This window comes from Pseudopipra pipra, chromosome 3 (genome assembly GCF_036250125.1).
Source record: "Pseudopipra pipra isolate bDixPip1 chromosome 3, bDixPip1.hap1, whole genome shotgun sequence".
NCBI lineage: Eukaryota > Metazoa > Chordata > Aves > Passeriformes > Pipridae > Pseudopipra > Pseudopipra pipra.
In genome coordinates, this window is record NC_087551.1 from 115,007,256 (window position 1) to 115,578,327 (window position 571,072).

The 571,072-nt window shown below is 48.8% G+C and overlaps 8 protein-coding genes and 1 long non-coding RNA gene across 28 annotated transcripts; 4 read left to right on the forward strand and 5 right to left on the reverse strand.

The window, feature by feature from the left end:
- Positions 1 to 1,714: 1,714 nt before the first annotated feature.
- Positions 1,715 to 125,099, reverse strand: HMBOX1 (homeobox containing 1). Of its 10 annotated transcripts, XM_064651214.1 has the most exons (12): positions 124,774 to 125,099; positions 77,294 to 77,377; positions 64,126 to 64,605; positions 61,809 to 61,894; positions 52,892 to 53,002; positions 45,415 to 45,568; positions 24,469 to 24,551; positions 22,146 to 22,241; positions 20,618 to 20,712; positions 20,376 to 20,444; positions 19,612 to 19,692; positions 17,296 to 17,394 (listed from the first exon to the last, which is right to left on the reverse strand). In XM_064651214.1, exons 2-11 carry the CDS (start codon positions 77,314 to 77,316, stop codon positions 19,648 to 19,650), a joined length of 1,242 nt encoding a protein of 413 aa, XP_064507284.1. In that variant the 5' UTR covers positions 77,317 to 77,377; positions 124,774 to 125,099; the 3' UTR covers positions 17,296 to 17,394; positions 19,612 to 19,647. The 10 variants fall into 10 exon arrangements, with proteins under 10 accessions (XP_064507276.1, XP_064507275.1, XP_064507274.1 ...); XM_064651206.1 differs by lacking the exon at positions 19,612 to 19,692 and having other exon boundaries at positions 1,715 to 17,394; positions 20,313 to 20,444; positions 20,618 to 20,706; XM_064651205.1 differs by lacking the exon at positions 19,612 to 19,692 and having other exon boundaries at positions 1,715 to 17,394; positions 20,313 to 20,444; positions 20,618 to 20,709.
- A 229-nt stretch (positions 125,100 to 125,328) lies between these two features.
- On the forward strand, positions 125,329 to 187,743 carry INTS9 (integrator complex subunit 9). Of its 2 annotated transcripts, none has more exons than XM_064651175.1 (17): positions 125,329 to 125,418; positions 129,970 to 130,097; positions 134,381 to 134,441; positions 136,637 to 136,699; positions 140,331 to 140,470; positions 142,117 to 142,203; positions 146,363 to 146,483; positions 148,151 to 148,285; positions 151,414 to 151,525; positions 157,259 to 157,439; positions 159,620 to 159,680; positions 166,649 to 166,820; positions 171,631 to 171,755; positions 172,963 to 173,130; positions 183,678 to 183,776; positions 185,014 to 185,151; positions 186,095 to 187,743. In XM_064651175.1, exons 1-17 carry the CDS (start codon positions 125,410 to 125,412, stop codon positions 186,269 to 186,271), a joined length of 1,977 nt encoding a protein of 658 aa, XP_064507245.1. In that variant the 5' UTR covers positions 125,329 to 125,409; the 3' UTR covers positions 186,272 to 187,743. The 2 variants fall into 2 exon arrangements, with proteins under 2 accessions (XP_064507245.1, XP_064507246.1); XM_064651176.1 differs by lacking the exon at positions 125,329 to 125,418 and adding an exon at positions 128,922 to 128,941.
- Positions 187,744 to 191,486: 3,743 nt separating this feature from the next.
- Positions 191,487 to 326,942, reverse strand: EXTL3 (exostosin like glycosyltransferase 3). 6 transcript variants are annotated; one of them, XM_064651164.1, is made up of 9 exons: positions 326,854 to 326,942; positions 284,383 to 284,457; positions 242,766 to 242,865; positions 225,204 to 225,328; positions 218,313 to 220,929; positions 199,796 to 199,923; positions 196,877 to 197,021; positions 196,299 to 196,427; positions 191,487 to 194,835 (listed from the first exon to the last, which is right to left on the reverse strand). In XM_064651164.1, exons 5-9 carry the CDS (start codon positions 220,458 to 220,460, stop codon positions 194,626 to 194,628), a joined length of 2,760 nt encoding a protein of 919 aa, XP_064507234.1. In that variant the 5' UTR covers positions 220,461 to 220,929; positions 225,204 to 225,328; positions 242,766 to 242,865; positions 284,383 to 284,457; positions 326,854 to 326,942; the 3' UTR covers positions 191,487 to 194,625. The 6 variants fall into 6 exon arrangements, with proteins under 6 accessions (XP_064507234.1, XP_064507238.1, XP_064507237.1 ...); XM_064651168.1 differs by lacking the exon at positions 326,854 to 326,942 and adding an exon at positions 326,110 to 326,199; XM_064651167.1 differs by lacking the exon at positions 326,854 to 326,942 and adding an exon at positions 304,669 to 304,897.
- An 8,143-nt stretch (positions 326,943 to 335,085) lies between these two features.
- FZD3 (frizzled class receptor 3) lies at positions 335,086 to 385,820 on the reverse strand. Of its 3 annotated transcripts, XM_064651173.1 has the most exons (9): positions 385,718 to 385,812; positions 381,336 to 381,428; positions 380,768 to 381,254; positions 360,122 to 360,151; positions 359,527 to 359,723; positions 357,389 to 358,406; positions 342,643 to 342,791; positions 340,373 to 340,606; positions 335,086 to 339,360 (listed from the first exon to the last, which is right to left on the reverse strand). In XM_064651173.1, exons 3-9 carry the CDS (start codon positions 380,954 to 380,956, stop codon positions 339,147 to 339,149), a joined length of 2,031 nt encoding a protein of 676 aa, XP_064507243.1. In that variant the 5' UTR covers positions 380,957 to 381,254; positions 381,336 to 381,428; positions 385,718 to 385,812; the 3' UTR covers positions 335,086 to 339,146. The 3 variants fall into 3 exon arrangements, with proteins under 3 accessions (XP_064507243.1, XP_064507242.1, XP_064507244.1); XM_064651172.1 differs by lacking the exon at positions 381,336 to 381,428 and having other exon boundaries at positions 385,718 to 385,820; XM_064651174.1 differs by lacking the exons at positions 360,122 to 360,151; positions 381,336 to 381,428 and having other exon boundaries at positions 385,718 to 385,820.
- Positions 385,821 to 385,962: 142 nt separating this feature from the next.
- Positions 385,963 to 417,991, forward strand: FBXO16 (F-box protein 16). Its single transcript, XM_064651248.1, is given in 11 exon segments — positions 385,963 to 386,048; positions 389,727 to 389,772; positions 390,853 to 390,869; positions 390,871 to 390,988; positions 396,038 to 396,073; positions 400,921 to 401,127; positions 402,118 to 402,282; positions 402,648 to 402,853; positions 411,290 to 411,395; positions 414,543 to 414,768; positions 417,829 to 417,991. Coding segments are annotated over 11 exon segments (1,266 nt in total). The 5' UTR covers positions 385,963 to 385,977; the 3' UTR covers positions 417,897 to 417,991.
- An 8,035-nt stretch (positions 417,992 to 426,026) lies between these two features.
- Positions 426,027 to 515,802, forward strand: ELP3 (elongator acetyltransferase complex subunit 3). Its single transcript, XM_064651169.1, has 15 exons — positions 426,027 to 426,174; positions 428,514 to 428,613; positions 429,424 to 429,562; positions 430,274 to 430,344; positions 432,560 to 432,623; positions 434,078 to 434,146; positions 435,004 to 435,158; positions 461,317 to 461,478; positions 465,779 to 465,905; positions 483,051 to 483,244; positions 486,034 to 486,124; positions 490,979 to 491,044; positions 496,263 to 496,490; positions 499,115 to 499,196; positions 515,398 to 515,802. The coding sequence occupies exons 1-15, from the start codon at positions 426,042 to 426,044 to the stop codon at positions 515,472 to 515,474; spliced, it is 1,758 nt and encodes a 585-aa protein (XP_064507239.1). The 5' UTR covers positions 426,027 to 426,041; the 3' UTR covers positions 515,475 to 515,802.
- Positions 510,374 to 515,232, reverse strand: LOC135412439 (uncharacterized). Its single transcript, XR_010429640.1, has 2 exons — positions 512,756 to 515,232; positions 510,374 to 512,723 (listed from the first exon to the last, which is right to left on the reverse strand). It is a non-coding gene; the product is annotated as an uncharacterized LOC135412439 (long non-coding RNA).
- Positions 515,803 to 527,020: 11,218 nt separating the features above from the next.
- PNOC (prepronociceptin) lies at positions 527,021 to 533,909 on the forward strand. The gene is given in 4 exon segments (XM_064651242.1): positions 527,021 to 527,173; positions 528,113 to 528,193; positions 528,196 to 528,261; positions 533,095 to 533,909. Coding segments are annotated over 4 exon segments (666 nt in total). The 5' UTR covers positions 527,021 to 527,062; the 3' UTR covers positions 533,503 to 533,909.
- Positions 533,910 to 538,702: 4,793 nt separating this feature from the next.
- Positions 538,703 to 559,579, reverse strand: ZNF395 (zinc finger protein 395). 3 transcript variants are annotated; one of them, XM_064651215.1, is made up of 10 exons: positions 559,437 to 559,579; positions 554,457 to 554,667; positions 552,743 to 552,897; positions 552,358 to 552,470; positions 550,794 to 551,029; positions 549,679 to 549,779; positions 547,512 to 547,788; positions 545,029 to 545,121; positions 544,833 to 544,930; positions 538,703 to 542,463 (listed from the first exon to the last, which is right to left on the reverse strand). In XM_064651215.1, the coding sequence occupies exons 2-10, from the start codon at positions 554,661 to 554,663 to the stop codon at positions 542,352 to 542,354; spliced, it is 1,392 nt and encodes a 463-aa protein (XP_064507285.1). In that variant the 5' UTR covers positions 554,664 to 554,667; positions 559,437 to 559,579; the 3' UTR covers positions 538,703 to 542,351. The 3 variants fall into 3 exon arrangements, with proteins under 3 accessions (XP_064507285.1, XP_064507287.1, XP_064507286.1); XM_064651217.1 differs by lacking the exon at positions 559,437 to 559,579 and having other exon boundaries at positions 547,512 to 547,637; positions 547,728 to 547,788; positions 554,457 to 559,218; XM_064651216.1 differs by lacking the exon at positions 559,437 to 559,579 and having other exon boundaries at positions 547,512 to 547,640; positions 547,728 to 547,788; positions 554,457 to 559,218.
- Between the last annotated feature and the right edge of the window lie 11,493 nt (positions 559,580 to 571,072).

Here is a 571,072-nt window from a genome sequence, read left to right on the forward strand (position 1 = left end):
TGGCTCTTTTTTTAGGCAACAAACACCGCGTTGATCCCACCATCCCCACTGGAAGTCGCTGAGCAAAGAAGTATTTTTATCGGCGTTGTCTTGCAATCAGCACACGAAAACACAGCTTTTTTTTTTTTTTCTCCTTTTAAAGCCACTTCCCTTTAATGTTTTACCTTCTGAAATTTAAAAAAAAAAAAAAAAAACACAAAAAAACCCAGAAAAAAACCACTTTTTGGCTGAAACACAGGAGCTGTTTGAAGTGGCATCACTTTGTTCAAACCCTGCTCTTCCTGGAAGGTGGTTGTAACACCTTCCCTGTGCTGCCACGTTCTGTTCTTCAGCCAAAGCTGGTTTGAAAAGGCACTGATCAAAACAAGCAGGAAAATAATATTAAAAAAAAAAACCAACTCACCTTTTTCCCATTTTACTTCAATTTAATGCCACTTCCATCGGCCTTGTTTGCCTTCAGCAGCCCCTGAGGGAAGGAGGAGCCTGGTGAGGAGCTGTCCAGCCACGAGCTGGGCAGATTTCACAAGGGGTTTTACTCACCTTTGGACACTAAACTCTGATGAATTATTGTTTTTTTCCAACTCTCTGCCCTCATCAGCCAGTTCCTTGTGGGAAAAAAGGCACAAAATGGGCTAGACTGGAGCTTTTTTGCAAAGCACAGGCCTCCAGGGTGGGTTTGTTCATCTTTTTTTATTTGATTTTTAAAAGATCTCCAAATGGAGCTTTTCTGTATTCCCAGTTTTCATTTGTGAAGCAAGGAGAGGGCTTCATCCCTCATCCTCAGCCCATGGCAGCAAGAGGAAGTGCTCTCCCTGGGAAGGGGCTCCATGTGCACCCAGCCATGCTGGGAAAGGTCCTGTCACGATCCCTGCTGTCCAAGTCCTTCCACATTCCCCTTCTCCCAAGAAAATGAGCTGGGAGAACCAGCCCTGGTGGGCAAGAGCTCCATCATAATGGCCAAGTTGTTCCTTATAATGGCAATTTCTTAGAAAGAAACAGTTTGGGGATTAACTTGTAAAGAAAAAAAAAACCATATCCAATGATAAAAATGGCTCAAAATCCAACACTTCTGGGGGCTTAGCCTTTGATTGCAGAACTTGAGCCAGCACTGATTTACAGCAGGGCCTGGTTTTTTTTGTTATTTTCCATGTGCCCTTTGGAAAGCTGGGGGGCAGGAGGGGCAGACAGGTGATGACAACCCCATGGTCCCCATCCCTGGAAGTGTTCAAGGCCAGGTTAGACTGGACTTGGAACAACCTGGGCTAGTGGAAGGTGTCCCTGCCCATGGCAGAGGGTTGGAACTGAGCTTTAATGTCCCTTCCAACCAATTCCATTCCATGAGTCCATGATCCCCATCCTGGTCCCTTCAGAAACCCCCTCCCAGCAAACACAGGAGGTCTGGTAGCTGATGATGGGGGTGGGAGTTTGAGACCCCTGAGATGCTGAGCCCAACCAGGCCAGGACAAAACTGCAACTGCAGCCCCCTCTTGCCTTTGGCGTCTCAAAATTACACCTGTACTCAATAATTCAACATATTTTTTTGTTTTATTACCAAAATCTCCTCCCTCCAGACCTTCAACAGCTCCTTGAGCAAACAAGTCAATATTTTCTCCATTCACTAAGTTCTCATGACACATTTTAGGTCTCACTTGCACCCAGTCTTGGCTCCCACCCCAAACCAGCTCTGCACAGAAAGCACAACAGAAGAAACGTGTCAGTGTTGAGTTATACATTTTTATTTTCTAATAGGTACAATACTAAAATAAACACAAATTAAAAAAAAGTTTTATTAAAACAAAACTGTACAAAAAAGCAGTTATACTACATTTTAATTACAGAACAGTCTACTGTCCAAAAGGCACTAATCCAGAATAGGAGATACAATGATACAGGACTCATTTGAACTATTTTAATCAATACAATAGAGCACTTGTTTCTCTGTCCATTCACATACAGAAACAAGGACTTTTGCTACAGTCATTACACATTGTTATAAATATGAGCCCTACGTGTAAAGGTGCAGTATCGCTCTCCCTGGGCCGCGGGTCGGTTCAAACAACGAATGATTCTCATTAAATTAAAAAAGAAAAAAAGCAGGAAAGGACACAAGGGAAGAGGTTGATACTTGGGGTTTTCACAGCACCTGCCAGCAGAGGAAGGTGTGTGAGGGACATAAACCTTCACCTGCATTTCGGGTGGGAACACTTGGGCTGGTTTCCTCAAGGGTCTGGGGTGGAACTGAAGGGGAACTTCCATCACCTCGTGCCCAAAGCTCTGCCTTAGTTATTCCACTGCATCCTGTTTTATCCAGTTCTCCTCTGACCCTTTCTTTCCCTGGATAAATAACAATTCCCAAACACACCAAGGGGTCTCAAGTTTTCTAAACTATTCCTTCTCTCCTTGCAATGAGCCATTGGCACCTTGCAGGTAAAGGCAGTGATTTGGAGAAGGTTTTTGGAATATTCTTAACCATCAGTGTCTTCACTGCAAGGGCATTGTGAGCAGATGGACCCTGTCTCACAAGGCTGCTCCAACTGTCCTTGAATCAGAGGCCCAAACTGCCCCAAAGCCACCAGAGATGCCCCTGGGATGGAAGGATGTTCCTGAAGCAGCACAGGGAGAGTTACAACCCACCACCTCTCCAACCTGCCTTCCTGAAAGCAAAGCTCCCCCTCAGCAGCCAACTCTGGGGAACAAACCTCCCCGTGGCCCCTTCCTCCATCACCCCCTTCATGGTGTTGCCAGATATCCCCCCCGGGACACCCCACTGCTCCCCTGGTACCTCTTTATCCATAAACAACTTCCCACCACGAGGATCTGTTCATCCTCCCCTCAAATTTATCTGACTTCATGTTTTCCCCCCCGAAATGTCAGGCTGAGGGCCACAGCAGCAAGGACACCACGGACTGGGGATGGTGCTCAGAGAACAACCACACGAAAGGGAATCAACCAGCACAGGAATATTTGACTTGATGATGATGAGCAACGTGAAATATCTTGTCTTTAAGCTGAACGAGCAGCCCTTAAGATCAAGACCGGGGTGTACCTGAAGGGTTTGATGATGATGAAGATGATGATGATGAGCAGCATCACCTGACTCATTCCCGGTGGAGGAGGCTGAAGGCGGAGCGGGAGAGGGATACTGCACCTTTGGAACAGTGTCATACACATAAGACAAAGACAGGCATCTGGATGTTAACAAAAATAAGTAACAAAGAAATATGATTAAACAAAATCTCTTCTCACATCATCCTATACTACATCCTCCTTCTGCTTAGCAGAAAATTGTACGTACACAAAAATACAAATACACAATTTTGTAGAACAGTCTGATTTTAATATATTTATATATATTTATATTTATATGAGTGGCAGGTTAGTTCATTATATAGAGCTTTTTGCACTTTTGGCTCATATGCAACAAGGCTTTATAAATTCAGCTTTAGCTTTCATTCAGGTTTTATAGCTTCTTGAACATTTGTTTTCACATTTAAAGCAGCATCCAATTTGCAAGAGGAGTTGGTGGTGGCTACAGCAAGGATCGGGTCAAGAGGTTATTTGGGGGCGAGGGGGAGGAGAATATACATTCCAGTGTGTGTGTGTGTGTGTGTGTGTGTGCGAGTGCTCATGGAAAACAGCCCAGAGTGGGAACACACCACTCCAGGATCCCATGTTTTGCCTCTTGAGGTAGGTGGGACACCTACAGCAGATGAGACACAGGGGCCAGTTTGGTCGGGGCAAACAAACAGGAAGGTGGGAGATGCCAACAGAGGAAGGGATGGACAGGAAAGGACCCGCTGGAGCGACCAGCAGGGATGGGACACTCTTGGATCACTGATCTGGTGACACATGGAGTGACAGGAGGCGACTGGAGCCATCCCACACGCCCCTCCATGACCTGGAGACACGGCTGGCACGACCCCCAAGCCAAGATCAGTGGGACAAAACCAAGACACACAAACATGGACAGGAGGAGCATGACCCTCCCCCCGTGCTCTTCTGGGGGTTTGGTCCATTTTTGTGTGGCTCTGATGCTGTTCCACCACCCTTTCACTTCTAGGTTTGAGACACTCCCTACACTGATCTGTTGTCACCCACTGTCCGTGACAATCACTTGGTTCAGAGAAGAATATCAGTTCAAAAAGGCATCTCAGAGCAGGGGAAGGGTCCTTGTGTGCCACAGGCTCCACAAACTCTTGATTCCCATTAGGATCCCCACAGGATCATTGCTTATATCAACTCCCATCCACACCCTACAGGCTGATTTTCTGCTCTCTGCAGAAGAGTCCTCACAGCTTTCCTTGCCAACAGACATTCCCCAGGCTTTCCCACCTCGCATGTTCAGTTGTCAGAGTGAAAACATTTTGTTCCTAATGAAAAATAAAACATCTACATATGGATTGCTTTCATTTGCTGAACCCTTAAGTGGTACTAAAACACCTTCATAGTGTTCTGTTATCTCCTTTCACTCTGGTCAGAAGAAATTCTCCTTTAACATAAATTTTTAAACTACCATCGATATCTTTTTTTTTTTCCTTTAAAACCCACATAAAATTCTCACCTTTACAAAATTATAACCACCTGCCAACAGTCAGGATTATTTTGATAAAATGTTTAGCAGGTGCCACTATGATAAACCTAGAAATAATTCAAAATATAGGAAGAAACTGCCTCTGGGATTCCAGAGAGGTTTTGGTTGCCCCATCCCTGGAAGTGTCCAAGGCCAGGTTGGACGGGGCTTGGAGCAACCTGGGATAGTGGAAGATGTTCCTGCCCATGGCATGAGGTGGGACTGGATGATCTTTAAGGTCCCTTCCAACCCAAACCATTCTGGGATTCCAAATGAGAGATTAAAGATGCATTTTAGGTTTTTCCATCCAGAGTCTGGTTATCCAGAGGTGGATGTTTAACACACAAGGCCCTTTGGATCTGCAATCCAAGAGGCAGTTTCCTACTGAATCCTATCCAGGCTTCCCCCCTCTTTGCCATCCACCCCAAATCAGAGATTGCAAAGGTTTGGCTGAGAAATGAGATCCACTCCCCATCCCCACCAGACTGAAAACCAAGAGGAGGAAGGAGCAGAGTTTTTTCCAGCCAGATTCTGCCGGGCTCTGGACTCATCTGGAGGGATGTGTGGAGGGATGCAGGGAGGGCTCTTTTCTTAAGAGGGAAATGAGGTCTAATCCTATTCCTCCAGCTCACTCTGGAGTCCTGTTCCTCACTTAGGCACTTTTAAAATTGACACTAACTAAAAAACCCTAAAATTCAAAAAGTACTGCACACACTTCACACTTCCCGGGCTTTCGGCAGCCTTGGGAAGATCATGAAGACCAAGAGGAAGACAGCCAAGGCAATTTGTCAGGAAAATAGTGCTCCCCATGGCCACAACTGACTTGTACTTGTCACCCTTTGACAGAACTGCTATGGAACTACAGGGAGTTTAAACCTGTTATTCCTGGATTATCTTTAAGGTAAGAGCCTTTCCCCCGGGGGGGTTCTGTCGCTTCATCCTACTGGATTTGACATCTGACTTCCAGAGGGATATGGGGCTTTCCCAGTCTAAGCCAGCAGCACTGGTGGGAGAAGTGCTGCCTGGAACCACCCAGGACAACTCTGGCAGCAAAATTAAGGAGGGTCGGCTTTGCTGAGACATTCCCGGAGCCAAAATCAAGGCAAAAAGGGGTTTTTGTTTTTGGGTTTGTATTGCAACGGGTGATGGGATGGAAAATCTGTCCCTCAGGAAGGACCAAACAGGGCTCTGGTCCCACAGCAACTAAAAACCAGTCACCACCTTCAGTTCAGCACAAGTTTCTCAAGATGACACTCAAATTCAGGCAGAAGCCAAAAAAAAGAAATAGAAAATTCAGTGTTATCCACTGAAAGATGGGAAGCTCAAAATCCAAACTCTGCTTTTTCTACTTTTTCATTTGGAAAAGTAACTTCAAGTTTTTCCAATCATCTTAAAATCTGAAATAACTTAATAACAACAATAATAATAAGTTACTCTGGCTGCAAAAAGTGATCCCAAACCCTGGGTGAACAAAGTGACAAAGGGAACCACCACACTCCTGGGAAAGCTGTGCAAATCCAGGCATCCTGTCCCAAACTCTCCTATTTAAAGCAGGCAACAGCACCTGAACCAGGAAAATCCACTCCAATTTAAAACAGGTTCCAATACTAAGAGCAAGCAAGACAAAATAAAATGGAACAAGAAAGGTTTGGAGCAACCTGGTCTATGGAAGTTGTCCCTGCCTATGGCAGGGGTGGGAATGAGACAAGCTTTAAGGTCCCTTCCAACCCAAACCATTCCATGATTCCATGAAAAAAATGCTCCCACCTTGTCCCTCTTCCATGATCCAACCACCTTCTCTCACACAGGAGGCTGCAGGTGAAGAACCTGTTGTAAATTGGTTGAATTTATGAGCTAATTTTTTTTTTAAGGGTGAAAGTAGGCAAAACTGGTCACATTTACTCTCTGCTGTGGACAATATAAATTTAGACTTCAATTAAATAATGGATACAGCACCATCTGAAAGGCCAAAGGAAAGGTGAATGTCTCTAAACTTGGACTGAGGAAGTATTAAAGGAATTCAAAGAGGTTTAACCAGAAATACACTGTTTGAAGGTAATAAAGTGCCTGTACAGGGAAAACAGAAGGAGAAGACCAGGCTGGATGGTGCTTGGAGCAAGCTGGGAAGGTGTCCCTGCCCACACCAGGGGGTGGAAAAAGATGGTTTTTAAGGTCCCTTCCAACCCAAACCATTCTGGGATTCTGTGAGAAAGAAGATGGCACAAGTCACCAAGACAGTGAAAGGGGAGAGAGGGCATGGAAGTCCAAGAAATAATTTAAATTATTATACTTAGAAGTCACTATTTCCCTGATTTTCTTATCTAGGCATCCAAACTGCAGTGAGGGAAGGCAGAGCTGCTAGTTTTCCATGCTGGGAAAACCCTGGAGCAGAAAGTTGGGAAGATTTCATAAGGCTGGATCAAACCTAAGCTTCAGCCCTACACTGGATTGCTTTTTATTAGGGTGGAAACAGTATATATCCTGTATTAGGGGACTGTAAAAACAACAGATTCAGGTCAGAGCACTTCAGTATGGAAAAAACCATTGGTAAACTAGGAAAAAATAGGATGATCAGGATGTGAAGGAGCTTGGATGGAAGATAAAAAGAAACTACCTGTGGAAGAAGCATTGAAAATAACATGTGACAAATTCAGGACCAAGAATCAACTTGTAAGTGAATGATCAGAGCTGTTGGAGGAGGGACAGCTCAGAACACTCCACTGGAATTCCCTCAAGGAAATACAGGCCCCATGAAGGAAAGAAAGGAGACATCAGTTTAGCAAGAGGACTTGTGAGATATTTCTGAAGCACTCTGGCAATTGATGAAAGGATTTGTGGAAACCAGTTGCTTGAGGCACCACAGCTGGAAAGAAACGGTGGTGACTGATCAAACTTGGTTCATGTTGAATGGTTTTGGGTAAAAGAGATTTATCAACAGAACTGGAACTTGGGTTACAGACATAAGGCACAACATGTTCTCTGATGGAAAGTTCTTGCTGCACAGAACCCCTGCAGAACTCGAATCTCTACAGATTACTCAATGTAACAAGTTATAAAGGTAAAAGACAGATCCACCTCTTTGGAGTCACAGATTTATACAATTAAGGCCAGAAGGGACCAGTCTGTCACCTACAAGGAGACCCTGAATGTCAGGTGGCCTCCCACAATCCTCATGCAAACTCCCTGTTCCATAAACTTCATCCAAGGGGATGAATAAACCGTCCTGCCCTTCCAAATACAACAATGAAGAAATAAAAATCCCCTAATTGAAGTTTCTGCCTTTTTCACATCATTCTTTAAAACCTGGCCATATATATCCAATGGATTTATAAACATTCCCTCATCTCAAGAGCATCTATCTTCTCCAAGCACCTGGAGAAAGAGGACTGTGACTTAAAAAGCTCTAAAGGAAGGAAGTGGTGTAGAATTAACCAGTTCCTGCCCAATGAGCAGCTGTGCCAAGATGGAAAAGTTTAGTTAAACTGAGAGGCAACTCTCTCTGTGGGAGACCTTCTAGCACCTTCCAGAGCCTAAAGGGGCTCCAGGAGAGCTGCAGAGGAACTTGGGACAAGGGCTGGAGGGACAGCACACAGGGAATGGCTTCCCACTGCCAGAGGGCAGGGAGAGATGGGATATGGGGAAGGAATTCTTGGCTGTGAGGGTGATAAGGCCCTGGCACAGGTTGCCCAGAGAAGCTGTGGCTGCCCCATCCCTGGAAGTGTCCAAGGCCAGGCAGGACAGGACTTGAAGCAACCTGGGCTAGTGGAAGGTGTCCCTGCCCATGGCAGAGGGTGGTATGAGATGATCTTTAAGGTCCCTTCCAATCCAAACCATTCTGGGATTCTGGGAACTGCCCCTGCAACAAACTGAACAAGAGCATGGCTCAAATTCCCATCACAACTCCTCAGCTGCTTCAATTACCACATCAATAAAGATTCCGGGATGTTTCCTCTTCTCAAGGAGCAGTTACAGATTTTGTGCTGGGTCTTCCCCAACAATATGTGGAATTTCCTCTTCACCACTCTGACCCTAATGTACCTCCACCTAAACTCAGCCCCCTCCATCCCACACGCTGAAAGGTGAGATGCTCCTGCTGCTGGTTCCACTCCAAAATTCCATCAAACCTTTGAAAGGGAAGAACAGCTTGAATGTGGCAGGCAGAGTCCATGTCACTCTGGGCTCAGATCTGCTCACCTGCCATAATGCAGCAATGAAATGGAAAACCTGGTCAGTGAGTTCATACTCAGAATTCCTGGCTCTGGTTTGCTCCTGAAGGATGTTTTCAGCCCTGTCACTACAGCCCTGTCAAAGAAAGAGGCAGAAACTTCACCAGCAGACTTAAAAAAAAATATATCCAAAGTCAAATGTGCTTTGAGGAATGGAATATATGCTTAATAATCTTAATGGAATATACTGGGTGAGAGATATTAATTAATAATTTACTTTCATTATCTCTTTGCCCTCCTCGAGCGATCTGATGGATAAACTGTGTAAGTAAAATGTATTTTTAAATCTCAAATGATGTCAAATATATCTCAGAAGGCTGAATTCAACCTCTTAATTAAAGAGGTGGGTTATTTAAGCTCCATGTGCCATCTCAGCGTTACATGGAAGACTTTAATTAGTCGAGGAGAGGAGGGCAGGAAGCTGAATTGAGGCCAGTGACAGCAGCAAGTGAACACCTAAAAATGTATATTCTTGAAAAGAAGTTGTTCCCATTGGTACTGTGAGTGTAGTGCTGGAAGAACTGAAGTACCCACAGCTCTGCTCTGAACCACAGTGACACTGGGTGAGAGTCACACCAGGATTTCAGTGCAAAGAAGCTGAGAAGTAACTGGAAGATTCAAATAAGAGCTTGAGGAAGTTCCTAAATTCTTTTTTGATGGTGCTCATTTTAGTAAGTTTGACTAAGAATCTCTTCACACACCAAAAAACCCCGGAAACCTGTCTGATAAGTGACTGCAGTGGGAGAACAGCACTATGGAAAAATCTGGTCAACTTGAGGGTAAAAATGGAGCTCAAGCTCTGCAGTGCTCAAGGGCCAACAAATATTCACAGAAACAGAATTAAAAGGCACAGAAAACCCTCTGGCAGATGTTTTTTGAGAATCTAGCAACTTGTCAGGGAAAAATGATGGTGTTATTTTGGGTCACCACCACACACCGCTGGTGAATGGCAGGGATGGTGTCCAGCCAAACCTGCAGGTGCAGGATATTCTGAGGTTTTTTAAGGAAAAGGGGAGTTAGCTCCTGTCCCTACAGCATGTTAATTGGGACAGCAGAGAGCTCGAGGACACCGTGGCAACAAGTTCTGGTGAGGCTTCCAAAGAGACACCAGGAAGGGGAATTGGAGGAGGACACAAGAGCCAGTTCCATTCTCTGCTCCAAGGGACTGGAGACCAAACAGTGCAGAGGTGACATGAGATGAGTTCAGTGGAGTTCATGGCTCACCTTCCTCACCTCTACAACCCCAAAACAACGAGGAGAGCTAAACCAGCCCCTGGGCAATCTGTCACATAACTAAACATCCTTTTTGTCTCCAAAACTCACTGAGAAGCGACACGTACATGGAGTGGGGAACGGAAAACCAGGAGAAGCAGCTTTGCATAGAAAACTGGCCTCAGCTCAGCCCCTGCTGTTGTAAGTCACCATTCATTTAGGTCATTATTTAAGTTTACAGAGGGTCTGTGTTCCAAGTGTCACTAATAACAGTGGTATTAAAGAGAATTAGGGGGCGGAGGATCTCCTGTTTTCAGTCACAGAAAAGACAGAAATCCTTTTAATCGCGACCATGCCAATCCCCAGCGCTCTAAAGCAGCTAATTACACGTCAGGGACACCCAGTCATTCAAAGGAGCTGCCATCACTTCTCCTGCCATACTCCCATGCATTTATCCTGCCCATCCCAATTACCCTGGCTGCAGTTTGAAAGGATTTAGCACAAGTGTGCTGGGTGTTTTGATCAGCAGGATACACCCGCTGCCATGGAACTGAGAGGGAATAAATGGCAGGGAGAGGCTCCTGCCAAGCCATCTGAGGAGGAGATGCACTGTACATACAGAAACATCAAAGGCCCATCACCAGCTCACTCCAGTTCAATGCTTTTGGTTCATTCCTGCTTAAGCTGTTGGCTGGAGCACTCCAGACCTTCCTGAAAGAATGGGATAGAGCCCAGCACTGCAGCCATCCAACCCATTAGTTCATTCTCTGGATCAGCCTCATTAAAAGGGGCGTTTAAAGTGTTTTGTGAATTTTCCCCCTGCACTCCAAATAGCAAATCCTTTTCTATCTCCATGACAGTTGTGGCTGACCCATTCCTGGAAGTGTCCAAGACCATGTTGGACGGCACTTGGAACAATCTGGGATAGTGGAAGGTGTCCCTGCCCATGGCAGGGCGGTGGAATGAGACGACCTTTAAGGTCTCTTCGCACCCAAACCACAATTCTTGGATGAAAGCCACATGAAAACAGGCAGGAACAAACAAATCCAGCCTATTTTTAAGTGACAAGGCCTCTGTCTCACTGGTGCCACTGACATAACTTCCATTGGTCTGATTTGATTTATATTTGTTGGACAAAAACCAACATCAAATCACTGTCATGTTATTGACAGTCCTCAAAACACCCAACCCAGCTCTTCTAGTGATAACACATTTCTCACAAAGAAGATAATTTCTGTGTATTTCAAATTTGGATTTGTAGCTGCCATCTCCAGAAAGCCTCTGGTTTTCATCAATGTGCAACATCTTCAGTCAGACAGTTTAAACCCCATAAATTTGACAACAGTAGGAGAGGCTAAAACGAAGGTTTTAGGGCTGTGCCAAATGCCTGTTGGCCAAGAACTGCTCCAATATCCTGAGTAAATATCCCAGCTGCTAAAAAGCCCAAGAGGGAATGCTCTAGTTTGAAATGTCTCTGTAACTCTTTTTGGGAACTGCGAGGTACTTTCTGGTCAGGTCATCAACATTCCCTTCCAAGGGATCACAGTGAAAACTCCCAACTCCACAAAACTCCATTAAAATGGCTGGGATCAGGATACAGCCCTGACTGCTGCCACAAACACACACCAAATCTGGGCCATCAACACATATTAAGGTCACTGACACAGAACACAGTTTTAAGACCAATCCTGCCACCAAAGAGTCCTGCCAAAAGCTACCCCAAACCAAAGATTATTGCCAAATCAAAGCTTAAGACTTTGATTGAAATAACAATATCAAGTTAAATAACTTCAGAGTGCAAGGCTTGAAATAAGAGCAAAGTTTATTTTAACAGAAACTCCTAAAATCTGCTGGTTAATTATTCAGTGAGTTTGAAAGAAGCTGATGAGCACTGGGAGGTGAGGGCTGCACTATGCTGGAGCTGGGCTGGGAGGAGGAACATAAACCTTCTGCTAAGAAAATTATTAATTAAAACAAGCTCAATTCCAGGGATAAAAAGGGGGGGGGGAGTGTGATCTTTTCCAACTGAACATCCACAGCTCAGGATTATGGGCAAAATCTCACACTGAATCTTAGTAATTTGCAGGGAAAAGTGTGACTCCAGCTTTGGACTGGAGTTAAGCTCACACCCAGGGAACCACAATCCTGCATTAAGGCAGCAATTAATTTGAGTTTTGGAAATTCTTACACTAATTTTAGTGGTTTTATCCATATGAAAAATCAAACCTTTTTCTTTATGAAACCCTGTTACAAGTACCATGGGTTTCTTTTTTCTAGCAGTGGCCAACAGCAAACACTTAAGGAAAGAGGACCCAAGCAATTATAATGTGACTTTTTCCCCATCAAACCCTTTCAGCTTCTGATAATGATCAATTTGTGATTTACTGACCCAGAATTTGTAGCTTATCACAGTAGTCACCAGTGGGCTTAAATGAACCACGATTTCTCCTCCAATATGTGGAATTTTTCAGCAGCAAGACAAGGATGAACCCTCACAAATGAAGGCAAAAACTGATCTACAAATCACAAATGTTACAAAAACATGAAAAACTTACCAGTCTTATGTTAGGCAATGAAACAGAGTTAAGTCAAATATCCCTGAAGAACTGTGTAAACAGAGCAAATAATTAATGAAAGTTCTAACTTATGGCTTGACTGGAGCCTGGAGCCAGACCCTGCAAATAAAGCTCCTCTCTATTAGTAAACTAGAAAAGTTAACTTTTATGAACAGCAAAACAGAAAAAAACCCCAACAAATTAAGAGGATTTCTTTTAACAAGTCAACATGTATAAATCAGAACTAGGGAACAGCCCAACCTGAGCAGCTCTGTTACAGAATCATAGAATAATTTTGGTCAGAAGAGACCTCTGGAGGTCTCTAATCCAACCCTGTCCAGTTGAGTTTTGAATATCCCCAAGGATGGGAATTCTACTGCCTTTTCAGACTGTTGTTCTGCCCCTCTGAGTAGGAAAATATTTCTCTTTATATTCATCTGGGATTTTCTTTGACGCAACTTTAGCCCACTGTCCCTCACATCTTTGCCGTGCCCTTCTGAGAAGAGCCTGGCTCTGCCTCCCCTGGAACCACAGAGTATCCTGAGTTGGAAGGGACCCATGAGGATCACTGAAGTCCAACTCCTGACCCTGCACAGGCCCCCCAGTTAAAACCAACCTATAAGACAGTCAAAAACCAAAATACGGGACGTCCCCAGAGCCAGCCTGGACAAACCCAGCTCTTATGATCTCCCTCCATGTAATTTGTGCTCCAACCCTCACACCTCCTGCCCACACAAGGGTCCCACAAATGCTGGACAGAAAGCTCTAATCCCTTTCCACAACCTGCTGAAGACTCTTAATGAGGTCCCTTAATTGCTACAAGAGTGCACTGCTGACTCAAAGCCAACACATGAGTAATGGGATTTCATTATAATCACATGTATGTTTATAGAGCATTCAGAAGATCAACAGAAACAAGTCTGCTGATTTTTATCAATTCATAATGCTTTTGCAAACGTTTGGGATCTCATACTTCAGGAGAAAAAGGTGGGGGAATTAAAAAAACAATCCATAAAAAAAGTGGAGGTAGAAATTGTTGTTTTAAGAAGACGGTAAGAGACAACAACTCAAGTATAAGGACTTTATGAGGGAAAAAGTAACAGCCAGAACTTACCCTATGAAGTTAAAAGCAACCTGTGCCCACCACAGAGGAGGAGCATCTTAAATAATTTCTTCTCTATTCACAGAACAAAAAGGTAGATCTGGTCTGCCACCAGATCCACTTCAAGGGAACCCACACAAGAACAAACTGCAGTAACTCCAGACTGGCTACAACAAACCACAACTGAACTGCAATGCTATAAAAACGAGGCTTAATTTCCAAGGAAGTCCAGAGACAGAAAGACAAAGAAGAGTCCCATAACATGGAAAAAAAACCAGAAGAAAGGCTAAATTCCAGGAGACACTCTCCACCAATTCTTTCACTTACTCCAGATCACATTCACTTCTCCTGGTACCATCACACCAGCATCTGTTCCATCATGGCTAATTAATGTCAAACCAAAAGGTAATTCACTAACTGCAAATTGCTCACTGCAATCTTCCAAAATCAAGAAAACAGCCTTCCACAAAGACCCCGGGAACAGCCGGGCTCTCACTCCTGCCTCGTACCTCTTGACGCATAAAGAAAAGCCAAAGCAGACAGAAACACCCAAACACTGACACCACAGACCCAAGTGTCTGATTCCCCAGTTATTTGCTATTTCCTCTGGTAAGAGGGAAATGTGGGAAAGCAGAAAACTGGGATTTACCAGGAAGCTGCAGCCAAGGAGGATCTGCTCCTCTCCAGTCGCTCACCAGGGGTTTGTTTACCTGTTTAACCTTCAGAGAGGATACTGGTGCATCATGTCAGCGGCTTCCTGACAGTGACAAACAGAATTAAGACCAGATAATTCTACATTTGATGGTACAGACATACAGTTCCAGTGGTGTTACTTTGATCCTGCATCACATGAACCTAAAACCAGGATACACAAGTCCTAATACTATTTTCATTCTCCCCTATTGCTTTAAAAAGGCAACGCCTCAAACAACGACTTTTTTTTTTCTTTTACAGATACTATAGTAAGCAATATTTCTTTCAAAATTGCAGCTGTCCAACACTTTGAGTCTGTTCTTTTTAAAATGAAACAGCCAGAACAAATGGTGGTGGCAAGACCAACGTAAAGAGGTCATCGATTATTAAAATCTCCTTACTATAAATCGTGGATGCTGCTTGTCAGCTCGGTGTGTGACTGTGGAATGAATAAGTAGGTAAAATTCCACTAAGGCTCGAGTTTGCTCGATCATTCTGCTGTGCAAAAATAGAAATAAAAGCTCTCCCCGTCCTTTCCCTCCTTAGTACCAAAACATTCATACAAAGCAGTGAGAAAAGAACTGCAGTGGTGCAACGTTGCTGATCCCAGTCCTGCCTTTCCTGAGTCTGCCCCGGTGCTACTTATGAATTTGCCTACTCGAGAAATGCAGTAAAACAGAAAAAAAAAAGACGGCTTCATTCTGCTTCAGTGATCTATATCCAAGGAAAGCACATAAATTTTCCAATGAAATCCATAAGTGAGAGTCGAGGCCAAGCCCTACCTATATATCTTCAAAGGTACAGAGACAAAGAGGTGCCAACCCGGTGCCCTCTGAAAGCACAAAATCTCCTCCACACTCGGGTCAGCAGTTTTCCCCCAGATTAACAGATGTAAAGCTGATCTCGTCAGCCTGTGCCTGGAGGGGTTTGGGCTGGCCAAAAACCTGCTGAGCAGCCACATTTGAGGGGTTCACGATGCTCTCTGAGAGTTCACAGTGAGGAAGGGATGAGAACAAGGCGAGTAACAGCAACTTCCCTTCGTTCCCTCTGCCTCCAAAGTGGGAGAGAAAGGGAAGCCCATCCCTCAGACTGAGCTGTTCTCCTCTTTTTTAAGCTATTCCCACATAAACTGGGAAGGTAAAATGGAATGTCGAGGAAACGCTGTGGAGATTTTTATACATCTCTCGTACAAAAATTTCCACGGGTTTTTAATTTTTTTTTTTCCTTGTTAACGTTTTTCTTGCCCGTCTCTAACACTTCCCGTGCTGTTTCCATCAAAATGTTTCCTCTTACCGGCAGCAACATATCATTTTATCAGGATGCCAGGAGATCATTTCCACACAATGCTAGCAGATGTAATTTTCTTAGATGCACACACAGTTCATCATTTAGATACTAAGATGACAAGGTGATCGCAGGGTGACTCTGCAATGCAAGTTTGCTGTTTGGTATTTGGAATTCTCAAATGATAAAAAAAAGACTTATCAAATATAAATATCTTTAAGAAAAAAGTAACAAAAGTGCTACATATGATCAAGGAAAACAATTCCATTAGTTCCTGCTACTTAAAGTAGGTTTGCTTTACAAATATTACCACATCCATTATCAGTATGGCTTCCAATTATTAATTAAATTGCTCGTAGCAGTATAGCTTTCTCACACCTTAACAAAGACAGAGTAAAGAGAACACAAAACATTCACACCCCATTTCTCAGGTAAGAGATCCTCCTGCCTTTAAACAAACAAAAAAGTTCATATTTAGGAGAATATTTATGCTCTGATGGTTTCTCTAGCAAAGGTCAGGTGTCAAAGTTCTCCAACAACCTTTCAGGCTACTCAGGACGTAGGCATCGGTTACACAGATGTGTAAAAATCCACTCACCCATTTTATGACCTTAACAACCTTCCTGGAAAACATTGCTTTCGAAAGTGGCAAAGTGGAGAGGGGAGGAGGGCGGGGACAGAGAAGGCGAGAGGAGGAATAAAAGGTGAAATAGTTAATGACAGATCAATAAGAGTCTAGACCTCTTCTGAGCAGGCACTGCCAGCCATGCCAAAAAGGAATAGTGGTTCTGAGAAGTGGACTGTTGTCCATTAGACATTCAGCTCATTTGTCATTTGATCCCAGGCTGGGCTTCAACCCATGGTCCCAGAGGCAGAAGGCAGCACTTCTCCACTAAGCCACGCAGCTTGTGAGAGCAGAGGATGTCTGTGTTGAATATGTGAACGCCAACGGAAAATATGGGAATGTGTTTCCAATGGACATTCTCAGCACAGCACCCAAAAGTAGATCAAGTCACTGTATGACCAGTGAGGCACGGCTTATTGCAGCTGGAAATCATTTATTCCCAGGCTGAAGTGGGGGTTCTAAGTGTTCTTTTTACTCTCTGTTGATGCTCCCAGTGTGGTGTCCATCGACCCTGTGCCACTACCTCAGCTTGCATCCTTTCAGTCTCAGGGAAGGGAAAGCGTACGGACTATTGTTTCAACACGATCTCTAAGGTTATCCAAGGTTTTTAAGTGTAGCCTAAGACTTGGAATCGAGGGCTGTCTAAAATACCTGGAAGCACTTTGAATGCTAAGACAGAGCAGCAAGATTTTTTTTTTTTTTTGATTTTTTTTTTTGATTTTTTTTTTTTTTTCTAGCCACTTGGGGCCGGGAGAGGGGAGGTTGGTTGGTTGATTGATTATTTATTGGGAATTAATACTGAGAGAGTATATGCAAAGGCTGAGGGCACCATGCCATCTTCACAGAACAAGACCCTAACAGCTAAACTGACGTACAAGAAACTGCAAAGTTATACTGTAAGAACACATATTAAGGACCGAGGAAAGTCTGCTAAGGTGCTACGTCTAAAACTAAGTTACTTCTTGCTTTGACCCTCCCCTCTCTTTGTATCAGTCGTCGTCGAGAGCCTCTGTCTTGATCTCGTTGGCTCCTTGCCGGGCCAGTGCCAGGATGGTGTGGTTGACTGCTGCCATCTCCACAGCTAAGGAAATGGGGTCTTGGTGGTCACTATGGCTAGTGCTGTCATCCTGGGAATGTGGGAAGGAGGAGAGAGAAGCAGGGTTATTCCACAGGCAGGAAATCGGTGGGTAAAACGAAGTGTGTCCAGTAATGAGCTAAGGGGCAGGGGACTGGTGGTTATGGGGGCAGAAAGTGAATTTACAAAGTGGGTTTAGGGTTGATTTCCCTCACTGTGCAGACAAAGGAGTGGGGGACCCACCTTTCAAAGAAAATATTAGATGATAAAGATAGAAGTGATACACGGAGTAAGTCAGGAAACCAAATTAAGACAGGAATCATTAGGCACTGCACAAATTCATGGAACAGACAGTTCTGGTCTCCCCAAGGGCATCCCTGCCCATGGTAGGGGTTGGACAAGAGAAGCTTTAAGGTTCCTTCCAACCCAAACCATTCTGGGATTCTTGGATTCTATTTAGAGGACACAAAAGAACCAGAAAGGCAGAGAGAAGAACATCCCAGGGAAGAGGCAGGAGGTGGCTTCCTTACGAGGAGAGGTTCAACAGACTCAGGTCCTCCAGTTTGGGAAAGAAATGGCTGATGGTTGATATGGTAAATGTTTATTACAAATAACTGGGAAACAGAGAACAATTGTTCATGGCTTCGTTATGATTTCATAAGCAAAGGCACCCGCTGGAATGTGTTCCAAAGCACTGCTTCACTTAGTTCAGCTTGGGATTCACTCATTTTCAGGTCAGACACAAGTAAAACTGGCTTTAAAAGGCAGGGGTTAAAAAAGATCCAGGGAAAATTAGTCCACTAAAAAGTAGGAAAAATGAAAGTGGATGCATGGCCTGGTTCAGGAAGCCTCTCAAAAGTACTGACTTCCACAAGCTCGAAGCTACTATAACGAAATAATTCTACATGTACTTTAAAAGTACTTTTTCTTTAAATGTTACTACTGATCTTGCTCAGAGCCAGGATACAAACCCAGCCTAAGCCAGTATCCTGTGAAGACACTGAATTCTCACAGGTATAAGGAAAAAGATGCTGAAAAACTCCTGGGCTGCCAAGAAAACAAAGGGAATGACTGTGGGGGACTGGAACCACCATAATTCAAATATGGCACTTAGGGCAAAATCATGTTTTCCCCTTTTTAAAACAGGATACTAATAGTTATCACACAGTTTTAAAATTACTATTAATTACAGAAAGGAAATTATAAACGTTTCTCAGTCTCCCAACAGCCTTTAAGTGGTGAACTTGTGAGATTTAAAATAAAATGCATAAAGCATCTTTAAATGAAGATGACAGATGGTAAATGTTGAGGAGGACAAAAAAACCCCAGGATTTGGTAAAATCCTGAGGTTATTTAAAAGAATGCATTAATTTACAACAAGTGTCTGGTAAACACTGTGATGTGCACACACTCTAAGGGCCTCTCAGTAATCTGCAGAAATACAGAGCCCTTAATTCTGGAGTTTAAGGCACTTTGTTAGGATTTGAATGAATTTGTGTTTTAAATTTTATTAGAGTTTCAGTGTTGTTGTGGAAAACAGAATTTCTGGTTTTAACAGCTCAGGGATGTTAAATGGTCATCGAGAGAACTTCCATTTAATCCTCTTTGCTGCTAATGCCCAATTACAGCTCACAGAGGAGCCCAGCCAGATTACTGAGAAATGTCATTTTGAAGGCCTCTAAACAAAGATCTTTAAATTTTAATAACCAATTTATCACTCTTTTCAAAGTATTTTGGTTAATGCACAGAAGAAAAACACAGCTGGGGAGTTTACACCACGTTTCACCTCAGCATTCCAGTCCCGTTTCTGACTGACAGGGAATTATCTGTGCTTAGAGCACTTTCTAAATATTTCATGACAGTCACAGAGCAGCTTCTCCTCATCCAGAGCCAGAAAAGTTGGTTCCACCAAATCTGCTGGTGATGACCTATAAAAAAGGCCTTAATACCCATCAGCAGCAGAGCAGCTGGGGATGCCTGTGCCAGATATTCCTTGTACTGGGCCACAGCCAAGTGTGTGAGGGACTCATTCCAGGACACTCAGCAGCAATTACACTCCACCAGCAGCTTTTGGAGAGGGAGAGCTACTTAATTCTCCCCAAAAGAGTCAATGGGAAGTGATGTGCCCACCCCAGATGTTGGGGCAGCACAGAATCATTTCATTTCAAAACTAAGAGAGAACTGGTGGAATCCACTGGTGCCAAGCACACACACAGCCCTGGGGGGGGTTGGCCAACACTGGAGGAAAATTGGGAAGGGGGTGCAATACCTGTCAGGAAGGTGTGTGAAGGAAGGGTCACCAACTTTAGGGTAGGTGAGGGCTCAGAGTGCGGGAAGGGGTATTCTTTTGCTAGAGAATTTAAAAAAGAAGTTGCTGTCAAGGGTTAAAAATAACCAAGAAAGGAGAGAATAGGCAAGAATTAAAATGCAAAAACGAACAAAAAAAAGAAGACAGGTAATATGTAAACAATCCAAATAGTGGCACATTGCTGCAGAACAATAGGGAATAGGCCAAATAAAGGTCAAACTTAATCAAATCCTTTCCCCCCACCCTTCACCCTTTGTCTGTCAGTGTCTTAGGGATGGATCCTGAGATGCTCCTGAAAGGTTCCCCCACAAAACAAGCAGAGGGAGCTCAGGACCTTCCAGGAGGGTGCTCAGTGCTCATTTTCTTGCTGGGGAAGGCTGACACAGGGAATGTAAAGTGTCCTGGGCACAGTGTCTGGGGTCAGATCAGCCACTCATAGCAGCCTTAGCCCAGGTCAGAACAGGGCATTTCTTGGAGAAATAAAGAATACGTGCAAGAGATCCCCAGTTTTCAGGGAAGCTTGTTGGTGCCTGATCTACAGGAGCAACTGTTTAAAGACCTGTACATCCTCTCCTGAGGGAGGGCAACTATAACAGAGCCAAGGAGGGTACAAGGTGTGGTGGGCACTGGGTGAGCTGACACTCTCCCCACGTGTATCATACACTGCCTGTGGTGTGAGGGGTGTAACTTGCTTGTTTGGAGCAGATCCTCCTGTCTTCTTCTACCTTCTCTGCTTCTCTGCCTCCCTCTGAACATCTTCCCTCCTCCTCCCCGTTGCGTACTTGCCAAGCGTCCTGCGGGGAGGCAACAAATCCACGGGGGTGAAATGCTGAACGCTCACCCTTTCCCCATCAAAATGACATAAAACCAAATTAAAACCAAGAGATTACTTTCAAGAGGTCAAGGGCCTCCTGAGGTGTGAGTGAATCTCCCTTTTTGGGCCCCGTGGCTCAGCCCTGGTTCTCACCTGCTCTGAGTAGTCGTTGCCATCCACGTCGTCGCTGTTGGAATGGCCTCCCGGACTCTGTACATCTATTCCATGGCTCTCCAGGATTGCTGCTTCTTCGAAAAAAGCAAATGGATCCCTAATTTATCTGATGCATTGGGGTAATTTCAAGTAACTAGGTGTTTTGTTTTTTTTTTCCAAGGAGTTGGAATAACTGGAGGAACAGAGTTTGTTCTCAGCCTCTTCCTCTTCACTCTCCAGTATTTGGGAGCACATGTACAAACACTGGTTAGCCTGAAATCCTTCCTTGCCAATTAACAGATTTGTTGGAGAGTGAGAATTCTTGTTTTCCAGCCAGTCCTACTAGAAATTAGCTTGATTTCTAATGTACTGGAGTGGCAAAAGAATTCCCTGTAGCTCTTCCCACATACTTTGGACTGGCAGGGCTTGAGGGGGGCAGGGAGTGTCTGCAAATAGATGGAGAAATTTTTGAAGGCACTTAAGGGATTTAAAAACAAACATATCCATCTTCTAGTAGGATCCATGCATCTAAAGCTTCCTCTGGTTCTTTTAAATCTCTTTCTAGTCCTTCTGCCCAAACAGCACAGATACAACTCCCACTCCACCCACCTTGGACTAAGTTTGCTTTGTTCCCCTCCAGTCTCTTCTAGAAGCAATTTCTCATTTAAAAAAATAAATTCAGGTTATATTTCAGTAATGCATTAAATCATGCAAAAAGAATTTTTTCTTACTCAGAAAAAAAGCAAAAATAAAGAGCATTTGAAAGAAATAAAAATCCTGGTAATAGGCAGGTATGGATCTCTGTTCATCCAGGTGCTGCAAAAGTAACTCTGCATAAAGTAAGGGCATAAAATTTGGCATAAATGGCAGGAGTTTGTTTAATCCTGGCCACTGAGGTGAGTTTATTCTCCTTGGAATGTCTTTTCCACATTAGAAAGTATCCTTCTTACAAGTTCAGAGTCACTTCTAATTTCCTTACGATCAACTCCTCACACTAAAAACCTGCAGAGTTCACTCTGAAGTGACTTTTGTTTTATCCTGATCATCAAGAAAAAAAAATTACTTTGTTCCAGCCACTTGTCACTGTGGAAAACCTTGGCAAGCTGGAAGGAGCAGAGGTATAACCAGAATAAACAGCATGGCAAGGCTGTGAACCCACCAACGTTTCAATCTCCCTTATTTACAATTTTGAGGTTTTATTTTAGATTTTCTGGACACCCAAAGGAGCCTGAGCATAGGGAAATACAACTCCAACAGCAGACTTCTCACTTTGCTTTTTAAAGCTGATCTTCCAGTAAAACTTTGTAAAAGCACCACTTTTCCTGCACTGATGATGGGCTTCCACAAACTCAACTCCTGCACGTATTCCACAAAAAATCTGGAACAGCAAGGGGCTGATTTTCATAATTCCTCCACACTTCTACAGAGACTGTCAGAACCTCCAGTGTTCCCACTAATATATTCTGATGTAATTGCCACCTCTCCTGAGCAAGTGCAGCCCCTGCAAAGAGGCTCTGTGATACATTACCGATATTGGCTCTTCTCTTGATCTCCTTCCTCCTGTTGGCAAACCAGTTGTACACTTTGAGGGAGGTGACTCGCTCCAAATCCGACAACTTTTTTCCTAGGAAAGGAACAGAAATAAAAATAAAGACCCTCAGACATTTGCCCCCCATTCCTGGAAGTGCCTGAGGCCAGGTTGGAGGGGGCCTGGAGCAACCTGGGAGAGTGGAAAGTGTCCCTGCCCATGGCAGGGAATTGGAATGAGATGGGCTTTAATGTCCCTTCCAACTCAAACCATTCTGTGATTCCAAGAGATAGACCCCTGAAACACAGGCAGCACTGAAAAGTTATTGTAACTGAGAATAAAGTGAATTTTATGTGAATCAAAGTCCTGTGTGTCCAGGTGTTACGGCACTAAATGCCAAATATCTCCCTAAAAACAAAAGAGCCTTTCTTTTTTTTCTTTTTAAAATCTGAAATACAGGAATTTCTTTGAAGCTTCAACCAACTAAGTCCAGTAGTGTGGGAGAAGGGAGGGCTGCTTTTCTAGTTTGAGCACAAAACTGGGATTCCAAAAACTCAAATTCAATCCACAGCCCTGCCACAAACCCCCTTCCCTTGGGCTCCTTCTCTTACTCTGTGCCACGAGGATACAGTTTTCTTCAGCAGAAAAATGAACTAGAGATTTTTTTTTGGCATCCCCCTGCAATCTGCTTTCCTTTCTCTCAACCCCCAGCACTCATCACACCCTCCCAGATGTGCCAGGACACTCATGATCTTTTGGGAGAATGGGGGGTGGATGCTGGAAACCAGATCACTGGATTTTTACCCTTAAACCAGCAAAAAAATTCCTGACTACCACAAGGGAGCAATGGAGAACTATTCCTTTTTCTGGTCATCAGTATAAAAGAGGGGAGACTGGAGGGGTTCAGGATCACAGTTGCCCTCTTCAGTTGGCCTTGTCCCTGTATAAAATACTCCCTGTAGCTGCATCAGTGCTCTGCAGGCTCCTTAGGGATGAGACTCCCCTGCTTCTGAGTCTTTCTCAAAGTTTATTTATTCAGCACACAAAGCACCTGTGTAATTGCAGCAATCTGCACACTTAAGTAAGTTAGGAGAGATGAGACAACTGAAAGAAAGAAAACTCTGGAAACTGATAGCTATGCTGGTGCATCAGCACCACTGACAGTATTTCACTGCTCCTGAGACAGGAGTGTGTTTCAGCAGCTTGTTCCAAGCTGCTCCACAAACCAAATCCTAACCTCTTTGGTGCTCTACCCAAGAGATCTTTCTGCTCCCACAGCCAAAAGACATAAAAGCTGCAAGAAGGGAATTTTTCAACGGGTATTAGGAAAAAGTACTTTGCCATGAGAGTGCTCAACCTTGTGGAATAGGGGCCAGAGTCAGGAAAACCTCCCGTTTTGGAGATACTGAACTAGGTAAAGCCCTGAACAACCTTATAAGCTGGTCCTGCCTGACCAGATGACCTCCAGAGGTCACTTCCAGCCTAAACTGGTCTGATTCTGTGCTATCCTGGGACTGTCCCATCTCTCTACAACGACCTGAAAGGATAACGAGGTGGGGATCACTCTCTCCTCCCAGGTAACACGTGATGGGATGGGAGGAAACATCCTCAAGTTCCACCATGAGAGGTTTAGGTTGGATATTGGGAACTATTTCTTCACCAGAAGGGTTGTCCAGCCCTGGCACAGCTGCCCAGGGCAGGGGTGGAGTCCCCACCCCTGGAGGGATTTAAAAGCCGTGTGGATGTGGCACCTGGGGACACGGGGCAGGGGTGGCCTTGGCAGTGGGGGGGGATGGTTGGACTGGATGATCTCAGAGAGCTTTTCCATCCTAAATATTTCTGTGGGTTTATGTTCATGACTCAAGCTTTAGCTTTCCGTTCGTTAATTTTTATTCTGGTTATATAAAATCTAAATATATCCAAAACACAAGGTCTGACATCTATGTAAATGTTTGGTTAGCAAACCAAAGCAAAGGCAGGTGCATCCACTAACACCACACTGAATATTCATGCTCCTCTCCCAGTCTGACTTCTCCAGGAACAGGGAAAATGCAGCTTGTTGACCCAAATACAACGTCCTCAATTAATATCCATGTTCTAATCCGAGATCCCTGTCTAGAAGCTGTGAAGAAAATTGAAATCCAGGAAAGATGAGCTCCTTTCAAGGACCTGCTCTATCAGGTTGGGCTCAATGATCTTGGGAGGTCTTTTCCAACTCAATAATTCTATGATTTTATGTATGATCTCCTGCAAACATCAGTCTGAACCCAAGGTGTTGAAATCCAATTGCTTTTTGGGAAGGACACCAGGAGCAGCTCCTCACCTGGTTTCTGGATAACTGCATTACAGGCATTGGCAATTTCTTCTCTCTTTGCCTCGTCTGGATATTGATTCTCATTGAAGTAACTGCAAGGAGAGGAAAAAAAAACAAGATTTTTTCAGAAATCAGAGAGTGAAGGTTCCAAAGCAGCTCCACTAAAAGGTGTCAACTGCTAATTTATACACCAGTCTTAGAGAGGTACCACAGATACAGTAAATTTTATGCATAAGGTAACATCAGCTTGCACTTGCATCCACGTGGAGTGGAGGAAACTTCCCAAATGCCTCAAATAAATTAAGATTATCTCAGCATGTGCAGTGTCACCTCAGCATATGGAGATAAAACAACTTAGACAATTCCATGGGTATCAGATTTAAGACTATCCAGTGAAGCATCATGTCTTAGACACCACTAAGCATGGTTTTTGTTTATTATGATTTTTTTTTTCCCCTGCCATACCCCAGCTTAGGTAGAAGGATTCACGAATATGGTGAAAACAAATGTTCACCATTTATTTCCATCCCTGGGTTAATAGATACACATCCATACATACTTATCAATATGTATGACCCACAAACACACAAATACTGAGATACTTCAGACAGCTACGGTGTGGAGATGGCACAAAATTGACACAGGAAGGTTTCCAGAGTCAGGTTATGTTTTTTAAAAACCACGATTTAAAATGTTTAAATCTTCCTCAGAACACCACACTGAGTACATATAGCATGTTTCCAACAGTATTTTTTTCCAGGATAATTGTGATTTTATTGTACTTCATGTGCAGTAAACATCCCGCAGAAGTTAAAACTGTTTCCTCTTTCACTTCATTTAACTGCTTTACAAATTTTAATGAACTGATTTACATTCTACAGAGCTTATCAGATCTGCACTAAAAACACCAAAACATCCTGTTTACTTCAGTGGACTCTGATAATCACACCATAAGCAAGGACTACCACTGTTTTTTTCCTGTAGGTTATCCATAACACATAATCCTAGGAATTCTTTCATCAGCTTTGATCAGCAGCAGGTTCAGCTGTTGGACAGCTGCTCCAGATTGGAAAATCAGATATTTCCTTTAATTGTGGATCATTTGGTAGCAGGAGATTCAGGCATATTGAGGCAATTATTATTTTCCATGCTCTTATTTCTCCTCCAGTGGATTGGCCCCAGCCCAGTCACTTTCTATGGAAATCTGGATTCTGTTCCACGCAGCAACTGCTTCTGTCCCACTTTGTGAACACTCACTTTGGATTTCAGGCACTGCTTCTTCATCCCATTGCTCCCAGGGTTACTTACACTCCCAGCTATCCCCACAAACAGGGGCCTATTCCAAAGTTGCTGCTCAGTGAGAATGAGAAATCCCACATTAGCCCAGTGAGCTGCTGCATTAATGTAATTCCAGGGGATTTGCCAGCTTAGGGAGCAAATGGAATCATAGGAATAGCTCCACCTTCTCTAAATGAAGGGCAGGTCATGTCCATAAGACCCACATGGGCCTTGGAGGCAACACATTTCCACAGGAACACCCACTGCTCCTTCCCTGCACCTCTGAGCTGCTCTTGGGAAGGAATTTGGAGGCACAGGTTGCCCAGAGAAGTTGTGGCTGCCCCTGGATCCCTGGAAGTGTCCAAGGCCAGGTTGGATGGGCTTGGAGCAACCTGGGCTAGTGGAAGGTGTCAGAGTTGGAACTGGATAAGCTTTAAGGTCCCCTCCAACCCAAACCATTCTGGGATTCTGTGATAAAGGACAATTGGAATCCATTTAGAGGGATTTTTACGGAAGCTGGGGATGTGATTCAGAGTGAACCCCCTTGTTTCCTAAACTCCTTCTCAGAGAGGAGTTGGATGAGGCTGGATCCAGTCTTAGGCTCTGGACACAAGCTAGGAGATCTGGGGGTGTTCAACTGGAGAAGAGAAGGATCCAGGGAGACCTTCCAGCACCTTTCAGTGTCTAAAAGGGCTCCAGGAGAGCTGGAGAGGGACTTGGGACAAGGGATGGAGGGACAGGACACAGGGAATGGCTTCCCACTGCCAGAGGGCAGGGAGAGATGGGAGATTGGGAAGGAATTCTTGGCTGGGAGGGTGGGGAGGCCCTGGCACAGGGTGCCCAGAGAAGCTGTGGTTGCCCCATCCCTGGAAGTGTCCAATGCCAGGTTTGCTCTAAGGATTGGGAGCTTGATGAAGCTGTAAGGGTTGAGAGCTTGTCAAGCACTTCTGAGACCTGGAGTTTGTTGTGGGAGTTGGGAACTTGTTAAAATTTTGTTGAAGTTATTTGTAAAGTTTGAGAACTTGCCAGCCAATGCTTCTACTATTACAGAGTGGGATAGTGGCTGGAATTAAGGTGACTATCTAACAAAAGGATGAGTTCCCTGACACATGGACTGGTGTCTTTGTTCGACCAGATGAGAACTTGTAACAAACATCACACCCTCTGGACATGGTCATTTTTTAAACTACATTCTCCCCTCTTCCATATCCACCATCCTTCCCTGATTTCAGCCTTTGAAGTGATGTGTGGGTCTATCTGAAAGTGCAAATTTCTGTTCAAAGGGGTTGTGTTCTGCACAAAGGTGCATTTTTTGGAGAATGAAGAACTTGGAAAACAGAGTAGAAAATGCTTTTTGCAGTAGTTAGTGATGGAACAGAAGCTCAGGGTCCCAGTTCAACTGTCTCATGACAGAATCTCAGCTCTCACACCTACAGAGCACTCCACTCTCTGTCCAGAGCCAAGAATTATTTCCTCTTGGAAGTGCTGTGGGATAAAGGAACATCAAGACATCACAGCTGAAAACTGCTGTACTATTATTTACATGAATATATTGTATGACCTCGACTCCTAATCAGGAATCCAGGTCAACACCATGTGTACAAAAATCAACTCAGCCCATTTTGGGAGCCATAACAGCAGTTTTATGGACTCCCTTTGTTGAAGGGAGAAGCTGTGGAGTCTCCTTCTCTGGAGATGTTCAAACCCCACCTGGACATGATCCTGTGCAAACTGTTCTACTGAACCTGCTTTAGCAGGGAAACTGGACCAGATGATTCCAGGGGTCCTTTCCAACCCCAACCATTCTGTGAATGTTATTTATTTTACTTAGAGGTACCTGTCAAAAGCCAAGAGCAAACATCATAAAGGAAACCCCACAAAATTAGAAAACATGATGGATCTACACAAAGATGCCCTAAAAACAGATATCATCTGATATTATGGCTCGAGATCATCTGTGGTCACGAAGCTCCTGGACAATGCCTAATATTTATGGGAAAAAGATTACAAAATACATAAAATTAAGAATCAGTTTGTACTTGAACTGCCCTTTCTTATGTTGATGCAAGAACGTGAGACATCAATTAACACAGCAAAGACAACACAAGAGCCAAGAGTGATCCTTCTCTTGGCACATAACTCAACACCATCCCTTTTGCAAGCCACAACTAGGTTTTCCCTGGCTCCAGCAAAGCAGCTCATTTTTTCCAATCACAACAAAACTTAGGCTCACACTTACAGATTCTCTGGGACAACAGGAAATCTCCCCATGATGGAACTAAATTCCAGAACTGGGCAATGAACGAGGCACCTCTGCTGGCAAACGAGGAAGTTTTGTGCAGTCCAATCATTTTTTTTTTATTTAGAAACTGCTGAAAACAGTAATTCTTACCTCTAAACATTTTACAGCTGAAGCAAAACTTATTTGATTAGATCAAGACGTATTTTTTGGTATTCTGAAAGATCTTCTTCAAATTCTAACACAAATTCCTTAACTAAACGTTTTTACAAGAGAAATGATTCCCACTTGAAAATCTGAAATTTTTTTTCATCCTCAATTCCTGTTCTAAAAAAAAATTTGAGAATTTTTCAGGCAGCTCCTGTGGCCAGTAAGATGTTTTCACGGAGATCACGAAACCAAGTGGGTACCAGAACTGAGCTGGAAAGGCACCTTCCAGACTGGTTTGGGTGGGAAGGGACCTTAAAGATCATCCCATTCCACCCCCTGCCATGTACAGGGACACCTTCCACTAGCCCAGGTTGCTCCAAGCCCCAGCCAACCTGGCCTTGGACACTTCCAGGGATGGGGCAGCCACAGCTTCTCTGGGAAATCTGTGCCAGGACCTCCCCACCCTCCCAGGGAAGAATCTCTTCCTAATCTAACCTAAATTATTAGGGCTATAATATTTTTCTCCATGACCATATCCTGCTTTTACCCTCTGATGGGGTGCAAGCTGCTTTACCAGAGATCACAGTCAGGAGCTCCCACTCTTAAAGGAAAAGGTCTCACAGCTACAGGTAACCAAAAACATACAACCCTCAGCCCCAATTGCTGATCTGCAGCCTCAGCCCCCAAATTCTCTGCACACCAAGCTACCAAAGCCTCCCAGTTCATTCCCATCCCTTCCAGGTCTTAATGGGTCTTGTGGGTGATCCACCAGGAAACAAAGTACAACATTTAAAACCTCTCAACATGTGGCACTTGAGGACATGGTTTAGTGAGGAACATGATTCTGGGCTGATGGTTAGACTTGATCTTAAAGGTCTTTTCCAGCCTTAACAATTCTATGGTTCTATGATCCTACAGTTTCTGGAAAGTAGGAGAGAATAACTGAGTTTTCAAGATAGAAAAGTCATGGAAAAAAAATTCAAGACTTCATCACTTGTAGATGTAGAGGTTGTGAAAACATTGTGAATTTTTTTGACTATAGTTCTTCTTGCAGGCAGTAAATTAATTAATCTGCCTCCAGTCCTCTTTCTTATCAGCCAGGTAGACAGGGGAAGAATGCAGGATGTCTGAATTTCTCTTCACAGCTACAAACCTCAGCCTGCTCACAGTCTGAAAAGTTCCTGAAAGCTACAGATGAAAAATTTGAAGAGATATGAACTTAAAAGGAAGAGGAAAAAAGAGCAGGCACAAGTAACTCTGCAAAGGCACACTGCTTTCTAGACAAAGGGCAGCTGTCAGCTGAATACCTTCCATGAAGAAACCAAATGATCTCTTTTGTAGAAAATGACAGTGGAGGATTAAAATGAAAAGTGGCCAAATAATTTACATGAGATGAGAATCCAGATGATGGTAAAGAATGTAGATATCCTTGAAGCGGTTTCATTTCAATAACACTGAAGCCCAGAAAAATTGCAGATTCAGAGAAACCCTCTTTCTTTCAGGGATAATGTGCTTAGGACAATGATGGAGAGGGAATCCATCTCAGCCCCGGGCTCTGTAATGGAAGCAAACACCTCCCCTCCTCTCTTTTCCAAGGTGCCCCTCTCTGAATTCCTGCAATAGCTGCCAATCTTTCTTTCTGTTGCTTCTGTTCTCCAGGCTGAGCTATCAGATGCATTAAGCATGTTCCTGATAATCCACAGTGGAAGTTTTGCTGGTTTGTATCAGCTCTGCAGCCGCCAGTGAAAGGTCTGAAACAACCCAAGCTACGGAGCGGTGGAAGGATGGGCGGGTTCAGAGCTTTTCCAACCAGATAAACTCCCCAGAATTGATCCAAGGCCCCCCAGCTGGGGAAATGCTTAGTTTACAGCATGACAGAGTGGTTAAGCTGCCAACTGGGGGAGTGATTTAAAGTGGAGAGGCTCAAATGTGTTGCAGGGTAACAATTCACGTCGGCGATGCTCTCAGGTGAGCTCATCCAGCTGTGTGCACACAGGGCACTGTCCCTGGAACAAGGATGATTTACCTTGCAAATAACAGGAGGCAGGAATACACAGATGGGTATTTAATGGACAACAGCAGATGTGCTGCAGGCTCAGTCCCTCCCTGAACTCTGTGTTTGCATCCCTGGGCTCCCACTTCCATCCATGTGGGAGTTTCACCTCCCAGCACTCTTGTTGGGATCCCAGACAGAATTACTCAATCATGGAATGGTTTGGGTTGGAAGGGACCTTAAAGATCATCCCATTCCACCCCCCTGCCATGGGCAGGGACACCTTCCACTAGCCCAGGTTGCTCCAAGCCCCATCCAACCTGGCCTGGAACACTTCCAGGGATGAGAAGTCCATCTTCCCTGAAACTCAGGCTGCAGTTCAGCTCAACACAATTCAAGCACAGACCAAAGAACGATCCCATCCTCTCCTTCATTCCCTTTCTGTGGGAATGTTCTCTGCCCGGTTGCTTCCCTGGTCCAGCTTCCCACCCGTGCCAAGAGCAGCAGTTGTGCAGCCAAGGGAGGCAGGAGATGGCTGGAACAGGCAGCTGGGACCAGCTCCTCCCACAGCAGCTCCCACACATCCTCCTCAACTGGTGCTGGAAGCAAAGCCTGAGCGACGGGCTCCGGGGATGGATGGATGGAAAAAGGGATCAGCCCGTTTTCCCCAGCTGACCCCTGCTGATGAACAGAAGATCCTGCTGTCCCCAGGAATGGAGCTCCCTGCCAAACCCTCTGCTGTCTGAAAATACACAAGAGAGTCCAAGCTGCTCCTTTATCTCTGATAATTCCAGCTGTAATTCCAGCTCCCTATCCACTTTCCCTCCAAAGGCTTCTTCTGCTTTCCACTGACAAGTCACAGAAACCACTCACTTACCTATTTATCTCTCATTAGTAGATTTATCAGCCCAGTATCACCCAGCAGCCAGAGGTCACTGTTTGAGTCTTTGTGGCTTTTAACAGAACTATTATTCAGGCTGTCAAATCAATGGAAATATTTCTGAAGTTGGTCTGTCATCTGTGCCTCAGATCTTATCTCCACGTGGCACGAGACAGACTGTCAGAGGAGTGACATTCAAAGCATAATCTCATCAGAAAGTGTAATGACTAGTTTATTTCCCAGTAAATACTGGCCAAGAATATCCCTAATGCCATTTCCAGAGAGGTCAGCAGATGACACCATCCTTTTCATCTACTGATATTTCTACAGATCCTGTAATAACGACAGGGGTGTCAACTGAAGAGTTCACCCCACAATATAAAGTCATTTCTATTTGTGACAGCAAAATTAAAGCTCAGAGATACCACCCTGCACAGATAAACTCTGATGGAGCCGAGAACTGCACCGAAGGCACCGTCCTCTCCTTCCCCCAGGACTGCAAAACAACCAGGCAAGGTTGGCAAGTGCAGCTCTCTGGATGCAATTCTGCCATTCCTGCAGCAAAACAAACCTAAGAACAAATCCCCAGCCCAGAAAAACCCACTGCTGAACACGGTGCCTACAGTTCTCTGCTGTTTTCCCCACAGCACTATCCCTTAGCTAATGCATTCCACACTTCCACGGATCCACAGGACTGGAGAAACCACCCGACCTCTTCTACAGCTCTGACCAGAGGTTTCTCAGCTATTCTGGCATTAAGCCCAGATCTTCTGTTTGACCTACAGAGATATCCAGCCCCTATGTGAAAAATTGGGGTTTTATCCAATGTAGGACCTTTACCATAACTTTAAATCACCTTTGAAACTAAACTGTAAAAATCCTCGTTTTTTTAAAACCTGCATCTCATTCCCAGCTCGAGCTTTCAAGCCCAAGGTATTGCCAGGGACAGCACAGTTTTTAAGCCTCTCACTGTAAGAAATGTTTCATTCCTGTACTTCTTTTCATGGCAAATCTGGAGGAGATCAACAGGACTAGATCACTTAGAGCACTTATATAAACTGCAATTATTTCCCATGTCAGGATGTGTTTGTGTGTGTAAATTCCACAGTCATGTCAGTCAGTACACATTAAAAAACTTCATACAATAGAGCTGGCTCTATTCTGGTTTTACAAATCAGTGCCTGAACTCCAAGACAATCATTTTACTGATGTTTCTTAGCAGGAATCTACTCTACAGTGTAGATTAAAATGCCAAAAATACACCTTGCACCAGAGTGGAGAAGCTGTATGACCTTCAGAGCTAATGCAACAACAAGCTTTTCATTTTTAAACATCACTTTCTCAGTATTTTGACAGCGGTCTCAAGGACCACAATCCTATCAAGCTGTTAATATTATCCTAGAATTTGTTTAAAAACAGAATTAATTGATAATAGCTCTGAAAGCCTCACACTTGCAGCAGATAATCTGTGCCTCCTAATCTCCAGCACCCTACTGTCGAGATAATTAACAATTAAAAAAAAGAATAGTTGAGACATCGGAGGTGGTGATTTACTCTTCCTTGTAATTGGATTTGGTGATAAGAGTATTTTTGAAATGACACAACAGGCCTCTTCTGAACAGAGAGATCTGGAGTTTGGAGCAATTTGTAACACACAGGTACCTCCTGCTTAAGGCACCTTGAAGGCCCTGACAGCAGACAACAGCTACAATTTGGACTATCCTTAAATTTAGAGGCATCACAGACCCCCAGAGTCAACAGTGTTCACTAAATTGTTCCTAAAACAAAAGGAAAAGGGGAATTTTTTTGAAGCCAGCAAGAAACCAACATGATAAAGTGAGAACTGTTCTATAATATTTCAACAGGAGGTTGGTGTGAGCGAACAGCACCTTCAAAGCTCTTCCTAACAAGGCATCCAAGCATGAATAATGGGATCTCTTCCTCTCTTTTATTTACTGGCAATATTTAAATTGAGACCTACATGCTACAGGGATATTTATGTGCATTAAATCCTCTGGACTCAGTGACTGATAAACAAGGACTTTATGAAAACAACTGTGGAACAAACATCTCATCTTTATTTTTTGACTTGGGGCAGGGGAAGTGTTATTTTAGTTGCATCCTCTGGATTATCTGGTTCTCCTGAGGCAAGCAGAGCTCAGGCAGGGTCAGCCCATGGATGAAACATCTCCAAAGGGATGAGGCCCTGCAGAAACCAGCCCTGGCTGGTTCCCACCCACTGGGAAGGGCTGTTGGTGACCCACCATTCCAGCCAGAGGTCCCCTGATCTGTGGTTATCAGAGAGACCATTTGCAGGCCAACAGAGGATTCCAAGGCTTTATATGGACACATGAACAAATGGCAAAACTGGGATTTTACACTGCTCAACACAAACTATCTTTTTCTGCTCTCCTGAAGAAAATTTTACACTCACCAGAGCCAGAACTCAGTTAAGTATTAACTTCAGAACTGAAGTTAAGTATTCCCAGGAGAACAGCCTATCCTTCCCTCAAAATTGTGCTTTAATGGGAAGTTCAGGACTGGATAACAAACAATGTGTGTACATCATGTCAGCAAGGCCCCTCAGGTTGTTCTTAGTTTAGCCTCAGTAAGGTCTTGTTTTCCAAAATTTTGTAGTCCTCCAGGTTGGGAAACTTGAAGTCTCCCTTTGTCCTAAGCCTCCAGGAGGGGAAAAATCCCAGTCCTGAGATTTGTGATAAAGCTTGGCTTGAGCTGACAGCTTCCAACATCATCACCAGCATTTCCCCTCAAAGATCCACGAGTTTTTATTTTCAATTTTCAGGCTTGGACCAGACTCAGCTCAGCTCAGAAGAGCACTGACAGTCATCACTGCTGCTGCATTTTCAGAAAATAAAAAGGAGGATCCTACAGGATTCCAAAGACAAGGCAAATTCCTGCAGGATATCCAGCACCTGAAGTCAAGAGGCTCAGGATTAAATCTGATTTTGGGCTTATTACATGTATTTTTAATGCCTGGTACCTCCAAGATCTGGGCTAGAACTGTTATCCCATTAATTGTTGTACAGACAGAAAGCAGGAAAAGGTATTTAATTTTTTAATATCAATCTACTGTCTGCCTTGCAACCTGAAAGCAACACAACAGATGGATTTGAGCAACTGAGAATGAGAAATAATGAATGAACACAGGCCAGCAATGCCAGTTGATTGAACTACTTCGGTGCCAAGACCAACTTCCTGGGGTTCTTTGCAGACAACACAGCAAAGGAGGAGATTTAAGGGAAGTTTTAAGCCATCAGGTACCTCTGGGATCCTTGAAGAGCATTTCTCAGGTCGGGCAGCAGCAACATCTTGTCATTTATTTTTATTTATTTCCTAGAGATTATTCAGTGACCATTCACCATCCATAGGGAGGAAATAGCTGGGTTTATTATCCAACTTTTTACTTTTTTTTTTTTTTTTTGCCTACAGGACTGTGAATTACCTCAGAAATGCTAAGCTCCAAGGACTACAACAGATTACTTCATTTAGCAACACCTTTCATGCTTTGTATTCCAAGAGTGCTTTCCATACCCAGACCATCAGCTCCTTCAAAAGTGTTCTGGAATTGTCTTCTTTCATCTTATTAATATTATTAGAAGGTAATATTCTACAGGTAGAAGAGCAGCAAAGTTAAGAGATATAGACCCAAGAAAGCAGCCACAGAGCTGAGAAACCAACCCACAGCTCCTGACTCCAAGATTTGTGTCCCCTCATGGTTTTTTCCACGTGTTTCCTCTGAAGTGTCATTGTCACTCTCCAGATCAGCCAAATTCCCTTGGAATAGTCCTTTTGGGAGGTCTGATTTGAACAATGTTGGTAGTGATGCTCCAACAACTGAGGAGTTGTTGACTGCATGTCTAGAAAAATTAATTATTCCTGTCATTTTTGGGCTCCAGTGAAGTATTTGATGAAGTGACAAACGGGGAATTATTCCTAATTTTGGAAAAGATAAAGGTGAGTACAACTATGAGATAGGGTAGAAAGAAACATATAAACAAGAAGAAGACTAAAAAATGAAGCTAATGGCTTGGAGGGCAGTGATCAGTGATACTCCTCAAGTATCATCTTTGGAGCACCTTAAGAAGGAAAACGCTCAATGATCTCGCCACAAAGTGTGCACATGGCAGTGAAACCTGCTGATGACAAAGTCAGAAGCCACGTCAATACGGTGAATTCAAGCACCATAAAAAGTAATGGACAATCCTGAGGGCAAGAACCAAAGAGAAATGTAATGGTGCAGCTTCCAAGGTCACCCACTTTGGGAAGAACAACTCCACAGACACAGAAAGATCATCGGCTGGGAAGACTGTTTTCTGTGAAGGCCCTGTGACCAAAAGACAAAGTTCAACAAAAACACCAAAAAGGCAAAGCCTGACAAGAGCTGAGGATGCTGCTATTCCCAATCCAGGAGGAAAAGCATAAGGAAAAGCATTAAAAAAAGCATTCGCCTATGGAGACAGGCTGGGGGAGCTGGGGGGGGTTCACCTGGAGAACAGAGGATCCAGGGAGACCTTGGAGCACATTCCAGAGCCTAAAGGGGCTCCAGGAGAGCTGGAGAGGACTTGGGACAAAGGATGGAGGGACAGGACACAGGGAATGGCTTCCCACTGCCAGAGGACAGGGTTAGATGGGATATTGGGAAGGAATTGTTGGCTGTGAGGGTGGGGAGGCCCTGGCACAGGTTGCCCAGAGAAGCTGTGGCTGCCCCTGGATCCCTGGAACTGTCCAAGGCCAGGTTGGACAGGGCTTGGAGCAACCTGGGATAGGGGGAAGGTGTCCCTGCCCATGGCAGGGAGGTGGAACTGGCTGATCTTTAAGGTCCCTCCCAACCCAAACCATTCTGGGATTCTATGCTACTCTTTCCTTGTCAAGGAGCCTGCTGGGCAGCCACCCCCCATCCAGCTGTTGTGCCCTTGGCTGTATTTGCCTCAAAGACAGAGAATTTAATCAGGTTCTGAAAAGGATATAATAAAGGCTCAAGGAAACAAGAGAAGCTGAACATGAAACTGGAAGTCTCAGTCCAATGTTCCTGTCCAAGGGGCATTAAGCAACTGAAAAAGCACCAGCCCATGTACATAGTAAGCAACAAATCAGATGACTTTTTTCTATATATCGTGTACTTATATGCCCTATTTTCTCATTCTTTTTCATATTAAAAAAACCTCCTCGGACCAGGTCCATGTCTTCTACTCTGTTGATGGAGTTCCTCACAGACAGCACAATATTCAAAACAAATTAAAACTTATGCATGTTCCAAAGGAATGTCAACCATAAAAAAGGTCAGTTGTGCTACCCTGGATCACCAAAAAAAAAAATTTAAAAAAAGAAATAAAAAAGAATCTAGGATGTGGCAGTGACTTCTGTGGGTAAAGCCCATACAGTTCTCTGAGAGAACATTCTTTTTAGTCTCTTTTAAGTGCTCCACAGCCTGACCAAGGAGCCCATAAATACATGATGCAACACACTTAAGGAGTTTTACTTAGGAATTTTCCTCCCTCACTTCTCCTTGTAATTACTCTGTTTATTACTTGCATAAAGACCTCACATCTGTTACTGGATGGCAGAGAATTTCCCTTCACCGAGGTAGGTTTGGACTCTGTTCAGAGAGGAGCTGCAGTGAGAGTCAGCAGGAACACTCTGCACAGTTCCAGAAACCAGGAATGGGCAAATCCAGCCATGCTCCTGGATCCTCCTTGCTGACAGCTGGATGCAGCACAGGCAGAGGGGACAAGGTGCCAACCTGATCTCTGATTCCTCCTGAATGCTTTCCAGATCCCTCAGGATTTAATTCTGTCATTCACTCCAGTGGGTTTTTCCACAGGTAAAGTTACAGGTCGGGTGGGTCCCGCACTGAGGGATGGCTGTTCCTTCAGCTAAACTTGGACCTGGACAGCCCAATATCCCATCTAACCCTGCTCTCCTTCAGTTCAAGGCCTTTCCCCCTCGTCCTGTCCCTCCAGCCCTTGTCCCAAGTCCCTCTCCAGCTCTCCTGGAGCCCCTTTAGGCACTGGAAGGGGCTCCAAGGTCTCCCTGGATCCTTCTCTTCTCCAGGCTGGACACCCCCAGCTCTCCCAGCCTATCTCCATAGGCAAATGCTTTTTCAAATGCTTTTTCTCCAGGACTGGGAAGAGCAGCATCCCCAGCCCTGTCAGGCTTTGCCTTTTTGGTGCTTTTGTTGCATTGTGTCTTTCTGGTCACAGTGACTTAACAAAGTCATTATAAACCAGCCACACAAAATGCAGCCTGAAGGTGTCAGGGGCCACCTCACACAGTCTGTGTGACAAGGATGTCCTGGCTTGCCCTGCCTCCTGAATTCATGGTAACAGCTAAGAAAACAGCAATTAATAACTATTAATATGAGCTTTTTGCTACCAATTCCTTCTGCATCTTTTGAACAGAGCAGTCACAGGGAGAAGAACACCATGAGGGATTACAGCAAGTCAAGCGCTGGCAAAGAAAAAAACCTCAAAGAGAGAGAAATCACAGCACCAGACTTGGATTTTCACAGTGTCCTTACAGCAAACAGCATCTAGAGGTCTCAACATGATTGTAAAGAGCACTGGGCTCTGTGCATGGACAGAGCACAAGCCCTGGGCTCAGAGAAGTTGTGCCCTAAGATGACTGGCATTAACAGTTAATAACGTTCTGGAAGGTGAATTATTTATACTGGATATAAATAAAGCAGGTATTTTTGAAATTCACAGCAATTAACACTCTCATAATTCAACTTTATTTGCTGTCTTAGGGTAATGCACACAGAGAGGAACAAATTCCAACCCCTCACATATATGAGTGCATCCAAATTATTGTAATCCTTCAGGAAAGACTGTTCAGAGAAAAGATACTCTCAGTCAATACACAAAAGTGATCAGCAAAAAATACAGATGCTGGGCTGGAGGTCAGAGAACAACAGGAATCAGATGCAGCTGTTGTATAAGCTGGAATATTCACCCTGGAAATATGGAAATCAGTTCTGCTTGGGTCCCTGCTCACCTGCCCCGGGTCACTAAAAATTGAATGTAGGAATAGAAAAGGTCCAGAGAAGAGTGACAATTAATATTATTAAAGGCAAGGGAAGCCTTGGCATCTGAGAAGAGATAAGAGAGTTCAGAGAGGAGATAAATGAGCAGCACATTGATAGCAGCACATACTGCAAATGGGGAGGGATAAATGCAATGTTCTGCCTTCTTCTTTCTCATGATACTCAGGCCAAAGGGACCTTGGACTTTTTAAACACATTTTAGCATTTAAAATGAAACCAGGTATAATTAGTTCTCCAGAAGTACCCTGAAGACCTTGGCAGGATTTAGAAGGAATTACATATTTATGTGAATAATAAGAATGCCCAGAGCTACAATAGCAGGATTAAAAAAAAATATATATATACAGGATAAGAGATAAGAGCTTTTGTCCACAGCCACACCAGCTATCCAGGTGTGAACACCGAGTATCTCAACTGGTCTTGCAGAAATGCAGGAGAGTATCTGGACTAGAGAAGAATTCCCATCCCTAAAATGTGGGTTTACAGCACCAGGCAGTGCTGTTACAGGTCAGACTGACAAAGTTCCTTTTTGTAAATGTTGATTTCAGTTATTTTGACCTTGGCAGATACAAAAATTTTATCTAGAGTCTGCTGCAAGGAGCTGCCCCTCCCACAGATCATCTCTTTTATTATAAAAAAAAAAAAAGAGAGAGAAAAAGAGAGAACACAAAGAAAGAAAAAGCACCTGAGCTCTCTAACAAGGAAAATAACTCATTAAGTGCTGGATCTTTGAGGAAACCAGAGTCTGGCGAGACTTTGGACAGACATCCTTGCATTCTATTTTACTGCCTGCAATCTGCCCAACAACTGGGATTTGCTTACAGCTGATTAGAATAGGAAGCTTGTATATTATGCATGTCTGAGAGGGAACAGAGCTTGATCTGATGCAAAATAAGGAAGATCCTGTGTCAAGCAGAAAATGGCTGCTCTTGCATTTTATGAAGACATACAGCAATGACCCTGAGCCAAACCACTTGAACTTTCAGGCAATAAAAAGATCTTGCCTGGGTCTGAACAGCAAAGTGAACTTTGCTGGATGCCTTTGCAAAGTGCCCTCGCTCAGATCTCAAAGCATTTCACAGGCAAGAACTGCAAAGATCCTAAAAAAAAAAAAACAAAAACAAACAAAAAACCACACTCCCTGAGTCTCAAAGGACTTAATGAAGTTGAACCTCCCACTGCAAGTTGCTGACTAACAAACACCTTATGACAGAGTAGAAAGAGCTGGAAAATAATGTAAAGAAATCACCTGATGTTTTCCTCTGCATTAAGATCAAGTGTCTCAGAATCATCCTGACAGATTTCAGCTGATTTGCTCCTGAGAAATGTTCTGTAATTCCTGCAACCTGCTTAATGCTCCACCATTCCTGAAGTCAGGAAGTCTTTCCTAACCCAAATATTTCTTGGCAACCCAAAAACTGGAGGCTTTTAGCACCTTGCTCACCCTTCCTTTGGCCTGGCTCAGCTCCAGAGGAGGTAGGAGATATTTTATAGTGAGAACAGCGAGTCACCAAAAGGTTCAAGGACATCTGAGGGTCACAGGGACAGCAGAGCACAATTCCCAGCACTCCAAACCTCCCAGCAAGGCCAAGAAAGACGAGCAGCACTCCGTGGACATCGTTATATTGATGAGAAACTGATGTTCTGTTCCTAACAATGTACCAGCCTAATGGAAGAGGCCGAAGGACACGACTTCCTGCTCTGTTGGCAGCTTGGAAAGGGAGAGACGCAATGAATCCCAAACTTCAATCTCCTCCAAAGCCTTGCACAGGAAACTTAGATCCCCTATGGGGCCGGTATTAAGGTTCTGCTAGAAGACATAACTAAGAGTAATGGGATAAAATTAACTAAGAAAATTTCCTAACTGGATTTCAGGAGCTAATAGAGCTCTCGTTTTCCCCAGGGAAGCCGTGGAAGCCCCGGCGCTCGGGAGAGCTGCAGTAATAGAGCTTTCACAATCGGAAGGATTTCTAATCACCCATGTCAGGGCTGACATTGCCCAGGGCCAGGACCACGGCCAGGACTCCACGGGCCCATCCCGGCACCACTTCGTCGGGAACAGGGATGGAGGTGCCTCTTTCAGGAGGGTAAAACTTCCACAGTGTAGAATCACAGAATGGTTTGGGTTGGAAGGGACCTTAAAGATCAGCCAGTTCCATCCCCTGCCATGGGCAGGGACACCTTCCACTAGCCCAGGGTGCTCCAAGCCCTGTCCAACCTGGCCTGGGACACTTCCAGGGATCCAGGGGCAGCCACAGCTTCTCTAGGAATTCTGTTTCAGTTCCTCACCACCCTTACAGGCAGGAATTCCTTCCCAATATACCATCCAACCCTGCCCTCTGGCAGTGGGAAGCCATTCCCCCTTGTCTTGTCCCTCCTGTCCCTTGTCCCAAGTCCATCTCCAGCCCTCCTGGAGCCTCTTTAGGCACTGGAAGGGGCTCTCAGGTCTCCCTTGAGCCTTCTCTTCTCCAGGTGAACCCCCCCAGCCCTCCCAGCCTTTCCTCACAGGACAGGTGCTCCATCTCTCTAATCCTCATGGAACTAATCCATTCCTGCTCCTTGGAAAAATCAAAAGACCCCTCTTCCATGATGCCAGCACAACTGCCAGTATGGCCACGCTTTTAATGAAACCAGGAACTCACCCAACTCAAACCAAACAAAACCAGAACAAACCCAAGCAGATCAAAAAACCACCAGGGATAATCCATCCATCTTTTGTTAAACTTCCCCTTCCCTGTGCTCCCAGCTGTGCATCCCTGTCCTCTGCCCTGGACAGCTCTGGCACCCCCTCCCTGCACAGCAAGATGAGCCAATTCAGGAAAATGCAGGGGGGGGGGAACAAAAAGGATTTATTTTCCCTGAACCGAGCTGAACTGGCTGCTATTTCCATCAGACAAGAAACATATCTGGCACAGTGCAGGGTGGCAGGAGCAGGGAAACTGAGGAGGAGGGGGAATTGAGAAGGGTGGTGAGGCAGGATAACACCTAAGGATGAGCTGGTGACAAACTGTTAATTCAGCTCAGCTATAGCATGAAACTATACCCTCCTATCTTGAGAAATCTAAACCCATTTCTCTCGGGAATAAAGCCAAGTGAAACACCTGACTCTGTTTTGCCACCTATGAAATGGGGATAATGGGTATCTATATCATCTCAGTCTTATTTAATCTAAATACACCCTTTACAAAAGGAGTTTCACAAGCACAGACAAGTGTTAAAATAAAAAAAATCAGACCTATAAAATCAAACCAAATAATCCTCAACCAAAAAGCAAAGTCTCTGCTCCCCAGACAAACTGAAATACGTTCAACTGATGAATTATTCATTTTTGTTTAGGGCAGAATTTACAGTTTTTTTAATTTAATCTTTGGATAAAGTGTATACTTAAAAAACAACACTCAACCCCCCCTCCAGTCTTTAATGGCACTCGACAAAAGTGCCTTAAAACGGGTATAAAGTCACTGATTCTGCTGCCAATCTTAGTTATTCTGTTTGCCTGAAAAAGAAGATAAACCTCAACTCCAACACATGATTAGAGGAGAAGCACGAATCACTTGGGGAAAAAAAATAATAATAAAGAAAATAAAACGACAAGACAACACAGCTTCGTTTAAAAAAAGAAAAAAAGAGAAAACCCTGAGGGAATTTTCTATTTTCTGGTTCTAACGAGAGGGGTTGAAAAGAAAGAGGTAAAGTAGAGAGAAGAAAAATAAAAATTATCTGTGGGACAAGAAGTAACAGAAAAAGAACAGGAAAGTGAAGCAGAAACAGGCTTTCAAGTTTAACCTGAGGTTTGCACAGAAAGGACTCTTGCAGCCTTAGCTCTGTTCCCAAAGGAGGGCAGAGCCACACGACAACACCGACACACTCAAAACTCAGCATATTCCACGGGCAGGAGGCTCCAGGAGGGAACAGGTCAAGGTTGGTATCAGTAGCACAGCAGAGAGAAGGAGCTTTGCACTGCAGTTGTCTGAACCACACCTAGTCTGCAGTTAAATATAGAGCTTTACTTTCTGGAACTACTGCTCCTCTTAACCTTCACAGCATAAATATTGAGAGAGATGTTTAAAAAAAAAAATAAATAAATAAAAGGAGAAAAGAGACCCGAATCCATTGTCCGAAATCTAAGCCCAGAGACTAATAAACTACTCTGGGAGGATTCCAAAAAAGCAGGGAAGACTGGAGAATTGAATTACACAAACCACAAGCAGCATTCTGGAAATCCAGTATAAACCAATTAGTTTCTTTAATACACATATCCTGTACACAGACACTTAGGTACATCAGACATCTAAGTATATGGCCCTAACTCTAATCTTAATCCTATCAGGTTGGCACCAATATAATAATTAATTGCACTGGAATTTTTGTTGATTTCAATATTTAAAAAATAAAAAAGAGAAACGAGCCCTTCAACCCTCACCCTTCTCATTCAGCTCATGGGCCAAATCCTGACTGGTGCTGTGCATTTTCAGTGCTCCAGGAAGCAAATCCATCAAATTTTTGCAACCAAATTCAGGTCCTTCCCCTGAAGTGCTCTCAGCTGGTTTGACACATCGACTTTTAGTGATGGCAGTTCTCACCAACTGAATACAACTCAAAAGCACACAATTAACTGACAGAGCAGGTCAACACCCCCACCCTCACCCAAAAATTGTTTATGCAGCATTCCAGTAACATCCAGAAGGAAGAAGTTCTGCATTACCTACACAAGAGTTTCCAGTAAGGTTTAGATTCAACCCTCTTATCTTCAGGCTTTAAACTAAATGACCAAAGTCAGTTCTAAGTGCAGAAGGCAATTAGAGAGGGAGGTGCCTACAACCCTCATATGAGTTGGATGGAATTGTCTCCTGCATCTCTGTTCCTCCTTGCTGGACAGTTATCAGCTGAGGTTCCCAAAGCAGCAGGACACACAAACACAATGCAGTGGAACTTGCACTTCCTGGAGGAAAACAGCCCATTAAAGTGAGATGCCTCCATTCCCAGTCAAAATTTAACCCTTGGGAGGAAAATGCAAATTACCCAACAAACAGCACCAGCCCACAGGCAATGCCAACCACCATTTTAGTGGCCAAATGCTTATTCCTGACCCTCTGGCATGGAGGAAATCCAACCTCTTGGGCCAGACAGCCAGGAATCTGGTTACCTCCATCCTGCTGCTGTTATGAGCCACATTATGGACAAGCCTGGAAGACTCCAGTGACTTGTAAGTGAAATTAGTTCCTTTCTTCCTGGGGCTCCCAGAAGAGCATTTTTCTCCCACTCTTTCAGAACCTGTCACATAAAACAGCTCATCCCTCCAGCTCACTAGGCCTACTAAAGCACAACAGTTTAACAACCATATTCCCAGCTTGCTTTATGGGGTAGTTTTATTGCCATACAACACTTTTACTGTGGTCCTGCCTTGAATGAAACTCCTCAGCCCTGATTTCCAGTACACCCCACACAAGGCTGGGAAACTCAGTGCTCACGGTGACCTACCAAGGGCTTGGTAAATTAACATTAAAGCCAGGATTAAGGTGATGTGGCAGCAGCAGAATAAGAAGAAAACCCCTGCAGCAAAGACCTTACAGAGCACAAGGCACAGAGAACAAAACCAAGAACAACCAAGAAGAAAAGAAGTTAATGAAAAATTAAGATCGAGCGATTACGTATCTGCATTCACAACTGGGTGATTTCAAACTCAGCACTGATTTGCTTCTTTCCATAACCAAACCCAAATCTCACACCTTTCTAACAGGCACATCAAACCACCACAGGTTCTCTGAGAGTGTCTCAGCAGAGACAGGCTTGAGGAGAGGTGTGGAGGAGGAAAGGGTAGTGCTGGTTTGCTCAGCTCTTCCTCTGCTCTGTGTTCCCCCACAGAGGTGTCTGAGGCACAAACAGGATTCAAACAGCAAATCACAGCAGTTACTGCACTTCAGGCCAGATAGAAACCAAAAAATGAAAACAGCCACGTCCAAAGAGCTCTAATTCTACATCAAGCGTAACTATTTCATACACAGAGGGTTCATCAGGAGATGGTGCTGTCCTGAAGGCACACAGAGCTGTGGTGGTTTGTCATTTTACACATCAGGACAGTAATACAAGCATTTTAAAGTGCTAAACATCCTGTACTGCCTCTGTGGAGGGGGACACAGAAAACACAGTCCTGTACAATCAGATCCCAGGACTTTGCATTAGCTTAGTCCAGCAAAGCAGAACAGATTTCAAATATTTCCTTCGGGGAAACACCCAGCCTAAGCTGAAAACATCAATGCAGTGCCAGGCCAGAACAGGGAAACAAACACTTAGTTACTGGTTCCAGTCCTGCAAAGACTCTGTGATGGCCTGTGACCACACAGAAGTGTGTCTATCCTGTGTTCCCAAGGGAGCTCAGGATTTCAGTCTTAGCTGGGCCTCAGCTCCTGCTCCTAATCAGTTCCCCAGGCCCTTGTGCAAGCAGGAGGGAAGAGGAGCTTTATAGAAATGGTAAAAGCACATCCCACAGATCTGCTGGCCGAGGTCTCACTGGAATTGCAAACCAGAGGAGTGCAGCACAAACATGGTGCTTCCATGGAAAGGAAGCTCCTCCTGCCCTCAGAGGGGAGAAAACTCTTCCCAGCCATTTAGCCGTGAACAGAAACAAGCATTCATCCCTAAACTACACCTGAGTTCACTGGCCCTTTCCTGTTATACAACATTATCCACAAAAGAGACATTACTGTGAGCAGAGGGAAAGGCAAAGCACACCCAGGCTCAGAGTGCTCTGTCTCTGCAGGACTGAAGGGCTGGGAGCTCTAATGATCACCTCCCACTCTGCAGATGTGTTTGAAAGACCCACTTTGCTCTGTGCTGCTCCCAGCTCATACAAAGGGCTGTAAGAGCCTTTTTGGACAAGGAATCTACTGCTTGTTAGGCAAAGTTCTGCATCCTGAGCAATCACAGCGCTGTCCAAATGCCAGTACCAACTATAAAATACCCGGATACACCACGAGGGGAAATGAGGAAAGTGGGAAAGGAGAAATGCAGAGTGTAAAGAGAGTGCAGACCCCCACCAAGAGGGAGTCTGGATTAGGCTAAGTGGAAAGGTTTCTGCAAAAGCAAAGGAAGAGCTGAACACCAATACTGAGCTAAAGACATGATGCCTGGGGGCTAAAAAAAAAAAAAAAGAGAGATTGTCCAGAGCAGTGCTACATTTTTTTAAACAACACAAGAGGTAAAACAGCTCCTCCTACTCTCTAGAATCAATTACAGGTTTGCATGATGCTAAAACACGCCCAGGAAAACAGTGCTGCTGTTCACCAGAGCAGGCAAAAGGACACTTGAGTTGGGTTTAAAACACCCACCTCCAAAGCCCCAGAGTGACCTACCTTTCCATGACTGCCAGGCACTCCTTTCTCCACGTGAACCGACTGCCTCGCCGTAGTCTGAAGGTCCCAGAGGTAGCTGTGACTGGGGGAGGCGTCTGTCTCCATTCTGGCTCTTCTACTGGGATAGGAGCTGGTCTCATGCTTAGTGTGGCCCCTAAGAATAACAAATATTGTGGGGTTTAGAGGGTTAAAAGTCATGCCCATCCTCTCATTCCTGTCCGTGGGAAAAAAGACAGGACAGGTGGTGAAACCATTCACACTAAAAAAGTAAAGCACTGTCCAACAGAGACACCTTAAAGATACACTAAGAGTTGCCATCCCCAACCTCCAAGCCAGAGAGGTACCAGCTGACCATGGAAGTCTAAGGAGACATAACTGAGCTGACAGGCACTTAGGAAGAGCTGTCCTGTCTTCATCAAGAGGAAAAGGGTTGTAAAGAAAGGGTGAGCTGTGCCCCAGCTGGGATTTATTTAGGCTGTGCTGCCACCTGGTCTGTCACAAAATGGGAAACAGCAAGTACTGTTTAATTTTACAGCAATGTCAGGAAACAAAATGGAAAATTTATACCAACGGTATTTCAGCGCGTCCAAAGAGCTGAGTGAACACCTGAAGCAGCTCCACCAACAGAAGCACAACCTGTGGCCTGTGCAAACATGGGCTCACGGGTGCCAGGGGGCCTGGAAAAGTCACTGAAAGCAGATTAACACCACAACTTTCCTCTTCTGCTCCCCTTCTGTGGATGTATTTCTCCTTTCAATAGCTCTGAGCTGGAAAGCATCAAGCACGAGACGGGACTTGGCAAGATGCCTTCAGGAAAGGCCCCTTTGAAACTCACCCCTGATTCTTTCCACAGGAGCCTCTCAGTTAATAAATCAAGATAAATCAAGGCACACACTGGGAGATCGATCTTTCATACATCCCTGGGTGAGGACGGGAACCTGGGACAGGACACGAGGACGGAAAGCAGGGCATGTTCTGAAGGACAGCTTTGTGCTCAGTGACTTCCCCCACAGGGAGGGAAGAGCTGCTCTTGTGTGCAAAACAGAAAGAAAAAAAAAAAAGGTGTGTGAAAAGATAAATCACCACCTCTATCCCACAAGCATTCTCCACCGGAATTCCTGCACCGGGCAGATCCAGGAGGAGCAGCTCTGCTCACAGAATTGTGCACACACAGACAGCAAACCCCTCTGGGTTGGGATTTAATCATCCAAACAGACTGTGGTAGTGAAACAACACTGCTCCTCTAATACACAACGGGGTAAAAGGGTCAAGGGAACTTAAGAGTTTAACCAATAAACAAATTCCTGCAGCTAAAAAGCAAGAAATGAGCTATTTAGGCACTTGGCTGTGCTCCCTCCCAGAAATGCACACGGAGTATTTTCCTCACTGCATCTGTGGCAGGTAGTGGAGCTCCAAACAATTTACAAATGTTACCCAGGAGGAGCCTGTAGGAAGTGAAGTCCCACAATCTCTGCCTTGCACACACAACACGCGGTGCCTCTCACTAATTCCCAGCTAACGAGCCCACACAGATTACTTGGGTTTTATTGAAACATGAAATATTTCCTATAGTGCCAATTTTACTGGGAGGCCATTTCAAGGAAAGCTCCTTATCTGGTTTTTCTAGTACTTGCACACTTTAGGGGGCTGGGTGGGTGTCAAGTTGCCAAGCTTTAAATACACTTCAAAAATTGAAAAACAAACAAAAACCCACAAAACGTCCCTCCTTAGAAAAAAAAAAAATTTAAAAAAGAAACAGGGAAGAACAGGAAAAGAAATTCACTTTCCCTGCATTGTCATAGCAATATACTTTCCCTACTTGAAGGTTTAATTTCACAGGGAGAGTATAGGAAAATCAGTGATGACCAACATCAAGGTAAGTCCTTCCATGAAATTTTTCTGAGATTTTTCAGACAGAGGCTGAAAAAAATCTGCATTGAATGCATAAATTTGCTGCTGCTGCTGCTACTGATATGTTCACATGCTGAATATAACGTACTTTTTTTGTTTTACTAGCCCTGCTGGATCAATTTACCTATTTCTCTTTTCTATGGGGTAACATCAATATCAGCAGCAGATAAGAGAGAAATATGCTGAGAATTACAAGCAAGTACCACAAACAGAGAGGGAAGGATCTGAATGCATAAAGAGACCCAAAATGAGCTTGGATGTATGTGTGGAAAGAGTGGACACGGGATGAACCAAGGGCTGGAGCCCCTGTGCCATGGATGCAGGCTGGGGGAGCTGGGGGGTTCAACTCGAGAAGAGAAGGATCCAGGGAGACCTTCCAGCACATTCCAGAGTCTAAAGGGGCTCCAGGAGAGCTGGAGAGGGACTTGGGACAAAGGATAGAGGGACAGGACACAGGGAATGGCTTCCCACTGCCAGAGGGCAGGGAGAGGTGGGAGATTGGGAAGGAATTGTTGGTTGTGAGGGAGGTGAGGCCCTGGCACAGGTTGCCCAGAGAAGCTGTGGCTGCCCCATCCCTGGAAGTGTCCAAGGCCAGGTTGGATGGGGCTTAGAGCAACCTGGGACAGTGGGAGGTGTCCCTGCCCATGGCAGGGGTGGAACAAGGTGATCTTGAACCCAAACCATTTAGGATTCCTGACATGCACTGCTGCCACATTTGGTAGGCCAACTCTGGAGCTTTTCCTCATCCCCCTCAATTCAATGAGCACTTGGGGATCCTATTTATTCTGCTGTTCTAAAGCTTCATCCCAACCTTCTCACCACCCAGTTCCACTTCTTTATAACTTACTAAGTTACATCCCAGTCACCAGTTCAGAATCTTTTTATAAACCCCTCAAACAGCTTTTAAGAAGAAGAAGTGAAACTTCTCTCCTGAGCAGACAAGAGTGGAGAAAATGCAGCATGAGATTTTCATCTCAGTATATGCATCAAACAGCCAGACATCTCTCAGGGGTGTAGAGGTGAACTGTCTGGGAAGAACTGCCTTCACAGAGGGAAAGCAAAAGTGGCACCTCTCACTCCCTGCCAGTGCTGAGCCCCTTTTCCTGCAGTGCTGGGTTTTCTCTGTGCAAACCTGAATTCCCTCAAACGCAAGGTATGACTTCGAGGATCCTGCAGGTGGGTTTTTGGGGAGAGGAGGCAAGATTGGTGCTTCCCCATTGGAATGCAGCTCTCTCTGTATTCAGAATTCCTCATGGAGAAGGGCTGCCTCCTCTTGGCACATCCCAGACATCATCCTGAAGAAAGGGAGTTGCTGTAAGAGCATCACATGCAGCTGTTGATCCCCACAGAGGCCCTGCCACAGGGGCGAGGCACAGGATGGTAACTCCCAGCCTCAGGCATCTCCCAGCTCCAAGGAATCATTTCCTGGAGAGCCTTTGCAGCAAGTGCCTCTCTTCCACTGCACTGATAAGAACAGATGTCTCACTGTATTTTTAGCCAGGCTGACCCCAGATCACACAATAAACACCTCTCGGTTCCTCCCGAGCCAGGGCAGATTTGGATCAGCAGCAGCACAGCAAAAAGTTCCTTCCAGAGCTCCTGCCCTGGATGAAAAGGATCAGAGCAGGGACTGTTTGCTCTGGGAAACAGCACATCATCAACAATCCATTCCCAGTGCAAACCCCCTGATTTTGGGTTGGCTTTTCTTTTAGAGCTCAACAAGAACTGCTGTGGGAATAACACAAGAGATGCTACATCTTGACAATAACTACCTCTCATTTTCCCTTTTGTTCAAGGAGCAAGAGCAGAGGGTTCTCTTCAAGGTGATCACAGCTGCCTTCCTATTACAGAAGACTGGCAGAAATAAATACCCAGCCTAAATGGAAGCAGTCTGTACCCATCTGTAACTTTAACACATCATTTCTGGGTGCCAGCTTCACTTTGCACTACAAGAGGCAAGAGACAAGTTAAAGTTACTCCATAACAAACTTTCCACATTGTCCAAGACCCAGTGTCAGGCAAACTAATCAGGGAAACAACTACCAATCTAAAAAGAAATATTTATTTATTTAAAACCCATGGGCTCTGAAAAAAATCAGTCAGAACATTGCAGGACTCTCTGCACTCATATACTGGCTTCTGAAATATATACTATTTATCTACTGCCAAAATGCTCTCAGTCCTCCACAAACCACAGGACAAGTGGTGCCTGTCTGAAAAAAGCGCCATCTAAATGAAAAGCATCCCTATTAATTGGATTAAAGACCTTTCAAATACTTGCATTTAGCATTGACTTCTCCCCTTCAACAAAAAAAACCACCTTTCACCCTAAATGGCAACTCCTCCCAGAAAAATTTACAACCAGTAGAACACTGGAATTCACAGCAATGCCATTAACTCCGACATCACTCCTACCAGGAAAACGTTGGTTAAGACATTTTGGAGCAAGATTATTGCAAGCAGTAAGATAAGTGGGTGGTTTTTTTCCCCCTGGTCCATGAGATTTCAGTCTCTCTTGCAACGTTCCAGCCTGCTGCTGTCTGATCACCCACCACCAGAGACAGGAGAAATACAGAAACTGCCCATGCAAACCAGCAGTCAAACCCAAGCAAGGAACAAACAGCACATCCAAGAGGTCAGAGAAACCTGGAAAAGAATGGAAGTGATGGAATTGCTGAGGCTCTTCCACAAAGGAGCAACATCTGAACAGCAGCAGTGTCCTGAAACTGCCTTAAGGCTCCCCAACATGAAATTCTTTGGTTGGCAGATGCAGGAAAGCTTGTGGATGATTTAAAGCATTATATAGCACCATTCTACATTTGAAAAAAAAACTAAAATAAAATCTTTTTATATATTTATAAGTTATCTTTTGCTTATATAAGCACAGTAAAAGACAGGCCCTGCTGTGAGGCAAAGCAGGGGTGTCACACTCAGGGAATGGGGCTCACCTTTGTTGAGGAGATGGGAAAGTGAAAGGTGAATTCTACAAATTGTACAGAAAAACTGGCAGAACCAAGGGAAGGTTGCAGGCCTGCCAAGAGATCTCCAGTCCTTACCACACAAAACAACTATTCCTCCTTCCCAGTTTATAAATTGATTTTATCTGCTGTCCTAGTCCTTCAAAACTGGTTCAATTTTAAGTGAAAGGTTTTTTTCCATTACACAAATTCAGTCTGGACTTATTCTGAGCTTTGCAAGACAAGGAATTAAAGAAATTGGGGAACTAATTAGTTCCCAAAGACCTCACTGTGCCCACTGGTAACTCAAATATGCAGGTGTTCTGCACAGAGACCTGACTCTGTCACTCAAAGGACTGAGGTTTTGTCCCCAGCAGCTGGAATTGGAAATGTTGGGAATTCTGAGAACAGAAAGCCAAATGCCACTTCTCAGCAAGCAAGCAAACAGAAAAAAGCACATGCCAGTCATTTAATCTCTCAAGTTTCCTCCAAGGAGGACAATCTTTCACACTACAGAGAGTGCAGTGATGGCATCACTTCTTTGGGAACATGGCAGGAAGTTCCACTGATTTCCTCATTTTCTGGCTTTAGAGGAGGCAGCAGAATGTAGTGGTTTGTCTACTAATCACAGGATACTCCAAGTAGGATCCAAAACTTCGTCTCTAAATTGGTTTTGTAACAGTAATTTAAATCCAGGATTCTTTGGACAAGGTTGGTACCTTCCAGAAGACACTTGTTAATTATCTCCTGGCTACCTGCTCTGACCTGCAATATAGCAGATGGCAGTAATTCAAAGCAGTGGATGATCCTACAATAAATAAATAAATACAACCCCATTTTCCTCAAGCAGACTTTCCCCACAGCTGCAGGAAAGCTGAAGGTTCCTCCCTTTACCTCAGTGCCTTAAAAGAAACCAAATGTTATTTGGTTCTAAAAGGAATTTAAGTGCATCCAAATAGTCCCTTTGCTTAGGCAGAGGAAACAATTTGCCTTTTACACTTCTTGAAAATGCTGTTTAAGATTTCTTATTGGGAAAAAGGTTACACTCAAACAACCTCTCTTCCAGGAGGTTTTCCATGTGTGCATAAAGAAAAGCAGAGGTTCACATGGACTCATTTTATTTAAGCCACATCCTTCAGTGCTGGAAGTCTTCCTTCCTTAAGACACTTCTCAAGAGCAAAAGGACAAAGGAGATGTGAGCTCGTGGATATGGGGAAAGAAAGAAGTTAAAGAAATAAAGATTTTAGTGCTGAATTGGACAAGATTTCTCTTATCCCAGCACAGAATGTGATTTCTTAAACAGCTTCATGTGACACTGGCAAGAAAAGATGCAAAGTGATAGGAAAGATCCACACAACAGGTTTCATCTGGAGCAGATTTTTGTGGGTTTTTTTCCCCAAAATACACTTTCCAAAACCCTCTAAGTTTCTCCACTACTTTGGAGGCAACACCTTCCATCAAAGGGAAATGTCTGGGAGTCACTTTGCAGGGCACAATCCCAGCCTCTCCACGGAGCTGATACTGGATGGTTGTACCCAGGAACTTTGCTGATCCTGAATGTCACAATTCCAGCCAGTGCAAAAACCAAGGCTCCTTGGCACTTTCATTCTTTAAAACAAATTTCTAGATGCTTAACAGAAGAAACAGGCTCAGCTGTCACTTTGTACCCACCCAACTTCAATCTGAGGCAGTCTCAGGCCAATTGGCAGCTGGAGCCTCTTGATTTTCAGCTCACACACAAAGCAGGGGTTTTGAGACTCTTGTTTTCACTGGAATTTTTCTTAATAGAGTTCTGGGTATTGAAGCCAAGCTCGCATTAGAGAGCCTGAGTTTTAAATTCCTTAAAACAATTACACAGTTAATTTAATCACGCCATTGTTTAAAGGAAATTAAACGTAAATATTTTGATCTTTACAATAAAACTGCTAAAGGGAAAAAAAAAAAGAACTGTGGTCAAACAAAATCTGTGGAGAAGAACAATGTGAGGAAATTAATTAAACTGTGATGCTGAAGATTGCTGGTTAGTTAAAGATAATGAGGAGCTTTACTTCTCCTTTTATATTCAAGATCTATTTTGAGATTTGGAGAGGCAGGTGGGATTTGAAAGACACATCTCCAGTTTATCACTGGAACTATCAACATCCCATCCAGGAGATCCAACTCAAAACCCTCTGAAGTTATCCCAAAGATCCCCTCTGCCAAACTGTGGATTTTCTGCTGCAACTCTGTATTATGTAGCCATTATTAATGTTTTCTAATTGTTCATTCTGAAGAGCCTCAGCAGGTATTTCATTAATTAACTGACTGTAACTCCATTGACTGCTTCTGATTCCCAGATTTAGTTAGTGGTGGGAGGGCAAGGCAAGTATCCATGACTGAGGAGCTGGACAGACAGCTATGGATGAGACAGAGCTGGATGAGTCAGCCCTGGATCATTTGTTGAGAAGTAAAATGAAGATGTGTTCCCACCCTCCCAAAAATTACACCATTTAGAGGAAGAACCTCTGGAGTACCCCAGACAAGGAGTAAATCATCAGTGACATAACAGTGACAAAAGGTTTCCATTCCATAAATAAACAGCAGGAGATGTTTAGGCTGTATTTGTTTACCAGGATTTGTCTTCTCAAGCTGGTACCATCTGTAAAATGCCCTTTTCTTCTGTTCACTCAGGTCCGACCCCTGCTGCAACAGCCAATGGGAGATCCGGCTCTGACTGATCCCTGCAAAAACCAGAACAAAACACAAAAAAAGGAGAAGGAGAAAACTTGTTACATATAAAACATTTTTAGGTGGTTTTTATACTGATAAAAGGTGTTGCCTCACAAAGCCCAGGAACCTGCAGTGCTTGGATCCCAGGAAAAGCAGAGCTGAAGCCTCCCTGCCCTGCCCCAAACTGCCTTAACTTCTCCCTGGTGTTTTGTTCATCCTTACTCAAGGGACATCCTGGAATCTGCCCAATCGACCCACAGGTAAAAAGGGTGCAAAAGTGGGAAGCCAAATCTACCAGTGACTCGAATTGTCCACAACTTCCCTGATTCTTAAACTTCTTCATCTGTGAAATGGGAACAAGTCCCTTCCCCACTGTTACACATATATAACATAGTTAAGAGATCGTTATCACTCGATGCTTGAATGAGGGAGATAAACACAGAAACAGTCTGGGTGATACAGATCAAATCAGCCCAGAAATGGAGCAAACCAACTGTCAGCAGCTGGAACAACGGCCAGAAAACAACCCAGGAAGGGCAGCTGTCTGCCAGCAAAGCAGGAGTCAAGCTCCAGGTATCCAGGCATGATTAGGGACAAAATATTCCACTTTTTATAGCAAGATTTCTAAGAGTAAAAAGGGGGAAAAAATCATAGAAGGTAATACAGTTATTTCCAAAGCCTGACAGCGAATGAAGGATCAATGCAGAAAGGGCAAAAAGTGATTAGGAGGGAAACTAAACAAAACAAGAGGTTTAAAAGTGCACCAGGAGGTGAACTGTAGGTTCACTTGGCAACATCAACAAATGTATACAGTTTGCTGAATAACTGCAGCAGAACTTCAGGCAGAACAACTCCCTGTGCTTTCCACAAGGCTCTTCAGCCACCAGGAAGGGTTAACAACATCTCCACTCTCCTGAGAAGTGAAGTTTTAGGAGGTGCTCCAAGTAACAATATGCTGCCAACACCACCTGTGCCACCACCTGCTTGGTGATAATGCCCAGGCAGGTAGAGGCTGGTTCTCACACAGAAACCAAACTCCCTGTTCCCTCTTGAGATGCATCAAGGTTTTGTAAGATCTCATAATCATATTTAACTCATGAAAAACAACCCTCTGTAGTTTTACTGCTTCCAATCTGGGGGTTTTACTGTGCTTTTTTTCTGTGTTGAACACCGAAGGCAGTTAAGTTCAGAATGTCCCAACTTGACTCTCAGGTACCATATTCAGGTGGGTTTACTCCAACCAGATTTTTAAAATCACGGGGTTTATACTCTTAATTGTTCTTCCTTAAACGGAATTCTGGAGGCTATGAAGTTTTAATTATCCTGGGGAAAAGGGGTAGGAATGTTTTGTTTCAGAGGCAGAAGTTTACTGCTATTCACCAGGGCTGTGCCCACAAAACAGACCCTGATTTTCTTAAAACCCATTCCCAGAGACTGCCTTGCCCACAACTGAAAGAGCTCAGGAACAGCTGGGGCAGCCAAGAGTTGCCTACCCCCAGGGCCCACACTGGGATCTAAAATTGAGTTTATATTACAAGGGAAGAGGAATTATTCAACCAAGCAGAAATCTTAGATCCTGCCAAGTTTACATCAAGTAACAGTGGAAGTTACAAGTTAATACCAAAAGAAGTCAATTCAAGTTGGTGATATCCTCTGGCCCAGACCAAAGCTTCAAGAGCCTAGTTGAAATCCTGCCATCTAGATGCTTGATCACCGGTGAAAGGACCAAGTTTTGAAAATTTGCAGCTCTTGACCTACTCTTATGATTTATAAAAGCCATTTTTTGAACACAGTGCTGTGGGACACGAAGGTTTGGCTGCCCAGCTCCCATCAATCACTGGGTAACAGCACCACACATTTACTTGTTTACTACGGTCCACTTACACTCACTGCAGTGAATTAGCGTGTGCTGAGTGCTTGGATAACAAACTAAGACATAAACACAGAGCACTGTTAGATAAAAATTATAAATAAGAGATTAGATGTCCTCGGCAAGTGGAAAATCCGAATTCTCCTCACAAGGCTGCCTGACACGGTCACAACGCGGTACAGACGTGACCACTCCAGACCATGTGCTTGGGACAGCACAAAGGGGAAGGAGCCAAAAGACTCAAGCTGGGTGTTGCCACGTCCACTTTCGTAGAATCATAGAAAAATTTGAGATGGAAAAGACCTTTAAAGGTCATCTAGTCCAACACCCCCTGCAATGAGCAGGGACATCATCAACTAGGTTGGGTTGTTCAGAGCCCCATCCAACCTGACCTTGAACGTTTCCAAGGATGGGGCATCCAACAACTTTCTGGGCAACCTGTGCCAGGGTTTGGCTGTTCTCATTGTAAAAAGCTTCTTTCTTCTATCTAATCTAAACTGATCTTCCTTCAGTTTAAAAACATTACTCCTTGTCATAACAGGCCCTGCTAAGTTTGTCCCATCTTTCCTATAGGCCACAATAAGATCTCCCCAGAGCCTTCTCTTCTCCAGGCTGAACAACCCCAATCCCTTCAGCCTGTTCTCATAGGAGAGATGCCCCATCCTTCTAATCATCTCCATGGCCCTCCTCTGGATTTGCTCCAATGTCTTTCCCCATCTTTTAACCTGTATCTGTCTTACCAGCAACTCTGCACTGTCACAAGGTACTGAACTGCACCAAAGTCCTCCAATACAGAGCTGTATCTCTGCTGGAATCCTTCTGTGGCAAAATAACTGCTGTCATTTAGCCACAGCAGCTGATCCTTCGACTCACTGGGAGTCCTCACAGTTCACAAAGCTGCTTCTGCAAAATGTTCTTAAGGCATAAAACTTATCTGTACCTCAGCTCGGTTTAGAGGCCCAAAAACCACATTTCAACGGCTTCACTGATCAAGGTCACGTGTGAAGTCTGTAGCAGAACTGATCCAGGACCTTCTGGATCTCAGTGTTCTAATCCAAATCCATCCTTCACTCTATTCAATTAAATAAACACCCCCCCTCAAATTGTCATGTCAGAGTTTGTTGCATCTCAAGTGCCTCAGGGCCAGGGCCAGGGTCAGGTACTGCCACCGGGACTGCGGCGGCACGTTGTCTGTAATCATTCCTCTCTAGGAAATTGCACTGGCAGGAGAAAAAGAAATCCTCCTGCTGCCAGAAGCAGCTTAATGAAAAGTTTCTCTGGAGTACTGAAAATCCAGCTGTGTTGAGGAAATTCACTCCCAAACTGAATGGGGAAGGCTGTCATCCTCCGGGCCCAGCAACAGCAGGGCCATGAACACGTGGCTGTGAGCACAACTAGTTTTCTCACAGAAGACACTGAAGAAAAGTGGTGTTCACAAAGGGCTGTTGCAATTTAAATGCTGACTTCTTGTGTCACACATCACTCCTTCCTGTGGCAGGTTATGCTTCCTAGCAACAAACCCCACGGAGGTGGCAGGTCGCGCTCGCTCCTCTGGCCAGCCCTGCTGGCTGCTACACAAGTCACCTGGGGAAAGAGTTTCCCTTTCAAAAATATAAAAGAAATGGCAAAACACAGCATCAAGAGGAGGCAACTGGTATCTGCAGTACAAATCTCCTCATAACCCTCAACGCTGCTACTCAGCGAGTCTTTGGGAACTGGTTTTCACCTTCACAGATTTGTTCAGCGGCTCTGCTTTGCATTTCTTTCATGTTTCTTTCAGGAGAGGTTTTGAGAAGCACCTGGAACACGTCAGACCCGGAGAAGAAAGTAACTGACTGTGTTTTAATTCTTCACTTTGTAAGCAAAGTCCTACATCCACAGAACAAGTGCTTGCAAAGGACACCTATCAATTTAAGGAGATTAGCGAAGCTTGTTTACAGAAAACCTGCAAAGATCAAAATCATAGGGGGAAAAAAAAGCTTTCCCTGTGTTGTCATGAGTTTAAAAAAAGAAGGAAGGAAGGAAAATGTTTTCCAAAATCAGTGGCATGCCATTTCAGATGATCAGTAACTCAGTAACTTTCTGAATTCTCTTCACACAACAGGACTAGTTAAGTTTCCCTTTGTATTTGCATTTGCTCAGCATCCCTGTGTGTAGGTTCCAAACCTTTAGGGATTTTATTTGTTCCAGCAGTGCTCCAAGGCTGCCCTCCACTGCACTGGATGCTGTGTGTGTTTAGCATAATGGAAAGCCAACTCCTGGAGTTCTCATCTCAGTTAAGACAGAGATAGTAGGACAGGGCTGGGCTGTTCCAGCAGAATAATTGGGAAGGTGAGCAGGACTGCACCCTGCAAAGCTCTATGTGTATTTAAAAACAACAACAAAAAATGACCTCTGTGTTTTTATTCTTGGGGTTTGTTTTGTTTTTTTAAATGGTTTGGTTTTTTAAAAAATCTGGATTGAAATTTCTGCTCTGCAACCTCAGGAAAATAAGGATTTTTTTATTTTTTGTGTTCCTTCACTCCCTGTGTGTAAAAAATGGGAAAGGTAGTATTTCCAAACCTTGCAGAGGCATCATCCATCAAAATATTTATTCCCACCTGCAAAGGGCTCATCCCTGAATACTCCTGCCTCTCCTGTTCTGTAGCACAGAACAGACAGTTCCTGAAAACATTTCCCCCACTTTCCAGCCCCATTTGGAAGCTCAGGCAGCATCTCTTAGCAAGTTTACATTTCTCTTTTTACCCTTTGCCTTCTGACCAGAACTCAATTGATGCCCAGTGGCAATTAAGGCAAATTGCAGCACGAGACTTCAAATTATGGCTGATAAAAATTTGGCCCCTCACCTGCCCCACATGGGGCTGAACCCCCACCCTGAGCAAAGCTGCAGCTCCTGGTAAAAGCAGCTCCAAATCCAAGATAGGAAATTCCGCAGGAACTATTATTAGCTCCTGTTTATACTGTCATTTTTCTTATCAGTAGGAGATTATTTATACAGAGCCCAACCCAAGTGCTTCTTGTTTATCTTATTACAGACACCATTAAAAAAGTTTCTATAAAAAGCAGCTCCTGTTTTTAGGACCAGCACTAATAAGTGTTATGTTAAGGTTTCGCTTCTTATCAATCATTCCTTTATTTTCAAGTCACCATTTAATACTCTGTTACTATTTTCCAACCTGCCCTCTCCTCTCAGTACACCATAGAACGTCTTCCAGGTTTAATTTTTTCCCGTCAGATTCATTATCTAAATCATTTTTAAAGTTTCTGGTAATTTTATATGGACTTAGAGAGCCTAAAAAATTGTTCTACTGCAACAGCTGACTTTAACCTTCAGCTCCATGTTCCTCTGTCATGTATCCTCCCTCTCCATCACTTCCCTTGTGCTACAGCAGGAAAAACAAAAGGAAAAGCTGTTTACTGATGCAGAGGCTGGGGTAGGAACGTGGATTCTGTTAAGTGCTTTGCAATATGAGAATTAAGATGAGAAAAAGGAGAAATAGATTTCTGAATGAAAGAGGAGCTCGAAGAATTAGCAAAATAAGGCAAAATGGAAGTTTCAAGGGGTCCAAGTTGCAGTGCAGGGTTCTGCTCCAAGGGCAGAGCACAGCAAGTTACAGAGTGGGGATAAATAAGGTCGTAAGCATTGGGGAAACATCACAGCCTCTGAGGAGCTGATCAGAAATCTGCAGCCTGAAGACATCCAAACACATTGGTTCAGCTCAAGCTTATCACTTGTATGTCCAATCTGGCTGGTTCAAACCCAGCCACAATTAAGACAAGGCAGCCAAGTTCTGGGCTCCAAGCTAAAGGTCCAATATCACTGTTCAGATTCACTGTTATTGCTTCCCCCCCCCCCATGCCATGATCCCCTCCCATCACACACACACGGAATTTTTTAGAGTACTAAAGGAATTGGTGGAGAGGGAAAGGACAAAGTTGGCAGCAGGGGCAGCCAAGCCAAATAACTTTCCTGAGAGAGTTCAGAGCCAGCCATACACTTCTCTTTTCTTTCTTGCCTCTTCCTGGAGCAGAAGGGCTGAAGCCTAAAAGCTAATTTATTCATTTGCCTCTTGTATAAGTAACTATTTACAGAACACCTTTACCAGTAAGACTAAGGCTGTAAATACTGAGATGATACCATTTGGGATCATATATTCTGCAAAGCACTGCCTCTGTCTATACAAACTGTTATTTTAATGAACCAAAAGCGGTTTTCCAGGCATTCCTCGGGAGCCTCTTGGATGCTGGAGACATCTGAAGAACACACAAGTCAACCAGCACTCATCAGGCCTAAAAAACTCTGGAAATGAGAGCCCTGGGACACGTGCTCTCTGCTCTGGATCTCTGTCCTGAGCTATTTTAGTCCCTCCTCACCACCCTGTGCTTTTGAGAGGAAGCTGATGTTTCTCCCTGGTAGTGCTGAGCACACTCTTTAATCTGGTCCTTTCAAACATCTCTGAGATTCACTATTTCTTTCAGATAAGCCATAACTATGTACTTGATGGTGGCATGCAAGTACTACACATCTGCTTACACAGGGCTGTGGGTTATATTTGTAATCAATCAGCTCCTGGAACCTTCCCACAGAGGATGACACGGATCAACTGCAAAGATCTACATGGTTTCCCATTGATTTGGCCTGATAATAAAACAGTGCCATTAGCTCAGTCCTCCTTCTCTCCAGTGCCATCTTCCAATAATTCTCTGATCACTGTGGGAGCTCATCCTGGATTCCCCTTGAGTTGAGTGGGATGGGTGTGAAATTTAGTCAGCCACGTCTGAATTGGATGGAGTTGTTTATTCACAGGAGGAAACAATCTGAGCTCCCAAAGGCTACATGCCAACCTCATGCCAACTGAAATCCAAGAGAGACAGCTCAGGATGGGAGGAGAAAAACCACCAGCTGTGAAGAGACTGGGCTTGACTTTCCTACAGCCTGAGCCAGGGGTATCAGAGACATGTGCCCACCTAGTTAATTATAATTAGATCCATTCCTTCCATCAATACATTAGTTTTGGTGTGGTGATTCTGATTCAGTGGCCCCACTGACCAGAAGAAATATTGGCTTGCTTTGGAAAGAGTCCTTTCCTGCAGTTTTTCCCTCTGTGCATTACTCCTCCTGCAGGGGAAGATGGTCTGACTTGCTGGCAGACATGAAGGGTGCTGTACAGAGCTTAATTCAGAGATGGGTTATTCCAGGCCTATATTCAGGCAGGGAATGCAGAAAAGCAGGAGAGTGACCCACTAACTACCAAAATTTCCGAGTTCAGGTACAATTTAAGCAACTTGACTTATAGTTTAAATATTGAAATACTAGTGCTAACATCTGATAAGGCTGAAAACATCCCTTACATTTACACAAAATGTTCATCTCATGATTTTCCAGATGAAATTGAAAGCAGGGAAGGACAAGGAATTTTGCCCAAGATCACAGAGAAGAGCTGGAGACGTGGAAGGAATTCCAGGCTCCATGGCTCCAGCACTTGTTCCTGCCTGCCCACCTCAACTGTCTGCAAATCCAGAGCTCCCAGACAGATGGGTTCTTATGACATTTCAAATACTGGAAATATAAGAGAACAACTTCCCTCCTGCTGATTTGGCATTTCCAGTCACCAAGGAACCTTAAAAATTATCTATTTCAAGATCTTCATCCAAGCTTGGGTTAAAAAATTACTAAGTCTTAGAGGTGTAACACGGGATTGAGCTATGGGATTTTATCAAGTTTTCCTCCTCAGACATTGAGGGGCTTGAGCAAGTCCAGGGAAGGGAACGGAGCTGGGGAAGGGGCTGGAGCAGCAGGAGCAGCTGAGGGAGCTGGGGGGGCTCAGCCTGGAGAAAAGGAGGCTCAGGGGGGACCTTCTGGCTCTGCAATTCCCTGACAGGAGGGGGGAGCCAGGGGAGTGTCGGGCTCTGCTCCCAGGGAACAAGGGACAGGACAAGAAGAAACAGCCCCAAGCTGCACCAAGGTATGTTTAGGTTGGATACTGGGAACAATTCCTTCATGGAAAGGAAGCTGCCCAGGGCAGTGGGGGAGTCCCCATCCCTGGAGGGATTTAAAAGCCGTGTGGATGTGACACTTGGGGACATGTGGTGGCCTTGGCAGTGCTGGGAGTATGGTTGGACTTGATGGTCTTGGAGGGTTTTTCCAACCAAACTGATTCTGAAGATGCCACCAGCCACAGTGTTCTGGATAAGCAGTGTGAGCCTGCAAAGGAGAACTAATAACACCCCACCCCATGGTGGAGCAGCAGGACTCTGTCACTCTTTGTGTAAAGCTCTGGGAACACACCCAGGGAAGGTGGGATATCACTGCAGTGTGTCCACTCCTCCTGCATGTGAAAGAGAGAAGGCTCAGGGCAGGGGGCACAAACACTACTCCTGTGTAAAATCAAAGCTGCTCTGGTCACCCCTCAAACTCAGATCTCGTTTTAACTGTGACTCAAAGGCAAGTGATGGAGAAAACTTCCAACTCTCATAATCTGACTCCTGGCTGCAGTGATACCAGTTACAGCTGCATCTCCTGACTATTCATATACTTTTTAGAATATAAATGCACATTATCTCTCTCCCTCTCCATACACAGAGATGCAGATAGGCATCTATTTGCTGCACTCAACAAACAATTTAAGAATTAAGGAAAACCATTTTCATTTTAAGATAAGAACTTCAGGCTTATTTTAATGCTGTAAAATAAAATCTCCAAGCACAAGCCACAGGAAAAAAAAATGGGGAAAAAAAGGGAAAAAGTGATTCACTGGGGAAGTTCCATGATGTGCAGGACAATGGGTCTTAAATCAAAGGCATACATTATCATGACTAAGCTGACAGATCTGCACTGCAATGCAGAAAGCCAAGTGATATTCCAACATCTGCACCGTGCTCTGAGAGGCAGTTTAGACACAGCTTCCCAAAATTCAGAAAGGATCCCCCCCCCCCCGAGCTCTTACCTGTTACCTGTGCAACAACTGCTTGGGAGATTCTCCGGTTGGCCAGGAAGGCTTTGATTTCCTCCTTTATCACACTGCTGTCCCTCCTACCAAAACAAAACAACAACAGGACACACAAAAAGAGGGACAGGCCAAAGTGCACCGTGAAGGTGGAAAAACAGCTTTATTTCCTTTCTTTAGGGGATCAGGAGTGGGGAAGGCTGCCATCCAAACAGTCCAAGTGCCTCAGCAATGGACACTTCTTTTAACAAGTGTCACGTTTGATCCGAGCACAGGAGCAGGAGAATGGATGACTCATGTCCCATATAATTCATATTAGGTGCAGCACTGCCATATGGAATGTACAAAGTTTCATTACACAGGGATGAATAAATCTCTCACACCAGCATAAAAACCTCAGTCATAAAAATGAGGCACAAAAAATAAAAAATAAAGGATAGCAGGGGCTGCATGGTTAGTTACCCAAATGAATTTGCACACACCAACCTCCTCCAGCCTTTCAAGGAAAAGATCTGAAGGAAAAGAGATTTTGCAACCTCTGTCCCCTCACTGAACCCCCTTAGTCCTCCACTTTAGTCCTGATTTTGCACTGAATGAACTGAGGTATTTGTATGATTTTTACAAGGTCTGCACAGGTAGCTCAGAAGGGGCTAAAACTGTGCTAAAAAGCAAATAAATTGGGGGCTGCACAGGGACTGTGATATACAGCAAATTTCAATTGCATTAAACACATATTTTGCCTTTCTCTTCCTCCCTCCCTTCCTGAGAAGGGCAGACAATTAAAACCAGCCTTTATTAGGCTTTATTATTTGGTCATTTCCCTTCTCCCCTCACAGCAGCATTCAAGGCAGACTCGAGCTTGCAAATCTAAATGCAAAATAAATGCCATGTTGTGGGTTCATTTTTATTTCTGTACCCAACACTCATCTTCCATATGCCTGCAAATAAACGTAATTTCGGTTTAAATAAGCACTAAAAGCATTACCTGAGACTTATTGCATAGGAACCCAAAACTCAATGGGATGATTAAACCTCAGCCATGGGAACCTGGCTCTCTGCTGCACGTACCTTCCCTCATCCAGCAGGGAATGAGGGTGATCAGCTTTTCTCACTGCTCATCTCTAATCTTCTCCCTCAAAAGCCATACCTTTACCCTAAATCTCCAAACATATTTCCATCCTGGAGCTTACAAACCCCAGTTCTCACACAGGTACTTTGTGAATGCTGCAATTTTGGGGTGGGGGGGAAAAGATAGTCCAGCATTATGATCAAAATTGTTTTGAGACATTTGGCCTTTCCTCTTATTTTTTTTTTGTGCTCTCAAAGCCCACTGACTCTGACTTTCATCCTCAGGAGTATAATCCCCTCCTTTCATCTCTGCCTGAAAAAGAAGCTGCCAGAAGTAAAGGAAGGTCAGGCTGGGGAAAAAACCCAACAACTGGCTCTGACTGAAAACTTCTGTTCTTCTTTACTGTTTGCATTTCCCTACACCAACCCTGCAGCCTCTGCAAATCCCTGCCACAAATTACAAACAGGAAACATCCATCCTCTGCAGATCCCACTGGAAAGCACTGACCAATCCAAGCAGGATTCCCTACTCTCCCTCTATATGGAAGGAATTACAAGGGGTATGAAGGAGTAGAGGAGGAGTCATGGGAGTTGACACTCAGTCAGAATTCTTCTGAATAAAAGCAGGGTGAAAAATTAGTGCAATCCCACTTTTTGGCACAGCATGGGCAAAAATATTCCAATAGCAAGACTGTGGGATACCCACAGGGCCAGGGGCTGCCTGTACAAGGCTGAGAGGCAGATGAGAGGTTCTGGGATAGTGACCCTTGGGGAACTGGCAGGGAACAGCTCTAAGCAGCTCCTGCTCTCCTGATAATCACTGAATTCCAATGGAATGGTTTGGGTTGGAAGAGACCTTTAAAGGCCTGCAATAAAGAGAGATATCTTCAGTTAAATCAGGTTGCTGAGAGTTCAGACCAACCCGACCTTGAATGTTTGGAGCAATGGGGCATCCACCACCTCTCTGGGCAACCTGGGCTAGTGTTTTCCCACCCTCTGTGGCTACCACAGTGCTCCTCCAACACACACACCTCCTCTGAGGCACTTCTCACTCTGCCCTTCCAAACTTCCTAGTGGCTTATCCAAAGCATTTTTAACTCCCGAACTTCCCAAGGTGCCAGAACAACGAACACGGATTTGCCGCAAAGCCCAGAAACGGAACCGAAAAATAATCCCAACGCGCTCCCTCAACCTCTTTTCTCTCCTAAGTCTCCCCGCTACAGATCCAAGCGACAAGACCTCCACTAACCTCATCAGCTCCTCCACCTTGTCGTCGATGTCCAGGTCCTCCTCGGAGGCCTCGAAGCTGTAGGACCTCTGGGCCAGGCTGTTGGCCAGGGGGTACCGGGTGGGCGACATCTTCCCGTTGAAGGCGGACAACCTGTCGTTACTCTCCCTCCCGTTCTGATTCGTAGTGCAAGGCTGCGGGGAGGTGTCGTAACTGTTGCTGGGCGAGGGGGACATCCCACAGTGCTGGGTCTGCGTGGAGGCTGTGGCCGTGGAGGAGGAGGCCGGCACGTTGTTGGTGCTGTTGCCGTAGGAACCGCCCCCGTAGCCAGACCTCCTCCCGAATTTGTCGCTATGCTCTTGGTCGAGGCGATCCAAGGTTTCCAGAGCGTGGAGGATCTCGTGCCTGGTCATTCCCGTGCGTCTCAGGCGCTGCAGAAGGTCTATCTGCTCTATGGTAAATCTTGGCTCGTCCGTGTAGTGAGACATGGTTTCCAGCAGGCTGAAAACGAGGGAAAACAGGAAACCAAATACTTCAGGTCAACTGTGGCACACGGGAAGTACTTTACACGCCTCAAAGATCAATCCTGGTCCAAAACTTTAAGGCACACACACGACAGAACTGGCAGCACAGAAGTGCACCTCCAAACCACCTCAGCAGGCAAACTCCCCAAAATGCTTATTTTCTTTGGAGTGCTCCAACAGCATTTCCCTCTTCTCCTGGCATTCCCTACACCTGCAGTTTGTACTCTTTTGCTTTGGACAAACCACTGCTACAGAGACAGTGGTTGCTCAGTTATTAAGGCTGCAACTTGATTTCACACAAAATTTTGCCCCCATTTACCCACCAGGCAGAAATCCCACATTCCAAAACTGTTCGGTCAAGGCCGGCGGTTGAGTTTTTCTGCAGAAGTTTTAACCGGCTGTGACATGAGATTTATCAGTCTCGACTCTTTCAAATCTTAACTACAAAGAGTTCAAGTTGCCCTAACTTTTGCTGCAACCTTGGAAAAAAAAAAAAAAAAAAGAAAAGAAGATAAAAACACACCTAACGGAAATTCTAGTGGCCTGTAGGACCTAAGTTGATTTGACTGAAGTCCCGTTTCTGAAGGTGGATTTCTGAAGTTGGGAACTTTTGAACCTGGAACGCTGTCACGGATCGCCTGCCCTGACAAGGAAAGTGCAGCACATCCAATTACTCCTGAGCTTTCATTTAAAGAAATAAGTCTTCAGCCTTTTCCCCTCCAAAGGCAGCCCTCTCATGTAACTCAATCATCCTGGTGGCTCATCAAAAGCATTTTTAACTCCTAAACTTCCCAAGGTGCCAGAACAATGAACATGGATTTGCTGCAAAGCCCAGACATGGAACCGAAAAGAAAAAAAATCACAATATGCTCCCTCAATCTCTTTTCTTTCCCAAGTCTCCTCACTACAGATCCAACTGGCACACAAACAACAAGATCACCTCCTTCAGAGCTCTAGATCTTGAGAAGAAGGGATGGCAGATGGAGGGCAGACAGAACTTGGCAAGGAGAACAAGGCATTTTCCATCCTTCTCGTGAATCTTCTTATGAGTCAAGGGTTTATTACCATTCCTGCAGGAGAGCAGGGTGAGGAGATCACTCAAACTCCAGGAGACGTGACAGAGCTAATGTACCATCCCTGGGAGCACTCAGAAAAGTCAAATAAGGATTCCAAGGACCCCGTGAAAACCAAGAGAGGGATGATAGCTGTGGGACCTTCCAGGGACAGGGCTGCCTATTCGGGTCCACGGATTTTGAAGATGACTCCTCATGTCCATTTTTGTACTGGCACAAAGAAGTTCCCAACAGGAGACAGGGGGTGACTAGAGATCTGTAATATGGGCTGAAGAACACTGAGAACTGGCTTGCTAAGTACAGCTGGAGTTGGAGTGCAACTGTACAGACATGGTCCTACGCACCCAGGATGCACAAATCCACAAAAATGCCTTTTGCAGCCTAGGAAATAGGGAAATGAGGAGATGGTCCCATCTTTGGCCTCATCCATCAACTACTGAACCCCTTTCATTGTTTCGTGGGAAAAGGAAACAGGAGGAGGGCAAGGCAAGGGGATGACTCCCATCCAAGGGAGAAGGAGGACAAGGCAAGGGGATGACTCCCATCCAAGGGAGAAGGAAGCAGGAGGACAAGGCAAGGGGATGACTCCCATCCAAGGGAGAAGGAAGCAGGAGGACAAGGCAAGGGGATGACTCCCATCCAAGGGAGCAGGAGGACAAGGCAAGGGGATGACTCCCATCCAAGAAAATGACTGAGAAGACAGACAGACCACATCCATAAGTGCTTGGCTCCAACAGCAATGCGCTGTCCTTTGGACAACTGATTACTGGAACCATTCAGGCCATTTTAAATTTGAGAAGACAAGTACCCAAATTATTCAGCTCAAGAAGGGCAGGGCAGGCAGTGCAGGAATGGACCAGCAACTGACTGGAATTGTAACAACTACAATTTGGAAGTGGCATCTCAGACTGAGGCGTTCTCAGCTTGACAAGGAGCATTTGGAAGCAGACACTGTGTTCTGTGTTCTAGCTTTGGCCTCTGGGGGAGGCAGGGCTGCTCAATCTTTTCCTCCAAGCTTTGGGAGAAGTGTCACACTGACTTACTGACTCATCACAGCCCGCAAGGCCCTGTGACAGCTCATTTTCAAACAGAAAATCTCTTTAAACATCTGGCCTTGAGATGGTTTTCACTGGATATGCCAACTCGCCTTGCCTTAGAGATAAACCTGGTTTGGGCATTTCTTACCTGTATTTCTAATGTCACCATTTCCTGAATCATTTATCTGCCAACATCAAGTTTCATGTGTTCAAGTACTAGGTTGAACTGGAGAATTTAATGAGCCAGAGCCTCCATCCAGAATTACCTCTACACAAAATTCCTACTTTACAGACTCTTCAAGGTTTAATACTAAAACATGCATTATTCAGTTTAATCTCCCATTTGTCACAGATGTAGAAACCCAGAACTTTTGTCCTTCTAGCTCTGTGAACTAAAAAACTCACATCTGACAGAAACAAGACCTTCCAGATGGTTCAAAAATGTCCAGCAACACAGAACTTATTTCACACAATCATGGAATTACAGAATGGTTTGGGTTGATGGGAACTTAAAGCTCATCCAGTTCCACCCCCTGCCATGGGCAGGGACACTTTCCACTAGCCCAGGTTGCTCCAAGCCCTGTCTAACCTGGCCTTGGACACTTCCAGGGATCCAGAGGCAGCCACAGCTTCTCTGGGCAAGCTGTGCCAGGGCCTCTCCACCCTCCTGCAGCAGTTGGTGGCCATGGCCAGTGATTCCCTTTGAAATCTGGGTGTGATTCCTAATTTGTCTGAAAAGTGCCAGGGCTCAGCTTCTGGATCTGGGTTCCCAGGCCAAATTAATCTCCTTTAGTGAATTACACATAATCATTTAGTGAATCCCAAGTATCCTTTAGTGAATTACAGCTAATGAACTGCAGTGTTCTCAGATGCACGAGCACTGGGTGACCTTCTGTCGCACGTGGCTGGATGGGGGAAAGTGCTCTGGCCTCAATTTGTCCCACTTTGAAGCAGCAGGGATGTGCATGTGCAGGAATTTCAATTCACAGGCATGCAAAGGCTGCTGGACAAGGCCACCCTGTGCCCTAAAAATAAGATATTCAGGGATTTCTAACTTGTGTCTCAGAATCTCGTTCAGAAAGTCATCTAAGAGCAACAATCCCACTGTTAAAGTCAGGCCCTTCTCCTGTGTTTAACACAATTATTGGAAAATTTGAAAAAAACCCCCTGAACTAACATCAGTGATCTGTCTGTCTGTCCATGCAAAGTATTCTTCCAGCCCTCCAACCCCTTTAGGGAACTTCTGGGTAATTTCTCAATGCTAAAAAGATAAGAACACCAAAATCAGAGAATGTCCCTGTTGGTCTCACTAATGTCATATACAGACATCCAAACTGCCTTGCTTATGTTTACATATTCAGCATATATTGCATCAGACACACTTTTTATTGCTCTACTTATTTGGGACTCCAATTCCCATTTTCCTGTGCTTTTATACCCAACCATGAGATCTAGAAATAATGCTTTTATGTATTTAAAACACCTGGAGTGGCTTTTATGCATTTAAAACAACTGCAGGAACTTGGAATTTTCCATTAAAAACCCCAAACAAATATTGCAAAACGTGGAATTACTGAACATGTTCCAACATTGCCAACTATCTACGACTTTTTAATGAGTAACTACAGCAACACTTTTTCAAACTGTTACTCCAGGAGGACTTCAGTTACTTTCTCTTTTTGAAACATTTTGATAAACTTACCCTGTTTACAGATCAATTTACAAAGTAGTTAAGTAAATCAGACGTTTTAGAATCATCATAATTTCATTAATGAGTGGATATTCTCCACCACTTCATCCCCCCCACACTGCTGGAAGAGCCTCTCATCCTCCTGCACTCCTCTGGCTGCCTATAATTCAATTTGTTTGCCCCTCTTTTTCCTTGTGAAATACAATCAACTGCAAAAGTAACAAGGCTTAAAACGAAACAGAGACAAGCAGAACGACTGGGGGGGTGCAGGAGAAAATAAAGATGGCAAATACTTTCCCTGAGCACACAGACCATGGACCAACAGCTTTGCTGCAGGCAAACTCTGCTGCTGGTGGAGCAGAATATCCTCCACCCCAGCAGATCTCCGTGTATAATCACATGCTTTATCTGCTGATCAGACAGCAAAACTCTCACCATGGGCTGTCAAATTTCCTTGGGGAGATACCTGGAAAACAGAACCAACCACCAGAGAATGGCCATGTGTTTTTTTTTTTTCTCTCTGAAATTCTGCAAGCAAGACCCCCGCAAAGGACTGATTCAGCTCGAAATTCAAGTGACTGATTTTTTAACAAATGAATCCTGCCTGTAAAATGAAGGGTTTTTTAGGTCCTGACAGAAAAAAAAAAGGCAAAAAAAAAAAAAAGATAGCTGAAAGTATTAAACTCATTTACATTCCTTACATTAAGTTGGCAGTCACGCCCCAAGGAAGATGGGACCCAATCCCACTCACTGCCTCTTGCTACCTCTAAAGCATTAAACCTTCATGCTTATCTTTCATAGCTCATCCAGAAGGAACATGAGGCACCTGAACATCAGATTGAAGGGAGAACTATAAGAGGCTAAATAAAAAAAGAATTTATTAGCCCTCCCAAATCCACAGATATAAAATATCCAGCAGGTCTCAACCAGATGCAGCTTCACTCCTTCACTTCTAAAGGGACTTCAAGGAGTGGAGGCTGTTTAGGGGCTCTCAATAGCTTTGCTTTTCCTTGTCATCCCACCAAGATTCATTTACCAGATTTTTTTAATGAATTTCACCCTTTTTTTTTATTAATTTCACCCTTAAGATATGGGGCTCCCCTGCTCTGACAGTCCTGATCTCCAGTGGGGGCACATGGCCAGACACAGACGTTTTCTCTTCCCTTATTTTCCTGCATCTCTCAGAGAAAAGTAAGGACAAACACATCAAGGGTTTCTCACCTGCTCTCACAGCCCCAGCCCACGCAGACACAGGAATCATTTACCCAGCACTTAACTTTCTAGATGATGGAACACAGCAGAATAATCCCATAAAAACAGCTACGAGCTAAGTCCATGTCCAATTGAACTTGCAGAAGTTCAAAGCAATTCAATTACCCGTTTGGGAATAAGGCCAGACACCAGCCTTAACACCTCTAACACTTGAGAAAATGGCTCTGGACTCTTTAATGATCACAAGAAATCACTTTTTCCACTCTTCTACTCGCTGTAGATGAGTAGGAACTACTCCAGCATCACTGAGGAGATGCTCTTCCGCAGAGGTCCTTCTCCAACTTCCATTTAAATTCACTGCTTTATCTAATAAGCAAAGCTCAGGACTTACAAAACCAGTTGTGCTTTTTGATATAAGACCTGTGTTTGATATAATCTGCATAATATGGATGTGGGCAAGAGCCAAAGCGTTCAGAACAGGATCCTAAGTCTGGTAATTGGTTTAAGAATGATTCTGATAAAGTCCCATCAACTGGGGCGAAGAGGACGGGGAGAGATGCCAACTTCTACCCTTCTCTGAGATATGGCACAGGGCAGGACCCCTTCTCTGTGAGGTCTGATCCAGGCAGGAGGCAAAAATGGGTATTAAGGATGGCATTGCTATTCCCAAAGCAATCTAACTTGCTAATCAACCAGTCTGACATCCGACCACCTAATTCACCACAGGAAGCACCGCTCTGGAAGCTTCCAATCATAACCAGGGACTGCAAAGAAACTTCACCTCCAGCTGTTGATTTTTAAACCATGCTTTATGTTATGCAAGCTTGTTTCTCTCTCCAAACGTATTTACAAGATCCAAGGACCCAAGCAAAGTTTCATTCAGGGCTCCTTCCTTTTCTACACAGGATCTCAGAATGGTTTGGGTCGGAAGGGACCTTGAAGATCATCTCCTTCCAGCCCCAGGGATGCCACTCACTAGGTGAGGTTGCTCAGGGCCCCATCCAACCTGGCCTTATGTCTCACCCAGCTTTACCCATCCCAAAGGATGCAGCTGGTTCTTACAAGATGCTCAGAAGGACCTTAACTGAGCTCCAGCTGTTGCACAAACAGAGCTGCTGACATGTATCACAAAATAAATGCTACACACACGTTCAAAGATTGTGACCCTTCCAGTGCAGCCCTAAGGCACTGCTGGAAGACAATTGGGACACTTAGGGTCATAACACTACCCAGCCTTCTGAAATTCAAGCTTTGGCCTTTTCTGTTCTTACTGAACAAGTGAATCTCCTTTAATTCAGAGGGTGGTGAGGCCCTGGCACAGGTTGCCCAGAGAAGCTGTGGCTGCCCCGTCCCTGGAAGTCTCCAAGGCCAGGTTAGATGGGACTTGGAGCAGCCTGATCCAGTGAGTGGCATTCCTGTCATGGCAGGGGGTTGGAATGAGATGGTCTTTAAGGTCCCCTCAACCCAAACCATTCTGTGATTTTATGATTCACAGCCAACACAAATATTTCAGGACAGCTCAAAGCTTTGCGAAGCTGCCTTTAAAACAGGAGTTGATGCCATGAATTCTGGGGAGCAACAAAGGATTAAGGATCTGACTCATCACTTACACCCATCAGCTACAACTCCAGTGTTTTCAGCGGAGTTGCACCAGCTTTCAAGAGAGGAAAAAACCTCAGGCCTGAAGTGCTCATCATGTCAATGAACACACAGACTTATCCATACGATCCCGTAATCATCTCCTGCAGTGGCATCTCTGGGCTCTGATTTTCCAAAAGGACTCTATTCCCATTCATCCTGACATGGCAGAGGGGTTGGAATGAGATGATCTTTAAGGTCCCCTCAACCCAAACCATTCTGTGATTTTATGATTCAGGGCCAACACAAATATTTCAGGACAGCCCAAAGCTTTGCACCACATTAAGCAAAGCTGCCCTTAAAACAGGAATTGATGCCACGAATTCTGGGGAGCAACAAAGGATTAAGGATCTGACTCATCACCTACACTCATCAGCTGCAACTCCAGTGTTTTCAGTGGAGTTGCACCAGCTTTCAAGAGAGGAAAAAACCTCAGGCCTGAAGTGCTCATCGTGTCAATGAACACACAGACTTATCCATATGATCCCGTAATCATCTCCTGCAGTGCCATCTCTGGGCTCTGATTTTCCAAAAGGCCTCTACTCCCATTCACCCTGACATGGCAGAGGGGTTGGAATGAGATGATCTTTAAGGTCCCCTCAACCCAAACCATTCTGTGATTTTATGATTCACGGCCAACACAAATATTTCAGGAAAGCCCAAACCTTTGCACCTTTGCACCATATTAAGTGAAGCTGCCCTTAAAACAGGAGTTGATGCCACGAATTCTGGGGAGCAACAAAGGATTAAGGATCTGACTCATCACTTACACTCATCAGCTGCAACTCCAGTGTTTTCAGTGGAGTTGCACCAGCTTTCAAGAGAGGAAAAAACCTCAGGCCTGAAGTGCTCATCATGTCAATGAACACACAGACTTATCCATACGATCCCGTAATCATCTCCTGCAGTGGCATCTCTGGGCTCTGATTTTCCAAAAGGCCTCTACTCCCATTCACCCTGATTCACAAACAAAATGTAATCCCTGTAATGACTGCTCTCATCCCAGGGAAATGAAAGCCTGGCGCTGCAGCGAGGAGGGAAATCAGGCTCCAAGCTGATCCGTGGAGGTTCAGTGTCACAGGTTCTGTTTAGGAATGCAAACCACTGGCTGGGGAATGCAGAGCTCTGCCCCTCGCCTTCCAGCAGAACGGGGACAATTAATAAGAGCAGCCTGAAACTTCTGAAAATAAATCCGGCGTAATCAAACACTCCCCGCTCCACAAATTAGGGGAGGCAGAGCTGAGAGCGGAATATCAACATATCATTCCTTCAGGAGGCTCTGAGATCCTCAGTCAGTTACAGAGCCCCAAACCCACAGTCACCACTTCTACACAAGCTGTTCTTCCCCACCCCAGTCTCTGAAATTCTCTGCTGATAAGGTTTTTTTTTACTGACAGTGAGCAAACCCCAGCGGTTTTGCCACTGATTCCGCTCGGGTGAGTAACTCGCTCTGCTCCACATCTTTGGGAAAGAGAGAGAGAACTTGAGATTGATCTTACAAGGCAAAAATACAATATAAATGCCAATTATCATCATAATCCAAGTCTTACAAAAGAGACTGACCTCTGACTAAGCACAGGGCTTGCAGCCAGACACTTCTGAATTCTACTCGAGGCACAGACTGATTCACACCGACACCTTATCTGTCTAACCCTAACCTTCCCCACTTCCAAAATCTGGGTTTCCTGCTATTGTTGCAATTCTACAGCAACAAGGCAGGAATTCAAACTCTGAGGCTGGATTCAAGGGCAGATTGAGGGATCAGAAGGACTAACAAACAGAGAGAAAAGCTGTGGTGGCAGCTGAGTGCTGAACCAGGGCCCAAAGCCCAAACCTGTGCCAAGAGCAAGGAGGAGCTCTTGGATTCGGGAGCCAAAGACTAAACTTTGGATATATCAGCTCTGTAACAGAATCAGGGCAGGACTGGTGTGCTTGAATTACAGCAAATCTCACCAACACACTGAAATACTGCCTTTAACCCACGTGAAAAAACACACAGAGTCAAGGACAATAAAACTGAAATGTGGGCCTGACCTAAACACCAGACTGGCCCCACTCCTGGAAGTGTTCCAGGCCAGGCTGGATGAGTTTTGGAGCAACCTGGTCTAGTGCAAGGTGTCCCTGTCCATGGCAGGGGAGGGAATGAGATGAGCTTGAAGGTCCCTTCCCACCCAAACCATCCCAGGACTGTTTGATAAGTCACGTATTTTCAGCTGTCAAGATCACAGGCCTAGTGCTGTGTTCTGCCTCCTCCATTTCACTTCAAAACTTGACCAATCCTTTATTAAAACCCAGACAGCATCTCCAAACTCTTCTCCATTAACTCTGCCAGCTGGAGTACCTAAATACTTAAAACACATCTTTCTGCAGAAGATCCCTGTGAGGCAGAGAAGTAAAGCTACACTAATTTCTGTGACCAAGAGCTCCCAGAGAGGGGCTGGACTCCAGACAAGTCCAAATGACTTGTTCAAAGTTACACAGGAATTCTGCAAGAAGGCAGAGCCAGTGTCTGGCCAAACTCTGAGTGTTTTTTCAAAGCCATCCTACAGGGTCCATCTACAGCACCAGACAGGACAAGGTGTAGGACAAGTTTCAAGCAAGGCCATCACCAGGATTTCCACCACCTCTTCCACACAGGAAGGAAAAGAGATATCCTGAAGTATTTCAGGCCCCTTCATTCTCCCTCAGGATCCATCCCCAGCAGGAACAACCAAAACATTTCCTTAAAAGAGAAATTAGTTGTTTCAGAAAACTAAAATGGAAACCCAGCAAACAGCTGAACCTCACCTACTCCTGATTTTGTGCTTAACTACAAAGCAAATAATTTTCCACTAGAAAAACAGTTTGCAAGTGTAGTTTCACTGGCACAGCCTTAATGAGGACAGAGACTCCACTTGGAGAACAACTCAGGAATAGATAACGGTGTCTCCTTGAAGAATATAAATCATAATGGCAAAAACATGGGCTTTTGGCCACAGCTGCCTCTATATTAGAGTTTTATTTTAGTTAGAAGCGTTTCAGAAAGAAACAAATGTCCTAATTAATGCTCTTAAAGCAACAATTTTTTGTGTAGTCCAGACCTGAACTAGGGAAATTTCCTCTTGCATGATATAGAGAAGACCCATCTACATCCTACACTGCCATGGCCACCACTAACCCACCTCCCCAATTGCCACATCCACAGGGCTTTTAAATCCCTCCAGGGAGGGGAATCCATCACTGGAAGAAATTTTGGGGAAGAAATTTTTCCATTCAATAAGATTTTTTTATTTTTTTTTTTTAAGGACCCTTTCAGAGTGGCTGTGAAATCATAAATTAACTCATCTGGTTTATCCTAAAGTAAAAGCACAGGCTCAGGCAGGGCATTGTTTCAGCCAAGGAAGCTTAAAAAGCCAACTGAATATTCCTACAGCCACCAACTATTTACAGGACACCTTTTCAAGCAAGACAAAAAGAGAAAATGAGCTGAGTCTTCTTTCTCCCAAGTATAATTAACGTGGTTTGTGCCACATTTCAAGGGCACTGGACAGTTACAGCTCAACCTGTGATTTTATTTTCTAAGCCACTGTAACTCCAGTGCCTGCCCTTCAGCGTGTGCTGACTTGGGAGCATCCACAGCCTCGGTTTTTCTCCTTCTGTTGTTTTCCCTAAATGATGACAAGGCTTCAAAACCCAGTCCTTTTCCATCTGCATTACTCACCCTGATTCTCTTCCCACTCTGAAGGCTTTTATTCACTCCCCAGACAGCCCTGTCATTGCTGGCAATTAAGATTCACAAGCACCAGCCTGATAATTCAGGTAAACTTCAGGTGACGACGTTGCAACTGCCTGGTTCCCTCAGAACTCGTATTTTGAGGGATGCAAAACATCCTGATGGTCACAGCTCACTCCTAACACATATTAATTAATCAGTACTGCCATGAGCCCATGAAGCACAAATAATTACTCCCATTATATTTATGGAGAACCCAAGAGAGAGAAACTTGTGTTGGCTACAGGGCTTAGTTTCAGATAAATGACAAATTCTTGTGAGACCAAAATCAAGAGTTCTGTGCTCACATCATGCCCCAAACTCCTCTCAAGTACTGACTCCCATCCAGATGAGGACAAAAATTAGGCAGGAGAAATGGTAACTGCAGCCAGGTTCCTACTTGGCTGTTCTGTGTGTAGGAATAACCCAACTCCTCCCTTACCTCCCTTACCAGTAATTTTAACTGTTCAATCTTTACCTTATTCAGAATTTAAGTTCAAAATTTAAATTTTTTTTTAAGGCTCCATTTTCTTCTTTCCCCTTCTCGATCCCACTTACCCTTTTTTTAAAGATATCTATGGTCTAATCTGGAAATTTTACACCTTAATGGGTCATCTTGGCCCATTTGCTCTAATTTAATACTCTCTAATCCCGTCCAAATAGGTTCATCCTGGTTTCCCCTCAGTCAAAAACTGTTCACCTCTACTTCCACTGCATCCTATTAACTGCACATACACTGGAATAAATAAAAGCTGCTGCTGCTGCTCTGCTGGGAGGTGGCAGCTGATGAACAGGGCAGAAAACTGCACAGGGGCAGAACGGGACTGAAATCAAAGCACAGCAAACTCACACCATGCAATTCCCACTTTGGACATTTATGGTGAAAGCCTGACACAAAGCCAAAGCTGTCAGACTGTCCCTGTGCTCACACAAAGTGATCTGAGATCCCTCTGCAAACTCTGGATTAACCAGAACAATGAAGATGCACAGGGCAACATGGCCTTACCTCCTGACTCCTCTCCTGCTGTGAACTAGATCTTTACAATTTCAAGTGGTGATTTTAATACTGAAATCTAACATATTTCCAGCTCAAGGGACTGGCAACAAAGCAGGAAACCACTAGTTTTGAATAGAAGACTAAAGCCACCAGCAACAGAAAATAACTAATTAAGGGTTGTATCAAGAAGTCTTTTTGAAATCCACTGGTGTTTGGTTTCCAACAAAAAATCCCTGGCAGCCTTATTTTTGCTGTGGCTCCCTCTACAGAAGCCTGTGACTGCACTGCCACTTGCACTATGACAAGGATAAATCTTCATCCTTGAAAGAATCCATCTGGGAAAACGTGGCTGCATTCACAGCAGCCCAGTTCCTTCCCACCTACTCTGCAGCCCTGGCTTCTCTTCCCAGCTCAGTCTGACAGAAGGAATAATCCAAAGTCAAGAGGTCAAAGTATCTCAGGAATCTGATTGCTGGGGAGAAGCATTTGGTCGTGCCAACAAGAGGGATATTGGGAACAGCAAAACAGGACTGGCCAGTGGGAGCTGAGGGACAGCACAGGGACAGGTCAAGCCTTTCCTTTCAGCCTTTCAGCTTCAACAATTGAATCCATTTGCTTACTTACTGAAGAAACAGCATGGAGACCAATTACATTGAAGATTGATGACAGAAGCCATTCAAAAAAAAGAAAAAAAAATTGACAGGCTTCAAGGATGAGATTTGGACAACTTCAGTTCCACCTGGGATTCAAGACACTGCTTGGAATAGCCCAGCCAATTCTAAGGCAAGGTGAGGTGCCCCAGGTTTTCTGCCTTTGCCATGTAACACTGAATTATGATGGTGTTCTCATCCCTTTTGCCAAGTCTGGAGTGGTGCTAAACTCTTGCCCAGCTCAGGTATCCCTTTAGTATCTCTCCAGTATGTTCAGTAGATGTATGAAGATCTCTCTTTTAACACTAATTTTTCTCTGATCAAGGCCAAGTTTCAAAGAATTGCATGATTTTCTTTCTCTTTCAGAGACAGAAAAGTAGAAATAGAAACAATACATCAGCCAGACCAAGAGAGCAATTAAAAGTTACTATTCCCTGATTTAAATGTCTGGTTATTTTACTATTCCCTGGTTTAAATGTTCCACCAAAGGAGTGGAACTCTCCAGCCAACTGCTCATAATCATTGTAACCATTTCTCTGCTCTTTTTAGACAAATTAACAGAAAAAAATACCATCAAATGATCTTAATTGTTCTGGGCTTCTTCAGCTTGTACTTACACTACTGGAAAAGTTCTGAGCATACTTTACATGGGGATGGGACGTTATAAAGCCTCTTGAGGGTCTTCAGTGTTATTCACCATTCTGTAAGACACAAGGAAAAGACAAATTAGAGATGTCTGTGAAAGGCAAAGAGACTCAATCCCATTATTCTGGATAACCTGTCACTAATCCAGACCCACAGAGGCTCACGGACTTCAGTGCATGTGGCACATTCCTCAGGAGAAAGTCTGGTGGTGTCATCAGTCCAGAGACAAAAATTTAAATTACAATTGATTTCTTTCGGCCACAAGTAAATTAATCTATGCAATCATTTAGCCTTATGACAGTTACCTACCCTTTTAACTCACAAAAGCTATTAAAAGGATTATTTGGCCAACATCCTCAGAGAGCTCAGAGACAGGTACTGTGTTCTGAGGAGGAATGACCTAATAGTTTTCTTTAGCTATTACTGCTCATGTTTTTCTCCACAAACATGGACTGAAAGTGCTCCAAAAGTCAACCTATTAACCAAAGGGAACGAGAAAAGGCAGGATGTTCTATCCAGGGATATGTAGAAAGAACTAGGGACAATATTCACACTTCAGGCTATGGGTGAGGCAGGAGAGAAAACAAGTGGATAGAGCAGCACATGGATTTGCAACGGGATGATTTCCTCTGCTCCATAAAGAGATGTCCAATATTAGCAATCATGGATTGCTATCCAGGGGTACCAATCATGGATGGACACATCTTGCCTCTTCCAAGTGGTTAAAGGTGGTCCAGATACTACAGAATGACACTTCTTTTATCACATCTGCTGGAGGCTTTGGGAAGAACTGCACCTATCCCAGATGGAGTTCAGTGGGCATACACAGACCACAGAACCACAGAACTGTTTAGGTTGGAAAAGCCCCCTAAGATCATGGAATCTCAGAATGGTTTGGGTTGGAAGGATCCTTAAAGATCATTTTGTTCCAACCCCCTGCCAGGGGCAGGGACACCTTCCACTATCCCAGGTTAATCCAAGCCCCGTCCAACCTGGCCTTGGACACTTCCAGGGATTCAAGGGCAGCCACAGCTTCTCTAGGAATTCTATTTCAGTTCCTCACCACCCTTACAGGGAAGAATTCCTTCCCAATCTCCCATCTCTCCCTGCCCTCTGGCAGTGGGAAGCCATTCCCTGTGTCCTTCCCTCCATGCCTTGTCCCAGGTCCCTCTCCAGCTCTCCTGGAGCCCCTTTAGGCACTGGAAGGGGCTCTGAGGTCTCTCTGGATCCTTCTCCAGGTGAACCCCCCCATCTCTCCCAGCCTGGCTCCAGAGCAGAGGGGCTCCAGCCCTTGGAGCACCGGTGACCTCCTCTGGACCCACTCCAGCACCTCCATGCCTTTCCTGTGCTGAGGGCCCCAGAGCTGGAGGCAGCTCTGCAGGTGGGGTCTCAAAAAAGCAGAGCAGAGGAGGAGAATCACCTCCCTTGAGAACAAGTCCAATCCTCTCCCCATCACTGCCAAGGCCACCACTAACCCATGCCCCCAAGTGCCACATCCACATGGCTTTTAAAGCTCTCCAAGGATGGTGACACCATCGTTCCTGTGTTTTATTGGTTTTCCTTTCTTTTCCCCTCATGAAAAAACTCCTGAGCTCTCAGGACAAAAGGCTGGGCTGGCTGAGCATTCCCAGGGGCAGCAGCACTCGGCTTTGGCCACCAGCTTTCCTGGGAGGTTCCAGCCTGGCCACATGTGCCTTCTCCCACCCAGACACGGCCAAGGAAAGCTGGGTGTTCCCAGGGAGGAGAGCTGCTCAGAGCTGGCTGCTGCCACTTCCAAAACAAGTCATTTGGCCCACGTGGAGCTGCCTCCTCCTCTCCAGGAAAGGAGGTCACCCAGAGAGAGGTCACAGACACGAAGAGCGGTCCTGGCAGACCGTGACAGGTCATGTCCTGTGGCCTGGGAGTGAAACAGTGGCACCAAAGCACTGATGGATGGGAGGGACAAACCCCCAGGTCCCTCACAGTCACCCACCCCAAACCTTTTAGAAAGACTGCTACACCAAACCCCTCCCCTGTTATATCTCTTAACTGCATTTCAAACATGTTCCCCGAGGCGGTCACAAAAAAATATGAGATCATGCTGTTGACTTCTTGCCAAATTTTAATACAGAGAGCTGGTTTGTTTTCCAAAGAGGAACAAATTAGACTTAAATATATACAAACTTTCTGAAGGTCAGAGAGGCTAATGATAGAGAACTGGATTCGTCACAGAAGGGTTTGCTTCCAGGGTGAGGAGTGTGGAAGAAGCAAAGAAGGAAACCCAGAAAGGAAAGATCACTTTCCATCACCATGAAACGCGGGATTAAAACTGGAACATGAGGAGATGAGATAACAGAGGCAAAGAAAAGGCTGCAGTAACTCAGTTTTTGAGATGACACAGGCAGGAGGGTGATATTAGTAATAGTAATGGAAGAGGAAAAACAATGGTATGGACCTCAAATGTAAGTGAAGAGCCATTAGGATCTAGACCAAATTTGGGATGTGAACAGAGGAGGAAGAGGAGCTTTTCCAAGAGACTCCAGATCTGTGAGTGCAGACAGAGGATGGTGGGATTTCAGCAGGGAGTTCATGGGAAAACAGGAAAAAGATCTCTGGTTTTGCTATGTTAAAGGTTGAGGTGGTTTTTATTGCACTCAGAATGCAATCCCAAACTGTCCCAGACTGAGCCAAGCACCAAGGAAGGACAGGGAATCCTCAGGTCTGACAGCAAATGGAGTTCCAGAGAAAGGGGAGGAAGCTGGTGCTTCCTAAGGCTGCTGCCAGCACAGAGTGGCTGCTGCTGAAAAGGGGCACAAACAGTCCTTGACTCCACGTTGGTCCAAAGTTCAGGGGCACAGAAACACCTTCCCCACCCCCAGACACGCGTCAAGTCTGAAGCTGAAAGTTTTTTGTCATTTAAGGGCACCTCAGACAGGAAACAATCAACCCCTCACCTGTAATTTTAGTCAAAAAAATTCCATCCCAACCAACATCACTTCAGTCACCAACAAATTACGACCCCGAAACCACGACTCAACATCCCTCTTTCCCTTTTAGCACAAACCAAAGCACCAAACCTGCCCTAAGACAGCAGCAAAGGCAGGTGTCACCACTGTCTGTAGTGATAGGCAGGTAAGAGCTCACAAACCTTTGCCCTCTTGGCATTATTCATTAAATAAATGATCTGCTAACGCAGGGAAAACACAACCAGCTCCCCTTTCCCAGGGCTGGTACAGACAATAATAAAACAAAAAAAAAAAGTCACTATTAATATGGAAATCGTGGCTGCAGTTGTAGAATCAGATGTAATGAACAATCTTGTCCCCAGCTTAAGTTTGCTATAAAGGCAGCTTAAATTGACAATGGATGAGTCCTCATGGCAATCTGTTTTTCAGATATTAAAAATCTCATTTTCTCAGTGCCAAGGACAAGTGGAAGTGTGAAGCACTGGAGTATCAACTCTGCATTTGTCTCACTTGACATGAAATCATTCTCATTTTAGTTCTGATTTTTTTAATACATTCTTGGGATCCACTTCAGTTTTCTTCATTTCTCACTGTGTGCAATTAAATGTTTTGAAGTAGAGTTCACCCTGATCCACAGCGCCCTGCAGAAGCAAGGAGAAAGTCACTTGGTAAAGATGAGGCTGATATCACTTATTTGGAAGAGAAATTCATTTTCTCTTTTAATTTCTGAGTGACTCACCTAGTCAAAAAAAAAAAAAAGAAAGAAAAAAAAAGCCATCACTTTGTATTTCACTAATACCTTCCCTGGTAAGTTCTTAAGCTTTTGTCCTTGGGGAAGACAAACATCATCATTTTGACATAAGGAAAACATGAAGAGAGGAGCTGAATTCTTGGCTTAAAGCCACACAGGGCAGGAGCAGTGGCTGAACATGGAATCTGCCTGAGGACATGGGCCCACCACTACAATTGTCATACCAGAAATGCAAAACCCCCAAGTTCCAGCCTTGCTGACAAACCTGACATGTTGGATGGCCAAGAAATTAGGCCCAAAGAATGAAGTTCTACCACTGCTGAACTCGAAGTAAAGGCCAGATTCCCGACTCACGCAGAATTACAAACCAATCCTCTCCTAGAAATAGCAAAAAAAAAAAATAATTCAAAGTCCAAGTCTTCTACTGCACGTGCAGCTCAAGGTCTGTAGGAACTGCCAGGTCCTCTGGGTGGGCTCTGTGCAGGGGTGTTCACGTGTGTGTACATGTGTGTCTATAAATATGTGCCAGGGGAGGTTCAGGCTGGACATCAGGAGGAATTCCTTCATGGAAAGGGTGGTCAGGCACTGGAAGGGGCTGCCCAGGGTGGTGGTGGTGTCCCCAGCCCTGGAGGTGTCCAAGGAACGACTGGACGTGGCCCTCAGTGCTCTGGTGGGGATCACCCACAGGTTGGACTCATTCCAGTTGGATGATCTTGGAGGTCTTTTCCAATCTAAATGATTCTGGATTCCATGGGCTTCTCTTACACTGAAGTAAAACAGTCACCTGGCTTAACTTCTGTCCAGAGGACATCCTGCCTCAAAATCAGCAAGAGACCAATGATCCATCCATCCAGCTCTAGTTCATCCTGGTGATTAATCACCCTCTCCATTCCAAATTTGTACTTGATTTCTACTCTGAATGTGTCTGGCTCCAGATTCCAGACAGCAGCCTTCCTTTGCCAGCTCCAAGTCCTTTATTCCTGGGAGCTGTTCAGACAGGCTGTTATTTACCCAGTGCTTTTAAAGCTCCAGGTACTTCATTTGTATCCAAACTAAAAGATAAATTCATCTGGGTGCATGCACAAAAGTAGGACTGGTGTCCAAAATACTAAAGCTAATCTAGGACTCTTTAGCCCATTTTCCCAAAATAGGCCTATTGGGAAAATAAAAAAAAAAAAGAAAAAAAAGCTCTGCCATATGACTTGAGGATGTGTTTCACTTGTGCCCTGGGAAGCAAGGTTAGGAACCTTCTCTAGGAAGGTCAGGAACCTTCTCTAAAGCACTGCCACCTCCTGAGCAGATCTGTGCAGTCACTGCACTGCACCACAAAGAGAAGAGCTGCTTCTTGAGTCTTTGGGCTCCAAGTTATCTAAATATCACTACTTTAGGTATTCAAACATCACAGAGCTCAAGAAGCGCTTGGACAATGCTCTCAGGCCCGTGGTGGGATTGCTGGGGTGTCCTGGGCAGAGCCAGGAGTTGGACTCAATGATCCTTGTGGGTCCCTTCCAGCTCCAGATGTTTTGTGATTCTATGATTTTTAAGTCAGTTCATTGAGCTGCACCTTGAGCAAGGTCTTGTGCAGACCCTCAGGAAACTCCTGCCAGAAGCCACTGCTGAACAAACAAAGGTCACTGCACGTGCTGTGGGTTCTACCTCAAGTGCTCCTTGCAGACCAGGTGCAAGGGAATAAAAAGTGTGAACTGCTACAGTAAATGTCTTAAGGGACAGGTTGTGACCTTCCCAGCACAGAACGAGGCAGTTGAGGTTCACAGAATCCCAGAATATGCTGAGCTGGAAGGGACCCACAAGGATCAGAGTCCAACCCTCAGCCCTGCACAGGACCACCCTCAAGAGTCACACCATGAGGTTGGAAGGGGCCTCTGGAGGCCCTTTTATCCAAGCCCTCTGCTCAAGCAAGGCCTCCAAAACCCAGGACCTCCAAAACACCAGATGCCTTTTGAGTGTCTCCAAGATTTAAGATTCCATCAGTTCCCTGAGCAACCTGTGAAGTGAAAGGAGCAAGAGATCATACTTTTTATGAACACAAAAATCCTTCAAAAAACTGCTCAGAAGTCCCCTCCAACCAGTGCTGTTTTCATTCTTACTGTGACTGTGTTTTCACCAGACCCTTCACTGTACAACCCAAGAGAAAGCCGTATTTTGGGATCATGGTGAGGGACTGTAGCAGCACCTTGTCACCTTTACAAGCCTATAATATTTTTATGGGACCCTCTTCTTTCTCAGAACTCTCTAAGTGAAGGAAAGCTATGGACAGAAGCCTTTCTCCTTTAGAAAAAACACCTCAATCTCAGGATAAAGCCACAGCTGGTAAATGTAAAAAAAGCAAGTGAGTAAATCATTGCTTCCGTGTGCCCCACAGATCTCCCCAGAACAATCAGCCAAGGACTGCAGGTAAAACTGTTTCTCTCCTTTTCCCTCTTCAATTCCATGCAAAACAAACCTCCTTACCTAAATTTAGTGGAATTGCCTCCAGTGCAAAGCAGAGGCTGGGCTCCATTTTGAAGCAGACTGGCAATGGAGCCTTTGCACCGAAAAACTGAGGTTACAAAATCCTGAAGTTTCCCAAACTCACCCAAGGCTTCCAGAAAGGCAGAAAAGTTCATCTGTATTTCACTGGAAAGGACCCCAAATTACTCCAGAAGTCCCAGAGATACATAAAAGGCAATGCAATCCCAGTAAAAGGATGTAATTTAGTATTGCTTTGTCCTTAATGGCAGCTGGAAAATGAAATGCTGTCACCAAGTTCCATCTGCAGAGACATTTCAGCAGAGAGCCCGGGTGGTATTTTCACTGTTGCTTACAAATGAGCTTCCAACTCTAACATTGCTGGTGTATCTCCTCAATTGCTCCATGCTGTCCCCTCTAATCATGTCTAAAAACTTGCCTGGACCAAAGGCCAGACTTGAATTTGCTTTTCTGGCTAAAATTACACGTGAATGTCGACAGTGGAAGACAGACAGCAAGGCACAAATTCCTGACTAGCAGGGATAGCACGTGACTGCTGCAACAGCCACTTCCTTAGGGATCAAACAGGTTATCCCAATCCACTCAGATCAGTTGGAGCACTGGAATGGATGAGGATGAGTCCAGCAGCTCATCACCAGCTGACTCCTACAGAGCTACACCAGGCAGGACATGCCCTGACACAGAACTGAGCTTTAAAGCCCCCACATGACCCCCTGAACTCCAGGTACACCCTAAGGCACAACCCTTCATCTGGGCAAAGCTGCAGATGGGACACTGCCAAGTCCTGGAGTCCCAGCCTGGGCCAAACATACAATAAGTGAGAGGCTCGTTCAGAAAACATCCCAATTAACACAAATTACCTGGACGGTTTTCTGCGAGGAACACGGTGACACAGTGGCACTGGCCATGCCAACTGGAACGGGGTTCTGGAGTGCCAAGCAGAACTGGGAATCCACCTCCACTGCAGTTGGCTTGTCCCAGAGAGGATTCCAGAGCTCACTGTGAAGGCTAACCCTCAGATTCCATGGAGGTCAGGCAGGGCCAAGAGCATGAAAACAAGAGGCACTGCAGAACATACAACAGCTCTAAGAAATCAGTGTTCACCTGCCTGGACAGGCAGGGCCCTTCCTGCATCCATGACTCTCCAGGGAAGTCCTGCTCACCTTAGTGAGTGCCACCAAACCTTCTCTAGCAGAATCCCAGAAACTGTACCTGGCATCAGGTCACTTGAGAGAGGGAGATTAATTGCAAAGCAGGGGCTTTGAAACGTGTCAGATGAATCAAACCTGATCTTTTTATTTGACCAGATTTTAACTTTTCCTTTGCCAAATCAGGACAACACTTCTAAAAGCTGCATTTTTCCACAGAGTGGTCCACAAAGCTTGGAAGTTACATCTGCATGGATGTAAAACCCTTGGCAGGCACAGAGAACAGCTACTACACAATCCTAGGTGAGTATGAAGATGCCCAATACAAGATGCACATTCAGCTGAAGAACCTACTCCCAGCTGTTGACCCAAGAAAAGAAACCAGAATTATATCTGCCACCACTAGGACCAGGAACAAGCATAGCAGAGAAATAAGTAATGCCACACAATCCTTTATTTTTGCTCTGCTCTATGGCACAAAAAAGTAATAAGAGGAAAATGGTATCGCTTGAAAATAGCAAATTCTCTGCATAAAATTTAAGTATTGTCTGTTTTAAAATAGGTTTTGGATTTAAGATCATCATCCCCCTTTTCCCAGGGAGTATCGTGATAAAATGCTGTACAAACAATAAACGTGTCAGGAACTTTACAAAACATAGAAATTGTTGTTCTAAAAAGCTCTCAGTTACTGGTAATAAAATAAAACAGCAACACAACCCTTTTCCACCCCCCCAAAAGCCTGTGTGAAATTGTGCCATGAAAGGAGACCGGTGTTTGCCCTCTGCTCCCAACTGCTGGAGGTTTGATGCCCGGGCACAGGGCACCCATCTGTTGTTCACTTCAGAACAGGGGGAGTTATCAGAGGATCCGTGTGGCGGAACCGGGGTGGGATCTGGGAGACGTGTCCTCGCTGCAGCAGCACCTCAAACAAGCCTCCTTGGCCCTCTCCATCCCCCTGCCCTTGTCAACCTGCTCTGCTTCAAATATTGATCCGTGGCTCTGCCCTCCCCTTTCCTGCTTTCCCCTCTTCTCCCAGCTGACCCCGACTTCCATCAGTGTCACCTCCAGAGGGATCGTCCGTGTCGCGCAAACAGGCCGAGCAAAGTTGTCTTTTCTCCCACGTTTTGCCAGAAAGCCCGTGGGGCTCTTCCACCCCTGCAGAGGGACATGGAGCAGCAGATGCAAGGGGGAGGACAAGCCTTTTGTCCAAGGTAAAGCTGTACTCTGGGGATTTTGGACCACAGACACTTCATCTTATTTCTGCCCACTGACTAGTTCGGAAGAGACAGAGATGACTTTGGTGAATGGACTGGCGGTGACGAAAATGTGCTGCTTATACTGGTGTTATGAAAAGAAACTTTTTTTAAAAAAAGATGTTTAGCAACGTGTTTTCATAATTTCAGGGCCTGAGGCACTTCATTATTTGGTTGCAGAATCACAGCAGTACAGAATGATTTGGGTTGGAAGGGACCTTAAAGGTCATCTAGTCCAACGCCCCTGCCATGGGCAGGGACACCTTCCACTATCCCAGGTTGCTCCAAGCCCTGTCCAAACTGGCCTTGGAACCTCCACTGATCCAGGTGCCAGGGCCTCCCCACCCTCATAGCAAATAATTCCTTCCCAATATCCCATCTATCCCTGCCCTGTGGCAGTGGGAAGCCATTCCCCCTTGTCTTGTCCCTTCGGGCCCTGGTCCAAAGTCCCTTTCCAGCTTTCTGTAGGCCCCTTCATACATCCTCTTCAACACTTTTATCCAAATAAATGAATAAAATATTCCTAAGCACCTACAAAAAGTGGCAATAACATTCAGGCAAACATCAACTGGATGCTCAACCGGGACATTCCCACAGCAAGCACAGTCACTTCCCTGATCCATCCCCTTCTCCCAGACCGCACCCCCCAAACGAGGATCACTCGCTGGCTAATTATTCCTGCAGAGACCTCCTGCTTAACATATTACCAGGGATTTATAGGAGTGACTGTCTGGAACAGTGCTTAACAATGCTAACAGCAGAGTTCCAAGAAATCAGTAGTTTGGCAACTGCAAATCCAGCAATCCATGCTGAAGTATGTGCTCACGCTCGCTAAACCTGTAAGCCCAGTTCCCTCTTTCTTTTCTTTTTTTTTTCCCCTCCTCATAATAAGTGGTTTAAATTTAGTAGGAATGAATCACTTGGTGCAGGTTTGCTTGCTTTAGTTATTTATTTCTTCTTTTTCTTTTTTTTTTTTTTGCACTTGGAATCCATCTTGGATGACATCTAACAGGAAGAGTGGAGGAGGGAGGCAGAACGCGGCTCCCTAAAGAAAAGCCAGCCCGTTACACGCAGCGTCCTCCCAAATTCTCTTGTAACTTAAAGAATTCCATAACTGGGGAATTTCCTCCTGCAGTAAACAGCAGATACAGGGCAGACACACACCCAGCCAGTACTCCAGTGATATTTTTGCTCTAAGCTGGGTCCAGGCCAAAGAAAGAGCCTGGTGCCCTTAAGACCTGGTGCTCTTAAGACATACTCCATACAAATGGTCTGCTCTGGCATCGTGGGCACAGAATCACGGGACTGTTTAGGTTGGAAAAGACCTCCAAGACTGAGTCCAATCTGTGCCTGATCCCCACCTTGTCCCCCAGCCCAGAGCACTGAGTGACAAGGCCAGTCCTTCCTTGGACACCTCTGGGGATGGGGACTCCACCACCTCCCTGGGCAGCCCCTTCCAGTGCCTGACCACCCTTTCCATGAAGAAATTGCTCCTGATGTCCAACCTGAACCTCCCCTGGCACAGCCTGAGGCTCTGGCCTCTCGTCCTCTCACTTTTTACCTGGGAGAAGAGGCCCATCCCCACCTGGCTCCACCCTCCTGTCAGGGACTTGTAGGTCTAACTGGGATCCTCCTGGGCTGCTCTCAACTCAGGCTTGGCTTTGCACAAGTCAGGCTTGAGGGCAAGAAGTCATGGAATCACAGAATGGCTTTGGTTGGAAGGGACCCCAAATACTATCCAGGCCCAACCCCCTGCCATGGGCAGGGACACCTTCCACTAGCCCAGGTTGCTCCAAGCCCCATCCAACCTGACTCTGAACACTTCCAGGGATCCAGGGGCAGCCACAGCTTCTCTGGGCAACCTCTGCCAGGGCCTCCCCACCCTCCCAGCCAACAATTCCTTCCCAATATCCCACCTAACCCCGCTCTCTTTCAGTTAAAGCCATTCCCCCTCATCCTATATGGAACTCCAGCAGGTGGCTTTTGCTGCATGGAAGAGAAGTGGGAAGGAGGGAGGCAGAGGAGCAGGTGACAGCTTTGGGACAGCAGCACAGGACTATTACAGCAAAACTTTGCTAAATATATCAGCAGTGCAAAGTAGGTGGGTCAGAACATACCTCCAAGAGAAATCCATATTTGGAAGCACAGCCCAAGTGGGAAGCTATATGTTCAAAGGAGGTATAAGCACAAGCATAAAAGCTTTAAGCAAGAACACTTGAAGGATTTGGAGTTTCCCTTCCCCCTCACATATATAAAACCAGCCAAAAGCACAACACGAGCCTGCAATGGAAAACAGAAAACACTCTTTAGGAAACGGGCAAGAAAAATAAATGGATGCACAGAGAGGTGAACTGACCTCCAATCTCAAGTGGAATTATTTAGGCAGCTTGGAACCATATTGAGATTGAGCTACCAGCCTACACCCACTCACCTGTGACAGGGCTGAGACTCAGCAACTCATTCCATGTGTGACACCAGACCTGAACTGCAGATGGGGAGCCACTTATTTCCTGAGCACACGGTACTGACAGAGCTAGGAAACAAAATACTGATTCCAGTGTCAAGAATTCCAGAATGGTTCGGGTTGGAAAGGACCTTAAAGCTCATCCAGTTCCAACCTCAACACCTTCCACTGTCCCAGGTTGTTCCAAGCCCAGTCCAACCTGGCCTTGGACACTTCCAGGGATGGGACAGCCACAGCTTCTCTGGGCAACTTATGCCAGGGCCTCCCCACCCTCACAGGGAAGAATCTCTTCCCAATATCCCACCTAACCCTCCTCTCTCTCAGAGAGTCATTCAATAAGAACAGGACAAAAAGCAGGAGTTGTATTATGGAGAATTCTGAAAAACAGATGAATTTCCTCGGGCTGTGACTGAGTTTTGCTGAATCTCTGAACAGAAAATCCAGCTTCAGCTGGGGGAATGTATTGGAAGTGTTGATAAAAGCCAAAATTGCAGAACATTTGGAAATGCATAATTTAGTAGAGGACATCCAGTACAGATTCATAAAAGGAAGGTCATGCCTGACAAATCTGCTGAAATCCTTTTTATTATACGACCAAATCGTTAGGTTAGACAAGAGCGAAACAGTGGACATAAGTTATCAGGATCTCAGGAAAGCATTTGATTTTGTACCACTCAGGCTGATTTACAAAGTCATAAAGTATTGTGCAGGCAGAAGGAACTGAAATGGATTAAAAGAACATTTTAGGGATAGGAGCAAAGGCAACAGAGTGAGCGGAAAGAATCTGAAACAGAGAGGTGTAAAGGTCAGGCTGCTGCTAAAAGGCATAAAAACAGGCTCTGAGAAGAATAAAACATCAGCCCAGCTATCAGTTTAGAGACAAGAACACCTGAGTTTGGTGGCAAAACTGCACAAGAGTATTACTAGTGTAGTAAATCAGGAGGGAATCGGGTGCAGAAAGGGGGATGAGCAAACCTTGGCACTTGCAAAAACACAGGAGAGGAGCTGCAGCAACCTGTGGATTCAGCTGTGCCAGAGCTGAGGTGGGAAAGGACCTTCTGGCTGGGAGTCCACACTCATTTTAAAGAGGATTCAGTAATTTTATGGTCATTAATAAAATCTGCAGCTATGCATGCTGTGGTAATGATATGGGTAATTAAATCTGAAGCTTCTGGGAATTAAGCTGATGGCCTGAAAGGGTCAAAAAGAAAACTCCTCTGGTGCTTAATCAGAGGAACAGCTTTGCAAGCTGGATGGGTGCATTAATGGTCCAGCACTGACCAGGTTGTGACACACAAAGTTACATCAAATGGACCCCTGGATTGACCCAGCTCGAGTCTCCACAAAAATCACCACAATTTCATGTAGGACACCAACAGAAACAGGCTTTTTGGACCTGCATAAAGCCAGTGTGGTTTTGCTGGCTCCTCCTGGACAATTCAGCACAGAGAAAAAGAACTCCCACTTATTCCAAGGTTTTCCATGGGCTGTTGGATATACCTTCTCCTGAAAAGTGCCAATTATCCTCCTGGCTGGTCGACTGGAGATGAGCTCTGTTGCCTGATGACGATGCAAGAAGATTTTTATCCTTTTTTTTAAGGATAAATCTTTGCAACGTCCTCATGAGCCAGGGGTTAAATCCTCCATGGAAAACTGAGCCTCAGCTACTTGGCTCAAGGTCAAGATGAGAACAGAATGTGGATCTTCTGATTCCCACTCCTGTGCCCTGAATTCCAGGCCACGGTGCCGCTGCCACCACCTGTGGGGACGAGCCTTTCAATCTTGAAGGCTGTCAAAACCCAGCAGCTTTTCCAAGCACTGAAAATCCCTTTAAATAAACTTCAGTTTGAAAAATATAAAATAAAATAAAACAAAAAAGTTAGGGGAGAACAGGTGGACTCCTGTGACACCAGGATTCTTCAGCACACAAAGAATCTTTCATCTCGCTGTTCTACTCGGCACCTTTAAATATTCTTCTACATAAAGGCCTGATATGCAAGAGCAAAAGAATAACTGAGAAACAGTAATCCCTAACAGATCAACTGTGCTTTATCTACACAGATTCTGCTTTCATAAAAGCACAGAGGAAAGAAGGGAGGGAGGAAAAAAAAAATAAGAGAAAAGTACATTCTTATTGTTTTCTGAAGCTTAAAATAACCACAAAGTGAGAAAAATCAAAGCTGTTCCATAGAACAACCAGGAAAAAAAAGTCTCACTGAGAATTTGAGAGAGACAGTAAATGGCAGAAGATGGAATGAGAGATTTAGTGAGTGCCATGGCCACCAGGCTCAGATCCTAAATTTGGGCTGTGCTTAAACCAGTGTGGTTTAAACCTGCTGGAAGGAACGTGCCCCATATATAATTATAGCTGTCACTGGCAGCAAAGGCTGCAGTTCTGGCTGCCATCACATCCTCCATTTTCACCTCCCAACTCCTCTGAAAACTTTCCTTTTGCCCAAATCTAATGCAACTGGATACAGGCAATGTCTGCAGGAAACCTGGTAACTGAGAGACAGCCAGGAGGGAAAGGGATGGGAGGAATTAGGAACACATCATCTCCACTGAAGACAGGCAGAGTTGCCATCAATTTATTCTCGAAGCTGATTGATTATGGAGGGTTTCCCACTTCCAGAAACAAGCAGAAAATGCATTATCCACTAGAGCTGGTTTTGGACCAAACATTTGGGCTTAGCTTTAACACAGGGCCCAGGCTGGTGCTGAGGGAAGCAGCAGGAAAGTGGCCAAAATAATAGCTAAAAACCATTAATTTATTCCTCACATTCAGACATTTCATATTCCAGCCCTGACTTTCATTTCCAGACGTGTCTTTCTGTTACTCTGCCTCCAAACCCTCTGTTACAAAGATTAGGGAAGATTCTTTATAATTTGCCATTCAAACTTTGGGGGGGGGGGGGGTGTATTTATATATTTTTACACATACATTTTATTTTAAACCCAAATAAATGATGGAGTCCGTTAATCTCATCCCATTCAGCCAAAAACTTCCCAAAACCAAGAGACAAACCCAGGGCCAGGACAGCTTTACACAAGTGTAATTCAGATGTTAATGAAGTTGGTTGCCAATTAAGAGAGTTTTAAGACTTCTTAGGTTTGGATGCTTCTATCCCTGGATTTCCAGCTGCTGGGATATCACAGATGAGCCACCAGCACCCCTCAAAAATCTGCTTCAAGAGTCATTCAAACCCACATACACACCAAAATCCAGGTGGGAATGAGTGTTAAGCCTTTCCTATGGGAGCTTTTAGACCTGTCCCATTCATCACCTTCCCCTTTTCCTTGGAGCTGGACAGACACCACCTGGGAAAGTTAAATCTTCTCATCTGAGGACTAAAAATTTTGACTCTGGTTATTCCACAGAGGTCTCCAAGTTTGGAAATTGGATGTCCACCAGGGCACTGAAGGATATATAAATCAACATATCACTCCTCAAATGTAAGAGCTACTGTTTAATGCAATATGCCAAAAAATAAAATGTGAGTTCCTCTAGACAGTCTGCAACAGGCAATTATCTAAAAAACAATTTTTCACCAAGTTCTGAACATTCCTGCTGACCAACAGTTCTGCTGCCAAGCACAGGAGACCAGAGGATGACTTTTTTTTCTCTTTAGTTAGTTCTAAGAATATTATCCAAAACACTGACTTACATCAAGGGGGAATTTCAACTTCAGATATTACTTAGTTCTTTATGATTCTTTACACCCAGCTGATAATGCACTGGCACATTTATCTGTTATATAAATCCCTGCTCCCACCCACACAAGGATACAATTTGTTGAGCCACTTTAACCCCTGTTTAAACACGACTTACCACTCAAAACACAGCCAAATTCCCATGGCTGAGGTCACTCATCAAATTTAAACAACTCCTGGAAGACATTCCAAAGTTACCACACTGACTGCTGCAAGAACCTCCAGAGAACAGAGCAGGACAGGAGTCTCTGAGGGTATTTGGAGACCATGAATTACATCTCACCCTCCATTTCCACCTTTCTAAACAAGTATCCAAGCCATTTTTTGGGGATGTGCATACATTATTTATGAGTTCCCTCTCATTTAGTAGCAAAAAACAGATGGATCTTCCTAGAGGCATTCTGAATTTTAAAAAAATCTGATTATCACAGAATGGTTTGGGTTGGAAAGGACCTTAAAGCTCATGAGTTCCAACCCCCTGCCATGGGCAGGGACACCTTCCACTGGCCCAAGGTGCTGCAAGCCCTGTCCAATTTGGCCTTGGACACCTCCAGGGATGGGGCAGCCACAGCTTCTCTGGGAAAACTGGCCCTGGAGTGACTGGATTACACAGAGTGAGCTCTCCAAGAGAAGTGTGATGATTACAGTGAAATACTTGGATCACTGGAAAAGGTTAACAATTAGAGAGAACTAGTTGATTCCATTCAGTTCCCACCAAGGATTTGCACTAACAAAAGCATTTAAGGATCTGAAAAAGAAAAGGAGAAGTGGAGTAACTCTGACAGTCTCTTTTTTTAGGACTTTCTCTAGAATCCAAATCAGAAAGTAAAAATTCTCATCCATTCTCTCACTGTCCTCACACTCAAAGTTCACATTTGCTCTTCTTTAAGTTCCAGTTCTCAGAGTCAAATGACTGGAAGGAAAAGGGGGGAAAAAACAGCTGAGTAAAGTGAATCTTATACCACTAGAACAGAATTAAGCCCTTCATGTTACCAAATCCTGATTTATAAACTTTTTTTTTTGTATATTTGATGCTGTAAATAACAAACAGTTAATTTCAAAAGACTGCTCGGCCTTAACGCTTGGGAATGTAAAGGTTTGGGGGAAAAAACAAACAGGATTGTGTCTAAAAAGCTTTCTTAACTTGTAAAAACTTAGTTGGGAGCCACTTTTACCTGTGACTGAGACTGAATCAGCAAGTGCCCTTGTTGAGAAGAGCTCACAGCAGCTGAGCTCCAGAAAGAGGGTCAAGGAGTTTTTGGGGAAAACTGGTAATGGAGAGATTGGGGCAGAGAAAGGACTCCTGATGGCCCAAATTTTGTCAGCCATAAACTATGAATCACAGAATTATTTAGCTTGGAAAAGACCCCCAAGATCATCAAGTCCAACCTGTGCCTGATCCCCACCTTGTCCCCCAGCCCAGAGCACTGAGTGCCACGTCCAGTCATTCCTTGGACACCTCCAGGGCTGGGGATGGGCAGCCCTTTCCAACGCTTAATAACCCTTTCCAGGAAGAAATTCTTCCTGATGTTCATCCTGAACCTCCCCTGGCACAGTTTGAGGCCTGTCCCTTGTTCCCTGGGACAAGACCGAAGCTGCTCGTGTGGTTTCTGCCACTTCTTCAGCCACCAGAGAAAGGCTGAGCGCCTGCAATTCGTGTTTTACTGCAACCAGACACCAGCTACTGGGCTGGGCTGCCCCTCAGCCTCACCCTGCAGGGATCTGATGTTCCTAAATGGCCCGGGGAACAATTTATGTGCAGTGTGAAGGTGTTGTAAAACACGGGAGCGTCGGGAAAGACTCGCTCCACGGCCACAAGGAGAAAACCGACCCCATAAGTCACCATCCAGTTGGCTGGGGAGAGAGAGAGGGATGACACACACATGCATATAAATGGATTAGATCACAGCCTCACTGGAGTGCTTCAGAGCCACGGTAAGACTCGCCCTTAATATTCTTAAAACGTTTTTATTTTTGAAATATAAGACGGGAAAGTGCCCCATTTTTCACGAGCTGAAGCCAAACTTGAAATAACAAAGCAGCCCTGAGTAGTTAACAGGCTACAGAGCTCCCCAGGATTTCCAGTCAGCATTGCAGGCCTGCAGAGTAACACTGTGTACCCATTAACTCCAAGTCCACAATTTGGCCAGAATTTGTTTTGCTGCATTACAGCCAAATCACTTTTTGTGTCCGTCTTCCTCCTACGTGGGATGGCCTGAGCAGAACAGGATGCCAATGCTGAAAGCACTGACTGTCTCAGACTTTACCATCTTTGATTAAGAAGGCCCTTTTATTGCAGGATCACTTAAGACTTTACAGATAACTGTTGCTGCATTGAGATGAAGTTACTGGCAGGAAAAGCTCAGGGCAACTCGGGGAAGAGCAACCAGAATATTAAGACTCCCCCCTCCAGTGAGCTCTTTCAGGAGGCCAGCACAGAAATTATTTTCCTAGTATCAATTTTTTGCTGGAAATAGGTCCACTCCTCTTTGTACTCCCCACAGCAGATGAGAAAACATCCTATTCCTCATTTCCCTACAAGAAACTTCCACGTTGGGTTTGCACAACTCTCGGCAAGTGGGTGGGTTATTGAAGGGTTCACCTGAAAGGTCCCTGCCCTTTCCCCCCACTGCAGGAATCCTCTCAGAACTCATCTCTCCCTCCTTTTACTGCCACATTCTCAGCTTCCACATTAATTTCACATCTTGTTTCCAGTCCTCTTCCTGCCCCACATTCCCATCTTTCCTTGCTTGTCCAAGAGGAGGTACCTGCTACAGCTGGATCCATGGGGACTGATAAACAGGAATACGAGGCTGCACATCTGTACACCCACTCCCATGTCCATGTTTCTGAGGTACCAGACACAAAACAGTACCAAGAATCAAGTGTTTGACAGCACTAGGCAAGAAATCCTCCTGTTTTATCAAGGCTGGCACATATCCTGAAGGATTTCCTTTCCCTTTCATTTCACACCTACCACTCCCTGTATTATGAGTGTGGGTAAACAGCAGTTACCACTTCATTTCTCTTTACAATTTGTTATTTCTGCTCAAACTCGATTTGTTTTTCATCCAAACGGATGTTCCAACATACATAAACCATCCCAGCAAGTTGTATTGGCCCCCAACTTATGCTCTGTATGTGCAAAATTCGAGACAGAATTAAAAATCTGATCCAGCACGTGGGACAGAAGCACCCAAGGGTGGAAGGTCATATGTACCATTAGTTTCTCCTTCCAGTTCCACAGATCTGAGCAGCAGCAGCATTTTGAATTCGTGCAAACGCTCTCCTTCCCTCATCAGAAAAAGAAATTAAGCATTTTCTAACTTATTAAGCAGAGCTTAACATCTGCAAGGACCTGGTGAGTGCTCTGTCATTTCCAGCAGCAGCCCCTGGAGTGATGGCAGGGACACTTATTTATCACAGCATCGCCCAGGAACACAACCAGCAGCAAATGAACCACCTGACAATACAGAATTCCAGCGAAATCCAGAGTGACAGAAGGCTGGGCCCTCACTTTTGCCCTGATTTACAGCCCAGCACCTCCAGCACTGGAGTGCTGGCACGTCAGCGTGCTGAGGCATTTGTTTTTAAGGCAGCACAAAAGTCAAAAAAGCACATCCTGAAGGAATAATTTTAATTTTTTTTTAGGGGGGCAGAGAAGGAAAGGGAGGCCTTGAAGCATCTTCTACCCAAATCCTGCCAGCTTTCAGCAGAGTATAAACACTGGGCTGTAAGAAGCATTGTGGGTTTGATATTGGAGAAGGGAAGGTATGATCAGCTTCATCCCAAAACTGTTGCCTTTCTACTTTATATATATATATATATATATATATATACCCACACCATATATCCTCACACAGTGCTGAGGATGCAGAGCAATAAGCAAATAGTTAATTACCAAAGGATTTAAGGTGTTCTTTAGAGCTGAGACAAAACTATCACCATCCCATGAATGTTCACAAAATAGGAACAGAAAATCCAAGCAGAGCAGTATCCCTTGTCTGAGCTTATTCAAACCTCACTGTAACTGTTCTGTGGCTGCAACAAGTCTTGTGGCCCAGGGACAAAGAAACACAAGTGTGAAGGAGTTTTGGTTTTAATCCCAAGAACACAGAGCAGTGTCTGCCTCCCTTGTTAGCCTGGGGAATTTAAACAGTGACCAAACCACTTGAACTCATCTGCGAGACAGACACAAAATTAAAAAAACCTGCTGCTGAACTCCTTCAGAGAGGAAATAAGAAATTCAATATGTATTCCGTGCTGAAAACCACCTTAATACATTTTTCACCTTGATTATCAAACCAGGGTTGCATTCACCATCAAAAAAAACAGCTGGGGAACTACCTGAATTCATATTAGAATTCATAAGGGAAGAGGTAAAAAAAAAAAAAAAGAAGTGTTTGAATTCTATTTTAATTGGCTTTTTTCAAAGTTCCATTAAAATTCTGATCAACTGTTCCAAAACACAAACTTGCAATAATGTTATTTAAAATTACACATAAAATATTTAGCAGCATTAGTTATTGCTGTCTTTTGGGGAGGCTGGGAAGGGAGGGAAGTAAATCCCAGTCCTGAACTGGTGAAAACTACAGCAGGAGCACTGGGAAGGAGAGTCAAATGCTCAAGCACTTTGGCAGATATAGGGAATAATGTGCTCATTTATAAATGTAAATGTTGAAGAATTTAAATGAGGATTTCTTGAATTATGTACCTACTCCAGGACACATTCCTGCCCACTTCCCTACCAGCTGAGCATTCCTGCTCCTGCCCAAAGAGAGAAATTAAGGAATTAACTGAAGAGCTCAACCTGTTTGCAAATAAGCACGCTTCAAATAGTCACCAGCCAATGAAAATCAACCTGTCTTCAGGAAAATAATGAAAGTACAATCCCAAAACACGATTAAAATCAATGATTTTAAATCAAAGCTTCCCTCTAGCTGATGTAAATCCAAGTGATTTAAATCACCAGTTTTGATCAATTCACTCATTTGCATCACATTGATCGTTTATCCCTTAAAATGTCATCCAGGGGCCAAAGTTACTTGGGTGTTTCTCTCAGTTTCAACTCATCCAGCATAAATAAAGCTTTTGTGCTCTTACTTAAAAATGAATAAAATCTGCTATCAACTCAAGCATTTCCATTACTGATGTCTAATCATACCTGGGCTGCTGAAGGGGTTGGAAGGATAAAGGGATGTATGGAACGTACGTTCTGCTGTAATCCCAAGTGCAACTGGAGCCACATCCCAGCTGACAGGGCTCTGGAGATGTCCTGACCATCAACAAACACACAAACATGCTGAGGGGACAAACAAGTGTTTACAAGATCCCTCAGCCCATCAATTCCCTGTAATACAGTTGGGTATCCAGGGGTTATTGATCCACGGGGGTGAATTTTCACAGCAGGCTCTTTTCCTGCATTGATCACGGGAGCAAAGCAGGATTAACATCGTGGAGGAGCTCCTTCCTTACTGGAAACTGTGTCCAGCTCTGGGATCTCAGCTCAGGAAGGACATGGAGGGGCTGGAGCAGGGCCAGAGAAGAGCAACGAGGCTGGGAAGGGACTGGAGCACAATTGCTGTGAGGAGAGGCTGAGGGAGCTGGGGGGGCTCATCCCAGAGAAAAGAGGGATCAGGAGGGACCTTTTCCCACCCCACAACTCCCTGCCAGGAGGGGGGAGCCGGGTGGGATCGGGCTCTGCTCCCAGGAAGCAGCAGTAGGACAAGAGGGCTCGGCCTCCAGCTGTGCCAGGGGAGGGTCAGGTTGGATATTAGGAGGGAATTCTTTCCAGAGAGAATGATCAGACCCTGGAATGGGCTGCCCAGGGAGAGGTGGAGTCACCGTTCCTGAAGGTGTTTAAGGACAGACTGGATGTGGCATCAGTGCCATGGGCTGGGAACCACAGCAGGGTTGGAGTGAGGGTTGGGCTCGATGATCTCGGAGGTCTTTTCCAACACAGTTGATTCTGGGATTCTATAAAAACTTGCCTCTTCTGAAGGCAACACAAAGGTTTGCCAGAGCCTACAGATTGCCCCATCCCTAGAAGTACCCAAGGCCAGGCTGGAGACAGGGTTTGGAGCATCCTGGGATAGTTGAAGATGTCCCTGCCCATGGCAGGAGGCAGAACAAGATGAGCTTTAAGGTCCCTTCCAACCCAAACCATTCCATAATATGATTCTACTCATCTTGGTGCTTCTGAAAGCTGAATTTTCCTTCCAGTTCTCCCTGGCTTGCTCTGGTCTTTCCTACAGAAACTATTCCTGATGTGTATAGATTTTTCCCAGTTACCATCATTTTTGCCTCGGTTCCTTCACCCTCAGACTCTTCATCTGAGCTCTCAAGTCATTCTAACAGTGCCCAAACCCTTTTCTAAGACACCCTTCAACACACCAACTCTTCTCTGTGGTTCTGCCTTTGCTCCAACAGGTTCTGGTTCAAAGTACAACAAGGAAAGGGAATGGTGGAGAAACTGGAGGGAGGTGAGAACACAAAGGATGTCAGGATGATACAGACTGATAATTGTAGTCAAACAATTATTGTGAGGGTGGGGAGGCCCTGGCACAGCTTGCCCAGAGAGGGTGTGGACTCCCCAGCCCTGGAAGTGTCCAAGGCCAGGTTGGATGGGGCTTGGAGCAACCTGGGACAGTGGAAGGTGTCCCTGCCCATGGCAGGGGGTGGAACTGGATGAGCTTTAAGGTCCCTTCCAACCCAAACCATTCTGGGATTCTATGAACTACCAAGCACACTGGGACAGCACAGGAATCTCCTAAGAATCCAAAGGATGCTTTGCTCCCACATTTTACCCAACCTACAGCTCTCAAAAATGATGAATAACCATTGAGTGCTTTCACCTATTTTACTGGCACACACAAAAAACCAAGACTGTCTCAAGTACTGAGCAGGTTTTTTTAAAAGCAAACATTTCAAGGCAACAGCAGAAAGCCAATAACTGTATCCTGCTCACTTTGATCCAATTACAATACATTTGAAAGTATTACAGTACTTTTGAAAGATTAAATAGAGCTGCAGCTCCCCATCTAAAGTTACCACACTGAAAAGTTCTTGGGTAGAGAACGCACGGCCCCGACTGCGGGAGCTTTTCCACTTGGGAGATTCAAAGTGGATTTAGCAGGATTACCAGCATACTTCAGCATTTTTGGGATCAGAGCCTAAATGGTATCTCCAACACACACATGAGGGGGGGAGAAAACTGGAAGAAAAAGAAATCTGTTCCTAAGAAAACCAGGGAGCTATCCATGCTAAGGAGCTTTATGCTTTTGACTCCAAACTAAGAGGGAAGGAATGAAAACAAGTAGTCTGTGTTTTACTAAAAGAGTTTTAGCTGAATCCATGTATTTATAATCTATTCAGCTGTCACTAACTGGTAAATAAAACAAAATATGCAATAGGAAGAGACAACATTTTTAGATGACAAAACTCAGATCATACTAGAGGCACTTACTGGTTCAAGACTGAACAAAAAACCAAACTTTATAAATATTAAATTATTATGCTGTCCTAAAACACCCTTGCTGGACAAACCACCAGAAAACCCTACCTCAGATCCCTACACAGAATCATAGAACATTAAGAGGCTGGAATGGACTTAATAATCTTGTTCCAACCCCCTCTGCCACGGACAGGAACACCTTCCACGATCCCAGGTTGCTCAAGGCCTTATCCCACCTGGCTTTGAACACTCCCAGGGTTGGGACACCCACCACCTCCCTGGTCAACCTGTTCCAGTGTCCAGCCACCTCCACAGGGAAAAATTTCTTCTTAATACCCAACCTAAATTTCCTCTCTTTCGATTTGTACATTCCACGTGGCAAACCCCTGTTTTTCTCATTTTTAGAAAGCAGATGGAGCTTAGTTCACTTCAGGAGAGCAAACAGCCCAGGCCTAAGGAACAGGAAAAGTTAATATCCCAAAAGGAGAGCAAAAGAAGCTATTACAGCTGCACACAGACATTTCCTGCCTCAAGATCTCAGAAATTAATTCCCCAATACACTCAGAAAACTAGAGTTGTCTTAAACCGATGCCCAGATTTGTTTCCCAACCTTTTTTTTTTTCCCCTTATTAAACTCCTTACAGTTTATTTTTAACTGCTGCACAGAAGCTGCATCTGTCAAGGATGCTCTCTTTGCAAACAGAGCTCCTGCTCTAGAGACTGCAGGGAGACTTGCCTGCCTTGCCTTCAGCAGAGTTAAACCATCTGTGAATAAGAAATGATTCTTCTACACACCGATCCCCACTTTAACCTTTACAGGCCACAGCTCTGCCACCCACCCAAGTCCCACTGTTTGTCAGGGAAAGGACATGCCCAGAGAAGCTGTGGCTGCCCCTGGATCCCTGGGAGTGTCCAAGGCCAAGGTGGGACATGGCTTGGAGCAACCTGGGCTAGTGGAAGGTGTCCCTGCCCATGGCAGGGGGTGGGACTGGATGGGTTTTTAAGGTCCCCTTCCCACACCAGATCCATGAGGAGAAGAGAAGGGTCCAGGAAGACCTTAGAGCCCCTTCCAGTGCCTAAAGGGGCTCCAGGAGAGCTGGAGGGACTTGGGACAAGGGATGGAGGGACAGGACACAGGGAATGGCTTCCCACTGCCAGAGGGCAGGGAGAGATGGGAGACTGGGAAGGAATTCTTGGCTGGGAGGGTGGGGAGGTCCTGGCACAGGTTGCCCAGAGAAGCTGTGGCTGCCCCATCCCTGGAGTGTCCAAGGTCAGGTTGGACTGGGCTTGAAGCAACCTGGGCTAGTGGAAGGTGTCCCTGCCCATGGCAGGGAGTGGAATGGGATGATCTTTAAGGTCCCTTCCCACCCAAACCATCTGTGATTTATGGTTCCATACCGATGCCATCTTCAATGTCTCACATGAGCTGGAAAGAAGGATTTAGAAGTAGATAGTCTATGTTTAACTTGCATTTAAAGCCTTTAAAAGTTAAAGGAGTACAACAAATGATGCCAGGACAAGCATTATCTATAAAGATAAACGAGCTCAAAATAGCCAGCAGAGCCCTGTTAGCAGTGAGCATCCTGCCCTAACACAGATCCTTCAAGAGCAGCAATTTAAGCAGCTCCTTTCCAATAATCTTCCAGAGTCATCCTGAAAACTCAGGAGCAGGCACAAAGAAGTAAAACCAAATCCTATCATTTAAACAGCTGAAGGTCTTCATGTGGGCACCACCTTAAGGGAAGAGCTCACTCAGCAGTGGTCACTTCTCTTCTGAGCCCAGACATGCCATGAACACACGTTCTCAGGCTCAGAGCATTGTCCAGCTTTAAGTCTACTCCAAGGATTTTCCTCTGGGGGAAAGACCCTGTAACAGAGTTTCTAGCAGGGGATATTCCCCCTCTGCAGCTCCAGGACTGCATCACTTTTTCCCTGTGAGGGTGGGGAGGCCCTGGCACAGGTTGCCCAGTGAGATTATGGACTCCCCATCCCTGGAAGTGTCCAAGGCCAGGTTGGACAGGGCTTGGAGCAACCTGGGCTAGTGGAAGGTGTTCCTGCCCATGGCAGGGAGTGGAATGAGATGAGCTTTAAGGTCCCTTCCAACTCAACCCATTCTGTGATTCCACAGTTGTTCAGCCTGGAGAGGAGGAGGCTCAGGGGAGACCTCATCCCTCTCCTCATCCCTCCTCTCCTGCCAGGAGGTTGGAGCCAGTGGGATCGGGCTCTTCTCCCAGGCAACTCTCAGTAAGAAAAGAGGGCACAGTCCCTCACAGTCTTAAGCTCTGCCAGGGGAGGTTCAGGTTGGATATTAGGAAGAAATTCTTTGCAGAGAGGGTACTTGGGCATTGGAATGGGCTGCCCAGGGATGTGGTGGATTCTCCCTCCCTGGAGGTGTTTAAGGTGAGACTGGATGTGGCATCAGTGCCATGGGCTGGGAACCACGGCAGGGTTGGATCAAGGGTTGGACTTGCTGATCTCAGAGGTCCTTTCCAACCCAATTGATTCTCTGATTCTACGATTCTGAGATTTCCTGGTCCCTGACCCCACACCCCACCGACAGGCCGACCCCAAATGTGGGATATGAGGCCCTGGAGCAAAGCCATGGCAGAGCTGGGCTGTGAGCACACGAGATCCCCAGGGAGCAGCACGACGTCGAGCCCACTCCCACCCACAGGAGATCCAAGGGGCTGCCACAACACGTGCCCTTGACTCCACAAACACAGCTGCAACACTCACAAGCAAAGGTGCATCTGCCTCACTGCAGAGTCATGCAGTTTAAAAATAAAGAGCTTTAAAAGGACTTCCTAATTTAAAACAATTTCAATTGGAAAAACGATTAAGATGCATGTTTTTATGCGAAAAAATTTTCCAGGGGAAAATGCTATCAAGGCAGTGAACCAGTGGAAGTCACTTGGTAAGCACTGGGAACTAGTGTCTGATGAAGTGCCAACCCATCTTTCAAGCAAAATCCTTGTCTGCAAGTACAAAAGAACAAACATTTTCTTTTTACTTTGCTTATTTAGCTCAGTTCAATGACTGCTGCTTTCAAAGTTGAGGAATCAGCTGGGAATTCAGAAAGCAGGGAAAACAGTTTCTCGCTTTTAAATGAGGAATAAAAATAAGGTGGGTTGATGAGCTCTGCCAGCTCTGTGTTTTTGAAGGACAAGGTAACCAGAAATTAGGTGAAATTTAGCTCATCGAGACAAGATTCACTGTATTTAAAAAATGTATTTTAAAAGAGAAGCTCCATTTTGACATAAGTGTAACACAGCCTTAACATCAAGTAAAACTGCACTTTCAATTGAATTAGTTTCCATCCAAATGGAGCTTGACATGACTTTAAATAAGAATCAGCTGGGAAATATGCAGGATTAACCATGTTCTAATTCAGCACGGAATAAATGTATAGGAAGCCACTGCTTTAGGTCACACTTGCTGCAAAGCCCTGAAGCTCTCAGCAGAACCCAAGAAATACAAGTGCAAAACAAAACTAGGGATCAGTTATTCAAATCCAAAGTTTCCTGCCTGCTCTTTAAACCACTTTCATTTCAATCGCCCCGCGTCCTGCAGCGCTGACTTTGTCCAACCACCCTCTGAAGCCACGTTGAGGTTCACTCATCCATGGGATCCATTTACTGGAGGTAAGAGAACTTCTGGGATGGATCTCATGGATCATCACCTCCCTGGGAGGCAGCCCTACTTCTGCCCTGAGCAGGTAAGGGAAGGGGAGCAAAAGAAATTCTGGAAGACAACTGGGACAGGAATTTGGGCCTCACTGTTCAAAATGCAAAATTTGGGCAAACAAATGCACCGTTCCTTTGGGAAGAACATCCAAATGAAAATTAAACCAGCTCTTCTGCCACCTTGAGCATGAAGGGGCTGGGGCTGTGAGTTTTGTAGCACAGGGGATATAAAGGAAATGCTCCAACGGATGTAAAAAGTTGTTTACAAATTATTAAACTGTGCTTTGAGCAAGGAAAGCTGGGCACTCCCATGTCAGGAAGCAGCAAAAGCAACGTCCAAAATTTTAGGGGACAATTTACTCGCTGTCAAGAAGCAGAGAAGGTTTTAGTCTAAATGAGGAAAAAGGCAGTTGATGACATTTCATATCAGATCCATTCAAGACACCAAGATAAGCCCTCAACTGTCACAAGCCAAGGAAAATGAGGGTGCCAGAGATGTCCAACAACCACATGGCAAAGACCCCGGGGATGAACAACTGGAGCTGTTTCAGAGGGTTTATTTTAAAACAAAGGACCAGTAATATGTAACCTTTCCATCCACACCTGATTAAATACAAAGCAGGCCTGGGGAGAAGGATTTGGGGGTGCTGGTGGGTGAGAGGCTGGACATGCCCTGTCCATGTGCACCCCCCGTGTCCTGGGCTCATCCCACAGCGTGGGCAGCAGGGGAGGGAGGGATTCTGCCCCTCTGCCCCCTCAGGTGAGACCCCACCTGCAGAGCTGCCTCCAGCCCTGGGGAACAACAGCACAAGGACGTGGAGCTGCTGGAGAGAGTCCAGAGGAGGCCACAGAGATGCTCCAAGGGCTGGAGCCCCTCTGCTCTGGATCAGGCTGGGAGAGCTGGGGGTGTCCAACTGGAGAAACGAAGGATCCAGGGAGACCTTAGAGAACCTTCCAGAGTCTAAAGGGGCTCCAGGAGAGCTGGAGAGGGACTTGAGACAAGGGATGGAGGGACAGGACACAGGGAATGGCTTCCCACTGCCAGAGGGCAGGGAGAGATGGGAGATTGGGAAGGAATTGTTGGCTGTGAGAGTGGTGAGGCCCTGGCACAGGTTGCCCAGAGAAGCTGTGGCTGCCCCTGGATTCCTGGAAGTGTCCAAGGCCAGGCTGGACAGGGCTTGGAGCAACCTGAGAGAGTGGAAGGTGTCCCTGCCACAAGATGAGCTTTAAGGTTCCTTCCAACCCAATCCATTCCATGATTCTACAGCCCTGCACAATGGAACACTGCAGGACTTGTGTTCAAGAGCCACATTTGCTGGGACACAGAGCAGTCACTGGGGCTTGAACACATCCCACGGGTGCCCTGGAATGGTCCAGGAGCAGCCCAGCAGAGTGTTTGCTGTGCAAAGCCATGCTCTCCAAAGGCCTTGTCTGCACAAATTGGGAGGATTGAACTAGACCTCAGAGCAATTTAAATAAATCTGCACAACCCTGTGAGTGTCTTACACTGCTCCATCTTAAATTGGTTCCCTACCAGCTTAAATTTTTGTCTCCACACGTGGGAGTTCTCCCAAGTACAGGAGGCAACACCCACAAATTGACCTCTAACCACTGCCATGCACCTGAATAAAAGTGATTTACACCTGCTTGGGATTTTACCCATTGGAAGTTACAGACATAAACATCAATTTTATGTGCACACAAATGCATTTGTGTGCATGGAAAATACACACAAATACAGGAAAACAAGCCACCACTTGTGCTCCAAATCTAAAAGCTTCTCCCAGCCACTCCATAAACCTCACAGCCAGAGCCAGACACACTTTATGTTTTCATAAAGTCTGCAACTAAACCTTTAAAATAAATAAATAATAAAAGGTCATAATTCATCATCCTGACATCAAATCAGCAGATTGGGACTTCAGTATATCAGGGTGATGGATATAGACTTGTTTTAAGGATGGTTTAGTCTGCATTATGCCAGAGCATTTATTGTTGCCTTTAAGACTGTTTCCTTTCTGAGATGTTTCAAATGAAACCAATGCTCTTATTTTTCCTTAACTGCCTGATCTGTGAGTCCAGCAAAAGAAATGACAACAAAAAAAATCACATCTAGGGAAGCAACAGGACAGTGGGTGCTAGAAAACAGGATTTCTTGTTTTTCCTTGTTTTCTCTTGCTTGCCAGGGGATCTGAGAATCACTCTGTGATGGATATCAAGAGTTAAGTCTCTCTGAGGGAAAAATCCTTCCTAATAAATGCCCTAATATCACATCCACCACTTATCACCCCTGATGTTCTGCTTTGCCACAGGGTCAGGCTGCTGGAGCAGCACTATCCTGGGATGTGCTGCCTATGAAGGACCATGACCAGTCTCCCCAGTGCTCCCAGTCCAGCTTCCATCTGCTCAGCCCAGTGTCTACCTGCTCCCTGTGATCCACACCTGCCCTCTTACCCATCTCTCTCTGCTTTTGATGGGGTGAGATAAAAGAAGCTGCTGCATAAATATAAACTCTGATCTTGCATCAAATGCTCTTCTATAAATGAACAGACACTTACAAGTCACATATATATATATATATATATTTTTATCACCAGAGCACACTGAAAACTATTAATTCTCATCACAACCCTCGATGGTGGCAAAACACATCAACTTTACAGATGGTCCAGTGCAGGAGGATGCACACAGAGGTTTGACAACCACCTCAGGTGTGCTGGACAACCTGGCTGCTCTACACAACTGCTTCCCTTTGCCTCAGGCCCAGATCAGCACATTTCTTACCTTAAAAAAGTCCAACTTTTTTGAAACAACTCCAAGGGCCACCCTGTGTATCCCACTAACACCTATGATACAAAGAAGTGGCAGAGTCATAAAACCACTAACCTTTCTGCCAAAACATTTTCCTAATTACAAATATTGATAAAACTCTGCGTCCCTTCAGCTTCTGCTTCTCAGCAACACCAAACACGCCCAGGAGACAGGACATTTAAATTTGCTGCAATTATTTCAGGGCCCCCCCCCCTTCTAATACCTCACAGACCACCAAGAGTCAGAAAGTCACTAACACCAATATGAAAATTTGCTGTTTGATCCAGATTTAAACAAGACCTCCTCAGGTTTTGATCTGTGTTGCAAATGGTGCTTCGTAAGCACAACTGGTAATCAATTTGGAAGAGAGGAGAAAATGCAAAGGAATAAATTATCATTTCTACCCATTCTCTGCCCCCATCATAGCTTTACAACCCTTCTTTGAAGCTACTCAGGAAAAAAGTCAACCCAGGAGAGCAGAGGAGGTCAAAAGTCCCAGGAAAACCAGGATAAGTGGCTGCCAGATCTGCCAATAGTGTTTTAGGACCTGCCTCCATCTTTCAGGTTGCAGAGTTTGGGGGATGATGTGTTTTAGGAACTGCTCCCATCTTCAGGCTGCAGAGTTTGAGGGATGATGTGTTTTAGGAACTGCTCCCATCTTTCAGGCTGCAGAGTTTGGGGGATGATGTGTTTTAGGAACTGCTCCCACCTTTCAGGTTGCAGAGTTTGGGAGATGATGTGTTTTAGGAACTGTCCCCACCTTTCAGGTTGCAGAGTTTGGGGGATGGTGTGTTTTAGGAACTGCTCCCATCTTTCAGGCTGCAGAGTTTGGGGGATGATGTGTTTTAGGACCTGCCTCCATCTTTCAGGCTGCAGAGTTTGAGGGATGATGTGTTTTAGGAACTGTCCCCACCTTTCAGGTTGCAGAGTTTGGGGGATGATGTGTTTTAGGAACTGCCCCATCTTTCAGGTTGCTCATATCACCTCTTTCCTCACAGCAGAACTGAAACAAATCTATGTGTGTTATGAGGGTGCAGGAAGCTCTCTGCAGACCTGGGGGTATGTACTCTTCAAATGAAAAAAAAAGCCAAAAAAACCCCACAAACCAACTAAATTAGAGCAACCCTTGGTGTGACTGCACCCCTCTTGTGAGAGCACTGCTGTATATTCTTCGTTGTATTTATAAATAGGGCTGGTTTTATCATTACACAGGGTAGGAAGTTGCTGTCATTTGCACTTCTCTTTTTCTCAGCTCATGTACAAGAGCTCCCAGGGCCGAGTTTGTAAATACAGATGTGGATAAACAGCAATAGATCCACAACAGTGCAATATGAGGCCATAATTCCACCGGGCCAGAAAGCATGAAAGGAACCCCAGGTAATGGGACTGTTTCTACATATTCACACAAATAATCTCAGCCCGTGTCCTGACACTAATACAGGAACACAATCTTATGGAGCTTGAAATCTTCCCCTGGAGAAACAACTTGGCAAGAGCAGAATGGGAGAAAACACACTGTGTAGAAAAGAATGTCTGTAGCTTTGCTTGTTACTTGAACCAGGCTGATTAACCTTTAAGATCCAGCAGCTTTTCAGATTTTTGCCTTCCCTCCCTCCCCCATTTTACCAGTTTTTTTATCAGTGCTTTAAAGTAACAGCACACCAAGGGCTAAGCTACACCCTGGACTGGGCCCACAAATCCCACCAAGTGCAAAAGCAGCAGCTCGTGTGAGAGCTCAGAGAGCACCAGGCAGCTGCAAAAACAGGACAGAAGTGGAATATAAACCAAAAAAAGAAGGGGCACATGTGGATCTCAAAGAGCTGCCTGAACACAGCAAGCACAGCCCTTCAGGAACCACGACAGGACATGGGGGAACAGCCTCAAGTTGTGCCAGGGGAGGGTCAGGTTGGACATCAGCAAGAATTTTTTCATGGAAAAGGCTGTGAAGCACTGGAACTGCCCAGGGAGGTGGTGGAATCCCCATCCCTGGAGGTGTTCAAGGAACAACTGGACGTGGCACTCAGTGCTCTGGGCTGGGTGACAAGGGGGGGATCAGTCAAAGGCTGGACTGGATGATCTTGGAGGTCTTTTCCAACCTAAATGACTCCATGATTATAAGTTTTCCAGGAGTCTTCTCCAACTGGAACCATGAGGGCTCACATCTGAGCTTTTCTCTGCAAAACTGATATCGTAGGCCCTGGTAAAACTGGAGATTGTTTGACAACAAATAGATTCTTTAAGAAAAAAAAAAAACCCACACCCTAAAAATCTGATAAAAGATGCTAATATTGCCAGCCTGCTTTTCTATGCAGCAAGGTGGGAATGGAGGGCAAAGAGAAGATATTCAGAGAAATATGAATGAACAGAAGGCATTTATAAGGAGCCTGGAGTTTTATAAGGAGCCCAGAACCTGAGTGAGGGCTGTCTTGGGCATGAAATACAGGCCACCCCCTTTCCCAGAAAGTTCTTGTAGTCTAAAGCCCCAACTGTGAGATTCTGATCCCACACATAAGGTTAAGTAACTCTATAAATGTATTTTAGGTCTGGGCTGTAAGTGAAAGGTAGTCCAAGGAAGTCCTTCAGCACACCAGTGGGAAACCTGGGTTCTGTGGAACACAAAAAAAAGGTGCAACAAAACCTCAGTATGAAGCACAGCACAGAACATTTCAACAGCAACCAGCCAAGTGCTGCACCTCAGGAGAGACCTTCCTATTCCTGAGGAGTTACTTGGGAGATGAGGAAAGAAGAGAGACAATCAGATCACCACTAACACTGGGATATAACCCTGTTTTCCCACAACTGTACCATGGAAAGGCTGTTTCCCTTCACTACAACAAGAATTCCTGCATAAACCATAGAGATGCAATGCATATGTTGCACAAAACTGAGCTTACATAATAAAGAGAATATATATTTGCTTTGATCTCAAGTTGCCCCATAAATTTTTAATAGCAGCTGTAAAACAGAAATCTTGGGCTAGAAATGCTCAGCAGCAATGAAATTTAAGCTTGCTACTCATTTTGGGTTAAGAAAAGCCATTTCCAAGCCATTCCTTGCAGAACTGTTACCAACTTCTCAGCCAGGAGAAATGCAAATGTCATTCCCAGCCATTAACCTGGAGATTATTTCCCTCAACTTGGCTCTCTCCAAAACAGAGGGATAAGGGACCATTCGAGCTGGTTTGTCATCTTTGGTCCTGTTAGCAGAGACATGGTGAAGTTCAGACACCACAATCCCCTCATTTTATATTTCACTGGAAGATGCCTCTATCTGGTTGGGTTTTTTTTCTTCCTCGACAGAGAAACTGTTAAACCAAAAGTACTAAAAAAATAACTTCTCTCCCATGCACCACAAATAGATTACAGTTTCTAGTTCAAGTGCAAAGGGACAAAGAAACCAAAATCTTTTTATATGCAGACATTAAAGTAAAAGCAGGAAACAGAAGAACATCTGGTGACAGAAACATTAACCCTTGTGCTTTCAGTGATGCAACTCACAGGAATTTCATCTGCTTTTCAGCTCCTTCCCCCTACTAAGGAATTACCACTGTTGTGTTTGGTGTGTTCACACACACCCTGTTAAAAAAATAACCTTTTAGGGAAACTAGGAGGCTCCAAAAAGCTGCAACTATCAAACACTTATCTAGAAAAAAAAAAACTAAATAAAATTAATATGAAATAAAAAGGAAAGTCTCACACAGAGGCATTTTAGAGGAGGAAGATTTTTAGAAAACAGTATTTGGGGGTAGAAAAGAGGCCAGATGATTACAGGGCTGTATGATATGATGAGGAAGAGCGAGCTAATGGGATATAAAACTGCATACACTGGAGACAGCTTTACAAGTTGGAGAAATGACAGCCAAATAGCAATCACACCACACCAAAAAGGGACTGACAAGGCAGAAAAAAAACCCCCTCATTTCCTAAATGACAGCAGAGCCAGTCCTTACACATGAAGGGTACACAGAGCTGGAGTTAAACAGTAACTGAGAGTCCTACAGATGTTTGGAAAGGCCCCAAAATGGAGAGAAATCATTCCCTGCCCTTGCTCTGAGGTTTTCCAGCTGCTCTGGACACGGACAGGTGTGTTTTCCTGGATGCAGGGACGGCAGAAATCCAAGCTGGGCGTGTCCTGCCAGGGTGAAGCACCTGGAGAGTCTTTCCTGCTGGCTCAGAACCTGGAGCACTCCCTGAACCCCTTGGAGCCAAACTATTCCAGTTGGATCAAGCATGAAGTCACACACAGGTCCATGTTATCCCAGCCAATTCCATGTGAAGCAAATAAGAGAGTTATTAAACAGCCCTTGTCAACACTTACTATCCAGCAAACAGTTTAAAATACTGTATTTGTCATGACTTAAGTGGCACAGGACAAGACAACAGGCACTGACAAAAAAACCCACCACCACCACCCAAAAAGACTAAAACAAACAAACCAACTAAAAAAAGGTGAGATAATTTAGATATTAAGGGCATTTGCTCACCAGGAACTGAACTGAAAACAGCATCTCCCTTCCCAAGCCCCAGGAATGTGACATCCAGCAGGTGGAAAACATTATCATGGGCACGTGGCTGGGGATTTAACACACCTGGACCCCTCTCTGGCTGGAAAAGGTGGGATACAAAGGATACAGAGAATACCTGCAGCACACTGTGAGGGTATTTCCAGGAATATGCTGGGGATTTATCAAATATTTGCCTTGTTTTTCCAGGCTCTCCTCAGCATTTACCCCTTTATCCAGCCTTGAGCCAGAGAGAAGGCAAACTTCTGACCTGACCACGAGAGCCACTCATTTATTAAACCCAGTTTTAACTGAACTCAGTCTTTATGTTGTGTTTTGCAGCTCTCACATAAACATTACTTTATAGCTGCCCATACCCAGAGGTACAAACCAACGTAGCTCTTTGTTGGTGCAAAGCAGAGCCCAGTTTGAAGTCACACTTTGAGGACATATTTTTATTTTATTAATTATACATTATAATGCATATGTATCATTAATAAATTTTTAATTCTTTTCCAGGGCACATTATTTTATTTTTTTCATTTCATAGTTTATTTTATTCGTTTTTATTTTATTTCTTTTTTATTTTTTAATTTTTTATTCTTTATTTTTAGCGGTGCTGCGGGTGCACCACTGCTGCTCTACAGAAAGAGAGCAGGAACCTCCCTGAACCCCCAGTTTCAAAGTCTACCATGTAAAACACCAACTAAACAACTGGTTTTTACCTCTCCCCTGTGCCAACCCAGTAAGAGCTGCCTGTCTCTAAGAACTACCACAAAACACTTCAAAAGCTCCACTTTTCAAAAATCAGGTGGGAGAAAGAACAGGGGGCAGGATGAAAACCACAAGGATGTATCAGTATGGAAATTATTGGTTTAATTTCCCTCTTTGCACATAGCACAGACCTGCAGAGGTTGGAGAGCATCCCTTGAGCTGGCCAGGTTTAAACACCCCGTAAATGCAATTTTCTGGTGCAACTTCCTCCAAAAAAATCCCTGTGAAGGCACATGATGGATCCACCTGGATTTGGGCTGTGCCTGGACAACAACTGGATTAAAAAAATACGTTTTCCTACAAAGCCCAGCAGTCTCAGAGCTGTGGGGTCGGGATGGCTGAGCCTGATGGTTTCTGAAACCCAAGAGAACGTTGCTAAATCCCTTTTGCTTCATGGCTGACTTAGGCCAAACTCAAAAATTAGTTAAAACTGGGTTTAAGTTAAGTTTATAACTGGGAACTACGATTGCAAATGGCACAGGAGGAGGTACAAAAGCAAGACCATCAACAGGAGCAGAGAAATCAGGCAAGAGAGACTCAAAACAGAATAACAAGAGCCATTATTTGCAATTTCTCTGCTTCCTGCAGGCCCCAGGCACGGTCCAAGCCTCTCCTCAGCAGCTCTAAGAGCACAGAGCTCGTATCCAGCACATCCAAATTAATGCAGGAGAGTTTAGGAGGTCTCCCCAAGTAATGTCTCCACACAATTATAGCTCAGAAGTCATAACCCCTCCCTTTAATATTAAAGAAAAAAAAAAAAGATATAGCATTTGCAGCCAAAATGTACTGATAATACTGCAATGGCAGCATGGCCCTGAGCCTGCAGCCTTCTCAGAAGTCATTCTCATTAGAGGAAAACCCAAGGATCATCCTCTTTATCCAGTTCTTTGCAGGACATTTAACACTGGAAGGGCAGAGCTATGGAGTTTTTCAAGAGTGGGCGAGGAGAGTTTAAGTGTTTCAACCCCTTCACTGTGCAGGTTTTCTCTGGAAGAGGTGGAGAGCACAAAGCAGAGCTGGAAAGCAGCACTCAGGAGGACACCAGAGGCAAATTCCTACCATGAGGGGTGGGGGGAAAGGCTGCTCACTGTAAATTGTTTTGTCAAATAATTGGAGGAAGGGCCAATGTCTCCTTTGGAAAACTGACAGTAGAAGTCTGTCAGAAGCAAAAACAATGGAGCATTAATTATTCTTAAGTATAAAGGACCTAGAACTCAGTGATCTGCTAATTAAAAACACAAAATATCCTCAATATGGTTCCAGTTCAGTTCTTGGGAGAGCCAACAGAGAGCAATCCCACCCCCTCTAACATTAGTTACAGCTTGTTTTAAGGACTCATCCTTAAAGGCACTGAAATTTAGTGGAAACTGCAGATATTCAGTCCTTCTATTCCATATTCAAATATCTGAGCTCACACAAAATACACAAGAGAGTTTTTATCAACTCGTTCTGTTTCGACAGTTCTGGAAATCACCGAAAAGTAACCGGCAAACCAACTAAACTTCAGCCCTGGAAAAGAGCTCCTTGAAGGCAGCTCTGGAGGGGTTCAAAGGGGTGAAGTTTCATTTTTGTTTTAGCTGGTCATCCAGCTAAAGAAGCAGAAAGCAGCTCTGATGTGTGAGCAGCAGAACAGAATGTCTGTGACGGTCACAACTCCTCTTTTCCTCTCCCTTCCTCTGAAGTGACAACACTGAAAACTGAACGTGCTTGTCTTGATTTCTGCTCCCACGTAGCCAGGGTGTTTTGTGAGGGACAGAAGAAAACTAAGGTTTCTCCAGCCCACCTTTCCCACAGCGTTTTGCAAAGCAGGGAGTGGGCAGATGTTCAAGATAAATCAGGATCTGTAGGGATCCTCCTGCACTGCAGGACCCACAGCCTTTCAGGAGAAGTTCTATCCTCACAATGTGTGCAACCAACCTATCAAGGGATCCACAAAAACCATAATCACAGAATCATTAAGGTTGGAAAAGACCTCCAAGATCATCAAATCCAACCTGTGATCCATCCCCACCTTGTCACCCAGCCCAGAGCACTGAGTGCCACGTCCAGTCATTCCTTGGACACTTCCAGGGGTGGGGACTCCACCCCCTCCCTGGGCAGCCCCTTCCAAAGCTTGACAACCCTTTCCATGAAAAAAATTCCTCCTGATGTTGGAAATGCTGGACAAATGGCCACCTTGAAACCCAAAGCAGAAGGAAAGGTTTTAAATTCACCCTGGGCTGAAGGGAGGCAGCTCCACGGAGCACAATTTTAAGCCTTACGATATCCCAGCTGGGAAAAGGTGCCCACAGCCTTTGCTCCAAGCACTGGGCAGCTCCAAATCCTTTAAGGACAAGCAGAGGAATGGCCACACAGGCTCATGGTCACTGCCAGCTCACTAGTTGGACACCCCCAAACTACAAGGAATATTTATTTCTCCTCTCAAAGCTTTCATTTTCCATTAAATTCCCCAAAAACCCTGGAGCTTCCCCCTCTAAGCCAGGCCAAGGCCCGAAGAGCAGCCTACCTGCATTCCAGTTTCCACCCTGGCTTATTAGCCAGACTGTTTAGAAAACAATTTTTAAATGCCAGCTTTTATGTATTACAGTTTTATTAATCCTGAATGATACATCATAGGTGCAGGACGCATAAAAGGGTTACGGAAACATGGTTTGCATTTTAAAACGCTTTAGTGAAAACAAATGAATTCTCTTTATTAAATGAACTGAACCTTGCTGTGTCCTCCACGGAAAGATTTCAGTATTACTGAATCTCTTCCCTCATTGTTCTTTTTTTCCACCTTATGTTAGGGGAGGAAAACAAGGAGTTCGGCATTTACGGCTCCCCAATGGTTTCTCAGTTTTGAATTAAATAGTCTGTGATATGAACTATCTGGATACACAGAAATGAAGAAAATATTCTCTGTGCATATGCAGAAGAGGCTTCTTCTGTCCAAAAAAAAAAATACAGGTTTCCTAGTTCACCAGCTTCTGGTTTCATGTGCTCAGCCAAGAGTGACAACCACCACTCCACTGGTTTGACTTGATTTGAGATATTGGCAGTAAAAATACATTGCCCAGGTTCTGCTGGAGTCCACAAGAAAGGGAGGCATTACAGCAAATTTACAGGCTTAAAAAAAAAAAAAAGGTATTGATATATTTTAACCTACTGAAACAGAAAACATTTCTAGCAAAAGCCAAATTTCGAATTCAGGTTACGAACTGGAGTTTAGGTGTAATTACAGAGAGAAGGTAGAGATGCTTCACTGCTGGGTTTATCAGCTAACTCAGCCAACAATCAGCTTTTATTCTTATCAAAGATACAGCTGCATTTGCCACTAAACAGATCTGTTTCCCACAAACTAGACATGGCCTCCAGGCTCCAGATAAGCAGGGAATCTGGCCCTGTAGCATCCCAAAGCTCCAAGTACAGGAATTTTAAGACCTTCCTGGAGCAGTATTTATTTAAATTGATTATTGTAAACAAATACAATCTAAATGGACTGTCCCGAAGCAAAGACTCCACATGTTCCTTGTTGAACACCCCGGAGCCCCAGATCCAGTAATGCTCCCAACTTCCAACCACTTTAATCTTCATTTTAACTATTTTATGAGTCATTTATATCCACCTAAGCAAGCTAACACAACGACCCAAAAAAGATCTGAATCCCAGTTTTCCAGGTCTAGAAGCCTCAGAGGGGAAAGAAGATCATACCTCAAGAGGTTACATGCTCCAAACCCAAGGTTTTATGGAGGAAAGGGAGGTTGGAAGGTGAGAGAGAGGGATGGATTTTCCATAACACTGCAATGCCACAGGAAAGGGCCACGTTTAATGTAATCAAGCTCTACATTGCAGCCATATGGAAACAATTTCAGTCAATAAACAACTGCTGCAAAAGGCAGCAGAGGAACAGAAAAATCAGATCCTGGCTTAGCCAGCAGGCAGGAGAGCCACTGGCTGAGCTCTGAGGCTTCCATGGCAAGAAATATCCACGTCCACCAAAACTGCACAGGTTTGGGTCTCCATCACTCAAAACTTCCACACCTCAAACTGCAGGAGCACAAATGGCACAGGTTTGGGTCTCCATCACTCAAAACTTCCACACCTCAAACTGCAGGAGCACAAATGGCACGACTTCTTCCACAGTGCCTTCCCCAGAGATCCTGTGCCCCCGTCCTCTTCCAGTTCTTCCCCTTTCCAAACCTTTCCTCAAAGCCTATCGCCCTTAACAGGCTTCCCGCTCGACAGCCACAAAGGAATCACACATCCCAAACTTTACATACTCTCTGCCTGCAATTTGCAGGTTTCAAAACAGAGACTTTCTAAGGGAGTAAGTCCTTAAAAACACCCACCAGGAAAAAAAACCAAACAACTAACCTAAAACACAACACACTTGGCTTCCTCCTGCCAGTAGGTATTTAAATGAGGTTTGGTTTCCTGATCCCATATTATCCGGGATCCTAAAAAGCCATGGCAAAAATACTGCCTGTCCTACAGCAAAAGGCATTCCTGTGCACTGCTGATTACAGCTGCAACACCCAGGGAGTAAAAGCTAAATCAGTTTGGGACAGGAAAAGGGAAATTCAAGGGAACAAGGCAGCGAGCGAAGGCAGCTGCATTTTCAACAAAAAGCAAGGAGGCACAGTGCTCTGAATAAATCAGAATTTACTGGAGTGTGACACAGGAGTGACACCACCATTTACAAGAATAATGCCCACGAACTGTAGGATAATTCACAAGTGTCTTCAGAAGTGGACACTTGTAAAGGTTGGGAAGGTCTTCACTTCCATGGAATCTGGCAGGAGACCCACCTCAGCCACCCAAAAAGCACTGCCATGTTATACCTGCAGACATCCAGGAACAAAAGCTCTTGGGATGTTCCTCTTAGCAAGCAAAGTGCAAGATTCAAGATATAAAACCCAAATATAATAAGAGTAAGAAAATTTAGGACCCAGTGACTTTCTAGTGGAAGGAAAAACCACTAAAAGTACTGGGAACAGTTTGCTGTTACACTGGGGCAACATGTCATGTGAGGAACCTTCTAAATTCACCAGGAATAAAAGATGATTTCCAGCAAATCCATTAGCAGGGAAACATTTTAAATCAGCCTAAAACCTGAGGAGGGCCTTCCCCCCAGGCCTGGTGGATGTTCATGTCCTGCCAACGCCCAGAAAGGGGATGGAGCAAATCTGCAAAGCTGTAAATCCACCCAGGCAGAGAACAGGCAAAGAAAAACCACGGATTTTCCCAGTGAAGAATTAGGAGAACAAGGACAGCAGCAGTGCCAGTCAGCACGTTCTAATGGCAAATGTCTTGATAAAGGACTAACTTTGTTCTCTGAGATTGCAAATGTAGTTGAACAGGAGAAAGTACATGCACAGAGTGTACCCTGGTTCTGGGGGAAACCCTCGTTTCAGTCAGTCAGCCAGTTCTTCATCCACTTCCTGGCATTGCATCATGCTCATTTTTTTTTTATTTTTTTTTGTTGTTGTCACTAAATTTAAGGTCTGATGCAGCTCAAGGTTTTTATCACTGCAGATAAAAATCTGTGAGTGACACCAGGGCTGTAGAACAACAGGAGGGAAGGCTGGCAGGAAAAAGGAGGCTGAATACCTGCCTTGAGTCAGCCCAGGGAAGCAAAACCCGGCGGAATACAAAGGCCAATTTATAATCTAAGAAATGCAGACTGGAACTGCTGAAGTAAAGAATGTCAGTGCTGGAGCAGGGAGGCTCAGGAACAGCATTTCCCTGGAACCTCTGAAATGGCTGTGCAGCAAAAAAGGGCTATAAAGGCACCTCGGAATTTGGTGTGGATCAGGCCCAGGCCGGAACAGGCCCCTTTTTTGGTTTCCACAATGTTAAAAATAAACGGAGGCCGTGGAGAATCACCGGATGATCTGAGTGCTGGAGAAAATGCCTCAGAGTGAGACTTAAAAGCTCAACTCTCTTCCCTTATCTATCAAGTAACTTGATTACAGAGTGTAAGTACCTTCATGGCAAGAAAGTCCTGGATACTAAAGGGCTCTAATCTTGTCAGGAAAATCCTAACAAGAACCAGCAGCAGAACTTGGACTAATTCAAATTAGAAATCAGCCACTTATAACTACCAAGAGAAGTGATGAGCCTGAAATTACCAGTGATGGACACTTCAGGGCTGGAAAGCTTTCAAATTGTTTTTAGCCAAACATCATTTACTGGTCTCAGTTTCAGAGTAAATGATTAAAATTTAAAGGCCTGTGATACAAAGCATATAAAACGTATCAGGGAAGGCAATTTAATTATCTGTTCTCGCCTTAAATTTTATGAATCTCCAATATGTTAACATCACTCGACTTCTGTGGACCAGGAAATTAAAGAGGGAGGAATAAGTTTCAAGTTCAGCAAGTTCCCTCTTTTTCAGACTTATCACTGAACAGCACCACTCCATCAAACAGATGGAGCTCCCATGAAATCCAAACAGCCAGGGAATGACCCACTACGATGCCTGGAAAGCACGTGGAACACAATTTACTTGGGAAAACTCTGATCAGCCACTTACCTCTCCCAGCTGTGGCAGGAAAAATCAGTATTAGCTTAAATAATTAGTTCTCAACCACAATCTGACACTCGTGTTTATACTCCTGGTGTTTATTATACTCTGCTATCCAGCCAAGAATCTCCACATACTTTGTGAATGTGAAAGCACCTCGACAGCCCTGAAAAGGATTATTTTCATATTACACACTGGGACATCAGCAAGTCAAGAAGTTTGCCCTGGGTCATGACAGAAGACCTAAGGCAGAGCCTAGAAATGAGATTCCCTTGCCAGGAACTTCCCTTTCCAACATTGGAGCACCACTTACATGTCAGAGCTGCTGCACACCCCAAACCCTGGCAGGGAAATCACACAGAGGTTTCTGGTGAAAGCTGACATTGTGATCAGAGGATCTGATCATGGCAGAGAGAAAGTGTCCAAAATAAAGGTCAGAATAAACACCCAAGCAGAAACAGCTCTTGTATTTGATGAACTAACTAAGTGCTTGCTGCCATCAGAGTCCCAGGGAAGAACAAAAAGCAGATTCAGTGCTTGGTTCAGGGCTCGGAGGGAACAGGCAGCTCGAAATGCAGGAAATGACTATATGCTGCACTTCCCAATTGATAGGACAAGGGCTTATCAGGAGAACAAAACTGGTTGTTCACAAGGCCACTGAAAGAGTGCCCACAGTATTGTTTCAGTGGCAGTTATTCTACTGCTGAATTTGAAAATTGTAAGGAAGTGGAAAGAAAAGAAGGGTTTTGAATATTAAGTTCAAAAGTGAGGAGAAGACCAACACCAGGAACTCAGACCAAGTGAGATTCAGGCAAACATAATTAATGTATTTTTTTATACCTGGCTTATAAATTCCTTCCTTCACCCAGGTTAAAACCTCATGGTTTTCATGAATGGGTTTCTCATAAATTTATATAATCTAAATAAACATACTGTACATATGGAGAACGAAAAAAATGCCACCTCTATGCATGAAGCAGGTGTTAAAATTTGTTTCCTCAGGCTGGAAGAAACCCTTCCACAAGCAGCAACACTCCACCCATTGGACAAAGAGACTGGAAGCACCACCTGCCTGAATTCCATGGATGTACACATGAAGTTGGATCTTTTCCAGGGGTATCACAGAACTGATTTAGGGGCATTCACAGGTACAACCTGACCAAGGGCTCTGCCTGGTAAGAAGTTTCAGGCTGGTAATTGCCCTGAAACCAAGAGGAGATGATGAAGTGAACATTAGAGAGGAATTCTGTAGGAAAAAGTGAACTGACCTTCCACACCTCCTGGTTGGCTGCACAGGGAAGATAAAGCAGAGCACACTCTGTCAGAAGCACTGCAGCAGTTCCCAGTTTTAAGAGCACACTTTCACTTCAGACTCTGCCTGCAGCTTTGATTAAGAACTGGGAAAGGGAAATCTGCACACAGACAGGGAGAATAACCAGTTAGAGATGATGATTTTTCTTTTTTTTTGAATTCTTGAAGCAAGTTGAAACAGTGATTGTTCAACCTTTTGGTGTCTGAACCAAAACAGATGATAAACATGCACGTGCATTCCTGAGATAGATCTGAAGCCCAACACTGAAAAAATCCTATTAAATGAAGCAGAAGAAAGAGAGGGGCATCCCTTACAGTCTTGGGAGAAAGTTTACCCCATAGTGCTTTTGACCTGATGGGGGGGATATAATGGATTTAAAAGCAAAAAAATTAACTGAATAACTAAGGATGAGAAGTGTCAATCCACAGAAGTCAATGGAACATGAGAAATCCTCCCATCACTGTAAAAAAATCTCATTGACTTAGGTACTCTTAATGAGCACATTAGGTGACCAGCCAATAAATTCCTGATAAAGTTAATATATATATATCAATATAACATAAAGTGGAATGGATGGGGAAGGGACATCTGTGTCCAACTGCCACTGACTCAGTTCGTGGCCTCTGTGAGTCACTTGGCCCTTCTGCCTCGGTTTCTCTGTTTCTAAAACGCCAATACCTCAGCCAAGCACTTCCAAACCAAGGTACAGAGCATTGTTTTATCATGGAATAGCCAAGGAGGACAGTGGCTCTGCCACAGTGATGGACTGAGAACCAGCAGACCCATATTCAACCAGCCAGCACAGGAGTTCTGGCCATAAATCGATCGCTCCCGACGAGGTTTGGCTTTGTGACGCCGTAACTGTCACGGCAGCAGCTCCACAACTGTGACACGAGCCCTTTGCTCAGCCTGTAGCAACAAGGAGCCCCTGGCAAACCCAACTGCAGCAGCAAAGAACAGAAGCACCCCAAACCCACTAAAATTTGAAGCTGTCTATGAGAAAATCTTCCCCACGTGCTTTTACGGTCACGGGCTAACACCGTGCAAGCGCCCGGTCAAGAGGGGAAGGGAATCGACCACTTGCATGTTTAAAAAAAGACCAGATTTCAAGTGAATATATCTCTTTTTTTAGCAGGCACAACACAAAAATAAACGTGTTTCTCAGAGTGACAAGAGGAAATTTTCAGTTGGTCAGCAACTGCTCCTCGCTGTGGAACCACATGACTGCCCCAACACATCAGAACATTTTATCTGCCAGCCTGCAACGAAGACCACGGAGTTAATAGTTTGCAACCTCCTTTCCTCCACAAGATCTTCAGAGTTGAGTAATAAAATTCCTCACATGATTTCAATGAGAGGGTTCACTTGTCAGGGGGCTGTTTCGAGATAGTGTCATATGTCAGGGAGGTGCTGCTCAGATCAAGTTCTCCAACCTTGTGTTTTCAGGGCTTCAGTGAAAATGAAAAAAAAAAAAACCAAAAAAACCCCAAACAAACAACAACAAAAAAAAAAACCTCCAGGCTCTAAAGTTTGAAACTGGAGGAAAGAGAAATAATCTCTAGATGTTATTTGCAAAATGGGAAAGTTGGCCAATTAATGAGAGGAGGAAGAAAAACCCTGATTTAAGCCCTGGCAAACCCCTGAGATCAGAGACTGATTACGAGTTGTGCCGCTGACTCCGGGCAGGAGCCTGGGCAAGTTAATCCCTCTACACCTTGGTTTGCCACCTGCCAGATGAAAAATAACACTTTCCTTTCATATCCTGTCATTCCTGCTTGCATTGTTCCCCAAATTAAAAGCATTTGTCAAAACACTTATCTTTAGCATTAACACTGGGAATTGCATTCACAGCCTCCACACGCCCGTTTGCATGACTGAGTGCTCACATACAAACTCTTCCTACACTTTGCTCCCCAGCCATCCTCATTTAACAGGAGTCAGAAGGGAGCTTTACTCAATATGGGAATATTAGAATGATGAACACAGTTTATTACTTTATTACTAACCTTATGTATGAAACCAGCTTTAGAGATATGAGTTAGACGCCCCAAAAAATCAAATTCCCCTCCTTACCTCCCAAAAATCCCACTGTAATCACAGTATCAGTCTCACTGCATTGATAACCCACAAGATCAAGTTATCAGCACAGGTATAATTAAAGCTCAATCCCACAAGGACGTGGATGCAAAATCCAATCCCTGCTCCGCTAAAATCAGTATAACACGGAATCAACTTCAGGGACTTCAGAACTGTCAGAGCTGCACAAAGTTATCGACAGGAGGAACAAAGGCATCTTTTTTCTGCAGTAAAATTCCTAACCTGACAGCATTTTGATTTCAAATCCTAAACTTTGAAGAAGATGAAAAATATTTGCCACAGAATCCCAACACTGTAACGTGTCGTTCCGCAATGTCCCTAAAAGCTCTGCACAGAAATCACTGTGAAGCTCAAGCTGCTTTCTTTAGATTAAAATGAGCTGTTGGTCCATGAAAATTGATTGATTTTCTAGCACATTAAACCAAACATCTTCAGAGATCCCTTGGTGAAAGGGACAGCACAGCCTCCTCCTTTCTCGTGGCTCAGTTTCATTAATTCTTCCAGTTCCCCGCCCAAAGACCCAAATTTCACCACTGCCCCACTGACACACAACAAAAAAAAAAAAGAGCAGTCCCAGAAGTTAAGGACAGAACAATTCCTGACAGTCATGCTCATTAAAAATTCATTTTATTAAAAATTAAATTAGCTTTAAAAGTGAATGTCAGAACCCCACTGTTTTCCCAGCTCCAGACAGCGATGAGAAAACATACCAAACACTCCCATGAACTTAGGGATTATCACTATAAAGTAAACACTTCACAATAATTTAATTTTCAAAACACTGGACAGCCTTGAACTTTTAATATCCTTTTAAAAGAGACCAGTAAGACTCACACTGAAACTGCCTTAAAAATAAGCTTTCTGCAGCTGACACCGGGCACAGATTCCATGGAATGATCAGAATCACAATTCTAGAGAGATGCACGTTGTCTAGAAAGGTCAACAAATGAAAGGAACCACTTGAGACTGCTCAGCAAAGCAGTTCTGGAGATAACCAGGCCTCATCCACGCGGGGTTTTCTTCCAGGTTTCCTTACCCCTCCCTAAAAATCCTGCTGTTTCACCTAGGAGAGCATTCCTGGAGCCCAGCTGGCAGCCTGCACACCACAATGTCGTCTAGACCTGCTCCCAACAGTGGGATGACACAGGAGGAAAAACGCTGATGCCTGGTTCTGGTGAGAAGGGGAGGAAGCCCAGGCTGAGTGAAACTCGAGTTTCCTCCTTCCCAGCCTCATGCCCAGGCTCGTTGGGTAATTCTGTCAACCAGACACAAAAAGTTGTGGCCGTCGTGGGGGTGAAGAATCATCCTCACAAAAAGGGGGAAAAGAGCTCTCCCAAACCCCTGTTTTCACCTGCAGAATCAAACCCTGCCCTTTCCGAGCCCGCTGCTCCCAGGACATGCAGACAACAAACACATCCCTGCACAGAGAACATTTTCCATCCCTTCCTTCCTTCTCCCCTGTCTGCATCTCCTGTCTGAGATATTTTCTTGGGAGAGAAATGGCAAAAAGGGAGATGCAAAACGCAGAAATAAATTAAGTTTGTTCTCCGCTGTTGACGGATTTGGTCCTACCACGACAGGAGGGGAAAAAAAAACACGTTAGGAGTGATAAATCCATATATACCTACTCCAAACTACACCCCACTTCCCAAGGGACACGGTATAATGGTAAATAAATATAGATGCAGCTCCTACTAATGAGGCCGGGTACAGCAAGGCCAAGGAAAATGCAATCATCTCGGGGAAAAAAACCTGCCCAGGACTCCTCCTCTCCCATCCATGGAGGAAATCAAATGCCAGCTGCACCATCCCAGGAAGGAAGCAGAGCCTGTACCTGATGAGCCCTGCAGAAATGAGCGAGTCATATCACGGGACTTCAGGCTTTCGTCTGCAGAGCACAATTCCTCGCTCCGGTATTTTACGTGGCATCATTCATGCAAATTGTAGGGTTGTTGTTTTGGGGTTTTTTCCCCACCGGTTTTCTTTTTTTTTCCCCCTCCATCCCCACTAGTTTGAAGCAGGGGCACGTAGGTAGTGTCTCTGAGATCCGCTCTCGCAAACGCGTGCCCTCCCATCAGTTTAACACTTTCCTCCCTATAAAGTTTAAATCCTCGCAGTTTTTGTTCATAAACGTTCTGCACTTAAAAGCCACCGAGTCACACTCCCAGCTGTTACTTGAGCAGAACAAATTGAGAGAGACCTGACTCCACAAACATGCTTAAACCTTCATTTCCTCTTCCTTCTTCCTTCCCCACCCCCAAAAATAGCATTTTTTTTGTCCCCAGCACGAAGGAACTGGGGAAAAAAACCAGCACATGCAAGCAAGGCTTTTCCAGACCTATCGCAAAGAACGAAATGCTTCCGAAGAAGTGCTTTGCAAACATACCAAGAAACGCTCTAACAACCGGGAAAAAAAGAACCCATCGGACAAAACTGAGGTCGAAGAACTCGGCGGGGTCTGGCTCGGGTGTGTGTTCTGCACCTAAATACGCTCGGCTCTTGTTTAGTTTTAACCCCGGAGCAGAGGAAAACACTTCCAGCAGAATCCCCAGCCGCTTCCCCCGACCTGCGGTCAAACACACTGTTCTGCCTCTCTCTCCCCCCCCCCCCCCCCCAAAAAAAAAGATCCCAGGCACGGCTACAAAAGCATTTTACCACTACCCCCCCTCACCTCTTCCCAAGGAGTGCAAAATAAACAAGCGTCTGACACCCCACCCAAGCTCTCCTCGCACATTTTGGGAATGACTTCCCTCCGGGTCCTCCTCCTCCCCCCCTCCAACCCGTCCCCCCGTTAAAACTCTCCAGCAACCAGACACCCTTTTCGGGTTCACGCCTTCGCCCTCCCCGAAAACCCTCCCCAAAGCCTCGGGAGCTGCAACAGATCCCGCAACCAGCGGGGTTTGGGGCAGCCCCGACCCCTCGTCCATCCACCTCCACAAAACTCCCAAAAGGAGCCCCCCGAGCCTTCGCACGCCCCCAGCCAGGGTTCCATCCCCGCAGGGTCGGAGCCTCTCCCTCCTTCCCCTGCCGCCCCCGGGGGTCCCGGGCACGGGGAGCGCCGGGGGTCGCACCAGCCCGGCCCCAAACTCCGCGGCGAACAAACCCCCGGCCACCCCCCAAGCCCCGGCACCCACCCAGGCTGGGAGGGCTCGGCCGCCGCCGCCCCGTGCCCCCCACACCCAGGAGGAGATGGGAGGAATCCGAATAAATAAATAAGCGGCAGGAACGGCGAACCCCCAAAGCTGCCCTGCCCTCCCGCAGCAGCTTCCCGGGGACACCCTTCTCCTTCCTCCTTCTCCGCGGAGCCCCCCAAAGCCGCGGCTCCAACTCCGCCGCCCGAGCTGAGGGGCTGCCCCTGCCCACCCGCGGCCGCCCCCGGGTGCCCCCCTCACGCACATCCCGCTCTCCGGCTCGGCGCGACTCCCGGCGGTGCCGGGGAGGGGGGACCCCTTCCCGCTGCCCTCCCTCCCTCCCTCCAGCCCACCCACCCGCCCGCCCCCTCCCCTCGCCACCGCCGCTCCCCCCCCTCATCTCCCCCCGTCCACACTCACCTCTGGGTGCTGCCGGCGCCGCCGCCTCACCATGGACCGGCGGGACTGGGGGGGTCCCCCCGCCCGCCCCCGCCCCAGATTGAGGGGGGATTAACGGGGGGCGCTGAGGGGCGAGAACAATAGGGGGGAGGAAATCCCTCGGCCCCCCGCCCCCCCCCCCCCGAGGACACGGCCCCCTCCCCGCCCGGCGCTCCTCCTGCCGCTCCCTCCTCCTAGCCCGCTCCCTCTCTTTTTTTTTTTCCTGGGGTTGTTTTTTTTTTTTTTTGGCTCAATCACACCAGACCGACTGTCTTTGTCTGTCTGACAAGCGCCATGTTGATATCAACATCCGAGCCCCCACCTGCTGCAGCTGTGAGACCCTGGGACTTGTAGTTCCCCCCTCCCCAGGGTGACGGGGAGACCCGCGGCGCCGGGACTACAACTCCCAGCGTGCCGCGGGCGCGCGGAGCGCCAATGGGGCGGCGGGGCTGAGCGCGGGGCGGACTACAACTCCCGGCGTGCCTCGGGGTGAGGCCATGACGTTATGCAGGGCGAGGAGGGCGGCGGGACTACGACTCCCATGATGCCGCGGGGCGCGGCAGGGCGGGCAGGAAGGGGGGGGCAGGATTGTCCCGGTAAATAGAACCGGGGGACGCGATGAAGCTGGTGAGTGCCTGGAGCGGGGGGCAGCGAGGGCAGGGAGGGGGGCTCGGCCTTCCCCCAGCGGCGAGGGGGGAACCGAGGTCACCTCTGGGCTGCGCAGCCTCAACCCCGCCGGGCGTGAGGGGAAACTGAGGCCCGGGGGGAGGCGGCCCTGAGGGGGGGGGGGGGGGGGGGGGGGGCGCGATACTGAGGGGAAGGGAGAGGCTGAGGTGAGGAGGGGGTGATCCTGAGGGGAGGGGAGAGGCTGAGGAAGGAGGGATATGATCCTGAGGGGAGGGGAGAGGCTGAGGGAGGGAGAGGCGATCCTGAAGCTGGGGGATGTTGAGGAAGCGGGGAGGGAGCTGAGGGACGAGGATGTTGGATAGAATCAAATATCAGTGGGATTCAGGAGGAGGAGAAGGTGTTTGTCAGCCTTCCTGCCCTTAAACACGAGCCTGGCGTGGAGCTTTCCACGTGTGGCTTGTGCTGGGCTCCGCCAGCCACGGGAATAAAACCTCGTGGTTCTTAATAAAGTCGTTTTCCATCGGCGCTGTGATAGTACAGGTAGTAGGTAATAAAAAAAAAAAATCAGCCTGGAACTGCTTTGCCAGGGGTGCACTTTGCTCCTGACAAGGATTTTGGTTCTGATATTGCAGTCTTCTGTCAGAAAATACATTACCCGTGTTATTGGTGTATCTCGAGATTTCCCTCTTTAACTGTTTAATCTTCCTACAGACCTTGGATTCAGGCACCACTTTATTTTCCAGGAGGAATTTCTCTTTCACATAATGTGCTGCAATTCTTGGTCTGGAGGTGAAAATCCTAGCAGGTTTCAAAATACGATAACACTTGATTTATTTAACCTGAAATTACACCGTTATTCAATGTAAAAAATTGTCTCTTGGTTTCGAGGCTGCACAGTGTGTTTTGACAAAGCCTCGTAGAAGTGAACTTGGATTCTGGGCTGTTTTGAGACTTCCAGGAAATCACTGTCTGTGGAAATGTGTACAATTAATTCCATGGGCAGGTGGGCAAAGAGCTTGATCCTGCATAATCTTACCTGTGGGATAAAGATATGGGTGAATATCACAAACACTGCAAAACCAAACACCTCTGGATGTGATTGTAGAGTCTGATATAATTCAGTGGGAAAAAGCAAAGTGGGAAATCTTTAAATAAAAACCATAGTGGAAATGCAGAGTTCTTTTAACATTTAGAGTCTTACATCAGGGCAGAGAGAGGGAAGGGGTTGGGAAGGGAATTACAGCCTTGTCTGGAGTCTGCACTGGAGCATTTTTAGACCTGTATATCAGTTTAGGGGCTGGGAATTATAAGATCAGATTCTTCACCTTATATTTTTCCAGAGATGTGTCTGAATCTCGGGATTGTGTGAGGAGGAATAGATGTCTTCATCCTCTTTTCTCATAGATTTGGGTTGAATTTGGAATATCAGGGTAGAGGTGATGGATTACTGGAATATTCTCTGTCCATGGCTGGAACAAGAGGATCTTTAAGGTCCCTTCCAACCCAAACCATCATGGGATTTTTGTGACTCCAGACCTGATTCAGAATCCAGTGAAAGTGTCAGACTCCCAGAAATTCCAACGTGCTTTGGCTTGGGCAATTCCAGTTCCTGATTTCCTCCCGGATTTTAAGCTGGCACGTGACACTAATACTGGAGGAATGCACTGCAGGATTTGTTGCCTTCAGCTGGAATTCAGAGCCCTGGCTTTAACCTGCACAGTTTGGAATGTTTTGGAGATGTGTGAGCCATCATCTCTCTGCTCTGTCCCTCTGCCCTCCAGGAGATCCCCAGGGATGCTCTGTGGGAACCAGATTTCTGGGGAGGACCTGCCCCTCCAAGGGCCTGAGCCTCTGGAATTAACCCCTCAATTTGTGCTCCTTGTGCCCCACTGTCAAACTTCCATCCAATTTACAAACCCTGCCGGGAAAGTTCTGAGCTGAGCTGGGCATGTTTTGCGTGGTTTGTGTCTTTTTTTGCATGACTTTTTTTAGTTAGGAGATGAGGCATTTATGTGTTGGCTGCCCCAGCCTTTAGCTGTAAGGGAATAAAGCTGGAAACACACAACTCCTGGAGCAAAAAGAGCTTGGATTTGAATCCAGTCAGGAACACGACTGGGATCTCTGGATCTGTTTTAAACAGTAACAAGTGTAAACTGAGTGGAAATAACCACATTTATAGTGTGTATAGGGACATACAGAGTGCAAACACTCCAATTCTTGGATTCCTAATCTAAAATTCTAACAGAGGTGCAGGCCCAGAAATGTCAGCTGTGCAAACAGCTGGATAGAAAATATGAATTGCTTTTTTATTTTTCTGTCAGTTTGCTTGAAGCTGGTGGGAAGAGTCCATTGATTCCCAGGAATCCATTTACCACAGCGTGACAGCCACAGATTGAGATGATTTTAGCTGCTTGTAAAGAAGAAAAAAGGGAGATTTCCCAGTTAGCTCGTAGGTGTCAGGGTTGTGAACCTACTCATGATTTTTTAAAAAAGGCAAGAAAATGTTTTGCTGATAAAAGAGGTGATATTTCATTGCCTTTTTTAATTACCAATAGTTTAAAAGCTACAAAAATAGACCTTATTTTTCCCTTCATTTCTTTCTATTTACTTGGATTTAGAGCTTCAGTTGTCAAAGTTCTGCTCTGGTGAGAACTTAATTTCACAGGAGCATATTACATTTGTGACTAAACCAACTGAATTCCTTCCTTGTATCCTCACTCCTTCACCAGCTTGTTATTTTTAAACTTTGCTGAAAGAAAGGCAAAATGTGATGTAGCTCCTTAATAATTAAGGCTTTGTGAATTTAAAGGGAAAATCTTTGTGATATTTGAAATTTAATATATGGGACTTAGCTTTTTAATATTTAAATATCATTTAAAGCAGGTTTTTGTGGAATGTATGTAAATAGGCTCCTCGGGAGCTGTTAATCCAGACAGTTGCAGTCCTGGGTTATTGTGAGCAGAGGTACAAAATGAAATGATTAATCTCCCTTCTTTCCAGTTGGTATAGAGGGAAGTACAGAACACAAGCCTGTGGGATAAATGACTTAGGAAAAGACTGAGTCTGTTTGTAGTGCACTTACATGGCCAAACAAGTGGTATTTTTCATCTTAATTGACCAAAACTTGAATTTAAAAGCTAAAGTTTGACTGCCTGAGCTGTGGCTGAGCTGCCAGACGGCCAGACCTGGGAGATTCCAGGTGAAAATTCCCTCCTCCAAGCAGAGAAACCCTCCCGCAGGGGCGGCCGCGCTCTGCTCAGACCTTTCGGTTTCTAATCCCGCATTTTAAAGCCGACCTTTCTGTTCTCTTCTTATTCAGAGCTCCTGGGCCTCGTTAAATGTTTGTCACTCCAGACAGGAGGTGGCTGCATCTCAATGATGCTCAAGTGCCCCCTACATAACCTGCTCACCGGCTCATTAAGCTTCCAAAGCCTTTGGGATTTGGCTACACAAACCCTTCCATTCAGGTGGGGTTGTCCAGTCCCTTCTGCTTCCTGTTTGTGCTTAGCAAGACAAAAAGCAGGTGAGAACTTGCCCCAGAGCTGCTGCACCTGTGCTGGTTGTTTTTAGGCAGGTTTCTTACAGAAAAAAACCTTGTGTTCCTGCAGGGATTCTCTCCCTGCCTGTGCACTCCGAGCAGTTTTCAGATTTTCTAGCCAGGTTTTGCCAGGAGGACTGAATTTTGAAGAAACTGATTTCCTGGGATTTGGGGGGAAAATAGGTGATTGCTAGAAAAAAAGAGATTCCACATGTGTCCTAAATCAGAGAGGGGAGCTTTGCCATCCGCTCAACCCTTGGGATCAGAAAACCTGCCTGAAGAAAATGTGCCCCTTTGATACCCATGGGGAAATCTCAGGGAGCACTCACTCTGTGAGATGGATTCATGGGAAGTGGGATTTTGTTCTGGTGTGTATGAAACTGTGTAAGAACAAGGGGGAAAAGACGTTTGGGGGAGTGGTGTTCACTCTGTTCACAGAATCACTGAGGTTGGAAAAGGCCTCCAGGATCATCGAGTCCAACTTGTGACCCGTCCCCACCTTGTCCCCCAGCCCAGAGCACTGAGTGCCACGTCCAGTCATTCCTTGGACCCCTCCCGGGATGGGGACTCCACCACCTCCCTGGGCAGCCCCTTTCCAATGTCTGACCAGCCTTTCCATGAAGAAATTGCTCCTGATGTCCAACCTGACCCTCCCCTGGCACAGCTTGAGGCCGTTTCCCCTTGTTCTGTCCCTTGTTCCCTGGGAGCAGAGCCCGACCACCCCCCCCAGCTCCCCCCTCCTGTCAGGGAGTTGCAGAGAGCCAGAAGGTCCCCCCTGATCCCTCTTTTCTCCAGACTGAGCCCCCTCAGCTCCTTCAGCAGCTCCTGCTGCTCCAGCCCCTTCCCCAGCTCCGTTCCCTTTCCTGGACACACTCCAGCCCCTCCATGTCTTCCTTGCAGTGAGGGGCCCAGAGCTGGACCCAGGATTTGAGGTGTGTCTTCCCCAGTGCCCAGACAGAGGGGAAGAAGGTCATGCTGATAAAGGTCAGGACTAACTCCTCATTCTTTTTCAGTACTGCCTGTCAGGACATCCCACCTTGCCATGCAACGTGCTCAAGTTCAAATCCACCACCATCATGCTGGACTGTGGGCTGGACATGACGTCCACCCTCAACTTCCTGCCGTTGCCTCTGGTCCAGAGGTGAGTCCTGTGGCCTGTCAGCACTTAAGGCTGTGTCTTCTTGGGTTGCAGTTGGAGTGCTCTGCCTGAAATGGGGTTTTGGAAGGAGGGAGGAGATGGGTACAAATGAACAGCATCATCTGATATCATAAATAGACTTTGTTCACTTAAAAATTCTCTTTATCAAAATAACGTCCTTTGGCTCGGTAGACGGAAGACATTTTATGGATTTATTGATTGGTTTTTCTAGATAATTTATTCTAAGCTTCAGTAAAGTATTGCTGCAACTGCTCAGCACAAGTGAGGTCACATATCTGTCATCTTTCTGGCTTCTTCATGCAAGATGAGATAAATGGGTAACAGAGATGGAGTGTGTGGAGCCCAGTTCTGTTCAACCACCATCTTCTCAGGCTTTTCTTGGAGCACAGACTAATGCAAAGGCAAATAGCACTTAGCAGTCCTTGTTAGTTGCCTCCTTGGCATAATTGTTCCCTTTTAAAAATGAAATAAATAAAAGGGCAGTGCAGCTGGGCACAGGGTTGGAACAGCAGGGAGAAGGAGTCTAGAAGACAATCCTGAGATCAAGACTCCTTCCATGCCCTACTACAAAGTTGTATTTCCCCAGGTTTTTAGATTAATTTGGATATTCAGCTAGGATGACTTATGTCTTGAGTAAATGGAATCAATGGCAAAAATTAACAGCTGAAAAGGTGGGAATGAGTAACTCTTAGTGATGGGAAGCAGTGGGAGTTTTCTCAAAAGCCATTCAGTAACTTTGATCCACGAGGAAACAAGTGAGGAACGTTCTGGGTTCAGAGGAGGCTTGATGGAGGGGGGGAAATATGATTGGGAAAGGGAGTTTCCTAAGTGACCTAATGAGGTTAAAGCAGTTTGTCCAGCACTTCCTATGATTTGTTATTTTTCAGAGAGGAGAGGAAAAGAATAGACAATGTCTGCATTGTTCTGCAAGAACGTGGAGTTCAGGATCTGCTGTAGAGAGGCAACAGATGCCTTAAGAGGGATCAGTGTGATAGTTGATTTTTTTGTCCCATTCCATAATGCAGTTGTTGGCTGCAACATCTGCTGCTGGGGCAGAAGTAGAGTTTGAAGGGATCCAGAAAATTTGGGAAGTCCAGGTACAGGCAGAATTGCCTTGCATTAGCTTTCACCCACCACCCCACCCCCTCCCTAAATAAAAAGGGAGTGGAGAGAGGAACAAGTAGCAAAATGAGGTGATTGAACAAAGGCTTAAGAGGTTCTTTCGAATCAGCACTCCCTGGGATATGCCAGCTCTGTCTGCTGATAGCAGACCCTGGGAATGAACAGCCAAATTGCAGGTCACAACCTGGAATTCCCCCAGTACCTCCAGAATGTCGGCACTGAAATGACTCAAACTCAATAAGAAAGGATGTCAGATTTGACCCCTGATGGCCCAGTGGAATCGGAGCAAACAGTTGGATTTAAATCCAATCAATCTTGTCGGTGAGGTGATTGAACAGCCCTTCCAGCAGGGATTGGCCTGAGCACATGGACTTGGGCGAGTAATTGATCTCTCCAGTGCTCTACAAACCAGGTGTCCTGCAGAGAGTGGGTGGAAATGAGTTAGAAACTCGAGGAGGAATGTGGCTGCCACTGGAAAGCCCTTATCTCTCTGCAGTGCTCGGAGTTGTACCTTCGTAGATCAGGTGTCTGTGTCTAAATACCTCTGAAATTCAAATGTGCATTATCAACACGACATGGGCAGGTGACAGAGGGGTGACATTGCAATCAGTTGCCAGGTGAGAGATGACAGGAGAGACTGGCTGCCTGAGGAATTTTAGCACAGGTCAGTCAGATCTGAGCTGTGTCCTCTCAGAACCAGGTGTGCTAATCTGAGACAGACCCATGTGAAATCTTCATCAGAGAGGAACCACACTTCTCTCTGCTGCCTCTAATCCAGAGATCCCCAAAGAATGACCCAGGAACTGCTTGGGCTCTGCAAGTGTGAGCCCTAATTTTTACCTCTGTGGAGCACTAAGGAATGACATTACAGAGGATCTTTGCTATGCAGCTCAGTCCTGTGTCACACCTGGCAGGGGACCCTCCTTGAGCAAACATTTTGAGAGCCTGTGCTTTAATCTCTAAGAGAGGAAAGTGCTGCAGTGTTTGTGGCATTTTTTAGAGTTCTTTGCTCTCCAAAAAAAAAGCCCATCCAAAGGTACTTAGCTTCCCCCTTGCCCTGGCAGTGGCAGTCCTTGTTCCCTCCAGCCCCTGGAGCACGTGCAGGGCACCTGCAGTTGCCAAACCCTTTGTGCCCTCTCGTTGTACTTCAAAGGAGGTTTGTCAACGGGAATTTTCTCCCCTGCGCCAAAGTCAAATGCAAAGCGGTAAAATGAACATGTGGGAAGCTCTTAACCTTTCCTGTCTAGCCATGACACACTTGCTCACATTATTTATGGGACAGTTCCAGCTATTTTGGATTAATCAATCACTCTATTACAATGTCAAAACTGTGGCAGCAGGAGCTGTGTTGCTTCTTGGCTTCAAGGTAAAGAGTCCTTTCTGTCCTGTGTTGCTCATTCCACTTCCAGCCACACACAAGATCCAGCTGCTGATTTTGCCTCCCCTGACAAGGCCTTACCCTCCTCAGTGGATGCCAGTTTAGTACCAGTCAATAGTTGCTCTTTCGCTGTGAATAAAGCAAAACTCACACGAGGCTAAATTATGAGGGCAAGAATATCAGGGAAGGTTTATTCTGCTCTGCCTCGTGCTGGTGATCCCACAGAAAGATCCAGGGATTTGCAAGGGACAGCTGGACAAAGCCAGACTGACCTGACCTAGTCATCGAGACATTGGACTGCAGACCTCCAGATGTCCCTTCCAGCCAAGTTTTCTGTCCTCTCCTCCTGTATCTGTCAAAGCTGTTGCATACCAGAGTGGTTTGTTCCTGCTTTTTCCTTGCTTTTTCCATAGCTCTTTTAGTCTCACTGCACCAATTATCCTCAGCCTCCTCAATCTCCAAATTACTGCTCCTAAATTGTGCTTTTGAACGTGTTGGTGTGGAGTACATTCAGCCACTTCATCTTTTCTATCATCAGACTTCTTCAGACTTAATCCTCAAAATGGGACACACTTCTCTGGCACAGCTTTTCCACGACAGATCCTTCTACTCTCCCCTCTTACCTTCTGTCTTCACTGCTTGAGTCTTGGATTTCCTCTTTTTCCTTCCTTGGGACTTTCTGGGGTGTCAGTTAGAATTTGTTCTTTCATATCCACATTAATCTGAACACAACATTCCTCTGAGCCCTCGAATCACTTCCTATTTTCAAGATGTTTAATTTGAAAGCCCTTGTAGGCTATAAACATGTTTGTCTGTAGAACTTAGTGCCCAGCACTTCCAGATTTCATTGCAACCAGGTTCCAGATCTGAGGTTGTTGCAGGGCTTTTTTCCAGGTGGGTTCAGTTCTCTTGTTACCTCCACTTTTTTTGGATTTCTGTAGATGTGCTTGAGTCTGGGCACACAGTGGTTTTAGAGCTAAGTTGGAGGCTCCCACAAAAATCAAATGTTAGTGAAGTGTGGAATAAGTCTCTCAGTTAAGGCAGCAAGAAATGCTGCAGCAAGTACTGCTGTAAACTCAGGCTTGCAATGTCCACCTTGAAATTTCTTTATTAGCATTTGAAACTATTAAAAAAAGGGTCTCTGCTGTTGCTTAGAACATGCACTTCCCAGCAAAGCCTCCTTGCCCCTTTGTCCTTCAGCAGAGGTGAATGCTCTGTGCAGCTGTTGGTGTGGCTGCTCAGGGTGAGAACCAAGCAGGAAACCGTGTTTTATGTGATCTAAAATCCCAACCTGTGACTACAAACACTTTGTCCAGAGCATCAGTCTTCCCCTGCCATGGCTAATGGGAATATTTGTCTGTTGTCCTCTGTCCCAGAGCAGTTTTATGGTGCTTTTGTGTTGTTTCAAGCCCAGAGTTTGTTGCTGCCCCAACTTCTGTTTATTCATCCAGTTTTACCACAGGGCAACTGAGCAGCACTGAGCCTTTTTGAAATTCTCCTCATAAATGACTACAAACTCCCTGCAGGCCCCATCCTCTTATTCTTTTTACTTGGAAGTGTCATAATCATGATTTGTAAAAGTCATTTTGGTGAACACTTACCCACAGTGAAACTACCTGTCTGTTTTATTGAGACTGTTACTTCCCTGAGACAGGAATGCTGTTCTCTGCCTGTGTGACACCAAACAGAAGGTCTGTGCTTGGCCACTGATCATGAGCCAGTTCATATTCCAATAATTTCTCTTCTTTTTTTTTTTTTTCCACAGCCCCAGGCTGTCCAAACTTCCTGGTTGGGTTTTGAAAGATGGAAGCACTTTTCTGGACAAGGTACTGTACTTCTGGAATTTTCTTGCCAGGCCAAAAGCTCCCTGACAGGTTAGGAGCAGGAACAATATTCCACACTGACTCATCCCAAAGGTTTCTGTGTGTACCTTTACCAGCCAGAGTGTCCTTGTAGAGCAGAAGGGTTTGAAACAAAATGCTAATAGCTACTCCAGGCTCTCAGTCTTCAGAGGTAGCCTAGATTATAAAAAATCCTCTTTAAAATGCAGAAGTCATCAGTATGAATATTTTTGTATTTCATGGAGCTCCATAAATAATAGTGCCTTGCCTTCTTAGAGTGCCTTTTATTCCCCAGTCTCACTTTTCTGACACTGAAGCTTCAGAGTATGCTTATAAATGAGGTTGGTACTGTACCTTTTTTGAGGCAGGAGGACTCTGAGAGAGTGAATGGTTTGCCTATGGGAGGTCCCTCAGAGAGGAAAAGCTTGTCTTTGGCCTCTGAAGTCAACATGTGTTCTGCTGCTGGACATAGCAGGGAGGATTTTATCTCCAGCCTCCTAATTCTAAGACACAGAACTTCCTCAGCTACATGAGAGACGCAGAATTTCTCTTTTTTTTTTCCCTCTTCTTTTCATTACATCAGTTTTGTAGGCAGAATTTATCTGGGGCTTCAACCAAAACTTGGCACTGCAGCCTCCAGCTTGATCTGCCACGGGGGAACAATGAACAGAAAAATATGTCAGAAGTTAGTAAAATAGGCAGGTACATTTCAGATGTGGGCAGCAATAGGTACCAGTGGAGAAAATAGTGTTTTAATAGACTGTTCTCTGACTATGTGAACATTAAAGGAAACACTGATAATAGTTGGTTATGTAGGGGACTTTGAGGTGGACAAAATGGATTGATCTGATTTTTACAGGCAAGGGAGCTGAAGATCATAGATTAAAGACCTGATTTTTCTTCTCATTGGAGACAAAAGAAACTGTACAGGCAGCATTTGTGCTGGTAAAATAGTACCAGCTCTATTCAGAGCACTTGTTCTCTGGCAGTCACAGGCTGCAAAGGCTCAGGGACAAGGAAGGGAGTTGCTCAGTTTGAATTCCCTGGAATATGTTTCTCCTGCACCCCAGCCTGGGTCTCAGAGCCCCCAAAGAATGGACTCACTGTCAGTATAGTTTTAGATGGGATGTATTTCCATTTCTGGGGTGCTGCTGCTGGTTTATGTGCTCGAGAGAAACCTCCAAACTCACCCAGTGCCAATGGAAATCATGTGTTAGAAATTCAAATGCAGCATCTCTTCCCTTCACCTTGACTGCCTGGAATGGGAAATTCTGTGACCCCTGCTGGAAAAAGGCAAGGGAAGGAGTCAAAGGGGGGGGTTTCATCATGTGGGGTGGACATTCCTGTCCCAGTGACAGTTATAAAACTTCAGTCCTGGAGAGGCACTGAAATGTGCTGAGATCTCCTTTTAATCATTTTGAACTCCCTGGAGATGAGGGTGGGAGACTTCTGCCACGAGCTGTAATTGCTCATTTGTTAGGGGTTGGCAGGTGCACTGTAATTATTAACAATTGGATTCAATCTTTAATTCTGTCAGTCTGACTCTGGCTGAGACCCCTCAATGTGGGACAAGGGAAGCATCCAGGAGAGGAGAGTGGGTGGGAGATGCCCTGTGAGGTGTGTTAGGAGTGGAGTTGGGAATATTTTTGTTCCACACATAGCCCTGACTTTTTATGTGACAGAGATTTTTGATGTCAGCCTTGGAAAAAGAGGAAGAAAATCGAGGACTAGAGATCCAGTGAAGCTAAATCTAATAAAAAGTTCCATGTGGAGCATAGATCCCCAAAAGTTGCTTCATCAAATACTCTGAGAAAGGGGCTAAAAATTGCATTCTGGTCCTAATAAGACAGAAGAGGTTGGATGTTGTTTGGAACCAAAACTAAATTGCAAACTTGCCTTCCAAACCACCCACCAGTGATTCCCAGGGCTCCTTCCTGACCTACCAAAGTGCTCCTTCTGTTCTCCCAACAAGGATCTCATCCCTTCAGACACCAAGCAGCCTCATCTGGCATGAAAGCAATTTCAGCAGATCTGCCTTACCCCAAATTGTGTCTAGAAGGGGCATAAACATGATGTAATGACAGGCTGGAAATTACCTGTTTGGAAAGTGCAAAATGTGCTGCACTGGAGTAACATTGGGTTGTATTTTTGTGTCTTCTCTGTTGGTGTGGTTTTTACAGGAGCTCAAGGAGTGCTCTGGCCACGTGTTTGTGGACTCGGTGCCTGAGTTCTGCTTGCCAGAGGTGAGTTTATTTTGCTGAAAATCTGGCTCTGTTCAATCATGTGGGAGAAAATTGCTAAATTATTATTATTATTACCAGATTATTGCTATTTAATTGCTGCTCAGTAAATAACACTGCTAAAACTGGGGAAAGGATGGAAACAGCCCTTTTCAACAGAGGTTTTGGGAGGTGTGGAAGGTTTCCTTGAGCAGATCTATATCTCACACAAGAATAAGACTTAACTGTCCCTTTTTATGGGCCTTCCAAAGACAATCTGACTGAGCTGGGCTGGAATATGACAGGATACATGTGCTGATCCAGATAAGGGCAGGGAATGAAGACAAGGAATGCTGTTTGTCTCTAACCATGGATTCAGGACCTGCCCAGTGGAGCTCTCTGGGGAGCTAAATGTGTGGTTAAGCCAGGTTTGGATTCTTCTGGGCTGCATTTCTGCCAGCAGCACATTTAGGTTAAAAACTTTTGCTGCCTTCTTTGCTGCCCATCTCTGCCTCTTTGAGGGAAGAACTCTGCCTTCAGATCCACTGCCGTGGCTGCTTCTCAAGCTGGTTTTTCCAAGAATTCATGGATTTAAAAGAAAAAAAAGAAAGCAAGACTGTTGAAGATGTTTGGATTGCCCCAGGTCACCTGACTGATCAGGGTAATGCTCTATGTAGGAGTCAAAAGCTGAGCAGAGAGAGATGGAGGTGAATGATGGGGAATGGTCTGGGAATAGTATCCTCTTCCCTCACTGTGTTCAGACTGTGATAACATCAGTTCTTTCATTTCATGTTGGGATGTTTTCTCTGTCATTCAAAGACAGACAATTGCTTTTGGGCAGTGATTTTTTTTTTTCCCCTTCTGCCTGACCTTGTTGGCAGGAGGCACAAAACAATCCTGGAAGGTTGTTGTCAGCTTGCTGGGGCTCTGGCAATACTGTTTCTGTCTGTGGATCCCATGTAACTCACCTCTGGCAGCTCCTGACTCTTGTCACCTTAATTCTTCCAAGCAAGTTTGCAGCTCTGGTACTGGCTTTTGCAAGTGATTCCAACAGATTATAACCATTCCATCCCACCTGGAATGGTTATAATCCAATCACACAAAAAAAAACCCCAACCCAAAACCCTAATAGTACAGGGTGCTTCTGATCTCTTTGGTTACTGTGCTATGGAAGGAATATGGGAAGCATCTGTATGTGTAGAAGATGCCATTGTGGCTCAGATCTGGGGAAGGATAGAGTTTTATGTGCTGGATTCCCTTTGGAATTGAGACCATGTGCAGGAAGGATAATCTGCTGGGGTTTAGGATGCTTCAGCCAGGCTTTCTGGTTACTTTTTTGGACTGGAAAACACCCACATGTGCAGCTCTAAATAGGACAGACGGGGAGTCGCTGCTTCATTTTACCTGTGTTACCACTGCATGGAGCTGCTTCCTGGCAGTCCATGTTCCAACAACCAGCTGCACTTGTCACCGTTGCAGGGACTTGAAAAATTGGCCTCCCAGATGTTTTCCAAAGTTCCCAACAGATGCCAAGTCTCTGTGAGCACCAGGAAGAGATGTGCTGGTGACACCCAGCTCGCCCCTCGAGCTCACCTGCCTGCAGGAGTTTCGGGTGTCGTGGCCAGCTGAAAGCATCAGCATGGTGGGAACCTTGCTGGTGTTTGGCAGCACAGGATGAGAAGGAGCTTGTGTGAAAGAGGCTTTGTCTTTCCCTTTGTCTCCTTCCACACCACTTCTTTTGAAGAAACTTGTCTGCAAAAGCAGTCAGTGGGAGAATCACGGTATCGCTTCCAGGAACACCATTGCCAAAGCAAGCCAAGATTTGGATCTAATCCAGCAGCCACAAGGTGCTAAAGGCTGTCTGGGCAGCAGAGTACACTCACACATGTCAGAGTGCAGGGTGCAGCCCTCTCTTTGCTTGGCAACCTTCTGCTCTTTCACTTCACATTTCAAGGAACATTTTGAAACCTCTTTAGTTCAAAGGCACTTCGGTGAGATCGCCGCAAGTCCCAGGGAAGATTTGACTTTGTTTTGGTTTTGACACCCTTTTCATCCTTTCAGTAAATGCTTCTGAGATGTGGGATGCTGAAGGCTGGAAAGTGGTGGTGTGTATCCTCCCGAGGGCTCACCTGGGCTGGGGTTCAGCTCAGGGCTGGAGCATCTCTGAGAGAAGGGCTGGGAGAGCTGGGGGGGCTCAGCCTGGAGAGGAGAAGACTCCAGGGAGACCTCAGAACCCCTGCCAGTGCCTAAAGGGGCTCCAGGAGAGCTGGAGAGGGACTTGGGACAGAGGCCTGGAGGGACAGGACAAGGGGGAATGGCTTCCCACTGGCAGAGGGCAGGGAGAGATGGGATATTGGGAAAAAATTGTTTCCTGTGAGGGTGGTGAGGCCCTGGCACAGGTTGGCCAGAGAAGCTGTGGCTGCCCCATCCCTGAAAGTGTCCAAGGCCAGGTTGGATGGGGCTTGGAGCAACCTGGGATAGCAGAAGATGTTCCTGCCTATGACAGGGGGTGGAATAAGATGAGTTTTAAGGTCCCTTCCCACTGAAACCACTCTAGAATTTGATTCTGGACAAGCTGAAAACCAGTTCATGAAGGAACCAGGCCTTGGCAGGAGAAGGCGTCAGCGGATCCATTGATACCACACAGTGAGTGTGTCTCTGCCTGGAAGCTCAGTGAGATAAAAGGTGCCCTGTCAGGGATCCCAGGATGGGGTTTCACCTCCTGTTCCCAGCTTGGAGATCGTGGCTCCAACATTAGCTGTGATCATGGACTGAAACCATGAGTGCTCAGAGAGGAGTTAAGCAGCTTGTCACCAGAGCACTGTGTCAGCCCTCTGAAAAGCAGAGTGACCTACTTTCCTGCCTTTTTTATTCAAATTGCTGGACCAAGCCTTGTAATCAGATAATATGTGCTTGATGAGTGTTGAATTCCATTAGCTGCTCTATAATAACTGAGTTAGAGGTCATACATCTTGTAAATTCCTGACTTGACACCGTTTGTGTTATAGCATTACCAGTAAATATTTCTAATTAAAATTCTTTTAACAATGTGTGAAATCTTCTGTTGCTCTCAGAACTCTTGTCTAAACTGTCACATCAAAACAAATTGGACCCACCCAACTGTTTTGTTGTAGCTTATGAATGAGCTTCATCTCCTGCTGTAGAAAATGTGAATGATAAAGATGCCAAGAGTTTACTTGGGGGAAATAGAATTATTTTAAGTGTAGGAATAAATACAGTGTTCATTCATCTCTCTCACTCTCCTGGGGTACAGTAGGATGTGCTGCATAAAAAAATATGAGGCACCCTGCTAAATCAGTGCTGCAGAAGTTTTGGTGTCTGTTCCTCCCTGAGGAAGTGCACATATGAGTTCTTTGATAAAAGGGTGATCACCATGGATCTCATAACAGCAGCCATTTCCATGTATGAAACACAGACAAACCCAGGACATGGCTTCCTTTTAGGGGGCTTTTAAATAAATCTTGTTAATTTGAAGGCAATATTAATCTTTGCCACAGCTGAGGCATGGCACAAGACAGACTTTTTTTTATATAAATTAATAAAACCCACCCAAAACAGAATAAGAAGTTTTTCTGCCATTGCTTAAACTGCATGAAAGGGTTACATGTTGCTTATCTCTCTGCTCTCCTTTCAGACTGAACTGCTTGACCTCTCCACAGTGGATGTGATCTTGATCTCCAACTATCACTGCATGATGGCACTGCCCTACATCACAGAGTACACAGGGTTCACTGGCACAGTCTATGCCACCGAGCCCACTGTTCAAATTGGCAGGTAAAGAGCCCCTTAATGTTCTCCACTCCTCTTTCTTCACTGCTCAGGGGAAGGTGTAAAGGACAACATGGGGAGAGCAGGGGTGTCTCATGTTCCCAAGAGGCTCTTAGGCAGGAGCTGAACACCAGCCAAGGCCTTAGTGCTGCAAATGTGTTAACTCAATGCTTCCCAACCTCTGGAACCATCTTCAACACTTGCAGCAGGTGCTTGGTGTTGAATCCAGGCAGCTGATGTGGGACAGTAGATCTGGAGTGGGCTGAGACACCTGGAGCAGCAGTTGCCATACAGCCAACTTTGAACCCCAGGGATTAGGGATTTCTCCTGCTCCTCTCTGATCCCCTTAAACAAAAGGAGTCTTTTCAATAAGAAAACTGGAAAAGGTTGCCCAGAGAAGCTGTGGCTGCCCCATCCCTGGAAGTGTCCAAGGCCAGACTGGATGGGGCTTGGAGCAACCTGATCTAGTGGAAGGTGTCCCTGCCCATGGCAGGGGGTTGGAACTCATGAGCTTTAAGGTCCCTTCCAAGCCAAACCATTGTAGGATTCTATGATTCCATATAACCACACTTTCCTCCACTCCATGGAAGGGAATTTAAGCAGACTTCACCTCAAACAACAGTTGAGATACATAAGCTCTGAACTCCAGAGAGAAGCACTGAGGAAAGCAGCAGCAACAGGAGACTGAAATAGAAAATCTAAGACCTGACAATGTGGTCAAACCCATAACAGTCACCAAACTTGCCAGTGTATTCTTACAAAATTGTCTTATTGATTGAATAGGTCAACACCAAACCCTGCAGGTTTGTCCCTTGACGAGGCCTGACTGGCCTTGTGCTCTCTGCCTCCCTCATGCAAGAGCAGCTGCTGTGTTCAGTAATTAGAACCCACTTTAGACCCTGGTATCTGGACTACTCTGTAAGCACTTCAGAGCAGGAATCTTTGGCTGTTCAAGGTCCTGTGCAAACTTCCCATGCCAGAGTAATTCCCCCATTGTGTGAAAACAAACAGAATCTGAAGGCCCTTGTAGGTGAAAGGAATTGTATGAATATGAACTAGAAATAGAGCTCTGGGGTTGGTCCAGAGTTGAAGATAATGTACTGCTGTGGTTCTCCCCATCCCAAGTAATTCCAAATGCCATTCTGCAGGTAAATCTGTGACTTCCTCCCTTCAAGCCTGCACACAGCTACAGATGCAGTGAAATCTGCAGGGAGAATTTCTAATGCCTGACATATTTCTCTGTCTCAAATGTGCCCTGGTAGAGAAGGAGAGTTCCCTCTGAGGATGTGCTTGGCTTCTCCAGGTGATAAATGGGCACCAGCTAAATGAGCTTTCCTTGTGTATTTTGTCTCATTCCATATGACAGGTTGTGTCAGTAATGAAGGAATTATCTGGCCCTTTCCAAATAACCCATAACCAGATCCTGTGCTGTCCCAGCCAGGCAGGTGGAACTGGGAATTCTCTGTGGAGAAAGAGGGATAGTGTTGGTTGTCGGGTGATTGCTGCGATGGCTCTGTGGGAAGATCCCTCTTTAAAACTGCCTGACAGTGTTAACAGCTTGTGGGGTATTTTGGAAAGATTTGGGACAAAGCTCTCAACTCTCTCCTGTGTGAGAGGCTGCAGTACTAATTTAGTCCTGATCACCTTTTCAGACTCCTCATGGAAGAACTGGTGAACTCCATTGAACGCGTGCCAAAGGCTCAGTCTGCCTCCATGTGGAAGAACAAGGAGGTGCAGAGGTAAGGAACAAGTCACCGGGAAAGGTGGCTGTCCTAAAACACTAACCAGAGTTTAGGATTCACTGGAATGATGGGTCAGCTCCCACCGTTTGAGATTTCCAAGAAAAAGGTTCACTTGGGTCGGTTCTTTCTCTAAATTCATTCGCACGTTGTTGGGCTTCCAACCTCACAGGCTTGATTTAGTTTAGCTCCATGGTGGTGGATAAAACCAGCAGATTTTTATATTAACATCATAAAAAATTGTTGAAATTAGCAGGCTATTTAAACTTAATTATATTGTATTGGAATAATTTAAATTTAAAATGATATTAACGTTCATGTTCGCTGAAATACTAAGAAAGTCAAGACACAGCTGTTGGAGGTAACAGAGCAGTGTTACCTTTCTTACCATCTTCTTTTACACCTGGACAGCAGAAGTGAGATTTTTGGCTTTCAAAACCTGAATAAAAAAGGTTATTTGGAAACACCATGTCCATTATTCCAGCTGTTCATCAAAACAAGGTGCTCAAAATTGAGGGCTTCTACATCTAACATTTTGAAAGCCTGTGGAATCTAAAAATTATCCATACAGTTTACTAATTGCAGATAATGCTTTCCTTGGAAATAAAACCAATTTTAGGTGCACAACATGTTCTTTGAAGGAGAGACTTTCCTTTTTAGCACATTTTAAAGATAGGGTTGGTTGATTAGAAAGTTATTTTTAAAGGCTGCTTTGTGCATTTTTAATTGATCTCCCATTTTCTACCACTAATTTTTAAGGTGACTTGATTGAATAGTTCCCTATGTTGTAAAAGTCATCTTGATATTTTCCAGTACCACAAAGCAAAGAAATTAAAACTCCCAATTGCCATGTTTTTAGCTGTATATTGTGTTCCCCTGCTGAGCTTAGGAGCAGCCTTTGCACTGTCACTCTCACTCTTCTGAAGAAGGCAAGTAGAACTTGGATGTAAAGCAAAGTAAAGTTTATCAGGATTCTCAGAATAGTGGTGTGTTTTCTTTATAATTTTGGAGTTTTGCTGGCCTGAGCAGACCCTCTCCTGCAGCTCCTGGTGTGTGGAGAGGGAGTTCTGGAGCAGTTATTCCCATCACACTCCCCCACAGCTCCCAGTGTGTGGAGAGGGAGTTCTGGAGCTGTTATTCCCATCACACCAAGAGGGAGTTCTGGAGCTGTTATTCCCATCACACCAAGAGGGAGTTCTGGAGCTGTTATTCCCATCCCACCGTGGCATGTTTTGTATGCACAGTTTAAAGGAGGCTCATATATCTCGGGGCTCAGAGACTGTCACTTGCCTGGTGGTCGTATTTTAGGAAAAGTGCTGCCTGGCACTTCACATGCTGCTGACTATTCCAGAGGCAAGCACAGAGAGGGAATCTTTGTTCTGGTCCAGCTGCTGGAGGAGGCTGCAGTCTTTTTTTGTTGAAGTGGTACTTAAAATACATTTTCCTCTCTCGTATTTCTGAGGAAGTACCTCAAAATTAATGTTCTTCCTGGGTCCCATCATGTAGCTGTTCTGAAGGGGTACCAGGGAGGTACTAAACAGCTATTTAGTAACATAAATTTGTATATCAGAAACTCTGCCATGAGGCCACAAACCAGTGTTGTCTGGAGACAAATCTGAACTCCCTTTCCACCTTTGCCCTGAGTTCCCCTCTTCACCTCCCTGTGCTTCTGTAACACAGAGCTCCCACCCACCTCAGAGGGCACACAGGGACTTAATTAATGTTTGCAAAGTGTTTTGAGGCTCCTGGTGACAGGAGTGAATGGAACTGATTATTAGAGCATGTGAGCAAACCTCCACTGCTCCCCAAATCAGCACCTGGCTGATGGCACAGGCAGGGTTGGGCTGACATCCGTTAGTTAAGCAAATGTGATCCTTGAGGAATTGGGGTTTTTTAATACTCAGGCTGTTGCTAGAACAGAATATTTATTACTTCTGAGTGTAACTTGAGTTTCTCAGGCTGATCAATCCCCATTACTGCTTTGCAGTTCAGCTGGTCCCACTCTGAACAGTTAGTACAGAACACAAAGTGTTGTCATCTCCATTAGATAAAGCACTGGAGCATTTTAAATGCAAACACTGTATAAAATGTAATAATAAGTTCATTAGAGTGGTTTACATTTTTCCATTATCATATCCAATCTGAACTAATAGCTTAGCCAGCTTTATTGCCAGTGGGTTTTATTTGAGATGAGCTCTGTAGATGTCAGCCAGGATATCTTTCACACTGATTGGGATTCAGGGGGCAAAGAGGAAGTTTGCCTTATGAAAAGCACTTTGTTGACTTCTTGTTTGATGCTTTCTGATATCTTTCTCTAAAATACCTGAAACAGGCTGTTTCCTGAGGCTGAATGGGAGACAAGTTCTGATCTAGTTTGCTGCTGCATCCTTCTCTCCCTTCAAACAATTCTCTTTTTTTATGTCATATCTTAAATGTCACCCTTTGCATGGACCAGGAGGGACTGTCTCTGTGCAGATGCCCAGTTAAAAAACCAAACCTCTGAGTTTCTCAAGCCTAAATTTTGTGTCCTTGATGGTGCTGCTTCATGGTACCCTCCTGCTTGTGGCTGTCCCAGCATCTGCCCACACACATCTGGTTGCTGGGAGGTGATCCGTAACAGGGTGTTGCCATGATTTTAGTAGATTTACTCCAGGCTGTAAAGTATCCTCTAGTAACTCTGTACAGATTTTAAAAGTGGTTTTAGAGATTTTAAAGGGGGACAGACTGAATGGCAGCAGGGGCACATCTGAGGGACCAGCACCTTGTCCTGTGCCACTCACCCAAATGAAACCACTGGAGAGTGGTGCCACTGGTCTCTGCCAGGGATCAGAGTATTTTTACAGCATAGCCACAGAGTCAAGGCTGATAGAAACTTCCTTCTATCAACAAGGACAATTCCCCACTTTCTCCATTACCTGGAGAAATATTCTCCTCTTCCCAGAAGAGAAGCTCCTGAAAGCATCCAACACTAAATGCCTCTTACGGTGGGTTAAAGGCTTTTACAGGCAATTTGCTTCAGTGCAGTGGTGGACAACTATCCACATTGTTTGGCCTTTTGTTGCTTGACTTCCCAAAAAAGACCTTGAAGGCTTTGTTTGTTTCCTGAAGCACAATGAGCTTTCAGCCAGCGTGTGCTGGAATTACAGTTATCGCTCCAGACCTGTGCAGTGGTCTTGGCAAGAGCTGCCCTTAATCCTTTCTTCAGTATCTTAAATTATGGAGGGGTTCACTGACCTAGTAGATATAACAATAAATTAAATTCCTTTAAACAAATTGATCAAAGAAACTTGACCAATTTCCATAAATCTTTGGAAATTGGTTTGAATTAGCCTTTGATTTAGCATTGGTTTAATATACAAAAAAAAAAAATATCCTATTCTTCTTACGCATTTGGCAGCTGTGCTGCTTCCTGCCTCAGTCCGTGTTCCTAAGGAAGATTTATTTCCCAGGAGTTAGCCATCCCTCTTAGAGCCTGTGACATTATAGTTCACTTCTTCCCTTGACAACGCTGTCCAGCTCACTTGCAATGTCTGTGAGGGGCAGAATGGATGGATTTTACTTTGGTGTAAAACATCTTAAATACTTCCGTGTAGGGGATTTCAAAGAGCTCTGCAGTGTCAGCTCGTGTATCCTTGCCAGTGCACTGGGGGGGGAAGGCAGGGAAGCTGAGCTGCAGGAACACGTCCTCTTGGAAGAGACCAGTGACAAAAATCAGAGCAGGGCCACCCCTGGTCATGGGCTGGTACCTGATTTTAATCACAGGACTGTCTCAGATTATTAGGGTATTAGATTATTCATATGTTTTCAGCTTATTAGGATGTGCAAAATAGACACTGATCCAAGATCCCAGTCATCTCTACCAGTGCTGGTGGTGCATTTCATGTTGACATCTCATTTTTCAGTGATGAAAACACCACAAGAGTTGTGATAACACCTCAGTCACAGCTCCTTCTTTGATGCAAAGGCTGGATAGAACAGCAACAAGGAGCTGAAGGACAGCAGTCCTTGGGGTGGGGTGGAATGGGCTGCTCCTCCACAGGAGCCCTGACTTAGAAGCACCAGGCATACTGAAAACAAAAAGAGTAAAATCTAAGATCTGGAGAACAGAGAGGTGTGTAAAATGTCCACCAGGACATTCTGAAGGTGTTGGTGTGTGCAGGTTGCTGCCGGCGCCGCTGAAGGACGCGGTGGAGGTGTCCATGTGGAGGAAGTGCTACACCATGCCAGAAGTGAATGCAGCCCTCAGTAAGATCCAGCTCGTGGGATATTCCCAGAAAATTGTGAGTACCTCTAAAGCTGTCCTCAGGTCAGCACCAACAACTTGTCTCCCATCTTTTCCCTGGAAATGCCCTCCCTTTTCTCTTTCCCCTCCTGCTCCTGTGTAAGATCTAGTTACTGTAGCCTAGGAAAGCAAGACTGGATTTTAAGGAATGTCCCACAGTCTCTGCCTCCCAGGAAGGGTTTGTGTTCAGTGAAATCAGGGAATATCCATTTGTTTCTCCTCTTCCTTGGGGAGGCCAGTTTTAAGGCGGTGTACCTTCAAATTTGGAGTTGATGGGCGGCCCACTGAGAGCTGGGAGGATGCAGGGAATGGATGGATCCTCTCTGTAAAGCCACATCCCCTCCTGAGTTACTTCTGGGAGTCTTTTGAGTGCTTCAGCCTCCACTTTCTTCCATGCTGTAAATTAGGGATTGTAAACAAAACCTAATGGTTCAACATGAACTGCAGCAACTCCCTTCCCAGAGCTCCCAGATAACATTCATTGTCTGTAATGTTGTTGACTATAATCCACTGCAGTTTCCAGAATGAACTGAACCAACAATTCCATAGTCTGCAGATCCCTTGTGGTTTGCAGGCAGCACATGGCCATGATCCCTGCTCCTGTGTGGGTCATGGTACCTGTTTTTGTTGCTCAGGGCCATAAGAAATAAAAAAATGGGTTAAAGTAAGTTGTGACTCCTCAGTATCCATGGTTGTTACTCTTCATTTTCAACCACCCTCACAGTGTGGATGCACCTCCTAATTTTACCTCTGTGCATCTGAGCCAATCATTCTTTTACAGTTACCATGGGAAAAAAAAACCAAACATATTTTATCTCCTCCCAAAGCTAACTTCTAAAATTATAACCAGACTTTAGAGCCTTGGTTTACACGCTCTGAGGGATGGAGGCCCTGCCTTGTTCTCCAAGGCATCCAAATGTGTCTTGAGATGGTAGAAAAATCATTAGTATTGCAGGAATCGGGTGCTTGTTCCATTATTCAGTAACCAGAAAGCAGATCACATTAGGGAGCTGTTCGTGGAGGCTGATTTTCCTCTCTCCAAACAAGGGTAACACATTGCTGTGTGCAGGTTTCTAATGACACCTGGGAAGGAAACAACTGTCAGGCTGCTCGTGCTGAAACTAAAATGTGGATTGAGTTTGCAGGGTGGTGTTTCTAAATCACCAGTAGACAGCATCTAAAAAGAAGTAAAGTTAAAAAGCGAGTGAGTTTGAGGTTAAGTTTGTTTTCCCCAGTAAAATTTGCAACCCAAGCAGAGTTTTTTGTCAGTGGAGAAGTGCTTGTCCTTCCTTCTCTCCTGCTGGCCAATACCAGTTTAATTTGGCTAAAGGAAAAGAGAGTTTTCAAAGATTTAAAGCCCCTACAAACTTTTTTAATACAGCAAAGGCAGGCAGAAAACCAAGACCCTGGCTGATTCCTTCCTTTTGAGGTATGGTTAAGTTTGAGCTCAGTTAGATGTCACAGGATTCACATGGAAAAGAGACTTCATGGAGGCCCTGCCTCAGGAAAAGCACCTGTCAGAGCTTGTGTCCTGTTAGACACGAGTGATTCTCAGCTTCATAAAGGCTTTGAGTAGCAGAACTGCTTTTAAAATTCACATCACTGATGATAAAATGACCTGTTTTGGGGCTCACCCAAGTGAATGTGTCTTGCTGTGTGTTCCAGGAGCTGTTTGGTGCTGTGCAGGTCACCCCCCTGAGCTCGGGCTACGCTCTGGGAAGTTCCAACTGGATCATCCAGTCGCACTATGAGAAGGTTTCCTATGTTTCAGGATCTTCTCTACTTACAACACACCCTCAGGTACAGCCCCTCACTTCTGTTAGTCTTCTTTAGAAGGAAATGTCTTTGCTAAAAATAAAAGAAGGGCTTATTCCAGATGGGTTTAGGATAGAAGCCATCCTAAGGTAATTCTGTTATCAATGGCTGGGCTTAGTGGGCATTGATAAGACACACCCTGATAAGTGACAGGTATCAGTAGTTATGAGGGAAACATAACTAAAATTCTGTGTTATTGGTGATTTGATGTTCACTTAGTGAAATTCTCTTTAAACAGGAAATTTTCAACAGAGTTAAACAGTAGAGCATTAGTGAATTTGTTTTAAATCCATATTTCACCAACGAGTCTTCACAGACAGTTCACAGACTGCTTCTATATCACTTCTGAAACATCCTTCCTTGGGAGAAATGATGGCTAACTGCCTGCCAACTCTTCCACCCTGCTCTGCTAAGGGCAAAGTCTTTATAGTGCTGTAGATGTAATTTCCAGTAAATTAATTCTCTCCAGATCCATAAATTCTTAGTGCAAAGAATGGTTTGAAGTTTGCAGGGCCATGTGCTTCAGAAGTTGTCAAAATAGTTAAAAGCATTATTAGGAGGAGGTATTTAAAAATAATTTTAGCAGATGTGTCAGGTTGATGATCAGTAAGTGATTTCCCCCAAGGTGGGGATCTGTGGAGTGCTTTGCTTCTGAGCATCCTTCACTTAAAAGCTTGTTCTCAGGAGCTGAGCAGCTGCAGTAGAGAAAGGATCCTTAATAGTCTGGCCCATTCTTCAGCTGCACAAAATGTATCAGAGCCCCTAAACCCCTTTTTCTCCTCAGCCTCATTCCATCTTGGGTTGTGCTCTCTCATCTCCTCCTAGTGAAGGAGCAGCAATATTTGACAAGGTGTAAAAGGAATATTTCTGTGAGGAGAAGCTTCTGTAGGAAGTAGTTTGGTAACTGAGAATGTTTTGCCTTTGTTGATGTGAAGGGGTGATTCAGTTTTATCAGGTCAGATTGGCCATCCTTCATCATCTTCCAAAAGTGAACATTTCTCTGGAAACTCCTGGTAAAAGCCTTGTTTTTATGGAAATTAACTCCCAGTGGCAGGGAATGGGGTGTGAGTGAACAGCCCATGAGCTGTGATCTGCACTCACTGCAACCTGCAGCAGAAGTGGGAGCATCAGACAGGGCTGTTGGAGCTTAAAAAGTGCAGGAGAAGGTTCTGGGAGCCTCCCTGAAACCCGAGGGACCTGTTCCAACAAGAGATGGAACTGAGATTATTCACTGCTGACAGTGCTGCTTGTCCCACATGCTTTCCAGGCTCTCATTTTTTACCATCCAGTCCCTTGCACTTTGCTTAATTTTACACTAACACATAGTTTGAAGGAATATTTTACCAGATAATGAAAATCACATTTGGTTTGCACTCTTCCTGTCATTTGCCACATCACAGACGTTACCAGAAATCAGCATCATCTTGTATTTGCTCCCAGATGCTCTTTGAAGGCAATGGGTAGTTTTTCTCCTGAGGTTCATCCCTGTGAACGCCAGCACAGGCTGCTCCAATATGGATTCTGTAATAACTAGTGGCTTTTTTGAGCTGCCAACCAGCTCTTCATCCCTCTGATGTTTGACAGACAGCATGTAATGATAACAGTATCTTGAGTGGCACAGAGGCAGAATTGTGTTCAGCAGATCAACACTGTTTGTCTGGCCTGTTTCTCCACAGAATGGTGGTGAGCAGTTCATCATGAAATCCCCAGTTTTTGAGCAGTGTGTGAAAACAGTCACTGCACTCTGTGTTAAAAGGGATATCCTTTAAGCATATCCAGGGCTTTTTGAACAGCAGCAAAACCTGAGCACTTCTCCAGCGAGTTGGGAGTTAGGCCTGGCACCATTAATTGTTCCCTTTTCTGTCTTCTGGCAGATGGTTTCTACTGAAATTTTGCCTCCCCCTCTCCTGAGGCTCGAATTGACACCGTTGCCACTGAAGTGGAGAACAGGAGTTGACAGCACAGGTTCAGACGTGTCACTAAAAGCTTTTTAAGACATATTCTTTACATTAACCCACAAAAATCAATGCAGGCCCTCTCAGTGCAATGGCATGTGAAATTATGTGGATCTAATATGGCATAATCATTATGTACATTATCACAGGCACATTCCATATTATTTTTTATTGCCATTATTGGCATTTCATTTTCACGGACACACCACGGCGAGTCGGAGATGGGGATAAATCTCACCTGTCAGGTCTGATCCTACAAGGGGGTGCACAGTGTAAACTTCTGTCAAAGTTGATGTGAAATTCCCCTGTTTGTTTACCAGAGCAAGGTCCTTCTCAACTGCTTCAGAATGGCTCTGGGAAGTGTAATCAGGGGAATTAACCTCACAGTGGTCTTCAAGGTTTAGTGATCTCTTCATCAGTCTCTTCTGGCAGAAATCTTTCCTGGTTGGTGAGGCTGCAAAGAGTATCTACTCTCTGTTTGCTAATGGAGGAAATGGGTTTGCATTTTCATTCTGCTTTAGGAAAATACCAGTATAAAACATGTTAATTAATAGACTTCAGTGAAAAAAGGGTGAAGGATGATCCTTGGGGGTTCCTTCCAACTCCGGATAGTCTATGATGCCGTGATCCTATGATTCAGATTCATACCCAAAACTGAGAGCTTCAAGCCCAAAGGCCTTTCCTGATCTCACCTCTTCCAAAGAGAATCCACTGAAGGGTGGAGGAAAATGGTGCTGCCCCTGTAGAGCCCTGGAAATCAAAGCTGACACCTGGATTTGCAAAGGGAAGTAAGTTGGAAACTAGAGCAGCCAGAGCTCAGAATGCACGTGTCAAACCTTCCTGACTCACTGCCACATCCTCAGCAAATTATGGCCTTCTCAGTGCTCAGCTCCTGAGGCCATGAACTGATTAGACTACAGGGAATTCTCTGGGATGGATCCAGTTCCAATTCCTCTGTTTGTTTGGGCTCTGGGATGCAGGTGAACCGTTGTCCCTGTTTTTATTAACTCCAGTCAGGTTTCCACAGATGGAGGAACGTTAAGTTTAAAGTGTTCCATGTGTTCTCCTTCTTGGTCACTGTATCTATTCTGTCCTGCCCAGAGAAAGCTGTGTTATAACTTCTCATTCCTGATGTTATTTCCCTGTGCTCTGTTCCAGCCCATGGACCAGGCTTCTCTTAAAAACAGTGATGTTCTCATCCTGACGGGTCTGACCCAAATCCCCACCGCCAACCCGGATGGAATGGTGGGAGAGTTCTGCAGCAACTTGGGTAGGTCACAGAGAGAAATCTTCTGCCTGTTTTATCATCTTATTCATGGCTTTGGGTGGGAAATAATTCTGAGATTCCTGGAATTAAGTTGTCCAGCTATAGCTGCTGGCATAAAACTACCTGTTTGGATTTTACGAGGTGCTCCTGATGTCATTAATACAGTAAGTGCTTGGAGAGACACAAGTTGTCCCTAAAATGTTTTGGAATGGAACAGGTATAATGAGATTTAATCATCTGCTGCTCCTGGTTTGCTTAAGTATGTCACTTGGCTGCCAACAGGCTACGTGTGGCCTGGGCTTTGGATATTGTTCCCAGCTGAAATATTACTATTTCCTTCCTGTATATCAGCCAGTGTGAAAATCTTAACGTGCCTTTTTATGACTTTCAGTTTTGAAAACAAGCACATCTGCTTCCCTTCTGACACCTGATTTTTAAATATATCGAAAGCAAACAGCACAATCTCTGTTTAAAAAAAAAAAAAAAAAGTCAAGATATATTTATAGACCCCCCAAAAATATAAAATCTAATCAGATGCTTTCACAGCTGGAAAAGCTGATAATTGCAAAGCTGTGATAACAGTGTGAATGACAGCATTTTCCAGCCTGTTTGGAATGTCACATCCAGTGCTGTTCTCTCCTTTTCTCCCCTTCCCCCACCTCAGTTCCTCTGTGCTCTCACCCTTCTTCCATCAAACCACTTTCTCGTGTCTGCCCTGCTGGATGTTGCCTGAGATCTTCCCTTTTTTTTAAATTCACCACTTTTTGCGAAGAAAACTAAAAAGTTTGTGATGGGAGGATCCTTATTAAAGTTACCAAAAGACATGACAAGACTAAATCAAACTGAATTCCTGGTCTAGTGGAAGTTACTCTGCCCATGGCAGGGGGTTGGAACTGGGTGATTTTTAATGTTCCTTCCAAACCAAACCATTCAGTGATTCTCTTATTAAAACATATTTTGGCATTTTGTAAGTGTGAGAATCAAGGGTTTTACCAAATTTCCTTCTGCCAACATCCTGGCTCCAACAGGATCCATGAGCAGATACCTGGAGAAGAGTAGAACAGAGTGAGATTAAAGGATACTTTCCTCTCATAACCTTCAAGTGTTTTTATTTCAGGAATTTCCTGGATCCAACATGGCTTTTGTGTAGTTAGTGAAGTTCAGTGCATTTGTTCCACCTCCCTCAAAGCTGTGTTAACTCCTAACACCTGTGACTTCCTCTCCTAAATGCTGTGTGTTTTACATGTGTGTATTCCACCTGTGTTTTCACTGTTTTTAAGCACTGTTGGTAATTTTAGTACCCTGTGGTCAGCTTTGGTGACCTTGCTGTGGTAGATCCAGATGTGCTGCCACTTATTTGTCCCTCCTGGACCTTTAGGGGAGGTCATGGTGGCATGATCACCTCCCATCGTGCTGAGTAAACCCTTTCATTTTAATTAATCATTGCTAATTAAAATGCTTTTACAAGTTAAAGTCTTAGAGATGCAGTTGGGCCACAGCAAAATCCAGAAGTTGAATGTGTATAAATAAACCTGTTACATATGTTGGTACAGGTGGGTTTGTCTCCACAAGCTGTTCTGGTTGACAGGAACACTCTGAACTATTTTAAGGAGTTTGCAGAAGGTCTTCCAGCTTCTGTCTTGAATGAGACAAACTCAGAGAAATGAGAAAATCGTTAAAAACCAGAGGAAACTCCATGCTTAAAATAATGCCATTGGAAGAATCTGGAATGGGACTTGTATTAGCTAAAAACCAGCAATCTGAAGAAATTAAGTAATTCTGTATTAATACAGTGTTTACATGATACCAGCAGCAGTTACACATCTACCCAACATCAGGAGAAGAAAATAGAGAGTCAGTTTTCCTTCAAATGTGTAAAAAAGTGAAAAAAGCAGTGGGTTACTGGGAAAAACAAGAGTAGGCAAACTGAGCACAGTAGTTTTCATCTGTTTTTCCCATTTCCAAAATGTTCAGGGGAGTGCAGAAGCAGCTGAGAATTCACTTGGTGAAAGCTCTAAAGCAGACCAAAACTCACCAAAAATGGGTGTGAGGAGGTAACAGCATGTTGGGGAGAAGGGTCATGAAGCACAGAAGTGGAAGTGTGAAAATTGCACCTTGATCCCTGTTCTCATCCCAGCATGTGGAGTTGTAGAGGCTGATTCTCATGATTCCCAAGTCACATCCATGATTTCCTCTCCCCGTGGTGTGTGCAGCACTGAAACCACACCTTGTCCCATCTCCAAATCCCTCTCAGTTTATTCCAAACCCCTCTTTTCCATGCTCAGCACCAACGTTCTGCAGCTCAGGGAGAGCAGTTGCATTTTCACATTGCCTTGGGCATCATCAGAAAACTGTCTGTGGGGACAGTTTGGGACATTTTGTGTGAGTGTTGGTTTAAATAAAGCAGAAAAAAACCCTAAGTTTGCTTTTTAGGTGCCAGCTTGACCTTGTGGTGGCAGCTGTTGGAAAAGCAAGGATCTCTTTGGGAGTTGTGAATTGAACAACTTGTGATGGAGCCACTGAAGGAGACTAAATTTGAAATGCTGAGATTATTATACAACTTTTTATCAAGAGGGTGCATCCATCATTCCCAGAGATAAATTGGGCTTTAAAGAGCTTTCAAATAGACGTGTCCTCTTACTGACAGCTCTAGAAAGTTGTTGTAGTTGTGCAGGGAGCCAGACTGGACCTGCTGCTTGCTTGGAAAGCAATATGCTTGGAAAGGTTTTCATCCCTTAGGAGGAATAGGAATATTCAGCAGGCCAGTTTCAAGGGTGCATCCTGTGCCACCAGGAACATGGGATTTGATGGGGCAGCAACCCTGGGTCCCTGGCCTGGTGGGCAGCTGGCTGGAAGGGTGCTCCACTCCCTGGATTGGGATTTCATGTTCCTTATGTTATTTCCCCTGTGGCCTCAGGAATCCTGAACTTCTGCTTGTTTTCACCAGAAAAGGCTCGAGGTTCCCAGAGTGGGGAGGGAGAGCTGTGAATTCAGGCTGGGTTGGGTTTGCATGGCCAGGTTCTGGCAGCTGAGGGGGCTGCAGGGGTGGCTTCTGTGAGGAGCTGCCAGAAGCTTTCCCAGGTCCAGCAGAGCCAATTCCAGCTCCAGGATGGACCCACTGCTGGCCAAGGCTGAGCACATCAGTGATGGTGGTGGAGCCTCTGGGATAACAGAGTTAAGAAGGGGAAAGAAGTTGCTGTGTGGGAGCAATTGCGGCCAGGGAAGAGAAGAGAGAGGACATGTGAGAGGAGCAGCCCTGCAGACCCCCAGTCAGTGCAGCAGGAGGGGCAGGAGGTGCTCCAGGCACCGAAGCTGAGGGTCGCCTGCAGCCCAGGGAGGTCCATGGGGGAGCAGAGATCCACCTGCAGCCCCTGGAGACCCCACACCAGAGCAAGGGGATGCCCAAAGGAGGCTGTGACCTGTGGGAAGCCCAGGCTGGAGCAGCTCCTGGCAGGACCTGTGTCCCCATGGAGAGAGGAGCCCACGCTGGAGCAGGTTTGCTGGCAGGACTTGGGACCCCACAGGGGACAGATCCCACTGGAGCAGCCTGTTCCTGAAGGACTGACCCCATGGAAGGGACCCACACTGGAGCAGCCTGTTCCTGAAGGACTGACCCCATGGAAAGAGATCCCACACTGGATCAGCCTGTTCCTGAAGGACTGACTCCATGGAAAGAGATCCCACACTGGATCAGCCTGTTCCTGAAGGACTGACCCTATTGAAAGGGATCCCACACTGGAGCAGCCTGTTCTTGAAGGATTGACCCCATGGAAGGGACCCACACTGGAGCAGTTCAGCAAGAACTGCAACCCATGGAAAGGGCTCACATTGGAGAAGTTCCTGGAGGACTGGCTCCTGTGGGAAGGACCTCACACTGGAGCAGGGAAGAGTGTGAGGAGCCCTCCCCAGAGGAGGAAGGAGCAGCAGAGGCAACATGTGATGAACTGACCACAGCCCCCATTCCCTGCACCACTGGTGGGGGGGAGACAGAGAAATCAGAATTGATGTTGAGCCCAGGAAGAAAAGAGGGGTGGGGGGGAGGTGTTTTTTCAAGATTTGGTTTTATTTCTTATAACCCTACTCTGATTTGATTGGTAATAAACTAATTTCCCCAAGTCAAGTCCGTTTTGCCCACGATGGCAATCAGTGATTGATCCCTCCCTGTCTTTAACTCTCCCCACAAGCCTTTTGTTACATTTCCTCCAGCCTGGGTCAACCCACCACAAAGGAATGAAACTCACATTTTTCTGTGGCCTGGACACATTCTTTAACCTGCACTCTGATCCCAGCTGGTGTGTGCAGCATTCCTGCTGCTCTGGCTGGGGGTGCTTTCCTTTGCTCTCTGCAGAATTTTTGGGTGTGTAATGACACAGTGCAAGTTCTGGTCCTGGAGCCAGAGCCTTGACTCCCACCCCCAGATGGCTTTGGAAATGTTGTTCTTAATCTCCTCATTCCTCCTCCCTTCACATCCTGTTTACAGCTGGGATAGTTTAGACTTACCCATAATGTACCACATTGCTGGCATGTTTGGTGGCATCTCCAGTTCTAGACAAATGTGAGGTATTACTATTCATAATCACAAATATTTTGATGGTGTAGTTTGTTTGTGACCTGGAGAAATAAATCCACTGCACTACAATTGTGTTATAAGTGATATAAACGGTGCTTTTAACCACCAGCATGTCATAGGCACTGACTGCTGCAAGGAATAAAGCACCTAAATACATGGGAAAGATCCCACTGGAGTCTTTGAAGTTCCCTAGACTCCATAAAACTTGCAAACATTCAGCCATAAAAGTCTTTCCTGAGCATGTAGGTGGGGAAAAAACACCCTTAATATGCTAGATTTATCCCCCAGAGCTTGTCAAGGAATTGAAGTCAGGTAAGTGATCCTGTTGGGATGTAATACCTGTGTTTTCAGGCTCTTCCACAGCTTTTCTGTGGGATGTTTGATGCACGATGTTACTGCTGCTGCAGTGGAATTAACAGCTGTAGGGGGTTTTATCCCATGTCCACAGGTGAAATCCTAGTGAGGCAGGAATTGCTCAGTGAGCTGGACAAAGTATTTTCCCTTTCCCAGAAAGAAGTTCTGGGAAATTTGTAATTCATTCTGCCAAAGGAACACTGGTGCTTGCTCAGTGCTTGCTTTTGCTGTCGTGCTCAGATCTGTCTCAATTACAGAGTAAACCTATTTCTCTTTTTCCTTTTCCTCATTTTTTTCCAGTCCCATGCTGTCTGCAAGTTTTAAATTGTTCTTGTTACGTGGAAAGGACAGAAACGTTTAGTTTTTAAAAAGGGGAAACACTCCATCACCCGTTTCTGTTTGAAATAACCACATCTTCAGCCTTTCAGCTGAAAACAGCACAGAACAGTTCCCCACGTGTTGTGCTTTTGGCTGAGACCTGTGAGCTGCTGTCCTTCCCCTCTGGTGGACAGCAAAGAGCTGGATAGCAAATATTTGGGTGGGGAGGTGGTTTGTGTCCCTCATTTATCCTCCTGTGCCAGTGCAAGGCCGCCCTCTCCTGTCAGGAGTTTTCCATGTGCTCAGGCTGTAGATGGAGATCTAAGCCTGGAGGAGGCAATAAATAAATGTAATTAATGATCAGAAGTGTTCATCTCAGTTCACAACGTGCTCTGCTAATTCATGCTTCTTTTTATGTAATACTTGGATTAAAGTATTCAAAAGTTTCAATTGGAACCCTGTTAATTGATTTGTGTCACTTTGCTCTCCCGTAGCCATGACTGTCCGGAACGGAGGGAACGTGCTGGTTCCCTGTTATCCCTCTGGAGTCATCTACGACCTGCTGGAGTGCCTCTACCAGTACATTGACTCTGCAGGGCTCTCCAATGTCCCTTTTTATTTCATCTCACCTGTTGCCAACAGCTCCCTGGAGTTCTCCCAGATCTTTGCCGAGTGGTAGGTGTCCAGGGGCTGCTCCACCAGTTCTCACCCTCAGCCCTGGGAAATTGTCCTCTCTGCCTGACATGTTCTAATTTACACTTGATTAGAATTGTGGAGGCGTTTCTGGAGTCACAGGGGGGTGTGGGTGTGTGTGTAAGTAGATGTTCTATAATTAGGGAAGGATCATTTCCTATAGAATGTACAAACTGAAATAATCTCTGCTTTTTGGTACTTGTGCTGATGATTAAATGATGTTCCTGACTTGAGGGAGTTTTAGCTGTCCCTGTTTCTATGTTTTACTCCCTCAAAACTCTACCATGGTGTCCCTAGATAAGCAAAATAGATTTTTCAGGCTTAATTTTGCTTAGCCAGCACTGTATTTTCATGGAAAAAAAAAAAAGGGCAGGAGTATCCTGGGCTGGATGAGGCAGAGCACCCAGATGAGGAGAGGGGATCTTGCTCTGCTCAGCCCTGCTGAGGCCACACGGAGAGTGTTCTGTCTCCAGTACAAGAAGGATGTGGGATTACTGGAGTAAGGCCAGCACAGGGCCACAGAGGTGAGGAGCCTGGAGAGCAGAAGGCCCAGGGGAATCTTATCTATGTGTAGAAACACCTGATGGGAAGAGGTAAGGATGAGGGATCAGACTCTCCTCAGCAGGGCCCGCTGACAGAACAAGAGGCACAAACTGAAACATGAAATTCCAACAGGGTGATGGCATAAACTGCCAGAGGGCAGGGTCAGATGGGATATTGGGAAGGAGTTCTTTACTAAAAGGATGGTGAGAACCTGGCACAGGTTGCCCAGAGCAGCTGTGGCTGCCCCATCCCTGGAAGTGTCCAAGGCCAGGTTGGAGCAACCTGGAATAGTGGAAGGTGTCCCTGCCCATGGCAGGAGGTTGAAAAAAGATGAGCTTCAAGGCCCCTTCCAACCCAAACCATTCCAAGATTCCATGATTCTGTGGAACACTGGAACAGGTTGTGCAGAGAGGGCATGGAGAGTTTTCTATGGAGACACCAAAACCCAACTGGACACAGTCCTGGATGACCTGTTGTATGTGGGAATGCTTGAGCAGGGGTTTGGACTGGATCCCAAGAGATCCCTTCCAACCTCAACCATTCTGTGATTCTGAGCCTTGGAGAGGAGAGCCCAACCACCTGGAACTCCTTCCAAATTTTTACAAATGGAGACATGCACTAGATTATTAGGGTTAGGTAGCTTTTCCTTTCTTTCTTCCTCTCCAGATATTTTAAGTCTGGAGGCCCTGGAAATCCTATGTGATTTGGTCCCTCAGGAGAATTGTAAAGAGGATTGAAATCTGGTGAATTTACATGGAATGGAGGCAGAGGTAAAACCATCTGTAAAACAGAGGTTTGGGGTCAGAGCTGGGGTTGATATTCAGGGATTCCAGCCTCCAGTTCTACCCTTTAGTCAACTGAAGAAAATGTCCTGCTCTTAATACCTCCTAGAGTTTATCAAAATTAGTTTGACCCAGGCTGATTGCTTTTTAATAAAGTGAAAGTACGAGGCAGGCAGTGTTTCCCAGAAAAAGCCACCAGGACATTGTCACTGCAGATAATTGTCACCCAGACCTCTGACAAACAGCTTCTGTAATAGGATGAATCAGGAGCCTGGATAGAGCTCATCAACAGCTCTCAGTATCTGTGTTTTAAAGATAAATGATGTAAAATAGCAGGTCCCTGTGAGTGTTGGGCCGTGGTGAGAGGCATTTTACTGACACTGCAGCTACAAAAACAAAATGCACAGGAGAATGAGTTTACAAGGAACAAAAGGACCAAGTCACCGATGAGAAGTGGGATGAGGCAAGTGGAATTTTTCTGTTGACAGATGATTTGGCTTTGCAAAAACTGCTGAGGTCTGGACTGGGAAATGGGCATGTTGAGTTACAGATTTGCCTTCAGCAGCAAAGGATCTGTTACAGTGTGTACAGAATTACCTTCAGCTGTCTTGCACCTTCTCTGCGTGATCTCACTGTGATTGAGTTGTTGTTCCATGTGGGTGTTGATCCTCTAACTAGAAAGACTGGAAGCAACAAAACAAATCAGTGATTTTGCACCTGATGTCAGAAATCCAACGTGGTTTTCTCCAAGGAAAAAAAAAGTGTGTCAGTAGATGGCAGCAGATGCTGCAGGATGTTCTGCACCTCTAACCCAGCTGGTTTCCTTTGCTTTTACAGGTTGTGTCATAACAAACAAACAAAGGTGTATCTTCCAGAACCTCCTTTTCCCCATGCTGAGGTAAGTAAACCATGGTCTTGTTTAGTTTCTGGATCACTGTCCTGTGTGGCTGTTGTTTTTTGGGTGAACCCTTGTACAGCTCCTTAAGTTTTGTGTCATTATTCACACAAGTGGTTTTCTTTTTTCCTTTTCTTTCTGTGATGAATTTGGGAGCGTGGGGGAGGAAGGAATGATGGTGTTCCCTCAACTCCAAAATTCCCATCTTTATTTCAGTATCTCACACACAGTATCTCACATTCCCCTCAGAATGTGATCCATGTACACATGGTTGGGTGTTTGCTCTTATCCCACTGCAACCACGAGTATTCCCAGTGTCCAAGCAGTTCATTCCAGAGTCTAAAACTAAGAGCTTGTCACCAGAGACAGTTTAGTCATCCCAGCTCCTGCCTCCCTGGAACAGGCACCCTGTTTGCTGCAGGAGAAGTGGTACCTTGGAAGAGAGTTTCTGTATAAAAAGCTCAAGCTTGCAGCACTGGGTGCTGTCACTGGCAATTTTAAATGGAATTACTTGAGCATCGCAGTGAAGCAAAGAGGAATGAGGTTCCTGGCTTTGGAGGATCTTCCCTGCAACAAAATAAGAATTTGAGGGGAAGTTTTAGCCAACCAGACATTAAATAAATGCAGGGGAGCTCGTGCCTTCAGAGGTATCTCACGTATCAAGGAAGGAAATTCTCCACTGGGAACAGGCGGTTTTCCCTCTGAAGTAAACGAGAGGCAGGTTGGGAAAAGAAGAAACAGGACTGAGAAATAATTTTAGCTAAATCCTCCTCCATGTGAGGCGTGCAGAAAACTGTCTCTTCTAGTTGCTGTGGTCCAAACTGTTTCAGGAGATATCCAGGGTGGTCACTGCAGATTTAAGAGCCCAGAAATTAAATCCTTTTACAGATGTGTTTGGGGGGGTTTTTTCCATCTGAAAATGTGTCATCCAGGGATTTGTTCTGGAAATTGCCATTAACCATCACATCTATCATCTGTAGGTGCTTCAAAGGCATTGTTGGAAGTAGGATCTGACCAGGAGCCCTCACTCTTTCCAGATGCTTGAACGTATTTCAAGCAGGATGTGCAGTGAATTATGTATAATCTGTTACCAGAAATAATGTGGACTGCAGGGCAAGCCACCTGCTCACCACTTATTTTCTAACCAAAAAAAATTTATTCCCACTGATATATCCATTCCAAAGGCTGATCCCTGAGTACAAGACTCTCTTCCCCTCCGTCTCTGCTTTCTGGGGTGTCCTTGATGTTCCACAGTGTTGTTGCTTTCACTGACAGCCCATATTCTAGTTCTCAATATGCTCTGGAACAGGCAGATTGAAGTGAAAACCCATCCAAAAAAAAGAGAAGCCAAACATGCAGCTGTCACAGACTGGATTAATTAACCCATCTTATATGATGGGCCTTTGTGTTTATAGAGTGATAACGGTGTCCTCTCATTCTTAGGATGTTTTATATTCTCCAGAGGCCTGTTGATGATGAGATTTTGCCAAATGATTGTGTGGCTGTTGAAGCAGCTTTGCAAAAACTGCTCTGTGCTTCAGGTGGAGATCAAGGTGATTATGCAGGAAAGGCCTCCCAGCAGGGGATCACAGATCAGCTCAGGGACCATCCACAAGATGTCCATGTCAGGGCCCCAGTGCTCAGCACATGCCTTGGCTTCCTTGTTAAATCTGCAAAATCTTGCAGCTGACACTGTGTGTGTACCTCACAGGATATAAAACATCTATATAACCACTTTTCCTGTGGCTCCACAACCTCCCAGTCAGGAGCTTTTGCTTACTGGCACTTCAGGGGGTTTTTAATGAGCACCAGAAGCAGACAGTGAGTGATGGTTTCTACTGGACAGGTTGTTAGTGGGGAATTGCTTTACTTTTCTCAAAGTAATGGTGGGTTGTGCAGTGTAACCTGCACAGAAATTGCCCATCATGAAAAGATGTGCTTTAACTGCTCAGTTGTTGGAGGAAAATAGGGAATTACTCAGACATGTCTCTTAGTTCTTAGGAAGCATTAATAACATGCCTGGCATGATACATCAGAGAGGGACAGGCCAGGAAATAAGTTTCTAATTATCTCCAGAACAAGCCCAGCCCAGCGCAGTGCTGATCCTGAAATTTGATGTTCCTGCTTAGTTGTATAAACAGCAAGATTTCAAAGCAAACAAGGCAAAAATTCCCCCAAATCCTTGTTGTGGTCTCTTGCAGCAATGAGTTCCAGTGTATTATAACAGAATAATTGCTTCCTTTAATCAGCTGGGATTGTATTTGGCATTTCACTTAACTACCCCTTTATTATTGTCACAAGAGGATAAATAAAAGCATCTTCATTGTCTCCACAATTACTATTTTTATTTCTCCTCCCTCTCCCCATTGAGTTGTTTGAAGCTTTTTCCTTCTCTTCACGTGGAAATTTTCCAGGTTTATGGTTTCTGTTGCGTGTTTTGAGCTCATTCCTTGTTCTGCTGTGCTGAATAAAACCAGCACACGTGTTCAGCTCTGCAGAGGGCCCAAAACACTTCTCCCTCCTTGTTAGTGCCACTTTACTGTAGTAGTAGGTGCTCATCCATCTCCTCCTACACAGTCACTGGTGCAGTTTTTGAGGTGGAAATTTGTTTCCCAACATCCAATCTGAATGAAGAGGGAATAAATATCCTTTCCCTCTGAGTGAGGCACGTGGGTTAAAGTGCTTCAGGTTTGTGGGGATGGATTTGGATATCAATTCCTGCTGAAATTAGGATGAATGGAGTGTCCAGATTCTTGCACACAAGCTGGTGAAGTCCCACCTGCAGCCTTTTAGCAGTGCACAAACCAAAGAAAGCTTCTTTTTTTAAAGGCATTTCTGAGGGAAGAGTTGCTGTGACTGTGTTGGAGGGACTTAAGATATGGGTCAAGACTCCTGTGTGTTCCAGCCAGGCATTTCCCAGGAGGAAAAGCAGGAAAGTGGAGGAGTGGTTAGGGAAGGGATGGGTGGCTCTGTGGGTGGCTCTCCCCTGTGCTGGAACAGAAGTGGAAATGCAGTTTTTCACCAGCAGTTACTGGGATGGGGAAGGGAGGAGAAGGAGCTCAAACTGGGAAAATGTTGCAAAGTTAAAAACTGGAGATCCCAAATGTTTGTGGATACAGCAGACTGGGAGGGGGGGGCTTTCACTTCCAAGCCCCTGTATCAGTTATATCCAAGGATCCACTGTCTAAATAGGCTCAGATTTGAGCTCCACAATTCCTTGGTGAAATGCTCTGGACCATAAATCAGTAATTTGTTCTGTTTAGAAATGTTATTCTGATATTCCAGAACCAACTTGTGGTTTTTTATCAAATTCCACCTGGGAATGTCCCATCCCAACACAGGCACAGCTGAGGAATTAGCCATCCCCCTGACCATTTTACCAGGAACCATGGATTTTTTGACTTTATAACATCCTTTTTTGACTTTACACATTAATGGCTGAATTGTTCCAGCAAGGCAAAATGAGGAGCTTTCACTCCTTTTCCTCTCTGGTCGATCTTTCCACGGACAATTTCAGGCACTGAGATAAGTGACTCCAGACTTCTGTAAATGTCTGCAACAATAGAATCTGAGAGGTAATTTATATTGATCAGTATTTGCCAGTGGAGGAAGAATTTGGATTTACTGTGCTCTTATTAAGGATTCTGTGAGCAACATCTAAGAGAAATGGCTACAAAAAATCCTTTTTTTTCTGACTCAAAGATGAGCCAGAGTGGGAGTAATATTGATTCTGTGGTCTTAAATACCAGCATTTTTCTTCTTCAGCTGTGGTTCCCTCCCCCATCTACCAGTTCCTGTGTAACACACATTTCAGTAAATACCTGGAATCAGGTGATTGTATAGTATTATAGTTTGGTTTATAGTTCTGTAGAGAATTGTAATATGAATAATTATTATATAGGAGTTGGACTCAATGATCCTTGTGGGTCCCTTCCCACTCTGGATATTCTCTGATAGAATTAGGCCCCTGTTAGTGTTGATTTTATGGAGGGAGTGAGGGAGGTGAAATAATAAACGTATCATTCCCTGATAGGAACCACATTTGTTCCAAATTCTGGCTCCAGAGCACACACACACACACAGAGTAAATAGCAGTGTGTTTTGGCTCACTTCAACAAAGGGTACACAAAGGCTCTGGAGATTTATCCTGTTTATAGCAGCAGTTGCTGACCCTGTAAATCAAGCCCACAGCTTTAAAGGAAAGCAGAACCATTTGGGATTTTCAGAAAAAACACAGCTCTCAGTCTTGATTCAGTGCTTTACCAGCCTCTGTCTCTTAAGCTCTCAGTCAACAGTGGTTCTTTCTGTGCAGAGATGCTCTGAGTGTTGCTCCTGCTTTCCAGCTTGTGGAAATCCTGGCTGGCTCAGTGCCAGGCATTGCTTTTGGCCCAGGTTGGAGATCTGACTGTAGCTGTTGTGCTTACACACCCCAGCTCATCTGCACAGAGAAAAAAAACCAGTACAAATCATTACAGATTCAGTCCCCTTAATGATTTGTGAAATTTTGTTGGGCCTGTTCTGCATTTCAGCCTCATATTTTTTGGATGGGGTGATTAGGGAAGGCTTTGCTGTAGGCACTAAAATCCACCAGCTGCTTTATCACTGCAGTGGACAGAATGTCTCCAAAGTTGGTTTTGCAGCCTTTCACCCCTGCTCTGTCTACCTGTGAGAGCCAGAGATTGGGAGCTAAACTATGGAGCTTCACTGGACTTCTCAGGAAAGATCTTTCAAGGAAAAAAGAAAAGATAAAGAAAAAAAAAATCATCACCAACGAGGCCCTGAAAAGTGGATTAGGGACCCTGTGTCTCTCTTCCAAAGTAATAGGAGGGAATTTGAAGCTTCCATAATGCTTTGAAGAGAATCCAGCTTTTATGTTGCTAAGCAGTGAACATTTGTGTAGGTACAGCAGGGAAATAAGCTGTTCAGTGCTTTTGTACATGGAGTGCTACTCTCACATCTTCACAAAGATTTGAATGCTGCACACAAATATATATCATTTGAAGGAGCCTGTGAAAGAGGAAGAACACTTTGTGATTATCAGGAGTGTGTTACATAAATAGTAGCTGTAGAAATGTCTTTCACTTCACTGTCTTCCTGTCCCTGGCAAAGTTTTGCCCTGGAATGTCACATATCCCATTTAATATTTGAAGTACAAATTGTCCCCTTCTTCCAGTTTACCCAAATTAAACTACTTTTGCAACTGCAGTTTTAGGACTTTTGTCTTCCCCAAAAAACCAACCAAACCATGGAAAAGCTTCTTGGGGTCATTTCCTACAAGTTCATTTAAATGCCAGGATTTTATGGATTCAAATTCAGTTGGCCCATTGTCTGCTAAACTGCAGTTTGTGTTACTGAAGCTAAGTTTAGATTCTAAATCCTGCCTGCCAGATGTGTTAATCAGAAATCTTTACCAGCCTTAATTGCAGGAATGTTTTTGAGATTCAGTGCATATCAACTGCCAGAGCAGTTGCTGGATGGTTTTTTTTCCAATCTCCCTCTTGAAGTTTAAATAGGAATTAGCTATTACTTGTAAACTGTAGTGAAGTATAGTCCCCTTTCTCCATCCTCCATGACCCATGGAGATCACAGGCTGTGTCCACCTGCAGAATTGTGTGATAACCATAAGTTCTGCAGTGCATAAGTTGATAAGAGACTTAGAGAAGCATCAGAATTCTCAGTTTCTCTTCATTTCCAAGTAGGCACATTATCCTGAGTTAGGTCTACCATGGTAAAAAATAACACAGAACAAGAGGAAATGGCCTTAAGCTGAAGGAGGGAGTGTTTAGGTGGGATATTGGGAAGGAATTCTTGGCTGGGAGGGTGGGGAGACCCTGGCACAGGCTGCCCAGAGAGGGTGTGGACTCCCCAGCCCTGGAAGTGTCCAAGGCCAGGTTGGACAGGGCTTGGAACAACCTGGGACAGTGGAAGGTGTCCCTGCCCATGGCAGGGGGTGGAACTGGATGAGCTTTAAGGTCCTTTCCAGCATTTCCAACCCAAACCATTCTGGGATTCCATGACCAGTCCAACCTCCTTTAAACACTGGCTCCCAAAGGAAGCCCCATTCCCCTCGTTCCCACTCTTTATCTCTGTGTCTGTTCTCAGTGGCTCAGTGTGTGATTTCCTGTGTTAAATTACATGCCTTTTAAGAAAACTGTATTTACACTTATTTTCAAGCTGGAGATGGAAGCATAAACCTACCGAGAAAAAAACTTCCAAATATTGCCTGAAAGTGCTTCCCAGACTGGTTTATTAAATTGCTTTTAAGTTGCAGCTTGTTTTGCAGATTAGAAAACAGTGGCAGGAGAAATAAAGCAAAACTCTTTGAAAAGTGCCTTGATAAATAAACTCCATCTCAGTAAAGAAATCTGTTCCACCTGCAGAGCTGATTGCACTGTTTGCTAGACATCTTATTGCTCCTAATTCATTTTTATCACTATTTTCAGAGATAGTTAAGGAAGGGCAAGTCAGTCTGTTCTTTTTCAGCAGATTTGACTTTGTGGGAACCCTTTAGACCAGCAAAGCTCGTGGCAACATTCTGCTGAAGGCACAAGTGCCTGGTACTGCTGGGATGGAAGAAAAGCAGGTTAAACATGTGCCTGGAGCTCTTTGCAGGCATGGCAAAGAGGAGAAAGCAGCTTATTTTGAATTTGGCAGCTGAGCTCTCTGTTCACTCCAGGAAACTCTAAGCAAGGGAGTGTTTGCAGAGTTTCCTCTCAGTCACCAACTGCTGGTACCAAAGAAATGAGAGCAAGGACTTGGAGGCACCTGGCCCCATGCTCTGATTTCCTTTTCATAACATTTAGGACAGTCATGACCGAATTTGTTGGAAAATCGAAGGGATATGCAGGAAAGGACTCTGTGATCCAGTTAGAAATAAACTGTAGGATATTTGTAATCTCATGTAAATAAACACACTGAAGCACACAGGCCTGAAAAGTTTGGTCATGTCTGGGTTTTTGTTTTTATTTCAGCTCATTCAGACAAACAAATTGAAGCATTATCCCAGCATCCACGGGGACTTCAGCAATGACTTCAAGCAGCCCTGTGTTGTGTTCACTGGGCATCCCTCTCTGAGGTTTGGGGACGTGGTGCATTTCATGGAGCTGTGGGGAAAATCCAGCTTGAACACTGTCATCTTCACAGGTAAGTAAAATGCTGAGCTCATTATCAAATTAACAGTAGGTTGTGCTCTCTGGTTAAGTGTGGCCACATCCCTGGGGCTTTACTCATTTATTCTGGGGCAGAAGTTTCTGACTTCAGCAGCAGCTTATCTAAATTAAGACCCCAGGACTGACCTTAGGTCCAAATGTAATTATTGGGCCATTTAATTCTCTGTGGCCCTGCAGAGCCAACCTTTGCCTTGCAGAGCCCGTTCCTGCCACGTCTGAGCAAGAGCTTTGTTCTGCTCAGCAGTAAAATGCCTACAGGAAATGAAGTTTTGAATTAAAAGCAGCTGGCTGCAAGTTAAACCCAGCCAAGACCTAATTGATGCTCGTCAGGAAGGAGAAACACTTCTTTTCCATATTCCACTGGAACCACAAACCTTTCCTCATCCCTTCTCCTGCCCTTTCATCAAAACCTCAGGCAAGCAGAGAGTGTTTCTGGAGAGGTTTCTGTCATCTCTGCTGCTTCAGAAGTGTGCCCCTCACACAGACCTGGCAGTGGGGTCTGGGCTGTTCCTCCCTTTTGGTTGAGCTTTTCCTTGGATGCTTTTTGGCTGGCAGACACCTCTGTAGCTGAAGCTGAAGGTGCAGCTCTGGCTGATGCCTTGGCAGCTGTTTTTTCCCAACGCCTCAGAAGCACAACAGGTCTTTGAAGTTCCTCCACTTCCCTCAGTCTGCTTCTAGTGCTGGCCCTGCTCAAAAATACTTCAAGGCCTTCCCTCAAACTGATGTCCAGGTGTATTTATACCTGGTTTGTCATCCAAACAGAACCCACAGTGGGAATTCTTCAGATCTGAGAAGGCAAATAATAATCCTTTAGGCTGTTGCTACAGATTTTGTGTCTAACCAGCTCTGGTGTGATGGGAGGTGTGTTATATTTAACTTATCCAGGTAAAAAAGGTGTGGATTTGGGACTTGGACAGAGTAATGGAGAGGAGAATCCTGAGTAATGGATCAAACTACTCCCACAGCAAGGGTGGGATGAAGTCCTGCTGTTAAGCTTCTTTTCCTTCTCTTTTTAGTGAATAGGAAAACTGCTGGAAAGCACAAAATGTCCTAAAGCAAAGAGGGCTGGGAAAGGGTTATTTCCTTCCTTCTTACTTCTTTAAGCAAGTCCCTTTAAGTCTTTCATAATATTGACACCAAAAAGTGTCACAGTATCATGATACTGCTGAACCAATTTGGGGAGATTAAAAGTGTATAATTAGCCCTGTGCAAGGGGAGGGGAGATTTCAGGGGGCTCCTGCTGGGCACTTCAATGTAGACTCTGCTTGTGCTGAAATGTTGTGTGGTCCCACAGCTGCTGCAGTGCCATCCCTCCTGACCCTGGAGGTAGTTCAGGAGACAAGCCCTAATTACTGTAATTGGTAAAACTGCAAAATAGATCTGCATTGTCTTAGAAATAGTGAATTCTGCTCTGGCTGGAACTTCCATTCCGAGTGTGCAGAGCCTTTGCTGGGGTGTGCATTTCATGAATCCCTGGGGAATCAGTGGCATTAATCATGTTCTGAGTGTGCTGCCCAGGGTGTCAGAAACTGGCCTTTAATGGCAGGAACTCTCATTCTGTGTCTTCTTGAAGGGAAGAGGCAGTTGACCTTTCTGTATTAAATCCTAATCCTCTGTGGATCGAGGCGGTCGAGCACTTCTGTCAGAGCCTGGCAGGTTGTTAAAGGCATTGGAATGTCAGTCCTAACAACCCATGGGTGCATCAGGTCATGGTCTTGGAGATTTTTTTCCCATTTTATGCTTCAAATAAAGCACCAGTTGAGAGCTGCTTTGATAGGGTGACCTTGGAGTGCACAGCGATTCCGGGTGGTTCGTTTCCTAAATTCATCTCTCCGTGGCTTTTGTCTCTGTCTGGAGGCACATCCACTGGGCAGGATGTTCCTACTTCCTTCTGACTCTCTACTCCTAGTCCTACTTTTTCCATTTAATATTTGAAGTAGAACTTGTCCCTTTCTTCCAGTTTACCCAAATTAAACTGCTTCTGCAACCTCAGTTTTAAAGACTTTTGGCTTCCCTCAAGAAAAGATGCCTCAGCTGGAACAAAACCACGTGGTTTAGTGGTGGGCTTGGCAGCTGGACCCAGTGACCTTAGAGGTTTTTTCCAACCTAAAATATTCTGTGATCTATGTCTGTAGAAATTCCCAGCAGATTAAATTCTTCTGTTCTTGGTAACTCCAGTGAAAATCTGAAGCATTGATACCCAATAAAATTACATTAATATTAAATTAATGTTAATTTATTATTTTATTATTTTTCTGGTTGAAGCTAAAATCTGTGGTTATGAAAGAACCACTGAAGCAGTTGTGAGAGCAGATGACATTTCAGCTGGTTTCTGATAATTAAGACCTTTAAACTACAGGCCATCCAGCATTGTTAACGATGACACTGCTTGTTCAGTCCACAGGAGCCAGGTAGTCTCCACCTTTCCAATCTGTGATGTAAAAAACAACTACAAGAATATGGATTAAACCAGCAGCAGCAGGACCCCAGCTGTGAGTGAGCTGTGGTGCTGCTCTGCTGGCTCCTGTCATTGCAAACATCCCTGCTGGAGCAGTATTGAGTAGATTATTGATGAAAAATATTGAACACCACTGAGCCACAAAGAAATTCTGGAAGGAGACACGGTACAAAGAAGCTGCTTCTTGCTCTGGTCACAGCAATGCCTTAAAAACCAACTCCCTTGGACATCTTAAACCAGCTCATGGCACATCAGTGCTGTGCAGGGGAAGGTTTTGGTGTCACACAGCAGTGAATCAGGAGTCTTGGGGGAAAAAACTGTAATTCTGTCAGGAAGAGTCACTGTGTGTCCTTGACAAGCACAGTTTAACATCAGACAGGTGACTTTGGATTTGTGGTGGTTTCAGAACAGCAGTTCCTGGGGGTCCCAGGAGCTGAGACCAGCTCAAGTTACGTTTTTCACACGTGAAGATTTTCCAAGTGCTGTGTTAGAATTCCCTTGTTAGAATTTCTCACTTTTCCAAGGCTCTTACGTTCCTATTAGTTGTTCAGAGACACACTATGGGCTGGAAGCTGTTTGGGATTGCAGGATCAAAAATCCATATCTGTGCATTATCTGAGCCTCTGACTCAGAAATACTCAATCTGAGCAGGTGCTGCCTCAGATCTCCTCAGATGGGATGGAAAAACTTCCTTCTGATAACTTTTTTAACTTACTTTTTTCTGTTTCATGTCACATCTCTAACAGAGGAGCTCGGCCTGACTTAAACTTTCTGTTTTCCCCTTATGACTTTTAAAATGTCTTCTGATTTAACCCTAATTGATCACTGATCATTCTTCAACTAGTTGCCTTCCCAGTATTCCTATTTTTAAACTTCTACTCACTGCTATTAAATTTAACTGACACTAAATGCCATTTTTACATGGATATTTTTAGGCTTTGTTTCACTGCCACCACCACATCTGCTTTTAACTAACGTGGCTTTTTGCCCAGCACAATTTGTATTTCATGTTTGTGGATTCATGGCTTTTGGGGCATCTTGTAAGATGTCCTCGTTAATATTTCTCACTTTAATGTTCCCAGACAATTGCTTTAAATCTGGGAAAATGATCCCTTTAACAGCTCCAAACTCCTGTATCCTTGGCTGGCTCCATATTCTGCTCTCCCAGGGTAAATATCCCCCCATCACTCACTGGTGCTCAGCCAGCAGCAGATTTTTGGGAGAGCAATTAACTTGTCTTTATGTTGGATGTCCTGCTGGGTGCTGAAATTTGAAGGAGATTTTCCCTTGCTGTCTCCAGGAGAAATCCAGCCCTGTGCTCTGCTCAGGGTGATGGGAGAACATCTGGTTAAATCCAGAGTGAAGTCTCTGAATTTCAGTCTTCTTCAAGTTCCTCCTTTCACAGCCTGAGCAGGTACCAGAGAAAAGCCTCCAGCAAGGCTTGAACTGCACTTCACCCTGCAGGGTGTCCTTTGGTTCAGGATAATCCAGCAGATAAGGCTTTCATGCATCCCTTTCCCTTTTTCCCATTCTGTCCTTATCAAGCTAACACCAGTTTGCCTTTCTCCAGCATTCCCTTTGTGTCCTCTATCCCACAATTATCAGGTAGATGGTGCTGGCATAAGCATTTCCACATCATTAGTTGGTGACCCCCAGAATCAAGAGGTGACATGTACCCTACACTGTGTCACCTGAGATCTACATTTGTCATCCACCCCCCAAAAATTGTCTTTTTCTGTAGTATTGTCAATGTTTTATTTCTCTCTCTGTGAGTAAGAGCCCATTCAGTGCATGACTTTTCCCTGGCAAACCTCTCATCTGATTTTTAAAAGTCAGTAATGAAAGGCCCTTTGCTTTTCCACCAGTCTAAACCTGGCACTTAGATTCAGAAGAAGATATATATATATATATATACAACAATATGATCTTTATGCTGCATTTCTATCATAGTGAAAACCAGGCTGCCATTTGGGTTACCTTATGAGACCCAAAATGACACATCTTGCCTTCTTTTACAGGATCTGATTAAAAAGAAGAGGTGGTGGTTTTGTCATGATTAAATTTGCTTTAAAAATCATGCAGTAACATGTTCAAATGGAATAGTGTTGCTCTGTTGCTTGATTAAGGGAAGACTAATTGTGGGCGTAATTTTCATCAAATTAATTGAAAATAATGGGTGAGGGGAGGAGGAAGGGAAGAGAGATGTGCAACAGAATTAACATTGCTGAACAACAGCTCCTTTAATTCCTGAATGTGGAATCCAAGAGGGATTGGGCCATGTTTGTTGTTAATAAACATTCAGTGTTTCCAACATTTCTCTTTCCAGAGCCTGATTTCTCTTACCTGGATGCTCTGGCTCCATATCAGCCCTTGGCAATGAAATGTGTTTACTGTCCCATTGACACAAGGCTCAATTTTATTCAGGTGTCTAAATTACTCAAAGAAGTCCAGGTAAGGATTTTTCTCTTGCCTTTTCCTGTGTTTCTTCACACACTTGTAATAAATAAATCAACTGTGAACAACTGATACATTAAACAAAAATCAGGACAACACCTTTTTTTTTTCCATGAGACATCACAGAGCATTGAGCTCTCCTTTGGGAAAGGTCTGGGAAAAAGGCCAGAGGGTTCTTGGAGTCTCTGCATTCCCCCCTTGACTCTTTTGGGCTTTAGTGGCCTCTCCTTGTCCATCTCACTTGTTTCTACTGAAATTTGCTTTCTGACTCATGACATAATTAAAGTAATACCCAGATATTTTTTCTGGCTGAGTTTTTCCCTGTGTTTTGCCCTCAGCTTGTTGAACTCAGAGATACTTCACACATATTCTTCCAAACCTCCTGGATCATTTTCTCTCATTGTTCTGCCTTGTCACTGCACAACTGATAGAATTGCCACAGCCTGCTTTTGGATAAGCATCTTCTCCCATGTTTTTCCTGGTGTGTTATGCTGTCTCCAAAACACTTTGCAGAATCACTGTCTTCTCCTTTGCCTTCCTTAAATCCTGCAGTGATCCTTGGGGCCACCAGCCTGGTTCTGCTCTGTCAACATATCTCTGACAGGTCATGAAAGCTCAAAGAGCTGCTTCTTGTGCTGCTGTTTTTCACAGACCCACAGGATATGCTGAGCTGGAAGGGACCCTCAAGGATCATCAAGTCCAACCCCAAGAGTCACACCATGTGCCCCAGAGTATCATCCAAATGCTCCTGGAGCTCTGGCAGCCTTGGTGCTGTGATCATTGCCCTGGGGAGCCTGTTCAGTGCCCAACCACCCTCTGGGGGAAGAACCTTTCCCTGAGATCCAACCTAAACCTGCCCTGGCACAACTCCAGTCCGTTCCCTGGGGTCCTGTCACTGGTCACACAGAGCTCAGGGCCCGCCCCTCCTCTTTGCCTCCCAAGGAAGTTGTAACTGCAGTGAGGTCTCCCCTCAGTCTCCTCTTCTCCAGCTGAACACACCAAGTGCCCTCCCTTGCATGTTAACACATCTCCATGACAATTTTGGGATGGCCTTCACCACTACAGCCATTTACTTCCCAGTGTAAACAACAAAGGATTTGGAAGAAAAAGCTCCTCGAGCTTCTCATTTTTTCCTCTCCTTATGGCAACTACTGATGCCAAAAGGGTGATTAAGGACACCTGTTTTGCTCCTCCTGTTTTGCAGCCCCTGCACGTGGTGTGCCCGGAGCAGTACACGCAGCCCCCGCCCACCCAGTCGCACCGCACGGACCTGATGGTGGACTGCCAGCCCCCGGCCATGTCCTACCGCCGCGCCGAGGTGCTCACCCTGCCCTACAAGCGCCGCTACGAGAAGATCGAGATCATGCCGGACGTGAGTGACCGCGCCGGGGGGACGGAGAGGGGGCTGCAAATCCCAGCTGCTGCTTCGGCAGCCCCTGTGGAAATCACGGGGTTGTTGAGGTTGGAAAAGACCTTTAAGAGCGTCGAGTCCGTCGGTCAACCTGCAGCACCACCACGGGCAGCACTAAACCGTGTCCTCAAGTGCCACCACTGCCCCTTCCAAGGGCAGCCCCTTCCAATGCCTGACCACCCTTTCCATGAAGGAATTGTTCCCAGTAGCCAATCTAAACCTTGCCTGGCGCAGCTTGAGGCCGTTCCCTCTCATCCTGCCCCATGTTCCCTGGGAGCAGAACCCAACTTCCCTCGGCTCCCCCCTCCTGTCAGGGAGTTGCAGAGCCAGAAGGTCCCCCCTGAGCCTCCTTTTCTCCAGGCTGAGCCCCCCCAGCTCTCTCAGACTCTTCTGCTGCTCCAGCCCCTTCCCCAGCTCCATTCCCTTCCCTGGACACGCTCCAGCCCCTCCATGTCTCTCTTGTCTGAGGGGCCCAGAACTGCCCCCAGCCCTGGAGGTGCAGCCTCACAACTACAGATGTTTGTTCTGAAGATATTTGCAGCCTTTGACTAAAGGAATTTTGTGGCTGGAGTTTACTGGTGACTGTGATCTTGTAAAGCATGTTCTGTCAAATGCAGGGCTAAGAAAAAAGCATTTTTGAGAGAGAATTTCAGTATGTCAGCTAATGGGAATTGAAAACTGGCTGGCTGAGAGAGGTGGGGCTCTTAAGCCTGGAAAAGAGACCTTGGAGCCCCTTCCAGTGCCTAAAGGTGCTCCAGGAGAGCTGGGGAGGGACTTAGGACAAGGGATGGAGGGACAGGACAGGAATGGCTTCTCGCTGCCACAGGGCAGGGTCATTTGGGATCTTGGGAAGGAATTGTTGGCTGGGAGGGGGAGGAGGCCCTGACACAGCTTGCCCAGAGAAGCTGTGGCTGCCCCTGGATCCCTGGAAGTGTTCCAGGCCAGGTTGGACAGGGCTTGAAGCAAGCTGGGATAGTGGAAGGTGTCCCTGCCCATGGCAGGCAGTGGGATGGGATGATCTTTAAAGTCCCTTCCAACCCAAACCATTCTGGGATTCTGTGATAGTGGGCAAGCAAAAATATGTTCAGGTGAATTGTCCTTTGCGAGGATATCACATCTCACAATTCAAAGGGTGATCTTTGCAAGCCACAGGTGAGGCAACCAGTCACCTCCAGTTTAAATATGGGTGTCAATTAGTTTGAATTAGTGCCCCAGGGTCATGGAAAGGATCCCAGGAATCTGGGAGTTGGTAGCCAGGAGGTGTCTTTCTCCTTCCTTGCAAATACCCTTCCCTGTGAGGAGCAGTGTTCAGCCATATGTTAAAGAAGCAGTGAAAAGGCTCATTTGTATTTCAACAATTTCAACAAATGGTTAATTCCTACAGGCTGCAAAGTCCAGCAGGTTAATGGATTGCTAGTAGGCATCTAAAATGTGGATTACTTATCCCCACAACATCTATTAATGATTCATTAACCCCATAAATCAAATCCAAATGTACCCATCTCACAAAGGCTGACCCACATTCCGACAGACACGAGCTTAAAATATTTTTTTGACAATCCAATCAGCACAAATGTGTCCTTGGATCAAAGGTGACAGTGGCTTTTTGCAAGCAGGCTTGGAAACTCGAATAGTGAGTCTGCTTTTCCTCAGAGAGCAGAGGGAGGAGGGACCCTTAGTTGAGCTAAATATGAAGTACAGAACTGGGACTCTGGTGACAAATCCCTCAGCCAGCCCCCGACCCCCATTCCCACCATTTCACACCCGTTCTGCTGGGAGCCTGCCCAGCCCACTGCTTGGAGACAAGGAAGGGGGGGTTAATTAGCAAATATGCTTGGATGCAGCTCCAGCATGGCCTGGATATTTAATTGTTTGGGAAATTTGCATCTTTATTGGATCCTGTGAAACCTAAGCCAGCACGACCAAAACAAATCCTCAATGCAGCAGCCGGTGGCTCAGCTCTTATTTCGATTTCACTGAAGCTTTGGGTTTTCCCCTGAGCTGTGAGAGTGAAAATGAGCCCTTGTGAGCCTGTCCCTTGTGTCATACCTCTGAAGGGGGTGGATACCAGCTCTTCCTGCACTTCCCAAAACTGCTGGGAGAGAGGATGCTCTGTAGGGAATGTGGTAGTCACCAACTTGGGAAAAGAAGCACAAAGGAAATGAGGGCTGGTTTCTGTTGCTTTCACTTTGTCTTGGAGAGTTTGAGCAGAAACCTGCACAGGCAGGAATATTCCCAGAAATTGCCTTTTTTTTTTACCCTAACAACCTAATTTCCAAGCAATCTGTGCTCAGGAAGAAGAAACATCTCCTGTAATTTTCCATGTCCAGGTGTTCTCCAGGCTGAGTGTTCAGCCCAGAGAAGAAAAAGCTCTGGAATGACCTTATTGTGGCCTTTCAGTACTTCAGGGGGGCCTGTAGGAGAGCTTGGGAGGGAGGAAAGGACACAGGGAATGGCTTCCCACTGCCAGAGGGCAGGGAGAGATGGGAGATTGGGAAGGGATTCCTGGCTGTGAGGGTGGGAAGGCCCTGGCACAGGTTGCCCAGAGAAGCTGTGGCTGCCCCTGGATCCCTGGAAGTGTCCAAGGCCAGGTTGGATGGATCTTGGAGCAACCTGGAATAGTGGAAGGTGTCCCTGCCCAGGGCAGGAGATTGGAACAAGATGAGTTTTAAGGTTCCTTCCCACCCAAACCATTCCATGATTTTCCCTGGTTCCAAAGCTACACTGAACAACATGTTGCAAAAGCTCCTTGGTCTGTAATGATGCTCCTGAAAAGACCCTCCTGAGAGCAAGACTGGGGCTCAGGGCTGTTCATGGGATGCCATTCCCCAGCTCCAGGATTTACAAATCACCCTCAAAGAGGGATCTTGTTGGTTGTTTTTCAGGGATCTACCTGAAAAACCTCAATGTAACCTCCCTTTCTACTGAGTGGGGTGTGCAAGACAGGATTGCAGATAGGACATGAGGCTCCCTGGTGGGGAGTATTTGTTACTTAATGTCCCCTTTTCAGTAGTTTTATCCAGGAAGACTCTTTAGGGTTCCTAAACATACAGGAATTTCTACACTACAAGGAAAGGGCATTTGTTTCATTCAGGCTGCCACCAGCCCTGGGGTTCAGGGAAGGCTCAAGTGGCAACTGAAAAGGATATTTTATAGCTCCCAGTGAACCTTGCAGTGGCTTGTTATTTGTCAAAACCATGTCAGCTCAACATGGAATTATGAAATCCGCCCTGGAAAAACAAGTCATTGGTAGATCTGCTCCAGGGCAAGGATTTGTGTGTATTTACACTCATAAAAGAAAGGCTGTTGCAGTGAAGTCCTGATCAGGGCCCTCTCCTGAACCCACAGCCCCTTCCCAGCGGGGATGTGCTCCAACTTCTGTCTGGATTCTTCCAGTTTCTGGAAACCAAAGAATTGGCTCAGAGTGGCTTCAAGTCAGTTCAGACTGAGGGTTTGGTGGTGTGAAATTCCCTTTGCAAAACTGTTGCAGTGATTCAGATTCTGGCCTGTCAGACTAATGTAAATTTACTTTTACTGCTGGAGCTTGTCTACATTTCAATCACTTCACCGAGGAGCAAAGGCAGGTCAAGCAGGGCTGTTGTATGATAATGAGATTTACACTCACAGCAGCCTTTGTTTGGAGAGAGGTTTTAACAGTCCCAAGGCATCAGGCTGGAATGGCTCTCAGAGGGATTGTGGAAACCTTTACACTTGAACTAATTTGTTCTTCCCAGCATCTGCCTTTCACTTTAAAAAATAATAATAATAAAAAAAAAAGACTGCTTCCTGGAAATTGGTTAGGCATTGTCTATTCATGGCACAACGATGGGAAAATGGAAAACACCTTCTGGAGCAAACAGATAAAATTAAACAGTAGTGTTTGAGCAAATAATGTGCCTGCAGTTTAATTACAGCTGAACAACGGTGCGGATCGCTTGGTGTGGCAGCAGGCACTTCACTGGGGGCTCTGTGTTTTTAAAATACTCTATTTGCAAGTTCTTCAGGACACAGCCCAGTCTGGGAGGGTGTGAATGTGCAAGGCACAGCCTGGCATGGAGGGAAACTGCAGAGGGAATTAGGGAAGCAGCACTCGGCTCTGTTAGAGTTGTGGAGCTTTCACTCCACCCTCCCATTCCCTTGTCTTGACTTCTCTTTTTATGCTTTTATCTTACTTCTCCAACTTCCTTCGGGTTTCAGGGACTGAGGAGTTTTAATTTCTGACTTTCTTCTGACCCTCAGCTTATTTTGGTGACCCCAAAATAAGGGAGTCACCGATATTGCCAATAATCGCTGACATTGTCCAGTCTCCCGACCTCTCTGTTCCTTTCCCCCTGACTATTCCCCCTGGTGTCCCTGTGCCACAATCTCACACAAAGTAAATTAAACACAACCTGCCTGTTTGCTGCTCATCCCTCCCTGCAGCCCCAAGCTCACTGAATCCACTGTAAAATTGTCTGGGTCTCTCCTTTTTTCCTAGCAGTTCAACCTCTCCTTTTGACATTCCACCACAACTGACCTCTCCTTTTAACATTCCACCACAACTGCTCTTGTCCCAGCTTTTACCAACCTTTTCCTGGACAAAGGCAGACCCCAGAGCAGCCTGTTGTCCTTCTGATTTACATCATTGGTGTTCAGAGCAATCAGCCCTCACTTTCTTCCTCAAATTGTCTCCCACCTCATTCCCTCTTCTCTCCTGGCCATTCAGCCTTGGGGAATTCTGCCCCTTCCTCCCCTCTTTTGTGGGCTTGGAATGTGTTATCCTTCATTTCCTTTGCCCTTTTTTTTTTTTTTCTGTACCTTTTCTCTGGTTGCTCTTATCCACAGATTGTCCTGTTTAGTTAGATGAAACTGGGATCTGCTTTCCTACTCCCAGCCTGCCTTTGCCTGCCTACATTAATGTCTGGATTTGTTTTTCCTTTCATTTTTTGATGGCTGGCTTTAAAATAACACTCCTTTCTAGCCAGGCAGTCACCTCTCTCTTCCCAACCAGCTTCAACAACAACAACATCACATCCTGACTTGACATTCTGACCCATAAACTGGTTACTGTATTTTGAATATTTTGATTTATGCCATTTTTATATCTTTCAAATGACTCATCTTTTGCATCTGCAAGCTGCCTGCCTTTACTTTGAAGATATTTCATGTCCTTGCTTCCCCTACCTGTCATTTTTCATTCCAGTCTGAGGCTGTTTTCTGCCTCTGCTGGTTCTGTTTTCCACTATCCTCTTGTAAGTTCTTCAAACAACTGTTTCCTGCTCCTGAGCTACTGGGAAAGAGCTTCATTAAACAGCCATAAATCTGCTTCATTTCACTTCTTAAATACCTCCTTCTTTTGGCACAGGCTTGGCAAAAAGCCACAGTGGTAGTCCTGAGCCTACTGCTTGGACTCCCAGCTGGGATTATTCCCTGTTGGTTGCTCAGTACTGGTTTGGTTTCCAGGCTTTGGGGACAAAGTTCCTCGTGCTGATCCAGAGCCCTGGTCCATTAGCTGCACATGGAACATTTACATGGAAAAGAAGAGGTTTGTTTCCTTGCTCAAAACTGCAGATTACCCCTTCTGCCTTTTATTTCTCCACTGGATGTCAGCTCTGGGGAAGCCCAAAGTTAAGATTTGCAAGCAGTAATAGCCAAAACCTTGGCTATTTGTGGCACGATTCTTCATCCACTGAAGTTAATGAGACTTCAAAATCTGCTCCACAAGAGAATTTTGGGAGATCCACAGCAACTGGCAGATCCATTAAGTTGGGCTTTGTTTAACAACTGAATTATCCCACTAAAACCACTTGGATTGTGTAAAATGTGAGGCTGAAACCCCAACAAGACGTGACTCAGATCACCCACTGATGATCAGACAGATGCCCTTAGTTCTGGGATGCTCTTCTCTGTTGGAAAAGCCTTTGTTCCTTTAAGTCTCATTAGCAAGATTCCCCAGTTCCCATCCTGCCTGCAGCATGTTCCATATGCTTGCTGGTCAGGAAGCCACAGGAATATTTAAATCTCCAGCCCTTTCCCCTTGGCTCCATGTGTTTGACCACACATCTTTTGTTCCCTCTGCAGGATCTGATACTTGCAGAATTCCTGCACTCAGACCCGGATTTAGCAGGGGGGGTATAAAGAAAGCCAGGGCTGGATCTGTTGGATTCTCCTGCCCACACTAAAATCTCTTCTGTCTGGTTACAAGGGGCTGGACAACAGAGCTCCTGGTTCTTAAAAAGTGAAGGCATAAGAGGAGGCAGGGAGGTAGGAGATGAGGTAAATTGTCTTCCCCTCCTCACATCACCACCCAAATTTAACTGACAGGATGAAGACCATGGTTTTTCTTTTTGTTTTACAAAACTGACTCTGCAGATCCTCCCTGCCTGTGAAAGGGCTGCTGCACTGCATTTGAACAGGTGGAATATTTGGGCAATCTTTTCCAATCAGAGGTACACTGGGAAGATGCTTTTCTGCCTCCAGAAACTGGATCTGGTGTGTGTGAGGAGCAAGGGGAGTGGAGGGAATGGAGGTAAAGCAGGTTTTTCTCTTTTTAGGTTTTGTTGAGGACTAGCTTTTATAAAACCCTCTATGAATAAACTCTGATCTCCAGGGCTTGGTGGGCTTTATCTGAAGTCAGGCTTTTCCTGAAGTCAGGATCTTAAAATCCTTGGGTTTCTCTAATAATTGGGAGAGGATATTTTTCTGTCTCATCCAACTTCCATCCTGTTTAGGGCCTGGGATGTGGGTAAGAACCTCTTCAAATCTGGCAAGCCCTCAGGTTGTGAGCCACCATTCCCACCTGGAAATGGAAGTGCCCTCAGGGATTACCTGGCCAGAACCCAGCTGCACTTACTAATAGTCTTTATAATGTGCCTCAAAAAATGTAAAGCTCCAACTCCAAATTACAGAGGCTTTTGCCCCTGCTGTTCCCACTCGATGCTGTTCAGACCCCCACTGTCTCTGATGGCCAGAAACCTCCTCATTTCCAGCCCACACATACTCACTGCTGGCCTGCACACATTTATTCTTAACACCATGTTTTAGCATAAATACATTTCCCCTTTTGTTGGTATTTTCCCTGTGGTGTTCATTTAGAATAATCAAATTCTCCCTCTGGGCTTTCTTTTTGCCAAGACATTTAGTTCCCTCTTACCAGGCAGCTTCTCCTGCCCCAATCTACCCTTCAGAATATCTTACTTGAGCTGAAATTACCCACAATTTCCAAGTAGTTCAGATGGGATCTTGCTGGGCTCAATATAATAGTGATGGCTCATCTCTGCAAGAATTACCTGATATTTTCTGAGGTTTAATTTGGCTTTCCCACGGCTGTGTCACTCCCAGTTCTTATGGGATGGACTAATAAACCTGGACCCCTCACCTCTGTCCTTTCCAGCAGCTGGAATTCTCTGTATCAGCCCAGTCTCTGTCCTTGCATTTCATGCTGTTGAATTTCAGCTTGTTTTTCTCACTCCAGTTCTTGAACTCATCTGTTGAAGGTGCCTCTACCAGCTCCAGTGGGACCTTCTGAACACTCTCCTCGATCTCTGCTGAGGTCATTAATAAAAACTGGGAATAGCCTCAAGACTGGGCACTGCACAAGCTGGACAAAACTGATCCCTGCCCAAGGAATGTCTCACAACTTCATTTTTTGCCTTATTTTTCCTGAGGATTTGCAGGGTGTTGAGTCCAAACTGGGGTCTGTCCTGCCCAGTGGTGTCACAGCTCTGTTTCATGGCTTTGGTTTCTCTGGTTTGACCCAGAGCAGCAGCTCTGGCTCCCACCTCTAATGCAGAGATCACACATCTGTGCAGTTTGCAAATCTGGGAATAAAGCACATTAAGTGTGGATGTAAAAACTCAGCTGGGTCCCTCTCTGAATACACATGGTGTAATCTGATGGACACATGGGTGAGTTCAGATCCTGAAAGTCGAGGGGGTTTTAATTCCTGGTGAACTTTGCTGTGCTCCCTCTTTGTTCTGGTCCTGGAGGGTGAAGATCCAGCTCACCCCACTCAGCTCAAACTTTGCCTCTCCCTGCTGGGTCAGGCCTCCTGCACCTTCCCCAGAGGTGAAGTTTGGAGAGGTGTCCCCAAAATCTAGGAAGAAATCACTGCAACTTGGCCATTAAAATACTGGTTGTCTGTCCCTGGGAAAATCCCTCACATGTGCTAAAATTCTGGTCTTCCCCTGATTTTATTCACTGATTTTTCAGCCTCAGTTTTATTTTTTGCTGTAGGAGTTTCAGGTCCATCCCCAGCCCTTGTTCAGCCCCTCATTGCCAACAGGAGGATTTTTGGCTGGTGACTGAAGACAGCTTGCAAACTTAAACCTGTCCCTGTTGAAGGCCTTAGTAGAGACTTAGGAGTGGCCTAACCCGTGTTCTTCTTTCTCAACAACTGCAGTTTGGCCAACAATGGTGTTTGGGCTCACATGGTGTGTGTCAAATCCCATTTTGTTGAGGAAAACACAATCCCTCCAGCAAAGATGCAGCAGTAAAAATGCCTTTACTCTGGTTTAGCATGGGTGGACGAGCTAAAAAATGAAATAGTGCACACACAAGTTTGTCTTAAGGCAGTCCAAGTGCTCATCCATAGGCAGGGGACTGATTAATGTGCTGTTAGTTCTCAGTGTCCCTGCTTTTGTGCCTTTCCTGGTGCCAGCATGTGACACCAGGCTCGTGATAATGACTGCAGGGAAGACTCATTTATTGCTGCCTGGTGGGGGGCTTTTCAATCTCACACACAAAGGCAGAACAAGATCCAGCAGCTGCAAGTTGGACAAATTCAACCCTGAAATAAGCCAAGGTTTCCTGGCTGCAGAGGGGGAATTAAAGTTTGAAACAGCTTGTGAGGGGAGACGTGGAGTGGCTGTAGCTTGGAGTGCAGGCAAGACTTGCTGTCCCTGTGAAAAGGGTTCCTTTAATGCAGCATTTTGGGAAGAGTTCTGTGATTTCTGTGTGCTGGAGGTCAGCTGAAAGGAGTGCAGAAAGGAGTACAGCAGAGCTGTCTGGCCTTGGAGGGTGAATTACTGGATGTGATTAAATGACCCTTTTGGTTTGGGTCAGTGAGTTTCTATAATAAAAGGATTGGCTGGCACATGGAGAGGGCTGTGGGCTGCAGCAGCATCTTGGAGGAAATAAAAACCAGTGTCTGTCTCACTGGCTTTCTGATGTTAATAATTTAAGTGTTGCTGTTTAGCAACTGCGTGGTTAAAACCTGCACCAATGTTCATATCCAGATATTTCAGTGGCAGCAGACTTGGATTCTGAGCAGCTCCCTGTTTTTTAAAGATCTTTCCCTTCACGGTGTTTGTCACTTTGCTCTTCATTAGATCCCACTTTGTATCGATCTCCCTCTGGGATGTGGTGGGAATGGGAAGTGCCTTCGACCACAGCCAAGTGCAGAACACACACTGCTGCAAGTGTTGCTATTTTTAGGTCCCAGGAGAAATCTGAGGCAATGATTATCATTATATTTTCATTCTCTCAGCCTTCAACAACAAACTGTGAAGGCTGTGCTAAAATGGCCTGCTTTAAACGTTGTGAAGAGTCCCAGAGTGACAGCAATCCCTGAAATTTGGATTTCTAAGGTTCACCAGGTCTGAATATATACAAAATTTAGGGATTTTTAATGCAGCCTGCATTTTTTCCAACACGCCAACTGGGTTATTCCAAGGAGGTGCTCTCAGAATGTTCCTGCAGCCTTAAATAGTGGTGGGTGAGATTTTCAGAAGTCATTAAAAGTAGCTGAGCTTTGCCACAAAGAAGGCCAACAGGAAAACCTTCTCAGTGCTCTGGTAGCAAAAGGATCAGACCAGAAGTGGGGTGTTTTGAGGTCAAGTTCAGTTGGTTCTGTATCCACAAGGATTAGAGGTTTGCAGTGACTGAGTGATCACCTGCATGGCTGGAATTTGCAGCAGACCAGGGAGCTCAGCAGTGTTTTGGTACCTGAAGAGCCAGGTCTGGGACGTTGCCACTGGATCCAAAGGTGTAGCCAAGACTAAATTTTGTGTCTTTCAGGGAAGAATTGTATAAAAGGCAGTGGAAGGGTTTTTGTGCAGCATTGTAAAGAATAATTTCAAAGTAATCAACAGAGCCATTGGGTTTTTAAGGACAAAATCCTTTACTTCCAGGTATTCTGCAGTCAGGAACTGAAGGAAACTCACTTTGGTTTTTCATTGCCCATCCACGTAACAAACATAATAAATGATGCTGAGTTAGATCATTAGCTTCACTAATTAAAATTATTAATGAAGTTGCCTTTTTAAACAAGGATTCTCTTTATTTTTTCTGGTTTCTGAGACCAGCCCTGGTCACTGAAAACCTCTGATCCCACTATGAAATCCATAGTTTTAGGAGCTGGAAGGAGGGCTGGGCAGGTAAGAGGAGCCCTCTGTCACTGTCTCAGTGGGTTTGTGTTCACAGTTCACTAGTCCATGTTTAAAAACACCTTGGTGCCAGTTTAAATCACAGCTGGGCTCAGGCACATTCTGAGCTTCTCACCTGCTGACCAAAATCTCCTTTTGCTCCAGCTTGCAGATTCCCTCGTGCCCTTGGAGATCAAGCCTGGCATTTCCTTGGCAACAGTCTCTGCTGTGCTGCACACCAAGGACAACAAGCACGTGCTGCAGGTACAGGACAGTGGGAAAGGGGGAAAAATATCCTTACCTGGCTCTCCTGCCATCTGGGATCTCAGCTGTCCTCATGAGGAGCTCCTTCCCCACCGGAGCAGATCCTTGTCCGAGGCTGTGCCAGTGAGGAATTACACGTGGAGTGGGGAGTGGGATGCAAATAAATCTCTCTGCCCTCTTTTCCTTGGCCATCTGCCTGGCTGAGATAAAAGGGGAAGTGAGATTATTCCTGAAGGGAGGCTACAAATCATCCTGCTGTCTTCCATAACCAGGAGCAGCATCAGTCAGTCTCCCGTGGACTCTGAGCCGAGGGTCAGAGGAGAGAGATGACCTGGAACATCAGACCTGGGAAGGGACTGTGCCTTCAGTTGTCCTGTTCCCCAGGAGGCAGGTTGTACATCCTTGTACAACATGTTACATCCCTTCCTGCCACCTCCCTCAGGCTGGCAGTGGAATTCCTGGCATTAGTGCTCCTCAGGAGGAGGTGATGTCCTGATCCCCTTTCTCCTTGGATACACGAGCCTGCAGGGACTCAGTGAAGAGCCCTTCTCCTCCTGGGCCCAGCATGCTTGGGAAGAGGGCCCAGGATGGAATTGTCTTTAATGCAGGGACAGAGAGATGGGTTCAGGATTTGTGTCAGTGCACAGCAGACAGGCTGTCCTTCTCTTTCCAAGTCTGTTCCCTAGAAACACCGAGCAGCGCTGGGAAAATGGAATTGTTGCAGTGGAATTGGTCTGAGGCTGCTTTGTCCTTTGTGTTGTTCATTTACTCAGATTCCTGCTGCCAAAGAAACTTAGACCTGGCCTTAAAATGCCAGAGCCCTCATAAATGGCTGGAGCTGAGCCAGCCCAGTGGTACCTGTCAGGACTGGCTGAGCCTGGGAGCTTTGGAGTTAGGCAGAGCCCCTGTGTAGGCAAGCCCCAAAACTCAGTTTATGATCCCAGCATCATCTAACTGAGTGATTAATTCCCAAATGACATGATCCAAGCACACAGTCCCACCAACCAACAGGGAAATGGTGGGATTGGTGAAGTGACTCCAGTCACTGCAGCAGCTGCCACCCCCTCCCTGTCTGTCCAACTTCTTCCTGAAGACTCATTTTCCAAGGCCAGCGTTCTCTTGACATCCCTTTTTTTCTCCTTCCCTGAGTATTTCTCTGAACTTGCCCATTTCTCAACCTGTTGCATCCTTCAGAGTGTGATTTTTTTTTTCCCCTGTGCACCTTCTCATCCATCAGCTCCCTCCAAAGCCTCCCCAACCTCCTGCCAGCAAGAAGAGGAAGCGAGTGAGTGATGATGTGCCGGAGTGTAAAGCTCTGAAGCCGTTGCTGAGTGGCTCCATTCCTGTGGACCAGTTTGTGCAGACTCTGGAAAAGGTGAGGACTGTTGGTGGCAAGTGAGGATCCAGCAGATTTCTGTTAACCTCAGGTGTGCTGCTTTGGTGGCAGAGAGGGGGGAAATAATTCTAGTGTAGCTTGCAATGGAGAAGGGCTGGGTTAGCAAAGTATTCCATGGAATGTGCATGGAGGGAATAGTCCCCCATGGAGTCGTGTCCTGATTTATAGAGGTTTCATGTCAGTCATTTCCTCCTGGTTTCCCATGGAAGCAGAGCTTTTGGGTCACTCTGGGTGGGTGAATTTCCCCACTTTGGATTCAGCAGCTGATTTCCAATAAATTTCAACAGTGGGGAGGAATTCTCAAAAGCATTTACATTTCCACAAGTTTTGTGAGAGGGAGGTGACGAAGTGAAGAAGAGATCCTGGGAATGTCTCCACTGGTGGAGCAGCTTTCTGGGGAGCTGCAGGGTGGGGGATTTAGTGGCTGAGCTTACAGGCAGTTGGTTGCTGCTCTGAGGAGCCTTGTCCTTGTCTGAATGACTTCTGGGAGAAAAATAGCAGGAAAAAGGGCAGGACTGTGGCCTTCCTGTACCTGAAGGGGCTACAAGAAAAATGGAGAGGGACTTTGGACAAGGGCTGGAGGGACAGGACAAGGGGGAATGGATCACACTGACAGAGGACAGGGATAGATGGGATATTGGGAAGAAATTCTTCCCTGTGAGGGTGGTGAGGGGCTGGAATAGAATTCCCAGAGAAGCTGTGGCTGCCCCATCCCCGGGAGTGTCCAGGTTAGACGGGGCTTGGAGCAACCTGGGCTGGTGGAAGGTCGGGGTTGGAACTGGCTGAGCTTTAAGCTCCCTTCCAACCCAGACCATTCCATGATTCCATGAAATTCATCCTCTCCCCTGTGCCCTGGGTTTTCATCTCTCCCTGTTTTCCTGAGCTGTGGTAACATCCCTCTCTTCCCCCCTCCCCACCCCAGCACGGGTTCAGCGACGTGAAGGTGGAGGACACGGCCAAGGGCCACATTGTCCTGCTGCAGGAGGCCGAGACCCTCATCCAGCTCGAGGAGGACTCCACACACATCATCTGTGACAATGATGAGCCTCTGAGGGTCAAACTGAGAGACCTGGTCCTCAAATTCCTGCAGAAGTTTTAGCTCCTGGACATCCCACTGCTCCTGCAAGGAGAGAGCCCAGAGCGGGGAGACTCGGAGCTCTCTGGTGAGAGATTGGATTTGGGGATTCAAAGAGAACAAGAAACCACCTTCCCCTTCATGGAGAAGCAAGGAAGTATTTTTAATATCTGTCTATTTTTTAAATCTTATTTTCAAGCTGTTTTGGAATACTTTGGAGGAGATCCCTGTTGTGTAAAATTGGGAGTTGGAATATTCCAGGAGCCACGAACTGCAGAGTGAATTAACTCCAGTGCGTGTGTACAGCACCAGGGTAAACTGCTGCTCCTCTGTGTGACCCTCAGCAGTGTCTGCCCCAGTCCTTCCCCTGACAAAACTCTGTAGGAATATGGAAACAATGGCCTGAGAGATTTCTTTTTCCTCCCACTGTTTCTTCCCAGTCACCAGATCCAGTTTTTCCTGTCCTCCATCCACATTGGACACGTGTACTGCACTGGCACGAGGAGGATCAGAAAGCTGGTGAGGCAAAGATTGTAGAAATAAAAGCAGAAAAGGGGGGTCTGATGGACATATGGAATGTGGGAAGGGCCTGGCCATTCCCTGCACAAGCAGAGGGATGTTGGAAAAGCTTTATTCTTTAGGAATTCCAGGTGTTTGTTGATGCTGCAGCTTCACCTCTTATAACCACATCTGTCCATGGAGCTCCAAGCTCTTCACTGAGCCAAACTAAAGCTGGTTCCTGCTGGTTTCCTCCATCTTCAGGGGAGGAAATACCTCAGGAAGACACTTAGGGGAGTCCATAAAGTGGTTACATTCCTAGTGCTCATAAAAAACCTTGGAGATTTAAGTGCCTCTTGTTTCTACCTTCCAAAAAACTGTCCTTCCAGCCCCCACATCCCAAATCCTGGGTGGAACACTGAGTCATTCACACAAAGCCATCTGTACTGCAGACCTGGGGAGGGTTTGCCCTCCCCAAATCACATATTTTGGGGGCCTAAACTTAGTCAACAGTTTTGCTTTCACGGGCGACCGATTTCTGGGATTTACGGCTGTTTGGTTTTTATTGGTTTATTTTTATTGGCTGTTTTGTATTTATTTGGTGTCAAAAAAATAAAAAGCATTAGTGAGACTGCCAAGGGGGGAAGCACATCCCAGGGTTTGTAAAAGCATCTCCATGCCCATTCCACATCCACTGTGTCCTGTGAAACACAACTGCTCCTTCAGTCGATGGCTTTGGGGAGGTTGGGGCAGGGCAAGAACAGCCCTGCAATAAAACCCTTTTGCCACTGGAATTCCCACATCCCATTAAGGATTTCTGGTGGATTGGATGCACAGATCCCAGCATCCACACCTTCACTTTGTGTGTGAGAAACAGGATCATGAATGGGATAAAACACTTGTTGCAGTAACATGAATCCTCCTGAGGGTTTGGCAGCATTTGCAGCAGCTCAGCTTCTTCACTGTCACTTAAAGATGGAATAAAAGAATTGGGAATATTTCACCTGGTGATTAAATCTCCAAAGGGATTATTCCCAACCCACAGAGGCCATGGGATAAACTCATCTTTCTGCCTTTTACCTCCAGTGTTGATCCCACTGCCCCAGAGCCTTTGTTTTCATAGAATCATGGAATGGTTTGGGTTGGAAGGGACATTAAAGCTCGTCCCGTTCCACTCCCTGCCATGGCTGGGGAACCTTCCACTATCCCAGGTTGCCATGGTCTTCACAGCTTTCCCAAGGCTTTCTCACCCTCCTGAGAAGGAAAAAGTAAAAATGAGAAGATTTTTTTTTTTTTACATTTTTCTTCTTGTCCTTTTGAGCAGGGAAACTTCTTGCTGTTCCATCAGCCCAGCACCTGGAAGTGGATTGTTTTGTTCTGAACAGGAGGGTCGTGCCTGCTGGAAAAATAAACATCCTGGGGAGGGGGGGAATCCTTAATGGAAAATCAGGATTACAGCAGCAAAAGGAAGGGCTTGTTCCTTCTGCACAGAGGAAGGGAAAGCAGCAGCATTTCTTCGTGCTGGGTCAGTCCTGCAGAGTAACCATGGCAGCCCAGGCAGGGGGAGGAGTGGGGATGGCTTTATCCAGAGATGCTCAGTTTACTGGGAAAAGAACAGCAAAGGTTCTTGGTTTCACTCTCTTTCTTCCAGAAAGGGGAAAAAAAAATGCCCTTGGCCCCTGTTCCATTGTTCCATGGATCCCACATTCCACCCTGAGCTCCTCCTGCCTCTCTCTGCTGCTCCCCAAATGAAACACAAATAGCAGGGGGTGTTTGCAGCTGGGCAGGGGATTAATTCCCAGTGAGATTCCCAACCCTGTGCTCCCACAGCACAGCCAGGGCTCAGGAGAAACGGGGAGGGAAGGTTAAAATCAGCTTTCTGCACTCAGATGGCTTTTATGGAACAGATATTCCTGTTTTCTCTCCGTTGATGGAGCAAATTGTTTAATTCCAGGTTCATATCCAGACACAGTCCCTGGGATCTGTCACCCAGGGAGTGCCCTGAGCCACCTCTGTGGGCACTTGGACATGGTGAGCAGAGGGAAGCTGGAGCAAACTGGGGGATTTGTGTCCTGTCAGCAGCTCAGCTTTGGGGAGATGTGGGGAAATGGGAGCAGAGGGATCTGGGTTTGGCTGCACGTCCGTGCCTGGGCAGGGGCAGGGTGGGAAAGGTGGGATCAAACAGGTCCCAGTTACCTTCACCTGGGAGCCCTGAACTGTCACCCATTCCTTGAGGATCCATAGCTGTGACCTCATCCCTTGAGGATCCATGAACTGTGACCCCATTCCTTGAGGATCCATAGCTGTGACCTCATCCCTTGAGGATCCATGAACTGGGACCCCATTCCTTGAGGATCCATGAACTGTGATCCAATCCCTTGAGGATCCATGAACTGTGATCCAATCCCTTGAGGATCCATGAACTGTGACCCCATTCCTTGAGGATCCATGAACTGTGACCCCACTCCTTGAGGATCCATGAACTGTGATCCAATCCCTTGAGGATCCATGAACTGTGACCCCATTCCTTGAGGATCCATGAACTGTGACCCCATTCCTTGAGGATCCATGAACTGTGACCCCATCCCTTGAGGATCCATGAACTGTGACTCAAATCCCTTGAGGATCCCTGAACTGTGACCCCTCCCTTGAGGATCCCATTCCTTCATCTCTCCTTCCCTTCCCTTCTTCCTCACTTCCCCACCCATGGAAACACAGCAGCCCTTTTGCTTTCCAGCCTGGCAACGAATTCCAGATAAACTTCTTAAAACACCAGGGATAAAATCCCATTTTTCTCCCTAAAGCCCTTCCCAGCAGCGAGCCCAAGGGGTAAATCCTGCACAGCCCAGACATGGCTCAGCACAGGCCCAGCACAGGCCCTCTGGAAAAGGGCCTGGATGTTGGGATTTCTGTGCCCCTACAGCCCCAGTGCTCCCCCTTCCCTGCCAATCCCATTCCCAAACACTTGTACCAGGAAAGCGATGCTGCTGCTCCGGCTCGTGGGTGGAAAACACTCATCCAAATCCACCTGGGAATGACAGACCCAGCGTGGGCTTGGGGCTGCTCCCGGTGTCCGGCCCCACAGGAGTGTTTTCCTGCATTTCCAGCTGGGAAAAAAAAAACCCAAACCCAGTAATTTCCCTCTTGCTGCCCATCTCAGCTGGGAAGGGACGAGCAGGTCCTTTCCTGGGCTCTGGCAGGAGCTGCTGGATTTTATGGCACTGATGGGCAGAACAGGACAATTCCAGTGAAACTGCTTTTTATCAAGGAATGTGTCATCCCAAGGGGAACATCGAGGGCACTTTGTAGTGCAGAGGAGTGGAGTGTAAAGCACTTCTCACCCCCCTCCCTCCCGGGAGCAGGGAATGAATCATTAATGGCATTGATGGCTTCCTCCTCTCCCCAGTGCCTGCTTCCTCATCCCAAGGTACAATCCCTCATCCAGGCAAAAAGGAAATGGAACGGGAGCCGCGGTGCTGTGGCTCCTCTCACCAGGCACAGCAGTTCCAGGAGATTTTTATCTCCTGCCTCAGGGCTGGAAAAGCCTCCGGATCAAATCGGCTTCAGCTGAGCCGGTGCCCAAGATGCTGCTGGGGCTCCCTGGGGAGCCAGATCCCAAACCAGCTTCCCAACCAGGCCAATTCCCTGGAGCCAGGATTTCTGTGCCCTTCACTGCCAGCGACATTCCAGCTTCCCTGCAATATTCTGGGTAGAGACCTCAGGAATTTGGGAGGCAGGTCCTGGGCTGAGCATCCACCTCCTGCCTTCCGGGACCAAAATAATGCGGGGGTTCCCTGAAACCTCTCCTGGAAATAAAGCTGGGCATGAACAAATCCCTACCCCAAGGAAGCAGGGAAAAGAAAGGGCACATTTCCCGGGGGAGCAGCAGCAAGGGCAGGAACAGAGGGAACAAGTGACCACGGAGGAAGAGGCTGCTTGGGAGGGAAGGCAAAGAAAAAACCAGCAGGAAGGAAAAGAGAGGGAACCCAGGCACATGCAGGAAATCCTGTGGGATTTCCAGCCCATGGCTTGTGGCCCAGCCACCTCTGTTTGTCCCCTCTGCAGGTTTGAAGCTGGAAATCTGTTTACAAATCCCATGGATCTGTTTGTGTTTTCCACCTCAGCCTCTGGCACAGGAGAGGGAGCGGGAACATCCCCCGAGCCAGCCATGCCATAGGAATGGCCCCTAAAGGATTTCTCAGGATCCCTGGGCAGGGCTGGGCAGGTTTGCAATCCCAGCACCGACCCGGCTGCTGCTTTCATTGCCTGGAAATCTCCGGACAGCTCTTCCCGAGGTGGCTCCCAACATCCCCCTGTCCCCGCAGGGCAGAGATTCCAGGGCTGTATCCCGCCAGTGGAGCGGGCTCAGGGTCAGGTGCCCTTCGGTGGGTACAGCTGGTGATGCAGAAATCCAGGGGTTTCCAGCCCCTTGGGGGGTGTCCCCGATGCCACCAGGAGCCCTGTGCCACCGTGGCACTGGGATGGGATATCCCGGGAAGCTACAGAGGGGTCCAACCCCTGCGGGGGCTCCCGTGGCCCGGCCACGAGCTCCCTGAGGGACGAGAGGGGGTTTAGCACCGTGAGGAGTTTCCACCATTCCGGCGCAGCCCTTTGTTCCTGCTCCCTTGGGAATTCCAAGCCTGGGAGGTGCTTATTTTTGGGATGCTCCAGGGGCCCGGAGCCGCCCCAATCCTGGTCCCTCCCCTGTCCCGACCCCCAGCAAAGAGGCGCCGAGCCGCTCCCAAGTTAAACTCTCCATTTTATTGGATCCTTTTACAAAAACCTCAACATTTGTGCTCGTGTCGAAGGAGTGTTTCTCGTCCCTCCGTTTTCGTTGGATTTTTAAATCCTGGCGCTCGCGGAGCTGCAGCAACAACCGCGGCACGGGGCGGGGGCAGGGCCGTGGGACGGACGATCCTATTTACAGCGGGAAAGGCCTCGCTCCACGCCCGGGGGAAGCAGCAGGAAAACTCTGGGAAGGGGAAAAAGGCCTTTCCCTTGGGAAAGGTGCGGCCGCCGAGAGCCCTTCCCGTCTCCTCGGGGCCAGAGTGGCTCCGGGAGCTGGGATGGATCCTACAACCAAACCTGAGCTTTGCAGTGAGCCTGGGACCCCCTGGAAATGCCGGGAGAACGATGGGGGGTAGCAAGGGAGGATGTTCGGGATGGTGGCACCGCTCCAGGAAAACCCCTCTGCTCCCTGGTGGTGGAGGAAAAGTCCAGGGACAGCTCAGATCCTGGGATGTCTCAGGAGCTGTGAATCCCAAGTCTGTGCTCCAGGGGGTTTGGTGGTTATTTGGGAAAGAGGGAAACAGCAGCAGGATGGGAGGGACAGCAGCAGCAGATGTTCTTGCTGGCATTTATTTTCCTCACAGAATTCCATCCCTCCCTGGGATGTCCCCTCCCGGAGCAGCCACTTCATCCTTTCACCCCCAAATCCTTCCCCTTCAGGGGGGCTCAGGAAGTTGGGATCCATCCCACAATATCCACAGTGATCCCATCCACACACATCCCAACCCTGCTCAGCCACAATGCACCGGGGGATCCTTCCAACAAAACAACACTGGGGCAACAGGCCAAAGAGCCCGGGGGGAGGAACAGTTGGATTTGCTCCACTGATCCCTGATCTTGACTGCCTTTGAACAGAAACACTCCGAGGGAAGGCGGAATTCCCATCCTGGGGCTCTGACAGAGCTCATGGAACACCAACACTTCCCAGCCTGTCCGCCTTCCCCAGGCTCCTGCAGCACAGGAAGGACAACATTTCCCTTCAGATTTTGGGAAATCAGTTGCTGAGCAGGGTCTGTGTCTGTATAAAGTGCAATCCACGCCCAACCATTCCCATTCCGTGCTCCCGCCTGGCCGGGAGGGCTGGGAAGGCAGAGCCGACTCCAAGGCTGGGCTGGACCTGAGCTAATGAACCACCTCCTAATGAGGGCGGAATTAAAGCTCAGGCCCCTCGGGATGCTGGGGCTGGAGCAGCTCCTGACAAAGTGCCACATTCCCACTCCGAGCAGGAGCAAAGAAAATCCTTCCAGGTGTTTCAGAGCCTCACAGGAGTCTCCCATGGAAATTTTAAGGAGACTGTGAACCTTCCCGTGCTCCCTTTGGAGCATCTGATGTTAAAGCAAAAACGGGATGGAAAGGAAAAGAAAAGCCATAGAGAGGAAAAGATTCCTTGATCTGGATTTTGCTGCGCTCGGCGGTGCTGGTGAAGGCACGAGCTGTGGGCTCTGCTGGGAACAGGCTGCTCCTTCCCTCCCCTTCCCAAGGAGGAATATTGGTGACCCCCATCCACAGGGCTGACAGGAAAAACTGGCTGGGAGGTGTCTGGAGAGAGCACAGAATCCCCACCACGTGGTGCAGGAGGAGCATGGACAGGGCTCACCTTCGGAGCGACGGACCATCCCTGCTCCGGGACACACCAGGGACAGAGCCAGGGGGTGACGTCCTGCTGGGTGCTGGGATCCCGAGCTGCAACCTGAGCCAGGAAAAGCAGGGACATGGAGGTGAATGACTCAAGTGTCACCTTCCCCCCTACCCAGAAAAACCTTCTCCAGGCTGCTCGTAGCCCTCTGGGATGCGCCGAGGGAGAACATCACACGAGGGGAATGTTATCCTTCCCTCCTGCCGGCTGGGATGGATGCAGGATGGAGCAGGGAGCTGAGCTCGGAGGTCGGGTGGTCACAGGTGTCACAGCATTTTGCTCTGGGGGGGCAGGAAACCAGCTCCAAAACCACTCCATGAACGCGATCCCAGCGGCGTCTCCTGGTTCACAGGACGGGAAGCTCCTGCTGGGATTAACCCTGGGATGCAGCCCAAAGCCAGGGGGGGAGGATGGGATGGGGTTAAGGCAGTTATGCTGAGGCCCACGGCCAACCCAGCATGGGCAGGGTTCGCTCTGGGACAGGGAATGAGGGACGAGGCAGAGCGGGAATTGTGGCCACGGTGCAGCCGTGGCTCGAGCACATCCCAGCTGGGCTGAGCATGGATCAGGATCAGGGCTCCACCAGCCTGGGGCACTGCCAGCCCAGCCTGTGCTGCAGGGGGATCTTTCCTAAGCCCCAAACACACTCCCTGTCTTTAGAGGATTAGCAGGACGGGGTGGAAAAGGACATGGAGAACAAGAGCACAGCAACTGAACATCCCAGGGCTGTGGCATGGGAATGGCGGGTCCTGGAGCTGGGAAGGGTCACCCAGGCCAACCTCAGCCCTCCCAGGGGCTCAGGGTGCTGAGCAGAGCAGAGCAGAGCCCAGGGCTCATCACCAGCCAACACCTGGGAGTCCTCAGGAGCAGCCACAGGGAAAGAGGAGCCAGGATGTGGTGAGTGGGAAGGGCTGGAAAGGGATAAAGGGATGGGGACAACAGTGGTGACCTCGCTGCTGCACTCAAACACCTCCAACCTGGCCTTGCTACGACCCCCTCGAGTGGGACGAGGGGTCCTGAGGGGAAAAGGGGATGAGGGGGGGAAGAAAAGAAAACAAAAAAAGCGCCTCACGAGGCAAATCTAAAACACTTTCATTTTAAATAACAATAATTATAATTAAAAAGAACGGCCGCCCTCGGCCAGGGAAGGGGCAGAGCCGGCGGCCAACGGGCCATTCCTCAGTGTACAATCCCAGGGAGTGTCCTCACAGGAGCCGAGGGATCCCGTTCCCCATCGAGGGATCCCGTTCCCCGTCACTCGGTCGAGTCGCTGCGGGGAGAGCGGGAAAGGAGGGGCGGGACGTGCCCGTCCCAATCCAGGCCGTCCCGCATTCCCGGCGGGAAGCGGGGCCGGAATCCGCAGCCAAGGGCGTTTTGCGCTCCCAGCCCCGGCCACCGGCCCCTCTCCGCCCTTCCCGCCGGAGGTGGGAGCCGGAGAACCTCCGGCTGCTCCCCTTTAGATGAACTTGAAGCACTTGGTCTTGTCGTGGGGCAGGCGGGTCTTGAAGAGCACGGAGTCGACGCGGAACTGGGTGTAGAGCAGGGGCATGTACCCGTACACCCGCACGAAGAAGTTGATGCACTTGTGCCGCTCGTGGAAGTGGGAATCGTCGTGGGAAAGGGCCTGGGGGCACCCGGGGCAGCGGAACGTCCAGCGGGAGGTCACCTGCAGGGAGGGACAGAGGTGGGCAGTGCCGCGCTGCCCGGAATGCCCCGACTGTGCCCGAGGTATTGGAAGGGGCTGCTTGGATATGGGGGAATCATGGAATGGTTTGGGTGGGAAGGGACCTTAAAGATCAGCCAGTTCCAACCCCGACATCTTCCACTAGCCCAGGTTGCTCCAAGCCCCGTCTAACCTGGCCTTGGGCACTCCCAGGGATCCAGGGGCAGCCACAGCTTCTCTGGGAATTCCAGCCCAGACCCTCCCCACCCTCACAGTCAAGAATTCCTTCCCAATCTCCCCTCTATCCCTGCCCTCTGGCAGTGGGAAGCCATTCCCTGTGTCCTGTCCCTCCAGCCCTTGTCCCCAGTCCCTCTCCAGCTCTCCTGGAGCCCCTTTAGGCTCTGGAAGGGGCTCCAAGGTCTCCCTGGATCCTTCTCCTCTCCAGCTGAACCCCCCCAGCTCTCCCAGCCTGGCTCCAGAGCAGAGGGGCTCCAGCCCTCGGAGCATCTCCGGAGCCTCCTCTGGACTCGCTCCAGCAGCTCCACCTCCTTCTGCTGTTGTTCCCCAGGGCTGGAGGCAGCTCTGCAGGGGGGTCTCACCTGAGGGGGCAGAGGGACAGAATCCCCCTCACTGTTGCCCAAAGTTGCCACAGAAGAATCAGCAATTTGGGGCACCCCTTGTTTTGGGCACCCAGAGTAAGATCTCTGGAAAGGGCTCCAGTTTCCAGGAGGTGCTGAGGGGTCACCCACTGACTAAAGGGCCTCTTTGTCTGTCCTGAACCAAACAGGTTCAGGATTCTCCTCTCAGCTGCACCAAACCCCACAGCCTCCACTTCCCAGCAGCTCCAGCTGGGAACACCATGCAGGAAAACACAGCCAGGCCCAGCCCAAGGCAGTGACACTGGCAGGGCTGAGGGAGCCCTTTGCCAGCAGGGATGAAGAGCAGGATGATCTGCATCCCAAATCCATGCTCAGAACTGTGACACTCATTTGCTATCCCAGGGCAAGGGAATTCCAGCTCGGCTGCAGCGTTTGGGCCAAACACAGATGAGCCTGAATGGCTCTGGAAAGCCTCACAAAATCAGCAAGGAATCAGTGGGACTTGTGCTGGAAAGAAGGGAATCTGTGGGTTTGGGATCAGCTGCTCTTTGCTGAGCCAGGAACACTCCGGGCTGAGCTGCAGCACAAGTCAGAGAATCAGGGAATGGTTTGGGTTGGAAGGGAAACATTAAAGATCATCTTGTTCCAACCCCCTGCCACGAATCCAAGGCAGGGAACCTTCCACTAGACCAGGAACTTGGTCTGGTTTGGTCTGGTAACATCAAACCTCAATCCCCCCGCTCACCATGGCAGGACTTGGCCAATTCCATGGGCTGAGCTTCCACGCCTGGAGTTGGATTTCCCCTTTCCCACCACAGCTCCTCCGGCAACGCCGAGCCCAGGACAGACCCTTCCCAGAGCTTTTACCTTGATGGGAGGTTTCCTGGTGAGGTGGGAGACCAGGAAGTTCATGGCGATGTCCTCGCAGTTGATGTACTCGTCCACCATGTCCCGGATGGCCTGGGGCATCACGTAGGAATACAGGTAGGCATAGTACTGTGGAAAACAGGGAAACAGGGAAAGGCACAGCCTCGGTCAGGGCGGTCCCAGCGGGAAGTGCCCAACCCCTGCTGGTGCCACCTCATGGCTCCATAACTGAGTATCAAGTTATGGGACATGTTGGGACGTGTTTGACTCAAAACTGAAGGAAAACAGTGGGGAGATTCCCAGAAATGGAGTTAATCCTGCAGCAGCAAATCACTCCCCAGCCACCACCCTCCCTGAATCCTGGACCCTCAGAAATCAAGGAATGGGGGTTTTGTCCCTCCCCCCAGACCTTGCTGTCTCTGTTGCTGGGGAGTCAGCACTGGGATGGCTCAGGACCAGTTTGGAGGAAGTGAGGGAAGATGAGCAGAGAGCTCCGAAATTCATCCTTACAAGAACTCCACCCCTCCCAAGAAGCTCCTGTGAGGAGGAAGAGGCGGCTGCAGCTGGGGAGGTCTCACCTTGTGGAAGAAGGCAGCACCAGTGAGCACCATGGAGAGCTCGCAGGAGTAGTTGGAGTTGTAGAGCCAGGACTGGTGGGGGATGTCCCACGCGTGGTAGCGCCCCGGGAAGCCCACGATCCGATCCCGGGCCTCCCTCCAGACCCTGCAAACACAAGAGTTGGGGGTGAGGCACCACCCTGGGAAGCCCATCCAGGGCTGGGCACGACTTGGGACTCTGCCCTCGAGGCCAGCAGAGGTTCCTGAGGGAAGCAAGAGGTGGAGGAGCTGCTGCATCAAAAAGTTGGGCAGCTGCTCATCCACTGGATGTCCAGAAGGGATAAATGTTGTTAAAATGGGCTTTGAGTTGTTCGTGCACAGGGAAAGCGCTCCCAATCCATAAATGGGGGATTTTCTGTCTCACCAGGGCTGTTGTGGAGGTTTAAAGGAAAACTTAAGTAGGGAGCAGCCAAGGGAGAAGCCCAGTGTCTCCTGGCCTCCTCCCCAAATCCCTGCAGCTTTCCATCTCCCACAGCTCAGGTTCCTGCTCTGTGGGGCCGAGATAACGTCAATCCATCCCCCTTGAGCAAAAATTCCATTTTCAGGAGACCAATTTTTAGGAAATCAAGTTTTTAGGAGAAATCACCTTCCCTTTAGGAAAGTTCCAAGGCCAGGTTGGACAGGGCTTGGAGGAACCTGGGATAATGGAAGATGTCCCTGCCCATGGCAGGGGATGGAATGAGATGAGCTTTAAGGTCCCTTCCCACCCAAACCATTCCAGGGCTCTGTGATTCCATGATTCTGTGAAAGCTGTTGAGATGCTGGGCCTGGTTTCTCCAGCTGGAACTGGTCCCCATCCCAAACCAGCCCCTGGCAGCTCCCCAGTTCTGGCCATACAGGAAAATCCTCTGGGGCCACAAGTACGTCCCTCACTCCGACACACACTCACGGTGGAGCCACAGGGTATTAAATCCCGAGGACTGAGAGTGGGAGTGTGGGATTGCTTAACATTCTGCTCTCATCTGAAGCTCCTCGAGAGAAATCCCACAGGAGCTGCAACTCTGGCAGGAATAAATAAGGAAAAAGTCAGTGCCTAAGGCCTGATCTGGGAAATAAATCCAGCTTCCAAGGCAGGGGTGAGGGCTGCCTTTGGATCATCCCATCCCATCTCCCTCCAAACCCAGTGACTCCAGATTGCAAGAGCAAACTCCCTGTGGGACACAGAAGGGTTTCTTCCCTTTTCCCCAGGCACAGAACAGGGCAGAAAGTGGCCTTTTGGGGTTTTTTTTCCCTTGTGTTGACGTGAATTCCTCCCACAACCCAGGTTCCTGGAGAGCCACGGGAGAGCTGCTGAGGAGACCAAGATTCCCTGAGTTTCCCTTCATTGTTCAGTCCTCTGCTCCAATTAATGAAACTCCAAAATAACCTGGAAATGAATCCTGAGTAATTAACATCACCAGCAGCTTCCCCGGCTCCATCCTCCCCCCCAGCCCTTGTTTGCTGCTGTTCCTGTCAATCCAGTGGGATTGTTTTGAAAAGCTGGAAGTCGAAACCACTTATTCCCTTTCACTCCTCCCACGTCTCACTCTCCTTCCAACGTGACACGTTTTCTTTCCCAGCTCAGCCACAAAAATCGGGATTTCTCCGGAGAATGGCTCTGGGTGTGCTCAGGGTTCCTGCCTCCAGCTCCTTCCCGAGCCTCAAACCGGGAAAAACGAGGCTTTTGGCCCCAAAAACCAGAGCCTGAAGGAAAGCTTTGACAAAAGACACTTGTTGTGGGGTCACTCCGGCCAAGACTCCGGCTCCTCCTTGGCTGAGGGTGGGAACAGGGAGGCTTTGTGGAACAAGGTGTCTGTAAGCAGGGATATGAGTGGGAATAACACACAGCACTTACAATCTTCATTTGATGCTCTCCAGGCAAACAGATTCCAAAGGGGGGATTGGGGGGGGAACCAGCCCAGTTGAGACAAAGAGCCTGGAATGGGGCAGGGAAGGGAAGCCAGGAGTCCTGACGCCTCCTCCAGCGCTTTCATCCCTCTGACACCTCGTTCCTCATCCCTTTGAGGGAGCTTGGTGGCTTTCCAGGTGCTTTGTGCCCTTTAATCCTCCTCCCAGACACGAGCCAGTGTGTTTTGGTGAGAGCTGGTCCCTGTTTCCCACCCCCGGGCAGCTGTCGGGTGTTCCCGGATTCGGGATCGCGGCCGCTGCTCCTCGTGCCGTCCTTGCTCCTCGTGCCATCCTTGCTCCCAGCACTTTTTGGCAGGGAGGTTTGGCTGTGGGAGCTGCAGGAGCAGCTGCCACAAACCTCCCACAGCAGGAACCCGTGGAACTGATTTCTCCCTCGGCCCCCCCGCTCAGGAAAAGCCTTTTGCCAGGGAAAAGTCAAGGGGAAAACGGAGAGGCTGGAGCAGAAGGGGAGTGGGAATGAGAGCAACCAGCACCAGCCTTCGCTGGGGAACATCTCCCTTTTCCATGCTCTGCAGAATGAAGTGCCCAAATAGTCCAAATCCCACCCCAGGGTCCCATGGAGCAAGGGATGGCAGCACAGGAGCAGCACGTCCTGGAGCGGCCGGGAATGCCCTGGCCTTGCCTACGGCCCGTGAAGGATGGAGTGCAACACAACAGACTCTGGGATTTGTTTTCTGGTTCCCGTCCACCCTAGGAAGGCACAGACCCCGAAATCCACTCAGGGCCCATTCTCAGCACAGCCAAAGCCAAGGAGTTGAGGTTAAATGGGAGAACTGGAGTTCCCTGGACAACCTGCACTGGTTAAACCGCCCCAAAAGGCGAGTTCCTCCACAGCACACGGAGTCGGGGAGCCACGGGAAGGGATGTGCTGTCCCTGACTCTGGCCCTGGTTTTGGCAATGTGGAAAGCCCTCCCTGGGATGTGGAGAGCCCCAGTTTGGGTGCCAGGGCCATGTGTGCCAGGGTGTCTCACCGGAAGCCGAACATGATCTCGTCGTGGCGCAGGTGGGCGTCGTCGTCGATGGACAGGATGGCCTCGGTCTCGATCTCGTCCCAGGGCAGGAACCGGTTGTTCAGGCTGTTCTTCTCCGTACGGACAACCTGGCAGGGGGAACGGGGAGTTATGGTGGGTGTCCATGCCCAGGGATGGGATCTGGGGGCTGGGGTTGTGCGTTCCGGGTGTGGCGGCGCCGCATTCCGGCGCCGCTTCAAAGCCCCCGTGGTGGGGAATTCCTTCCAACCAAAAGGCACCAGCTCACTCTGCCATCAGCTCCAGGAATTCCCCTTATCCCGCTGTCAAATCCTACTGGATTTCTCCCTCCTCTTAGAATCACAGAATAGAATTAGAATGCAGAACTGGGAGGGACCCCCAGGGATCATCCAGTCCAACCCCTGGCCCTGCACAGACACCCCAACAGTCCCATCCTGTCCCTGAGAGTGTTGTCCAAACATTCCTTGAGCTCTGGCAGCCTTGGGAAGTGACCATTCCATGGAGAACCTGTTCAGGGCTCGACCACCCTCTGGGGGAAGAACTTTTTCCTGATATCCATCCCAAACCTCCCCTGGCACAGCTTCACACCCTTCCTCTCCCTCTTACAGGGATTACAGGCCAGGTTTTGATCCTGACACCACACCCAGGGCTCTGGAAACAAGGGCAGCATGTTCCAGAAAAGAGAACTCTTGAGGAAGATAAAAGTGAATTTTTGGGAAACTTTTATGCTTTAATTCAAGCAACTAACCTTGGAAAAAGGTTAGGGGCAACGGGAAGGGAATTCAATTCAGGGGCTTGAAACGTTTCTCCCTCTCCTAAAAGTTTTTACATTTCAATGAGCCTCTAAAAAGCACCGGATTTCTCGGGCATGAAATGGGCACAAACACAACTCAGGAGCTGATTAGGCCAGGTGAGAAATGACCTTCCGTCCCTGGAAGTGTCCAAGGCCAGGTTGGATGGGGCTCGGAGCAACCTGGGATAGTGGGAAGTGTCCCTGCCCACGGCAGGGAGTGGAAGGGGATGAGCTTTAGGGTCCCTTCCAACCCAAACCATCCTGGGATTCCATAAGTCACCTACACAAACCTGCTGTGTGCTCCAGGTCCCAGGGAGCTGAGCTGTCACTGGGGGAGGCCAGGAAGGCATCCTGTCTCCCCTTGAAGACTCTGAGAGTGGGAGAATCCACCTTTCCTCTGGGATGTTCCCTCTCAAACGTTAATGCTGCTCCTCATGACTCATCCCCTTCAGCTCCCAACACTCTCTCTGTTCCTTTTCACCTTCTGAGGTCTCAATCCCTCACCCAGGGCTGTTTCTCCCACTTTTCCATCATTTTAAGGATGGGTTTTGCCACAGTCTTGTTTCTGAACAATCCCAAGCCAAGAGCTCTGTCAAAACCCAGCAAAAGATGTTCCCTCAGCAGATCTGAAAATGCTGCACTCCTGCAGTGCAGGAGTTGGGGGTTTCCCTCTCCAGGGAAGGAGGAGGACACGAAATCAGCCAGAGGACAACAACAGAGGCCCCAGCACACCTACCAAAAATCCCACCTTCCCTCACAGCAAACCTCGAGGCTCCAAACATGGAGCAGAGCACCAGTGGTAGGACCCGCACACAAACTCCGACCCCTCCAGACTCAAAGGCATCCCGGATTGTGTCCTTCTGCCTGTCTTGTTTTGGGCTTTTCCTTGGGAATAATTCCCTTTAAAACACTTTGCCATCAGTTAAATGGCCTGGAGATCAAAACCATGAACCTCCTGAGCAGTCTGCAGGTTTTTGAGACAAACTCAAGGTGATTCAGTTCCACCACGCGGGATTTTTTGACTCAAGCCCCACAACTCCACGAAGCCCATCTGCTCCCAGTTTTTGTCGCTCACAGCCCCGTCGGATGAATGGATCTTAAAAAACCTTCAAGAGAACTAAAGCAGAGCATAAATCTCAAGTCTGCCCAGCAGTAAAGTCCTTAACTGATACTTTATAGTGCGTTTTTATACATAAATACAAAAAAAATGCAGGAAAATCAGTATCTTCCAGCAATCTCCTTGCTAGTGAGGCTTCACACTTAGGCTTTAAATTAAGTGCTACTTATAATTTGAGGGTGAAAACATGAAGAGTGTCTGTGCCCTTGGAGGAGTTTTGGCAGCTCAGCTTAAGGGAACTGGGTTTCTGGGCAAAGAGCAAACTCTGCAAGAAACCGGGAACCTCATTGATCCCGTCAGGTTTTTGGGAGGAATAAAAGCCAGGAGGATGCCCTGAGGAGAGCAGGGTAATTTGGGGAGATGACAGGCTCTCAGGGGAAGGATCTGCCTCCATCATTCCCAAAGACATGCCAATTGAAGCCACATGGGCTGGGGGGGAATAGCAGAGGGGGATGGGGACACCCCGCACTCCCCCTGACCGCCCAGCTGGGAATTAGGGGGCTGGAGACGCCGGAGACAAACGACTCTGAGGAGCTGACCTGGATCTGCACTTGGAAGGGGAGAGCAGGGAGCTCCTGCCAGCACAGCCCTCCAGGGAGGATGTGGATTTACAGCCCTGTCAATCCCTTTTCTTGGCACCAAGAAAAGGTTTGTTAATAAGCGAAGGAAGTCAGGGCGACGCTCCAGAGCTGCTCCAGGGATGTGTCCTGTTCCCAAGGACTGGGCTGGAGCAAAACTCAGCTCAGCACTGACCTCAGGGGTGGGATCTGCCCAGAGCCTCACCTGGGGCAAAGCTCCTTCCCCGAGGAACAGGCAGGAGTTCAGATTCCATGAAGAAAAGGGATATCACGTCTCCCAGATGGTGGCTGACCACTCCTTCCATCCCAAACTTGGGACTCGGCTCCAGAGGTGCCACCATTGCTCCCACCCATCAAGGAAGGCAAGATTGGCACATCTGGGAGCTGATGAGCTTCATCCCACCCCCATCCCTGTTCCAAGCTGAGCTGCTTCCCATCCACCTCTATTTCTGGGGAAAGCACATGGGGAGCCAAGGCTTCTCCAGCTCTCCCATGTGCACATGTGGCTGCTAATGTGGAAAAGGAATCAATTAAAATCAGCCAATCTAGGCTTAATAGGGGTCAGGGAGGGTTCTGCTGGAGGACTCTGGGAGCTGGCAAACTCTAGGAAAAGGGAACGACAGGTTCCAAGTATCCCTGAATCCACCACACTCATTTTCAGCTCCCAGTTCAGACAAATTCAGACACCTTTTGATAAGGAAGTTGCCCAGATCAGCCCTTAAGACCCACAGACTCAGAAACACCAGGGTCCCTTCCCTCTACACATCAGGTCCAAGTGCTGGGATCATTTCCAAGACTCCTTGGAAGGAGGGAAGCATGTGCAGATTCAATATCCATAAGCAGGATCAATCACATCCTTTATCACCACGGCCAACTCCGTTCCCTGCTCCCTCTGGAACCACCATGTTGGATCAGACTGGCACTTGCTTCTCTGCCAGGGATGTGGATGAGGAAGACAACAAGTCTGCCTGGTCCCATCAACCACCATCCTCCTGGAAGCTCCATGTTTTTTGGGAGTGAAGCTGTCAATGGGTTTGCGCTGACCCGCTGGACAAGTTTGGGATGTCAGACAGGGACAAAGCACCCTGTCCCGGGGGTATCAGGAGGAATTTCTTCATGGAAGGGGTGGTCAGGAATTGAAAGGACTGCCCAGGGAAGTTTGGAGTCCCCATCCCTGGAGGTGTCCAAGGAGGGACTGGATGTAGCACTCAGTGCTCTGGGCTGGGGGACAAAGTGGGGATCGGGCACAGGCTGGACTCAATGACCTTGGAGGTCTTTTCCACCCTAAATGATTCCATGATTCTCTAAACATCCCAGCTACAGCAGGGATTTTAGCACTAGGAGAGGACCCATATGGAAACTACACACCTGAGGTTCATTTTCTCACAAAGATGGCTTTGATCCTGATTTCTCTGTGCTCTGTGTTACCTTTCCCATTTCCCATGTCGGAGTCGAAGGGAGACGAGGCCGATCCCAAGGCAGGCACTGCACTGGCTCCGGGACAAGAAGCCAAGGAGCTGCCAAGAAGGAGCCAAAGAACCTGTTGCCATGGCTACAGATGCCACCCAAAATCCCTGCAGCCCTCACCCCTTCCCAGTGAGGTGGCATTGGTGCAAATCACACAAGTCTCACCAAGTCCACAATTTTTCCTCAGTTTTCTCCACGTTTTATCCCTGCCTGCTCCTGGGGGAGCTGAGATGCTCCACAAAACCTGGGAGGGTCACCATGGCCCTCAGCCCAGACCTCAGATCTCCCTGACTGCCCTTTCCAAGGACACCTACGGTGGTGCTTATTGAAGACCATCCAGTGCCTCCTCAAAGAGCAGCATCGCTCCGCCGTGTCCCGCCCTGCCCACGCACAACTGTTCCCTCCCGCCAATCCCAACTCCCACCACCACACAACCCTCAGAGGATGGCAATCCACCCAGTTCCCACTGGCCAGCACCCTGCTTTCCAGAGCCAGAAGCACAGATCCAAGCCTTTGGCTCAGCCAGCAATTCTTCACCTCCTGAGAAACAAAAAAACCTGGCGTCTCTCGACACAACACGAGGCTCTTCCCGGCACTTTTCCAGGCTGTGTGGGCAGGCAGGAGATGGGATGCCAGCACGGCATTTCCCCCATAACCAAGCCCCTGGGATGATGCCTTTTCTCCTCACAACAACACTCTCATTCCCAATTCAGACCCAAAAACTCGAGGACATGAGTCCAGCACAACGTGGGACGCCGGAGTGTTCCCGACAGCTCCGGATGAGCTGCAGATCCAGGGGGAATGGCAGCCCTGCACTTTTGACACGTGTGTAAACAGGGTGTCAAAGCTCCTTCCAAAAATGCTGCCAGTGCTGAGCATTATGTCAAAAAAAAAAAAGGATGTTCTTTTGACTGTGTTTGTGATAATTAATGTTTGAAAAACTCGGGATGCACAGGGAAAATCGGATGCACAGAGCAGCTCCTTGAGGTGTTTGTTAAGACAATCCTGACATTATCCTGGGGTTTACACACCCAGATCCAGAAGATATGGATAAATGGGCGCGGATGTGACCACAGCTCCTAAATGAACCCTGTCCCCATGTCCAAAGCCATCCTGGAGAGAGATCCAGGCTGTTTGGATGCAGGGTGTTCGGATCCTCCTGCCTCCGAGGCGCAGCCCTAAGGGACTGTGTTCCTCTCCTGACTGGTCTCTCCCCACCAGCCATTCCCAGCCTCTCCCAGTTCCACTCCAGCCAGCCTGGATGAGTCCCAGGACATGGCTGGTGTGGATGGTGCTGCAGCAGCACCTGCTGCATCTGGGAAAGGGGCAGAGCAGGCAGGAGAAAGGAGACACCGACGCTCATTCCCAACCCTCTTCCACATCAGCCCTCACCCATCCCTTCTGTATCCCCTGGAATGTGCTCTCTTGCTTGATTTGATGGCACTTGCACCAAAAAGAGTCATTTATGTGAACTCCCACCCCAAACCAGACACTTTTAGCGGGATGTGCCTTCAGTCACCCACTGCCTGTTGAGACGTCCCTGGATTTTAGTGGTTCCCTGGATTTTAGTGGTTCCCCCTGGCAATTCTTCACCTTCTGGTTTTTCCTTTAATCTTTGCTTGTAAAGACGGATTGGGAAGTTACCTTTATCCCTTTTCTCATGTATTAATTATTCTCCTGCTCCTCTTCACCTTGAAACAGCTCCTTTACGCCCTGAACCTCCAGACTCCCGCGCTTTTCCACCTCCAACTTCAAGCGTTTTCAAAATCAGAATTAAAAGGATTTATAGACTATTTTAAGACTCATCTCCAGAGGTATGGAAAGCGTTTCACTGGAAGGGTATTTAGCTCCAAAGGCAGCGCAGGCTGAATATAAATTGGCAAAACAGATGCATTTTTAAAATACGTGTAATTAAATAATGCAACATAAAACCCGGCATAAATTATCCCCCGCTGAGAACAAAACCACACAGGAAGATACCAGTGGAAAAGCTTATTTTTAAACTGACACTGTGTCCATGAATGTAAAATGTGGAAACACTTGGTCCCCCTTTAAAGTCCTCAACTGTGATCAGTGGGTCGCTCATCTCCGAGAGGAGCAAACAGCTTGTGATACAAATAAAGCTGATTATTTATTCATTTTCAGACAGGAGCAGCTGTTGCATCTTTCTAGAGTAACTAAAGGAGAAGAATTCCTATTTTAGCATTAAAAGGCATCCAGATACTCCCTTATTTTCACTCTCTCTGGGTGCTGCTGTTGGGGGCTGTGCAATTAAAGCTGCACGTTGAGTTGTTGTCCGATTGGATTTATTTCACAATTAACTGTAATTATTTGGCTCCAAAGAACGTCCCTGGGATAACACACTGTCAGGTTTAAATACTTCATCTCCCACTGCTGCAGCCCACCCCCTCCTCAGCTTCCCAAAACTCTGCTCTGTGCTTTCCATGAAGGCTCACAGGGAAAAGCTGCGGAGCACGGAGGGACAGGAAAGCTGGAGAGGGATCCAGCTTCCATTGGCACATCTGGGATCACAGGCCTGCTTTGCTGGGAAACCAGGGAAAGTCACCGGAAGAGGAAAGAGCTCCTGCTCAGGGGTTTGATCCTGATAACCCCAATTTTGGGCTTGGTGGGGTATTTTTGCAGTGAAATAGGGAATATCCAAAGGGTTGGTCACGGAACTGTAGAATTGTTTAGGTTGGAAAAGCCCTCTAAGATCAAGTCCAACCATTCCCAGCACTGCCAAGGCCACCACTGACTCATGTCCCCAAGTGCCACATCCATAGGAATTTTAAATCCCTCCAGGAATAGAGACTCCACCCCTGCCCTGGGAAGTTCATTCCAATGCCTGACAACCCTTTCCATGAAGGAATTGTTCCCAATATCCAACCTAAACCTCCCCTGGCACATCTTGAGGTCATTCCCTCTCATCCTGTCCCTTGTTCCCTGGGAGCAGAGCCCGATCCCCCGGCTTCCCTCTCCTGTCAAGGAGTTGCAGAGCCAGAAGATCGCCCCTGATCCCTCTTTTCTCCAGGCTGAGCCCCCCCAGCTCAGCCACTCCTGCTGCCCCAGCCCCTTCCCCAGCTCCATTCCCTTCCCTGGACATGCTCCAGCCCCTCCATGTCTCCCTTGCCATGAGGGGCCCAGAAGTGCCCCCAGCCCTGGAGGTGCCCCAGCAGTGTCAGCACGTGCCAAGTGTGACGTTCCAACACGTGCCACGGTTCCTTATCAATGCTCTTTCAAGCTGCTGCTGGATGAACATCACAAACCTCCTCTCACCTGGCAAATCTTCTTCCCTTCCCTAATCTCCCAGGGCAGCTGTTCCATTGATGTCTCCTAAGAGCTCCAAGACCTTTGGATGGAAAAAGCCCGTTCCAGGATTTTCAAAGGTCGCTCCCACACAACGGGAATGTTCCCCTTTCAGATTCAAAGTCACAAATCCTGACAAGTTTCACCCAACACCTGATAGAGCAGCACCAGTGAAGGTGTGAAATAGGAGTGTGGGATGGATAAGGATGAGACCCAGGAGCTCCAGGCTGGAGAAGCCCAGCTTTGTATCACTTAACACAGGAAAAAATACCAGGCCTTTATCAGCCCCCCCATTTCCATCCCTGATCGATTATAAACTGAATCCAAGGGGAAGCTTTTTCCCACTGTCTCCACAGCATCCCTTCTCCAGCTCCCTGTCTCCACCCAATCCAGGTGCCTGAGCTCTCTCCAGCCAGGATCCAGCAGCGTGTTCTGATGAAATGGGGACACCTGCCCTGCCCTGTCTGCACGAAAACCACTTTGTTGTACCCGGTAAGTCACAGAGATGCCATCTGTGACCAGCCCTCGCTGATGAGAACACGAAGAGACAGGAGGAGGGCAAGGCAGCAGCTTTTAACTCCACTCAAAAGGTGGAGTGTTACTGCCTGCAGCTCAGGGTTGAGGGATTCAAACCACTTGTGGGTAACAAAAACTTCCCAGAGGGCTCAGGAATGGATGTGAGCACTGCCAGCGAGCCTGGGAACAGATCCCACCCTTCGGAACCCAGCTCAGACCCCTGGGATTCAGCAGGACTTTGGTTCAGATCCTGCAGCATCCTGGAGACACACAGAGCCTGAGGAGCCCATCAGATTAAAGTGACCACTGCTCCTGTCTCCTAGGTCTGTTTTGGGAATCACAGGGAAGCTGGCACTGCACCAGGCAGGGCAGAGCTGCACAAGGGACTGCCTGGGAGACCCTGGCCTTATTTTGGCAAAAATATTCAGCTTCCCTGCCTGCAGGATTAGTGGAACACTCAGAGATGTGTCAGAAGATGTGTCAGGCCACGTTCAACCTCAGTACCTTGTTATCCTTGGAAAAGCCACAGGAGAGCCTGGAACAGGCCCAGGAGAGCCTGAAGAACCACTCACAGACTGCAACTCCCCGACTTCCTTTAAACAAACAAGCAAACCCCCCAAACTCCTGCAGTGTTAAAGCCCAGACCTCCCTCAGCCTGTCACTCCTCAGACTCCAGCAGCCAATTCCTGCACTTCTGATTTCCCTGGGAAAGGCACGTTGCCAAGTCCCTGGGCCGTGCTGACAGGGCTGGCAGCAAATGGCCTGGGAGCTCAGGGACAGATCTGTCACATCCCATCTGCCAGACAGGGAGATGGAAAAGCCAGGAAGGCGGTTCAGGAGCACCCCTGAGGTCTCCTCCCCTGGCCAAGCCATCAGCTGCTGTGCAATCCCAGCACGGACGGGGAGGAAACATGGAAACACAGCAACATCCATCCCAGAGACAGGGAAATGTGCAGCACAGAGACAGAGAAGAAGAAAATGCTGGAAAGCCAAGGGCTGCAGTCCCGGGGGATTATTGGGAATACCTTGCTGCTGCTCACTGAGTGAGGCTGAGCTTATCTTTCCACACTTTGCTCCTTGGCCTCCAGCCCAGCTGCTTTAATTAACAGAGGCTTTGGTGGTGCAAATCCTCTGGATTGTTGCGCAATTACCTCTCCAGCAGGTTCCTCCTCGGGATCTGTCAGATGGGAGGGATTTCCACTGCAGAGGGAAAATAAAGCACCTGGCAGAGCAGGTGCCATTCTCTGTGAATTTGTTAAGATTGGTGCATCCCAGGGTTTGGAATGTGTCACAAACACACCAGTTAAGATTGGTGCATCCCAGGGTTTGGTATGTGTCACAAACACATCACACCCAACTGGGCCAGGCAGCATTTCAAAGCTGCTCTGACCCACCCCACAAGAGCTTCAGTTCAGGCATTAATATCTTGGGGGCTGAGGGCATCCAAATGAACATTATATCCCAGCCAAGGGAGGCAGGAATTGGAGGCAGACTGTTAACTCGCTGAGCAGCTACTAAAAAAGCTGGAATATAAACCTGGATACAGGCAGAGCCATCAAGTTTGCAGGTGGGTCATTTTTTTGATGGGAAGAGGACAGAGGATTTATTAATGTTTATGTGGCTGGGAGCAGCAGCCATAAAGCTCTCAGGCACACAGACTCACTCTTGGCTTCCAGGTTTATTCCAGACTGGAAGCTTTTCAGGGACCTCCTAGATGAGAAGGCAGAGATCTCACTGGGAAAGTTCTGGATGAAATGAAAGCAGCTTTCTGTCTGTCCTCAAACCCACTACCTAGAGATGAGAGCTACTTATGTAATGTTGGAATAAAAGAACTAAGAAATCCATATCATGATCCTCTAATTGGAATTTTATCCCTGTTGTCCCTGTCGTTCCAGCAGAGCACAGCTCCTTCTCCTTCGATGTGGCTGAGCCAGATCATGACAAAAACCAGGACACAAGTCCCAGATGGATTTCTGAGGAATTCCCTTTGCTCCCAGGCTTCACTTTCTGGATCCTAATTGCTGGATCCCTTGGCTGAATCCTGCTTCCCCTGATCCCTGTCTCACATCACCCCATCATCTCCCACCCAGAGGAGCAGAGGACAACCATCCCCATGCCATGTTCTTCAAAGCCTGGCTTATCCCCAAGGCTTTTAATACTTGGTTAAACAAAATCCAGCAGGAAAAAAATGCTTTCACCAAGAGGCAGGGAATACATTCCTGCCAAACACGTGGCTGGGATGAATCCAGACCACCAGACCCACCTCCCACAACCCACAGGATGGGCTGGGAACTGAGGAGCAGCATGTGTTAGAAATTACACACTTCACATAAATGAGGGATAATTAAAAACAATTCCTGCTATAAATTTCTGATAAAATCAACCTAATTAATAGCAGTGTTTGGAAACCAAATTGCTTTGTCACCTGCACTCAGAGCCAGAGGAAAACGAGCCTTATTGGAAAGAATTATCCAACTCAGAGCTGTTCTGAGGCTTTTCTTGCTCCCCCTCAGCTCCTTTTTTGTCCCAGTAAAACACGGGGCTGTCCCTTGCTGCAGAGATAAGCCAGGCTTTCAGCAGCCAGGCTTTGGCAGCTCAGAGATCAAAGCCATGATTAGCCCTTCCACATCCAGGTTGGAAACTGAATCTCTCCACCCAAAATGCTTTCAGAGTTCAGTGTCAAGAACAAAACCCATTTCCCTTCCCTACAGGAACCTGGAACCCCCTCAGAGTTCAATCCAGATAAGCATTCAGAAACTTGAAGGCTTTGCTGAACTATTTGGATCTGGAAGTGTTATCTGGGAAGCCTTAGAGGCAGCTTCAACAGATTGCCCATCTTCCTGCTGCTCATAAATCTGGGAATAAGAGAAAACAGCATTTCTGGGAGCTAATAAGGAGATGTGCAAGTGGGTGCTTTAGTGACCAGGTCAGGCTTTATCACTAAGCACAGTTTGATTCCACGAAAATGGAAGGAAAAGCATCCATCAGTTGGATAAGGGAGAGCAGCATCTGCTTCCTCACCAGATCCAGGAAGGTCCTGTGGGGAAAAGGGGTAAGGGACTGTCCAGGGGGTGACCAATACAACCTAAAAATGAAGTGGGGGACAGGCAGGGGGAGTTTTGAGAGTGAACTCAAGGGTGGAGAATGAATATTTTGAGGTGAAGATGATGTTATATCAGTAGTGGTCATGCAGGGAAAATTTTGGGAGTAAACTTGGGGTGATCTGTAGCAGAGAGAAGGTACATGCTGAGGCAATCAGTGGAGGGCAGGTTGGGAAATTTTGGGGGGAACCACCTCATGTAATCCCCATGGTAGAGAATGAGTATTTTGAAGTAAAAATGAGGGAGGTGGACAGGGAAAATTCTGTGGGTAGAATGTGAGGTAATTCCTAGGGGAGAGAATGAACATCCTGAGGTGAATGAGTGGGCAATCAGTGGTGGGCAGGTCAGGAAATTTTGGGGGGAACCACCTGATCTAATCCCCATGGTGGAGAATGAGTATTGTGAGGTAAAAATGAGGTGCTTAGTGGTGGACAGGTAGGGAAAGTTTTGAGGATAATCTTGAGGTAAAGAATGAACATTTTTAGTATGAACAGCAACTGATACTGTTCCCAGCCCTCTGGAAAACCTGGGAGCAAGTCACCCCCTTCTACCTGAGAGCTGCAATGTCTTTGCTGATCGACCCACAGGCATCTGTGAGCTACATCAAACACAAAGCAGTGATTAAAACCTCCCTCTGGCTTCTCATCTCCTTCTCCAACCTCATATCCAAGAGGTACCTTCCTCTTCACAACCTTCTCATGCCCCTCTTTGATGTCCCAGTGCCACGGGTCCCTCCTGTTCCAGCAATCACAGGCTTTTTTCATCCCAAATATCTTACAAAGCCAAGTTCTGGTGACTCCAGCTCACTCCTTCCCGCCTGTGCCAGGGGAACCATCCCTTCCTTGTGGCACAGCACCAAGTTATGGCTCCTCTGGAAGACAAAGCTGCCTCCAAAAATGAGGCAGCCTGCCCAGAATGCACAACCAAGTGGTTTTACACAGCAAAACCACCCCACCAGGACACATAAAAGCACGGGAAGAAAGGAAACACGGATACCCAGGCTCTGGGATTTTATCAGGAGAAGGGTGTAGCTTGCAGTGAAAGGGATGTCAGCACGTGATTCCATAAGAACCAAGGAAGAGCTGCAATAACAAAGTCACAGAGAACAAAAGGAAGGTAAAAACCAAAGGAAAAAAAGAGAGGAAATGCATCCACACTCTCAGCTCCCCCCATGCTTGTGGAATAATTTGGGGACATTACAACTCTGTTGTTATTTAAACAGGCCAGGATACAGACCCTAAAAGTAGAAAGAATCCAGCCCTGGACAAACTGGTGTTTTGCTGCTGCTTGAGAGTGTTTGAGATGCCCTGACAGATTTTGTGATGATGGGGGGTTTTTTTGTGCTTCAACACGGGGGAGTGGCCCCTGTGACACCTCCAAGCTCTCATGTGTGACAAACCCCACCCAGTGATGTCCCCAGCAGCGTGCCAGGATGCTTCCCTGCCTTGTTTTCCTTCCCAGTGCCCCAAACACTCCTTCCTTCTGGTCACCGACCCCATTTGCCGCATCCTGAGCTGAGGGAATCCCGAGAGCTGAGGCTGCAGCAACGTTTTGTCTGTGCAAAAGCCATTAAAAACCAGCATATGGCACAGGAGAGAATTAAGGGCTGGGTTTAGGCAGTAGCAGGGAGGATTGTGAGGGTGCTGGAGTTAATATTCCCAGTGCAAATCCCCGAGGAGCCGGCACTGCTTGTTACATTATCATCCCACGTTCACGCACGGCTGCACCTCTGCTTCGGCCCTGCAGTGACAAGCATCTGGATTTTAGGATTTCAGGTAAACTAAGCAGAGGATTTGTTCCTTCCTCTCCTGCTGCACAGCAGGAAAAATACATCTTGAGATGGCAAAACTGGCAGGGATGTGGGAACTCAGGGGCAGCTCCGGCTCCGCCGGCAGCAGGTGGTGCTGTGAACCCGACAGCAGCACCAGGCACTTCTGTGTGACACCTCCTGCCCTGTAAAACTGCTCCCATGGAGAAATGGAACTCCTAAACCTGGGATGCACTCCTGGGAATGCTGGTGCAGCGGGTGGGACCCGCTCAACCCACGGATCTCTTGTGTGAAGTGACTCAGCGCTAAGGAACAAGGGGATCTCCTCGGCTGATTTGCTGAACTGCTCCTTCTGGAAGCAAAGCTGGAGCTTCCCCACTCCCACGTGCAACCCTGGACCTGAAAGTTTGGTTTGGGTTCCCCCTGATTTGGTACACAAGGGCTGTGAATTCCCCACAGGGAGAAGTGGGAATTCCCAGTGTAAAGCTCTGACTCGCCAAAGAGCTTCTGCAGGTGAGCTGGTGCAGCAAAGCACAAGTCACCAAGGGAGGGTTTGGGAGATGCTGAATTACCTGGTTGAGCCAGACCCTGAGCTGGTATTTATGCAAAGCTCCCAGGAGGGAAAAGGCTGCATTGGAATGGTGCTGTGGTCAGCACAGAGGGTTTTATTCCCTTTTTTAACTCATGGTCAGGGTGAGGATTTCACCCTGGATCACACCCACCACTCCAGTTTATCTCGAGCTCCTTGTGACTGCTGCTGCTCTTATCAGAAAACCAAGCCTGGAGATCCAGCTCCTTGTTGAAGGACAAGCAGAGAAGCTCTAGGTCACAGCCTGACCAGGTTCTGCCCTTCTCTTATCCAGAACCACCACCTGGGGATCCTGTTGTGCTCCTGAAAATGGAGATACCAAAGCACCTTGGAGTGTTTGTGCTGGGCAGGACGTGCAAATCTCAGGCACCTGCCCTGCAGAGCCAGCTCAGCCACTGCCCCAACAGCAGGGAAAGTCAGGACAGCATTCCCTCCTCAGCCTGCTCCCGATGAATAAATGGCATTTCAAGGGATCCCGTGGCATCCAAACAGCTCTGCAGACCCAGCAACGCTTCCAGCTTAGACATTTTCCAAAGATTATTCCTCTTTAAACAAGCAGCTGAACTGAATGAGCTCCCTGAGCCGGCCACCAGGTCGGCAGGAAAGGACATCACACCACTGGGCTGGCTGCAGAGATCAAAGCCAGCCCCTTATTCTGGGACAAAGCTGGAGGGAAGGATTAGTCACTGCCACAGCCACAGGAGCTGCTGCTGGCACTGAACCCGGCCAAAATCCTCAGGAATGCTGCAGCACACACATACCACCTCAGGAATGGCTCCAGCACAACACACTCCACCTCATCCTGAGGAAGGAGAAAGGAAACTCCAGCCACGAGAGAGGGACCTGCACTCACCTGGGAGAGAGAGGAGCTGGAAGTTCAGGCTGTCACTTAGAACGTGAGCAGAGGTTGTGAAAATACTGGTTTGGGATAAATAAGGTTTAGCCCCAAATCACAGAATGGTTTGGGTTGGAAGGGACCTTAAAGGTCATCTCATTCCACAGCCCTGCCATGGGCAGGGACATCTTCCACTAGCCCAGGTTGATCCAACACCAATCCAACCTGGTCTTGGACACTTCCAGGAATGAGGCAGCCACAACTTCTCTGGGAATTCCAGTCCAGCCCCTCACCACCCTCACAGCAAAGAATTCCCTCCCAGTATCCCATCTAATCCTGCCCTCTGGCAGTGGGAAGCCATTCCCTGTATCCTGTCCCTCCACCCCTTGTCCCAGGTCCCTCTCCAGCTCTCCTGGAGCCCCTCTAGGCACTGGAAGGGGTTGAACACCTCCAGCTCTCTCAGAGATGTTCCAGCCCTGTGATCAACTTAGTGGCCTCCACTGGACTCATTTAAATATATTAAAAACAAACTCCCTTCAGGTAACTCTGGTTGTTCAAGCTCAACTCACTTCTTTAGGCTCTTAGGATTAAAAGCAGAGCAGAAACAGGCAAAGCACAGCAGGATCTGAATCTTCCTGGGTGCATCTGAATTCCACCTCTGGGGACTGGATCTGTGGCTGCCTCAGTGTTTCTGTTTCATTTGTTTCCCTTTGCTTTTACTCATGTGGATGAAAATGCTGTGGAGGAATTGCAGAGGAACGGGTGAGGTTCCTCCTGTCACTGCTGGTTAGAAATCCTGAGCACAGCGAGGCTGGAAGGGGAGGCTGGAAGCCTCCATCCCAAAATTGAGCCAGACCTTCTCCTTAATGACTCCTGCTTTGCTCTGCTGCCAGAAACCTTTCCAAGATTAATGCATGTGCAAGGAGAACCAGCCAAACTCACTCCGACCCTGCCGCAGCCTTCCCAGCTGTTCAGAGCAGCGTTTCATCCAAACTCCTTCCCCCTTTTCTTCCCCACAAACGTGGAAAAGCAGCAGCAGTCGCTGGTGAGGGGTGAGCAGCACCACTGCAGCATCCACAGCACTGGGATGGACAGGGGGGTGTTTGTCACACAAACAAGGCTTCTCGTTCCCAGCCTTTGCTTTTTGCCCCAATGGGTTTTTGCAGCTCAGCTTTGACACAAAGGGTAAAAAAAGGGTAACAGTGAGGGTAACAGACCTACAGCTGTTCCAGGGGCAGCCCTGAGTGGTTACACCAACTTCACATCAGGTTATGTTTGCACAGAGTCTCCTCAGGCTGGGTAGAGGGCCAGAATGTTTGACCAGACCCCTGTGCAGCTTAGGAATCTCGCTGATTTTATAGTAAGTTATGCCATCACAGGAAATCTGTATTTAAGTAAAAGTTTTTCCAAAGATCAGATATATTCTGCAGCCCTGTTTGTCTCATTATCCATGAAAGACTTGAAGGCAGCTTTGAGCTCTGCTCTTGATTAATTCCCAGCCCACCAGGGAAAAGGAACCACGTAACCTGCTCTGGGGGACCAAACCAGAGCCAAGCAACTGAAGTTCCAAGGAACTGATCAATAAATAAGGTCAATCCATGCAGTGAGGTTGCAGGAGGAAGCTCAACTCTCCCTTAGGGAATTCTGCCAGCCCAGAGCAACGCAGCTGGAATGTAGTTCAATGTCCCACCAAGGAACTCTGGAGCTCTTGTCACCAGCAGCCCCCGGGTGGGACTCAGGACTCTATTCTGCTTCCAAAGGTTCTTTCAGCCCTAGATGTGCTGCACACTTTGTTTGTCTCATTAGGCTGGGATTTACATGGAATCATGGAATGGTTTGGGTTGGAAGGGACCTTAAAGATTATCTCATCCCACCCCCTGCCAGAGGCAGGGACACCTCCCACTAGCCCAGGTGGTTCCAAGTCCAGCCTGGCTTTGGACACTTCCAGGGATCCAGGGGCAGCCACAGCTTCTCTGAGCAACCTGTGCCAGGGCCTCCCCACCCTCCCAGCCAACAATTCCTTCCCAATATCCCAAATAACCCTGCCCTCTGGCAGTGGGAAGTCATTCCACCTGGTCCTGTCCCTTCAGGCCTTTTCTCAAGTCCCTCTCCAGCTCTCCTGGAGTCCCTTTAGGCCCTGGAAGGGGCTCCAAGGTCTCCCTGGAGCCTCCTCCTCTCCAGGTGAACCCTCCCCAGCTCTCCCAGCCTGGCTCCAGAGCAGAGGGGCTCCAGCCCCCGGAGCATCTCCAGGGCCTCCTCTGGACTCATTCCAGCAGCTCCTCATCCTTCTGCTGTTGGATTTTCACCAGTAACCTTCCGGCTCCAGGTGCTTTGATCATGGATCATGCTGGCACATGTGCTGCTGTTGTGCTGCTCCTGGGAGTCAGAGGTGCCTGGACACACTTCAATCACAAGGAGGGGCCCCCAAATCTGCCCCCGTTCCCTTCTCTTCCCCCCAAAGCTCTGTGCTTTGGGACCCGATCACAGGACAATTCCCTGCATCCCAGTGTTACTGAAACATCTTTCAGCACTGCTCCCAGATCTGAGAGAATTGGATATTCCCCATCAAAAGGCGCTTTTTTTTCCCCATAAGGAAGTCAGATCCACAGCTCTGCAGGTTCTTTTGACATTGGCTTGTCTTTCTTCCAACCCCACGTCCCCACCTGCCTCTTCCCTTGGCCAGCACATCTCACATCTCAGCCTCTGCTCCCCAAGTTCTTGTGCCCTTTTCCACGGCAGATCTTAGGATTTGTCGCTGCCTGATGAAGGCCAGGTAAGTTTTCCACCATTCCTGCACCAAACCATCCATGTAGATGAATGCAACATGGGTCAAACATCCAGCCTGGAGACGGACTCAGTAACAAGCACAGGAGTGGGATGGATGCCTGGAGGCTGCGCAGGGTTAATCTTTCCCTGTGAGAGATCCCTTCGGCTCTTAAAAAAACTGGGATTCAGAAAAATGGGAAGAAAGCAGACATGATCACACCTTGAGAAAGGACACAGCAGAAGCTCTCTGTGCTCCAGCCATTCCCTGGCACTTGACCACGAGCACAGTGTTACCATCCAACATCCCCAAGCGGACGCAGGACAATTCCCTCCCCTGGAACCGAACATTCCCCACGGACCCCTCAAAGGCAACAACAACTCCTATGTCCAAGTCCCCAAAAAGCCACTGGGGCTCCAACACAACAGATGAGAGCAAGGTACAAAAAGCCATTATCCTCCATCAACAGAAACATCTTTTTTCTTCACAAATAACACCCATCAGCGACTCCAAGGAGAACAATCCGCGCTCCGAAGGAGGACGCGGTTTTCCGGCGGACACAATGCAAAGATTCCGTGGAATTCAGACCTTCAAGGGGACTAATGTGGAAGATTATTTCCCAATTATCCAAGCAATTTTCTCTCCTCATTGTCCCTGGACTATAAGGGTTCTTAAATGCGAGCAGAAGGATTTATTCATCCCAATAATAATAAAAGGAAATATTAAATCAATGAATCTCTTTGCACGCAGCATAAAGCTCACGTTGCTGTTAAGCCCAGTGGTGTCCTGTCACATAAACCACACGCAGTTTGCCTGCTTAAGTACCATCTCCCTCTTTTATTTTTCCTTTCCCTAATTTGTGAGGCATTATCCTTCCATTTGTCCTCCAAACACGGCCGGATTCAGCCCACACAGTGTCAGTGGCTCTGTGTCTGTGCTTTAGTGGAGATTTATATTTAATATTGATTGTTAACAATGGCCAGGCAGGAAGTTATGCAGGGACAACACAGAAGTCCTAAAATTAATACATAAATAATAATTTAAGAATTAACCCTTTACAAACTCGATGTGTGAGTAGCTGGGTGTGCAAATGAACGTTGGGTTTTGAAGGTGTCGCTTCTTCAGCTTGGCTGGGGAAAAAAATAACCAACCCAAACCTATGGAAAACTCAGCTACAACCTTTGGAGCGTGGAAGCTCTGGCAGCCACGTCGGCCTTGCCTTGTAATTCCTTCCCTGCCATCCCTTGTAATATAAAGTGAGAGATGAGTTCTGAGGTCTTCGCAGTCGACACGGATTCAGTGGGTCCCTCTTTTGTTTTGATAAAAAATTCATCTGGTGAAGTGCAGAAACAGTTACTACTTAGGTATTTATAAGGTATCAACGGTCCTCGCAGCGAGGAACCTCAGGAGCCTGAGGAAAGATTTCCAATGAGCAGGAATCCCTGGCTTTTAGCCTTGAGACTCACACCGGGCTCCTCTCAAGCAATTCCTGTTCCATGAGTTCCCAACACCTGGAACTTCTCGTTTTTCTCCAGCACCCAGATGAGGTTCAGACACCTCCAACCATCCCACAGGACCGAAGCTGAGCTGAGACACTACAGAAGAGCCACTTCAACACACAAACCCCACCAGGGAACAAGACCAGCACAGCTCCATCTGCCTTACCATGATTGGGACACCGATGTCCGGCCACAGGAGATCCTCGGAGGGAAGCTTGGGAGAGTTCCACACCACCACCACCTTATTTAAGTAGGGGAGACCATTGAGCCTTTCCAGGGAGTTCATCAGCACCTCCTCCCGCTCGTAAGTCAACATCACCACCGTGAACTGCTCCCGGGGCACGTTGCCACCCAGAGCAGCCTGGAACTCCTTCCCAGAGCCACCCGCTCCTCCACCGATCGGCCGAAACCCAGTCCCGGACCCCAGAAACTTTGCTTCTGAGGGTAAAACAGGGTCAAAGGGAGTGTAGGGGAAGAGGTGGAAAGGCCCCGGAGCAGAGTTCCAATTCCTGTAGATATCCATCGCGGTGAGGGTGAAGTTGCGGAGATATTTGGGGGATGCATAGGGGGGTTCTGTCTCCACAGGCCCCAAGTCCAGGTCGCCGTTGTCGGCCATGTTGGGGTCTGTACCAGCAGCTTTGCCAGAGCGGTGGGGGATCTCCACGGCGGGTTCTTCTCGGATGGGAGCGGCCGGGATTTGGATTCGAGTCCTTATGACGGCTAAGACCGTGCTGAAGACGTTGTCCGAGGTGGAGAAGTAGGTCTCCCACAGGAAGCGGCCCTGCCTCCTCATGGCAAGGAGATCGTTGTCAGAAATGCTTCTCAGAAGGAAGTGCACTTCTGTGATACGTGGCTTTGGTATGATTAAGGCTGCCTCGTTCCACCGGATCACGTCATTGTAGGGAAGCTGGACCTGCTCTCCGAGAACCACCGGGATGGCTCCAACTTCCAGAGCCTCAAACAGTCTCATGGTGCACCCGGCGGAGATCACCAAACGGGTGTCCCCGGGGGTGATGATCAGTGCAAAAGTAGAAAGCTTCAGTAGCTCTAGTCTGTCGTCCCTTTCTCCACACAGAGCCCACTCAGTGGGCAGACTCGCCTTGGGCTGGTTCTTACACGTGAACTCCACCAGAACAAAGTCCAGCTTGCTGTCCTGGACGGCCTTCAGGGTGGTGATGATCCGGTCGTCGTAGTCAGCCGGGGCGTTGCCTTCGATCTCCTCCTCGAAAGAGCGAACCTCCTGCAGGCTGGACCTCAGAGACTCGATCTTCTCCCCCTGGAAACTGAACAGGTATTTACGCTTGACCGGCACCTGGGGCGGGATTTCCAGGAAGTTGGGTTCGGACATGGCGTGGACCAGGGGCGACACCACGATGTCGAAGCCCGGGCGATACTGCGCGTCGTAGAAGGTGGACTGGGCGACCATGGCGCGCCCCGTGCTGATGTTGTAGAGGAAGTTCTGAGTCTCCGATTTCCTCGACAAGTTGATGATGAGATGGTTGTGTCCATCAGTCCTCCAATATGGCAAAGAGTGCAACTGTTGCTCTAGTTCAGTAGGTTTTGGCATTACGGGCTCTTGCATCTCCCCCGCTAAAACTATGTACACACAAGCAATATTTGCATTTTCAGTAACATAAACATTAGTTCTGACGGTCGCCTCAAAGGCTTGTTTAATTAAAGGGTCCAAGGAGCTACCAAAGGGGTAATCGTCACTGTTGTAGACGTAGACTGGGAAGCCAGATGTCAAGGGGCAGCGTGAGTAGTCGAAGCAGTTGTGCAGCCTGCAGTTCCTGTTGGATTTTGGCAGGGGGAAGGTCACATCATCCTTGTCGGGCAGCAGCCGGATGGGCAGGGAGAGCTTGGGCTGGTTCTGCGCCATCAGCTCCTTGTAGGAGTGCTCGGTCTGGCTGATGACGTTCTTCAGCTGCAGCAGGTCCTGCTTGGCATTTTCAATGCTCTTCTTGCAGGCCTCGATCTTGAGGTTGAGCTTGGCGATCTCGCTGTTGAGCTCCTGCCGCTTGGCCTCCAGCTGGAGCAGCTCCTCGCTGACCGACTCGCGGATGCGGCACAGGTCCTGCACGTGCTTCACCTCGCACAGCTCGTTGCCGGTCCGGGGCCCGAAGATGCGCTTGCCGGCGTCGTCCGCGTCGTCGATGGTGGTCAGGTAGTAGTGGGCGATGAGGGGGAAGAAGACGAGGATGATGAAGAGGGTGAAGCTGAGCCAGGTGAGCCGGATCCGACTGGACCACCTCAACACCCAGGGCTGGCCTCCGTTCCCCACTCCCCCATTCCGCAACATCGTATATCCAGTCATGAGTTCCAGAGTCGCCGCGCGCCCAATCACGTCGGATCAGTAGCCATAACCAAAAGAGTTTGTACAGCGAGTCTCCTGGATAAAACTGTTATTGTGCCTGCTCAGCGAGAAGCCAATGGAAGGGGAATTTCATCTTCTTGCCGTGCCGACGGCTCTTCCACGGTCGTTTTGCTGCAGGCGCGACTTTTGATCCCGTCGGAGCCGGTCATTGACCTTCTCACCCACCCCCAGCCCACCCTTTCAGCGGGCAACCTTTGCCAGGAGTGTCACGGCGTTGTCATGGTGATCCAAAGTCCCAGCTGGCAGAAGGAAAACACAGTGGGACGGAGCCAAACTCTACCGCTGCTCCCGACATCCTGCATTACCGTCCCACGAATATGCACCGGCCATTGTGGAGAAGGAGCCAGGAGAGACTCGTAGGAACGTCAGTCTCTGTCATCGCTGTTGCGGGGACGACGCTCTGCCATTCCTGCAGGAGAACAACCACCCGGTCAGGCAATGCAAACAAAATGACCCAAAACATCGTCAAGATTTAAAAGCAACTGCTCTGTCTCAAAAGAACAACCTCTGTACATGGCCAACACCTCTGGGGTTAACACCAGAACACCTGAGGAGGTGATGGGATCCATCAGATGTGGCTTTCTCCAGGCACTCTGCCCTTCATTAGGGTCGCTTCCTTCACTGCCAGCCCACAACCACCCCCAGCCCTGGACCTGGATCCCTGTTTCTGCCCCTCTCCTGCTGTGTAGCTCCACAGAAGCTGCTCGACACCTGCAAGGCCCCGTCTCCTCACGTAGGAAACGGAGACATTAACACACACCTGCCGTCCCTGCCCGCCCTGCTGGGATCCCGGGACGCGGCAGCGCCGGGAATTTGTACTGCACAGCTGAGTGTAATCACCATTGTTCTGCTCCAGTGACTAGAGCTGATGAGGAATTTTTAGATGAAGTGTTTTGCTTTCATTTCCTGCTGGAAAATTTTGATTCATTGCATGAGGAAGTTTAAAGGGAACGCTCTGGGTGTTGGCTGTGATTAACTCTGCCGGCTGCGGATGAGGGGGTTCCTGGGCAACGCTGGAAGAGTCCACACTGCACATCGAAGCAAAGGTGCTGAATTCAGCATCTGCTGGGTATCCTGTCCCCCAGGTGGTATCAGCTTGGAAAACTCTGCTCTGGCACTGAGTGCCTACCTAGCAGAGGCATAAAAAATCAAGGACATGGCACAGGTCCCTGGAGAGGGAGTTTTCACAAGGGCATGTGGTGGGAACGGCCTTAAACTGAAGGAGATTGAGTTTAGATGAGATGTTAGGAAGGAATTGTTGGCTGTGAGGGTGGGGAGGCCCTGGCACGGGTTGCCCAGAGCAGCTGTGGCTGCCCCTGGATCCCTGGAAGTGTCCAAGGCCAGGCTGGACGGGGCTTGGAGCAACCTGGGATAGCAGAAGGTGTCAGGGCTGGAATGAGCTGGTCTTTAAGGTCCCTTTCCACACTGGATCCGTGAGGACACCTGGAAAACGCTGAGCTCCAGGGAGACCTTGGAGCTTCTTCCAGAGCCTAAAGGGGCTCCAAGAGAGCTGGAGAGGGACCTTGGACAAAGACCTGGAGGAACAGGACAAGGGGGAATGGCTTCCCACTGGCAGAGGGCAGGTTTAGATGGGATACTGGGAAGGAATTGTTTGGCTGGGAGGGTGGGGAGGCCCTGGCACAGGTTGCCCAGAGCAGCTGTGGCTGCCCCTGGATCCCTGGAAATGTCCAAGGCCAGGCTGGACACATTTTGGAGCAAATCTGGATAGCGGAAGGTGTCCCTGCCTGTGGCAGGGGGGTGGAACAGGATGACCTTTAAGGTCCCTTCCCACCCAAACCATTGATTCTCTGGAATCCAGCTCCGAGTTCTAGCCCTGGGCCAACAGATTCAAATCTAGGCCACATCAATCTTCTGCCACTAGAAACTCTCCCTTCCCTTTTACTGGCATCCTCCAAGACACTGAAGTTCCTGGGATATTCTTCCACACACTGGACTTGCCACGTCATTGATGGATTCAGTGCTGGGCTCCTGCACGGCCTCAAGAGGAGCTTTTTCATTTCCACTTCAATTTTTAATTAGAGGAAAGTCATCCACGCCGGTGACGGTCATTTCTCACTAAATCTATTTAATGCCCCTCTCAGCTCCTCATCAAGAATTAGCAGAAAGGAAGCAAATCTCAGCTGAAAGATCTGGAAACGGGCCAAAGCAAAAAAAAAAAGTTCACCTTAAAGGAGCAGGGAGAAGTCAGGAGGAATTTTCAGCGCGGTACTCGAGTGTCGGGGAAAATACATGGAAAATTTGATTTTAAACAGGAAAAATCGTCGTGGAAGGGGGAATATGTGGAGTAATAAAGCACAGTTCTTAGGGCTATTGCTACATGGCCGTTTGTTGGCAGTAATTTAACACCCCATGATTAAAGGGGATTTCCACCCCCTGCCAACGTGACCCAAAATTGAGCAGCACAGCAGAATGGACGCTTCAAAGTGAGGCAGATTTGAAAATCGTGGCATTGGCAAACAGCACTGGTGTAAATCTTGGAAAGCTGGGAGGATAAAGAGGTTAAAAAGTCAGCAAAAGGCTAAATCAGCTTTCTTGGATCTTGGCAGGGTTTGGGGGAGGCTCCAGCCTCCGGGATCAGCTCCGGGACCGCTGGTCCATGGCAGCAGGGTTTGAGCAGGAGCCACTGCACAACCCAGGCAATTGAAGGCAAAAATAATAATAATACTAATTAAAAAAGGCTTTTAAAGTCTATTTCCCTTTCTTTCCCCCCCCTTTTTAAGCTCCCTGCAGCAAGTGGAGCTCGTGCTGTGTGTCTGTGTGTGCCAGTTGGGCATTCTCTGCTATTTCCACCTGCTCTCCCGGGGGCTGCAAAGATCCTGGAATTGCCACCAGTTTTCTGCAAACAGTTGGCCAGGAGGTGAGCTGCCCTATTAGTGCTTTTCCTGAGGGAAATGCCAGAGCACACACTCACTTGATCTAAAAATCAGCTTAACTTCAAGGCACACGTGGGGAAAACGAGCCCTGCTGGTTATTTTTTGTTTGGGGGTGCCATGGGATAAGTGGGGCCAAACCCTGCAGGGTGTTGAGACAACAGAGAAATAAGGGAATCATAAATGTGGCCAAAAAAAGAATGAGAGGGCACATGGAGATGTTGCTGTGGGCTGGTCAGAGAGAGCTGCAGCTCCACAGGCAGTAAAGGAATCCCCAGAAGGTGAGACTGCATCTAAATTTCATTCCTTTGTGGCCACTTTGGCCATTTATAAGCCATAAACAGTAATGAAATGGTAAACTGGACTCCCTAAAATGGCAACTGGGGTCCTTGGAAAGCTAAATCCATCACCCCACACGTGACCCTCAGCAGCTGCTCTGCCACCCAACCCTTCCAGTGGCTCCCCTGGTCCTTCCCTTCCTTGACACAGAACAAACTTTATCCTCTTGGCCTAAAAATGCGAGTTGTGACTTAAAAACATCCTTGTGCTCAGAAACCTGAGGCCGACAAAGTGACTCTGTCGCTCTCTTGGAAAACACCACATGGGAAAGACCAGAGGAGGCTGAGTAGGGATTTAAAATGCACCACGTGTGGCTTGGGATCGGTTAAAAGTATTGACTGTCACTATGAAATATGTGCTGGTGATAAAGTGAGTGCTTTAGACACACTCTTGGACTCTTCTTCATTATTAAGACTTTATTTCTCATCAACTCAACAGAGCCTGAGGTTGTAACACGCTGTCATTAGGACTTCAAAAGAAAAAAAGGCAAAGTAAAAAAACCCAATTCATGGTTTCACCAAGAGAGACTTCAGTGTTGTGTTTAACAGCAACAAGCAGCACCAGGGAAAAAAGGCTGCTGATTTCTGTCATTCCCAAAAAGAAATCTGGGAGGAGGAGAAACAGGTTGGTTGTTGGGTTTTGCCAAGTACTATTTAGTTCTTTAATCCAGCCCAACACAGGAAACTCTTGTTGATGTTACAGCATGATTTCACTGCCTGATGGAGCTAATTACACACACCAAAAAAAAAAAAGGCAAGAAGAGCTCTTAGAAAATCAGGAGATCAATAATTACCAGAGACTCTTCCCAAATGCCAGCCCGAGTGATTTCTCAGGCACAACAGGTCTGCTCTCTGCAGTTCCTTCTCCCAGGGAACGGGGTTGTGCAACTAAACTGCTGTTCCAGCACATTGTCAAAGCTCAGGCTGCATTCCCAGCTTTCCCCAGCTCCACAGCAGGTGAAGTTATGGGAATACCCGAGGTTGTCCCTCATTTTGCATTTCTAGAAGGTGCCAGGCTGGTCTGATCTGTGGGTGCTCGTGGAGTCGTTTCCCCGCAAATGTTCCAAGTCCTCTTGCAAACACCTGAGCAACAACTATTCCTCCCTGCTTGCACCTCCATTTATCCATCTCCTGATAAAATTAGGGAAATGCTGTTCCTTCCTCAGCACATTTGCAAGCAGAGCCTGGAAAATTTAAACTTGTGGTCTTTAAGGGCTTAGCAGAGCAATCCATAACCATCAGGCACAACATGGAGCACAGACTGCACTGGGGGGAGGAAAATCCACGGGGATCCTGCATCTGCTAAATTAGAGCTCCCAAACTCTCATCTGCACACATCCATACCCATCCTTGCTGCCTTTCCTTATGAAATGATGGCTCTGCAGTGCTACTGCTGCTGTGTCACCCTCACAAAGTCCTGCTTTGATGGCCTTTTCTGTGGAGAATGAACCCACCTGTGTCCCGCCGGCTCCCTCCTGACAAACGGAGAAGGACGTCAGGGAGTGTGTCAGTGGCTGCTGTGCTTTATCTCTGAAGGCTTGGATAGACAGTTTCTGCTGCCAAGTCTCTCTGACCAGCACTAGAAATGAAATCAAAGAAAGAAAATAAAAATACAGGATATTCCCCCCCCCTTTTCAGAACAGGTGTAATGGAAAAGAAACGAGCAGCAAACAGCCCTTCAGCAACGATAACTTTCTGCTTCCTAAAGCTCTCAAAGGAAAGGATTACACCCCAAATCTCCAACTGCTTTGGGAACAGGAGCAGTTGAACAAGGAGAATAAATCTATTAGGTGTGTGCTTGAAGGTACATTTGAGAGCAGCTCTTTGAAAGGAGCAGATGGAAAATTCGCTCTGAAACGCTCCACATGCGGCAGCCTCAGGATTGTCACGAGGGATTTGTACCTTCTCCAGAGCTCAGGGGCCCAGAGAAATTCTCCCAGGCTGAGATCAACACACCGGTAAAAGGTCCTGTAATCTGTAAATTCTGGGGATAAACTGCATCCCCGGCTTTAGGGAGCTTTTATCTAAACCAAGCAACATTCACTGTGTTTGCAGCTCCACGCGAAGCCAAACCTGCTTCCAGCAGTGGGCATGTGTGGGATAAAGGGGTCCTGGACAATCATCCAAGAGCCCCTTCCTGTGCTTGCTCTGGCACGGCCTCTCTCCACCAACCAGAGGAAATCACAGACCCTCCAGGCCTCCCTCTCCCTCTTTCCACAGCAAAGGTGAACTCGAACTGCTCCAAGGCAGACAAGTGAAGAACTGCCACTGGCTCCCAGCTTTGTGTTCCCACCTGGGGCACAGGGACAGGATCCTGCTCCAGGAGATGCTCAGTATTGTGGTGAGAAGGTGCAGAAACCTCCCCCCCAGGTGCTCCCAGGTACCTGATGCTTTGCCCTGTCCTGCTGAGCTCAACTAAGTGCTCCATAAACACTCCTTTATTCTGATGGAATCCTGAACACCACAAGAAAACCACCTCCAGCTTTCAGAGAGTAGGTAATGGAGAAACAACCTGCCCAAGGTCACCCCGGATTGGGATTCACTCCACATCCAATTGTCCCGTCCGCAAGATCATCCATCTTCCCAGCCTGCCTTTTCCCAGCCTGTTCCCTCCTCCGGTGCCTTTCTGCTGTTTGCATAATGCATCCTGAAATCTACTTTACATATAGAGCTTTTAGTTCTTAAATTTATTATTTAGTGTTGTTTTCTGGTAATAAACCAGTCACAGTGTTTTATTTTTTTCCCCCCGGGCTGCACACGAGCACTTCTCCGCTCAGAGGAACATCCAGCTTACGAGCAAATCCATCCGTGTCCCGCGGGATTGGGCGGCAGAGAATCCTGGATTCAAAGTTCACTCCTCTCCTCCCCAAATCTCAGAGAAAGAGATCACAGGGCAGAGCTTTAGGAGCAGGCTGGGAAACCCATACAACCACACGGTGGCTGGCGTTGGGAGCGCTCACCACATTCCCAGTTCAGGTGTTTTGGGATGCGGGAAGCAAACCGAGGATTCTCCATCGTGCAGCGGCGCGAGCTTTTAGACACTTCTAAAAGGGATAGATTGGGTGTGGGAGGCTTTTCCCTTGAACTAATTAATGAACAAGAGCAGTCTTGAGGTAAACCCACAGCGAAGAGCCGGGTGCTCCACGTCACACCAGAGAAGCCTGGAGAGGTCAACTCCAGACAGGGCTGATTCCCCAAACGCTGACTCCACGAGACAGCTCAAGTCCTTGGAATTCTTTGTGGTTTCCAGGTTATTTTCCCCAAGGCAAAACCACAAACCTCTCTCACGTCCCTAAAACACCCTCGGTGCTGCTTCCACGGCAGGAAATAACCCCGTGGCAGGTTCGGGTTCCTGCCCTCTGACAGAAGCTGCAGGTCGTAATTAAGCATAAATCTTAAATTTTCTGCTGACCTGGAAAGGTTATAAGAAAAAGGAAATATTGCCTGAAGAGCACAGAAACACAAAGGGTGTTTAACAGCATCTCACTCAGCAAGGAGGGTCCCTGTGGAGAATGATCCATCTATAGGGGTTTTATGGAAAGTTCGCCCATTTCCCACATGCAGGGAATGAACCAGTGCTGGAGAATGAACATCTCCATCAAGGGGCCTCTAACAAGCCCAAAATCACATGGATGGTTTCTCATGGACCTCAGAGGCCAAGGAGGCAGGTCAGCAGTGAGTCCTGATGGGGAGTTTATATCCAAGGAAAGCCCATAGAAACAGGGAAGCCCCAGTTGCTACATCTGAGCGAGGTGCAGTGACACTCCATTCATCAATGCCACGTGGCCAAATGAACCATGTTAAACAACTCCAAGTGTGCCTTCCCTCCCTGTAACACCTCCTCCACCTGCTCCCCCGGGTGTGTCCGTGCTGCTGTGTATCCAACATCAGCTTTTCCTTCCCCCCTGGGATGTGTGGGATGGGCAGCCGCCCGCGGCCTCATTAACAACTGACGGTCACCTGCACTTTTGGGAGAAGCTTCATCACAGTAAATGGGGCTGTTCTGCCTCAGACAAGGCCAATGGATCACCCCAAATAACTAAATCACCTGATGTGCTGTAATCACCCGTATTTATACAGCAGGAGGGTTCTTATCCCACACAGTCCATTGCCAAGCAAGCTGGAAATGCGGATCACAGAATGGTTTGGGTTGGAAGGAACCTTAAAGTCATCTCATTCCATCCCCTGCCACGGGCAGGGACACCTTCCACTAGCCCAGGTTGCTCCAAGCCCTGTCCAACCTGGCCTTGGACACTTCCAGGGATCCAGGGGCAGCCACAGCTGCTCTGGGCAACCTGTGCCAGGGCCTCCCCACCCTCCCAGCCCTTCCCAGACTCCCTTCCCAACAATTCCTTCCCAGTCTCCCATCTCTCCCTGCCCTCTGGCACTGGGAAGCCATTCCCCTTTGTCCTGTCCCTCCATCCCTTGTCCCAAGTCCCTCTCCACCTCTCCTGGAGCCCCTTTAGGCTCTGGAAGGAGCTCCAAGGTCTCCCTGGAGCTTTCTTTTCTCCAGGTGAACACCCCCAGCTCTCCCAGCCTGGGTCCAGAGCTCCAGCCCTCGGAGAATCTCTCTGTGTATCTAAGATCTCCCTCCTGTTCCAGGCACCCACAGACACCCAGAACTGGCACAACATGAAGCATCTGTGCTGTAAAACTGCTGCTGGCCCAGGCCCCGTGTCAGAGAAAGCCCCCACCTGAAACCAAGAGGCACCACAGGTAAGAGCTCTGCCAGCTCAGGCAGTGCTATGAAATAAAGAAATAAAATATTATTGGATAATAAAAATGGATGTTTGGAAGAGATTCTTCCCTGTGACGGTGGTGAGACCCTGGCACAGGTTGCCCAGAGAAGCTGTGGCTGCCCCATTCCTGGAATTTTCCAAGGCCAGATTGGGTGGGGCTTGGAGCAACCTGGGATAGTGGAAGGTGTGCCTGCCCGTGGCAGGGGGGTCGAACAAGATGGTCTTTAAGGTCCTTTCCAATCCAAACCATTCTGGGATTCTATGAAAAGCCAACAAAGGTCCTGCAGGACCCTCGCAGTGCCCAGGTGAGGACGTGCCAGTGTGGACAGGGACAAATACATCACCTCAAAACACACAGAGAGGACAAACCCCAGTGCCTGAGGTTTGTGGGAGTGTTTAATGAAGTCATTAAGCAGCAGAGGAGTGTATGATAGCAGATAAGCACCAGCAGAATCCATGGTAATTAAATTCCTACAAAGCGGCGCTGCCGCCCGGGTTTGGAACGCCGGATAATTTGACACACGCTGAGCGCTGTCTTGTCACCGGTGCCCAGTGCTTTGCTTGCAGGATAGCAGAGAGAGAGACATAAAAACCAAAGCTCCTCTCAAGCTGCGTGGCTGGAAAAGACTAACAACACCCAGTCCTTGGAAAAGGCAGGATGGGAGACGGCAAATTCCACTCAGCGCCTGTGCCCGGCACAGAGAGCTCTCCGACCGGAATGGGGAGGTGGAAACATTCCAAAATCACTGCAGGGCAGATGTAGCAATAACAGACCAGTTAGGAAGGGCAAAGTGACACTGTTCTGTTTACTGGAGGCCCTAGAGAGAGGTCAGGGAAAGAGGGATCCGAGGAACTTGGCCAGAGCTGGAGGTGAAGGAAGGAATTAACTATCCAGCTGCACGAGGTGGATTCAATCACCGAGCAAGATGAGATGGGCTTTGGAAAGCCACGGGTTATAAAAGCTAAGCTGAGGGTTAGACTGAGTCTGCCTGGAAATAAATTGATCCATTTAAGACCTACTCACCAGATTTTTAATAATGCAGCATGGACCAAGGGAGGCCTCTCCTCCATTCCCAAACCTGTGCCTGACACCTCCACGACGGCCACTTTTGGGAAATGCTTCGGGATCCTTCCATGTCAGCAGTGACTCTGCCAGCTCTCAGGGCTGGGAACTCAGGGATATTAGGAATAGCATGGCAGGGCTGTTTAGGGGCTGCAAACTTAATGAGCAAACACAGCACTTCTTTTGACCTCCAACATCACTTTTCAGGATAAAAGAGAGGTCTTAAAATAAAAAAAAAGGAGGAACAAAACGCCCCGACCAGTGGCACTGCCGCATGGAGCCTCTTCCTCAGCATCCCAGAGCAGATGTGCTGTACTCAAAATGTCTTTGTCTATTAAAACTGTGTCAGCTTCAGAGCCTCCAAAACTCCCTGTGGCATAAACAGAATTCCTAATGAACAGCTGCAGGATCCAGGAGTGGCCGCGTAAAACGCAGCTGCTGAGATCGTTCCCCTCTCTCACCACCTTTCTCCTCTGCTGCCCAAATCCCACTTTCCCCACTTTGAGTCTCTCCCGTCCTCTCTCTCCCACAGCTCTGCTGCTTCACTGTGTCTCCTGCACCCTCCACACACCTCCTGGTCCAACAGAGCCCTGGATCGCTCTCGTGCCACTCCGGTCTCTGCCGGAGTTTGTTCCCTGCTCACGCCAAGGAACTGCGAAAGGGAGACATCAAGGAATAAAACATTATCTTCTAATTCCAGAGAACAAGAGCAATCCTCAGGGAAGGATTCAGCCTGAGTAAATTGACACCCTCCAGTAGATCTTCCAGCTCCAATGCCGCCTTCCAGGCCAAGGCATCGACACACAACTCCTTGTGTGAGTTGGGTTGGTATTTTTTAAATCCTCTGCCTTTGAAACCCAAAACCAAGTCAAGCCTGGTCCAAAGGCGCTTCCCAGCTGCTTTCCTGAGCCTAATGGCGTCCTCTGAGCTAGCTGGAGAAACAGCTGGAATGATTATTTGGTCAGAAAAATGTCACCTGCTGGGTCAACGCACCCCCCTCAAGTTCTGTTGGGAACAGAAGCACAAAGGAAGCCTGAATTCCTACTGTTTGATGCCTTCAGTCTTCAGCACCCCATAAAGAGCCTCAGTTCCCTATTTTCAGACCATTTATAGGGAGTTAATGCTTTGGTGAGCTCTATCCCTCTAATTTGAGTGCAAACAGCTGATGGATTCAATGGTTATTGGAAGACTAACCCAGATGCCCAGATGCCAAAGCCCTGCTTTATTAGGACACTCTGACAACATTAAAGAGCATCTAATGCCAAGCAACAGTGTCTTTTTAAAGACATCTTTATGGACTGGTATCAAACACACAAGCCAGCTCAATACCTTGTGGCTTTGAGACAATCTGCCTGACACAACCATCCAAAGTCCAAATGCTTCAGCCACGAGTGGCCACACTGGTGCTATTCCTGAGCAGCTAAAACCAGGCAGGTTTCTGTCAAGTTAATGGATTAACAGCTTCCCTGGATTGGCAGCAGGATGTGCAGGACAGAGCTGGTCCGTAGCTTTCAACAGCTCACTTCACTAATGCACTTTTGTGGCCAGGAGGGAAAATTCCCAGAGAAAGCACGTGCTGTGGATATTGTGGATACAATCTGCACTCCAGAGACTGTCCAGTAATCCTCAGCACTCAGTCCCACCTGCCTGCTCACAACAGGAGGTGGAAGGAATCCAAATGTTAGCAGAAGGGGCATGTTTGGGAAGGCTGGAGCTACTTTGGCTTAAAAACACTCCAGGCAGGAATCTCCCACACACAGCAGCTATTTTTGTGGGGAAGAGGGGCCAAGTGTCCTCAGAGAGGCTCAAAGACAGGCAGTGGGACACTGTGCCAGCACAAGGCTCCTGCAGATGGAGCAACTGCTTCCAATCCATCTCCAAAGATCAGACTGGTTCCAGCCCATGCCAGCTGCAGGGATCACATGGAGACAGGAGATGCTGAGAGTTCCCAATGGATGAGGAAGCCACAAATGCCTCTTCTGGCCACTCACATCGGTCACCACGGACAGAAGAGCAAGGCCCAGCATCTCCCTCTGTGCCACCTCGTAAGTGGCTCTGATCCCACAAAACCAGCCCGAGGGGCGGCACAGCTCTCTCCCTTTCAGAGGCTGGCGAGTGTGTGAGCCAACTGTTGCCAGAGCAAACACCTGATGCCCAGCCAGGAAAAAGGGGGGCACATTCCCAGGGGCTGGGAAAGCTGTGCTGGTGAGCACAGGGCTCCGAAGGGCTCAGTGACACGGCCCCCAGCTCCACGCAGAGACACGAAGGCACCGGCCCGGAACCGAGTCAATTAAGACAGGCACAAAATTCACAACTCAATTTGACCACTGCACAGAATCCAATAAAAATAATAAGAAAGCACCAGGATGGCTATATCAGATCAACCCAATGATCCATTCACCCCCAGCCCCTCGCTCCTGAGTGCTCCTTTCCAGCTGCTCTGGTGCAAAATAATCATAAATCACAGAGCAGCTTATTGGGAACAATTTCCCCTGAATTGTTAGTGAACAGGAGCTGGATGAGCCCTTGAAGAACAGAAGCTGTCCACAAAAATACTGGTTTTTTTAAGCAATTAATCACAGACATTCTCAATTGTACGAAGTCTGAATTGTTAATAAAAAAGGGGGGGGGGGAATAATAGAAGGAAAACCACATCCAGCACTTGGTTTCACAGCTTCCTGCAGCAGCAAATTCCACAGGTGAGCTCTGCAAGCTGCCCAGAGAAGTTGTGGATGCCCCATCCCTGGAAGTGTCCAAGGCCAGGTTGGATGGAGCAACCAGGGCTAGTGGAAGGTGTCCCTGCCAATGGCAGGGGGTGGAACAGGATGAGCTTTAAGGTCCCTTCCCACCCAAACCATTTAATGGTTTTATGTTTCTAAGTGATTTTTCTCCCAGCTACAAATCCAAACCCTCCTAATTCCACACCTTTACAGTGGTGGGCACAACAGGATTCACACCCAACTCGCCACAGAGACCCAGAGGAACAACATTCCCAGAGCCACCTTCCCTTCCCTGAGCTGCCTGACACTCCCCCCTGGTGCAAGCTCCTCTCTGCACCAGGCACTATAAATCTTCCCAATCCTGGCAACCAGCAGTGCTGGCAGGGAAGCAGAAATACCAGGATCCCACTGCCAAGGGATAATTTCAGCACAAATCTGCACTTCTGCTATTGTCTCCCCCTTCCTGATGGACACTCTGGCTCTTCCTTTGTGGAGCAGCCCTCCCTCCCTTTTATCCAACCTCCTCTCCAACATCTTTGTTCCCTTTCCATTCCACTCATTTCCCAAATTCGTGCCTAGTTTCTTTCTTTTTTTTTTTAATTGCTCTCAATATGTCACTCTACATTAGTCAACAGCAGAGTTATTTAAACGTGTCAATGCTGTTGCTTAGCAGATCTGACTGTGCTTTGCCATCCCAGTCTCCTTCAGAACCACGTGTCCCCCTCCCCAGAGCTCCCCAGCATGTTTGGATCACCGGGAAGTTTGAGGAAAACACAAGTAAGTCTGACTCTAAAGGCAGCCCACTGGGAAGCTTCAGTAGAGATTCTTAAAAACCACCTCCAAAACCAACCTAGAAGAGGAATTCTGTCAAAAAAAACCCCACCTGACTTTACTTCTCAGTTAGGAAGCAGCATCAGGTGCTGGTTTTTTTCCATTTCCTACCTTGTATCCGTGAGTTTCAACAGGAGCCCATCAAGTAAATGACCACCCAGAGCTTTGGAAAGAGTCCTAACAGGGAGCCAAGTATCAGCTTTCCCCAGCATAAGCTAATTTTAGGAAATGGCCTTTAACTGCTCTATAAAAGGCTGGGAGCACCCAGGTGAGAGCATGTTGTGACCTTTGAAATTAGACTTTGCTGAGAGAGAGGGAAGATAATGTGCAGCTAAATCACACTCCCAGTGTTTTCTGCTCGGGCTTTTTGAGGCTTGGTCACTGCTCCAACTCACAGCCAAGAACAGGAGGGCCTAATGGCTCCAGGCAGCATCAGCTCCACACACAAACCGTGGCACAGCTGTCCCAAAATGCTTAGGGAATCATGGAATCTCAGCATTATTCAGGCTGGAAAAGCCCTCTAAGATCATGGAGTCCAACCATCACCCCAGCACTGCCAGTCCCACCACCGAACCACGTCCCCAAATGACAGAATTCTTTATGAGAAAGACTAAGCAAAAGCAAGAAACATCATTCTTCTGCAATCCACAGGAGCAGAACAATCCCAAGGAAGCTCCCAGGAGCACACCCAACCTGCTGTGTGGGCACAGATGCCAAGTCTTCTGCATGTTCACCCCGAGCCGTGTGTTTGTCTCCATGGGTTTGTCTCCACTCGGGGTGTATTTCACATGTTGCCCCTCAGCCAATCTCACCTTCTGCCCCAAAATCTCCAGCTCAACCACCACCCTGCATCCCTCCGAGCCAGGTTGGCTTGGAATCACACAATCACAGACCGGTTTGGGTTGGAAGGGACCTTAAAGATCACCCTGTTCCAACCCCCCTGCCGTGGGCAAGGGGTGCCACTCACCAGATCTGGTTGCTCAGGGTCCCATCCAACCCAGCCTAGGGAGGGTGAGGGGGAATTAAATCCCAGAAACCGATGCCATCAATCTCCAGCAGCTGCTAATTCCCGGCTTGGATTGCAAGTCACACCCGGGGAAGCAGGTTCACAACCCTGGGAACTGATACCACGACCTGAGCCAGCCCAACCGAGGACAAAACTTGCAGCAGGACCTGCCAGAAGGGCTGCTGATGGCTTTCCAAAAATAACCCCTGATGCCCATTTACTTCCAGCCACCTAAAAATAGCCCTTCCCGTTGGGATCAATGAGCAGAGCCGACAGGAGCGGAAGGCTCTCATCGCTCCACACACACAAGACTAGGGGTGATAAAAGACTTTGGAAGTGCAGTGCAGGGAACAATCCCACACTGGCCCCGAGACAGCCAGCTGGATGGGCCTAATGATTCTTCTCCAGCACCAGCTGTGATTGAATTTATTTCCATTTCGTGTGATTAAAGGGACGGATAAAAGGGAGAACAAAATGGCCAAGATTTCAAAAGGCACTAAAAATAAAATGGTTTGTATGGGCTCGGCACCCCACCTTGACAGTTTGCTACATGACAGCCAAGCAGTGCTCAGCAACCCAAAAGGAAGGCACAGGTAATTCATAGGTGGGGAAAACAAGGTTAAAATAGTGACTCAGTCATCAGGAAAACCAACAGCAGGAGCAGGTTTGAAGGGCAGGCGCTCCTGACGTCCCTGCCCGCGTTCCTGCCCTGAGATCCCTCTCTGCTCGTTCCTCACGGAGCCAAGGTAATTGTTCCCATTGCCTGGCAAGTGGAAATCGATGCTGAGGAGTCCAACAGCTCCTCCTGAGATGTTCCAGCCCACTGAGCTGATCAAAGGGAACCGTTTTCCGGAGCCTGTTCGCGCCTCGCCGGGAAAACGTGCTCCCTCAAAATCCAGACGTGCGAGTTGAGCAGCGGGAGGCCCGGAATTAATCCCTTTATTTAAACATTAACAACCTGAAGCGTCTCTGAGCAATTGTAAAGGCTTTATTAGCAAAGGCAGTGAAAGCCCTGGAGCAGCCAAGTCAAGAGGAAGCCAAGGTTACCTGCAGTCCAAGCGTTAACTCTGACAACACAAACCAGCTCTGGAGAAAATCTGTCCCTCAGAGGTGGGAATAAAGAGGAAAGCAACACCTTGCTGCCAGCAGAAGTCTGTGGGCAGCCATGGAGGGAGTGAATCCTTCTTACCCAGGAAGGTGACTGGGAGCAGCACAGATGAACCTTGGGCAAACTGTCCCTCATCGACTGTCTTCCGAACCCAAGTGACCTGCTTGGTTACCCTGACATCAGCAAGGTTCCTGCTGTGGTCTCCTACGTGGATATCCAGTAGGAAAACAAGTGACTGGAACAGGAGCCCATGGAGCTGGCGGACCCTCCACCCCAGCAACGAGTCAAAGCTCAAAGCCTTGAGCCACCTCATCTTCCTTTGCCTTTACTCCAGGCAGGACACTGGAGGAGAGACCTCCAGAGATCCCTCCCAACCTCACTTATTCTACAATGCAAAGGAATGCCAAAGAGAAGGTGAAAGCCTTTCCTGGAGGTATCTGACTGGATAAAGCTCCAATGGATAATAAAAGTAACTCTTTGTAAGCTTTTCATTGACGGGATGACCTGGCAGCTCCCAGCACACTGGGCTTCCTCCTCTCCAACATTTCCCCCTGGACAGAGGAATAAATCTGCACAATTAAGACACATGTACCACTTTCACACTAAAATTCAAGGTGTTTTAGTGGCATTGTAGGACTTCATCCTTGTAGGAGGTGATAAAACATTAAAAAGAGCAACACTGGGAGATTAAATGGGCTGGGCTGACACTAAAAGACATTTTAAGGGACATCCTTTTAAGGACTCCCCCACTCAGCCACTACACAATCATTTCCCCAAATCCTTTCGTGTATCCAACACACAAGCTGTGCACATCCCACACTGGATCCTCTCTGGTTGCTGTAGTGGGGAAAAAAAGTATGGATCAGGTGCTGCCTGAATTCCAGGTGTCACCAGGCCTGGCTTTTTTTCTTTTTTTTTCTTTTTAGAAATGCCTTCTGCTGTTACTGGAAAGCGTAACTATTGAGTTTCACCAAAGTCAAAAGCTCCTCTCAGGTTCATTTCCCTTTCAGCTGCTCCAGCTGCTGCCTTGCCAAAATCCATAGAAGACAAAAATCCATAGTTCCTAGGATTCGCATTTTGAAACGGTTCCAAACGCAGAGCAAAGGTTTCACCTTTAGTGCAGCTGCCACAGCTTTCTCCCTGACTTTGCTGGTCCTGATCCAAATGGAAAATAAAATAAAAAAAAAAACCCCAAAGCACAAGTCAGTGTTTTTGCTGACCAGGATTACCTGGCTCAGCATCAGCAAAACCTTCAAGGACACGGCACAACCACCCGAGTGGAAACCACCAGTGCTGGACGCAGCTCCCTTCAGTCCTCTAAGCCTCTCTGCTCCTCTGCTGGGCTGATAAACTCACTTTTAGACTCTTCTCATAAAGCTGAAGGCCAGCAAGTGATTTGGTAATTAAATCTGTCACATAATTAGGCCTGATGAACAACTCAAGCCCACTCTGCTGAGCAGAGCAGGAGGCAAGGGGTGAGCTGCTGTTTTGGGGATGTGCTGTGGGATCATCAGGCCTCAGTGACAGATTCCTCAGAGCCACATCTGGTGTTTTGTAGCCTCCCCAAGCCCTGCTGCAGGTTCCTGCAGCCCTCTGCAAACTCTGGCATGTTTAGTGACCCACTCTGGTGCATCCCTTGGCTCTGGACAACTCGTCCTCCTTCAGCAGCTCAGAATTCGCCTCTTGTCCAGAGTGGCTTTGCAGACCAAGGCTGAGGAGTTGCCCTGATCGATTCTCAGCATCTAAACGCTCCTGACTCTCTTCAGTCTGAAGAAACACAATGATCTGACCCCCCAAAACCAGCTCTGATCTAAGGGAGGTCATTCTAACATCAACCAGTGGAGGGCAACCACACCTGCTCACAACAGGCATCCTCCTCCTGCCTGATGCAGACAAAAAAGGCACTTTATTCCCATTTCCAACCACCACAAGAGCTGCTTTATCTTTCCCATTCTGCCTTATTTATGTCTATTCCCCTCCTTGTGACATTTAAAGAGCAGCCCCAAATAGAATCATAAATTGGTCTGGGTTGGAAGGGACCTTAAAGCTCATCCAGTTCCACCCCCCTGCCATGGGCAGAGACACCTTCCACTAGCCCAGGTTGCTCCAAGCCCCGTCCAACCTGGCCTTGGACACTTCCAGGTGATCCATGGTGCCTCTAATTCCCAGGAGGCAGCAGTGCATTCCCTCCTGATCCTTGCATGTTATCTGGAGACAAAAGGCTAAAACAAGCCACTGTTTTGGGAGGTTTGACAAAACAAGCTAAATCAAATAAGGCTTTAGCAAGAGGCAACCCAATATTTTCAGCTGAGAACTGTTTGAACAGCCACAGAGTTTCAGTACAGAGACAGGGTGAACATCAATAACTCTCAAGTCCAGCTCAAGCAGATCTTCAGCAAATAGGAAACAAAACACTCCTTTTCCTTCTCCACCCTGGCAAACTCAGACTGCCAGAGCCCAGCCCAGCGTGTCCCTGCTCCAGCCAATCCAGAGGGTGACAGAGCTGCTGGGAATGCTCTGGGTGAGCTCCATCAGCCGGAGGCAGAACCCCCCAGGTGTGTCCAGACAAGTCGTGTCGCTGACCCAAGGAGAATCCATCAGCTCCTAAGGAGAATTCATCAGTCACAGCTGGCAACGTGGCCACTGGGAGCAAGGAAATTGCTGGTGAACTGGCTGTAAATAGCAAAGGGATTGGGATCTTTTCTCCCTCCTGTGTGTTCTGCCTGCCCTGCTCACACAAACCCTTCGGAGCCGGGATGAGCCGGCGCCGACACTCTCCTGCTTGTTTGGAGCTGGAGGTGAAAGGATTTGCTCAGGAGAGCCCAACGACCCTAACTTTTATACCTTTTATCCTGCAAGTAATGCCATTCCTCAGCACTTAGCTGGAAAAGCCAGGGAAAGGCAGGTGTTCGTGGAAGAGGCCCCAGGTGACTCTCCCTGCCGACATTCTGACAGCACAAGGCACTGGTGTGACAGGGGTGAGACACAGGGACCTGCTGGGACAGAAATGGCAATTCAACAACTCAATCAACTCTGATTTTTAAGGATACTCATTTCTTCATCATCATTATGTTCTGTGGTAAAAGTCTCACTTTACAGTATCAGCCAATCTGGGATGGCTGAAAGAAAAAAGAAGGAAGAAAGAAAAGGAAGAAAAGAGAGAAAGAGAGGGAGGGAGAGAAGGAGGGAAGGAAGAAAGGAGGGAAGGAAGGAGGGAAGGAAGGAGGGAAGGAAGGAAGGGAAGGAAAGGAAGGAGAAGGGAGGAAGGAAGAGAGGAAAGAAGGAAGGAAGGAAAGAAGAAAGGAAGGAAGGAAGAAAGAAAGAAAGAGAGCGAGAAAGAAAGAAAAGAAAGAAAAGAAAGAAAAGAAAGAAAAGAAAGAAAAGAAAGAAAAGAAAGAAAAGAAAGAAAGAAAGAAAGAAAGAAAGAAAGAAAGAAAGAAAGAAAGAAAGAAAGAAAGAAAGAAAGAAAGAAAGAAAGAAAGAAAGAGAGAAAGAAAAAGAAAGAGAAAGAGAAAGAAAGAAAGAAAAAGGAAGGAAGGAAGAAAGAAAAAGAAAGAAAAAGGAAGGAAGAAAGAAAGGAAGAAAGGAAGAAAGAGGTAGATAGATCTGTGCTTCTCCTCTGGCCTGGGTCAGTTTTCAGTGCCATTATCACTGGAAAAGGGGAAAGATGGGCTCTGTGGTTTTGGGATGGGCTGCCACGGCCCCCAGGCCTGTTCTCTGCCCCAAGTCCAGCAGGTGCAATCCAGCCACTTCCATGCCCTTCCTCCCCTTCCCAAACACTCTGACCACACCTGCCCTGCCCTGGGGATGTGATTCCTGGTGGTGCCAACCTCCAGGATCGTGTGGGTCAGGGGCAGCGGGCCAAGGTCACTGCTGGGTGTTACACCCTGGGCCCAGCAGTGTCCCCTCAGGCCCCAGTGAGCAGGCTCCTGTTCCTGAGCTGTGCATCCACCTGGGAGCAGAGGCTGGGGAAGGATTGGGAATCCCAGTGTCCCACTAGTTCACAGCACTCACCAGTGAATCAACTCCCAGGAACCACAGGGGGAGGGTTATTACCTCCAGCACCTATAAAAGGAGACACTGAAGTGACAGGCAACTTCCTTTCCCACCTTTTGTGGGGATAACACAAACCAGCAGAGCACAAAGACATCCAAAACATCATTTATCAAAGCAGCCACAGAGTTCTCTGTCAAAGGAGAGGTTTCACAAGGATGTTTCTGGCACGGGAGGATTCCTGGCGAAACAAGGAAGGGATGCAAACGACACACGGCCTTTTCTCCTCATGGGAGAGTCAAAAAGCTTTCAGAGGCTTCAGAAAACCCGAGCTGCTCACATGGAACAGCTCAGATGGGAAGGGGGGCAGAGGAAGAGCCTCCCCCTTGCAGCTCTCCAGCAGCAGCTCAGGATTGCACTGGGTGGGGAACACTCTCCAGGCACGGGGGGAGCTCAGCAGTTCACAGGGTCGGGCCTGTGTTTTGTTCCTCTCCCTCCCCACACCCTTCTCCACCCTCCCTTTGACAGCCCCAGGAGGAAGGACTGATGACAACCCAGCACTTCAGTCACTCAGTGCAGGCACAGGGAGCAGCAGGACCCCGCCGGTGACATTTGGGCCACGAGTGAAGTCCCCCAGAGTAATAAACAATCAGGTGAAGAAATCTGGGAAGAAATTACCCAGCACACCTCCTCTCCTCGGCCCCCAGGAGATCCATATGAGATGTGTTAATGCATCTGATTATGATCTAAATTATGTACAGAGGCTCCTGCCAAGCACTCGGTGGAGTTTCTTTATTGTTAAGTTGGAAGCTGCTTAAGAACGGTCCAGTCATCACGTTTCAAATTACATTTGGGGGAAAAAAAACCAAAACATTTTCCTATTTCATTGCTGGCTCAGAAGACAAGGTGGGTGTGGAGGTTTTCTGTGCTGAAGGAAGAGCAGGAGAGGTGGGGACAGAACAGGAGTCAAACCATTCCCTGTCCTTTATTGTCACCTGAGCTGAGGGGGTTCACTGTACAGACACGCCAGAGAATTCCCACATGGCTTTCCTAATGTGTTTTTTTCCCCAGAAGGGGAGTATAAACACCAAGGTGTTCATGGGAACAAGGGCCCTAAAACTTGGAAAGAAAGGGTTTCTAGAAGAATTCTGATGAGAAAGGCTGGGTAAAAAACATGACCTGAGACTTTCAGCACACCCGTGAGGGCCACCTGAGCTGTCACCAGATCACTGTGCTGCTTGGAGGCAGGAGAAAAAGCTGATTTTCTCCCCAGAATGTCACACCAACAGTGGAGCTTCTTAGAAAAATATAGATAAACACCTCCCAGGTTTATATTCAATCCAAGCAAGTCTGGGAGAGCACATATAAATATGCCAGACTGCCACTGCACCTCTTATTGAATTACAGAATGGTTTGGGAGGGAAGGGACCTCAAAGCTCATCCAGTTCCACCCCCTGCCATGGGCAGGGACACCTCCCACTATCCCAGGTTGCTCCAAGCCCTGTCCAACCTGACCTTGGACACTTCCATGGACTGGGAGCCCACAACCTCTCTGGGCAACCCGTGCCAGGGCCTCACCACTGTTACAGTAAAGAATCTCCTCCCAATATCTAATTTAAACCAGCAGATCTGGAGGAGATTAGGGACCAGAGCTACCATTTCTAGCCACCACGGTGATGTAGTGGTTTAAACACCAAAAAAAAAAAAATGCTTTAATGCAGGATCACAGGCTGGATCCCAGCCAGGCAACAGCCCTGCTTTAAAAGGAAGTATTTATCTCCATGGAACACTTCACTGAACAACACGCTTGGTCCTTGAAAATAAAGCCTTGCTAAACAACCAGATTTTAACCTGGAATTCTGCATTGTTGGCATCCTCTGCTGCTGCAGGTAAGTCTGATTCCCTCACCCAGCAGGCTGATTTTCTCTCTGAGAAAAAAAAAAAAAAGGAATTTTCTCTTTCAGTTTAACTTTGAGGCAAAGATGGAAGAGCACAGCCTGGCCTCAAAGCCGAGAGATCTTTTGAACTCCAAGTCAGCAGGATCTCACAGGAGCTGAGCTCGAGGGCTGCTCTGGAATAAATCAAAAACGATTTACTCTTTCCCTTGAACGAGGCAGGAAAAAAAAAACAACTCCTCAGATGCACAGATATGAGGCTGAGGAGGCAGCAAAAAAAAAATAATAAAAAAGGCAAATTAAGAGGGCCTTGATGGCTTGTTACGGTCCCACAAGCTGAACACCGTCCTGCATGGCTGGATTTCCTGGAGGAAATCAGCAGCACAGTTGCTAAACCTGCTGGAAGAGGTTCAGCCCAAGAACAGATGGAGCAGATGCTCCAAACACAGCACACAAGGACATGGAGCTCCTGGAGAAACCTTCTGACAGCAAGTCAAAGCAGGGGCTTGACCTGGTGGCACTGGAGATGCAGCTGGCATTTCTTCACAGATTAGCAGAGTCCAAGGCCAGAAGGGACCTGGAGAGCACCTGCTCTGCTTGTGCTGTACCACAGCCCATTCCATCTCATCCAAGTTTTCCTAGGAGCAGGAGTCTGACCTGGCAGCCAAATCCCAACTTGAATTAACTATGGTGGCTCCCGGTAAGAATCCACCGTGGAAGCTACTTCCACCCCGAAATTTGGGCTGGCAGAGAGGCTTTGTGTAGGATGTTCCACCTCCTCTGGGTGTCCTGGTGTCCCTCTGCCAGGAAACACCATTCCCTGGAAGAGGCACAAGTGGCTCCGAGCTCCAGCCACTTCCCTTTGCTCTTGACACCTTTGCCCAAGCCCAAACCCATCAGCAGTTTTGACAACACTCCAGAGCCTGAGTTTGCCTGAAGGAGCTCAGCACAGGGCACAAAAATCTCATCCTCTGGCTTCCTTACCGGAGCGAGAGGAAAACTGGAGAGGGAGAAATGTGCTGCTGGCAGCAATTCCAGCCTCTGCAGCGAGCTTGGCTCCCAGTCAGCCACACACCCCCTCAAGAGCTGTGTGAGAGCACCCTGGACTAATCCTCACAGGGTGAAACAACCTCCATTCCAAAGAGCTTTGGGACATGAGTCTCTGCCCAAGGAATGATGCTAAAGAAGAAAATATTCGGAGCTCGACTTCCCCCCGAGCCACGAGCGGGGGTTTGGATCCCAAGACACTGAGCTGGAGAGCTCAGACCATCAGTGACATTCCACACTGCCCTGAAAATCAGAACTGAAAACTGCTGAAATCAGATCCTTGGGAAATGTCACTTCTTCCCCTGAAGTTCTGCCAAATGAATTTGGCTAAAACTTTCAACAAATAATAGATGATTAAACAGAAGAGCTGATGGCCAAAAAAATATGTAAGGGGCTTGATTAATGCCCTGGGGGTGACACTGCAGTGGTCCTGCCCTATTTTTACAAGTTTTCCTCATCTCACCATTACTTTAACTGGACTATGGGAGGAGGAGAGTGTTGCCAGAAGGGTGATGAGATATTTTGGTAAAACATGTTCAAATACAGCAAAGGAAGAGGCAACCAAACACCAGGCATGGGACAGAGTGACCCTGCAGGGCTCGTTTGTGCCTCACCTGTCTCTCAGCTCCTCGGCTCAGACCTGTTCCATGTCACACATTGACTCCTCCACCACTTGTCTTCTTTCTCCCAGCTTTGATCTCGAGGGTTTTTCTCCTGTTTAATATAAAAACACAGACAAAACCACATGTACTTAAGAAACATTTCATGCGTGGCCTCGAGGCATCGTGCAGGAGAGGCTGTGGAACAGCACATGGATACAAACATTCCTTCCAGACTTCTCCAAACAGCTGAGGGGTTGAGCAACCTGGGCTAGTGGAAGGTGTCCCTGCACATGGCAGGGGGTGGAATGGGATGAGCTTTAAAGTCCCTTCCCTCCCAAACCATTCTGGGATTCAATGATTAATGGATTCAATGATTAATGGCACAGTCGGCCTGTGAAGCTCCCAGAGGTTTGACAGTCTGAGTGTGAGAGGCTGGAGGACACTGGTGAGGACACAGGCCCAGATGGGACAACCTGGAGAAGGGATGTTTCAGATCTCAAAGGGATGAGATGTGGGTCCCCAGTTCCCTGCTCCATCAGCTCCGAGCCAGCTTGAAGGTGTTCTCAGCTCAAAGGTGTTCTCAGCTCCCTTCACAGAAAACCCCTCCTCTACAACACCTGGCAATTAATTGACAGCTCTCAGGTTGTATCCCTGGGATCATTTCCCACAAAAGATTAAATAATATTATTAACTCCACTGTCTGTAAGTGCCAAGGTCAGAGAGGACCCACTGAAAGCCACCCGGTCTGACCCGTTACGTGACACACCACCAGCTCCACCCACCAGGTCCAGCCTCAAGCCCAGTAACTCAGAGGGAGTTTTTCATCCAGCTTTTTCCCTGGCTCAAATCCTCCCTCTGCTGCAAACAACTGCCTGAACTCAGAAGCCAAACAGATAAAAAAATTAAAAGAAAATAAGATGCCTTTTGCTAAGAGAAGCCCAAGGCTCCGGGATCATCCTTCAGCGCGGCCATTGGTGGGATTTCCTTTTGGTCCAGAACAAAAAGGACCATCCCCACCCTGCCTCCATCCTCTTCCACAGCCTCTTGGACAGCCCCAGTGTTGGCAGGTGGCACAAGTGGAGCATCCCAAGCTCCCTGTTCCCACCCCACTCTCACTAATGTGTTCCATACCCAGCCTCTCCCACAATCCCGGCTCTGCCGTCGCTCCCGGCACGGAGCCGGGGCTTGATCCTTAGGGCTGGGGCTGGTTATAAAGTGCTGCTCCCAACCCTCTCACTCCAGCTGGCAAAACGTTTCCCAAGTGCCCACATCCCTAGGACAGCAACAAGGAAGCACATGGTGATGGTGGCTCTGCTCTCCTGGTTGCGGGACGTGATTTCTACCCGCACTCGGCTACGGGATGTTTGTAGGAACAGCCACAACCCTTCTATCCCAGATTGCAAAGCTTTTCCCAGAGTTCTCCAGAAAGCAGGAGTAAAGATGTTACTCAAGAGCCCCTGAGTATTTCATTCCAGCTGAGGATTTCACTTCAACATGACCTGCAAAAACACACACTTCAAAATTCTCGCACGCCGCGCAGACCCGGCGTCTGCTCCCACCCCTCGAGGTCTGGAAAGGTTTCATTGCAAGCTCTGAATGCTTACAGTTTATAAAATAAATATTTGTAGTCATTAAATTATGGGGGTTTTTTTTCCAAAGCCACCAGTTATTCTGAGTCCCTGAAACTTCAGCCACTCCAGGCAAAGGACCCAAGGAATGGGAGCATCTGGAAATGGGATGCCCAAATTTGCACCAGCCAAAGGAACCACTCTCCTGAGAACCACAGGATGGTTTGGGATGGAAGAGACCTCAAAGATCATCCAGTTCCAACCCCCTGCCATGGGCAGGGACACCTTCCACTAGAAGGCATGGAGAAGATTTCCCAGGGAATCCAGGTTGGTTTTTTTTAAAAGCCTAATTCTAATGTAAGCTCTGGAAACCCTCAGGCTGCTCATGGGATAAATGCCACCTTATGATAAAAGCAAAGCCTTTTCTCTAATAAACACCATATAACTTATATGATGTCAAAAATTCCAGCACATTTTATTTAATATTTATTTTATTTACTAATATTGTATTTCATATTCCATTCTGACCACTGTCACTGACAGCAATGACAGCAACCCAGCACAGACTCACCCCCCCCAAAAAAAAAGGTGCCTTCTCCCTGCTCCCCATCAGAGAAGCAGTGGCAAGCAGCTGTTATAACTTCATTTCATATTTTATTAGTTTTTACAAGCCAGCCATGCTAAAAGGTTGCACCAGTAATTTAAACTGCTCTTGTCAGCAGAAGTGAAGGACATTGTGGGATACATTTGATTCCAGCTCTTTTATTGCTTGGCTCCTCGGAGTGATTCGAGCAGCTTAAGGATTTCAGAGGCACTGTCACAACAGGATCTGGGCCATCACAAGCTGCCATTTAAACACACACAAAAAAAAAATACCCCAAACCCCCAATTTCCAAAGAGCTGGTTGGACCAGCAGAAGCTGTTGAAGACTCAGCACCTCCTGGCTGCCACCAAATCGTTCCCTCGCGGGGACACTTTAAATGTGATTCCCACCCGGCAGAGTGGCTCTGTAAAATGGGGGAAATGCTGATTTTTGCAGCTCTGCCAAACCACAGGAACACACACACAGAGCACTGGGAGCCAGCAGGGCTCTGTCCCACGTCTGCAGGTGACAAGCAGAGGAGCAGAGCATGGTGTGGCTGGAGCTGAGCCAAGCCAGGAAAGCCCCAAACAGTGCTGGCCAGAGGAGGAATGTTTAAAGATTCCTGTCTGCTTTCCATCCCAGCAGCATCCCGGGGTTCTGCTGGACTCCTCCACGGATCAAAAAGCCATTTAATTCACATCAGCCCTTCTCCTCACCACGCCAAGCTGGGGAGAGGTGCTGGTCTCCATCCTCATCCAGCTGCCCTGGATGTGTTGGGGCTGGAGAGGGGAGAACATCCCACTGCTGAGCTGCCTGCCAGGAAAGGACTCAATTCCAGATCCCACTGGGAAAACTGACCCAGAAAAACAGAGGGGATGTTACTTTGTGGGAGGGTGGAACAAACGGGGCCGTTCTTGGTCAAAGAGCACGACCCCAAACCCAGCTCAGGTGACAGAACCACTGAGGGGTTTGGGTCGGAAGGGACCTTAAAGATCATCCAGTCCAAGCCCTGTCATGGGCAGGGACACCTTCTACTACCCCAGGTTGCTCCAACCTGGCCTTGGACACTTCCAGGGATTCAGGGGCAGCCACAGCTTCTGTGGGAATTCCAGCCCAGCCCCTCACAGCCAACAATTCCTTCTCAATCTCCCATCTGTCCCTGCAGGGACACCTTCCACCACTATCCCAGGTTGCTCCAAGCCCCATCCAGCCTGGCCTTGGACACTTCCAGGGATCCAGGGGCAGCCACAGCTTCTCTGAGCAACCTGTGCCAGGGCCTCACCAGCCTCACAGCCAGGAATTCCTTCCCAATCTCCCATCTCTCCCTGCCCTCTGGCACTGGGAAGCCGTTCCCTGTGTCCTCTCCCTCCAGGCCCTTGTCTCAAGTCCCTCTCCAGCTCTCCTGGAGCCCCTTTAGGCTCTGGAAGGGGCTCCAAGGTCTCCCTGGATCCTTCTCTTCTCCAGGTGAACCCCCCCAGCTCTCCCAGCCTGGCTCCAGAGCAGAGGGGCTCCAGCCCTTGGAGCAGCTCCGTGGCCTCCTCTGGACTCGCTGGGATTTTCAGGTTTGGGAGCTTTCCCTTTGAATGCATTAACAGAAGTTTTCCAGGTCACCTTTGCTGCAGAGTCTCCTGGAAGGGGGAGGTGTCAGATGGTGCCTCAGCAAGGGAGTGTCTGTTCCCTGGGAACGGGCTCTGAGCCCTGTGAGCTCCCTCTGCCATCTGCACATCCCATGTTTGGACTCCAAGCCCCACGGACACTCCTTTGATGTGTTGAGCTGGACTCCCAAAGGTCCCTGGAGATCACAGGGATCACGTGTTTGGAGCATAAGGACCCCTCCACCCTCTGAAACAGAAGTTTGCTGTTGCTACATTTTTTTAAAGAACATTTAAATTGCTTTTTTTTTTCATGTCTGATGCAGAGAGCAGCCATGGAGAGATGCCCAGGAAGGCTCCTCTGCTCCCTGGGGAATCCAGCCCTGCTCTCCAACACTTGGTCTCCTCTTGGCCCCCCAGCTTGCAGCTCCAACATAAACAGGTAAGATCTACATCCTCCTGGAAATTAAATTTGGCCCATCAGACACTGACACAGATCCCCTCCTGCCCTGCAGGAAACAGGGATGGGGGATTTGCAGCCCCAGGTGTCCTGGAGCAACCCATGTTCTTGGGGGCTGGGGAAGGCCAAGGGTGGAACAGGCAGAACTGAAGGGCATCTTGGGATATTTAACCATCTCACTCTTCTTTTCTGGCCTCACCTCTTCACCAGCCACTGAAAATTGTCCATTTTCTCCTGCTCTCCTCACAGTGTCCACCAAAAAGCTTTTTCCTTTACCCCCTGGTCACAAAAACATCCCAATCTGCTTCCATCTCACCCTTCCCTGACAATTATCTCCACTTGCTTCCCTATTTTCTCTTTTTTTCAAGGCTCTTATCCAGGCTGGTTTTTCTTCCCCTCCCCTGCCTGCCCCATCATTATTTTCCCCACTGTGCTACTCCATATCTAAAATTTGTTTTCAGTGGGTTATTTAAGCTCGTTGTCCTGCACTAAGGCAGACAAATATTGCAGCCTAACACAGGAATATGCCCATGGAAATCATTCCTGGGATGCAACACTCTCACCCAACCCAAGCAAGACATGGGAACAACACAAGCTCAGATCCAGAGCTCCCAAAAGAATTCCTGGCACCCCCATATCAAGTGCCATTAAGTCCAGCAGAAGTTTGGACAACACAAAACATTAAATAAATAAAAGAGCAATATGAAGAGCAGAAAGTTTCCCAGGTTAATACAGGCAACATATCCCATAAAACTGGGAATAAACCATTAACTGCACTTGCTCTGTAGGATTGTTTCTGCAGAGGGGACCCAGCACACCAATACTCTGGAAAAGAATGTGGAAAACAGCTGGAAATGAAAGAGTGTTTGGGGATCCCGTTGTTATGCCAGAGTGGGATAAGGCAGGAGGGGCCTATAAGGGGAGAAAACCCCAGAAGAAAACCCCAGAGAGCTCCTTCCTCCCTTCCACTTCAGCAAACAAAATCCCACAAACAGGGAAATTAAAACCTGGCACTGCAAGCTGAGAGAAAATCCAAGAGTTTAAGATCCCGCTGCGAGAAAGGAATTTTAAAAGGCTCGTGAAGGATAAACCATTAAGTTTCTTCCCTAAACCTGAATACAAACAACTGATTTCCCAGAAACAAATTGGGAAATTATCCACCTCCCCCCTCTTCAAGAGTCAAGTCCAAGCCTGCCAGCAAAGGATTAGTTTCTCCTGCCTTCTCCTCAACCTTTACCTGCACAGGCTTTGCCAGGCTGGGCTCAGACTCCTGATCCAAAGTCAGGCAGGTTGGAGGGGCCCCAAAAGCTGCTGATTCACCGGAAGGGAAAGGGATTTGAGCTAATAATTTACCTGGCAGAGGACTGGGAGCTTGCCAGCACCCCAGGCAGGGTGCAGCTCACGCTGGAGACTTTCTTCTGAAAGGTCTGGGTGTCCTCAGCCACCAACTCCAGAAGGCACCACTTCCCTTTGATGTCTCCTGGCCTTTGGATGGCCAAGGGACATCTCAACCCCAAAGGGATGAGGATCCTCTTTAAAAATCCCTAAATACCCTCAGCCTGCCAATCAAGCTGATGTGATAGTGAGGGCTTTGTACAGGGAGAGGGGCTTGGCATCAGAAAAGGAGGAATGCACAGGGATGTCCATCCAAGTGAGGATGGACAAGGAACACAGGACATTTACTGTGCCACTGTTATTCCTACCATTTATCAACAAGGAGGAACAAGACAAAATTTAGACTGGATGTTAGGAACAATTCCTTCCTGGAAAGGGTTGTCCTGCCCAGGGCAGTGGTGGAGTTCCCATCTCTGGAGGGATTTAAAATCCCTGTGGATGTGGCACTTGGGGACATGAATTAGTGGTGGCCTTGGCGGTGCTGGGGGAACAGCTGGACTCAGTGATCCCAGAGGGCTTTCCCAACCTAAATAATTCTTACTTTTGAGGGGAAGGAAGGGAAAGAAGGAGGTTTTTTCCCCCTTATATAACTCAGAAACGCTTTCTTTAAGAAGCCACTTCCCACAGGCTTTGGAGGCTCAAGATGTTCAGGGATAAAAAGTGGACCTTCAAACTAAAGTTCTCCCTCTTTCCCTGAAGGCCACAGTTGGGAATATTACAAACTCTTTTCACCTTAAATCACTTGAGTGGCACAAAGAATTAGCAGGACAGTGAGGGATGCTCAGCAGGGGCAAACTAACTGCTGAGTTAGTTTGCCCTAAACTAACTAGCTCTTCCCTCTTCCACAGGAAGAACACAAAGAGGAGCAACAATTTCCTTCCAGAAAAATGCCTGCTGCCAGAATTCATTCAGAAGGAAGTGGTCCAAGCAAGAACCTCCAGCATTTTATGGTGCAAAACCACCCTCTGTGTCCTGGTGGCACTTTGCTTTCACAGCAAAAACGGTGCCTTCGGGAAAGGGAATGGGAATTCCCAGGAAATCTAGTACATAAAGTACAACTTCCAAAGATGCATCCAAAGAGGCAGCAGATCCATCCCTTCCTGGGAATTTGCTCCAATGATTAATCCCAGCCCACGTCTACTTTTCAATGTCCCTTCCAGGTGGTTGGTGCTTGGTCCTCTCCGAAGGACTCGGCAGGATCCAGCACCCTCTTCCCACAGCAGGGACTCGTGTCCCAGTCTCTCTCCTGACCCATACACAGTGGGAGAATTCCAAAGTTCAAGCCTAGATATTTTCCCTCTGATTCAATCACTGCCCTGCTGCTCCTTCCCCGGGATCTGTAGCTTTTCCCACGTCTATTTTAGAATTCCAACACGGGAGCTAAATAAGCTTTTTCCTCCAGTATTTTCAAAAATGCAGTTTTTTGGAAGTAAAAACATTCTTTGCTCCTATTTCCCAGTTTTCACATGTCCATAGATGGCATCAAACACTTCTTATTCTGGGAGCTCAAGCAGTGAGTGGCTGCTCGGTGCAGCCACAAGGACCTTTCCACAGGGACTGTTCCTGGAGTTTTTCTGGACTGTTTTTCTGCCTCTTCCTCAGGCACAGCCCACTCTGCTCAATCCTCCCCCTCCAGCTTACAACTCATCTGGATTATTACTCCAAGTCATATTTATCATATTCTTGTAAGGATTTATTACTCCATCAGATCTGGGAGCTCCACAGATTTCCTTGGCAAGGCCTCTGTGCTTGAGGAAAATCCCAACAGCAGCCGGGGTGTGCTACTCCCAGGAACTCCCAGGATCACATTTACAGCCCCACAGCTTTACCACAGCCTTTGCATGACTTTTATTTCCTCTCCTGATGGAAAGAGAGCAGAGACAGGGGCTCACACAACCCTCATGACAGCTTTGATGCTGCCCAGTCACACAAAAGTGTGAGAACCCGCTCCCCCCTCTCAGCACAAATCTCACCCTCAGCTGCTTTTCACTGCGGACAAGAGAAAACTGATGAAGCAGAAGTGGTCCTTAGAAAAAATGAATCTGCTTATCCACCACCTATCAGACAAAAATTACCTGAAAAACTGCCCTTTGGCACCACGTGAACAATGCCTGGTGCCACCAGCAAGGATGCTCAACTCTGTAACTTCAACAAGTGCAAGAGCTTTATTACAAGGTCCTCAAAGTCCAGAGTCCTGTTGCATTTTGACACCAGTTCCATCTTTCAGTCAAGCAGGTTGGTTGCTGGTTTGTTTTGTTACACAGGAACACCTCATGCAATTACTGATTCCTGCTGGGTGAGTTTTGCAGAGGTATCTGTTCATCTCAGGTATCCTGGGGTTAAAGGGTTATTTTATGGGGGAGATGGGCACAAAATTCTGCCCCTCTGCCCCACTCAGGTGAGACCCCACCTGCAGAGCTGCCTCCAGCCCTGGGAATCCCAATATGAGAAAAACATGGAGCTGCTGGAGTGAGTTCAGAGGAGGCCACGAAGATGCTCCGAGGGCTGGAGCTCCTCTGCTCTGGAGCCAGGCTGGGAGAGCTGGGGGGGTTCACCTGGAGAAGAGAAGGATCCAGGGAGACCTCAGAGCCCCTTCCAGAGCCTAAAGGGGCTCCAGGAGGGCTGGAGAGGGACTTGGGAGGGCTGGAGGGACAGGACACAGGGAATGGCTTCCCACTGCCAGAGGGCAGGGTTAGATGGGATATTGGGAAGGAATTCCTGGCTGGAAGGGTGGTGAGAGGCTGGGCTGGAATTCCCAGAGAAGCTGTGGCTGCCCCTGGATCCCTGGAAGTGTCCAAGGTCCACTGATTCCCACCCCCTGCCATGGGCAGGGACACCTTCCACTAGCCCAGGTTGCTCCAAGCCCCACCCAACCTGTCCCTGAACACTCCCCACGTCTCTGTGTAGTTATATTTTATCACCTTCACCACCATACACACACATATATATTTTCACACACACACAGAGGACCCAAAAAAACCAGATCCAGGGGCTCCAAAAACACACACTGCTCTGGGAATGGCATTTCTGAAGAGACTCTTTTCCAGCAGCTTCCCCAAAATGACGCACTCTGTGGGAACAGCAAGGACAGGATCCAACCCGAGGGCGGCTTCCAGGGATGCTTCAGCAACACAGTTTTTCTCCCTCCTCCTCCTCTTCTAATTCCCTGCCCCCTGTTCCCTCACTTGTTTCCAAATTGGCCCAGCTTTGGTGGATTTTTATGGGAACTGCAAAAGAGACATCTGCCAAACATCAAATCACTGCTCCCAGGGGCAGGGGCACCGTGACTTGAAATGGTCACTGGGCCTTTATTCGTATTTCTTTTTCATTGTTAAAAAAAAAGGTTATTTTCTCAGTCCCCTTCTCCAAATCAGTTGAATGGTTTGCATTAGAACCTCCCCAAAAAGCACATCTCCCAGCTGGAAAGTTCTAGCTGAGTTTTGACAAAATATAGGCAGCTGAAAATGGGATTTTCGAACACAAGCAAAGCTTAGGAATTCCCCTCTCCCAGATAAAAAACTCCATCAATCCCCTCTCAGGGCTCTTTACTCACCTTTCTCTGCTGGTTTGTCTTGCTGCAATACCCAATTTAGCTACATTGGGAAAATACCTCAATATTTTAGTTGCCCATAAAACTCAGCACACCAGTGGTGCTTTGCACCCCAAAACATGGATTTTAGGTCCTGGTTTTAGGTCTTGGTTTCACACAGACACCCTGAAAAGTGGATTTTAATCCAAATTCTCCTTAGATACCCTTCAGTCCAGGCAGAGACCACCAGCAGGATTTCTGAGCAGGCAGAACACAAATTCATGACAATTAACATTTCCATAATCAGGATTTCACATTCCTCAGAAGCAATTTGGGGTTTGGGGTTTTTTTAAGGTCTCCAGCAAACCCTGAAGCTGGGGATGAAGGAGAAGATGGGCAGGTCAAACACAGTCAGACACCTTGATGTTTTACATGATCCTTGCCCAACTCTGCTTCTCCACATCCAAGCTGCAAAACAATCCCCTATCCCAAAAATCAGATGGCTCCGTGACCAAGCCCACCAGGAATAAGGAGGAATCAGAAGGGAGGGAGATAAAATCTGACACTGCCAGGCTTTGCAGCTCATTACTTTTGACAGCAGGGGCTCCCCAGGAGGTCCCATGAAGCAGGAATGGCTCAATCAAGGGACTCTCCAAGGGGTGAGGGAGATGCTCATGAATAACAGCATCAAATCAGAGCTGGGAAATCAGTGGCACCCTAAGGAAAATTGAGGGGATCAGCTGGTAAATCCTGATGCTGTTAAGTGGAAAGCCTCGCTCCTGCCTCATCCCACAAACCCAATTGCCCTGAGCAGAGCTGGAGGCCCAGGGAATGCTAAAAAGGCAAAACTGGAGGGGTTTCCAGAAGTCTGCAGAAAACAGATCCACCGCCTTTGGACAGAGCTGTGCTGGGGCGGAGCGGGTGAACTCCGGGATCACCAACCCTGCAGGTGCCAAGGAGTCACCAGCAGAGGGGCAGGAGGGGATGGATGAGCAGGTTGAAGCACTGCCAGCCCACGGGCAACAGCTCAGACATGGCACTGCCCTTCCACAGGGAGGTGCTGCCGTGCTCTGTCCAGCTCGGGGATCCTCAGCACAGGAGAGACATGGAAGTGCTGGAGCGAGTCCAGAGGAGGCCCCGGAGATGCTCCCAGGGCTGGAGCCCCTCTGCTCTAGAGACAGGCTGGGAGAGCTGGGGGGTTCTCCTGGAGAAGAGGAGGATCCAGGGAGACCTTGGAGCCCCTTCCAGTGCCTAAAGGGGCTCCAGGAGAGGTGGAGAGGGACTTGGGATAAGGGATGGAGGGACAGGACACAGGGAATGGCTTCCCACTGGCAGAGGGCAGGGAGAGATGGGAGATTGGGAAGGAATTGTTGGCTGAGAGGCTGGTGAGACCCTGGCACAGGTTGCCCAGAGCAGCTGTGGCTGCCCCTGGATCCCTGGAAGTGTCCAAGGTCAGGCTGGATGGGGCTTGGAGCAACCTGGGCTAGTGGAAGGTGTCCCTGCCCGTAGACCGGCTGATCTTTAAGGTCCCTTCCAACCCAAACCATTCTGGGATTCGGCGATTCCAAGGCAGGAGCGTGTCTGCACAACTCCAGGCACACTTGATTCCCCAAGTTACAAAGCACATTTTTTGAGTTCATCTCACTTTCAAGCAAAGCTGGACAGTGACACCACGGCCACCGAGCTCCTCGGGCATCACCGAGCGCTGCAAAATCTGCGACGACTTCAAATTCTTTCCCGTTAACACATTCCCCTCATTATTCTTCCCCAAATGATCCATACTGGAAATTTATGTCTGACCCTGTATTAAAATCCACTGTAACTGTGTCTCTGAGCATGTCCTGGAGCTTAAACACCGGGCCTTAGGAGGCTGCTGAGAGTCATTTTCTAGTACATTGGGAAGGACAAACTGTTTTTACGAGTGTGTGTTTTACAGTCTGTTTTTTCAAATTAAACCTAAAACAGTTCCCAGATGGAAGCTGTATCATTCCTACTTCAAATCTAAAGAATATTTCATTTTAAAAAATATATATATAAAAAAAAAAGTAGAGGCAAAGCTTCAGAAAATCTGACTCCACAGAAAGGTCGACAGTGTTTGGTGTTGCTCAGGGAGGACTGGTGAAAAAAAGCCTTGAGTTGTTTTTTTTCCTCTTTTTTTTTTTTGGAGCAAAAGATTCAAATAATAAGGAAATAGTTGCAAAATGGTGGCAGCAAAGTTTGTCCTTAATTCCACAATGTGTGCAGCAGACTGTGGAAAATTTCTTTACAAAGCTCCAGGCGCCCGTGAGGCAGCTGGAGTGGGAAAAGGATTCCCTTGCCCTTGGTGTTCTTATCCAGTGCCTCCAAGAAGTTTTCCTTCTGCAAATTGATATTTACCATTATTTTTAAGTATCCCATACAGCTCTAACATGGCTCTAAATGCTCCTTCCAACTCATAGCACCTTCACAAGAAACAACCTCCAGAGCTTGCATTTAACTTTCAACGTGGATCAGTGGAGGATGGTCCAGCTCCTCTCCAATTCTGGTGCTGGGGAGGTGAAGCAGATTTTTGTCACAGAAACTAATATTTGGAATAGCAGAGAACAGGAGAAGGCATAGGAAATAAAACCAGGATCTTTGGAGCTGTATTCCTGTAGCACATGAGGGTAGAAGTGCAACGAGCACCTGGCTGGATCTGCACCTCCCGGGTATTGCAGAGACCACAGGTATTTCTAATTTGGTGAGGACAAACTTAGGAGTGGTTTGGTTACAGGAGCTCTGCCAGAGCCAGTTCCCTCAGGATCACCAGGGAACAGAGCAGAAACAAATCCATGTGCTTAGAAAGAAATGCTTGGGAGGAACTGGAAGCAGATTCAAATTCCCTCCCCTTTCCTCTCCTCGTTTCCTCCCCGTGCTCCTCATCTCCTACCTGTTCATGTTGCCCTTGCTCCAGTTCCTGGCTCCTACTCCAACCCTCCTTAATTCCTCATCCATTACAGGATCACAGAAGATCCTGAGGGGGAAGGGACCCACAGGGATCATTGAGTCCAACTCCTGGTCCTGCCCAGGACACCCCAACAATCCCATCCTGTCCCTCAGAGCGTTGTCCAAACACTCCTGGAGCTCTGGCAGCCTTGGAAGTGACCATTCCCTGGGGATCCTGTTGCAGTGCCCGACCACCCTCTGGGGGAAGAGCCTTTTCCTGAGATCCAGCCTAACAATTTCAAGCAGTGCAGTCAGGAGTGGCAACATCAGCTCATCCCACACTTGCTCCCTCCTAAAATTGATTTTCCAATCACACAGTCATATTTCACCTTCCAAGTGGCTGCATCTTCCCTGTATTCACAGTCCTTACCTCAGCAGGAGCAGGGAGCTGTCCCTGAACTGGAATTCAGCACAGCCATCTCCAAGCAGGGATTTTACAAACCCTCACATCACCAAACCCACAAAAATCCCAGAACAGGCTCTTTAAACCCCAACCTCACGTGAGGCTCTGCCAGCAACCACGGCACAAAGCACAGGCTTCCATATTCATTTCTGCCCCCTGAAATCCCTGGGACACAACAGGACCAGAATAATAACACCAATTACAGACATTTGATGTAGTAATTTCAGAGCCAATTAACATAATGAACCTCCATCTCTCTCAGATAAGGAATCTCAGAACAGCCGAGTTAGAGGTGAGGGGCTGAAGCACAGAACAAAGATTTCCAGATTTCCACACAGTTCTTCCTCAAAAAAAAAAAAACAAAACCATTCTCCAGCCCCTCTGGCTCCAAAAGGAGACCCTGGGTATTTGTTATCTATATTTTGATGGTACACAGAGGGATTAGAGCTGGAAGCTTTTTATACCAAAGCTCCTGAGCTTGATATTATTCGGAGGCAGGAGGGCAGTGAGAGGGTCTTGCAGCAAATGAAGGGAATAAGCAGCAAGTCCTGGGTGGGAAACAGCACATCCCACCTGGTGCTGAGAGAGAATCACCTGCCCTAGAGGAACAGATCCATCCCTCTCGTGGGGAATACCTGGAATCACGTGTGCTGTTTGCTCCATGCTGTGCCCTCTGCAGAAGGGCATCAAACAGCTGTGAAGGACCCACTCATCACACATTTGGGACACTCCGATCCATCATGGAATGGTTTGGGTTGGAGGAGACCTTAAAGATCAGCCAGTTCCAACCCCTGCCATGGGCAAGGACACCTCTCACTAGCCCAGGTCACTCCAAGCTCCATTCAACCCGGCTTTGGACACTTCCAGGGATTCAGGGGCAGCCACAGTTTCTCTGGGAATTCCAGACTAGTCCCTCCCCACCCTCACAGCCAACAATTCCTTCCCAATATCCAATCTCTCCCTGCCCTCTGGCACTGGGAAGCCATTCCTCCTTTGTCCTGTCCCTCCATCTCTTGTCCCCAGTCCCTCTCCAGCTCTCCTGGAGCCCCTTTAGGCTCTGGAAGGGGCTCCAAGCTCTCCCTGGATCCTTCTCCTCTCCAGGTGAACCCCCCCAGCTCTCCCAGCCTGGCTCCAGAGCAGAGGGGCTCCAGCCCTCAGAGCATCTCCGTGGCCTCCTCTGGACTCACTCTAAGAGATCTGCATCTTCCTTATGCCAAGGACTCGAGTTCTGGAGGAAGAAAAACCTCACACTAACATTCAGGACACTGAGTGGTGGGGAAAGGGGTTATTTACTCCTTCCCCTGGTGATAAACCTCTCTCCAAATCAGTCACAAGACTATTGATGGTTTGTGGGGTGAACATGAGAACTCCCCACAGATATGGGACAACAAATCCCACTGACCAGGCCAGCAGGTGCTGGAGCTGTCCAAGCCTATCCATTTGGGACAACCTTGATTCCTCCAGCCACACATGCAGCTCAGAGACCCACAGCAGCCCAGGAAGGGCCTGGAGGGTGGCAAAGCTCGGGCTGCCAGCGTGACATGGGCTGATAAGGCCACACCGCAGTGATGTGGATTTCCTGCTTCTGAAGCTGCAGAAACTGTTTCATTTTTTTTTTCTTTTCTTCAAAATTAACTGAAAGAGTCAGGGTGGTGAGTGCAAATGGCACGAGAAGTAGTAAAAAATAAAAAAAAAAAAAGGAAAAAACAAAGGAATGAGATCAGGGTGCATGGACTCTACCCACAAACTGAACCTGTCTCCTCAACCACCATTCCCTGTCCAGGACACTTCTCTCCTTTGCTTCCAGCTCCACCACAATCCTCGTTTCGTTTCTCAGACATTTCCATGCAGATTTGTCCTCCCTCTCATCACAAAAGTGCTCCAAGAGGCTCCATTAGATGCATCAGGATTTCCTCCTTCTTTGTGCAGAGTCACCCCAAAATGCTCATCCTTGCTGAGACACTACACAGGAGACCCACAACACCCACAAAAACAAGGTAGCCTGACAAAACCAAGCAATAAACATAAAAGATCCAAAACACTGGCTAAGCTAAACCCAGACATTTGGAAGGCACAACCTGCCCGTGGCAGGGGGTTGGAACAACACGATCTTTAAGGTCCCTGCAAACCCAAACCATTCTGTGATTCTAGGATTTCTCCTCTTGGGCAGAAAGGCTCCATCACGTTTAATAACCATAAATCTCAACAGTTCCTCAAATAACATGCACTGTAGACACACAAAATACGAGTCTAAGCTCGTGCAAAGAACAAAGTTTCATGCACTAAAGCTTGTGCTCTGTCACAGGAAACCACAGCAAACTCTACCCCACGGATCCAGCAGGGGACGAGCACCAAGGATGTGTTTCAATGAGCACAGAGTTCACAAACTGATCCAAAGAACATCAGGTTTCATCTTAAAGACAATAAGGTCACACCAGCACAACCTGTGTGCTGGAATGGCCACAGCTAAGCCTTGGGTTAAGCTGTGGCTGCCCCATCCCTGGAAGTGTTCCAGGCCAGGTTGGACAGGGCTTGGAGCAACCTGGGATAGTGGGAGGTGTCCCTGACCATGGCAGGGGGTTGGAATGAGATGAGCTTTAAGGTCCCTTCCAACCCAAACCATTTGGGATTCTGTGTTTCTAAGCTCAGCCATCACCTCCAAGTTGTTGCATTAAACACAGGAAACAGGAGTTTTGATGTTTATTTGGGTACAGACCAACAGGGAACCTCTCTGAACGTGTCCCCCCTGCTCCCCCGGCACCACCTCAGTGCACAACCAGCAGCACCAATCACCAGAACTCTGAGCTACCTGAAGGCAGTAATTGGGACAATTAAGGCAAGGCAGAGCTAAATGACTTGCCCAGAAGGGCCACAGAAGGCAGAGAAACGAGTGGTGTTTAGGAGTCTTGTTTCCAGCCCTGGCAGAACCCCCACAACACCGATTGACGTGGGGGCCGACGGGACAAAGCGATGGCACCAAAACCACCTTCCTCCCCATTCCCTCCCTCTCTGCCCACAGAGACAAGGGCTGTGCTGGCTGAGTGACTTCAGGCAAGATGCACAACTTGGCTTAAAACAGAGAGAAACCCAAGCAGGAGTCCCTCAGCCCCGGCACTCAGGGCACCTGGGGACGGTGAGGCTCCCTGACCACACGGATTCCTTGGGAAAGCACTGCAGGGAGAAGAGCAGGATAAAGCTTACAGGACTGGACTGGCTACAATTCAGGTATCCTGATACTCCAGTTACCCTGGAGACAGGAATAGCTAATTAATAAGGAGCCATGGGATCTAAGTGAGCAGCTAGATATTTAGGATTAATTTAATTACTTCACCTCACAAGCACCCCCAAGTTCCAGCAACAAGAGATTCTCTGTACAGCATCCCCCAGCACAGCAATACTTACACCTCCTGTACTCCAACCCCTCCTGCAGCTCTTGACATCTCCAGTGGGACAGATTTCCCCGGGAGAGGTTTCTGGCAGCGTTAGGATGTAATAAAAAAGGAAATTCATGAATTGGCTGAAGCAATTGGAGGGAGATTTGTGGCCATAGCAACATTACTATAATCAATGCTGCAGGGAACAAAAGCCACTTTGATCCTGCTGTTCCCACTCTCCCAACCCCACCCTTAAGGCTGGATAATGCCATCCAGACACCCTCCAGCCCCCCCAGATGCCCTCATGAGCTCTCCCACTCGCTATCCCTGACACGAAATCACTGAAAAGGGGATTTAAAGCGACTTTGAGAGGTTGTTCAGCGCATCCATCATCCAGGCAGACTATCCCAAGCAACCACCCTCCTGTGCTGGTTTAGGAAGGGGAAATTCCACACGGCTGAGGACACTAATTGTGCCGGTAACAACAAACAAACAACTCACCCCGGGTTTATGGCCGGTCGGTGCCACGTGGCTGCAGCTCCCGTTCCCTTCCTACCTCGCTACACTTGTTTACTCTGAAACTCATCTAGAGCATCTTTAGGCTCGGATCATCGCCTGCCACGCCTGACTGGGGGGGGTCTAAGCTCCACTCAGGCCTGCAGGCACTGCTGCCATGCAAATAAAACAATTAAACCAAAGCACTGAGGAATTAATCTACCAAAGCTGCCTTGCTTGTGTGGCTCCCACAAGGAAGACGCCTCCGGAGAGGCCGCTCTGCCCAGAGAGCCGAAGGCAGAGATTCCTATTAATGCTCCCACTATTTTTAGCCTCACAAATCAGGGGGAAGCTGACTTGTGCTTCCTGCCCCCGGACACAACATCTGGGCTCTTTATGGTCACTCAGGCTCTTTTCCCACAACGGCAGAGCCTGGAATGTGGCAAGGTGGAGCGCTGGAAGGAGGGGGGGAAGAGGCAGCGAACTTTCCAAATTAGTAGCAAAGAGCAGTAATTCCACAGCTGGGATAACTCAGCAGCAGTGATTACAATCTGTCCTCTTAATTTGGCCCTGCAGTTTCTATTAGAGGCACAGTAGGAGGGAATTCCTGTACAGGAGTTAAAGCCAGGGCCGGGTGTCGGGTGACTGGGGTTTGATTCCCAGCTGTGCCTCAGACCTTCTGCGCAACCTCAGGGAATTCGCTTCATCTGCTCCGGTTCCCTGGCTTGCAGCATTCCTTGGGAATTCACCAGGGATCTCACGGGTCACAAATAGCAACTGAGAGTAGAAATATGATCGAGAGCAACTTCCTGGCAAGAGGGAGGCAAAAGCATCTCACACGTTTGTTTGTAACGCCACCGAAAAGATGTAACGACACAAAATTGATGGATCGGCGCCTTCCGACCATCCCAGTTTTATAGGAAGGAAAGGGAACAGCCATGCTGAGCCACAGCCCCACACTACCAGGGAATTTATTTGAGGACATATGTCTTGAGAGTCTCAGAAGATAATCTTGGGAGACAGGAAAAACGAATCACCTTGTGCTGCTCTGGCTTAAATCACGTCACGGCTCTGGCTCTTAAAGAACATCTGAGCACGGGAATGGGAAACGCCAGGAACACACAAGAACTCAAACCTGAGCTTCAAAAAAATAAAAACAAAAAAGGGGGGTGAACCCCCAGAAGTTAAACACAAGAATAAAAGGAGGAAAGGGTGCTCATTGCTGACCCTTTAGTCCTGTAGCTCTGAAGTTTGGGGGTTGTTTGGAAATGAATGTGTTCTAGCACCCTGCTGGGCAAGGGTAGTTCTTTCTAAAATGCTCTGAGGTCCTCAAAAAGAGGGCCAAAATTAATTAATAATACACTTTCCAGTCCAAAGCTCTCTCTCCACATCAACTGTGAATTGCTGAGATGATGTGTTAACTCCTCAGAGGGGCTTCAACACCGGAGGAGCCACGTGAGGTGATCTGGAATGAAAAGCTGGGGTAGAGATGGGAACCCCTTGTCAGCATCTTCTCCCAGCTCTTTTTCCCTATCCAGGCCCAGCAGCAGCACAGGGATCCAGGCAGTTCATCAGTCTGTGCTGGGGGATTAGTGGCTCAGAGCCCTGGGAGAAAGGCAGTGTCACAGCAAGAGGCTGAAGTCACCACGTGCCCGTTTGAAGGCGGAACACGTAACGCTGAATCAAGTGAGTGGCCAAAAACCAGCCCAAAAGCTCTGCTCTGCTTTCAGGGTGAGGTGTCACGAGCAGCACTCGCTGACTCTGACCTACTTATCCCCACAAAAGGGCCACACAGACAGGCAACAACCCCATCTCCTCGGCTGCTGCTGTGCCCAGATCCCATAGAGCCAAAATCCCTCTGGAAAATGCAGTGTAAAGAGCAGAAAGCAGGTGGGACCTTGCAAGGGTGCTCCAGTTTTCACAAAAATAATTGCTATTTTTGCCACTGCGTTATGCAGGGCCAGAGCCAGAGCAAGGCCAAGTTTAGGGAAATCCCATTTGCACCTTTGCCTGCCAACAGCATCTTTTGTCCAGTATGTCCCTAATGTTCAAACCCCTCTGTAACCATTCCAGGAGGAAAGGGCAGACAGGCTTCGTTTTTTTCAGGATGAAAGCATGCAGAAATCTGCAGGAGTGATTCCAAAAGTGATCATTCACACTCGCCAATCCAAACACAAACCCACACACGAGGACATGGGAATGCTGGAGAGAAACAGCCCACACAGTGAGTGGCATCCTACAGTCCCACAGCCCCACCTGCTCCAGGCAGAGCCATCACCTGAGCCACCCGTACATGGATTCAGGGAAAAGTGCATCCCTGTGGAGAGCAAAAGAGCCTCATGACAATTCCATAATAATGAAGAGCCAAGGAGATACTGATTAATTTAATTAATTTAATAACGTGGCCATCAAGACCAGGGAAGGAATTGTCCCCCTGAGCTGGCACTGCTGGGGCACCTCAAATCCTGGGGGCAGGTTGGAGACACTCCCAACAAGAGAGACACTGATGGCCTGGAGCGTGTCCAGGGAAGAGAACGGAGCTGGGGAAGGGGCTGGAGCAGCAGGAGCAGCTGAGGGAGCTGGGGGGGCTCAGCCTGGAGAAAAGAGGGATCAGGGGGGAACCTTTTGGCTCTCTGCAACTCCCTGATGGACCCAGGGAAGGGTCAGGCTCTGCTCCCAGGGAACAAGTGACAGGACAAGGGGAAATGGCCTCCAGCTGTGCCAGGGGAGGGTGAGGTTGGATATTGGGAACAATTCCTTCATGAAAAGGGTGGTCAAGCATTGGAAGGGGCTGCCCAGGGCAGTGGTGGAGTCCCTGTCCCTGGAAGTGTTCAGAAAACACATGGATGTGGCACCTGAGGCCGTGGTTTCACGGTGACCATGGTGGTTTATGCTGCTTGACGGTCGGGCTTGATGATCTTAAAAAGCCTTTTCCAACCTTAACAATTCCACAGGTTTGCAGGGCAGCAGTGGCACACGAAGCTGAGACGACCCAGGACTCGCCCCCCCTCCTCACACATGCTCAGCTAACCCTATCACCAACCTCTTCCCAGGAATTCCTGGAAACGGATCCTGCTGCCCGGCACCATCCCCAACCACAGGAGTGGGAGCCCAGCAAGCTCCTCATTTCACTTGCAAGGAAAGAACTTCAGAAAAACTCTTCCAAATGCAAGTTTCCTGAACACCAGCCACGGCTCCCGAATCCGCGCTCCGGGAGCAGATTCCTGCTCTATCCCAGCTGAGGGTGTGATGGCTCTTCCCTTGCCAAACACCTGCTCCTCAGAAGTGAAGCCAAGCACTTCAGAGCCTGAAAAGACTCTGCAAACATGTGAACCCACCATGCAAATGAGCCATTTGTTCAGCCTCCTCCACAGAGCTGCCGCTCAGCCCCCGGCGGGGAGACACGGCCTTGGGATCACTCCAAGCCAGGGAGGCACAACTGGAGTCTTCAGAGCTTCTCTCAGTCCTGGATTTTTAAATCCCAGCCCCAGGGAGCTGTTCTGCCTCATCCCAGAGCAAGCCCTAAGCTGGGGAACCAGCACTACACACACATCTGTAAGACTCCAAGCCCCAGGAGCCGCTGGCCCACGGCCTTGGCTGCGAGTTTTGCTTTAATATATAGATTTAGGGGTCTGGATCACCTCAGGACAGCATCAAGAGAATAAGCCACAGGCTTGTTCCCAAGGAATTTCTTTATTAATTTAGGGGAGCAAATAAGGGGACTTGGTCAAATTCAGCAGGACACCACACAAGCTGGACAAAATGTTCCACCACAATGCTGACTCAGCATACACTATTAATCCACAATGCTTAAGTCAAAATCCAATAAATCCACAACACTTAGAATCACAGAATTCCAGCTGGGTTGGAAAAGACCTCTGAGATCACCGAGCCCAACCCTCAATCCAACCCTGCCGTGGTTCCCAGCCCATGGCACTGATGCCACATCCAGTCTGTCCTTAAACATCTCCAGGGACGGAGAATCCACCCCCTCCCTGGGCAGCCCATTCCAAGGGCTGATCACTCTCCATGGAAAGAATTCCTCTCTAATATCCAACCTAACCCTCCCCTGGCACAGCTGGAGGCCGAGCCCTCTTGTCCTACTGCTGCTTCCTGGGAGCAGAGCCCGGTCCCACCCGGCTCCCCCCTCCTGGCAGGGAGTTGTGCAGAGGGATGAGGTCTCCCCTGAGCCTCCTCCTCTCCAGGTTGAGCCCCCCCCCAGCTCCCTCATGGGAATTGTGCTCCAGTCCCTTCCCAGCCTCGTTGCTCTTCCCTGCACCTGCTCCAGCCCCTCCATGTCCTTCCTGAGCTGAGGGCCCAGAGCTGGGCACAGATGACTTAAGTCAAGATCCAATAAACCAACAACACTTAAGGCAAAATCCAACAACTGCCACAACATTTAAATCAAGATCCAACCCCTCCAGCTCCAAACCACCCCAAGCATCAAGAAATGCTTTCCTAATATCCAATCTAAACCTCCCCTGGTGCAACTCGAGGCTGTTTCCCGTGCCCTGAAGAAAAACAGTACCTGGGAAACTTAACAGTTGTGTTGAGGATGGTGGGAACTGGATCAACATACACTCAAACCCACACACAAACTTCACCTTTGTTCAAACAGGGGACAACAAACCCACATCCAGACCTGATCCCCACAAAGAAACTGGGATTCCCAAGGAGGAGGTTCAACCCTCGTGCTTTGACTTCCATGCAACCATTTCTTCTGCTGCAAATCTTGACAATCTCCCCAGATGATCCCACAGGGTCAAGTAAACAGAAAAGCAGAACCACCTGCACATGACCCTCACTGGAAACTGGGCACAGGGACCTCCCCCCAAGCAAAGCTATTCCAAACAGTCCCCTTCCCATATGGCAGCTCCAAAGGGTGCTCATGGACAAGAAGTGCCGAGGGCCCCCAACACAAGGAAGATGTTGATCTGTTGGAACAAGTCCAGAGGAGGCCCTGGAGATGCTCCCAGGGCTGGAGCCCCTCTGCTCTGGAGCCAGGCTGGGAGAGCTGGGGGGGTTCACCTGGAGAAGAGAAGGATCCAGGGAGACCTCAGAGCCCCTTCCAGAGCCTAAAGGGGCTCCAGGAGAGCTGGAGAGGGACTGGGACAAGGGATGGAGGGACAAGACACAGGGAATGGCTTCTCACTGCCAGAGGGCAGGGAGAGATGGGAGATTGGGAAGGAATTCCTGGCTGGGAGGCTGGTAAGACCCTGGCACAGGTTGCCCAGAGCAGCTGTGGCTGCCCCTGGATTCCTGGAAGTGTCCAAGGCCATGCTGGCCTTGGATCAACCTGGGATAGTGAAAGGTGTCCCTGCCCAGGGCAGGGGGTTGGAATGAGACAACCTTTGAGGTCCCTCTCCATCCAAACCATTCCAAGATTCTATCACATACCCAGCACTTCACTTCAGCCATAATTTTTCCTGAAGTGTGGCTTTAACAAGAGACAGATACACACCAAGGGCAACTCAAAGGCATTTACCTGACCTAAATAATGGGAATTTCCTGGTAATTTCACTGAACTAGTTGGGAATTTGCAATACCTCAAGCAATCAACACACACTGTCCCACAGATAAAAAGCTGGAGGGTTTAACTTCACCATCTGAGACATCTCTGCTGCTGTGCAAAGAAGAACCACAAGGCTGAAAAGGCTCAGATCTCCTTTTGATTTTAGCAGGGAGCTCTTCCAGCCTGCAGAAACTGTGAAGGAGCACTTAGAGAGAGTAAAACCACTGATTTGCTCCCACTGTCACAGCCCAGGGAGTCCCACATCCTTAGAAGGAGAAATCCCATCCAAGAAAGGTGGATCTGAAGGTTGAAAACTCTCTTATGGATAAAAAAAAGAGGCAACATTTTGCTCAGACTAGGAAGCTGAAATGGGAATTTCATAGTAACAGCAGGCAAGAGTAAAATATCCATTTTATTACATTTTTAGCTTTCAAGGGTGTCTGGCTCTGCCAACATTAGATGTCTGACGTGCCTCAGACATGAATATCGAAGAGGTTTCAGTCTTGGGTTCCTCCTAAAAAAAAAAAATTCCCAAACCAAACCAACCAGTTTTTGTGAAGTCTGAAGTTTCAAGCCATGGGATGAAGAAGCACAGTCAATCAGGGATCACCTACAGTCAAGCCAGACATGAAAAACTGGACCAGGGACAATCCTGCCATGGAAAGACCAACCATTATCAGCAAATTTAATGACAATATTATTGTGCATCAAGAGATGCTCTCTGGAATGTGGAAGAGTGTCCCTCACCTGGAAGGAATCAGGTGACAGAAGAAAAAACAAGTGGGTAAATAAACATGGGCACATGTAACCCTGAACACAAACACTCCTCCAAACAGAGAAAATGAAGTTGTTTCCTATCCTCTCTCCAAGGGATTAGAAGGACTCCACGTCCTGCCTGTCACACTCTGAACCCACCACGAGGAGAAGGAAGAGCTCTCACAGCAAAGGTCCTGCCAACAGACCACCATGAATGTTTAAAATGCACTTTATACAACAGAAGATCTGAGAAATCTCTTTCTTTGAGCAGTTCTGGAGTCTCTTCAAGCTCTCTCTACACTGCACATTCCAGCATCACCTCAGCTCCAAGGGAACAAGTGCTCCTGGTCCCGAGAGCTTTGGGCTTCTGGATGATAATTCCTCTTGCCCAGGGAAAACCCTTGACCTGTGGGGCCAAAAAAAACCCCTGGCTCAAAGAAAAGAATAAAATAAAATAAAATAAATGAAGCTAATGCTTCTCTTCTTCCCCAGACTGCTCTGAAACCAACACATCAAACTGAAGTGTGTGGAACCAGCACACTCTCCATGCCCTTATCCAGTGCCCAGGACCTAAAAGGGGCCTTCCAGGAAGGCTGGAGAAGGACTTGGGACAAGGGCATGGAGTGATAGGATAAAGGGGGAATGGCTCTGGGCTGAAAGAGGGTAGGTTTAGGTGGGATGTTGGGAAGGAATTCTTGGCTGGGAGGGTGGGGAGGGGCTGAGACAGAAGTCCCAGAGGAGCTGTGGCTACCCCTGGATTCCTGGGAGTGTCCAAGGCCAGGCTGGATGGGGCTTGGAGCAACCTGGGCTAGTAGAAGGCGTCCCTGCCCATGGCAGGGGGTGGAACAGGGTGAGCTTTAAGGTCCCTTCCAACCCAAACCATTCCATGATTTTATGGGATTATCCACAGTTCTCAGCCTTCCACCTCCACCTCCCTTCAGGAAGTGCTGCCAACACCATGCCTGGTCTCCCCTGCCCTGGAGCAGACTCTGGAAGCCCTGAAAAACAGCAGATCCAGGAGACCAGAGCACTGTATTTATTATTAAGTGCTTGCAGATGAGCATGAGGAGAGAGGAGGTAAAACCACGTGTTCCTGCAGCTCCTGCAGTCGGGAATCGCTGCTTCCTCCAGAGGCTCACCCTGGATTTTGGCTGGGGGGGGGGCTCTTGCCTTGTGTCTGTTCCTGGCAAAAAGGGACCCAGCACATAAAAGTCCAACTCCCAGAAGCTTCATGTCCTTCCTCCCAGGCTGGCATCAATGCCAGGACAAAAACCCCTGATGCCAATCAAAGCTGTCCATACAAACGTCAGGCAGGAGAGATCCCAGGTCACCAAACAGCCCCAAGAAACCCCAACTGGGTCATTTACCACAATTAAAACGCAGCACCATAATTCAGGGGAAAGGATGACTACTCCAGGTAAAACACACAAGTTCTAATGTTAAAGAGTGGCTTCTGTGGAGAGAAATTGTATTTAAATTGTGGTGCTTGAGAGCACTGGCAGGTCCCTTCTCTCCTGCTCACACTTCCCAACGCCGCCCGCTCCGTGCAAAGCCTTTCCCTGCAGGAACTGGAGAAGGAACAAGATTTCCAAGTTGATGTGTACAGAAAGAACAGCAGCTTGAGAGGAGGAAATGGCCTGAAATTTCCTTTCTCCCAGGGACCTGCAGAAGCAGCAGCTCTGCCCCCCGCTCCGAGATCCCAGCACTTGTTTTTCTCCTTTTTATCTCCATTTATGGATTTTACAAGGAAAATCAGCACCTGTTTGCCTGGAAGGATGAATTATGGGTACAGATTCAAGAGGTTCAAAGCAGACTTGTCCTGAAATCTGAGAATCAAGTTCTAAGTGAGATTATCCAGCCTTTACTAGATCCACAAGGAAGAAGCATTTTCCATGGGAAAACAGATCCATGAGCTGCCTAATGTAGTGTTTTCACTTTGGACCCTCTTTAAAACCTTTACATTCCACACGAATGTTGTTTTCATTGTACATTTTAAAAAGAATGTAAGCCAAAACTGTGATTTCCTAAAAGTATCCAGGATGCTTTTACCTCTTACTGCGCTGGAGAAAAAAGAAAACATTACTGGCTTTAAAATAAATTTCAAATTAATGCTGCTCTGCTCAACTTAAGACCTTTTATTGCAGAGGGAAGGCAGATTTCTTTTGATGATGGGGTGGATTTGTTGTGCACAACCTACATGACCTCATGGTCGGTGATACAAACACCCAGTGCCCAACAAAGAAATACAGAAGCAAAGGCACAGAAATAGGGAAGAAATAAAATAAAAGGTAATTTAGAACTCCTTGACAGCAGCAAGAAGTCCTGGGTCCTCCCCCAGCTCTGTGCAAATGACTCTATTTTAACTAAAAGGGTATTAATCCAAGTCAATTAGTCCAACCACATGCACCCTCTCTTTGCAGAAGTGACCTTCACTCAAATTACCTTCATTTTGACTCTGGAAGTAAATTAAGACAAACCTCCAGGCAAATTTCATTCAGAGCAAGAACTGAATTTCATAAACTTCAAACAACTGAACCCAAGGAGCTGAACTGTGATTATTTTGCCTGTGTATCCATGTGCAGATGAGTCATGAACCTCCCAGCCCTTCCTCCCAGCCAGAAGCGTGGTGCTGCTCTTCCAGTTGATAACCATCCTTCCACCTCCCAAACAGCTGTAATTCCAGAGCTGGGAATGTACAGGTGTCCAGGGCTCAGAGATCCTGGGAATGGGAAGCATTATATGATGCTTAAGGCCGTTACTCGTGTGCTGGAGCCCAGAGCCAGTTGTTAAACGGCGAGATACGAAGCTCTGACAAAAGATTTCGACAGGAGGTTTCTGCTAAAATAAAATAAAAATGGGAGACTGGGGAGTTTGAAAATATTAAGGAATAACAAATCTGTTTTCCAAGCCTGTTTCAGTGTGTTGACTGTGTTAAGTGAGAAAGGCTGCTCGGAGGGAATGAAGGGAATCGATCACAGCAGTTTAGGGAGAACACGGCACAGCGGTGGAAGGGAATAACTCACCCGGCTTCAGAAATGCCAGTGTGCTGGGGAAAGGCCACTGGGGCAGGCAGACAGTGGAGAGGGCTGACAGGAGAAATGGATTTCCACCCAATTTTTAAAGGGAGGGATGGCTAAAATTCCAGCTGAAGCTCCCGAGGCACGGCTCGCCAATTAATTCCACCCCAAAAAGGTTTTCGATGAGATAAACTGAACAAGAGGGAGAGTGGGGAAAAATCCTCCCTCTCAGGTGCTGTGATTAAGGAACACAGAAGGAAACAAATGATGACAAAGTTTCTTGTTGATCTCCTCTGCTCCAGGAACAGAGGAGCCCCAGAGCAGCTAAAACAGGACCATGGGATGCTGGCTCCCTGTGTCTGCAGAGAAAGGAAACGTCTGTCGAGGACACGCCAGGCTGTGCTTCAAAGGACAGAACTGCAGTTTCAGAGATGTGATTTTGAGCTCTCCTCAGGTGATGAAGCACTACTGGAACATGACAAAGCCCTTTAAGAGCAGTAGGAGTCCCAGTTTTCAGCAGTAAAGCCACAGGATGACACAAGGTGGAGCAGCAGTTTGGCTCCCGATGCAGGGGTGCAGCTCCGCAGCCTCCCTGGTGGCTCCTCTCACTCTGCTCATCCATCACCTGAGCTGGGGGTTACAGAAACAAACTGCACACACAGCTTCTATATCTGTCTTCTTTTCCTTTTCCAAGTCTCTCCTCAAAGCCACTTGTCTCCAGAGAAGCTGTGGCTGCCCCATCCCTGGAATTGTCCAAGGCCAGGTTGGACGGGCTTGGAGCAACCTGGGATTGTGATGGAAGGTGTTCCTGCCCATGGGTGGAATGAGAGGAGCTTTAAAGTCCCTTTGAACCCAAACCATTCTGGGATTCCCCCACCCACAGTCGCTGGTCAGGAACAACCAAGCTGCCACAAGAGACACGTGCACTGCCACAAATGGGGCCCACAATCATCAGATGGCAAAGGGAGACAGGAAAAACCAACCCTCCCTAAACAGACAGCGAAGGAAAATTGATTTCCGAACACCAGGCAACACTTCCTGACATTTCTCATGGAAACATCAGGAGCTCTTTACCAAAAAGTAACAAGAAACCCCCCCCCAGCTGAAAGCAGCACTGGGAATGCCCCTCTTGGAACAGCACTTCCCTGGAGGACACAGCCCAGGGGCAGCAGGGAATGTGCTGCCACAGCTCGGATCTCAGCAGCTGCATAAAGAGCAAAGGATTATTGGGGTGCTCAGATGGGCTCATCTCAGCTTTTTTAATCAAAGTTGTTGGTTAAGTCAAAGATTTTCCATTCCCCCTCAAGCCCCAAAGCACAGGGAGGGCAGTGGGGGATCCCACGGGGATCCCATCCCAGCTCCTGCTGTCCTCACCCCACACATCCGAGTCCCCAGGCAGGAGGGAAGTGAATGCACCATGGTCAGATTTATGATTTTACAAACCACCAACGACACACTTGGCAGAATTCAGAACTCCCTTCTGGGAAGCAGGAACTTGCCCCACTTTAAGGGGGAGTCAGACGCCTCCACTCCCACGGCGCAGTTCAGAGCGACACACACGGACACAAATCTCGGAGAAGCCGCACGACTCCCCCCAGCCTTAGTGGGAACCAGGCAGATTAATTCCAATTTGGAGCATCAAACCCCTCGAGCCAAAAGCACAGGGCAGAGAACAACCACACTTTGTGATTTACGACCCGGGATTTGAAGGGGAGGAAAGGAGTTATCACCTTGCATTTGATTTTTGTGGCTCTAAAACCCTTTGCAAACCACAAGGGAATGTCACAGAGAACCAGCTCCCTTTCCAGGGGAGGTGGGACAGACCCCAGCTCCTTCTCCCACATTATTCCATGTGAAGGGCAAACAGGAGCGAGGGTTTAAGTGCTAAAGCAAACAGACCCAGCTTTAACACACAGGTTGATGAAAGCAGCCCAGAGCAGCTGCTCTTGAAGTCACTCCTTTGTAGTCGTCACTCCCACAGATAATTACGAGCTTAAAGGTTCCAAGACTTCAAATGATGGTTTGAGCTTTCTTCAAGTAAAAAAAAAAATTAAAAAAAAATTAGATTTTAAATCTCATCTGCTTTTTAAGTCAAGATTAATGAATCCTCACCAGGATAACAGTTACAGCCACAGTTACCTGAGCCACAGACTTGTGGGGGGCTCAGATGTGCTTCTGGTCTTGTAGAAAGGCTGAATCTCAACATGGGTAGAACCCGTAATTATTTAATTTATAAATAAATTAAATTCTCCCATTATTTTCTGGGAGAATATACATGTACAAGCCTTCCTTTCAAACTAAAATTGAGAAATATCGGGTTTTAAGAGGCTCTCACAAAGCACTGCTGGCAATAAAAGGAGCATTTGGGGAGAAAAAAGCTGGAGGTCTTCACACCCAAAATGCCACGAGCAGGAACTCGGGGAAAGCTGAGGAATTCATCTTGTATTTGACATCCACTTTAAAATAAAACACAGCAGGGATTTTATAAATCACGGGAATATTTCAAAAAAGATCCCAAAAAAAAAAAAAACAAAACCAAGATAAAAAATATTTTAAGAAGAGAGAGCCAAAAAAAAAAGACAGTTCCCTTTACTCCAAGGGCACAAAAAAAGGGGCACAAAAACGAACAGAACATGACACGGAAATAGTTTGTGGCCCCCAAAATCTGGAGGACACGCTGTATTTTGTGTGAGGAGAAGGAGCAGGGGGAGAGAGAGTATCAAAATCCAAACAAGTCACAAGGCATCACCAGTCCCCTGATGACAGGAGAGTGGTTTTTGTTGGCACAGCTCGCGACAGCTGGAGGGATAATTGCGACGCTGAGCGAGAAGATATTTTGCCTTCAGATTCTCAGATGAAAGATGTGATCCACAAGCACTTGGCAAACGTTAATTAAACCCACACAGCCCCTCTTGGTGGATCAAGAAGTATTTATCCTTGTTCTGCAGAGAAAGGGGGGAATTTTTTCAGGCACTTTTAACATCAGGTATCTGCTCTTCCTGCTTAGGAAGCGCCCCATGGATGCACCGTTAAAAACACAGATCAGCCTTCCCAGTGCAGCAGTTTTCCAGAGCACAGAGCCAGGATGGAGCTGATCCTTCTTGTTCCCCTCTGACCAACAGAAATCTTGACTCTGAAGAAAAACAAACCATCAAACCAGTTCTGGCCACGAGGGTAATAACAGATGAATAAGGGCAAACTACAAACAAACTATAAAGCAACACCATCCCTTGGTGAGTTGTAAAAAAACCCCCAGTTCAGCTGCTCTTCCTTTGGTTTTCCTCTTCAAAGGTGACTCAGTCTTTCCATACTGCCTTAGAATCATGGAATACCCTGAGATGGAATGGACCCACGAGGATCAAGTCCAACTCCTGGTCCTGCACAGACACCCCAACAATCCCACCCTGTCCCTCAGAGCGTTGTCCAAACGCTCCTGGAGCTCTGGCAGCCTTGGGAAGTGACCATTCCACGAGGAGCCTGTTCAGTGCCCCACCACCCTCTGGGGGAAGAACCTTTTCCTGAGATCCAACCTAACCCTCCCCTGACACAGCTCCAGCTGCTCCCTCAGGTCCTGGTGCCGCTCACGTGGAGCAGGGATGGGAGCTGCCCCTCAGGAGGATGTTGGAGACCCCAAAGAGTGTCCCCTCAGTCTCCTCTTCTCCAGCTGAACACACCAGTGACCTCAGTCCCTCCTTGTAGGGCCCCTCCAGACCCTTCACCACTTTGCAGCCTCCAAGTACTTGAGGCACTTGCACTGGCAGGGCAGAACTGTGTCCTGTAAAAAAAAAAAAAAAGCCTTTCCTCTAAAGAAAACCACTCAATTATTTGCTAAATTGACAGGGAACATTCTGTATTTCAAAGGGGAAGGGTCAGTTTGTTGGATCTACAAAGAGTAGCTGAGAACATCTGCAAGGTCAGGAAGAAAATGCATAAACACACATGTGAACTAAAGCACCAAAATACACAGTGGGGGTCGGTGCCTGTGATCTTACCATGAAAATAAGCATATTTGGAGTTCTTCCCTGCTCAAAAAAACCCCAAGCCCTGAAGCAGCTGATTTTAGTATCTATTTCAGCTGGAAATAGATTTAATGATGCTTTTTATGGATGTAGCACTTATATTCCATGTATGTTTAGAGTGTAACTTCAAGGGCACAGCACAGGCTTCCCCACCATCTGGTCACTGTGCTCAGTAAGGCAGGGCACTGTCCAGGGCTGCAGGCAGAGTTCAGACCAAAAGGAGAAGGTGGAAAGCTTTCCCTGGATTAATCCAGTGCCTCACCTGGCAGCTTCCATGGTCACAACAACTTTCCACAGGAGATGGAAGGTATGGCTTGCAAAACCATGACACAGCATCCCTGGCAACTCAGCTCTGTCACTGCCCCACCCAGGGGCACCATCTCCCTGCTAATCCAAGGTAGAGGCAGCTCCAAAGACTCAGGAAAAGCTGAAACCTCACCAGGGAACCAGGATGTGCAATCCCAGTATTACAAATGCTGCTGTAACCTGGCACAGCCAGGACACCTTGGAAACGTTTGGGGTGAAGCCAGCAGGTGTTTGCTGCTGCATTTAGTTACCCCCTGTCTGACCCCTCCAGGGAGGCAGGACCCAAAATGCTCTCTCTCCACCCAGCCCAACATGCCAGATTCACCTCTGGCTCTTCCCATGCAGAGGTTTCAGGAAAAGGTTCTTCCCCCAGAGGGTGGTGGGGCACTGAACAGGCTCCCCAGGGCAGTGGGCACGGCCTCAAGGCTGCCAGAGCTCAAGGAGTGTTTGGACAACGCTCTCAGGGACAGGGTGGGATTTTGAGGTGTCCTGTGCAGGGCCAGGGGTTGGACTGGATGATCCTTGTGGTCCCTTCCAGCTCTGGATATTCCATGATTCTTTGCCATCCAGCTCAGAGCTGCTTCTCCAACCTGCTCACTCAGGGGTTAAAATAATGCCTCTCAACAACACTTAATAGTTTCTAGTGACCAAGTCAAAGCATTTTAGCTCATAATTCCACCTGTGCCCTTGGCTTCTGGTTATATTAAGAGTGCACACAGTGAGGCAGATATTGAGACATTATTAAAGGTGCTCTGCATTCAGAGCAGAATTCCCACAGAAAACAGGTATATTTGCAGTCCACTTCATCTTGGTGCCAAGCCTGGAATTGGGGCAGCTCCAGCTGAGAACTGTGGCTGTGTTCTAACACACAGTGCCATCCAAGGCAGCTGTGCTGACCTTTCCTGGCTGATATTCTGGGGTCCTGCCCACAAACATTTCCTGGGTTTGGACTGGTTCTGGCCTTCTCCTGCCCCTTTGCCATCAGTTCTTAAACCCAAGGAGAGGTTTGAGGCTCAGACTCGAGGCTGCAGGAGGGGCAGCACTGGCAGGGACTCCCTTTCTGCCTCTCTAGGCAAGGGGCAGGGGCCAGGCCTTGTTATTCCACACATTAAGATAAGAGCCAGAGCACATCTTTGGCCTTCCCACACAAATCCATAGTTGTGTCCCTGCCAACTCTTCATTGCTTCCCATTTAGCTTTTTTTTTTTTTGATTGTTTGTTTGTTTTAAACTTTGCCCAAGGTTATGTTCAGCAAATGCTGCCCCCTCAAAATACAGCACTAAAAAACACTATCACACTGACATCTGGAAATTGCATTTAAATCCTCAACCAAAGTGTTTTGCAAGGCAAAGCCCCAAATGAGCAAAACACAGCAGATTTTTGCCCCACATCCCTTTGGAAGTGAAGGACTTTGTAAAGGCCACTTTGCAGCTCTTGTCATGAGCTTCTAGAGACCAGTATCCCTCCTGTGCTCCCCCTCTCCTGCCCTCGTGGGAGGCAAACACCACACACACAGATCACACAAAACAGGTATTGCTCAGCCTTGAACCCTGACAGGGAGTATAAACAAGCTCCAAAACTCCTACATCAAGTACAACCTGCTGCAGTCACCACCTCAAAGCCCTCCCTGAAATGTTTTAGAAAGAGCCCAACAGCTGTTGAACTAATTCCCCTTTTTTTTCCACTGTTTGGAAGCTGCACAACATCTCATGCCTAAAAATCACCTTTTAACACTCTCAGTCACTGCTTATTTGTGGCCTTATAATATCATTGTCCTTCTGGGGTTCAATGCTGTCCTTGAAGTTAAAGGTTGGGGGGTTTTCAGCACCACAGCATCATCTGCATTTCATATTTACAGAATCACACATCATCTGTATTTCATATTTACAGTAACCTTTCTGCTGCCCCTCACCTCTGTTTTCACCCTGCAGCCCTCAGGGCCCTTTTTGCAGCTCCCACGTCCAGCAAGTGTTCCAGACAAGCAGCAGACTATTCCAGATCATCCTTCACTCAGTTTAATGACTCTGGAAAGATCCCTGGGGAAGGAACACTTCCAGGAATTAACTCCATTAACTATCCAACAACATCCAGCAAAAAAAAAAAACCCAACATCCAAACCTTTGGTTTTTTAAAATTATTTTCCAAGTTGGCTGTAACAGAGAAAACATCTCAGAGCACGTGACCTGCCCACAGTTCTCTGCACTTCTTTTGGGGGCTGTGAGCAAATGCAGCTGTTTCCAGGAGGAGTAACTTTCCTCAGGATAACCAAGCAGCAGGAAAGCACTGCTTTTACTGTGGCTGCCCCACACATCACTTGCCACAGAGGAGAAAACAGAACCTTTCAAAGACTGACACGCTCCTGGCACAGACACTTCATTTAGGATGTGGTTTCACGTTGTTGCTCAGCTGCTCTAATGGCCTGATGCTGCTGAAAGGAGGGATCTCTTCCCCAGCTTCCAAGTGATCCACAGTGAGCTGGATCAGGGAGTTAAGCTGGAAGGAAACTCTGGACTGAGAGGGAAGGAATCAAAGACGTATCAGCGCAAAAAGATCAGCGAGAGCGCAAGGCTGGGAGCAAAACCCTTCCTTGCAGCACCAGTTTGAGATCAGTTCAGCTACAATGCACAACCTCACTCTAAATTTAGAGAGCTTTCTAACTCCAGAGCTCTATCCCAGGTCCATTATCCCTCTCCAAGGCAGGAATGAGCCATTCTATTATAAATGCTTTTAGAGCAGCGTCGCGCTCTCCGCCCGACGGGAGCACATATCAATTGTGGAGAAAGTGGTTCAACTTTGGAATGTAGACAAAAACTGAGACAAGGCTAATGGTGGTGAAAGACAGGTTGCCTGGGGAGGGAAATGATCAGAGGTTTCAGAGGAAAGGGGGGGGGAAAAACCCTACAGACAATTTACCTGTGCTTGGGTCAGCGCTCATTAGTGCTCTGAAGAGAATCACTTCACATGTCATAAATTATGCTGCTCTTGGCTTGTTCCCTTTATTATCCAGCTCAGACAGGAGCCAGGAGCCCTTCACACACACACTGTCTAATGGGAACACTTACTCTGAATAAAATGCACAGAAGGAAAGAGAAAAAATGAAGCAGGGGCCTTCATTTGAGCAAGAAAAACCATCAGGAGACCCAGCAGTGGCATCAGGTTTCAGCACTCGCTCCTCTGTCACTGCATCCACCTTCTCCACAGAAGGGAAAACCTCTCCCAAAACAAATCCAGGCAGAAGATGTGGCTGTTTTCTCCTGTTGATATTTCCATCTACCCCCTGCTGATTTGGGATTTCCAACAGGTTTTTTAAAAGCTTTCCCAGTCAGGCTGTGCTCCCTTCCGAGAAGTTTCTGGAGAGACTGAACCGTGCTCAAGGCACACAGGTAAAACTTTTCATTTTGGCCATTAGGCAAAGCTCAGTTCAACAGCAAGGAGCCAATTTCTGTCTCAATGGTTTTTTTTCCTCTTCTAATCACGGCTTGGAAAAAAATGCAGCTGTGACACACTTTACTTCTTTAAATATTTACAATTTTTTACTGTCTTGAAATAAATTCCAAGCTCGCAGTAATACCCATCGGAGCTGGAAAGGGTGAGATCACTCTTTTCCCACACACCTTTCTGATCTTCTGATGGTATCACTGATAAAACAACCTAATTATTAAAAAGTGCTTTAGTTTAAAAGTTAAAGGTTGAAAGAATCCACAACTCGCTGAGAGAGAGCAACAAAACCCAACCTTGACCAGAAAGGCTAAAAAAAAATCCCATTCAGCTCAAATATTTTGTCAATTCTCCCTCCTTTTCGTGCTAAAGCTCCAAAAGGATGAATTTTGCAGCCCAGCAGCAGGCTGACACTTGGCCTTGCTCTTTGGATTCCATCTCAGAGGGAAAAGCACGTGGAAACAAAGCCACACTTGGCTGGTGAACCCAGGAGTATCCGTATAAATGAGCTCCCTGGAGACCTGAGGAAGGCTCCCTTCCCTCCTCAAAGGCATCAGCTCTCTGATGCCTCACAGAGAGCACTCCAGACAGAATTAAAAGGACTCCAAATCTGTCCACAGGGAAAGGCAGCAGCTGGATCAGCAGGATGAAGCAGAGGATCCAGGTGGCTCCACATGGAAAGACAGTAGGGAATAGGGAAGAAGTGCATCCTCCTTTCCTTAGGGGCAGTTTCAGTGCAGCACCATAATCCCCTTCCACCCCTCCCAGCTTCAATCTCTCCTCCCAAAATGCTTTCCTAGAAACTTCCTCCCAGGCTATAGCTCAGGTCTTGGGAGATCCATCCTGTCCAAAGAGCAGCCACCCTTGGCTGAGGCACCAGGCAACGACTGATCTCATTCCTGATGCAGCCTGACAGCACCAGCTTCCAAAATCTTCCCCCTCTCTTTTCAATACCAATATGGAAAATAACAATCTGACCCTTCATAGTTTGCTAACAAAGATTCAAGTCCCACTTTCCCAGGGCATGGCCACAGTTCCAAGGCTGCCAGAGCTCAAGGAGCATTTGGACAACGCTCTGAGGGACAGGGTGGGATTGTTGGGGTGTCCTGGGCAGGGCCAGGAGTTGGACTCCTTCTGAGTCCCTTCCAACTCAGGATATTCCTGAATTCCAAGCCTCTGGTAGGTTTTTGTGCAGCACTGTCTAATGCAGGTCCAGGCTGTCCTGTTGGCAGAGGCAGAAGTGAATCCTGTTCTGCCCAGGAGCCTTCCCAGAGAGGCAAAGCTGCCCCCCCTGCTCTGGACCTGGAATTCCTCTCCTAAGATTTTCAGCATCATCCCCACAGCGAGATGCCCATGACTTCCCCATCAGCCTTTCTGCTGCCTGTGGGAGGCACAAATTTTGGCTTGCTTTTGGCTCCTGAGTCACTTTGGAGGTGGGAAGAGAAGAAATAAGTCCCCTGCAGTCACCAGCACCACCAGTTAAAAACACCCCGGGAGCAGCAGGTCCGAGAGCCACCGAGCACAGGAAACACGTGACAGAAACACCTCCAGCAGCCAAAGGTTTAATAACCTTGCTATTAATTTTGAGCAAACAACACCACTGATTCCCACTCTACCTTTGAAGAGGAGGAAGGGGTGTGAAGGAGGGAGAAAAGAGCTGTTTAAACAACAACAGCTGTCACACCCATGCCCGTAGGAGGAGTCTCCGGCATCCCGCTCTCGGGAGAGCCGGCACCGAGCACGAGCTTTGCCTTTTCAAGAGGACTTCAGAACCTCAAACACCAACCTTCAGCCATATTTTCTTCCTAATCAGAAACCAATTATCCTGCTGAGTGATGACTGAACAATTCCACAGTGTAAAGCTTTTTCATATCAGGGCCTTCTGTGATCAAGTTGCACTGGAAACTTCCTCGCTCACACAAAAGCCAGGAGGATTTCACTTGTGCTTCCCACAGCTGTTCCCAAGGGCCTCCTCCAAAGTACCAGGTGAAGCCTCAGTGTAGAAAAACACCTTCAGTGAGCCAGTTCACTTTTACCCAAACTGAAGTTTCCCTAGTCAAGTTTTTATCAAGTCTGAGGGGATGTAGAAAGCGTTTACATCCGGCTGTCTCTAGATTTTTTTACTCAAGAGAAACAAATCAGTGCCACTGGCACATTGCTCCCAACTTCCCAGCCATTGCCACAGTAATGCAAACCTCCTGGAGAGTCCCTTTAATACCTCTTCAACTGCTCTGAAAGAGCTTTATTACAGCAAATAATTACTGCAATAGTTTCATATCACAAAGAAGTTTCCATCTGTTCTCAGCCTTTGCACCTTGCAGCGCTCTCGTCTCAACAACGTTCCCTTCCCAGGTGTCCAAGTCCAGATACACTTAAAATCCCAGCTGAGAGTGCTCCCAGTACCTGCTCCTGGATAAATGAAGCCAGGAGAGTCATGGAATGGTTTGGGTGGGAAGGGACCTTAAAGCTCATCTCATTCCAACCCCCTGCCCTGGGCAGGGACACCTTCCACTAGCCCAGGTTGCTCCAAGCCCAGCCTGGCCTTGGACACTTCCAGGGATCCAGGGGCAGCCACAGCTTCTCTGGGCAACCTGTGCCAGGGCCTCACCAGCCTCACAGCCAGGAATTCCTTCCCAATCTCCCATCTCTCCCTGCCCTCTGGCAGTGGGAAGCCATTCCTCCTTGTCCTGTCTCTCCATGCCCTTGTCTCAAGTCCCTCTCCAGCTCTCCTGGAGCCCCTTTAGGCACTGGAAAGTGCTTTACAGCCTCCTCAGAGTCTATCACTACATGCCCTTGAAGTTCCTAAATCAAACCAAAACCTGGCCAGTCCCCAGGGTTACAAACCCCATTCTTGGGACAGAATCTTTGTTATTTAATAATGAAAAAAAAAAATAGAAACACCGAGAGAAGAATCATGGAATTGTTACAGTTGGAAAAGACCTCCAAGATCACCAGGTCCAACTGTCAACCCAGCACCCCCACCATGTTCACCACTAAACCATGTCCTCAAGTGCCACATCCACACGTTTTTTGAACACTTCCAGGTGTCTCCACCTGTTTCAACTCCTGACAACCCTTTCCACAAAGAAGTTTTTCCGAATATCCAACCTGAACCTCCTCTGGCACAACTTGAGGCTGTTTCCTCTTGTCCTGTCCCTTGTTCCCTGGGAGAAGGACTGATTCCCACCTCCCTACAACCTCCTGCCAGGGAGCTGTGGAGAGTAGGAGGAGGGATGGAGCACTGCAGCCCTGCCCTAACACTCTGGGACGGATCACACCTCGAGGTTTTCTCCTCCCTTGAGCTCTTTTCCTCTAACCCCCACGTGATCCAAGAAGCACTGTGAGCAGAAAAGAAATGAACACACAAACAGGGACTTATTCTCCCCAAATACAACCCAGTTCCTGGCAGGGAGGGGAGGAGAACAGGACCTGGGCTGATATTACAGGCTCAGCAAGCAGGAGCCCTCCAGCACATACTGGTGGCTTTGTGATGGTGCCACAAAGGCCGCCTGTTCCAGCTCCTCCACCACAGCATTGTCCCACACAGCCTCCAGTCCCACTTTCAATGGCTGCATTAAGTGGAAAAGTCCCCAGCAAGGGCTGGATTCTCCCAGTTCCCCATTTATAGCACAGCATTTCCCCAGTGTGGCTGGATCCCAGCGGGGATCCCGGCGAGGTCTCCAAACCTTCCCTCGCCCCAAGCTTCCCCTGCCTGGAGACTCTCTCATCACAAGAGATTTTCCTGGGCAGAGCAAAATTCCAGCACACAACTCAGCATTTTACAAGCCCTTTCCACACTGGATGTATTATTCACCCAGTGTACTGAAAAAAAAAAAAGAGTAAAATATAAATAAAGAGCTGCAGTGTTCCAGTGCTGTCCAGGAAGAGCTGATCCCTCCTGCAGAGAGATCCCTGTCTGGTGCATTTACACCCTCCAAGGATTGCCTGGCCAAAAATAATGCTGAAACCAACAGGAGAAACAGCCAATTTGGCTGTTCTCCTCCCAGCCAGATCAGAAATTACTCTTAATTTACTATCTTGCTAAATTCTTATAGTGGGATGTCTGTGGGCTGCCGAGCTGGCTCTGTGCAACTCCCCAGAAATGTAAAAAGAAGAATGAGAAAGAACCATAAATATATATTTTATATACATATATATCTTTATATATATATATATATATGAAGGCAAGGAAAGAAAAAGCCTCCAGCCTTCACCAACAAGCAGGGGCTGAGACACCCTGAGCAGTGATAGACTTGGAACCAACCTGTAATTTCTGGATGTATTTCTCTCCCTCTCTCCTCCTCCTCCTGTTCTCTGTCCAGGAGGACTCCACATCCTTGGATTCAGGACTGTGTGAGTGGGGTGACACATCCTGGCAGGTCAGGAGAGGCTTTAGGGAGCTGGTGTTTTATTACCAGTGTCTGGACAAATCTGTGCAGTGAAATGATGGTGCATTTGCTGGCACACACCGGGGAGAAAACTGACACCAGGATTTGGTCCTTTGGCTCCTCTGGGCAGAACAGAAGCCACCAAAAAAGCCCAGACAGGTCTGGGTGGCTCTGGGGGTTCTTTGCTTTTAAAGGCAGGAAGGAAGCACTGGGGAAGGCAGCAGAGAGGAAAGAAGAAAAGCCAAGTGGCAGAAAGAGCACTGGAGCTTGAAGACATGGAAGGTAAAGCCTCAACACAGGAAAACTGCTCTGGATGATCCTTGGAGCTCTGATTCAGCTGAAGGGAGGCCCAGGTTTCCCAGGCTGCCCACAGGGCAGGGCTTTAATCAGCCCCGTGGGAGCCCTGACTCACCTCAGGGCAGCACAAAAGCCACAGATGTGAGTCAGGGCAGATGGTGAAAACCACAGGCCTGTCCCAGCCCCAGGCAGGTCAGGCTGCAGAGCTTCCCTGCAGCTGAGGCTGCAACCCTGTGAGGTAACAGCTCACTCACCTCACATTCCAGTTCTACTTTTGGGAAGCCACAGCACTGATAAAACAAATATCACTCATGCAAAGCAGAGGGGATGGAGGGCCAGGCCTTGCCCCTGCAGAACCTGTTTGATGACACTGATTTATATTTAACTAAATAAGCCTAATATCTAACTCTCTCTTTTGATTTCATTTCTTAACCAAGCAGGTTTAACACCCAGAGTGTTCCCTGTCCCCCTTTTAGAAGATGCAGTAGACACCAGCAGCCATTTAGTTTCACAGAATCACTGCAGGATCCAAAGAGACATCCCATATCCTGGCTGACAGCTTCACACAACCTTGTGTGAACAAGGAGCCAGAGCTCCTTGGTGAACACTGTATTGTTCTAGTGATTCAGTGCACTGGAATGTTATCAGCTTCATTCATGGCTTTTCTGATAGAGTTCTTAGATTAGGCACATAAACTTCCACTTTTTAGAGAGAAAAAAAAAAAAAAGTCTGTGGCTTATTGTTATGGGGAACATCAAAATTCCTGGTTTCTTTTCCAGGGTTGTACATACAGAGAACTGCAGGAAAAGGGCAGGTCCTCAGAAACCCAAAGGTTCTGTCAGGCTTCTAGTAAGGACATTCAAGAGGAGGAAAAAAAAATAAAAGAGATGTGCACCATGACCAAAAGTTACCCATCAAGAGGACAAAATAATAGTGAAGATGGACAAAGACAAGGGGGACCAAAGGCCATGGAGGTCAAAGACTCTGTAGGGACCAGTCAATTAATCAGGACATTTTAGTCTGGAAAAGAGGCCTCTGACAGGGGACATGGGAGGGATTGACAGAATTTTACCAGCAAATGTGCAAACAACAATTCCCCAAGCAGGAGCTCACTGCAGTTAAATGGGCTGGCTTTTGGTGCAGTCACCAAAAGGAAGTGGTTCATCACACAGAGGTGAACTTTGAAATGCCTGGTGACAGGACAGAGCCTGAAAACACACTTGAGACAAATAAATGGATGTGAGATGAAGGACATTCCTACCTGCCATGGCTGGAGACAGGATGGACCTGTGGCCTCCCATGTTCTGAAGTGTTAAAGAAGCTGACAAGAGTCTACAGCATCTTCTGACAAGAAGAGCAGCAAGAAGCAGGAATTCCACTCCCCCAGTGCCCTGCATCCAAGAAGCAGGAATTCCACCCCTTCACTGCCCAGAGCTCCTGGGAGAAGTGCAGGCAGGAGGTACAGGCAGCACAAATCCTCCTTGCCCAATTAACTGCTCCCCCTTATCCCTCTTAACTGCAGTTGTGAGCTGACAGGCCACACAGGCCCACGTGGTGCACAGGAAGCACCAGGCCCAGGCTCAGGTTCATGGGGATGATGCCACATCCTCATAGGAAGGGGCCTGTGACACGACCCCCCGCAGTTCTTGGCTTTGCTGCCGAGCCAGGAAGCCTCAGGTCGTGTTTGAAGAGGAGTCTCCTGAAAATATTTTTAGATTCCAGTGCCAGCCTGGTTATTCAGATATCCAGAGCCACGGAGTCTTGCATAGAAATGACTTGTTAAGGACTCCCTTGAAACAGGTTGTTTTCCCACTCTGGCTGTTTCCAGCATCTCCTCTGTTCCAGCTCCCTGCCAAGAGCAGCCCTTTGCTCAGTTATCTCCCACTGACCTAAATTCACACAGGCAGCCTTCTTGCTTTAATCACTGTCCTCCACCCTAAAAAGGACTCCAAGCCTGAAATCCTCATCTCCTACACTCCATCCCCCAGCCATGGGCCCCCAAACAGCTCCTGAAGGTCAGTGCTGAGCCTGCTGCACACGACGCCAGCGCAATAAATGTCGTGCAGCCCAAATTATGTCCTGGGGGAAGCCTGTGCCTCCTGGCCTTGTGCAGACTGCACAGCTGTCAGGCTTGCAACTCACCACCTTCTCCCTAAGATATGCAAAGGGAAGGAGAATTCAATGGTATCGATGTTGCAGCTCCTGGAGTCAGCAGATCTGCCTGGGAGCACAGCCTGGGATTAGAGCTGTCGATGAGGATCGTGGCACGGTGGCACAGCTGGTCAATAATAGCACTGTTTGTCCTTCAGGTGACCTCTCTGCTACTTCCAGGGTTATTATTCACCCTGGAGTTTTTCACAGGAGCGATGGATCAGCTGAGGAGAGTCCCTGCTGCTGTGTCTGGCACAAAATTAGGGAAGACAGGCTGTCCTGAATCCAGAAGTACAACAAGCTACATCCATATGTAACACACCTGAACCAAGGGCATCCTGCACATCACAATGTACTGGTTGGATACAGGAGCAGTGAGGAAGCCACAAATCAGCACACCTCTCTCTCCCCTTCTTTCCCAGAAGCACAGGAATTCTCTGCCCTTCTCCCTGGATATATCCACACCAACCTCATGACACAACCCAGAGTCTCAGAGTGTATTATTTCATCCTTTACTCTCATTAACAAACACCTTCAATGTCAAAACTCATCATCTCGTGGTATCCTTTGGGAATCACCTGCCAGGGCTGCCACAATGAACTGAACTGAGCAGTGGGTGCAGCTCCCACGCTCCCCTGCATTTTACACCCAGGAGCAGAGCATCCTCCTGGCTTGCAGACACCTGCAAGGCAATTAACCCTTCCAGTCTGGCACCAGATGGGCCAAGATGTTCTGATTACCCAGCATTTCCAACCTGCACATCCCAATATGTTGGCAGACACCTCATAAAGCACAGGCTCGTTACTGCAGCCCATTAACAGGCATGCCAGACATTTTAATGGGCAAAAATCCCCCATGAAACACTGATTTTCTCCTCCACTTCCAGGGAAAACCTCACCATGAACTAGGAGACACTTTCCAGGGCTTTTTTTTCCGCCCACCAGTCCGGCCAAGCCTCGTTTGCCTGATTTCACAGCAGCCCTCATGAGTAACCCCGACATGTGCCATGGCAGGTCCCTCATCCACCCTCCTCGCTCATCCCACACCTCCAACGAGGCTGGAACAGCCTTGGAGACCATTTCCACTCCTGATCCTGCAGCACAGGACACCCTTGGTGTGGATTCCTCACAGCCCTGAGCAGGTCCAAGACACAACTTCACCGCTCAGGCTACTGGAAGTGGGATATGGATACAATTTACCACCTCAGACAAAAGGAGCTGGAGCAACACTTCTCCCAGAACAAGAGTTAAGCCAAGGATGCCTGTATTTCTAGGACAATGCTGTCCAAGCAGGCAGAGTGAATGCTGTGCCCCTCTGGAGGCAGTTTTAGGCCAACATCAGGCACTGCAGAAAGTTTTATTCTTGAAATATTAAGGTACTCACTGTACAGGGTGATCAGCTGGAAAACTGGAATGTGTTCCTCTTCTGTAGCCAGCTCCCTACTCATCTGTCTGGAGCCTGTTAGAGAGGAAAAAGAGTTTTAACTATGGACAAAGCGACGAAAAAAGATTTTGAAGCATTTTTAAAATTTAGGGGAAAAAAAATAAAAAAAAATAATCAAGAAGTGGGTCAGGTAGGGAATGCAAAACAGAGAGAAACACACACCCCCTCAGCTCTGAGGTCAAGAACTGAAAGAGCTCACAAAGCTCACAGCAAGGTCTCTCCAGCAAATGCTGTGATGCTTAAAAACAACCATGGCACCCGCTGCCTCTGGAGGCTCCCGAGGTCAGCCCTGGCCCAGCCCAGGAGAAAAGCAAGAGATTCATGTGTGAGAGCAGCAGCAAGAGCTCCCCAAAGCCAGTTACTCCAGAGCCAGTGAATCCCAGCTCCTGGTGGCACATCCTGGTCACGGATGCAGCTACACAAATGTCAGTGCAGACACGGCGCCGGAGGGTTCCGTGGGTTGTGATCTGCCAGGCACCACAGAAGTTCCCTTTAATAGATTTGTTGTTTCAACACACTTTATCCCCTTAATAAGGAGCCACTGAAGTTGTGCTTAAACCCATTTTGATTAAGGGAAAGATTATCCATAGAATTGCCAGACGTACATGTTGGTTATACATCAAACACAGACCAATTGTGCTTCGGGGAGACATTAAATCCCCGTTCAATTAATAGAGACACCTCTTCAAATGAGCATTAAATAATTCCCCACAATGTAGCCAGACAACTGGCTACTTCAGGAAATTGGAACAGAAATGATTTCCCATCTCCCCACCAACAAAATCCCAATCAAAACTTGCCCTTAAAACAAGAGGTCAGTAGGGAGGGATGGGGGGCAGGAATGTTACTACCTCAGTGCTATTGTGTGCTTATATTAAAGGCTCCTCATCAGAAAATTAAATGAAATAGATGCCTTTCATGTTTATCAATAACAGAGCTAATGGTTTTTATGTAAATGCCACTACTTTCAGCCAGATCTGCAAGAGAGTGAAGCCACAGAGCCCCATCTCCCCTCAAAAGCAACTCCCTTCAGGCAGCCAATCTAAATGCAAATTACAATCAAACCAAGAGTTTTCTGCATGATACTGAACACATAAAACCAGGGGCAAAGCAGAGATATTGGAGAACAACCCTCCTCTTCTGGAAAAACCTGCTGATCTCACAACGCTGTTCCATCCTGAGCATATAGGAAAAATTAAAATATCATTTGGTTCTCATTTACGGTCATTTTATTTATTTGTACAGTAAGAGGGAACCACTTTCTTCCCTTCTATTGCCCTGGGTGTTAAAAAAGGAGGAGAATGTTCTTCTACCAAGCCATAGAGAGAATCACCTCTCAGAGATGTTTCAAACTGCCACAGGTTGCCCAGAGAAGCTGTGGCTGCTCCATCCCTGGAAGTGTCCAAGGCCAGGTTGGACAGGGCTTGGAGCAACCTGGGATACTGGAAGGTGTCCCTGCCCATGGCAGGGGGTGGAACTGGATGATTTTTCACGTCCCTTCCAATCCAAACCATTCCATGATTCCCCCACAACAGGAGCATCCCCTCAGCAAGGACATTAAATCAGAGAGATACTAAAGCCCTAATTGGATTTGGCAGAACAAACAGCACTTCCACATTTTTAGGGGGAAATTTCTCCCTCAAATACAGTTGCTGGGGGAAGAAGGTGCTGGTTATTAGGTGGCAGAGATACAAAACTGTTGTCAGCACAAGGAGCACCGTTCCTGCAGCACAAAAGCTTTTTGAATAGCACTTAAATCCGACCCCTACCTGGAGCACAGATCCAGTCAGGACTTTGCCAGCACTGATTCAAACAAGGTACCAATGGCAAATCTGAAAAGAACTAATATTACAACCACGCTGCCCAGCAAGTAGAATGCACAGAGGAGAAACTAATGATTAAAACAGAGGGCAAAAAAGCTGAAAACCCGACCCTGGCACAAGTCTGCCAGTGAGTCTCAGCAGGGACTTGCTGTAACTACCACAAAACTCCCATCCCCAGGAGGGGCACATGTCCTTGGAGGGATGCAGCTAATTACCACCAGAGCTGTGTACAAGCTCATTACACGGGTGAGGAGCTGAGCACTTGGTGTGTTTGGAAAGCTACAGGAATATTCATAGAGCAGAACCTCGTTAATTAACATTAATAACCGAGAGACCACTCGGGCAAACGGCTGCATTTTGGGAATTAGCCAGAGAGGGAACAGGCAAAGCTGGGAAACCACAGGGACAACAGGGCCCAGCAGGTGCCTGGCTCACTCCTTTGGATATCTACAATTAAATAATTTATCCTTGTGCCCCTGTGTCCACGAGGGAATGTGCAGCCTGTAAATAAAGCACCTCCTGTTATGCAAGGCTTTGCTAAGTCTGAAAGTTTGACTGCCCGTGAAAAGAGGTCATTTAATTAAAAACCACAACCTTGACTACCCTCCCTCTCAGAAACTCTTCACGTGGGCTGGCATTTCAGAAAACTCATCCACTTCTTTGTCATCTGTTCTCTCTTACTTCATCGTTAAGCAATTACTCACAGATCTATTGTTTTATACACAAAACACTGGTTTGCAGTCCTTGTTCACAGTTTGGAGTTGCTAAGGCTCCCTTCTCCTGCTTCTCTTCCTTCTCAAGCCCGGTGAGGCAAGTCTTGGTGTCCTCTCTAGCAAAAGGAGACTGGGGTTCCAACTCTGGGCTTGTCACCACACCGACCTGTGAGCAGTGAGAAAGGGAAAAGGCCCTTCCAAAACAAGCACAACTTCTCTTTTATATTTTTTTTTTTCAATGTAGACATTTCCCAGCACAATCCCACGAAGTCCTGGCAGGAGCAGCCAGAAGGAGTGTTCGTGGCAGCTCTGGGAGACCACTCCACCCAGAGCGGTGCCGGTGCCACTCGGCCTCCCGGGATTTCCCACCCGGCCACCGCGTGCGAGAGGAGTCTGATTTCACAACCCTGCTCCGACTTCAGCTGTCAAACCGCAGCCGCAGCTGCTGCACGAGGCACTTTGCAAACCAGAGCTGTTCCTGCAGGAAAGATATTTCCTCCCCAGACACCCGAAATTGGAGACCGTGCATCCGTACACCAGTGCCCGACCCCTGGCTATGCCGAGCAACAATATAAAGATTTTCTCCTTTGGGTGGCAAAAAAAACTTCCAACGCTCGCTTTGAAAATTTTGCCACTTTGCCAAAGGAAGGACATTTTTCCCTTTGCAAACTGCTCCCTGGCTCCTGTTGTCCCCTGCACAATTCACGATCGCGCTGAACTTACACGATTTTCATGGTTTTCTCCTCCCCAAAACGCTTTGCATCCTCACACACAGCCCGTGATTCCCCGGCTGCAGCACAGCGTTTTCACTTTGCAAGAGTTCAGGTTTAAGCACAGCAAATCGCTCTCCTAAACTGCCTTTTCTTATTTCCCTTTGTGAGAGGCTTCACTCGATGATGGATGTGTAGAAATGCAAAGCAGAAGTCCCCACAAAAAGCAGCCAGGGTGTGAGGTGGTTTTGTCTCATAAAAAAAAGAGAGAGGCAGGGATGACTTACGCCTCATTAAAGAGCTCCAGTCTGCATTTTTATTAGATATATTTAGACACCAACGGGTTTAAAAAAAAATAAATTAAAAGCAGTTATATTGTTAACATATGGCCCCGGATCAGTCACATGGATACAAAGGAAAACGGGCACAGCAGATCCTCCAAACACAGGCATGGAAATCATTTCAGTGGGGCACATGACCTATAAAATTTCAAGCAACACCAAACCACACAAAGGTGTGACTGAATTTACTGCAGAATTACTGCAGGGCTGTGGCTTGTCCCCAGACTGTGCATATCACAGATGCTACTGGAGACACAAAGAGGGAGGAGAGTAATTCCTGCTCGCTCCTAATGAAAAAGTCATGCTGGTTTTATTTTCCAGTGGAGAAAGTGAGGCATGGAAGAGGAATATTCTGCCTAAATTCATGTGCTGTCACAAACAAAAGCAAGACAACATCCCAGCCATCAGCCCCCTCACTACCAAGTGTCTTCTACAACACTTCATCCTCTCCATCCTGCAAGAAACAGGCAGCTCCGAGGCAAAACTTATTTCAAAATCAAATGTAACTCTGGCCTGCACGGAGCACCAATTACTAATGTAAATGATACCTCCTGAGCCTGATGGAACAATAAATGATGGCCAAACACACAGGCACTGAACCAAACAGGGTGGCACACCCAGAGCAAGCATGTCTTGCAACCACTAAACACACGTTTCTGTGCTGTACGTGGGCACCTACTGCTGTCCGGGATATTTTAACAGCACAAACTGCACTGGGAAAAAAAAAAACAACAACAAACAAAACAAAACATCACCACAACACAAAAAAACCCGAGTACATTCCTCCTCATCGAGAGCCAGAACATGGGAAACAAGCGATATAATTATTTCCGCTGGAGAAGGAAAATAAACCCAAGAACACACAAAGGGAGAGAAACAAACCTCCAAAGCTGATTTGTAAAATAGTTCAGGGCTTCTGTGCTGGGCTACGACCTCCCAGCACAAAAAAACTCTACAGATAAGCCAAGCTGAGGGTGATGAACCCCTCAAAGCACCCCCTCCTCTGTCCCCATCCCCACTCCAGCACAGCTTTGGGATGTTTTCCCAGAGCCTGCCCAGTGGGTGCCCTAAATCCTGCACATCCTTCAGCCCGTGGCCACGTTTCCATTTGCCTAAAGTGACCCTTCCTGCTGAGACTCTGGCACAAGGAACAAAAAGAAACATTTTCCTGCCTTTTGCACCGAGAACAAAATGCTTCAAACCCCACCAGTGACTGCTGGTCCCACCTGCCCAGAGCTGCTGACCATCCCTCCATCCCAGGAGGATGCATCCAGGGCAGATCCCCCAGCTGGGATAGTGCTGGTCCCCAAATCCTTGAAGGTTGGAAGCAAACAAACCTTCAGCAGGAGCAGGACCGGGCTCCAACCTCACCGTGGCCGGGACACACTCGCTCTTCACGACAAGTATAAAAGCACTTTAAGGAGAGCTTTTTTCCCTCCCTTCACTTTGTTTTAAACGGCTGAAGAATTTCCTCTGTGAATGCTCCCAATTGTGGCTCACGCTGAGTTATTTTTAAAAGCACAGAACCAGATTCTCAAGCCCCCTGAATGAGGAAATGCAAAGCTTTTATTAAGCCATAATAGCCCAGACAATGGTCACAATTTCCCAAGGGTCTGAACACGGCAGCTGACAATGAGCTTTATTCCTCCACAAAACCCCCTTCACGGGCTCGGAGGGTTTGCTTTGTATGATCCAGGCTCGAGTTTGGGAGTTAAAACTCAAAGCTCTGTGGTCGTTTTCAGTGGGATTTCCTCCACCAGAGCACGTCTGATCAGACACACCAAAATCACTGGGAAAAGACCCTTTGCACCATCTCATTCCCTCCTTTGCTAGCGCAGTAAAACCCACATTGATACCAGGACTTCATCCTGGCTGGCTGGAGCTTTCCCTTTGTGGATGGATCCCAGCTGACAAACTGGCCAACCTTCCCAGGGTCAGGAGAGAAACAAAGCCCTTCAGAATTCTTCACTGATATTTGAACTATCACATAATGACTCTCACTAACGTGGTCAGAAACACACTTCAAACCTCAGACCTGCCAGCACGGGGTATAATCAGATCCAGTGCCCACATCAGCTCTTCCTCCTTCCAAGGAGGAGGAAAATGCAACTACAAGGAGCTGGCACAGTGTCCAAAAGCACCCAGCACCCAAGGTTTGGCCTTGGATAGGCCAATTCCCATTGAGAAATGTGATTCCCATCACACCTGAGCCGGCTGCTCTGGCTCTCTCTGCAGGTAGCAAAAGCAGCAGGCACTGCTGGAGCACAGAAAACTGGATTGGTTCAGGATGTCTGCTTAGGACAAGGTGAACTGTGCTGCAAAAATAGCTGGTTTTCACTGCTGATTATAAAGCAGAGAAAGAAAAAAAATGAAACAACTTTGCAAGCAATTAGATCTGTAGAAGTCCCAATGTAAATAAATGTATCCTGCTCTAAATGCTCCCCTTCCCTTAAATAGAAAAGAAGCCACCACCATAAATCCATGAGTTCTTCAGACCAAAACAAGTGTATTTCCACCCTCCTGTCATGTCTCCTCTCCCCTGACCCCGCTGAGACAACAAACCTCACAAACAAGAAGTGAGCTCAGATTCAATCTCGGCACTTCCCAAACTGGTCTGCCACGCAACCAGGAGACAGACCACAGGAACTCCTCCTTCCAGAGTAGCACAGCTTCGAGGGATTGCAAAAACCTCTCCTAATCTGCAGATCTGCCAGTCTGTAACCAAGAGAGTTTATGTGCCCAAAAGGAGGAAACACTTCAAAACCCCTTCACAAACACCTGCAAAGCTCCTGCTGCTCCCTCATCACACCTGAGCCACCCCAGGTGAAATCTGTGTCTGCTGTATCTTCCCTCTCACAAGGTACAGGCACTGCAAAACGGTTTCAAAACTCACTACAGCTTCCTGAAGGACAGAAGGAAAAGGTGTTTAGAGGATTTAATTAAAATCATGCTTCATTCCCTCCCCTTTCCAACCCTGCCTGTAAAATCAGCCGGAATGCAGCAGCCTCTTATTACCTTTTGTCTTTTTTACCTTAAACTTCAAGGACTGTTGACCCACTTTAATCCCTTAATTTGGCTTAAAATGCTACTGAAGAGTAATTAATAATCTGCCTGTCTGTAAAACAGCAGTGTCCAGAGAAGTCTGCAGAAAATGGGTGCACTCAGAAACTGAGGATGCCAAACACCCCCCCCAGACATCGCCCCTCAGAGAATTCACAGCAGCACTTCTTGTGCTGCAACATCTGTAAAATCAAAGCACATTATTTTCCACCCTCATAATCAAGAGGTTTGCTAGATTATATTATGCAGAGATCTGTCTGATCATGACAGACAGGGCTGTTGAACCTCCTGCAGCTGCCTGAAACCCGCTCCGGTGAAGAGCTCACTCGTGACACCCCACAATGAGAGCGGCCCCTCCAGAGCTCACTTCCAATTAGGAAAACTCTCGGTGTGACAGGGAAAGAGCCCCTCAGAGCCAGAGGAGTGGCCACAGGTGACAAATGTGCACAACAGCAGCCTCTGCCTGGCAGAGGAGCTGCAGACTGCAGGCAGGGAGGCTGGAACATCGTCAGGAGGACAGACAGCGCAGCTTCAAAAGGCAGCTCTGACAGAGAGTCAATTAACAAGCTGCATTTGCAAGGCCAGACTCCAAAATGCTCCTCATCATCCAATCATCCAACCCATGCTTAAAGTCACACCATTATCACACGGAACTGGGTATCAGCTGGCTGAACTAATCCCAGCCAGATGCTAAAACTGCCAGCAAATAGGTCAGTCGTGGATCCCACACCATCCAGGGCCCTCCAATGGGGAGCTGTCACACACCACCACTCCTGCACCCCTGACAAGGCTCTGAGAGGTTCCAGTTGCCAAGGGACACTTCATTCTGTGGTGCAGGGCAAGGGAAGGCACAGCCCACCTCGTTGCCCAGAAGCTTTTCCATTGCTACCTTTCCAAATCATGTTATGCAACAGGTAATATGAACTTGCACACGTGTAGGAGCAAAAATGCCCTTGGGCATTAATAACAATTCCAGGTTACTGTAAGAGGAATAGAAATGAGATTGTGGAGATTTTATTGTACAACTCTGCAAATTACTTAAATCAGGCAAAAAGGTACAAGGTTAAATTAAGGCTCCTTTCCTGCTCTGCCTGTGAGAGAACACACAGCAAATTAAATACAGCTGCTCGCTCTCTGATGCATTATCCCAGTCATTTGTTAACCTATGGAAGATCCAGGAATGTACCTCAAAAAGCATGTGCCAAGGGTAAGTTATTCCAGGGACTTTATGAGACACTGCTCTCCAAAGAGAGTGGTGACAGACTCAGGACTGTATCCTCCACTGCCATCAATGACCTTTACAGTAACACAATAAATATTTCAGCATATAATGAATCTGCTGCATTACATTTGCTCTCTGGGCCACTGAGGATCAGCCAGGAGCAGATCAATTGGAGGCACAAAGCTCCCATAAACCCCAAAGCCACAAGGGAGATCTCCCTTCCTGCAGCAAACACTTGGGGGGGTGGAGAGAAAAAAGGTGTTTTCAGAAAAAAAAAACAACTCCTGAGCTCAGCATTTACATCAACTTCCACCAGACTCCCTGTTCCAACAATGAGATCCCTGCAGTCACTCAGGCAGGACTGGCCCTGAAGCTGCATCTTTATTGTCTGGAATCCCAAAATTCCCTTATGCCAGCAAGGAACCTCTCAAAAATAACCTCAAAACCCCTCAGGTTTCCCAGGAGTGTGAAGGACAGGCTGCATGTGGAGGCTCTGAAACACGAGGGAAGCTGTGTTTTAGCTCCAGTTCTGCCACCAGCTCGCTGGGATCACTCCAGACACATCTTTGCATTTTTGCAGCTCCCTTTCTTTGCCTGCTTGGAGGTGTCAGGGCTTTGTCATTTTGCAGCAGCACCTCAGGAACACATGGAGTTGTCCACATCTCCTGAGCCCCAGGAAAGGAGATACCAAAACAGACACCCTTATCCCTGCAGAGGGTGAACACACAAAGCCAGCAGATACTGTGCCAAAACCTCAACCAGCCAAATTGTCTGTCTTTTTTTTTTTTTTTTTGGATCTCATTTTCAACAGATTTAGAAAAATTATCCCAGGGGTATGGCAAGGGACCAGAAGGCAGGAGATCATTTCATGGCATCTGTAACAGCACCCAGTTAACAACAGCTCCTCAATTCTTGTCTTATGACCTCACTCATTAACTAGGAAGAGTTGTTATCACCCTCAAATAATATCTTTACAAACACTCCCCCCTCTGTGTCTCCACCAAGTCTTTCCTTAATGCCATATAAGCCCGAGGCTTCTCTTTCCTCTCCTTGAGATGGAGTCAAGGTAAGTTCTTCATTTCCTCTACCATCTGCAATAAAACTGCCTAAACACCCGTGCCAAACAAGCTGGAATTAGACCATTAATTTCAGCTTAGTCAGCTCACCCTACAGACTAAGTCAATATTTGACAGATATTTAGCAAGGACTACAATTTATTTAAATTCAGGATGAGAGTCAGCAGGACAGGCTGCTTGAGGGGAAACATGAGATAACCACAGGCTGCTTTAGCCTTCTTTAGGAGACCTCCTAAAGGGGTAGAGGGATAGAGGGACCACTGTCTCCTGAGATCAGCCCTCCAAACCAGGGAGGCTTCCTGAGAAACAACCAGTGAACAGCACCGTGAGTGAGAACATGTCAGCTTTCAGAGGGAGGGCTGCTAAGGCAAGCAAACAAAAGGCTCGTTGTGTGCAGCCCACGGCTTCTCAACACATCCCCATCACTGCTGTGTGTGGGGCAGGGCAGCCCCATCCAAGCAGCTCCAGCTAAACCCAGTCTCCATGGCCAAAGCAGCCCTTCAGAGCAGCCTGTGTTTGCTGGGACCTTCCCAGCTGCTCCGGGGCTGGCACAGACCAGGGAAACTCTGAGGACAAGGATTTATGTGCAAACAATGCCAAAGAGGAAGGAGTCAAATCAGCAGAGCGTGAGGAATAGAATCATAATAAATAGATCAAGCACAACTCCACCACAAACTGCAACTCACCCACTGCTCAAGTTTTGAACCACGGGATAAAACAACCCATCGGTTGCAGGGCGGTCCCTGAGCTTCCCACCCCTTACACAATTTTCCTAAGCTCCCAAAATCCAGCTGCCTCAAACCAGCACATCCCAGCAGGTCTCCATGCCATGAGTCAGTCTCCCACAGATGGGATCTCTCCCCCAAGTGCCTGTTTTCCAGAGCAGCAGCTCCAGACCAGGAGCGGCGTCAGCACAACTCGCCCTCGGAGCTTTCTGCCGGCTCGGTTTAGAGGAAGAAAAAAACTGCTGAAGGCACCCAGAATGCCAGGCTGGTTGATGACACCCCCCAAGAAACAGGTTTACCCCAGACTGTGTCAGCTTTTCACACGAAGCTGCTCCAAGTTAGAGGATGGAAGTTTTTTGCTTCTCAGTGTAAAAAGCCGAAGATGGAAGCGATTCCTTTAAGTGTCACTTCGATTTCTCACGTCACACCTTCCTCCCTCCTCCAGCCCCACAGGCAGGTACTAAAGCCTCGGGATCTCTCCAACCCTGTTGCATGTGCTGGTTCATCCTGCTGGCTGGCAAAGCCCTTTGCTTACAAGAGCCCAGGGAAACGGTGCCAAAACTGAAGATTAAACGAATAGGTCAGTGAAAAATCCCAATAAACAGCCCATCCCGGGGAGGAGGGGGAGGAGTGTTGATCCAAACCTCCCTCTTACACAACCAGCCAGAGTCAGTCCCTGCCTGTCAGCAGATCCGAACCTTTACACGGGTCAGAGCTGCCCTGAGCCGAGACAGCCCATAAAAAGCCAAAATTACAAGTGAGAAAACGAAGTATTCCTTGTTTTGGACAGAACTGGCAGGGAGAGGAGAGTTCAAACACCAGTAAACAGTCCACGTGAGGCCAAAGCGGCTGCAGAAAGCGGAGCCTCCCACCCAGCAGCGCCCCGGGGACCTTGCAGGGAGCGAATCCTGCCCGAGCAAAGGAAGGTGCCACAGAGCCACCAGCTCCAAATTCAGAATAAACCCCGTCTCGCAGTGCTGCAGCTCATCAAAGGGCTGGTTTGGGATTTTAATTCAGTCACAAAGTTAAAACTTAAGAACAAAAAGATACATATCGAGGTTTATGGGAGCACAAGGTTTACAGCGAGGTTTTCCCTCGCCCCTGGACAAAGTCTTTGGCTGCGGGAGCTGAAGAAAACCGCGGACACACAAACGTACCCTGCATTTGAAAGCACGAAGAACAAAGCTCTGGTGAATGTGGGAAATTAGAAAGCCTGACAGATTTCACCCTGGTTTATCCCCTGGCAAATTAGCTACTGTTTAAACATGGAGCTCGGGCATTACATCATCTGTTTGCAGGGGATTTTTTTTATTTTTTGATTTTTTTTAAAAGCTAAACCATTCTTGTGTTCACAGCTTGAGGAACATTGTTCACTCCAAACAGACTCAACTAAATGAAGGGGTGGGTCAAACTTTTTTGCAGGAAAGCACACACCTAAACTGCTTTGCAAGTTCAAACAGCCAGAGATCTTATCTGGAATTTAGCAGGAAACACGAAGTGCCCCTCAGATTTGTCTATTCAGATTCTGGGATGAAAAAAAAAACCACTTTTTCAAGTTGGGATGTGCAAAACCAGCCTGATTACGAGGCTGACATCACACAGGCTCCTGCTCACCCGGCTCCAGGTCAGTGTGGATTTAAGGAGACGTGGTCGGATCCCATTTGATTCCTCCACTCTTTTGTGACTTATGTAAATAACTCCAGCGTTTCAATCCTTCAGGATACTTAAAGGGATCAGACTGAGAGGAAGGGAAACAGCCTCAGCTGCAAACTGAGCTACTGGAGGGACTTTCAGTTCACTTGTTCCAGCTTGGACACTGATTTTGGAGGCTGATTTTCCCTTGAGAGGCTCAGAGCTCCAGCAGTGCAATTCTCTCCAAACTTGGCAGAACCCGAATTTTGCAGCACCTGCTCCTTGGTGAGGGTTTCATGGAGTTCTCTTTGGTGTGTTTGAAGGACCAGGCTCTCACAGCCCCTCCCAGAGCAGCTCCAGACAACCCCCGGTGCAAGGGGCTCTCCCGTGGAAACTCTTCCCAGCGCCGAGTTGATGGGAGAGATTTCCCACAATCTGTTTTTCTGACCCTCAGCTCTCAGGAGTTGTCAGATTTTGGAGAGGAAGGAGGAAGAGTGCCAGGGTTTTGGAAGGGTGAAAGGAAGAACCATCGGTCTCATCCACAGAAAAAGCAGGTTTCACACACAGTTTGTGGGGAGTGAGGCCCTCAGATATTGGGGATTTTCCTGCACACCAAACCCACAGTGGGCTCTGACCACAACCCAGTGACATCAAGGAATGAGATCTCAAAAGACTTCTGCTACAAATTTGTAAAAGAAATAAAAAAGGGTATTTCTCCCCCCAAATCTGGCAAGGTTCTATGATCTAATCACTTCACAATCTCTAAAGCTAAAAAAAAAAACCCACCCAATTAAAAAAATACGAATAAACAAAAAACCATGAAACAAAACCCATGCCCTAAATAAAACCAACAAAAACCCCACAGTCCTTTCACCATCACTTCTAGACATTCAAAAACACTATGTGAATTTTCTCCTTAGATTAAAAAAAAAATAAATCAATAAACAAATCATTATTTCATAATAATACCCAGGACAAGGAATTCTGGCTCAAAAAGGAAAAAAACAAACCCAACAAGTTTCAGCAAACTACATCTCTGGAAGTTCTGGTTAAATACAGCTTAACCTTTAAAAAAGCCACAACTGTAACACACGCAGAAAAATAGGCTTTGCTGTCAGAATGTAATTAAAAAACATCCAAACCAACTCAATTCTGCTCTGTCCTGAGATAGCCAGGAGCAGATCTGGGAGAAGGTCAAGCAAACAAATTTTCTCTCCGAGATTCCAATAGGTCACTGCAAACAATTACTAAAATGCAATTCTGCAAACAACATATGCCAGTTCTTTTTTTTTTCTTTTCCAATTTACAAGATAACTTTACTGCTCCAGTTACAACTTGGAAAGAATAATAATCCCAAGGATCAGGCAGCAGATTAAATAATTACATAAATACCAAGGAACCATTAAAACTGCATTTCAAAGAGGGTAGGAAACTATTTGTTTCCTCTTCCTCTGCTTTTGCATAACACAGTTCCCAAAAACAGATCCCATCTGCAGCTCAACTTGGGCCAGGATGAAGAACATTCCTTCCCATGTATGGGAACTAAAGGAGATTATTAATTTCACTTCTCACAACAGCAGAACAGAAGTCACAGCGAGAAGACTTCAAACTAAAAAGTCAGGCAATAAAAAGAAGCCCCAGAGCCTGAAAAGATTTGTACTGTTGCACCTTTTCTTGCTGTCTTGCTACCAAGAGCCTTCAAAACAGGGTGTTTTCTTCCTTCAGTGCCAGTGCAGGCCCCACTGAGAGGAACTGTGAGTGTCAGCACAAACCTCTGCTCACCCAGCAGCAACGGGGAGCTGAAAAACGATGGTGACCTTCACAGTCCCAAACAACAGCCAACTGTTCCCGTCCATTCAGCACCTTCAGCTGGAACAACCCCCCCTCCCCGCTCCATTAATCCCCCTCCTGGACATGGGCCAGCTGTGCCCAGGTGACAAGAGGCCAGTGGTACCTGGTTGGGACCAGCCCTGGTGTGTCACAGCCCCAGGGCAGTGCCCGTCCCTGTGCTGGCACTGCTGGGGCACCTCCAGGGCTGGGGCAGCTCTGGGCCCCTCAGACAAGAGACACATTGAGGGGCTGGAGCGTGTGCAGGGGCTGGAGCAGCAGGAGCAGCTGAAGGAGCTGGGGGGGCTCAGCCTGGAGAAAAGGAGGCTCAGGGGGGACCTTCTTGCTCTCTGCAACTCCCTGACAGGAGGAGGGAGCCGGGGGGAATCGGGCTCTGCTCTCAGGGAACAAGGGACAGGACAAGGGGAAATGGCCTCAAGCTGTACCAGGGAAGCTTTAGATTGGATATTAGGAACAATTTCTTTCCCAAAAGGGTGGTCAAGCATTGGAAGGGGCTGCCCAGGGCAGTGGTGGAGTCCTCATCCCTGGAAGTGTTCAAAAAGTATGTGAATGTGGCACGTGGGGACATGGGCTCGTGTGGCCTTGGCAGTGCTGGGTTAATGTTTGGATTTTGGAGGTCTTTTCCAGCCTTATCAAATTCTGACTCTGTGTTGGCACTGCCCACGCCAAGCAGCAGGTACCCCTCCCTCCAGCAGCCAAGGAGCACCAAGCCCAGTTTCTCACTCCTCTGCCTCTCACTTTGCCTTCCTGAGTGACAGGACCCGACCATCTCCCCCTCAGGACAGCAAAATTCAGAGCCCCAGAGCTGGGTAAAAATATCTAAATACAGATAGTCTCTGCCATGTGAGTGGATCCCCTCCTCAGGCACTGCCAGGGTTCATGTATCTCATCTTGAGAGAGCCAGGTTGCAGGAGCATTAAGACAGTGAACTAAGTAGAAAAGGGGAGAAGGAGAGCCTAGAAACTCTCCCCCTCCTCATTCTACTGCTAAGGAAACCCCCCCAACACCCTCTACAAACCCCACAAGCAGCAAGTTTGCTCTTGGATTATCAAACTGAATCACTTCACTGAGGCATCATATAAATGACAGGGACTGCAGAGCTGGGAGAGGGACCAAGGCCATCCCTTCTAGCAGCAAACCATGAAACCAGTTCAACCATGTCACCAATCTCAGATTGAAAGGTCAGTGTCAAGCAAGGACCAGGCAGCACTTCCCCACATCACACACGCTCTGAGATGCACTCAGATACTATGGAAACCTTAACCTGCATTTCCTCAGCAGTTATAAAGCACAGGAGCAGGAGGAGGTGACAGAAAAGCTCTCATGTAATCCCCTCTCTCCTCACAAGGCTCCACACAAACAGTCTGTACACAGCACGAGTTAACAGGGAGCTCCCTCCATGCACACACACAACAGCTCCTGGTAAACAGGCTAAGAATAGACACAGGGACAGCAAAGTGCCCAAGCAAGACTCCCCTGCAAAGCAACACCAAAGCTCACAAGAAACATTTGCAATGCTGCTGCTCTTGCTTTAATCAGTTTTGAGAGGAGGAAATTCGCTTTGGCTGTTTTTTATAACTCCCTCTCCACTCCACTTGTCAAACAGCTGCCACGTTCCGTCCCAGCCAGAGCTGCTCCTGGTGGGACCCCAAAGGCTCAGAGACCAGGGGTGCACATTAAAACAGGCTCCAGATCTGGTTGGAGATTACCTGTCACTCCTTCCAAGGCAATGGAATTATGCAGAGATGCAAGTCAGTGCAAAGCCTGGCTCATGATGGTATAAAGTACCCTGGAAGATGCTCCGGGCACGGTCACCTGAGCGATGTCATCTGAAACAGCAGCTCAGTAAAACACTCGACTGATGCAAAAACACCTCCTTGGACAAGGAGGAAATAATTGCCTGGCTTGGCCTTTCTAATCAAAATCACCACTGTCCCCTCTTCCTCTTTCCAGAGAAAGAGCAGGGCTGATCTCTGAGGGGTGTGGGGGGGGGAAATCAGCTCAGTACAGAAGCCTTGAGATACCTGCCAGTTCCAGCTCAGTCCTTACTCCCAACTAACGACACCCCTGAGACACTTGCAAAAGGCTCGGTGAGATTCATCGATGCCACAAAGTGAAACCAAAGTCAGAAGACCCTGGAGGCAAATGCGAGAAACCACCTGCAGGATTTCTTCGAGTCTCTTTCATCTGTCTCGATTTTCGTTAAGAATTCTTCAATTAACACCACCGATAACACTCTGCAGACGTTACTGATGTGCAGCTTTCCCATGCAGAAAGGCAGCCCCCAAAGCTGTTTTAGAGGGAGGAGGTGTAAGGAGTTTGCAGGCTACGACAGAGCCCAGCAGCAAACAACCAAAGAGCTCCTGGATCCATCAAATCTGACCGGCTCTGCTGGAAGGGAACCAGGTCAGAATCAACTCCATCTTCTGCTCTGAAACAACCACCACCCTACCAGATCATTCCAAGGACAGCTCTCGCCTTTCCTTTCTCCAGGTCCTTGTTTTTGTTTCGGGATGCACCGTGGAGAACCTGCAAGGAAAGGCTTAACAACAGCTAATTGTCAGACGCCACAGTAATTAGTGGCAGCTTTCCAAGGCATCCATTCTGGCTGGTTTTCCGATCCTGGCTCCTCCCCCATCCCCACATTAAAATGAAGGTACACAAGGTAGGCGGCAGAATCATTTACAAGTACCAAGGTCTTCCCAGGAGAGATGCCTAAGGAAAGAAATATCTCTCCTAAACAATGCATGGCTTGTTTTTTTCCCCTTCCCATTTGCTATGGAACTGCTATCTTTATTAATTATCTGAGAACGATGTTAACCTGTTCCCTGGCATGTATTAAAGATGTACAATGCTTTTCTGGGAGTCAGTGTTATCCCTGGCCAGCAAATTAGCTCGAAATGAGGAGCACAGGATCACACTGTCCTGACTTCTGCCCACCTGCTGCTTACACGTCCCAGCTTTGATGTCACTCCTCCACTTATATCAAAGGTTTCTGGCCTATTTTACTTGCAGACCTTTACAAGTTTCCCTGCAGACAGAAAGGCTCTGGTAGGGAATTCAGGACTGCTCTGCTCAGACTTTACAGCCCCTTCAGCAAGAGGCTCCCAGCGCTGCTCTGTATATTTAGGCTCTGCTCTCAACTCCGAGGCTCCGCACTCGGCTGGCAGCTCTCCCTGTCACAAGCTCCAACGCTTCCATGCCAACCTTTTCCAGGCATCATCTGCATGTCAGCAGAGCTCCACAGCATCTCCTCCACAATCCAGAACACATCACTTCCCACTAAGTGCCCACACAGAGCAGCCCTGCAGCAGCATAATGACTTCCTCGTGCCCGGAATAGAAACGCTAAAAGACGCGCACAAATCCCAGCCCTGCCTTACATACGATGTGGGGGCTTTGAGTCACGGGTGGGGAAGATAAAAGGAGTCTTTTCCCACCTCCAGTGACGTGCTGGATTCCATCACACTCCAATCCGGGCCCAGAAAGTGGGATGCACATGGATGGGATGGGGAAAAGAAAAGCTTCTCCTCACGTTGGAAACAGAGAGGTGTTGGTGGGACAACGTAATGGAGGATGTTGGATGCAGAGAAGTCAATTCCTACGTTAAGTGTCCAAACTTGAATTTATCACCTGTTTGACTGGATTTACTCAACCTGTCAAGAAACGTTCCTTAAAGAAGGCGACGCGTGCGTAGAGCAAAGGATTTCCTGCTCCTTGGCATTTTGGCTTTCAAATAAACACAATTCCCTTCCAAATGACTCCCCAGATGAGCAGTACTCCGGCACAGATCTGAGGTGACTGGGTCACACTGAGGGGCAGCACCAAAGGCAGCACAGCTCATCATCCCACAGAGTCAGATGCTGGAATCCACACTTCAGGCAACGCTGGTACCAAAACACAGCAGGAACAACAACAAACCTCAGGCTCCCTGCACTGTCACTGTCCCTGAGATGAAAGTCAGATGAGAAGATACCTGGAAGTATTTTGAATCATAAAAGAAAGCATTTTATGAGACTCTGACCGGGAAAGGAATTACCAGCTGGACACCGTGCAAAATAAGGGAATAAAGATGTTATTTGTGCACTGGGAAATGTCATTAAGATTTTCTATTAGAAGAAACTTGAGAGGGTTTCTTAAGAGTTCGTGGGTTAATCCCATGTTCTGATACTATTCTTGGGTAGCCATTTGCATTAGAAAAGTGACACAAATTCAAAATTCACAGGGAGGGGGGAAGGCAGAGGTAGGCAGAGAAAACACACACCCCCAAGTGCAGGCAACAAGGTTGCAACCATTTGAGAAACTGATTGTAAGAACTAAGAAATTATAAGACTCATTAAAACACGTGTCTTAAAAAAAACCCAAGTCCTTTACATCCATTAGTGGCCACAGATAATCTGTTGGTTTGGAGTGCTGGGGTTTCATCCCACCCAAAAAACATAAAGGATTGATTTGATTGCTTTATAAATCTCAATTTTCTGTATTTCACTGGATTCTATCAATGAGGGACGGGTCACTTTGTGGTGCTACTGGTTATGTCAACAGAGTCCTGAGAGACTGATGTCCATTTACTGGGAGAGATCCCAGAATTCCAGGATGGTTTGGGTTGCAAGGGACCTTAAAGATTATCCTTTCCCACCACCTGCCACGGTGGTGCATTCCCACCCTGGTGAAATCATTAGTGTGGGCAGCAGGAGGAATGCCCTGGGAAAACAGGCAAGGCAACTGGGAGAGGTGATGGGACTCAAAGAGCAAGGAGAAAAAAATCAGGCATTGAAGAATGGAAGGAAAAAAAGAACAAATAGGTACAAAACACAGCCAGAAGGAGAGAGCCAAACTCTAAAAACTTAAAATTAAGGTGTCATGGCATTTCAAGATGTAACAGTGATGAAAAGCAGGCTCAGGAGGGGCAAGCAAAATCTGGGAATACATCAACAACATTCAACTCTGGACAATCCCAGAGATCCACACTACAAATATCCAAGGGAAGAAGATGATGATGATATTTCCCATCCCACCTGAGCAGCACAAAAACAACCCTCTGGTAGAGACACAGCCTAAGTGAAGGCAATTCAAATATCATGTTTTTCCTGTTCTCTGCATTTGCTGCTTTTGCTCTGACTTGACAACTGCCAAAATCCATCCCCACGTGTAAACAAACACGAGAGCTAACAGTCCCCACTTGAAAAATCAGAGAATTCCAGAGGACTGTTTTGGACTTCCCTCCTGAAAACAAGGCATCAAGGAGTTCAAGAACTGTCTGTACCACAGCTGGGCTGCTGGAAAAATTTGCTCAGGGAAGACAAGTCAATTAGCCCTGCTCCAGAAGCCCTGGACACTGAGCTGAACCCATGCAAACTCCCCATTCTGGAATGAAAAACGGAAAAGAAGAGGCATTCCCAAAGCCAGGAGCGGGTACAGATGACGCTGCACGTAACAACTGGGCTCTCAGATGCTACATGAAGTTAAGGGATTTGTCAGAGGGAGACAAATCTCTCTCCCCATCATCACATTATCAGGCTGTGGCTCATTTCTGATGCTATTTCTGCATAGAAACGAGCTGAACGTTACTCAGTGCTTGATACAAGCCGTGCAAAACACACCCCACCTTCAGAGACGTTACTATCTCAGATATCACAGATTCCTCCACGGGAACAGAAATATCTGTAAGATAATCACCTGCATGTGACACCCCCGTCAGGAAACAAAGTTATTTAATCTCCTTCACACACATGTGAGACTTGCAGCACAGAAGCCCAGACATTTTAAAAGCAAGTTATTGTATCCTGATATCAACACGCAGGATTTATCAGGTGCATGCAAAGGCAACAAGAGGTCACAGAGTGGTCATTGAGGTTCTCAGTGTTTGGATTTAAACACAGAACAGCATATCTAAGTGCTTCTCCAGCATCTCTCTGAATCCTAAACACTCTCTGAACCATATCCAGCTCCTCCAGGCTCCAAATTGTTTGGGTTGGGACCAGCATAACAGGGGTGTTACACTGTCAGCAGTAATGTATTAACCCCACACTAGTAAAATTTTTGGTAGAGTTAAGCCCCCGATGTTTTTTTTGAGCAAGAAGAGACCTCATGTGGGGGAAAACAGCTGAAAAAAAAAAAAGAATAACACGAACCTCAACTTAGCAAACAACTCGCGGGAGCACAACACCAGCAGTGCTGAGAAGCCCAGAGAGGCGACAGCCTCGTCCTTTGCAAAGCCCCAGCAAGAGCCGCGGGGAGTACGACTCAGGGACTGAGGGGCTGCACTCCTGGGGCGACACAAGAGCCCCCCAAAGCACGGGCAAGCAGGACAAGGGGGTCTCCGGATCCTTGAGGGAAGCAGGAGGGAGGGCAGGCAGGAAAGCTGGAGCCCATCAGTAGCTCCTGGGCACCAGGGGCCATCACGGCCCTCCTGCCATGAGGGTCCCCATCCCTGTGGGGATCCTCCCCCCCACACTCAGTGTCCCTCGCTCTGTGAGACGCCCACGACGCCCCTCAGCCCCCGCCAGCCTTGTGGGGGGACCCTCTCGCACGCAGATCCCTCGCTCTGAGGGACCCACTCACAGCCTCCTCAACCCTGAGGGGCTCCCCCCCCAGCCTTGTGGGGACCCTTTTCCCCCTGCAGTGTCCCTCGCTCTGTGAGACTCCCTCACAGCCCCTCAGCCCTAAGGGACCCCCCTCACAGTCGCCTAAGCCATGAGGGACCTCCATCACAGCCCCCCCCAGCCCTGAGGGTTCCCCCTCAAAGCCCCCTCCCAGCCTTCAGGAACGCCCCCCGCCATGCCCCCCGTCCTGACGGATCCCCCTTAAAGCCTCCCCAGCCCTGAAGGACCTCCCTCACCGTGCCCCCAACCCTGAGAGACCCCATCACAGCCCACCACCCCTTCCTGCCCCTCAGGGCCGCCCCAGCCGAGCCTCCCCCACCCCCCCGGCCGACTCAGGGGGCTTCCCCCGGACTGTACCACTCCCGCACCCACCTGGCCCCACGGGCCGCCGGGGGGGGTGCCGGGGGGGGTGGTGTTACCGCTCTCCCCCCTCCCTCCCCCGCTCCCCGTCCGCGGTACGGTCCGCCCTCACCTCTCGGCGCCCTCACTTCGCCCTCCCGGCGGAGCCGCGAGGGGCTGGGGGGGGAGCCATAGCCGCTGCCTCGTCTTCCCGCTCCGTCCGCCCTCCCCTGCTCCCCCCCCTCCGGGCCGGACACAGTTGGTTTGTTCCGAGAAGCCGGCCGGTCTTCTCCCCTTAAACCGCTGGGTCTCGCACGTCTTCGGCCATTTCCGACCGAACCGGCGGAAGTTGCCGAAGTGGTGGCGGAACTTAACGAAGTGGGGGCGGAGATTACCGAAGGAGGGGCGGAGACTGCCGAAGCGGGGGCGGAGAATGCCGAAGGCCTGAGGGGCGGGGAGACTCCCGCCTCCGGAACCTGCCGAGAAAAGCCGAAGCTCCCCCGGCTCCGCTCCCGCCACTGCGCACGCGCGCCGCGCCGAGGCGCTTTTCCCGCCTAAAAGGCGCGCTGTCCCTCACACCCCCCCGCCCCTCAGGGAGGAGCCGCCATGTTGTCAGTGCTCGATGCCGCCTGGAAGGGGCGGCCACAGCCCAGCCCTGTGGAAACGCAGCCCTGTGTGTCCTTCAAAACCCCATAAGGGTGCCGCCATGGAGCTCAGTCTGGCCACGCAGCCCTGTGTGTTCCACAAAACTCCCGTGAGGGTGCCCCCGTGGAGTTCGGTCCGGCCACAGAGCGCTGTGTGTCCCCCAAATACCCCTTGAGCTTGTTGGAAGCTGATCTGCAGATAGTAAAATACCCCTAATGGTTTGGAGTTTGTTACGAAATACTACCCAGATCCAATCTGGAGGGTTTGAGTGAAGGGCGCAAATGCTTCTTACTCTGAGCAAAGTATCTTAAAATATGTGTGTTAAATGTTATCATTGGTTAGACATTGTTAAGTCACAGCATCTATGTAAAAATCAGCGACAAGTACCAAACATAACATGTAACAGATGGTGACTGAAGCAAAAGAGAAAAAAAAATGCTACAGTGAAATAAAGGGGATTTTAAAAAAAGCAAGTAATGGTGCCAGCATCTTCACACAACAAAACCACGTCAAACACATTCAATCCTCTGTTTATGCGCTTTAATTTTATATTATAGGGGCTCCATGAAAGGCATTCATATCTATGGGAATCAAATCCCACCCGAAACCACACAAACTTGACAACTTTGGGGAAATTAGAGAGTTTTTCATGGGAAGAAACAAGGTTTTCTCTCCAGGAGCAGAGAGGGTGGTGCATTTCTGGCCACAAAGCTCCGGGAATCTCAGCTTTAATAAAACATGAGCACTTCAAAACAGCGAAAAACCCCCACTTTTTCCATCTCTCTGCACTTTTTAACAGTCATTTACACATGTGTAAAGAACGCAAGGAGAAACTAACTTTTATCCTGAGATGAAAAAGCAGCGAGGGGTAAGGCGGGGGCACGGGTCTACCCTTTGATAAACAATACAAAATCCAATTTCCCTTGCAGGGAACGTGCTGTTCCGAAGGGCAGGAATAGGTACTGCAGGTTCAAAGGCTCTAAGAAACAATACTTTCATATTTTTTCGGGGGAAAAAAAAAAAAAAGCCTATGACTGCATCGCCCAGTATAAAGACAAAATTAACATCCGAATCATTGAACACACCCACGTTGTCCTACCACACACATCTGCTCCCACTCGGGCTCGGGGTTTTGTATTCCACCCTGAGATCTACCTGCAGCTCTGCAGGAGGAAACGGGGAGACAACAATTCCCTTCAGGACCTCACTGAGGAAGAAATACCAGCGGAGAACGTGCACTTCAGGACACAACTGAAGAGACCAATTCTTCTCCCCGCTCCCTAAAGAAAACAAGCTGTCAGGATCAGCAGCCGGTCTGGCAAGTCTCTCTTTCAGAAAGCACTATCAAGGCTATTACAGATTATATTGACGAAGACACCTTCAGATTTAATCCCCTTCTCTGTGTGCTTACCCTTCTTACTCTAATAGGAGATCAGTATTAAAGGGGAGTTCTCAGCTTCCCTTCTACCAAGCGAAAAATCCGCTGCCTTCTGTATATCCCAACAGAAAAACTGCCACGTTCAAACACCCTCATTTCCCAACCTCTTCTGCTATCTGGGCTTTTGCTTTTTCCTACACAGTATTCAAGAACACACATAAAATTTCCACATCAGAAGTGGATCCTAAAGGACACAGTCTATAAGCTATGATGAATAATAGTTTAAAGAAGAAAATAAGTTGCAGAGAAAGCTGCCTGACTCCTTCCTGGCAAGGAGAAGCTTTTTACTCCTACCAGCTTCTCAACCTGTTTTCCCAAAGAAACAGACTCAATGCATAGTGCCAGTCCTGTTAAAGGCTTTGAAACTCCTTACTGACTTTTAGTTGGATTTGGAGATCTGAAAATACTGTAATGGTGTACAGAAGGGTGCAGGTGCAACGCAAAGCCAACTAAAAAAAACCAGTTGCAGTTCAGATCTTGGACCTTCTGTTCGACCTTTAGGAAGAAATTCTTCTCTGTGAGGGTGGTGAGGCCCTAGCAAAGGTTGCCCAGAGAAGCTGTGGCTGTCTGTCGTAGTTTGGACCTTGTTTTTCCCCAGAGGCTGAGAAAAGTGGTAGACCCCAAGGGGTGGAAACCCCTAGAAGTTTTGAAGTTCTGCCCAATGGGCGCTCCTGCAGAAATGTCAACATATCACAACCAGACCGGAAGAGAAGAGTTGTAGTTGGATTGTTGTAGAAGAAGTGGCCATGTTGTGAGCCACGAGGTAGGGGCTCTAAGCCCCTTGGGCCCTCTGGGGCCTCCCAGCCCCCGACTGGGGGGCTGCAGGGACCTGGAACAGCATAAGCTGGGCTAGGTGCCTGTAGTTATGCCGGGAGATGTTCTTCTCCATGGGCGCAGAGCAGCAGCCGACGCTGACCAGAGAAACGGTGGCAGAGAGCCAGGAGATAAGAACCTGAACTGAAGGAGCAGCAGAAACAACATGCAGCACCAGAGAAAAGACTCCTGGAAAAGGAGAGAGCGAGAACCAGCAGCTGAGAGACAGAGTTTGGGGTAAGACTGTACCAGCCCCTCAAACTCCTTTGAGACCTCCGAGAAAGGAGGAGTAGATGGACTCCTATTTAGAAGAAGAGTTTTAGACATGCAGCACCGGAGAGAGAGAGGAGCTGAGAAGCTCAGAGCGTCCCGGAGCTGGACCGGGACGGCCAGATGGAATGCGGGGGGGGGGGAGTTGACCTTGGTTCTCCCCCCCTTGCACTGCTGCCATGGTGGCAGCCTGAGAGGCAGTGGCACAAAGGCCCTGCAAGAAGGAACTGAGTCTCCTGAAGATACCAGACAGTCACGAAGACCCCCCTGTGTCTTCGTAATATGACGTGGTGATACGACCTTGTCTGGGGTTACGAAGTCCACGGAAGACCCCTCGGTTGAGCCGATGGGGCCGGGGGAAGTTTGATACCTCCCTCGTTGAGTGCTGGCAGAAAGCCAGCTATCAGCTGCTGCATGTGGAGAAGAGAGACAGAAACCTGCTGCATTAGAAGATCCTGCTGCTTAAGGACTGGAAGGGATCTGTCCTTCTTTCCCTCCTGGACTTTTATTTGGAGGGGAGAGGAGACCTGATCCACTGTAAATACATATGTCATGGTAGAGATAGTTTGTGATCATGTGTATAATGTGATATGGTATTTATTTGTACAGTCACTGTAATATATTCCCTTTCCCCTACTTTGAGTCTGGCGTGTTTTGTCTGGAAAAACCCATCTCACATTAGGTTGAGATGTGGGAGGGGGGAGATGGAGCCAGGGAATTGGATTTTGGGGCTATCTCAAACCATGACACTGTCCCATCCCTGAAGTGTCCAAGGCCAGGTTGGACGGGGCTTGGAGCAACCTGGGATAGTGGAAGGTGTCTCTGCCCATGGAACTGGATGAGCTTTAAGGTCCCTTCCCACCCAAACTATTCAGGGATTCTGCTCACAGAACCACTTCTTTAGACATCCCTGTATTATTTCATGCTGGGAATCTTCCTTATATTGCATTTTAAGTAGCTCTAGAGTTGGCAGCTGCAACTGAACACAGTGAATGCCATCACACCTTTGTGTCCTCCTCCTCTGCTCGAAAAGGTCCCCACTTTCCCTCTTTTCCTTACCCACATCGAATTCCCTGCTCCTCATCCCACTTCCTCCTAAGCATGTCTTGCATCCCGGTGCCTCCAATCTGCTCTAAATTACCTTGAGTCATTTCAAGCAGGTATTAAGGAGCTTCAGAGCCAGGTAATGCACATTTCCGTGGCACGCTTCCATGGCCTGAAATAAACCTCAGAAAAACATGGAACAACAGTCTAGGGGGGGGGGAGGACCCTTAGCTTTAATCTTTTCTCTGCTGCAATCCTTTTGGAACATCTTTTTTAACCTCTTTCTCCTCCCTTTCACAGGAGACAGCTCCAAGGCTGGACCATCTGTGGATTTTACAAGTCCCATGGAATGTTTTCAGACCGCACTCTTAACCTCAGACACTCCTATCGGATTTCAGAGGATTCAGCCACTTTTTAGCCCCAGGGTGCTGTAGGTGCTAAATAGATTATCTACATCTCTCAGCCACTACTGGAGGACTACACAGCAAAGCTCAATTTTTAATCCTGCTGAGACTCCGACTTCTTTTGGCCATCAGGTATCCCAGGGCATGCTCCGGGAGGAAATGTTAATCTGGAGTGCTGGCCAAACTCCAGTTTAGGTAATTGCATTCTGACAATTTGCATTCTCCCTACAGTTTTTTAATGGATACAGCATTTAGGTTTTTTTTCTCCTTTCCTTACTTTATGTCTTAAAAGCAGCGGCCTGGCCGTGCTCCTGCTGTTGGAGCAGCTGCCAGGCTTTGCAGCTGAAGTAGCTGCATTTCAGGGGTAGGTGAAGGCATCTCAGGACAGTTAAATAAAGCGCTTTTGAAGACCCCTGGGCACAAGGAGTGTTGTAACAATACACCCACTGCCGGCCATAAAGCAGAGCGAGGGCTGGAACATAAAATCAAACACTCAGTGCCAACCAGAAAAGGAAAAGTTACCAGAGGAATGGACGCACAGACATAAAGGCTCTTCCCTCCCAAATCCTAATTCTGGTTTGGAGCCGGTGCAGCCCCAGCTGGGATCCAAAGAGCAAACACAAAGAACCATCAGCATCCTGCACAGGGGAACCAGATCCTCGTGGCAGAAGAAAATAACTCTATAAAAGCAGTGGAAGCTTTTGGCAAGATGCTGGAGGACACTGCGTGGGGGTTACATGGGGTGAGGGAAAGAAATGCCTGTTCCCTTGTTAATGAGGGCACAGCTGGTGTTTTTATTTTACCTGGCTATATAAAAGAAAAATCATGAGGCAAGAAATGGGGTGGAAGGTTTTGTCCAGGGTGGAATATTATGGGTCACCCTTGAAGCACGTCGAGTTGCCCCACCAGATGTTTGACTAAAAACAAACATTCCGGATAAATTAATTAAATGGCTGTATTACCACAGAGTCACAGAATGGTTTGGGTTGGAAGGGACATCAAAGATCACCTCTTTCCACTCCCCTGCCACCGTGCTTTGTTTATAAAACCATACATAACAACACCATGTTCTTTTCTTCATAAGAACCACAACGCCCAAAAAGGGTCATTTTCATATTTCAGCAACATGGAAGTAAAGTTTTGAGAGCTTAGGGCAGTGGTGACAAATAAACCATGAGATACTGGGTGGGTAGAGACACGTGGAGCGTTCCCTCCTCCCCCAGTATGTCCCAGTTCATTAGCAACCAAAGGCTGTTATTAGCACTGGGTGAACATTTTCCACAAGTAGTTTGTTGACCAAAATACGGTTTTCCCCATCCCCAAAAATCCCCAGCAAATGAGTTTCAGCAGGACAGGTAATTCCTGGCTTTGGTGGAGCTCCATGTGGTGTGTGTGGGTAAAGGTTTCCTTCCTCTTCTGTCTGTAACGGCTCACAGCAATTCTACACCAATCCAGGAGCACAAGAAATTACCTAAATAAATTTTATCTACAGAAATAATTACAAAAAAAATCCCGTGAGAGACTTCCACCCTGCAACAGTCTTGGAAATTTCAGAAATTTCTGAGTTTCTCCTCAGAAAGACGCGATCCAAAGCCGGAAGCAGCAGCCCAGCCTGGTGACAGCCAAGGAAAACTCCGAGGGGATCTTGGCAATGGCCGAGTAACGGCACAAAATACCAGCACTACCTCTTTGCTTAAGGCTCCTTCCCCTTCCAAACCCTGCTGCCCTGAGGAATCGGCTGCCTTTCTGTAAAATTCCCTGGAATTCCCTGAGTATTACAGCTAACCAGGCCTCCCCTTCATCCCAAAACAGATGCTTTGAAGTTTTCCAGAGATACCCAAGGAAAAAGACACATCCACATACCTAGACTAGCCCCAAATTCCACTCTGGAGCAGATGGTGAGGTTCTACACACAGACACATCTGGCAACCACTGGTATGAAAAAGCTGGCAGGCAACAGCTTATTCCGCTCCACTGAATATTCCATAATTTGAACTATATTTAAAGAGGAGTTAAAAACCAATCATTTCTCTTGTATATAACATAATCCTCAAACATGTACATGTTGTAACTGCAGCGGAGCTTGGGCATTACACTCTCATCTACCAAAAGCACCTTTTTTTTTTTAATTTTTTTTTTTAATTAAGCATCCAGCGCTGTCTGAACTTAAATTAAAAGTGACTGCAAACCAAGCAGTTCAGTAAAACAGAAAAGCAGCATTTTCAGCACGTCTTTTGTCGCAGGCTGCGAGCCTCCAGCACTTCAGCTCACCCTCGAGTCCACACGATCTGAGGGGCCTTGACAACCTGCCAGGTCGCTGAGAGTGCTTGAAAAGACAGAAGACTTCAGGGAGCGCGGGCTCGGCTCACACAGACCTGTGCTTAAGCCAGCTGTTCCATTTGTCCCCGGGTTCAGTTACCACAATGTAAACCAGGGATAATTCTTCCTCGTCAGGAAAACAATCTGTTAGACATTATCATCACCATGTAGTACAGGCAGCTGGGAAACATGTAAGGGGGAAAAAACCCACCCCCGGAGCCCGCAGACAAAGTCAGCCCCGAGCACGCACAGTACCCATGGTGGCCCCAAATCCACTCCCCAAACTCCCTTTAAATAATCTTTTGGGACGCTGTTCCACGGTTCTCTCTGTGAGCTGAGTGAATCATCCGCGTTTGCTGGAAATCCAAAGCGATGGCGGGCATGAAACGGTCGGTCTGGATTAGAGTCACCCTGGGAAAAGCCTGTAAAGGGCTGTCTGCTGGGATCATGTTAGAGGTCCGCTGGAGACCCCACCACTGGATTTGGATGTGTGCAGAGAGCTTTTAGAAACGACTAGAGAGAGAGAAAGAAATACTCCCAGGAACTGGCTGGTTAGGGAGCCCTAAATTCCAGCTATAGAAGGAAGATAAAATCCCAGCAGCGGGGCCCTGTAAGTCTGGGATGTTTCACCGACTGACCTCTTCACAAAGCAGGCACTGAGCAAACCAGAGGTGATTCTGCTGTGGACTTTTGGCAAGTAGTGAGGATGTTGTAATAAAAGCTGCTTGGGATCACTCCATTCGAGCCTATTGGCCCCAAACTGGTTTAAGCAAAATAAAAGCAGGTCCGCAAGGTTTTCAGTCCCAAAAAGGAAAGTTGAGGTGATTAAGCGAACTAGTCTGAGAAGCTGAAAGGCTCCAATGAGAGGGCCTTGAAAGCAAACAAGCAAAACCATCTGCCATTTGCATCCTGAATGGAGAAAGTGAATAAAAAGCACGTGGGAAGCAATGAGAACATGCTGGAGATTGGAGATAGTCATGGTCAAGCCCCCAGACAGAATAGAGATCAGAGAATCACAGAATCATCCTGGTTGGAAAAGACCTCCAAGATTAGAGCCCAATCTGTGACCAACCCCCACCTTGTCACCCAGCCCAGAGCACTGAGTGCCACATCCAGTCATTCCTTGGACACCTCCAGGGATGGGCACTCCACCACCTCCCTGGGCAGCCCCTTCCAATGTCTAATCACTTTTTCAGTGAAGAAATTTTTTCCTATGTCCTAAACCTCTTCAGACTATGTCTTCTTGTCGTGTCCCTTGTTCTCTGGGAGCAGAGCCCAACCCCCCCTGGTTCCACCCTCCTGTCAGGGAGTTGCAGAGATCAAGAAGGTCCCCTCTGATCCCTCTTTTCTCCAGGCTGAGCCCTGCCAGCTCCCTCAGCCGCTCCTGCTGCTCCAGTCCCTTCCCCAGCTCCGTTCCCTTCTCTGGACACGCTCCAAGCCCCTCAATGTCCTTCCTGAACTGAGGGGCCCAGAACTGGACACAGCGCTCGAGGTGTGGCCTCAGCAGTGCCCAGCACAGGGGCAGAATCACTGCCCTGGTCCTGATGGCCACACTGGTACAGGTGAGGCCTTTGAGCAACAAGGAGAGCAGAGAATGTTGGAGTGAAGGCAGGGTGGGCTCCAAAAAAACCTGTCTCCAACCTCCCCCGCCAGGGAAAAGCCGACTGACTTTCTCCGTGCTCTTCCAGGTTGCTGAAAGTCAAGTCCTAGCAAGGATTTCTAAGAGATCCACACAGTCCCTCAACTAAAATTCAGAAACCTTCATAATAAAAGCTTAGAAGTGCTGGAATGAGCCTCTTCATCCCTGTGTTTGGAAGTGCCAATGTGCATCTGATGTTCTCCTGTCCCCACATGGCACCACGTCAATACCAACCGATTCCGACCAGCGTCCCTCCGGAATCACGGAGACCTCCACGCAAAACATCTCTGCTTAAGGATGGAGGGAAGGCCCAGCTATTGATCACAGCCAAGGCTTGAGAACAAGCGGAATCAAATCACAAAAGGCCTGGAAAGACGGAGCAGAAAGTGCCCCGTGAGATCAAAGTTACGCTGCGCTAAAACACCTCGGCACCCGGCTTTGATAAAGTAACTGCTGCCTTCTGCCACAAAGGCAGTTGGTCTTATTTATTGGGATTTTAGCAATGCAACAAGGAATCCGGGGACTATTTGTGAAGGGGGGAAATGGGGATCAATAAGGAGATCGATAATAAACACTCGTGTGCTTTTAAGTGCCGCAGGTTTCTTAAAAAGCGTCGTTACGAAGGGAAATAATAACAAATAATTGCCAGCTTTTTCAGCACCATCTATTTCCAGGCCTAACTTCACTGCAATGTACCAAAAGGCTTTCAGATTTAAAAAATATATATCTAAGAGGTACAGGCCTGCTGCCAAAACCCACCACTAAAACAGGGAAACAGGTGCCAGCTGCTGCTTTTTCCCAGTGCAGAAGGATATTTCCTCCTTTCTCAATTCAGTTATTAGTGCATTAGAAACAGAGGAACCGGCTCCAAGCTGAATCATAACGAAAATATTCCTCAAAATAAAACCCTCTGTGTTTTTTTCTCTCCTACCTGCAGGATTCTTAAGAGTATTTGCAAAAGCACAGGACCGGAAATCCGGAGTCTGATCCCTTAATACTGAAGTCAACCACATTGCATAATCCCATTAATACATTTATCAGGCTCCATCTTCACAGTAATCAGGTTTTTAGCCCTTTACACAATTCCCATTAGAAGGCTTTTCAAGCACCTCCCTTAGTTTAGGTCTCTTCTGCTCTTTTCCAGCCTCAACTTTTTCAGAGCCTTTTGTTGCTGTGCCAGATTTGTCGTTTAATTTAAATAACTCTTCTCCCTCTCTGCTGGTTACGCCAGTGTATTTATAGAGAAAGGAACATAACTTTTCTCTGCCTTTTTTTGTCACCACCTTACCATGCAGGCTCCTGTAACCATTTTGGGAACCAGATTCCCTGTTCTCCAGATCATTTCTAGCAGATCCCCTCCCCTGCCCCTTGCAGAGCTGAAATCAATCCTTGTCCTGGGGACAAGGAATGCAGGGTGCATTTTAAGCAGTGCCTCACTAAAACCTGTTGCAGTGGCATTTCCTTGTCACTCACGGAAATAACTCCATTGACAAATGTGATCCTGGTGTGTGTCTTTATCACCAGGACATCAGAATTATGCTGTGATTGATTAAGACATTCCAATTCCCCCACAGAAACCCCAACTTTCCATCAGAGTTTGCATTACAAGGACTCACATTTGCTTTGAGACAAATAGTCCTCAAGTCAGCCATTCTTCTCCTGGGATCTCCTGTTATTCCTCTTTTGATGACATCTCCAAATCCCATAATTTCTGCTCTGTCATTAGTCAATACCTTGATTAACACTGCTCTTTATGCCTTGAGGAACACCATTGCTAACTTGCCTGCCAATCCTTCTTCAACCATCCCACCTTTTCTCCCGTGAATACAGGATTTGTTGATGCAAAACAGAGCAAAATACTTCAACTCTGATTGATTTAAACTCTCTTACTTTGCATCTTTTTTTGGTTTTTTTCTTAATGAAAGGCTGATTTTTGCTGGTGGAGAACAACACAGGCTTATTCCTCCATAAATCAGGTCTTTCCCTGAACTGCAAAGCTGTCCTGTTTTTACAGTTGGGCACTTGTAAAAATTAATAAACTATGCAAGTCAACACATTTGATGTTAAAAACGGTAAATGAAGTTTCTTAATGACTCGCCTGACTTTTTAATCGTACTCAGGGTTTATGTCACAAATTTGAAAAAACAATTAGAATGCAGGAAAAAGGCACGTCAGGCTTGTAGTTAAATAAAATAAAGCTAAATGTGCTGAATACATAGTTTAAATTAAAACAAACTGGTTTATTGTACAAAGGAATTCTGCAGCCTATAAATAGAACCAATTTCTCACTACTCAGCACCGTCTGCAGGTTTTCAGAACTTGAAACAAAATTAGGTTCTATTCTCATGCAAAGGAAGAGCTGATGCTCGAGTGAAATGAAAAGCGGCAAAAACCACTTCATTAAACACTTTCTTTGACCCACCTGTGAAAGAGAGGGCACTCACACAACCCCAAGCACACTCACTGTCCTCCTCCCATCCCTTCCCTCCCTCCCCAGAAATTCCTGCACACAGGAATTCCACCACCACATCGGTTTGAAATCCCATCGGCCACAGAACCAGGCAGGGAGGCTTTTCCTGGTGAAAGTGCAGCTACACAGAGACAGGAGGAGGGACAAACTGGAGAATAAACAGGGAAATCCCTCCAGCTGGAGTGGTGAGGGATTTGACCTGGAGCAGAACATACATCCTGTGGCTCAGGAATCGTCCCCAGTAAATGTTACCTCAGTCTGAGCCTTAGGAAGCCGCTTCAGCTTCCTCATCAAGATCTTCTCCAAGTCTTCCTCAATCACCAGTCCTCAGGTACTTTCAGACCTTCCAACACGTGGCAATATTTGTGTTTAATCAATACCAGTCCTGGCTCCCAAGAGAGAAAGAACATACAACAATCTGCCCCTCCAATTACAGCAAAGTTCCACTAAAACCACTACATGTGTCGAGTTTTAAATTCAACCACATTTAAAGGCAAAGAAAAACCCTCCCTTTCTCCCCCCACTGACAGAACAATACTACGCTCTGCCTTTTTTTTTTTTTGTAATTAAAAATAGGCTGAACTTTAGGAGTCTTGTTGCACTTGAAGCAGTAGAATAAAGTGCATCATAAAAAGATGCCACTGGGATCAGTTAAAGCCAAGAAAATTGAAAACATTTAGGGGGAACGAAGCCAAAAGCACAGAACCAGATTTAAACTCGGCGTATGCTGTGGCAGGAGGCCAGTGGAAGCAGAACCTGCTGGAGGAGGAAGGAGAGGGAAGGCTCCCTGGAGCAGGGATGGTGGGCCAGGGAACTGGCAGCTGGCACAGCTGGGTGAGATCAATGAAGTACCAGAACTCAGCTGTAAAAATTCCTCACCATACTAAGCCGTGCCATTAATAAACATGGAGCTGTTATACACCACTTGCCACCTTCAAAGAGCTCCAAACCCAGTGACTAATCCTCACAACCACCTCCCTAGGTGCAGGAGCTGTTTATAGAGATGAGAACAAAGGCAAAACGGTGAAGTCATTGGCCACAGCTCCTAAAAAGCAGATTTTAAAACCAGGCTCAAATTCAGGGCTCCCAGACACAGCCCCTTGGCTGGGCGCAATTTCCCTTGCGTTTCTCTCACAGCAGGAGACCTCTACAACCTAAAACACTTGCCCCCAAACCCGAAACCTCATATATTAAGTGACTTCTCAAGTGGGTTTACTTCTCAAGGCTGGTTTTGTATCTTCTCTGCACAATCAGCAGAGCAAGTAAAACGGGTGAAGTGGCAGCACAATGGAGATCAACAGGAACTTTTGGCCACTAAACTTGCACTTCAGCTGATGTGGTTTAACAAAGTGGAAAAAAAAATAGCACCTAGCAAAGCCTCTTCACTAAAGGATAGTAAATCACAACTCCTCGATTCTCTCCTCCATCTGTCTTTCCTCCGACAAATAAAATTACCTTAAAATTAACAAGAAAGCTACGACAGAAATTCAGTTTTACAGCAAACTCTTGGAGGGAAGATGATAGGGACACACAGAGCATCTCTGTTACCAAGGCTCTGCTGAGGAGAGATCTCCAGAGGAGACTAGAACTAAAAAACACATTTTAACCAAGTGCCAGAAACAAGAATAAGTTCCTAAAGGGAAAATAAACCCAACACACTTGTGTTTCTAAGCACCTCAAGGACGTTATCAATAAACCCAGATGCAGCCTTTCCACAAAAGCTGCAGCGACAATTGATTCAAATGGATGGCACTTCTGTAGTGCCCCTGTTTGACTCTCCAGCTGAAGCAGATAAAAATTCAAAGATTGGACTTCCTTGGTATTTTTATGTTAATCTACACAGCTTTAGGGAAATTGTTGTGACTCCAATTCATCCCGAGCAGTCAGAGCCATTCAAGCACCTCCCAGCAATTTTCCTACCTCGCGGTCTATCTCATAAGTCAACCTGATGCATTATCTTCCCTGCACAAATCTGTCATGAGCACCAGGCAGGCTCCCCCTCGGTCTTGATAAGCAGGAGCAGACCTGACTCATCCTCTTTCCCCCCCCCCTTTCATCCTGATTTGTATCGTCTCCTTTACAATTTAGTTTTCCCACATTGCCCAAGGAGAAGGGATCAGTATGTCTGTAATGTGTGTGTAATGTGTGTGCAAGGGACAACAAGAGAAAGAATGTGTTTTTAATCTCCACCTACTCCTCTGGCTAACTTTTGCTTCGTCTCCTTGGAGGTATTTTAGCATTAAATTCAAATGAATTCTCCTTTTCTTCTGCTTTTATTGAAAGAAAACAATAGGACGCGGGAGAAACCCACGCAGGAGGAAATGCTTCCTGATCTGGAGTGCTTGGACTTGCTGAATGCCTTTTGCTGTGTCTCTGCAGAAAGCAGACAAGCAGCTACACCTCTCCCGGGGCTACTTCTGCCCAAACTGACACTGCACTTCAACTAAAAACCAGTTTTACTGCAAATAGAGACCGGCAGCCACGGGCCTGAGGTCCACCAGGGCAACAAAGCTCTGGCTCTGGTTGACAGAGCTCCCAAAGCAGCTGGAAGATCTCTCTCCCTCACGGGGACTGTCTGGTATCCACTCAGGCAAACTGGAGCTGCACCTCTGCCCCAGGCTCAGGGAGTAGCTGGGCTATCCCTCGTGCCTCACTGCCTGTTCCCCATGAACTTATGCAACCCTAATAACCCTTCAGAACTTATCAGGGTGGTGAAAACAGACACAAGGGTGGGTGGATGAGGCTGAGGCTCATTTTGTAACAACACAACACAGATGTTGTTGATTGTGGGGGCAAAAAAAGGGGGTGTTGTCGTGGATCTGAGCTGAGATCCCAAGCACTGAGGTATCCACAGCTCAGCAACCCAAAGATTCGGGTGTAGCCACACAGAAAAATCAGTATTTGGATGTACTTAGGAACAGGCAAAGGCCTAAAATAACACGTTCATAAATAAAGACATCCATAGCTCAGCTTCTTCCTTCAAGACCAGTGAAGGGCATCAGCCAGCACTGGTGTGACACTGCCAAGGACACAGACAGGACCACTCACAGCACAAGCAGAGGTTGCACCACACTCCCAAACTGCTTCACCGACAGCTCTGGGGTTGGGCCACAGACATGGGAAGAACAGAGCTGAGATGGACCTGTGAAATCCCATCCCTTTCCTCCAGGCTGCTCCAAGTTTTACTTCAGTCATTTTTTTGCAGGTATCCCTGTGAAATCCCATCCCTTTCCTCCAGGCTGCTCCAAGTTTTACTTCAGTCATTTTTTTGCAGGTATCCCTGTGAAATCCCATCCCTTTCCTCCAGGCTGCTCCAAGTTTTACTTCAGTCATTTTTTTGCAGGTATCCCCCCAAGATTCTCCAGGATCTCCTCAGACTACGGTTGTCAGGCCCACAAAGCAGGTGGAGTAAAAGCTGTAACTCATTAGCACCTTCAAGTCTTTAGGAATTGTGATTATGTCTGCCTTTTAAGGAGGCTTTCAAGGCAACATGAAACACAACCAAACAATGAGCAAAAAAAAAAGTCCTCAGGTGGTCAAAGATTCATTATAACAGGCAGAATCACTCCCTTCATCCTCTCTTAATTGAGCAGCCTGGCAAATTGATGAATTACAGTTAAATGATCTAGCTGTGATGCCCCTTGCTGATGAATGAAGAACATCCTGCCAGAGCCTCCTGATTCCAGGTGATGGATCTGAGCCCAGGCTGCAACACAATTCCTTGTGACTGACAAGCTCAGCTATTTCCCCCTCTTAATCTTGATAATATTTGATTGCATAAATCCAAGGTCATAATTTCCCAGGTGGATAAATTGTTCAAAATATCACCAGCCCTCCAATTACTTCAAAAAAAAAAAAAAATAAAAGAAAAAACAAGGTGAAGAATATTCTTTCTTGTAAGAGCTGGTGAGATCTTGTTGCTGGGAAATGTCTACACCCAAACCAAACCTTTGCTGGAGCGTGAAGGAGCAACTGTGGAGTTACATTTGTCATCTCATGGCCCAGAGCCCTTATCATGCAGCCCTCAAACCTCAGGGACACGGACCCCTGGGGACCAACACTGCTCATGTTCTGTCACAGCCCAGTAGATCCTTTCTTTTTTTGTGTGTGTGTGTGAAAGTTTGATAGGAAGCAGCTTGGCTGACTGGGAAGGATTTCAAGATGTGGGAAGCAGGGAAAGGATAACCATTAATTGGCATCATTTTCTCTCAGCACACACAAACACTTTCTAATAGGGGAGCACCTTAAAACCCCCACGCTCGAGCCTCAGCAAACACTTTTTGGGATGCAACTTGACTTCTCCTCCCCATTTTCTTGTCCTTCCAAAGGCAAAAATGGAAGCAAAAGGCTTCTCCCACCTTGGCTGCACAAAACTTTCACACAGATCTCTGCACAGCATCAGCTGGATCCAAAAGATGTTGTGTCACTTGTGAAATATTCCAGCGCTTTATTGTGCAAGCTCCTAATTATTAATGTCTGGATTTCTGCAGGGAGATTTATGAGGCAGCTCAGGGTGGTGGATTTCAACTGGTTTTCCCTCAAATCTACAGATGGGAATCCACAGAAGTGGTTTTTTATCCCCTCAGCTTCTGGAGTCTCCGGTGCAGAAAAACCCCAAGGAATAAACAAGCCCCTCAAAAGAGGAATCTGGGATGAAAATTGTCCTTCTCTGCCTCTTCCACCACCACAGTGGTGGAAATGTCTTTTTTTAAACAGCTCCACATGTCCCTTGGGGGAAATACAGCCAGAACTTTGCAAAATTTCACTGTTTATCTGTTTTTAGGGGATGTTGCAAGCCTCCTTCCATCCCACTGAGGCTTTCCAGACCGGCTCCAGAATCGGGATTGCAGCAGGAACAGGACACAGATGGTCCCCTGGAAGCAGGAGAGAAGAGGCAAGTGATGCAAAAGGCGGTGGCCCCACGTAACCCTTGCGAGGGAGCCAGAGCCTGTCCCCGTGGAACAATAGCAGGAAGCTGTCCCTGGGCTGGCTGTGGCCTGGGCCTCCCATCCCAGGAGCTGGGGATGGAAAAGCCTGGCAAGGGAGAAGCAGAGAACTTCTGAGGACAAGGGGTTTCACTCCTGCTTGGGATTCTCGCAGCGAAACGAAAGGGAAAAATTTAAAGCCTGGAAATTCAGCTGGTTTTGGAGGTAAACACATGGTTGGAAAGTCAAATGAAGCTGATCCCTCTTCCTCTCCGAGGAGATGGAACATTGGAAAAGCCTGGGGAGTGAGCAACCACTACCTGGACTAGTGGCAGAAAACACTCAGATTTATATATTCATATATAATTATTCATAAATATATATATATTCAGATTTATATATTCACATGCATGAGCCTGTGCCTATAGAGATGTCGGGTCGCTTTTAATGCAAATATAAAGAAAACCCCACAACATCTTATATGGCTCCAGGATGCAGGATTTAAAAAAATAACCATCTCCACGTGCTGCTGCAAGAGCTGCACTCAAACAAGCAACTGCTGGTGCCAGGGAGTCAGAGGTGCTCACAACAGGCAGGATAATGGGATCTCACCGTGTCCTGTTCCCTTGGAAGTAACTGCACTGTTATCAGGAGATGCAGGATATGAGGCTCTGACACTGCTCTGATTCATCCACTGGAATAAAGGAGACATTTGATGGCATCTGCATTGCTGACTCAATCCCCTATCTCCCGTGCTGATCTTGTTGGTGCTGGGAGAAGGGATTTGGAGGGAAAAGCCGCGGCTCCGCTCCTCGCCTCGGGGCCTCGCCGGTAAAAAACAGGTAAATAAAGAAAATAAATGCGTTCCTGCCTCCGTCCCACATCCACCAGGGCGAGGCTTTCAGCTGGTTTTCTCCACCCTAACTTGGCAAAGCAACTCAAAGGAAAAAAAAAAGAAATTCCAACTGCTGCGCTTTCGGAATATATTTGAAATTAAAAGAAAGTCAACCTTGCCCTGTCTTCTCCTGGCACTTCATTCCCTGCCAGCCTCAGGAGAAAGCTGGAAGACAAACATTTTCTTGTTGAGGCTCATTCTACCTCCAAGCAGTTGTTTCCAAAGTCTGAATTTATTTATTTTACTGAGTTTCAGCTCTGGCACACCTCGCTTTCTTCCTTTTGGGGAATAAACAAGAAGAGCAGCAGCCCAGCAAGTAATGAAACAGATTCTCCTCCAACTCCACAAGTACAGGGAATAATTTGGGTTGGAAGGGACCTGAAAGATCCTCTCGTTCCAACCCCCTGATGTGGCCAAGGACACCTTTCACTAGAGCAGGTTGCTCCAAGCCCCACGGAGCAGATCCTGGTTGCTCCAACATGGCCTTGTGTGGGTCTTTATCCCCATGGCATGACCCAGGCTGGGTGATCTGTGTTGGACAAAGGCAATATGGGACAGGACTGTCTATGCCCCATGTCCCTCCTGGTATTTCATTCTCTGAGGGTGCCAACAGGACCTCAGGGTGGGTCACACCAAGCGGAGACACCGCGCGAGAGCGAGAGCTTTCCCCTCGCACATCCTCCCAGCCTGGAGCCCTGGAGCCCACCCAGCTCACAAACACAACGTCCACGCCGGCTCTGGAACCTCTGGGATGAGCCAGGAGAGGAACATCCCCCCAGGCTGGTGAGGCAGCCGAGGCCACGCCAAGCCCCAGCTCCCAACCTCCCGCCCGGGCTGTGGCAGCGGCCCCGCCAAAACCAGGACCTGGAAGAGCCAGAGGAGTTCCAGCAAACAAGAACAGGCCTGGGGTTGGCAGGCTCAGTGCCCAGTGCCAGGACTGAGCCTCCTTTCCAGGGAAGTCGTGTCTCATCAAGCCTTGACTGAGCACTGTCCCAGTCTTGCCAAAGGCTCTTCCCGTCAATAACATGAGCTCACCTCTTCCCTGCACCGTGGCACTTCCCCGCTGGGTTCCCTCCCCTCTGAGACCCCACCTCTCTGCCAACCATGGTCAGAATTGATCTAGGGATGGACAACAAGGAGCATCTCTCCTTAATCCTCCCATTTTTTGGGAGCTGCCTCCAACTACGCCACCGACGTGCCCAGGTGTGCCCAGACCTTCAGGTGAACCAAGCAGCAAACCCTCCCCGGGCCTCACTGCATTCACATTCAGAGCTCCACTGAATTCCCCCCACCCCAGTTGGTCTCCACTGTTTAATTAATCACGAACAGGAATTCAGGGCCGGGAGGCTGTTCTAGGACAGTGGCAGTACACAGCCATTAAATTAAATATAAACACCTCATCTATTCTTAACACCAGGTTTGATCTTTGCTGTTTTCTTCTCCTTTTTTTTCGAGGTGATTTGCAATTTCTTTGGTTGCATTTTGGGAAGGGGAGGGCTGACTTACTGCGTAATCTCATTTTTGATCTATTATTAAATGCCTGCTTGCTTTTTTTCTCTTCCCCCCCCCCCCCCCCCCACCCTTTCTCTAGGAAGCCTCAGCAGGAATTACAGCTGGAAAGAAAGGTGAACTGTGAAATGAAAGCTGCCAGAGGAAAGAACTGCTTGAAAATTTTCAGACTTCTGGCTGTAAGAAATCTCGGATTCACAAACCAAGGCCAGGGCCAGGACTTAGCAAAAGGACCCCAGAGCACGAGGTCAGCAGCGCTCAGAGCATCCAGGAACATCTCTTTTTTCACCATTTTCATACAAAATATGATCCCCACAGGGAGTTACTCAAACCTGTAGAACTCAGCCAGGTACAGAGCACTGCAAGGTGCAAATCCAGTGCTCCCTGTAGCAGCCTCTGGAGGTGGATCCCTTTTGTTCCCAGTGGGTCAGGATTGCTTGGTGATTTTCATCAATGATTACTGCCTTATTAACTCATAAACCCACTCTTTAACCGTCAGGAATGCAACCCAGGGAGACTCCCAGCCACCAACGCTATTTTTGGGGAAAAGAGTAGGTTTTTAAGTGCCTTTGTTTTTGAAGAACAGCCCACGCAAGCAGCTGGAGGTTTTGCAGCAGAACTGGGCAAGTTCAGGCCCGTTTTGGAGGAAAAAGCATCCCCAGGCCACGTTCCATGGCAAACCCTCTGGTTTTTCCAGGGGAATGCAGAAAGGGCAGGGAGACAGCACACAGCCCAGAGAGCAGCTGGGCAAAGTGCCACCATCTCCTTCTGCAACTGGACATCCCAATACCACTCCTCTGGGAAAATCCAGTGGGTGTTTGGGAAAGAAATCCAAAAAAAAAAAAAGGCACATCTGGAAAGAGCCATCCCTGGGTGGGAGCAGTCAGCAGATGTGTGCATCACATGCAAGCCACCAGTGCCCACCACTCCTCCATCACTTGGAGGGTCACCAGGACCCTGTCCTGGTCCTGCCACAAGGATCACAAAACCTTCTGTTTGACCATTTCCAGGCAGCTGCTCCTGGCACCCACCAGAGATCAACCAGGCATAATAAAGACAATTATGGACATGGGGCTGGAAACACTTTTCTCCTTCCCAGAGAAACAGAAGAGATGAAGAAGCAAAGTGAACCTTCAATTCCAACTCACCCAACAACCACAAAATGGTTTTTGGGATCCCCAGCGACCAAATCACAGCTGCCACAGAAAGTGATGTCGGTGACACGGGAGCAGAGGTTCTCTCACCTCCATATTTTTGCTGCATACGACTGACTCAAGTTTCTGGGCACAAAACAACTTGTAAAGAGCCTGTTCCCAGAGCTGTATGTCTGCTAAAAACCCCAGAGCTGGATGTCACCGTGACACGAGGGGTGTATGTGCCACCTCCTCCCTCCACCTCCAGCCTGAATCCCATCCTGCCTTCCCTTAAACTCAGCAAAAAAGAGCCAAATCCAAGCAACTGTCTACATTTGGCATTATCTGCCGTGAAATGTCAAACTTTTCAGCAGGAATTCCAACATTTCCACCCTCCCTCCCCCCAAAAGCACGAAGACTGGTACAAAGAAGCCAAAAATGTACTGGAGATGAGAAAGCATCACCTCCAGCGGCCACAAATGGACTGGAGCTGGAGGGCCCTCTCAAAGGACCCAACAAAGGGTCTTGATGGGGAAAAACCCACCTGGGTTTCTCCACTGCCTCGTGCCACCTCAGAGTTTGCTTCCCATGCATCCATTTATATGGAAACGCGAGGGCACGTGTGGTTTAAAAACCCCCTCTGAGTGCTGGAAATATTGTAATGGATGGAACCTGCTCAGCATGTCAGAATCTTCCCTCCCTCCCAATGTAACATTTCACAGGCACTTGAGACGTTGGCACCTACGTTTCACCTGTTTTCTCAGGAGAAGATGGAATAATTTAACAAATCCCACTGATTTTCAGTCTCAGCCGTAGATTCTGCGCCTGCAGCGCCGCAGCGAAGAAGCCACAGGTTCTCCAGGCCCATTCCTGTGGGATCAGCAGGCTCACACCCCCCTCAGCAGAGCACATCAGGGCACGACACATCACTTCATTTTGATCTTTCCTTATTTTTTTCCCTACCAATACCCCACTTTCCCCACTCCTGGTCTTTGCCGTCTGCCTGGATGGCACTGGGCTGCATCTCCTGCATCCCTGAGACCACACAGGCTCTCCCAGCAAGGAGAAAGCTCCTGCTCGAGCTTTCTTCACGGGCAATTGGGAACATTTACGGCTCCATACAAATGATAAGTGCCAGTCACCTCACGCCTCAGTCCAGCTCTGGAAAGGCACATTCCCACCATCGCCGGGACACATCTGAGCTCCAGCTCCAGGACCCGGCCAGGTCTGCAGCAGTGGGGATGGGCAGAGAGATATCTCAGCACCTCTTGTTTTCAATACCCTTCCCAGGGACAAAAATAACAGTTTTCCCTCCTTTGCAGCATCCTTTACCCTCCTGAGCCCAGCAGCTCTGGCCACACATCCCTGGCAGGGCTCGCTGCTCCGGCTGCCGCAGCTCAACCATGCTCCCTCTTCCCACGGCCGCAGCATCTCCCGGCAAAAGAAACCCTGCAAACCCCCTTCCCGCAGCAGCCCCGGGGCAGAGACACCCAAAGGAAGAGCTCGGGGGGGAAGGCAGAGCACCGAGCGGCCCCCGCAGGGAGCCAGGTTTGCAGAAAGGAGCAGAAGTTTCTTCGCTCGGCCCCCGAGACGCGTTTGAAGGTGAAGGCTGGACGTGGAAACATCTGGGAGCCCAGACTGCCCAGAGCAGAGCGGAACACAAAGAAACCCAGCCCAGCATGATGAAATACAAGTTTATTTGCTTTAGCCCGGGGCCAACTTCCCTCCCTGGCCCAGGAAAATGTCTTTAATGCTGCTCTGTCTGGGGGGCTTTTCTGCCAAAACAGGCTTTTAACCAGCTGACCAAAACACAACGCGAGGGAGATGGTGAGTCCTGAGCACCCCCCAGATCTATGACACGAAGGGGGACCTGAGCACGGAGCTGAGACCGGAGCATCCTGACTTCTCCAAGTCCTTTTGCTCTCCCTGCTGTCTCCTGGTTCACATCCCAGGACGAGGAATTAACGCAGCCATAACCAAACCCCGGAGAGGGATCCCTACACCGGGGATCCCGAGATGCCTCTCTAAGGGCGAGCCAAACCCACTCCTCTGCTTTTGGGGGCCACTCACCTCCTCTCTGACCATTCCAGGCTCTCCCTCCCAGCAGGGATTTCTCCTCGTGGCACGGGAAACCTTTCAGAGCCGCCAATTCTCCTCGCATCCCCCCCTGGCCCAAATTGCCAAACTCGAAAGCAACTTCCAGCGGGGGCAGAGGAGCCCCCGCCCGCCGCTCAAACGCCGCCGTCACATTAAACCTAATTTATGTTGCACCATCCCGGCGCTGCGGGAGACGAGCCACTGCCACCCCCAAGGGCCACCGGCACGACTTTCCCCCAAACTTTAGGGATCTGGGTGAAATCCCAACCACCGAGCCGCCAGCTCAGCCAGGGGGTCATCCCACGGAAAAAAATCCCCCAGCCCCGGGGACACCGCCAGGCTCAGGGACACCCCCAGCCCCGAGGACACCTCGGGATAGGGAGGGATGGGGATAGGGAGGGGAAAGGGGATAGGGAGTGATGGGTCCCCTCCAAGCCGGACCCATCCCGGGAGGGGCTGGTGCTGCTCCCCGGGTGAGTCCGGGGCACCCCTCCCGCGTCGTGGAGAGGGGGAAGCGGTTATAAAGTGAAATAACACAAATCAATTAGATACAATACTAAAATATAAGAAATACAAGATACATAAGAAATATAAGAAAAACGAGATACGAGAAAATAATTTTTTTAAAATGAAAATAAAATAAAATAACATAGCATAAAATGAAATTAAATACTATATTCCCCCCCTCCCCCCTTCCAAAGCATCCAGCCCCCTTACCTGGCGGGGCTGCGCTGCCCCGGGAGCCCCCTCGGCGCTGTCTCTGCGGCCGCAGCCCGGCGTGCGGAGCCCGCGGAGCCCCCGGCCCGGCTCGCTGCATTCTGGGAAGCGGCTCCCAAAAATGGGGGCGAAGTGCCCTCTGCTGGCATCGCCTGCCTGGGGCTCCCTGGGGTGGGAAGGGGCGGGGGGGTCACTGGGGTGTGGGGCTGGTTTGGGGTTCTGATGGGGTGTGTATATATATATATATATAAATATATATATATATAAAAATATATATAAATATATATGTATGTGTGTATATGTATATATATGTAAAAAATATATATGTATGTGTGTATATGTATATATATATAAAAAATATATATGCATGTGTGTATATGTATATATATGTATGTATATATATGTATATATATGCATATAGAGAGAGATATAGATATATACATATATATACATGTACATGCATATATATTTTTATATATACATTATTTATATTATAGATATATATGGGAGAGGTGTATTTTTTTATAGATACAGATAGATATGGAGACACAGAATCCCAGAATGGTTTGGGTTGGAAGAGACCTTAAAGCTCATCCCGTCCCAACCCCCTGTCCCGTGGGCAGGGACACCTTCCACTGTCCCAGGTTGCTCCAAGCCCTGTCCCACCCAGCCTTGGACACTCCCAGGGATCCAGGGGCAGCCACAGCTTCTCTGGGAATTCCAGCCCAGCCCCTTCCCACCCTCCCAGCCAAGAATTCTTTCCCAATATCCCATCTAACCCTCTGCAAGTGGGAAGCCATTCCCCCTTGTCCTGTCCCTCCATCTCTTGTCCCAAGGCCCTCTCCAGCTCTCAGAACCCTTTAGGCTCTGGAAGGGGCTCCAAGGTCTCCCTGGAGCCTTCTCTTTTCCATACCTGTTCCCAGGCAGCACCACAAAAAGGTGCCTTGAAACATCTCTAGAAAGGAGGTGGGAAGCACTGCTTTGGGCAGGAAGGGGCAGATGTTGGGGAACATCAGCTTTTGGGGCGTAACTTGTGGCTGGAAGTGTGAGGTTCAGAGCATTCCCCTTGTGAGAGCTGACTAGACACAAACACAGAGTGGCCTGTAGCTATAGAAATGTCCAGTTTGATGTACTGGAAATGTGGAGATTGATGTCCTGTGTGTACCCCAGGGGTGTCTCAGGAGGGTGTGGGGTCAGCGTGAATCTGGGGGCTCTGGGTCCCAGCCCCGACTCTTCTACCCTGCTTTTCCCCTCAGGCATCTCCTCTCTTCTGTGCCCAGGCTGCTCATTAATGGGTAATTAATGCAGCTCAGGTGGGTAATTAATGCAGCTCAGGTGGGTAATTAATGCATCTCTGTATCAGGATCAACTAAATATTAATGAGGCTTCGTGGCTTGACCTCCCTGGGTCACCTCTGGAGGAGCTTTGCTCTGCTGGGCCCAGTGGGATCCTGCTCAAAGGCCAACCAGTAATCCAGCAAAACCCTCAAGGAAAGAGATCCCTAAGGGATGATGATCCTACACTCAGCCAGGGTGGGATCCACCCCAAAAATGGGGTGAAATCCCAAATACTGCTCTGAAAGAGGGTCAGCAGGAGCCCTCACATGCTCTGATTCACCTCCCAAATTCACAGTGGGCTCCTCCAATATAATTCCTGTTTCCTTCCTAACAGCAGAAGCAACTGCAGGTCATGGACAAGGAGCCTGGAAAAGAGCCACCAGTGACAACAGAGAATTGCCAAAGGACCAGAGGCACGAGCAATCCAGCTGTGTGCACAGCTGGAACTCCACTTGTCTCCCTTCTTTTCCATGGCAAGAGCAGCTAAGTGACCATGGGCGGCCTTGCAGGTTCTTCTGATGCCACCCTGTGTCTGCTGCAGGTGGGAAGTGACATTTCAGATGCCACCAGTAGCTCACTCTGACTCAAAAAGCCTCCTTTTCAACCAAATTTCCCATTCCACAGGCTCTGTTCCTGTGATGTCTTTCCACATGTTCCCATTGCTTCCCAGGAGCAGGGATGTGACTCTGGGGAGATCGGGGTCCCTTTCCCAACCAACACTTGGCCAGGCTCTGGGGAGGGCTGCAGAAAAGTCTCAAATCCAAGGAAATCCCCCGTTTTCCTGCTATAACATGGTGTGTTTGCCAAGTCTCGTGTCCAGAGCAGCAATGGCCATTTGGAACAACTGCTTAAATAAAGTAAAACACTGTGGATGTTCCCTGGAACTGGCCAAGGACTGGGACAGGGGGTTCCTTACGGGAAATTTTACCTGTAACTGATTTTTCTGGCACAGTTTCCTCTGGCTACAGGTGGCAGCTTGGACACAGATAATCCAATGTCTTCAAAGGGGCCCCACGGAGCAGAGGATTTGTGGAGATTACAAAGCCTTCAAACACTCCTCCTGGTTATGGAGCATCCAGGTCTGGACAGACAGACAGGGAAGAGTGAAGCCACCAAAGAACATCCCCTCTCCATCTCCTGCCCCCGGGGCAGCTCCCGGGGCACCCGGAGGGGGAGTTTAATCTTTTCCATTCCATTTTAATCAGCTCATCAGCGACAGGCACTGACAGCAGGGCTGGCTAAGAGGCTTAGGTCTATTATTCCCGAAGGATTAGCCTTTTTGATCCCAATGGAGGGAGGTGGCTGCCCCTCAAGCCTTGCTGGGGGGGCGTGTCACGTCAGCAATCACCTGCAAAACTGGCTCCCCGATACTCCCCTGCCCCTCTGTTATTTATTTGCACAGCCCAGGGACTCCTTCCTTCCACCCCTCTGTCCTATAAATCCCTGCACCAGCCTGAGGGGCACCGTGATCCCATATGGACCCTGTAGGATGGGGGGTGTCATCCCAACAGGCCAGGCCTGTGGATTTGCACGTGTGCCCTTACATGTGTGCATAGAACAACAAGGCCTGACCCTAAAAACGCTCAGAAGCAGAGAGGTCCTGTCCCAAAAGCTTCTTGTCCCCATTTGACGCCCTGAAACATGGACTATATGGGCATGGAGGGAGTTGGGGCGTGATGGTGCATGGAAATCTCCCGTGGCAAGGAATTTTGGGGAGCTGAAATGGGGGATAGGGCTCTGCTCCCTCCTCCTGGGTGCTCATCTCACACGAGCTGAGCTGCACCTTGAGGCATCTTTGGGTCCCTGGGATGTCAGGAAGACACCCACTGGAGTGGTTTTGGTCCCTGGGGTGTCCAGGAGACACAAAACAATTGTTTCCCCTTCAGCCCTCCTATGGGCAACAAAGGAATCCCAGACATCCCAGGTGAGGTTTCTCTGGGAATGGCTGGAGACACAGGACTCCTCTTGCAGGGTCAGAGGTTGGATATTCCCATGTCTGTCCCCCACCTCTCCCTCCAGGGCAGGACATGGAGCAGAGGAAGGGACTGCACGGTCCAGGTGCTGCTCAGTGGTGTGGGGCACCAGCAAAGAGCATAAACCAGCACAAACCTCCCGTTTGCAGCTCGACAAATCACTCAGTTTGATGTGATTTCTGCACATTCCATGTTTCTCCGGCTCTGGTGGTGTCCATGCAAACCACAGGCATTTTGGCAGGATCCCAACTGCCCTGGGAATGAGGGATTCCCGTAGTGGTGCCACCCCTACCCACGGGGGTGGAGCCCATGGATGTGTCCCCATCCCCGGATGCTTTTGACCCCCCAGTGCCACCCCCATCCTGCCTGTCACCCATCCGTGTCCCTGCCAAGGGCCAGCGGTGTCCCTTGTCGCCGGCGCCGGGAGCGCGGGGCTCGCAGGGTGCACGGGGGGGCACTATTGCACCAAAAATCCCAGCCGGCCTCTGGGGACGCTGCTTTTTCTGGGATGAATTCCCGCAGCCCTCCCGGCCACCAGGAGGGAGCCCCAAACCCGGCAGTGCCTCAGCCTGGTGTTCAGATGGGCAGAGATGAGCCCTCGCATTTCCCCGGGGATTTGCCTCTTCCAGAGGGACGGAGAGGTTTCTGCCCCGGGGTTTGGGTGGAAAAGCCACGGTGGATCCTGCCAAACTGTCCTGAGCAGCAGCTCCCATGGGAAGGTGTGGGACATCCCCCACACTCAGGACCTTGCACAGGATTAACCCTGTGGCTTCTTCCATAACCTTCCAACCCAAACCATTCTAGGATTCTATGAGCATCCCAAACACCAGTTCCTCCCCACAAGCTCCATGCTCAGGATCCCTCCAAGCCCAGCATCCCTCCATCCCTGCACGGCAAAACCTCCTTCCTCCCTGCACCCAGGCTGCTCCAAGAGCTCTTTTATGAGGCCCCCAATCTCCCCCCTGTCCCAGGAGGGAGAGAAGGCCTTTAAGGATGGTTTGTCCTTGGGAAAACAGGACAGGGGGGGAAACAAATGCTGTACAACGAGCTCTGCTTACAGTGGGAGCAGAGGAGGAGGAAAACAGGGGCTCCCCTGATGCCAGGAGCTGGTTTGAGCCCAGTGTCAGGCACTCGAGCTTGTCGAATGGTGCAGCTCTTTTCCTCATCCTATACCATCCCTGATCCAAGTAATTTGACTCAGGCAAAGCCCTGAAGGTTGTGGGGCAGGAGCAGCACTGGGAATGTGATTTACTGCTGCTTGAGGGAGGAACAGCATCCCGGAGATGTCCCTGTGACATCCCCCGTCGCTGCCGGGGCCTCGGGGCCCCTCCCTCCGGGGCTTCAAGCAAAAACACAAGTATTTAAGTCCTGCTTTTCCAGCAGCAGCTGCTCCGGGCGGATCAAAATCCGTCCCAAACAGCCGGAGGGAGAGATGCCCCGCAGACAAGGTCGGGAGGGTCACTCCCAGAGAGTGCCAGGGGGTCAGGGTTTTGGGGCAGCCGGGGGTGACCCGGCACCTGTTAACGCCGCGAAGTTCAGCACCTCCCCATTGTGCTGCCGCGAATTTCTCACAGCTCGGGAGGCCGTCGCTGCAATTAGCAGTTGTCGCCCTTCACCCCTGCCCGGGGACTAACGAGCTGTGGCAGGATTCGGGGGCTGTGCTCCCGAAGATGGGTGTTAACCCTTCACCTGCCCGAGGAGCGCTGCGGGCTCACGTTCCCTTGGGCTGCTGCCGAGGTCGGGTCACCCAGGGCAGCTCCCTTCAGAGGCTTCTGTGGGCAACCAGGTGCTTCAGGGTTGTGTTTAAGGAGAAAAATTTCCAGTGGGAAAAAAAAGGATTTGAAAAATAAAAAGGTGGCTTCTGGTTTTCGCAGAATTCCTGAGGTTGGGAGAGACCTCTGGGATCACTTAGTCCAACCTGTGACTGATCCCCACCTTGTCCCCCAGCCCAGAGCACTGAGTGCCACGTCCAGTCATTCCTTGGACACCTCCTCCAGGGATGGGGACTCCACCACCTCCCTGGGCAGCCCTTTCCAATGCCTGATCACCTTTCCAGGAAGAAATTCCTCCTGAAGTCCACCCTGAATCTCCCGTGGCACAGCTCGAGGCCACATCCTCTCATCTCGTCACTAGAGGTCCAAATTCCTTTAATCCTTGGTTAGCCCTAGATTTTATTGCTCTCCCACGAGCCAGCACATCCTTGGCCCTGCTCCCTCCCTGCTTCAGTGCCACCATCCCCAATGGGGCAGCACCTCAGGCTTTTGGGGACCACCCCAAACCCCCCTGAAAGGGAGAACCAGCACAAGGAGCCGCTTTCCCTCCAAAAATTAAAACTGAGGAGCAGGGTTAGCTTTGGCTAATCCCACTTTCTGCAGCCAAGCAGATACTCTGTGTCTTTTGGCAGCGGCTGAGCCTTATCTGATGGCGGAGATCAGAGGGCTTTGAAGGAGCTCAGTGGAGGTGTGTCAGGGCTCGTCCCTTCTGACAGACTCCAGGTGGGATTTGTAGCTGGATTATGTTGCAATTCAGGGCCTTGAGGGATTTTTTTTCAGCAGGCTTTCCCAAAGGCAGGAACCCTCGGCACCAACAAACAGTGGGAAGCAGCAGAGGATACGTCTACACCAAAAGAGATTATTATGAATATATTTAAAATATTCTCTTAGAGCAGCTTGGGAAGAGGCTGGCAAACATTTGGCACTGCAGGTCCGTCCTTCTTCAGCTTTCCCACCATTTCAGGTATCATGATCCCCCCAATTTGCCGAGCATCCACTCAGCTCTCCCTCAAGAGACACGGAAATCTCTTTAAAAAAGTCAGCCAGAACTCAAAATGCATCAAAGTGCTGGAGCGGGGTTGTGGAGGTGAAGTCACAACTGGGGGTGGGGAGCAAAGGGGCTCAGTGGAAGGTGGGATTTAATAAAACCCAAAAGCAAAGAGATGGGGGAGGAGAAAGCTGCTTTCCCCGCTTGTGACGTCCCCATGGGATGGAGGGGGAGCAGAGGATGGTGGTGGGACCACAGGAGCAGGATGTGGGTGTTGAGGCAGCAAATAGACACAGGCAGTGAAACTGGAGACTGAATATCAATCAAACGTGCCCGGAGTGTTACAAAAACCAGTCAGACCGGTAGCAGAGGGTGTTGGAGACGTGGATCCCAGCAGATGGTCATGTTCAGGGGTTGGTGGTTGTGTCCCTCTGCACAAGGGGAGGGAAAAACACCTACAGAAAATGACTTTTTAAAAAGATCCTCACATTGCCACCTATTTTGTTTCAGCCTTTTGTTACAAAGGATTTCTTGGAGTAGGTTTAGATTAGATATTAAGGAAAAACCCTTCCCTGTGAGGGTGGGGAGGCCCTGGCACAGGTTGCCCAGAGAAGCTGTGGCTGCCCCTGGATCCCTGGAAGTGTCCCAGGCCAGGCTGGATGGAGCTCTGAGCAACCTGGGATGGTGAAAGGTGTCCCTGCCCGTGGCAGGGGGAGAGGAACGAGATGATCTTTAAGGTCCCTTCCCACCCAAACCGTTCCATGATTCTGTGATTCTATGATGTTGTTTGTGGGGTTTGTGCATGGCCAGATGCTTTTCTCCCTTCCAACTGGAGAAGAAACCCCAAACAAGGGCACCAGCTGGCAGGGCTGAGAGGCAAAGCTGGACCCAAAATGGCAAACAGGGTGTTAAGGTGCATCAGGAAGGTGATAGTAACTAAAATACACCAGCCTTAACCCCAGCCTGAGAGTCTGATCTGCCCTGCCCTCAGCTGCTGCTCTGACCACATCCCTCTCCCTGCTGCTCCTATTCCATGCTTCTCCCACCTTCCTCACCTGCAGGTCATGAAACCATCTCTGAGAGGGCTAAACAAGCTCCAGGTGACTCCAGAGCTCCTCAACTCCTGCATTAACCCCTTTAGGACCTGCTAAAGCAGCCCAGAAGTGAGGAGATAAATGCCATGAGCTCCCATTCCTCACCCTGATGGTTTTAGCTGCAGGGAGAATCCTCCTTGGTGCACCAAGAGGCCGAGCTGGATCATATCTTTGGCTGCTCAGCTTTGGAGTCAGCTGCTCATAACCCACAACAGGCAGGGTTTAAATCCAGGAGAGAAGGAGGAGAAGGGATATTGTCCCTCCTGCCCTCCCTGCCAAGGTGCTGGCCAAGTGTCCCCAGCAGCTCCATGAGTCCCCAGCACCCACAGCCCCACCTTGGTTTTCCCTAAAAGGGCTTTTCCTACCACTGCTCCAAGGACTCTTTGGGTGCTGCATTCCCAGGAAAGGCTGATGTTTCCAGATGGAGCTGCTCTGCTGAGGAGGAGCTGATTTCACACCTCCACGTGGCCCTGGCAGGACTTCAGGCTTTAAAACCTGAAGTTTCATCTCCTAAAGTTTCATCCCTGAACTATTGATCTTAACGAGGCCCAAACCAGCCCCCAGTGCTAAACCAGCCCCAGCTGTGATTAATGAGTTATTTTATCACCAGCAGTGCCAGGCTCAGCACATGAAACCACCACGTCCCCGCCCAAATGCCAGACAGCTACTTACAGTAAATCACTCATCAGCCAGTTCTCAGGTTTGATTTGGCAATTAAAAAAAACCCCAAACACCCCTGGAATCGCTGCTCCCAAACCTGTTTGCCCTTTGCTTGTCTCTGCCTCACGGAATGCCGGCGGTTGGAGTGGTCTGTTCTCATAAAAGGGTGGAACAAACCAGAGCCCAAAATCTTGTGTTTGCTGGAAGGGTGCCCGGCGTCCACGAGTACAGATGCTGGGGGAAGATTAAGCCTAGAAAGCCTTTCTTCAGATTCAGGGCACTGCTGGCCAGAGTCAAATCTGATCCTCAATTATTTAATCTCTCAACTCAGCTGCCGCTGAACCGGGATTTTAAAGGGGGGGGGGGTCACGGAGAGGGGTCGAAAACCCGTCGACAGAGAGAGACCGGGGCGTTTCAAATGTTTTATTAAAAACTTCCAAAGGTCTAAAACGAAAATGTACACCTACCACAGTTTGTACACTCACAGTTAAAGTGCTAAGAAAATTAAACTTTACAAAACCGACACTGGACTACTGTAAACGAGCCTACCCAGAGCCGAGCGCAGGGCGGGTCAGGACCGGCCCCCGTGTTCCTGCTCCGTGCGGGACTCACGGACACGGGAGCTCCTTCCCCTCCCATCCAGGTGGATGATGGTACAGCAGGGACACAGGAGTGCCCAGGCAAAGCTTTACATGCACTGAGTGCCCCCATGCACGGCCCCCATGGCTGCTCTTGACAGGCAGGAACTGCGGAAAACGCCCCACCTCGGGTGGAAATAAACCCCGATCCGGGTAGGAAAGGAGCACACGGGGAGAGGAGGGAAATTTCACATTCAACTGGACATTCTGCTGTTTGAGGTGGACCTCGGGATGTCTCCCGTGCAGGGTTACTCTGCTCTGTGCCCCGTTTTCATGGCACAGGGGGGTTGCCCGCTCCCCACTGCTGTTTCGGGATCCTCGTCCCCCTGGAACTGGGCTGTGGAGTCAGTTCCCTTGGAAGGGTGGGCATTAACCCAGCTCTCCTGGCTCTTCTCCTCAAGCCCTTTATGAGGGGTTTTCCCTCCCCTCCTTGCTGGAACAAACTGGGAGCAGTGCTGGATTTTGCTGCAGCTGGATCTTTGCCCCGTGCTCACCCCCAACCCCCATACAGCCGGTATCCAACGCTTCCAGAGCAAAATTTGGGTCTAGGAAAAGGGAAGGCATCGAGAGCAGACAAACACATTTACACCTGAACGTGGCTTTTTGCTGCTGTTGGGTTGTTTGTGCTCTAAAAAAGGATGACTGGCAGAGATCCAAGGGAAGGGCAGCTGCTCCTTTTCCATGCAACGCGGCCGCAGCTCCGATTTGGGATATTGCAGTGAACAACAAGAGCTACGAAGGGGTTAGGAAAGAAGGAACATCACAGGCTCTGGGGAATCTGTTGTCAGCGGCAATTGGGTTCACAAACCAGGAGATGCAGCTCCTTGGGAATACTGGGAATGAGAAGCCGTGCGTTTTTTGTGGGAAGCTTTGCTGTCGCCATCTTGCAGAGCAGAGTTTTGGGGCTCAGGTCATCTCGTGTGTGTAGGAGGGGGATACATTAACCTGCTGTTGGGATGAGCTGGAGAAGCTGGGCAGTTTCTCTGCCTGTTTTCCAGGAGAAAAGGTCCAGGTTTTGGTGTCCTGTTTCTGCTGGGAAGGGACAAAGCAGTGCTGGACCCCCACGAGGAACATCCAGGAACATCCAGGCAGCCTAAGCCCAAAGCACCCGGAGTGTTCCAGTGACTGCACAACTGTCCTCCTGGGCAGGGGCTTATTAAAGCAGGGCTTTAAGCTCCAGGGGAATTTAAAGCTTGGCACCAATCCCAGAAATCCAGTGCCCAGGCTGGAGCTCTTCCTGGTGAGCAGGATGTGCCAAAGTTAGGAAAGCACCCCAAAAACGTGCCTGGTGCCCCTGCCAGAGGTGGTGGCTGGGCCACATTCCAACTGGGATATGGGTCAGAGGCCCTGGGCAGGATGATTTGAGAGCTGAAGTGCCCTGGCTGTGGAACTGCTCCAGGGCTGGGACAATCTGACATCAGAGATGGGCTTCAAAATCCCAGGAGGAATGCTCTGCCCAGAGCTCAGGTGTTGAAGATAAAAGAGAGGGAGCAGGGAAGCAAAAACTCCAACCAGAACTCTAATTTTAGGTTTAATCACCTCTCTGGGGTGACAGGATCCATGAGCAAGGAACAGCCGAGATATTCCCATCTGGAGGCAATAGGGGGACTGAACCTCCCAAATTAACATTTTCAGCAGGATTTGTTTCAAACCTCCATCACTGTTCCCCTCCCTGACTCTAAACAAGTCAAAGCACTGCTAAAATTTATATATATATATATATAGAGAGAGAGGTACTGGAAATTGAGCCAAGAAGATCAATGTAAACGCTTGAGCTTATTTAGTCCAGGTCCAGTGCTTAGGAAAACTCAGCTTCCTGGCTCCTTCTGCAGATCCAGATTCCTGAATGGATCATCCCTTTGAAGCAGCAGGTTATTTAGTAGGACCTGAACCTGAAAATAACAAAGGTTCCACCTCTGGGGCTTCCAGGGAGTTGTAGTTTTGCTGGTTTGGGGATTTTCCACACCCTTTCTGCTTTGGAAGAGGTGCTGTAGGGATCTGGGCAGTTATCCCTGTGGACAGCCCGTTATCCCTGGGAATGGCCCCCGGGGCTGTTTGCTGAGCAAACAGGCACAGCAGAGTCTGCTCTGCCCCGGGGGGGGGGGGAGCGGGTGCAGAATTCCCTCCCTGGACTGTGATTCCACACCGGGTTCCCTCTGTGCCTCTCCTTTGGAGCAAGAAGGACAATTTAGGATAAATGTATCTCAATCTAGGATAAATGGATCTCCAAGACTCGGTGCTTCCCGAGGCAGCCCTTGATCCCCCGGCTTTGCTATTGTGTCATCAGCGACAATTAACAGGAGCAATTGTGGAGCAGCCCCGGGAGCTGCTGCCCCGTCCCCACCCTCGAGGCTGTGCCACACAAACTGTCTCCAAAGGCTTCTCCAGCCGTGCCTCGGGAAGGGAATTACGTAGTAAGGACAATGCAAAAATAAGGATTCATCTCCCAGCAATGGTCTGTAGTGATTACTGAGGTAGGTTTACATGGGATCAGTGTCTCCTCACGCTGAATGAATCCCACCAGCGGATGCTCCGGATAGATCCACGACGTGCCTCCACTTCTGCCTCCAGTGCATCCCAACAGAGTGTTTCCACATTAAAAAAGCCCAAACTGAGAATTCCCCACTGTGAATCTGAGTGAGAAGAAAACACCCTACAGCAGAGGTTGATCCATAATGCAAAATCCCCGGCTGGGAAGGAGCCAAAAATTTACAATGGATCCCATCTCCTCCTCCTCAAGACAGCAATTCCGGCTGCCACATCCTGCTCTTTCCCTGTCTGTGGGCAGCTCCTGCCTGGATTTCTCCCACTCATTTTCTAAATTCTTGCTCAGCACAGAGAATCCCCCCCCCCCCAAACCAGCCGTGACATCGCAAGGCAGGCGGATCATCCCTGAATAAACTCCTCCGGTCCTTTTGGCCTCAGCCTTTCCTCACCCAGGAGCTGGGGCTCGGAAACAGGCCTTGCTCTGGTTGTAGGGAACGGGCTCTACATTCCTGGCTGGGGGAAAAATTCAGCTTTCCTATTATAATTTTTTTTTTTTTTTAATAGATCAGGAACAGGCAATCTCAGCTTCTGTACAGGACTCTAAAAAATAAGTGGCTGAATATCATCTCGATAACCGGTTTGAAAAGCCGTTCTCTTCCTACAGAAACTGTAAACGAGTAGAAAATTTAAATAAGTCTTTTTGTAAAAAAGCAAGGACAATTACAAGTCATAAAAAAATCGCTCTTTCCTGCCTGGGTCTCTTCCCCCCACCCTCCCACTCCATCCCAGCAGCTGAGCCTGAGCAGCTCTGGGAAGAGCTGGGGATCCTCAGTGGGGTTTCCTTCTCCCTTGTGACCATCCCGGCTCGCACAGGTGTCCCTCGGGCAGCATTTGATGTGTCTCCTCCTGATGTACACGATGGAGACAAGCAGGAATTGTGTCAAGGAGGTGTGCTGAGGAATTCCTTCAGCAACCAGGAGTTCCCAAGTCTCACCAGAAAAACCCTCAGCGCGACCCCGGCAGCGAGTTTTCGGGGCGGAACCTCCCGACACGCGGAGGGGAGAGAGGGAGGAAAAGGGAGACCGTTTTCCACAAAGAATTTCAGCAGTGGTGTCTGATGAGGACCAGCCATGGAATAAATAATCACCTACAGAGAGGTTCAAAGGAGACAAGCGGCTTTTTACTCAGGAATTCGGGACAGCTGAGCACTGGAGCTCCACGAGAGCGCCGGCTTTTGGCTTCCTGATTCAGCCCAAATTCAGCACCTGACGAGAGGATGATAATACTGAGGAAGGGACCACGAGCTGTGCAACCACTCCAGGCTCCTGGAGCGCTCCTCCCGGCTCAGGCACTGGTGCCATCCTCCTCGATGACGCGGTTCATGCTGGTGCCGTGCGTGATGTGTGTCAGCGGGTTGCTGCTGAGGTCCCTGATGCTGCTGTGCCGTGACTGCTCGTTCAGCCGGTGGGAGCTGCTGTGCCGGGAGTGGTCGGTCAGTCGGGACATGCTGCCGTGAGGTAGTCGTTCCTCCACGCCTCTGTAGCTGCAGGGGGTGTACCTGAGTCAGGGAAAACACGGGACGATTATCGCCGTCGTTACCGCCTCGCTCGGGGCACAACGCAAATAGATCTCACCAACCCTCTGCTCTTGGGAGGAAAGTCCTTCCCCTGCTTAGCTCAGTCATTCGGCTCACACAGCCTCAGGCAAAGCGTTTCAGCTCCTTTCACAACGGTTCTTACTCGGTTCTTACTCCAGCCTATCGGCAATTAGGGGAGTAAAACACTCGATGGTAAACCGTGTTATAAACCTTAACCGCACCTCAAGTCAGAGCGGGCAACTCGTGCTCCCCTTTGCTTCAGCAGGGCCAGGGCTATTTAGAGACACAAAATCCATTTGCACACAGACAAAAGCAGCCACAAAACTACTGAGCTGATGTCGGGACAGGTCTGTTTTTCCATGTGCAGGAAAACCCGGCACTGGACAGAGCCACGCTGTGTAACTCGTGGAGACCTGCAGGGACTCTGAAAATACCATCATATTTTCCCTCTCTCCAACCCAGACACTAACAGGGAGAGGAGATGCAATAGAAGAACATCCAGTTTTAGCACCATGGTGGCCACACAGGCAGGGGCCTGTCCAATCTTCTACACCATTTTCCCAGAGTGGTTGTGGACTCCCAGAATCTCAGGTTCTGCAGCCAGGCTGGGAGAGCTGGGGGTGTTCACCTGGAGAAGGGAAGGCACCAGGGAGACCCTGGAGCCCCTTGCAGAGCCTAAAGGGGCTCCAGAAGAGCTGGAGAGGGACCTGGGACAAGGGATGGAGGGACAGGACAAGGAGGAATGGCTTCCCACTGCCAGAGGGCAGGGATGGATGGGATATTGGAAAGAAATTCTTGGCTGTGAGGGTGGTGAGGGGCTGGGATGGAATTCCCAGAGCAGCTGTAGCTGCCCCATCCCTGGAAGTGTCCAAGGCCAGGTTAGCCATGGCAGGGGGTTGGGACTGGGCGAACTATCAGGTCCCTTCCCACCCAGGCCATTCCACGACTCCACGTTTTTTTGGGACACACGTACCGTCCGTCCCGCGAGCGGTGCAGGCTGCCGTGGTAGCTGCTCACTTTGCTGTGGACACTCCCTGCCTTGCTCCTCTGGTCGTCCAGCATGGCCAGCTGGGTGGAGGAGGCGTGGGTCGAGGTGCCCTGCGTGGAAGTGCCCCTGGACTTTCGGATGATGGGGGTGTTGGGATCCCTCAGGAGAGACTGGGCGAAGTCTGGCTCCTGCAGCACTTGGCGACTCTCGTTTACAACTCTGAGCAAGACAAGCAGTTGGAACAATTAACGCTAATTGCGGCGGTGGGACTGCTTTACAAACAGAACAAGGCAAATCAGAGCCTCTGTTTGCATTGATGTGTCCCTAATTGCCTCATTTTGAAGCATCTCTGTAGCTGGGTATTTTAGCAAAGTCCATGTTCTTGAATCCTTCCTAATCCCCGGGCCTGACCCTCCAGCCTGGACATGGGAATGATCACAGCGTTTGCGGATGTTGTTACAGGAGAAATCCTTGGGATAGCGCTCGGATTCCCCAGGGAACTGCCTCTCGGGGAACACAGGAAGCCACCTCCTCACTCAAAAGAGCATCTAAAGTCTGGATTAGAACCTTCAGGAGGAGGGCACCTGGCGAAACACAACATATAAAATAATCCCCAAGCGCTGCCCTGCGGCCTCAGCCCCAGGGTTGCACTCACACACTTGGCTGCTCCACCGGGGTGTGATGAAAGGACCCACAGCACATCCCCGACATTCCTTTTTGGGATTTAATCTCTTCCTTGTGGAGGCCTTTTGCTCCCCTCCCACTCTCTCTGTGCTGTTCTTTCATGTTCCCTTTCCTGTGCCTGGCCAGCTCCTCCCTCCCCGTTTTCTTGCTCCCAGAGGGTGCCAGGCTCCCCGAGGAGGGAGGTTTGTATCGGCTTTCTCTCTTCCTGCTCAGAGGAAAATCAAGGAATCTGGCTCCATCCCGCCAAGGACGGGCAAAAAGTCACGGAGGACTCACTTAAACGCTCCTGTCTCCGTGGGTCTGTTTTAAAACATCTATTTAAAACACAATATTTGCTATGAAAATAGCTCCTCACGGCTACTACCAAAACGCACAGATTGTCTCTAAATTTTATGCCACACCTTGGTCTAAATTAATTCCACCCTCACAGAAGCTCCAAGACATTCTAATTGTCACTTTATCAAACTGCACCTCAGCACTAATGCATAATGGAAATTAAAGGCAGAGACAGGTTCTTTTAACTGCGACCACGGTGAAAAGCACCTGTGTTTAACTTCAATTTAAAGGTCTGATTCAGTTGACTGGAAAAACACATTTATAAATAAAACCTTTCAATTCCACCTCTTTCTGTGAGTGGCAGAGTAGTTGTGGTGTTCACCTGAAAACTAATTCTAGATAAAAAATATCTGGAAGACAGAGGAATGTAGATTTGATTCTGGGACCAAATTAGGGGAAAAATAAGGAATTTCAGGGTTTTTTTGAGCTGTTTTGTCCTTCCTCACTCCCCTTTGGTTAGTGAGAAGTTTCTAACAGAACTGTCTCTTTTTTCAAGTATTTTCAAGTACCTTGTGCTATAGTTAACATATATATATATATAAGTATATATATATGTTATATATATAAAAATATGTATATATTATCTACATATATATGTTATATATATAAAGCATATATATAACATATATATAACATATACATGTATATGTAGATAATATATACATATTTTATATATAATATATAATACATATAACATATGTAACATATATAACACATATAACATATATATGTTATGTATAAAATATGCATGTATATTTACATATATATGTATAAATATGTTATATACACACATATAAATATGCATACATGTTATCTACATATATATGTATTAATATATATGTAGATAAATATGTGTTTTAAATAATAGGTAGGTGCAGTTACATTCTCATGCATGAGTGGTCTGCCACAGAAATTTTTATTTATTGATGAAGACATAAAAAACTCTAAGAACCAAAAGTCTACCCTGATCACAACACACTGTGACCTGAGGAAGGAGAAAAAAAAAAACCCTAATGTATAAATATTAGAAGATAACACATTTGTTATCTCTACATACACAAAATCAATGAGTTGTTTTTTATTTAGAAATAAGTATCTGCTTTATGTACGAAGCGGAAACGTGGATTGTTTTCGTGCCCTGTCAGGCCTCCACCAAAAAAACAACCGAAATACTCTTCCAGGACTAGGAGGGCAGAGGTGATTTGCCAGTTTATCCCACAGATTCCCACACTCACTCTTTTTTCCTGCGCCCGTGGAAGAAACTGGCCCACTCAAAGCAGGTCTTCTTGCTGCCAACCCAGAACACGGAGGGAATCCCGACCACCAAGGCCATGAGATACTTCATGAGGAACAGGATCAAATCCGGCCGGCTCATCTGAGGCACCTGGGGAGAAAAAAGGAGGAAAAAAAAGAGGATTCTCCAACCCATCCTGGTTCACTCCTCCATTTATAAACTCATTTAAACCAACTCCCTCTGCCCGGAGCCAAAGCAAACACGGCCAGGGCTCCTTTGTCCCGGGGCTCCCCGGACCATGACGGAGCCCGGTCCTGCCTCAAACAAAAGGCTCAACTGCTGTGAGGTCTTGGCCTTTTATTTGTATTTCTGGTCCTTTTGTCCGTGCCCTGAATAACTGTGAAATATTTTCTAGCCTACAAATCATAAAGACTCGTCTCTTTGACGGGATTAACCTATACAGGACCAGGTGCTGCGGGTGCCGCTGGGAAAAATCCCAGTGGATGCTCAACGCTGATCCTTTATTCCTTGGCCTTCAGTGGTTGGTTACAGCCTGTTTCTCTCCCTTGGGAATTTGAGGCACCAGTGGGATACATCTGCCTGATTCTTATCAACCCAGCAAAACCCTCTTTCTTCGGAGAGATCGGCTCGAAAACGCTCACGAGGCCTATTTTTGCCAAGGTTTTGATGTACAAAGGGTTTGTTTGGAAAAGACCCGGGGAAGACACCAAGATATTCCTTCTGGGAAGGTCTGTAGGGCAGCTGTAAAACAAACAGGCATCTGGGGGCCTTCCTGAATCAGTAACTCAGCTCAAAAACTGGACCTTCAAGGACGGAGAACTTGGGGTTTAAGCCTCAAAGACACCACCAAGCCGCAGAGGAAAGGAACAAACTGATGCTGGTGGAATTAAGCCCTCTAAAAGCACTTGTGTGACACTGTCACTGTGACCATGGAATTCCAACAAAGGCTGGGAGAGCTGGGATAAAGGCTGGGAGAGCTGGGATTGTTCAGCCCGGGGAAGAGAAGGCGCTGGGGTGACCTGACTGTGGCCTTCCAGGACCTGAAGGGGCCTCCAGGAAACATGGAGAGAGAAACTATTTACAAGGGATGGAGGGACAGGACACAGGGAATGGCCTCCCACTGCCAGAGGGCAGGGAGAGATGGGAGATTGGGAAGGAATTCTTCCCTGTGAGGGTGGTGAGGGGCTGGGCTGGAATTCCCAGAGAAGCTGTGGCTGCCCCTGGATTCCTGGAAGTGTCCAAGGCCAAGTTGGCTTGGAGCAAGCTGGGCTAGTGGGAGGTGTCCCTGCCCATGGCAGGGGGTTGGGACAGGCTGAGCTTTAAGATTCCTTCCAACCCAAACCATTCCATGATTCTATGATCTCAAACACCCACTGATTTAGGGTACAGGAAGATCTTCCCCTGCTTTTCATCACAGCAGAGGGAGGGCTGGTCAGAAAACATCAAACGCGACGTTTCGAGCCGGGAAACGTTGCTCTTTGAGGTAAAAGTGAGGCTGGAATGCTCTGGAATTCCCTCTGGGAATTCAGAGGGATGTCAAGCAGGGCTGGCAGGAGGGCAGGGAACAGCCAGACCCTCCTGGAAGAAGAAGGGGATGTTCAGGTCTGGCCCTTAAGGATGAGAAAGCACGAAAAGTACAAAGGCTACATAACATGAAACAGCTAAATACTGAAATGTGGGGGAAAAAACCAATTTAAGCTGAGCAATAGGAAAGAAATAGGGCTGCAGCAGCCACGAGGAAAGGCCATTCTCATGGGAGCAGGATTTTGGAATAGCTTCCAACAGGAACTGTGGGGCATCTTTTAAGGCTGAGCGTTATCAGTTCCCAAAAGATGTTGACAGTGAGAGTCAGAGCTTCCCTCTGATCCTCTGTGTTTTAACATAAAAACACAGACACAACCTCCTAGAACAATATCAAGGACCATTTTTTCCCCCCAAAACTGGAAATCTGAATTTAACGTAGTCCCTGTGCCAAGAGGATTTTCCAGGATTTTGCCCATTTCATGCTGAGGGGCAGCACTGCTTCTACATGGACCAGTGAAAATACAGGGATAATTGGTTTAGTACTTTGCATTATTGCACATTTTTTAATATTATCACCATTGCAGATGGGAAATAAAAGCATAGAAATTAATGAGCATTATTAGAAGATTTTATCAGTGTTCCCCATCCGCCTCTGCCCCAGGAAAACCAAAGGGGCATTTGTCCCTGTCAAAGGGTCAAATGGATCTTCCTACACTTGCCACCATTTAACCAGGACAAGTCTGAGGGTTTTCTGGGTGGTTTTGTCACCAACCTGTGAGAGTCCACTCAGAGGAAAAAAAAAAAAATTAACAACTGCCCAATTAAAAAAATTACCCGACAAAAATGAAGCTCTCAAAAATTAACCTCATTATTTCACTATAAGTGGAATAAGTGGTGAAATTCATCATTTCTTAATGAAGGTGATGTTCAGGTATATTTTTAAATTTACATATATAATGCTTGTCCACAGGGCCAAGTCTCCCCTGGCAGAACTACTGCCCTGAAGGGAATTTAATTTGATTTTTGCATTAAGAATAAACCACCAGTTCCAGCACTAAAGCTCCCAGTTGCTCACTGTATTACTTCCATGGAGATATTGCAGTAAATCACTTGATATTAACACTTCTGGCTCAATATATTCACTCTGGGTGCCATAAATAATTCCGAGCAAAAATTTAAAGGAGATTTGCACTTCTTTACTGCCCAGCTGTTTAGGAAGAGTCAAAAATACAACTTAAAACAGTGAAGTTGTTGCGGGCTTGGACAGGGTTAGCTACAATTACAATACATGGAATCATGAATTCACCTGGAATATCCAAACTCCACACATCACTTGAAATGCAAAACATTTTCCAATGATCTGCTTTGGGTCTTTATTTACAGTAAAGCCCCACTTGCAGGGAATATAATGTTGAAATGTCATATAGAAATAGAAATGTCATATAGAAATATAATATAGGAATGTAATATAGAAATATAATATAGATGTATAATATAGAAATGGTTTGGGTTGGAAGGGACTTCAGAGGTATCCAATCCATCCCCTGCCATGGGCAGGGACACCTTCCACTATCCCAGGTTGCTCCAACCTGGCCTTGGACACTTCCAGGGATCCAGGGGCAGCCACAGCTTCTCTGGGAATTCCATTCCAGCCCCTCCCCACCCTCCCAGCCAAGAATTCCTTTCCAATCTCCCATCTCTCCCTGCCCTCTGGCACTGGGAAGCCATTCCCTGTGTCCTGTCCCTCCATCCCTTGTCCCCAGTCCCTCTCCAGCTCTCCTGGAGCCCCTTTAGGCTCTGGAAGGGGCTCCAAGCTCTCCCTGGAGCTCAGTGTTTTCCTTTAATTCCTTGGAGCTTCATCCCACAGGATTTGTCTGATGGGAAACTGAGAACCCCAGCCTGGAGTCATCCCAGCTTCATGGAATCACAGAATCCCAGAGTGGTTTGGGTGGGAAGGGACCTTAAAGACCATCCAGTTCCAACCCCTGCCATGGGCAGGGACACCTTCCCCTATCCCAGGTTGCTCCAAGCCCCGTCCAGCCTGGCCTTGGACACTTCCAGGGGATCCAGGGGCAGCCACACCTTCTCGGGGCAACCTGTGCCAGGGCCTCCCCACCCTCACAGCCCAGAATTCCTCCTCAATATGCAGCTCCAGGCCCTCAGAGACATCCAACTAACGCCAAAAACCAAGCTAGGAAACACAGGAGCAGGTTGGGGTTGAGGGCTCCACGTCCTGCTCGGTCCTGGAAGGGACCAAGATCCCAGATGTGACCGCGGGATTTCTGTAACCCGATTTTTTCCCCCCTCCCATCTGCTGGGCTGGTACAGAGCATCCAACAGAAACGTGTTTCCCTCAGAGAATCCAAAACTCCAACGGTTTTGGAGGCACCGCTTCCCTCACGGAACACACGGCGGCAGGTGCTCAGGAAGGAGGTTAAAAACATCGATTTCCACATTCCTCCCGGGAAAAACAACGCTCCTTCATAGGAACAGCGTTCATTTAAATGCTCATATAACTAATTCCCGAGGATTTTCCCCTCCTGCCCCCGATGATCAATCACAGCTGCTTTTTAGGGACAGAGACCGGAGGCCTCTTCCCAGGAAAATGCGCGAATCCACAAATTAATGAGCTCGCGGTGGATGTGGAGTGAAGGGCCCAACACACCACCTGTCCCCCTCCTCTGGGGCACCAGGGCTGTGATAATGCCAAGCATTTGATATTTCCCCACGGGTGGAAAGCAATGAAATTCAAATTAACCCCTCCTTTGGATGGAAATGGGAAAAGTGGGGGAAAGACCAAAGGGAATCTGACCTAAGGGTCTCGCTTTCAGAGCCATTTGCATCACTGTCATTGCTCTGAGACTTAGAATTCTATCCATATATAATTATATATAAAATATATATTTTATATATATGTATTTATTTATATAATTATAATATATTACATTACATATATAATTACATATATATTATATTGCATTATATATAATATATAATATATTATAATTATATATAAAAATATATTTTATATATATGTATTTATTTATATAATTATAATATATTACATTACATATATAATTATATATATTATATATTATATTGCATTATATATAATATATAATATATAATTACATGTATTACATATATAATTATATATATTTATACATTATATATTATGGTATATAATAATTATAGTATATAATAATGATTATATAATAATATATAATATGTCATATAATATATAACAATATATAAAATAATATATATTATATATAATTATGTAATATAATATATATTATAATTATATAAATAAATACATATCTATTATATACAGTTTCTTTCCCAGTAAAATGTAGTAGGGTTTGTCTCTGTAAAATAAATTATTATTAAAATCTTGCTTGTTTTAACATTGGTACCATTCTGGTCACTATGCAAGACTTGGGCCGGTAACGATTTCAAACCTAATCCAACCCAAAAATAAATAAATAAACTGTAATAAAAGCTCATAAAATTGCCACCTGAATGGGAAACAGGCTATTCCAGAGGAAACTTATTCACCCCAGGAGCTGTGTCAGCCCAGGCACTGCAGATCCCTCTTTCCATGCCAAACTCACCTAAAATATATATTTTTTTTCCAGGAATTTTATCTGTGTAAGTGCCTAAAAACATACAACCCTTCCAAAAACCGCCTCCACAGCACGGTTAAAAGCCACATTTAATTACATTTCAGAAGATTTTCTCTTGAGTTCCTCTGGCTTTGTTATGGGAAAGAAATATATGGGAGCAGAATGAATTCAGGAGTCGGAGGGAACGCAGCGGAATCTCATCATTTACTGGGAAAACAGCCTGGATAACGGCCAACACGAGGGGAATGCAGCATCCCCTCATCCATCTCCTGCCTGAAAAGGGATCCCAGAGGACAAGTAAAAAGGTCCTGGAGTTTTAATAACTCCAATTCCCGCCCTCCAGGCCCCGCATCCGTCACTGTCACCGGGAAGCTCCGGCATTCCCGGGATGGGAAGGCACAAGGACACAGCTCTGTCTCTCACAGGTGTCTCCTCGGGACAGGTGGTTCTGCAGCTCCTGCTGGGAGAACACCTCGTTTCTCAGGGAAAGCCGGATCCCCACGGAGCCACCGGGATGTCCGGGGGGTTCGTGGCTTTGTCCCGGAGCAGGGGCAGCATTCCGGCCTCAGCCACTCGTTTCTTCAAGTGCCAGCCAGGGTTGGGAATTCCCAAGCACCTCCCTGCCAGTGAGGAACTGGGCCCACGAGTCTAAAAATGGGCAAAGCAAATCCAGCTCTCTGTAGAATCCATGGAATGCCTGGACCCTTCTTCCTTTTCCCATGGATAGGGACAAGGTGAAGTGGGGTGTCCCCAAAAGAGCAAACACCCTCCACGCAGTTGTTCACCCCAGCACTGCTTCCCTTCCCTCTTCTCACTGGAATTAAGGAATCACCTCACAATCCTTGAATATATTCCTCCCTTTGGATCACTTAATAACGAATTAACGTTGGATGAGCTGTCTGAGGTATCAGGTCCAATTCCTGACCAATTATTATTGGTAAATCTGCCAGATTTGGGGTGTTGAGGGCTTGCATTTGGCAGATTTGTCCCACGGCCAGAAGAGGTTGGAAGTTCCCTGCTGCCATTCAGAAAAAAACCAGGAATTTTTTTCTTCAGGCATTAGCACTTCATTGGGAATCAAACAATAAGTCAGGGGAAAAAAAAAACCCCCACACCCCTAATGAACCAGCAAATCTGATTTCTGTCAACCCCGGTGCTAAAAACTTAATTAGACTAAAATGTTTGCAGCCTTAATGTGCTCGGGAGTAGATGTTCTTTCCCGAAATTAATTCCATTCTTGCAAGAGAGAATTTAGGAATATATCCCCACTAAGGAACTCCCACAACTCGGATGAAGGCACTTGGCAATAAAAAAAAAAAACCTGTGAAATCACTGGAGAAAAAGCCATAAGAAAAACATCAGGGTAGTTTTATAAAGATGCAAACGAAGGCCAAGCCATTGCTCAAAGCAAAAGTACAGAACTTAGGGGAGAAACAAAAAGGTTATTTTAGCAAAAGTGGCAGTTATAAAATATTTCTTATTCTCCACAGGCAGAAATATTATGTTCATTAGGCTACAGAACTTTTTTTTCAAGTTATAGGGTGCATGGAGTGACATTAATAATAATTTCTATTAGTTGATTTTTTAAAAATCAGTTTTAGTGAGCCTTTGAAAAATAATTTGGTGCCAGAGTTATTCCATCAATTGAGAAAATTTTACAGTGTAATACTGTATTATTAATACACTCAAATATAATAACAAGAGTTATTAATGCCTTATTTCTACTTAAAAATCCTCTTAGTTCCCCCTGAAAGAGCTGCTTCAGGAGGAGAGATCGAGGTATTTCCATACATTAAAATCAGGCTGCTAAACCTATAAAATAATGCAGTTTTAGAAGGAGAATTCCCAAAATTCACACCCAGGGAGTAACATGATCAAAGCATACCCCTGGATCTGGGAATTTTCTACATCCTGGGAGATGACACAGCTCATCAGTTTTGATAATTCTTGTCGGTTTTGATGCTCATCAGTTTATTATTGTCCTGCTCTTCAGTCCTGTGTTCAGACTTTGACCCCCCCGTGGTGAAAAAGAGGAAGGGAACCTGGTCTTAGTGGATTTTTTTGGAGCATAACAGATCATTTTAACGTTGTTCAGCATTAATGCCTTCAAAAACTGTGCTAAAAAGATAACAGTAACCAAAACACAAGTAAAAAAATATATCATATTTGGTTTGTGTGAGTGTCAGAGCTGCTCAATGCTGATCCCAGACACTCCAAGGACCCTCCCAGGGCTTAAGCTTCCAAAACTATTTGGAAATAATGATGAAACTCTGGAATCACTGGGAATAAATGCACAGCAGTGCAGTACATCCCGAATTTCTCGTACCTGGTGTTTCTGTGCTGACAGGACAAAGCATCCATGGCACAGAGAGCCACTAAAACTCACCTGGATTGGGAATATTTGGAATATACGGAGGTTCAGAGACCTGCAGTCAACATTCCAACTTTCTCTTTGCCAGCTGGTCTCCCACTGTTTGATGTGACTGCCCAGCATCCCAAAGCAACCCTGAATCCCAGGATCGTGCATTGCCACCCCCAATTTCCAAACGTAAATCACAAGAAATTCCCTTTAATTTATTAAAATGACGAGATGAATCTGTTTTTAGGTTTGGGTTTCCTGTCAGCATCGAGCTCTGGGAGTCAGGAGTGAAAATAGAGGAATCTGAGCTCCTCACTCAGCTCTTGGTGCTGTTTTAATCACAATTAAAGAGCTGAGGGGAAAAAAAAAAAAAAGGTTCCTCAATAACCAGAATTGGAGGCTGTTCCAGAAAGGTTATTAAAAAGAGAATGGCACGAGAATGAGGACTCAAAAATAGCAGGATCTGACCTCCTTTGGCAAAGGAAAGGAAAAGAAGGGCTGACCTTGAGGAGTCGTGTTGGGCCCAAATCAACCTGTCCGAGGGTTGGGAAATCGCCATTAAATCACCATTTCCCCCCCACCCTGGCTCTGGCTCAGACAATCCAATTAAAACCCGGCCAGGAATGAGTCAGGTGATGAAATGATTGCATGGAATGATTGCTTTCACTCCCTGCTAATGGCACTGGAGGTTGCCAAGGGGAGATAAGGGAACACACCACATCCTGGGTGGGATTTATCCTGGATGAGCGAGGAGGAGACACAGCTAAAGCTGACAAGGAGAATTCTGAGAAATTCACTTTAATGTGTTATTTTCCTTGAATATATTCTTTTCCCTAAGCATCTAAATCAGCAGAAATCACCTGAATCATTGCTAGGAAGCAGAGCAATACTCTGATTAATAATTATATTGCTCTGAGCTGATGTTACATTTGTTTTTGAAGGAAGCCCAGCTCTTAATTCAGATTTGCTGCATCTCTTCTGATTAAGAAAATCTGGTTTTATCTCAACCTTTGGGTTTTGTTTTTTTTTTTTCCTTTAGGATGGAATAATTACACCCAACAAGAAGCACCTCCTCAGGGCAGATTTAAGCAAATCCATTACCTCTTCCACCAGGAATTCTAAACAATCATGAAAAAGAAGGGGGAGGAGGAATCTCGATTTATAGACACTCCTAAATATATTCTCTTTATGCCTCTGCCACACAGGGATGGTGCTGAGACACTTCCTAACAAAGCCTCTTTTCTCCACCCAGCCCAGTCACTCCCCCCCCACGTTTTGGGAGACCCACAGATGGCCAAACAGCTGAGACACGTTGGATTTAAAAAGACTGTGGCAACATCCCTGATTAGTGGAGAAAATTAAAAAAAAAAAATTGAAAAAAATGGGAAAAATGGGAAAAAAAGGGAAAAAATTGAAAAAATTTAAAAAATGAAAAAACAGGGAAAAAATAAAAAAAAAAATTGAAAAAATGGGGGGAAAAAAAAGGAAAATGCCACATAAAAATGGAGAAACTCCATCCCAACCTGACCAGCCCCACAAACCCAAGGATTCTACGTGTCAACAATTATTCCTTGTGCTGTTTTCAGTGAGGTTTTTGTCAGCCCTGCCCCTTCTCTGCTTCGGTCCCTGAGTGGGATTGTTCCAAAGCACTTGGGCGTGAAAGTAAAGCCCAACACATCACCCTGGGCACAGCCATGAGGAAGAAGCAGCAAGCTGACCTGGCCATCCCAAAATTTAACATTTCTGGAGTAAATTCAAATGCCTGTTCGGAATTTTTGTCGGATTAAAAAAATATAAATTGAACATATAAAAAAATATTAAAAAATAAATTGAATATATAAAAGCAAAAATAGAAATTGAACATAAATAAGGTGGGTTTTTTGTTGTTTTTCTTCTCTTTTTGGGGGGAGAAATGAAGAGACTCAGCTGAGCCAGAACTTTGAGCAGCTTGTCTTGGTGTGTCTTTTGCTTTGGCCCGATTTTATTTCAAATAAGCACCAGGAGATGTGACACTCAGCAGAGTGAAGGATAAAGCCGTGCCAAGGAGGAGTGAAACACTTGGAAATGTTCCTGTTACGTGGGAAGCCTTTGAAAAGGACTTAAAAAAAAAAAGGCAACATAAGAGCTGCTAGTGAGCCAAAACAGCCCGAAATGAAGAGATTTTTATGGCAATGGAGTTAATTTTGGGGCACAGAATGGTTTGGGTTGGAAGGAACCTTGAAGACCATCTCATTCCAACCCCATGCCACGGGCAGGGGACACATTTCACTATCCCAGGTTGCTCAGAGCCGTGGGCAGGGAGGCCACATCCAAAATGGTCTTGAAAATTAACCATTATTAGGTCAAATCTGTGAAAACGGGAGACAAGAAAAGTGACAAACTGAGCCAAAATTATCAGCAGGTGACAAGAGCCCAATCCTGATATTAAAATCCGTTTCTCCAATGTTTAAAATAACCCCCACTGCGTTATAATTTTAATATTATCAGCAATATATTGGCAAGAGGGTACTTTGTTCTCCTCTGTGCCACGAACAAAATGTTCCTTGATATCCCAGGCAACCACAATCCATCCTCTTCTCCACCCACAGCAGCCACCACCAGGAGGGAGAGGCCCAGAATTCCCATCTCCAGCAAAAAAAAAAAAAAACAAACCCTTTAAAACTTCCTCACATGGGCAAGGCCAGAACCTTGACTTGGAATGAAACACCAGAGAGGGGAAAAAAAATAATGGGCTGGATTGTCTATTTCTGCTGCTGATAAAAACGATATTCACTATGACATCACCTGAATAATTAAGTTCTTACAACCACCAAGGCGGGTTTAATCTTTTTAAAGCAAAGATCAGAAGGAAAATAGAGAAGATTTCGAGATAAGCTCAGTAGCTGCTTCAAAGAACTCGGTTAAAATTACTTTTGAAGAGGAGTTGGGTTGTGCTCATTGTTCCTGCAGGAAAAAGTCTTCTCCAGCAGTAGCTGGAGCATGTTTATAAAACCCTTAGGAAAGCAAAACTATCTGTCCATGGGATTCCCAAATTCCAGTGCTTATTTATGACTTTTCCTGAAAAATCGGCAAAAAAGCCTCTTCCCAAATTTTCTTTCTGGAATGATTAGAAAGATTCACACCAAGGCTGGTCGGGATCTACAAAGTGAGTTTAAAAGGTGTTGAGGCTTTATTCTGATTTTTGAAGGGGACTGATTGCAAAAAACCCCCACATGTCTCCTGTCCCTTCCTCCCAAAAAAATGTCCCCGAAACTTTGTGGCAAAAATCCTAAACTAAAAATACCAAACAAGAGCAAATGTGACCTGTTAAAACAGATAATTAATTAAGTACAAATCATGCCCCATCCCTGGAAGTGTTCCAAGGCTGTGTTGGATGGGGCTTGGAGAAACCTGGGATAGTGGAGGCACCTGACATGGAATAAATGATGGATATTCAGCACCCAGCACAAACTCGAGCTCCTAATGGGAAATAAAAGAGGATTTCTGATACAAAAATCAGAGTTTGAATTTGTCATGTCTTCCCCATCAACAGTAAATCCACATCTGCTTCCATTCCTCTAAATAACACGGAAAACTCAAGCAGGGGCACCACCTTTGCTCCCAGCAAGGCACCACTGAGGCCTTTTAGTCCAGGAGCAGGGAAATGATGGATATCAGATCCCAAGCAAAGATAATTAATTCCACTCCTCAAGGACTCCCACTAGGGCAGCAAAAGCCTTTGAAATAAGTTTATTTTTCTTTTTTTCTTTTTTTTTCTCTCTTCAGTATCTAAATTGGGAATCTCTCCCATCAACCCAGTGCCAGCCTGGCCCTGGAGCATTCATGGAAACTGGGAAGAGTCCATTTACATTTGGATTTGAGAGAAATTCATCTTAACTCAGAACTTACTTGACTTTGCAGGAAATCTGATTTTTTTTGGACCATTTCATCTCCTACTTTTCGTAAGAGAAATGTACTTTACAACCAGCTCTGGGGACAGGCTTTTGTGAGCATCTTGTTTCACTTTTTAGCCAAATCCATCCCAGTTTTGAGACCTATTTTCACAGACTGGGGGCAGGTCACCATGTTTATGTTAAAGGCCAAGTTTAGTTGCCTTGATAATTTCCAAGAGGAATAAAATTCTGACACTCTCCCCGTGGTTCCTGCAGGACATGGACGTGGAACAGCAGCCAAAGGCACTTCAAACTTTGCCTTTCCAATTTACCCAACTTTTCACTTTACTGCCGAGGTCAGATGGCTGATGGAAAGGGAATTACAGTTTTTATGGCAACAGGAATTCAAAATTTGGCTGGACACAGTCCTGGGATGGTCCTGCCACCACACTGAGCAGCCATAGGAGCATGTGGAATTATTTCCCCAAACACAATTAGGAGGAGGAGCAGCAAACATGGATTTTGAACCAAGAGACGACTAAATGTGATCATTTTATGATGGGATTGTGTCCACTTCCCTGCTTTTTTTTTCCTCCTTTCATTTCTGAAGGGAGACCACAAGAAAGATGGAGAGGGACTTTGGACAAGGGATGGAGAGACAGGACACAGGGAATGGCTTCCCACTGCCAGAGGGCAGGGAGAGATGGGAGACTGGGAAGGGATTCCTGGCTGGGAGGGTGGGGAGGGGCTGGGCTGGAATTCCCAGAGAAGCTGTGGCTGCCCCTGGATCCCTGGAAATGTCCAAGGCCAGGTTGGACGGGGCTTGGAGCAACCTGGGATAGTGGAAGTTGTCCCTGCCCATGTCAAGGGGTGGAAAAGGATAATCTTTAGAAAACTGAGGACTGGGATGTGGTCACGGAGCTGCTACAGCTCCTACAAACCCTTCCCCTCTTTCCTGTTCTCTCCCAGAAACTTGGGAGTGTGGAGGACACCAAGGGCAAGCTAAGGTAACATGAGCTCCTTTTGGCCCTCCACGTACTCCTCAAAGAGCTGGAATACTGAGATATTGATTCTCTGGGGAAAAACAGATTTTATTTCTCATGGAAAGCAACGGACACTTCCCAGATTGGCCAAATAACCGGGAAAATAGGTATCCGGGTCAAGCCTGGAAACATCCACGTAGCCATAAACCAAGGTAGAGGCACACAGGCATCTAGTTGTTCACTCCTTTTTGGGATTATTTATCCCTTTAGGAAGCCAAAGAAACACGAGTTTTCATTGGAATATCAGCTCTGGCTCGGGAGCATCCAGGAGAATCCAGCCCAGGATTAACCCCGGGGTCTTTCCCACACGGAGCAGTCACGCAGGAGGGAGGCAGGGCTGGAGCAGCTGCATATTTCAGCCCCCTCACCCCCCCACCATCAGCAATTTTCCAGAATAAATTACTGTGCCATCATCTCTGGTGGCAAAGATGAAGCAACGCTCGGACGGACTCGGCGATTTTTAACCTCGGATTCGCTGGTGTCGGGGGAAAAAAAAGGGCCCAATCACCACAAGCTTTGCACATGAACCCCTAAAATCCACGTGGAGTCAACTCCAGCTCGCAATTTAGGATAGTCTGGCCTCAGGAAAGGCACTCAGAGATTTGGAGTTGAGTTAAATAACGTGAATTTCTGATAACGATATGATCTTATTCAGGAAGCGAGGGATACTCCCCACAAAGCTCCAGATTTCCCCCCAATTTAACAATGCATTTCACTGGCATGATCTAAGGACAAAATTATTTCCCCCCCAACCCCTCCCCCCCCCCAGCTTTGGAAATCTGTTTCAATTATAACTGCAGATTGTTTAATTAGGGAAGCACGTTTAGTTTGAGGGGGGAGAAAAAAAAAAAACAACCCTAAATGGACGGGTTAAAAGAAAAAAACCCTTCTAATGCTCCCCGGGGTCCCTGGGTCCTTCAACCCAATTTGATGTGAATGAAACCATTATTGTTCTTTTGACTCCTGCTGAGCCATTATCCAAGGGTTTGCTGGGGATTGGAGGAGCCCTTTCCTACGGGATTTTGTTATTCCACCGGCCAGGATTTCAGCTTAAAGCAGTTTTTGTTGGATATTTTGAGGGAGCAAAAAAACCCTCTTGGTTTTGTAGGTTCTTACAGGAATTTTAGGTTTGCCTACGGTGGGTGTTTGTTTGAAATCAACCAAGAGAAAGCCACTCAGCCCCTTTTTTCCTCTTTTTTTTTTTTTTTTAAAGCAGTTTAACATATTAAAACCTGCAGCGAGGAAGACTCAATCAAACCCATGAAACTGCACATCCCCCCCCCCCGCCAGAGATTTCCTGCCATAAAAATGCTCCAACGTTGGATGGAAGAGTCCCACCCTAATAAAAGCCAACAGGGAAAACAACAGAAAGGGTTAAAAGGTAATAAAAGGATTATTATCATGCCTAAGTCAAACCTTTATGTGATATTTTATTGCATTAAAATGTGAGCTTTGATGATTCAGCTGGTGTTCTAACTGCTTCAGAGCCAAAAATCCTAATTTTTAGTATCCCTGTAGGTGCAGATATTTGCTGTAAAACCTCCTGGAAAGAGAGTTCCTTTCAAACGAGTTAAAGGAAATATCTATGCAATCATTCCAAAAACAATTTCCCACTTTGGCTCTAAAGTAGGTTTCAAGAAATTTAATACCTAAAATACTTTCATTTCAGAATAAAACTGAATAAACCAGGGGACAGTTTGATCTTAGAGGCTGCTGTTCCTGTGATAACTGAATTAAACTGAGCAGGTAAGTGGAAAAAAAAAAAAAAAGAAACCTGATGAGCTGTGAGCTCTGGTTTTCTTCAGGAGATACTTGAAGTAAGATTTCATACAGATGTTTTTCTGGCACACAAAATGAGCCCAAAACCTCGAGGCAAGTCAGAGCACCAAAACTGCTGCAGACCAACGGCAAGGACCAGAAAAAACCAAGTGTTCAAGCTGACGACACCTCAGTTTAGAAGCCAAAATCCCACCTGAGCAACACTCCTCTAACGACCACAAATAAACTCCTTAAAGTCCTGGTGGCGAAGCCGTTTTAAAATAACATCTTTATACCCCTGACAGGTCGCACGCGGCCCTGAAATTCCACAAAAAAAGCCACGGAGCAGCGGATTTTCCAAGAGCATCAAGTCTTCCAGAAGGCCTAATGGCTTATCCAAATGATTCGAGGATGGCGAGAACATCCTCATTCGAGGATGACTAAAAGTCAAGGATGGCAAAGTTCTTGCCATCCCCGAATCATTTGGACAAGTAATCCTTACCACACTGCATCATCCACGGCCATGTCACAGCGGGCTCCTCACCTGGTAGGGACACGGGATGTGGTATTCCCGGCAGCGCTCCTGGATCCACGTGGTCTCCCACACGCCGCGATAGGCCTGCTCGTAGAAATAGCAGCCGATGACGACCAGCAGCGGCACGAGGTACAGGACGCTGAACACGCCGATGCGGATCATGAACTTCACCAGCTTGTCCTGGTTCTCCTTTTCCAACGGGATTTCGATGCGGACCCGGTTGAGGGAGATAATCCCGGCCAGGAGGAGGGAGACTCCCACGACGACGTAGAGGCAGAGAGGGGCGAGGACAAAGTATCTCAGCGCGTCCACGTCGTAGAGGCCGACGAAGCACACGCCGCTGATGTTGTCGCCCTCGATCTTGTTCATGGCCAAGAGGATGATGGTGAGAGTGCCCGGGATTCCCCAGGCGCTGGCGTGGAAAAGCAAGGCCTTCTTCTCGATGGCCTCGCTGCCCCACTTGGGCACGGCGGCCAGGAACCAGGTGATGGTGAGGATGACCCACCACACGCTGCCGGCCATGGTGAAGAAGTAGAGCACCATGAAGAGCATGGTGCAGGCCTTGTTGTGGGAGCCCTGGGTCACCGTGGACGCCTTGTACTGGGCGGGGCTGGAGGCGTTGCACGCCACGCGGTCCTCCAGCAGGAAGCCGATGAAGAAGATCAGCGACACCATCATGTAGCAGACGGCGTAGAATATGATGGGCCGCTCCGGGTAGCGGAACCGCGTGACGTCGATCAGGAAGGTCAGGAAGGTGAACAAGGTGGCGGAGAGGCAGACGATGGAGATGACGCCGATGAAGTAGCGGGCGAAGGAGAGCTCCTCGCGGCGGAAGTACATGTTGGGGCAGGGAGGGGAACAGTCGCGCACCCTCAGGAAGGAGTAGCCCAGGTCGGGGTCTATTTTCAGCTCCCGAGGGCACCAAAAGCCATAATCCCTCTGGACTGCCACTGGGGCCTCTTCCGTGGGCTCCCCGGCCGAGCTGAGGTCAACGAGGCGAGGGTACGGCTCGTCGCAGTCCGGGAACCTGAACAGTGGGAAGAGGAGGGTTTACGAGGAATATCCACGTACTTTGCAAAGATCAGTAACCTCATCCATAGGGGTGACTTCAGGCACGGTAACCTTATTTCCAGGTGTGACTTCAGGCACACCAACTGGAGCGAGAACAGACAATCCAAGTTAGGGGTAGTCCATGAAATACTGCGCTATTTATACCCAAACTCCAGAGCTCCTTGTCCCAGAGTGCAGCGGATGTTGAAACCACATAACAGGTTTAAAAATTAAATAGAGAAATAAATGGACAAGGAGCCCACTGGGGCTTTAGGGATAAAGGGGAGGGTACAAAATCCATCTCAGGAGGTCTGTAAATTTAGGCTGGCTGTAAACTGAGACCATGTACCCGTGGAAGCAGGGTTTTATAGAGCATTTTAAAGCCTTTCCTAAGCAACTTCACTTGCTGGTCTCAGGACAGTGAGATGCTTACACCAAAAGTCCAACCCAGCATTCATAAATCAAAATTATGATGAAGATATTTGTGGATTAAAGCTCTGACTGGGGGCTAAGGACTGCTGGAGGAACGGTCTTGAAGGAGAGACTGGAGGGATTCCACACATTACAAGCATCCTCCGACTTATTTTGCTAAAATAAGTCTTCATTGTTTTTCCTTCAATCCAACTGTAAGAGAAACTATTTCTTCCTGTTTGTGGTTCTGCATTTTGACTGTTGGAGTCACTTATAAAAAAAAAATAAAGCAGAAGATATTGTTCTTAATTTCATGCACACTCTGTTTCAAATAGTTTGGAAAATCATCAAATGCTTTTTCTGTAAGTTATTTGTGTAATGTAAAGCTGAAACCTGCTCTTCGCACACGAGCTCAACAAGAGGCAGACACTCTGAAAACAGAGCTTTGAGATTTTATACTCCTCAAAACCAGCCAGTTTTCAACTCTCGGGTAGGTGATGGAAATAGGAACTCAGTTCCCACCTCAGGAAACAGGCTGGGAAGCGGAACGGAAAACGTGGGCACTCGCCGTGGAAAACACGCAAAACATCTGTTTGAGACCATAAAACGCCTGAGACGGTGCCAAAATTTTACTTTGGGATTGCAAAAGGGGAAAAAAAAACAAACAACCACCCGGATCTTCTCACCTGGTGCACTCCATGTCCTCGGGCCAGGCCACCCCGAACATCTCCATGAGCTTGGAGCACTCGCTGTAGGCCCTCTGGCAGAGCCGGCGGCAGGGCAGGGTCACCCGCCCGTATTCCATGCACACCGGGGCGTACAGGGCACACAGGAAGGGTCGGAAATCCCGGGAGCATTCCAAATTCACCATCGGGTGGAAGGGCTGGGGAAGGGAAAAAAAAAAAGCAGGATTCAACAGCTGCAACCAGCACATCTGCAGGGGGGGTTTCACGGGAAGCTTTGCTTTGTTTCGTCGCAACCGTAACAGGACCTCGTTTCTCTGTTGGAATGATCAGGTATTTTGGGAAGACAGGTGATCAAGAAGCCTGGGGACAAGGACAGTGATTCACAAGGGACATTTATGTCCTTGATTTGCATTAAAAGCAGAGGGAATTAAGCAGCTAAACCCCCCCAGAAGGGAATTTCAGTAGACGGAAAACACTCCCAACCTGCCCGCTACCATTGTCATTTAAACTCTCATCAACTTCCCAGCTTCCAGAAAAGGGCTGTAACCGTGTAACCACAGAGAAGGCACAGTAAATATGTCATTTCTTCACTAACCATCAGAAAAAGGCACCGTGAAATCAAAGCCTGAAAAATCAAAAAAATGAGTCAGGAAAAAATGACTGGTGTCTTGCGCTCCCGTGGCGCTTTATAATGGGTTTGAGTATCGGTGAGAGCAACGCTCCTTGGAAACTCTGAGAGGAAATCTATCCCAGTTGGGCAAATACAGCTGGTCTGGAGCATTTCTGAAGATGAAAAAGAAGGAAAAATAAGTAGGGCGGGGATTTATGTCTGAATAAAAGCTGGAGCACGTTGATAATCCACGTTATCTTCTAACTATCCTGTGTGGGTTCATTCTGCTCTTACTCGTCTTTAAAACTCTCCAGGAGTTAATCAATATTTTATTCCAAGCCTGTGTGGCACTTACTGTTATCCAAAGCCTCACCACCTCTTTGGATATTAATATAAGATCAATTATATTCCTTTGAGAGTGGAATATTCAAGGACACAGAATACTGAGATCCATTAGGACTTACAACTCCAGAATGAAACACTATTTTGATGCCAGAGTTTCCCCTTCTCCCCAGCCAGGCAGGATTACAGAGCAAAGGGAGCCTAATCTTCAGAATTCGTGGTGCAATAGCTGAAGCACAAATGAACCTGCTGTAGATAAATATATATAAACCCTAAATCTTATTAGAACTGAAGCTGAAGAGGAGCTGCAGAAAGATTATATTTGCAAACAGCAATTTCCTGAGAAGTATTTTAAACCAGTTCAGCTTTTTTTTTTTCTTTTCCAAGAGTAGAGTAGAACAGACCAAATAACAAAAAATAGGTCATCTTCTGTGGCAATATAAATGAGAAATACTAGGAATTGTATGGAAAAGTTTCATTCTCAGTTCTCCCTTATCACCTCTACTCTTTCAGTTTTTCCCATATGTTTCCTCTTCCCTGCAAAAGTTTAATTTTTGGAATACAAGACACAAGATTTTACTGTTTTGTTGTGGTTTTTTTTTAAAACATCATTATTATTTACCAAGCTGATTAAATTCCCTTCGTTCTTCCAGTGCCCCATGACAGGAGAGCTGTGCAATTTGGCACTAACCTGCATGAAGAGCAGTAGAAACCTCCAGAGTCACCCACGAGGAAAAAGGCAGCAGCAGCTGGAAAGTATTTACATTTACAAGCTCGTGTGACTGGAGAGCATCTTTCTGTTTGGCTGGACAGGTACTTCAGATGCATAAATGTATTTATTTTTGAATATTTAGGACCTACAGCACAGCTAAAGGCATTGCTTGACCACATGGATCCAAGAAATTGGTTGTAGGCAGTTATGATTGCAAAAGCTGAAGGTAAGTCTTCCTTTATTTGATGCAAAGGGAAAATAAAGGGAGTGTTTAACTCTCTTTCTTTTCAAAGAACCTTGAAAGTAAGAAAATTGAGTTATATCTTCATGAAAAAGAGCCACTGGCTTCATTCCTGGCTCGAGCCCAAAATCCTGCCTCCTGCCACTGCGGTTTTCCACACCTAAATTTCAAGTTCTCCTGACAAATGCTCCCCTACTCTCCTCTGCTACATCTCCAATTAAGGAAAGATGTTCCAGGAGTTCCTCTTTTCCTGCTATTTTGCCTTCATTAAAATTCCTGTTTGGTTTTGCATGAGTTGAAGAAGATGAACCGTTTTAGGAAGAGCCCAGACTACGCCAAGGTGTGCAAACACAGCTCCAGGGCATGGATATTCCAAAGCAAAGGGAAGTAGTAAGGCCAGTTCAAGGGAACAGAAAGGTACCAGGACACCAAAACATCTGAAACAACACTGGAATAACTGGATTTTCCCAGAGGATCCCCACAGAAGGCACAGCAGGTGCACTTTGGGTGCTGGAAAGGGTCTGGTTTTGAGCTCGGCCTTGGCATATTCCTCAAAACACAGAACAGATTTACTCAATCCCAACAATCCCTGCCTCTTCTCCCAGGGAACAAGGGACAGGACAAGAGGAAATGGCCTCAAGTTGTGCCAGGGGAGGGTCAGGGTGGACTTCAGGTGGAATTTCTTCCTGGAAAGGGTTATTAAACATTGGAACAGGTTTCCCAGGGAGGTGGTGGAGTCCCCATCCCTGGAGGAGGTGTCCAAGGAATGACTGGATGTGTCACTCTGGGCTCTGGGCTGGGTGATAAGGTGGGGAAGGGGTCACAGGTTGGACTCGATGATCCCAGAGGTCTTTTCCAACCTAAATGGTTCTGTGATTCCTGGAGAAATTCCCTTTCAAGCAGGGCTAATCTAAGCAGGACCGTTCCCCAGCGCTGGCTGTTCTGGTTCTCAGCACCTCCAGGCCTCTCCCACACCACTGTGTCTCTCAAAACAGCATCTGCAGGCAGAACAAAAACTCTCTTATGAGCTATAATCAAATCATTTTCAAAATCACGAGGAGGCTCAGCTGGAGAACAGGAGAAGGAAAAAAACCCTACGACAACTCCTTGTAAGGCAGGAAAAGAGACTGACCTGCTTCCAAGCAGCAACAGCAGCACTTGTGTCTTCAAGTGCCCCATCTCTAAAATTATCTCAGAATTATCTTACCCCCTTGCAGCTCTTAAGATGAAAAGTCACTTCCACCTACTGATTATGTTGTTCCCTATTAAAACTAAAGCCAGGGGCGTTAAAAGACTCTTTTCATGCTCTTGCCCAAGGACCCAGTGCAAGTTATGACACCAAGCCCTGGTGCCTAACAAAGGGCTCTCTGTGAAAGGAGATGTGCTCTTGAAAAACGCCTGTTGAACAGCTCCAAGAGGGAAAGGGAAGAGGGCAAGGACAAGGGAAGGCGTGACAGCCAAACCGCTTTCAGTAATTCAGGCCGAGTCTTGGGAAATCCCAGGAAGGGAAGAGATAAAATGTTTAAGAGGAGATAAACACTTGTGCGCTCCTGAAGGTACTCAAGGATTTAAAACATGCCAGATCACACAGCTGTGTAACATATTCCCAGTTCTACACCCACGGGGTCCCTCCACCTCTGGGAACAACCTTTGTGACCACGCAAATTCCTTCCATCCCAGAGATAACTGCGAGCTCTTCCAGGCTGAGTCAGAGCCCTCTCTTTGCCATCCAGGTGTTGAGTATCAATAACACCCCACAGCCCTCTATCACTGCTTCCCTCAGAGCAGCACAACCTGCAGCACAACCTCTCCCAGCTCTTCTTTCCCTCTTCCCCAGAATTTTTTTTGTGACAGTGGCAAAGCTGTTTTAAGAAATTTCCCGACTCCCAGCAGTGTGGCCCCATCTCCTTCTTTCCCTGCAATTCCCATCAGCTGAAAAAAAAACTTTAATGGCCACTCTCTAACAGAGAGCAGAAAATTCCTGCTTGCCTTATGGGATCATGGAATCACAGAATGGTTTGGGTTGGAAGGGACCTTAAAGATCATCCAATTCCACCCCCCAACTTTCATCCCCCAAAGGATAGCTGGAATGATATGTGTCCATTTCCTCCCCCCCCAAAAAAATAATTTTTGGAACAAATTCTCATTTTTGGTTACAAAGCAAAAGCAACAATTTTATCTCTTAAATACCCCCTGGACCTGCATTTAGCTTCAGACTTCTCATATTCCTGAGAGATAATAAACCATCATCTCTCAGCTAATAAACCAAACTCTTCTCTTTATTTTACACAGCAGTAGCCATTTAAAACTTGCTGTTACTTGGGAAGTGACAATGCAAGATTTAAAGTGAGTTATTTTGCTGATTTTTCCTATTTTGCTGATTTTTTTCCCTTATCTATTCCATCCTTTGAACAGAGAGCTAAACAGGAAGCGTTCTCATAAACTCATAGAGGGAAGGAGGGAAGTTTTCTCCCCTCGGGCTCCTGGGAAGAGAGCGATGCTATGACTATCAATTGCTTTTGAAATTCTCTGGTGGAAGCAGCTGCCTCGGGGCATATCCAGCCACAGGAGCTGCTCTTTGTGCCCTGCCTTGCCCCGGCTTTGATTCAGCCTGCTGTTCATTAGGGAAAAAGGCTGGAATTGTATCTCAAAGGGCACGGGCACTGCTGCCTTCCAGGCTGCCTCCCCTGAGGCTGCTGCTGGGTTTAACTCTCCAGACAGCTCCTGGTTAAGCTGAGCTTGTTCTGCCTCCTGCTTTTGATGACCACGGGTCTCCCTGACTGAAGAGACCTCAGCTCTGAACAGTCCGTGTCCTCTCTCCGAGCAGAACTGGCTTTCTGGAGACAGTGGAAATTTGTTTTCCGGCGTCCCCGCTCCCCTAAACTTGCCAGGTTTCCCAGAGCCTGCACCCCACACTCCTGGTGCACACACTCAACCTGGAAATACTCGTTTTAGGTTAATTCCCCTCTCTGGAATAAACAGCTGAAGCCAACTTTAAACGGGGCTGCGCTTGAGGGTCCTGCCTTAACCCACCTGGGGCCTCCTGAAGGAGCTCAGGGAACGTTCTCACAGGCACAGCAGGGCTGGTGCTCGGCAAAGAGCACTGATTTGGGGGCACTTGGTCAGGAAAACAGAGCCATTCCTACTCTTCCCACTCGAGCTGGGGATGGTGACACTCAGTAATGGTGGCAGAAAGGGCCAGGAGCACGCTCAGGTGTGTCAGAGCGAGCCTGTTTCTTCTGGAATTAATCCATCCCTGCCCAAATGAACGTGGCTCTGGAGGTGCAGCTTTACTGCAGACACTTTATTCTGTTTTCTAAAGGCACCAGGTTACTCTGCCCAAGCCTGCTTTGAATGCACAGTGCCAAGACACGTTCTCAGTGTGGAATATTTGGCATGAAGTGCATCCAAACTTACCTCACCATTAACTTCCTTGTTGAGAAACTGAGATATACTTTTATTTTTATAATTATTTCTAGCTTTGCACAGTGGTGCACATACAAAAAGCCAAATGGGGCACAGTTCTGGCTGCCTGTTGAGCTCATCCTTCAGCTTGGAATTAAAGCTATCCACACATTTATCTGTATAAACCCCATAACCCACTGCATTCCCACACCCCATGTATCATGATTTGTTGTTAGCTGTAAAAACCACGGTTGCAACGAGGATTAGATTGACACTTTAGTGACTGGGAAGGGAAAAAAAAAATCAGATTTTTTTTTTACCTTAGCACTAAAAATAGATGTCTGCATTTAAATAGCTATTTAAGTAACTCCAACCATAAAAAAGACAAGTAATTACTCCGGGTTTAAGAGCTATTTTTTTTTTTCATGCTATAGGTTGGACCAGACACTCACCCTGTTATTTACTTTAAAACCTCAAATCAATTATTTTACCTGCCTCAGTCTGAAAGGGCAGCAATCATGAAACCACCCTGAACGTTCTGTCTGCAAACAGACAGCCCAGGTTTAATTTCTCAACTGCAGAGGGGGGGGGAAAAAAAAAGGCAGGATAAAGATGAAAGTAGTTAAAAGACAGCGACCGACATTAATCGCTGCCTGTATGACTAAAAAGCAAAGCCATCTGCTCTTGTTCTTTAAAGATGTCTCCTGCTTCATCTGGAATTCCAAAGTTCCTCTGGAAGACACCGAAAAGACGGGACCCATCTGTCGATTTGCACTTTTCCTGGGAGTGGGTTTTATGTTTCAGGAGCCGGTGGATGCAGATGGGTGGCCCTGGTAACCATTTCCACTTGCAAGAAGAGTGTTAAGTTTTTTTATCTGACAGCTGAGATGGTTTGGGCTTCCTCCTTCCTCTCCATATGCCTGCTGTGATGGGCTTGGGAGAATTCCAAAGGGGAATAAATACACGGCGCTCCGGACCGTGGTTTAGATCCTCATAAAACACACTTGCCTGGACAAGCAACAGACTCTTGGGCAGGAGAGGTTAAGTCTTGTCAAAATCCAGTTTTTCACTGAAATGACACATTTCTATCTCCTGTGGCTGCAGGGACAACGTTCCAAGAGCAGACAGAGCGCGATCACTGCTTTGAGGGATTCTTGAGGCTGACTGGAGAGCACATGGTGGAGCTCGACAGCCAGATCAGGCTCTTCAGTGCTCAAAGGGAAAAAAAAGGGGATTTCTAGAAATCAGAAACATGAGGGGAAATCCAGAAATCCAGATAAGGGCAGGGCCAAGATTCAGAATCACCCCTCATTTTATCCGCACCCGTCTGCCACGGAACACCCAACGTCAACGCCCCGCAGAGTCAAACCAGATGAGTTGGATTTCCAGGTATAATTAATTAATAATACGTTATATATAATTATACTGAACCCTCCTGCTGAAGAGAATTTGCTTTTACCTCCCAAAGGCTTGAGGACTTCTATGGTTTCACGTGTGACTTCACTAACTGGGGGTTTTCACCCAGCTGACGTGGCAGAATGTCAGAGAGTTTAATATCACCAGCCAGTTCTTCATGGAGCCATGAAGCTCCATGTTTTCCACTGGGATGAGGATGGAAGAAGGCTTCTGTTCCCCGAATTTTGACATTCAAGCCAAAGTGCTTCTTGGCAGACTAACCAAGGGAACCTACAGCATTCTGCCTGCCTTAAAAGTAGGTGTGAACTGTACAGTTGTCACCTTCCTCCTCCCAGGTGGCTGTGAAATGAGGACAAATCCCAGTTGCCATCTAATGCCCTTCAGGGGCAGGAGTTCACCCAGCCCTGTCCTGTCCCTGCCACCAGCCTCCTGCACCCTGACTTGGGTTTGAGGTTGATTTAAACCACCCATGAAACCAACCTCGAAGCCACACGTGCTGCGTTCGGACCATTCAGCCAGGTAAAAAAAGTCAGGATCAAATCTTGAACGCTGAGATTGAGGAACATTTGCATCTAAATATCTTTCCTGTTTAATAGAGAATCGTCATTTAGGTTGGAAAAGACCTCAGAGATTGAGTCCAACCTTGTCACCCAGCCCAGAGCACTGGATGTGCTAGTCATTCCACATCTAGTCATTCCTTGGATAGGGATGGGAACTCCACCACCTCCCTGGGCAGGGAGGTTGATCAACACCTTGGCTATTCAATTCCCTTTTTTACAAGCTTAGTTTTTACCTGGTTTGATGACCCAGGCTTTTAAAACCAGGAGCAGAACCTTCAGCAGGCAGAAAAACCACAGCGAAATTCAGGAAGCTCCGTTTGCCACTCCCTTGGCAGCCAGTCTGATCTCACAAAATCTCATAAAATCCTCCCAAAACACCTGGTTTCATGGATGAGAAAACAATGGCAGACTCAGTTGTAATGAATCCCCTCAGTGCCTGAGCTGTGAAGGCCACAGGATGTTCTCCAAGAAGGAATCACCATCCAGCAACTCTCGTGCCTTCCCTGGGCTACAGCAGGACCAACATCTCCCTGGGAACAGGTTAAATGACTTAATTTTGCTCCTATGAAAACCCACAACAAACCTCCCCTAAATAATTCTGCCCCTGTGAAAAGTCACAAGAAATCTCACCTAAGGACTTCAGGGAATGATCCTGCAATACCCACAAAGACAGTTGCTTTGGAAGGCACTATTATATAAAAAAACCCCAAATCAGTTGTGCCAAATGATTTTACAGGTGTGTGTGGCCACATATTGAAACTTTTCTTGACTGTCCAAATTGAAAATCCAAAATAGTCAGGTTATCCAGTGATTCATCTCTATGGAAAAGTCATTTTTTTTTGCTATATATGGCTGAGAAAGGAGGAGAGCACACTGATCCAACACAACCACATGCATAAATAACATGATGCAAACTGAAGCAAGCACATAATCTGCTGGATTTACACTGTAAAAATTATTCTGGATAGCAAATCAAACCTATCTGTAACATGAACACTGATGTTTTAACAGCTGAGCCTTAATCTAACATTACAAACCATCTGTTACATCTACACACCAGCAAAACCACACCACTAGTTGGATGGGAGAGAAGATTTACATTTTTGGGCCTCAAAATCAGGGATATTTCACAGGGCAATAATTAAAATATCCTGTTTACTGGCTTGACAGCTATTTCTTTCCCTCATGGGTACTTTGCAGGCAGGCAGCACCGTCAGCCCAGCACGCTGAGCTGGCCTTTGGTATCAGCAATTCAAAAATCAGCAGGTTGCTCCACAGCCATAAATAATTCAGGATGGTTTTCCTGGGTGTGAGGGTCTGTATTCTACAAGCTCTGCAGCCCTGCTGTCCCTCATATCAAGGAATCATGGAATTCCCAGGCTGGTTTGGGTGGGAAGGGACCTTGAAGACCATCCAGTCCAACCTCCTGCCGTGGGCAGGGACACTTTCCACTATCCCAGGTTGCTCCAACCTGGCCCTGGACACTCCCAGGGATGGGGCAGCCACAGCTTCCCTGGGAATTCTATCCCAGCCCCTCACCACCCTCACAGGGAAGAATTTTTTCCTAATATCTATGCATTTACTGGAGTAGAATCCATCCAAATCAAGCTGCACCATCTCCAAATCTCAACTCAACAGCACTTCCCACTTCATTTTTTAGTTTTTCTACCACAGCTCTTACCTTTTCTCTTCTCTCTCACACACAAATAACAGGGTTTTTTTACAATTTACAACTCCAGACTATTTTGGCTGCCAGGATTCTCCAGGGATTATACCTGATTTGGGGATTATTTCAGCCAATTTCCAACATGGGAAAAGCAAAGCTGCAGCACTTAGCACTCCTCACATGCTTTAATTGGGTAGATGTGGGCAGATAATGGTATAATCCAGATTTTACTCAGGAAAACATGTAAATTTACCTGAAAGTTTGAGGGGAAAAACCAAGAGTGGCTTCATGCAGAACCACCTTTTCCTGCTGCTCTTACCATGAGCAAGGACAATAAGGGCCATGACAGAGATAAAAAGTGACCTTTGAGTTGAATCTTGGCATCACCTTCCTGTATTTTGGAATTAAGCATTAAACTCTTCCCACGTGACACAAACAACGAGAAAATTAGGTGGATTTAGGGGGGAAATTTTCAGTCCTTGGAAAGAGATTTTTCTTTGTTTTGTGATTCTATTTGTACAGTGAGCCTGTAGGTTCTGAACAAACACTGACTCCACTTATTGGGATTCTTTAACTGTTTTTAAAGGACATGGTCCATCCCAATACATGTTTCTTTGACCCAGTTACAGAATTAAAAGAGGGCCACTAAACAGGCCTCTCTAATTCATCAGGCAGTAACACAAAACCAAAAAGTTAATGGAGAATGTCTCAATCAATAATAATAACTGAGAATATCTCAATTTACAACAGACTAGATGAAAATTGATTTATACTCCAAATGGAAGCTTCAAGATAATTAGTTGGTGACTTCAACTTTTAGCCATTTTTAAACCATTAACCATTTTTTAAACCAGTAACCATTTTTTAAACCATGTGTGAGCGCAGCAGCTGTAAATTAAAATTTTAGGATTCATCAAGCAATACCATCCCTTCCATTCAGTGCCAAGTTAATGAGGTCACAGCTGAACGCTACAGGGGAGCACAGGGGGAAAGAATTAGAAATAATTGCAATTGTATCCCACTTTTCCACTGGCCAGACAGCTGTTACCCACCCCAGGAGCATCTGAACCCCCCCAAGTCTGGAATCCTCACCAAAAACGCCAAACTAAGAACAAACCCAAGCTCCCGACGTCGATTTTTCTTGCCTGGAGTTAATAATTCACCAGATAAATATTTGACAGGAATTCCCACAGTGCCTTTGCCCGTTTGCTTCTTTGGCATCCTAAAAGTGCGTTTGCCTCTCTGGAAACACATTAAAAGGAGATTTTGCCCCTCAAAGGTGTGGGAGTTTCTCCCTGTTGAGGGCAGAAGTTTGTGCCTCACTCTCTGCTGGATCCTGAACGTAATTTTTTGGGGGGTGGGGGGTAGAAAAATTGCTCCCACAGCGTTCCCTGCACGTCTCTGAAACGCTCCCAAGTAGGACAAGGCCAAACACAATAACGGGATTAATAAGACAGTGGGAGGACAGAGGGGACACGGATGAAGGAAACAAGGGAAGACAAAAAGCTTGTGCAACTACTCCGGGAGGCCCCCGCACAGGAGGATGGACCCAAACTGTTTTCCAGCCAAATAAAGAGAAGCAAATATCTGTGGATGCTGTGGAAGGAGAATCTCTTAAAAATATTCTTAACCAGTGACACTCAGTCACTGTTTAAGAATATTTTTATTCTTAAACTCATGTCAGGATCTGGGTGGAATACACTGCAGGGGCGTTGGCAGCGGGGAGGATCCACATGGAATGGAATCAGTGGGATCAAACCATAAAGAGCAGGTCAGATAAACAGAAATATTCCATTAAATTCCTTGGAGATGTAACCACTTGAGGATGATGCAAGAAGAAAGAAGGGGGGTGTTTTCCCATTGAATAATTGCCCAACGCTGCAAAATCCACTTATACATACATATATATATATATATATATATATATATATAAATATATAAAATCCACATATATATGTTTCTGATAGGATGGAAAATGCACCTGAGGGAAGACCAGGTGTGGGGCTCTAAGGAAGGGAAGGCTTGGAGCAACAGGATGGGGCAGGAGAGTGGGAAGGAGTGTCCATTGGTTAAGGCTTCGTGATGAGTTCTCTGCTGACTTCACTCCTAGTGGCTCCCACTGCCTCCCACCTCATGGATGAGGGCTGAGATGGAATCCTTTAATCCATCCCACCAGCTCCTGTCTGATGGATACAACGGGATGTGTCAGAAGGATGAGATCCCAGTGCAGGAAAACCACAACCCCCAGACCTCCTACAGCCCTGGCTCGATCCAACGCCCCTCTCCCGAGTCCCCTCCGTGACCCTGGAATTCACAGCAGCTATTCCAGAGTGGGAGGGGAACCAAAGGCTAAATTTTAAAAGCCTGGAAGTTTACTATTCCCAGACAAAAGCAGCTGCCTCCCGTTGTGCCAGGGGAAAAACAAGCAAAAAAAAAAAGCAACTGCTGGATCTGAAGATTTTCGTCGCCTTTTTGTGCTAATACTTAATTAAGGTTATTCTGAATGATTTGCCCACGGTTGCAAAGTTAAGAGTAAAGAAAATATCTGTGTAACCTTCGGGGGCTGAGATTTTTCAGAATTTGAGCCCCAAGAGTTCGTAAAACCGGAGGACCAGTTTTCAAATCAGACCATTTAAATGGTATTTCTTCTACACGAGGTAAAGGCTGTTTTTCTGTAAGGCTGAGATAATTTGCCATTTGAAAAGCTACAGGGAAAAAACCTGGAGGCAAAGAGGCTTCGCTGCTCTTCAGCCAATTTATATTAAATGTTTAACACACTTGTAAAATGTGCAGATAAAATTTTATTATCACGCAATACACATTTTTGTTTTCCTGATTTTTTTTTTTTAATTTTATTATTGTCATTAAGCATCAAACCTGAAATCCAAGGTCAAACTTGGTTATCATCTTTTTCTCTGCACCTGCCCAGACGGGACCAGGAGGGTTAAAATGTACAATAAGGAGGCAGAAGGAATTCTCAGGGATTCAGCAATTGGATCAATGGCATATACTCATATATTCATCCACTCCTCCACAAAGATAGAACGAGAGATGTCAGATAATTGACAGCTCGATTAAATCCTTTTGAAGGGAAAAAAAATGTAAAAACACGTGAGTTTTCTGAGAAAAATGTTAAAAACATGAAAATGATGCTTTAGGAGCCGGGAGGGGGGGAAAGCAAACAAGTGGCTGACCAGAGTCCTCCCACTGAATTTGAAAAGAAAGATGTTTCCCCTCGCCCAAGGCCGCAGACATGACAACTTTTGTTCCATAAATCAAGGAACGTAAACAAGTTTACAAATTGAAAGCAACTTTTTTTAAAAGATAAATTTCGGGTCTCTCCGGCCGCACAAAGCTGAACTACAAGGAGCCTTCCTCCCCTTGTTCAAATTCAAATGAAGCAAGCCCTTTGTGCTTCTCTTTTCAAATTTCCTTCCTCGTTTCCATGGGAACCCCCGGGATGACAAGCCTTGGAGCGGAGCAAGAGGCCAAGCTCGGCGAGGGGTGTGAAGAGGGGAGAGAGTCAAAGGGCAGAATTTGGCTCGGGAGGATCGAGATGCCAACCTTTGTCACCCCAGCAAAGGGGGGGGTAACCATAGGAACCAACTCCGAGGGGGCATCGCGGCCAAAAACCCACAAGAGGGGAAGGAAACGGGAAAGTTGTTGCTAAAAATGCAATGCCAGGGCTTACAATGAAAAAAATAAAAGCCTTATCGATGAAAAAAATTAAAATAAAAGCAGGAATGAGCATCCAACCTCGTGCTAGTTCGAAGTCCTTTTAAATGAGTCAAATTAATTTATATGAGAATTAGATGCCAATTTATACAGAGAAATTGGGCAGATCTGATTCTCAAATCTGACATGAGAATTTGATGTAAAGAGGCCAAATATTCCCCTGGACTGATGGGCTCTGGAGATGTTTTAATGCCCCGTGGATAAGTGGAAACAGCACAGGATGAGGAAGATGCAGCTTTGGTTTCCAGCACCCACATCCAGCTCCCACAGGCAGTTCTGCAGGATATGGAAGAGTCTGGTTTGTCATTGTCACCACAGCAGTGATGTGACAGAGCAGATTCACAGTCTTATTAACACGGCATCACACTCATCCGCTCCATAAAAATATACAAATATGGCTTATTTTGATTATTGAGCCTTGTAAAAGAGACAGCAGGAGGCTGAGCCCTATAAAATCACTAATGATACATAAAGGAAAAATATGATCCAATTGCTCCCTGTATCTGCAGCACGAAAAGCAGGGAACGTAAAACCAGCAGCTGGTTGTTTGAAGATTAAAAAAAAAAAACACAGACAAAAAACAACAGTAAATTCTTCACACAACACTTAACTTCTGTAACTGCTGGTAGTTTGTGGGGATGCTAAAAGAATATACAAGTTCAGGGAGGAAATGGCTCCATATTGCTGCTCTCAGGCTCTTAAATTCAGTTATATATCATCTTGCAGGTCCCAAGTGTTGCAAGATGGAACAGTGGACTTAGTTCCAGAGCACTGGGTCCCTCAAACATCAGGGATATTTTGCAGCCCTCAGGGGGCTTCAGGACCAGTTTGGTGATGGATGGAGGACAAACTCTGGCTCACCTTCCCTCAGAAAGTCACAAACCCCCCAGGCACCTGCGTTTCTTGATTCCCACATGGGAAATGGGGAATAAGGCAGCAGGGCCCAAATGAGGCCCGGGTGAATTTAAGATTTGTCCTTTGAACATTAAAAACATGCTTTGATCAGTTCTTCTTCTCTCTTTTCCTACCACAGAACAGCTTCAAAGCCACACAGGAACATCCCACTGATATAGAACTGACTCAGATCCATAAAGGCCATCCCAACTTTCTCCAAATTCACCACCAGTGTCTCTCAAAAACAAAGAAAAAAACTGCAGCCACACCAGCAAGACAAATGGTAAAATTTATGACAAGTGCTCCTCGGTGCTTTAGTTATTTCATATTTATTCTCTTCTCTTGTCAGTCTGTTGTGGCTTTCTCTTTGAATCAACCATCCTATAACTGGAAACACCATCACACACTGGAGAGAGCAAGGAAAAAGCCACTTCCAAGGGACCAGCAAAATAAAAAGCACAGCCTCACCAAGCCACCCAGCTTTTGAGTAGGCAAACGTTATTTACATCACTGCCAACTTTTTTTTTGCACAAAAACCCCAGAAAGGTGGGAAGGAATGTCTGTGATTTTGTGGCAGGTGAGAGAATGGTAAATGGTGAAACCAATATTCCCTTAAAGCTCTGGCAAAACACCCTCTGGCATCTAAATTTACACTCGCAGGTCTGAACTACAACTGACTGAACAGCACTTTGTCATCTAAACTATTCCAAATAAAGTCATGTGTGTTCCACCTTTTCTGATAATTCCTCCTCGAGGCTCCACCAGCTGCTGCAGAATTAGCCACAATGCAGAGCCATCTGCCTTCATGACCCTGAAAACATCCCCCTGGGGGTAGATGTTGATTAAGACGTAGATCATTTACTTGCAACTGAATCTTTACATAAAACTGATTTTTTTTTCCTCGTGTGTTTGCACTAAACCATCGGGGCTGAACTTCGTTTCCAGCCTTCCAGTTGAATCATCATTCAGAATTAATCTTTTATTCAAGCAAATATGAAATGGTGACAGAGTTCATCCTCAATGTGCAAGCAGTAGTTTATCAATTTAACAAAACCCCCAAACCCTAAATCTCTTCGTTTTTCCTCTCGCTGCAAGTCAGCATTTTGAAAATCTTCACGTGGCATCTTTTTCTCATTAACAACCATCAAAGAACAGAAAACAGTGTTTCTGAAATGATCCTCTGGAGAACATCTGTTACCCAGGCAAAAGAAATGAAGAGTTTCTGCCACCTGCTATCCTGCTCTAATATTTGGGGACTGATGTTTGAACCCTTGTGTTCCTTGTAACCATTTTAGAGACAAATATCTCTTTAGTGCTCATTTTTTCACCCTGCTCTGTTCAGCACAGTCCTGTGATACCTTCATCAGCTGGTTCTTTGAAGTGCAATGATGTGATTCCTGGAGGGAAAAAGAGACTGACCGTCGTGATTGCTCCCACTAAGGAAGCATCAAATCCACCCGGGAATGCCAGTTATGGTTCATCCCAGAACAGTTTGGGTGGGAAGGACCTTAAAGCTCATCTCATTCCACCCCCTGCCATGGGCAGGGACACTTCCCACTAGGCCAGGTGGCTCCAACCTGGCCTTGGTCATTTCCAAGGACGGGGCAGCCACAGCTTCTCTGGGAATTCCAGCCCAGCCCCTTCCCACCCTCACAGTCAACAATTCCTTCCCAGTCTCCCATCTCTCCCTGCTCTCTGGCACTGGGAAGCCATTCCCTGTGTCCTGTCCCTCCAGCCCTTGTCCCAAGTCCCTCTCCACCTCTCCTGGAGCCCCTTTAGGCACTGGAAGGAGCTCCAAGGTCTCCCTGGATCCTTCTCTTCTTCAGGAGAGCACTCCCAGCTTTCCCAGCCTGGCTCCAGAGCAGAGGGGCTCCAGCCCTCGGAGCAGCTCCGTGCTCTCCTCTGGACTTGCTCCAGCAGCTCCATCCTTCTGATGTTGAAGCTCCAGATCTGGAGGCAGCTCTGTAGGGGGAGTTTGATGAGGGCAAAGTAGAGGGGGATTTATATTCCCTTGGATTGCTGTACCGGGATGGGCCACATGCTCAGGTAGGATCTACCTCCATAAATCCGTTCGTTTGCTGTTGTGGATGTGGGTAACTCTGCCTGGAAAAACACCTTCCCGAGTAAATCCAGGTCTGACAGTCACTGTCTGATTGTTAATTTGGGAATTCTGACTGTTAGAATAACCACACTCTCCCAAACACAAATCCCTGCACACAACAGCAGCCGAAAAGTCCGTTTTTTGTGCATCCATTCCTGGACTTCCTCTGTTTGGATTAACTCCTCCAAAAGATTTCCAGCCAAAGACAAGGCTCTTTCCCTTTCTTCCTTATTTAAGCCTCTCCCAGCTCCAGAGCAGGTACATACACAGAGCTCTGTGTTTTATCTGAGTGCAAATCATCCTCTCACGTGCCTGCTCGTCCTGCCCAAACAGCCTAAAGGCTTCAGTATTCCCTGAATTTGCAACATTCACTCAGATTATCCTGAACTTCACTGGACCTTAAGGTGAAAAGGATCAAACTGACGGTTCCAACACGAGCCCATCCAAGGCTGTGCCCAAGAAAGAGCCTCCTCAGGAACCTCATCTTCCAGAATTGTCAGATCACACTAATTTCGGTACAGATCCGCTCGGGAATGTAACAGCTTTAATTCTTCCCAGATTGTTCTTACCCACGAAGGATTTCACCTCTGTATATTTGTGCCCTTCACAGATCAAGACTGAAACCAGGAGCTGCTGCAGTTTCCAACAGTCAAGCCTCAGGTATTCCTAAAGCAGGAATTTCCAAGCAGGGCATTGTCAGGCCTGGAATCATCTCTGCAATTCCCGCTTTGCGACGTTCTGGTTTACAAATGAAACAACCTAAAAGTTTTCACGTGGCTGTTTCTAAGGCAAAGATTCCAAGTGGGAATAAGAGACTATAAAGTTAATGGAAGAAAAGGCTTTAAGCAGCTGGAGCACTGCCTGCATCCCTGTGATCCTGCACAATTCCGTCGTTCCGCAGGGATCGTAACCTCACACACTAACGAGAAAATTAATCCTTGCTGCAAATTAGTGCCCGAGATCAGGGTGCTTACAAAACACCAGCTGATTAAAACCCACTTTTCCATGAGCTTTTATACTTCCAGGAGTTTTGGATGCAGAACTGAAGGATACAGGAAGACAAGGAACACTTAGAAGGATACAGCGCCTGGGAGAGGCAGAAGGAGAGAAGGGGTGAAAAGGAATAAAGGTGGAATTAAGGGGGTAAGAAGTTAAGGATTTTCCACCCTGCATTCTCCCCATCTTTGCTGACCAGTAGGAAAGAAACACCACTAAATGAGCCACTTTATACCTGACCTACCTCAGCTGGAAAAATACCTCTTATCCCAGATGTTGAGGCCAGGCTGGGAATAAATAGAGCTATGTCTTCTGTTGGTGCCATTTTAAGCACACTCCAGTTCTTTTCCACTTAAAAAAAAAGATTAAAAGAATTAACTGAGGCTCCAAGGATCACAGAAATAGAGCTGGCAAGGGCTTGCAGACCTTGCAGCACATCCCCTGCTCTGAGGCAGGTCAGTGGAATCGTCCTCTGCAAGAATCAAGACAGGCAAGAAAACCACTAAATTTGAAATGGGAGATGAAAAATCAGCTGCCCTCACATCTGTGTCAAAGTCCATGAACTATTCACTAGCTCTGCTTCTAAACATTCAAAAATCTTCATCACTGGGTAGTTTGTTTATATCAGTTCAATGATTTCCAGTTGGTGACACTTGGCATGTTGATGGATTAGGAGCACACAGTGTGACTCCTCTTCCAGCTACTTCCCTCACACTGGAAAAAACCAAATTCTCTATTTCCCCCTCCTCATCTCCCACCTACACAGTGGCTACACCCCTAAGTCCCTACTGCTGCTCTTTTTTGATATGGAAAATGGGAATGGGAGCTGTGAGACAGTGCAAAGGAACAGCACTTTATCTCCCCTGTCCATATGGTGGCTGCATCATCTCATTTTGAGAGCGTTTGACCTCCAGTATAATCCCAAAAGACAACTCAGAGGGACCCATTTAGCCCTCAGCCATGTCTGGCTCCCGTCCCTTAAAGCCTCTTTGATGCCCAGAATCATTTGTGAGGTCCCACAAAAATCAGGGCAAGGAAAAAGAAGTGCTGACAGTTGTATTTAACTGCAAAAAGGTTGGGAATCATGCATATTAAACTGCTTCTCTTCATCAGTGACAAAAGCTTTCGGAGCATCCTCCCAGGCTCCAACAGGCCCCCGAGTTCCACGTTCTCTGATAAAAACATTTGCCTACAAAAAAAACTGCATTAGGGCAGCTAAAACCCACTGCTTGCACAAGCAAATCCTTCAAGGCCAAAGGAATATTAAGTGCAAAAGAGAGAGAAGGTAATTCTTTGTAGCAATAATAATCCCAGAGATGGGTAAACAAGGTCAGGTCCCCGGGGGAGGAGAGGGGTAATTTGACTTCTCCATCCTCACAGACTCATTTGGGATTGATGTAACACACGGAACCGCGGCAGCAACAACGCTGCAACATCCCAGTGGTGCTGCATCCTCGGGAATATGGGGAGAGGGAAGTTGTAACAGCGTCCCTGAAACTGGAATTGCCTGTGATGGTTGTTGTCATCAACCAGCCCGTTAACAGGTTACAGAAAATGTTACAAACACCTCAGAGCAGATGGAAGGAATGACCCTCTGGAGTCAGGAAGTGAGAGGCCCTGGACAGCTCCCGGCTCTGCTCCGGCCTGGACAGCTCAGTCCACGGAAAATCCCTGCCCTGGACACCCAGGATCTCACAGCTACATTCTCTGTCATAATTAATATGTCATCACTCCTTTATTGCCCCTTTTAGATGTAAAATAACTCCTGTTTCAGTCCCTGCTACTGCCAAGAGGACGGATGTTAACAGAGCTTGGACTGGTGTTTGTCCTCCATCAAAAGCTTCTTTAGGGATATTTGGGGGTAAAACAATGCTCCAGGCCCCTGGATGCAGCAAACCCTCCCTTCAATGCTCCTGGATTAAAGCAGGCATGGCAGAAAGCTTAAGGAATTATCTTTCCTAGGAGTAAATACACAGGAACTGATTCCAGCAGGGACTGGTGTGCACTGAGGGACCCCGGTGTAATATTTGCCTTTGTTTAATCAAGACTGAAAGAAGGTGGATCGAGATGGGATATTGGGAAGGAATCCTTGGTTGTGAGGGTGGTGATGCCCTGGCAGAGGTTGCCCAGAGAAGCTGTGGCTGCCCCTGGATCCCTGGAAGTGTCCAAGGCCAGGTTGGACGGGGCTTGGAGCAACCTGGGATAGTGGAAGGTGTCCTTGCCCATGGCAGGGGGTGGAATGGGATGATCCTTAAGGTCCCTCCTCACCCAAACCTGTGATTCTATGATTCTCTAACCTGCTGATGTGATTTTTCAGCCTTTATTATAATTATGAAGGAACCATATCAGCATAAAGTCTCAAAAAGGCAACTTACTGATCTTTTCAAGCTCACCATAAATAAGCTTTCAAGCAGTTTCTTCAATGAAGCAACCAGTGGCATGGGAAGAGCAGTACACTGAATTTATTGATGGCAAGAACACAGCTACAAGAGTTCCCTATTTCACTTCACTTTCCCTCCTTGTTGTACTGCACCCTCCCAGTACAACCAACCTGAATTTTTCTTCCAAGTTTCAGCAGGAACTGCTGTGAAAAAGTGCCACTGAAAAACTGTGAGAGTCACAAGATGAATCACACTGATTCTCCTGCTGTATCATTTTATCTTCGCAGCAATTAGGGAGGGCTTGGAGCTGAGAGATGCCACTAGAAAAATGTCACAATGCAAGATTTCACACATTTCCACCACTTCAAAATCTGAGCGCTTCATCCATTTGACTGTGACACTAAATAATGACTAAAAAGCCAAATAATAAAAAACTTCCATCTTCCTGAGCATAGATAAGGAGGAATCTAAGCTGGTACAAGGAACATACTTAGGAAAAACCTGTGGATTTTCATTCTTTTCTTCCCGCTCAAAACTCTGCAGCGGAGACACAGGCCCCTGCACGGGGAATTTGTGTTTGATAATAATCCTGTTCCCCTCACAGCCTTCACCATTTCTCCAGAGTCATTCAGAAGCAGCCCAATAATCCATCCCCAGATTGAAACTCCTGGTTTAAATGCTAATTATACTGGCAAAGGGAGCGCTCCGCACCCCCACACCACCAACGCGCCCGTGCTAAGCCCTCAGAACAGCTCTGGCACCAATTTCAGAGTGTGAACTGCAGCAGGACAGCCTTTCACCCAGGCTAATTTATGCTGTGAAGTTGTGTTTTCCACCACAGAGTGCAGAGAAGCAACACCCACTTCTCCTCTCTTTCCCTCTCCCCGGCACAAAGCGATTTTCCAAAGATCGGAATAATCGCACCCGGTTTTTCTGGCGCAGGCTGAGGGTCCATAAATTACTGCTCTGCTTCCAGCAGTGGCCATAAATGAGCTGTGAAAGTGAGGCTTTTGACAGTCCACGGGGTTGAACACACAACAAAAATCAGAAAAACGAAGTTAATGCTGGTAATTAGCAGCTAAAAGTGTGATTTTCATGATAAATAAATCCCTGGGGTGGCCACGCCCGGAGCGATGTGACATTCTCAGCAAGGCCAAGGGTAGAAAAAGGGACAGAGAAAGGTAATTAAAATTATTGCAGCAACGAGGCAGCTGGATTGCAAGAATTTTCCTCTCCATTTGGAGAGGAAAAGCCTTGGGGGATGGAACTGAGGTTTCCAAAATCTCGAGTGTAACAGAGGACTGAACTGCAGTACAATATTGTACAACGCTGGACAAAAGGGTATTAAATGAAAATAGCAGGAAACTGGTAGAAAATATGTTAGAGAATAAGTAAAATCATAAAATCCCAGAATGGTTCGGGTTGGAAGGGACTTAAAGCTCAGCTCATTCCACCCCCAGCCATGGACACTTTCCACTGAACCATCCAAATGAGTCGTTGCAAGTCCATAATTCTTCCAAACAAAGCAAATTTAAGGGTAAGAATCCCAATTTTCTTCTCACAGTGAAAAAGCCATCACATCTGGTTTAAACTCTGGCACAGAAAGACTCCATAAAGCCAAGGCTTTGTATTTTTTAACAAGAACAATTCAATTCCGTTCCTGTGTTGTCAGGAGGAGCACTCAAAGAGGAAAACACGTGATTATTCTTTCAGTTCTCAGTTCAATTCACCACAAGTACTTCAGAAATACAAATAAACCTAATCTGGACAAATCTCTCATGGAAATTTGAACAGGCTGACAGCAACACTTGCCTAATATCCCGAATTTCCATCAATTTTAGTGATACCACAGAATACCGAGTAAGGAAACTCCTTAAGACTGAAGGGAACTTAAAAGTCTTGTATAAACTAGACTATAGATATTTAAAGTAGCAAGCACATCCAGAGTATTTCACACTCAGTGATATTAAATTAGGCAAATTCTGCAGTTACAGAATATCTCAGTGTATATATTACAGTCCATCCTATGCAAGTGGTATTTGGGTTTATATTTAAATTATTAATTATCCCGATTTTTTTTTTATTTTCTAAAGTAAGTATCTTCTTGGGTTGGTGGTTTTTTTCTGATTATTTGCTAACTAAAGGACAAACCCATGTATTTTCCTGGAAAAACCAGCCTTACCTCCATGGCCAAAGCTGCTGTTTGCTGGTCATAGTGGTTGAGGAGGTTGGGCATGAAGGTGGTGTTGTAAGGCAGGTCCTGGCACATCCTCAGGATGATGGGCTCACAGGAAAACAGGCTGTGCCCCCCCGTGAGCCCCACCAAAACATCCAACAGCCAAAGGGAACACAAAATCCAGCTCCCAGCCATCCTTCCACACCGGGAACGGGGCCGGTTGCGGCCCTTCCAGCTCCTTCTGTATCCTCGGGTTTCACCTCGACAACGACATTCCCAGTCCTTGTTTGAGGCTCTTCCAAACTGGAACAGTCTTTGTGTTCAACATCCTCAGCCCAGTCCAGGGGACGTTGTATTTGAGGCAGGTGTGCAAGGAACCTTCCCTTTTCTCAGTCCAATATGCCATGAATTAAAGTTTTTCAAGCATTTAACCACATTCCCACACGACTGACCCCATGGTGACAGAGGGACGACCTCCCTTCGATGGGTAACCCTGAAACAACAAACAGAATACACTAAGAAACCCTCGAATTTGATTAGAATATGTTACCTCTAAATTTCTAAGGATTCCTACTGGCAGACAAGCTGCTTCCAGTTCTCCTGTGCAAGACTAGAAGGTCCTTCGGCGAGTTTTAATCCTGGTTGGGTTTGGGGTTTTTTTTAACCTCTGGAAGAAATTAATGGAAGATGGAAGAAATTAATGGAAGATGGAAGAAATTAATGGAAGATGGAAGAAATTAATGGAAAATGGAAGAAATTAATAGAAGAAAAGCTGGGATGCTGAAGGACTCTACCCAAAAAGGACGATGAAAATGAGGATCGTATTTACCACGACAGAAGTATTTTGAGGAAACCCCACACTTCAAACCTTAACTGCAAGTGTTTGACCACACTGAAACCAAGCTATTTATGACTCAGCACCTCCTCTGGTGTGTTCACATCGATAGCATCTCGTTATTTGCATGGCCTGATGAATAATTATAAAACACAAACACAACAGTCACCACCAGCACCAGCCCACAAGTCCCAGCTCGCCACTGTCCTGCCCAACAAGCTCCACCACGGTTTGTGCTCAAATGTGCCATTTTCATCTCATTGTAAACGGCCTTTCTGACCCATTTTAATCCCACACACCCATCCCCTTCTCCAGGAACCACCACAGCAAGCTGAGGATAGACCAGAAGAGCGTTCTTTGACCACCCCTTTCTCCGCGCGCTCCCCAAAGAGGGGAAACCGCGAATGGTTGCTCTGCCAGTTCCACTCTCCCCATGGAGCCAATTTAAAACAGGAATCACACCCCAAGGCTGGATCTGGATTTCCTCAGCACCGAGGGGCCGGAGTGGAACAAGCAGAATGGGGACTCAGCACATTGTGCTCGTCAGCTGGAGAAACAAACCCTGAAATCGGAGGCTAAAGCGTGAAAAAAGTACTAAGGGTACAAAGAATAGTAATTTTTAATAATTATTTTGCCTTACCACGATAAACTTTGCAAAATTCGGCCTCTAACCGACTGCTTTAAAGTGAATTGTTGTTAAAAAAGGTAAGAAATTTAGAAACTCTGCTTGAACCAGAAACCCCCAAGAGCACACAACCACAAATCTGAAGAGACTTCCAATCTTGAGAGAGGAGAGTTTTCCCTTGGATGTTCAGAAAGGGAAATAAATCTACAAATTTTTCCTTTCTCCCTAAGAGCAAGAGACAGGAAAGAGTTAATTCCCAGATGTCTGCTGGTATCAGTTCTGCACATTTTTGTTTACACAGGCCCATCTTATGGTTAGAAAAATTAAGGAGCACAAAGCTCTTTAAACCCTCGTGCACTGCATAATCTTGAGAGGTTCCTTCCAACCCAAACAATTCTGGGCTTCCCCGCAAGATCAGGGGTTTGGCTGCAGGTTTTTTGAAGACAGGCTGGTTAGAAACAAATAATGAAAACAGGAAAAAAAAAAAAAAAAAGCCCAAGATGATAAACAGATCCATGTTAAATTAAGTTCATTGGCAATTTTTTTTTTCAGAGGCTGCTCAGCTCTGTCACGGAGATTGATGGGGAATCCATGGTTGAGGCAGCATGGAATCACATGAAGAATATAAATAGGAAAACTGTTCCAAGTGCAGGAAAAATAAAATATGACTATCTACACCTGAAGTGGCAGAACTGACCAATAGAGCTCAAATCACCCTTTCTTGCTCATATTTTAAAGCAAACGTTGCTGTGAAGAGTCAACGCACTGATTTTAAAACACCGAAATCAGCCACAATATTTAAGACATGTTCCATGCAACCACACCTGATTTTTAGCCCAGTTTCAAGCTCAGATGAGCTTGAAAAGTCCTGATCTCAGGATGCCATTTCTCAGAGTGACTTTCTGACAATTTGGGAACTCTCAAAAGGAACAAAGAGCTGAACTATCCCGTTTTCCAGGCAGCATCACCAAACCCCGAAGCCTTTGGCATATTCTCCCCTCCTGACCAGAAGATCACAAGTTACAGACAAGACAAAACCAATTCCTACTTAGCTTTGTAGGGATGGTCTTTAGGGTCCCTTCCAACCCAAAGCAATCCTTGATTCCACGTTGTACAAGGTGCCCAATCCCCTTGGAATCCAGTCCTTCGGTTTGCACTTTTGAACAGTAGTTCCTCAAAGTCAGGGAAAGAAGCTTTTTGAGCTTGTTGGATTCCTGTAATTCCTTTTTTTCTCTCTCCCAAACACTTCGACCACCAAATCCTCCAGATTTCATTCCAGAATTTTGGTGAAGTCACCTCACAGTGTGGGATAAGCAAGTGACTTATTTTGCTTGCTTTAATTGAGGTGCCACTGCAGCAGTGATCAGCAGAAAATGCTTCATTAAAGAGGTTCAGAAGAAACATAAAATGAACTGTACACACACCAGTTAAAGTCTGAAGCACAAAAACTGGGAAAATCCAGCTCAGCATCTGGAGTCTTGGGAAAAATTTTCAGGAATACTTCACACAAATCATGACACAGAAAGTAGAGACTCCAAAAAAAAAAAAAAAAATCCACCTATTCTCTGACTCCCCCACAACCTCAAACTGCTAAAATCATGCAAAACCACAAGACTCAATAAAACAGAAAAAAAAAAGTTTAACTACACAAAAAGCAGAAAAACCTTCATCATGTCCTCTCAGGACCTTTCCATTTTATGCTGATAGCAGCAGAAAGAAAATCAAAAATATATTTACAAGGGACAGAAAAGCACATCTAATTATACAGCCAGGTCATCCAGTGCCCCTTCCTGGGAAAACAACGTAATTCCAGGTGAAATGAAGCAAAAGGAGAATCAAATGATTGCGAAAGGAGAGCCAAGTTTTGCAAAGGAGATATAGATGATCTATTAATTGGTGCAGACAGATGGGTGCTGTAATAAGCAATCCTGAGTGTCAGGAGAGCTTCTTACCACAGATCCAGTTTGTACACTCTTTGTTAAGCCTCTACATATGAGATTTTGTGGTTATTTTTATATGTATATAAAAACAAAACACTTTTGATGACACCGGGGATAAAAAAAAGGAGGGGATGTCTCCTCATCCACCCCAGGGCACTGCAAATAAAATGCAGGGAAAAGGGGTAGGAAACAGTAGTTTGTTGGTGTGGTTGTGGATTTATACATTATTTATCATCAGAAGAAGCTCATCCAACTCCTGGTGTAAAGGAGAAATTAAGGCATGTAAAGACAGCTGTGAAAAAGAGTGAAAATAATGAAAAGAAAGGGTTGACTCCCACAAGCAAATTTCAAAATAAATTTTAAAGTTCTTAACGGGGAGGAACAATGAGTAAAAACTCATGAGACTTTACAAAGAAAGGATGAAGGAGGATTAATTCACAGTTATCTGTCCCAGGGAAACGGGAAGATAAAACAACAACCCGGACTCCTCCTGTACAAGTGAGAGGACAAGAGGAAAATGTCACCTCAGTCACTCCCCACCCAGTCCTGACCACGGAGAAAGGGAAGGAAAGGAGCTCATTCATTGCACACAAGCACTGCCAGCGCTTCCCCAGCCCATTCCCACCCACATGAAGGCACAAAAGCAGAATACATTATTCTCCCAACTCCATTTTAATTAGTCAGTAGGAAAGAAACTCCGGTGCTCGTGCTCCCCTGGTCCACTTGTGTTGGATCTTAAGGGACAACCACACCATAACCCCCCCACTATTTCAGTTTAGGAGACCGTGGAGGAAAGAGGGAGCGTGGAAAAGCACAAACCCTCTTGGGTGAGATTTCATGAAATCATGGAATTGTTTGGGTTGGAAGAGACCTTAAAGCTCATCTAGTTCCAGCTCCAGGGATGCTGCTCACTAGATGCAGAGGGATGGGTCTGGCAGCTCGCTCCTTGAGTTCATTATTCCTCGGGAAGGAACTGGAGAGGGAGCTGGCCATCCTCCCCGAGGTGGGAAGCAGGATGCTGAGCGAGCATCTCCTTTTCCCCTTGGATCCTCGCCGCGTTTTAAAGGCGAAGGGAACAAGTGCACACGCGGGACCAGCATCCTCTCGGATTCCCGCTGCACGGCGAAGGAGAAGGAAGGAGATGCTCGCACAGAACACCTGGGTGGAAAAGGAAAGAGGAGCGCGTGGATAGAGCTGCGAAGGGAGAAGGATGAGGGACGAGCATCCCTTCCTCGGGATCCCGCACTACGGCGCGGGGGGAGCCCGGGACGAGCACCCCCGGCCCCGCAGGGAGGGACGGGCGGTGAATCCATCCCCTCCGCGGCGCTCAGCACCAGCATCCCCCGGTCTTTCTCCCGGGACGAGCATCCCCCCGGTCCTTCTCCCGGGACGAGCATCCCCCCGTCCCTGCGCTCCGCTCCGCCGCTCCCCCGCCCGCCCAGCGCTGCATGGCCGCCCCGCCAGCGCCTCGGCGGGCGGCTGCCCGTCCCCGCGGCCCGGAGGGCGGCACCCCCGCCGGGGGATGCCCCCGTCTCCCGTCGCCCCGTGCCCGGTACCTGCCCGCGGGGGTCCCGCAGCCCCCGCGCTCCCGCCTTGTCCCCTCGGGTGGCGGCGGCGGCGGCGGCAGCGCGCGCCTCCCCGCCCGCCCTGCCCGCCGCCAGGCCACGCCCCCTCCGCGCGCATCGAGCCCCGCCCCCTTCCCCGCCGCGCAGCCAATCGGAGAGCGCCCGGCAGGTTGCTAGGTAGATCGGAACCCCCGGCCGGGCTAACCCCGCCGGGGGGGAGCTGATTGGCTGGCGACCACCCCGGGGTTGTCATGGCGACGGGATGCGGAGGGGAGGGGGGAGGAGGAGGAGGCGGCGGCGACGTCCAAGGGAGGAAGGAGGAAGGAGGAAGGTGAGAGGACACCGTGGGACACGGAGGGACGCGGGAGCCTTGGGAGAGTGTGGGGAGCGAGTGTCACTGCAGTGGGGGACACGGGGGGACAGGGGGGACACGGGAGCCCCGGGAGAGCGCGAGGAGGGGTGTCATGGCAGTGGGACACGGGGAGACATGAGGGGACACGAGGGGACTTGAGGGGACATGGGAGCCCTGGGAGAGCGTGGGGAGGGGCGTCACTGCAGTGGGACACGGCCGAGCCCTGAGGGGACACGGTGGGGACAGTGGCACTGGCTTGGACCAGCCCTGGTGTGGCAGCAGGAGCAGGGAAGGGATTGTCTCCCTGTGCTGGCACTGCTGGGGCACCTCCAGGGCTGGGGGCAGCTCTGGGTCCCTCAGACAAGAGAGACATGGAGGGGCTGGAGCGTGTCCAGGGAAGGGAACGGAGCTGGGGAAGGGGCTGGAGCAGCAGGAGAAGCTGAGGGAGCTGGGGGGGCTCATCCCTGAGAAAAGAGGGATCAGGAGGGACCTTTTCCCTCTCCACAACTCCCTGACAGGAGGGGGGAGCTGGGGGCAGTCAGGCTCTGCTCCCAGGGAACAAGGGACAGGAGGAGAGGGAACGGCCTCCAGCTGTGCCAGGGAGGATACTGGGTGGATACTGGTTGGATATTGGGGTGGTCAGGTTGGATACTGGGGTGTTTGAGCACTGACACAGCTGCCCAGGGCAGTGGTGGAATCCCCATCCCTGGAAGTGTTCAAAAACCACGTGGATGTGGCCCTTGGGGACCTGGGTTAGTGGTGGGTAAATGTTGGACTGGGTGATCTCAGAGGTCTTTTACCAACCTGGACGATTCTGGGATGCTGTGAGGGGGATCTCCCACAGCGCAGGGAGCAATAAAGGGAATAAAGGCATCATGCAAAGAGTATAAACTCAGGAAATGAGTGGGAAAAGCACTTTGTATCCATGGACAAGTCTCAGCCTTGCTGGACTATTGATTTCACCCCCAGGTCCTTCTCCTCAGCTCTCCATCCATTCTCTGCCCTCTGTTCCTGTGCTTGTTGCTGCTGCTCAAAGCATTTCTCCCATCATCCCACTGCTTGTTTTTGAAATAATTGCAATCAAAATTGCTTTCCTGTCTTAGCCTGAGGTTGATTCCGTTAAACTCCGTTTATTCCCAGCTGAACTCCTCGGATTTTCCCGTGGACTGATGTGATTGGGGGAAATCCATCCTTAAAATTCTGAGTGCGCCGGGCTCTGTGCACCACAAAGGCTCTTTGCTGTAGGGATGTGGTCAAAAAACATTAATAAAAGTGGGTCTGCTCCTGCAGGAGTTGTTTTGAATATGGTTTGCCCAAACCATAAGCAGAGATTAGCCCAGGTAAAGGAAATTATTCCCATGCCCTTAGTTAGTGGGATACGATCATTATGGGTTGTTAAGCTTTCTTCAGTGCAATCACTTGGGTTTTTAAACCAAAAACTTGACCCAGCTTGTGCTGAAATCAGTGAAAGTATTTCCAGTGGTTTCCAATTTAAATTGTTTCGCTGTTAGAACCCACCATTCATGTTTCCTGCCCTGTGGAATTATTCATCTTCTTCAAACATCACCAAAATCTCTTGGATCCCCACTCAGTGTATCCTTCCATCCAAGCTGGGAACCATTCCCAGGGACTCTGGCTGCAGTAACTGAGGCAGTTTTCCTCTTTTAAACCCCATATAAACTCCTAAAAGTTGGACTTTCCTCAGTCTTCCCCCCAAATCTCTTCTGCACTGGTATTTACTATTCCTGCCACCTGCTCCCACATTCCCTTTTTATTTTTTCTGGAAGGGTAAGAGGTGATTATTTTTTCTGGGCATTGTGTGTCAATAGTTCTTCCTCCCTAGGTAGTGAACCAACACATTCCTTACATGTATTTAAAGCTTGATTCCCTGTTAACCTCATCCCATCCCTCTTGCTGGTGGAATGTTTTCGGATCAGCTGAGCTGGATGAATTTCATCCCAGGGGATGTGAAGAACAAGCTGGAGCAACCTCTGGAATGTTGTTTTGGGCAACCAGTCCAAAGATAAAGACTGTTGCAGAAGAGAAGTGGGGCCCTGGCTGAAGTGATAGGATGAAGGGGAATGACTTTAAACCAAAAGAGAGGAGATTTAGGTGGGATATTGGGAAGGAGTTCTTGGCTTTGAGGGTGCTGAGGGGCTGGGATGGAATCCCAGAGAAGCTGTGGCTGCCTCTGGATCCCTGGAAGTGTCCATGGCTGGGTTGGATGGGTCTTGGAGCAACCTGGGATCGTGGAAGGGCACAAAGCTAAAATCACAGGATCATGGAATCATGGAATCTCCTGAGCTGGAAGGGGGTCCCAGGGATCATCCAGTCCAAATTCTGGCCCTGTATAGGATACCCCAAAATTCCACTGTGTCCCTTAGAGCCTTGTCCAAACATTCCTTGAGCTCTGGCAGGTTTTGGAAGTGACCATTCCCTGGGAAGCCTGTTCAGTGCCCGACCACCCTCTGGGGGAAGAACCTTTTCCTGAGATCCAACCTAAACCTCCCCTGGAACAACTCCCTCATGTCCTATAGCTGGAAAGAGAAGAGATCAGTGCCTGCCCCTCACAGGGAAGTCGTAGCCAGGCTTTTTCCACACCCTGAGCCACATTTTTGGCACAGCAGGTGCACGAGAGGGTCCCGAGGCCCCGGGAGCTGCTCCCGTGCCAGCCCTCAGAGGTGCCCCGGGAATGTGGCCGCTCCAGCACCAAGAAACCACATCTGTGAGGGAAAACTGGGACGTGAACCCGGGGCTGGGAGTGTTCTGCAGTGCCAGCTGGTGGGGTTGTGACTAATGGAGAGAGTTGTCCCTGAAAAACAGGACACGGTTGCCCAAACCTGTTTTTTTGGCAGAGGAGCTGTTTTTGGAATGGGCAGGGGCCTTGCAGGAAAACAAAACAAAAACAGCCCAGTGAGTGATGCCATCCCAAAGTGTGTCCCAAAAAAACACCTACTCAGTTGCACAAGAAGCCTCTGGCATTGTCCAACAGCAGAATTTGGGGCTGTGGAACCTCAGTGAGTCCTTTAGGTCTCAGCGTCTTTTTGTGGGAAGTTAAAATTTCCATGTGCAGACAAATATGTTCTTTGAGGACCTTTAGCCTCCAAAAAAACCCAAAACCCCCCCCAAAAAAAGCAGGAAGAACTCAGCCCTTTGTAATGACCTTATTTCCAAGGACCATGTTACATCCCCAGGTGCAGAGAGGAAAAAGTAACAGGTTCTTCATTGGTTTTCCTTTATGTTTCTTTGATTCCATAAGAAAAATTAACCATAAAAGTGATGTTCCCAGGCAGATCCTGCAGTGGGTTTTGAAGATTATTAATCCATTTATATATTGAGGAATTTTGTCTGGGTAAGGAATGGGGCCCTGAGCTTCCATGATGTGTCTCCTGAGCCTCAGAGCTGTATTAGCAAGAAATGTCCTTTTTCTGGGTGAGTTTTGAGGAGTTTGGGTTCGGGGCAGGCTGGAAAGACAATATGGGAGTTACTTCATGGATTTGCCTTTTCTCGTGTTCCAAAATTCCTGTTATCCATCATTATTACCACGAAGCTTTAAAGCAATCTGAGGTATTTACAGGAAAACTGCCTAATCACTGTGTGCAGGAAACAGAGATATTTTTAACGTGGTAAAGGAATTATCTGGTTTTCAGGCTGCTGCAGTTTCAGTCTCCAGTCTGGGAGTTGGATACTTGAGGTGAGGAATGGCATTATCCTGCTGAATCCAGCTGAAGGATAGAAGATAAAGAAAAAAAACACAACTTTTCCTACATTTGGGCAAGAACTAAAGAAGAAATTACTTTGGAGACAGTTGGACTCGGTGATCTTAAGGGTCTTTTCCAGCCTTAGCAGTTTTATGAAGTTCAGTTAATTGGGAAGGGAACGTTTTGTTAAATGACTGATTTGCTTCACGTAGAAATTTCAGTTTAAAAGAGCAGCACAATCCCAACCATCAAAACCTGCTCTGCCTGAACACAGGACCCTGCAAGATTTCAGTCAGTTCTGAACCATTTGGGGTTTCATTTTTTTTTCATTTAAGGGTTCCAGAAACAAATTACCCCTTTGAGACTTGGCACGATGTGCCCATCAAAACCAGCAGACACACCAGCTACCTCCAGTTTTCAGTCCCAATAACTGGAAAAGGGAATTTGCTGTACTTTCCAGCTTGCTGCAAGGACCCTGTTGTGATCACTCACACAGCACAAACAGAATTGTGGGATTGTTAAGGTTGCAAGAGACCTCTGAGATCATCAAGTCCCACCATCAACCAGCACCACCGTGTTCACCTCGAACCCACGTCCTCAAAGTGCCACATCCACGTGGTTTTTTGAACAATTCCAGGGATGGGGACTCCACCACTGCCCTGGGAAGCCTGTTCAAAGACATATTCAACATTTGTGACAGGGAAAACCTGCTTAATTATAAAGTATTTATTAGTGCACACAGGGAAATCCCAGGATCCCAGAATGATTTGGGTTGGGAAGGGACCTTAAAGATCATCCAGTTCCACCCCCTGTCATGGGCAGGGACACCTTCCACTATCCCAGATTGCTCCAACCCCCATCCACCCCATCCTTGGACACTTCCAGGGATTTTACTTCCTCTGATGGTTACTGTGGGTACATAAAATAAAAGGCTTTACCCGATTTTCCAGTAATTTTCCTCGTGCCGTTGCTGTGCTGTGAAACCATCGGATTCCTTCTTAAAATTATTTGCTTTCTGTGTAAAGGAACAGCACAGGGATAATGCTGGCCTTTGTTTTGTGTGAATGTTGTAGCCACTAGTGCTGACAAGAGGCTCCCCCACCCCCTGCATCCATGGCATTTGCTCCTCCCAGGAACACGGGTGGCTCCAAGCTGCAGATCAAGATGAGCACGTGGACCCCTCTGAACCATCAGCTCATGAACGACAAGGCAAGTTTTGTGCCTGAAATTCAGAGAGTCACGGGATTTTTGGGGCTGGGAGGGACTCCTGGATGATCATCCAGTCCAACCCCTCAGGGCAGAGTCAGATTTACCAGTTATTTGCTCAGGATCATGTCCTGGGTGTTGGAATATTCTCATGTCCTGGATGTTTGAGTATTCTCATGTCCTGGGTATTGGAATATTCTCATGTCCTGGGTATTGGAATATTCTCATGTCCTGGGTATTGGAATATTCTCATGTCCTGGCTGTTTGAATATTCTCATGTCCTGCTGTTTGAATATTCTCATGTCCTGGGTATTGGAATATTCTCATGTCCTGGGTGTTGGAATATTCTCATGTCCTGAGGTTTTGAATATCCTCATGTCCTGGGTATTGGAATATCCTCATGTCCTGGGTGTTGGAATATTCTCATGTCCTGGGTGTTGGAATATTCTCATGTCCTGGGTACTGGAATATTCTCATGTTCTGGGTATTGGAATATTCTCATGTCCTGGGTGTTGGAATATTCTCATGTCCTGCTGTTTGAATATTCTCCAGTCCATGCCAAATTCTCAGGCTCACTTCACAAATTCTCAAGCCCTAGAAAAATTTAATTTATTTTTTTGCCTGTGTAGGTTGTGATTAATGGAATAAGACCCTCAAGGTTTTGTTCCTTTTAAACAAAAAAAATGTGTATTTATTTCTTACTGAAAGTCCCCCCAAATCATTCTTTTTTTTTTTTTTTTTTTTTTTTTTTTTTGCACCAGAAGATTTTTGGTTCCACCCCATCCCTGCCTTCCCAGCCTTCAGGAATGAGGCTGGATTGATATTTTGGAAGTGATGCACCAACTTATACATAACAGGATGCATTTCCCAGCCTCCCACTCTGATCCTAAATCTGGGACCTGCTGACACCTCTGCTTTGGGCTCCTGCATCACCCTGTTCCTCCCTCGGAATTCAGATTTCTGGTGATGATTCACAGCATTTGATCCAGGGAGGGCCATCACCTCGTGGAGTTTGGCTCCCTGCATTTCTTGGGCCCTCTTGTTTCACACAGTTCTCCCACTCCTGAGCTCAGGAACTGCAATTTATCTAAAATACATTTTCCACGAAGGGATCCAGGCTTCCTTTGGGGTTAAGGACACTCATTCCTTGCAAAACTAAAGTTTCATCACTTCCCTGCTGATCTTCTCACGATTAATCCCCTCCACCATCAAAAGGTGAAGCCCTGTCTCCTGTCTGAATCCCTCCAGCATTAAGATTAATTTGATTCTTCCCTTTCTTGCTTATTAAACTCTTCTGCATCCAGCATTTTTCCCTTGTGGAAGGGCTTTTATCCTGCTTCAAGCCAACACTTGAATCTTCTCTGATAAACTAAACAGATTGAGCTCTTTGAAGTCCTTTCAATCTGGCACATTCTCCAGCCTTTGAATCATTTTAATGCCTGTTTCCTGCTTAAAAGGTATTTTTACAGCCACGGATCACTGTGCAATAAATTATGACCTAACTGGAAATAAGTAGGTGGGTAAAACCACATTTTCCCACCTTTTTTTACCCCTCTCATCCTTAGGGAGCCAGAGGCTGCAGCAAAACTTTCAGGAGTTCATATTGGAGGCCTTTTCCAACCTTAAGGATTGTCTGAAATTCATAATAAAAAGTGTTTTCTTGTTTCTGATCCAGTTTTCAAAGCGCTGACCTGCCTGAAACTCCTTTTTTTTTGAACATCCCCGCAGCGAAGGCAGGAGAAAAATAGTTGCAACAAAAATAGTGCTGACGCCTGGAATGGGGAGATATTCCAGATTCCAAGTGATGTACAGGGAGCAGGGGAGGGAGAAGGTGCCATTTCTGTACAATCACACGTCTGCTCATCTCTGCACCCTCAGGAGAGGAGAGGATTTAGGGATGGGAAGCGTGTGACAAACAGGGAGAGAAGAGATGGGCGAGAAACGTGGGTAGAACAGGCAGTGGGGGGGCAGGAATGGTGGGAATTCAGAGCTGCTCCAAGGCAGAAGCATCAAAACTCCATCCAAACCCTTTCTAGGAGCAGACCCAGGGGCGGTTAATGCCGTAAATTTGCTACTGTCTGATTTTGGGTAATCCTGAGGGTACTCCATTAGTAGCTCCTGGAGACTTCCCTGGATTTTTGGCCATGCTCAAGAGCACACTCATCATGGAATTGTAGAATCATGGAATGGTTTGGGTGGGAGGGGACCTTTAAGACCATCCAGTTCCAGGGCAGGAACACCTTCCACTATCCCAGGTTGCTCCAAGCCCCATCCAACCTGGCCAATGGCAGGGGTTGGAGTGAGATGAGCTTTAAGGTCCCTTCCCACCCGAACCATTCCATGACTCTGTGACTGTTCCAAAGCCTGGATCAGCATCAGGGACAGACCAAAGCCAAGGAGGCAGAGCTAGGAAATCTTGGATTATGCAGCCAGAAAAACAGAGGTGAAGTCTTAGCTATGCCGAGGTTGTGCTGCAGCAGAGGATGAAGCAAAGGTGGGATTGGAGCATCCTGAAGATTTCAGCGTCAGTCTGGAGAGCGCAGGGCTGTGCTGCCTTCAGGGAAGGGCTGGAATTTGGGAGATGATTTGCCTTCCACTGGGGCAGATGCCTCCAGTGGCATTTGCAGCAAAGGCTGCAGGGCTTAGCCTAAGCCAGCCTTGAGCTTGAGCTTATTTAAAACCACCCGAAGGCAGGGATGTGAGAAGGGAGATCTCGGGAGCAACCTGGGCCTCCAGCTGCATCCAAGGACAGCAGGAATAGGAACAGCTCCAAGGCCTCGGAGGAGAGGACACAAAACATGAGCTTGATGAAGGCAGTGGGTGATTACCCCAATTTGGGGCCATTCTGCTGCTAATTAATGCTTCCAAGTGCCTGGAGAGGCAGAACTTTCTGCGGGGCTGAGCTCAGAAGTGTCTCCAGGAGCGCTGAAAGCAAATGTGTGTCTTTCTTTGATCAAAGACCATTAGCATTGCTCTTGGCTACATAAACATCTCCCTGCTCCACTCGAATTCTCCGACCCAAAACTCAGATCTTTGACTATTCATCACTTGCTGGGGGCAAATCCTCTCCCAAGTTCAGCTTGTTGGCTTTGGGGTTGGTTTTTTTGGGTTTTTTTTCCGCTCGATGCTTTTTTTCCCTTCTGACTTTACTGAGGCCTCCCCCCTGCAAATAAAGCGAATCACAACTGTACAAATAAAAGGAATGTCATTTCCCAGCCCTCTCAGGAGACGCTCCTGCTGAGAGAGACAGAGCCAAAGCTGTCAACTGCGGCAGCACTGACAATGTCCTTCTCTGCAGGAACCCCCTTCGCGGGCTGTCACAGCAAGGACATCTCTGGGCTTTGTAATGATCAGCCACGTTTCCCTAGTCGTGGCTTAATAGCTGTTTTATGTGCATTTATAAGCTGGGCTTTCCCCCTCCCTCTTTGATCTTGCCTGCTGGAAAAATCCTTTGCAGCCTTTCCCCACTTCCCAGGTCACACTCCTGAGCGCGGGGGCGGTTTCGCGGGAGCGGGGAGGCCACGTGTTGGCGCTTTTTTGGGGTCCAGCTCCCCACGGATAAAGGTCAACATCATAAATCCTCGGCTGGGTTTTGATCCCGATCGTCCCCTCACTGTAAAGGGAACAAAGACCGGGCTTGTTATCCCGCTCCTGACCGTTTCCCTGCCTGAGGATTGAATCCGTCGCCGGGGCCGCGTGAGAGTAGCTCGGGTTGTGCCCGTGTGAGGAGATTCCAGGCATCCAATGCCTCTCCAGGTCAGGATTAATGAAATTCCTAAAATAAAGAGGTGGGAAGGCAAGATTCTGGTCTGACCAAAGCACATGAGGCACCACACACTGTATTCCCAAAGAGTTCCTATGGAGCCAGGATGGGAGAGCGGGGGATGTTCACCTGGAGAAGAAAAGGATCCAGGGAGAGCTTAGAGCCCTTCCAGAGCCTAAAGGGGCTCCAGGAGAGCTGGAGAGGGACCTGGGACAAGGGCTGGAGGGAGAGGACACAGGGAATGGCTTCCCACTGCCAGAGGGCAGGGAGAGATGGGAAATTGGGAAGGAATTGTTGGTTGTGAGGGTGGGGAAACCCTGGCACAGGTTGCCCAGAGAAGCTGTGGCTGCCCCATCCCTGGGGGTTTGGGTTGGAAGTGACCTTAAAAATCATCTCATTCCACCCCCTGCCATGGGCAGGGACACCTTCCACTGTCCCAGGTTGCTCCAAGCCTGGCCTTGGACACTTCCAGGGATGGGACATTGAGTCCAGGGGGGTTTCATGAGCACACTGATAACTTCCTGACACGGATCATCAAGGGACAATCAACAAGGGAAGAGGCTCTGCTGGACCTCCTGCTTCCAAGGAAGGAAGAGCTGGTTGGGGATGTGAAGGTCGGGGACGTGGAGATGACAGAGTTCAGGATACCGAGAGGGACAAAAAGCAGGATCACAGCCCTGGAATTCAGGGGAGCAGACTGAGGCCTCCTCAGGGATCCGTGTGGAAGAATCACACGGGAGAGAAGAGAGGTCCAGGAAAACCAATTGATTCCCAGGCTTTAGGAATTCTTTCAATGCTCAAAGAATAGATGAGCTGATGAAGTAAAAATGGAAAAGGAAGGGGACTGAAAACTGGGACGCATCAGGAAGGGTGAAGGTGGCAGGTCAAGGGATATGGATTCTTCCCCTCTCCGCAGTGCTGGCGAGGACACACCTGGAATGTTCTGTCCATTCCTGGGCTCCCCAGCACGAGAAATAACATGGACTTACTGGACCAAAGCCAGCGTAGGGCCACGGAAATGATGAAGGAATTGGGGAATCTGATGTTCAGGGAGGTTGTGGGGTCTCCATCCAAGAAGATACTCAAAGCTCATGTGGGTTTTGAAGCCTTTAGTTGATCCCATCCAGGAGTTCAGACTGAAAGATGTCCTCAGGTTTCTTCCAAACTCACCCATTCAGTTCTTCTCTTTCTGTTTTGTAGTTTGGGTTTTTTTAAGCTGTATTTTCCTCAGGACATATGGAATCCCCTTTAAATATTCCATTTTTTTTGTGTGTGTTTGTGTTTTCCAGGTATTTGAAGAAAGAAGAGCCCTCCTTGGAAAATGGGTAAACTTTTCCCTTTAAATATATATTTAAATACGGATAAATTTTGGGACTGACCAAGGGATTATCTGACGGGGATGTAAAACTTACATCCTGTTTTGAAAAAGGGATTAATTTTCTTGATGGGAAAGTGAGCCATGGCCTGACAGAGGGTCTTTGAAATCTGTAATAAATGACATTTTATCTACCAAATGCACACATAGAATCATGGGATGGTTTGGGTTGAAACTGGGGCTTATTCTTTATGATTAATAAGCCACTAATGACATTTTTTTTTTGCATGTGGGCTGGTCTTTATGGGAAAATATTTTGATTTTAAGGATTTTTTGGTCATTATGGGAAATATTTCCATAACTTGTTGGCGTGAGTGCATTTTGATGATAAGGAATTTCAGGGACACCAAGAAAACTAAAAAATTGAATTATTATTGTTCATAAAACACCTTTGCGTGTGATATCAGCAGCTGAGAGATCTAAACCCCTTGGAAATCCCTTGGAAATTTCTGGCAAAGGGGCAAAGATGTTTGTGTTAGAACTGAAAGAGCCAAAATGTGGGAAAGAACATTTCCAGAGATCTGAGAAACCCCAAACGTGCAGCAGCTCTGCAGAAACTGCTGGGAATTCTGCTGGGTCACCAAGTGGACACGAGCTGCCAGTGTCTTACAATGGCAATAAGGGGGGAAATATCCCCAAGTCATTCCCAGTTCTGCTCCCTGCATTTTGGGAAAGCTGAGGACCAGCTGGAGACACTCTGAGAACAAGTCAAGATGTGAGAACAGACTCGGGTCCAGAAAATATGGAGACAATCCTTGTACTGAAGGGAAAATGGAGGAAAGATGTAATAACATCTAAGGATGCACAAAAGAGGTTCGAAAAGGGGAAGGGAATGATCTGATCCTTGTTTCCCACTGGATGGGACAAGAAATCAAGGGATTGAGTTGCAAGAGCGGAGACACGATTTAGACACGAGCAAAATCCAGTTCTACAGAAAATTCCATGCTGGAATAGGTTGCCCAGGGGTGGAGTCTCCATCCCTGGAGTCCTTTGAGAACAGGTTGGACGAACACAGTCAGGAATGGTTTAAGAAGAGCAAATCTGAACCAGCTCAGTGTTCCTCAACCTTTCCCACTGAAGGACCATCCAACCTTCTGGAAAAGCAGGCGCCGGGTCTCCAACAAATCCCTCCATCGGGGAGAAGATGGTTGGGAAAGGAGGGGGAAATTGCTTCTCCATCCACTTGGCGAAAGAGCCTCGTTGAGTGGAGAATCCATTCCCACTTTTGGGGATGCCTGTGGATCATAACCCCTGACCTCAGGTCCGTGTGCTGGGCTGGAGGTGAGGGTTGTGTCCCTTCCCAGTTCCAGGCAGGGAAACACTCGTGTCCCCCAGCAGAGAGGGGCCTCTCTGGGATAAGCTGCAGGCCCGGGGCTGGCCCTGCGTGTCAGGCTTCCCGATTTGTGTGTGTGCACTCAGGGATTAATTGTAAACCGATCCCAGGAGCGGGGCCCGAGCAGTGCCAGCGCTGATGTCACACCATCCCTGGGGAGACATTGTTTGCCAGCGCTTTGGGAAAGGCCCAGACGAGGGGAAAAGCCGTCCCTGGCTGTGGGGAGAGAAGGTGAAGCCAAGGGAATCCGGTTGGACTGGTTGGGTTGCCGGGATCGCAGGCGAGGGGAGGATCTGTGGGGAAAGGCAGCCAAATGTGGGATGGGGACATGCCTGTTAACTGCTGGAAAAGACACAAATTCCGCCAGCTTAACTCCTTGGCTGCTGCTGGGTGCGATGGAGAAGGGGCCGAGTGCTCCTGGCACTGATTTAAACGCAGCTTCCCTGGCACAGGGCGCTGGAAGGAGTCACTCCGTTGGAAAACCCGTGGCGGGATGGAAAGGGTTAAACGGGAGCAAATCCGTCTCCCGGCAAGTGAAGCCCGATTTGTTTTGACTGGTTCACTCGAGCTCTTGATGTGGAAGAGAACGAGCCAGTGACTCCCTTGTCTCTGGAGCTCGGAGGAGGAGAGAAACTTAACTTGGCAAATTGGGGATCGGGGATTGTTTTAATGAGAGGAGGACGTGGACGTGGCCCTGAACGGGCAGTGTCTGCAGCATTCCTGGGGCAGGGAAAGCCTTTTCTATCCAGCTGAGGGGGAGAAGGGGACAGGCAAACCCTCCTCTGTCCCCCTCGATTTTATTTGTGACAGAACCACAGAATATTCCCAGCTAGGAAGGGATCCACAAATTCTCTTCCCAAGCCCCACATCCCAAGGTCCTGCCTCAGTTTATTCCCTGCTAAACATCGTTAGAGGTGGAAGTCCTGTGCAAAACAGGGATGAGAGGAAAGGGGAGTATTCCTTAAATTCCATTTGTGTCTAAAAAAGGGGCATTTGGGAGCTTTTCCCTGTTTGACTTCTCATCTCTCTAGGACATCAGGAGTGCCAATTCCATCCTTCCTTCATTCTGACCTTCTCAGGATCTTGAAGAGGGGTTTGCAAGAAAGGGAAGAGCTGTTTACTCTCTGGTGCTGGAATTCACCCAAGTAAAAATACAGAGTGAAACAAAGAGCTCTTCAGGATGATCAGGAAAGAAATCACTTCTCAATTACCTTTCATCTGCACAGGATATTTTAAACTATTATTCTGCCAGAGCATAGATTTGTTAGGGGGGAAGAAGAGGGAAAACAATCTGACTTTCTACTCTGTTTTGTTCTGAAAGGAAAAGGAAGGGACACAGGACATTAAACCATTTACACATAGGAATAAAGAAAACCCTGGGAAAAAGTAATTTTTTTTCAATATTTTTAAATTTTGGAGGTCACTTTTAACCAAGGACTTAAATGTCCCTGAGGTTAAATGCAGAACTGAATGTGCTGTGATGGGACCTGCAGAGAGCAAGTGGAAATTTGGCTTTGGGAAACAGCCCTGTGAAAAAAGAGGGTGTGTGGTTTGAGGATGGCCAGCCTGGGAGAAGGAAGGAAAGAGGGAAAAGCAGCATTCTCCAAAGAGGGGAATTCCCCAGACTGTTCAGTTTTCCCTTTGAAAAGAAGGTGAGTTTGGGTCAAGGCGGCTTCTGCTGTGCAGGGAAGGAGGATCATCGAATCCCAGGGTGGTTTGGGTTGGAAGGGACCTTAAAGATTGTTCAGTTCCAACCCCTGCCATGGGCAGGGACACCTCCCACTAGCCCAGGTTGATCCAAGCCCCGTCCAACCTGGCTTTGGACACTTCCAGGGATTCAGGGGCAGCCACAGCTTCTCTGGGAATTCCAACCCAGCCTCTCCCCACCCTCCCAGCCAAGAATTCCTTCCCAATCTCCCATCTCTCCCTGCCCTCTGGCACTGGGAAGCCATTCCCTGTGTCCTGTCCCTCCAGCCCTTGTCCCAAGTCCCTCTCCAGCTCTCCTGGAGCCCCTTTAGGCTCTGCAAGAGGCTCCAGGGTCTCCCTGGATCCTTCTCTTCTCCAGATGAACCCCCCCAGCTCTCCCAGCCTGGCTCCAGAGCAGAGGGGCTCCAGCCCTCAGAGCACCTGTGACCTCCTCTGGACTCGCTCCAGCAGCTCCCCATCCTTCTGCTGTTGGGATTCCCAGAGCTGGAGGACAAAGCAGCTGGATTTCCCAGGAAAACAGGCAGGAGGGAAGCTGGAAACCCCCATCCTGCCGTGTGCTGACTGTGCTCTTTCGGTGTAAAACCATCCCCTTGTCCTGTCCCTCCTGCAAACAGGATGAAGCAGCACTTGTCCCAACCCCACGTTTCACCTCAGGAAAAGCCACGTTTGTCCCTGCCATTCTGCTGCCTGCACTTCCCACTGGGGATTCCTGCTGCTCCTGCCTGCTGGGCCTCTGGCACTTCCTCCCTGCTGGCACTCAGGCGCTGCCCCCGGAGCCAGGACCGCTCCGGCAGGTTTGGAGCCGGATTGCAGCGATTGTGGGGATGAGGTCAGGCTGCTCCCAGGAGATTCCTGCTGACAGGGCCCTTTCCATGCCCTGCTATCAACACCGGTGCCACACCAGCCACTGCCAATGCTCCCACCCAGCTGACACCACCTGTGCTCCTGTGCTTCCCTGGGGGCTCAGTTCTTCCACAACTGGGTTCATCCCCCTCTTTAGGTACCTGCCAGGAGCATGGAAATGCTGCCAAAGGTCTCTGTGACTGTGCTCCTGGATCTGGGCACAATCCTGGACCATCTGGGCACAATCCTGGACCATCTGGACACCATCCTGTGCCACCTGCTCCGGGATGACCCTGCTCGAGCGGGGAGGTGGGACCAGATGGACCCACTGTGGTCCCTTCCAACCCGACCCATTCCATGATTCTGTGATTTTAGGATACTGGGATTCTCTGCTCTGTGCTGTAGGTTCTCCTTGTGACATTTAGTTTCTCTTTGCTCCTCTTCTCCGCGGTGGGGATTTCTCTCCTGCGCAGTGGGAATGGGAGAAAAAATACTTCACAAATTGTGAGAGGCACTCAAATATTGCACTAGTGGGGGGCATGGAAGTGTCAGGAGAGACAAGGAGTCAGCAATGAACTCAGGATTTGGGACCTAATCCTGTAAACACCCATCTGAGTCTCCTCCTTCCCATGAGCGAAGCCAAGTCTCGGAGCTGGTCCCAGGAGCAAGGAGTCTTGGAAGCAGGAGTGAGTCCTGGACTGGGCCATCCTGGATCCTTTGAGGGTTATAAATCACATGTTATGTGGCTTCAGAGTTGCTTTTCATGCAGCCTCTCCGTTTGTTCCCAGTTCCTTTGCTCCTGGATGAGTCACCAGAAGCTGCTGCTCGTGCACTTTCCCTGCCCTGAACGTGTGCTTTATTTTAAGGAGTTGAAGCTCTGCTTTTACTCTGAACCTGAAACTCCCTCTTTTCAGTTTGACAAGTGGACAGATGGGCAGAGGAGGAGGATCCTGGTGGACCTGCTGGAACGCTGCTCCCTGGCACAGCAGAAATTCTGCTCCAGGCAGCTCCAGGACCGAATTCCCACCGAGGCCGTGGATTTCACCACGAGGCTTCCTCGAGTCCTGTCCTTGTACATCTTCTCCTTCCTGGACCCACGGAGCCTCTGTCGCTGTGCACAGGTAAAAAAAGCCCAACCTGAGGTTCAAGGTGGTTAAAAAAAGAGGAAACCACCAGTTTTTGGTGAAGACACACCAGTGCTGTTCCTCGGAATGCACAGAGCTCTGACTTGGCAGCCGCTGCCAAGTGCTGAGTGATGCTCGTTCCTCAGCTCCTAAATTAAGCCAGACTTCCAGCCAAGATTTACAGAAGTGGAGAGTAATTTGAGATGCTAAAGCACTTAAAATGTGGCACTTTCAAGGCTGGTTATTCCCAAAAAGGAAGCCTGGCACTTTCTGAAAGTCACATTCCTCTGAAGTACCTTGCAGTGTGTGCAGAGGCCTTAATTCTTTGGGAAACATCGGTTTGTGCTCTTGCGAAGAACCACCCACAGAAATTAAAACAGATCCTTTAAAATACTTTAGGGTCAAGTGTTGGATGTGGAGAAGCTGAGAAGTTACAGGTGTGATTTGGAGCCCAGTGGCTGAGACTCCAAAAATGTGTTTGCATGAGAGGAAGTGCTGTGAGATGCTGCCCAAAGTGGTTCTGCATGACAAAGTTCAGATACTGGTGACATTATTGCTGCACTTACATAATATTCCATGAATATTCCATGAATATTCTTGATATTCAAGAATATATCAAAATCTCAGCTTGGCTAAACCTTTGCTGTCATATCTTTCTCCAGTGGATGCAACTGGAACTCTCCATTCACAGGCGGGTTAGGAGACTACTTAGAATCATGGAATATCCTGAGTTGGAAGGGTCCCATGCCAGGAAGACCTTGAATGGTTTAAATAGTTTAATCAAGGGTTTAAATGGTTTAATCAAGGGTTTAAATGGTTTAATCAAGGGTTTAAATGGTTGAACCAAAGGTTTAAATGGAGCATTAACGTTGCTGAGGAATTGGTTTGAGGACCCAGGGGAATTACACCCCGAGCACGGGAGTCTGTAGCTGGAATCTTGGATGCTTGAAACCCCGAGGTTTTCAGCTTTCAACTGGGCATTCCCAGGTGAGCTGGTACTGGAAGTACCTGTCTGAGCTGGATCAGCTCTGGATGCTGAAGTGTCTCCGTTTTGGCTGGTACATCAACTTCTGCCCAACGCCCTTCGAGCAGGGAATCTGGAAGAGACATTACATTGAGATGGTGAGAGAGCTGTGGATCACCAGGCCAGAGGTACGTGTCCAGCACCTCTAGAGTGGGACAGCTGGGTGGTCTGGTTCCTGACCCTTTTCCCTCGGTGTATTTTTGGGATTCTCCTGCCCCGGATTCAAAACTCAGCCCTGGAGTTTTAAAAGATGGAGTTCAATTAAGCAAACTCCCTCTGTAGTCAAGAGGGAGAAGCCAGTGCATGTCAAGAGCAGCTCAGCTCATCCTAGTGTAGATTATGGGACATGGGACAAGCACTGCCAGGGGCCTGTTTCCCTCCACGGTCCCTAATGGATCTTGGGAAAACTAACGTTGATTCCCAATTACGATAAGCCTAAAATTGGGCTAATCTCACTAAAACTTAATTTTCCTCTCTGCACCTCTCCTCCCAGCCTCTTCCCAAGGAGGAGTTCACCGTTATCGACGTGCAACCCATCGGAAGCGACGCCCCGGAGGCAAAACTTCCCGTGCAGGGAAGGAGGAGACCCAAGGAGAAGAAGGAGCTCCCCCCTTGGCGCTCGTCCGACAGACACCCCACGGACACCGTCCGCTACAACTACCTGGACAACTGGGACCCCATCGAGCAGGCGAGGCAGGCGTAAGGGCTCCCTCTCCTCTGCTTCCTCCGGGACACGGGATGTGTTTTCCAGCTCTTCTGGTTGGTTTTGGGGGTGGGTCTCAGTCTGGTTGTAGTTGGAGCTGTGCTGCTTTGTGTCCATTGTGTCCTTCCAGGAGCAGCTCATTGGAGGCTGTGAGTCCTGGGGAATGTGATGGGAGCTGTAATGGGAGAATCAGGTGTGAGCTCAAGGGCTCAGCCAAGGGTTTGACTTAAAAACATAGAGATATCGGGTGCTTTAATACCTGGAGATGGCCCCAAAGAGAATCAGCCATGGGCTTGTTCCCAAGAGGGGATAGTTATTGATAATTTAGGGGGGAAAAAAAAGGGAAAAAATAAGGGGAAAAAATAACTTTGGCAAAAGTTCCAAAGGGCACCACACGAGCTGGACGAAAATGTTCCGCCCCAACACTGAGCCAGCACAGAGGAATCCACGAGACCTGAGTCAGAATCCAACCCCTCCACAACGCTGGAGTTAAAATCCAACCCCTCCAGCTCCAAGGCACTCAAAGCATCAAGAAAGGAGCACAGGAAGAGAGCAGAGGGAGTAAGAAGAGAGGAGGAGAAAGAGGGAGAGACGGATTATGGAGCTGCCACTGGGACCTTGGGGAAGACCAGGGGCTGCAGGAACTGTGGGGTCTTATAGGGCAGTGTCCTCACTGTCGCCATAGGAGCTGTGGGGTGTTATAGGGCAGTGTCCTCACTGTCCCCATAGGAGCTGTGGGGTGTTATAGGGCAGTGTCCTCACTGTCCCCATATGAGCTGTGGGGTGTTATAGGGCAGTGTCCTCACTGTCCCTGTGAGCTGTGGGGTGTTATAGGGCAGTGTCCTCACTGTCCCCATAGGAGCTGTGGGGTGTTATAGGGCAGTGTCCTCACTGTGCCTGTGAGCTGTGGGGTGTTATAGGGCAGTGTCCTCACTGTGCCTGTGAGCTGTGGGGTGTTATAGGGCAGTGTCCTCACTGTCCCCATAGGAGCTGTGGGGTGTTATAGGGCAGTGTCCTCACTGTCCCCATAGGAGCTGTGGGTGTTATAGGGCAGTGTCCTCACTGTCCCCATATGAGCTGTGGGGTGTTATAGGGCAGTGTCCTCACTGTGCCTGTGAGCTGTGGGGTGTTATAGGGCAGTGTCCTCACTGTCCCCATATCAGCTGTGGGTGTTATAGGGCAGTGTCCTCACTGTCCCCATAGGAGCTGTGGGTTTTATAGGGCAGTGTCCTCACTATCCCTATATCAGCTGTGGGTGTTATAGGGCAGTGTCCTCACTGTCCCCATATCAGCTCTGGGGTGTTATAGGGCAGTGTCCTCACTGTCCCTGTGAGCTGTGGGGTGTTATAGGGCAGTGTCCTCACTGTGCCTGTGAGCTGTGGGGTGTTATAGGGCAGTGTCCTCACTGTCCCCATATCAGCTGTGGGGTGTTATAGGGCAATGTCCTCACTGTCCCTGTGAGCTGTGGGGTGTTATGGGGCAGTGTCCTCACTGTGCCTGTGAGCTGTGGGGTGTTATAGGGCAGTGTCCTCACTGTCCCCATATGAGCTGTGGGGTGTTATGGGGCAGTGTCCTCACTGTCCCTGTGAGCTGTGGGGTGTTATAGGGCAGTGTCCTCACTGTCCCCATATGAGCTGTGGGGTGTTATAGGGCAGTGTTCCCACTGTCCCTGTGAGGGGCTGCAGGAGCTGTGGGGTGTTACAGTTTTCCCAGGCTGTTTGTGACTGGCAGCTACTCTGGGAATCCCCCATGAGGTTCCAGGGGCTGCCATGAGGGACACGACCCCACCCCACCTCTGTGAGGTGCCACCCATCCCTTCCCCCCCCACACACCCCCACCCCCACCCCACAAAGTGGTTCTGACCCAGCAGTCACTGATCTGGTGTCTGACATTAGGACCAGAGTTTGCTGAAGGCTTTCTAAATAAAGCTGCAAATTTGAGAGGAATCTGCAGTTTTTGCACAGAAGGATGAATTAATTGTGATGGAACAGAATTCCATCACTTCAGGGATCTTCTGGCTGCAAAGAGGTTTCGGTGATCCGAGCTGGGGGGGCAGGTGAAAGAGGATGTGTGAACTACAGAACATTTAAGTAAAGAATAGTGTCTGTGCCTACACTGCCTGGATCCATCAGTTCCTGGGCTCCCGGGATGACCTGGTCAGGCACTGGGAAAAGGGGAGGCATTTCCACCCCAAAGCAGAGTTTTGCACATGGATCTGTGTCAGGACAGCCCCACGTTTTCCTTTCCATCAGAGATCTTCCAAATCTTAGGTCTGTGGTCACGTTCCTGCACTTTAACAAGCAGCAGAAGGACCAGCGAGGAGGCTACAGGAGCCACCTGTGGGAAGTGTTTTCCCATTTCTTGTTCAAGTCCCTGTCACTGCCACCTCTGATGTTTCCCAGGCTCGGGGCAGCCGATGGGAAAAGCTGACACTGCCACGGATCCGAGCCCAGGGAACAGGAGCTGGATCAGCCTGACCATTGCCCCGTTCCTGTGGGAATCCCTGTGCAAAGGACTGCCCAGACACAGCTGAATGTGCAGAGAGCAGGAGATTCCTCCTCCCCGTGCCAACAAAAACCTTGGGAACCAACCAAGCCCCAGTGAAAGCGCCCGGCTTGTTTTAAAGTAAATAACTGATAGAGCCAAGATTATCCCCGTGCACAGGAACAATCAGCCCGTGAATTACCCCAGCCAGGGATTATTTGGCAGTTGAGCTCCTGTGCAGCTCTTTCCCAATGTGATTAACTCTGCTGGACCCACCACTCCTCCGGGCTGTTCCTCAGCGTTCCCAGTGCCGGAGCAAAAGCCTTTTATGAATCACGTCTTAATCCGCGTCCCCCGGTCCCTGGGTATTGCACTACTTCAAAGAGCTTCCCAGTTTCCACCTCACCCTCTTTCTGTGGTGTGTTTCCAAACTCCAGCACCACTTTTGGGCCGAGTTCTTTGAGGCTTTTCACTAAATGTTTGGATAAAAAGCCTCCCGTCGCAAACGAATGTCCCAGCGTTGTTTTCCAGTTGTTCTAAACGTGTTTTTGGGGCAGCAGCTCCCAAAGGTTTCTGTGAGGTTTAGGGTTCTGCTGTGCTGGCCATGAAAAAAAACCAAAAAAGTGGAACAAACCCTGTTTAAAGAGCTGAAAAGTCATTTTTTCCCAGCGTGGAGCCGTAGATGCAGCTGAGAACCAAATGCAAACAATTCTGAGTTGGTAATGACACAGCCAACCCACTCACTGTGTTCTCCTCCTAAGTGAGAGCTGAGCCTCTCTCCATTTGTGCAATGTTGCAGCAAATCTGGCATTTATCCTCAATTACGGAGGATTATTGCAGGGAGAGAGAGGAATTCTGTGAGATTTGCTTGTTTATCGAGGATCTGCCTTTAATATCACCTAAGCTGGAGGTAATTGCTGCTGCCTGGGCTCCTCTGCAGTGATTATTCAGCAGCACAGGTGCAGCATTTCAGGTGCTGACCCAGCTTCCCGTTCACACAGTGATGTTTGGTGCTTCTTTTCCATGGATACGTCACCACCTGAGTCCCCTCTGCTGCCCATTCCCAGAAATCCTCCCGGAAAGGCTCTTTATGGTGTTCCCTGCCTTTTGGTCAGGGAGTCCCTCTGGGGAGTGCCAAGCCTTGTTCTGAACAACCCACAGATCCCAAGCTGAGTCCAGGTCTAGCTGGCCGAGCTTGGAATCTCCTGGGAATGCTGTGCAAGCTGCTCCACCCCCTGGCACAACCTCCAGGCCCGGGCAGACCCTGCCCTGCCCGAGGGAGAACAGAAACCCGGGATAACAATCTCCACCCCCCCGGGCGGTGTCAGGTGCGGGGTTGTTGCTCAGATTAGATGGATTCTTGGAGCTCAAGGGCACAACCACCACCCCTCATGTAAAATGGATGTCAGAGGTAACGAAACCTGTGTAAAATGAGACGCTAAAACAATTTCCCAGGGTTTGCCAAAGGGAGTCTGGGAAAGGAAACGGGATTTGCTGCAGCCCTGGGTGAAGATAGAGAGGGAGGAGGGTTTTCTTGAGGTCACGGGGATGTGTGAGGGGACGTGGCAGGACTTGCAGGGAAGCAGGAGAGAGACAAAATGATGGCAGAGGAGGAATGACAGGAGGGAGCACTCGGAGGGTGGAAACCTGAGAGCCAACAAACCACTGGAGTTGTGCTGCGCCGACGAGAAGCGGGCTCGGAGGGAGCTCCGTGAACAAACAAGGATCACATCAAAGGGATTCCTGACGCCACCATCAAAGCAAGGTGTGAGGCCGGTCACTGGATCAAAGTTAATCCACCTAATTTCAGGGTAAACTGTGCAGAATTTAGGAGTTAATGAAAAAAAATCCAGTTTTTCGTCACTCTTGGAGCTGGTTAAAATGTCCCCGGAGCTTGGGCTCGCTCTCCTCTGGTCCAGGGAGAGGGGAGGACTCTGCTGGTCATCAGGTCAGGGGGTCCCTGCTGGAATATTGGCTTTTAATGGCAGAATTCTTGGAATCCCAGAATGGTTTGGGTGGGAAGGGATCTTAAAGCTCATCCAGTTCCACTTCCCTGCCATGGGCAGGGATACCTCCCGCTATCCCAGGTTGCTCCAAGGGAATCCAACCTGGCCTTGGACACTTTCAGGGATTCAAGGGCAGCCACAGAGTCTCTGGGCAACCTGTGCCAGGGCCTCCCCACCCTCCCAGCCAACAATTCCTTCCCAATCTCCCATCTCTCCCTGCCCTCTGGCAGTGGGAAGCCATTCCCTGTGTCCTGTCCCTCCAGCCCTTGTCCCAAGTCCCTCTCCAGCTCTCCTGGAGCCCCTTTAGGCTCTGGAATGTGCTCCAAGCTCTCCCTGGATCCTTCTTTTCTCCAAGTGTCCTCATGAATCCAGCATGGGAAGGGAATTTAAAGATCATCTTGTTCCACAGATTCACAGGATGGTTTGAGTTGGAAAGGACCTTAAAACTCATCTGGTTCCATGGGCAGGGACACCTCCCACTATCCCAGGTTGCTCCAAGCCCCGTCCAACCTCGTCTTGGACACTTCCAGGGATGGGGCAGCCACAGCTTCTCTGGGAAATCCATGCCAGCCCCTCCCCACCCTCCCAGCCAAGAATTCCTTCCCAATGTCTCCTCTAGATCTCTCCTCTTTCAGTTTAAAACTGTTCCCCCTTGTCCCATCCCCGTCTGCCCGCGTGAAATGTCACTTCTTGCCGTCCGTGATGACAAAGATGTGTCATCTCTTCCTTCCTTGTCCTTTTGGGACAAGTCTTTCTCTACATGGTCCCCCTTCCACAGCACCATCAAAACAGCTCTGCTGAGAATTCCCAGAAGCACAGAACTTCTCCCTGCTCAGCCAGAAAAAAAAAGTGGAACACGGGAAGCGTAACAAGCTACAGTGAATTCTCAATTACACAGGGGAGTGGAGATGAAGGGAGTCCTATAAATGGTAACACAAGACATATTCTTCGGGCTATAAAACCATAATTGGCCATTTAGCTTTGAAAAATAAATCAGGAGGTTTCTGGGGAGCAGCTGGGGGAGGGTTTGGCCTGGATTGCGCTGGTGCTTCGTGTCACTGGGGAGAGGAACCGTCACACTGTCCCAGAAAGTGGCAGAAAGGTGTTCATCTGCAATCTGGGTGATAATTGAAAGCTATTTTTTTATCTTTTCCGATGGATTTCTTGGCTTCTTGCTCAGCAAGTAACGAGTCCACGCTCTAAAAACTCGAGTGGCAGCAACCACTGAAGGAGATTCCGTGGAATGAAGGAGATGGGACAGAGATCCCTCAGAATGTTCTCTGGGAGGTTGGTGGGTTGGGTTGGGACAGGGTGGGAGAAGCTTTGCAGTCCCTGGGTGGTGAAATGAAGAAGAGCAATGATCAGCTGCACAGCCCAGGGAGTTGTGAGGTGGTAGGGAAGAGACCCAGACAGGACTTGGATTACAAATTGCCTGGAAGGGGTTATCAAAATCCCTCAGCTGAGTTTTGGTGTCGCAGTTTGTCATGGGGGTGGTTTCTGGTAGGTCTGGTTTGTTTTCTGCCTGGATTGTCCCAGTAGCTTTTTGTTATATCCCCCCCCCAAAAAAAAAAAAAAACAAAACAAAAAACAAACCCTCCCAGAGATCAGCAAGGATTTGTCTCTTTGGGCACAAAGAAACACTGCAAAGGGGAAGTGATAGATTTTTATCTCAAGTGAGGAAATCTTCCTGTGGGATTCTGATCTGCCCCCAGGGGACCAGGAGGGGCCTTTGGGTCCCGGTTCTGCTGGGAGGCATCTGCTGCTTGTGCTGCCAATAAATCAAAAGATTTGCCTCTCCCTTCAGCATGAATAATGGATTCCAATTCCAGCCCTGGATCCCTGCCAGGATCATGTCCTTGTGCCTCAAGGAAGGGCCCTGCTACCTCTCATGGCAACAGCTCAGCCCCAAATGCAACCTCCTTCCCCCCACCTCTCCCAGCCAGCTCAGGCTTCTGGAAGGCAGCACTAATTCAGAGGGATAATTTATGGACGTGGGCTGGCTCTAAAAAACAGTTGCATATTGTCCTGGGGTGTTTACCCAACGAGAAAATAATTGCTTTCAGTTAATTGTTCCCTCGGCAGCCCTGACAAAGAGGGGCTCGCTCGCGTGAGGAGGACGTGCTGTATCCCTGCCCTTCGGAATCCCAACGCTTGGCTCCCGCTTGTCACATTCCAGAATGTCCAGCCCAGTTCTCTGGGCCTGCTGGGCTCGTGGGAGTGAAAAATGTTCCTTGTAGGAAACGAAAATGGGAGGAAAACGGGGTGAGAATCGCCGAGTTCAGGGCTGGCAGTGAGAGGCCTTCTGTTCTCCTCCGGGCTCTGACGCCCTGGAGAAACTCATCCTCACTCCCTACATTTTCCAGACCTTGAAATGGGATCGTGGTGGGGACCTGCTGCAGGAGGATGCTCTGACACCACAGGGATGGACACCAGAATGCAACAGAAGAGGCTCATATCCTCATTTCCAACCACAAAGCTGGGCCTCCTTTCTATCTAAAGGCCACAGGATCCTTTAGGATGGAAAAGACCCTCAAGATCGAGTCCACCCATCAGGCCCACCAGGATGACCAGTTTGCTCCCAGTTGGAATATTGTGGATTGAGTTTTCTCCCTTGGCTGTCAGTGTTTATAAACAGAGTGCAGTTTGCCTCCATTTCCTCTTGGATTTAATGTTTGATTGGACTTTATGGCTCTGGACCTGCAGCCGGGCTGGGATGAGGGAGGAGGGAACACCAGGCACCTGCTGCTCTTGGCTGCTTTAGGGATGGGTGTGTTGGGGGGGGGGATCCTGCTCCTCTACAGGAGAAATGGGGCTTTCTGGGTTGTTCCACCCTTTACATCCATGATTTTGGACCCCTCCCGTGCTTTTCAGCCTTCCTTCCAGGAGCCCAGGGACACTGGGACACACCCTCGGGCTTGCTGCTTGAAATTCCCAAATTCTGGCTTGTGGGATTGGAAGGTGGAAGGGGAATGAGCCCCTTCAGAGGGGCTGATGGACCTGCCTGAGTTCTTCAAAGACCTTCTCCACAGTCTGGATTTTACTCCTGAGAGTGGAAAATTGTGGCAGCTGGCCATATCCCAGAGTGATTCCCTGAATTTCCACACTGGAATATTCCTGTCCTGCCAGTAAATTGTATTGACTTTAATAACAGCTGCATAGAAATGTCTAAATTGATAAATTTATGGACATCTACAAGCCTGTGTGAGCTCCAGAAGAGTTTGGACAATGCTCTCAGGGACATGGTGGGATTCTGGGAATGTCCTGTGCAGGGCGAGGTGTTGGACTGGATGATCCTTGTGGGTCCCTTCCAGCTCAGGATGTTCTGTGATTCTATGATTTTATATATTTGTCTATTTAGATATTTTAGATATCTTTATATTTAATGTGTAATTATATATAATTACATATAATTATATACTTATATCTAATAATATGCATCATTATATAATATATGTTTATATGTATTTATGTATTTAACATGTTTTTTAAATTTATGTATTTATTAATTTGGCTATAAAAACAATGAATAAACACCTTGCTGGAGGGGCAGCCCCCCCCCCCCCAGCCTGTTTTAGTCTACAAATTACACCAATTTCACTGAAAACTCTCAAATTGATTGAGTTAAACTCCTTGAGTGTGAATTTTCCTGTAACACGTTATCTGGATTTAGCCTAAATCAGGAAGTCTGGAGCCAAGGGCGTGTTCTGAGTGCTAGAAAGTTCTCATAACTTATAAAACAACTTATCATAAATTAAAAAAAACCCCACCAGTCTGAGCCCAGAGCGTGATTTGTGCTCTCTTGGGCTGCCCCAGGTGGGATCAAACGTGGCCTCTCAAATTGTGGCTTTTCGGGTGGCAACAGCACGAGGGATTTTCCCCTTTCTCAATCCCAGGGAAGCAATTCCAGAGCATTTATTAATCCTGTTGTGTTGGACTCTGCAGGAGAAGGAAGGGAGGAGGGAAGACCCCAGACCTGAGCCGACAGGCAGCCGAGAGGAAAAGGAGAGCGGGACGTGGATCCAACCAGCTCCAGAAGGAGAAATCCCTGGCAAGTATCTCCAGCCTGGAATTGGATCAACTGTCTCCATGTCATGCACTCCCAGGAATATTTGAGCTCTGAGCTTTCACTTAGGGCAGTGCTCCCGATGTAAAATCATGGAATTATGGAATATCCCGAGTGGGAAGGACCCACAAGGATCATCCAGTCCAACACCTGGCCCTGCACAGGACATTCCCAGAATCCCACCATGTCCCTGAGAGCGTTGTCCAGACTCTTCTGGAGCTCACATGGACTTGTAGATGTCCCTAAATTTATCAATTTAGACATTTCTATGCAGCTGTTATTAAAGTCAATACAATTTACTGGCAGGACAGGAATATTCCAGTGGGGAAATTCAGGGAATCACTCTGGGATATGGCCAGCTGCCACAATTTTCCACTCTCAGGAGTAAAATCCAGACTGTGGGGAAGGTCATTGAAGAACTCAGGAAGGTCCATCAGCCCCTCTGAAGGGGCTCATTCCCCCTCCACCTTCCAATCCCACAAGCCAGAATTTGGGAATTTCAAGCAGCAAGGCCGAGGGTGTGTCCCAGTGTCCCTGGGCTCCTGGAAGGGAGGCTGAAAAGCACGGGAGGAGTCCAAAATCATGGATGTAAAGGGTGGAAAGACTCAGAAAGCCCCATTTCTCCTGTAGAGGAGCAGGATCCCCCCCCCCCAACACACCCATCCCTAAAGCAGCCAAGAGCAGCAGGTGCCTGGTGTTCCCTCCTCCCTCATCCCAGCCCGGCTGCAGGTCCAGGGCCATAAAGTCCAATCAAACATTAAATCAAAGAGGAAATGGAGGAAAACTGTTCATAAATAGATATTTATAAATCATCAAGGGGGACCTGCCGTGGGTGGGGAAGGGACAGAGGCTGTCCCTTCCTCGTTCCCTGCCCCTCCCTCCCTCCGCTCAGGCTCCGTTTCCACGCTTTCCACAAAGCCCTGGCACAATTCCCTCGGGACCAATCCCTTCCCAAAGCTTCCCTGCTTTGCCCACAGCTCCGGTTTGTTGCCGGAGCTGAGCCCCAGCGAAGGTCTGGCACTGAGGCTTCTTTGTGCTCCGGGCTGGAAAAATAGGGCATCCCCTCCATCAGAGGAGCCTCGGGAAGTTCAGCTTCCAGAAAACTCCATGGGGTTGGTTTTTTTTTGTGGATGCGGCAACAAATAACTGCCAGAAGAGGGACGTGCTCGGGGGCTTTCGGGAAGCAGACCCGGGAATGTGTTTTTCCACGAAAGCCTGGGAAGGGGTTGGAGGTTTTGCATGAAAGACAGGCATTGTCTGCAGGGATGGGGAGGCTCCTCCCGCCCCAAATACGGCCTGTTTGCAAGGAAAAGCTTTCAGTCGCTGTTAAATGATATAAATGATGATGGTTATAATTATTCAGCCCTTGTCTTACAGTTTCCACTCTCCAGTGGTTCCCCCTGATCCGAGCATCCCTCCACGGATTCATCCCACCACATGTCCCCCTTTCACATTTAAAGCTGTTTTATTGTCAGTCCCGAAGAGAAAAAAAATCTCAGTTCAGGCCTAAAATAAGTTAATTTGATTCTTTTCCCCCCCAGATTTTACCAAAGTTATTGCTCTTCAAAGTTAATGAACCTGAGCAGGAAGGCACAAGCACCTTGGGCTGGAATTCCAAAGGCTTCTGTTCCTCCTGATTTTAGAGTTGTCCACGTTCCAGTAGAAGAGCTGTGCTTTTTTATTCTCACACAAAACCTCCTTTAATGGCAGCAGCACGACGAGACAATAAAGCTGAGGTCACACCAGGCTGGTGCACAGAAAAAGAAAATAAATATATATATAAATATAATTCGCCAGGAATAATGCAAAATTAATTTCCATTTGTTATTAAAGCAGCGTTGGAAAACCTTGCTGAAATGAAGACCTTTGAAAAGGCTCTTATTTAATCAAGTCCAAATAAAGAGGCTTAATGTGCAAATCTTTCAGTAAATCCTTAGAAGAAAAAAAAAGAGACCATGATGAAAGAATAAGTGCCCAAGGCAGGCAAACATCAAATCAAATTAAAAGGCAGCCCTTGAATAGATCAGTGATTCAAGTGCAGAAAGTAGGTGAGAATAAAGTGAATTACGGCCAATAATAAAGATGGAAAAAAGGGTTATTAGAGGGAGCTCCCGGCTCAGGAGGCAACAACACACCAAAGTGGAATAAAAACACCTAATGAAGGTGATGACCCAAGTCCTGGAATTGCATCCACCGGCTCCACATTTGCATGGGGTGAATCAGTTCTCCCCTGGAAAACCTGGGAGGTTTTGGAGTTTATTAGTGGAAAGCACAGAGTGCGACCACTTCATTTAGAATAAATTAAAGTGAAGTAGCTCAATTACAAGGAATAGTAAATTGCAATGGGTTAAGTTAATTAGGGCTGTGAATGAATTAGGGCCACGTTCCTTCCTAGGGATGCACAGGAACCCCCTCGTGTCTCTGCAGTGGGGAGAGAATTGATGTTTGGAGTAAAAATCATATTTCTAATGGGCAGAAGATGAAGATCCAGGGCTCCCAGCACCCACACATGGTCCTGCCCAATGTACATTTATCTTCTGCAAACCCTGTTTTCAATTTTATTTACTCAACACGGTAATGTTTGTTCACTATTCTTACCAAATAAGTCTGAAAAACCCAAGTTGTTGGTCAGAATAACCTGTGGGTTTTTTTGAATCTTTGGGGATCTTCCTCAGGGAATAAGCTGTGATATTAAGATTTTATTACTATTATTATTATTATTATTATTATTTTTCATTGAATTTTGATCTTCTGTTAAAGTAGATTTCATCCTTTACACTGAGACACTTCCAAACACCAAGCGAGGCTGGGATCAGTCACAGCCACGTGCATGGGGAAGGGGGGGGTTGAAATTGGGGAATTAACATCTGAATTGCTGTAGAGAATTAATTAATTAATTAATTAATTAATTAATTAATTAATGTGGGTTTAGCTTTACTGGCATCATGTTCTAGTGAGGTCCTTTTGTCCTCAAGGTAAACTTTATCCCACAGCACAGGCCACTGCAAGTGCTCGTATCATCTGGGGATAAAATGTACAGAATGTGTAGAATTCGTGGAAGTTCTCAGTGGGTTCCAAGCTTTCCAGTCCCTCTGAAGCTGTTGGGATGTTGATGCTGTCTTCTCTTCCCAGATATGGCTCCCTGCAGATCCTGAGTGTCTCCCAAAGCCGCCGGCTCGTCCCAGCTGGGCCACCCATCGCTCCGCTGGGAACCTGCCCCCCGAGGCAGCGGCAAAGGCCCTGGCCCAGAGCTCCCAGTGGAACGCCGGGATACGACCGGCACCTGTCCGAGCTCCAGGACCAAAGCCACGTGGGAGAGGGACTGAAGATGTCACCAGGACGGAGAGCAGAGCTCCGTGTCAGTAAGATGCCCTGTCCCATGGGGAGGCTGTTCTAGAGCCTGGCGAGATCCAGATCGTGGAATCACAGAATGGTTTGGGTGGGAAGGGACCTTAAAGACCATCTTGTTCCAGCCCCTGCCATGGGCAGGGACACCTCCCACTAGCCCAGGTTGCTTCAACCTGGACTTGGACACTTCCAGGGATCCAGGGGCAGCCACAGCTTCTCTGGGCAACCTGTGCCAGGGCCTCCCCACCCTCCCAGCCAGGAATTCCTTCCCAATCTCCCATCTAACCCTGCCCTCTGCCAGTGGGAAGCCATCCCCTGTGTCCTGTCCCTCCAGCCCTTGTCCCAAGTCCCTCTCCAGCTCTTCTGGAGCCCCTTTAGGCTCTGGAAGGGGCTCCAAGGGCTCCCTGGACCCCTCTGTTCTCCAGGTGAACCCCCCCAGCTCTCCCAGCCTGGCTCCAGAGCAGAGGGGCTCCAGCCCTGGGAGCATCTCCGGGGCCTCCTCTGGACTCCCTCCAGCAGCTCCACGTCCCTCTGGTGTTGTTCCCAGAGCTGGAAGAAGCTCTGCAGGTGGGGTCTCACCTGAGGGGGCAGAGGGGCAGAATCCCCCCTCCCCTGGTGTGGGATGAGCCCAGGACATGGGGGTGGTTCTGGGCTGGAGCTTGTTGAACTTTTCATCCACCATCACCCCCAGGTCCTTGTCCTCAGGGATCCTCTCCATCCCTTCATCCCCCAGCCCATGTCTGTGCTTGGGATCAAGCAATCCCACTGTCCTTGTCACCAGCAGAGCTGTTACATTTAGAGCCCAGAGGGAAGGAGGTGACACTGGCTGGGTGTTTCTGTGGAGGAAGGACAGGGATGGTGGGAATGCAGACAGGGATTTGCTGCATTGGAAGAGAACTTACGGCCAGAGGTGTCACATCCAGCACTTCCCAAACCCACCTGTCCCAGCTGTCATCTTGGAATGAACATTGGCACGGGCCCAACACGGGTTTAACTCACCAACACTGCCTGGCAAAGCAAGAGGTGTGGCCGTGGGCTCCATCCAAAGTCCAGGGACTCTGCCAGGTCCTGGGGAGAATCCAGGAGGAGCTGGTGTGGTTGGGTTGGAACCAGAGCCCTCAGCAAATTCCAGCACAGAGCAGTGAACTCCAGGCAGAGAACAGCTGAGGAAGCAGCTGATTCGGGAATGCCTCCCAAAAATAAGGAGGTGGAATGACACCATCCCAAAGAATCTTGTGTTGTTTCAATCTGGGCTTGGCTTGGGAAGCTCTCCATGTCTCCCGAAGGTCCTCAGTGTCTGCAGCCCCCTGGGAAAGTCTTTTGGGTGCCTTTGAGGAGCACCAACACTTGTGCAGGTTTTGGTGAAAGTCCTCTTGGTTCACAAGTGGGTTTTGATGGCTTCATTATGGCTTTAATCCATAAGGATTAAAATCTGTGACCCCTGAGGGTTTTTGGTTGTGCAAGAAGGATGAAGAACCTGGAGGGAAAAATGGAAAAGAGGATTCTGATGGGACCCTGTTAGGATTTTCAGGGAGATCACAGAGGTGGAGTGAGCAGAACTCCTACAAGGCAACAATTGTCCAGTAACTATTGGTGATCCCATTTAGAAGGGAGATGATGGAGCACGTGGAAAGCTCCGGCATCCCTCTGGCACTCCCTGGAATCCTGCATTTTTAGCAGGTCCATAGGCTGATCTCCATGAGGAGGAAGTGAGTGATCACAAATCCTCCTGTGGGAGATGAAAGGATCTAAACACAGCTGAAGGGGAAAGCACTGGAATGAGAAAGATTGGATTGGATATAGGATTGGATATTGGGAACAATTCCTTCAGGGAAAGGGTTGTCCAGACCTGGCACAGCTGCCCGGGGCAGTGGTGGATTCCCATCCCTGGAGGGATTTAAAATCCCTGTGGATGTGGCACTTGGGGACATGGGTTAGTGATGGCCTTGGAAGTGCTCAGGGAACAGTTAAACTCGATCTTGGAGCAGTTTTCCAACCTAAATGATTCCACGATTCCATGAATGAGGCCTAAGGAAAACACACAAAGACTTCTCCATGTGGGAAGCGGGACATAAATGCATCCTGGTCATAAAAGCATCAGGATCAGGCCAGAGGGTCACAGTCCCTCCCAGTGCTAAAGCCAGACAAGATTCCTACAAAATAGGACCCTCATCCTGGAATTCCATCGCCTGGACAGAGCTGTGGGAATGTTGTGAGCTGGATTAGGGCCAGGTCATCCAGAGTTAAGCGCAGGCTCTGGGCCTTGGATGTGGTGTTGGCTGTTCCAGTCAATCCAGGGAATTCTGCTGGTCCGGCAGCAGGGTTGGGGCGGCTTCCCAGGAATGCGTCGCTCGGCTCCAGAGGGAACGGGAATGGGAAGAAGGTGTTTGTGTGTCTGAGCTTCTGGGGAACCAAACTGCAAGTGCTGCTGGCAGAGAGGATGTGGGAGCACAGGGAATTCCTGCAGGGATGTGGCCACCCAGTGACTGTTACTGGTGCCAGGAAGGTGGAGGGAACTGGTGCCTGCCAGGATGTGCCGTGTCCGGCCTCGGCTGCAGCTGAATTCCCTCTGCATGGCAGGGAATTCCGGGCATGAGGAAAGGGTTAGTGGGGAAGCAAACTACTCACAAACACCACTGTGGTAAAAAAATCCCGAGGAAACGATCCCTGAGGGATTGCATTTGGATGAGGGGCAATTTGCAAGGCAAAACTACGTAATATTTTTTTTTTTTAATATCAGAGTGAGGCAAATCCCATCTTAATTCCTTCGGTGACCTCTCCAGGACCTTTGTGAACTCTGCCAGGCTTTTCCCGAGGTAAACTTTACCCGGGCTTTGCCAGGGAATGTCTGCAGGTCGCCAGGAAGTGGCAGGAAAAGTCAAGATGTTTTGATTGATGCTGATTTTCTCTATAATGAGATGACGGAGGGAAATGATCCAGATTTGTGAAGGTATTTGAGGTATTAAATGCCACCAAAATCCCAAGGATTGGCTGAGCACCTAAACAGGTTTAGAATGTGAATTCTCTGCCTGAGTTAATCTGATCCTGACGTTATTTCTCCTCCCTCCAGCATCTCCAGTGTTTGAGGCTCAGCCCTGGAACATTCCTGCATCCAGCCAAGGATCCGACTCGGAATGAGGGAGGATCCAGAGTGTCCTTCACCCAAGCTGGACAGAAACTTCTCTGCCTGGCAGTGGGAAAACAAAATGTTGCTGCTGGTCTTCGGGATCTCGACCTGGTTTCCCGTTGCTGGTGCCTTATCCTCTTTTCCTTCTGGATGCGTCACCTCTGAAGTGTTCCCTTGGAATTTTGACTGTGAAGACACTTGCTTGGATCCTTTCTAGGGCTGCTGGGCCTCCTGTGAGCTTTTCTATGGATCATTTGGATCTTAGGGCACATCCCACGGCCTGAGCCGCTCTGTGATGCTTTCCAGGGAATCACAGGAGTTGATTCTGGCTCTGTGGGCACCGATGGGATTCTGGAAGATGAGAGATGACTTCCAGCCACTGGAATTGTGGAAATTCCACCCTCCCTACAGATTGAGTGCTTTACCACCAGTACTAACACGATCCTTCAGCTGTGACCTCCAGCTCCTGCCAAATCAGCTGGAAAGCACCAGGCTGGGCAAGGGAAGAGCGTGGAAGAAAGGAGAATCAAGGAAAATGCTCCAAGGAAAACCCAGTTAGGGTCGGGCTGGAAACAGAATTTCTCCCTCGTGTTGAACAAGGCAAATCCATCTTTTCAATCGTGTCAGTGAGAAGGAAATCAAATCCCACACTCTGGATGGCAGCACACGGATCCGTGTGGGGAGCTGGCACTTGTTATTTAGGAGGATGTAAATCATGGGCTGTTACTTGGGGTTTTTTTCTGGGATTAAGGAATTTCCCAGTAAATTCAACAAATAGCAGTTTTTAAGGATAAGGGGATTGAATGCTCAGCAACTCGTTGCCTGGTCATATCCCAGAGTGAGAGTTGGGATAAAACTGAACCTTTCCAGGTGCTGGGAAGAGTCACGGCACGCCCAGGAATCCTCAACATTTCACATTCCAGAGGGAATGCCAAAATCCCAGAATCATTAAGGCTGGAAAAGACCTTCAAGATCATCAAGTCCAACCATCAACCAGCACCCCCTCAATGTTCACCCTTAAACCATGTCCCCAGGTGCCACATCCACGTGTTTTTGAAGACTTCCAGGGATGGGGACTGTTCCAGTGCTTTACAACCCTTCCCATGAAGAAACTGTTCCCAAAATTGCTCCAAATCATTGATGAGGCAACTCAGTGAGTCTCCCTCTCCCAGACTTCGGTGTTTCCTTTTCCCAGTTGTCCTGGATGCTTGGAAGGACGAGTTCATCTCAAAAAACACAACAGCCTAAGAACTAGTAAGCCTGAGCTGTCACCTCTCAAAGGATCAGCTGAACTAGGAACTCGCAGACGGGAATTATCTCACGGATTTTAGGATCTGTTGATTATCCGTTGACTAATGAATTTTGTTTTGGAAGGGCCAATTGTTGAGCAATTGAAGTGAGATGGGGCAAATCCCATCCAAAACATTCATCAGCATCATTCCCAAATCTCTCCTCACAAGCCTTTTTTTTTTTATTTCCCAGGAAACCAAGGCAGAGGGATTGCTCCATGGGTGCTTCCTTGGCTTCTTAAGGAGCTGCTCCAGCTCTTTTTCTGGTCTCCATGAGGCAGCAGTTGATCCACAAACAGCAAAAACCTGCTCAAGGAAAGGATGTAACCCTGCAGCAATACTTTTCCTTTCTCATCAATGACCACATTCCCTGGAATCATCCAGCTCCCAGAGTCCTGGAGGTGAATCCTGGACATCACCGTGCCTTCGCTGCAGCAGATCATGTGTCTTAAGTGCTCACTGTACATTTTCAACCTCAAACCTTCCCTGATTTATAAAGTTTTTTGTAGTTCCGATGCCGTAAAATAACAAACAGGGACGTGCCAAGCCAAGGAGATTATCCCTGGAATAACGGCGGAGCTACGCAACGCCCTGGTGGGATCCTATTTATCAGAATTAAATCATATACACTCGAAATATATCGTGTGGAATGTACTGTGTGCAAAGCAAACACACCTTAAAGTCATTCCTGAGGTCACAACGCGGGGCAGAATCCGAAATGGGGAGAAATAAAATCCAGAGGGAGAGTCTCCATCACCTGGGAGCCGCTGGAAGCCGCATCCCCCCGGGGCTGCTGATCTGCAGGGGCAGGTGGTTGTTCCCTCAACTTTGTAGCGTTTCCAGATCTGCGGGGAAGGAATTGCCAAACCAGAACAGAGGGAGGCGGTTGTGCCCTCGCCCTTCCTCGTAGATGCACATTTCCCAGCCCTGCCCGGCGTTCCCAGATCCTGCCCCGTGGATCTCACGAGCCACAGCCTTTGACTGGAGAGCTGAAGGTGCCTTTTGAAGCCCAGAGGCCACTGAATCAGCTGAATTCCAGCGGCACGAGCAGGATCGGGATGGGAGCCACCGGCTACAGCCCTGCTCAGGTGTGGGGAGCAAACCCCCCCAATCCAACCCCCCATCCCTGCCCAAAACTCCACCTCCAGTGCCCTGGTGTTCCTGGCCCGGAGCGACGGCACGTTTGGAGTTCGGCTTTGCAGCCAAAATGAAGTTTTCCTAATTAATTGCTCTTGTGGGTTAAAGAGACAGAAAGCTGGGAAAGGGAATGCGTGTGACTCGAGTTGATGGGAGCTGCAGGTCGGGTTGAAGTGAGGATTTTTGGGAATGTCCAGCCTTTGTGGGGAGGTGGGAGATGAGCTGCTGCTGCTGGGAAGTGGGGACATTTGGAGAGGGAAGTCTCAGCAGTGGCTGAGGGATAATGGATGAAAGGATGGCTGTGGAAGAGCAGGGAGACCTTGTGGCAAAGGGAAAGCAGCCAGTGAGAGGAGTCAAATCAAGATTAAAAGTTGCTTTAATCAGTGGGTGGAGCTGATAAGGAACAGAGAGCAAAGCTCAGCTCAGTAAGGAAGGGCTGAGATGAGGAGGCAGCCACAGGGTGTGAGGGATTGTTTTTAGGGAGGCAGAGGGATGTGGGAATTGGTTTGGAGTCTGTCACCTTGTCCCTGCTGACGTGTTTAGATCCATCACCTTATTGTAAAATGAAAATGAATTAAGAAATAAAAATAAAATAAAAATACAGTGAAAATAAGAAATAAAAATAAAAAGTAAAACGTAAAATAAAAATTAAAAATTAATTACTAAATAAAATTAAAACAAATAATTTTTTAGTGAAATGAAAATAAAAGTAAATAAAAAACCAATAAAACATAAAATAAAAAATTACTAAATAAAATAAAAATAAAAATAAAAATAAGAATAGAAATAGAAATAAAAATAAAAATAAAAATAAAAATGAAATAAAAAATTAAAATTAAAAACGATATAAAAATAAATAAAAAATAAATTACTAAATAAAATAAAAATTAAATTAAATTAAATAAATAAATAGAAAAATAAAAATAAATTACTAAATAAAATTAAAAATTACTAAATAAAATAAAAAATAAGAATAAAAATGAAATAAAAATTTAAAATTAAAAACGATATAAAAATAAATAAGAAATAAATTACTAAATAAAATAAAATAAAATAAAAATAAATAAATAAATAGAAAAATAAAAATAAATTACTAAATAAAATAAAAATTAAAAAGTAAAATAAAAAATAAAACTTAAAATAAAAATAAATTAAATTAAACGTAAAAATAAAAACAAAAAATAAATTAAAAAATAAAAATAAAAAAGTAATAAAAAATAAAATAAAAATAAATTACCAAGTAAAAAAAATTAAAATAAAAAATAAATAAAACCAAAAAAAATTACTAAATAAAATAAAAATTAAAAAATTAAACAAAAAATTAAATAAAAATAAAATAAAAAATAAAACTTAAAATAAAAATAAATTAAATTAAAAGTAAAAACAAAAAATAAAAATAAAATAATAATAATAAAATAAATTACTGTGCACCTTGCGCAGGTATCCTGCCTGTCCCATGCTCCACGCCATCCCCAAAAACATCCTGCAGCTGAGTTCCATGTGGAATGTGCTCCATCAAACAACTCAGGGGCAGGAATTGCTGTAATTCCGATGGCCAGACACACAGACAACCCCTGAGTGCACCTGGAATGTCCCCTGAGGCACAGCAGCTGCTGGAATAGGTCTGGGAAGGTGATGGCAGCAGATGCAGGGCTGGGGAGATGCTTTGGAACAGCCCATATCCCAACACGACCCCTTTCCAAACCGCGGGATAAACTGCTGGTTGGCACGGGACCCCCGGGGAGGCCAAACCACAGGCACAGGCAGGTGCAGGCACTGCAGGGCACTCCCAGCACATCCTGGAGGAAGGAAACTCTCCAAAAAAGCCCTGGAGGCAGGAGGTTGCAGTGGGAGCAGACGGTTTAAATCCTATTTTCAACCTGTTCTGTGCCAGGATCTGGTGGGATGGTGCCAAAGCCACCCAGGGAGGGGAGGAAGGCGGGATGATCATGGACACAGGACCGTGTGCCTTTTTCCTTTTCCCTTTCCCCTCCCTGAAACCCCTGCTGGCCCTTCAGTCCCCAGGCACACACCAGTCCTGACTGGCATCCCAAAAATCCTCATGTCAGCCCACAGACCCAGAGGTTTCCAGGGAAAGCTTTTTACCAGCCCACGAATCCCAAGACCAACTCCCGTGGCCATTTCCAGCATCTCCCTTCAGTTTTATCTATCATTTAGTGGTTTTTTTTAATTTTGGAGGCCTGTTTTTCCTCGCTGCCTGGTCTCTCCCCCTCTGCAGCCCTGTTGTTTCATCTCCCAGGTTTCTCATCCACCAAAATCCAGAGGTTGAGCAGGACACCACCAGCGAGGAGATTTAGGAGCTGGTGGCACCAGCAAGGCTCTGGCTCACAGCAAAAACCAAACAAAAGCAGGTAGTTCCCCACGTGGGATGTAATTCAGCTTTGGAATTCCCTGTCTCCAGAAGCTGTAGATGTTAAAGCTGATGTGGGCTCTAGAAGCCACTGGAGATTCATGAGAGAATTCCAAGGAGGTCCCAGGTGGCTGAGGGGCTTCAAATCCTCCAAAGGAGGAGATGACACAACTTCAGGCAACACGCTCTGACACTTAGAGAATCATGGAACGTCCTGAGTTGGAAGGGACCCACAAGGATCACCCAGTCCAACCCCTGGCCCTGCACAGGACACCCCAACAATCCCACTCTTGCCCTGTTGTCCAAATGCTCTTTGAGCTCTGGCAGCCTTGGGGCCGTGCCCACTGCCCTGGGGAGCCTGTTCAGTGCCCGACCACCCTCTGGGGGAAGAACCTTTCCCTGAGATCCCCTCGGCTGGTCTGGTGATGAAAAGGTCCCTCCTCACACCCAGTTTGAACCTTTCTCCTTGAAACTCTCCCCTGTTCCCTCCCACCCTCCCACCACTGTGCAGACACAACATCCCTCAGACCCCCCGAAGCCCTTCCCTCTCCTCATCCTCTCCCCTCAAACACCCTCATCCCCTGCCCTGCTCCCTCCCAGCACCCCCCGCTCCGCTCTCCCTGCGCTCCGCCGGAGCCCGCACATCTCCAGGCGGGATTTTCAGCCTTTTGTCAGGAAAACGCCGCCTGTTTTCCCTCCTCATCCCGATGCTCTGCTACCACCTAGCGCTGACAGGGCGCGGGGCCCTCAGGCCGGTGTGGGGGTCCCTCAGGGGGATTCCCAGGATAATCGTGGGCTGTGCCAAGTGGGAAGAAGACTGATAGCAAGATCCCGGGGAAAGCTGGGGTTTGGTGGGGAAAATAGGGTGATCCCACTAGTGGGAATCTGAAAGAGATGGATTTTTACCTTCTCCTCTTTTAGTCATCAGCCAGGAGAGCAGCCACAGGGATGTGTCCAGTGCTGTGTCCAGCTGTGGGCGGCTCCTCAGGACGGGAGGGACGTGGAGCTCCTGGAGCAGCTCCAGTGGAGGGAAACAAAGATGCTGAAGGGATGGAGCCATCTCCGTGACCAGGAAAGGCTGAGGGAGCTGGGGCTGTTCAGCCTTGAGAAGAGACACGGAGAGGGGACCCTGTAGGGTCTGCAGGGAGGGGGCAGAGGATGGACCAGGCTCTGCCCGGGGGGCCCAGCAATGGGACAAGAGGAACGGGCAGGAATTGATGCCCAGGAAGTTCCACCTGAACACGAGGAAGAACTTCTTTGCTGTGCAGTGACCGAGCACTGAACAGAGACCAGAAAGGGTGTGGAGTCTCCTCACTGGGGATATTCCAGACCTGTCTGGACACAATCCTGTGCCGTGTGCTCTGGAAAGGCCCTGTTTGAGCAAAGAGTGGGGACCAGATGACCCACTCTGGTCCCTTCCAACCTGAACCATTTTGTTATTCTGGGATACTGAGATTCTGTGGTTCTGTCATTCCGTGATTTCCTAACTCTGTGATTCTGTGATCTTTGGATTCTGTGAGTCTGTGATTCCATGAGTATGTGAGCCTGTGATTCCGTGATTCTGTGAGTCTGTAATGCTGTGATTCCATGATTCTGTGAGTCCATGAGTCTGTGATTCCATGATTCTGTGAATCGCTGACTCTCTGACTCTGAGATTCTGCCATTCTGTGAGGTTGCAATTCCACGATTCTGTAATTTTGTGATTGTGACTTTGTGACCCTGCGTTTCCATGACCGTGATTCTGTGATTCCATGATTCTGAGATTCTATATTTATGGGATTCTGAGGTACTGTAATTCTGAGATTCTGTGACCGTGATTCTGTGACTCTGATGCTGTGAGTCTGTGATTTTGTGAGTCTGTGAGTCTGCGATTCCATGACTCTGTGATTCCATGAGTCTGTCATTCTGTCATGTTGTGATTCCATGGTTCTGTAATTTTGTGACTGTAGTTTTGTGACTCTGTGATTCTGTGACTGATTTCATGACTCTGTGACTCTGAGATTCGTGAGTCTGTGAGTCTGTGATTCTGTGAGTCTATGATTCTGTAACTGTGGTATCCCGAGATTCTATAATTCCGTGACTCTCAGACTGTAATTCTGTGATTCTGTTATTTTGTGAGTCTGTGATTCTGAGAGTCCATGACTGTGATTTTGTATGTCTGTCATTCCATGACTGTGTGATTCTGCAATTCCATGACTCTGTGATTCCATGACTCTGTCATTCTGAGGGTATGTGCTTCTGTGATTTTTTTATTCTGTGATTTTGTTATTCCGTGACTGTGATTCCAGGATTCTATGACTGGTTCTCTGGTTCTGTGATTCTGAGCCTATGATTCTGTAATTCTGTGACTCCGTGATTCCCTGACTCCGTGACTTGACCGCCGGTGCCGCAGCCCCGACAAACACCATCAAAAACCACCACCCTGACCATTTCACCGGGGGGACACTGAACATGGGGCACAGTGATGAGGGGCGGCCAGGGGGCACCCCGGGGACCCCCAACCACCCCCGTGTCCCCACCGGGAGCGGCGGCCCATCATGGGCCCTCCAATTCCCCTCACGGGCCCCACTCCTCTCCTCATGGCCCCCCATTCCCCTCACGGCCCCCTCATTTCCCTATCACGGCCCCCCCCATTCCCCCTCACTGCCTCCCATTCCCCTCACGGCCCCCAATTCCCCTCACGGCCCCTAATTCCCCTCACGGCCCTTCATTCTCCTCATGGCCCCCCATTTCCCCCACACCCCCCATTCCCCTCACTCCCCCATTCCCCTCACGCCCCCCCATCCCCCTCACTGCCACCCCCCATTCCCCTCACGGCCCCCCATTCCCCTCACGCCCCCCCCATCCCCCTCACTGCTACCCCCCTCCCCGATCCCCTCACAGGTCCCCTCCATTCCCCTCACAGCCCCCTCATTTCCCCCTCACGGCCCCCCATTCCCCTCAGGGCCCCCCCCCCATTCCCCTCACGCCCCCCACCCCCCTCACGGCCCCCCCCCTTAAAGGTTCCCCCCCATTCCCCTCAGGGCCCCCCCCCATTCCCCTCAAGGCCCCCCCCATTCCCCTCACGGACCCCCATTCCCCTCACGGACCCCCAATCCCCTCACGGCTCCTCCCCATTCCCCTCACGCCCTCCGTTCTCTTCACGCTCCCCCCGTCTCCCTCACGCCCCCCATTCCCCTCACGCCCCCCATTCCCTTCACGACCCCCTCCATTCCCCTCACGGCTCCTCCCCATTCCCTTCACGCCCCCTATTCCCCTCACGCCCCACCCCCGTCCCCCTCATGCCCCCCATTCCCCTCACGGCCCCCTCCGTCCCCCTCACGCCCCCCATTCCCCTCACGGCCCCCCCCCGGCGGTCAATGCCGGGACTGCAACCCTCCCGCCCCTTCACGGCGCTTTCGCGACGGTGCGCGCGGTGTCGCTTTACGGCCGCGGCGCCGGGAGAGGCCGCGGGACCCGCCGGGATGAAACAGAAACGGAAAAGTGGGAAAGGTACGGGAGGGGCTGGAGCGGGGCTGCACAGGGGAATGGAGCGCCCGGGGGAGCTGGAGGGGGGCCTCAGCCTGGAGAAAAGGAGGCTCAGGGGGGACCTTCTGGCTCTCCACAACTCCCTGACAGGAGAGGGGAGCCAGAGGGGGATCGGGCTCTGCTCCCAGGGAACAAGGGACAGGAGGAGAGGGAACGGCCTCCAGCTGTGCCAGGAGATGTTTATATTGGATATTGGAAGCAATTCTTTCATGGAAAGGGCTGTCCAGCTCTGGCACAGCTGCCCAGGGCAGTGGAGGAGTCCCCATCCCTGGAGGGGTTTAAAATCCCTGTGGCTGTGGCACTTAGGGACATGAGTGGCCTGGGCAGTGTTGGGGAATGGTTGGAGTTGATGATCTTAAAGATCTTTCCCAGCCTTAACGATTCCACAATTCCCTCTGCGTATGCAGTGGGAACACGAGGAGAGCCCTGCTCTGCCCCTCCGTGTTGTTTTGGGAGGGGGGAGTGAAGGGCCAGCCCCGAGGGTTGGGTGGTTGTGCCCCTGCCAGGGGCTCCTCTGACGGGTCTGGTGTGTCTGTTCTGCTGTCCCAGCACGGGCTGGTTCGGGCAGAGCTGCACCAGGGGAAATAAATGCACCTTGTTGGTCATAGGAAGTGTTCCTGTTGCGCTCTCTGTGAGGGTGGGGAGACCTGAGAGCCCCTTCCAGGGCCTGAAGGGGCTCCAGGAGAGCTGGAGAGGGACTTGGGACAAGGGCTGGAGGGACAGGACACAGGGAATGGTTTCCCAGTGCCAGAGGGCAGGGAGAGATGGGAGATTGGGAAGGAATTGTTGGCTCTGAGGGTGGTGAAGGACTGGGCTGGAATTCCCAGAGAAGCTGTGGCTGCTCCCTGGAAATGTCCAAGGCCAGGCTGGATTCCCTTGGAGCAACCTGGGCTAGTGGGAGGTGTCCCTGCCCATGGCAGGGAGTGGAACAAGACGGTTTTTAAGGTCCCTTCCCACCCAAACCAGTCTGGGATCCTGCGATTTCATGGAGCTGGGATGGCTCCAGGCTGGGGTTCTCAGCAGACTGTCCCTGTGGAATGTGGCTCCAAGGGATCAAAGGAAAACACTGAGCTCCAGGGAGACCTTGGAGCCCCTTCCAGAGCCTAAAGAGACTCCAGGAGAGCTGGAGAGGGACTTGGGACAAGGGCTGGAGGGACAGGACACAGGGAATGGCTTCCCAGTGCCAGAGGGCAGGGATAGAGGGGAGATTGGGAAGGAATTCTTGGCTGTGAGGGTGGGGAGGGTCTGGGCTGGAATTCCCAGAGAAGCTGTGGCTGCCCCTGGATCCCTGGAAGTTTCTAAGGCCTGGTTGGATCAACCTGGGCTAGTGGAAGGTGTCCCTGCCCATGGAACTGGATGAGTTTTAAGGTCCTTTCCAACTCAAAGCATCCTGTGATTCCATGATTCTCCAAACACCTTCTGTTCCCTGACACATGCACTGGGAACAGGCACGCCCAGATTGTTCCACTAATTGTCTTTAACTTCCAGTGGCTTCATTTCTGGGTTGTTTTGCAGTTGCTCTGAGATAAAAAGGTGCAGTTTGTCCTGCAAGTAAAAGACAGGCAGTGGGACGGGGTGGTGACTGTTGCTTGTTCTGGGAATGCTGCACATCAGGAGTGATGAGCAGTGACAGCAGTTCCTCTGCATCCCAGAAACCCCCCGTGTCCTGGGCTCATCCCACACCAGGGGAGGGGCATTCTGCCCCTCTGCCCCCTCAGGTGAGGCCTCACCTGCAGAGCTGCCTCCAGCCCTGGGGAACAACACCAGAGGGACGTGGAGCTGCTGGAGCGAGTCCAGAGGAGGCCCCGGAGATGCTCCAAGGGCTGGAGCCCCTCTGCTCTGGAGCCAGGCTGGGAGAGCTGGGGGGTTCATCTGGAGAAGAGAAGGATCCCAGGAGATCTTGGAGCCCCTTCCAGAGCCTAAAGGGGCTCCAGGAGAGCTGGAGAGGGACTTGGGACAAGGGCTGGAGGGACAGGACCCAGGGAATGGCTTCCCAGTGCCAGAGGGCAGGGAGAGATGGGAGATTGGGAAGGAATTCTTGGCTCTAAGAGTGGTGAGGGGCTGGGCTGGAATTCCCAGAGACTCTGTGTCTGCCCCTGGATCCCTGGGAGTGTCCAAGGCCAGGTTGGATCAACCTGGGATCGCGGGAGGTGTTGGGTTTGGAAGTGGATGAGCTTCAATGCCCCCTCCCACCCAAACCATTCCACGACTCCCTAGAATGCCTTGCAGGGCGGCTGCCCCTGGTTGTCCCCAGCGTTCCCCAGCCCTGAGTGTCCCCGTTTGTCGCTCTGTTCCCATTCCAGGGGGGCTCAGCCAGGCCGAGCTGATGATGATGACGATCGCCGACGTCATCCAGCAGCTCATCGAGGCCCACGAGCAGGGAAAAGAGGTGGATCTCAACAAGTAAGTCCCTCAGGGTCGGCACCGAGGGGGATCCGTGAGGAATGAACGTGTCCTGTGCACTCTGTGACGTCCAGGTTTCATTTTGACATCCTGCTGCCATTTCTCTTGCCGTTATCTGGTAATAAAGGCACCAAGATGAGTAAATTCTGTGGTGATTTGCTCCTTCGTGGGCAATTCTGAGAGTACAAAATGGATGAAAAACTCCAAGGATTTGCCATTGCCTTTTTATCTTTCCTCTTGTGTTCAATAGCCCAAAACTTATCCTTCAATAGCCCCAAACTCAATTCCAACAGGGAATGGAAAGATTAATATAGGAATGTTGTTAAATCAGATTTCTTTTAGCATTATGCTGTGCATGAAGTTGTTCACAGCAAGTTCTTTATTTCTTCCCATATGTGTTGTAGCAAAACCTGAATTTGCCTTGTTTTCTGCTTCACTGACATGATATAATTCCAAACTTTTTGCTGGTGCTGGAAAAGCCTGAATTGACTTGGAGATGAGCTCACCCACAGTGTGTGTGTCTTAATCACATGGAAGGCATGAACTAAATCACTAAAAACAGGCAAGGCAGAGCCTGTTGGCAGCTTTCACAATGGTTTGGTAAAGCCACCTTCAGAAAAATACCTAGAAACTCAAATTATTGGTGGTTATCACTTAACCAGCTCTGTTTGGAGTTTTATTTTCCGTATCTCAATCCCCAGAGCAGCTGTTTGCTTTTCAAAAGGCAGGCTGGGAGAGCCCACCTGGAGCATGGTGGGGCTGATGGAAACCAGGAGTCCTTTTGCTGATTTGAGGTGTCCCTGCCCTCAGGCTGAAGACCAGGACGTCGGCCAAGTACGGGCTGGCGGCGCAGCCGCGCCTGGTCGAGATCATCGCCGCCGTCCCGCCCCAGTACCGCAGGGTCCTCGTGCCCAAGCTGAAGGCCAAGCCCATCAGAACTGCCAGTGGGGTAAGCAGGGCCACCACCCCTCCTTCCACCTCCGTCCTGCCTTCCTCTCATCCACAAATTCCCTTTAATTGCAACCAGAGACCGGGATATGGAGCAGCCGGGAGGTTTAATCCGCGTGGTGGCATCGCCGCGGTCCAGGTGGCCTTTTCCATGATGTGGTACCCACAGGGATTTTGCTTTTAGAACATCTGGGAGGAGGTTTCTTCCTTGGAAAGTTGCCCAAGGAAGTTGTGGGCAGCCCATCCCTGGAAGTATCCAAGGCCAGGTTGGACAGAGCTTGGAGCAACTTGGGATTAGTGGAAGGTGTCGAGGTTGGAACCGGACGAGCTTTAAGGTCCTTCCAACTCAAACCATCCTGAGATTCCATGAGGAAAAAGAGGTGTTTCCACATTATTAAAGAGGTGTTTCCACATTATTGTGCATCTTTTCAGCGGGGCAATTAATCCAAGTCAGTGTAAGACACCTGTTTTTTCATAACAGACTCAAATTTACCCCGAAAGGTGAAAATATTCAAGTAATAGGATTCCTGCTCCTTGGTATTTTCCTTTTCTCCTTCAGGGGTTAACTCCCAGATATTTTAGGTGGCAGACCGAGCGCAGAACATCTTAAAATAGCCTGGCAGATGCACATGTACACAAAGCCTTCCCAGCTGCACTTTATTTTAGTGCCTTCAGGAGCAGTGACTGCCGTTTCTCCTCTCTGCTTTTGCAGATCGCGGTGGTGGCTGTGATGTGCAAACCACACCGGTGCCCACACATCAACTTCACGGGCAACATCTGCGTGTGAGTACGAGAGCAGAGGGGTGTGCCCTGTGCTGGCACTGCTGGGGCACCTCCAGGGCTGGGGGCAGCTCTGGGACACTCCCAACAAGGGAGACATGGAGGGGCTGGAGCGTGTCCAGGGAAGGGAACGGAGCTGGGGAAGGGGCTGGAGCAGCAGGAGCAGCTGAGGGAGCTGGGGGGGCTCAGCCTGGAGAAAAGAGGGATCAGGAGGGACCTTTTCCCTCTCCACAACTCCCTGACAGGAGGGGGGGAGCCAAGGGTGATCAGGCTCTGCTCCCAGGGAACAAGGGACAGGAGGAGAGGGAACGGCCTCCAGCTGTACCAGGAGATGTTTATATTGGATATTGGAAGCAATTCTTTCATGGAAAGGGCTGTCCAGCTCTGTCACAGCTGCCCAGGGCAGTGGTGGAGTGCCAGCCCTGGAGGGGTTTAAAATCCCTGTGGGTGTGGCCCTTGGGAACATGGCTCAGGGGTGGCCTTGGCAGTGCTGGGGGAACAGTTGGGACTCCATGATCTTGGAGTCCTTTTCCCACCTTGACCATTCTGTGATTCCATGACCCAAGAGGACAGTTCTCCAGTATTTCTGTCCAAATCCAGCATTTCAGGAGCCTTCTTTTGGGGACGAGCTTCCCTTCTGCACAGCTACCAACTTGCAGGTTGCTGATTCCTTGCACATCACACTAAAAAAAAAATCTGCTTATTTTCAGCTTTTCTTCAAGGAACAAACCTTTTTCATGGGCCAAACCCAACACACCCCAGTAGATTTACAGTTCCACGAGTACAGTGACCAGGAGAACGTATTAATTAATATAAATAAGTTGTTTCACTGATTTAGGGCATGCAGGGGTGGTTGTGTGTGTCCCTGGGGCAGTTGGGATTCCCTGGCTGCTCTTTTACCTTTCCTGCTGGAGCTGGAGCAGGAGGAGTTGCCAACCCTCCTGTCTGAGATCATCCTTGAGCACTCAGAATGCTGTGTTTGTTAAATATCACTTTCCTAAGCTCAGAAAACAAACGTAGATGAGGTTCCTCACCATCAAGATGTTTAAATTCTATAAATTCCTGGTGAATTAGGTTGTGTAACGGGGGGATGTCTCTATTTTACATCTTTCCACCCCATAGAAGAAGTCATATTTTTCCATCAAACAAGGTTATGTTCTTCATGGAAGGGTGGAAAATACTGGAATTGTTAATGATTGTAAAATTAGAGGGGTTTTTGGCAAAAAATTTGCATGGCTGCTCCCTAAAATAATGCCACGTTCCAGAATCCCTCTAATTAGGGGAGAGTTTTTTTGCAGCACATTTTGCTTCTGGAAAGTCTCACCAGGTTGTTTGAGGTGGGTGTAGCCATTTGACAGGTCTGAACTGGTTTTTGCCATCCCATTCCCATTAAAATTGGATGGAACAACTGTTTTGCTCTGTGCACTTGGTGTTTGTAAACATGGAAAGGCTCAGTTCCCCTCAGCATTCCTGGATATCCTGGAATCCCAGAATGGTTTGGGTGGGAAGGGACCGTAAAGCTCATCCAGTTCCAACCCTGACACCTCCCACTATCCCAGGTTGCTCCAAGGGAATCCAAGCTGGCCTTGGACACTCCCAGGGATCCAGGGGCAGCCACAGCTTCTCTGGGAATTCCAGCCCAGCCCCTCCCCACCCTCCCAGCCAGGAATTCCTTCCCAATCTCCCATCTCTCCCTGCCCTCTGGCACTGGGATCCATTCCCTGTGTCCTGTCCCTCCAGCCCTTGTCCCAAGTCCCTCTCCAGCTCTCCTGGAGCCCCTTTAGGCTCTGGAAGGGGCTCTGAGGTCTCTGGCTCTAAACCCAGCCTGGAGCCATCCCAGCCTGGAGCATCCTCCAACTCCATGGAATCACAGGATCCCAGAAAGGTTTGGGTGGGAAGGGAACATAAAGCTCATCCAGTTCCATGGGCAGGGACACCTCCCACTATCCCAGGTGGCTCCAACCTGGCCTTGGACACTCCCAGGGATCCAGGGGCAGCCACAGCTTCTCTGAGAATTCCAGCCCAGCCCCTCAACACCCTCCCAGCCAAGAATTCCTTCCCAATCTCCCATCTCTCCCTGCCCTCTGGCAGTGGGAAGCCATTCCTTGTGTCCTGTTCCTCCATCCCTTGTCCCAAGTCCCTTTCCAGCTCCCCTGGGGGTTCTCTCATTGGAATTGTTTGAGTTTGATCCCTTTTTTCTCTCCTTTCCCTTTGGCAGATACTGCCCAGGTGGACCTGACTCGGATTTTGAATATTCCACCCAGTCTTACACTGGATATGAGGTACTGCTTTGGTCTGCTGGAAGGCATTCCCAACATTCCCAACACTCCATAAACATGGCTTTGGGTTAGGCTGCTCTTTATTCCTACAAACACACCCAAAATTGCAAAGATAAAAACCAAAACCAGCCTTTATAAACGTTGAAATCTAAAGCAGCTCAGCTCTAGGAGTGGAAATTCTGCTCAATCCCTGTAAATAATGAGTAAAATGGGTAAAAATTGTGCCTTCACCTGAGAACATTTTAACATGAAGCATCAAACACCCCCATAGGGATGTGGAGAGGTTTTGGGGTGTCTCTTCTCAAAGATGCCCAAGACACAGCCCTGAGCTCCCAGTCCTAACTGGGATTACTTTCAGTCCTGCCCAACCTGTGGGATTTAATTAAAAAAAAGTACAAATTTTGGGGAAAAAAAGCCCTTTTTTTAGCTGTGGATGCCTCTGAAATTACATTTGTTCCCTTTTTGTCTCTCTGTCTGCACTGATATCCCACTAAATATATATATATTTATATATATTTCCAAAATAATTCCCTCCTGTTGTCTGGAGGAAGTTTAACAGCAGCTGATCCTGTGGCTAAATTATTGTGGCTGCTTTTACCAATAAAAAGCTGCAGCAGGGAAGTAAAGCAGCCCAAATGGGATAAAATACAAACTGGATTAATTTGATAAACACTGATGCAGCATCCTTTTAGGAGGGATTTTGTTATTATCCACTTCTCAGGGACTGGAAACTTGTCCCATTAAGCAGCAAAATCCTGGGAATGTGTAACTGCTTTATGATTTTTTTGGCTGTGGTATTAATTTCTTTAATCATTTTTTTTTGTAAAACCAGCATGTGGGAGCTGTGCATGATTAAGAGTCCTCATCCCTTAGAGCTTTGAATAGAACAGATAGGAAATACCAGGAAAATCCAGGATACACAAGGTCCTTGAGAACCTTCTTGGAGTATTATTAACAGGCTTCCATCAGCTAGTAATTGAAAAAGCAAGTTATTGGGGATTTTAATGGAAGGAATATGTTTAATTTGAAGGATATTCAAGTCCAGACTGAGCTCTGGAGGGTGTTGCTTGGGTGAGTTGTGCAAGTGAAAAGGGAATAAAAGGAACAAGAGGGGGAAAAAGTGCCTCGAAAAACACTTTGTGGTTTTTGTCATACTTTTGAGAGTCACTACAGAGATTCTTTAGCCATTGTAGTGCACTAAAAATTGAAAAAATGATGATCATTTTAGGTCTTGTTGCCATTCAGGACAAAAATGTGTTTTGTTGGATTTTTTTTTGAAATATAAGGAGCCAAATTCGTATTTCCAGTCGGATGGGCTCTGTGTGAGTTTGAAGGTCAGTTAGGATTTGAAGGCTTGGAGCATCTGTTTCAGTGCTAAAAAGTGGCCTTTTTGGTCTTTTTCACTGCTTTAAAAAAGGAAAAAAAGTTCACAAAGTGCATCTCCTTGTGTTTTCCAGCCCACATCCATGAGGGCCATCCGGGCTCGCTACGATCCCTATCTCCAGACACGGCACAGGGTGGAACAGGTACATTTTTTTTTGGAATGGGAAGGGAAATCCCTTGTGGTTGTGATGAAAATAATGACTTTTATTTGATTGATTGCCTGGAAGAAGGGCTGTGTGTGGTCAGCAGCTCTGAGTTCTAATTCTGCCTGATCCCTGTGGAAAAATTCATTTTAGACCTTTTAATTGTCCAACTGTCGCTTCCATCAGGTAAATAATGAGTTTTGAGCCTCTTATAAGATCTTGTACAACACCTGGTTAATAGGATCCTGTTGATCCTATTCCAGCAAAATTCTGCTGAACCTCTCTGGTAGTTCCTAGTTCTTGGGAATTACCTTGGGAATTTAGTACTCAAATAGTGGCTTTCCTACCAAAATTAATTTATTGGAGTCTTCTCTGGAGAATCAGAAGATCTGAAGAGTTTCTCAGTCCTGTTCTGGTTTTCTGTTCACCTCCAAAGGATTGGAAAAATCTCCATGGATTCACTGGGCTCCTTTTCTCTCTCAACTTTATAAAGAGAGTTGGTTCTGCAGGGATTGAGGCGAATGCAAGGATTGTTTTTTTTCCTTCTGGCCGTGTCTAAACTGGTTTCAAACTGGGACCAGTTTAACTCCACCAGCTCAAATCATTCTGCTTTGCCAGGAAAATCCTGGGCTCGATATCTGTGCTGTCTTCTTGCAGCAGAAAAATGACTTTTGAGGGTTGTTTATTTTTTTAGAAGGTTTACAAGAAATCTAGACAGAAATATCAGTGGTTTGTCATCCATAAAAGACACAACAGCTCAAGAAGGAAAAACACAGCGTTAAGAAAATCGGGGCTCAATCGCTGCCTTTTATACAAACAAAAACAGCAGTTTTTCCATGATACCTTTAATTTTCCAGCTGAAGCAGTTGGGCCACAGCGTGGATAAAGTGGAGTTTATTGTGATGGGTGGAACCTTCATGGCTTTGCCTGAGGAATACAGAGATTATTTCATCAGAAACCTGCACGACGCCCTGTCGGGTCACACTTCCAACGACGTGGCGGAGGCTGTCAGGTAAGAACCTGGCTTTTCCTTCAGGGAATTGTTCCAGATTGGTGTAAGAGCAGAAAACACCGAAGAGAGTTTTGTTTTTTTTAAGGGAATGTTTATCCAAATATGATTTCAGGCCCAGAATATTTATAGCCCTGCAGAAGACAGACCCCCCCCCTCCCCGGTGTATCTACCCCCTCACGTGGGAATCACTAAACTCCTTCTAATTCCTTGGCATTCCTGGTGGGCTTTGTGCCTTTTCTGCCTCATCACCTTGCTGGGGGGTTGTGACGAATGCCATTGCCATGGGATTTATTTCCTGGAGCTGGGAAGGGGAGCTGCTCCTGCCTTTTGAGGGAGGCCAGACGTCAGCTCCCGTAAGGAATGACTCACCCCGGAGAGCGTCAGCGCTCCCAGCTCCGAGCCCCTTGCAGTCTCAAATGCAGCATTTTGGAGTGACAGGGAGATGCTCTTCCCGTTTTACAGCTGCTGAGAAACTGAAACTCAGAGGCTGCTTTGTTTGTGTGCATCCCCGTCCTGAAATACAGAACTTTTCAGTGCATTTCTGAGGAGAAAAAATAGGGATTTGGTGGTTTGGAGCTGTTAAATCTCGGGGAGAATCCCCCACTTTGCTGCCTTGTCGTTGTTCAGTGCAGTGGGTTTTCCTGGGTATATAATATCCCATTATCCACAAGAAAAAAAAGTGATTTTAGAACTGAGCAGGACCAGTCTTTCATGTCTGCCTTTGTGTTTTAAAGCTGTGACATAATTCGGTTTTCCTCTGGAGGGCAGCAAACGCTTCTGCTGGTTCTCTTTCGGTTTTTTTTCCTCTCGCTGTCGCTCAAAAGACCAAACAAAAAAGTGCTCTGTTGCTCTTCCCGAGTGGATTTTACCAAGATAAAACAACAAGTCGGGAAAAGAATTGCTTTTCCTTTGCTCTGGTGCCCTGGCTGTGAGCACTGAAGGACACACACAGGAGGAGGGATGTGGTGGCTGCAGGTCATCTGCCCGAATTAACGCTGTGATTCAGGAGCTGGTTAGTCCATACTTTATCATTTTTTTTTTCCCCTGCTGCAGGTGTCCAGCTAATTTTCTCGGGCCTAAAATAATTTTTCGAGCAGCCTGGCCTTTGCTCTGCAGATTAATAAGGGGACTGTTTACGCCACAGACCGTGTGACCGGGGAGTTTGGAGCGCTGCAAACCCAAAGTGACTCTGAAGTCAGAGCACACGGGGAGTGTGACAAAACCTGCCCTGGCAACGTGTGGGCTCTCGCAGCAGATAAATAAAGGCTTATATTTTTAACATAAACCTCAACTTTAAACGCTCAGTAAATGGAATTATGTGGGAGTTACTCAAGTTACACTTCCCAGATATTCCAGAGGCGAGAAAATGGGCTTCAAATGAATCAGCCCTTCTTGAGTTTAGCTCTTTTACTGTGTCGCTGCAGCATTGTTTTGAGATTGTCAGTGACACTTGAAATAAGCAGTCAGGGTTGGATTTATTTCTCTCTGTGTGTGAGGATTCATCTCCCTCACTCCTTCCATCAGCAGAGGCCGTGAGGGATGAGGGAGAGGGACAGGATTTTATAGGTTTTATGTCGTGCATTCTGCAGCAGTCTGGGATCTGGGCTCTCTCACCCCTTGGTTTTAATGGGATTCTGGGAGCCTGGACATTTTTCAACCTTGTGCAAATCCTCATTTAACTTTAGATGTTGTGACAGAACCCTGGAATCCCAGAATGGTTTGGGTTGGAAGGGAACTTGAAGCTCATCTTGTTCCAGGGGCAGAGATACCTCCCGCTATCCCAGGCTGCTCAGAGCCCAAATCCACCTAACTCTGATGACAGGTTTTGCCTTTTTGTCCATTATTTTTTCCCCTTTTGGCCAGTAATTTCTTTTCTTTGTCCTAAACTCGGGCTCTGCTCCGTGTCCAAGGCTGTCTTTCCGGTGACAGCGACACACTGACCTGCAGGGTCTGAACCGAGCAGCTCTGAAGGGACTCATCAATCTGACATCCTCCTCTTGACGTAATTCTCAATTTTCTTCTTATAATACTTTGTCTTGGTCAGCCCACTGTGGCTTCTGGTCCCAGTTAATCTGATAAAAAGGATGTGATTCCGTGCGGTTCCAACCAGAGCCGGTCGTGGAGGTCGATCCTGTTCCTCACCAGGAACGGGCACTGCGAGTCTGGAGAAAGAAATAAATCCTCAGACCGTGGTGGCCCTTGGACTCCAGCTGATATTCTGAGTTGTCCTCAGTCTTTCTTGCAGATAAATACATGAGTTCACCAGCAGAAAGTGGGATTTTTGAGAGGATAATCGGGGAAAATTCGAGGCTTTCGCAGAGACTGTCGTGAGTGAAGGAAGGAAATGAATTCCCTGAGAAAGTGCTGCTGGTCTTTAATATTTCTGCAGCACCTCCCTCTTGGGGTAATAAACATTTAAGAGTATTCAGACAGAAGTCTTTGCTTGGGGTGCTTTGCTTTGCCTGAGAAATAAGTTGGCCAAGGAACGAGTGAAGAATCGCGGAGCCAGAGGGGATCTTTGTTTTGGTTTGCAACATGACTGAGAAGTTTTAATTTTCCTCAGCTGAGAGCACCACTTAGGAGATTTCTGGGCCCTTCTGGATGCCTGTCAAGCCAGGTTGTGGACTTGCTGATAAGCTTCCCTTCTTCTTCAGGAGGAGCTTTGCAATTACCGCTAAAGAATCACCGTGAGACACCTTTTTTTTCCCCCTCCCTCCTGCACGCCGGAGAAATCCATCTTCCTCTGGGAGCTGCTCCCATCAGGCTTGATTGCAGCTGCCTGGGCTGGGGACAATCAGGCAGGAAGGTGTAAAAAGGCACCTGGGAAAGGGAATTTGCTGCTCCCCAGCAGTTCGCTCCTCTCACCTGACCCGTGAGTCACTGGAGGCGCCGGGCACACGGAGCTGCCGCCGTGACTCACGCTCGGCTCCCGGGGCTGAGCACCTGCCAGAGCCCAGGGCTGACTGGGAATGAGGGAACGAGCCCCAAGGAGAGCTTGGATGTGCTGGGGAAGGCGGGTGGCAGAAAGGTCCCTCCAGGACGTGTGTCCCTGCAGCTCCTCGGGCTGCGACGTCAAGCCTTTGGTGGAGATCTCTGGAGCCAGGCTGGGAGAGCTGGGGGGGTTCACCTGGAGAGGTGGAGGATCCAGGGAGACCTTGGAGCCCCTTCCGGTGCCTAAAGGGACTCCAGGAGAACTGGAGAGGGACTTGGGACAAGGGCTGGAGGGACAGGACACAGGGAATGGCTTCAAACTGAAATAAAGTAGGTTTAAATTAAAGATTAGATGGCTGGGAGAGTGGGGAGGCCCTGGCACAGCTTTCCCAGAGAAGCTGTGGCTGCCCCTGGATCCCTGGAAGTGTCCAAGGCCAGGTTGGACAGGACTTGGAGCCACCTGGGCTAGTGGAAGGTGTCCCTGCCCACGGCAGGGGGTTGGAACAGGATGAGCTTTAAGGTCCCTTCCCACTCAAACCATTCCGTGGTTTCTGTGATTTCAGTCCTTAAAAATGCATCTAAATTATTTTTGATTTTTTACCAGTCTGATGAGTTGTCTGATGTTTGATTAAGTTGGATGTGGCAAAGTAAGAAGGAGATAACGTTGTTGGAACCTCCCGTTGTGCAATTCCAGTCTCTTCCGTGCCTGATATTCCCGTGCCCAATATTCAGTGCACAGCAGATTGTTTCCCTAAAAATTCCCTAATCCAAAGCTGGGTGGCCTTTCCATCCACCCAAATCTTTCCTGATGGGGAGGGAAGTTTCCTTTAGATCCCCCGAAAGCCATCTTGATTTTTTTGGGAAGCGGGGAGATCCAGCTACTTCAGAGCTCTGCTGGAAGAGAAGACACAGCCTTTATAAATCCTGGGTTATTGTGTGCCCAGTTTAGGACCTCTTGGCCCCTGGAGGAACAAAACCAAACCCCGAGCACTGGCAGTTCCAGCAGGGGTTGGTTTGGGATGTGGAGCTCCTGAGGCCTTTTGAAACCCAGCTGGGAATCACTTTTTCTTCAACTGTTGGAATTTGCCCAAATAAGGTTTGAGGCAAAACCTTTTATGGAGGTTTCTGCAGGGAAAAATTACGTTTTATTTTACAGCTGGTGCTGTAATTTAACCAAGATTTAGCCTGTTGGCTGGACTTTTGGGACACAAACCCTCAGTGAAGTTATGTGGGGTCACAAGTGAGCATCTTGTGCCTTTCCCTGGCTCCCTGCCTGCATTTCAGACACGTGTGACAAGGAAATCTCCAGGAAAGGGGTCACGGCGAACCTGTTTTACCTCACGGTTAGTCCAGGCAAGGAAGATGCTGTGCCCTGAATCCAGGGGCTCCGTTGACACGTGGCTGCTCGTTCCACTGATGTCCCTTAATTGTGTTTTCTGAGGACTGGTTGTGACTCCAGCAAAAATAACCCAGGTTTGACTCAGCCTCTGCAGTGAGTCACTGCTGGGGACACCGGAGAGGGCACTGCTCTCCTCCCATCTGTGCCCAGCTCTGGGCCCTCAGCTCAGGAAGGACATGGAGGGGCTGGAGCAGGGGCAGAGAAGAGCAGCAAGGCTGGGGAAGGGTCTGGAGCACAATTCCCATGAGGAGAGGCTGAGGGGGCTGGGGGGGGCTCAGCCTGGAGAGGAGGAGGCTCAGGGGAGACCTCATCCCTCTGCACAACTCCCTGCCAGGAGGGGGGAGCCGGGTGGGATCGGGCTCTGCTCCCAGGAACCAGCAGCAGGACAAGAGGGCTCGGCCTCCAGCTGTGCCAGGAGAGGGTCAGGTTGGATATTAGGAAAGAATTTTTTCCACAGAGAGTGATCAGCCCTTGGAATGGGCTGCCCAGGGTAGGGGGTGGAGTCACTTCCCTGGAGGTGTTTAAGGACAGACTGGATGTGGCATCAGTGCCATGGGCTGGGAGCCATGGCAGGGTTGGATCCAGGGTTGGGCTCCATGATCTCGGAGCTCTTTTCCAACCCCACTGATTCTGGGATTCTGTGACTCTATGATCTCATGATTCTATGATCTACCTGGACCCTCTGCTTGGGGCCACCCCTTCCAGAGCAGGCAGCCGAACATCCCCGTCCGCCCTTCGGCTGCCGGAGCTCCCCCTGTGCCAGATTAACGGAGTCTGGGCGGGAGAGCGATTTTTGGGAAAGCAAATTCCTTCCCTGCCCGTGGGAAGTTGCCCTGCTGCACGTTGCCAGGGTGTGATGGTCACATCTCACCTCCCTAATGAGGAGATGCAGTGACAGGGAGGCTCTTGAAGCCCTTCCAGCTCCAGCTTTAATTGGCGGCCTACGCTCCGATTCCAGCGGGAATTTGGGCGGCGCAGGGATGTGGGAGCTCTCTGGTTCCACATCCCCCTCCTGTGTCCACAGCAGGTCCTGGCAAGGAAGGGAGGGAATAGCAGGAGGCAGCAACATTGCAAATTGCTGTGGCTGAATCCATGAGAGCTCGTCTGTCAAATCCCTCCGGACATCTGGCTGGGATGAGATTCCTCCGTGCCAGGCAGGAGATAACTGGCTCTTGTTTTAGTGCCAGATCTTTTACAGCAGAGATTCTGCCTCAAATTCCCTTTTGTTCCCAGAAATTTGGAGCCCAGCTTCTGATGGGCTGGAAAAGCAGGTTTTTCTTTGTTTCTGGCTTTGGATGGGACTCGTCGGCGGTGCAGGAGCCACATGGGGAGGGCCTGGCACAGGTTGTGGATCCTCATCCCTGGAACTGTCCAAAGCCAGGTTGGACGGGACTTGGAGCAACCTGGGATAGTGGGAGGTGTCCCTGCCCATGGCAGGGGTGGAAGGGGATGAGCTTTAGGGTCCTTTACCACCCAAACTATTCCGTGATTCCATGATAAAGGACAGTCAGGTTAGAATCCATTTAGAGGGATTTTTGTGGAAGTCAGGGATGGAAAAGGCAGGAAAGGGGAAGGGAGACCCTTCCCTGAGTCCCAAGATTCCCAGGGAACTCCCTTGTTCCCTAAACTCCTTCTTCAAGAGGAGTTGGGCTGTGGATGGATCCAATGTCAGGCTCTGGATCCAGGCTGGGAGAGCTGGAGGTGTCCAGGCTGGAGAAGGGAAGGATCCAAGGAGCCCTTGGAGCCCCTTCCAGAGCCTAAAGGGGCTCCAGGAGAGTTGGAGAGGGACTGGGGACAAGGGCTGGAGGGACAGGACACAGGGAATGGCTTCCCACTACCAGAGGGCAGGGAAAGATGGGATATTGGGAAGAGATTCCTGGCTGGGAGGGTGGGGAGGGTCTGGTCTGGAATTCTCAGAGAAGCTGTGGCTGCCCCTGGATCCCTGGGAGTGTCCAAGGCCAGGTTGGATTCCCTTGGAGCAACCTGGGCTAGTGGGAGATGTCCCTGCCCATGACAGGGGTTGGAACTGGCTGATCTTTAAGGTCCCTTCCCACCCAAACCATCCCATGTTTACCATTAAAACCTGTTTGTTGCCGAGTGTTTATCCCTAAATGCCTCCAGTACAGATAAGCCTTGGCAGAATTTGAGGAATTTTAGCCCTTTGCTGCCATCCCATTACTTCTGCTTTGCTGCTTTTCTGCAGAAACCCAACTTTGAACTGCTGTGACTTCTGTTATTTGGGGAGATATCTCAGTGAAAACTCATTTCAGCAGATCCTAATCTCCTCGTGGTTCATCCTTTTTTCCTCCTGCAGCTCCGGAATGGGATTTTTTTTTCCCTCCAGTTATCTGTCCTGTTACTCTTTCCTCCTGCACGTGAAATAATTGAGGTTAACCACAAGCTGGGGAAGGTGGGGACGAGGAAACCATTCCCACACATTTCTGGGCGTTTGATCACAGTGACTTCAGGTTTCCTAGGGCAGAGCTGGAACCAAATGTCTTTTCCCCCCCCCCAGGGATTACAAGGTGTCAGTGTTTATTCCCAGCAGGAGCTGGAGCTCCACTGAATTGAGCAGTATTTATAAATGATCCCGATATCCGTGTTTTCTGGCGAGCTGGGGGAAAGGCCGATGGTCTTGGCGGTCGTGACATTGTCAAAGCTAAACAAATGAATTTCGCCGCCTCTTTTCCTCCCTGCACATTTTGCAGCAAATTGCTTGCTGACCACCTGCCAAGGGGAATTCTGCTCTCCCCATTCCGGGGTAATTTGGCAGGAATAACAAGCTCTCCGGTGACCTGGGCGGGATCTGAGCCGTCAGCCGGGATTGGGAAGCGGACGCGGAGCTTTGCTCGTCCTCGCTCGCCTGTTCGTACGAACACGCCACGGTTCCAGCATTCCAAAAGGAACATCCCAAATTAGGTGTGCTGTGCATAAAGAAGCTTTCTGGGTTCATTTCCCTGCCATTTATACCGTCCTGTGCATCCCAGGAGCGGTTGCTGGTGAATCCTGATTTTCCAAGCTCAACCCTCAGCGATTTCCTTGAGCTCCGTGAGGACGCGGCCGATCCTAGACCGACATTCCCATATCCCGGAGAGCCAGCGAGGGACCCGCGCTCCCCCTTTTGTTTTTTTTCCTTCAGCAGAGATTGCTCTGCAGCCCAAATTGAAATGAGCCTGGTGAGAGAGGGAGCTGTGCTTTATGGTTCCCTCAGCTGTGCTGTGCTTGGCTCATTGCTGGTGTAAAGCTCAGCTCCTCTGCCTTTCAGCAGCGCTAAATTAATTCGAAAGAAAACTCATTTTCTGGCGGCGTGGTGGGCGCAACAGGCATGGAAAAGGAGAAAAAAACCCCAAAAAGGCAGGTTTAATTTTCGTTCTTTTGTCGGGGAGTGGTTTTCCTGGCGCTTTTGGGAGCGCTGTGCCAGGCAGAGCAGGGGCTGTTTGCCCGTGAAATCCATCTCTGTGGCAGCAGATGTGCTCTGGGAGTCGGTGCCTCCTCGTGGCCCAGCGCTTTGGGAAGCTGGATCCTCAAAAAACTGGCAGAGCTGGGGAGGTGGGGGGTGTTTGTGCAGCCTTGATTTGCCCACCCTCTGTCTGGGCCTTGGGTTGTACAATTACCTCCTTTTTTCCCCCCTTTTTCTCCAAGACCTTTGCCCGGTTCAGCTCCTGAGGTAGTTTCTGTGCTGCTCTAAGAATTCTAATTTTAGTGGGAAGGACCTTTGTTCCTTGGATATAAATAACATTCCCCTTTCCTCTGGCACATCTGAGGTGAGGTGTGGGTTCAGCTTGTGGGTTAAGAGGGCTCAGCTCTGATGTGTCGGTGTGAGCCGAGTGCCTGATGGGATGAAATCCATGGAGAGGGATCCAGCTCATGCTGGGTCTGTGTCTCTCTGACTAAGCCCAGCTCAGTGTGGGTCTTTGCATCCATGATCTGATCCCACACCAAGAGTCCTGGCTCCATTGTGGGCTGGGACAGGAGGTGTTTCCTTCTTCATCCCTGACTCCTTGAGCCCCCATGCCGGTTCTTGTTGCAGCAAAGCTTTGTGCAAGATGCTCCTGTTTCTCCCAGTGTTGGGTTTTGGTCCCATTCTCCTTTCCAGATCACAGAATCGTGGAATAATTAGGTTTGGAAAAGACCTTTAAGATCATCCAGTCCAACCATCAACCAGCACCACCACCGTGTTCACCACTGACCCATGTCCCTGAGTGCCACATCCACACCTTTTTTGAACACTTCCAAGGATTCCAACTCCACCCCTGCCCTGGGAAGTTCATTCCAATGCCTGACCACCCTTTCCATGAAGGAATTGTTCCCAATATCCAACCTTACCCTCCCCTGGCACAGCTTGAGGCCGTCTCCCCTTGTCCTGTCCCTTGTTCCCTGGGAGCAGAACCTGACCACCCTTGGCTCCCCCATCCTGTCAGGGATTTGTGGGGCAGGAAAAGGTCCCTCCTGATCCCTCTTTTCTCCAGGCTGAGCCCCCCCAGCTCCCTCAGCTGCTCCTACTGCTCCAGCCCCTTCCCCAGCTCCGTTCCCTTCCCTGGACACGCTCCAGCCCCTCAGTGTCTCTTGTCTGAGTGTCCCAGAGCTGCCCCCAGGGTTCAGGTTGTGCCATTCACAGGAGGTTGTAGCTGTGACAAAGAACATTTGACTTCAGCCCATTCCAGGAACCTTCTCCTTGGATGTAGCCCATCCTCCCTGGAACAGCCAGGGATGTCTGTGCGTAGGGAGGATCCCATTTTAAGCTACTAAAATCTGAAATAATTTTCCAAACAGTGAATCAACCACCACTACAAGTTGAGTGGGATCCCGGAATCCCAGCATGGTTTGGGTTGGAAGGGACCTTAAAGCTCATCCCGTTCCATGGGCAGGGACACCTTCCCCTATCCCAGGTTGCTCTGAGGCCTGGGCAGAGATGAGCAACTGTTGGCACCTTGGAGCTCTGACAGGCAGCAAAGGGAGCTGGGGAACCATCAGTTCCTGGAGCTCCTGCAGGAAACCTGAACGTGTGTTTTTCCGGCTGTGGAGAAAACAAACCCCTGTGATTTTGAGCCCCTTTTTCGGGAGCGACGGTGTCGCAGCTCGAGGGGGAGTGTGGATCTGCTGGAAGGCAGGAGGGCTCTGCAGAGGGACCTGCACAGGCTGGATCCATGGGCTGATTCCAACGGGATGAGGTTCCACAAGGCCAAGGGCCGGGTCCTGCCCTTTGGCCACAAGAAGCCCCTGCAGCTCCAGGCTGGGCCAGAGGGGCTGGAGAGCAGCCAGGCAGGAAGGGAGCTGGGAGTTGGGATGGCCAGGAAGCTGAACAGGAGCCAGAGTGTGCCCAGGGGGCCAAGAGGGCCGATGAATCCTGGCCTGGATCGGGATCAGGGTGGCAGCAGGAGCAGGGAAGGGATTGTGCCCCTGTGAGGCCACCCCTGGAGTGCTGTGTCCAGCTCTGGGCCCTCAGCTCAGGAAGGACATGGAGGGGCTGGAGCAGGTGCAGGGAAGGGCAGCGAGGCTGGGAAGGGACAATTCCCATGAGGAGAGGCTGAGGGAGCTGGGGGGGCTCAGCCTGGAGAGGAGGAGGCTCAGAGGAGACCTCATCCCTCTGCACAACTCCCTGCCAGGAGGGGGGAGCCAGGTGGGATCGGGCTCTGCTCCCAGGAACCAGCAGTAGGACAAGAGGGCTCGGCCTCCAGCTGTGCCAGGGGAGGGTTAGGTTGGATATCAGGAAGGAATTCTTTCCACGGAGAGTGATCAGCCCTTGGAATGGGCTGCCCAGGGAGGGGGTGGAGTCACTTCCCTGGAGGTGTTTAAGGACAGACTGGATGTGGCATCAGTGCCATGGGCTGGGAACCGTGGCAGGGTTGGATCCAGGATTGGACTTGCTGATCTCAGAGGTCCTTTCCAACCTGGCTGATTCCATGATGAGACCTGAATGCCATGAGCTTCACCGGTGAGGGAGTCGCTTTGGCAGGAGAACCAGCTCAGCCAAACCACAGCTTTGCCCCGGCACTTTGGGCTGATGGCTGCTCTTTATTAGCTCTCCTGATAATTTTATTGCTGCAATTCCCTTGTTTCCTCCAAGCAGCAAGTCGGGCTGTTTTCCTTTCCTCGAGTTAAATGGTTTTATCTGCGAGTCGGACGGGGACGAGCCGGATCCTGTTTAATAAGTGCATGAAGGAACTGCAAAGCTGGACACTGTGCAGCAAGAGTTTTGAGTTTTCAGAGCTGTTTCCCTCAATATCAGCTAAGGAGTGGTTGTTACTGAGAATATGTGACTTTCCTTAGGCCACAGTGAGCCAATATCGGGCCTGGAACTGTGAAATTAGAGCTCTGTTTTTTCCAAGTCCGTGTCAGTCTCCCCTGGTTTTGTCTCTCTCATCAAGTGGAGCCGGAAAAACTCGAGTTTCAGTTTAGATTTAATAAAAGAGAGGCCGTTGTGCCTTTTCTCTCCCGGTTTTGGGCATAAGGATTTTTTTTCCCCTCCGCGTCTTCAGCTCCATATCGACAATTCCCCGGTAAACTGCCTCTACAATTATGACCTAATGGTTGATCATATTGATTTGGCAGCAGACAGAGGGAAATTGTTGTTCTTTTCGAGTTTTCCTGAAGTAATTGCACGGCGAAGCCGTGAGGAAATCGAGGGCAGACCTTGGGCATCTCCTCCTGGAAGTTTTATTCCGGTCTTTGTTCCGCTGGGTGATGAGCTGATGCTCTGGGGTGACACGGTTTGTTGCCCCTGGGATGTATTATCTGCTTCCTTACACTTGGATAAAGAGAGAAGGGGATGGGGAGTAAAACCTTCCCTCTGGGAAGAGCTGAGATCGATTTCCTGGCGGAGGTGGAATTTAACTAAAGGTCAGATGAAATTGTGCTGGAATCCACAGAAGGAGCAGCTGAAAATGGGGCTAAAAGCTGCTTTTTCTTTTTTTAGGTTTTGTGTTGCTTGGTGAAGCAAAGAGACTCTGTTCAGTGTTAGTCCTGGATTACTGGACAGAAATTCCTCCTTGGATTGCTCTTCTCTGAGGGTGGGGAGGCCCTGGCACTGATTGCCCAGAGAGTTTGTGGCTGCCCCTGGATCCCTGCAAGTGTCCAAGGCCAGGTTGGAGCAACTTGGGATAGTGAGATGTGTTGAGGTTGGAACAGGATGAGCTTTAAGGTCCCTTCCCACCCAAACCAGTCTGGGATTCTGTCATTCCACAGAGCTGGATGGTGCTGCTGGCTGGGATGGCTCCAGGCTGGGGTTCTCAGCAGACTGTCCCTGTGGGATGTGGCTCCAAGGGGTCAAAGGAAAATACTGAGCTCCAGGGAGAGCTTGGAGCCCCTTCCAGAGCCTAAAGGGGCTCCAGGAGAGCTGGAGAGGGACTTGGGACAAGGGCCTGGAGGGACAGGACACAGGGAATGGCTTCCCACTGGCAGAGGGCAGGGAGAGATGGGAGATTGGGAAGGAATTCTTGGCTGTGAGAGTGGGGAGGGGCTGGTCTGGAATTCCCAGAGCAGCTGTGGCTGCCCCTGGATCCCTGGGAGTGTCCAAGGCCAGATTGGATTCCCTTGGAGCAACCTGGGATCGTGGGAGGTGTCGGGGTTAGAACTGGATGATGTTCAAGGTCCCTTCCAACCCAAACCATCCTGGGATTCCATGGTTCTCTGAAATTCCCAAATTGTTACTGGGAAATGCATTTGATTCTTTCTGGAACGTCAGAGCTTCAGGTGTCTCCAATTTTCTTTCCTTGTGCTGAGCATCCTCTTTTTTTTTTCCCAGGCTTTTCCTCTGCACCACAAACTGACAGATGGTTTTGAAAACAATTCTCCTTGGGGCTGATAACCCTCTCCCATGGGATTTTTCCCTACTTCAGTGTGGGTTTGGGAGGGCTGAAGTAGGGAAAAATCCCATGGGAGAGGGTTTAGGGGTGGACTTGGCAGTGCTGGGGGAATGGTTGGACTTGATGACCTGAGAGGGCTTTTCCCACCCAAGCAAGGTCACAATTCCATGATTTTAAGGAGGAGAGGAGCTGTAGTTTGGCCAGAGCTTCACAGCACCTTCAAACTTCCCTCGTCTGAACCTCTTCTTCCTTCTTTGTCCCTTCATTGCGTCCTTCGGGACGACATTCCCAGCTCCTCTCCTTTGGTTGCCATTATCAAATGCAATTAGTGATAATTAGAGGAGACAGAAAGTCCATAGGAGTGTCCTGGGAGCAAGGGCAGGAGTTTGGGAATGGTTGGTTGAGCATGTGGGGCGACCATCCTGTCCTTCCATCCTCCATCCCCTTGTCTTTGGCTGCACAAAACCCCGAGCTGGAATGACCAGGAAGGTGTGGAATGACCAGGATGGTGTGGAATGATCAGGATGGTGTGGAATGACCAGGGAGGTTGGAATGACCAGGGAGGTGTGGAATGACCAGGATGGTGTGGAATGACCAAGAAGGTGTGGAATGACCAGGGAGGTGTGGAATGACCAGGAAGGTGTGGAATGACCAGGGAGGTGTGGAATGACCAGGATGGTGTGGAATGACCAGGAAGGTGTGGAATGACCAGGAAGGTGTGGAATGACCAAGAAGGTGTGGAATGACCAGGAAAGTGTGGAATGACCAGGAAGGTGTGGAATGACCAGGATGGTGTGGAATGACCAGGAAGGTGTGGAATGACCAGGAAGGTGTGGAATGACCAGGAAGGTGTGGAATGACCAGGAAAGTGTGGAATGACCAGGATGGTGTGGAATGACCAGGAAGGTGTGGAGTGACCAGGGAGGTGTGGAATGACCAGGAAGGTGTGGAATGGCCAGGAGGGTGTAGAATGATCAGGATGGTGTGGAATGACCAGGATGGTGTTGAATGATCAGGATGGTGTGGAATGACCAGGATGGTGTGGAATGACCAGGAAGGTTGGAATGACCAGGGAGGTTGGAATGACCAGGAAGGTGTGGAATGACCAGGGAGGTGTGGAATGACCAGGAAGGTGTGGAATGACCAGGAAAGTGTGGAATGACCAGGATGGTGTGGAATGACCAAGAAGGTGTGGAATGACCAGGAAGGTGTGGAATGACCAGGGAGGTTGGAATGACCAGGGAGGTGTGGAATGACCAGGGAGATGTGGAATGACCAGGGAGGTGTGGAATGACCAGGAAGGTGTGGAATGACCAGGGAGGTGTGGAATGACCAGGAAGGTGTGTTTGACCACCTGTATCTTCCACAGAAGCTGAATAATTGTTGGTTTTTTTTACTGCCATTCATTTATTAATCCAAAATTTAAAGTGTCTGGCTCGTGGAGAAGGGAATTGTGTGCCCTCCTCATTGACAGGCTGAGCCTGGGACATTTTCCAGCCACTTCATGCCCTTTTTTCCTTTGGAAATCTTGACAAAGCCTGTGTTTTTCTGGCGTGTTGTATTTACTAGGATAAGTTTTTTTGCTTTCTTTAGCTGCCAAAAACCCCAAAGCACCTCCCTCTTCATGCAGATCGAGGTTCTTGTTCCCATCAAGCTCGTTTCCATCGGATGGAAGATGGATTCCTGTCCTCTGGCTGCCTGGAATGGGCTGCTCCCAACGACACATCGTGGTTTTCCCTCCGAAGCAAAGTTTGACAAACACGTGGAGCTTTGCCTGGATTTCTGAAAACCACCTTGGCCACGGTGTGGGAATAATTGCATTCAGAAATAATGGAAAGATATTAGGAAAAGGAATTAATGATCAATTAACGCGGCGGAGGGAAGTCGTTGGAGGTGTCCCAGAGGAACCTGTGCTGGAACAGGTTGTTTAGACCCACAGCCAAGGGGCGGGAGGAAATCAGTGTACTTAGAAAGCCATACACATAAGATTTTTCCTTGTTTTCCTGCGGAACAACGGGCTCCAGGCTGGCTGATGCCACTCAGGCATCGGATTTTTAAAGTTCCAGTTGATAACTGTGAGAAAAACACAGGCTGGATGCTCGATATTAGTTAAAAAAACCAGCTCAGGGTGAGGAATTCTAATGAAGGGAATGGGGAGCAAAGTGGGAAATGGTGTTGTGCTGCTGCATCCTCTGGCAGTGCCTCCACAGCTGGAATCTGTGCTCGGCTCATCCTTTAAAAATAAAAGGGGAAGGGAGGAGGAAAATGATGCTGGGGATCCAGGGAGAAGATGTTTGAGACATTTATGGATAGAGAGATATACAATAATAGGGATTTATGGAGTCCTGGGCAGATTAAAAAGAAAAAAAAGGATAAATGTTGATTTGTGCCACGGGAAGGAGGGGTTAGCAGGTGAAGTGGGAATTAAAAACAAAGGAATCGCTTTTGTGCAGTTCCTTGTTGGGTGAGCAAACTCATCCGTAGGAAAAATATTCGGTGAGAGCTGCCAAGACACCTCCCAGGGAGTCCCTGGAGAGGAAAATCCCACTGCTGTGGTCCAAAGCATCAGCACCAGCCCACGGGGGGGGTGGAATATTGGTATAAACAAGACCTTTGGACTTGCCCAGGGCAACGTTCGTGATCCTGGAGCTTTCGGATCCCTTGTTGCACCTCCAGCTCAGTTTTTATGGGCACTCCAGTGCCAGTCTGAAGGTGATGAACCATGAAATCATGGAATATCCTGAGCTGGAAGGGACCCACGGATCCAGTTCCACGCTTGGGTCTCCCTGAGCTTCTGTGTGAGGACGTTGGGACCTCGTGTTGCTGCTTCTGTGGTGGGAAAAATGCAAATCCTTTGGTGTCCAAGACTAGAATTAGGCTCTGCTCCCTGGTTTAAGGAGGGCAGAGGGAGGAAGAGACAAGCCCTGTTTTGCCCAAATTACCCTTGTTTTAGCTTTTTTTTTTCCCCCCTGTAAACCTTCCATTTTTACGGAGGCAGGTTAAAAAAAGAAGGTTGCAACTCGTTTTTCTTGTTTGAAATATTTCACTCCAGCACATTTTTGCTCGTGCTGGTGTTTCCACTTACATCTTGCTGATAATTTGTAGCTGGGGGACAAAAAAAAAATAATTCCCTGTGTTGCCTTTGCCTTGAACTTGATGGATGGGAGCTCGGAAAAACGAGCTGGAGCTGTTAGAAGGCCTTGTCAGGGCTTTCTGTTCGGTGATCCTGGGTTGGTTTGGGGTTTTTTTAGCCTCCTGAGCTAAGACAGACTTTTGAGGACCTGCCTGGATGTGCTCTGGGAGCAGGCAGTGATTGTGGCTTTTGGGGATAATTGTGGATCTCAGGCTGGCAGGAATGGCAGGATCCCTCCGGCAACGCTCCGGCCTCCTTGCCCAGAGGTCCTCTGTCAGCGCTGGGAGTGATATCAAAATGATTTAAAATGAGATAAAATGAGGTAAAATGAGATAAAAATAAACCCAACCAGCCCTCCCACCCCGACCAACGTCACTGCCTCCTTGTCATTTGTAGTGGGTTGACCCCAGCTGGGTGGCAGGTCCCCACTGAAGCCACTCTCTCACTCCCCTCTGCAACTGGACAGAGGAGAGGAAAAAAAAGCCAGCACAGGATTCCTGAGTCGGGATAAGAGCTGGGAGAGGTCACTGACTGATCACCTTCACGGGCAAAACTCACTCAGAGTGGGGATAGCACTTAAATTTATCACTGACAGGATCAGAGACAAAGAGTGAGAAGTAAAATAATCTTAAAAACACCTTCTCCCCATCCCTCCTTCCTTCCATGTTCTCCCTCCTCCCCCCCAACGGTGCAAGGGGACGGGAATGGGGGTCACAGGCAGTTGTTGTTTCTGTCACTGCTCAGGGAGAGGAGTTGGAGTCCTTCCCCTTCTCTCATGGGGTCCCTCCCACGGGAGACAATCCTGGATGGAGCTCTCCAGTGTGAGCCCATCCCACAGGAGACAGTCCTGGATGGAGCTCTCTGGTGTGAGTCCATCCCACAGGAGACAGTCCTGGATGGAGCTCTCCAGTGTGAGCCCATCCCATGGGAGACAGTCCTGGATGGAGCTCTCCGGTGTGAACCCATCCCACGGGAGACAGTCATGGATGGACCTTTCCGGTGTGAGCCCATCCCATGGGAGACAGTTGTGGATGGACCTCTCTGGTGTGAGTCCATCCCATGGGAGACAGTCGTGGATGGAGCTCTCCGGTGTGAGCCCATCCCACGGGAGACAATCCTGGATGGAGCTCTCCAGTGTGAGCCCATCCCACGGGAGACAGTCCTGGATGGATCTCTCCGGTGTGAGCCCATCCCACAGGCAGCAGCTCTTCCCAAACTGCTCTCCCATGGGTCACTCCATGGGGTCAGTCCTTCAGGAATGAGCTGTACCAGTGTGGGTCCCCCACAGGGGCCACGAGTCCTAGTTGGGAAAAACCTGCTCCGTGTGGGCTTCCCTCTCTGTGGGCTGCAGGTCTCCGGCAGTTCCTGCTCCATCCTGGGCCTCCCATGGGGTCACGGCCTCCTTCCTGCATCCACCTGATCCAGCATGGGAGCCTCCATGGGTCGGGTTCTGAGCCCTGGGATGAGTTTGGGGTCGGGTTCTGAGCACTGGGATGAGTTTGGAGTTGGGTTCTGAGCCCTGGAGTCGGATTTGGGGTCAGGTTCTGAGCCCTGGGGTGAGTTTGGGGTCGGGTTCTGAGCCCTGGGGAGGGATTTGGGGTCGGGTTCTGAGCCCTGGGGTCGGATTTGGGGTCGGGTTCTGAGCCCTGGGGTCAGATTTGGGGTCGGGTTCTGAGCCCTGGGGTGAGTTTGGGGTCGGGTTCTGAGCCCTGGGGTCTCTGTACCTTGATGTTCCCCCATGGGCTGCAGGGGGGTCTCTGCACCCCGATGTTCCCCCATGGGCACAGGGGAGTCTCTGCACCCCAAAGGTCCCCCATGGGCTGCAGGGGGGCAACCTGCTCCACCATGTTGTTCCCCATGGGCACAGGGGGGTCTCTGCACCCCTGTGATCCTCCATGGGCTGCAGGAGGGTCTCTGCACTCTGATGGTCCCCCATGGGCTGCAGGGGGGGGTCTCTGCACCCCGATGCTCCCCATGGACACAGAGGCACAGCTGCCCCACCATGTTCTTCCCCATGGGCTGCAGGGGAACCTCAGCTCCAGCACCTGGAGCTCCTCCTGCCCCTCCTTCTGCCCTGCCCTTGGTGTCCACCTTGTCATTCCCATGTTCTCACTCCGCTCTTCCCTGGCTGGAATTCTTCCTGCACCAGAACCTCCTGTTCCTTAAATATGTTTATCCCAGAGGTGTTACTGTCGCTCCTGATGGGCTCGGCCTTGGAAGCCCGTCCTGGAGCAGCTGGAATTGCCTCCACGGGACAGGGGAAGCTTCCGGCAGCTTCCAACAGAATCCACACCCCCCCGCTACCAAAACCCAGCCACAGAAACCCACTCCGTCATTAACGCCAGGCTGTTAATTAATTAGCCCTTGCAAAACAGCCCTGCCTCGATTAGGCCTGAAGTGCCTCCTGACTGTGCCTTTCCTAGGGCAGGGTTTCCAAACCTGGCTCCAACGCGGTAAACAAATTAAGACGGAGAGAGAAAAAAAAAAAACCCGGCGCGTTTTGGGGTTTCTTCGCTTTTTCCAAGACGCTTTTTCCAACGCGGCTCCTGCCGTGGGTTTGGAACCCCCGGGTGGCACAGCGGGAGGGAGCGGAATTGCGTGTGTGATTTATCTCCTGGTGGCATTTCACGGGGCGGGGTGGTGGTGGGGGAAATTGTTCTCCCTTATCTTTTAGCAGGCAGAAATACTGTTACTTTATCGGAACGGGAAAACTGTATTTTAGGCGACGAGTGGCTGTATTTTAACTGACTGTGAGGGTTTTTTTAGGCATTAAATGGCTGTATTTTAACTGACTGTGAGGGTTTTTTCAGTCGAGAAATGACTGTATTTTAACTAATTTTAAGGGAGTTTAAGTCAAGAATGGGTGTATTTTAACTAATTATGAGGTTTTTTAGTCAAGAAATGGTTGTATTTTAACTAATTTTAAGGGGTTTTTAGTCAAGAGATGACTGTATTTTAACTAATTGTTAAGGGTTGTTAGTCAAGAAATGGCTGTATTTTGACTAACTAAGGGGTCTTTAGTTAGGAAATGCCTGTATTTTAACTAATTATGAGGTTTTTTAGTCAAGAAATGGCTGTATTTTAACTGACTGTAAGGGGTTTTTTAGTGAAGAAATGGCTGTATTTTAACTAATTGTGAGGGGTTTTTAGTCAGGAAATACCTGTATTTTAACCAATTGTTAAGGGTTATTAGTCAAGAAATGGCTGTATTTTGACTAACTAAGGTTTTTCTAGTCAATAAACGCCTGTACTTTAACTAATTTTAAGGGGGTTTTAGTCAAGGAATGGCTGTATTTTAACTAATTATGAGGTTTTTTAGTCAAGAAATGGCTGTATTTTAACTAACTGTAAGGGGGATTTAGTCAAGAAATGGCTGTATTTTGTCTAACTAAGCGTTTTTTAGGCAAGAAAGGGCTGTAATTTAACTGACTGTGAGGTTTTTTTAGTCAAGAAATGGCTGTATTTTAACTCTGTAAGATTTTCTCAGCGTTTGAAAAGCTGAACCTGGGGAAACCGATGCTGCTAAGAAACCAAACCACTCCATCCTGCCCCCGGTGATGGAGAAAGCACCGAAATGTTGCAATAAAAAGGGAGCAGCACAAAACCAAACCAAGTGGGGCTCGAGCTTTCCGAAATGCCCGCTCCGGGCAATCGTCACCCCTGGAACTTTGGGATGAGTAAGAAGCCACCTGCTGTGTTTTCTGGCAGGAAATCGTGGATTTATGGGGGAATTATTGGGAGGGCTGGGCTGTGATAAAGCAGAGCTGAGGAACGAGGAGGTTGTTGGAGTCGTGGGCGAGGATGTGGAGCGCGAGATGTTTGGGTGTTAAATCAGCGGTTTCCTCTTCAGGAAGCAGGAGTGTCACTCTCTGTCTTAATTCCACGAGTCTGGACGTCACTGTCTGTCCTGGACACGAGGAATTGTGTCACCCCCAGGCCTGTGCTGGAGTCAAGGGCACGAGGTGTTTGGGATGCTGGATGTTCCCAGTCTTTGCTGTTCCCAGAGTTAAGACCAGGAACCTCCTGCCCGGGCCTCCTTAAAATTCCCACCCAATGCTGCTTCCCTCTTTTCCACAGAACTCCCAAGCACTTTTTCCAAGGCAAGTTGTCACCCAGCCCTGGTGTGGCAGCAGGAGCAGGGAAGGGATTGTCCCCCTGTGCTGGCACTGCTGGGGCACCTCCAGGGCTGGGGGCAGCTCTGGGACACTCCCAACAAGGGAGACATGGAGGGGCCGGAGCGTGTCCAGGGAAGGGAACGGAGCTGGGAAGGGGCTGGAGCATTGGGAGCAGCTGGGGGGGCTCAGCCTGGAGAAAAGAGGGATCAGGGAACACCTTTTCCCTCTCCACAAGTCCCTGAGAGGAGAGGGGAGCTGGGGGGGGGGGTCCCAATTCCCAGGAAACAAGGGACAGGAGGAGAGGGAATGACCTCCAGCTGTGCCAGGGGAGGCTCAGGTGGGATATTGGGAATGATCCCTTCATGGAAAGGGATCATTATCCAGCCCTGGCACAGCTGCCCAGGGCAGGGGTGGATTCCCCATCCCTGGAAGGATTTCAGATCCCTGTGGATGTGGCCCTTGGGAACATGGCTCAGTGGTGGCCTTGGTGGTTGGACTTGATGGTCTTGGAGCTCTTTTCCAACTGAAATGATTCTGGGATTTCTAAGTGTGTTGGTTTGTTTTCCTTGGGGTTTTTTTGGGGTAGGCTGAGGGTGGATGGGCAGCAGTGGCTTCCCCTTCCCAGCCGAGCTGTGACCGCTCCCTGTGACGTGTTTGGGGCTGGAGCACCACATTTCATGGAAATCGCTGCTGTCGGATAATCCATCAGCAATTATGGCGATCCAGGAATGGGAACATCTTCATAATTTATTCCCTCTTTGCCTTTGAGGAGGTTTCCTTTGGCTTTTGAATCACAGAATCCCCGTGGCTTGGGTGGGAAGGACCTTAAAGCTCATCCCATTCCATGAGCGTTCCTCTATCCCAGTTTGCTCCAAGCCCTGTCCAACCTGGCCTTGGACACTTCCAGGGATGAAGTAGTGCTGGAATGCCCTGTGGGCAAAGTTTTGGGGGGGCTCTTGGGTTGGATGAGATGTTCTAGATCCTTCCCTTCTTTCCGTATGGGCGGGAACCCCTAAACCCTTCCTGCCCTTGGTGTTTGCTCCTCTTGGAGCTTCTCCTGCTTCTCGTGCCTCTTCCTGCTCTTTTCCTTGTCCTCTCCCTGTGCTCTGCAAAGCAGAAAAACGCTTTAAAGGCACGTCTTTAAACCCCCACCTGCTTTATTCTTAGAGCTCCTCTTCCCTCAGCTTGCCGGGACGAGTCATTCGGAGCCGCCTTGGCTTCCTGCCACCCCGCTCCCGACTGGGGACTTTGGAAGCTGCTGTAGCGGGGTTGTAAATAATTGAGTCTTTGATCTTCAGGTCTCTGAGCCGACGAGGCTTTTGTCTGGAGAGCAGAGTTTAATGGAGAGCAAGCAGAGGCTTTGGTAAATGAGTTGTTCCATGCCAGAGCCGGGCTGGCTGTTTTTTTCCTCGGAGTGAGGAAGCGTCGGAGGCCCCGCGTGTCTGGGAGGTGCCTTTTTGATCTTAAAAAAAAAAGAAAAACCCAGAAAAAAAGAGTGTATTCAAGAGGCAGGTTCTGATTTGAAGGTCTGTTTAACGTCCCGGCTTTCTCTGCCGGTTCAGTCAAATGTTCTCCAGTGACTAACATTAATTATGTCTCCTTTTCTGCTCCCCGGTTCAGACACTTCTGTAATCACTGGCTCTGCAATATCTGTGTCTGGGCAAACCAGAGAGGCTTCTCTGCCTCTCTTTTGCCTCGTTTGTGTGGCTGAGCAGCTCTTTCCTTTCCATCAAGCACCTCTGAGGTCACTCTGGTGGTCGCGTTGTCTCGCTGTCACCTCGTGCTGGTCACTTGTCTTGATTCCTGATTGCTCCTCTCGTGATGTGGGGGATAAATAATGGATAATTGTGTCCCAGGGAAGGAGGAAAATGCTCCAAGGTGTTTGTTGGTGCTGGAGAAGATAAAATCCATCTCCTATGGAGCCAGGCTCAGAGAGCCAGGGGTGTTCAGCCTGGAGAAGAGAATGATCCAGGGAGAGCTTGGAGCACATTCCAGTGCTTAAAGGGGCTCCAGGAGAGCTGGACAGGGACTGGGGACAAGGGCTGGAGGGACAGGACACAGGGAATGGCTTCCCACTGCCAGAGGGCAGGGAGAGATGGGAGATTGGGAAGGGATTCCTGGCTGGGAGGGTGAGGAGGGTCTGATCTGGAATTCTCAGAGAAGCTGTGGCTGCCCCTGGATCCCTGGAATTGTCCAAAGCCAGGTTGGATGGGGCTTGGAGCAACCTGGGATGGTGGGAGGTGTTGGAACTGGATGATCTTTAAGGTCCCTTCCCGCCCAAACCATTGCAGGATTTGATGATTCCATGGAGGTGGGATGGCTCCAGTCTGGATTTCCCAGTTTCTTAGCGGACAAATCCTGTGGGATGTGAGTCCAAAGAATTAAAGCAAAAAAACTGAGCTCCAGGGAGAGCTTGGAGCCCCTTCCAGAACCTAAAGGGGCTCCAGGAGAGCTGGAGAGGGACTTGGGACAAGGGCTGGAGGGACAGGACACAGGGAATGGCTTCCCACTGCCAGAGGGCAGGGAGAGATGGGAGATTGGGAAGGGATTCCTGGCTGGGAGGGTGGGGAGGGGCTGGAATGGATTTCCCAGAGAAGCTGTGGCTGCCCCTGGATCTCTGGGAGTGTCCAAGGCCGGGTTGGATGGGTCTTGGAGCAACCTGGGATAGTGGAAAGTGTCCCTGCCCGTGGCAATGGGTGGGATGAGATGGTCTTTAAGTCCTTTCCTACCCAACCCAGTCTGGGATTCCATGATTATGGATGGAGTTTCCATCTTGGGTTCATGTAATTTCTCGAGCTTTTCTCTATTTTCCTCTCCTGGTCCTCAGTCAGAAATAATTCTGCTTTTCTTGGTCTGCAGTAAAGTTGTTTTAACCTCTCGTGTTTGAGCATCCTGGAATCCCACAATGGTTTAGGTTGGAAAGGGCCTTAAAGCTCATCCTGTTCCACCTTCCACTATCCCAGGTTGTTCCAAATGTCATCCAACCTGGCCTTGGACACTCCCAGGGATCCAGGAGCAGCCACAGCTCCCACTATCCCAGGTCCCTCATCCCAAAGCCACTCTTCTCAGAGCTCAAGGAATTTGCTTTCCAGCCTGCCAGCCCACTTGGATAAAGACTATTCCCTCCTCCCATCCTCCTTAGCATGCCATTCCCATGGGATACGTGGCCGGATTTCTGTTGTTTTTAAAGATGAAGCTCGGGAAAATCCATCTTGTCCATTATCCCAACGAGCTCCCTTAGAGGATTTGAAGGAATGAAGTGTGAGGTGGATAAAACTCTGGGTGTTTTTTCAAACAGGGAGATATTTGACATGACAAAAGAGCCCCAGGACAACGTGTCCCCCATTCCACTGATTTTCCAAACAGATCCCAGCAGCAAAGGGTTGTCGTTGACCCCTAACGGGGTCGGTCGGTTCCGCCTCGGGGCCCGGCGTTCCATCCTCCTGCTCCAACAGCCCTTCCTCGGGGCTGGAGAGGGAGAACGAGGGATAAATCCGTGTTCCACGTCAGGCTGTGTCTGGAGGGGGAAAACGCAGAGCTTTTCCTGGGGATGGGGGCAGGATTCTATTCTGGGAAGCGGCGAAATGTCCAGAAAACGTTCCGGAGCCGAGCGGCGGCGGCGGCGCGAGCTGCGCGTGTGATTCAGCGGCCAAATTACCCCGGAGTGTATAAATAGGGGAAAATTGGATGGGAATAGGCAGATGACATTCCAGCTGGATGCAGGTGCGAGGCTCTTGGGGCTGTTTTTGGTAGCAAGAGGCGACAGAAATTGGAGATGGTGCTAAGAAAAGGTGTGGGAGTGATGTAAGCACGGGAATATGGGAACGTGGATGTGACAGGGTTTGGAACAAGGTGAGCTTTAAGGTCCCTTCCAACCCAAACCGTTCTGGGATTTTCTGAGGTTCTGGGATAAAGGATACGTTGGTTAGAATCCATTTAGAGGGATTTTTGTGGAAGTCAGGGATGGAAAAGGCAGGAAAGGGGAAGAGAGACCCTTCCCTGAGTGCCGAGATTCCCAGGGAACCCCCTTGTTCCCTGAACTCCTTCCCAGAGAGGAGTTGGGCTGTGGATCCATCCAATGTCAGGCTCTGGATCCAGGCTGGGAGAGCTGGGGAGGTTCACCTGGAGAAGAGAAGGATCCAGGGAGAGCTTGGAGCACATTCCAGAGCCTAAAGGGGCTCCAGGAGAGCTGGAGAGGGACTGGGGACAAGGGCTGGAGGGACAGGACACAGGGAATGACTTCCCACTGCCAGAGGGCAGGGAGAGATGGGAGATTGGGAAGGGATTCCTGGCTGGGAGGGTGGTGAGGAGCTTTAGCTGGAATTCCCAGAGAAGCTGTGGCTGCCCCTGGATCCCTGGAATTGTCCAAAGCCAGGTCAGACGGAGCAACCTGGGATCGTGGGAGGTGTTGGGGTTGGAACTGGATGATCTTTAAGTCCCTTCCCACCCAAACCATTCCAGGATTCCATGATTCAAACACTTCCTGAACCAAAGTGTTCCCTCTCGGAAGGGCAGTTTTCCTTTCCTTTGTCTCCGCTGACTCTTTCCACAGAGATCTTCCCAGTTTGATTAAAATCCCATAAATCCGCGCGTGTCCTGATGTAAATCCAATATTTAGGAGATAACCTTTCCTCCCGTATTTCCCGCCCTCTCCAGGTCTCTGAATTCCCTTTGATATCTCCCCTCGACTCGGGCAGGGAAGGAGGTGCTGGTTGGGCACTGGAAAAACGTGGGAACTCGCTGTAAAACGGGTTTCCTTACAAATTTAGGGTTCCATCCCGTTGTGTAACAAATCTTTGTGCTGAGCAATAACCATCAATTCCCCTTCGACGGGCCCTGCTCGGGAACTCCTTCCGGAAAACGGCAGCTTAGGGAAACCTGGAGAAGCTTTTCCTTGGTGGCCCTTCCCGACATTCCGGGTTTGGCCTCTGAACTCCTCGAATATCTTCCCTGGGGTGTTTGGTTTTAAAGGAAATGGAATTTCCCCCTTTTTCAAATCGGAGAAATGAATGTTTAAAGTTTGGAATTGGAGAAAAAGCAGCAGGAAAGTCCATTTTCTCTTCCATTTTTCAGGCAGTGCCGGAGTTGTGTTGCCAGAATCCCCTTCCCTGGAAGGTTTGCTGTCACACAAATCCATCTTTTTTTCTTGGAAATGTTGCTTTATCTGCTTGGACTTGGCCTTTATTTTGCTTTTCTAGTTCTTTTTAAGCCACGTTTCTTTTTCCAGCTGGATTTAATTTATAATTTTACCATTAAAAATCCCGTTGGTGCCCTTGGGAGTCGTTGCATTTTAGGGTCTGTCGGTGCCCATGAAATCCAGCATTTTATATCCTGGCCATAAATTTACTTGGGGGGGGGGGAGGTGTGATTTTATTATTTTTGTGAGGATTTCCCCCCTGATTAGAGGTGTTAATATGAACATAATATTATTATTACCCCTTTTCTACAAGGGGTGAGTTCTCTGCTGCCTTTTTTCCCCCCCTCTAAGCCAAGGTTTCTCCGGAATTCTTGCAAATCACGTCTTCCAAAGTGGGTGTTTTGGAGCCTGTTAATGAATCACACTTTGGCAGTGTTTGCCCTGACGTGATAAACAATTGTTCTCTTGGCCTGTCAGATTATTGAACCACAAACTTGGAGACGTTTTACGTGGTTTTTGTTGTTTTCTTCTTTTTAAAATGCTTTTTTTGTTGTTGTTGTTGTTGACAGCCTGTCCCCCAAATACCTCGGCCTTTATGTAGACTTTAACAGTCTGAAGTGAGTTAATATTATTTTTTAGTGAGTCTGAGCCCACTTGGGGTTTTTTGCTGGGTTTTTTAGGGCTTTTTGGGCAGGTAGTGGAGCTTTATTTCACCTCAGAAGTTTCCGGCCATCCAGAGCTGCAAATGGGATGATGAATCTTCAGAGGCACCTAATAAAGAGCTGAGCTTAGTCATCCTTGTGATTTTGGTGTGCAATATCCTGTCGGGGATGGGCAGAACAGCCCTCTCTCACTCAAGGTGTCCTCTTTTCAGCAACATTTAATATTCATTCCCACATCATCATTTGGGACCATTAACGAGACTGATATTCCTCTCAGAGTGGGGCTGTTAATCCTGGCTTGGGACTTATCCAGATTACCTCTGCAGCTTCCAAAGGAGAAGTTCCCTTTTCCTGCTGGAAATCTTCCCTCCTCTGCTGCAGTCCTGTTACACAACCACCTTCTCCTGCAGGAAAGGTGGAATTCCAGTGTGGAATCCTTCCTGGAGCTTACGTGGATCCATGGTTTCCTTTGGTTCAAAGGCTGCTTCGGGTTCCTTTTTCCCTTTATTTTACTCTCTCCCAGGTCACCCACTCACCATTTGTCATCAGGAGGGGAGGTTTTCTCCTACCTGGAGTAATTAGTCTTTGTTAGAGCTCCGGTGATAAATAGCAGAGGAGGAGGAAAAAGGGAAACGATGAGTTTTGTTTCGGCGTCAGACTCTTCCAGTGAAGTTGGGAATGCACCAGTTGCTCCCAAAGGGAAGGGATTTGTGGGATTTTTCATGGCAAACCTTGTCCATCTTGTGTCCATCCTCCAGGCTGCCACAGTCCAGTTCTTTGACACACAAAACAAGCCCCCCAGACTTGTATTAATGTGTTTGTGAATCACTTCACCCAGGCCTTACCATGAGGGTAAAGGGAATTCTAAACCTGGGAATGACGTAGAAACTCTCCCCTGGGAGAGGCTGGAAACCCTTCTGAGGTTCCCTGTGAAAGCTTCATGGTTCGAAGAGAGGATTGGTCTGGATTTTTCCAGGTATTCTGAGCGCAGCCTGACCAAGTGTGTGGGGATAACGATCGAGACGAGGCCGGATTATTGCCTGAAGAGGCACCTCAGCGACATGTTGTCCTACGGCTGCACGAGGCTGGAGATCGGGGTGCAGAGCGTCTACGAGGACGTGGCCCGGGACACCAACAGGTGAGGGGGAGAGGGACGTGGGATCCTGGAATGGTTTGGGTGGGAAGGGACCTCAAGCTCGTCCAGTTCTGACCCCGACACCTCCCACGACCCAGGTTGCTCCAAGACCCGTCCAACCCATGCTTGGACACTCCCAGGGATCCAGGGGCAGCCACAGCTGCTCTGAGAATTCCAGACCAGACCCTCAACACCCTCCCAGACAAGAATTCCTTCCCAGTATCCCACCCAAATCTCCCCTTTTCCAGTGGGAGGCCATTCCCTGTGTCCTGTCCCTCCAGCCCTTGTCCCCAGTCCCTCTCCAGCTCTCCTGGAGCCCCTTCAGGCTCTGGAATGTGCTCCAAGCTCTCTCAGGATCCTTCTCTTCTCCAGCCTGGCCATTCTCAGCTCTCCCAGCCTGGATCCAGAGCCTGACATTGGATCCATCCACAACCCAACTCCTCTTGAAGAAGGAGTTCAGGGAACAAGGGGGTTCCCTGGGAATCTCAGGACTCAGAGAAGGGCCTCCCTTCCCCTTTCCTGCCTTTTCCATCCCTGACTTCCATAAAAATCCCTCTAAATGGATTCTAACCTGAGTGTCCTTTATCCTGGTATTCCAGACTGGTTTGGGTGGGAAGGGACCTTAAAACTCATCCCGTTCCATGAGCAGGGACACCTTCCACTGTCCCAGGGAATCCAGCTGGACCTTGGACACTCCCAGGGATCCAGGGGCAGCCACAGCTTCTCTGGGAATTCTATTCCACCCTCCCAGGGAAGAATCCCTTCCCAGTCTCCCATCTGTCCCTGCCCTCTGGCACTGGGAAGCCATTCCCTGTGTCCTGTCCCTCCATCCCTTGTCCCCAGTCCCTCTCCAGCTCTCCTGGAGCCCCTTTAGGCTCTGGAAGGGGCTCCAAACTCTCCCTGGATCCTTCCCTTCTCCAGGCTGAAACCTCCAAAGCTTCCAGCCTCCAGTGGCTGCTCATTGGGCCCTTCAAGAACATTCTGTGGGAATTCTCTGTTTCCTTGACTAATCCCCACTTAACAGAGAATCTTGAAACATTTCCCTCATTTCCTTGCTTTTGCGGCCTCATTTCCACCAAGAAAAATTATTAACCTGCATTTTAATGGCTTTCTTTGGGATATTGTTTATACCAGGGCTTGAGAAAATGGGACTGTGATGCTTTATTTTCAGATATATTTGCAGGAGGCCTCTGATTTATTCCTCAGCATCTTGGACCTGTGGCCAAAAGGAGTGTTTTCCCATATGGGAAAGCATGGAATATTTTGCTCCTCCCACCTCTGACAGGCAAACAAGCCAATCTCTCCTCTATTTATTTACTTATTTCAAGGCTGATAATTCTGCTGAGATTTTAAAATGAGTGATTTTTCACTTGTTTTTTGGTTGGGTTTTTTTTTCACTTCATTCAACTCGTTCCCTCTTATCCCATATTCCAGTCACTCCCAAAGTTGTTTAATAACCACAGCCTCAGGTGGTGACAGATTCAGGCAAAGCACATTTTTTGGTGACACCCACCTTAAAGGCAGCAGAGCAAAGCTGGAAATGTTGGGCATTTTCTTCTTTTCCTTTTAGGGACTTCAGGGAAGAATCCCAAATGGATTTCCTCCTTCGGCAGTGCCGGGGCGTGGGAATGTGGGATGGCACTGCCGGGAAACCATCAGGCTCCAGGTCCCAAAAAATGCAGGAAAAGCCATTTATTGAGGAGCCCAAGAGCTCATTTCAGAGGTGGTTTCCTCCTCTGGATGTCAGAGCTTTCCAGAGGAAAGGATCCATCCTAAGGAATGTTCTTAGTCTGGATGCCTTCAGTCGTAGATTCCTTCAATTCATTTAATTCATTTATCAATTAATTTCCCTTTTTTTCCCACTCAGATCTTTCAAAGGTGGAGCTTTAAAACCTCTCTTTGCTCCCACTTGAGTTTTCCACCAGTTTTTTTTGTGTCACACCAGAGCAGGTCCCACAAATCATCCGAAGCTCTTCCCTCACTTTTGGCTTTTGGTCCCTTTTCCCCAAGGAGTGGGAATAAAGGGATGTGTTCCTGCCTTGATTTCACTCAGAGCCAATCCTGGATGGAATTATATTTTATATTATAATTATATTTATATTATATATCACATATAAAATATACACTGTATATTATATAATATACAATTAGGCAATTATACTATATATACACAATTATATATATATATAAATATATATATAATTATATATATGTGTGTGTGTGTATATAATATATATTTATATAAATGTATATATATATGTATATATATGCACATATATAATATATAAATAATTATATATAATATATAAATAATTATATATATAAATGTGTATATATAATATATGCATATATATGTGTATATATAATATATATATGTATGTATGATATACATATATATAATATATATACACAATTATACAATTATACAGTATATAATATATAATTATCATTATAATGATAATTTATACTAGAATTATATTTCATATTAGAATTATATTTTATCTTCAAATTCTATTTTATATTATAATTATAAATATGTTACGTATGATATAGAGAATAGACAACATATTATGGAATAGATAATTATATATTATATATTATCTTAGGATTCTGTTTTATCTTAGAATTCCATTTTACATGAGAATTCTGCTCCATTTTTCAAAGGCTCCTGCAGAAGTCCTCGAAGGGCTTTGCTGCAAATGCTCCCTCCAACTTTTCAGAGCGGTGAATAGAAACACACTTGGAAAATAATAAAAAAATAGGGTGATTCGAGTTCCTCTTCCTTTTGAAACGACCTCATTTTGCTTCTGCTCCCCTTTGTGTGTGGGAGCGACGTGTTGGGTTGTTGTTTTTTTTTTTGGGGGCTTTCAACTTCTTAATATTTCGCTCGTAGCAAAATGTCAGATTACAACCAATTAGGCAAACTGTTGGGGAAATTACTTTCTATTCTGTTCCAGGAGTCATTAGCGAGGTGGTGTTGGTTTTTTTGTGTTGTTTTTGGTTGTTTTTTGAGTGCTTTTGGCGGCTGCGAGGCAGAAAAATATTCGAGAACCGATCTTAGGCTTCAAATAATCGAGTTATTGATGCAGCTCCAATTCCACTTCTAATAAGAAAATAATTTTTATTTATGAAGCGAGTCTCCATTTCCTCCCCTCGGGCTGCTCAAGGGCCTGAGTAATATTGTCCTTGAACAGCCTTGGAAAAACACGGTGACACTTGTTAAAAAAAAAAAACAAACTAAAAAAATCATAAATAAAACTGTAGGGAAAAAAAAAGCTGCAGTGAGGGAATGAGTGGAGGTGGAACCTTCTGGAAGAGAGGAAGGAATTGAGCCTTAAAACCAGGGAAGCAGCTGCTGGTTTGGTTAAAATAAAGGCTGGGTGCCCGTTCTGGGTCAGAATTAAGTGTAAATGAACAGATTTAGGACTGAGGTGCCCAGATGGGGGGAATTTTTCACCCCAAAGGACCGTGGAGGGGGAGAATTCCACCCCCTGGAGCGGGGAATTCCAGAAGGTGGGGTGAGAGTGTGATGGGGAGCAAAGAGGGGTTGGAGAGGGAAGGTCAGGGGTTGCTGAGGGGGTCAAAATGTCCGGAGATATCCCGAAATCTCAGCCAGGGGTGGGAAGAACCAAAGCCAGGACTTCATGGGAAGACTGGTCACTGGGGTGGGAATTCCCCCCTGGCTGTGTGTGTGGAGGCTCTGGAGCTGTGGAGGTGGAAGGAGAGAGGGATTTGCTCAAGGATAATGAACCTTTGTTCCTGCCGTGGTTTGGGATCCAGGTCTCTACAAGCTCCAGAATCTGAGCTTGGTTTGATGTCAGAACGTGGAATCCTTCAGTAATCCCAACCCAGCCCGTGTTTTGGAGCTGAGAAAGTTGGTGTTTCTCTAACAGGAGCGTGTTTCGGGGTGGTTTTCCAGCTGCCTGGTTTTCCTGACCCCCCATCCTTCTCCCTTCCTGTTGTTTTTGTCTTTGGTTGTTCCTCATCCCGATTATCCGCAGCCGCCACTGCGCCGTGTCCTCCTTGTGCTGTGGCACCAACTGGTGTCTTGGCTTTCCCAGTTGGATTTCAGCAGCTCTCCCAAGCTTCTCCAGCTGGGATTTGAGCAGTTGGAGCCTTGGAGTGGCTCAACAGCAGCACACTTTTAATACTTTAATAAAAACACCTTTTTTCCCCTTCTAGAAGTTCACTCCAACCACGTTCCAGACTCGACCCGCTCTCGCTTCCCGGAGTTAAATCTCAATTAAACATCTCCAGTGTGGCTCGTCCTGCCTGATCCTGGATCTCTTCCCTCTCTTCCCAGAGGCCACACGGTGAAGGCTGTGTGTGAATCCTTCCACCTGGCCAAGGATGCCGGATTTAAGGTGGTGGCCCACATGATGCCTGACCTCCCAAACATGGGCCTGGAGAGGGACATGGACCAGTTCGTTGTGAGTATGCCTGAAAATACCCGGGAATTTCTCGTGTTTTCCAGCTTTTTCATCCAACTCTTCCCGTTCTTACCTCAGCCATCAGTTCTGATCCAGCCCAGGCTTGTTTTTCTTAAGGACAAAATAATTGAAAAATCAATATTTTTATTTTTTTTTTTTTTTTTTTTTGGAAAGGTGGAGGGTGAGAAAAGATTTGTTGAGCTACTTCATCCAGAAAATTATATCCCTGCCTCATGAAAGCCTGAGTCACCAGGGTCCCTGTGGAATATTGCTCTTCCCATATTAACTGGGGCTCTTGCTTTTTTTTTTTTTCCCAAGTTTTCTTCCTGGGATTTAGAACAGTGCACAATTGCAAGTGGAAAGAAGGCAGCTAATTGCAAAATGAAGTGTACAGGTGTGTCATGAAGCATCTCTGTTCTTGGCTCGGTATCTTTGTCAACGGTGTAGAAGAAAACAGAAAATGATTCCTGGAGATATGGAAATGAGGAATAAAGTATAAGCAGTGCAGGGAATTAACCCCTCTAGGTGGTAGTTTGGTAGATTTTCATTATTTCTTGTATTTCTTTTAAGGCGAAATCGGTTGTGTTTTTAAAATAATGCAGAAACTGGGACGTTTCCTCAGGAGTTTTGTGCAGAATTCCTGAGCACAATGCCTTAGTACTTAACAAATATTGTATTTGTGTGACAGAATAGGGGACTGGGGCAAAGGGATGTGCACAAACCCAGAGGTGCAGCCAGAACTCAAAATTCCCCCTCCAGGCTCTCCTCCTGGGTTGTTTTCCTACCACGCTGTAGGGAAGTAGAGCGTGGACACGACGTAGGATTTTCCAGGAATTACTTGTGGTGCAGAACCCGAGTCCCTCCCCGATATCTCCTGAAGTTCCAGCTGCTTTTACGTGGGTTTTATGTGTTTTTATGGGCCTGTCACGAGCCGAGGGGAGACAATTTGTGGTGTTAAATGAGCAATAATGACAAAAAGATTTAAAGAGCCAGCAAGGAGGAGCCTGGTGATCCGAGGTGTTTACAAGATGTCAGAGTGGAGAGGGAGGGATTATTTAGGGCAGGATTGCAAGCTCCTGTAGGAAGTATTTAGTGCTTGTTGTTCCTTGCTGCTTATTCACGATGGGCGGTTAAAGATTTCCCGCCGTGGGATCTGGAATTGCTCCTGTTTGGCTGCAGATTTGGGAGTAGGTTTGGAAGGTTTAAGTTCAAATGGTGGCATCACTGAAGGGTGTTGTGTCCCTTTATAAAGGGCAGCTTTTTGCAGGGATTGAAGAGGCAGGGGGCAAAGTTTGCAGGAAGGAGGCTGGAATTGGGAGAGGGGGAACGAAAAGGAAGCCGAGCATGGAAAAGCAGGAGAAGGAGAAAACAGAGCAGAGAAGGGCAAGTGGTTTGTGCTGTTTCTGGCCCAGGGAAGTCCCTTGGCTTTAGGAGCTGGGAAAACTCCTTGTGAAAAGAGTTTTGTGGAATGAGGTGAGTTTTGAGGTCCCTCCCAACCCAAACCATCCCGGTGAAAACCAGTGTGGATGGTGGGACTCTGGACGTGGCGGGAAGGAATCCACGTGGGATGGGAAAGGATGGGAAGAGAGGGAGTAGGTGAGGACAAGGCCCGGAAAGAATTGAGATATTTATAAATTTATGAGAGGAAGGGTTAAGATAAGATGAGAATTTTTTTGCTGGAGGGCCAGAGTTGGCGAAAAGCAGGTGGTTGGAGGGTCAGGGAAGAGAAATGGGGAGCAGAGAAATCCAGGTGGGAGTTGAGGAGGGGAGTTCAGGAGGGCAGAGGGTGATGGGGGTGAAGACCAACTCTTTGGGAATTTAAAGCAGGACTCACGGATCAAATGAAGGTTTGGTGCCAGTGAAGCCCCAGGGGAGGAGCTGGAGGATGAGGAATCCATGTGGAGGATGAAGCCCTCAAGTGATGAGAGGAGGAAAAGTGGGAGCTGGGGAGGGAAACTGGGAGACTTCTTTTTACCCCCTCCTTTGCTTTCTCATCCTTTTTTAAATGTGTTATAATTTAATTTCTAAGCATCCTTTGTCCTAAATATGAGAGAATAAGGGGTAAAACCAACTCCTTTCTTTTATTAATCTTTTTTTCTTTCTGGTGCACACAGCAGAGGTGTTCAGCAGGCTAATTCCTTCATTCCCAGGGATCCAGCTGATAGTAGATTCTCTCCTTCCTGCCTTAAAATTTTATATCATCCTTTTGGGTTATTAGAACAACTTATTTCTGTGTTGTGCTGCATAAATATTAGTCCAGGCTGGTAAATATTTAGACATTTCTACTGCATAAAACTAATGGGGCAGTGAAGAGAGGAACCCAGTGGAGGCACAAAGCTGCTCCTTGTGCAGGTTTCTCCTAAAATGTGGCATCTTCTCACAGTCATGGAATGGTTTGGGTGGGAAGGGCCCTTAAAGCTCATCCAGTTCCAACCCTGACACCTTCCACCATCCCAGGTTGCTCCAAGGGAATCCAACCCGGCCTTGGACACTCCCAGGGATCCAGGGGCAGCCACAGCTTCTCTGGGAATTCCAGACCAGCCCCTCCCCACCCTCCCAGCCAGGAATTCCTTCCCAACCTCCCACCTCTCCATGCCCTCTGGCACTGGGAAGTCATTCCCTGTGTCCTGTCCCTCCAGCCCTTGTCCAAAGTCCCTCTCCAGCTCTCCTGGAGGCTCTTTAAGCTCTGGAAGAGGCTCCAAGCTCTCCCTGGATCCTTCCCTTCTCCAGCCTGGACATTCTCAGCTCTCCCAGCCTGGATCCAGAGCCTGCCATTGGATCCATCCCCAGCCCAACTCCTCCCTGGGAAGGAGTTCAGGGAACAAGGGGGTTCCCTGGGAATCTCAGGACTCAGGGAAAGGTCCCCTTCCCCTTTCCTGCCTTTTCCATCCCTTACTTCCACAAAAATCCCTCTAAATGGATTCTAACCTGAGTGTCCTTTATCCTGGAATTCCAGACTGGTTTGGGTGGGAAGGAACCTTAAAGATCATTCTGTTCCATGGTCAGGGACACCTCCCACTATCCCAGGTTGCTCCAACCTGGCCTTGGACACTTCCAGGGATCCAGGGGCAGCCACAGCTTCTCTGGGAATTCTATTCCACCCTCCCAGGGAAGAATCCCTTCCCAGTCTCCCATCTCTCCCTGCCCTCTGGCAGTGGGATCCATTCCCTGTGTCCTGTCCCTCCAACCCTTGTCCCCAGTCCCTCTCCAGCTCTCCTGGAGCCCCTTTAGGCTCTGGAATGTGCTCCAAGCTCTCCCTGGATCCTTCTCTTCTCCAGGTGAACCCCCCCAGCTCTCCCAGCCTCTCTGAAAATACCCTTGACTTTTTGGGACGAAAGACACCTTTGGCGTATCAGGAATCTTTACAGATGTTTGATTTTTTTAGTTTTAAATACGTTAGGGGAAAAAAAAATCCCTTTATTTGTTGTGCCAGTCTCCTTCCCAGCCACCTGCTTTTCAGACCAGGGACAAAAGGAACCAAGTTGACTTTAGGAGGAGCTTTAAGCACCTTTGCCTTCATCACCAGTTGATATATGAATTCCAGAGGCTTCTCCTGGGAAGGCAATAACTTGCTGATTGTGCTGACCAGGGACTAAAAATCCTGGGTGCTTCTTCAACTTGAACAGGTAATTACAGTTCCAGGAGCAACGTTGCCTCTGTCCCTTCTGACCTATTGATTTCCAAGTGTCTCCTGCTCCTTCCATCCAGCAGCAAAGGTGTCCAGCACTTCTTCTTCTTCTGCAAACACGTCAGAGCTCTGGGTGTGGGGTCAGCAACTGCTCTTCTGGTGATTTTATTAGTGATTCTTCCAAAGATGATTTTATTGATAGGAGTGTGTTGCCTGTATCTTTTATTATAGGTGTTTATTATTATTATTATTTTGGTTGTGAATTCCATCCCTGGAAGTGTCCAAGGCCAGGTTGGACAGGGCTTGGAGCAACCTGGGATGGTGGAAGGTGTCCCTGCCCATGGCAGGGGGTGGAATTGGGATGAGCTTTAAGGTCCCTTCCAACCCAAATAATTCTGTAATTCTCTGATTCCATGGTTTTTTTACAGTAATCTGGGATAGTGGAGCAACCTGGGATGGTGGAAGGTGTCCCGGCCCATGGCAGGAGGTGGAATTGGGATGAGCTTTAAGGTCCCTTCCAACCCAAATAATTCTGGGATTCTGTGATTCCATGATTTTTTTACAGCAAGTGGCACGTGAGTGGCTTTTTCCCTGCCTCCATCACGAAGATTATTCCAGTTGTGTATACAGTTATTCCAGTTATATATACAATTATCCCCCTTATTACACAATTACTCCAGTTACATATTCGGTTATTACAGAGTGGATGTTCTGTCCCCGTGTCCCAGTTCTGCTGTGCTTTTCCCCCCTCCCACATTCCCCCCATCCTGCCTGTCCTCCCCACTTCTTATTGATTCTTTTTATAGCCTCAGAGGATTTCCTTTCCACTTCAGGTCTTTCCACCCCGTCCCACATATGGGAAAACGCCGCAGGGAAGGGAACATGCTCTGCTTCCTCCCTCCTCCCTCCCGGTCGTGCCAGGTAGTGTAAATGTTACACACACACACACACACAAACCATCAGACCCACTCCCAGGGCCTCCCTTAGCAGGTGGCCGGGGAAAATAATTAGAATAATAGCTGGAATAAATCAAGGACTCAGCGGGAATAATGGAATTGTCGCCAGAGCAGACACCTCATCCCGCGGAACGCCGTAAACGCTCGGCTCCGCCGCTGCACCGGGAGAGACATGAGGTGGCTCTGGGGGTAAATGGTTGGGAGGATTCATGAATCACCCTCGCCGGCGGGGCTGCCAAGCAGAACTTTTGGATTGAAGCGGGAACTTTGGGAAGGCTGGAGAATTCCCGCGGCGCCGTTACTGATGCCTCGTTCCGTTTCCGCGGAGCCGCTCGGCGGCAATGGGAGAACCAACAGCTGCTCTGGAATAACTCTTCCTAGTGCTAATGTCCCTGATATTCCTAATGCTCCTAATATTCCTCTTTATTCGAGGATAAACATTCCCAAGTGACATATTTATTAATGGACACGATGTTGCTGTGTTGGCCCTCGGTTTTATTTTTAGGGCTTTTTCCTGAGCCCGGTTTACTGTCGCTCTTCCTCTCAGTCCTCTGGCAAGGGATGGCTCCAAGCCCATCTCAAACAGCTTTTAAGACCCCTCATAGGTTAAATTAATCTAGGAAGCATTAAAAAAAAAAAAAAGGAAATGAGCCAGAAGATTAGGAATTTGGAGTGTGGGAAGTGTCAGGGGCCGGCAGAACCCAAAGGCACGCGGGAGCTGGTGGATGTTCCCCAGAAGCATCAGATGGGCCTTCAGGTGTTGAGAAACTCTTTTAATCCTTGAGGAAATCCAGGAGGAGATCCTGTGGCCTCACTGTGTCCATCTGAAGCCTCCCATGAATATAATTCCAAGGATAAAAGCATAGGCAGGGCCGTGGAATGGCGCTGGAGACAAATCTCGGAGCGAGGAGATTTTCAGTCCCGTTTCAGCAGAGCCTTTCTTTGTGTTCTTTAAATAAAATGCAATCACTGAATGATTTAGTCTGAAAATTCCTCTTCTTAGTCATGTGTCAAGCTGTTTGGTTTTTTTATCTGAAGGAGTTGCTAAATAAGCAATTTCCCAGAAAAGGACTAATTTTAGTGCAATGCCTGATGCATCCGTGCTCCGAGTGTGATTCCACTCCAGCAGTGGGTGAGATGAGTGTCCTTTCTTTTTTTCTTCCCAGTGGATCTGACGTTGTTTCCGAACTTCCAGCAGTTTCAGCTGCAAACAAGGCCTCAGTTTTCCTGAGGGCTCCTGAGGTTGTTGGTTTTTTTTTTTAACGAGGAGATGAAAATCGTCATGAAACTAAAATATTGCTCCTCGATCCGGGGCTTTTAATAACTGTAATAAAAGACAGTTAAGCTGCTGATCTGCATTGATTTTTTTCCTCCCTTTGGGAAGACAGCTCTGAAATGTTTAGTAGGGGTAAATGATTTTCCTTTCAATAACTGCTAAAGATCTCATTGAAAAGCTGTGATTTGCAGGTAGTTTTCTCCCTCTGAAAATGTGCCTTTTTTTTTTTTTTTGTTCATTGAAGGAACAGATTAGATGGTATTTAATGCTCATTCCTGCAGTTCCTCTTGGAGCTTCTCTTGGAGTCTGAGCTGGTGCTGAAAAAGCTCTTCACTTCAGAAACAATTGTGGTTTCATGAACTATGACCAAAGCCATGGTAATTTTTATGTTAATGAGGGCGGTGGTGGTGAGTAACAGGCTATTTTTGGAAACTGTTTTCACAGATAATTGCTCTCATATTTCTGTGGATAAAATACCTCCATAAAGCCCCTCTGCCTTTTCACATCTGCACAGGGTTGGACTGTGTGCCCAGAGATTACCTCCCTCTTCGGACTGGGTGGGAATGACTTTTAGGGTCAAATTTAAATCCAAAGCAGAACCTCTTGGTGTAACAAAGTGGGAGAGCTGGGGGGTGTTCACCTGGAGAAGAGAAGGATCCATGGAGACCTTGGAGCCCCTTCCAGAGCCTAAAGGGGCTCCAGGAGAGCTGGAGAGGGACTGGGGACAAGGGCTGGAGGGACAGGACACAGGGAATGGCTTCCCAGTGCCAGAGGGCAGGGAGAGATGGGAGATTGGGAAGGAATTCTTGTCTGTGAGGGTGTTGAGGGTCTGGTCTGGAATTCCCAGAGAAGCTGTGTCTGCCCCTGGATCCCTGAGAGTGTCCAAGACCAGGTTGGAGCAACCTGGGATAGTGGAGGTGTCAGGGTTGGAAGGGATGATCCCTTCCCAACCCAAACCCTTCTGGATCCTGTGATGAGGACATGAGGAATTGCAAAGCTGTGTGGAAAACCTGCATTTATTAATCTTGAATTGCTGCCTTTGTCTCTGTGAATCAGTATTTTATTTCCTCCAGCTCCCAACCGTTAAAGTTGTGATAATCCCAATCCCTGCCTCAAAATACCCTCCCATTCAGGAAAAACCTGAAAAGAAAATCCCATGATTCTGCAGTAGAGACCCTTTTCCCACCTGAACTAAAAGGTCATTTCTAGTCACTCCCTGTCCGAGTGGTGGGTTTTTTCACGCCAGAAAACATCAGAGGGATGACTTTTGGGCTGGTTGTTTTTTTCACTAAGACCCCTTGCTGCTGAAATCGATAAGGAACATATGGCTGGGAACACAGAGCCAAAGAGAAAGGAGCCCAGGAATAAAGGGATAAGTCTTGGATAGAGAGTGTGAATTTGCCAGGCATTTGGGCAAAGAGAGCATCATGCAGTAAAATATGTATTTTAGTGCAAATCAAACACTTGTCATCAAACGGTAATGGCCAAATTACATTTTTGAGGACTTAGTTGTTGGCTTCGCGCGAGTTTTTATGGTTTTTTAATTAAAAAAAGCCTCTCGGAAAAGCAAAATGGTTTTGCTGTGAACATAAACGAGGGAAGCTTTGGAGGGGCTCTGTGGGGTGGGAGAGAGCTCGTGGTCGTGTCCATGTTCCTTCTGGAAAGGAGAGGTCTGGTGAAGGTGGATCAGATGATCAAAGGCAGGGCAGAGTTGCTGGAGTCGATGTTTTTTTGGGGTTTTTTTTTTAGGAGAGAAAAACTTTACACGGGTTTTGCACTTCAGACGATGAAAAAAAACCGCTTTATTTCCTGCGCTCGGCCCTTGAGGGGAAAGCTGACCCTTCCAGAAATGTCAGAGCCGGGAGTTTCTGCGCTCGGTAAAAAAAGCGAAGGTGAAACTTCAGGGGCAGATTGATTGAGGAATTCTCCCGGGGTTTTTCCCGACCTGCGTAATAATAAATGGAGCCGCGCTCGGAGCACCTGCACGGCCCCGGCAGATGGGGCTGCTCGGTGCACTGAGCACAATCTGGAGAGATTTGTCTTGGTGCTTCACGCAGAGCCCGCGCTCAGGAGTCAAACCCACGCTCCCAAGGTCGGGCTGCTCGCGCCCGAGGCCTTTCCCGAAGGTGGGAATGTCTCTTCCCGTTATTGAGCTGGACTTTCAGCGAAGCTTTTGAGACCGTCTCCCACAGCACGCTCCTGAAAAAGCTGCAGCCCACGGCTTGGGCAGGGGCACTCTGCTGGGTTAGGAACTGGCTGAGGGCCGGGCCCAGAGAGTGGTGGGAATGGAGCTGCATCCAGTTGGTGGCCGGTCACCAGTGGTGTCCCCAGGGATCAGTGCTGGGCCCAGTCCTGTTTAATGTCTTTATCAATGATTTAGATGAGGGGATTGAGTCCCACCATCAGCAAATTTGCAGATGACACTAAGCTGAGGGGGAGTGTGGATCTGCTGGGAGGCAGGAGGGCTCTGCAGAGGGACCTGCACAGGCTGGATCCAGGGGCTGATTCCAATGGGATGAGGTTCCACAAGGCCAAGGGCCGGGTCCTGCCCTTTGGCCACAACAACCCCCGGCAGCTCCAGGCTGGGCCAGAGGGGCTGGAGAGCAGCCAGGCAGGAAGGGAACTGGGAGTTGGGATGGCCAGGAAGCTGAACAGGAGCCAGAGTGTGCCCAGGGGGCCAAGAGGGCCGATGGATCCTGGCCTGGATCAGGAAGAGTGTGGCCAACAGGTCCAGGGAAGTGATTCTTGCCCTGTACTCAGCGCTGGTGAGGCCACCCCTGGAGTGCTGTGTCCAGCTCTGGGCCCTCAGCTCAGGAAGGACACGGAGGGGCTGGAGCAGGTGCAGAGAAGGGCAACGAGGCTGGGAAGGGACTGGAGCACAATTCCCATGAGGAGAGGCTGAGGGAGCTGGGGGGGGAGTGAGCCTGGAGAGGAGGAGGCTCAGGGGAGACCTCATCCCTCTGCACAACTCCCTGCCAGGAGGGGGGAGCCGGGTGGGATCGGGCTCTGCTCCCAGGAAGCAGCAGTAGGACAAGAGGGCTCGGCCTCCAGCTGTGCCAGGGGAGGGTCAGGTTGGATGTTTGGTAGAAATTCTTTCCAGAGAGGGTAATCAGCCCTTGGAATGGATTGCCCAGGGAAGTGGTGGATTCTCCATCCCTGGAGGTGTTTAAGGACAGACTGGATGTGGCATCAGTGCCATGGGCTGGGAACCACGGCAGGGTTGGATCCAGGGTTGGACTTGATGATCTCAGAGGTCCTTTCTCACCCAGCTGATTCCATGGTTCTATGATTCTATGAGATGTGTTGTTGCGGCACTGGGGACGTCGCAGGGCAGGGACTCCTCGAGTTCTGGGTGAATTTGGAGACAGCAAGTATATCCAGCAGGAGGAAACCTTTAGATCCAGGCAGTCCAGGAGGAAAAATAGACTTTGGAATGGATGGGATGGGGTGGGGTGGGATGAGGGGCACTTCCCTCCTTGTCTGGCATCCGGAGTTTCCTGTCCTGTTTAACGTGGTAACATTTTCTTACCGGAGCCGAAGGTTGTGAGGATTCACCTGGAAAAAATTCCCTTTGGCGTGTGGGTTTGAGGGTTTTGAGGCTCTTGGAAGGGAGGAGATCCAACAGCTCGAAGGGTCAGTTTATAAGGTCCTTTAGAGAGCAGGGAAACAAATTCCAGTTTTTTCTTATTTGACATTCCAAGTGTCAAATGAGACATCACAGAACAACCTCAAACCGCTCCTCAGCAGAGAACTGACCCTCTCGTGGCAGAACTCGTGGGGTTTCTGTCACTTTTAGTGACTTCCATAATCATATTTATCTATGTAATATATACATATAAATAATTAATAAATCAAATCTGACTCCTTGAGTGTGCCAGGAGCTGAAAGGATTTTATTCTGGAGCTGTCGAGAGTCAGGAAAGTTAAAATTCCCTGGAATGTTGTCTTTCCTCCCCTTGATCACAGAATGCTTTTCAGAAGCTCCCAGGAGAGATGGAAATTTGGATCACCCACTTTAGGAGCTTCTTCCCCCTTGTTGGTCACATCCACGGGAGGTTTTGCCATGAGTGCAGACATGAAGAGGGAGTGATTTGGGATCGTTTAGGTTGGAAAAGGCCTTTAAGTTCATCAAGTCCAACCATCCCCCAGCACTGCCAAGGCCACCACAGCCCCACATCCACAGGGACTTTTAAATCCCTCCAGGGATGGCGACTCCACCACTGGACGGCCCTTTCCATGGAGGAATTGTTCCCAATATCCAACCTGAACCTCCCCTGGTGCAACCTGGGGCCGTTTCCTCTTGTCCCACTGCGCTCCCTGAAGGAACATTTGCATGGACAGCAAGTGTTGCTCGCTCTCCCTCAGGGTAACACCTGATGGACCTCAAAAACAGGGATAAATCCTGCCCAGCAACAACTCCCCATCTTCCTGAACGGTCTGTGTGGTGTTCTGGTGACCCAGACAAGTGTAAACTCAACGTCATGGAAAGTTACAGTCGTTAAGTGACTTTAAAACGACCATTCCCGGCTCCCTGCCTTTCCCAGCTGCTGCTCCGCGACGTGTGCGTTCCCAGGCTGCTCCAAAGGCAGGGAAAAGGCACATTTCAGTGTGTCTTTCTCGGTCACTGGGCCATTGTCTGCGCCAGTGAATGCAGATCCTATCGTCAGGGTTTAATTAGCCCGGCATTTACAAGGAAAATGCAAATTGAGAGCTAAAATGGAGCCACATTTTGGAGCCACGAGCTCCCGTTAATGCATATAATTAAAGCACTAAGTGATTGTTCCTTCCCTGTGGAGTTGGGGAGTGTCACTCAAGGCAGGAGTTTTCAAGGGCTCCCAGTATTCCCGGTTATAAATAATCCAGCTGATGGAGATAAGGAATGCCGGAATATGGAGAGCGCAGATAATGTTCTTCTTATTCACAGGGTGAATTTAATCATCTGCTTTAATGCAGGGGACCGTGGTGGAGGAACCCATTCAGGAATCAGGCTGAGTGGCACCTGCTTCGGGGTGGGCAGTCACTAAAAAAGAGATTTCCACTTTTATTCTCGGCAAACCCGGAGGTTTCAGTGAAGTCCTTCCAAAAACTGCTGCATTTTTAAGTTTGTAAGACTGGATGTGAAAATGGGACTGAACTGCTCATGGTGACCCCAGATTGTTTGACCTTTCCATGGCAGCTCTGACAGGGGGGACTCAGGGGTTTTCTGATTGAAAAGGTTGTTGCAAGAGCACAAAAAAGGGAAATATTTGAGTTCAGGACTCTTATTCCATGGAAGGTGTCCTTGCCCATGGCAAGGTTGGGACTGGATGACCTTTAAGGTCCCTTCCAGCCCAAACCATTCCATGATTCTGTGATCATAATCTGATTTATTTTTTTTTTTTTTTTGCTTCCTGGGATTTTTCATTGACTTTTGGTTTCCACTCATGTCTTTTCTTGGACAGCAGTGACAATGTCACACAGTTTTTAAGACTGGATGTGAAAATGGGACTGAACCGCTCACGATGACCCCAAATAGTTTGACCTTTCCATGGCAACTCTGACAGGGGGGACTCAGGGGTTTTCTGATTGAAAAGGTTGTTGCAAGAGCACAAAAAAGGGAAATATTTGAGTTCAGGAGGGAAATATTTGAGTTCAGGACGTCATCTCCTCTTATTCCATGGAAGGTGTCCTTGCCCATGGCAGGGTTGAGACTGGATGACCTTTAATGTCCCTTCCAGCCCAAACCATTCCATGATTCTGTGATTATAATTTGATTTTTTAATTTTTTTTTTTTTTTTGCTTCCTGGGATTTTTCATTGACTTTTGGTTTCAATTCCTGTCTGTTTTCTTGGACAGCAATGACAATGTCACACAGTTTTTAGGACTGAAAGGAATTGGTGGTGGGAGTTGGGCAGGAGGATTCCATGGTGCTCTTTGACACGTATTCCTTGATGGAAAAATCAGAGGCCTCTTCAGCACCCAAGCCACTAATTTCCCCCCCCTTTTTGGGCCCTGATTATTCCAGGGGCAGGGAGTTTATGGTGGATCCTACAGATGCCATTAGCTCTGATAACAGGGAACTTCCCCAGCAAAGGCATCTTCTCCTAAAATCAATCCCTGAGCTCCTGAAACACGTGGATAACCCTGCACATGGAATGTGTGTCCGTGGGATCCCGTTAAGATTCATGGTTTGGAATTCCCGAAGCAGCTGCTCCTACAAGGGAAAGATGTTCAGTGGAGCTCAGGTGAAGCAAAAGAATTATGGATTCCAGGATTCTCTGGGCGCCCATTTTATTTACTGTGGAAAAACTCCTCGGTTTTTCTCCCGTAAATTGAGGAATGTTACGAGAAATGTTATTTTAAGGGGTGAAAAGGTCCACATTTTGAACCCACAAATCCTTTTAAGTTTCAGCTGATCTGAGTCGCCCTTTTTTTCTTTAATTATGATTTTTTCTTTAATTATGATTTTTTCTCTAATTATGATTTTTTCTCTAATTATGATTTTTTTCTCTAATTATAAATATTATAAATAAATTTTCTTGAGTTCTAAAGAAAGCAATTAATTAGGATTAAATCTCTCCCGTCCTGTCCATTGTCTACACTCCCAAATTTACATTTTCCTTAATTATATGAGATGTTTTAAATGCTTTGAGTCTTCACCTGGAGGGGAAGAAAACTTCAAGCAGAGTTGGTTTAGTAGCTTTGGAGTTGGTCGTGCTTCCATTTGGAATATTCCTGAGTGGGGAGCCCTGTCCTGCATCCTCCAGAGATCCAGAAATTCTGGGAATACGTAGGGGGTCCATTCTCTCTGGGTCATTTTTAACCTCTGTCTCCACTGTCTGGAGGATTATCCCTGACTCAGAGCTTCCTGGAGCTGATGGAAAGCCTCCCGTTGACTCCAGTGCTATGGATGGTGGTCTCTGGAACAGATATTTTCGGGATTGAGTTTGTTTTGGTAGGAAACCGCTCAGAAGGTTTTTATCAGCCGGAGACACCTTTTAAGGTGTCTAATTAAAAATAAAAAAAAAAAATAAAAAGAGGCTACAATTCCCACTAAAGCTTGGCATGTGGAAGCATTTTCTAGCTCCTTTGTTTCGTGAGAGGCTTAATCAAAACTGTTTGTAAGAGGGAAAAGGGTAAGCCTTTAAATATTGGGATTTACAGACGCCGTTCCAAGTTCGGCGCCGGAAAAAGGGGTTCAGAAAACAAGGCAATACTGCCATGGTATCTGGGAAATTAATTACTTCTGGAATAAGCTGGAGGAGTATTTGGAGCAAGAGTCACAGAATCATAGAATTATAGAGTCAGTGGGGTTGGAAAAGAGCTCCGAGATCATGGAGTCCAACCCTTGATCCAACCCCGCCGTGGTTCCCAGCCCATGGCACTGATGCCATGTCCAGTCTGTCCTTAAACACCTCCAGAGACAGAGAATCCACCACTTTCCTGGGCAGCCCATTCCAAGGGCTGATCACTCTCCATGGAAAGAATTTCTTCCTGATATCCAACCTAACCCTCTCCTGGCACAGCTGGAGGCCGAGCCCTCTTGTCCTACTGCTGGTTCCTGGGAGCAGAGCCCGATCCCACCCGGCTCCCCCCTCCTGGCAGGGAGTTGTGCAGAGGGATGAGGTCTCCCCTGAGCCTCCTCCTCTCCAGACTGAGCCCCCTCAGCTCCCTCAGCCTCTCCTCATGGGAATTGTCCCTTCCCAGCCTCGTTGCTCTTCCCTGCACCTGCTCCAGCCCCTCCATGTCCTTCCTGAGCTGAGGGCCCAGAGCTGGATACAGCACTCCAGGGGTGGCCTCACCAGCACTGAGTCCAGGGGAAGAATCACTTCCCTGGACCTGTTGGCCACACTCTTCCTGATCCAGGCCAGGGTCCATCGGCCCTCTTGGCCCCCTGGGCACACTCTGGCTCCCGTTCAGCTTCCTGGCCATCCCAACTCCCAGCTCCCTTCCTGCCTGGCTGCTCTCCAGCCCCTCTGGCCCAGCCGGGGGTTGTTGTGGCCAAAGGGCAGGACCTGGCCCTTGGCCTTGTGGAACCTCATCCCGTTGGAATCAGCCCCTGGATCCAGCCTGTGCAGGTCCCTCTGCAGAGCCCTCCTGCCTTCCAGCAGATCCACACTGCCCCCAGCTCGGTGTCACCTGCACATTTGCTGATGGTGGGACTCCATCCCCTCATCCGGGTCATCAGTAAAGACATTAAACAGGGCTGAGTTTAAGGGTTAAACTCAGAGCTGAAGGAATAAACAGGAAAACCCGTGGATTTTTTTCCAAAGGCCGGCGTTGCCGGGTTGTGAAGCGGCACCGTCGGGCGGCTCCGGGCGCTGACGTCGAACGTGCGGAGGGCGCGAAGTGACAAAATTCCGGGTGGGATTGGAAACCTCCCCTCCTGACCTTGCCTGGGCTGGGTGGTTTTAACCTCTCTTTCCTCCTCCCGTCTGCCTGGTGAATCAGGGCTCTGCCTGGTGAATCACACAGGCTTTTGTGCTCAGGACCGCGGGGAATATTATCACACGACCTCGCTGGGAGGCCTTTTTTTCCCCGCTGGAGTGGCTGAGGTACCTCTTGTACCTCGTTGGAGAAGCAGCGTCGCTTCCTTTCCTTAATGTCCTTGGTCAGAGCAGTCCCCTCACACACCGTCTTCTCATTCCTCCTTTCACAGTCGCTTTGTTTTCTGCCCACAAAAGGTGGAATTCAGGCCATGTGGGTTGTTAGGGAACAAGAGGACTCGGAATCGCTTCTCTGACCTCGTACGACTTCGTGTTACGCACCCACTGCACCTGCCTGGCTTCAGAATCAGTGCAGGGATTTGTGTTTTCCCTCTCTCTTTGAGTCTGGAGCATCGGATGCTCCTCAGGAGTGGGAATGGTGGTCAGCCAAGGGCAGGGAATGCCAGCCTTCCTTGACAGCCACTGGACCCACCTGGAAATCAGCCTGAACCCTTGGAGCAGAGGGGAATTCCCATGTTTTCAGGAGATCCGTTAAACAGAGGTGATGGTCTCCTGCTGTCAGATCCCGTTTCTTATCTCGGTTCCTTACTGGGAGTTGGACTCCATGATTCTCATGGATCCCTTCCAACTCTACATTCTCCATAACCCAGCTGGGTTTTCCAACCCAGTCCAACAAAACAAGAGGATTCTCCCCAAAAAAACACGTGTTGGGTTCTGTCACATTAGTGAGGTGACTCATCCCGGTCAAGGATCCATCAGGAATCGGAGCAGGCACGAGGTTGGGAGCTGGAAGTGTGGGTGGGGCACGGATCCATCCCATCTCCTGCCCCTGGAGCTGCAGCACCAGCCAGCCCAGAGGGCCTCAAATGAGTCATTTGTGTCCTGTCCCCACAGCTGGCGATGATTTTAGGGTTAGATATGAGGAAGGAATTGTTTGGGATGAGGGTGGGGAGGCCCCGGCACGGGTTGCTCAGAGAAGCTGTGGCTGCCCCTGGATCCCTGGAAGTGTCCAAGGCCAGGTTGGACAGGGCTTGGAGCAACCTGGGATAGCGGAAGGTGTCAGGAACTGGAAGAACTTTAAGGTCCCTTCCAACCCAACCATTCCATGATCCCGTGACTTTATCCCTGATCCAGATCTTGTTTGGTTTCTTAAACTGCCTCAGCTGTCCCCATCTCTCTGTAAGGCTGTGTCCTAATGACTCTGGAGGTTGATCTGCCTGGAAAAGCTGTTCTTTCCCTGTTTCTGTTTTCCAGCTGGCTCGGCTCCCGGCTCTGTGTTTCCCTGGAGCTGCCCAGGGTGTCCCTGGAATGCCAGGGGTGGGGGCTGCTGGAGCTGTGCCTGGCTTGGGCAGGGAGAGAGAGAGAGTCAGGAACAACCTGGGCTGCTGTGGTCCTGCCACGTCTCTGACCTCTTTCCCATCTGGGTGGTGGATCCAGCATCCCCTGGAGTGTGAGGAGGTCCATTTTGGTTGGTTTTGGCTTGTTGAAGGGAGGGTTTAACACACGCCAGGGGTGGGAAATGTAGCAAATTATCCGAGTGGGTCGGGGCCACGGGAATGAAGACAGGCTGGGAGAGCTGGGGGTGTCCAGCCGGGAGAAGAGAAGGATCCAGTTTGACCTTGGAGCCCCTTCCAGAACCTAAAGGGGCTCCAGGAGAGCTGGAGAGGGACTGGGGACAAGGGCTGGAGGGACAGGACACAGGGAATGGCTTCCCACTACCAGAGGGCAGGGAGAGATGGGATATTGGGAAGGGATTCCTGGCTGGGAGGGTGCTGACAGGCTGGGCTGGATTTCCCAGAGAAGCTGTGGCTGCTCCTGGATCCCTGGAAGTGTCCAAGGCCAGGTTGGATGGGTCTTGGAGCAACCTGGGATAGTGGGAGATGTCGGGTTTGGACCTGGATGATCTTTAACGTCCCTTCCCACCCGAACCATTCCATGATTCCGGATAACTGGTGAAGCACTTCAGCAGCAACTGGTGAGACCACACACCAACCATTAACTCACCTTAACAAACCTGTGTGGGTTTTTATTCCTGTGAGAATCCCATGCTGGAGAGAGGGATCAAGCCGTGGATATCAAGTGTTCCACGGTCTAATCCAACCTGAGCCCCGGCCCGCGGATCCCGTTGCAGCGAGGCCGTGTCATCACTTAACTCAATTTAATGCTTGCTTGGTTCAGGGGGGGGCTTTGGAGTTTATTTTTTTTTTCCCCTTTGCAAGTGATTTTATTTTAATTGTCATCACTGGAAATTTAATCTGCGGAAAAAAACCCCGACACGCGAGCCGGAGCCGCTCCGTTGGCGGCGCAAAACGGAATAAAGCAGGAATAAAGCAGGAGCTGCACTTCATCCTGCCGTTTCCCTGGGCCTGTTGAGAACATCATTGCAGAATAAATCTGTTTTTCTTCATTGCTATTCAAATGATGTGGCCCAGACACATTGATTAATCTCTAAGTGTGGCCCTGCTGAGATGGGAGATAAGTACCCTCATTCCTATTGTTCTAATTCCGAGCACAGTCTGTTACAATAAATGCTGCAATATCTATTGAATTCCTGCTGAAAGGTACGAGCAAGGCACAGATTTGACTCTCTCGGTGTTGCCATGTGGATTAATTTTATTTTTTTTTTCTCCCTTAATGTCTTTTTTTTTGTTTTTTTCAAACCCAGAACACGCTCCTCTCGTTTCCAAACCCGCCGCGAGCTGATAAACGCTCCCAACCCAGGAATTCTTCAAACACACTTAAAATTACCTTTCGCAAAACCCCTCTGGAAATCAGTTTTGTTCGAAGCTCGGGGGAGAAACGTAGTTTCTTTCTTTTGCCCTGACTCCCATTTTTTCTTTTTTTTGTTCCGTTCCTGCAGGAGTTTTTTGAGAATCCCGCTTTTCGCCCCGACGGGATGAAGCTCTACCCGACCCTGGTGATCCGTGGCACCGGCCTGTACGAGCTCTGGAAAACTGGGAGATACAAGAGCTACCCCCCCAGCACCCTGGTGGATCTGGTGGCCCGAATCCTGGCCCTTGTCCCCCCTTGGACTCGCGTGTACCGTGTCCAGAGGTAATTTTCCATGCCTACGGATTTGCTGCGCTCGGAGGGATCCGGACTTTTTTGCAGCGAGATCTGACTCAGCCTTTCATTATTTCTCATAGCCTCAATCATTAATTCACTAAAGGTCTTTAAAACTGCTTCAGGTTTTGGTTTTTTTTTTGCTTTAAAACCTCTTCAGGCCGGGAGAGGCCGAGGAGGATGAGGAGCTCTTTAGGTGGAACTCCACGTCCAGAAATTTCTGGAGGCTCCGCTTCCTCCGGCAGCCAGGCAAGAGCCTGGGACGCAGCCCTTTAATGATCCTGAGGGATAATTGCCTCTTGGCTGTGGGGGAACATTCCTCTCTTTGTGGCAGGAGCTGTGAGCTGTGTCATTTTTCTGGCTGTGGAGGCTTCCTCTCTCTCCCCGTGGGCGTTGCAGGGTTTTCGGGAACGTTCCGTGGTGGCGCCATTATTCCCAGCACCCACCTCCCGGAATTATGGATAATCATTCCATTAGCAGTGTGGGGTCTTCCCTGGGTTATTTTGCTTCTATTATCTCCTAAATCTGCCTGATAATAGGAAGGGAGGTTGTAAACACTTCCCTATTTTTGCATGCACAGACGATACTCCATTGGCTCCCGGCTCTGTGAGTTGGAATCGGTTCCAATCCTGTGCTCTCCAAGAGGAGAGTGAGGAATGAGACCTCACCTGCCTGGGTTTCTCCAAAGAATTTGCTTTTGTGCCTGATTGGAAGGGTGACAAAGTGGGGATAAGCCGAGAAACGTGTCAGAGAAGGAAGTGGCCAAAGGCAAGAAACGCTGGGAAGCTCTGACCAAGAAATTCTGGATTCAGGGATAACGGTGGAATTTCTAAAATGCCCATTGAGAGTAGGTTTAGATGAGATATTAGGATTAGATATTGGGAAGGAATTCTTGGCTGTGAGGGTGGTGAGGGGCCGGAAGGGAATTCCCAGAGAAGCTGTGGCTGCCCGTGGATCCCTGGAAGTGTCCAAGGCCAGGCTGGATGGGGCTTGGAGCAACTTGGGATAGTGGGAGGTGTCTCTGCCCATGGCAGGGGGTGGAGCTGGATGGTGTTTAAGGTCCCTTCCCACCCAAACCCTGCTGGGATTTGATAATTCCATGAGGCTGGGATGTCTCCAGGCTGGAATTCTCACTTTCTCATCAGACAAATCCTGTGGGATACAGCTCCAAGGAATAAAAGGAAAACACTGAGCTCCAGGGAGAGCTTGGAGCCCCTTCCAGAGCCTAAAGGGGCTCCAGGAGAGCTGGAGAGGGACTTGGGACAAGGGTTGGAAGGACAGGACAAGGGGGGATGGCTTTGCACTGCCAGAGGGCAGGGAGAGATGGGATATTGGGAAGGAATTGTTGGCTGGGAGGAATGGAGAGGCCCTGGCCCAGGTTGCCCAGAGAAGCTGTGGCTGCCCCTGGATCCTTGGGAGTGTCCAAGGCCAGGTTGGACGGGGCTTGGAGCAACCTGGGATAGTGGGAGGTGTCCCAGCCCATGGATTTATGAGCTTTAAGGTCTTTTCCAGCCCTTCTTTTTATTGCCAACAGTAAAGAAAAGCTCCTTTCCTTGCCCCCCTTGCCAACGTCTCGGACTTGCAGAGGCTGGAGCAGCACAAGGATCAGGCCTTTGGGACCCTTGGAGACCTTTACCTTTGATCAGATAAAAAAGTAGGAATTGCTAAAAATAGGGGGAAAATGCTCCAAATAGGAATTGCCAACCATAGGAATTGTTAATGGTATAAAAGCAATTCCACAAGGAACTGGATGGATCCATTAACACGTCGGTATCGGGTATCTGATGGATCCACCCATCCAATGAAGCTCATTCCATCAGCAATTCCCTGACTGGGGGAATCAGGGAATGAATCTGTCCTTTAAGCTGCTGAGTCTTGCATGGATAAAGGAAAAGGGGGAGTGCTCACCAGGGGATGTTTGAGCCCAGTTTGCTGAGTGTCTCCCCTGTTTGTGTCGTCCTGATTTCCCCCGTGGAAGATCCGAGGGGTTTGGATGCACCAACAGTCCCCGTGGTTCCTTCCCAGCCTGCTCTGGATGCATAAATCCTGCCTTCCCTGAGGGGTGGTGTCCTGCTTTCATCCTCTCCAGCAGGACAAACTGCCCTGGGAGGCACCACAGAGGCCAAACCCGGCCTTGCCTTCAAATCCCATCGGTGCTTTCCCTTGGAAAACCGAAGGAAGGAGTCCTGCCATTTCCAGACTCCTGGAATTTACATTCCCATGGGAAGGGCCTGGACTCTCTGGCTGCTGCAAATCCTTTCCTGAGCAGAACTTTTTGGCTTTTAAGCAGCTAAAATCCCAACATAGAGAAGTTATAATCCCGATGGATTTTCACTGCTGGACGTTCAGCTCCCAAACTGCAGAACTGGTTCCAAGTTACTGGTTTTCCAGCAGCAGATTCCACGAAGAACATCTGACCTGGACTCCTAGGAAAAGGTGGAACCTCAGCTGGATGATCCTTTTTTTTTTTTTCCCCCCCAGATTCCCAAGAACCGAGAACAAAATCACGATTTTTATACTTTTAATTTTTTAATCCCTAAAGCCAACTTTTATATCACTTTTTTTTTTTTTTTACCTAAATAAAATCTGTAGCTTTTCCCCTCCGTTTTCCTCCTGCTTTTTGTTGCATTTTACCCATTTTATTCAACCGAGGGCTCGAAACCGAGGGAATTCTGAGGAATTCAGGGATCTGCTGTTTGGGATCTTGGCTTAGGTGGCTTTGTGGTGTCTTCCCTGCCCATGGAGTTGTTTAAAGGGTTCTCTTTTCCTTTTCCACGCAGGGATATCCCCATGCCACTGGTGAGCTCCGGGGTGGAGCACGGCAACCTGAGGGAACTGGCCTTGGCCAGGATGAAGGATCTTGGGACACAGGTAAAAGAAGAAATCCTGGGAAGGGCTTTGAAAAAAAAACCAAAACAACAACTTAATGACTAAAAAAAGCACTTTAAAGATCCTTCTGGGATCATTAAAAAGCTGGGTTTGTTTGGGTGACTTTTAGTTTTGTTTGGGTGACTTCTGGTTCAGCACTTTCACCCCCATCCCTGCTAACTCCTTTGGGATATTCCATTTTTTTTTTTTTGGAGCCCGAAATCGAAGAGAGGAGGCAGGAAAGGTTCCTTTGTGATCGATGCCGTTGGAAACTCTCCTTCCTTTTCCCTTTTCCCACGCGCTCCGCCGGCTGGAACAATTGGAAGGAAGGCTCTCAGTGGAATCTTGCAGGAGAGGTTTCAGCACAAACAAAAGGAGTCTTGATATTCCTGATATTTCTGATAAAAACGTGGGGGAGGGGGAGGAATTGGATTTGTGTTTGCAACCAGGAAGGATGGATTCCCAGCCTTTTCCCAGTGTTCCTCCTGCTCTGCTCTGCCCCTGCCCACCATTTAAACCTCCTTCCCAAACTCCCAAAGCCCCTCCTGGAAAGTTATGCCCTTTTTCTTTTGGGATGTCCCACTTCCTGAACGAAACGTGGCACGAACCCCGTGTTTCCTGAGAATGTTCCACCCACTGAGGGTGCCTGGAGGAGCTGTGGCTGCCCCTGGATCCCTGGAAGTGTCCAAGGCCAGGTTGGAGGGGGCTTGGAGCAACTTGGGATAGTGGGAGGTGTCCCTGCCCATGCCAGGGGGTGAAACTGGGTGGTGTTTAAGGTCCCTTCCCACCCAAACCCTGATGGGATTTGATGATTCCATGAAGCTGGGATGGCTCCAGGCTGGGGTTCTCAGTTTCCCATCAGACAAATCCTGTGGGATGCAGCTCCAAGGAATAAAAGGAAAACCCTGAGCTCCAGGGAGAGCTTGGAGCCCCTTCCAGAGCCTAAAGTGGCTCCAGGAGAGCTGGAGAGGGACTGGGGACAAGGGCTGGAGGGACAGGACACAGGGAATGGCTTCCCAGTGCCATAGGGCAGGGAGAGATGGGAGATTGGGAAGGGATTCCTGGCTGGGAGGGTGGGGAGGGGCTGGGCTGGAATTCCCAGAGAAGCTGTGGCTGCCCCTGGATCCCTGGGAGTGTCCAAGGCCGGGTTGGAGCAACCTGGGCTAGTGGGAGGTGTCCCTGCCCATGGCAGGGGCTGGAATGAGCTGCTCTTTGCTGTCCCTTCCAACCCAAACCATTCCATGATTCTGTGGTTCACTTCCAAAGGGCTTTGATTGCTCTGGTGTCCTGGCATGTGGGCAGGGGCACATCCCCACCACGACTTTTCCATGGATCTCTGTGAGGATTTAGCGCTCCCTCTTCCCAGTTCCCCTTTCCTTAAAGGGTTTTTAAGGCACCGCTGCATCCAGCAATTGTAAATTCCCCGACTGCTGCCCCTGTCCCTGGATTCCCACATCAATCTGTGCCTCTGACCCGTGTTTTTTGGGATTTAACAGGGATAATCCTCCAGGCTACATCTAATTCCTTGCTGCCTGCGCCATCCCGCTTGGATCTTGCAGTCAGGAAAGGCGAGGGAAGAAACTCCAGGCTCTTTTCCTCCCAGCTGGGCTTTCCATCCCGCTTAATCTCTCTCCTTAAGCTGCTGCCCTGGACTTTTCTCCTTCAATCATTCCTTCCAGCCTCTCTCTCCAGGATTTTGGCAGAGAGCTCTGCCATCCACGAGGAGCTTCCATCCCTCCCGCCGCCGTTCCACTTCAAATCCCGGCGGGGGAGGGAAGCCTCTGGAATTGAGCTCTCCAGGGCTCCTGGTGGAACCTCCTCCCCGGCTTTGCCGCTAAACCCGGCCGGGACCAGCTGGAAAAGCTGGGAGAGCCGATCCATGGCACCGAGGGGCTCAGCTGGAGCGTTAAAGGGCTTGGAAGGGTGGCTTTGAGAGGAGCCACGCTCTGGAAATGTCTCTGCTGGGCGGATGATTATGGGCTTTAATTTAGTGAGGCAGAAACTCGGCAGCTGCCGGGAGCAGGATCCGAACAATCTGCTGCAGCACAGCTCGGAATGCGAGGGGACTGCTGTGCTCTCCATGGGTCAGAGGAGAAAACTATAAATAGGCTTTGCCCTCCTGCTTCCCGGGTTGGAGAAAGAGAGGAAAAGGCCTTGTAGGAATCTCGTGTCTCGTAGGGGGCTTGGAGGAATCTCATGTATTTGCCGGCTCGACGGCGAAGATCAGGCAGTTCACCAGCTCTGGAATCCATCATCAGGGAATATTTGAGGGATGGGGATCAGCTTTGTGTCTGTGGTTGTTGAGGATTTCTGTTGGAGGGACCAGGTGCTGGACTTGGGGATTGCCCGACACCGAGTGCAGGTGGAGATGTGCAGTTGGGACGTGGAATTTTAAAGGAAAATCCCAAAACACACAGTCACTCCTCAGGTCTGGGGTTCTAAACGAGGAGTGGACGTTCCTCCCCCCTTTTTTCTGGGCTGTTTGTGCGGCTGGAAATTGGAAAGCAGGGAAGAGCTCCCCTCCAGCTGGGGCCGGTCACTGGTGGTTCCCCAGGGCTCAGCGCTGGGAACGGTCCCGTTTAATCTTCATGGATGGTCTGGGATCGAGGCGCCCTCAGGCAGAGGTGGCAGCGAGTTGGGTGGGATGTGGATCTGCTGGAGATCAGGATCGTCTCCAGAGGGATCTGGACAGGCTGGATCCATGGGATTGAGGGGCCAAGGCCAATGGAGTGAGGGGCAACAAGGCCACGTGCCGGGAATTGCTGGTGGGGCACCACAACCCCGTGGAATGTTCCAGGCCAGGGGAAGAGTGGCTGGAAAGATGGAAAAGGCCCTGGAGGTGCTGGACACGAGCCCAGGTGGGCAAGGGGGCCAAGGGCTGTGCCAGCCCTGGTGTGGCAGCAGGAGCAGGGAAGGGATTGTCCCCCTGTGCTGGCACTGCTGGGGCACCTCCAGGGCTGGGGGCAGCTCTGGGACACTCCCAAAATGGGACACATGGAAGGGTTGGGAAGAGAACGGAGTTGGGGAAGGGGTTGGAGCAGCAGGAGCAGCTGAGGGAGCTGGGGGGGCTCAGCCTGGAGAAAAGAGGGATCAGGGGGCACCTTCTGGCTCTGCAACTCCCTGATGGATCCAGGGAAGGGTCGGGCTCTGCTCCCAGGGAACAAGGGACAGGAGGAGAGGAAACAGCCTCCAGCTGTGCCAGGGGAGGTTTAGGTTGGATATTGGGAATGATCCCTTCATGGGAAGGGTTGTCCAGCCCTGGCACAGCTGCCCAGGGCAGGGGTGGATTCCACATCCCTGGAGGGATTTAAAATCCCTGTGGATGTGACCCTTGGGGGCACGGCTTGGGGTGGCCTTGGCAGTGCTGGGGAACGGTTGCATTCAATGACCTCAGAGGGCTTTTCCAACCTTGACAATTCCATGATTCCATGCTGTAGAATCCCGAGACAACACTGAGCCCTGGGTTTATCACACCCCACTCCAAAACCCAGACTCAACCCCCCCATTTTCCCTATTATTTTGTGAGATCTTGGCTTTATACCGATAATGGAATTTAAAAGCGCTCGGAGACAGGGCACGAGGCAGAGCTGAGCCTGTTCCCACTGCTCTGAGTTTCTGTGGGAATTGGATTTTCACACGTTCCTTCCCTGGCTTAAATGTCTGGCTTTTGGAATTACAGGGGCAGGTGGGTGTTGGTGCTGTTGGAGCAATTTTAACCCACTGGTGGAGGTTATTAATGGCTCTAAAGTGACAGAGGGCAGGGCTAGACGGGATACTGGGGAGAAATTCTTCCTTGTGAGGGTGCTGAGGCCCTGGGATGCAATTCCCAGAGAAGCTGTGGCTGCCCCATCCCTGTAAGTGTCCAAGGTGAAGCTGGGTGGAGCTCTGAGCAAGCTGGGCTGGTGGAAGGTGTCCCTGCCAGTGGCAGGAGGTAGCACTGGGTGAGCTTTAAGCTCCTTTCCCACCCAAACCATTGGGTGATTCCGTGATTCTTCCCTCCGATTCCAGCAGCACTTGTGGAATGAAATGAGCAGTTGCAGCTCAGCTGCTTTGGGCAAAACTGTTGTGGCAGCACTTTCCTGGCTAAAGCTGGGTCAAATTCAGCAGTGGCTTACCAATAAACCCACAAAAACCTGGATGAACCCTCTCCCACAGCAGGAATTCCCACACTGTCCCGACTCTTTGCTAACGGGAGCGAGTGCCAAAGTCCTCAAATTTTATTGGTTTTGCTGCAAACCACAAAATCTGTGCGAGTTATAACCCATCTTTTAGCACTTGAGCCTCTTCTCCTCCGCTGTCTCACTTCTGAGGGAGGGGAGACTCCTTTCCAGGACTCATCCCAAGCCTTGGCAGCGCTCCGTGGCTGCTGGGTCGTGTTTGCACTCAGATATTCGGGAAGAGCCCCTGGAGCAGCTCCCATTTAAAAAACAAGGAGAGGTTTGCCGGGACTCAAACTCTCTCCGTTTGACGCCCGGATTTTGCCGGCGTTCCACCTTCCCAGTGCAGGGCAACAGCGGGTGATTCCAAAGCCCTTTTTCCCCTCTCCTGTTGTTCCATGGATGTTTCCTCTCCCTGCTGGTTGGGAATCCGAGGCTGCTTTTCCTCGTGAGCCACAATGGCCACTCAGCAAATCGATTTTTGCCGGCGGGTCTTTCCGCTGAGCGCCGAGCCCTCTCTCCCGGCTGGATTAGGGCTGGAGCAGGGATGGATCAGTGATCCCTTTTATCTGGGAAGGCTCCCCCCCATTTGAAATCCATCCCTGCAACTGTTTCAGTGGAGTTTTGGACCCGGCATTGCCCGGAAATCTCTTGTGTCCGGAGCTTCCTGACCGTCTCCTCTGTGATTCCCTTTTCCCAGTGCCGCGACGTGAGGACGAGAGAGGTGGGAATTCAGGAAATCCACCACAAAGTGAGACCTTATCAGGTAAGATTTGTCTTTTTTTTTTTTGCTTTTTATTTAAGTCAGAGCTTGTTTTCAGCCACAATTTATTTTCTGGCACTGGGAGCCATTTGTGGCACGTCCAATCCCGTGGTTTTGCCTTTGCAGCTGGATCCAGTTTTCCGTGTATTTCTGTGCGTCTGGTTCCTTTATTTTTGGATGTCTCGTTTGAGCACGTGTGGAAATTTATGGACCACTGTGTTCAACAAATGCATCTGCAGCCACTGGTCTATTTGGGTGTTTGGTATAACAAAAGATCTGCCTTTTTCCCTTTGCTCCCTTCCCTAAATTCAGGTTTAAAAAAAAAACAATAACACCACGTGTTCTTTGTGAACAGGAATAAAAATGTTTAGCAGGATGAGTTTATAGCCTTTTTTTGGGGATGAATCTGCATGTTTTTATAGGCAAACAGTGCATGTGTAAATACATTTTATGCACATGTATAGTTATATTTATTTATATGAGTATATTCAGTTAGCATTGGACAGATATGTTGTGGTTTTCCTTCCTAAAATCCTTAAATAGTCCACAAAAAAGATGCTTTGGAAAGGGAAACGTTCACTGCATCCAGTTTAGGAACTCATGGCATCCTTGAATGCTTTGGGTTTGCAAGGGACCTTAAAGATCATCTAATAAAAATTAGAGAGCATCTAATTGCTTCCAGCTCACTGTAGTCCCAAGGAGGGATCAATCCTTCCACAGAGGGATCGGGAATTCCATGGCATCCAAGGAAATGAGATTTTTAGGAGCACACAGGCCCTGATTTTACTCTCCATGTGTGCTGTGGGAATAAATCATGCCCTGGAAATATCCTCCTCCTGTTCCTTTGCTGCCATTAAGGAGGGACTGCAATGATTCCGGAGTTTGTCCATCAGATGTTGCCTTCACTTCCAAACAGGAATTCTTTGTGCCAGGCAGGAGCTGGGTCAGGATGGCACTTCCTGGTCAGGATGGGCACGGACACACTTCCTAAATATGAGCCACTAAATTGGGATTAGGATGTGACTCCTATCAAAGATCCTCTCCCCGGTGCTTTGGAGAATCCCTGGATTTCTTTAGGCTTGGAGGAGCCCCTGAATTTGGCGCCGGGAGTTGGGCAGAGGGAATATTCTCCGAGTCCGGCGCCGAAAGACCTTCTCCCAGGGATTCTGGGGAGCCACATCCTGCTTCCCTCCGTGACTTCGGGGGGAGTGCCACCCACCCCACCTGTGACACACAGAAAGGGACGAGAATCCCAGATAAACGACCCCATTCCTACCCCATTCCTGCAGGAATGGGGGCTGCCCAGACCCCTTTGCCTCTGCGCTGCTCCCTCATCTGCCGTCACCTCACGGAGCCTCTCCCCGCCCCGAGCTGTCTGTTGGCAGCTCCTCTAACCTGATTTAAATTGTAAATTCCGATTTTGGGGAGGAGAGGAGAGCAGTTAGCAAATAGCTTATCACAGGGTTTTCAAAGCAAAATCCCCTTTGTTAGGCTCCGTCTGGCTGAGTGGCAGGAGGGTGTCATTATGCAGTCGGAATTTATCATGACAAGCCAGGGAGAGGAATATTCCGGGGGATGGCACCGTTTTTTTTTCTTGTGCCTCAGACTGATGACAAGGTGTACGATGTTTGTCTTGGCTCCACGAGTAAACACGTCCCCCCCCTGTCACATCTCAAAAGAAATTAATCCCTGGCTCCAATTAATCACGGTTCCTTTTCCGGGCGGGATCGGCGGGGGCCGGGCGTGTATTTTTTATAATACATAACTCTGCTTATAATTTATTTATCGTTGCTAAGTCTGGGGCCTTTGAAAAAAAGCCAATTTGAAGTAGTTTTTTTGGTGGTTTGTTGGTTTTGGTTTTTTTTCCACTGGTTATTTACAGAGCTGCCTTTTCAAGTAGGAGCAGGGAGGGGGGAAGGAAGGAAGGAAGGAAGGAAAGTGTTTTCTTGCTCCCACCGTGGTTGAGGCTGCTGTGGAATAAAGCCTTAAAAATGCTCAGGTGGGTTGTTGGAGTAAAGAGACGTTGGAGTGACAGGTTTTTGAGGGGCAATGACAGCTCTGTTAAGGATATGAAGCTCCATTAGTGTTCAGGCAGAAAGTGTGAGGCTTTGGAGCTGCTGTCTCTGAAAAACTGGGAGGGGGGAGTGGTGTTGTGTCAAGATAAGGATAATACAGAGCCTGGGAAGGAATAAAGCAGATTTTTTAAGCTGGGAGGAGCTGGTTTAGGCTGAGCCTAACCTGCCCCTGCGTTTTGCCTTTGTTTGCCAAAAGAAGTTTAAAATAAATGTGCAAAAAGCATTTAATGGGGTTTTAGAGGGAAGTGGTGGGGGATGTTTTAGGGACAAGGGACTGTCCTGGGAATGTCCAAGGCCAGGTTGGATTCCTTTGGAGCAACCTGGGAGAGTGGAAAGTGTCAGGGTTGGAACTGGATGGGCTTTAAGGTCCCTTCCCACCCAAACCACTGTGGGATTCCGTGACTGGCGCTGGGAACTGCAACGTGGCTGTGCCCCGACCAGGAGGTGATTTGGGATTGGCTTTTGCCACATTGGTGCCGTTGTCCCAGAAGGAAAAAGGTTCTGTGCACCTCGTGAGTCCCTGAAAAACCCTCTGAGAGGGGTTGTGTATCCCAGGAACCCTCTGTGCCCAGGGAAGTGGGAATAACAAACCCCTCGAGCAGCTCAGCTTGGCTGGTAACGTGTTTGCGTTGCCATAAAAATGCCACAGTAAAAAGGCTCCTGGTGAAGGTTCCTGTTTGTCCTGGCCCATCTCTGTCTACAAGTGGATTTTTGGAGGGGAGGTGGGCATAACATGGAATCTGGTCATAGAATCTTGGAATCCCGGGATGGTTTGGGTGGGAAGGGAGCTTAGAGCTCATCCAGTTCCAACCCTGACACCTCCCGCTATCCCTGGTTGCTCCAACCTGGCCTTGGACACATCCAGGGATCCAGGGGCAGCCACAGCTTCTCTGGGAATTCTGTTCCAGTCCCTCACCACCCTCCCAGGGAAGTCCCTGCCGGAGGACAAGCAATTGGAGCCATATTTTCTATTTGTTTCATTTTGTCTTCGGGAGAATCCAGGAGTTTTCCAGTCTGAAACTCAGTGTTTAATAATATTTAAAGCCAAACCAGCTCTTACCCCATGATTTCACTAAAGCATTTTGAAGCTGAGACGAGCTTTGGTGCAGTTAGGACAGGGTTTAATTGTTTAATTTTAAGCTGTGCTCAGCCAGGCTTGGACGTGGAGAGGAGCGGGCAACACGTTCCCAGACGGAATTCTCCGTAAACAAATCTTTAATTCATGGATTTGGGGGCAACAGAGGAGGTGCAGAAAAAAATGCCTTTAGTCTTTGCAGTGAGACTGGGAAGAATCATAATTGTCCAGGTTGGGAAAGATCTCCAGGATCACGGAGTCCAACTGTTCCCCCAGCACTGCCGAGGCCACCCCTGAGCCGTGTCCCCAAGGGCCACATCCACAGGGATTTGAAATCCCTCCAGGAATGGGGACTCAATCGCCTCCCTGGGCAGCCCCTTCCAATGCCTGACCACCTTTTCCATGAAGGAATTCCTCCTGGTGTCCAACCAGACCCTCCCCTGGTACAGCTTAAAACCATTCCCTCTCCTGTCCCTTGTTCCCTGGGAGCAGAGCCCGACCCTTCCCTGGATCCATCAGGGAGTTGCAGAGCCAGAAGGTCCTCCCTGATCCCTCTTTTCTCTGGGATGAGCCCCCCCAGCTCCCTCAGCTGCTCCTGCTGCTCCATTCCCTTCCCCAGCTCCGTTCCCTTCCCTGGACACGCTCCAGCCCCTCCATTCCTCCAGCAAACCCTCTGACTGTTCCCCACTTGGAAAACGTCAGGAAGCCCAGAATCCCGATTCCTTTCAGATCAAAAGCAACTTGAGAAGTTCATTTTCTTCTCCCCTTCACTTCCTCTGCCAGTTCCTCTTTGTCACTCGACCCCACCCCTGGTGTTTGGCGCGTTCTCCACCACCCGTCAACTCTCACTTCGCTTCTCCCTTCCACCCCTTGGGATCTTCCAGGGCGGCTTTTGTCCGGGTTGTTCCCAGAAAATGGGGTTTGAGGCAGTTCTCAGGCTGCTGGTCTGGCTGGTTTTGGGGTCCAAAGGGGTGAAAACCCCACTTGTGCTGCTTGTGGAGAGACCTGGACCTGTAAGTGTGGGGTTAGTGAAGGCTGTGAGGACAAACTGCTCCTTCTGCACCGGCAAGTTTGGGGCTGGAGCTGCATCTCCATGAGAGCAATTCCCTGGGGAAGAGGGAAGAGCTGCTGCTCCCACTGATCCTGTAGTGATTGTGGAACTCGAACCGCTCCAGAATTTAGAGATTTTAGGTTTCTGCTTTATGAGATGAGTGAGACCACGCCTTGTGTCCTTGTGAGACCCCACCTGGGGCACTGCCTCCAGCTCCGGGATCCCAAAATCAGAAGGATGTGGAGTTGCTGGAGCGAGTCCAAAGGAGGTCATGGAGATGCTCCCAGGGCTGGAGCCCCTCTGCTCTGGAGCCAGGCTGGGAGAGCTGAGGGGGTTCAGCTGGAGAAGAGAAGGATCCAGGGAGACCTTGGAGCCCCTTCCAGAGCCTGAAGGGGCTCCAGGAGAGCTGGAGAGGGACTGGGGACAAGGACTTGAAGGGACAGGACACAGGGAATGGCTTCCCACTGCCAGAGGGCAGGGAGAGATGGGAGATTGGGAAGGGATTCCTGGCTGGGAGGGTGGTGAGGAACTGGGCTGGAATTCCCAGAGAAGCTGTGGCTGCCCCTGGATCCCTGGGAGTGTCCAAGGCTGGGTTGGAGCCACCTGGGATAGCGGGAGGTGACCCTGCCCATGGCAGGGGGATAGAATGAGATGTTTGAAGTCCCTTCCAACCCAAACCATTCCATGATTCAGTGTCACAGGTCACCACGTGGGCTCCCAATCCTTCTTGGAATCCTGTGGGCAGGGGTAGGAGCCCAGAGGTGTCCCTTGGACAAACCCTTTCCACGGCAGAGCCTCGTGTTTCCCTCGGCTGTGTCTGCAGGACCTGCAGCTCTCACCCAGCACTGCCCAAATCCATCTGGAATTAAATTGATCTTTCAGAAGCTGTGAATCCCAACAAGCCGTGAAATTCCCTTCGGTCCATCCAGGGCGTCGCTCCAGGATTATTAAAGAAAGTTTTTCCTTTTTTTTTTTCCCCCCCTCTTTGTCTCCCTCCCCTCTCCTTCCCCCCCCGCCCAGATTGAGCTTATCCGAAGGGATTACGTGGCCAACGGGGGCTGGGAGACCTTCCTGTCCTACGAAGACCCGGAGCAGGACATTCTGGTCGGGCTCCTGCGCCTCCGGAAGTGCTCCGAGGAATCCTTCCGGCCGGAGCTGAAGGGAGGCGTCTCCATCGTCCGGGAATTGCACGTCTATGGGAGCGTGGTCCCCGTCAGCAGCCGGGATCCCTCCAAATTCCAGCACCAGGTACTCCAAACCCTCCCTGTTTTCCCTCCCCTCTCCTCATGTAACCTGATTTAATGTCCGATTTGCTCATTGGGAGCCTTTGGATTCCCTTCTCCCAGTTAATCCTTGTCCAGCAGCTGGATTTCACTCCTGGAATCTGAAAACTAATTCCAGGCAGAGGGAAAGTGAGATTTTTATTTGGTCCTTCCCCAGTTTTCTTTCCAAGGAACGTTTACTGAATGGATTCTTCCCACCCAAACAGAAGGAATCCAGTTTTCTGCTTGAAGTGCCCGGAGAAGCTGCGGACTCCCCATCCCTGGAAGTGTCCCAGGAAAGGCTGGATGAGGCTTGGAGCAACCTGGGATGGTGGGAGGTGTCCCTGCCCATGGCACTGGATGAGCTTTAAGGTCCCTTCCAACCCAAACCATTCCATGATTCCATGATTTAGTGACACTCACAGATCTCTTCGTTGGCTCAGGCAGCTTTTTTTCCTTCGGAGAACGTGTCGTGTATCCCCTTAAAACACGGGAATAAAGGGACTGGGAAGCTGCTTCTCGTTCCTTGCAGTGACTTGCAGGAAAATATCACATTACCCTGCTGCCGCCTGGGACGTGTCGGGGCTTGTGGGGAGCGAAAACCTGAATTAAATTGAGGCTCTGAACCCTTTAAGGCTGAGCTTTCCAAAACAATCCCGGTTGCCTGGAGCGCTCAGGGGGCCGATGTTTTAAATTAACTTCCTTGGAAAGGATTAATCTTTGCCTGGGGAGGTGCATTAAGAGGTGGTTTTGGCCTGGAGGAAACATCAAGGAGGGGGAGAGAAAAAAAATCAAGGAAAAGTGGATATTTCCGCATCCTAAATATTTTGGGGGGGGGGAAATCAGGAAGGAAAATAAAGGGAATGGACCGAAAGCGACCGAGCACGAACGTGGAAACGGCTGGAAGTCGGAATTCCACGGCGGAATTTCGTGTTCCTCGGGTCAGTGGGAGGGTTGTTCCTCGGCCAGGGAGCAGTTTCTGATGAGAAGGATATTTTGGGATGAAGATTCCTGTGCGTTCCTTAAAAAGGTCTCCGAGCGTTGAGCAGTTCTGTTTTTCGTTTTTTGGGTTTTTAATTAAAAAAAATTAAAATTAAAGAATTTTTAAAAAAAAAATTAAAATTTAAATCACGGCGGCTTCAGAATGCCCTGGAAACCGGATGAAGGAAGATCCCACTGTAAATTCCTGCATCCCGGTGTTTAGGAGGGAATGAATCTCCTCAATTATTCCCAGATATAAAGGACAACAGAGGGGTTAAACAGAGTGGAAAGGCTTTTCCCTGGTTTTGCTGAGGTGATTCCAGGGAGATTTCCTGGTGTAAATGCAGGCATGGAGCTGGTGCAGGGTGTTAACATGTTTTCCTGCTTTTCCTTTGGATTTGGCGTCTCCTGTGGCACGAGCTGAGAGCGGGAGAGCGGCACAGAGTTGAGCTGAGCCTGGATCCGTGAGGGAAGGTCGTGATAATTCATCCTGGAATGAGCAGGGAGACAGTTCCTGACTCCTGGAGGGGTTGGAAATCAAGATAACGAGGTGCTGAGGGAACTTGTGGATCATGGAATGGTTTGGGTTGGAAGGGACCTCAAAGTTCATCCCTTTCCACCCCCCTGCCATGGGCAGGGAAACCTCCCGCTATCCCAGGTTGCTCCAACCCAGCCTTGGACACTCCCAGGGATCCAGGGGCAGCCACAGCTTCTCTGGGAATTCCAGACCAGCCCCGCCCCACCCTCCCAGCCAGGAATCCCTTCCCAATCTCCCATCTCTCCCTGCCCTCTGGCAGTGGGAAGCCATTCCCTGTGTCCTGTCCCTCCAGCCCTTGTCCCCAGTCCCTCTCCAGCTCTCCTGGAGCCCCTTTAGGTTCTGGAAGGAGCTCCAAGGTCTCTCTGGATCCTTCTCTTCTCCAGCCTGGACACCCTCGGCTCTCCCAGCCTGGATCCAGAGCCTGACATTGGATCCAGCCTCTTCCAGTTCCTTTCTGATAAGGAGTTCAGGGAACAAGAGAGTTCACTTGGAATCTCGTGACTCAGGGAAGAGCCTCCCTTCCCCTTTGCTCCCATTTCCATCCCCAGATTCCATAAAAATCCCTCTGACTGGATTCTGAGTGTCCTTTACCATAAAATCCCAGGATTGGAAGGGACCTTTAAGCTCATCCCATTCCACCCCCTGCCATAGGGGGGGACACCTCCCGCTATCCCAGGTGGCTCCAACTCCGCCTTGGACACTCCCAGGGATCCAGGGGCAGCCACAGCTTCTCTGGGAATTCCAGCCCAGCCCCTCCCCACCCTCCCAGCCAGGAATCCCTTCCCAACCTCCCATCTCTCCCTGCCCTCTGGGAAGCTGCAGTTTCCAAATGCAGGATGATTTGGGATCAGTGGATTTAACTCCATCCCGTTCCTGCCGTGGACAATCCGACCCCGGAGCTGCCCGTGAATAATTTCACCATCAGAAAAAAAAAAATAAATCCCTGGATATCCAGCAATATTCCCGATCCCAGGATCATCCAGAAGAGATGAATCTTTTAGAACTGAGCTGGTGCTTGTTCTGACCTTGCTTATTCTTTCTGTTTTTACAGAACTTTTTACCTTTCCTCCCTGTCATTTCTCCCTTTGCAGGGATTTGGGATGTTGCTGATGGAGGAGGCGGAGAGAATCGCCAAGGAGGAGCACGGGTCATGGAAAATTGCTGTGATTTCAGGTACCTTTATCCCTTTTTTTATATCTATATATATTTATATGTAATCTCTACCTTAATCTGAAAATAAACCCGCTGGAGCCGCTGCTGGGAGCGTTCCCGGTGTGAGGGAGAAAATAAGGATCAGCTGTTCCTTTGTCACAGGGTCAAATTCCGCTGTGGGTTTATCCAGACAACCCTGTTGTGGTGAGAGGACGCTCCCCAGGGATCCATCCCAAGGGCTGAAGGACGAGGATTTGTGTGACCACGGGGGTTTCCCTCCCCCAGATCCCATTCCTGACCTCAACTTGTTCTCCTGGAGAGCTGCTTTCCAGAGAGATGTTTAGGAGCCTGGAGGTGCCAGAGGAGCTTTTAGGATATTTAGGATATCCTAAAATAGGATATTTGGGCATTATCCTGGAGGAGGGAGCTCAGGAAGGAAGAGCTGCAGCCCTTCCTGCTCCTTCGTTCTCGGGGCGAGACTTAAAAACTTCCTCAGTTCGTTTTGTGTCCTAATTTATCTTATATTAATTATGGCAGCTGGAGGAAGCTTTTCCAGGTGTATTATCATGGAATATCCTGGCTTGGAAGGTATCCACAAGGATCAAGTCCAACACAGGACACCCCAATTACCCCACTAATCCCTGAGGGTGTTGTCCGGACTCTCCTTGAGCTCTGGGAGTTTTGGGAAGTGCCCATTCCCTGGGGAGCCTGTTCAGTGCCCAACCACCTCTCTGGGTGGTAAATAATATGGATTATAATAGAATTATAATAGAATAATAGAATATAGATTGTATTACTGAGGAAACATGAATTGCATGGGGAGAGAACCCCTTGCTGGCAAAAAATCACTGTATGGGGGGGATTTAACAGAATAACTGTAATATAGACATTTATTTTTTTCCAAAAAAAAAAATCATTTCCTGCTGTCCCACCAAAAAAAAAAAACAAACCAAAAATCAGAAATCCACAACTCTGATCCAAGCTGCTGAACAGCTTCTCTGTGTGTTCCCAGCTCTGTAATTCCCCTGGATGCTGAAAAGCCAAAGTGGATCCTCTCCAAGTCCTTGTGAGTGGGGACAACGTGCAGCCGGGAGCCAGAGGCTCCAAGATAGTTTTGTATTCCCTGGATTCCCCGTTTCTTGGCTGTTTAAGACACGTTGTGTGGATCGGGAGGGACCTTTTCCCACCCCACAGCTCCCTGCCAGGAGGGGGGAGCCGGGTGGGATCGGGCTCTGCTCCCAGGAAGCAGCAGTAGGACAAGAGGTCACGGCCTCCAGCTGTGCCAGGGGAGGGTCAGGTTGGATATTAGGAAGGAATTCTTTCCAGAGAGTGATCAGCCCTTGGAATGGGCTGCCCAGGAAAGTGGTGGATTCTCTGTCTCTGGAGGTGTTTAAGGACAGACTGGATGTGGCATCAGTGCCATGGGCTGGGAACCGCGGCGGGGTTGGATCCAGGGTTGGGCTCCATGATCTTGGAGCTCTTTTCCAACCCTACTGATTGTGGGATTCCATGATTCTGTGATCTCCCAGCCTGGTGGTGCTGCTGGATCACGGGTGGAAGGAAACTCTGCTTCTCCTGCCTTTGCCCTTCGCAGGTGGGGGGAGAGAAAAAAGTAGGTTGGGGACTTACTGAGGGTAAATCAGACGCATCCCAGGGTGTTAAATTCACCTGGAACGAGGAATGTTCAGGGGGGGAGAGGCTGAGCTGGCACATAAATCAAAGGGGCACATTTGATGGGACCTAAGTAGCCTCATTTCCTCCTGTAAACAGCCCTCTGGCCACCCTGGAAGTGATAAATTACGGCAGTAAAACAGCATCCATGGGATGTTGATTCATGGGACACTCAGGACTCCGGGGCGGGGAGGATTGATGGGGTCTGGGAGGGCTCCCTGGAGTTTTGCTTCCAGCCCTGGTTGGTTATTTTTAGCCCCGTCTTGGAGGCTGTTAATAAAAAGGAAGTGGCCCGGGATAAGTGGAGGCACGGGAATGGTAATGAATCGACTCTCTGGTGTTTGTCTGGCTTGGATTGATGGGGGAAAAAAAATTAATTAGGGGGATTTGGAAGAAGCCAAGGATAAACCTGGAGTAGTGTGCCGTGTGAAATCCTCCAGTCCTTAATGAACTGCGATTTTGGAGGTTTTAATGATGTGGCAGCTTTGAAAACAGGCTTGGTAGTGAATTAACTGGGATTTTGGGGCAGGCATGAGCAGGAATATTGGCTGTCCTTAAGCAAGGACAATCCTGCACAAGCATTTTTTGCAAGGGTGTCCTGGTAGGAAGCTTTTATATATCTATAAATGTTATATATATATATATGTATGTATATATAATAGAATCATAGAATCAGCCAGGTTGGAAAAGACTTCTGAGATCATCAAGTCCAATAGATATATATAAATATATATAATATAATATAATATATATATAATATTATATATAATATATATAAAATATATATAATATATTATCTATATTATATTATATATAATATATATATTTATATAATATATATTTATATATTTTGTATATGTAAATATATATATTTATATAAAGGCAAACCCTGCACAAAATCTGGATTGAACAGGAGTTTTTGGATGTTTGGGGAATCCTTCCTGCCTCTTCCTTCCTCGACAAACCCTTTCCCCGTCTCGACCCCCACCATCCCTGAATTTATAAAACCCAACCAACAAAAAAAAAACCCCGGACAACAAGAAAAAAAAAAAAAAACCCAGACAACAAAAAAAAACCCCAACAAACACAAATTGTGAAGTTGCATCCTGTAGGAATGATTTATAAATCCGATTAATGACGGAATGAAGGTGATTTCCGTCCCGGCGGTGCCCGGTAACACCCCACGGTGGTTGAATCAGAGCAAGAGCAGCTCCCAGGGACTTGAAACTAATCCCAGGGATTCTCTTTGGTGGGAATCTTCCTCCCTGCCCAGCCCACACGGGGTGATCCTCCTTTCCAAGGAGTGGAGTTTGTTCTCAGCTGGAGCTCGTGGCGGTTCCATCCCTGTCGTGTCCATGACCCACATCTGGCTTTTCATCCAGGAATTTACTCCTGGCTTAAGGCAGGTTTATCTCCACAGGGCTTTGTCCATCTCTCAGGGCTGGTGGGGAAGAGATTAACGCTGCTCCTTGCTTCACCAGCCCCTCCCTGAAATTTTGGGAACCGCTCCGCACCTGGGATCGCCCTCCTGGAACAGGGGGGGGAAGGATCAGAGAGGCGGCAAAATTTTCCCTTAAAAGCACATCCAAGCGGGATTTCACAAGTGAATTCCAGCAGTCCCTGTGCTTTTTCAGAGCACATTAGTTTCCTAGGGGGAAAAAAAAAGGAATAGAGAGTTTTTCCCAGCAGAGCTTTTCCGAAGCATTTTGTTCTCCCCCGCTGCTCTCGGAGTAAACAGGTTGGCCTGAACTCGTGCCACAAGTCCCTGCTCCGAAGGTTATTTAGTGGAGGGAGGGAAAAGGGGAAAGGTGCAGCTGGATTTAACAGGATTGAGTGTGGCAGTGCCTGGAATCATGGAAGGTTACTTCCAAACAAAGGAAGGGCTGAGTCGCAGGCCCCCAGGAGTCGTGGCGGGCAATGATCCGGGGAATGATGCCCGGAGCAGCTGCCTCCTGGTGTTCCTGGCTAAATATCCCGTCATCTGGAGAGGACCAGGGGGAAAACTGCCTGGGATGGACCATGGAGTCGGTGACAAGTGGATTGGGAGTGTGTTTGTAAGGGAAGATGAGCGTCGGCAGCCAGGCTGGGAAGGGCGTTTGGATTCGGGGAAATCAGGCTGGTGATGGGATGGGAAAGGATGGGATGGGAAAGGATGGGATGGGAAAGGATATCAGCCAGGGATAGCTGGTTCCATAATGTGTGGATGCCTCTGGCATGGATTTAAGGCTTGGATTCTGCTATCCTGGATTATGTGGGCCCTGGGTGTTAAAATTGCCGGGTACGTCCTTCCCCCCCAAAATGCAGCCTCGGATCCGGACCTTTGACTAAACCAGGATGAAACATTCCCAGGAAGGTTTGACTGAGCCAACAGGGATGATTCCCAGCAAAGTTTGACTGAACTAATCAGGATTAAATAGTCCCAGTAAGGTTTGACTAATCCCAGCAGGATGAAACATTCCCAGTAAGGTTTGACTAAACCCAGCAGGATAAAACATTCCCAGGAAGGTTTAACTAAACCAAGCAGGATTAAATAGTCCCAGCAAGGTTTGACTGAACCAACCAGGATTAAATAATCCCAGGAAGGTTTAACTGAACCAAGCAGGATGAAATAGTCCCAGTAGGGTTTGACTAAACCCAGCAGGGTGAAACATTCCCAAGAAGATTTGACTAAACCCAGCAGGATGAAATAGTCCCAGGAAGGTTTGACTGAACCAACCAGGATAATCCCAGGAAGGTTTAACTGAACCAACCAGGATGAACCATTCCCAGGAAGGTTTAACTAAACCCAGCAGGATAAAACATTCCCAGGAAGGTTTAACTAAACCAAGCAGGATTAAATATTCCCAGGAAGGTTTGACTAAACCCAGCAGGATTAAATAATCCCAGGAAGGTTTAACTGAACTAATCAGGATTAAATAGTCCCAGTAAGGTTTGACTAATCCCAGCAGTTTGAAACATTCCCAGGAAGGTTTGACTAAACCAAGCAGGATGAACCATTCCCAGGAAGGTTTAACTGAACCAAGCAGGATTAAATAGTCCCAGAAAGGTTTGACTAAACCCAGCAGGATTAAATAGTCTCAGCAAGGTTTGACTGAACCAACCAGGATTAAATAATCCCAGGAAGGTTTAACTGAACCAAACAGGATTAAACAGTTCCAGCAAGGTTTAACTAAACCCAGCAGGATAAAACATTCCCAGGAAGGTTTGACTAAACCAAACAGGATTAAATAGTCCCAGCAAGGTTTGACTAAACCCAGCAGGATTAAATAATCCCAGGAAGGTTCAACTGAACTAATCAGGATTAAATAGTCCCAGTAAGGTTTGACTAAACCCAGCAGGGTGAAACATTCCCAGGAAGGTTTAACTAAACCCAGCAGGATGAAATAGTCCCAGCAAGGTTTGACTGAACCAAGCAGGATTAAATAATCCCAGGAAGGTTTAACTGAACCAAGCAGGATGAAATAGTCCCAGTAGGGTTTGACTAAACCCAGCAGGGTGAAACATTCCCAGGAAGGTTTGACTAAACCCAGCAGGGTGAAACATTCCCAAGAAGATTTGACTAAACCCAGGAGGATGAAATAGTCCCAGCAAGGTTTGACTGAACCAACCAGGATTAAATAATCCCAGGAAGGTTTAACTGAACCAAGCAGGATGAAATATTCCCAGTGAGGTTTGATTAAACCCAGCAGGATGAACCATTCCCAGTGAGGTTTGACTAAACCCAGCAGGATTAAATAGTCCCAGCAAGGTTTGACTGAACCAACTAGGATTAAATAATCCCAGGAAGGTTTAACTGAACCAACCAGGATGAACCATTCCCAGGAAGGTTTAACTAAACCCAGCAGGATGAAACATTCCCAGGAAGGTTTGACTAAACCAAGCAGGATTAAATAGTCCCAGTGAGGTTTGATTAAACCCAGCAGGGTGAACCATTCCCAGTAAGGTTTGACTGAACCAACCAGGATTAAATAGCCCTGGGAAGGTTTGTCTGGACCAAGCGGGATGACCCATTCCCAGTGGGATTTAACTGCCCGAGCAGGATGACCCAGGAAGGAGGCTCTCCTGGGGCCCGTTTTCAGGGATCCAGCGCCGTGTCCGCAGGAGGGGGAGGTGCCCTCCTCCCTCCCCCCCCCCAAAACCAAGGAGCAAAGTACCAAAGCCGTGCCTTGTTTATCGGAGTCGTTGCTCATTTAAGGTAATTTTCTGCCTGAGTGGCGCCTTTCTCCTCCTGCGCCGGGAGCCCGGGATTAGTATTCAGGCTGGGCTTGGGAATGGCAGACCCTGGAGGCATCACTCCATTATTCAGAGCTCCGGGGAGGCCTGAGCTGCGCTGTCTGTTTTTCCATTTTCCAGCTTTTCTAATTGCCTTGTGTGTTTTTCTCCGCCTCGTGTTGGTTTTTCTGCTCTCCCCGGGGTGGGTTCTCGCTTTGGGTTTGGGGGTTGTTGTAGGGTTGGTTTTTTTTTTTCCCCTTTCTTTCCTTTTCAAAAAGCTTTCCCCTCCCCCACAGCTAAACGACACCGTTTTAAACGTGTCCTCCCCAAATCCTGAGGTGCTGAAAAAGAAGGATTCTGGGATTTTGGTGCTGTTGAGCTTGTGGAATTTAGGATCCCCTCTTCCTTTTTGGCGACAGCCGACGCCTGAACCCCATGCTCGGAGCTTTAGGTGGGATGGTGCTGCTCCAATCCCAAACTGAGCTTTCCCTTCCACTCCACTCATCCCATCTACGGGATCTGTTGGTATTTGGGGTGGGATTTTGGCTGGAAACCGCCCTGCTGGACATCCTGGGCAGGGAGCAAACCCCGGGTGACCACAGGAACATCTTCTCGCCCTCCAGCCGTTTGTTTTCCAAGGGCTTCCCAAGGGCTTCCAGACTCGGGGAAGGTTCCTTTGTGTGTGAAAATCCTTCAGGGGCTTTTCCTGCCTTGCCAGTCTGTCTGCAACGACTGATAAACTTCCCTCCCATCCCTTTCCATGATCTTTCCGGGGTCGGCTCCGCTGCCTCCCCCGTTGCACCTGGAGCTTGGGGAGGATGTGGGTGAAGGTGGACGAAGGACAATTCTCTGCTAAAACCTTCTCCTGTCCTCTCCTTGATGGCTCCTCGTGCCCTTACTCGGAATTTGATGCTTGACATCCCATAATTAGCCCCATCTGACCCTAATCCCCCAGCAAGGACCTCAAACTGTGCCTTTCCAGCAGCCCCAGAGTGTGAAAAGTAGTGTCAGATTCCGGGATGCTGGAAATCCTGGGGTACTCCCCCTCTCCAAAAGGGACAGGAGCTCCTGGCTGGATGTGCTCCAACAAATCCTGGTTGTCCTTTGTGTTCCCTCGAACCTTTGTCTTCCCTCTGAATTGTCCTGTGGTCATCCCCTGGTTTTGGGGGATGTCTTGGCCGTAACAATCCAAGGAGATTCCAGTCAGAGCTTTACAATTCCCGGAAGCGCCTGGGCAGCGAAATTCCACGTCTGATCCCTCTCTTTTTGGAAGGTTTTGTCATTCCTGGCTGGGCTTGGTGGCCTCTGTGCCTCCACCTTGAGGACCTGGAGCTCAACAGGCCGACACCCGAGCGGCTCCAGTGGGAGACATCCACGTGTGATCCCGGCTTTCCGCCCGGATCCGAGTGCGCCCGGAGCTGTTCCACTTTGCCAGCTCCTTCCGAGTCCTTAGTCTGCCTCTCCTCTCTTTGTGAGAAGTGTTGGGATTGTGCCAAACCATCCTGCCCTGGCACGGGAATACCTTGCTTTGTGCGTGTGGAACATCCCTGTGGAACAGGAACGTGTCTCCTCCCGTCTCGGGAAGAGCCGCCGGCTTTGCGCGTGGATTTTCCGGTGTCCCCCGTTCCAAACCCTGCCTGGGTTGTCTGGGTGTCCTTCCCGTGTCTCCCGGGGGCGAAAACCGCTTCCCTCTGAGCTTCCCAGCTCTGGCACAGGGAGCACAGGGAGCCGCCTCCACACGGACACGGCGCAGGGGGGTGGTTGCACTTCCAAGTGGGATAATGGGAATTATTTATTTTACCTCCATAAGGTAAAAGTTCCTTGTCCCAACCATGTCCTGGGCTGATCCCACAGTGGGAAAGGGGGGAATTCTGCCCCTCTGCCCTCTCAGGTGAGACCTCCCCTGCAGAGCTGCCTCCGGGTGGGATTCCCAGCACAGGAAGGAAATGGAGCTGTTGGAATGAGTCCAGAGGAGGCCACGGAGATGCTCCCAGGGCTGGAGCCCCTCTGCTCCTGAGCCAGGCTGGGAGAGCTGGGTGGGTTCAGTTGGAGAAGGGAAGGATCCAGGGAGACCTTGGAGCCCCTTCCAGAGCCTAAAGGGGCTCCAGGAGAGCTGGAGAGGGACTGGGGACAAGGGCTGGAGGGACAGGACACAGGGAATGGCTTCCCACTGCCAGAGGGCAGGGAGAGATGGGAGACTGGGAAGGGATTCTTGGCTGTGAGGGTGGGGAGGATCTTTAGCTGGAATTCCCAGAGAAGCTGTGGCTGCCCCTGGATCCCTGGAAGTGTCCAAGGCCAGGCTGGGCGGAGCTCAGAGCAACCTGGGACAGTGGAAATTGTCCCTGCCCGTGGCAGGGGTTGGAATTAAATGACCTTTGAGGTTCCTTCCAACCCAAATCCCATCTTGTGATTCCATGGGGCCGCCGCCGAGCGTTCCCTTCATTCCCAGCAGAGGAATTCCAGGTATCCAACTATCCAGCTATCCAACTATCCAACCATCCCAGCCTAAATGAGCCGCCAGAAGGAGAGGGACAGCACCGGGCACTGCCCTGTTCTCCACAAAGGGTTGGAACGAGATGATCTTTAAGGTCCCCTCCGACCCAAACCATCCTGTGCTCCTGTGATTTTATCCCGCTGAGTGCCCTGGCCTCACCTGCTGCTCCTTCATTCCCTGCCCCAAAGCCTGGGATTGCTGGGGCTGCTCCAAGGGCACAGGGACCGGCACGGGGCTGCGAATTCCTTTTCCGCCGCTAAAAGGCGGCTCCGCAAATAAAAAAAAACTCGGAGCTTTGGGGGCTGCGGGAGCTGCTGTGACGTCTGTCCGCGTTATCTGCCCGTGCTGGCGCCGGGAAAGCAGGATTTTGGCTTGTTCCGGCAGGATTGTCCCCTTATCTCCCTGCAGAAGGTGCTTGATGGGGGGAGGGATGAGATTGAATTCCCCCCTCGCGGGCGCTCGAACCGCAAGCACATTGACACCCTTCCCCTTCCCCTCGGGAATACCGGGAGCTGCTTCGCTCCCGAGGCTTGGCGAGGTGTCCGGGAGCAAGGGCCGGGGTTTCGGCGCCTCCCCGCAGGCAGATCCCTGGATCTGGGCGCTGCCCAGGAGCTCATTTCCATGCGGGAGACGATCCCAACCCCCGCCCCTGCCCGGGCTGCACCTCGTGTGCTGTCAAGGAGAAAATTAACGTGGCCGCGGGCCAGGGATGTTCCACGGCCGAGCGAGCCGGGCTGGAGCAGGAGCAGGAGCAGGGAAGGCGGGATGGATTTGTCCATGTGCCGCTGGAGGAGCAGGTGGTGCCGAGCCTCGCTGGGATCACCGGAGTCCGGGAGCCGCCGGAGAGCTGGAGGGAGGTGGCCCCACTTCTCCTCACCTGCTCTGCTCAGAACCCTCCCCTGCAGAGCCAGGAAAACTCGGGAGCCAGAGGGAGCTGGGATGGACTTGTATGAACCACCTGGAAGCAGGAGGGGAGCCGGGATTAATTAGTTAATTTGTATTCACTGCACGGATTCATCCCTTCCCACACCTGAGCTGGCTCCTCCTGCGGTTGATGTTGGAGTGACCACCTCCATTTCTGCCACGAAATTTAGGGAATCACCAAAATCCCAGCGTGGTTTGGGTTGGAAGGGACCTTAAAACTCACCCAGTTCCAGGGGCAGGGACACCTCCCGCTATCCCGGGTTGCTCCAACCCGGCCTTGGGCACTTCCAGGGCCGGGGAGTGAAGAGGAGGAGCCCTCTCAGCAAGAGGGACAGCAAAGCAAACACGTGGAAAACCAAAAAGAGATTGTAAAGGATTTTTTTCCCTGCCTGGTCATTCCCACTCCTTCTTAACCACCACCAGCATTATTTTTTTTTTTTGAGGGTTTGATGCTTTTTATTAAAAATCTGCGTTATAAAGCACAACCTCCAGGTGATGGATAACACAAATTCCTGGAGCTGTGCACTGTGCTTGCGCAGAGGGGGCGGCGAAACACCTGGAAAAGGTTTCCCAGAGGAGCTGTGGCTGCCCCATCCCTGGGAGTGTCCAAGGCCAGGTTGGATGGAGCGACCTGGGATAGTGGGAGATGTCCCTGCCCATGGATTGGATGACCTTGGAAGGTCCTTTCCAGCCCAGACCATCCTGTGGTTTTCTGATGAAGCAGATGAGATCCCTCAGGATTGCTGAGCGTTCCTTCATGGAATCACAGAATCCCAGAATCAGTGGGGTTGGAAAAGAGCTCCAAGATCATGGAGCCCAACCCTCAATCCAACCCTGCTGTGATTCCCAGCCCATGGCACTGATGCCACATCCAGTCTCACCTTAAACACCTCCAGGGAAGTGACTCCACCCTTTCCCTGGGCAGCCCATTCCAAGGGCTGATCACTCTCCATGGAAAGAATTCCTTCCTGATATCCAACCTAACCCTCCCCTGGCACAGCTGGAGGCCAAGCCCTCTTGTCCTACTGCTGCTTCCTGGGAGCAGAGCCCGATCCCACCCGGCTCCCCCCTCCTGGCAGGGAGTTGTGCAGAGGGATGAGGTCTCCCCTGAGCCTCCTCCTCTCCAGGCTCAGCCCCCCCCCAGCTCCCTCAGCCTCTCCTCATGGGAATTGTGCTCCAGTCCCTTCCCAGCCTCGTTGCTCTTCTCTGCACCTGCTCCAGCCCCTCCATGTCCTTCCTGAGCTGAGGGCCCAGAGCTGGACACAGCACTCCAGGGGTGGCCTCACAGGGCCACAATCCCTTCCCTGCTCCTGCTGCCACCCTGATCCCGATCCAGGCCAGGATCCATCGGCCCTCTTGGTCCCCTGGGCACACTCTGGCTCCCGTTCAGCTTCCTGGCCATCCCCACTCACAGCTCCCTTCCTGCCTGGCTGCTCTCCAGCCCCTCTGGCCCAGCCAGGGGTTGTTGTGGCCAAAGGGCAGGACCCGGCCCTTGGCCTTGTGGAACCTCATCCCGTTGGAATCAGCCCCTGGATCCAGCCTGTGCAGGTCCCTCTGCAGAGCCCTCCTGCCTTCCAGCAGATCCACACTGCCCCCAGCTCGGTGTCACCTGCACATTTGCTGATGGTGGGACTCCGTCCCCTCATCCAGGTCATCAGGAAAGACACGGAACAGGGCTGGGCCCAGCACTGATCCCTGGGGACACCACTGGTGCCTGGATCCCAGATGGATTCAGCTCCATTCCTACCACTCTCCAGGCCCAGCACTGATCCCTGGGGACACCACTGGTGCCCAGATCCCAACTGGATTCAGCTCCATTCCCACCACTCTCCTGGCCCGGCCCTCAGCCAGTTCGTAACCCAGCACAAAGTGCCTCTTCAAGCCTTTTCCAGGAGTATCCCATGGGAGCAGTGTTTGAAATCTCGGAGCCCCCAGGGAAGGAACGGGATCGTGGATGTCTCACCCGCTCCGTGACTCATCCCAAATCCCCCGTGTCCCGGGGATACCGACCCCGCTGGTTGGATATTCCCACGACTGTCTCAGGAAGACGCCTCAAGACGTGACAAAGCCTAAACCCCACACCCAGCCTGACAAATCCGGGCTTGAGGAACATCCACATGTCACTGTCCCCGTTAAAATCTCCCGGGAATTGCGCCGTTCGCTCCTAAATATTTAATGTTGTCGGTCTGGAGCCGGAGATCCATCAGCTCCGGGTTCATCCCGAGGCATTGGCGGGCGGTTTTCCCTCCGCTGGCGCTGGGTTTAAACCTTACCCAGCACGACCTCACCGAAAGGAAACGTTAATTCCTAATTATTTTAAATTATTTCCTGTTCAGATTCTTGGAGAGAACTGAAACGTGGCCCGGCCAAAAAACACGGCCGTTTCAGAGCCTTGTTTATGTGGAGTGGTTCCTTCACTTTTAGTCCTGTTTATGTGAAGTGATTTCCTTGTTTTATTCCTGTTTTATTTGGTGTGGTTTCCTTGTTTTATTCCTGTTTTATTTGGTTTGGTTCCTTGTTTTATTCCTGTTTCTTTGGTGTGGTTTCTTGTTTTATTCCTGTTTATTTGCTGTGGTTCCTTCACTTTTATTCCCGTTTATGTGGAGTGGTTTCCTTGTTTTATTCCCGTTTCTGTGGAATGGTTTCCTTGTTTTATTCCTGTTTATCTGGTGTGGTTTCTTCACTTTTATTCCTGTTTATGTGGAGCAGTTTCCTTGTTTTATTCCTGTTTATTTGCTGTGGTTTCCTTGTTTTATTCCTGTTTATTTGGTGTGGTTCCATCACTTTAATTTCTGTTTATGTGCAGTGGTTTCCTTGTTTTATTCCTGGTTTTGTGGTGTGGTTCCTTCACTTTTATTCCTGTTTTTGTGGAATAGTTTCCTTGTTTTATTCCTGTTTATTTGGTGTGGTTCCTTCACTTTAATTCCTGTTTCTGTGGAGTGATTTCCTTGTTTTCCTCCTGTATTTGTGGGGTGGTTTCCTTGTTTTATTCCTTTTTATGTAGTGTCATTTCCTTGTTTTATTCCTGTTTATGTGGAGTGGTTTCCTTGTTTTATTCCCGTTTCTGTGGAGTGGTTTCCTTGTTTTAATCCCGTTTATGTGGAGTGGTTTCCTTGTTTTATTCCCGTTTCTGTGGAGTGGTTTCCTTGTTTTAATCCCGTTTATTTGGTGTGGTTTCCTCGTTTTCCTTTCCCAAGTTGGCGGATCAGCCCCATCCCGAAGGCTCTGCCTCTCTTGGCCTTCCCATCCAATCCAGGGGGGATTTAAACGGAGCCGGGATTGCTCAGGAGGCTGGAGGGCGATTCCAGGGATGATCCAGAACTCCTCCAATCCCCAATCCAGGGTTTTCCAGCAGAGAGCTGAAGGTGTGGAGCTCAAAACTCCCCTTCAATCCCACCCTTGTGATTTCCAAGTATCCCAAATCCTCTCCGGTGCTCCGCTTCTCAAGAAGCAAAAACATTCCCAACCTTTTAAAGAAAAATGGAATTTTATTCCCATTTTCCGCCGGGGTTGCCCAGAGAAGGGAAACACGAGGCTGTTTCCTGGGAATCCCAACCAGCCACCGGGAAATGGAACGATGGGGAGAAGGCAGAGGGTCTGGGATAACCCGGCATTGAGGAGACGGGAAAAGTGGCGTTTTTTCCCACCTGGGAACATCAGAGCAATCAGGAGAAGGTTCTTAATTTAATTTAATTTAGTTTAATTTAATTTCTTAATTGAAGAACCCCACAGCGATCCCGGCAGCAAAGGGGATTATTTTTCCATTCGGGAATTGGCAACGAGTCCCTGAAGATCCCGGGAGGTGAAAATCCTCTGGAAACTAGAATTAGCTTTTGGGAATGTTCTCCAGTGTCATGGAATGGGAAGAGACCTTAAGGATCATCCATTTCCAACCCTGGCACCTTCTGCTATCCCAGGTTGCTCCAAGGGAATCCAAACTGCCCTTGGACACTTCCAGGGATGGAGCATCCTTGAAGGACAATCCCCACTCACCAGGGATCCCACAGATTATCCAGGGCTCCTTTTTCCACTGATCCAGGTGTTTACTCCCCAAAAAAAAAACCCTGGAAGAGGCTTTGCTGTGGCCAAAACTGCAGCTGGCACGTGAATTGAGGCAAGTTCGGAACAGCCCTGGAATATTTGGAGTTTGGAAAACTCGGGAGCAGATCAGTCTTGGAATATTTGGAGTTTTGAAAACTCGGGAGCAGCTCTGGAATATTTGGAGCTCAGAACAGTCGGGAGCAGTCCTAGAATATCTCGAGTTCACTCAGGAGCAGACCTGGAATATTTGGAGTTTGGAAAACTCAGGAGCAGATCAACCCTGGAATATTTGGAGTTCAGAACAGTTGGGAGCAGCCCTGGAATATTTGGAGCTCAGAACAGTCGGGAGCAGCCCTGGAATATTTGGAGCTCAGAACAGTCAGGAGCAGCCCTGGAATATTTGGATCTCAGAACAGTCGGGAGCAGCCCTGGAATATCTGGAGCTCAGAACACTCGGGAGCAGCCCTGGAATATTTGGAGCTCAGAACAGTCGGGAGCAGCCCTGGAATATTTGGAGCTCAGAACAGTCGGGAGCAGCCCTGGAATATTTGGAGCTCAGAACACTGGGGAGAAGCCCTGGAATATTTGGAGCTCAGAACAGTCGGGAGCAGCCCTGGAATATTTGGAGCTCAGAACACTCAGGAGAAGCCCTGGAATATTTGAAGCTCAGAACAGTCGGGAGCAGATCAGTCCTGGAATATTTGGAGTTTGGAAAACTCGGGAGCAGCTCTGGAATATTTGGAGCTCAGAACACTCAGGAGCAGCCCTGGAATATTTGGATTTTGGAAAACTCGGGAGCAGATCAGCCCTGGAATATTTGGAGTTCAGAACACTCAGGAGCAACCCCGGAATATCTGGAGGGGGAAGGAATCCGGGAGGCACAACTGCGCGTCTCCGGAGAAGATTCCGGAGCTGCCTGTGTGGAGTCGAGTCCCTGCTGTTGGCTCAGCCCAACAGTTCCCTGCCTGTGCCGTGGGAATTTATGGACTCTCAGTCAGGCTTTAATGATCCCGAAAACAGCCTCGTTTTCACTTAGTCCTGAGCCTACTGAGCCGGGAAGGAATCCCGCGGGATACTCGGGATGCGGCAGGGCTGAGGCAGGAAAGGGATTTATGGGGCCCCTCTGGGCCAGAACTCTTTTTAAGCCTGTCCTGTGGCCCCTTCCCTCTCTCCCCTGCTTAAGCCAGGCTTAAAATCCTTATTTAATTAATGTTGAGGTGCAAATATTCCAGTGAAAAGCCAGGTCAGTCGGGAGGGGGATTCCTGGGCCGGATTCTGCCGTGGCCCCTTCTGGGCCAGACCGCTGTGATGAGGGACGATCCCAAAAGGCTTTCCCATGGATTCCCATCCAGGCAGGGGGAATCAGAGCTCCTCTCCTTCTTTCCTCTGCTCGAAACCTGCTCATCAGTCCTCGAGAATTATTAATTCTTCATAATATTCCTAATAATTAATTATCAGGAAAGAGTTCTTGTCGTCTTCCGCTTCTGCTTCCTTGGAATCAGAAAGGAACCATGGGATGGGTTGGGTTGGAAGGGACCTAAAATCCCAGTTTTACCCCAGATCCTGCTGCTTCACTCCAAAATCCTGCTGCTTTACCCTAAAATCTCATTTTTACCCCAAAAGCCTGGTGTTTTACCCCGAAATCCCAGTTTCACCCCAAAATCTTGCTGCTCTGCCCCAAAATCCTGCTGGTTTACCCTAAAATCCCAGTTTTACCCCAGATCCTGCTGCTTTACTTCAAAATCTTACTCTTTTGCCCCAAATCCCACTTTTACCTCAAATCCTGCTTGTTTACCCTAAAATCTTACTGTTTTACCCTAAAATCCCAGTTTTATCTCAAATCCTGGTGTTTTACTCTAAAATCTCATTTTTATCCCAAAATCCTACTGCTTTACCCCAAAATCTTGGTGTTTTACCCTAAAATCCCAGTTTTACTCCACATTCTGGCTGGTTTGCCCCAAATCCCAGTTTTGCCCCAAATCCCGCTGCTGTTCCCCAAAATCCTGCTGGTTTACCCTAAAATCCCAGTTTTACCCCAGATCCTGCTGCTTTACTTCAAAATCTTACTCTTTTGCCCAAAATCCCACTTTTACCCCAAATCCTGCTTGTTTACCCTAAAATCCTACTGCTTTACCCTAAAATCCTGGTGTTTTACCCTAAAATTCCAGTTTTACCCCAAATCCTTCTGCTTTACCCTAAAATCCTGGTGTTTTACCCTAAAATCCCATTTTCACCTCAAATCCTGCTGCTTTACCCCAAAATCCTACTGTTTTGCCCCAAATTCCAGTTTTATCCCAAATCCTGCTGCTTTACTCCAAAATCCAGCTCTTTTGCCCCATATCTCAGTTTTACCCCAAATCCTGCTGGTTTACCCTAAAATCCCATTTTTACCCCAAAATCCTACTGCTTTACCCTAAAATCCTGCTGTTTTGCCCCAAATTCCAGTTTTATCCCAAAATCCTACTGTTTTACCCCAAATCCTGCTGCCGTACCCCAGAATCCCGGGAACTGCGGGATCCTGCGCCCTCCGCGGGGTCTCCCGGCGGCAGCAGGAGAGGGAAGAGTCCTCAGGAGAGCGGGATGAGGAAATTGGATCCCACTTTCCCAGGAGCCCTTGGAAGTGGCTCCGGGGGCTGTCGGGCCCTTCAGCTCCCGGCAACGATCCCACAGCTGTGCCAGGGGTTTTGTTGGATCCTGGATCCGCATTCCCTCGCCTGTTCCTGCTGGAAAATCACCCCAATTAGCGCCCTAATTAGTCCGCCCCCGCTCCGGCTCCCGCCGGCTGCGCCTTCCAGCGCCATTCCCGCCTGGAAGCTCCAACTCCTCCAGTCCTTTTGCCATCCCACGGGATTCATCCGTGTTGTCCCTTCTCTTCTCCAGGTGTCGGCACGAGGAATTACTACAGGAAGATCGGCTACGAGCTGGAAGGGCCCTACATGGTGAAAAGGTTGGAATGACGCTCCGGCGGATCCGGGAGGAGGAGCGGGAGGCGACGCCTATCCCGGGAATCAGCCCCGAGCCAAACACCAAAGCCGCCAATGCCAAGGATTTGCTTCCAGCAATAGGATGGGATTGGACTTGGAGATCCTGGGGGGTCCCTTCCAGCTCCGGATATTCCCTGATTCCATGGATTCCATGGATTTTCCCCCCCGGAGAGGTCAGGAATGTTCCAGGTGTCTGGAACCACCTCCTTTGGGATGCTGTTGGAGGGGCTTTTCCTGCCATTAAAATCCCGTGGGGGGTTTTTTTTCCTGCAATCCCAATAAAATTCTTTCCCTGGGCTCCGTCGTTTGTGCCGCTTTTTTTTTTTTTCCCCTCCTTCTGTCCATCCCAAGAATTCCCAAGTTTGATCCTTTTCCCGGGAGACCACGAGGATTGGGAGCTGAGACCTTTGCTGGGTAAGAGCTGGGATTAAAACTTAAGCTGAGTTTCCTGGAATAACAGAGGTTGGAAGGGACTCTCGGAGCTCTTTCCAATCGGATTAGGATGGGGATATTGGAATGTCTCTCTCTCTCATCCCAGCGGGATTCTGCCCATGGAGGATCTTTCCTGGCTGTTCCCACCTCCCTCCCCTTCATCCAACAGCAGGGCTGGGCTTTGGGGAGGGTTTGATCCCTGTCTCTCCCAGCAGGGAAGGGCTCACATCCCTCTGGATCCCCGGGGTGGTTGGACTCTCTGATCCCAGAGGGATTTTCCAACCTGAACCATCCCTAAGGATTCTGTGCCATCCTGGCACTGTCCCAGCTCTCCACAATTCCCTGGAAGGAAGTTTTAGGAGGTGGAAGGTCCCCAATTCCCAAGGAACAAGGGACAGGAGGAGAGGGAACAGTCCGGCTCCGACAGTTCCCAGCTCCTGCAGATCCCACTTGGATTTATAATCCTTCCCTCCTTCAGTTTGGTTGTAATTGTGGGAAAATCGAGGCCCTGGCACGAGCTGGAATTCCCAGAGAAGCTGTGGCTGCCCCTGGATCCCTGGGAGTGTCCAAGGCCAGGTTGGATTCCCTTGGAGCCACCTGGGATAGCGGGAGGCGTCGAGGTTGGAATGGGATGAACTTTGAGGTCCCTTCGCACCCAAACCAGCCTGGAATTCAAGGATTTGAATCCCATTCCATGTTCAGGGACACCTCCTGCTATCCCAGGTGGCTCCAACCCGGCCTTGGACACTCCCAGGGATCCAGGGGCAGCCACAGCTTCTCTGGGAATTCCAGCCCAGCCCCTCCCCACAACTCCTTCCCAGTATCCCATCTGGCAATCGGGAATGCGCACCAGCGGGAACTCTCTCGCCTCCCAGAATTCCAGGACGATCCACAGGGCTGTTACCTGCTGGAAAAACATGGAAGAGAAGGGGATAAGAAGCTTAAAACTCTCCCAAAGAAAGGTGAACCCTCCCAAAAGACTCCCAAGGAAAAGCTTCCAAGCAGCATCAGTTTTAGTGGGATAAGATGCAGCTTCCCAAGGAAAAGCTTCCAAGCAACATCAGTTTTAGTGGGATACAATGTGGTTTCCCAAGAAAACACTTCCAAGCAACATCAATTTTAGTGGGATATGATGCAGCTTCCCAAGGAAAGACTTCCAAGCAGCACTAGTTTTAGCGGGATAAGATGCAGCTTCCCAAGGAAAAGCTTCCAAGCAGCATCAGTTTTAGTAGGATACAATGTGGTTTCCCAAGGAAAAGCTTCCAAGCAACATCAATTTTAGTGGGATATGATGCAGCTTCCCAAGGAAAAGCTTCCAAGCAGCATCAATTTTAGTGGAATAAGATGCAGCTTCCCAAGGAAATGCTTCCAAAGTAGCATCAATTTTAGTGGGATATGATGCAGCTTCCCAAGGAAAAGTTTCCAAGCAGCATCAATTTTACTGGGATATGATGAAGCTTCCCAAGGAAAAGCTTCCAAGCAGCATCAATTTTAGTGGAATAAGATGAGGCTTCCCAAGGAAAAGCTTCCAAGCAGCATCAGTTTTAGCGGGATAAGATGCAGCCACACGAGGAGCGACATCCAAAGCAGGCACTTAAGGGAGAGCCCATATCCATGGTAACTCGGAGCCATTATCCAGCACAATCCCGGCTGCACAGCGGGATCCAAAGCCCCGGGAAGCGCCATCGATCTGCCCGGCGGGGGGGACGGAGCCGGGTAAGGAAGGGAAGGAGCTTTGGAGCCACGTTCCCTGCGGGGGGGAAGGAAGGGAAGGAGGGAAGGGAAGGCAGCAGCTCCCCGGGAAGCTTCGACCGGGATCGACTTGGAGATCAATCGAGTTCCCCACGAGAGCCGCTCTGGCACTAAATCTTTCCCCCCTTTTGGAAGTTTTCCTCCCCCGTCCACGGCTGCACCGTGTCCCTGCGCTTCCATTCCCAATTTCCTGCCGGTCCGTGCCCTGTTCCTCGCCCTCATCCCCCTCCCAGACCCCCCATTCCATGTCATTCCTCACTTTCCTGCCCAGCACAGCTTCCCAGTCCCTCTTTGTCCCTCCTCCCTGTGCCAGCGCTCAGCAGCATCCCAAATTCATCCCTAAAAACACGGTATTTTCTGTTTTCCCGCCCCGTTTATCCCTTTCCCAATCCCTTAACCCTCCCCCCTACCCCACCTGCTGCTCCCTTCAAAGCCATTCCCTCCCCAAATCCACCTCCATCCTCCAGCTGTGCTCCCTTCCCACATCTTCCCTCTTTTCCCCCCAACCCTCTCCCGCCCTATTCCCGACCGTCCAGCCCTCAGCTCCCCCTTCCAAACCCCACCTTCCTCCCACACGCCCTCCCTCAAGAGACAACCGCCCCTTCCCCTCCTCCAGCAGCCCCTCAGCCCCAGCCATTCCCAGTATCCCACCTAAATCCCCTTCCCTTCCCCACCCCAGCCCCCCTTCCCCGCTCCTTTCCCACCTCTGACCCTTCCCCTTTTTCCTTCCCCACCTCAGCCCCTTCTCCCCATTCCCCAGAGTCCCTTTTCCCACCTGGAGCAGCCCCTCAGCCCCAGCTCCTCCCTCCATCCCAAACGAGACCCCTCGGCCACCTCAGACCCCTTTCTTCCCCACCTCAGACCCCTTTTTTCCCCACCTCAGACCCCTTTTCCCACAACCATCCCCTCACTCCCACCCTTTCCCTGAGGCTCCTTCCCCACCTCCGCCCCCCTTCCCTTCCCCACCTCAGCCCCCTTTTCCTCATCTCCCACGCTCCCAACTCCCTCCCGACCTCCCCCAGCCCTTTTCCCGGTGCCGCCAGCCCCAGCCCCGCCATTCCCCAGCCGCGTTCCCCTCAGCCGGGTCTCGGTTCCCCCCGTTCCCCTCAGCCCGGTCTCGGTCCCCCCTCAACCGTTGCCGGCCCCGCCCCTTCACCGGCCGCGTTCGCGCCGGACCCGCCGCCGCATTTCCCGCCGCGGCCTCGGGCCCCGCCCCCCGCTCGCCTCCCAGCCAATCAGCTTCCCGCCTCGCCTCCTCTTCTCCGCGTCCCGACCAATCAGCGCACGCGCCTCTCCCCCTCCCACCGGCGTCGGCGGAGCCCGATGTGAGACGGATAAGGAAGCGCTGCGCGTGCGCGGCGGTGGCGCTTAAGCTGAGGACTACAAGTCCCAGCAGGCCCTGCGGCGGGCGACGGCAGCGCGCTGAGGGCAAAACTCATTGAAAGGCGGTGGGCTGTGACCGACCCCCTGCCGTGCGAGCGTCTGTCCGTCCCTCTGTCCCTTTGTCCCGGCGGTGGGACAAATATCCAAGGCAAGGAAATGCGGCCTCTTCCCTGCTTTTCCTTCCCAGCTCTGGTTTAGCCCCGGTCATGAAAAAAAAGTTAAATAAATTCAATTTTTGGATAATTTTGGTGGATACCCGGAGGGTACCCAGCCCGCCCAGGTCCTGCAGCGTGGGGATTTCGGACTATCCCAGATTTTGTTCCTGCCTGGCCACGTTTCCCAACTAAAATACAAATTTCCCGCTGTCTTTGGGATGCGCAGTTGAGCTGCTGGAGGTTTCCGTGTCCCTAAAACCTGTGGGATTGGGAAGAAGGCCTGGGAAGAAGCAGCTGGATCATCTCCATCCTGGCAATAAAGGGTTGTTTTGGTGGTTTGGGAAGGGATGGATGGTTTGGGAAGGGATGGGGGTTTGAGAAGGGATGATTGATTTGGGAAGGGATGATTGATTTGGGAAGGGATGAGTGGTTTGGGAAGGGCTGGGATTTGGGAAGGGATGGGGGATTTGGGAAGGGATGGGGATTTGGGAAGGGATTTGGGAAGGGATGGGGGGATTTGGGAAGGGTTGGATGATTTGGGAAGGGATGGTGATTTGGGAAGGGATGGGGGATTTGGGAAGGGATGGAGGATTTGGGAAGGGATTGGGAATTTGGGAAGGGATGGTGATTTGGGAAGGGATGGGGGATTTGGGAAGGGATGGATGGTTTGGGAAGAGATGGGAGATTTGGGAAGAGATGGGGGATTTGGGAAGAGATGGGGGATTTGGGAAGGGATTGGGAATTTGGGAAGGGATGGTGATTTGGGAAGGGATGGGGATTTGGGAAGGGATGGTGATTTGGGAAAGGATGGGGGATTTGGGAAGGGATGGGGGATTTGGAAAGGGACAGCTGGTTTGGGAAAGGATTTGGGATTTGGGAAGGGATTTGGGATTTGGGAAGGGATGGGGGATTTGAGAAGGGATGGATGATTTGGGAAGGGATTGGGAATTTGGGAAGAGATGGGGGATTTGGGAAGGGATGGGGGATTTGGGAAGGGATGGTGATTTGGGAAGGGATGGGGTATTTAGGAAGGGATGGTGGCTTGGGAAGGGGTGGGGGATTTAGGAAGGGATGGGGATTTGGGAAAGGATGGGGATTTGGGAAAGGATGGGGGATTTGGGAAGGGATGGGGGATTTGAGAAGGGATGGGAGATTTGGGAAGGGATGGGAGATTTGGGAAGAAATGTAGGATTTGGGAAGGGATAGTGATTTGAGAAGAGATGTGGAATTTCGGGAGGGAAGGTCTGGATCCCGACAGGGCAAAGCTCCCTCCTCATCCCGCGTCCATCCCGGGATCGGGATGCAAGAAAAGAGGCGGGAAAAGCTCCAATCCGGCCGAAAACTCCTTTTCCCACCCCCCGGAAGCGCGGCGGGGTCGGAAGTGGCTCCGGGGACTTTCCCGCCACCTGATGGATGCGGGAGGGGGGGGGACACACACCAGGCTGCCCTGCTTCCCAAAAAACAGCCTCCAGTGGGAATGAGTCACCGATTCCAATCTGTTTTCCAGCCCATCCACCAGACAGAGCAGATTTTTTTCCCCAGGGAAGAGGTTTTTTTTTCCCGGGAAGGAAGAGCCGCCGTCCCAAAGCCAGGAGAGAGGACACGGTTGGAATATCATCCTTGGCACGGTTGGAATACCGCCCTTCCCATCTTTCCAGGGCTGGCCCCAGGAGCTGGACATAAATAAAAACTTGCGGTGGCTCCCGGATGTTTTTCGGGAGCGGGGATTTTCCGGCGGATCCCAAGGTGTTGCTCGGATCCACACGTGGGAATATGGGTTAAAAACATTCCCCTGCAAAGCTCTTTGTCCGCCCTGGAATATTTCTGTGGGGATATTGGCAAAATCAGGAGTTTTTCCAAAAAAAAAAAGAAAAAATCAAAAAAAAATCAGACTATGGAAAAAATAAAGGATTTTTCCAAGCTGGGATCAAGCTCTTCTCCAGTCGGATCACTTCTGGCATGGAGGGGATGCACGAGGGAGGAATCCATGGAAGGGAGTTGGAATTTGATGGTCTTTAAGGTCCCTTCCCACCCAAACCGCTGGAGCGTAATTTGGGAAGGGATGAGGGATTTGGGAAGGGATGGAGGATTTGGGAAGGAATGGTGGATTTGGGAAGGGATGGGGATTTGGGAAGGGATGGAGGATTTGGGAAGGGATGGGGATTTGGGAAGGGATTTGGGAAAGGATGGGGGATTTAGGAAGGGATGGAGGATTGGGGAAGGGATGGTGGTTTGGGGAGGGATGGAGGATTTGGGAAGGGATGGGGAATTTGGGAAGGGATGAGGGATTTGGGAAGAGATGTGGGATTTGGGAAGGGATGGTGGTTTGGGAAGGGATTTGGGATTTGGGAAGAGATGGTGGCTTGGGAAGAGATGGGGATTTGGGAAGGGATGGTGGTTTGGGAAGGGATTTGGGATTTAGCAAGGGATTTGGGATTTGGGAAGGTGTGGGGGATTTGGGAAGGGATTTGGGATTTGGGAAGGGATGGATGGTTTGGGAAGGGATGGGATTTTGGGAAGGGTTATCTTAAAGCTCATCTCATTCCATCCCCAACACCTTCCACTATCCCAGGTGGCTCCAAGGGAATCCAACCCGGCCTTGGACACTCCCAGGGATCCAGGGGCAGCCACAGCTTCTCTGGGAATTCCAGCCCCTCCCCACCCTCCCAGCCAGGAATTCCTTCCCAATCTCCCATCTCTCCCTGCCCTCTGGCAGTGGGAAGCCATTCCCTGTGTCCTGTCCCTCCAGCCCTTGTCCCCAGTCCCTCTCCAGCTCTCCTGGAGCCCCTTCAGGCTCCAGAATTCTCCCTCATCCTGGAGAAAAGAGGGATCAGGAGGGACCTTTTCCTGCCCCACAACTCCCTGACAGGAGGGGGGAGCTGGGGGGGGTATCCCCAATTCCCAGGGAATAAGGGACAGGAGGAGAGGGAACGGCCTCCAGCTGGGCCAGGGGAGTCTGAGGTGGGATATTGGGAACAATTGGGAACAATTCCCACATGGAAAGGGCTGTCAGGCTCTGGAATGAACTTCCCAGGGCAGGGGTGGAATCCCCAATCCCTGGAGGTGTCCAAGGAACGGCTGGACGTGGCACTCAGGGCTCTGGTGGTGTTGGATTTGGTGACCTTGGAGGTCTTTTCCAAGCTGAATAATTCCAGGATTCATCCAGGGCCTGTTGGAGGTGTCATTTCCCACTCCATGGAGGGCACCAGACGGAGGATTCCCAGCTTCTTCACCCCCTCCAACCCCTTCCCGAGCTCCTCCGGCTCCCTGAAGCTCCTCGAGGAGCCCCAGTGGGATTATCCCACTGCTCTGCCCATCCAGGGATGCAGAAACCCCTTGGACCTTCATCCCGCTCCTCCTCATCCCACCGGCACAAACCTCCGCGCTCCCAACGGGAATGGACCATCAGCAAGAGCCCACATCCCCTTTTGGCATTTTCCCACCCCGAATTCGGGGCAGTTAAGCCCTTTAAACTTCAATTTATTAAAGTTTGCCCTCGTGCCAGATCCCACCTGCTTCATGCTCTCATCCCAAAAAGGATCATTGCTTTTCCCTCTCTCCGGATCCTCCCCCTCCAGGGATACGATTCCCACCCCCCAAACTGCTCCCAAAAAAACCCCCTTTAAAACCAATTTATATTCGTGTTTTCCCCACCACCACCTTAATTTTACAAGGGGTCAGTTTTCCCAGCTCCCAAATCCCAGCCATGGGGGGGCTGTGGGTGCCTGGAAAAAACCTGGGAATGCTGGAAAAAAATGGGAGTTTTCTCCTTTTTTTTTTTTTTTAGCGGGCTGGGTTTGGGCAGTTCAGCTGTCAATTATCCCTCTGTTAATTAGCAGGGCCGTAAACGACATCACGTCACCCCGATGTCATTTGCTGCCTCCTGCTCCTGCCAGCTCAACATCACCATCATCATCATCATCACCATCATCATCATCATCATCATCATCATCGGATCAAAGGCGGAGAAAAACCTCTTTGGCCAAATTTGGGGAGAAAAGGAAGCGGGAATAAACACCAAAAAATGGCTATTTTGGAGAGGGCAGGAGGGGGATGTGGGGGGAAAGAAGCCCTGAGAGGTTGGAATAATTATCCCAGGAAATGACAAAAAGGAGCACGAAGCCTTCCCCCTCCCTGCTGGAGAGCCAGGGAATGTGGTCCTCGTGGGAAATCCGGGAGAAACCCCGAAGGAAAATGTTTATTATAAAAAAAAAAAAAAAGGATTTGTGAAACGAAAAATGAAAAAAAAAACAAAAGCAAATTAATTTGAAGTTTATTTATTAAAATAATAAAAAAAAAGTGTTCCAGTTTCCAGCACTCTCGGCTGGAGTCTCCAGCCCTGTTTTTCCCCAAAAAAATCCCAAATCCAGGCTCTCCTCTTGCTCCCAGCACGGGGCAGGTCTCCTCCGAGCGCTCCTGTGATGTCATATCCCGCCGCTTTGGGGCATTTCCCTTCATTTCCTGATTTTTTTTTTTCACTCTGGCACATCCCAGGTGGTCTCACCTGGGGCCTTATCCCGGTGGAAAAGCCTTTCCCTTCCCAGCTCCGGCCCTTCCCAGGGAGTCATCACCAGGAATTACCGAGATGGGATCGCAGTGCCACGGCACATTTTGGGATTTCATTGCCAGGGTGGGGCAGGAGAGGGGGTCCTGAATCCGTGAATTCCCACCTAAAAGCGAGGGAAAAAACCGGGATAATGCTGCTCTGCAGGAGAAACCGCTGAAGGTCAAGCTGGATTTGGCCTTTCCAAGCCTGAGGCAGCGTTTGTTCCCGACGCCGGAGCGGGCGGATCCGGGCTCTGAGGCGCCTGGATCCCCTCATCCGTGAATGGGAAGTTGGAATTTTCTGCCCCCAAAATCAATCATTCCCGGCCGCACGCTCGGGAGCTGTCGGGAGCGGGCTGGGAACGGGCTCGAGGACCCCCCCCCTGTGCCTCATCCCGGGCTTTGAGGGGGGAAAACAGAAGGAAGGGGTTGAGGGAGGGGGCAATCCCGGCAATTCAGGAATGATCCCGGAGCTCTGGATTCTTGTCCAGCCCGGGACACGCCGCGAGCAGCTTCGCGCCCCCCCACCCTCCAACCCCAAACCCCAGCATTCCCGGGATTCTCGGGGCGATTCTCGGGGCTTTTTCTCCTCCTCCTCCTCCTCCTCCCGGGGATTTGGGGGGAGCTGGGGGAATGCTGCGGGGATGCGGGAGCGGCGGCTGGATGCACATCCCTGGATGCACATCCCCGGGTCCCCAGCTGGCGCATCCCGGGGGTGGGCTCAGGCGCGCACGTGTCCGGGAAGGAGGTGTGGGAAGCGCGTGTACACCGTCTATATATACACACCACCCAGCCACCGGCTCCCGAGAAACCCACGGAGCCCAGGAATCCCAGGAGCCGACAGCACACCGCAGGTAGGGAATTCTGGCTCGTCATTCCACTCCCATCCCTGCAGGAGGAATGTTTGGGGGGGGGGGGGGTCTCGCCTGCTTCTTTGGAATTCGAGGACGGCGCGTCCCGCCTGCGATCCGTGGATTTATATTCCCCCCCTCGCCATCCCGGAGAGAGGAAAAGTTTGGCTCTCCAGCCCCGAAATCAGCCGGAGCGGAGCCGCAGGGATGCAACAAGAGTCGGCCCGAAGCCCGGGGGGGTGGGGGGGAAGCTCGCGGGCTTCCTTTGGGATAGGTGGGATTTTTTTTTTCAGGGGATTTTTTTTCTGGAGCCCTGCATCCTTCTCTTGTCCCCCCCATTCCCCCCTATTTCTCCTCCCTTTCTCTTCCAGCCGGGACTTCACCGGGCTCACCCGCGGGATGCTCCGGGAGATGCCCGGCTCGCCATCCCTTTTTCTTCCCCCCTCACCCCTAAAATCGCAAAAAAGGGGCAAAAACGGGATTATTTTTTTTGTGGTTGCTTTGTGGGTCCTCCCGTTCGTCCTCCCCCCCCAAAAAAAAGCAGGAACGAAGGGCTGAGGCGCAGGGATGCGGGAATAAACGTTCTTCCCGAGGTTTTTTCCCCCCTCCGAGCAGCCTTTCCCGGCCTCTCCGAACCCGCATCTGTGTTTACAGTCACACGGCGGCCGCTCGTTTGGGCCAATTATGGCCAATTACCTGATTGAGGGGCACCGGGAAAAGGAGAAGCCGCTTTTTTCCACCCAGCGCCCGGGCAGCTGGAGCCAAACCTCCCCTCCTCCTCCTCCTCCATTCCCAAATCCATCCGTTTCTCCCTAAAATCCCCCCTAGAAGCTACCAGGATTTGGGAGGGAGCAGGGAGGCATTTTGGTGGTACCAGCGGGGGGACACTCTTGGAGGATATTGTGCTTTTTTTGGGCTGGAAAAGGCTTTGAATCCTTCCCTGCTGGATCCGGCGGGGGCTGGATCCTTCCCGGTCTCATCCCTCTTGCCCTCTGGATCAGGCCTTGGTTTTGGGCAGGGTGGGAATCAGGAGGATCCGATGGATCGGGGCTGGTTTTTGCCAGAAGCGAAGAGCTGCGGGATGTGCTCCGCACGTGGCGGGGATTAATCCCGGCCCGGAAAAAAAGCCGGGAAATCGCTGCCTTTTTAACCCCCCCCCCCCCCGGGGTTTGGGGAACAAGGATTGCGATCCCACCGCCGGGATAATCCCTGCGGTTCGCCTCTCCCGTGGGAAGAGGGGCTGGAGCATCCCCGGGGACGGGCGGGGAGCGTCTCCCCGGCCCAGATCGCATCAAATGAGGCGAATAAATCCCATCTCAGGCAGCACCTGCTTCCCCTTCCACCTCCTCTCCTCGGGTCATTCCCAGCCCACATCCTTTCCCGAATCCCCCCCTTTCACGGCAGCGTCTCTCTCCCATCATCCCAATAAATAAAAGCCTCTCGTCCTGATGGATAACCAGACCCCGGAACCGCAGGGCTGGATTTCCACATAAACCTCATTTTTTTTTTATCTTCCCCCCCAAAAAAATGAATGAGGATAATTCCACTGGATGGAAAAAAACCCAAACTCGTCAGGATTCAGGGATGGAGCGGCTGGATCCCGACACACCCCTTGGCGTGGATGGGTTCGGTTTTTTGGGGGAGGAAAGAGGAAGGTCCGTGCCCAGGAGCGGCCTCGGCGTGGCCGTGACATCCCTTCCCGGGGTTCCGCGGCACCCCCCCGGACACGAGGGTTGTGGACATCCCTCGGGAAAGAGGGCCCGGAGGGAAAAATATTCTTGAAACGGCGAAAAACGCCAATAAAAAAACCCAAAACAAAACGGTGGAAAAATACAAGAAGGGCGGGGTGGGGAGAAACGGGGGAAAATAGGAGAAAATGGGGGGAAATGGGGGGAAAAAAGGGGGAAATTGGGGGAAAGCATCCCTCTTTTTCACACGGATTTGTGGCTGGGAAACTCAGGAAGGGGTTTGACCCCCTCACAAGGTTTCCAAAGGTGGGAGCAAGGGGGAAAAAAATCTGAGCATTCCCAGTTTTCCCTTAGAACAGGTTGATTTAATTTTGCGGAGGGGGGAGGTCGGTGATGCGCAGAGAGGGGGTTGTTTCCCTGTTTCCCGGCCCTGGCCGGCCGGGAATGCTGGCAGGGCACGGCATTCCCGATAACATCTTTCAATTAACCGGGAAGAAAAAGCCGAGCCTTAATCTCGGCGCCTCCTCCGCAGCCGAGATGTGACCCCCGCTGCTCTTCCCGCTTTTCCCGCTGCTTTTCCCGGGACGTTGGACCCGGTGTCCCCTTTGGCGACATGGAAGGGGGAGTGAGGGTGGCTTTTCCAGCCCCTTCTGCCGAATTCCCGTGGAGGGGCTGCGCGGTTTTTCCAGAGGGGGGTTTGCCCTCTCCTGGGAGCTTCCTGCCAAGGCTCTGACTCAGCCGCCAGCCGGGTTTTAATGACTCGGTGGGAGATTAAGCCCTTAATTCCCCGCTCCTTATCAGCTTCCCCTCGGACCCTCCGGCGAACGACAGCCGGGAGCTGCCGGGCTCCCCGGCGGGGACAAAAGGTGACCCTCGTGCCACTCAGGGAGCTGGGAAGGTGCTGGAAGGAAAAGGGAGGGGGGGGCTGCTGTCCTTGGAGGGGCGGGAAATAAATGGAAAACCTTTTCCCAGGTGCCCCCCCCCCCCCCCCCCCAAAACCCAGCCTGGAATGATGGAGCGACACCCGAGGGTTTGATTTAGGGTTTTTTGGGTGCTGTTCCAGCACGGAGGGACCCGGGTGGCACCAAACTTCCCGTCCCCGTCTGTCACCTCCGTCTCGTCCCCTCCTTGTGCCACAAACCCGGTGCCACGAAGCGCCGGGATCTGCTCCCGAGGGGCCACAGGGATGTTGGGTCCCTTTTCCCAGCGGGATGAAAGGGGTCAGGAGGACCAACATTCCCGTTTCCAGGGGATAAACCTCCAGGAATTGGCCTTGGTCGGGTCACTTAATGACATTTAATGACACCTAATGACACCCGCCTGTTGGTGACAGCCGGACGGGGCACGGCGGGTTCTGCGGGAATTGCCTTGGCTGCTCCAGATCCCGGGAAAAAAGACAGGGATTAGGGGATGGCAGCGCCCCAAAAACACACCCAGGAAGGAAAACTGGAAGCGGGGGGGGGGGACGACACACACAATCCTCTCCCGGCTCCGGCAGCGCTGGGTTAAGGAGCGAGCCCTGCTCCGGGGACAGCCGGGGGGACGTGCCGCCCCGCCACGGCCGCCTCCTAAAAATAAACCCCGTCCGGGCCTCGTGCCATGGGATAACCTGGAAAAAACTCAGCTGGGATCCCTTTCGGGGACGGGAGGGGTGTGGTTGGAGGAGCAATGCGGCTCCTTTTCCCCGAAAGGATAATTTTGGACGGGGGGAAGCGAGGAGCGAGTGCCGGCGGCGCACGGAGCCGTATCCCGGTGTGACGGAGGCGGGGGGGGTGAGAATTCCCTGTCTCCCGTTTTTTTTCCAGGGCGCTGCCGGGGGGGCCGGTGCCGCCATGAGGGCCGTGCTCTGGGACCTGCTGCTGCTCTGCCTGTTCGCCCGGGCGCGGGGGGGACTGCCGGGGGGGACTGCCTGCACTGCGACCGCCAGCTCTACCGGGACTCCTTCGACGTCCTCGTGAGTCCCCCGGGAAAGGGGGGGGACACCCCCACGACACCCTGCTGGTCCCCCGCGGGGGTGGGGACAGCGCCCACCCTGCCCCAACCCCCCCCTTGGGCGGGATGATCCCGAGGAAAGGGCGCGGAGCAAAAATTGGGAGAGGGCGGGGGCGAGGTTGGGATGGCTCCGGGAGGGTCACAAAACCCCTGAGCATTCCCAGCTTTCCTGCATCCCAAACCCCGAGCATTCCCAGCTTTCCTGCATCCCGAACCCCCAAGAATGTCCAGCATTCTGCATCCCGAACCCTCAGCATCATCCTGAGCATTCCTGGCTTTCCTGCATCCCAAAGCCCTGAGAATCTCCAGCATCCTGCATCCCAGACCCTGAGCATCATCCTGAGCATTCCTGGCTTTCCTGCATCCCAAACCCTGAGCACTCCCATTTTCCTGCATCCCAAACCCTGAGCATCCCCAGCTTCCCTGCATCCCAAACCCTGATCTTTCCCAGCTTTCCTGCATCCCAAATCCTGAGCATTCCCAACTTTCCTGCATCCCAAATCCTGAGCATTCCCAGCTTTCCTGCATCCCAAATCCTGAGCACTCCCAGTTGTCCTGCATCCCAAAGCCCTGAGAATTTCCAGCATCCTGCATCCCAAACCCTGAGCATCATCCTGAGCATTCCCACCTTTCCTGCATCCCAAATCCTGAGCATCCCCAGCTTTCCTGCATCCCAAATCCTGAGCATTCCCAGTTTCCTGCATCCCAAAGCCCTGAGAATCTCCAGCATCCTGCATCCCAAATCCTGAGCATTCCCAACTTTCCTGCATCCCAAAACCCTGATCTTTCCCAACTTTCCTGCATCCCAAACCCTGAACATCCCTAGCTTTCCTGCATCCCAAACCCTGAGCATTCCCAGTTTCCTGCATCCCAAACCCTGAGCATTCCCAGTTTCCTGCATCCCAAACCCTGAGCATCATCCTGAACATTCCCAGCTTTCCTGCATCCCAAACCCTGAACATCCCTAGCTTTCCTGCATCCCAAACCCTGAGCATTCCCAGTTTCCTGCATCCCAGACTCTGAGCATCATCCTGAGCATCCCCGGCTTTCCTGCATCCCAAAACCCTGATCTTTCCCAACTTTCCTGCATCCCAAACCCTGAACATTCCCAGTTTTCCACCCCCACAGCTCGTGGCATCCCTATCCCACCCATCCCCACCCCAGATCCCCACCCCAACCTCCAAGGAGCCCCCAAAATCCCCCTCGGAGCCCCTTTAGGGCGGGACCAGCTTTGCCAACACCCACAGCCCCCCCTCCCTCTGGATTCGCCTCCTGCACCGGATGGAAAAATCCCTTAAACAACAATTTGGGGTTTTTTTCCAGCCCCTGATCCCTTCTTTTCCCCTCCACTGTGTTCCTTTCCCTCCCATTCCCTCTCCACCCCGAGGGATTATCCATCACCTCCCCCCCTCCCACTTCCCTTTTTATCAGTGGTGATAAATCCCGGCGGGATGGGACATCCCCCCGAAAGGAGCCGGCAGCTCACGGAGCCCCCCCGGGCTGGAAAATATCCCCCCTCCCACAAAATCCAAGACTTCCAGGCCCCACGGAGACACCGGAGCCACCCCAGTGCCACCCCCTGCCTCCGAATTTCAGGGTGGGATCCCCAGGTTTGGCCCCAAAATGTTGGTTGGTGTGTGAAGGCACCGGCAGCTCCGCGGGATCGCCCTCTTCCTCCTGGAGGCGCGTGGAATTCTCCTCCGTCTCCCCCAGCCAGGAATTTGGGGAGGGAATGGGAATGTTGGTGGCTCGTGGATCCCGTGAGAGGTCGTGAACCAGGAGCGGAAGAACTCGGGGTCTTTCCAGGCCCGGTTTCAGCCGGAAGAAGCACCGCGGTGGGAATTCCGTACAACTCTCCGCCGCATTTCCAAAGCGATGGCCAAGGAATTCCCACATGGCCGATCCCTCCTCCTCCAGAGGTGGGAGCGGGAGATCCCCCGGAAGTCACGGGCACGGCAGATGCCGGGGAAGGATAGGGATGAGCTGGCGGATCAAGGTATGGATGAATCCCAAAGCCGTGGAGGCACCGTCGATGCCGACGGAAGACGGGATACGGAGGAGCACTGGCTGGGGTTTGCTGAGGATTCCCAAACCGCTGCCCGGAGAGAGAAGACAATTCCATGGGAATGGAGACCACAGATGGATATCTGAGGGCTCTGGGATGTCCGAGGGCCTCGGGATGTCTGCGGTGACATGTTGTGAGTGCCGGGACCGCTGATGGTCTCCGGCCCCACCTCTGGAAAAACCTCCTCTTGGAACCTTTCCTCTGGGGCTCTCCGGTGATCGGCCCCCTCCCATCATCCAGAGCCTTGGAGATCCCCGGAAAGGAGCTTGGCTCGGCGCGGGATGCTCCCGGTGCCTCCACGGGAGGTGTCCCAGCCCTACCAGACCCTCGTCACCGTCTCCCTCCGAGACGACTGAATTTCCTCTTGGATGTTCCAGCACCACTCCCGGCGTCGGAATCCGCCAATTCCCGCAGAGTCCCGCGCCGGGACTCGCGGCACCTCCCACTCGGCAAAGGCGATGATCCCGAGGTGGAGAGAGTCATTCCAGAGGGTTTGGCCTGTAGCCACGAGACCCCCCAACGTGCTCCAACCCTGCTTGGTGTCCACCGGGAAGATAAAAGTGGGATGGAGACAATTCCACACGAGGGAGGACAACCCATCCCTCCTGGGCCTTCCGGCCTTCGGGCGTTTGCTTGGTTTGGATCTTCCGCGTTTTTCCTCCCGGATGGTTTTCCCGAGTGCTGGTTTCGGTGGTCCCGGTGCCAGGCCGGCGTCTGGATTTGATGGATGAGGCCTCTTGGAAAGGGATAAGGCACGGACGTGGTGGGATGAGGGCAGGGGTGCCGAGGAAGGCCGATGACGCCTCTTTTGAAGGGACGTGGTGGCCGGTTCCTGGGAGCTGGGAGGAGGATGATGTCACTCCTGGAAGGCACGAAGGAGGATCTGGGAAGCTCCAGTCGGGCTCTCCTCAATCCTTGGAGCGAATCACCCGGCAGAGCAGCTCCGAGGGTGTGAAGGACAAGAAATCCCTTCCAACCTCCACCATCCCTTCCTGCCTCCATCATCCCTTCCCACCTTCACAGTCCCTTCCCACCTCTACCATCCCTTCCCACCTCCATCATCCTTTCCCACCTCCATCATCCCTTCCAACCTCCACCATCCCTTCCCACCTCCACCATCCTTTCCCACCTCCATCATCCATTCCCAATTCCACCATCCCTTCTCACCTCTGCCATCTCTTCCTACCTCCATCAATCTTTTCCACCTTTCCCACCTCCCACCTCCACCATTCCTGCCATCCCTTCTCACCTCCACCAACCTTTTCCACCTCCATCATCCCTCCCCACCTCCACAGTCCCTTCCCACCTCCACCATCCTTGCCCACCTCCATCATCCCTTCCCACCTCCACCAACCTTTTTTCACCTCCACCATCCCTTCCAACCTCCATCATCCCTTCCCACCTCTGCCATCCCTTCCCACCTCCATCATCCCTTCTGAATTCCACCATCCTTTCCCACCTCCATCATCCCTTCCCAATTCCACCGTACTTTCCCACCTCCACCATCCCTTCCCACCTCTGCCATTCCTTCCCAGCTCTGTCATTCCTTTCCACCTCCACATTCCTTCCCACCTCCATCATCCATTCCCAATTCTGCCATCCCTTCCCACCTCTGCCAACCCTCCCAACCATCCCAACCCTCCCAATTCAACCCAAATCCATTCCAACCCTCCCAATCCAATCCAACCCAACTCAACCATCTCAACCCTCCCAACCCATCCCAACTCATCTCAACCCTCCCAAGCCAACCCATTCCAACCCATCCCAACTCTCCTAACCCAACTGAACTCATTCCAAGCCAACCCAAGCCACTCCAACCATGCCAACCCTCCCAACCCAACCCAAACTTCCCAACCCAACCTACCCCTCCAAAACCAACCCACCCCAACCCAGCCCAACCCTCCCAACCCAATCCATCCCAACCCAACCCAACCCAACTCAATCCAACCATCCCAACCCTCCCAACTCATCCCAAACCAACCCTCCCAAACCAACCCAACCCAACTCAATCCAACCATCCCAACCCTCCCAACCCATCCCAAACCAACCCTCCCAAACCAACCCAACCCAACACTTCTATCCCAACCCAACCCTCCCAACCCATCCCAACCCAACCCTCCCAACTCAATCAACCAACCCATCCCAAACCATCACAAACCAACCCAACCTAACCCAACCCAACCCAACTCAATCCAACCATCCCAACCCTCCCAACCCATCCCAAACCAACCCTCCCAAACCAACCCAACCCAACACTTCTATCCCAACCCAACCCTCCCAACCCATCCCAACCCAACCCTCCCAACTCAATCAACCAACCCATCCCAAACCATCACAAACCAACCCAACCTAACCCAACCCAACCCAACCCTCCCAACCCCATCAACCAACCCATCCCAAACCATCCCAAACCATCCCAAACCAACCCAACCTAACCCATCCCAACCCAACCCAACCCTCCCAACCCCATCAACCAACCCATCCCAAACCATCCCCAACCAATCCAACCTAACCCAACCCAACCCAACCCAACCCTACCAACGCCATCAACCAACCCATCCCAAACCATCCCAAACCAACCCAACCCAACCCATCCCAACCCAACCCAATGAATCCCTCTCAACCCATCCTACAAGTCCCCGATTCGGGAGACATCTCACGTTCCCGGGAACACCAAAACAACACCAAAACTTCAACTGACACCCACTCCCTTGTCTCTCCCCCTCCCAGATCTGCATCCTGGAGTGCGAGGGCGAGGCCGTGCCGCGGGCCACCTGGGAGCTGTGCGCCGCCGCCAGCCGGGCGTCCCCGCGCGCCCGCGACCTCGCCGCCGAGCCGTGGCCCGGCGTGGCGCCGGAGAACCCCTCGCGGCGCCGCGACGCCGACGGAGCCGCGCCGGGAGCCTTCCCGCAGCCTCCCGAGGACATTTCCCGCCGGCTCGGGCTGGGCTGGCGAGCGGCGCCGGCGGCCAAGGGGGTGCAGAAGCGGTACGGGGGCTTCATCGGGGTCCGCAAGTCGGCGAGGAAGTGGAACAACCAGAAGAGGTTTAGCGAGTTCCTGAAGCAGTACCTGGGGATGTCGCCGCGCTCCAGTGAGTACGACTTGGGCGGCGGCATCGGAGAGCACAACGAGATCTAACGGAGACCCCGCGGCGTCCGCCAGGGCCACACAAAAGTCAACCCTCCACCCCCCCACCCCCCCACTTCTCTCTCCGCCACATTCCATAGGGGCAATTTAACAATAAAAAAAAAGAAAAAAGGAAAAAAAGGGGGCCAAAATAATAGTAATAATAATATTAATAATAATAATAATAATAAAAATCCAACAAACCGAAAAAAAATTGGGAATTTGAGTGGAAATGAAAATTTGGAGACCGGGGAGGGACGGTGAGGGCGGCCATCGGCATCGCGGGGGAAGGTTCTTTGGGGTCCAGGGAGGAGGTTTGGCCTCGAGGCCGGTTGTATTTGAAGGATGGTTTAGTTCTTGCCTTGAAAAAAAAAAACCAGGAGGAAAATTAAAATAAATCAGCAGAACGTAAAAAAAAATTAATTAATTAATTTTTAAAAAAAATTTAAAATTTCGATGAGAAATTTCAAAGTTTTAAGTGAACGGAAATTAAAATTAGGATTTTAAAATTGAAATTGAAATAAAGGATGAGGTGAGCGGAGAGTAAAACGTAAAGAGGTAAAAAAATGAAATTTAAGTGCGTAAAAATGGAAGAAATTAAAAATATTTAGAAGAAATAGAAAGGGGTTAAGAATATTTAAAAGAAATGAAAAATTCGAAGCGCTTTAAAAAAGAATTAAAAAAATTAAAGTGTTTAAAAGAAATTAAAAGGAAATGAATTAAAATAAAATTAAATGGAAAGAATGAGATAAAAATAAGTGAATTTAAAGATAAACTAAATGACCTTAAAATGAAATGATGTTAAATGACATTAAAATGAAATGCCGTTAAATGACATTGAAATTAAATTACATTAAAATTAAATGAAAATAGAGAAAGTAAATAAAATAAAATAAAAATAAAATAATAAAATAAAATCAAAAATAAAATAAAATAAAATAAAATAAAATAAAATTAAGGAGAACCGTTTCCCTTTAGAAATTAAAGAATTCCTCCCCCAAACGCTCCAGTTCCACATTCCCACCCTGAGCAGCCATTCCCAGGGATCACCGTGTCCCTTCCTCCGCCGGCTCCGGGCCGGGATGTCCGGAGCCCTCCCGCTCTCCCCCCGCAGCTGCCGAGACCACCCCCTCTCCACCCCCTTTCCCCCCCCAAATTCACAAATTTGGGGCGATTTAAAACATTTTTCCCCTTTTTTTTTTTTTTTTTTGTTCTTTTCCCTTTTTCCCCCCCTCTCCTTGGGCGCCATCCCCCTTAAATTTCGGGATGCACCCCCAACCCCCCCCCCTTTGGGAAGGAGCCTCCCGCTCCCTCCGCTCTCGGCTCAGCTGCTTTTTGCTTTTTTTCCCCCTTCTTTTTTTTTTTTTAAATTAATTAATTACTTATTTTTGAATTTTTCACTTTTTCCTTCTTTATTTTCCCTTTTTTTTTTTTTTTCCCTGCCCCGTTTTTTGGGGTGGGTTTTTTTTTATTATTTTTTTTTTTAAATTTTTTATTTTTGTGGTTTTTTTTTTTCCCCTTCTTTTCCTCTATTTTTTTTTATTTTTTTTTTTATTTTTTTTTTATGTTTTCCTAGCGTTCCGGCACCGCATCCCAGCACCTTCCGCCCGGCACAGGCAAAATTAACTCCCGTCCACCCCACCAAGCAGCTCCATCCTCTCTCTCTGCCGGACCCCAAAGCGCTTCCGACCCGAAAATCACTTTGCTCTTCACCCACTAAAGCCACATTTAAACCAGGACCCGACGAATTTTCGGCCTCCGCCGGCGACGGGAGCGAGATTCCACGGGGAGGGGAGGGAGGGAGGGAGGAACCCGCCGGGGGGGGGGGAGGAACGGGCGGGAATTCGAACGTAATGAGGGAAAAAAACGGGATTTTCACACCCCCCCTCCAAAAAAAAAATCGGATTATTTCGGTTTTTTTTTATTTAGTTTTGGTTTTGTTGGAAAACACCACCTTGGATCCAGCAGGAAATCAACCCCCCCACCCCGCCTTCCCAGTGCCTTCCCAGCACTGGCTTTTGGCCTCCCATGGGATTTATTCCCAACTTTTCGGGGTCCCGCTGTGGCTCCACCCCCGCGGTGGAGACCGACCCCCCCCACCCAGCGCCCAAAACCGCCTGGAATTCCTTATTTCTCCTAACCCTGATCCTAATCCTTTAATTTCCCCCTCCCCCCTCCTTTCCTCCCCGCGTTTTTCCCGTTTTTTCCAAGCGTTTCCCTTTGGAATTCCACAGAACCTCCGGGCTTGACTTCTTCGCCCCGGGGGGTCTCACCCGCCTTCGCCGTTTGTATTTTAAAAAAAAAAACCCCAAAAATATAATAATCCCTCTGGAAAAAAAACCAAACAAACAACAAAACAAAACCAGGAAAACAAAACGAAACAAAAAAAGAGGATAATTCCGAGCTCTCGTTCTTTTTAATTGTTTCATACAACGATTTCTCCATTAAACTTGTACATAGCAAAAAAAAAAAAAAAAAAAAAAAAGGATTAATAAATTAGTTTACTGTTTCTACGATATCCTTGCGACTGGCCCCCGTCACTTGGGTCCCCCTCCTGCCCCCCACCCACCACCCCACCAACTCAGCCGGGAATTGTTTTATTGGGAAAAAAAAAAAACAAACAAAAACCAAAATAAAAGGGAGATTTCGGTGCATCCGTGTGATTTCCGGGAGCGGTTCCAGGAATTCCAATCGTTGGGATCCGCGGGGAGGACGATCCCGTTGTACCGGCGAAGAACAAGACGGATCGAGGGGCTGTTGGAAGGGGGGGGAAAAAATGGGATTTTAGGGTTTTTGGAGCGAGGAAGGGTGAAAATTCCCAATTTTCACCTGGCTCCATAACGCTTTTCCGTAGGGATAACGGAGGTGTCTCCACCCGGAGTCTCCCGGCAGCCCCCCGGCCCGGCTGGAATTTTGGGTGTCCCTCTCTTTTCAGAGCCCCTGAGTTCCTGGGTGCCAGTGGGATCATAGGGATGGCCCCAGGATGCCCAGTTAGATCCCAGTTTTCCAACTAGGTGAGGAACGAGCAGCTGGAGGTGATTCCCAGGCTCGTTGGCAATTAAAGAATTAACTGGGACAAGACTTGGGCTGGTGGGAGGAGGGTTTTTTTTTTGTGGCCTGGAGGTCCCCAAGCTCCCTGTGGGATGGGTTGGGATCTCTCAAGTTCAGGGCCAGCCAGAGCCCCGCAGGAATTGCAGGAATTGCGGGAATTGCATCCGTTCGACGTTCCCAAGGTGTCGTTTTTAACAGGAGTGATTTTCCCCTCTCTCCTTCCCCACCCGGAGGGATCAACCCTCAGCCCCTCCAGGGCCTCCATCCCCCTTCCCTCTCCCCTTTTCCAGTTCCTCTCTCACCTCAAAACGCATTCAAAATAAAAATAATAAAATAACACAAAATTATCCACTTTTTGTTGCATCAAAAAGGCAACTCGGACTCGCAGCTCCGGGCCCACATCCGTGAAATCCGGGGGGGGGGGGGGTTAGCGCTTATCAAACCCCCTCCCCGCAGCTTCAGGGCCTTTTTCGGGATGCTGTCCCCCATGGAATTCTCCTGGAGAGGCTGGCAGGACCTGGGAGTGACCGGGAATGGTGTCGCTTCCAGCTGGGGCCGGTCACTGGTGGTTCCCCAGGCCTCAGCGCTGGGAACGGTCCCGTTTAATCTTCATGGATGATCTGGGATCGAGGCACCCTCAGGCAGAGGTGGCGGCGAGTTGGGTGGGATGTGGATCTGCTGGAGATCAGGATGAGGGATCTGGACAGGCTGGATCCGTGGGATTGAGGGGCCAAGGCCAATGGAGTGAGAGGCAACAAGGCCACGTGCCGGGAATTGCTGGTGGGTCACCACAACCCCATGGAATGTTCCAGGCCAAGGGAAGAGTGCCTGGAAAGACGGGAAAGGCCTGTTTAATCTTCATGGATGATCTGGGATCGAGGCACCCTCAGGCAGAGGTGGCAGCGAGTTGGGTGGGATGTGGATCTGCTGGAGATCAGGATCGTCTCCAGAGGGATCTGGACAGGCTGGATCCATGGGATTGAGGGGCCAAGGCCAACGGAGCGAGGGGCAACAAGGCCACGTGCCGGGAATTGCTGGTGGGGCACCACAACCCCGTGGAATGTTCCAGGCCGGGGGAAGAGTGGCTGGAAAGATGGGAAAGGCCCTGGAGGTGCTGGACACGAGCCCAGGTGGGCAAAGTGGCCAAGGGCTGTGCCAGCCCTGGTGTGGCAGCAGGAGCAGGGAAGGGATTGTCCCCCTGTGCTGGCACTGCTGGGGCACCTCCAGGGCTGGGGGCAGCTCTGGGACACTCCCAAAATGGGACACACGGAGGGGCTGGGAAGAGAACGGAGCTGGGGAAGGGGCTGGAGCAGCAGGAGCGGCTGAGGGAGCTGGGGGGGCTCATCCCGGAGAAAAGAGGGATCGGGGGCACCTTCTGGCTCTGCAACTCCCTGATGGATCCAGGGAAGGGTCGGGCTCTGCTCCCAGGGAACGAGGGACAGGAGAAGAGGAAACAGCCTCAAGCTGTGCCAGGGGAGGCTCACGTGGGATATCGGGAACAATTCCTGCATGGAAAGGGTGGTCAGGCCTTGGAATGGGCTGCCCAAGGAGGTGGTGGAGTCCCCAATCCCTGGAGGTGCCCAAGGAACGACCGGACCTGGCGCTCGGTGCCGAGGTGTGGGATCGGTCACAGGTTGGATTCGGTGACCGCGGAGCTCTTTCCCAACAGGAATAATTCCGCGATTCCACGTTAAAAACTTGATGAAATCAGGTTTTTTTTTTCTGGGAAAACCCCCCCAAAAGCCGGGATGTGGAGTGGCGGGGCCGTCGGCGGGCACACGACGCTCTCTAGTGGTGCCAGGAAGAGTCGTGCCAACCGCGTCCTTAAACTCCACCAAGGAGGAAGGGGAGGGAAAAACATCTCCGGGATGAGGACGAGCGGCAGGAAAAGCGTCCCCACCTCTGGATTAGGGACAGGGAGACCCACCTCTTGCCCTCCCCAAGCCCTGGGCTCCAAGGAGACACCACGGAGGAGTTTTTTTCAGGCGACTTTTTCCTTTTTATTTCTTATAAAATATATTTCGCTCTCGCCGCTTCGTAAAAATTACATTTCACATTTCTCTCCTTTCAGGCTTTTTTTTTTTTCTTTTCCTCTTTTTTTTTTTTTTTTTTTTTTTTTGTTTGTTCTTTTTTTTTTTTTTCTGTTTTGTTTTGTTTTGGGTTGTTTGTTTTTTTTTTTAAACAATAAAAATAATCCTCGGAAGACAAGTCGAGAAAAAGCTCCGACGCCGACGGGGAAGCCGCCAGATACGGCACCGGTGGCACGGCCACGGTGACAAAAAGTGTCCCCAACCCCTTCCCTGCTGCCACCAAATCTCCCCCCTGTGCTAAAAAAAAAAATCTAGGAAGAGTATCCTGGCTGGAAAAATGGGAGAGCAGCCTCCAATTAATTAGTGCCCAATTAAGAGGTTCCTATATACGGACACGGACGAGCTCTGGGCGGGTGGATGAGGGAAAACTTTCCCAGTTGGATTTCCAGTTGGAGCCCAAAAAAAGAAAAAAAAAGGGGGTTTTGGAGACCACTCAAGTGTTGGGAGGAAAATCCGACAGTGGTTTTGGGAAGTGAGTTAAAAAACAACAGGAAAAATTGGGAAAGGAGGTGAAAAAATTAGAAATGTTAGAAAATCCGATGTCAACCAACCCGATGGACACGGTGGAAAGGTCCTGTTATTTCTGTAAAAAGACAAGATTTTTCTGGTTTAAAAGTGTAAAAATTCCAAAAGAGGAATTCCAAAAGGGAAAAATGCCCTCCCCAGCACCAGTCTGTCCATTAAAAAATTATAAAAAATAATAATAATTAAAAAAAAAACCAAACAGGAAAGAGCCACGAGCTTTAAGGACAAATTTTGTCCAGTGGAGTCTGTACCGCAAAAAAAACCCTCGGGAAAGCAGCTGGATGCACTTCCCACTCCTGGTCAAAGGCTGGGATCAAACATTCCTATGCCAGGGAATTCCCTGCCAGGCAGGTAAGTGCTCTGAGATGTGGGAGGAGGAGGAGGAAAAAAAGGAGGAGGAGAAAAAAGGAAGAGGGAAAAAGGAGGAGGAAAAAGATGAGGAGGGAAAAGAGGAGGAGAAAAAAGAGCAGGAAAAAAGGCAGGAAAAAAAGAGCGGGAAAAATGAGGAGGAAAAAGGAGGAGGGAAAAGGAGGAGGGAAAAGGAGGAGGAGGAAAAAGGAGGAGAAAAAAAGGAGGAAAAAAAGGAGGAGGAAAAAAAGGAGGAGGAAAAAAGGAGGAGGAAAAAGGAGGAGGGAAAAAAGGAGGGGGAAAAAAGAGCAGGAAAAAAAGGGGGGGAAAAGAGCAGGAAAAGGAGGAGGGAAAAAAGGAGGAGAAAAAAAGGAGGAGAAAAAAAGAGCAGGAAAAAAAGGAGAGGAAAAAAGAGCAGGAAAAGGAGGAGGAAAAAAAGGAGGAGAAAAAAAGGAGGAAAAAAAAGGAGGAAAAAAGGAGGAGGAAAAAGGAGGAGGAAAAAGGAGGAGGAAAAAGGAGGAGAAAAAAGGAGGAGAAAAAAGGAGGAGAAAAAAGAGCAGGAAAAAAGGGTGGGAAAAAAGAGCAGGAAAAAGGAGGAGGAGGAAAAAGGAGGAGGAGGAAAAAAAAGGAGGAGGAAAAAAGGAGAAAAAAAGAGCGGGAAAAAAAGGCGGGAAAAAAAGAGCGGGGGGGGGGGGGGGAAAGGAGGAGGGAAAAAAAAGGAGCAGGAGGAGGCACTGCCTGGGCTGGGGGTGTCCCACCAGCCCCCTGGATCACCCGGGAATGTTTTTTTCCAGAGCCAAGACCTTTTCCTTCCTTATTTTATATATATATATATATATAATTTTCAAAAGAGCCTTTTAACAGAAACCCAGTGATTTTTGCTTGAATTTTCGGGCACCTGAGCTCCCTCCAGCGACAATCCCGCCGGGAAGGGCCGGGATGAGGCCCATTCCAAGGGCTTCCTTCGATTCCCTGATTCCGGAGCCGCCTCTGGATCCATCCGGGGCAGAAAGGGCATAAAAAAACCTGGATAAAATCTCCAGCTTTGCCTGGAGGGGGGGAAGGTGTCTCAGAGTCCCAGGGATAAAGGCACGAGGTGCAAGGAAAAGCAGAAATTCATCTTTTTTTTTTTTTTTTTCTTGTGCTCTTGGAGCCTCTCGGAATTTTTTTTTTTTTTTAAAATCCTTTAAAAAATTTGAGGGACTCCCATAAAAAAAAAAAAAACACTACACCTGGAAAAGAGGCTGAACTTTCCTGAGGCGACACAGGATGGAAAGGCTGGAGGGCAGGAAGTGCTGGGGGTTCATATTTAAAAAAAAAAAAGTCATTTTTTTGCCACAAAACTCGACCCGCTGGAGGGAGAGGAAAAGGCCCTTTCCCAACATTCCCGCTCCCAAGAAGGAAAAAACTCTTCTCTCCTTTGGGATTCGAGCTGGGAGAGAGGATCAGGCCGGGGGATGATCGGCTGCTACACTTGGTAAATTACAAAATAACCAAAAACCCGCCCCGAAAACCCACGGGAAACACGGAGATGGATCTCTGGGCGCTTCCCTTCACTCGATCCCTTAAAAAAATCTTGGAGATCTGGGAACCTGATCCGTCCAAAAACAAGGCTCGTGGAGATGTGGGAGAAATGTCTGACTCTCCCAACCACTTGATTTGCTTTTTTTTAAGGAAAACTGACCCTTGAAATCCCTAAAACCAGGCTGAGCTCATGACGCATCCAGGGATGAGCCGACTGATTCCCACCGGGCTTGATGGGATCCCTTAAAAAATCTTGGAGATCTGGGAACCTGATTCCTCCAAAAACAAGGCTCGTGGAGATGTGGGAGAAATGTCTGACTCTCCCAACCACTTGATTCGCTTTTTTTAAGGAAAACCGACCCTTGAAATCCTTAAAACCAGGCCGAGCTCGCGACGCTCATCCAGGGATGAGCCGACTGACTCCACGGGATCCAAGAGGAAACATTCCCTGCCCGCGGCAAAGGGTCGGAACCGGATCGTCTTTAGGGTCCCTTCCAACCCAAACCATTCCATGGTTTTGTGCTGGAGTGTTTTGGAGAACTGGGATGCCAAGGAAAACCCTTCCCAGCCCTTCCCAGCTGCTGGAATCTTAATTAAATCCACCCGACTTGCTCGGCCTGGCTTTGGAGGACACGGCAAGGAGATTTTTTCCCGGGAGTTGAACGGACTCACAAAAGCCTAAAAACGAGGAGGAAAACCACCTTTTGCCCTAAAATCTCTCTTTTTTTTTTCCCCCTGCTTCAAATATTTCGAGTGGGGTTTTCTGGAGGTGCAGGAGGTGACGGGAGCAGGGACGGAAAGTTCCAACTCCTGCCAAAATCCGCTCCCAAAATCCGCTCCCGACTTCCTCGTGGCGTTTTCCTTTTTAAAGCTGTCGCCGTTTCCGACCCCCCTTTTTCCTTGAAGGAAAAGAGGGATTTGCACTTTCCAGGCAGTCAAAGACACGGGAAGGTGCCTCAAACCCTCCCCCTCTCCCTTCCCAAGCCAGAGGTTCCAGGGATTTTTCGGGTCGACCTGGGAAAATTTGAGGAGCTCTTTGGCCCTCCCCAAGAGGGATCAACTCCCTCCCTTCCCGATCCCAGTCCAAAGGGAAGGTGGTTTAAAAACCAAAAAAAAAGGTGGGAAAAGGGTTTTCTTGGTTATAAAAAGAGCAAACCCAGCAGGAGGAGGAGGAGGAGGAGTTTGAGGAGGAGTTTTCGCGCGGCTCCGGCTCCGGAGGCTCCCCGGGAGGTACTTCCATGTTCCCCTGGTTGCAGCAGGGAGGGATTCCGGTGCTCCCCGGGGCAGGGACGGGAATGGGAAGTGGCAAAGGGATGCCCCGGTTCAGTCCAGGAAGCGCTGGCAGGCCTTTTTCCAGCGGCAGGCCGTGCACCACTGGTCCCGGTGCTCGATGCCGTAAACCTTGCGGCACTTCTTGGCTTCGCCGCGGACTTTCCTGGGAAAAGAGGGAAGGGACGTGGGAAAGAAGCGGGAGGTTGGTCATGGATCTAAGGGGAAGGGTCCTTAAGTGGGTTCTGTTGCAGCTCAGGGAGGGGGAAAGGGAAGGGGGGAAAGGGGGGAAAAGGAGGAAGGGGGGGGAGGAAGGGGGGAAAAGGAAGGAAGGGGGGAAAAGGAAGGAAGAGGGAGAAAGGGAAGGAAGGGGGAGAAAAGGGAATGGGGAGAAAAGGCGGGAAGGGGGAGAAAGGGAAGAAAGGGGGAAAAGGAAGGAAGGGGGAAAGGAAGAAAGGAAAAGAAAGGAAGGGGAGAAAGGGAAGGAAGGGGGAGAAAAGGCGAGAAGGGGGAGAAAGGGAAGAAAGGTGGAAAAGGAAGGAAGGGGGAAGGAAGAAAGGAAAAGGAAGGAAGGGGGAGAAAGGGAAGGAAGGGGGAAAAAGGAAGGAAATGGGGGGAAGAAAGGAAGGGGGAGAAAAGGCAGGAAGGGGGGAAAAGGAAGGAAGGGGGGAAAAAGGGAATGGGAAGAAAGGGAAGAAAGGGAGAGAAAAGGCAGGAAGGGGGAGGAAGGGAAGGAAAAGGGGAAAAGGAAGGAAGCGGAGGAAAAGGAAGGAAAGGGGGAAAAGGAAGGAAGGGGGAGAAAAGGAAGGAAGGGGAGAAAAAAAGGAAGTGGGGAAAAGGAAGGAAGGGGGGAAAGGAAGGAAGGGGGGAAGGAAGAAAGGAAAAGGAAGGAAGGGGGAGAAAGGGAAGGAAGGGGAAAAAAGGAAGGAAACGGGGGAAAGAAGGGAAGGGGGGAAAAGGAAGGAAGGGGGAGAAAAGGAAGGAAGGGGGAGAAAAGGCAGGAAGGGGGAGAAAAGGCAGGAAGGGGGGAAAAGGAAGGAAGGGGAGAAAAGGAAGGAAGGGGGAGAAGGAAGGAAGGGGAGAAAAGGCAGGAAGGGGGAGAAAAGGCAGGAAGAGGGAGAAAAGGAAGGAAGGGGGAAAAGGAAGGAAGGGAAGAAAGGGAAGGAAGGGGAGAAAGGGAAGGAAGGGGAGAAAGGGAAGGAAGGGGAGAAAGGGAAGGAAGAGGGAGAAAAGGCAGGAAGGGGGAAAAAAGGGAATGTGGAGAAAGGGAAGGGAGGGGGAAAAAGGAAGGAAATGGGGGAAAGAAAGGAAGGGGGGAAAAGGAAGGAAGGGGGAGAAAAGGCAGGAAGGGGGGAAAAGGCAGGAAGGGAAGAAAGGGAAGGAAGGGGGAGAAAAGGGGGTAAGAAAAGGAAGGAAGGGAAAGGGGAGAGGGGAGAAGGAGGGAGAAAGGAAGGAAGGGGAGAAAAGGCAGGAAGGGGGGAAAAAGGAATGTGGAGAAAGGGAAGGGAGGGGGAGAAAACAGAGGAAGGGGGGAAAGGAAGGGGGGAAAAGGAAGGAAGGGGGAAAGGAAGGAAGGGGGGAAAGGGAAGGAAGAGAGAGAAAAGGCAGGAAGAGGGAGAAAGGGAAGGAATGGGGAGAAAGAGAAGAAGGGGGAGAAAGGGAAGGAAGGAGGAGAAAGGGAAGGAAGGGAGGAAAAGGAAGGAAAAGGAAGGAAGGGGGAGAAAAGGGAAGGGAGAAAAAGGGAAGAGGGGAAAAGGGAAGGGGGCAGGGAAAAAAAGGGGGTGGGAAAGAAGGGGCAGGGAAAAAAGGGGCAGGGAAAAAAGGGAGCAGAGAAAAAAGGGGGAGAGAAAAAAAGGGCAGGGAAAAAAAGGGGCAGGAAAAAAAGGGAGCAGAGAAAAAAGGGGGAGAGAAGAAAAGTGGGAGAGAAAAAAAGGGCAGGGAAAAAAGGGGGAGAGAAAAAAGGGGGAGAGAAAAAAAGGGCAGGGAAAAAAAAGGGAGCAGAGAAAAAAGGGGGAGAGAAAAAAGGGGCAGAGAAAAAAAGAGCAGGGAAAAAAGGGCAGGGGAAAAAAATGGCCAAGGGAAAAAAGGGGCAGGAGAAAAAGGGACAGGGAAAAAAGGGGGAGAGAAAAAAAGGGGGAGAGAAAAAAGGGGGAGAGAAAAAAAGGGCAGGAAAAAAAGGGGCAGGGAAAAAAAGGGTCAGGGAAAAAAAGGGGCAGGAAAAAAAGGGAGCAGGGAAAAAAGGGAGCAGGGAAAAAAGGGGGAGAGAAAAAAAGGGGGAGAGAAAAAAGGGGGAGAGAAAAAAAGGGCAGGGAAAAAAGGGGCAGGGAAAAAAGGGTATGGAAAAAAAAGGGTCAGGGAAAAAAAAGGGGCAGGAAGAAAAGGGAGCAGAGAAAAAAGGGGGAGAGAAAAAAGGGGCAGAGAAAAAAAGGGCAGGAAAAAAAGGGGCAGGGAAAAAAGGGCAGGGGGAAAAGGGGAAAGGGAAAAAAGGGCAGGGAAAAAAAAAGGGCCATGGCAAAAGGGCTTTGGGAGGTTCACCTGGTGCCCACGGGCACGCGGGGCGGGGAGGCGACGATCAGGTGGGATTTGAGCAGCGGCGTTTGGGGTTCACTGAAACTCAGCGACCGACTCCGGACCTGTGGGGAAAAGCAGGGATGGGTGTGAGGACACCTTCCCTTCCCAATCCAACCCTGCATCCCGAAAGGACGGGGTGGGAAGCGGCCCCGGGACTCACCGGCGACAGGGACGGGAGGGTGGAGGTGGCGGTGGCCCAGCTGATGCTGGTGAAGATGTGGGGGGACACCGGGATTTGGATGGAGGGCAACGCCTGTTGAGGGGGGGGGAGAAGAAGAGGGGTCATTCCATGGAAATTCCCACGCAGCCTCCCCTTCCCCACCACCCCCAGCCCCAAATCTTGGAGCATGGAATGTTTGGTGTCACCCTTGGCAGGGACGGGACTTCCCAAACCAAACCACCTCCCCTCCATCCTGCCTGTTGGGAGTTTTTCCACCCTTGTTCCCAGAGGTTTTCCCGCTTTTGGATGGCGTCACACGCGTTCCCTGGGATGGGAATGGACCCACAGGCCGTGGATTTACACTTGCAGCCCCAGAGCAGCTCCCCAGGGACACAAATGCCACCCCCCTGCCTCGAGATTCCCAGCTTTCCAGTGCCAAGGGCAGGATCCGGCAGGGCAGCATTCCAGCATTCCAGCCCCGGGTTATCCGCCTCCAAAAAGGTGTGTTGCATTCCAGCCCGGCCGGGGGTGGAGCTGCCAGCCAGGAACAGGCACCCAAATCCCAGAAAATTCCCTAAAAATGGGGGCTATGGAAGCTGCCGGCCCGAAGGCTGCAGGGAAAACTCTTGGAGATGCAGGGAAATCTCTTGGGGGGACAATGGGATATCCCTCCAGCCAGGAACAGGCACCCAAATCCCTAAAAACCAGATGATATGGAAGCAGAGGCTGGGCAGCTCCACCCCAGCCAAGAACAGGCACCCAAATCCCTAAAAACCAGGTTTTAGGGAAGCTGGATGCCCAAGGGCTGAAGGGAAACCTCCTGGAGCTGCAGGGGGGACAACAGGATGTCCCTCCAGCCAGGAACAGGCACCCAAATCCCTAAAAAACAGGTTTTAGGGAAGCTGGTTGCCCAAGGGCTGATGGAAAACCTCTTGGAGCTGCAAGGAAACGTCTTGGAGCTGCAGGGGGGACAACAGGATGTCCCTCCAGCCAGGAATAGACACCCAAATCCCTAAAAACCAGGTTTTAGGGAAGCTGGTTGCCCAAGGGCTGAAGGGAAACCTCTCCAGGGATAACAGAACATCCCTCCAGCCAGGAACAGGCACCCAAATCCCTAAAAACCAGGTTTTAGGGAAGCTGGTTGCCCCAAGGCTGAAGGGAAACCTCTCCAGGGATAACAGAACATCCCTCCAGCCAGGAACAGGCACCCAAATCCCTAAAATCAAGTTTTAGGGAAGTTGGTTGCCCAAGGGCTGAAGGGAAACCTCTCCAGGGACAACAGAACATCCCTCCAGCCAGGAACAAGCACCCAAATCCCTAAAAATGGGTGTTATGGAAGCTGGTTGCCCAAGGGCCGCAGGGAAACCTCTCCAGGGATAACAGGATGTCCCCTCCAGCCAGGAACAGGCACCCAAATCCCTAAAAACCTGGGGCTATGGAAGCAGAGGCTGGGCAGCTCCACCCCAGCCAGGAACAGGCACCCAAATCCCTAAAAACCAGGTTTTAGGGAAGCTGGTTGCCCAAGGGCTGAAGGGAAACCTCTCCAGGGATAACAGGACATCCCTCCAGCCAGGAACAAGCACCCAAATCCCTAAAAATGGGTGTTATGGGATCTGATTGACCAAGGGCTGAAGGAAAACCTCTTGGAGCTGTAGGAGAGAAAATGGGACATCCCTCCAGCCAGGAACAGGCACCCAAATCCCTAAAATCAAGTTTTAGGGAAGTTGGTTGCCCAAGGGCTGAAGGGAAACCTCTTGGAGCTTCAGGGGGGACAGCAGGACGTCCCTCCAGCCAGGAACAGGCACCCAAATCCCTAAAAATGGGTGTTATGGAAGCTGGTTGCCCAAGGGCCGCAGGGAAACCTCTCCAGGGATAAGAGGACATCCCTCCAGCCAGGAACAAGCACCCAAATCCCTAAAAACCAGGGGCTATGGAAGCAGAGGCTGGGCAGCTCCACCCCAGCCAGGAACAGGCACCCAAATCCCTAAAAACCAGGTTTTAGGGAAGCTGGTTGCCCAAGGGCTGAAGGGAAACCTCTCCAGGTACAACAGAACATCCCTCCAGCCAGGAACAAGCACCCAAATCCCTAAAAATGGGTGTTATGGAAGCTGGTTGCCCAAGGGCCGCAGGGAAACCACTCCAGGGACAACAGAACATCCCTCCAGCCAGGAACAAGCACCCAAATCCCTAAAAACCAGGGGCTATGGAAGCAGAGTCTGGGCAGCTCCACCCCAGCCAGGAACAGGCACCCAAATCCCTAAAACCAGGGGCTATGGAAGCAGAGGCTGGGCAGCTCCACCCCTGCCAGGAACAGGCACCCAAATCCCTAAAAGCCAGGTTTTAGGGAAGCTGGTTGCCTAAGGGCCGCAGGGAAACCGCTCCGGGGCCGACAGCGCGTCCCTCCCGCCGCGGGATTCGCGGAGCCAACCTCGCCACGACCCCTCTACCCTTCCAGAGATTCCCAGGGAGCGATCCCGGCTCACCTGGTAGGCGTGATCCGCCTGGATGTGCCAGAAGGAGCCGGGGGCCGACTGGCTGAGGGCGGCGCCGGCCAGGGCGGGTTCCAGCGCCGGCTGCTCCAGCAGGAGCGGCTCCGGCTGCGCCAGGGCCTGCTGGATGATGATGGGGGCCGAGGTGGCCATGGGGCTGGGGGTGGTGGGGGTGGTGGTGGCCACCTCTGGGGCCGCTTCTTCCTTCACCTGCACCTCGGTGTAGTAAAAATCCTCCTCCCGCTTCCGCGGCTCCGAGTCAGCGCCGTCCCTGGAGTGAAGAAAGAAGGGGACGGCGGTGAAAAGGTGACCCCGTGTCCTGCTTTTTTGGGGATGGATCTGCCCCTTCCCAGCTGCAATCCCAAGCTCCAAAGCATGACAGCAGCACTCTTGAGCTTCCAAGGAGGATCGACAGCTCTCCCGGGAAGAGAAACGCTGGAATGGCGACCAAAAATTCCCGTTTCGGAGCGGAAATCCAGCAGGGAAAAGCTCCTGGAGGCTGTGGTGTTGTTTCTCCGGCGCTGGATGGCACTCCAGCACCTCTCACTGCATCCCTCCTTCCCGGGAGCAATCCCGTTGGGAAGGGAGGAGGAGGGAAATCCACGGCGGGAAACGCGGATGGGAGCGAGGTCTCCGTGTTTTTTGGGGGGGGATATTCCCGGAAAAATCAGGAAAGCAAACCCCAGTTGAAATACACCCCCGACCTGGGCAATTTCAAAACTTAAACTCATATTTTTTCCTAAAAAAACTCCCCCAATTTCCCTAAAAAAAATTTTAAAAAAATCTATTTTTTCCCCCCAATCCTGTATTTAAAAAAAAAACCACCATGATTTTACCCCATTTGCTTCTCAAAAAACCACGATCCCCCCCCAGAAAAAAACAAATAAAGACATTTTTCCCAACACCTCACCATTTTACCAAAGAACCCTCAAATTTTTTTCCCCACAAACCCACCATTTTTCCCCAAAACCACTGATTTTTTCCACAAACCCACCATTTTCCCACAAAACCACTTATTTTTCCCCCCAAAACCCACCATTTTTCCCCAAATCCACTGATTTTTTTCCCTAAAACCCACCATTTCCCCCAAAAAACCACTGATTTTTTTCCCCAAACCCACCATTTCCCCCCAAAACCACTGATTTTTTTCCCAAAACCCACTGATTTTTTCCCCCCCAAAACCACTGATTTTTTCCCCCCAAACCCACCATTTCCCCACAAAACCACTGATTTTTTCCCCCAAACCCACCATTTTCCCACAAAACCACTGATTTTTTCCCCCAAACTCACCATTTCCCCCAAAACCACTGATTTTCCCCAAACCCACTATTTTCCACCAAAACCACTGATTTTTTTTCCCCAGACACACCATTTTCCCCCAAACCACTAATTTTTCCCCCCCAAAACTCACCATTTTTCCCCAAAACCACTGATTTTTTTCCCCCCAAACCCACCATTTTTCCCCAAAAAAAACACCAATTTTTTTCCCCAAAACCCACCATTGTCCCACAAAACCACTGATTTTTCCCTAAAACCCACCATTTCCCCACAAAACCACTTATTTTTTTTCCCCAAAACCCACCATTTCCCCCCAAACCCCACTGATTTTTTCCTACAAACCCACCATTTTTCCTCAAAACCACTGATTTTTTCCCCCCAAACCCACCATTTTTCCACAAAACCACTGATTTTTTTCTCCAAACCCACCATTTCCCCCCAAAACCACTGATTTTTTCCCCAAAACCCACTGATTTTTTTTCTTCATGAAGGAAAAATCCTGAGGTGAAATCCTGGCACAAAATGTGGGATTTCCAACCCTGGGATTATTCCTGGCACAAAAAGTGGGATTTCCAGCACTAGGATTAATCCCAGCAGGAATTAGAGATGACCCAGTAGGGATACACGTGAATTTGGTGCCTGGGCAGGGATTGAGGTGGAATCCTGAGCTGGAAACGGCCTCACCCAAAGGTGAAATCCTGAGGTGAAATCCTGGCACAAAATGTGGGATTTCCAACACTGGGATTATTCCTGGCACAAAAGGCTGGATTTCCTCCACTGGTATTATTCCCAGCAGGAATTAGGGATGACCCAGCAGGGATACACGTGGATTTGGGGTCTGGGCAGGGACTGAGGTGGAATCCCGAGCTGGAACCGGCCTTACCCCAGGTGCTGGGTCCGGACGTGCCGCTTGATGCCGACGATGGAGCGCAGGACCTTCCCACAGCTCGGCCACAGGCACTTGTACATCACCCTCAGCGAGTTCTGCGGGACAGACGGCCCTGTCACCCCCTGCCTGTCCCCTCTGGGGTGGCACAGGGGTGGCACTGTCCCCTCTGGGGGTGCTGGCTCAGCCCCACGGTGGCAGTGACAGGGACAGCACCAGGATACGGCTCTGGGGGTGACGGACGGAGCTGAATCGGGAATTTTAAGGGGAAAAGCAGCTGCAAATCCCTGGATGGGCATAAACATCTGCTCAGGGACGCGGCAGAGTGCGTGAAGCCACGTGGAGACCACGTGGCCCCCTCCATTCCAACCGCAGAATCAGGGAATCCCAGGATCAGCCGGGTTGGAGAAGAGCTCCGAGATCATGGAGCCCAACCCTGGATCCAACCCCGCCGTGGTTCCCAGCCCATGGCACTGATGCCACATCCAGTCTGTCCTTAAACACCTCCAGGATGGAGAATCCACCACTTCCCTGGGCAGCCCATTCCAAAGCCTGATTACCCCCTCTGGAAAGAATTCCTTCCTGATATCCAACCTGACCCTCCCCTGGCACAGCTGGAGGCCGAGCCCTCTTGTCCTACTGCTGCTTCCTGGGAGCAGAGCCCGATCCCACCCGGCTCCCCCGTCCTGGCAGGGAGTTGTGGGGCGGGAAAAAGTCCTTCCCGATCCCTCTTTTCTCCAGGCTCAGCCCCCCCAGCCCCCTCAGCCTCTCCTCATGGGAATTGTGCTCCAGTCCCTTCCCAGCCTCGTTGCTCTTCCCTGCACCTGCTCCAGCCCCTCCATGTCCTTCCCGAGCTGAGGGCCCAGAGCTGGACACAGCACTCCAGGGGTGGCCTCACAGGGCCACAATCCCTTCCCTGCTCCTGCTGCCACCCTGATCCCGATCCAGGCCAGGATCCATCGGCCCTCTTGGCCCCCTGGGCACACTCTGGCTCCCGTTCAGCTTCCCGGCCATCCCAACTCCCAGCTCCCTTCCTGCCTGGCTGCTCTCCAGCCCCTCTGTGCCCAGCCTGGAGCTGCAGGGGGGTCTCTCATTCCTCCTAACCCACCTACCTTCCTCTTGCGGGGGGCGGGTTCCTCGGGGAGAAAGGGGTCGGAGTCGGTCTCGAAGCCGTCGTCGGCCCGGGGGGAGCTCAGGGCCTCGCCGGAGTATTTGGGGCTGCCGGCGGGGTGCGGGGGCGAGGGCGTGGAGATGTCGCTGGCCCCGCTCCAGTGCCCGCTCGTGGTGCTGCTCCCGCTGTCCGAGACGTCCCCGCTCTCCTTCCAGGGATCGCAGGACGCCCGGGAGGCTGCGGGGAAGGGGAAGCTGAACAAACCCACCCTTTCAACCCGGGGCACAGGCCGGGCTGGACGACCCCACAACGGGTTTAATTATTTCACCATCCTCTTAAAAAACTCGGCAAAGCGAAAACTTTGCGCCTCTGGTGGTTTTTCCCCCCGCCCCGTCCTCCTCGGGGCACAGCCGGGCCCCGCGGGACGAGCACATTTCCCACGGCTCCCCGGGGTTATTTTTATCCCGCCGGGCGCATCTGACTCCTCGGGAATGAAACGGCCTCTAAAAAAAGGAGCTGACCGGGCGGTGCCCCCCTCGCTCCCCCCTCGCGGGCTGGGACTCCTGCCGGGGCTCCCCATCCCCTGGGATGGCTGCTGGGGATCGGGATCACCCCCAAGGGCGATGCCAGGGCTGTCCCTGACCCCGGTTGGAGGGAAGGGAAGGGAGCTGGGAAAGGGGCTGGAGCAGCAGGAGCAGCTGAGGGAGCTGGGGGGGGCTCATCCCAGAGAAAAGAGGGATCAGGAGGGACCTTTTCCTGCTCCCTGAAAAGATGGGGGAGCCAAGGGGAGGTCGGGCTCTTCTCCCAGGGAACAAGGGATAGAAGGAGAGGGAACGGCCTCCAGCTGTGCCAGGGGAGGGGCAGGTGGGATATTGGGAACAATTCCCACATGGAAAGGGCTGTCAGGCACTGGAATGGACTGCCCAGGGCAGGGGTGGAGTCGCCATTCCCGGAGGGATTTCAAATCCCTGTGGATGTGGCCCTTGGGGACACGGGTCAGGGGTGGCCTTGGTAGTGCTGGGGGTGGTTGGACTCCGTGATCCCAGAGGGGTTTTCCAACCTGAACCATCCCTAAGGATTCTGTGCCATCCTGGCACTGTCCCAGCTCCTACAACTAAAAGGAAGTTTAATAAGGTGGGGGTCCCCAGTTCCCAGGGAACAGGACAAGAGGAAAATGGTCTCCAGCTGTGCCAGGGGAGGCTCAGGTGGGATATTGGGAACAATTCCCACGTGGAAAGTGTTTGTCCAGCTGCCCAGAGCAGGGGTGGAGTCCCCATTCCCGGAGGGATTTCAAATCCCTGTGGATGTGGCCCTTGGGGACACGGGTCAGGGGTGGCCTTGGCAGTGCTGGGGGAACGGTTGGATTCCGTGATCCCAAAGGCCTTTTCCACCCTATAGAATTCTGCCATTCCACGATCCTGGTACCACCCCAGCAGCTCTTCAGCGCCAGAGGCTGAAGAACAAACGCAGGCAGCGATTCCCAGGAGGAACACGGAGCGCGTTCCTCCCTGTCTCCCTCCGGAATTCCGGGGGTTCGGCTCCCGTTCCGCGGGGCGGACACTCACGGGGGAGGCCGCTCTCGCCGGCGGGAGGGCTCTGCACCACGGGGCTGCAGGACAGGCTCGTCAGCACCAGGGCCGCCACCATCTCGTCCATCTCCACGGCGGCGTCGCCTTTCCTGCGTCCAGAATTTGGGAAAACACGTGGAGGGAAAAGCGCGAGGAACCGCCCGGATACGACCCCGGAGATCCCGACCCGTAACTTCGCCCCCCCCCCCAGCGACCTCCCCGTCGGGAAGGATGGGAAAGGGGAAAAAAAAGAATAAATTAAAAATTAAAAATCCCCCTTAATCCTAAACGTAACCGCCCCCTGGATAATCCCGGGTACATCCGTGGCATCACCGCGAGTCCCTCTCCCGCCCGAGCGATCCCGCCGGGAAGAGGCACGGACCTCTTGGGAACGTCGATGCTGCTGGACACGGATCTCTGCAGGATCTCGGCGGGAGGTTGGAGCGTGTCCTGCACCCTCCAGCAGCCCTGCGAGCCCTGCTCTGGCAGCAGCACCTTCCCCCGCTCACATTCCTGCCCGCTGGAGGTGGGGAGGACCTGGAAAAGGCACGAGGAGGGGTTGGTGTCGCCCGCCATCCGTGCCCTCCCAAAGGATCCCTCCACCTGCTCTTCCCACAGGAAAAGGCTTCAGGATGAAGGCTGATCCTGTCCTGAAGGGCTCGGACTTGAGTGATGTCCCAGCAGAGCAGAGGGGTGGTCAGGGTTCATCCCGACCCACCCCCAAGAGATCTTCCTCCCCCCCAACTCCAGCAATCCCAGGCTGAGGGAATTCCCGAGCTGGAATCAGCCGCCTCCGAGCGTCGTGGCTTTGGGTGGACTTTTCTCCAAGGGATTTGTCTGCTCTGGGTTCATTCCCACACCATCCCACGATTGCCAAAAGGATTAAAACCTGGAAGGGGGGGGGGGGAACAAGGGAGCGGAGGCTTCCTGGGCGAAGCGATCCCGAATTCCCGCCTTGGCTCCTCCACTCCCAGCTCCCTCGGGCAGGGAAAGGAGATGTGCAAACCTCACCTCCTCCTTCCCAGAGTGCCAAACTCCTCCTGATGGGCACTTTTCCACCACTACCAGCCCGATCCTATCTCTGTTATAAAGGAAACGTATGCGCGCCGACGGACGCTCCGTGTGTTCCCAGCTATTTCTGGGAATGGGAGCATCTCCTCATGGAAGTGCCACGGGTGTCACACCAAGGATGGACACAGGATGGACACACACACACACACAGAAAATGGGGTGGAAACACTCCAGCAGAAACCGGGGTGGAAAAAGTCCTCCCAAGGCAGGATCAAGGTGAAGGGAATCAGCGCAAGGATTGCGACACGGAAAATCCCGACCCTGCTTCCTGAAAACAAGGATCGAGGCGTGCGTGGATCGAGGTTGTGTTGAGGAGCCACAGAACCACTCAGGGGCCCTCCAGTTTTGCCCAGAGGGGGTTTTATGGATCCCCAGGGAGCAGCCAGGATTTGGGATTTACGTCTCCTCGGCGCTGCCTGGCCAGGAATTAACGGGAACTGCTCCAGTGGGATTAAGAGCGATTGCTATTCCCTGTCCCAGGCAGTGTCCTGGCCAAGGCCAGGCCCTCCTGAGCATCAGGAGCCCAGGACACATGGAATGTGGGGGGGGGCATTCCCACCTCACTCCTCCCTTTTTCATCCCAGACATCCAAACCATCGACCCTCAACCCGGACCGAGCTCCAAGGGCTGAGCCGGGAGGGGGCTCCTTGAAGCTTCCCTTCGGATTTGAAGGTGGGTTATGGGCAGGTGGGATAAATTCACGGGAGAGAAGCCCCGCTGGGAGCCGCTTCAGGTATCAAAACCGCCTCCCTCAACCTCAGACAGCCGGAGAAAACAGGAGGGAAGTTATCAGGTGTTATTCCCTCCTCTCTGGAGACCCACTCCTGGCTGGGATTGGGGATATCTCCGGAGGGGATGGATCTCTGCTTGAGCTGGCACAGCCCAAATCCTTCAGACACAGCCAGGGCCAAGAGCATCAACAACACCACCCACTAAAGATTCCTGGGAATTACCCATCCCTGCTGCATTTCCCATCAGGAGAACCCCAGGAGCTTCCCAGCACATCCCACCGGCCCGGGACGTACCTGCTGCCCGGAGTGGAGCTGCCGGAGGCCGGGGAATCCGGGAGCCCGGCCGTTCTCCTCCGCGGAGAGCGCGCAGGATCCGTCCTCGGGGGCGGCGGGAGCCCGGCCCGGCTCGGGCTGCAACCCCGGGACCTGCATCCCGTCGGCAGGGACGCGGGTGCCGAGCAGGGAGCGCTTCCCCAGACGCCGGGACAGCGCGGTCGCCATGGCACTGAGGGGAGAGGGACACGGGGACGTCACAGAAGCACGGAATCCACCGGGCTGGGAAAGACCTCCGAGATCATCGAGTCCGACCCAGGACCGAACACCACCTTGTCACTCAGTGCCACATCCAGTCTTTCCTTGAACATCTCCGGGAACGGTGGTGACCCCATCACCTCCCGAGCAGCCCATTCCAATGCCCGATCGCTCTTCCTTGTGAAGAACTTCTTCCTAATGTCCAACCTAAACTTCCTCTGGACACAAGACTGTGGCCTCTTGCCTATTGCTTGTTGCCTGGGACAAGAGACCGACGGTCATCTGGCTACAACCTCCTTTCCCGTCTCCCCTGAGCTTCCTCCTCTCCGGGATAAACAACCCCGGTTACCTCGGCTGCTCCTCACAGGACTTGTGCTCCAGACTCTTCACCAGCTCCACTGCCCTTCTCTGAGCACCTCCATGTCCTTCCTGGATTCAGGGGCCCAGAACTGGACAAGGCACTCACAGCAAGGCCTCGCCAGTGCCAAGAACAGGGGAAGAACCACTTCCCTAAGTCCTGCTGGCCACGCTGTTCCCGATCCAGGCCAGGATGCCATCGGCCTTCTAGGCCACCTGGGCACACTTGCTGGCTCATGTTCAGCTTCCTGTCGATCCAAACCCTCAGGTCCCTTCCTGCCTGGTCCCTTTCTGACCACGGAGCTCAGCCGGCGTCTTCCCGACACCATCAATGGGAGCCGGGAAAGCCCTGCGCTCCCAGGCACCGAGATTCCTCGGGAATGAGCTCCCATCAACCCGCAGCTCGGCCTCGTGGTCGCTTCTAAATCCTTCTGGGGACAAAACAGGGATGTTTTGTTCCCTTTTCCCCAGCCCAAAGGAAAGCCTGTGGATGCATCGGGACAGCGCCGGGAGCCGACGTTCCCTCCGGAGCCGCCGCGATCCCGAGGCCGCCGCGGCTCTTCCCGCCTCTCCCGCTTCAACCCTGACCTCCAGACTTGGGCCCGTGCCCGGCGCATCCTGCAATTCCCTGCCCTGAAAAACTCTCCCGTCAGCAAAACCCGGCGCCCCTTCCCAGCTGGGAATTCCAACGCTCCCCTTTTCGGGAAAGGTTTCTCCTCGCGCCCGGCCCTCCCAGAGCGGATCCGGCGGCAAAACGGGAGCATCCTCCTGCCCTGCTCTGTTGGAAAAGGGAGACTCGGGAGCGTTTTTATCCCGAAGTGTTTCTCTGTGATGATCTTTAACCCATGGGAACGGGATGTATCCAGCCACATCCCTGCTAAATCCAACGGCTCCGGCAGCTCTGTCACCGAGCGACAGCGTTTTTAACGGCAGATGCCACCTTGTTTTGGGGGGTTTTCCGGGATTATCTCGGATGAGAAAAGCCTCCCACAGGCAGAACAGGGAGCTCTGGAGCCGTCCCAAGAAAGGTTACTCCGAGCCACGTCCCGCTTCAAAGGACTTCCCGGGATTCGCGGGGGGGGGTTTTATGGATAACCGAACGCGCTCCGCTCGCTCCGTCCCGCCCCGGAATCCCGGGTAGAAAATTAACAGCGACCGGGGGGAGCCGCAAAGGGACGGAGCAGGAAGAGCGGGACGGGGCGTGAAGCGGGATCAGGGGCATGCCAGGGAAAAGCACCTCGTGCCAGGGCTGCCCGCAGGGATTTCGCTGCCGGCGGCACCTTCCCTCTGGAGCGGGATCAAAGCGGCCGCTCTCCCGGCTTCCCTCTCATCTCGCCCCGCCCGGGAATACGCCGGATTTCGGGATTTCGCAGCGTACGGGGGGGGGGGGGGTGCCCTTGAACCCGTTCTTTTTTTGTGTGTTTTCCTGACGAATCCACGCGGGAATCGCTCATCCGAAGGGACACCGGGAAGGCCGGGAGCGGGACACGGAGGTGGCACATCCCAGAGCGAAGTCCCTCCGCCGGCACCGACCGCCCCACACGTTTCCTCCCGTATCCACCGGGAAAAAACCTCAGCGCCGGGACATATCCCGGGATTTTGGGAGCGTGGAAAACCGGTGCCGGATCTCGGCCGCCTTCCCGCCCGGCTCCGAGGCAGCTCCTGGCGGGCAGCCAGGAGGGCAGCGCCGAAGGTGGAGAGGCTGCTTCTCATTTCCTTCGGGCTTTTCGCTTGGCCTTCCCTCTTCCTTCCCCCCCTCCCGCCTCCTCCGGCCCGGGAATGGAGCGGGAAGGAGGAGAGAGGGGGGAAGGAAAACCCTCCCAAACTTTTCGGAGCCACATCTGCTCCCGGCGGACCGTTGAACCGCCCGGATCCCATTTGGGGCGCCCCGGGGGCGGGGAGAAAACACCGAGGCCAAAAAAAAATAATCCTTCTCCTCCATCCACGTCCCAAAACACGGGAGCGAGAAGAGGAGCGGGAGCTTGGGAAGGCAGGCGGGGCCCGGGGAGGCCACGCTGCCTCCGGAGCCCTCCCAGCTGTTCCCAATCACGCGCCGCAGGGGTCAGAGCCGGCACAGATCCCAAAATTATTCCCCTGCTCCGCGACGCCCGGGCGTGTATTTTTGGCCGGCGTTTTTCCAGCTCTCCACCCTGGAGGGGGGGGGGGGGGAGGAAACGTCAGCCCCTTGTGCCCGGGAACCGGCTTTGGGAAAGCGGGAGCGCCGTTTGGCAAACGAGGAATGCCTGGATTAGCAAGGAAGGGGACGTGGTAAAAGCGGGGAGGGTGTCCCAGTGCTCATCCCGGCTCCTGTTGGCCCGGGGTTTGCCGGGAGAAAGGCAGCTCCCGCTTTCCCTGCTGCACGACCGGGACCACCGGCGCAAATCCCCTCTCCAGAGAACGTGCAGTTAGAGCACAACCCGGTTTTTTCCCTGTTGTTTTTTTTTTATGGATAAATGCTGGTAGGTCTCCTCAAATCCAGCCTAACTCCTGCCACGGATCAACAACCTGGACCACAAAAAGTCCAGGCTACAACAGACCCCAAACGCTGCTGCCAAGAACTGATAACGAGCCCGGTTTTTCCCCTCTCCCGGCTCTCGGTTTCCAAAAAAGCCCCTTCTCATCCCAAAATATCCCGAAGCTCTTTCCAAACCGCGCTCCTGCCCCGTGTGACTGGGAAAGGAGATATCCACAGGGATATATCCACAGGGATCTCTCGTTTTTACAGAGTTTGGGCCTGTATTAAACCAAGAGGCGACAAGGACCTGCCGAGCCCGAGTCGGAACCAAAAAATCCCGACGCTCCCGGACAATAACACAAAACAAGCGCTTCCAGGAGTTTCCTCCTAATTCCACCTCGTTTCACAGCTTGGGTCATGCCCAGGGATGTGTCACCACGGGGGAAGAAAGGCTCCCTGACCCTCATCCACGCCGGGCGATTCCGGAGGGAAAACGATTCGGGAGGAAAACGCATTTGGAGGTCGCGCTCCCGACCGTATCCATGTTTTTGGTGCCGGCGAGGGCAGAGCGACTTCCCCGAGGCATCGGGGAGCCGCCGGCAGCGAGGGGCAGCCGGGAAGGGAAAGGGAGGGAGTTGGCACTTTCTGGGAGCGGTGACGGCGCCCCGGGAGGAGCGAGCGGGCACAGGGATTCGTGGCAGGGACTGCGGGCACAAGGGATTCACGGCACGGACCGCGGGTGTTCCCGTGTGCGGGGCACGTGGGGAAGATGGCAGGGCTGGAGGCACGGGAGGAGCAGGAGGAGGAGGAGGAGGAGGAGGAGGAGGAGGAGGGTGCCCGGGCCTGCCGCGGAGGGCGGCACCGGGCAGGGCACGTGTGCGAGGGGCGGGGGACGGGCACGGGCAGGGAGGGAGGCAGGCAGGGAGGGAGGGGGACACACGGAGCGGGCAAGCCGGGGGGAGGGACGTGTGCCGGGATGGGCATGGATCGGGATGGGGGGAGGGAACAGGCAAGGGTGGGCATGGACCGGGATGGGGGGGGATGCACCGGCATGAAGGGCGGGTGGACACAGGCAGCGGGCAGGGGTGGGCACCCACGGGGACTGGGGGGAGGGAAGGGGGCACAGAGACGCAGGGTGGGCACAGGGATAATGGGGGGGGGGGCACGGGCACCGGGCAGGAGCGGGCATGGGCACCAGGATCGATGGGGATGTACCGGGATGGGGAGGGAGGGAGGGGCACAGACACCGGGTAGGCATGAACCGGGACAGGGGGGGCACACACACACCGCGATGGGCGGCACAAGCACCGGGCCGGAGGGGCCACAGACCCCCGGGGGCCGGCAGCGGGCAGCACTCGGGGAAAGGGGGTGCTCAGAGCCCCTGGACCATCAGAACCCCGGAGTGTGGGGGGGCACAGACACCGGGATGGGGGGGCACAGGCTCCGGGGAAGGGGGTGCTCGCCCCGGGACCGGGGAGGGACGGGGGCTCGGCAGAGCCGGGGGCGGGGGAGGCAGCGCAGAGCCGGCCGGGGTTCGGGAGGGGTTTTTTAGGGGAGGGGGTGTCTCCCGTTGCGACCCCCCGCTTACCTCCGGCGCGGCTCCCGCCCTCCTCCCCCGGCGCTGCTCGTTTCGAACCGCCCGTTCCCCCCCCTCTCTCCCGTTCCCTGTTCCCGGTTTCCCGGCTCCCTCTGGCCGGGCGGGGAGGAGCCGCGGCCGGGCGGGAACCGCGCGCGGGTTTTTTTTTTTTTTTAGCATTATTTTTTTTTTTTTTTTGGCTCTTTTCCCTTTTTTTTTTTTTTTTTTTCCTTCCTCCCCTTTCTCTTTTTTCCCCCGTGCTCGGAGGAGGATGGAGGGAGGGGAAGGAGGGAAGGAAGCCGTGCGGGGGTGGTGGTGATGGGGGTAAAGGGGGGGGGGATGCCGCGCTACTCACAGCGCCCGGGGGGAGCCCCCGCTCCGAGCCCTTCTCCTCGCCGCCGGCCGGGTTAAAGCTCCCGGGGCCGGGCTGGTGTAAACAACCTCCCCACATGGCTCGGCCCCTTCCTGCGCATTGGCTCCGCCGATGCCTCCAAATGCAACGCCCCCGCCGGCCCCGGCCCCGCCGGGATCAGCCGGCCCGGCCCGGGGGTGCCCGCGGGGCTCCGGGCAGGGGGAGCGGCCCCGCGGTTCGTCCCGCGGCTCCCCTGGTTCTTCCCAATCCTCCCCGGTTCTTCCCGGTCCTCCTCGGTTCTTCCCGCTCCCCCCCCGGTTCTTCCCGCTTCCCTCCCCGCTTCCCCCCTGGTTCTCTCTGGTTGCCCCCCCTGATTCTTCCCTGGTTCTTCCCCCCGGGGCTCCTCTTTTCACCCGAGCGGGCGCGGGAGGGGTCGGTTCTTGTCGCTTCCTGAAGGTGTTTTGCGCTTATAAAGCCTGGGTGGGTTGGTTGGTTGGTTGGGTTTTAGTTTATTTTTGGGGGGTTTCGGGGTGTTTTAAGTTTTGTCCCGTTGGAGGGTTTTGCCTCTGAAGGGCTGGGGCTCCCTCTGCATCCCCTTCCCAAGGGATGGGGCTCCCTCTTCCCAAGGGCTGGGGCTCCCCCTGCACCCCCTTCCCAAGGGATGGAGCTCCCCCTTCCCAAGGGATGGAGCTCCCCCTTCCCAAGGGATGGAGCTCCCCCTTCCCAAGGGATGGGGCTCCCCCTGCACCCCCTTCCCAAGGGATGGAGCTCCCTCTTCCCAAGGGATGGAGCTCCCTCTTCCCAAGGGATGGGGCTCCCTCCTCCCAAGGGATGGAGCTCCCCCTGCATCCCCTTCCCAAGGGATGGAGCTCCCTCTTCCCAAGGGATGGGGCTCCCTCCTCCCAAGGGATGGAGCTCCCCCTGCATCCTCTTCCCAAGGGATGGAGCTCCCCCTTCCCAAGGGATGGAGCTCCCCCTTCCCAAGGGATGGAGCTCCCTCTTCCCAAGGGATGGAGTTCACTCTTCCCAAGGGATGGAGCTCCCTCTTCCCAAGGGATGGAGCTCCCTCTTCCCAAGGGATGGAGCTCCCCCTTCCCAAGGGATGGAGCTCCCTCTTCCCAAGGGATGGAGCTCCCCCTTCCCAAGGGATGGAGCTCCCCCTTCCCAAGGGATGGAGCTCCCCCTTCCCAAGGGATGGAGCTCCCTCTTCCCAAGGGATGGAGCTCCCCCTTCCCAAGGGATGGAGCTCCCTCTTCCCAAGGGATGGGGCTCCCCATCACCTCCTTCCCAAGGGAAGTGATTCCCTATCACTCTGCTCTCCTTGTCCCACACCTTGGAGGGTCCCAGCGCTGCAGCTGGAGCCTCCACCGCCCCTTTCCCAAGGGATTGGGGCTCCCCACACCCCTTCCCAAGGGACTGGGGCTCCCCACACCCCTTCCCGAGGGATTGGGGCTCCCCACACCCCTTCCCAAGGGATCGGGTTCCCCATCATCCCCTTCCCCTTGCCCCCAATTCCCTGCACTCCCCACCACCCCACTCTCCTTATCCCACCTTGGAAAATCCCTGCACCACATCCAGAACCTCCTGGTTCCTCCTGAGCAGCTTCCCCGGCCTCACTAATTCTGTTTATCAATAATTGAGAATTAAATGAACACCAGCAGTGCCCCCCTTCGAACCCTCAGCTTTTCGTCCCCGTGGCAAAAAAAATCCCTAATTTTGCTGCTTTTGCCCCTTTATGGCAGAGCTGATGGTACCAACACTGGGCCTATTTCCAGCCTCAAAAAGAAAAAAAAAATGTGTATTTTTACCACCAACTAATAAACACAACGTAGGTGGGATTTTGCTGCTGTTGTCCGAGGTAAAATGCTGGGACAGGGCGGGGTTTTAATCACATAAAAGACAAAACCTCACGTGGTTTCTCAACAACGTATCTGTATTTTTTTCCTCCCAGTAAAAACAAGGTAACTTCTCCAACGCACCCAAACAGGAGCCAAAACCTCCTGTTCCAGCAGTGCTCCTAAATTTCCTCCCCAACTCCTCAGCCTTGGGCTTCTAAGTCACCCCAGTGCCTGTTTCAAATGAGAATTAAAATGAAAAGTGAGTTGTTACGTGTGCAGAGGAGGGCAGGTGCCTCGCTGTGCTGCTGCAGCCCTTGAGTGGAGGCGTTTCAGAGCAGCCTCCCCTCACAGCTGCCCCTCATGTCCCACCGCGGTGGTCCCCTCATCTCCGGCCAGGGTATCCCCCTGGCTGCCCCTCATCTCCTCATGGCCACCCTACACCTCCCCTGATGGCCACTGGCTTCTCACCTCTCATCTTCCCCCTTATTTCCCCTCATGGACACCTCTCATCTTCCCCCATATCTCCCGTCATGGACACCCCTCATCTCCCCCCATGTCTTCCCTCATGGACACCTCTCATCTCCCCCCATATCTTCCCTCATGGACACCCCTCATCTCCCCATGATCTCCCCTCATGGACACCCCTCATCTCCCCCATATCTTCCCTCATGGACACCCCTCATCTCCCCCCATATCTCCCCTCATGGACACCCCTCATCTCCCCCCATATCTCCCCTTATGGACACCCCTCATCTCCCCCCATGTCTTCCCTCATGGACACCCCTCATCTCCCCATGATCTCCCCTCATGGACACCCCTCATCTCCCTCCATATCTTCCCTCATGGACACCCCTCATCTCCCTCCATATCCTCCCTCATGGACACCCCTCATCTCCCCCCATATCTCCCCTCATGGACACCCCTCATCTCCCCCCATATCTCCCCTCATGGACACCCCTCATCTCCCCATGATCTCCCCTCATGGACACCCCTCATCTCCCCCCATATCTCCCCTCATGGACACCCCTCATCTCCCCCCATGTCTTCCCTCATGGACACCTCTGATCTCCCCATGATCTCCCCTCATGGACACCTCTCATGTCCCCATGATCTCCCCTCATGGACACCCTTCATCTCCCCCCATGTCTTCCCTCATGGACACCCCTCATCTCCCTCCATATCTCCCCTCATGGACACCCCTCATCTCCCCCATATCCCCCCTCACCGACAGCCCTCATCTCCCTCCATATATCCCCTCATGGACACCCCTCATGTCCCCATGATCTCCCCTCATGGACACCCCTCATCTCCCTCCATATCTCCCCTCATAGACACCCCTCATCTCCCCCCATATCTCCCCTCATGGACACCCCTCATCTCCCTCCATATCTCCCCTCATGGACACCCCTCATGTCCCCCCATATCTCCCCTCATGGACACCCCTCATCTCCCCCCATATCTCCCCTCATGGACACCCCTCATGTCCCCCCATATCTCCCCTCATGGACACCCCTCATCTCCCCATGATCTCCCCTCATGGACACCCCTCATCTCCCCCCATGTCTTCCCTCATGGACACCCCTCATCTCCCTCCATATCTCCCCTCATGGACACCCCTCATCTCCCCCATATCCCCCCTCACCGACAGCCCTCATCTCCCTCCATATATCCCCTCATGGACACCCCTCATGTCCCCATGATCTCCCCTCATGGACACCCCTCATCTCCCTCCATATCTCCCCTCATAGACACCCCTCATCTCCCTCCATCTCTTCCCTCATGGACACCCCTCATCTCCCCCCATGTCTCCCCTCATGGACACCCCTCATCTCCCTCCATATTCTCCCTCATGGACACCCCTCATCTCCCCATGATCTCCCCTCATGGACACCCCTCATCTCCCTCCATATCCTCCCTCATGGACACCCCTCATCTCCCCCCATATCTCCCCTCATGGACACCCCTCATCTCCCCATGATCTCCCCTCATGGACACCCCTCATCTCCCCCCACGATCTCCCCTCATGGACACCCCTCATCTCCCCCCACGATCTCCCCTCATGGACACCCCTCATCTCCCTCCATATCTTCCCTCATGGACACCCCTCATCTCCCCCCATGTCTTCCCTCATGGACACCTCTGATCTCCCCATGATCTCCCCTCATGGACACCTCTCATGTCCCCATGATCTCCCCTCATGGACACCCCTCATCTCCCCCCATATCTCCCCTCATGGACACCCCTCATCTCCCCATGATCTTCCCTCATGGACACCCCTCATCTCCCCCCATGATCTCCCCTCATGGACACCCCTCATCTCCCTCCATATCTCCCCTCATGGACACCCTTCATCTCCCCCCCTATCTCCCCTCATGGACACCCCTCATCTCCCCATGATCTCCCCTCATGGACACCCCTCATCTCCCCCCATGTCTTCCCTCATGGCCACTGCTCATCTCCCCTCATGATCTCCCCTCATGGACACCCCTCATCTCCCCATGATCTCCCCTCATGGACACCCCTCATCTCCCCCCATATCTCCCCTCATGGACACCCCTCATGTCCCCCCATATCTCCCCTCATGGACACCCCTCATCTCCCCATGATTTCCCCTCATGGACACCCCTCATCTCCCTCCATATCTTCCCTCATGGACACCCCTCATCTCCCTCCATATCCTCCCTCATGGACACCCCTCATCTCCCCCCATATCTCCCCTCATGGACACCCCTCATCTCCCCATGATTTCCCCTCATGGACACCGCTTATTTCCCCCCACAATCTCCCCTCATGGCTGCCCCTCACATCCCATGGCCACCCTTCATCTCCCCTGATGGTCACTGACCCCTTATCCCTCATGGCCACTGCCCATCTCACCCAAGACGTCCCCTCAGGGCTGCTCCTCACATCCCATGGCAGCCCCTGATCTTCCTCCCGTAATCTCCCCTCACATCCCATGGTCGCCCCTCATCACGATCTCCCCGCAGGTCAGCCCTTCATCCCTCATGGACACCCCTCATCTCCCCCTATGATCTCCCCTCATGGCTGCCCCTCACATCCCATGGCCGCCCCTCCTCTTCCTCCATGATCTCCCCTCACATCCCATGGCCACCCTTCATCTGCCCTGATGGTCGCTGACCCCTCATCCCTCATGGCCACTGCTCATCTCCCCTCATGACCTGCCCTCAGGTCAGCCCTTCATCCCTCATGGACACCCCTCATCTCCCCCATGATCTCCCCTCAAGGCTGCCCCTCACGCCCCATGGACAACCCTCATCTTCCTTATGATCTCCCCTCACACCCCATGGACAAACCTCATCTTCCTCCATGATCTCCCCTCACACCCCATGGACAACCCTCATCTTCCTCCATGATGTCCCCTCATCTCCCTCATGATCCCCCCTCACAGACACCCCTCATGATCCCCCCTCACGGACACTGCTCATCTCCCTCCTGATCCTCCCTCATGGACACCTCTCCCCCCCAATATTCTCCCTCATGGACACCTCTGATCTCCCCCAAGATCTCCCCTCATGGACACCCCTCATCTCCCCCCATGATCTCCCCTCATGGACACCCCTCATCTCCCTCCATATCTTCCCTCATGGACACCTCTCATCTCCCTCCATATCTTCCCTCATGGACACCTCTCATCTCCCTCCATATCTTCCCTCATGGACACCTCTGATCTCCCCCATGATCCTCCCTCATGGACACCTCTGATCTCCCCCAAGATCTCCCCTCATGGACACCCCTCCTCTCCCTGCCACGATCTCCCCTCACGGCTGCCCCTCACACCCCATGGCCGCCCCTCATCTCCTCTGATGGTCACTGAGCCCTCATCCCTCATGGACACTCCCCCATGATGTCCCCTCACAGACACTCCTCCTGTCCCCCACGCTCCCCCCTCATGGCTGCCCCTCACGCCCCATGGACAACCCTCATCTTCCTCCATGATCTCCCCTCATCTCCCTCATGATCGCCCCTCACAGACACCCCTCATGATCCCCCCTCATGGACACCGCTCATCTCCCTCCTGATCTCCCCTCATGGACACCTCCTCTCCCCCTCATGATCTCCCCTCATGCACCCCCTCATCTCCCCGCCACGATCTCCCCTCACGGCTGCCCCTCACACCCCATGGCCGCCCCTCATCTCCTCTGACGGTCACTGAGCCCCCATCCCTCATGGACACCCCTCACTCCCCCATGATGTCCCCTCACAGACACTCCTCCTGTCCCCGCCATGCTCTCCCCTCACGGCTGCCCCTCACACCCCACGGCCGCCCCTCATCTCCTCTGATGGTCACTGAGCCCCCATCCCTCATGGACACCCCTCACTCCCCCATGATGTCCCCTCCAGGCTGCCCCTCATGCCCCATGGACAACCCTCATCTCCCTTATGATTCCCCCTCACAGACACCCCTCATGATCCCCCCTCACGGACACTGCTCATCTCCCTCCTGATCCCGCCTCATGGACACCTCTGATCTCCTCCATGATCCTCCCTCATGGACAGCTCTGATCTCCACCACGATCTCCCCTCATGGACACCCCTCCTCTCCCCGCCATGATCTCCCCTCACGGCTGCCCCTCACACCCCATGGCCGCCCCTCATCTCCTCTGATGGTCACTGAGCCCTCATCCCTCATGGACACCCCTCACTCCCCCATGATGTCCCCTCACAGACACTCCTCCTGTCCCCCACGCTCTCCCCTCACGGCTGCCCCTCACACACACACGCCCCATTCCCGCCTTCCCTCCCCGTGACGTCCCTGACGTGCCCCCCCATCCCGCCCCCCGCCATTCCCGCCCCCCGGCGCTGCCGGGAACGGCGCGTGCCCTGCCCGCCCCCCCCCCTCCCGCGCCCTGGCTACGTGCAGTTCCCCACGAGGCGCCGCGCGCGCCCCCCGTCTGAGGGAACAGCGCGCGCGGCACGTTCGCGCCCCCGCCCGCCCGCGGGTGGGTGGGTGGGTGGGGGAGGGAGGGAGGAGGGCCGGGACCCACCAATGGCGAGAGGCGGCGCCGCAACGCCGGCCAATAGCGGCTCGCCCTGGGGGCAAAGTCCCGCCCCCTCGGGCGCCCATGGCGGCGCTACGGGGAGAGCGGCGCCGGTGGCGGGAGGGGAGTCGCGCCGGCGGTCGGAGGCGGTGGCGCGGTCGGTCCACGAGCCGCCTCATCTCCCTGAGCCCACTCAATCCATCAGCCCTCAGCCACCTCAGTCCATCAGCCCTGAGCCCACTCAGCCCCCTGAGCCCACTCAGCCCGCTCAGTTCATCAGCCCTCAGCCCACTCAATCCATCAGCCCTGAGCCCCCCCGAGCCCACTCAGCTCCCTCAATCCATCAGTCCTCAGCCCCCTGAGCCCACTCAGTCCCCTCAATCCATCATCCATGAGCTCCCTCAGCCCACTCAACTCCCTCAATCCATCAGTCCTCAGCCCCCCCGAGCCCACTTGGGCCCCTCAGTCCATCAGCCCTGAGCCCCCTGAGCCCACTCAACCCCCTCAATCCATCATCCATGAGTTCCCTCAGCCCCCTCAGCCCCTCAATCCATCAGCTCTGAGCCCCCTCAGCCCCCCCAGTCCCACTCAGCCCCTCAATCCATCAGACCTGAGCCCCCAAGCTCATTTAACCCCCTCAATCCATCAGCTGTGAGCCCCCTCAGCCCACTCAGCCCCCTTAATCCATCAGCCCTGAGCTCCCTGAGCCCACTGAACCCCTTCAATCCATCAGCCCTGAGCCCCCTCAGCTCACTCAGCCCCCTCAGTCCATCAGCCCTGAGCCCCCTCAGCCCCCCCAAACCCACTCGCCCCTCTCAATCCTTCACCTCCTCACCACCTCAGTGCCCTTAGCCCCCTCAGTCCTCTCACCCCCTCAGCCCTCTCAGTCTTTTATCTTTAGACCCCTCAGTCCCTCAGCCTCTCAACCCCCTCAGTACCCTCAGCCCCCTCTGCCCTCTCAGTCCTTCATTCCCAGTCCCCTCAGCCACCTCAGTCCCTCACCCTTTCAGCCCCCTCAGTACCCTCAGCCTCTCAGCCACCTCAGTCCCTCACCCCTTCAGCCCCCTCAGCCCCTCAGCCCTTCATCTCCTCACCCCTTCAGCCCCCTCAGCCCTTGCAGTCCTTCATCTCAGCCCCCTCAGCCCCTCAGCCCTTCATCTCCTCACCCCTTCAGCCCCCCCAGCCCTCTCAGTCCTTCATCTCCTCAGCCCCTCAGCCCCTCAGCCCTTCATCTCCTCACCCCTTCAGCCCCCCCAGCCCTCTCAGTCCTTCATCTCCTCAGCCCCTCAGCCCTTCATCTCCTCACCCCTTCAACCCCCTCAGCCCTCTCAGTCCTTCATCTCCTCAGCCCCTCAGCCCCTCAGCCCTTCATCTCCTCACCCCTTCAGCCCCCCCAGCCCTCTCAGTCCTTCATCTCCTCAGCCCCTCAGTCCTCCACCACCCTCAGCCCCCTCAGCCCCGGTGAACGGGGGTTAAACGGCGGCAGCTCAACCTCTGCTCGGCCCGAGGGGACCACAGCCAGTTTTGTTGAAAGGGAAAAGCTCGGTTAAAGTTCGAGGAAAACGATCCTGTGCTTTTAATGCTGTTTTCAGTGCCAGAAGCAAAGAGTCAAACGTGTTGTATCTCCCGGGTATCCAGCCCGGGAGCGCAGCAGCGTTCACAGCCCCTTTCCAGAGGCATTTCTTCACCCTGTGTTTTACAAAATCGTGGAGTCTCCTCACATAAGAGTGAATAAATAATTGCACCCATCAACCGAGTATCCTAAATCGTGGAATCACGGACTGCTTTGGGTGGGAAGGGACCCTAAAGCTCTTCCAGTTCCGACCCCGACACCTCCCAGTATCCCAGGTGGCTCCAACCCGGCCTTGGACACTCCCAGGGATCCAGGGGCAGCCACAGCTTCTCTGGGAATTCCAGCCCAGCCCCTCCCCACCCTCCCAGCTGGGAATCCCTTCCCAGTCTCCCATCTCTCCCTGCCCTCTGGCAGTGGGATCCATTCCCTGTGTCCTGTCCCTCCAGCCCTTGTCCCAAGTCCCTCTCCAGCTCTCCTGGAGCCCCTTTAGGCACTGGAAGGGACTCCAAGCTCTCCCTGGAGCTTTCTCTTCTCCAGGTGTCCTCATGGATCCGGTATGGAAAGGGAATTTAAAATTCATCCCATTTCACCCCCTGCCATGGGCAGGGACGCCTCCCACTATCCCAGGTTGGTCCAACCTTTCCTTGGACACTTCCAGGGATCCCGGGGCAGCCACAGCTTCCCTGCGAATTCCAGCCCAGTCCCCTCTCCCAGGGGAGAGTTTGTCCCCAGTATCCCACCTACACCTTGAAAAATTCTTCCAAGGCCACGGAAAAAAATCACCTTAGGATTTTATTTGACCTCTCTGCTTTCCCAGCTTTCCCGATTCTCACCGCACTAATTCCGCCTTCGGTGCACAATAAAGAGTTTGGGCTTGATGTCAGATGAAATACCTTTTTACACCAATAAATGTGAGGTGATTGACACATCGGTGAGCCTGATCCCCAAAGGAGAAGGTCCAGGGGCTGGATTTGGAGCTGGAAGCCCCGACGAGGAGCGCGCGCGCCTTCGAAATCTTCCTCCAGATCGTTTCCCGCGGGGTCCAGAGCGTTTCTTTTGGGAACAGTTCACTTTTAACCCCCTTCAACAGCGCCGATGTCCTTCTAATCCGTCCATTCCTTCAAGAATGCCTTTTGGAATCCTTACTTCTCCTGCTCTCCACCACATCCCGCCCCCTTGGCTTTACTGGTTTCTACTTTTTTCCCCGACGGTTGCCAACTTCTGATTTGACTTTGGGAGCCTCGATAATTTTCCCCAAGATCTGTTTCTTGCTGCCAATAAATCCCGCGTGCCCTCGTTATCTCCTCGTCGTGTTGTGCCGCGAGACATTCCCTGATTTCTCTTCGGGGTTTCCCTTCCCATCCCACAAAACCTCGATCTCTTGGAATCTCAAAGGGAACCTTGGTGAAAGATGCCAAATAAAAAAACATTCAGTGGCGCTTTTACAACTTTATAACTAAGATATCCTTCCTTCTGCTGATTTTTATTCCACTCTCTGTAGCATTCCCGATATTCCCCCGCGTCCAAAGCCCGGCGACGCCTCCCAGTTTTTTTAAATCAATTGTGCAACGTTTGAAACCGGAGGGGGGGAAAACCCGCGAGGAAAAGAAAAAATCCCATATATTAAAAAAAACCCCCACAGGATGATCATTCCTTAATTTCAATCCCTGTTAAATATCAGCTCGAGCCCAACAAGGCTCAGCCGTAAACCTGAGCTGGTTTTGCCCTGCCCGGCGTTTCCCTTTGGCCTCCGTGCCTCGACCTCGGGAGATGATTAATTTCGGGATCCGCGGGAGCTCGGGATAAACCGCTTAAGTGCCATTTCGGATCTGTTCATGTCACTCAATTTTGTTCTGACAGGAGGTGAAGCCGAGCCAAGCCACACGGCTCCGAAGTAACCAAGTGAACCGGATTTTTCACTGGATTTTCCTGCTGGAAAGGACTCCAGAGCGGGAAAATCCAGGTCTCTGCCACGTTCCTAATCCTCGAGTCTTCGGGATGCGATGCCGTTAAAACCCTCGGCTCGCGGGGTCGAGATGTTTGAGGCGGAAATGCGGGGAGGAGAAAATTAAGCAGATTTTTATCCGCTGCGAGGTCAAAGGAAAGAGTGAAAATTCCTTAAAAAAAGCACCTTCTGGGATTTGGGATGCTGCCTGTTGTGTTTTCCAAGTACCCAACCGACCTGTTGCTCATTCCCAAATCCAGCATCCCCTGGGCTGGGAACATCAGAAGAGGAGCTAAAACCCCTCCCAGCCTAAAAACGAAGACAAATATTTTCCTGAAATCCCGGTTTTAGCAAAAAAACCACCCGGATTTGGGAAGAGTTTCCCTCGTTTTCCCTGGTTTTGCCAATCCCGCGTTGGGGAATTCACCAACACCGAGGCCTGGCCACGTCCCCACGACTGAGCTCTCTTATCCCAAGGAGCAGAGCGACTTTATCCCGGTTAACTCCTCATCCGTGCCTGGGAATTATTTGGAATGTGACTTGACCCCGGGGCAAAACATGGGAAAAGCCAGAATCGGGCTGTTGGGAAGAGGTGGAGTCCTCGCTTGGGCGCGACGGGATGGAGCCTCTGACTTGGGAGCGGATCCCACGGCCTTCCCAGGAGGAAGCTGGAGAGGGAGGGAAAAAAATTCCCAAGATTTCCAAGATTTCCCAAGTTTTCCAAGCAGCTACAAACCCTCCAGATCCAGCGGGGGAGAGAAGGGAAGGAGTTATCCCTGAGGAATAATTTACATCCCCGTTGGTTTTAACCGAAACGATCCCTATTTTTTTCCATGTATTTTTCCAGCGAGCCGTGGTTATTCCAGCAAGCTGCCGGTGTGATCCCAACGCCCTCTTAATCCCATTTTCCCGGTTCTCCCATGCGGAATCACGCTGGACTTTGGGAGGTGCCCGGAGGGATTATCCGCAAAGCCGGGCGCGGCGGAGCGGAACGTGACGTCAGGAACGACAGGAATAACCGCAGGGATTCTCACGCGGATCGGGAAAGCTCCGTGGGGGCCACGGGGGTTTGTCAGCCTGTGGATTTTTGGGGATTTTTTTTGGAATTCACTTCCAAATTAAACGGGGAACTTGGCCCCTTGTCCGTACGGAGTCGGTGCTCCGTGCGAGGAGGGTTCGGAGCGGCCGGGACGCACTCGGGATTTCCAGTTGTGAGGCAAAGAAGGAAGCGGGAAAGAGGGATGTAAACATGGAAAAGGGAGCCCCAGGCCTCCTCCTCCTCC

Bases quoted from the DNA above. Each gene is read 5' to 3' on its own strand.
- HMBOX1 (XM_064651204.1), bottom strand. From the start codon at position 77,316: ATGCTCAGAACTTTTCCAGTAGT. The intron at 24,552-45,414 runs GTAGGTCACTCT...CTCTCCTTGCAG, and splicing joins TGCCTGGCAGTCATGGAAAG to TTACTTCAATGAGAATCAAT. The intron at 20,713-22,145 runs GTAATGTATCAC...CTTTTTTCGAAG, and splicing joins CAAGAGAAGAGCCAATATCG to AAGCAGCAATCCTGGAGAGC.
- INTS9 (XM_064651175.1), top strand. The intron at 159,681-166,648 runs GTAAGTAAACCA...TTTTTATTTCAG, and splicing joins CTCCTTTTCCCCATGCTGAG to CTCATTCAGACAAACAAATT. The intron at 171,756-172,962 runs GTAAGGATTTTT...CCTGTTTTGCAG, and splicing joins AATTACTCAAAGAAGTCCAG to CCCCTGCACGTGGTGTGCCC.
- EXTL3 (XM_064651164.1), bottom strand. From the start codon at position 220,460: ATGACTGGATATACGATGTTGCGGAATGGGGGAGTGGGGAACGGAGGC. The intron at 199,924-218,312 runs GTAAGGCAGATG...TCCCCCTGCCAG, and splicing joins ACATCGGTGTCCCAATCATG to GTTGTCCGTACGGAGAAGAA. The intron at 194,836-196,298 runs GTAAAAGCTCTG...CCCTCCCTGCAG, and splicing joins CCAGGAAACCTCCCATCAAG to GTGACCTCCCGCTGGACGTT.
- FZD3 (XM_064651172.1), bottom strand. From the start codon at position 380,956: ATGGCTGGGAGCTGGATTTTGTGTTCCCTTTGGCTGTTGGATGTTTTG. The intron at 342,792-357,388 runs GTGAGGAGCCCG...TTTTCTCCCCAG, and splicing joins ACATCCCGTGTCCCTACCAG to GTGCCTCAGATGAGCCGGCC. The intron at 339,361-340,372 runs GTACGTGTGTCC...TCCCTGACTCAG, and splicing joins CACCGCTCGCGGGACGGACG to GTACACCCCCTGCAGCTACA.
- ELP3 (XM_064651169.1), top strand. From the start codon at position 426,042: ATGCCGGGACTGCAACCCTCCCGCCCCTTCACGGCGCTTTCGCGACGG. The intron at 434,147-435,003 runs GTACATTTTTTT...TTAATTTTCCAG, and splicing joins CACGGCACAGGGTGGAACAG to CTGAAGCAGTTGGGCCACAG. The intron at 465,906-483,050 runs GTGAGTATGCCT...CCGTTCCTGCAG, and splicing joins GGGACATGGACCAGTTCGTT to GAGTTTTTTGAGAATCCCGC.
- ZNF395 (XM_064651215.1), bottom strand. From the start codon at position 554,663: ATGGCGACCGCGCTGTCCCGGCGTCTGGGGAAGCGCTCCCTGCTCGGC. The intron at 552,471-552,742 runs GTCCGTGCCTCT...TTCTGGACGCAG, and splicing joins AGCATCGACGTTCCCAAGAG to GAAAGGCGACGCCGCCGTGG. The intron at 551,030-552,357 runs GTGAGTGTCCGC...CCTTCCCCGCAG, and splicing joins CGGCGAGAGCGGCCTCCCCC to CCTCCCGGGCGTCCTGCGAT.